Below are 576,716 nucleotides of genomic sequence, written 5' to 3'. Positions count from 1 at the left end.
TTTCCCTGACTGCCTCTCTCCCTCTCTTTATGCACTCTCTCTATGGCCTCTCAAATAGCAGCAGCGCACAGAAATTGAAAATTGTTCGCGACAATCCCAGCTCTTTCCTTTTGAGTGAAGGGTATACCGAAATCATAAAAGCGTTTGTCACGCTCATGCAAACAATACGTAAGCGTTTCAATGGTTATTTGTGGCAAGGGTATGAAAGCGTTGATGCGCATAAAGAATATGATTCGCGACGGTTTGAATATGGTTTGAATTGTAGAGTGACTGTCAAATGAGCCTTTGTGACTTAATCTGTAATTTTGGCAATTATTATCTTATACTATTATTGGAGCTTATTCTTTTTGTATCGACTTATTCTATGTTTCGCTTATGAATGAAATATCATTCCTTAGTCTAGTTTTCTTTTCTTTGTGTAGTGTAAGCTAAGCGGAAAAGCAAACTATCCAGACATCAACGATGGAGGTAGGAGTATCCCATAATCAGAGGCTAAGCGTCGGCTGGGTCTACCGGCGTAGCAATAGCTCGAGACCTCGGGTTCGAAGACGAACGCCGTGTCGATGACCTGAGGAAGAGATTATCGTCGTTCATTCAAGGCGGCAGCTATTCGGCGGAAGTCAAGGAGCGGCTGGCTGAGTGGGAGACACGTTTCTCAAAGGACTTTTGGATTCTCTTTGGGAGGCGCAACGACGAGTATGGTCAGCCGCGCTTAAAAAAAGTCGGAGCCGGACCAACGGAAGGTACAGGGACGCCACCCCCTTTCGGCAGCGTCGCTGGATCTGAGCCAACCTTCGGCGAGTGGTGCGGCTAGGAACCAGGGGGATGAGAGACCGCGGGAATTCTACGGTGGCGGCGAAAACAAGGTGCTCGCAACGCTACCGAAAGCTGACCGTCGGATTTCCGTACCCTCGTCGTCGCCGGGGAGGCACCCGCCTTGGAGCATCGCCGAGCAAGTCCGAAAACGGGGAATGAGTTACGACGGGCAGTCGGATCCCCTCGACTACATCGAGATCCTGGAAGAACGAGCCATAACCTATGGGGTCGAGCTACACAGGGTGCCCAGGGCGTTGAGTGGCGCTGGTGGACAAGACGGCTAAATGGTTCCTAACTAGTGGGTTAAGGTACGTGTCCTCGTCGAAGCTCAAGAAGGAGTTCCTGGACTTTTTCCTACCGCCTCAGTACCTCGAGCGTTTGGAGGATGTACGGCGGCACGACTTCGCGTCTCTCACACAGCTGACGCAGATGGCAGCTGAATACGAGAATGTGCAAGGTCAGCGGAGGGAACAGGAGAAGAAGAGTGCGGTGAAGACGGTTTGGAGGACAGGCCGCGGACCAGACGACGACGCCAAGGGCAGCATCGCTGATGTAGGCGACGAGTTGGATGATGACTCAAGACACTGGATCCGGGCCGGGCCAGGGGCGAGTATGCTTCGGATGCGCGCAGGCCGCACACTTCGCACAAGACTGTCGAAATGCGCCAGTGTTGTTCTGCCGACACTGTAGACAGCGAGGCAGGATTACGAAGGAGTGCTGCGAGCAGAACAGCGCGGGCCAGGGGCGCAGGAGCGACGCTTGAACAATGGGGATGACGAGAGGTACCCGCTTCGAGTAAAGGATGGGAGGATCGTCGCGACGGTGGTGATCGCGGATCAAAGGATGGCCGCCACGATCGACACCCGGTCCACGCGCAGTTTTGTAAGCTGCGTGCACCAACGGACGATGCGGGGGAATACTACGACGTGGAGTAACGGATCAGGCTGGCCGACGGATCGGCACTGAACGTAAGGAGAATGATACGGACGGACGTGAGTCTAGCTGGGAAGACGACAGAGGTGATCCTGCTCATAATGCCGATTATGCTAGACCACGTCATACTCGGGATGAACTTTCTGTGCGCCATCGGCATCACGGTACGTTGTGGCAACGCCGAGTTGGTGATGAGGATGTTTTAGAGAACACGACTGGCTCGCTGGAGGGGGCATGAAGGGGTTCAGAGGTGTCGCACGGGGCCTCGGTATCGAAGGAGGACCCGAGGTCATCGGTCGCGAGGTTACCAGTCGGCATGCAGGGCGCGTCGAATCTGGGCACGCCGTCTTACGTGGAGGAAAAGTAAGATGAGAGGAAAAGAATGAACAAGAAGAAAAAGATGGACAAGAGGAGAAAGATAAACGAAGGAACGCCGAAGGAAGGGCTTCGGGAGGATCTTCCGGTGGCAAGAAGGGATAAAACGAAAGGAAGCGAGGAATTAAATCAGAGGAAGCGAGCTGGGCCTCCCGCGACAGCGAAAAAGCAGAGCGAGGTTTGAGGGGTGGACCCGAGGAGCAGCCACCAGAGATTAGAATGATCGCGTCGGAGAACGAATGTGAGCCAGGAGGTGGCCCGCCGAGGAGAGAAATGCATCCGGATGAAGGACGACAAGCCTCTGAAGCAGGGGTACTACCCCTAAAGATCCGGCTATGCAGAAAGGGATCGATGAACAGGTGGACGAGTTGCTTCGAGCTGGAGCCATTGAGCCGTCGAAGAGACCACACAGCGCACCCATAGTCTTAGTCAAGAAAAAGAGTGGGGAGCGCATGTGCGTAGATTATCGACAGGTCAACGCTCACTCGATCCCGGATGAGTATCCTGTTCCGAGGATCCTTCAGATCCCGATGGTGGCGCATAGTTGAGAGTACACGGCGTTCACTGTGCCGGGAAGAGGACTATTTCAATGGCGCGTGATGCAATTCGGGTTACATTCGGCGGGGGCGACATTCCGGAGGACATTGGACACGGTCATTGGGCCCGACATGGAACTCCACGCGTTTGCGTATCATGACAGCATCGTGGTGATCGGAGCAACAAAGGAGCAGCACGTAGCCAATTTAAGGTAAGTTTTCCGGCGACTTAGAGCGGCAAATCTGAAGGTCAACAGGAAGAAATGCAGCTTCTTTCGGCAGAAATTGGCGTATCTCGGGCACGAGATAAGCGGAGAGGGGATTTGCACGGACCCCGCGAAATTCGAGGCGATCCAGAGCATCCCAGCGCCTTCGAACCTAAATGAGTAGCGGCAATGCTTGGGGATGGCATCTTGGTATAGACGCTTCGTGTCAAACTTCGCGTCGCTGGCGTAGCCAATGACAAGGCTTTTTAAGATAGGCCAGAAATGGATCTGAGGCAAGGAGCAGGAAGAGGCGTTGCGGAAGGAGAGCTTAACGACCGCGCCTATCTTGGCCTGCCCCGAGTTCTCGGCCAAGCTCGTGTTGCAGACCGACGCCAGCGATGCTAACCCAAGAAGTCCAGGTCAGGAGCGGGTAATAGCTTACGCCACCCGAAAGTTACTGAAGGTGGAACTGAACTACTCGGCCACTGAAAATGAGTGCCTCACGATTGTGTGGGCGATCCGAAGGATGCGGTGTTACCTGGAGGGCTACAGGTTCGACGTAGTCACGGATCACCTAGCGCTGAAATGGCTCAACTCCATAGAAAGTCCCACAGGCAGGATCGCTCGATGGGCGCTAGAGTTGCAGCAATACCAGTTTAACATACGCTATCGCCGTGTGAACTTGAACGTAGTGGCTGATACGCTGTCCTGGCAACCCCTGGACAGCTGTCAGCAGGCAGTGGAGAACAAACCCGATTGCAGGTGGATTAAAAAGATGCGCGAGCGGATCGCGAGGGAGCCCGAGAAGTTCCAGGATTATGTAGAGGAGAATGGGCAGTTATACCGGAATCTAGGCCACCGGACAGACGAAGAGGATTTCATCCCGTGGAAGCTGTGTGTCCCCAGCAGCCTGAGGAACAGGGTGATGCTGGAGTGCCACGATGCTCCCACGGCCGAACATCAAAGAGTGAGGAAGACGGTGGCACGACTGGCGCAGAGATACTACTGGCCGGGCATGTTCCGAGATGCCACCAAGTACGCAATGCGCTGTGAGGCGTGCCAGAAATTTAAATGCGTGCAGACAGACAGAGAGAGAAAATGCATCTTTTGTTCAACATTTGACCATAACGGTCGAGCGCATGAAGCGTAATTATTGTGCCTTCGTATATTTTCGCAGTCCGAGCCTGAAAGTAAGTAGCCGAGCGAATACGAAAAAAAAGTGTGCAAAAATCTTTACACTACTTGTCCGGTCTATGTGTTCTTTGGAAGTCATTTAATTATATCTTCTACACCTTTAGAGCTAGAGCTTCCAAAAACAATTTCGCTTCTTGTTAAAATTTACCCCCCACCCCACTATGGTCAAAAAGCCTGATATTTTGGCATAAAGTCATTTTTTTTATTTATTCATAACTGAAAATGTAACTTATTTTTTGATTATAGACACATTAGATAAGAAAAAAACGTTTTTAAACAAATTTTCAAATTAGTCATTTAAATTTGGCGCGCAACTAAAGTCAGCGGTTTCAATGCAAGCTTAAATTATTGGTATGCAACCTTAAAATTTATTAAGCTTTGTCATTGTTTTGAGCGTGATTGTTTAAAGAAAAAGAATATTGTAATCATGGAATGTAAAAGCACAGGTATTTAAAACAAGTAAGAAAATTCTAGTCGAGAGTGCTCGACTAGATACTACCCTGAACCCAACAAATAATAATGCTCATTTAGTATGGCTGAAATTTCAATTTCGATGTATTTAAAAATATAAATAAAATACCAAACTCATTTAATAAAATATAAAAATATTTTGAAACAATTAAAAAAGCTAACATCAGTTGCACCGATCGGGATTCGAACCACAACTTCTCGTTCGAGCGTCATGCATCTAACACACTAGGCCACCTCACTCCTGCTAGTGGCGCTGGCAAAACTCAAATAGATTCACTGCTGCAGCGCCATCTACCAAAACTAATCGAAACTAACTGCTGATGCGATTCTAAGAATCTGCTAGAATAACCAAACTATTAAAAATGCACATAAAGTATAGTTAAAATTTCAATTTCGGTGCATTCAAAAATATAAATTAAATAGAAAACTCATTTATGAAAATATAAAAATATTTTGAAACAATTAAAAACAAGTAAGAACGTTGCAATCGGGCGATACCGATAGCAGAAGACTCATTCACAGCCCTAACGCTGTCAACCAGAGTGCAATTTTGAAGTCTAGTGCGCAGCAAAAAACACGGCATGATGCCATTAAAATTGGAAAATCATCGATAGCTATTGCATTCAAATTACATACATATATAATTTATACAATTTGGATTTTTATTATATATTTATATCCATATATTGGATACCGGCTTCAAGCTAACAGCAGATCAGCGCGATTTTCCTATGCTTGTGCACACACTCATCGTCTATTCTATGCGTACAGACAGAAGCGCGCCTTTTCTCACATTCTTAGAATTTCGATTGATTTCTGGACTTTCTAGCCGTTACTGTAGTTTTGTCTGATGACGCTCTCTTATTAAGCTATTCTATTTTAGCAACTGAGTGCTCGAGTAAAGCAGTGGCGCGGGTGCTAAGGGCGACGCAAGTAATGTTAGAGTAGGGGAGGTTCGAACCACAGTAAAGTGTTATTTTTTTATTTTTTCATACATATTTCGTTTTTTATAAAATAGATATTTTATTGGGAAGGTGCGAGCTTGACTGAATGGCACTTAATACTTTTCATTTTCTTAGTCGAATAATTTTATAAGTTTAAATTTGTTTCTTCTTAAATAGCCCTCAAATACATATACGCAAATACATACATATGTATATATAATTATATATGTAAGCCTGCACGCATAGCATCAAGCATTCCAGCCTTATACACGCGCTCATTTGTATGTGTGTATGTATGTACACATAAATGCGTGCTCTAGCATATTCTAAGAATCCCGTTGCGATTGATTTGTCTTTGCATTGTTTTTGAATTTCCAGCCGCTACACTGGCTTTTCTTTGCTATGCGGCGTCATAACAATAATGTGATTTCGTTTTAACTACTCTTGATCGAAACGACGCGGTGGTGCTGTAGGCTGAAGCGCCGACGATCTTTATTTTAGCTATTTTGACAAACATGCTGTTTGGGTTGGGTGCGAGTTCAAATCCCGCTGAAAACACTTTTTTGTAAATTACAAATTTTTGTTATTTTAGTTTTTTTATATTTTATTAATTTTATAAAAATGTTTCCTTCCGTGCTATCAATGCCTATTAAGCCTACTTATGTGTACATATACATAAATAGATGGCTGACGCATATAAATGTCGCAATTCGGGCACTGTAAATGCCGATTGCCACGCCCCTAGTAGCCGTAGACTCCTCAATTTTAGCCAGTTTTTAGAACGAGCAACCGGTTACCTAAATGCGAAATTTGAATTCTTATGCTCAAAAAATGTGAAAATTACAGGGTATTTTTCGATATGCCACGCCCCTAAAGAGGCTTAAAAATTATTTTTGGTGCATCGATAGAGGAGGCCACCAGTAACTTAACTATCCAAATTTGAAGCTTCTAGCTCTTAAACTGTAGGAGATATAAACTTTTGCGGTTTGCCACGCCCCCTATAGGCGGACATATATCTACCATAGCTCGTTGGACGTGGGTGGTCAACCCGCGTATATATACAAAATTTCAGGTCTCTAGCATCAATAGTGCTTAAAATATAGCAGAATTCGAAAAATCACTATATCTTCAGGTCCGATTTGCCACGCCCCTAGTGGGCGTAGATATATAATTTTTTCACCTATCTTCATAGAATTTAAACATCAGCTTACATGCAAAATTTCAGCATTCTAGGTTTATAACTTTAGGAGATACAGTTTTATCCTATTTGCCACGCCCCTAATGGGCGGAGATATATCCGCCATAGCTTGTGATCTTGGGTGATCGGCGCGGACCTACATAACAAATTTCAGCTTTCTAGCTCTTCAACAAACATGATTTCTGGTATATCGGAAAATGCATTTTCCGATTTGCCACGCCCCTAGTGGGCGGATCGGGAGAATTTTAACACTTTATAAATCGGAGATATACACGAGTATGTGTTCCAAATTTCAAGTCTCTAGCTTCAATAGCGCCGAAATAGATTGCGTTCGTACGGACAGACGGACAGACGGACGGACAGCAAGACGGACATTGCACAAAACCAATATACTCATTTCACTTTCGTGAATGAGTCTAAAAATTAACACCAGTTGCACCGATCGGGATTCGAACCACAACTTCTCGTTCGAGCGTCATGCAGCTAACACACTAGGCCACCCCACTCCTGCCAGTGTCGCTGGCAAAACTCTAATAGATTCACTGCTGCTGCGCCATCTACCAAAACTAAACGAAATTAACAGCTGATGTGATTCAACGAATGTTTCTGTTGTAGCTGCTGCACGTGCGTTTGTTAATTGGCCAAATATTTGATTATTTTTTATTAATTTTTGACTGAACGGAATTTAATGAAACTTTCAGCATATGATCTACATATTATATTGAATATTTGAGAAATTAAAAAAAAAGAAAAATCATTCACAATTAGCTATAGTGGCATCTGATTTGAACTTGAATGTTTTCACTCGATAAAAACATAACGGGATGATTTATCGAATTTTAAAAGCAAACTCGACGTCCGCGCTATATATACGGTCATTTAAAAAAAAAATTCAAGTCTCTAGCTCTTATATCTTCGGAAATCGACGCGTTCAAACATACGGACAGACGGACGGACGGACAGACGGACAGACAGACAGACGGACAGACGGACAGGGCCAAATCGACTCAGCTCGTCGCCCTGATCAAGAATATATATACTTTGTGGGGTCTGCCACGCCTCCTTCTGCCTGTTACATACATTTCAACAAAACCATTATACCCTGATTTCCCATTTTCAATGGGTTCAGGGTATAATTAATGTTCAGTGTTAGTTTGTCAAGATTGTGAATGTTTAGCTGTGTATGTGCAATTGTTGTTGGTGTCTTTTTACAGGTGAAATTTAACAAATAGAGCCGTGTTTCGTGGTGTATTACTTGTTCTGAGCGCGCTTGAGCGCGCAACTAAAAACGACATGTTCAAGATTAATGTTTATATATTCGGAATTAATAAGTTTCCTCTGCCCCTTTTTGTTCCTTTTTGAATAAATTGACATGTTGCAGCCAAATATGAGTTTCGGCGCTTAACGTTGCTGGAAGTTTGGGACAACAACAAGCGCGATGATGGTGCACTTATCATATGGCTATTGGAAAAAGTAAACAAATCTGATCTCAGTGCTGCTCAGGTGGATATATTTACTGAAAAAATCAGGATTTTTCTGAATCACGTCAAAAAATATTTTCCGCAGTGCAATCGAATGTTGCAAAGATTTAAGGCTCGACATGCAAGGTGGCTTTCGCAGTCAATTAATTTGACGTTAGATGAAAATGTGACGGATCTGGCATATTCATCTGCAATGGATAGACTGAAGCTAAACTATTCAGATGCTGGAGAGCGCCTAAAAAGAAAGTTAGCATGTGACCTAGCATCGGATAATAATTTTAAAAATATATAAAATATTACTCGAAAAAAAAGTTTGGATGTTCAAATCGCCCCCTTAAAGGATTATTTATATAAAAAGGGGGACAAAGAAGTTGTCATTAAATATGCTACGCAAATGACACTTATTGATGGCAAGGTGCTTAAAACCTTAACTGGAACGACATCCACTCAGTGCTGCCCAATATGTGGTGTAAAACCAACAGAGCTTCTGGAAACCACAGATTTTTATTCAGGAAACTTTGCACCAAGACCTGAAAGTCTTCAATACGGCGCGAGTCCATTGCATGCCTGGATTCGTTTTGTTGAATTCGTCCTAATTGTGTCATATAGGCTCGAAATTCGAAAGTGGCATATTAAGCAGGCTGACAAAATGTAAGTAATGTCTCGAAAAAAGAATATTCAAGACATGATGTGGAAACAAATGGGTCTCCTTATAAACATGCCCAAGCAAAACGGTAGTGGCAATTGTAATGACAGAAACACAGCCAGAAGAGCCTTCTCTAATACCCGTTTGTTTTCATCAGTAACAAACTTTGATCAAGCCCTTCTACACAATTTCTTCGTGATTTTGATTAACATTTCGTCTTACTATTCTGCAGATGTTGACAAATTTAAGGAATTTTGTAAGAGCACATTTTCAATGTACTTTAGTATATATCCTTGGTACCCAATGTCTCCGACTGTCCACAGTCCACAGTCCACAAAAGTGACAGAAAATCACATGCAAGAAAAAATAGCCGACTAAACACCATGGCTGATGTGTTTTATAGTGCAATGGATTCATCAGATCCGTTTATATAAAGCATATGTCTGAATAAAAGACAAAATCAAATCAAAAAGAAAAATCTTCCACAAGATGTCATATATCTTCTAAAGGCAGTATCTCCGCCGACCCAGTAAACTATTAATTTCGATCCGGAAAATTCAGATTCGGATTCTGATTTATATCACGAATCTGACTGTGAAGAGCAATATAACATTATTTTAGACAACAAGGAAGAATAAAAAAATGTATTAAAAAAAAGCAAGTAAGAAAGCTCTAGTCGAGACTGCTCGACTACGAGATCCCCTGAACCCTTGGAGCAATAGATATTTCAATAACTTTTCGCGTCTTTCAGCTTACACAAGAAACACGCACACACACACGCGCGTACGCACACACAGGCATACATACACACACACGCATACACACACATACACACACACACACGCATACACACACACATACACAAACACATACACAAACATACACAAACATTTACATACATATACACACACAAGCATAAACACGCATGGGCGGCAGTGAGCGCTTACTATGAGAACTTAATTGCTTAATAACTTTTTTTGTGGACGTACGATCTTCATGAAACTTTCAGATTATGATTATAACATGGATATGCATGTAATTGCCAAAGCACAAGTCTCTAGTATTTGAAATACGCTTTTTACAAAAATGAGGGGGTGAGGGGGTGAATTTAAGGGTGAGGGGTAAATTTTAACAAAAACCGAAATTGTAGAAATTGCATGTAAGCATACATTAAAAATTTGGAGACTCTAGCAATAAAGGTGTAGAAGATATAATTTTATAACTGGTTTTCGATAAGGTTTTTTATCGATAAGGTTATTAAACAATTAAGTTCTCATAGTAAGCGCACACTGCAGCCCATGCGTGTTTATGCGTGGGTGCTTGTGTGTGTATGTGTTTGTGTATGTGTGTGTGTATGTGTATGTGTGTGTGTATGCGTTTGTGTATGTATGCGTGTGTGTGTGAATGTGTGTCTGTATGCGTGTGTGTGTATGTATGCCTGTGTGTGCGTACGCGCGTGTGTGTGTGCGTGTTTCTTGTGTAAGCTGAAAGACGCGAAAAGTTATTGAAATATCTATTGCTCCAAGGGTTCAGGGGATCTCGTAGTCGAGCAGTCTCGACTAGAGCTTTCTTACTTGTTAATGATAAACTTGATATGCGCGCTGTAATTACGGACATTTAAAAAAAAATTGAAGTCTCTAGCTCTTATATCTTCTGAAATCGACGCGTTCATACATACGGACAGACGGACAGACGGACAGACAGACGGACAGACGGACAGGGCCAAATCAACTCAGCTCGTCACCCTGATTAAGAATATATATACTTTGTGGGGTCTGCCACGCCTCCTTCTCCCTGTTACATACATTTCAACAAATCCATTATACCCTGATTTCCCATTGAAAATGGGTTCAGGGTATAAAATCCGAAATTCTATAAAAATTTAGCAAAAATATGTACCAAATTTCAAGGCTCTAACTTTAAAATTGGACTTTATGCCAAAAAATCCGACTTTCTGACCATAGTGCACCCCTATATCCGCCCCCTCACCCACGTATTTGCAAAAGACTTATTTCAAATTCAAAATGTGCTTTGGCAAATGGAAATTGGAAATCAAGGTATAATGGTTTTGTTGAAATGTATGTAAAAGGCAGCAGGAGGCGTGACAGACCCCACAAAGTATTTATATTCTTGATCAGAGCGACGAGCTGAGTCGATGTGGCCCTGTCCGTCTGTCGGTCCGTATGTATGAACGCGTCCATTTCAGAAGATACACTGCTGGTCTTAGGTTAGACGCACCCATAATTTTTGTAAAAAAACGGTTTTATTTAATTATTAGGCATGTCTTGGCTGCCAACACTTTTTTATTTTTATGTTCGAGTCTAGTTCGAAAAACATCTGTTCATAGTTTGTTGATATTCGAAAAGATAACTGTGAATTCGAAGACTCTAGAAATTTCTATGCAATCACATGGCTTTTCGGTTGGTCAATGAATTACGCGCATATTCACTTTCTTAGTTTTGTGTGAAAAACTGCAGCGTTTTTGATTGGATAAAAGCTAAAAATTAAGAAATCAATCATTTTAAAATGATATTAAAAGAAAAGTGGGAAAAGCTACTATATTAAGCTTATTGGAGCGTCAATAAGTAGACTTCTTCCACTCACAGGGACTGTCTAACAGAAATATTGCCAAAAAGATAAAACGCAGCTCCAGAACTGTTGACAGATACTTGAAAGATCCAGAGTCATATGGAACACACTTTAAAGGGCGAAAACGAGCACTTACTTCCCGAGATGAGCGTAAAATTGTTCAACTTGCTTCAAATTCGACTAAGTCTGCAGCTAAAATTACATTATAACAAGATAATGCTCCGATCCATAACGCTGGTGTTGTGAAGTCATTTATTACGAGTGAAAATGTTCAGGTCATGACTTGGCCTCCGTATTCCCCAGATCTTAACATAATTGAAAATGTTTGGGGATGGCTTTCAAGGAAAGTATTTGAAGGGAGTAAACAATACGAAAACAAAGAAACACTAACCGCTGCAATTAAATTCGCTTGGAGCGAGATTTCACTGAGCTACATAAACTCATTGTATCACTCTATGAAAGACCGGATCTATGAAGTTATTTCGAACAAGGAGGCAGCACTCATTATTGAATTTATTTTTGTATACTTACTTATTATTCAAATATTTATAAAAACTTAAATTTAGGCATAAAATAAAGTTCCTTTCTTTACAAAAAATGAATTTGTTTAAGTGCGTCTATTTCAGTGACCAAGAAAAATGTGCCTTTTTTTTAAACAGTTTTCATAAAATGAATAAAAAAAACTGCTATTTTGTAAAATTAAAATTTTTATGTTTTGTATACTTGAAGAGTCATCGAATATCGAACATTTTTGTATATCCACTTTTTGAAAGTTGCTTTCCAAATAAAAGTTAAAAAGCATATATTAACGAAAGTACGAGTACGTCTAACCCAAGACCAGCAGTGTATAAGAGCTAGAGACTTGAATTTTTATTAAATGTCCGTATATACACCGCGGATATCGAGTTTATCAAATTAAATATCTTCCATCTTTAAAGATATAATCTCAAAATTTTGTATGTATACTTGTATGCATTTTATATAATTTCGGTTTTTGTTAAAATTTACCCCTCCCCCTCTATATCCGCCCCTCACCCTCATATTTGTAAAAGGCGTATTTCAAATACTAGAGAGTTGTGATTTGGCAAATACATGCATATATACAAATACATATAATTATAATCGGAAAGTGTCATGAAGATCGTATGTCTACAAAAAAAAGTTATTAAACAATTAAGTTCTCATAGCAAGCGCAAACTGCAGCCAATGCGTGCTTATGCGTGCGTGCGTATCTCTGCGTGTGTGTGTGTGTATCTGTGTGTGTTTGTATGATGTGTGTGTATATGCGTGTGTGTGATTGTGCGCGTGTGTGTGTGTGCGTGTGTCTTGTGTAAGCAGAAAGACGCGAAAAAATATTGAAATAGCTCTTGCTGGAAGGGTTCAGGGGATCTCGTAGTCGAGACTGCTCAACTATTTCAATAATGGCTAAGAAGTATCATGGTTAGCTGCTGGAACTGGTCGCAGATCAGTCGTAATCCTTGTTAGCTCATGCGCGATCTCTGTTTGTGGTTGAAAATGTCTATTTATGTGGAAACATTTTTATGGCAGGAGTCGCGATAATTCGTTGAAAAGTCTAGATTCGAACTGTCTTTCCTTATCTGTAGTTATCCCAAAACGGGATATCCACGTGTTAATTAGTGCGGCTGCAACTGTTTCTGCTTGTATATCTTCGATAGGAACAGCTTCTGGCCACTTGGTGTAGCGATCGATGATTGTGAGGCAGTATCTGTATTGTCCGGATTGGGGTCGAGGTCCAATCAGATCCAAGTTAATGTGCTCGAATCGTTGAGATGGTAGTGCGCATTGTTGAAGTGGTGAGTGAACATGACGTGTAACTTTAGATCTTTGGCATGGTATACAATATTTAACGAAATTTTTGATATTGGTGTGCATGGAGGGCCAAACAAAACGTTACTTAATAATGCGGAGTGTTGATCGAACGTCTCTATGAGCATTTCGTCTCCATAGTATTTCTCAATGGTTGAGAAATATATGGACGTAAAGTGGCAGTGGAGAAATCACATATGATTCAAGTTGAAGAGTGAGGTAAGCTTATTGACTTGAGTTGTAAAGTTGTAGACTTGTCTTTGAGAATCGTCTTCAGTTCAGAACGATTGATTTGTGCTTGAGGGATTTTATTGTAGTCAATAATATTTGAATATACTGCAGATATGCTAGATAATGTATCTGCTGTAGTGATTTCAATGCCAGCTATGTGTTGAATTAATGTTGTAAATTGACATATGAAATCTAATTGGCGAAGTTGACGAAATGAAGCTTTTTCAGGCTTTTGCGTAAAAGCGAAAACTAATCGCTTGTGATCTGTGCGCACATCGAATATTCGTCCTTCTAACATGTACCGAAATGGTTTTATGCTGAGGTAGATAGCTAGCAATACTCGATCATACGAGCTGTAATTGCGTTGTGCATCTGTAAGTTTAACGCTGAAGAATCGTAATGGTAATGGATGAACCAGTAAAATGTTTGATGGTATGTGAGGTCCAGGATATAGATGAAAAATCATTCATCCCGGGATGAGCTGTACCAGTGGCGCTTGGTGATGGCTTTTGGCAAGAATCTTCTGTAAAAGTTGATCGTTGCCTGAAAGCGTCGAGGTTTCTTAGCTACTTTAGGCAACGGAAAATCGATTATTGTTTTGACTTTGTCAGGCAGAGGTGTAATGCCATTGGAGTCAATGTTATGTTCCAGAAATTGGATTGAAGTTTGACCAAAACTAGTGATTGCGTCCAAGTCGTTCGAAAACCTGTTTTAGAAAAAGTTTGTGTAGCTCCTCATTGTCTGATGCTACAGCTTTGTCATCAATGTAGACAAAAATATAATTCATTACTCTGAATGCAGTATCTAGTAACGTTGGAATGTTTGGGCAGCGTTTCAGAATCCAAACGTCATATATGTGAATTCGAATAAGCCGAAAGGTGTAGTTATAGCTGTCTTAGGGATATCACCTGGTTCTATTGGAATATGATGAAAGGCACGGTTGAGATCGATTGCTTAGAATATTTTCTTTCAATAGAAAATATGAGTGCAGTCCTGTATATGAGGTAACGGGTATCGATCAGGTGCTGAAGAGTTGAGCTGAGTGATGTCCTTGATTTTTATACTCATTCACGAAAGTGAATCAGTATATTGGTTTTGTGCAATGTCCGTCTTGCTGTCCGTCCGTCTGTCCGTCTGTCCGTCCGTCCGTCTGTCCGTCTGTCCGTATGAACGCAATCTATTTCGGCGCTATTGAAGCTAGAGACTTGAAATTTGGAACACATATTCGTGTATATCTCCGATTTATAAAGTGTTAAAATTTTCCCGATCCGCCTACTAGGGGCGTGGCAAATCGGAAAATGCATTTTCCGATATACCAGAAATCATGTTTGTTGAAGAGCTAGAAAGCTGAAACTTGGTATGTAGGTCCGCGTTGACCACCCAAGATCACGAGCTATGGCGGATATATCTACGCCCATTGGGGGCGTGGCAAATCGGATAAAACTGTATCTCCTAAAGTTGTAAACCTAGAATGCTGAAATTTTGCACGTCAGCTAATGGTATGATTCTATAAAGTCTGAAGATAAATTATAAGTCTACGCCCGTTGGGGGCGTGGCAAATCGGACCTGAAGATATAGTGATTTTTTAAATTCTCCTATATTTTGGACACTATTGATGCCAGAGATCTCAAATTTTGTATATATACTCGGACTGATCACCCAAGACCAAAAAGTTTTGTCGAATATATGTCCGCCCACAGGGGGCGTGGCAAACCGCAAAAGTTTATATCTCCTAAAGTATAATAGCTAGAAGCTTCAAATTTGGATAGTTGAGTTACTGGTGGCCTCCTCTATCGATGCACCAAAAATAATTTTTACGCCTCTTTAGGGGCGTGGCATATCGAAAAATACCCTGTAATTTTCACATTTTTTTAGGGTAAGCATTTAAACTTTGCAGTTAGGGTAACGTTATCTCTTTCTAAAAACTGACCAAATATGAGGTGTCTACGCCCAGTTGGGGCGTGGCAAATCGGAAAAACCTGTATATTCTACAGTATTAGAACGAAACTTAACTACTAAATTGTTGATGGGATGTGAATGAGTATTCCGCAGTCGGTAACGCCCGACTGCAACGTTCTTACTTGTTTCTAATAGCTTGGCGAACTGGCAGGATGTGCCAAACGTTTTGACGGTGGCTAGCGATTGTAGACTGCAGATGTCACTATGAGCAAGTAGTGTTCGCGCGTCGATTAATTTTCCTCGCTTAATATCGACGAAGTCTGATCCTAGGATTGATATTGTAGTGTCTGATATGGTGAAGTTCCAAGTGAATGGACGACGAAAGCCAAGGTCGAGTGTAAGGCAAGTCGAGCCGTACGTATGGATTGTAGATCCGTTGGCTGCAAAAAGCGCATTCCTCTTGCACATATTGATACTAGATCATGCATTTGCACATTTTCGCAAACCAGTCCTCGAGTTTGATGAATATTGAGTTTAGTTGAGGGAATGGCAATTTGCATAAAATGGCATTCATGTTGGACGTATTCTATGTACTTATCCCCGCATCGGTAGAATTTTCTTCGTCAGCCATCTTGTTGAGTAGTTGATTATGCGCGTCGTTTCGTTGTGAAATAGCGCGTACTGGCTATGTGTGTGTAAATGTCAAGACAGTTGCGTCGAATTGTGAAATTGTTGCACTTCTTTGTTGGTAGAAACTTGTTTGAGATCATTCGTATTGTAAAATTTAGTATTTTAAATGTTTGCTACTGAAGTGATCGTCAGCGTGTGATGCTAACCAAGAAGTTCATTTATTGAAAAGCCAACGAAATTTTTACGGCGCGTGTTCAAAATAGGGGTCGGCATTTATGGTGATCATCGGTGACCGTTAGCCGAGGTGCCGTTCGGGCCGGGTGATAGCAGTGGACATGTTCACTCGCATGGCAACAACGGTACTTCGGTCAATGGGAGTCTGCCACTCAATTTGGCGGGAAAGTGGCGTCACCCAGATCACGCCACTTTACCGTTTTTATGGGCACGAGCAACAGAAAGGCCCCACACGAAGCAGGGCCTGTGGCTGGGGTATAAAAGGACACCAGCAGCTCCATACGAGGCCGTAGAAGATATAAAGTGAAAAGTCGAAGTGCGTGAAGAGAGTGCCAAAGTCAAGTGAAAGTCAACGCGAATGGTAAATCAGGACTCCCAGGACATCGTGGGAACAGCAAGGACATCGTGGGAACAGCAAGGACATCCAGAGGGAATCCGCGGACATCCAGAAGGAATCCTTGCGGATCATCAGCGGAACCGATCAGGACATCGGTGCATATCAGCGTCTTAAGCGACTCCTGCACATCTGACTAAGTTCACGTAGCCGTGCGCAAAAGAAGTGTTTGTGAGTGAAACGTAGCTAGTTTTGTGCTGTGAACGAGTGGGATAGTAGGAGAGGCCTGTATATCTGAGCGAACCGCCAGAGTTTACAGATCGAAATCCTGGCGTTTCCCGAATCGTCCCGGTGAACTAGCGTGTTTTAGTACAACACTCTCCCAGCCGGAGTGCGTTGAACCAGCGCTCAGTAGGTGTGCTTCGCTAAAGCCAACCAGCGGAGCAGCATAAATTTAAGTGACGTGTAAATTTCAAACTTATTCAGAAAATATACATTTACGCTATAAAACCTAAATCACAAGTGACTAATTAATATCGCAGGGGATTCAACAAATAAATTTGTTGGCACGAATCCACTGTCAGCTGAAACTAGCCCAGCTTAGACTCGGGATAAACCGAAGGTTCGTTACAACTGGCGCCCAACGTGGGGCCCTGCGATAAGAGATTAATTAGCGAATATTTGTGAATATGGTGCGAGCGTGGGTATATAATCTGAAAAAGGATGAAGTGCTGCGGTATGGTGACGAGTTCGGGGTGAGCTTGTCAGGCACACTGGACGCGATGCGGAGACAGTTCGGCGAGTGGGTTGAGAGGAATGATGGAAGCATTCCTTACTCACTGAGAATCGCCGAGCTGGGGCGACTGCATGGACACCGTGCCTCACTCAGGGATGAGGCAACGACCGCCGTCACGGAGGACGACCTGGAATCAGAGCTTGCGCATGTGGCGCGGCTCTGTTTGCCCTCCACAAGCGCAGCAGCGCGACTGCAGGACACGCGATGTGGAGTATCGCCGCATGGAGGATGAGGCAAAGCCTTCGCTTGCGCCAAGGACAGGCACAGCCGGAGCACGAACACACATCCCAAATCTGGCCAGGGCATGTCGAGTGTGTGGCCAGGAGGGGCACCGCGCTTTTACGTGCCGCAACAAGGCACTGCATTTCTGCTGGCAGTGCGGGCGCATTGGAGTGAGAACGTTTGCCAGTCGGGAAACGAACAGCGGCACCCGCCATCAAGGGGCGAGCGGGAGCAGCGGCCAGGAGCCCCCAGGTATTAATGGGCAGTCTTCAGGACGAAGGCAGCCGGCTGACGTCGATCGTGGCCATTGGAGTCTCACAGCAGAGGGCCACGATTGACACGGGAGCCTCGAGCAGCTTCATCAGTGAGAGGCTCGCTGAGAGGCGGAGTGGGCGGAGTGGGCGTGGTGTGCGCCACACGGCGGCGCATACGCTTGGCGGACGGCAGCCTGGGAAATCAGCAAATCTAGATACCGTTGCTGATCCTGCCAGGAGTGATCGACGATTTGGTGCTAGGCTGGGATTTCTTGGCTAGATAGGCACCACACTAGAGTGTGGCGGTTTGGCGCTGAAAATTGGGCCAAGAGATCCCAAACCAAGCCGCCAACTGGAAGCGAAGTTATCGATCGTTGCTGTAAGCATGGAAGCGGGTCCCAAGACGCCACTGGAGGTGACTACGGATTGTCGAGAACCGCTTCATGTGGATAAGGAGGTGAAGGGCACCAACAGAACCAAAGAGCAACGGTATCTTCTACGCAGGAAAGACAAGCGAAATGTGGTAGCAGATGCACTCTCACGGCAGCTTCTGGAGAAAGAGGCGAGCCGCTTGGTCGCTAGTAAGGAGACGCCAGCTGGGACAGGATGTCGTTGGCTCACCAAGCTGCGCCAGGATCTGCGCAAGGCACCACAAAAGTGGCCAGACTATCGCGAAGAGTCTGGTAACTTATATCGGCACAGTCCGCATCAAGCCGGCCACAAAAGTGTGGCGGCGTGGAAGCTGTGTGTGCCAACGGAGCGGCGCAAGCAAGTACTGGTAGAGAGCCACGATGCAGTCGCCGCTGGCCACCTTGGGAAAAACAATTGCTCGGGTGGCCGCACGATACTACTGGCCCGGTATGTATCGGGATGCGCGGGCATACGTGCAGCGTTGCAAGCGGTGTCAGAACTGCAAGAATAGTCAGCCGCCTGCAGCAGGGCAGAGGCTGAATCAAGTGCGTCGGAACCTGGAGAGAGCTAGACAAGATCAGGCGCGGAACTACAATCTACGGAGGCGGCAGTGGAAGCCGGCCGTAGGTGACAAGGTGTGGGCAAAGGAGCGCCACTGTAAAGGATAAAATTTATACAATTTCGGTTTTTGTTAAAATTTACCCCCCACCCTTAAATTCACCCCCTCACCCTCACTTTTGTAAAAAGCGTATTTCAAATACTAGAGACTTGTGCTTTGGCAATTACATGTTATAATCATGTTATAATCATAATCTGGAAGTTTCATGAAGATCGTATGTCCACAAAAAAAGTTATTAAGCAATTAAGTTCTCATAGTAAACGCACACTGCCGCCCATGCGTGTTTATGCTTGTGTGTGTATATGTATGTAATTGTTTGTGTATGTGTGTGTGTGTGTATGCGTTTGTGTGTGTATTCATGTGTGTGTGTATGTGTGTCGCAGTTCGCAGTTCGTGTCGTGTTTCTTATGTAAGCTGAAAAACGCGAAAAATTGTTGAAATATCTATTGCTCCAAGGGTTCAGGGGATCTCGTAGTCGAGCAGTCTCGACAAGAGCTTTCTTACTTGTTTATATTCGTTTATTGACAATCTTTATAATACAAGTTACAAGTTGCGTGGTGGCTAGGATAGTGCGCTATGCTTGCGGGACGGCCGTAAAGCATTGCTTCGCAAGCACTGTGCGCTACCTTAGCCTGGGACAGCTCGTCTTCTCAGTCGCTCAACTCTGCGGAGCTCCATCATCACTGTGGCCGCGAAGGTGCTTGTTAGTTCCCAAACTTCCTCCGATTCCAGCATGGCGTTGACTATGCTGTCCGCTCTGATGGAGCGGCCCACTGCCTCTTCCAGACGACGCCTCTCCTCCAGGAACCGCCCACATTCGAAAAGAATGTGGTTGGCGTCTTCCACATGCCCTCGCTCGCACCAGGGGCACTCGTCAGAATCCTCGTGGCCAAAGCGCTTCAAATAGCTCCGAAAGCATCCATGTCCCGAGAGGATCTGCGTAAGGTAGAAGTTTACCTCGCCGTGCTTGTGGTTGACCCATGGTTCAAGCTCCGGGATGAGCTTGTGCGTCCACCGCCCTTTAGCTGAGCTATTCCACTTTCTTTGCCATCGTGCTGTTCGTCCTGATAGCGTTGAGTCGCGCAGGCGCGTGCGAATCCCGCTCCACGGCTTCGGCGACCAAGTACTCCAATGGTACCATACCAGCTATGACGAGCGCCGCATCATCGGAGATAGTCCTGAAAGCGCAGTTGACTCTGATTGCGCTCAGTCTGTAGATCTCGCAAATGCCTCGGCTGTAGCTCGGCGTTGCCATCGCTCTTGCCCATATTGGCCCAGCATAGAGGATGACGGACCTAATGACGCTCATTAGGAGGAGACGTCGTTGCTGTTTAGGTCCCCGCATGTTAAGCATAATTCTCGAGAGAGCTCTACAAGAATCAGCTGCCTTTTTATGCACATACTCTAAGTGCTCGCGGAAAGTTAATCTTGTGTCTATCATGACACCAAGATACTTTATTGCCCTCTTTGACGCAATGGTAACGCTGCCGATCTTTATATTGGCAGTTTCCACTCTTTTGCGACTGCTGACTAGGACAACTTCAGTTTTGTGTGCCGCTAGCTCGAGCCCAGCTCCAGTCAACCAGCTTCGTATGCGATTGATACTTTCGCTGCACATATCCTCTGTATCTTTGAGTTCCTTTCCTATGGCTACGACAGCTACATCATCAGCAAAGCCAATGGTGTGCGCACCTGCTGGTAGTTCCATGCGCAGTACGCCGTCGTACATGATATTCCATAGGAGAGGCCCCAGCACAGAGCCTTGGGGTACTCCAGCTGATACTGTATGAGTTTGGGGACCCTCACTCGTATTGTATACCAGTGTTCTTCCTCTGAAGTAACTCTTTATTATTTCTTTAAGATATTTAGGGATATTATAATGTGACAGCGCATTCAGTATCATATCCCAACTAGCTGTATTGAAGGCATTCTTTACGTCTAGGGTCGCAATAATGCAGTACTGCTTCGTCCCATGCTTCCATCTTGTGCCATGGATGGCGGAAGTGGCCAGACCAACAACTTTGTTTAGCGCATCCGTTGTTGACCGGGCCTTCCGGAATCCAAATTGATTTGGTGACAGGCCTCCGGCGCTAGTAATCGCAGTCTCCAGTCTAAGATGGTGTCTAAGAGACAGATCGGTCTGTATGAAGATGGCTCATCCGGTGGTTTGCCAGCCTTGGGTAGCAATACCAGGTTCTGGGCTTTCCATTTTGCCGGGAACGTCTCTTGAATTAGACATTCGTTGAATAATTCAGCGAACGTACTAGGGTGCAAGGCGAGGGCTAGCTTTAGCGCACGATTTGGGATCCCGTCCGGCCCTGCAGCAGTGTTGGTTCTAAGACCCCGGAGGGTTGCTATGATTTCTTCCTCTGTGACTAAAACAATTTCAGTGTGTGTTGAGCCCTGATCAGCAGACTCGGACCCAGGGGCGTGAATGGAGCTTAAACGTTCTGGAAAGAGCGTTTCCACAATCGATTTAAGCTCCAGACGATCCGTAGGCTACACCTGTCCACATGCGTATAGTCTTTTAACTACTATCTTATATGCCCTGCCCCAAGGGTCATATTCGGCTGAGTCGCACAACTGTAAAAAACATTCTCTTTTGCTTGCCCGAATGGCCTTCTTCAGCTGTCTTCTAGCTGCCTGGTAAGCTAACTGTTTCTCAAAAAACGTTGACCTACCGCGAGCCCGTTGGTAGCTTCTTCTCGCCTGGATGCATTTGTGACGAATGTCACCTATTTGTGCATTCCACCAATACGTAGGCTCTTGTTGTCGCGTGAACTGCTTGCGGCGTAACATGCTGCTATTGCAGGCACTCTGTATTTGGGCTACCATTTGGCATGCTCTGGCCTCAGCATTACCAATTGTGCCCAGAGACTGAATGACCTCTGAAAAGACCGCGGGGTCAAAAGTATCTAGCCGATACGACTCCCTCCACAAGGTTGAGAAGTGCCGTATGATCGCTGCCCGTATAGCTATAGCAATGGCTCCATGTTGCTCCCCGTAAGAGGGATGAAGTGACAAAAGTAATGTCGATAACAGATCCGTATCCCGCCCGACTGAAGGTGTACTCGTGGCCAGTGTTGAGCAGTGCAACATCTAGTGTCGCGAAGATCTCCAGTAGGATACGACCTCTGGCGTTTGTTGTGAGGCTACCTCATTCTAACGCCCAGGAGTTAAAATCTCCAGCTATAATGGCCTTCCGACCCCTAGCATCCTCGGCAAGCTCGTCGAGCACCGTCGTGAATTCACTGAGCTGCATGCTGGGGGCCAGATAGCAACTGTAAAGCCATAAGTTACCATATCGGCCGCGTACGAACCCATTGAATGACTTAACATTCGAAAGTACGTTCGTTGAGTTGCCGCATACCCACAACGCAGCTTTGATATGAACGTCTGTTGACCATGTCCTAGGACAGCTGGTTATACAGTGGTGGGGCTCACTGAGAAAAGCTACGTCTATACATTTTTCCCTAATGGTCTGCTCTAGAAGATCTTGGGCAGCAATACAATGATTTAAGTTAAGCTGCAAGAACCTTAACATTTCATTTTACGAGCAGCTTCACGGTAGGATGGGCACTTGAAGCTGTCTGCTGAATGGTCCGTCTGCTTTTCACCTTTCCGGATGCAGAGGTTACATTTTGGTGGCTTAGTGCATGCTTTGGCACTGTGACCCATCTCTCCACACCTGAAACAGGCGCCCTTTAGGTCACAGTCACTGCGACAGTTTGCTGCCATATGACCGTAATCGAGGCACTTGAAACAGCGTTTAGGCTGTTCCACGGCTCGGATACGGCATACTACCCATCCTATTCTAATTTTGGACAGCTCGAGCAGAGTTTTAGCTTTCCCAATTAGAAGAGCAACCGTAGCTCTTTGCTGTCCACCAAAAGCTGGCCGAAGCGATTTGATAGCCTCAATGGGGAGTGAGCTATCCTTCAACTCCACCCTAATTGCCTCCAAGTACTCCTCTTTGCTTGCTAACTCATCTAGGTCGCGAATCTCAATTTGAGCCGATTCGGTAAGTGTTTTAACTACCGCTCGGTCACCCAAGGCTTTGCCTACAGCTTCGTGCAGAGCCTCAGCGCTATGCTCCGGCTTCCTACTAAGTTGCAACAAGAGGTCCCCCTTAGCTGTCTTCCTAATACCTTGGACGTCGCCGCTCAGATGTTTTAAATTTGGGTCGCTCTTGACTACGCGAAGCATGTCCGCATAGCTGCAACCACCTACACCTGAAACCGCGATGGCGTCACTTCTGGAACGTTTTTGCAGCGGCTTGTGTCCCTTAACAACCGTCCAGCTGTTCGGACTCGTCTGTCGACCTGCCTGGTTGGTGTTATCGGCTGCAGCCCGTAGAACCATTGGCTCTATTGGGTTTGCTGCGCTTTTATTGTGTCTCGGCTTTTTCGAGGGAGTTTTCCTCTGCTCAGTGGCAACTTCCCTCGACCGCTTGGGCGTATTACTACCTGCTGTAGCACTAACGCTCGCTGTCTTAGCCTTCTCAGCTACTTTCTGGACCAGCGTGGTCTGCACCTCGCAGTCTTTGACCGGTCGGTTGCAGAACGCTTCGGCCGTCTTGTGGAGACTGACCAGCCTAGCCAGCTCCTCTCTCATTAGTGCATTTATAGCGTAACTTCTATTTGAGCTAACGCTTCTTTTAAAGACTTGGGTGCCTGGCACTCAGCCACTGGAGACTGATTACAAGTCGACGACTGCGGCAACGCCCTCTGTTGTTGCTGCGGCGATCGCTGCAACGAGGAACGGCGCGCGAAAGCTTGCAGCTCCTCCTCCATCATGGCCTCCACATTGCTCCGACTACCACGGCGTGAAGCCTGTAGTGGGCACTGCCTACAAATATAATTTGAGTTTAGAGACCGCAGTAACTTAAACTCAACTTAACTACAGTCTGCACTACATTTAGTACCTGCTACCTCACACCAGCAGCTAGGTTGCTGTCTTTGCTGAGACTTAGCAACTCACCAAAGATAGTGAGCAGCTGATTGTCCGCTGCAATTTCCAGCACTACTAACAGCTGTTAGAGTGAATGCACCTGATTTTTTATTATTTGCACAAATGTGACGCCTAGTGTGACAAATCTTTTCACGCTTAAAAAAAAGAAAGGGAAAGAGGAAAGCCCTGACGCCAAAAACAGTAACGCTATTGCCCCCTCTCTTGCACCACCGGATTGTACCACTGGGGTACTCCGCGAGACCGCCGCGAAGTAAGTCTTTGATAGATTTTTTGCAGTCGCTGGGTGCGTCGCGCCCACAACAACCACGTTGTCTACAGTTCTTTCCACTTTCACAGGGAAAAACACAGATCAAGCTATTGTCCACGATGGATCACGATGACGTCGACCGTACTCCACGAAAACGCAACTCGAACTCCTGTGTGTGTGTGTGTGTGTGTGTGTGTGTATGTGTGTGTATGTATGTGTGTGTATGTATGCCTGTGTGTGCGTGCGTGCGTGTGTGTGTGTGTGTGTGCGTGTTTCTTGTGTAAGCTGAAAGACGCGAAAAATTATTGAAATAGCTATTACTCCAAGGGTTCCAAGGGTTCTTACTTGTTATTATTATGTATGTTCATGTTTGAACATCTTTTTTATACCCTGAACCCATTTTCAATGGGAAATCAGGATATAATGGTTTTGTTGAAATGTATGTACAACAAAACCATTATACCCTGATTTCCCATTGAAAATGGGTTCAGGGTATAAAAATAGAGACAATACTCGATCACCTGCGCGTTATCCGACACAAAGTAATAAATATGTCACCCCTTAGTTACAGCGACCAATGCAGTGACCAATATGTAAATGTAACGTGAGCCTGGGCCCAGCGATAAAAAAGGGATACTTGAGTAAACATCTGTGCACTTGTTTGTATGAGAAAATGCACCCTTCCAGTGACTGGAAGTAGTTTTAAGATATTAGATATTAGGTATATAAGAACTAGGCTTTTAAGCAATAAACAGTTCAGTTTCAATCTTGAATTCGGCAAATGTGGAGTTGTTTCATTTAACGCTCTAACATTTTGGATCTTCGGCGTTCTCTGTGTTTTCCCCCACCCGTGGTAAGAGACACAGAGAAAGGAACCAGCGTCTTAATGCTGATAGTTAAAAAAAAAAAACTCAGCTTAGGACAAAATATAGTATATTACTCTGTTTTCCCCCGCCAGTGGTAAGAGACAGAGTATATACATATTTAGACTGATATGTGGTGCTCAAATTTAAATAAGAAAATTTGTAGTGCTGGTGGGTCTGCATTCCCAAAAAGTGGATCAGACAAAATAAAATAAAAAATCCGAAGAGTTCGGTTCTCTCGCGTGAAGTGCGGAGAGAGAAAAACAAAAAGTCGAAGTGATTCTGTTCTCTCGCGCAAAGTACGGAGAGGCAGAATACTACCAAAGGGTTTCTGTTCTCTATCTCAAAAGAGAGACAGTAAAACTACATCAATAAACAGCAAAATACGACGAAAGAGAGGGACTCATCAAAACCGTCAGTGGCCAATGAAAAGACGAATCTCACTAAAATCTTCAGGCGCCCCCTTCAGAGAATACTGGATCAACAGGAGGACAGCGCGGATAAGATAAAGATAATTCGTAGTTTAATTTTATTTTTTTTTAAATAAATACAAAAAAATGCTGTCAGAAAAAGTTATAAAGCTTTTGAAAATGCAATCGGACTTAGTGTCCAGATTGAAAAAATTAGACTCATCTGAAGAAATTAGGCCACCGAGCGAAATTTCAGGAGAGCTAGAAAAAATAAAAGAAGAGTTAGAAAATAATCATACCTTATTGTTAAAAGTAGGGGTAACAATAAGGAATTTGATACAGCAATGAAAAGCATAAAAGATTTGAAATTAGAAATGATGAGGGCTGAGAATGAAGAAGATAAAGAAGATGTGAAGCAGGTTTGAGCAGTTACAGTTCACAAAAGCTTGGAAGACGAAGTAGAGTTTAAAAGCAAAGTCGAACAGCTAATACTATATTTAGTAGGAAAAGCAAAAGGAAACGTAGGAATCTACGATATTCGAAAAAAAAACAAAATTAAATTTTTATGGAATAAAGTTTCAGGAGCTAAAAAATAAATAGTGTCAAACAAAATGTTTGACGAAGAGGTTAATGAGTTAGAATTTGATGTGAAAAATGCAATCAGTGCGTTAGAGGCCAAAAATAGTACCCCAATTCAACCCAAAATCCAAGAAAAGATGGATAACCTTCCGGGTCTACCAAAAATTCAAGTCCCAATATTTTTTGGAGATACCAAAGATTGGGATTTATTCGCTGAGTTATTTGGCGACCTTATTGATAGAAGAGAAGATTTAACTCCTTCTATCAAATTCAGTTATTTAAAATCCTCATTACGAGGAGAAGCAAAGAGCATGGTTGCTCATTTGTTAACGGGGTCCGCAGATAATTATACTACCGCTTGGGAATTACTGACCAAGAGATATGAAAATAAAAGGAAAATTTTTTCGGAACAATTGAACCGAATAATGGACCTTCCAAATTTAAATATTGACTCGTCCAAAAGTATTAATTATTTTATTGATACAATTAATGAGTCAATACATATAATTAAAAGTAAGGCTCAACTTTCAGAAGAAATTGATAAAATCTTTGCGCATATAATACTAAGGAAATTTAGTAAAGAGGCACTTCAATTATACGAAAGCCAAATAAAAAAGACAAAAGAAATACAATTACTGACTGACGTAATGGACTACTTAGATCAGCGACATTGCTCATTATCCGCTTCAAATAAGGAGGAAAAGAAAATACAATTGTCCTATATATATAGGTCAAAGTACCACGCAATGCACGAAATTTAAGGCAATGGTCCCAAGAGAAAGATTGGATGCTGCAAAAAAGATACAGTTATGTTTGAGGTGTTTAAGACACACGAATACTAATAGGTGTATGAGTAACATGAATTGTTACTTTTGTAAGAAGCCTCATCATACAATGTTACATATAAATGCAGAAAAAGTTAATACAGTAGTAGCAAATGAAGAGGTCTTATTAGCCACAGCGATAATTAAAGTTAAAGCAATAAAGGGGAATTATATTAACTTAAGAGCCTTAATAGATAGTGGATCTCAAAAAAACAATTATATCTGAGGAGGCCGCACAGTTGCTAAATTTACCCAGAACCAAAAATGAGACAGGAATAAGTGGTGTCTCATCAGAAAATACTTGTAGATCGAAACACAAAGTTAAGCTAATAATAAAACCTAGAGAGCCAAGTAAAGAACAGCTTAGGGTTGAGGCCATCATATTATCAAAGTTAATGAAAGCTCTCCCAGTTAGCAAAGCAAATATAGACATAGCTCAATGGCACAATTCCACTTTAGCTGATCCGCAATTTTATAAATCAGGTCGTGTAGATATAATAATAGGTGCAGACTTATATCCACACGTACTAAAGGATGGGATAGTAAAAATAGATGGTGTAAGGCGGCTCGATGAGCCACCTCACATAAGTCGTTTTCAAATGCGCGCGCAAGTCGCAGCGATCGGCAATGCAACCATGGTTTCGACTTTCGCGGCGAAAAGTTCAAAGGGCCCGAAGCTGTGGTGAGTTGCATTGCCGACGCCGAAGCAGAGCGCGCGGCCGAGGTGTGGAGGTGGCTGGAGAGCGATAGAAGTTTTAATTAGTGAGTGACAGCGAGACTGAAAGTTAGCGAGCGACAGTGAGACTGAAGGCTAGTGGGTGAGCGCGACCGTAGTTAATAGCGAGATTAAGAAATTAAGAGAGTGTGAAATAAAGAGATTGTGAAGAAGTGAATCTGTGTGTGTTTTATTTCTATCAGGCAACTAATAACTAACTAATGGTGCTAGTGGATCCCATTTCCCCCCTTCCCTCCTCGTTGCATATTTCGTTATTTGGCCGAGGCGCATCCCGGCATTAAGTAGTTCAAGTAGAGAACGCGGCTATGCCCGTTCGCTGAGAGGCCAAACCCTCAGCATTGCCCCGTTGTTCCCTATCCCCCCCCCCTCTCCGAATTCCGGTCACAGCGAATCACAAATTTTCTTGTGGTATCCACCCTGGGTAAACTGACGCTGCCCCAGCTGGAAAATTGGATCCTTACAAGTGGCGCCCGAGCAGGGACCTGACTGAGGAGAGTGTGGCAAGCTAGCGGCGTAAAGACCCGCAAACTTGCCCGAATATAGGGAGCTGGACGGCAGAAGCGTTCGCATAGAAAAAAGTGCGTGGAAGCACGTAGTCGAGCATACCAACGGGTACCCGATCGACGCAACGAGAGAGCAAAGAACATAGCAGTAGTGGTGGCGAACAACGGTGTAAGCGTAACGGCGTTGCAGTGCAGCGCGCCGAAAACGTTGTGCGAAAGTGAGAGCAAGAAAGTGAAGGTTTGTGCGTATGTATGCATATAAGCGGATAGGAGCATATATATATACGCGTGAGTGTATATATGTATATACATGCACATATAAGTACATATACATATATATATATATATATATATATATATATATATATATATATATATATATATATATATATATATATATATATATATATATATATATATATATATATAACAATTAGTGTATAAAAAGAGAGCAAGGAAGTGGAGCAAGAAAGCGGAGGTTTGTGTGTATGTGTGCATATAAGCGGATATGCGCATATATATATACGCGTAGGTGTATATATATATATACATGTACGCATATGCATATATATGTATATATATACAGATATGACACTTAATGTAAAAGGGGAAAAAAATTTACAAATGTCAATTAAGTGTGCGGCCTCGTGAGCGGATATACCCCACGGCTCAACACGACAGGATAGATTAGCGGTCACTGGGCCATAAAAACGGAGCGCACAGTGGGCCAAGGGCGAAATAAAATAGAATGAAATAAAAATTAAAAAAAAAAGGAAAAAAATTAAATAAATAAAATAAAATAAATTAAAATACAACAAGTAAGAAGGCTCTAGTCGAGACTGCTCGACTAGGAGATACCCTGAACCCTCTAAACTGATTTTCTAATCATTCTGCATTTTTATGCACACATACATACACATGCATCCACACGCACGCATAAGCCACACGCTCTGCTAACTGTGCAGTAAGCAGCGACTGCGCTTGGGCTGCGCTGCAGTGTGGGCAATATTATGAGAATTTATTTGTTGAATAACTTCTTTTGTAGACATACGATCTTAATGAAACTTTCAGAGTGTAATCATATGATGAATATGTGTGTATATTCCAAAGCCCAAGTCTCTAGTATTTGAAATACGCTTTTTACAAAAGTGATGGTGAGGGGGTGAATTTAAGGGTGGGGGATAAATTTTAACAAAAACCGAAATTGTATAAATTGGATATAAGCATACATTGAAAATTTGGAGACTCTAGCAATAAGGGTGTAGAAGATATAATTTTATAACTGGTTTTCGAGGGTTTTTATCGATAAAAAAAGATCGGGATGAGTTATCGATTTTTAATGATAAACTTGATATGCGCGCTGTAATTACGGACATTTTAAAAAAAATTTGAAGTCTCTAGCTCTTATATCTTCTGAAATCGACGCGTTCATACATACGGACGGACGGACGGACGGACGGACGGACGGACGGACGGACGGACGGACAGACAGACGGACAGGGCCAAATCGACTCAGCTCGTCACCCTGATCAAGAATATATATACTTTGTGGGGTCTGCCACGCCTCCTTCTGCCTGTTACATACTTTTAACAAAACCATTATACCCTGATTTCCCATTTTCAATGGGTTCAGGGTATAACAAGTAAGAAGGCTCTAGTCGAGACTGCTCGACTAGGAGATACCCTGAACCCTCTAAACTGATTTTCTAATCATTCTGCATTTTTATGCACACATACATACACATGCATCCACACGCACGCATAAGCCACACGCTCTGCTAACTGTGCAGTAAGCAGCGACTGCGCTTGGGCTGCGCTGCAGTGTGGGCAATATTATGAGAATTTATTTGTTGAATAACTTCTTTTGTAGACATACGATCTTAATGAAACTTTCAGAGTGTAATCATATGATGAATATGTGTGTATATTCCAAAGCCCAAGTCTCTAGTATTTGAAATACGCTTTTTACAAAAGTGATGGTGAGGGGGTGAATTTAAGGGTGGGGGATAAATTTTAACAAAAACCGAAATTGTATAAATTGGATATAAGCATACATTGAAAATTTGGAGACTCTAGCAATAAGGGTGTAGAAGATATAATTTTATAACTGGTTTTCGAGGGTTTTTATCGATAAAAAAAGATCGGGATGAGTTATCGATTTTTAATGATAAACTTGATATGCGCGCTGTAATTACGGACATTTTAAAAAAAATTTGAAGTCTCTAGCTCTTATATCTTCTGAAATCGACGCGTTCATACATACGGACGGACGGACGGACGGACGGACGGACGGACGGACGGACGGACGGACGGACGGACGGACAGACAGACGGACAGGGCCAAATCGACTCAGCTCGTCACCCTGATCAAGAATATATATACTTTGTGGGGTCTGCCACGCCTCCTTCTGCCTGTTACATACTTTTAACAAAACCATTATACCCTGATTTCCCATTTTCAATGGGTTCAGGGTATAATAAAATAAAATATAATAAAAATAAAATAAAATAAAATAATAATTATAATAAAACAAAAAAAAAACAAAAAAAAAAAAAAAAATATATATATATATATATATATATATATATATATATATATATACATTGGGGGAATTTGGTTTATTTTATTCTTGGTGCGCGCGGACTCGTGAGCGGATATACCCCACGGTTCAACACGGCAGGGTAGATTAGCGGTCACTGGGCCATAAAAACGGAGCGCACAGTGGGCCAAAGGCGAAATAAAATAGAATGAAATAAAAAAAAAGGGGGAAAAAAAATAAAATAAAATAAATTAAAATACAATAAAATAAAATAGTAATTATAATAATAAAAAATATATATATATATTCATACATTGGGGGAATTTGGTTTATTTTATTCTAGGTGCGCGCGGACTCGTGAGCGGATGTACCCCACGGTTCAACACGACGGAATAGATTAACGGTCACTGGGTCATAAAAGTGGAGCGCACAGTGGGCCGAAGGGGAGTTAAAATAGAATAAAATAAAACAAAATGAAATAAAACAAAATAAAATAAGATAAAATAAAATTAAATTAAATTAAAATAAAATAAAATTTAACTTAATTAAGATAAAATAAAACCAAATTAAATTAAATTAAAAAAAAAAAAAAAAAAAAAAAAATTAAATCAAATTAAACTAAATTAAATTAAATTAAATTAAAATAAAATTAAACTAAATTGAATTAAAATTAAATCAAATTAAACTGAATTAAATTAAATTAAAATAAAATAAAATAAAATAAAACAAGTAAGAACGTTGCAGTCGGGCGTTACCGACTGCGGAATACTCATTCACATCCCATCAACAATTTAGTAGTTAAGTTTCGTTCTAATACTGTAGAATATACAGTTTTTTCCGATTTGCCACGCCCCAACTGGGCGTAGACACCTCATTTTTGGTCAGTTTTTAGAAAGAGATAACGTTACCCTAACTGCAAAGTTTGAATGCTTACCCTAAAAAAATGTGGAAATTACAGGGTATTTTTCGATATGCCACGCCCCTAAAGAGGCGTAAAAATTATTTTTGGGGAATCGATAGAGGAGGCTACCAGTAACTCAACTATCCAAATTTGAAGCTTCTAGCTATTATACTTTAGGAGATATAAACTTTTGCGGTTTGCCACGCCCCCTGTGGGCGGACATATATCCGACAAAACTTTTTGGTCTTGGGTGATCAGTCCGAGTATATATACAAAATTTGAGGTCTCTGCCATCAATAGTGTCCAAAATATAGGAGAATTTAAAAAATCACTATATCTTCAGGTCCGATTTGCCACGCCCCCAACGGGCGTAGACTTATAATTTATCTTCAGACTTTATAGAATCATACCATTAGCTGACGTGCAAAATTTCAGCATTCTAGGTTAACAACTTTAGGAGATACAGTTTTATCCGATTTGCCACGCCCCCAATGGGCGTAGATATATCCGCCATAGCTCGTGATCTTGGGTGGTCAACGCGGACCTACATACCAAGTTTCAGCTTTCTAGCTCTTCAACAAACATGATTTCTGGTATATCGGAAAATGCATTTTCCGATTTGCCACGCCCCTAGTGGGCGGATCGGGAAAATTTTAACACTTTATAAATCGGAGATATACACGAGTATGTGTTCCAAATTTCAAGTCTCTAGCTTCAATAGCGCCGAAATAGATTGCGTTCATACGGACAGACGGACAGACGGACAGACGGACGGACGGACAGACGGACAGACGGACAGACGGACGGACAGCAAGACGGACATTGCACAAAACCAATATACTGATTCACTTTCGTGAATGAGTATAATAAAAACGATATAAGAAGAGAAGAGAAGAGAAATAAAATTAAAATTAAATTAAATTAAAATAAAATTAAATTTAATTAAAATAAAATTAAATTAAATTGAATTAAAATTAAATCAAATTAAACTGAATTAAATTAAATTAAAATAAAATAAAATAAAAACGATATAAGAAGAGAAAAGCAGAGAAAAGAAAAGGAAAAAGTACAACTCAGATAAAGATGGAAGGAGGCGAAGGCCAAAGCTCGGGGCTCAGCGTGCGTTGGGTGTACTACCGCAATAAAGAAGAGTTGGTGGCAATAACCCGAGAGCTCGGACTGGAATGCGACGGTCGGGTGGACGACCTACGAAAGAGGTTGTCGGCATACATACAAAATGGTAAACACTCTGCGGGGATGAGGATGCGCCTGGGCGAGATAGAGGCCCGTTTCCCTAAAGGGACAGATACACTTCCAGGACCGGCAGCGGAAAGTATGGGGGGACGCGCCTATCAGAAGTCGGAACCTGACCTCCGTAAATTGCAAGAGCCAGAATCGGCCCCGATGGCAAACTTGAGGCTAAAAGTGCCTGGCGTCGACGAGGCGAGAGCGGCGCCATCTACGCCAAGAACCCCTTTACGCAACCCCATGCCCTCATCACCACCGGAGAGACACACACCTTGGTGCGTGGCTGAACAGGTGAGGAAGTGGGGCATGAGGTATGACGGCCAGGTGGACCCGTTAGGATTCGTAGAGGTTGTAGAAGAGCGGGCATAGAGCTGGACCGGATGCCGAGAGCGATGAGCGAGATATTCGGCGACAAGGCGGCGAAGTGGCTTTTAACCAGCGGGCTGAGAGACGCGACCTGGACCGAGTTCAAAAGAGAGTTTCTGGACTTCTTCCTGCCGCCGCAATACTTCGAGCGCCTGGAGGACCAGATCCGGGCGCGTCATCAGCAACAGGGAGAAAGCTTCAAGGATTACCTCCTCGAGCTCAGGTTGCTGATACGTCAGGCCAGATACAGCGCGGCCCAAGAACTACACAGGGTGTACGAGAATGCCGCGCCTGAGTATCGGTTGTACGTAAGACGCCACGACTTCACAACGTTGACGCAACTAACCCAGATGGCGACGGAGTACGAAAATGTCCAGGGCCAAAAAAGGATTTGGGAGAGGAACTCCGTGGCGAGCCATTCGAGGGCGCCGTGAGCGATCCCGACGGACAGTCGGCCTGGAAATCCGTTCCGCGCGCGAACGTCGGAGCCGCGAAACGAACAGCAAGGCGCAGGTCATACCGCGGCGACAGCAACGGCACCAGCGGAGGCAGTGCATCGCATGGTGGCCCAGGATGCCGGTTTCGATTTCGATCCGCGACGAGTTTGCTATCGATGTGCGCAGGTGGGACATTTCGCAAGAGAATGTCGCGGCGCGCAGGTACTGTTTTGCCGACGATGCGGCAGAAAGGGGATGACTACGCAAGAGTGTTGTCTTCGGACGGAAGCGGGAAACGCATAGGGGCGCCGTCCTATGAAGCGGGGTGGCGCCGATTAACACCAAGAGAGAGAGAGGCAGATACCCGTTAAGGGTAAAAGAAGGAAGGATCGTCGCGACGGTGAGGATCGGGGGCCAGATCATGACCGCTACGATTGACACCGGGGCCACCCGCAGCTTCATGTCTGGGGACTGCGTACGCCAGCAGGCGGTTCAAGGGGAGTCGCAGGAGATACGATCTCGAATAAGGTTGGCCGACGGGTCGTCGCTAGACGTAACGCGAACAATGAAGGTAGTCGTGACCGTCGCGGAGAAGGTAGTGCAGATGACGGTGCTCATCATGCCGACTATGTTGGATCACGTTATTTTAGGGATGGATTTCCTGTGCGCGGTGGGGGCGACGCTGCGCTGTGGCGACACGGAACTGACGATGAGAATGGAAGAAACGTCTAAAGAGAGCAGTCGCGTCGAAAACGAGGGGTCACGAGGGGTTTGAACCCCGAGGCACCAAGCTGGACTCCACCGTCGAAGAAACGGAGAGCTCGGGCGGATGCAGAATCGCAGAGGGCACCGGACATTTGCGCAAGGGCCGACAGGAAGCGAGACGAGCGGCTCGAACGGAAGCTGGGAGAGCACCCCACGATGCGAGACGCAACAGATCCGGAAGAAGAACGCGACGCAAGGCCGGCCCTCGGAGCCGTGGCGTGGCCGGAAGATCTGGATCCTAGCCTAAAGGAGTTCCTGGAGACCGAGCTAGCACTCTTCGAGAAGCTCGAAGGAGTGTCCCACATAGCGGAACACAGCATCAGGATACGGGACGATAAACCCCTCAAACAGAGATACTACCCGAAGAACCCAGCGATGCAGAAGATAATCAACGAGCAGGTTGACGAACTGCTCAGGGTTGGAGCTATCGAGCCGTCGAGGAGCCCGCACAGCGCGCCCATAGTCCTGGTGAAGAAGAAGACCGGAGAATGGCGCATGTGCGTGGATTACCGGCAGCTCAACGCCCACTCGATTCCGGACGCTTATCCTGTTCCCAGGATTAACCACATCCTGAAAAGACTGCGGCAAGCCCGGTTCATATCTACGCTGGACCTCAAGAGCGGGTATTGGCAGATCCCGATGGCTGCGGACAGCAGGGAGTACACGGCTTTCATCGTCCCGGGGAGAGGTTTGTTCCAGTGGCGGGTAATGCCCTTCGGACTGCATTCGGCTGGGGCAACGTCCCAGAGAGCACTGGATACGGTGATCGGACCTGAGATGGAGCCCCACGCGTTCGCGTACCTGGACGATATAGTGGTGATCGGAGCCTTGAAGGAAGAACATACGGCCAATTTGAGGGAGGTCTTCCGGCGACTAAGAGCGGCTAACCTCAAGGTTAATAGGAAAAAATGCAGCTTTTTCCGAGAAAAGTTGGCGTATCTAGGCCACGTCATTAGTGGGGAAGGAATCTGTACCGACCCCGCGAAAGTCGAAGCAATTCGAGAATTCCCAACGCCGAAGAACCTGAAAGAGCTATGACAATGCCTGGGAATGGCCTCTTGGTACAGGCGATTTGTGCCGAGCTTCGCTTCATTGGTCCAACCAATGACCAAGCTGCTCAAGAAAGGGCAGAAATGGGTCTGGACCGAGGAGCAGGAAGATGCGCTGCAGAAGTTGAAAGAGAGCCTGACGACAGCACCAGTCTTGGCATACCCCGACTTCTCAGAAAAATTTGTGCTGCAAACCGACGCCAGCGACTGTGGGCTGGGCGCGGTGCTAACTCAGGAAATCGAGGGTCGAGAACGAGTCATAGCCTACGCCAGCCGAAGACTGACGAAAACGGAGGCGAACTATTCGGCCACGGAGAAAGAGTGCCTCGCGATCGTTTGGGCAATCAGGAAGATGCGTTGCTATCTGGAAGGTTACAGGTTCGACGTGGTAACATACCACCTGGCGTTGAAATGGCTGAACTCGATAGAGAGCCCCACGGGCAGGATCGCCCGATGGGCGTTGGAACTACAGCAATTCCAGTTCGACGTTCGTTATCGCCGGGGAAGCCTAAACGTGGTGGCCGATGCATTGTCTCGCCAACCCTTGGAGAGCTGACAACAAGCGGTGGAGGCTTACTACCCTTGCAAGTGGGTAGCAAGGATGCGTGAGAACATCGCTAGCAACCCCGAGAAGTTTAGAGACTACGTGGAGGAGAATGGACACTTGTACCGCAACCTGGGGCATCGGACGGACGACGAGGATTACATCCCCTGGAAGCTATGCGTCCCGGAAGGCCAAAGGAACCGGGTACTCCAGGAGTGCCACGACGCCCCCACGGCGGGACACCAAGGTGTGAGGAAAACGGCGACAAGATTAGCACAGCGATACTATTGGCCAGGTATGTCCCGAGATGCCGCTCGCTACGTGAAGCGCTGCGAGACGTGCCAGAAATTCAAGGGCGTACAACAGAAGCCGGCCGGACAGATGCTGACCAGGCAGGTAGCGGAGCCGATGACAGTCCTGTGCGCGGATTTCGTGGGACCTTTGCCTCGATCCAAGCGTGGGAACACAATGCTGTTGGTGTTCCACGACGCTTTCGCCAAGTGGGTGGAGCTGGTGCCGTTGAGGAAGGCTACTACCGCGCATCTGCAGTTGGCGTTCCGGGAACGGATACTCAGCAGATTTGGAGTACCCGGGACATTCGTCTGCGACAACGGCGTTCAATTTACGAGCAGGAGCTTCAAGGCGTTCATGGAGTCTCTGGGGGTGACACTCCAACATACAGCGCCGTACTCGCCACAGGAGAATCCGACGGAGAGGGCTAATCGTACGATAAAAACGATGATAGCACAATACGTCCAGGGTCATCAGAGCTCATGGGATGAGTTACTGCCGGAAATAACGCTGGCTGTCAATACCAGCGTGTCGGACTCTACGGGGTTCAGCCCGGCGTTTCTGATGTTAGGGCGAGAGCCACGACTGCCGGCTGCACTGTACGACGAAGTTACACCCGGATCGGCGACGGAGGGGCTTCACCCAGACGCCAAAAGAGACAGGATGAGGGAAGTGTTCGCGATCGCCCGCAATAACCTGCAGAGTGCCTCGAGCGATCAAAGCAGCTACTATAACCTGCGTAGACGCGAATGGAGGCCGAAGCTAGGTTCGTCAGTCCTGTTAAGGCAGCACCATTTGTCCAACGCGGCAGATGGCTTCGCAGCGAAACTGGCACCGAAGTATGACGGCCCGTTCCGGATCGTTAGCTTTGTCTCTCCCAACATCGTGCGCCTCGCCAGGCGCGGCGAACGCAAAAGAAGGGTAGCTAACATCTCCCAGCTCAAGTCTTTCCATCACGACGGCGACGAGAGCGAGGAAGAGCGGGACGAAGCCCGAGGGACCATCCCTGAACACTGACGGCAACACACCTCAGTCACACCCTTCCCCACCTCAAACCTGTTATCCAACCCCCCTCCATCGTATCTCGTGAAAGTTGATTTTCTAACTAGTAGTTTGGGAGGCAATATCCTAGAAGTAGATCATTTATGCTTGAGTTTTCAGATATAACGACGATGGAGAACGAGACTATCATAATCAGCAGTGAGGACGAGAGGGAGGAAAAAGAGGCGGCTCGCGTGGAAGATGTCAGCGACGCTGACACCGAGCCATTCCCGGGCACGGGGTACCAAAGACGAGGCGACCCGAGGATGGGCCGGGATTATTACAGGCCTTGTGAGGAGTGACCACCACCAAAATTTAAACACACGGTCCATCGATCCTCAATCAACATCGCCGAGAGGCTCGATGGGTGCGTGATGTTAATGAAGGTAGAGTTCACCACCATCTACGTGCAGATACCCCAGTCTCGAGGGGCGCAGCCATACGTGGAGTAGCCACAAACCCCCTCGACGCCGCCAGCGATGCCAGTGCCGAAGGAATGCGCCGCCCTCCAGTCGCCGGACGAGGAAGAGGAGACGCGAGAGGTCCAGTCGCCGGACGAAGAAGAGGAGACGCGAGAGGTCCAGTCGCCGGACGAAGAAGAGGAGACGCGAGAGGTCCAGTCGCCGGAGGGAGAAAGGAGACAGTGGGGAGCGGAGTCCTCTGAAGACCAATCCCCTTCGCGGGGACACGGTGACGGCCGGGAGCGCAGTCCTTTCGCCGCACCACTCGACCCGGAGACCGCGGCGCGGGACGAAGGGCGACGGTCCCCATCATGGTGGACGCGGCGAGGCGAGAGGGGGAAGGCGCGAGCCGCACCTCTCAAATCGGAATCCAGCGACGAGGAGACCGAATCGAGCCCCCCACTCCGACGCCGTTGCTGGCGGAGTCCGTCGAAGAGCCCGGCCAGAAAGATCCCGAGGGTCGATTTGGCGGGTGTGGCGGCGAGGTTGCGTCAAACGGGAAGGAATCACCAAACAACCCCCTTTGAGCCAGATCAGGGTATCCCTGAAGAAGGAGAACGAGCCCGGGGCCTAGAACAAGGCAGACACGAGCCACAAGCAGAGCCGTGCGTGGTGCCAGAGCTGGAGGAGGATGAGGCCAGACTGCTGGCCGACATGGCCGACATTCTGGATGGGTGGGAACCGAACTTGTTCGAAATCCTCATGGGGGAAGGCTCCATCCCTTTCAAGCCAACACCGACCATCCCAGATGGCTGGCGGATCCGTCCAGCAGGCGTGACGCTAGACGAACACACAATCCAGGTGGTGCAACGGGAGTTGCAGAGGCGAAGGCTACCGCGTAGGAGGACACGTTTCCGCATCTGGATCGAAGGGAGCGCAATAAACGTGACGGTCGCACCTTCGGGAAGCGTGCCCATCGCTCTACAAAGTAAGGGGGGGGGGGGGTGTAAGGCGGCTCGATGAGCCACCTCACATAAGTCGTTTTCAAATGCGCGCGCAAGTCGCAGCGATCGGCAATGCAACCATGGTTTCGACTTTCGCGGCGAAAAGTTCAAAGGGCCCGAAGCTGTGGTGAGTTGCATTGCCGACGCCGAAGCAGAGCGCGCGGCCGAGGTGTGGAGGTGGCTGGAGAGCGATAGAAGTTTTAATTAGTGAGTGACAGCGAGACTGAAAGTTAGCGAGCGACAGCGAGACTGAAGGCTAGTGGGTGAGCGCGACCGTAGTTAATAGCGAGATTAAGAAATTAAGAGAGTGTGAAATAAAGAGATTGTGAAGAAGTGAATCTGTGTGTGTTTTATTTCTTTCAGGCAACTAATAACTAACTAATGGTGCTAGTGGATCCCATTTCCCCCCTTCCCTCCTCGTTACATATTTCGTTATTTGGCCGAGGCGCATCCCGGCATTAAGTAGTTCAAGTAGAGAACGCGGCTATGCCCGTTCGCTGAGAGGCCAAACCCTCAGCATTGCCCCGTTGTTCCCTATGCCCCCCCCCCCTCCCCCCTCTCCGAATTCCGGTCACAGCGAATCACAAATTTTCTTGTGGTATCCACCCTGGGTAAACTGACGCTGCCCCAGCTGGAAAATTGGATCCTTACAATGGATTGTACAAAATCGAAAGGCAAAAACAACAAATAAGAAAAGTCTAAATGACATTATGTGGACGGGACCAAGAGTTCAAAAAGATATATTTGACATTATATTAAATTGGCGACGCTGGGAATATGTAGTAATAGCAGATATAGAAAAAATGTATAGGCAAATAAAAATAGCAAAACATGACCAGGAATTTCAATATATAGTCTGGAGAGATTCTCCAAGTACAAAATTAAAGAACTTTAAGCTTAGCCAATAATTGCGATAATGCAGCAATTAAAGAAATAATTAAAACAGATTTTTATATGGACGATCTTATGACAGGCGCTGAATCCATACAGAACTGTAAAGAAATTGTTGAATGTGTTTCCAGTGAACTAGTAAAAGTAGGATTTAATCTGAGAAAGTGGATTTCAAATAAACCAGAAATAATTGAAGAAATAGACAGAAATGAGGAAAATAAGGTGTTAAGCATTGAAGAGAATGAGTCAATAAAAACATTAGGGCTACAGTGGGAACCACTCAAAGATGAATTTAAATTTAGTTTCACTGACAACAATATTAAAACAATAAATAAAAGAACAGTCTTATCAATACTTGCTAAAATATATGATCCCTTAGGGTGGTTATCTCCAGTGACCATAATAGGGAAACTGTTTATGCAAAAGCTATGGCTAACGGATAAAAAATGGGATGAAGAACTATCCAAAGAAGAAATCAAAGAATGGAAAGTGTATCAAGATAATTTGAAACATCTACAAAACCTAAGAATACCTAGGTGGGTCAAAATACAAAAATATATTGAAGTACAGTTTCATGGTTTTGATGATGCTTCTGAAAAAGCCTACGCAGCAGTAGTATATGCCAAAGTAGGTAATTCAGTAATGATATTAGCTAGTAAAAGTAAAGTTAATCCCAAGAAAAATCGTAAAACTATTCCCAAATTGGAACTATGCGCTGCCCATCTTTTGACAAAACTCATTTCTAAAATAACAAAATCGATTAGAATTAATGTTGAAATCTTTGCGTGGAGTGATTCCACTATCACATTAGCTTGGGTCCAAAACGGATTGAATAAAAATAAATTCATTAGAAAAAGAACGGATGAGATTTGGAAAATGTCAGAAATTAAATGGAATCATGTAAAATCAGAAGACAATCCAGCAGATATAGCATCCAGAGGAATCAATACTTATAAATTAGTAGAATGCGAAATTTGGTGGAATGGGCCAAAGTGGTTACCCAAATCAAAGAACAATTGGCCAAAAGAAGAAGAAAATGTAGATGAAGAAAAAATAATTGTTAACACTATGATAGAAAACTCAGAAAAGAATATAATAGGTGAATTGATCAAACGATATTCTTGCATGCAAAAATTACAAAAAGTAGTAGCATTTATTATTAGATTTATTAAAATCATAACCAAAACAATTTCTTACAAAACAATTTCTAACAATTTCTTACTTGTTTTGGTTATGATTTTAATAAATCTAATAATAAATGCTACTATTTTTTGTAATTTTTGCATACAAGAATATCGTTTGATCAATTCACCTATTATATTCTTTTCTGAGTTTTCTATCATAGTGTTAACAATTATTTTTTCTTCATCTACATTTTCTTCTTCTTTTGGCCAATTGTTCTTTGATTTGGGTAACCACTTTGGCCCATTCCACCAAATTTCGCATTCTACTAATTTATAAGTATTGATTCCTCTGGATGCTATATCTGCTGGATTGTCTTCTGATTTTACATGATTCCATTTAATTTCTGACATTTTCCAAATCTCATCCGTTCTTTTTCTAATGAATTTATTTTTATACCCTGAACCCATTTTCAATGGGAAATCAGGGTATAATGGTTTTGTTGAAATGTATGTAACAGGGAGAAGGAGGCGTGGCAGACCCCACAAAGTATATATATTCTTGATCAGGGCGACGAGCTGAGTTGATTTGGCCCTGTCCGTCTGTCTGTCCGTCTGTCCGTCTGTCCGTCTGTCCGTCCGTCCGTCTGTCCGTCTGTCCGTATGTATGAACGCGTCGATTTCAGAAGATATAAGAGCTAGAGACTTCAAATTTTTTTTTAAAATGTCCGTAATTACAGCGCGCATATCAAGTTTATCATTAAAAATCGATAACTCATCCCGATCTTTTTTTATCGATAAAAAACCTTATCGAAAACCAGTTATAAAATTATATCTTCTACACCTTTATTGCTAGAGTCTCCAAATTTTTAATGTATGCTTATATGCAATTTATACAATTTCGGTTTTTGTCAAAATTAACCCCCCACCTCTAAATTCACCCCCTCACCCTCACTTTTGTAAAAAGCGTATTTAAAATACTAGAGACATGTGCTTTGGCAATTACATGCGTATTCATGTTATAATCATAATCTAAAAGTTTCATGAAGATCGTACGTCCACAAAAAAAGTTATTAAGCAATTAAGTTCTCATAGTAAGCGCACACTACAGCCCATGCGTGTTTATGCGTGGGTGCTTGTGTGTGTATGTGTTTGTGTATGTGTGTGTGTATGTGTGTGTGTGTGTATGCGTTTGTGTGTGTATGCGTGTGTGTGTGTATGTGTGTCTGTATGCGTGTGTGTGTATGTGTGCCTGTGTGTGCGTACGTGCCTGTGTGTGTGTGTGTGTGTGCGTGTTTCTTCTGTAAGCTGAAAGACGCGAAAAATTATTGAAATATCTATTTCTCCAAGGGTTCAGGGGATCTCGTAGTCGAGCAGTCTCGACTAGAGCTTTCTTACTTGTTATTCAATCCGTTTTGGACCCAAGCTAATGTGATAGTGGAATCACTCCACGCAAAGATTTCAACATTAATTCTAATCGATTTTGTTATTTTAGAAAGAGACTGCTCGACTACGAGATCCCCTGAACCCTTGGAGCAATAAATATTTCAATAATTTTTCGCGTCTTTCAGCTTACACAAGAAACACGCACACACACACACAAAGGCACGTACGCACACACAGGCACACATACACACACACACATACAGACACACATACATACACACACACGCATACACACACAAACGCATACACACACACACAGACACACACACATACACACACACATACTCACACATACACAAACACATACACACACAAGCACCCACGCATAAACACGCATGGGCTGCAGTGTGCGCATACTATGAGAATTTAATTGTTTAATAACTTTTTCTGTGGACATACGATCTTCATGAAACTTTCAGATTATGATTATAACATGCATGTAATTGCCAAAGCACAAGTCTCTAGTATTTGAAATACGCTTTTTACAAAAGTGAGGGTGAGGGGGTGAATTTAAGGGTGAGGGTAAATTTTAACAAAAACCGAAATTGTATAAATTGCATGTAAGCATACATTAAAAATGTTGGAGACTCTAGCAATAAAGGTGTAGAAGATATAATTTTATAACTGGTTTTCGATGAGTTTTTTTATCGATAAAAAAAGATCGGGATGAGTTATCGATTTTTAATGATAAACTTGATATGCGCGCTGTAATTACGGACATTTTAAAAAAAATTTGAAGTCTCTAGCTCTTATATCTTCTGAAATCGACGCGTTCATACATACGGACAGACGGACAGACGGACAGACAGACGGACAGGGCCAAATCAACTCAGCTCGTCACCCTGATCAAGAATATATATACTTTGTGGGGTCTGCCACGCCTCCTTCTCCCTGTTACATACATTTCAACAAAACCATTATACCCTGATTTCCCATTGAAAATGGGTTCAAGGTATAACAAGTAAGAAAGCTCTAGTCGAGACTGCTCGACTACGAGATCCCCTGAACCCTTGGAGTAATAGCTATTTCAATAAGTTTTCGCGTCTTTCAGCTTACACAAGAAACACGCACACACACACACACGCACGCACGCACACACAAGCATACATACACACACACACACACATACACATAAACATTTACACACACAAGCATAAACACGCATGGGCAGCAGAACTTAATTGCTTAATAACTTTTCTTGTGGACATACGATCTTCATGAAACTTAGATTATGATTATAACATAGATATGCATGTAATTGCCAAAGCACAAGTCTCTAGTATTCGAAATACGCTTTTTACAAATGTGATGGTGAGGGGGTGAATATAGCGGTGAAGGGTAAATTTTAACAAAAACCGAAATTGTATAAATTGCATATAAGCATACATTAAAAATTTGGAGACTCTAGCAATAAAGGTGTAGAAGATATAATTTTATAACTGGTTTTCGATAAGGTTTTTATCGATAAAAAATATCGGGATGAGTTATTGATTTTTAATGATAAACTCGATAACCGCGCTGTAATTACGAACATTTTACAAAAATTTGAAGTCACTAGCTCTTATATCAAACATATCACATATATCAAACGCGTTCAAACATACGGACAGACAGACGGACAGGGCCAAATCAACTCAGCTCGTCGCCCTGATCAAGAATATATATACTTTGTGGTGTCTGCCACTCCTCCTTCTCCCTGTTACATACATTTCAACAAAACCATTATACCCTGATTTTCCATTGAAAATGGGTATAACAAGTAAGAAAGCTCTAGTCGAGACTGCTCGACTACGAGATCCCCTGAACCCTTGGAGCAATAGATATTTCAATAATTTTTCGCGTCTTTCAGCTTACAGAAGAAACACGCACACACACACACACAGGCACGTACGCACACACAGGCATACATACACACACACGCATACAGACACACATACACACACACACACGCATACATACACAAACGCATACACACACACATACACATACACACACACATACACAAACACATACACACACAAGCACCCACGCATAAACACGCATGGGCTGCAGTGAGCGCTTACTATGAGAACTTAATGGCTTAATAACTTTTTTTGTGGACGTACGACCTTCATGAAACTTTCAGATTATGATTATAACATGGATATGCATGTAATTGCCAAAGCACAAGTCTCTAGTATTTGAAATACGCTTTTTACAAAAGTGAGGGTGATGGGGTGAATTTAAGGGTGGGGGGTAAATTTTAACAAAAAACCGAAATTGTATAAATTGCATGTAAGCATACATTAAAAATTTGGAGACTCTAGCAATAAAGGTGTAGAAGATATAATTTTATAACTGGTTTTCGATAAGGTTTTTTTATCGATAAAAAAAGATCGGGATGAGTTATCGAATTTTAATGATAAACTTGATATGCGCGCTGTAATTACGGACATTTTAAAAAAAATTTGAAGTCTCTAGCTCTTATATCTTCTGAAATCGACGCGTTCATACATACGGACAGACGGACAGACGGACAGACAGACGGACAGGGCCAAATCAACTCAGCTCGTCACCCTGATCAAGAATATATATACTTTGTGGGGTCTGCCACGCCTCCTTCTCCCTGTTACATACATTTCAACAAAACCATTATACCCTGATTTCCCATTGAAAATGGGTTCAGGGTATAAAAATAGAGACAATACTCGATAACCTGCGCGTTATCCGACACAAAGTAATAAATATGTCACCCCTTAGTTACAGCGACCAATGCAGCGACCAATATGTAAATGTAACGTGAGCCTGGGATACTTGAGTAAACATCTGTGCACTTGTTTGTTTGAGAAAATGCACCCTTCCAGTAACTGGAAGTAGTTTTAAGAGTCTCTGTTAGGTATATAAGAACTAGGATTTTAAGCAATAAACAGTTCAGTTTCAATCTTGAATTCGGCAAATGTGGAGTTGTTTCATTTAACGCTCTAACAAAAAACGGCAAAAATATTGCTCAAAAGTGCATAATTTCGGCTGCGAAACGCATCTGTGGCTGGAAAACTACAGTTGCCACCAGAAAATTACGGTATGTGGGTGCGCAACAATAATTTGTTTGAACTGCACGCGCACGACAGCAAGCAATGTACAGTACTGCGCCGAAAAACTTAGCTGCCAGTGCATGCGCAATGCACAATGCACAGATACAACAACAAAGCAGTGCATGCGCAAGCAGCACTCATACAGGGTACATGCACAACAACAACGCGCGCAGCTGAAATTATGTACTTGTTCTAGCGAAAGCGAAAAGCGGAAAAACAACAACAAGCCGCACGCATTCCAGGCGAAAGAATTTCTGCACACACACACACAGCGAAGCGAGAGCAAGCGAGCGATCGCTAGCGCACGAAGATGTACAAAGACAACTAAAACAGCCAACAGCGAAGCGACAGAAATATATAAAACGGCCAACAACAATGCAACGCAGCAGAAGAGCTTGCATTTGGATATTCGGCCACCAAAGGGCTATGTATGCGTGTGCCGATGGGAGTGTGGGAAAAACGGTATCTGGGCGATACCGTAGCCTGCCTGGAATTCCGCCATTAGGCAGGGAACGCTAGAGTGGGATGAACACAGGACACAGGAGCCGTTATATGCTGCCGCCTACGCAGACGGCGACGCGACAGTAGAGGGTATAAATGGGCATATTGGCATCGGGCCGGTCTTCTTGTGGATGAGTTACCAGAGTGGACCGACGGCGCTCGAGTGCAGTGAGTCGAGTGAAGTGTTCCAAGTGAAGACGTGGAGCATGCAGGCATATTTTTGGGTTGCCCATTGGGAGATTGGTTCACCATCGATGCCTGCCACGCGACGAATGCAACCGGTTGTCGGTGCTGGGGCGTAGACGCGTTTTGTTGGCCGATCCTCGCGCACTGGCCAGCGGCTTTGCTGGAGCTGTGCGCGAATGAGGAGTGAGCCGCAAAATAGCAGCCGGCGTCAAAGTTCGGCACTGGTGGCAGTTGCGAACGACATCGATGTGGCCAGCTCCCAACAGCAATCCAAGAATGTGCAGTGCCGCAACGGAGACATAGCAGCATCCAGGAGGGCAGTTGTTAACATGGTCGGAGAAGCTTGGCAACCGAGCCTCACGCACTGGTCAGCGATTTTGCTGGAGCTGTGCGCGAAAGAGGAAGGGCCAACAAGCGTACCGACACCAAAGACTTGACACCGGTGTCCATTTGCGAACGACGTCTGTGGCCCGATCTCCTAGCAGCAGTACATGGAATGACCGCAGTGCCCCACCGGAGCATCCCCGAGGGTCCAAAGAGCAGCAGAAACTAGCTGAGAGACGTCTCCAGCGGCGAGGGACAACATGCGAAAAATGCATGAAATGGCCATTGCTGTGCGCGCGTGCGCCAATGCCACCGGGGGTTGCAAAACCGAAAGGCGAGTTTTGCAGCAGCGCCCGGCGTGGGCATTGGCAGCGGCAGGCCATCAGGTCAAGGGGCAAGGAGGAAAAGATGCCCAGCCTGGAAAACAATATTTTTATTAAAATTTTAGTGAGACTTATAAAAATATTAACCCCATTCACTTACCGGCAGAATATAGCACTGCCAGCGGTAAGGGAAAAAATGCAGCTGATAACATTAACAGAGCGTTAACAGCGATCAGCGCAGAATGGAGCATCGAGGGATGGAGCGACGCAAAACGGAGCAGCGCAGCGGAGACGGGCGCAAAATTGAAACACGATGGTCTCGTGTTTTCCCGAAGGAGGAGGGGAATGTGAGGAGCAATATAAATATGCACGTATTAATGTATATGAACGTTCGTATTTGCTGTGCGTTTATATGCATATACGTGCATATACTGTAACGAACCTTCGGTTTATCCCGAGTCTAAGCTGGGCTAGTTTCAGCTGACTGTGGATTCGTTGCCAACAAATTTATTTGTTGAAGCCCCTGCGATAATTAATTAGTCTTGTGGTTTAGGTTTTATAGCGTAATGGTATATTTTCTTAAATAGATATGAATTGTACAAGTCACTTATGCAAATGTATGTGGCTCGCTGGTTTGCTTAGCGACGCACACCTACTGAGCGCTTGTTCAACGCACTCCGGCTGGGAGAGTGTTATGCTGAACACGCTAGGTCACCGTAAGGATTTGAGAAACGCCAGGATCTGGATCTGTAAACTCTGGCGGTTCGCCAGCTATGCAGATCTCTCCTACTATCTCGCTCACTCACAGTACAACACTAGCTTCGTTCACTCACACGCACTTCTCTTACGCACGGCTACGCGAACTCACCCAGGTGTGCAGGCCTCGCTTACGTTGCGGATATGCACCGATGTCCTGATCGGCGCCTGCTGCTGATCTGCAAGGATTCCCACTGGATGTCCTTGCTGTTCCCTCGATGTCCTTGCTGTTCCCACGATGTCCTGGGAGTCCTGATTTACCACTCGCGTTGACTTTCACTTGACTTTCTTCACGCACTTTCACTATATAGCTTCTCACCGGTATATTTTCGACTTCTTTTACTTCTTTTGACTTCTTTTCTGACCCCCGTATGGAGCCGCTGGTGGCCTTTTATACCCCAGCCACAGGCCCTGCCTCGTGTGGTAACGGGGCCTGTTCGGCTCTGGAGCGGGGCCTTCCTGCTGCTCGTGCCCATAAAAACGGTAAAGTGGCGTGATCTGCGTGACGCCACTTTCCCGCCAAATTGCGTGGCAGCCTCCCATTGGCCGAAGTACCGTTGTTGCCATGCGAGTGAAAACGTCCACTGCTATCACCCGGCCCGAACGGCACCTCGACTAACGGTCACCGATGATCGTCGTGCGTGCGACGCGAACCCATTGCTGAATCTGTAGGAGCGAAAGAGCCCGCCTCTAACAGGACTTTGACCCCCTTTCCAGTGCGAGGGTCGCTCCTACAGTATTCGCGTCGCTTGTGTGGAGCAATATGTATATGCACGTATATGCATATAAACGCACAGCAAATACGTACGTTCATATACACTCATACGTGCATACCTATATTGCTCCTCACACTCCCCTCTTCCTTCGGGAAAACACGAGACCATCGTATTTGAATTTGGCGCCCGTCTCCGCTGCGTTGCTCCGTTTTGCGTCGCTCCATCCCTCGATGCTCCATTCTGCGCTGATCGCTGCTGTTAACGCTCTGTTAACGTTAACAGCTGTATTTTCCCCTTACCGCTGGCAATGCTGCACTCTGCCGGTAAGTGAATGGGGCTAATATTTTTATAAGTCTCGACAAAACTTTAATAAAAATATTGTTTTTCAGGTTGGGCATCTTTTCCTCTATGCCCCTTGACCTGATGCCCTGCCGCTGCCAATGCCCACGCCGGGCGCTGCTGCAAAACTCGCCTCTCGGTTTTGCAGCCCCCGGTGGCATTGGCGCACGCGCGCATGGCAATGGCCATTTCACCCATTTGGCGCACGCTGTCCCTCGCCGTTGGAGACATCTCTCTTCTGGTTTCTGCTGCTTCTTGGCCCCTTGGGGATGCTCCGGTGGGGCATCGCAGTCAATACATGCACTGCTGCTACGAGATCGGGCCACAGACGTCGTTCGCAAATGGTCACCGGTGTCAGATCTGTGGTGTCGGTGCGCTTGTTGGCCACTCCTCTTTCGCGCACAGCTCCAGCGGAGTCGCTGGCCAGTGCGCGAGGATTCGGTTGCCAAGCTTTACCGACACCTGGCGATCCATGACCGGTGGAGCCATTTCGCGTGGCAGGCGTCTGTAGTCACATCTCACAGCAAACAGCCACATCTCCGACTGCATGCCCGCGTGCAATATGGGCCGCCGCTGCCTATTTTGCTATTTGCTATTTTGCGGCTTACTCCTCATTCGCGCACAGCTCCAGCAAAGTCGCTGGCCAGTGCGCGAGGATCGGCCAACAAAACGCGCCTACGTCTCAGCACGGACAACCGGAAGAACAGTCGCGTGGCAGGCATCAATGGTGAACCAACCCCAATGGGCAACCCAAAAATATGCCTGCATGCTCCTCGACTTCACCTGGAACACTTCACTCGACACACTGCACTCGAGCGCCGTCGGTCCACTCTGGTAACTCATCCACAAGAAGCCCGGCCCGATGCCAACATGCCCATTTATACCCTCTGCTGCCACGTCGCCGGCTGCGTAGGCGGCAGCATATAACGGGACCTGTGTCCTCTGTTCAGCCCACTCTAGCTTTCCCTGCCTTATGGCTGAATTCCAGGCAGGCTACGGTATCGCCTTAATACCGTTTTCCCCACTCTCACCTACACATGCATACATAGCCCTTCGGTGGCCGAGCAACCGAATGCAAGCTCTTCTTATGTGTTGCATTGTTGTTGGCCGTTTTATGTATCTCTTCGGTAGTGATTGTTTTATATGTCGCTGTGTGTTTGTTGTTGGCTGTTTTAGTTGTCTTTGTACATCTTCGTGCGCTAGCGATCGCTCGCTTGCTCTCGCTTCGCTGTGTGTGTGTGTGCAGCAATTCTTTTGCCTGGAATGCGTGCGGCTTGTTGTTGTTTTCCCGCTTTTCGCTTTCGCTAGACAAATACATAATTTCAGCTGCGCGCGTTGTTGTTGCGCATGTACCGTATATGAGTGCTGATTGCGCATGCACTGCTTTGTTGTTGTATCTATGCATTGCGCATGCACCGACAGCTAAGTTTTTCGGTGCAGTACTGTACACTGCTTGCTGTCGTGCGCGCGCAGTTCAAACCAATTGTTGTTGCGCACCCACATACCGTAATTTTCCTGGTGGCAACTGTAGTTTTCCAGTCACAGATGCGTTTCGCAACCGAAATTATGCATTTTTGAGCAAAATTTTGTCGTCTTATTTTTTTCTTCTTCTTTTTTTTTGATAAGAAGCAATACACTTCGCTGTGTATTCACTCCCTTTTTTTTTTTTTTTTTGGAAAAAAAAACAAAACAGCTCTATTGCTCACCCGTGTCTCCTCTCCACGGCTTGAGATCCGCCACATGCGCCGTCCTGGTCCGCTTCTCTGCCTCCGACCTGATCCGGCAGATGACTGGAGACACAAAACTGGCCACTATATATGGGCCTCCATAGCGTGGCGCAAGTTTTGCTGCGAATCCCTCTGCGGCATTAGACAAGTGGCGTTCCTTTGCCCACACCTTGTCACCTACGGCCGGCTTCCACTGCCGCCTCCGTAGATTGTAATGCCGCGCCTGATCCTGTCCAGCTCTCTCCAGGTTCCGACGCACTTGATTCAGCCTCTGCCCAGCTGCAGGCGGCTGACTAGTCTTGCAGTTCTGACACCGCTTGCAACGCTGCACGTACGCCCGCGCATCCCGATACATACCGGGCCAGTAGTATCGTGCGGCCACCCGAGCAATTGTTTTTCGGCTCCCAAGGTGGCCAGCGGCGACTGCATCGTGGCTCTCTGCCAGTACTTGCTTGCGCCGCTCCGTAGGCACACACAGCTTCCACGCCGCCACACTTTTGTGGCCGGCTTGATGCGGACTGTGCCGGTATAAGTTTCCAGACTCTTCGCGATAGTCTGGCCACTTTTGTGGTGCCTTGCGCAGACCCTGGCGCAGCTTGGTGAGCCAACGACATCCTGTCCCAGCTGGCGTCTCCTTACTAGCGACCAAGCGGCTCGCCTCTTTCTCCAGAAGCTGCCGAGAGAGTGCATCTGCTACCCCATTTCGCATGTCTTTCCTGCGTCGAAGATACCGTTGCTTTTTGGTCCTGTTGGTGCCCTTCACCTCCTTATCCACATGAAGCTGTTCTTGACTATCAGTAGTCACCTCCAGTGGCGTCTTGGGACCCGCTTCCATGCTTACAGCAACCATCGATAACTTCGCTTCCAGTTGGTGGCTTGGCTTGGGATCTCTTGGCCCAATTTTCAGCGCCAAACCGCCACACTCCAGTGTGGTGCCTATACTAGCCAAGAAATCCCAGCCTAGCACCAAATCGTCGATCACTCCTGGCAGGATCAGCAACGGTATCTGGATTTGCTGATTTCCCAGGCTGATCGTCGTCTCCAGCTGCGAGTCCACCTGACTGCAACTGCCGTCCGCTAAGCGTATGCGCCGCCGTGTAGCACGCACCACGCCCACTCCTCTGAGCTCGTCAGCAAGCTTTTCGCTGATAAAGCTGCTTGTGGCTCCCGTGTCGATCGTAGCTCTTTGTTGAGTGGCTCCAATGGTCACGATCGCCGACATTTGGCTGCCTTCATCCTGGAGACGGCCCACTAGTGCCTGGGGGCTCCTGGCTGCTGCTCCCGCTCGCCCCTGGATGGCGGGTGCCGCTGCTCGTTTCCCGACTGGCAACAAGCAAACGTTCTCACTCCAATGCGCCCGCACTGCCAGCAGAAATCCAGCGCCTTGTTGCGACACGTAAACGCGTGGTGCCCCTCCTGACCACACACTCGACATGCCCTGGCTGCATTCGGGATGTGTGTTCGTGCTCCGGCTGTGCCTGTCCTTGGCGCAGGCGAAGGCTTTGCCTCATCCTCCATGCGACGATACTCCACATCGCCTCCAGCGTCGTCCATGGCCATCAGTCGTGTCCGGCCAGGCCGTGGCTGTTGCCGCAACCTCTCGCGGTCCTTCTCCAGCTCCTCGAACTCATCTGCCAGGTGCATCAATTCCACTAGATTGTGGAATTGATACGGCCTGGCGTAAGCGCGCAGATCGGGCAGGCTGTTATTGTATATTAGCTTCATTTCGCGGTCTGCTCCATAGCGCAGAGGCCGCATGAGAGTCTGCATCTCCACCATGTAGACTTTGAAGCACTCATCTACCATCTGCCTCCGGCATTTGACGTCATCCTCCAGCTTCTCCAGATAGCCTCTAAGCAGGAAAAACTCCTGGAAGCTGCGCAGGAATGTCGCCCACGCCGTCCAGTGCCGATTGTTAGCCACGTACCATTTCAAGGCCATGCCCTTCAGCAGCTCTGGCATCGCCCTTGGGATCATATCCAGATCCAGACCATATGTGTCCGCCGACCACTCCACCTGCTCCAAGAACTCCAAAGGCTTTGTGGTACCATCAAAACGGAAGCTCCACTCCCGCACTTGTTTGGCCACCTTTGGATATTCCTGAGCGGTGTCGTGTCCTCGTGGCCTGATTTCCGGTTGCGGGGTGGATGTGGCCCTCATCTCACTTTGACGCGTATTTTGGAGTCGCGCCGTCGTCGGGCCTCGTCGTCCCCGACGGCGGTCGTTGCCTCATCTCTGAGCGAGGCACGGCGTCCATGCAGTCGCCCCAGTTCGGCGATCCTCAACCCACTCGCCGAACTGTCTCCGCATGACGTCCAGTGTGCCTGACAAGCTCACTCCAAACTCCTCGCCGTAACGGAACACTTCATCCTTTTTAAGATTATACACCCACGCTCGCACCATGTTCACAAATATATACTAATTGACTCTTATCGCAGGGCCCCACGTTGGGCGCCAGTTGTAATGAACCTTCGGTTGATCCCGATTCTAAGCTGGGCTAGTTTCAGCTGACTGTGGATTCGTTGTCAACAAATTTATTTGTTGAAGCCCCTGCGATAATTAATTAGTCTTGTGGTTTAGGTTTGATAGCGCAATGGTATATTTTCTTAAATAAATATGCAATGTACACGTCACTTATGTCAATGTATGCTGGCTCGCTGGTTTGCTTAGCGACGCACACCTACTGAGCGCTTGTTCAACGCACTCCGGCTGGGAGAGTGTTGTGCTAAACACGCTAGCTCACCGTAAGGATTTGAGAAACGCCAGGATCTGGATCTGTAAACTCTGGCGGTTCGCCAGCTATGCAGATCTCTCCCACTATCTCGCTCACTCACAGCACAACACTAGCTTCGTTGACTCACAAGCACTTCTCTTACGCACGGCTAAGCGAACTCACCCAGGTGTGCAGGCCTCGCTTCCGTTGCTGATATGCACCGATGTCCTGATCGGCGCCTGCTGATGATCTGCAAGGATTCCCACTGGATGTCCTTGTAGTTCCCACGATGTCCTTGCTGTTCTCTTTTTTTTTCCCTTTTTTCTCCTCGTATGGAGCCGCTGGTGGCCTTTTATACCCCAGCCACAGGCCCTGCCTCGTGTGGTAACGGGGCCTGTTCGGCTCTGGAGCGGGGCCTTCCTGCTGCTCGTGCCCATAAAAACGGTAAAGTGGCGTGATCTGCGTGACGCCACTTTCCCGTCAAATTGCGTGGCAGCCTCCCATTGGCCGAAGTACCGTTGTTGCCATGCGAGTGAAAACGTTCACTGCTATCACCCGGCCCGAACCGTCGCAAGCGTCGCAAGCGACGCGAATACTGTAGGAGCGACCCTCGCACTGGAAAGGGGGTCAAAGTCCTGTTAGAGGCGGGCTCTTTCGCTCCTACAGATTCAGCAATGGGTTCGCGTCGCACGCACGACGATCATCGGTGACCGTTAGTCGAGGTGCCGTTCGGGCCGGGTGATAGCAGTGGACATTTTCACTCGCATGGCAACAACGGTACTTCGGCCAATGGGAGGCTGCTACTCAATTTGGCGGGAAAGTGGCGTCACCCAGATCACGCCACTTTACCGTTTTTATGGGCACGAGCAACAGAAAGGCCCCGCTCCAGAGCCGAACAGGCCCCGTCACCACACGAGGCAGGGCCTGTGGCTGGGGTATAAAAGAACACCAGCAGCTCCATACGAGGCTGTAGAAGATAGAAAGTGAAAAGTCGAAGTGCGTGAAGAAAGTGCCAAAGTCAAGTGAAAGTCAACGCGAGTAGTAAATCACTCCCAGGACATCGTGGGAACAGCAAGGACAATCAGCGGCACCGATCAGGACATCGGTGCATATCAGCGGCTTAAGCGACGCCTGCACATCTGAGTAAGTTCACGTAGCCGTGCGCAAAAGAAGTGTTTGTGAGTGAAACGTAGCTAGTTTTGTGCTGTGAACGAGTGGGATAGTAGGAGAGGCCTGTATATCTGAGCGAACCGCCAGAGTTTACACATCGAAATCCTGGCGTTTCCCGAATCGTCCCGGTGAACTAGCGTGTTTTAGCACAACACTCTCCCAGCCGGAGTGCGTTGAACCAGCGCTCAGTAGGTGTGCTTCGCTAAAGCCAACCAGCGAACCAGCATAAATTTAAGTGACGTGTACATTTCTAACTTATTAAGAGAATATACATTCACGCTATAAAACCTAAATTCACAAGTGACTAATTAATATCGCAGGGGCTTCAACAAATAAATTTGTTGGCACGAATCCACAGTCAGCTGAAACTAGCACAGCTTAGACACGGGATAAGCCGAAGGTTCGTTACAAAGCTCATAGGATATTTTATATGTTACGATATATGATATATATGTGACGCACTAACGATCTCTCACATACGATCTTCAAGAAAGATTATGATTATAACATGGAAATGCACGCATTTGCCAAAGCACAAGTCTCTAGTATTTGAAATACACCTTTTACAAATATGTGGGTATGGGGGTAGATATAGGAGTGGCAGTCAAATTTTAACAAAAAACGAAATTGTATAAATTGCATATAAATCTACAATAAATTAAAAAATTTCGAGACTTTAGCTTTAAAGTTGTAGGAGATATAATTTTATAACTGTTTTTCGATAAGGGTTTTTATCGATAAAACATATCGGGAGTAGCTATCGATTTTTGGTGATAAGCTCGATATCCGCGTGGTATACACGGACATTTTACAAAAAAATTGACGTCTCTAGCTCTTGTATCTTCTGAAATCGACGGGTTCAAAAATGCTGACAGGCGGACGGACGGACAGACAGACACACGGACAGGGCTAAATCAACTCAGCTCTTCGCCCTGATCAAGAATATTTACTTTATGGGGTCTGCCACGCTTACTTCTGCCCTTATACCCTGATTTCGCATTGAAAATGGGTTCAGGGTATAAAAAGAATTCATTTTATAAACATTAATACTTACATTTTAAAACATTTATGATTTTTTGTTTTAGTTCATAAAAAAATAATATTTGTATTTCAGTTTATCACAAAAAGTCTTATTTTATAACTAAACAACATAAACTTTACCTTGAATTCATAAGGGTTCATATATTACTTAAAATTAAAAAACAAAGCTTGACATTCACAAGTCTTGAGCTTAAAACTGAAATTGATTAATTATCATACATAAGATCCATTGTGTAGCCAATTATTGTGCTTTAAAAATATTAACATATCCACATCTATCTATCTATCTATCTTTTATTTTTTTGTTAACAATTTAAATACGCCATCTTGCAGCGAGTCGGTTGGCGGTTCCTCACGGAACATCTTTTCCAAAAGTACCTACGCTGCTTTTAAAACAAAGAACTATCCGCTTTTACTAAAATCAGGCTTACGCCTTCATGTTTCAAGACATTCTGCACCAACAAATTCAGTGTGTGGGCAAACCACCGCAAATGTTTTTTACCCAAAAGGCTGCATGCCTTTTGCATAACAGCAGCATTATCAGTTATGATAGTATGTATCTTTTTGAAAATATTAAAGTCTTGACAAATGGATCGTAATATATCTGCAATATTCTCGCTTTTGTGATTCATTGCATTAGCAAAAGGTCGCGTTCCCAATACAGCAGCTCTCAGCACAAAATCATTGTCAATGAAATGAAATCACAAGTGGCAGTCATCAAGGTGACGAGCTGAGTTGATTTGGCCCTGTCCGTCTGTCTGTCCGTCTGTCCGTATATATGAACGCGTCGATTTCAGAAGATATAAAAGCTAGAGACTTCAAATTTTTTTTAAATGTTCGTAATTACAGCGCGGATATCGAGTTTATCATTAAAAATCGATAACTCATCCCGATCTTTTTTTATCGATAAAAACCTTATCGAAAACCAGCTATAAAATTATATCTTCTACAAATTTGAAGTCTTTAGCTCTTATATCTTCTGAAATCGACGCGTTCATACATACGGACAGACGGACAGACAGACGGACGGACAGACGGACGGACGGACAGACAGACGGACAGGGCCAAATCAACTCAGCTCGTCGCCCTGATCAAGAATATATATACTTTGTGGGGTCTGCCACGCTTCCTTCTCCCTGTTACATACATTTCAACAAAACCATTATACCCTGATTTCCCATTGAAGGTGTAGGAGATATAATTAAATAGCTAGTTTTCGATAAGGTGAAAAAGCTATAATTGACCAAAATATTGCCGTGATAACCTCACAATATGCGCCTTATGTTTGGGATCATTGTCTTGATAAAACATAAAAGTTGGTTTGCCATTGACAAAGAATCCAAATTTGTTGGCACTGGTTACTAAATGTGTGCGCAATATGTCAAAATACTGTCCAACATTCATGGTGTTCTCAATAAAACATAGATATCCAACTGCTTTGCTTGAGATGCACCCCCAGACCATTACCGAAAGCTTTCCAAAATCAACAGTCGGTATTATATTTTTCTTCTCGAGGGCGTTTAGGGGCTTGCGCCACTCTCTTTTGGTTTCATCGCAAAATAAGACATCATCCCGATATGAATCTGGCTGATTTCCGTGCAGTTTAGCAAACGTTAGACGCTTTTGAGCGTGATCTGCCGACATCAGTATTTTTTTCCGGGCTAGTCGGGACGACAGATCGTTACTTTTTAGAGCTCTTCTGACACTTTCTCGGGAAATGGTTATGCTACACTCCTCCTTCAGCTCACTGGCAAGCATCCTGGTCAAAATAGTTGGTTTCTCGTCCATTTTTCTGAGCATAATTCGCTCTTCCCTGGATGATAATAGAAGAGGCCGTCCTTTAACTTTAACCTTTAACCTTTAACTCAAGCCTACCCTCTTTTTTTGCACGGCTAGTATATTATATACCGTTTTCCAAGAAATCAAAAACATTTGGCCAATCTCTGTGGCAGTTTTACCCGCCAAGAGGCATCCAAAGAATAAAACTGAGCTGAAAACCATTGTTTTGGAGGAATGGCGAAATATCCCAGTGGAATATGTCAGAAACTTGGTCCAATCGATGGCCAAAAAAGTATTAGTTTTAACTAAAAAGTAGTTAAAACACTATAATGAATTAATTGTTTTAGTTGTGTAAACACTTTCTTGTCAGCTGATTTTTATACCCTGAACCAATTTTCAATGGGAAATCAGGGTATAATGGTTTTGTTGAAATGTATGTAACAGGGAGAAGGAGGCGTGGCAGACGCCACAAAGTATATATATTCTTGATCAGGGTGACGAGCTGAGTTGATTTGGCCCTGTCCGTCTGTCTGTCCGTCTGTCCGTCTGTCCGTATGTATGAACGCGTCGATTTCAGAAGATATAAGAGCTAGAGACTTCAAATTTTTTTTTAAATGTCCGTAATTACAGCGCGCATATCAAGTTTATCATTAAAATTCGATAACTCATCCCGATCTTTTTTTATCGATAAAAAACCTTATCGAAACCCAGTTATAAAATTATATCTTCTACACCTTTATTGCTAGAGTCTCCAAATTTTTAATGTATGCTTATATGCAATTTATACAATTTCGGTTTTTGTTAAAATTTACCCCCCACCTCTAAATTCACCCCCTCACCCTCACTTTTGTAAAAAGCGTATTTCAAATACTAGAGACTTGGGCTTTGGCAATTACATGCATATCCATGTTATAATCATAATCTGAAAGTTTCATGAAGATCGTACGTCCACAAAAAAAGTTATTAAACAATTAAGTTCTCATAGTAAGCGCACACTGCAGCCCATGCGTGTTTATGCGTGGGTGCTTGTGTGTGTATGTGTTTGTGTATGTGTGTGTATGTGTTTGTGTATGTGTGTGTGTATGTGTATGTGTGTGTCTATGCGTTTGTGTATGTATGCGTGTGTGTGTGTGTGTATGTGTGTCTGTATGCGTGTGTGTATGTATGCCTGTGTGTGTGTGTGCGTGTTTCTTTTGTAAGCTAAAAGACGCGAAAAATTATTGAAATATCTATTGCTCCAAGGGTTCAGGGGATCTCGTAGTCGAGCAGTCTCGACTAGAGCTTTCTTACTTGTTATACCCTGAACCCATTGAAAATGGGAAATCAGGGTAAAATGGTTTTGTTGAAATGTATGTAACAGGCAGAAGGAGGCGTGGCAGACCCCACAAAGTATATATATTCTTGATCAGGGCGACGAGCTGAGTCAATTTGGCCCTGTCCGTCTGTCTGTCTGTCCGTCTGTCCGTCTGTCCGTCCGTCCGTCTGTCCGTATGTTTGAACGCGTCGATTTCCGAAGATCTAAGAGCTAGAGACTTGAATTTTTTTTTAAATGACCGTATATACAGCGCGGACGTCGAGTTTGCTTTTAAAATTCGATAAATCATCCCGTTATGTTTTTATCGAGTAAAAACATTCAAGTTCAAATCAGATGCCTCTATAGCTAATTGTGAATGATTTTTCTTTTTTTTAAATTTCTCAAATATTCAATATAATATGTAGATCATATGCTAAAAGTTTCATTAAATTCCGTTCAGTCAAAAATTAATGAAAAATAATCAAATATTTCGCCAATTAACAAACGCACGTGCAGCCGCTACAACAAATACATCACATCAGCTGTTAGTTTCGTTTAGTTTTGGTAGATGGCGCAGCAGCAGTGAATCTATTTGAGTTTTGCCAGCGCCACCAGCAGGAGTGGGGTGGCCTAGTGTGTTAGATGCATGACGCTCGATCAAGAAGTCGCGGTTCGAATCCCGATCGGTGCAACACTGATGTTAATTTTTTTTAATTGTTTCAAAATTTTTTTATATTTTCATAAATACGTTTTCTATTTAATTTATATTTTTAAATACACCGAAATTGAAATTTTAACTATACTTTATGTGCGTTTTTAATAGTTTGGTTATTCTAGCAGAATAACCAAACTCATGTAGTTGTTCATGAATTTAAACCCAAAAATCGTAACAGATCGATGCCCATATCAGTAAATTTACCTTCGGTGCAATCTTCATCAAACGTTGTACCAAAAAACTAAATTACTTACAAACCTCTTCTCAGCTGTCCCTGATTTATCAAAATGTACGTGGCTTAAACTCAAAACTTAAAAGTCTTTTCTTGCATAGTTTCAGTGTACAATATGATATTATCGCTTTCACTGAAACATGGCTAAGTAGTAATATTCATAATAGTGAAATTCTTTCAAGTAATTTCACTATCGACTCGACCGTTCGTCGCGCAGAGGTGGTGGGGTGTTAATTGCGGTTAAGTCCATTATCCACTCTGAATTGTTTACCTTTTCGTCCCTTCATGATGTGGAGATTATAGCGGTTAAATTAGCTCTCCCATCGTGCTCATTATACATCACATGTTCTTATATCCCTCCCTCTTCTGATGTACAAGTTTATGCTCACCACATAAATTGTATTAAACAAGTTAATTGTTGAAGGTTTTTCTTAAATGAAACACGGTATATGTAGGCGCAACGCAAAAAGTTTATTTAACACAATATTCAGTAACAAGTACACTTCTTCACGTACCGCGACGATTTGAACTTAACTAACCGAGTCGACACACTGACATTGATCTTACACAATGAACTTACTGAATGAACTTTGGCTCGACTTACAGCACGCTTATATACCTACTTCTACTGCATATCGAATGTTCTGGATGTCTCCTTATGCTTCTATGTTTGCGTCTATTTCATAATCCAGAACATTCTGTTTCTTATTCTAGAGACAAATGTGCGATCAGCCGACGACTGTGTTTACCGTTAGCTCAAATGCCCACTTGATGATGAGTTTTTCGAGATCAATCCTCAACACCCTCCCTAAAACTCAACATCTCTATAACAAATTTGTCCCTTATTCCTCATTCCCAATTTCTCTCTTAGATACAAAAATCTGGGCTTTGGCAAAGCTTTAGTAAAAATGTCAGCGATCTGCTCTTCACTCTTTACATACCTTACATCTATCTCACCTTTCTCAAATAAATCGCGTACAAAATGATATTTAACATCTATATGTTTGCTTCGTTGATGAAATTCAGGATTTTTGATTAGCTTAATCGCACTTATATTATCTATAAACAAGATGTAGTTACTTAAATTAATGTTACAATCAAAAAACAATTTCTTTAGCCATATCATTTCCTTACTTGCTAGAGCTGCACTTACATATTCGGCTTCTGTTGTTGATAAAGATACACATTGTTGTTTTTTTTTTTACTTTGCCAGTACTCTTTATCATCAGACTTCAACGCTTCATTATAATTTAAAGGCAAGCTTTGTGTAATAAATGTAACAGGGCAACCATAAAAATCTGGCATACGAATCTGTGATCTATCTCGCAATCGCCGACCCATTTCACTATTATTATGTTCAGTTGATTCATCTTCAATTTTATTATTTTCGTATTCACTTTCATTAGTCTCACTTTCAGAATTGTCAACTAAAATTTCAGGTTTTTTAAACTGAGCTGTAAAGTTTTCTGGTTTAAAACATACATCTCTACTTATAATTACATCTCTCATATTTGGAACATATACACGATATCCTTTGCAATTTTCAACGTATCCTACTATAAATCCTTTAATAGACTTTTTATCTAATTTTCTCCTTTTTTCTTTTGGTACATGTACAAAACATTCAGTCCCGAAAATTTTAAGATTTCCGATATCTGGCTCTTTCTTGAACCACAACTCATATGGAGTTTTATTCCCATGTTTTGTTGGACCTGTGCGGTTAATTACATAAACTGCAGTGTTTACTGCTTCTGCCCATAGAAATAATGGTAACTCAGAATTAGAATGCAACATTGATCGTGCAGCTTCAATAATAGTTCTATTCTCACGTTCCGCAACTCCATTCTGTTCAGGTGTATAAGGAGCATTAACAATATGTTTTATTCCCTTCTTATTAAAGAACAATTTAACTTCTTTATTAATATATTCTCTACCCCCATCGCTGTGAATTTCTTTAATGTTTTCATGAAATTGATTCTGAATTGCCTGAATAAAAATTTGGAGTTTTTCAAATACTTCCGACTTATGACGTATAAAATAAACTTCCCGATAACTTGAATAATCATCTTTAAAGCTAACAAAATACAACTTTTTACCAATAGACTCTACCTCTATCGGACCGCAAACATCAGTATGAATTATCTCTCGTGTCTTTGTTGCACGGTCAATATTTTTGTGAAATGTTAGCCGATGCTGCTTCCCATAAGCACATCCTTCACAAAAGAAATCATTTTCTAGAAAATCAATATTCTTATTTTTCAAATAATCGCGAACATGTCGAACGTTTTGATGACAAAACCTCTCGTGCCATACTTGTAAAGAATCACTTTCTTTCGATTCTATTTTTCTTGTTAAATTACACAATTTTGGCATCAAAACATTCGCATCTAATTTTAATAAGTTTCCGAACCTAGAACCCGTTGCAATTATTTTATTATCACGTCTCAACAAACACTGTGTTCCTTTATTTTTAATAAGACAATCAACACCCCTTTTTGCAGCTGACATAATAGAAAATAAATTGTAAACTATTTCCGGAACATACAAAACATCAAACATTGTCGTCGCCCTTTTATTATTATTGACATAAGTTTCAATATCAATATTACCTTTTCCGTGCGCCGTGATATATTTACCGTTACCTACGCCTATCCTCAGGGGCTCCAAAAATTCTTCATAAGTAGAATACCAATCTCGACGCCTTGACATGTGATCAGAAGCTCCTGAGTCGATCACCCACACGTCATCTTCTCTGCCGTCCCTGCTCGCAATCAATCCTTTCCTCGATGATTCACCCGATTCTCCTTGATTATTTTCCGCTTGACTTCCTGCATTTCTCCTTTGGTGACAGGTGTTGCTCTTGTGGCCTTTCTTCTTGCATATATAACACCTGTAGCAGTCCTTCTTCAGATGTCCCATCACGCCGCAGTTATAGCACTTCATAATTTTCTTCTTATTTTCATGTTCTCTTTTATTTTTTTCCGTTGTCGGCAACTAACGCTGTTGACTCTTCAGGTACCACTTCTTGTTCTTTTGACCGCATTTCTTCTGTCATTAAACGAGTCGTCAAATTGTTCAATGTTCTTTTGCTGTCTTCGACCGAATCCCACGCACTATGAAAATAGTTAAACTTTTGAGGCAAAGATGACAGGATTCGCGACATTAACATTGTTTCAGGCACAGCACTTCCAAGATTTTTCATCTTGCTCCACAAAACTTCCAACTTTGAAATATTGTAGTCCACACTCTCACTTTCAATCCATTTGAAATCAAAAAATTGTTTCTGAATAGCCGATAAATTTTCTTCTGATTTCATATCATACACTGAGTTCAATTTTATCCACATTTCTCTTGCTGTTTTGCAGCTCACAATCAATTCCATCGGTCTTCTCTCGATAGAATGAATAATTATTTTCCTTGCAGTCTTATCAGCTTTCAAGAACCTTTTCGAGTCTCTCTCGTATGTTGCAGACTCCTGTGTCGGACACGTCAAACTACCTTCACAAACGGCAAGAACATCGTCGTCTTCTTCCAATAGCGTACGAATCATAAAACACCACAAATGCCAATTGTCTTTGTCGCGTAATCGTTCAATTCTCATATTTAATGGCTCCATTTTCAATGTCTTCATTTAGTTACAAATTTGCCACTAATTCACTTTTGTACTTGCACTCGATTTCACACTACATTACACGTTTAGCACTGTCTGGGCCCATAACCTGTTGAAGGTTTTTCTTAAATGAAACACGGTATATGTAGGCGCAACGCAAAAAGTTTATTTAACACAATATTCAGTAACAAGTACACTTCTTCACGTACCGCGACGATTTGAACTTAACTAACCGAGCCGACACACTGACATTGATCTTACACAATGAACTTACTGAATGAACTTTGGCTCGACTTACAGCACGCTTATATACCTACTTCTACTGCATATCGAATGTTCTGGATGTCTCCTTATGCTTCTATGTTTGCGTCTATTTCATAATCCAGAACATTCTGTTTCTTATTCTAGAGACAAATGTGCGATCAGCCGACGACTGTGTTTACCGTTAGCTCAAATGCCCACTTGATGATGAGTTTTTCGAGATCAATCCTCAACATTAATGAACATGTAAATGATAGAGATTGTCTTCTTGTGTTGGGTGATTTTAATATTCCGAACACTTCTTGGTCTTCAACTTGTAATGCAAATTACTTTATTCCGACAATTGATCACTATCTTTTTGATGAATTGTTTAACCTGTCTATGTTTCAGATGAACTCTATTTCAAACCATCTTAATCGCACTCTTGATCTTGTGTTTGTTAATCATGATTCGCTCATTAATGTCGCGAGATCAACTCCTTTCTCCTTACCTGAGGATATATATCACCCCACTTTAGAGGTTTTATTAACTATCGATAATCCTCCCTCTACTACTCCAATGCCTTCTAAACTTAGTCGCTGTTATCGTAAATGCAATTTCGTTTTGCTTAACGAACTAATTAATTCAACAGACTGGTCTATTTTATATGAATCGGTTGATATTAATTTAGCAGCATCGTTTTTTTATTCTACCTTAAACTCTATTCTGGATGTTTGTGTCCCTCTCCGCCGTATTTCGCCAGTTTCAAATAAGCCACCTTGGTTCACCAAAACTCTTTCGAACTTGAGAAACATTAAAACTAAATGTTTTAAAAATTACAAAAAGTCTGGTTCAAGTATTGACTGGTCCAAATATTCCATTGCCAAGTCAAACTTCAATCTTTTAAATTCTAGCTGTTATGAGAATTATCTTACACGTTGCAAACGTCAGTTTACTCGAGATCCCAAACAATTTTTCTCATTTGTAAACTCGAAGCGTAAATCCTCTGGTTTGCCGTCCTCATTTGTCCTTGGAGGTGAAAAAACATGCAATGATCAGGATTCCTCTGATCTATTTGCTGATTTTTTTCAATCCACTTATTCTTCTCCTGATCTCTACAGCAACTCATATCCTTATTCTCTTCCTGTATATGGATCTATAAATACTCCCAAAGTTACTGCATCCTCTCTGGCTGCAGCCATTAGGACATTGAAATCATCTTTCTCTCCTGGTGCTGATAATATTCCTAGTTGTGTGATTAAAGAGTGCAGTGTTTCTCTTCAGTCACAATTACTAAAATTGTTTAACTTGTCCTTGGATACTTCTGTGTTCCCTTCAATTTGGAAAGAATCTTTTATCATTCCCTTATATAAAAAAGGTGGAAGATCTGATATTTCCAATTATAGAGGCATCGCGAAATTATCTGCTATTCCGAAGTTATTTGAGAAAATCATAACATCGGCCTTGCAGCATTTTTGCAAATCGATTATTCAACCATCTCAACATGGTTTTGTTCAAAATCGATCTACGTCCTCTAATTTACTTGAGTTCACTTCGCTTGTTAATGACAGCTTTTCCAAAAAAATGCAAACCGATGTTATTTATACGGACTTCAGTAAAGCATTTGACTCAGTACATCATCACATACTAATTCTTAAGCTTGAACGCTTAGGATTTTCACCCAGTCTTGTCTCTTGGATTTCATCCTATTTAACGGGTAGAACCCAAAGAGTCTTGCTGAGAACAGCTATGTCTAAACTTATCTTTGTTTCGTCTGGTGTACCTCAGGGTAGCCATTTGGGCCCATTGCTCTTTTCCCTTTTAAATAAACGACCTTCCTAGTTGTATCTCGTACTCCACTATATTTATGTATGCTGATGATGTAAAACTTTGCCTTCCATACTCCAGGGCAAATGGACATCTTCACCTTCAAGATGACCTAAATGCATTTCAACTTTGGTGTGTGGCAAACCAGCTTGACCTAAATTGCTCAAAGTGTATGACAATGACCTTCAGTCGTACCGTTCCTCTAATTGTTGATTATAAAATTAGCAATATTTCCTTACGACGCATCTTTACAGTCAAAGATCTTGGTGTGTTCTTTGACTGTAAACTTAACTTTAATCTTCATATTTCTACCATCATTAATGAAGCCAAAAGTGTGCTTGGCTTTATTAAACGTTGGTCTAAGGAATTTAAAGATCCTTTTATTACCAAGCGCTTATTTACTTCGCTTGTGCGTCCTATTCTAGAGTATTGCTCTGTCGTATGGTCTCCGCAACATAAACTGTATCAGGATCGTATCGAATCGGTCCAAAAACAGTTTCTTCTCTTTGCCTTAAGAGACCTTAGATGGGACAGTAATTTACGATTACCGTCTTATCATAGTAGGCTCCAGCTAATTGATCTTCCATCGCTAACCAATCGCAGAACAATTTTAGGAATTGTTTTTCTGCATAAATTGATTAGTGGTGATATTGATTCGTCCTCTTTGTTGGGTCGTCTAAATTTTTTGGTTCCGTCCCGAGCAACTAGACACTATCGTCCGCTTCATTTACCTGTGTGCACTAGGGATTATTCTTTGCACAGTGCGTTTCATGTTCTTTGTGTTAATTTTAATAAATATTATCACGTTTTTTCCTTAGAGCTCTCTCCTCCTAAAATAAAAAGTGTACTATCAGCTTATCTTAGGGAAATCACTCACAATGCCCAGGCATAAGCATTGGCATACGTTTTTATACCCTGAACCCATTTTCAATGGGAAATCAGGGTATAATGGTTTTGTTGAAATGTATGTAACAGGGAGAAGGAGGCGTGGCAGACCCCACAAAGTATATATATTCTTGATCAGGGTGACGAGCTGAGTTGATTTGGCCCTGTCCGTCTGTCTGTCCGTCTGTCCGTCTGTCCGTCTGTCCGTCTGTCCGTATGTATGAACGCGTCGATTTCAGAAGATATAAGAGCTAGAGACTTCAAATTTTTTTTAAAATGTCCGTAATTACAGCGCGCATATCAAGTTTATCATTAAAATTCGATAACTCATCCCGATCTTTTTTTATCGATAAAAAACCTTATCGAAAACCAGTTATAAAATTATATCTTCTACACCTTTATTGCTAGAGTCTCCAAATTTTTAATGTATGCTTATATGCAATTTATACAATTTCGGTTTTTGTTAAAATTTACCCCCCACCCTTAAATTCACCCCCTCACCCTCACTTTTGTAAAAAGCGTATTTCAAATACTAGAGACTTGTGCTTTGGCAATTACATGCATATCCATGTGATAATCATAATCTGAAAGTTTCGTGAAGATCGTACGTCCACAAAAAAAGTTATTAAACAATTAAGTTCTCATAGTAAGCGCACACTGCAGCCCATGCGTGTTTATGGGTGGGTGCTTGTGTGTGTATGTGTGTGTATGTGTTTGTGTATGTGTGTGTGTATGTGTATGTGTGTGTGTATGCGTTTGTGTATGTATGCGTGTGTGTGTGTGTATGTGTGTCTGTATGCGTGTGTGTGTATGTATGCCTGTGTGTGCGTACGTGCCTGTGTGTGTGTGTGTGTGCGTGTTTCTTGTGTAAGCTGAAAGACGCGAAAAATTATTGAAATATCTATTGCTCCAAGGGTTCAGGGGATCTCGTAGTCGAGCAGTCTCGACTAGAGCTTTCTTACTTGTTGCTGCTAATGTTGTGTGATTTCTCAATTCTATTCTTATACTCTATTTTTGGCTCTTCCCTTTCTCTTTTCTTTTTATTATTTCTTATTCTTTTTATTAACTTGTCTTGCAACTTCTTTTATTACCGTCCTTTTTCTTTTTCTATTCTTTATCTCTTCTTATTTTCTTTTTAGACTCATTCACGAAAGTGAAATGAGTATATTGGTTTTGTGCAATGTCCGTCTTGCTGTCCGTCCGTCTGTCCGTCTGTCCGTCCGTCCGTCTGTCCGTCTGTCCGTCTGTCCGTATGAACGCAATCTATTTCGGCGCTATTGAAGCTAGAGACTTGAAATTTGGAACACATACTCGTGTATATCTCCGATTTATAAAGTGTTAAAATTTTCCCGATCCGCCCACTAGGGGCGTGGCAAATCGGAAAATGCATTTTCCGATATACCAGAAATCATGTTTGTTGAAGAGCTAGAAAGCTGAAATTTGGTATGTAGGTCCGCGCCGATCACCCAAGATCACAAACTATGGCGGATATTTCTCCGCCCATTAGGGGCGTGGCAAATCGGACAAAACTGTATCTCCTAAAGTTATAAACCTAGAATGCTGAAATTTTGCATGTAAGCTGATGTTTTAATTCTATGAAGATTGGTGAAAAAATTATATATCTACGCCCACTAGGGGCGTGGCAAATCGGACCTGAAGATATAATGATTTTTCGAATTCTGCTATATTTTAAGCACTATTGATGCTAGAGACCTGAAATTTAGTATATATACGCGGGTTGACCACCCACGTCCAACGAGGTATGGTAGATATATGTCCGCCTATAGGGGGCGTGGCAAACCGCAAAAGTTTATATCTCCTACAGTTTAAGAGCTAGAAGCTTCAAATTTGAATAGTTAAGTTACTGGTGGCCTCCTCTATCGATGCCCCAAAAATAATTTTTAAGCCTCTTTAGGGGCGTGGCATATCGAAAAATAACCTGTAATTTTCACATTTTTTGAGCGTAAGAATTCAAATTTTGCATTTAGGTAACCGGTTGCTCGTTCTAAAAACTGGCTAAAATTGAGGAGTCTACGGCCACTAGGGGCGTGGCAATCGGCATTTACAGTGCGCGAATTGCGACATTTATATGCGTCAGCCATCTATTTATGTATATGTACACATAAGTAGGCTTAATAGGCATTGATAGCACGGAAGGAAACATTTTTATAAAATTAATAAAATATAAAAAAGCTAAAATAACAAAAATTTGCAATTTACAAAAAAGTGTTTTCAGCGGGATTTGAACTCACACCCAAGCCGAATAGCATGTTTGTCAAAATAGCTAAAATAAAGATCGTCGGCGCTTCAGCCTACAGCACCACCGCGTCGTTTCGATCAAGAGTAGTTAAAACGAAATCACATTATTGTTATGACGCCGCATAGCAAAGAAAAGCCAGTGTAGCGGCTGGAAATTCAAAAACAATGCAAAGACAAATCAATCGCAACGGGATTCTTAGAATATGCTAGAGCACGCATTTATGTGTACATACATACACACATACAAATGAGCGCGTGTATAAGGCTGGAATGCTTGATGCTATGCGTGCAGGCTTATGTATATAATTATATATGCATATGTATGTATTTGCGTATATGTATTTGAGGGCTATTTAAGAAGAAACAAATTTAAACTTATAAAATTATTCGACTAAGAAAATGAAAAGTATTAAGTGCCATTCAGTCAAGCTCGCACCTTCCCAATAAAATATCTATTTTATAAAAAACGAAATATATATGAAAAAATAAAAAAAATAACACTTTACTGTGGTTCGAGCCTCCGCTACTCTAACATTACTTGCGTCGCCCTTAGCACCCGCGCCACTGCTTTGCTCGAGCAATCAGTTGCTAAAATAATAAGAGAGCGTCATCAGACAAAACTACAGTAACGGCTAGAAAGTCCAGAAATCAATCGAAATTCTAAGAATGTGAGAAAAGGCGCGCTTCTGTCTGTACGCATAGAATAGACGATGAGTGTGTGCACAAGCATAGGAAAATCGCGCTGATCTGCTGTTAGCTTGAAGCCGGTATCCAATGTATGGATATAAATATATAATAAAAATCAGAGTTGTATAAATTATATATGTATGTAATTTGAATGCAATAGCTATCGATGATTTTCCAATTTTAATGGCATCATGCCGTGTCTTTTGCTGCGCACTAGACTTGAAAATTGCACTATATACTCTGGTTGACAGCGTTTGGGCTGTGAATGAGTCTTCTGCTTTCGGTATCGCCCGATTGCAACGTTCTTACTTGTTATACCCTGAACCCATTTTCAATGGGAAATCAGGGTATAATGGTTTTGTTGAAATGTATGTAACAGGGAGAAGGAGGCGTGGCAGACCCCACAAAGTATATATATTCTTGATCAGGGTGACGAGCTGAGTTGATTTGGCCCTGTCCGTCTGTCTGTCCGTCTGTCCGTCTGTCCGTATGTATGAACGCGTCGATTTCAGAAGATATAAGAGCTAGAGACTTCAATTTTTTTTTAAAATGTCCGTAATTACAGCGCGCATATCAAGTTTATCATTAAAATTCGATAACTCATCCCGATCTTTTTTTATCGATAAAAAACCTTATCGAAAACCAGTTATAAAATTATATCTTCTACACCTTTATTGCTAGAGTCTCCAAATTTTTAATGTATGCTTATATGCAATTTATACAATTTCGGTTTTTGTTAAAATTTACCCCCCACCCTTAAATTCACCCCCTCACCCTCACTTTTGTAAAAAGCGTATTTCAAATACTAGAGACTTGTGCTTTGGCAATTACATGCATATCCATGTTATGAACATAATCTAAAAGTTTCATGAAGATCGTACGTCCACAAAAAAAGTTATTAAACAATTAAGTTCTCATAGTAAGCGCACACTGCAGCCCATGCGTGTTTATGCGTGGGTGCTTGTGTGTGTATGTGTTTGTGTATGTGTGTGTGTATGTGTTTGTGTATGTGTGTGTGTATGCGTTTGTGTATGTATGCGTGTGTGTGTGTGTGTATGTGTGTCTGTATGCGTGTGTGTATATGTATACCTGTGTGTGTGTGTGTGCGTGTTTCTTGTGTAAGCTGAAAGACGCGAAAAATTATTGAAATATCTATTGCTCCAAGGGTTCAGGGGATCTCGTAGTCGAGCAGTCTCGACTAGAGCTTTCTTACTTGTTTTTCTTATTTTTATTATTGTTTTTTTTTTTTTAACTTTTATTTATTTATTTTTTTTTTTTTATATTATTATTATTATTTTTTTATTTTTATTATTATTTTAAGAATTATTTTAATTATGCTAGATATTGTTAATAACCAATATTTTAATATTTTATTTTTTAAGTTTCTTACTAACACTTTCTTTTCATAGCTTCAATAGTATCACTGACCATATTTGGCTGTGAGACGTGGGCATAGCCGGCCGGACTGGCAAATAAAATACCCCCATCGGGTTGGTGTTACTATTTGAAATTATATCGTGTACTTTGTATAGGCTTTTTTAAATTAAAATTGACTCTCGTTTTTGTCAATAGCTTTAAGAAATAAATAAAATAAAATAAAATAAAATAAAATAACATCAGCAGTTAGTTTCGTTTAGTTTTGGTAGATGGCGCTGCAGCAGTGAATCTATTTGAGTTTTGCCAGCGCCACTAGCAGGAGTGAGGTGGCCTAGTGTGTTAGCAGCATGACGCTCGTTCGAGGAGTCGCGGTTCGAATCCCGATCGATGCAACTGATGTAAATTTTTTTTAATTGTTTCAAAATATTTTTATATTTTATTAAATGAGTTTGGTATTTTATTTATATTTTTAAATACATCGAAATTGAAATATCAGCCATACTAAATGAGCATTTTTATTTGTTGGGTTCAGGGTAGTATCTAGTCGAGCACTCTCGACTAGAGTTTTTTTACTTGTTGTTACTTCTTTTGTTATACCCTGAACCCATTGAAAATGGGAAATCAGGGTATAATGGTTTTGTGAAAAAGTATGTAACGGGCAGAAGGAGGCGTGGCAGACCCCACATTCTTGATCAGCGTGACGAGCTGAGTCGATATAGCCCTGTCCGTCTGTCCGTCCGTCCGTCCGTCCGTCCGTCAGTCCCTCCGTCCGTCAGTCCCTCCGTCCGTCCGTCCGTCCGTCCGTCCGTATGAGTGCGTCGATCTCAGAAGTTATAAGAGCTACAGAGCTGAAATTTGGCGTGCATACTCGTGAGTACCATACGCAGTACGAGTTTGCTTTATTTTGTTGATAATCGTCCGATAACTTTTTTATCGAGAATAATCGAAAAATTGATTTTCTTTTTTTTAGCCTAATTTGAACAGTTTTAGACCTGAAGTCTTCAAATTTGCGTTGTATATAAAGTTCATCGATACACAGATTTTGTAATTTACAGATTTTGGATACCACGCCCCCTTCTCCCCCAATTTGTTAAAAACGCATTTCAAATACTAGAGACTTGTGCTTTGGAATGTACACACATATTTACCATATGATTACACTCTGAAAGTTTCATTAAGATCGTATGTCTACAAAAGAAATTATTCGACAAATAAATTCTCCTAATATTGCCCACACTGCAGCGCAGCCCAAGCGCAGTCGCTGCTTACTGCGCAGTTAACAGAACGCAGGCTTATGCGTGCGTGTGGATGCATGTGTATGTATGTGTGCATAAAAGAAGTGCGGAATGATTAGAGTATCAGCTTAGAGGGTTCAGGGTATCTCCTAGTCGAGCAGTCTCGACTGGAGCGTTTTTACTTGTTTTTTGTTATTTTCTTTTGTTAATGGAAACATATTGTAATTTTTTTTACTTACTAATATAGTTTATAGTGTAATATACCTATTTTATTTAAAAAAAAAATTAATATGCATATTGTTGGAGTGGTGGCGTCTAGATAAAAACACTTGGTATATGGTTTTTAAAATTATTTATTTTGTGCCTTGAAAGATGGCGTTGTAATTTGTACTTGTACACATGTCAAAAAAGCGTTGAAAAAAAAGATAAAAGCCAGGAGAGGCAAGTGACGAGAGCCAACGGTTGTACTATTAACAGAACGCTGTTAATTTACATCAACAGAGCGCTGTTAATAACACAGCCGGGCTATGTGGGGGAGGAGCAATCCTGTTAATGAGATCTGGCATTAACATACGCAAGGATTGCAAACATGGCTGGTGGACCTCACGAGTAGGAACCCGAAAGGACCCGCCGGTATTCTGGGCCATTGGATGACCGTCAGTGCTGAGGACGACTCCCGGAAGGATGACGTGAGGATACACGTCAGCCCCCAACACAACGAACACCAGACTGGGTCGAGCCCAATTGCTGTCGGCGAGTGTGATCCCAGCCGGATTGGCTGCGTGCTCGATCGGCTGAATTGGCGTCCGGCAATTGACCTGAGGGTCCATCTGGAGGAGGGCATCGTGAGAGAGCTCTGATGTTTTGGAGCGGAAGATTGCCGTGCACACTGTTCCCGGACCCACGCTGGTGACGGATAGACCCACGGTCCTTGCCAATGAAGCGTGGATTGTTCTGCACGAGCGGCACCCGAAAGAATTGGTGCCGGCTGGTTTCATTTGGTCCGCATTTGAGCGGACAGCGTCATGGCTGGAAAAGAGAGATGTGCAGGGCGGTGAATGAATGGACAAACTAAACAAAAATTTAATCAACCTAATTAGGAGAAATTAAGTTTGAATTAAATTTGCTTGGATAAGCGGACAAAAAAGGAATATTTTAATTAACTTAATTAGGATAAATTAAGTTTTAATTAAATTTGCTTGGATAAGCAGACACAGTAAAGGGATAATTTAATTAACTTCATTAGGATAAATTAAGTTTGAACACTAACCAGAGAACACATAGACTAGACATTTAGAACAAACTTTTTCAGCACCGGAAAAATGCCCTGAAGAGACCGGACAACTTCGTATTTGGTCTGCTCGGTCATCTGGGGCTCAAGCAGTGAAATTAAGGCACGACAAAATCAGTGTGTTGCGACTGCTGCCACGAAATGCACGCATTACCAAATGAAGCACGGCTATGCGCTCTTTTTCCCTTACTCACTCTCTCCCTCTCTTTACGATCTCTCGAATAGCAGCAGCGCACAAAAATTGAAAATTATTCGCGGCGATCTCAGCTCGTTCCTTAAGAGTGAAGGTTATACCGAAATTTGTAAAGCTTTCGCCACGTTCATACAAAATGTTAGCGTTTTCATGATTATTTCTAAGAAATCGTTGGTGCTCATAAAAGTATGATTTTGCGACGGGCATGCACACACACACTCTCGCTTGCTACATGTACTATGAGCATTTGTACGCCTGTGTGCGAAGCTCTTGCCGCCTGTAGCAATTTTACAGTTCAGCATTTGCATTTGGTCGGTCTGACGGACTGTCATAACCACTTTACACAGATGTACTATGTATGAACATACATATGTACATAATGTACAATTATATATTATTATTGCTAATCATGTTTATAAATGTGTTTATATCCGTAAATAATTATATATAATTAAAATTGTGCTCACATGCATTCATAGTGGCGGAAATGCCCATTGTTTTGTCCATTACTCATGGATTACTTGTCGCCTATGTGCATGAAAAGATCGATTACAAGCTGCCTTACTTTTTTAAGGAATGGCCGCTTTTTCTCCCGGGTGCATGAAATTATTGAATTTTGTAATGCAGAAAATAATGAGGTGACGAAGTTTCCTTCGGCTCTCCATTACCCACGCGTATACTTTTTATACCCTGAACCCATTTTCAATGGGAAATCAGGGTATAATGGTTTTGTTGAAATGGCGTGGCAGACCCCACAAAGTATATATATTCTTGATCAGGGCGACGAGCTGAGTTGATTTGGCCCTGTCCGTCTGTCTGTCCGTATGTATGAACGCGTCGATTTCAGAAGATATAAGAGCTAGAGACTTCAATTTTTTTTTAAAATGTCCGTAATTACAGCGCGCATATCAAGTTTATCATTAAAAATCGATAACTCATCCCGATCTTTTTTTATCGATAAAAAACCTTATCGAAAACCAGTTATAAAATTATATCTTCTACACCTTTATTGCTAGTCTCCAAATTTTTAATGTATGCTTACATGCAATTTATACAATTTCGGTTTTTGTTAAAATTTACCCATCCACCCTTAAATTCACCCCCTCACCCTCACTTTTGTAAAAAGCGTATTTCAAATACTAGAGACTTGTGTTATTAAACAATTAAGTTCTCATAGTAAGCGCACACTGCAGCCCATGCGTGTTTATGCGTGGTGCTTGTGTGTGTATGTGTTTGTGTATGTGTGTGTATGTGTATGTGTTTGTGTATGTGTATGTGTATGTGTATGTGTGTGTGTATGTGTGTGTATGTATGCGTTTGTGTGTGTATGCGTGTGTGTGTGTATGTGTGTCTGTATGCGTGTGTGTGTATGTATACCTGTGTGTGCGTACGTGCGTGTGTGTGTGTGTGTGTGTGTGTGCGTGTTTCTTGTGTAAGCTGAAAGACGCGAAAAATTATTGAAATATCTATTGCTCCAAGGGTTCAGGGGATCTCGTAGTCGAGCAGTCTCGACTAGAGCTTTCTTACTTGTTAAATATTGTAATGTAGAAATTCCGCAACCTGAAGAAAACGCCCTATACATTTTCAAAATCGCTTATGGGTTAGTAATGTGCGTACATTACAACACAATATACCTGCAACCCATTTTCCCACTATATAAAATGGCTTACTTCTTAATGCAATGTAATTGGAGAAATAATTGATTGCTAATTGAAAGATAGAAACGCTTAAGTACTGTAGTATTTTACGTTTTAATTTTTAAAAATTATTATTCATTATTTCTTAATATCTATAAATAAATGTATAGTCTATGTCTTATTAGTATTTTATTATATCTATCTACATCTAAATCTTCAGCTATGTCTTATTATCTAGTTTGTCCTTATTATCGAACTTCTCCTTTGCCAGTCGACCATTCTGGACCCGAAAGCAGTTTCTTATTGTACTTATATAGGTCTTCTTAGTGGACCCTTTGGTTTTTATAGCATCTGTAAATTAAACATTATTAATTTTTTTGTCATTCAAAATACATGTAAGATGATTTATACATACCAGATACTTCCCTTTAAATTTACGTCCGCACGGCTCAACAATATCAGAAAAGTGACGCGCCGCGGCGGGTAAAACGAAAACAGAAATTATCACACATATGCATTTTTGCACTTGTATTTACACTCATTAACACTATACACACAAAAGGAATAGGCATAGACAAAGAAACCAAATATAAGAAGGCACTCCTTTCATACAAAAAACGGTAAAGTCCAAAACGAAATTCGGCGATTTCGTCACGACGCGTCGCGACGCAACGAAAGACGAAAATCGTTTGTTGGTTAGCGGGGAAGGGGCATACAAAAACGAAGTTGACAAGAGCTCGATTCTGTCGTATGAGTAGCACTTTTTATTTTGAACATTACAAATGCGCTGAAAAAAATGTTCATAGGTAATGCATTACTTTTTTCTCGTATGTAATGCATTATTTCAACAGACCTCATTCAGGTCGTCGCCACTGGGTGTACCCACCCAGTGGCGACGACCTGAATGAGGTTGGTCGAAATAATGTATGAAATACGAGACGTAAGTAATGCATTACCTATGAGATTTTTTTTCAGCGCATTTGTAATGGGCAAAATAAAAACGACTACTCGTACGAAAGAATCGAGCTGTTGTCAACTTCGGTTTTGTATGCCCCTTCCCCTCTGATCAACAAACGATTTTCGTCGTTCGTTGCGTCTGTCGAATTTCGTTTTCAATTTTACCGATTTGCGTGTGGCACGCGTTCTTCTTTCGTTTGGTTTTTTGTCTATGCCTATTCCTTTTGTGTGTATAGTGTTAATGTGCGTAAATACAAGTGCATAATTGCATATGTGTGATGACTTCTGATTTCGTTTTAACCGCCGCGTCGCGTCACTTTTCTGATTTTCTTGTGCTGTGTGGACGTTAAGGAAAGTATTTCGCAGTAAGTTAAACTAAAATATTTGTAAAATTGGCTTGTTGCATTACAATTAATAATTTTAATAGTAATTGTACGGAATTAAGTGTACACATACATTGTACATTGCAATTCTGGCTATTTATTTGCCAGCAATTATTTCACGGTCAAACGTTTATGACCACGTGCAATATACGCGCATATATATATGTAAATACATATGCATGTAATTATATGCATATATATTAATTAAAAGACTTGCAATCAAGCCAATTTTAACAATATTTTATACAATAAATAAATAAATGTATATAATATAATATATTATTATTATATTATATATATATACATATTTATATTATATATAAACATATATGATATATATCTATATATATATATATATCTATATATATAATATATAGAGTATATATATATATATATATATAGTATCTATATCTCTATATATATATATATCTATATCTATATATATTATATATATCTATATAATATATATACATATACATAAGCAAGCAGTAACGCCAGTTGTGTGCAGCAAGTGAAAATTATCTTTGCAATATGCCTTCCAAAAGAGGATTAAGTAAGCGCCAACATACGGCCTACTTAATTGCTCAGGCAACGAAAAGAGCGAAAGTCTAATGTGTAGTCGATGAGGTAAATAGTGTAGGTAGCTCTAGCAATGCAAATGAAGATGACATGTTTGGAAGATGTTGCCCATGGCCCATTGCCTGAAGAAAAAGAGCCAGCAAGACGATAGTGAAAGATTAAGCTTAGCAGCACGCAACTTCGGGATTGGTATATTAAGTTCAGCCCACCTAGAAGCTGTGTTCGTGCCCTTTTGAAAATTTTGGTCGGTTCGGGAATCGATGTTCCTGGCTCTGTGGATTGTTTAGTTAACCGTCGAGAGAAACCTGTTTTAAGAACTGTAGCTCCGGGAAACTATCTACATCTAGGCATCGAGAACTATGTAAAAACAAATAGGCACATTTTTGAGCAATATCCAAATCTTGAAATGGATGTTGGCATTGACGGCCTGCCTCTTTTTAAAAGTTCTCGCATGGGACTTTGGCCAATATTAGGACATTTCTCAAATGTTGAAGACAGTGAAGTTTTTATGATTGGAACATTTGTAGGAAATCAGAAACCTGCTAATCCAAATGTCTTTTTAAATGATTTTGCTCAGGAGTTGCAACGCATAGAGTTATACGGCATAAAGGTAGGAACGACTAAAGTTAAAGTTAAATGCAAATCATTTATATGCGATGCCCCCGCTAAAGCATTTATATGTGGGTTAAAAGGTCATTCATCCTTCAATGGATGTATGAAATGCACGCAAGTAGGCACTCGAATAGGAAATTTTATAGCATATTCTACAAGCAGAGGTGTTAAAATAACTGACAGTGACTACACGTCAAGGAAATATGTTGATCATCACAAAAACTATTTCCTTTCAAACGAAATGGTTTTAGAGAAACTTGGAATCGGTATGATTACACAGTTTCCTTTAGATGCAATGCATCTAATAGACTTAGGGGTTACAAAAAAAATTTTAAAATTAATTTACAATAATTCAGTCAAAGACTGCAAATTTTCCAGTGAAAATAAAATAGAAATCAATAGACGCAGCCTTTCTATAGCATCTTTTATTCCGTCCGAGTTCCACAGAAAACCCCGAAGTCTTGAAGAATTAAGAATTAATGTGGAAAGCTACCGAATTTAGGCTGTTTATTTTATACACATCAATAGTTCTCCTTTTTAATACCAGAAGATTATTATTATAATTTACTTTTGTTGCACACTGGTTATAGGCTGTTATTAACAAAATCCGAATATAATACTAATATAGATATAATCCAAAAAATTTTCGAATACTTTGTGAGCACGTTTGCTCTTAAATATGGCAATCAAAATGTTTCTTTTAATGTACATAATTTATTGCATATTTGTGAGTCTGTCCGAGAAATGGGATATATTCAAGACTTAACTGCATATAAATTTGAAAATTTTATGCAAGAAGTCAAAAAATCTATTAAGTGTCCAATCAATATTCCGCAGCAAATTAATAATAAATACTCATTTAAAAAAAGTAAAAATGTCAAATGCAGTCCTTCATTCCATAGGAATAAGGATGGTCAAATAACGAAGTGGATTTCTATAAAATTCACTCTTTCAATTATAGCTCCCAATAATTATTGCTGCATCCCACCATGTTATCCGGCCTCCATAATTAAATTTGTTGAAATAGAAAATGAAAAGTTCGCTCAGTGTCGACGCTTTGAGGATCCTCAGCCTTTTTACACTGAGCCCATAAATTCAAAAACAATAGGTCTTGTTCAAACAAGTACAAAACTGCTAGAGGAAGAACTTGTTCCTCTTAGCAAAATAAGCTATAAATACATTTGCTTGCCATATAACGAAAATTTAGTTTTTATTCCTATTTTACACTCGCAGACATAAGTATTATTAATTAATGAATTTTTGTTTAAGATATGTTTAAGCAAAGCTTCAATATTACTTCTTCGGAGTTTGCCGATGACAAGGAGAATAGCAATTCCAAGAAGGAGGATATAGCGGAAATCAAACAAAGGCTGGAGAGAATAGAAAAAAGGCAGTTGGAAATGCTCACTATCCTCAAAAAGTTAACTAATGAGGACATTGCTTCCGAGTCGATTTGGTTTCCCATATTAACTATGGGAGACTTAGAAAAAGTAGACCAACAGGTAAAGGAGCAGAAAGAAACTTTCGTAAGTACCATATGTCTTTTATGTAATATAATTCAACTTAACGATTTCTTCTTTAATTTATATATACAGGTGCGTCTTCTTCAAAAAATTGCTAACGGAAATGTGGCAAAAAATTTTGATAGCATTATATCCAAGGATATAATCCCAAACCTTAACTATGATGGCTTAAACGGCAAAAAGCCATTTAAAGAGTTCAAATATTTGAACGATGCTCTTGCTGGTATATAAAAATCATCTTACATGTATTTTGAATGAACAAAAATTAATAATGTTTAATTTACAGATGCTATCAAAACCGAGGGGTACATAGGGGGTACCGAAGGGTACAAAACCGAAGAAGACGTACATAGCGACGATTCGCAACTGCTTCAAAGTCCAGAAAGGTCGACTGGCAAAACAAAAATTTGACTGCAAAATTAAAGTAGATAATAAGACATAGCTTAGATAGATTTAATAAAATAGTAATAAGACATAGTTTAAGTTTTAAATATTAAGAAATAATAAATAATAATAATAATAATATTAAATAAAAATTTTTAAAAATTTACACAAAAAATACTGCATTACTGAAGCCTTTCTATTTTTCAATTAGTAATCAATTATTTCCCCAATTACTTTACATTAAGAAGTAAGCCATTTTATATAGTGGGAAAATGGGTTACAGGTATATTGTGTTGTAATGCACGTACATTATTTACCCATAAGCGATTTTGAAATTGTATGATGCGTTTTCTTCAGGTTGCGGAATTTCTGCATTACAATATTTAAAAAGTATACGCATGGGTAATGGAGAGCCGAAGGCAACTTCGTCACAGCCTTACTTTCTACTTTACAAAATTCAACATTTTCATGCACCCGGGAGAAAAAGCGGTCATTCCTTAAAAAAGTAAGGCAGCTTGTAAGCGGTTATTGAATGCACACAGGCGCGAAGTAATGCACGAGTAATGGATGTTATAATGAACATTTCCGCCACTGGGGAGAACCCATGCCTTCCCTTCTGTGTGAAGAGTATACCGAACTTTTCAAACCGTTTGCCATGCGTTTTCGTTATGATTCGTGGGAAGGGTATGAAAGTGTTGGTGCGCATAATGAAAATGTTTTCACGACGAGCACGCACACACACACTTACAGATGCTACATGTACTATGAGCATTTGTATGCCTGTGTGCGAAGCTCTTGCCGCCTGTAAAAAAGTAAGGCAGCTTGTAAGCGGTTATTGAATGCACACAGGCGCGAAGTAATGCATGAGTAATGGATGTTATAATGAACATTTCCGCCACTGGGCATATACATATTGAGAGAGCAGAGAGCAGAGAGAGCGAGAGAGCAAGAACAAAAATTGAGCATAGACGCATCTTTTATTCAACATTTGACCATCTCGGTCGAGCGCATGAAGCGGAATGATTGTACTTTCGCATATTTTCGTAGCCCGAACCTAAAAAGTGAAGAGCCGAGCAAATACGAAATTGATAGGCCCTAGGAGTCCGATTTTTCGGTGTTGAAAAACTTTGTACTACATGTCTAGTCTATGTGTTCTCTGGTCAGTGGTAGAAATTAGAAGTCGGACGAACGAAGATCTTTTTTTTATGTACATATGTACATACATGCAAATGCAAGTAAATCACCGGGGAAGTAACTTACATATGTAATTATGAATACAAAGGATATTGTACGGATGTTATGTACATATGTAGTTAAGAACACAAAAAATATTGTGTTATATTTTAGTGACTTGCAAATGAATGAAGGAAATGTGTCGCCACAGTGAACTTGAAATTTAATAATCTTTAAGTACTGGCACATGTGGGACCAATAGTGGACTATATGTATGTATGTATGAATGTGCGTACATATGGATTTAAACACGAAGGTGATTTTGTAAATAAATATAATAAAAACCCCAAAGGATATTGTTGGTTATTTTATTGTTCTTTATTTAAATGTACCAAGTGTTGTCTTTATGTGAAGGTGATCTGTATGTACAGTGAACCAATAATGTCTTCGTACAGCAGCAACTTTTTTCTTTGGGAACGAAAAAAACATATAAATAGTAAACAAGTAAGAAAGCTCTAGTCGAGACTACTCGACTACGAGATCCCCTGAACCCTTGGAGTAATAGCTATTTCAATAATTTTTCGCGTCTTTCAGCTTACACAAGAAACACGCACGCACACACACACACACACGCACGCACGCACACACAGGCATACATACACACACACACATACACAAACAAGTAAGAAAGCTCTAGTCGAGACTGCTCGACTACGAGATCCCCTGAACCCTTGGAGCAATAGATATTTCAATAATTTTTCGCGTCTTTCAGCTTACATAAGAAACACGACACGAACTGCGAACTGCGACACACATACACTCACACATGCATACACACACAAACGCACACACAGGCACACATACACACACACGCATACAGACACACATACACACACACACACGCATACACACTCAAACGCATACACACACACACATACACACACACAAACGCATACACACACACACATACACACACACATACACAAACACATACACACACAAGCACCCACGCATAAACACGCATGGGCTGCAGTGTGCGCTTACTATGAGAACTTAATTGTTTAATAACTTTTTTTGTGGACGTACGATCTTCATGAAACTTTCAGATTATGATTATAACATGGATATGTATGTAATTGCCAAAGCCCAAGTCTCTAGTATTTGAAATACGCTTTTTACAAAAGTGAGGGTGAGGGGGTGAATTTAAGGGTGGGGGGTAAATTTTAACAAAAACCGAAATTGTATAAATTGCATATAAGCATACATTAAAAATTTGGAGACTCTAGCAATAAAGGTGTAGAAGATATAATTTTATAACTGGTTTTCGATAAGGTTTTTTATCGATAAAAGAAGATCGGGATGAGTTATCGATTTTTAATGATAAACTTGAATTATGGACATTTAAAAAAAAATTTGAAGTTTCTAGCTCTTATATCTTCTGAAATCGACGCGTTCATACATACGGACAGACGGACAGACGTACAGAAGGACAGACGGACAGACAGACGGACAGGGCCAAATCAACTCAGCTCGTCGCCCTGATCAAGAATATATATACTTTGTGGAGTCTGCCACGCCTCCTTCTGCCTGTTACATACATTTCAACAAAACCATTATACCCTGATTTCCCATTGAAAATGAGTTCAGGGTATAACAATTACATACACATACACACACACATACACAAACATTTACATACATATACACAAGCATAAACACGCATGGGCGGCAGTGAGCGCTTACTATGAGAACTTAATTGTTTAATAACTTTTTTCAGGTTCAGGGTATAATTATATCTCCTAAATATTGCTACAGGCAGCCAGAGCTTCACACACAGGCATACAAATGCTCATAGTACATGTAGCATACTGTAAGTGTGTGTGTGCATGCTCGTCGCGAAAACATTTTCATTATGCGCACCAACGCTGTCATACCCTTCCCACAAATAATAAGGAAAACGCATGACAAACGGTTTGAAAAGCTCGGTATACTCTTCACACAGAAGGGAAGGCATGGGTTCTCGCAGCGAAGAAATTTCAATTTTCGTGAGCTGCTGCTTGTGCTCACAATGTGAGGCTCACATGCATACATACATATACATATTTGAGAGAGCAGAGAGCATCGTGAGAGAGAGAGAGCAAGGGAAACATTCAGCGCATAGAGATCTTTTGTTCAATAGTCGACCATCTCGGTCGAGCGCATGAAGACGAATGATTTTGACCTCCCATATTTTCGTAGCCTGAACCCTAAAAGCGAAGAGCCGAGCAAATACGAAGTGTCTGGGAGATTACGCTCGAAAATAAGTGTGCAAAACGCTTTACACTAGTTGTCTCATCTATGTGCTCTCTGGTTAGTGCTTAAATCTAATATAATATAGGCTCTTGTTTCTCTAACAATTTTCTAATTTCTTGTAACTTTGCATCTTTTGTCTGGCAAATAATTAAATTAGTCTCAAAACTATTTGCTTCTGTTACCATAATTGTATTATTATATCTACTTAATGCATCTACATGCTGCATTTGACTTCCAGCCCTGTGCACTAATTCATAATCAAATTCTTGCATTTCCAATGCCCATCTTGCAATTCTAGGGTTAAGATCTATTTTATTCAAAGTTAAAGTTAAAGAATTACAATCCGTTACTATTTTAAATTTTCTGCCTTGCAAATATATTCTAAATCTCCTAAGTGCATTAATAATGGCTAAAGTTTCCAGCTCGAAACTATGATATTTTGCTTCCGTTTCTGTCGTTCGCTTTGAAAAATAAAATACAGGATGCAGTTTTCCGTCTTCTTTCTTTTGTAAAAGCACTGCTCCAAATCCCATTGCACTGGCATCACAATGCAATTCTACGTCATCTTTATGATTATACAACGCTAATACTGGTGCCTCTAACAATTTCTCCTTCAAGAATAAAAAACAATTTAGTTCCTTTTCTTCAAATTGAAATTTTCTATCTTTCCGCAATAAGTCATACAACGGTTTTGCCAGAGTTGAAAAGTCTTTTATAAATCTTCTAAAATATGAGCACAACCCGAGAAAACTTTGCACCGCCTGAACTTTATTAGGTATTGGGAAATTCTTTACCGCTTCTAATCCCTTATCATCTGCTTTAATGCCATCTTCTGATATTACAAATCCTAAATATTTAACCTTGTTCTGCAAAAATTCGCATTTATCCAGCCTCAACTCTAATTTGTTCTCTACTAATCGTTTTAAAACCTCTTCTAGTATCTTAAGATGCTCGGACACATCTTTGCTGGCAATCATTATATCATCCATATATACAATTACCTTGCTTTCCTTTATTAAATCTGCAAATATATCATTAACGAACCTCTGAAAAATTTGCGGAGCTGTTTTTAATCCCATAGGCATTCTCAAGAACTCAAACTGTCCTAACGGCGTAACAAACGATGTGTATTTTACGGACTCTTTCTCTACAAAAACATGAAAATATCCATTCTTAAGGTCAAGCTTCGTGAAAATAGACTTCCCCACTAGTCTGTCTAACAAATCATCAATCAACGGCAAAGGATAATTGTCTTTGATCATGATCTTGTTGAGTTTTCTAAAATCAACGCACATTCTTAAATCTCCTGTTTTTTTCTTTACTAATACTATTGGTGAAGCATACTCTGAGCAACTAGGTTGTATGATGCCATTTCTAAGGTATTCGTCTAACATTATCTGTAATTTTTCCTTTTCAGTGTATGATAACCTTCTTGGTGAACAGCTAAACGGTTTTGCTTTCTCAATTCTTATATTCATTTCGCATTTCTTTTTAGGTTTCACTGGCCTTTCAGCATCTACATATTCCACTTTCAGCAATCTAATTAGTTTTTTCCGTACATCATAACTAATGTTTTCACCGATAATATATATCTCTTTTTCATTGTTTCCTTCTACCACATTAATTTGAAGCATGCTGTTTTCAAAATTATCGTCAAAAACGCTTTTGCTATTCATTTCCATTGACTTTTCTAAACACTCTTTTGACCTATCGTTCTCTTCTTTGTCTAATAATTTTTCTTCTAATTCTTTATTATTTGACCATTTGTCTAACAATTTCTCTTCTAAGTCTTTGTTTCCTAACACTTTATTTACTAACTTCCTTCCTAATTCTTCATTTTCTAACAATTTACTTACTAACTTCTCTCCTAATTCTTCATTTTCTAACAATTTACTTACTAACTTCTTTCCTAATTCTTCATTTTCTAACAATTTACTTACTAACTTCTTTCCTCTTTCTTCATTTTATAACAATTTACTTACAAACTTCTTTCCTAATTCTTCATTTTCTAACACTTTATTTACTAATGTATTTCCTAACAATGTATTTTCTAACGATTTATCTAATGATGTGTTTCCTAAGAATGTATTTTCTAACGATTTATCTAACGATGTGTTTCCTAAGAATGTATTTTCTAACGATTTATCTAATGATGTGTTTCCTAACAATGTATTTTCTAACGATTTATCTAACGATGTGTTTCCTAACAATGTGTTTTCTAACGATTTATTTTCTAACGATTTATCTAACGTGCCGGCTGCTCTTTCCACTGAAATCATTCTCAAGGCGATTGGATCAACATATAAATTGCAAGCTTCCATGAAATCTCTCCCCAAAATTACTTCAGACCTCATAGATTCATCAGGCACAACTATTAACCAAAAATTTATTTTCTCAAACTTCTTGAAAATATGAACAAATGTTTTTCCAATCACATTTAACTGGCTTTCATTTAGCCCAAAGTAATTTTCTGCGTGTGCTTTAAGTTTTATTCCAGCTGGGACACACGATTTTTTAATAAACGAAATAGGACTTCCTGAATCTATGAGGCATTCTGCAATAATTGAGGCTTTATCTTTGGACTTAAAATGTATACTGATTAACCTTACGAAATTGTTTCCAATATCATCCTTCCTCTTCGTGCATTGTGCCACCATATGATCCTTAGCGCCGCAGTGGTAGCACGTACCCTTCTCCCTCTTGGGCTTCTGACAATCTCTTGCCCAATGCCCCTTATAATTACAATTGAAGCAACGCATCCTCTTCATTGCATTATCGAGCCCTGGTCCCACTGCTGTTGTCCCTTTTCCTCCAGTAGATCGTTGCAGTGGCAAACGCACCTCTGCAAAAGCCCTTACCAATTTGTTGGGGTCTTCAAAGCACTGTATCCTGGCCTGCGCGCGTAAAACTGCATTTGGGATTCCTTCAATGAGACCATCCAGTAGCTCGTCTACATCTAAACGAATTTCCCTTGCTAAACGTATTTTCTCTTCATAATACTGAGTAAACTTCTCATCGACACTCCATATACGTGCCCCAAACTTGCGACGCATTTCGGCCTTGGATATCTTGCTTCCGAATGCTGCTGCCAATCCATCCAATAGTGTGCCCAACGGCTGCACAATCCTCGATGAATCCTCATGTATCCATTGCATGGCTTTCCCCTTTAATTTGGCCATGCATAGCAACTTTTTTTGCACGTCCGTTAGTTGATATAATTGAGATACATTATTCAATTGCGCTATCCAGTTGCTAATAGACTCCTCCCCAGTGAATTCCACCATAATTTCTTTAGCTAATTTAAACATCATTGACATCACTTCATCATTGTGCGTTGTATTTATTACACAATTTTCACCGGCGCCCTTTTGGCGCGCGTCAGTCGCGCGTTCTTCGTATTCAACTTCTGCACCGACGCCATTTGCGCTAATTTCGGCACGCTTGCTATTGCCGTCTCTGTCCAATTGTCGTGTGTGAAAATTTTTTAGCTGCTTCTTTGCTGCGTCGATCTGCTCACTTAGCTCTCGCAAAATATTTTCATTCCTGTCTATTTCCTCCTGTTGCATTTCGGGGGCGCTGCCGCGCAAATTTGAGGGCACGCCATTGAGGCGAGCGACAAGTTCAGTCTTGCACCCTTGAGTCGACAATCCCAATGCAGCTAGCCAATTCTTTAACTGCACCACAGATACTTCGTCTATGCTTAAATTCATTTTATTTAATTTGAAAAATTAGTGTACTTTATCCCACTTCTGAGGTTGTAGTAGGCCTTTTATTTAATTTCTTTATTTCTTAATTTCTTGATATACACACGTCTGCTATTGTTCACATTCAAGCTTAAAATGTATCGATCCTCCTCTTTCTATTACTCAAAATGGCATGTTGCATATCGACAGCCTCCTCAGCCACCGATATGGTTAACTATCGATAGATGTGTATCTATCGATGGTTAACCATAATGCTGTTAACTTAAATCTAATATAATATAGGCTAGTAACCAGCTACAGTATACATAGGCTAGTAGCCTGCTACACCGGGAACGTCTCTTGGATCAGGCATTCGTTGAATAATTCGGCGAACGTACTTGGGTGCAAGGCGAGGGCTAGCTTTAGCGCACGATTTGGGATCCCGTCCGTCCCTGGAGCTGTGTTGGTTCTAAGACCTCGGAGAACTACTGATATTTCTTCCTCTGTAACTAAAACAATTTCAGTGCTCGTTGAGCCCTGATCAGTAGACTCGGACTCAGGGGCGTGAATGGAGCTTAAACTTTCTGGAAAGAGTGTTTCCACAATCGATTTAAGCTCCAGACGATCCATAGGCTGCACCTTTCTACCTGCGTATAGTCTTTTAACTACTATCTTATATGCCCTGCCCCAAGGGTCATATTCGGCTGAGTCGCACAACTGTAAAAAAACATTCTCTTTTGCTTGCCCGAATGGCCTTCTTCAGCTGTCTTCTAGCTGCCTGGTAAGCTAACTGTTTCTCAAAAAACGTTGACCTACCGCGAGCCCGTTGGTAGCTTCTTCTCGCCTGGATGCATTTGCGACGAATGTCACCTATTTGCGTATTCCACCAATACGTAGGCTCATGTTGTCACGTGAACTGCTTGCGGCGTAACATGCTGCTATTGCAGGCACTCTCTATTTGGCACGCTCTGGCCTCAGCATTAGCAATTGTACCCAGAGACTGAATGGCCTCTGAAAAGACCGCGGGATCAAAAGTATCTAGCCGATACGACTCCCTCCACAATGTTGACGCCCTGGCAGGTGGCTCACCTATTGTGAACAGAAGTGCCGTATGATCGCTGCCTGTATAGCTATCGCAATGGCTCCATGTTGCTCCCCGAAAGAGGGATGAAGTGACAAAAGTAATGTCGATAACAGACCCGTATCCCGCCCGACTGAAGGTGTACTCATGTATGCACTGGAAAGTGGGTCAAAGTCCTGTTAGAGGCGGGCTCTTTCGCTCCTACAGATTCAGCAATGGGTTCGCGTCGCACGCACGACGATCATCGGTGACCGTTAGTCGAGGTGCCGTTCGGGCCGGGTGATAGCAGTGAACGTTTTCACTCGCATGGCAACAACGGTACTTCGGCCAATGGGAGGCTGCCACGCAATTTGACGGGAAAGTGGCGTCACCCAGATCACGCCACTTTACCGTTTTTATGGGCACGAGCAGCAGGAAGGCCCCGCTCCAGAGCCGAACAGGCCCCGTTACCACACGAGGCAGGGCCTGTGGCTGGGGTATAAAAGGCCACCAGCGGCTCCATACGAGGAGAAAAAAGGGGAAAAAAAAAGAGAACAGCAAGGACATCGTGGGAACTACAAGGACATCCAGTGGGAATCCTTGCAGATCATCAGCAGGCGCCGATCAGGACATCGGTGCATATCAGCAACGGAAGCGAGGCCTGCACACCTGGGTGAGTTCGCTTAGCCGTGCGTAAGAGAAGTGCTTGTGAGTCAACGAAGCTAGTGTTGTGCTGTGAGTGAGCGAGATAGTAGGAGAGATCTGCATAGCTGGCGAACCGCCAGAGTTTACAGATCCAGATCCTGGCGTTTCTCAAATCCTTACGGTGAGCTAGCGTGTTTAGCACAACACTCTCCCAGCCGGAGTGCGTTGAACAAGCGCTCAGTAGGTGTGCGTCGCTAAGCAAACCAGCGAGCCAGCATACATTGACATAAGTGACGGTACATTGCATATTTATTTAAGAAAATATACCATTGCGCTATCAAACCTAAACCACAAGACTAATTAATTATCGCAGGGGCTTCAACAAATAAATTTGTTGACAACGAATCCACAGTCAGCTGAAACTAGCCCAGCTTAGAATCGGGATCAACCGAAGGTTCATTACAACTGGCGCCCAACGTGGGGCCCTGCGATAAGAGTCAATTAGTATATATTTGTGAACATGGTGCGAGCGTGGGTGTATAATCTTAAAAAGGATGAAGTGTTCCGTTACGGCGAGGAGTTTGGAGTGAGCTTGTCAGGCACACTGGACGTCATGCGGAGACAGTTCGGCGAGTGGGTTGAGGATCGCCGAACTGGGGCGACTGCATGGACGCCGTGCCTCGCTCAGAGATGAGGCAACGACCGCCGTCGGGGACGACGAGGCCCGACGACGGCGCGACTCCAAAATACGCGTCAAAGTGAGATGAGGGCCACATCCACCCCGCAACCGGAAATCAGGCCACGAGGACACGACACCGCTCAGGAATATCCAAAGGTGGCCAAACAAGTGCGGGAGTGGAGCTTCCGTTTTGATGGTACCACAAAGCCTTTGGAGTTCTTGGAGCAGGTGGAGTGGTCGGCGGACACATATGGTCTGGATCTAGATATGATCCCAAGGGCGATGCCAGAGCTGCTGAAGGGCATGGCCTTGAAATGGTACGTGGCCAACAATCGGCACTGGACGGCGTGGGCGACATTCCTGCGCAGCTTCCAGGAGTTTTTCCTGCTTAGAGGCTATCTGGAGAAGCTGGAGGATGACGTCAAATGCCGGAGGCAGATGGTAGATGAGTGCTTCAAAGTCTACATGGTGGAGATGCAGACTCTCATGCGGCCTCTGCGCTATGGAGCAGACCGCGAAATGAAGCTAATATACAATAACAGCCTGCCCGATCTGCGCGCTTACGCCAGGCCGTATCAATTCCACAATCTAGTGGAATTGATGCACCTGGCAGATGAGTTCGAGGAGCTGGAGAAGAACCGCGAGAGGTTGCGGGCTGTATTGGAGCTGGCAGTGCGGGCATATTGGAGTGAGAACGTTTGCCTGTTGCCAGTCGGGAAACGAGAAGCGACACCCGCCATCCAGGGGCGAGCGGGAGCAGCGGTCAGGAGCCCCCAGGCACTAGTGGGCCGTCTCCAGGATGAAGGCAGCCAGATGTCGGCGATCGTGACCATTGGAGCCACTCAACAAAGAGCTACGATCGACACGGGAGCCACAAGCAGCTTTATCAGCGAAAAGCTTGCTGACGAGCTCAGAGGAGTGGGCGTGGTGCGTGCTACACGGCGGCGCATACGCTTAGCGGACGGCAGTTGCAGTCAGGTGGACTCGCAACTGGAGGCGACGATCAGCCTGGGGAATCAGCAAATACAGATTCCGTTGCTGATTCTGCCAGGAGTGATCGAAGATCTAGTGCTGGGCTGGGATTTCTCGGCCAGCATGGGCACCACACTGGAGTGCGGTGGCTTGACATTGAAGGTCGAGCCAAGAATCCCACAGTCGAGCCGACAGCTGGAGGAGAAGCTATCCGTGGTTGTGGCCAACGTGGAGGCGAACCCAGCGACGCCGATGGAGGCGAACATGGAACAGCCAACGCCTATGCACAATGACCCAGAGGTGGATGCTTTCCTGAGGCATGAGCTGGAGAAGTTCCAGCATGTGAAGGGCACCACCAGGATCACGGAGCACCGGATAAGGATGCAGGATAATAGCCCCATAAAGCAGCGCTACTTCCCCAAAAATCCAAAAATGTAGGCGGAGATCAACATGCAGGTGGATGAGCTGCTGGCCAAAGGCTGCATCGAGCCCTCGAAGAGCCCACATAGCGCGCCGATTGTCATGGTTCGTAAGAAGAATGGGAAGTGGCGGCTATGTGTGGATTTTCGACAGCTAAACAGCAGATCCATCAAAGATGCATACCCTTTGCCGCGTGTGCATCACATTCTGGATCAGCTGCGAGAGGCGCGCTACATCAGCAGCCTGGATTTGAAGGATGGGTATTGGCAGATACCGATGGAGAAGGCCAGCAGACCACTGACAGCATTCACGGTGCCAGGAAAGGGGCTCTATCAGTGGAAGGTGATGCCGTTTGGACTCCATTCTGCACCGGCGACATTTCAGCGAGCGCTGGACCAAGTGATCGGCCCAGAAATGATGCCCCATGCCTTTGCCTACCTGGACGACATCATCGTCATCGGCCGAACGCGACAGGAGCATATGAACAACCTACGAGAGGTGTTCCGGCGACTGCGGGCAGCCAACTTGAAAATCAACTTCGACAAGTGCGATTTTTTCAAGAAGGAGCTGAAATATCTGGGTCACAAAGTCACGGAGGATGGCATTTCTACAGATCCAGAGAAAGTGGCCGCTATCGCTGAGCTGAAGCCACCCACAAACGTAAAAGAGTTACGTCAATACGTGGGCGTGGCTTCATGGTACCGCCGCTTTGTGCCAGATTTTGCAGCCACAGTGCATCCGCTAAACGCACTGCTCAAAAAGGGCACGAAGTGGGAGTGGACTGAGGAGCGGCAGAGAGCGTTCGAGACAGTGAAGGCCAAACTGACGGAGTCACCGGTGCTGGCGTGCCCAGGACGGAGAGTGCGTCATTTCGTATGCCAGCCGGACACTGAACAGTGCTGAAAAGAACTATTCAGCTACTGAGAAAGAGTGTCTGGCTATAATCTGGGGCATACGAAAGCTCAGGCCATACCTGGAAGGCTACAAATTCGTAGTGGTCACTGACCATATGGCGCTGAAGTGGCTCAATTCCATTGAGAGCCCAACAGGAAGGATTGCCAGATGGGCACTGGAGCTGCAGCAATACGACTTCGAGATTCGCTACAGGAAGGGCAAGCAGAACGTGGTAGCCGATGCGCTCTCACGCCAGCCTCTGGGAGAGGAGGCGTGCCGTCTGGTCAAGAGCAAGGACATGCCAGCTGGGACAGGATGTCGCTGGCTCACCAAGCTTCGACAGGACATAAAGAAGGCGCCACATAAGTTTCCAGACTATATGGAAGAATCTGGAAACTTATATCGGCACATCCCTCACCAAGCCGGCCACGAGGATGTGGCTGCATGGAAGTTGTGCGTGCCGGCGGACCGGCGCAAACAAGTGCTGGAGGAGAACCACGACACAGCCACCGCTGGCCACCTTGGGAGCCGAAAAACTATCGCTCGGGTGGCAGCGCGGTATTACTGGCCAGGTATGTACCGGGATGTAAGAAAATACGTACAGCGCTGCGAAGTGTGTCAGCGATATAAACCCAGTCAGCTGCAAGCTGCTGGGCAAATGCTGACGCAGGTGCCCGAGGAGCCATGGGCAACAGTTTGTGCCGATTTTGTTGGCCCACTGCCGAGATCAAAGCATGGTAACATTATGCTTTTGGTTTTCATAGACCGCTTCTCGAAATGGACGGAGATGGTGCCGCTGCGGAGTGCGAATAGCACAGCTCTCCAGAAGGCATTTCGAGAGCGGATCTTGGCGCGGTTTGGCACGCCGAAGGTGCTCATTACTGACAATGGCACCCAATTCACCAGTCGGGCATTCAAGGCGTTTCTGGAGGAGCTTGGGGTGCGTCACCAGTTGACAGCGCCATACACGCCTCAAGAGAATCCCACTGAGAGGGCAAATAGAACTGTGAAGACGATGATTGCGCAGTTCGCTGGAGATGACCAGAGATGCTGGGACGACGCATTGCCGGAGTTGACGTTGGCGGTCAACAGCAGCGTGTCAGCATCCACAAGATATTCGGCCGCCTTCATCACGCAAGGGCGAGAGCCAAGGCTGCCCAAATCGCTGTTCGATGCGCAAACTATCGGCACAGGCCAGGAGGCACAGACCCCAGTCGAGAGAGCCAGCAAGATGCGCGAAGTGTTTGAGATCGTGCGTCAGAACCTGGAGAGAGCTGGACAGGATCAGGCGCGGCATTACAACCTACGGAGGCGGCAGTGGAAGCCGGCCGTAGGTGACAAGGTGTGGGCAAAGGAACGCCACTTGTCTAATGCCGCAGAGGGATTCGCAGCAAAACTGGCGCCACGCTATGGAGGGCCATATATAGTGGCCAGTTTTGTGTCTCCAGTCATCTGCCGGATCAGGTCGGAGGCAGAGAAACGGACCAGGACGGCGCATGTGGCGGATCTCAAGCCGTGGAGAGGAGACACGGGTGAGAAATAGAGCTGTTTTGTTTTTTTTTTTTCCAAAAAAAAAGGGAGTGAATACACAGCGAAGTGTATTGCTTCTTATCAAAAAAAAAAAAAAAAAGAAGAAGGAAAAAATATAGACGACAAAATTTTGCTCAAAAATGCATAATTTCGGTTGCGAAACGCATCTGTAACTGGAAAACTACAGTTGCCACCAGGAAAATTACGGTATGTGGGTGCGCAACAATAATTGGTTTGAACTGCGCGCGCACGACAGCAAGCAGTGTACAGTACTGCACCCAAAAACTTAGCTGTCGGTGCATGCGCAATACATAGATACAACAACAAAGCAGTGCATGCGCAAGCAGCACTCATATACGGTACACGCGCAACAACAACGCGCGCAGCTGAAATTATGTATTTGTCTAGCGAAAGCGAAAAGCGGAAAAACAACAACAATCCGCACGCATTCCAGGCAAAAGAATTGCTGCAGACACACACACAGCGAAGCGAGAGCAAGCGAGCGTAGGCAAGGGTCAAGGGCCTACGTCGGCTGCCCAGCGATCGCTTGCGCACGAAGATGTCAAAGCGAGCGACATCTAAAACCGCCAACAACAAAATGTACAGATACAACTAAAACAACCAACAACAAAACACACAGCGACATATAAAACAATCACTACCGAAGAGATACATAAAACGGCCACCAACAATGCAACACAGAAGAAGAGCGTGCATTTGGTTGTTCGGCCACCGAAGGGCTATGTATGCATGTGTAAGTGAGAGTTGGGAAAACGGTATCAAGGCGATACCGTAGCCTGCCTGGAATTCAGCCATAAGGCAGGGAAAGCTAGAGTGGGCTGAACAGAGGACACAGGTCCCGTTATATGCTGCCGCCTACGCAGCCGGCGACGTGGCAGCAGAGGGTATAAATGGGCATGTTGGCATCGGGCCGGGCTTCTTGTGGATGAGTTACCAGAGTGGACCGACGGCGCTCGAGTGCAGTGTGTCGAGTGAAGTGTTCCAGGAGAAGTCGAGGAGCATGCAGGCATTTTGGGTTGCCCATTGGGGTTGGTTCACCATTGATGCCTGCCACGCGACTGTTCTTCCGGTTGCCGTACTGAGGCGTAGACGCGTTTTGTTGGCCGAATCCTCGCGCACTGGCCAGCGATTTCGCTGGAGCTGTGCGCGAATGAGGAGTGTGCCACAAAATGCCAGTCGGCGTCAAAATTCGGCGCCGATGACAGTTGCGAACGACATCGATGTGGCCAGCTTTCAAACAAACAATCCATAATTTGAATGCACCCACCACGGAGTTCCAGCCACAGACGGAGATCAGCGACGAGCCTTCGCCAGCAGCAGAGAGGTCGACGAGGGATATGGTGAGGCAGATGGCCGCTGCACGAGTGCCAAAGCCACCGGAGACCGCAGAACCAACAGGTGAGTTGTGCAGGAGCGTCCGGCGTGGGCGGAGGCAGCGGCGGCCCATATTGCACGCGGGCATACAGTCGGAGATGTGGCTGTTTGCTGTGAGAGTGTGACTACAGACGCCTGCCACGCGAATGGCTCCACCGGTCATGGATCGCCAGGTGTCGGTAAAGCTTGGCAACCGAATCCTCGCGCACTGGCCAGCGACTCCGCTGGAGCTGTGCGCGAAAGAGGAGTGGCCAACAAGCGCACCGACACCAAAGATCTGACACCGGTGTCCATTTGCGAACGACGTCTGTGGCCCGATCTCATGGCAGCAGTGCATGTATTGACTGCGATGCCCCACCGGAGCATCCCCAAGGGCCCAAGAAGCAGCAGGGATCAGAAGAGAGATGTCTCCAACGGCGAGGGACAGCATGCGCCAAATGGGCGAAATGGCCATTGCCGTGCGCACGTGCGCCAATGCCACCGGGGGCTGCAAAACCGAGAGGCGAGTTTTGCAGCAGCGCCCGGCGTGGGCATTGGCAGCGGCAGGCCATCAAGTCAAGGGGCATAAAGGAAAAGATGCCCAGCCTGAAAACAATATTTTTATTAAAAATGTGATTGAGACATAAAAATATTAACCCCATTCACTTACCGGCAGAATGCAGCATTGCCAGCGGTAAGGGGAAAATGCAGCTGATAACGTTAACAGAGCGTTAACAGCAGCGATCAGCGCAGAATGGAGCATCGAGGGATGGAGCGACGCAAAACGGAGCAACGCAGCGGAGGCGGGCGCCAAATTCAAACACGATGGTCTCGTGTTTTCCCGAAGGAAGAGGGGAGTGTGAGGAGCAATATAGGTATGCACGTATGAGTGTATATGAACGTACGTATTTGCTGTGCGTTTATATGCATATACGTGCATATACATATTGCTCCACACAGCGACCCGAATACTGTAGGAGCGACCCTCGCACTGGAAAGGGGGTCAAAGTCCTGTTAGAGGCGGTCTCTTTCGCTCCTACAGATTCAGCAATGGGTTCGCGTCGCACGCACGACGATCATCGGTGACCGTTAGTCGAGGTGCCGTTCGGGCCGGGTGATAGCAGTGAACGTTTTCACTCGCATGGCAACAACGGTACTTCGGCCAATGGGAGGCTGCCACGCAATTTGGCGGGAAAGTGGCGCCACCCAGATCACGCCACTTTACCGTTTTTATGGGCACGAGCAGCAGGAAGGCCCCGCTCCAGAGCCGAACAGGCCCCGTTACCACATGAGGCAGGGCCTGTGGCTGGGGTATAAAAGGCCACCAGCGGCTCCATACGCGGAGAAAAAAGGGGGAAAAAAAAGAGTCGAAAACGATACGAGAGAGTGTTGCCGTCGAAATTTATACCAAGTGAAAGTGAAGAAAGTGTCGAAATCAAGTCAACGCGAGTAGCAAACAGGACTCCCAGGACATCGTGGGAACAGCAAGGACATCGTGGGAACTACAAGGACATCCAGTGGGAATCCTTGCAGATCATCAGCAGGCGCCGATCAGGACATCGGTGCATATCAGCAACGGAAGCGAGGCCTGCACACCTGGGTGAGTTCGCTTAGCCGTGCGTAAGAGAAGTGCTTGTGAGTCAACGAAGCTAGTGTTGTGCTGTGAGTGAGCGAGATAGTAGGAGAGATCTGCATAGCTGGCGAACCGCCAGAGTTTACAGATCCAGATCCTGGCGTTTCTCAAATCCTTACGGTGAGCTAGCGTGTTTAGCACAACACTCTCCCAGCCGGAGTGCGTTGAACAAGCGCTCAGTAGGTGTGCGTCGCTAAGCAAACCAGCGAGCCAGCATACATTGACATAAGTGACGTGTACATTGCATATTTATTTAAGAAAATAAACCATTGCGCTATCAAACCTAAACCACAAGACTAATTAATTATCGCAGGGGCTTCAACAAATAAATTTGTTGACAACGAATCCACAGTCAGCTGAAACTAGCCCAGCTTAGACTCGGGATAAACCGAAGGTTCGTTACAATATATATATATATATATATATATATATATATATATATATATATATCTTTAAATATATATATTTATGAATCTGTCTGGTGGTTTTGTGCAGTAGACGTCATATTGTCTATCTTTAAATATTCGCACAAGTCATATGGGGTTTTATACTTGTAAGGTGGCCTTTTTGCCCACCTTACATGTTGAATCATAGTTGTTAAGTTATATGATATTTGTAGCAAGTAAGTTAATGAATTGAATTGAAGAGAATTATAGTCGTTAAGTTATATTATATTTGTAGCGACTAAGTTAGTGAATTGAATTGAATTGCTTTGATTGATCTTTATAGTTGTTGAATTTGCATTATACTCGTAGCGATTAAGTTGGATTAGATTGATTTTTGTAGCCATTAAGTTTACATCTTGTAGTTGCTGTATATTTTTGGTAGATGGTAAGGTAGATAGTAAGCAGACTAAGCGTTAGTTCGTAAGATAGTTAAGTAGATATAGGTGCCATAGCTATTAACTCTAGACAGTAAGCAAAATTCAAATTAGTGGGCGGGCACGCGATCAGCAATGCAACCGTGCAGTTTGAAAGCTCGCGGTGGTGGATTGCATTGCTGGTCGCGTGGTGAAATCTGCAGAGCGGGAGGAGAAGCTTGAAAGCTGCACGCAGATTTCAGTCAGTTTTTAGCTCTCGGTTTGGGCAGTCGATTTTTAGCTCTCGGTTTGAGCAGTTGGTTTTAGCTCTCGATTTGAGCAGTCGGAGAAAAAAAAATAAAAAGGAAAATAGAGAACCGATAGGCAAAGGGTAGAAGGTGTAAGGTAATATATAAAATAAAAATAAGAAAAGTATATAGAAACAGTTGCGCGTTTATTTGTAGTTAGTCTGCTAACAATAATTCACTAACAATTATAACCATACTAACAGGTAGTTAGAACGAGGGTAAATCCCGTTCGCCAGACGGTCAAAACTCTGGCATGCAAAAACCGCGTGGTCTTGAGCGAACGTCGACAGCAACGCTGGCCGTTCCTCGATCCGCGGTCTACCAATCGTAGTAGCCCCACTAATACCCCGCAATACGCCTTTGCAGCCCCGACCCCAGCAATCTAGAGTGCGCTTGATCGCGCCACTCGATCGCTGCAGCCTTCCCACGTGCGAACGTGTAGGCGTGGTCGGCGAGTTCAGGCTGCGTGGCCGTTTAATACATGATAACTCCCCCACCCTCTCCTGTTTCTCTAACCACGTAGAGTCCCGTAACTACTTACAAATTTCTTGTGAGTTATGGCCCTGGGCAGACTGAGACTCTGACCCCGGCTGGAAAGTAATGTAACCTTACAAGTGGCGCCCGAGCAGGGACGCGGGGCTAGAGAGAGTGTGGTATACGGGCGGCGTAAAAACCCGCCGGCATACCCAAATAGAGGTGACGGGCAATAGAGACGATTGTGTAGTTATTTGGTGGTTGATTTGAATATAGGCAGTGTGCGCATAAAGCAGCAAAAGGCAAGAACATTCATGGTAAAGTGCGAAAATTAAAAAGTGAAGACACCCTACGACGGCCGCGGGGTCGGGGGGTCAGAAATTTCGGGAAGCGTCGAGTGAAAAACGGGACTAGAAAGCCGTTGCGGCGCCGAAAAGTACAGTGCGTGCGAAAATATTACGCAGAAGCGTAAAACCGAAAACGCATGTGCATAAGCATGTGCACGCGCGGGGGCAGCGTAGCGAACGTCGCCGAAATGCAGCAACGAGAAGTGGTAAGAGTAGAGTGTGTATATATGTATGCACACATCAAAAGTAAGTAACAGAGGACAAAGAGAAAAAGAAAAAAAAACAGTCAAGAAAACGCGCATAGTCATAGGTATATACACTCCGCCGCTCACCCTTTCTTAACTAATTGTCGCACAAACACATATATATATGTATATATATATACATACGCGCACTCGTCTATGCGTACATACATATATACTGTTTCATTTTTTGCTCTCTCCCCTGCTAATTCTTACATTCACTCATGTGCACACTTGCGCATATGACACTGGGCGTTTTTTTTTTGGTATGCTTGCGCATGCGGTTGCGTGTATGTGTGAAATTATGCGCATGTGACACTAGGCGATTTTTCTGATGCGCATATGACACTGGGCGATTTTTTTTTCGGTATGCTTGCGCATGCGGTTGCGTGTATGTGTGAAATTATGCGCATGTGACACTAGGCGACTTTTCTGATGCGCATATGACACAAGGCGATTTTGATCGTGAGAGTGGACAGTGGGCCGAGACCAGTGAAAATAAAATAAAAGAAAAGAAAAGAAAAGAAAAGAATAGAAAAGAAAAGAAAAGAAAAGAAAAGAAAAGAAAAGAAAATAAAATAAAATAAAATAAAATAAAATAAAATAAAATAAAAAAAATAACATAAAATAAAATAAAATAAAATAAAAACGCACTGGAACGGAGCGAAGCGGGGCATAGCAAGGTTAAGCAGGATAAAGTGAAGCGAAGGAAAAGCAAAGAAGATAAAGCGAAGCCAAGTCAAGTGAAGATGAAGTGGGGCGACATGAGATAAAGTGAAGAGAAAATGCAGCAAGGAGAGCTGAAGCGGAGTGAAACAGAATAAAAGCGGAGTAATAAAGACAAGAGTAAAGAGATAAAATAAGGTGGAATAAGTAGAGACGGGAAAGTCAAGTAAAGTAACTAGAGTAAAGAGAAGAGGAGTAAGTCAAGTGAACGGTAGTGAAAGCAAAGCAAGTTGAAGCGAACAAACTAGGATAAAGGGATAAAGTTGAGTTGGATGAGCGAACGGAAAGTGAAAAAGGGAAGGGGAATAAGGTCAATTAAGAAGTAAAACTGAAAGAAAAAAAAGAGAAATGAAACAAAGTAAAATAGTCTAAACTAGATTAAGAAAGAATAAAGAGAACGAAATAAAACAAAATACTAAGAGAAATAAAGATAACGAAATAAAGCAAGATAGAAAAAAAAAAGAGATTAAGAGAAAAAAGAGAATAAAACTAAAGAGAACGAAATAGGTTAAGACGAATAAAGAAAAGTAAACCAAAACTAGAATAAGTGTAATATAAGATAGATTAAGACAGTAAAAGCAAACAGAATTGTATAAGATAAGAAAATTTGGGAAAAAATAAATATATAATAATAAATAAAGAGTAAAAAAAAAAAAAAAAAAGAGAAAAAAATAAATATATATATATATATATAATAATAAATTAAGAGTAAAAAAAAAAAAAAGGAAGGAAAAAAAAGGGAAAAAAATAAATAAAAAAAAAAAAAAAAAGAAAAGAAGAGAAAAGAAGAGCTAAACGACTGGAGATCGTTAGTATAAGTAATCAAAGTAACACAGAGCACCCAGGCATCAAGGATGGAAGGAGCGGCATCCCACAGTTCGGGACTGAACGTCGGCTGGGTTTACCAGCGCTGCAAAGAAGAATTGATAGCGGTTGCACGAGATCTCGGCCTGGACGACGAGGGCCGCGTGGAGGATTTAAGGAAGATATTGTCGTCCTACATCCAGGGCGGTAGCTATTCGGCGGAGGTCAAAGGGCGACTGACCGAATGGGAGGCACGATTCTCTTCGGGAGGTGCGATGTCGATCATGGGCAGCCGCGCATACCAAAAGTCAGAGCCCGATCTGCGAAAGATCCAGGAGAGTGGTTCTAGTTCGACGGCGCCGCTGAGGCTTAGCGTACCGACGGCGAGCAGCGTGACTGGGAGCCGGAGGGACGAAAAGTCGAAGGGGTCCGGCAATGGAGGCGAGATGAGTATTGAGCGTCGGACTCCAGCGCTCTCACCGCCACCAGAGAGGCACCCGCCTTGGAATATCGCCGAGCAAGTCAGGAAGTGGGGAATGAAGTACGACGGTCAGTCGGATCCCCTCGGCTTCGTCGAAATCTTGGAGGAGCGAGCCATAACTTATGGGATCGAGCTGGACAGGATGCCGAGGGCGCTGAGCGAGGTGTTGGTAGACAAGGCGGCCAAGTGGTTCCTGACCAGCGGGCTAAGAGATGTGCCCTGGTTGGAATTTAAGAAGGAGTTCTTGGACTTTTTCTTACCTCCCCAATACCTCGAGCGTTTGGAGGACCAGATCCGGGCGCGCCGGCAGCGGGAAGGCGAACCCTTCAAGGACTACTTGATTGAGCTGCGTCTATTGATGCGTCAGGCTAGATACAGCCCGGCCCAAGAATTGAATAGGGCCTACGAGAACGCATCCCCGGAATACAGATTGTACGTACGGAGGCACGATTTCTCATCTCTAACACAGCTGACCCAGATGGCCGCGGAGTTCGAGAACGTGAGGAGTCAACAAAGAGAACAAGGAAGGAAGGCGACGGCGGAGACCGCCTGGCCTAAGCCAGCGGAGGTGCGACAGAATAATCCCTTCCGTGAGAAGATGTCTGATCCCCGGTCTGGAGGACAAGCCGGGAGGCAGAAGGAGACGCCAGCGACGACACCTCCGACGGAGGCAACTAGCCGGATTATGGCCCAGGACGCTGGACCTAGGCCAAGCCGAGTTTGTTATCGATGTGCACAACCCGGACATTTCGCGCGAGAGTGTCATAACGCACAGGTGTTGTTTTGTCGGCATTGTGGTCAGTGAGGCCGGACTGCGAGGGAGTGCTGCGAACGAGACGGCTCGGGAAACGGGCAATTAAACACGAGGGATGAGGAGAGGAACCCGCTCCGAGTGAAGGAGTGGAAGATCGTCGCGACGGTGACGGTCGGGGGTCAAAGGATGACCGCCACGATCGACACCGGGGCCACGCGCAGTTTTGTCAGTGAAGGCTGCGCGCGCCGGCGGACAATAGGAGGCGAGCGTTGCCAGGTTGAGTCGCGGATCAGGTTGGCCGATGGATCAGCACTGGACGTGACGGAGATGGTGAGGACAGATGTGAGCCTGGCAGGAAAAACGGCGGAAGTAAATTTGCTGATAATGCCGACCATGCTGGACCATGTCATCCTCGGCATGGACTTCCTATGCACCATCGGCACTACGGTGCGTTGTGGCAACGCGGAGCTGGAAATGAGGATGGTGGACGACGTGGGAGAAGGGGCGTCGCCACCGAGTGAACGAAGAGGAGAGAAAGGCAGCAGCGGTTTTAGAGAGCAAGGCCAGCTCACTAAAAGACATGTGAAGGAATCGGGCCCAGAGGTGTCGCGCGAGGCCGCGACGTCGAAGGAGGATCCGAGGTCGGCAATCACGGTGTCGACAGTCGGCGTTCAGGAATCGTCGAGCCAAGGAGGAGAGAGGAAACAGTGGAAGAAGAGACAAGGAGAGATAAAAAGGACAGAAGCAAGATAAAGGAGGACAAAAGGGGAGCTGGGCCTCCCGCGAGAGCTGTGAGGCAGAGCGAGGACTTGAGGAGCGGACCCGAGGAGCGGTCGCCGGAGTTTAAATCAGTCGAGTTGGAGAGGGAAGGTGAGCCCGAGGGCGGCCCACTGACAAGAGAAGCAGCAGAGAGCGAATACGGAGGACATGAACGATCCGCGCCCAATAGCAAGGAGTGGCCGGAGGAGTTAGAGAAAGAATTGCAAGAATTCCTTGAGGCAGAGTTGGCATTGTTCGAGGACCTCAGAGGCGTGACGCACATCGCTGAGCATAGCATCCGGATGAAGGACGACAAGCCTTTGAAGCAAAGGTACTACCCTAAAAATCCGGCTATGCAAAAGGTGATCGACGAACAGGTGGACGAGCTGCTTCAAGCTGGAGCGATTGAACCGTCGAAGAGCCCACACAGCGCACCCATAGTCTTGGTCAAGAAAAAGACTGGGGATTGGCACATGTGCGTAGATTATCGACAGCTCAACGCTCACTCAGTCCCGGATGCGTACCCTGTTCCGCGGATTCTTCACATTTTGGAAAAGTTAAGACACGCACGATTCATATCCACGCTGGATCTAAAGAGCGGTTACTGGCAGATCCCAATGGCGGCGGATAGCAGGGAATACACGGCGTTCACCGTGCCAGGCAGAGGATTGTTCCAATGGCGAGTGATGCCATTCGGTTTGCATTCGGCGGGGGCGACATTCCAGAGGGCATTGGATACGGTCATCGGGCCCGACATGGAGCCTCACGCGTTTGCGTATCTAGATGACATAGTGGTCATCGGAGAGACGAAGGAGCAACACGTGGCCAACCTGAAGGAAGTTTTCCGGCGGTTGCGAAAGGCCAATCTCAGACTCAACAGAAAGAAATGTAGTTTCTTTCGGGAGAAGTTGGCATACCTTGGCCACGTGATAAGCGGAGAGGGGATTTGCACTGATCCCGCGAAGGTCGAGGCGATCCAGAGCCTCCCATCGCCTTCGAATCTCAAGGAGCTGCGGCAGTGCCGAGGGATGGCATCGTGGTATCGACGCTTTGTACTAAACTTCGCGTCACTGGTACAACCGATGACGAAGTTGCTAAAGAAGGGCCAGAAGTGGATCTGGTGCGAGGAGCAGGAGGAGGCGTTACAGAAACTCAAGGAGAGTTTGACAACCGCACCTATTCTGGCCTGTCCCGACTTCTCGGCCAAGTTCGTGCTGCAAACCGACGCCAGCGACTACGGCCTCGGCGCAGTGCTGACGCAAGAAGTCGAGGGGCAGGAGCGAGTGATAGCGTACGCCAGCCGGAAGTTACTGAAGGCGGAGCTAAACTACTCGGCCACGGAGAAGGAGTGCCTCGCGATCGTCTGGGCGATCCGAAAGATGCGATGCTACCTGGAAGGCTACAGATTCGACGTGGTTACGGATCACCTAGCGCTGAAATGGCTCAACTCCATAGAAAGTCCCACAGGCAGGATCGCTCGATGGGCGCTAGAGTTGCAGCAATACCAGTTCGACATACGTTATCGTCGAGGAAGCTTAAACGTAGTGGCAGACGCATTGTCCCGGCAGCCCATAGATAGTTGCGAGCAGGCCGTGGAAGAAAATCCCCCTTGCGGGTGGATAAAGAGGATGCGTGAGAGGATCGTAAAGGAGCCCGAGAAGTTCCAGGATTACGTGGAGGAGAACGGGCAGTTATACCGGAATTTAGGCCATAGGATAGACGAGGAAGACTTTATCCCATGGAAGCTCTGCGTCCCCAGCAGTTTGAGGGGCAGAGTGATGAGGGAGTGTCACGACGCTCCCACGGCCGGACATCAAGGAGTGAGGAAGACGGCAGCACGACTTGCGAAAAGGTACTATTGGCCGGGCATGTTCCGAGATGCCGCCAAGTACGTGAGGTGTTGCGAAACGTGCCAAAGATTCAAATGCGAGCAACAAAAGCCGGCCGGGCATATGCTCACCAGGCAGGTGGCGGAGCCAATGACGGTCTTGTGCGCAGACTTCGTGGGACCGTTGCCTCGTTCCAAGCGTGGGAATACGATGTTGTTGGTGTTCCACGACGCTTTCGCTAAATGGGTGGAGCTGGTGCCACTGAGGAGAGCTACTACCGCTCTGTTGCAACTGGCGTTCCGGGAACGTATACTCAGCAGATTTGGAATACCCAGGACATTCGTTTGCGACAACGGTGTACAATTTGCGAGCAGAAGTTTCAAGGCGTTCATGGAATCCCTGGGGGTGACACTCCAGTACACAGCGCCTTATTCACCACAGGAGAACCCGACGGAGAGAACGAATCGCACAGTGAAGACTATGATCGCCCAATACATCGAAGGCCACCAGAGCTCGTGGGACGAGCTGTTGCCGGAGATAACGCTGGCGGTCAATTCGAGCGTGGCCGACTCCATGGGCTTCACTCCAGCTTTTCTGATGTTAGGGCGGGAGCCACGCCTACCCGCCGCTTTGTACGATGAAGTCACTCCCGGTTCGGCGACTAGAGAGACCCAGCCCGAGGCCAAAGAACTCAAAATGAAGGAAATTTTTGACATAGTGCGTAGTAACTTGCAGCGAGCATCAAAGGATCAAGGCAGGCACTACAACTTGAGACAGCGTGACTGGAGACCAGCGTTGGGTTCGGCAGTGCTGTTACGACAACATCAACTGTCGAACGCGGTGGAAGGATTCGCGGCGAAACTGGCGCCCAAATTCGACGGCCCCTACAAGGTCGTTAAGTTCCTGTCCCCCAACGTGGTGCGCCTGACGAAGGAGGGCGAACGCAAGAGGAGGGTGGCCAACATTGCGCAGTTGAAGCCATTCCATCAAGAGGATGAAGAGAGCGACACGATCCCTGGAACCGAGACCGAGGAAACGGGGAACGAGGAGCAAACCCCGCTGTCCCCGACGAAGACAACCAAAGGCCTTGACAGATCTACACGTCTCATCAACCACTAACTTCCCCGTAGAGCCCCTATTAATGCTAACACTAACGCAGTAGTTAGAGGGCCATTTCGGTCATTAACAAAAAGAATAAACAGAAGACTAAAGAATCTGAACTTGCAGGGAAGTAGCGCTATGGAAGACGTCATCGAAATCAGCAGTGACGACGAAGGCTCGGTGCGAGTCGAGGACGCGAGCAGCGACAGTACGGAGCCGTTCTCCAGAGAAGAGGCGAGGAGTCGGCAAAGGGACCCGAGGCTCGGTAGGGAGTGCTACCATCGCCGAGAGGAGCGGGCGCCACCCCGGCGTGTACACACGGTCCTCCGCTCGACGGTGAACGTAGCGACTCGGATGGACGGCCTCATACAACTTGTACAGGCCAGGTACACAACGGTGTACATCCAGGTGCCTAGGGGGGGCACCACGCCACCACTTGTGGAGGAGCCGCCATCTCCGCCCCGCCCACCGGGCAGCCCGAAGCCGGACGCACGGAGATGTGCGGAAGACGGAGCCCCGTCGAGGTGGGCGACTCCGACGCCGTGGACGGCAAGCGAGGACGAAGAAGCTCCGGCGGTAGAAATGGACGACATATCCCCGTCACGGGGGTGGGAAGGCGGCAGGGAGCATTGTCCCTCCGTCGATGACCCCGCCCCGGAGACCACGGCGCGGGATGGAGTGGAGGAAGGGCGCAGTGATGTGTCGAGAAGTTCCGGCGAAGAGTTCCAGGCCGAGGATGCGAGCCCCGAGGAAGGCGGCATTGCAAGCCCCATTCCCCGAGGGCTAGACGATGGATCCCCGTCACGGGGACGGGACGGCGGCAGGGAATGTTACCCCTCTGTCGACGACCCCGCCCCGAAGACCGCGGCGCGGGACGGAGCAGAAGTGGAGCAGTTGAGCATGTCGAGGAGTTCCGATGAGGAATTCCAAGTGGGGGACGCGAGCCCTGAGGAGGATGCTACCGCAGACCCTATTCCCCAACGCCGAACTGGCGCCGACGTTGAGAGGGACCAGCAGCCGGAATCCGTCAGGATCTCGTTGCGATATACGCCGGGCACGGTTGAAAACCGACGCCTATCGCGCTCGTCGCAATCCAGCGCAGAACGCCCGACAGGTCACTACCAGGCGTCCAGGCGTAAGCGTCGTCGGCGACGACAAAAGGGGCGACCAGTGTCCGCGCGCAAACCGGACCCCTGTACCCCCGCCGGCATAGCAGGAAGTGGAGCCGGTCTGGGAGCGGCCAAGAACGTGACGGGCGTAGAGATGAGTCGACGGAGACTCGCTCGAGCGAGGAGTGGCGCCTACTGGCAGACATGGCCGAGCTGTTGGTCGGATGGGAGGTGAGCCTCGAGGGCGCGCTGGGCGCGGAGGACGTGGAGGCGACAAGGATGTTACCGCTGATCCCCGTCAACTGGAGGGTACGCCCTGCTGGCACCGAGCTGAGTGCGGAGATGATCCAGCTCCTGAGGCGGGAGGTGGAGACGCGTGTACGGCAGCACAGGAGAACCCGCTTCCGGGTCGCGGCGGGGGGACGTTTCTTCACGGTGACCGTCAACTCGTCGGGGGGCGTGACGGTTGTTTTGTCGAAGTAAGGGGGGGTGTAAGGTGGCCTTTTTGCCCACCTTACATGTCGAATCATAGTTGTTAAGTTATATGATATTTGTAGCAAGTAAGTTAATGAATTGAATTGAAGAGAATTATAGTCGTTAAGTTATATTATATTTGTAGCGACTAAGTTAGTGAATTGAATTGAATTGCTTTGATTGATCTTTATAGTTGTTGAATTTGCATTATACTCGTAGCGATTAAGTTGGATTAGATTGATTTTTGCAGCCATTAACTTTACATATTGTAGCTGCTGTATATTTTTGGTAGATGGTAAGGTAGATAGTAAGCAGACTAAGCGTTAGTTCGTAAGATAGTTAAGTAGATATAGGTGCCATAGCTATTAACTCTAGACAGTAAGCAAAATTCAAATTAGTGGGCGGGCACGCGATCAGCAATGCAACCGTGCAGTTTGAAAGCTCGCGGTGGTGGATTGCATTGCTGGTCGCGTGGTGAAATCTGCAGAGCGGGAGGAGAAGCTTGAAAGCTGCACGCAGATTTCAGTCAGTTTTTAGCTCTCGGTTTGGGCAGTCGATTTTTAGCTCTCGGTTTGAGCAGTTGGTTTTAGCTCTCGATTTGAGCAGTCGGAGAAAAAAAAATAAAAAGGAAAATAGAGAACCGATAGGCAAAGGGTAGAAGGTGTAAGGTAATATATAAAATAAAAATAAGAAAAGTATATAGAAACAGTTGCGCGTTTATTTGTAGTTAGTCTGCTAACAATAATTCACTAACAATTATAACCATACTAACAGGTATGAACAGGTGACCGTTCGCCAGACGGTCAAAACTCTGGCATGCAAAAACCGCATGGTCTTGAGCGAACGTCGACGGCAACGCTGGCCGTTCCTCGATCTGCGGTCTACCAATCGTAGTAGCCCCACTAATACCCCGCAATACGCCTTTGCAGCCCCGACCCCAGCAATCTAGAGTGCGCTTGATCGCGCCACTCGATCGCTGCAGCCTTCCCACGTGCAAACGTGTGGGCGTGGTCGGCGAGTTCAGGCTGCGGGCCGTCTAATACATGATAACTCCCCCACCCTCTTTCAATTTCAATTTCAGATAGTAGAATTATAATTGTATGTAATGTCATGTAATGTAAACAGTATCGCTTCTCGATCGTTATTAATTATTATTTGGGTCACCGGCTTGAGTAGCGCTACTCTAGAATATATTATTGCCCATATTATTAAAAGAATCTGTGAAACTAGTTCAAAGATCTTTTGCACGGTGCCTCTTGTGTTGCTGATTATATATACACCGGCTTGTCATGCAAGCCTTTGGAAAATCTGACCTAAGTCGAGAATTCCATTGGAGTACAAAATCGCTAACATCAATTCTTGCTATAATTTCTTCATGTTTCTAAAAACATGTCGATTTGTTATATGCAAGGCCACTACTTTTCATATTTCGTCATTACAAATGACGTTGGGCTTAGAAGCGTTTGTTAAGAGATTGCATAGGCAAATCTTCTTGAACATATCCTGCAGAAATTTTTCTGTTTACTTGCCTGGTAGTGACTTCAGGTCTTTTATAAAATTTTGGTCTTGGCCAGTTGAGATTCTTAGTCGCCTTTTACGACAAGCGTTCTCTCACTGTGGTTGTATTCTAGAGCCCCGCGACCACACGGGTGCTTCTAAGGAGGCTTTAGTTACATTTTAAATCATAAAAGATGTGTATGTTGTATGTCGGCCAAGATACCCTCCTTGGAGGCCCACTGGAAGCCAGCAACAACGGAATCCTTGATTTTATTTAGGTATTGCACGGACTTGATGCAGTCCAGAATGAAGTTGGGGCCGGTACCATCAGGGCCAAAGCACCAGATCTTACGGGCTTCGGTCACATCGTAGTCGTACTTCTCGGCCAGATAACGGGCGCGAACCTTGAAATCATCCTTGGCGCTAACTTCACCGTCATCAATATCCTCTTGGCAGACCGTCGGGCATAGGCAGAGCCTTCATCAGCAGACGGTTGTGCTTGTTGGGCGACTTGGACAAGCACATCTGGTTGGATTCCTCGGAGACAGTCTCGCGATAAGAGACCACGGGATCGGACTTCTTCAATGGGATGCAAGCGTGATCTTCCTCCAAATCCTTAAGGCAAATTTCCAAATGCAATTCACCGGCAATGATGTGCTCACCAGACTCCTCAATGATGCACTGCACCATAGGATCAGACTTGGCCAGACGCTTCAGACCCTCCACCAACTTGGGCAAATCTTCTTGGGCTCGACGGCAACGCGCACCACAGGGGACACGGAGAACTTCATCACCTTCATGTTGTGGGCATCCTTGAAGGTAGTGATGGTACCGGTCTTAACCAGGAACTGATCGACACCGACCAGACCGCAAATGTTGCCGGATGGGACATCCTCAATAGCCTCCACATAGCGACCCATCATCAGAATGGTGCGACGGCAACGCGCACCACAGGGGACACGGAGAACTTCATCACCTTCATGTTGTGGGCATCCTTGAAGGTAGTGATGGTACCGGTCTTAACCAGGAACTGATCGACACCGACCAGACCGCAAATGTTGCCGGATGGGACATCCTCAATAGCCTCCACATAGCGACCCATCATCAGAATGGTGCGCTGAATAGCCTTCTCGTACAGATCCTCCTTCTTGCCGGGCGTGTAGTTGGGGCCCATGACTTCTGGCCGGTGGCCACCTTGACGGAGAACACACGGCCGAAGGCATAGAAACGTCCCTTATCAGAGGTCGGTACCATCTTGGAGATGTACATCATCAATGGACCATCGGGATCGCAGTTCTTGATAGCGATGGCAGCCTCATCATCATGAGGACCCTCGTACACGGGCGATGGCAAATGAATGGCAATCATCTGAAGCAGTGCCTCACCGGCTGGCAGCCAGGTGCGCATCACGGTCTTCAACAGCGCCTTGCCATACTTGTCCTTATCCTCGTGCTTGAGCGTAACGCCGATCTTCTCCAGCAGCGTGCCGATCTCCTCCTTTTTGTAGTTCATGATGGCATCGAACACCTTGTAGATGGGATCCAGGATGTACATGCAGAAGGAGCGCTTGTTGTCCGCCTCCTTTTGCTTCTGCCATTTCTTGGTCTTGGCATTAAAGAAGTTCTCACCCCACAGACGGTTCATTAGCTTGACAACGTCAATCTTGAACTTCTCAGAGTACATCTCGGAGAACTGCTTGAGGGTGAAGGCCCAGCCGTGGAGGCCGGAACCGAAACCGACCGAACCCTTGCTGGGGTCCACACGCACCTCACCCATTGGGCCGCCATCGTCATTGTAGGTGGCAATGATGACGTTCACGTTCTCCACGATACGCTGGAAGGTCTGGTACAGCTCCTCAGCATCCAGTTGCAGCTCCAACAGAGCGCGGTCCATCTTGTTCATGAACAGAATGGGCTTGATGCGCTCAGCGATAGCCTGACGCAGCACAGTCTCAGTTTGGACGCACACGCCGGAAACGCAGTCCACAACGACGAGGGCACCGTCGGTGACACGGAGAGCGGCCGTCACCTCAGATGAGAAATCAACGTGACCGGGTGAATCGATCAGATTGATTAGTGTTGTTGGCCGGGCCTTCCGGAATCCAAATTGATTTGGTGATAGGCCTCCGGCGCTAGCAATAGCAGTCTCCAGTCTAGAGCAGATCAATTTCTCAAACACCTTTCCCATGGTTTCTAAGAGGCGGATCGGTCTGTATGAAGACGGCTCGTCTGGTGGTTTTCCAGCCATGGGTAGCAATACCAGGTTCTGGGTCCTCCATTTTGCAGGGAACGTCTCTTATATTAAGCATTCGTAGAATAATTCGGCGAACGTACTAGGGTGCAAGGCGAGGGCTAGCTTTAGCGCACGATTTGGGATCCCGTCCGGCCCTGGAGCTGTGTTGGTTATAGGACTTCTGAGAGCTACTAAGATTTCTTCGTCTGTAACTAAAACAATTTGAGTGCTCGTTGAGCCCTGATTAGCAGACTCGGACTCCGGGGCATGAATGGAGCTTAATCTTTCTGGAAAGAGCGTTCCCACAATCGATTTAATCTCCAGACGATCCGTCGGCTGCACCTGTTTACCTGCGTATAGTCTTTTAACTACTATCTTATATGCCCTGCCCCAAGGGTCATATTCGGCTGAGTCGCACAACTCTAGAAAGCATTCTCTTTTGCTTGCCCGAATGGCCTTCTTCAACTGTCTTCTGGCTGCCTGGTAAGCTAATTGTTTTTCAAAAAACGTAGACCTACCCCGAGCCCGTTGATAGCTTCTTCTCGCCTGGATGCATTTGCGGCGAATGTCACTTATTTGTGCATGCCACCAATACTCGCGGGATCAAAAGTATCCAGCCGATACGATTCCCTCCACAAGGTTGACGCCCTGGCAGGTGGCTCACCTATTGTGAACAGAAGTGCCGTATGATCGCTGCCCGTATAGCTATCGCAGTGGCTCCATTTTACTTCCTGAACGAGGGATAAAGTGACAAAAGTAATGTCAATTACAAATCCGTATACAGCCCGACTGAAGGTGAACTCGTGGCCAGTGCTGAGCAGTGCAACATCTAGTGTCGCGAAAATCTCCAGTAAGATACGGCCTCTGACATTTGTTGTGTGGCTACCCCATTCTAACGCCCATGAGTTAAAATCTCCTGCTATGGCCTTCCGACCCCTAGCATTAAACCCATTAAATGACTTAACATACGAAAGAGCATTCGTTGTGCTGCCACATACCCACAACACCGCTTTGCCATTAACATCTGTTGCCCATGTCCTAGGGCATCTGGTTCTACAGTGGTGAGGCTCATTGATAAATGCTACGTCTATTAATTTTTCCCTTTATGGTCTGCTCTAGAAGATCTTGGGCAGCAACACAAAGATTTAAGTTAAGCTGAAGGAACCTTAACATTTCATTTTACGAGCAGTTTCACGGTAGGATGGGCACTTGAAGCTGCCTGCTGAATGGTCCGTCTGCTTTTCACCTTTCCGGATGCAGAGGTTACATTTTGGTGGTTTAGTGCATGCTTTTGCACTGTGACCCATCTCTCCACACCTGAAACAGGCGCCCTTTAGGTCACGGTCGCTGCCGCAGTTTGCTGCCATATGACCGTAATCAAGGCACTTGAAACAGCGATTAGGCTGATCCACGGCGCGGATACGGCATACAACCCATCCAATTCTAATTTTGGACAGCTCGAGCAGAGTTTTGGCTTTTCCAATTGGAAGAGCAACTGTAGCTCTTTGCTGTCCACCAAAAGCCGGTCGAAGCGATTTGATAGCCTCAATGGGGAGTGAGCTATCTTTCAACTCCGCCCTAATTTACTTCATGATCTCCTCTTTGCTCGCTAACTCATCTAGGTCACGAATCTCAATTTGAGCCGATTCGGTGAGTGTTTTAACTACCGCTCGGTCACCCAAGACCTTGCCTACAGCTTCGTGAAGGGCTTCAGCGCTATGCTCCGGCTTTCTGCTCAGTTGCAGCAAAAGGTCCCCCTTAGCTGTCTTCCTAATGCCTTGATCGTCGCTGCTCAGATGCTTCAAATTTGGGTCGCTCTTGATTACACGAAGCATGTCCGCGTAGCTGCAACCACCTACGCCTGAAATCGCAATCGCGTCAGTCCTGGAACGTTTTTGCATAGGCTTTCTTCCTTTAACGACTGTCCAGCTTCGCTGGTTTATCTGACGACCGGCCTGGTTTGAAGTTTCAGCTGTAGCCCGTAGAGCCATTGGTTCTCTTAGGTTCGCTGCACTTCCATTGGGCCTCGGCTTTTTTGAGGGAGTTTACCTCTGCTCGGAGGCATCTTCCCTCGACTTGGGAGTATTGCTACCTACTGGTGCACTAATGCTCGCCTACTTTTTTGAGTGGCGTCGTCTGCACCTCACAGTTTTTAACCGATCGGTTACAGAACGCTTCGGCCGCCTTGTGAAGATTGACCAGCCTAGCCAGCTCCTCTCTCATTAGGGCATTAATATGTTGCTGACCCCCAAATAAGGCAGTCAAGCCCTCTAGAGTAACTCCTATTTGGGCTAACGCTTCTTTTAGTGAGTTGGGTGCCTGGCACTCAGCCACTGGGGACTGATTAAAAGTCGACGGCTGCGGCAGCGCCTTCTGTTGTTGCTGCGGTGATCGCTGCAGCGAGGAACGACGCGCGAAAACTTGCAGATCGTCTTCCATCCTGGCATCCATTTTTTGCTCCGACTACAACGACGTGAAGCCTGTAGTGGGCAATGGCTACTAATATAATTTGAGTTTACAGACCGCAGTATCTTAAACTCAGGTTAAGTATGCACGACTGCATGTGTGTGTATGTAGGCCTGTGTGTGTATGCGTGCGTTTGTGTGTGTGTGTCTGCGTGTTTCTTGTGTAAGCTGAAAGACGCGAAAAATTATTGAAATAGCTAATGCTCCAAGGGTTCAGGAGATCTCGTAGTCGACGAGTTTCGACTAGAGCTTTCTTACATGTTTAATTCTGTCTCTTTAAGTAATTAACTTTTTAATTACTCTTTCGACCGTTGATAAGCTCGTCTTAACAACCATTTTACCCCTAATCTTGGTGGTCGATTCGTGGGAATTCGAAGCTTCCCGAACTAATGCTCTTCTATTTCCTTCTGAAATCACTTGATTATTGCCGCTTATATACTTTTTTCCATAGTTTTCCCTATTTGTAAGAAAATTGTCAGTTTTCTCTTTTTTCCTGTTTTTTCAGCAATTTTATGGTAGCATAATCCAGATTTAAAGTATGCCTCAATCTTTGATTTTCAGCCAAAGATAAAACTGTTTCTTTACCCATACTATAAATACATTGAATTCTTTAGCTTCACAAAAAATGAAATCAAAACGAAAACTAAGAAGTTGCGTGCAAGAGGCAAAGAGGGGGGCGCTAATCTGATGACGCGCAGTGTATGTAGATGGCCCACGCATATATGTAAATGTCACAATTTGGCATTTCGAATGCCGATTGCCACGCCCCTAGTGGGCAAATCAGGGAAATTTTAACACTTTATAAATCGGAGATATACGCAAGGAAGTGTTACGAATTTTAAGTCTCTAACTTCAATAACCCAAATTGCGTTCATAGGGACAAGACGGACATGCACAAAACCAAATCACTCATTTCACATTCGTAAATGAGTATAAAAATCATAATTACACATGGTACAAATTTTGTCTACATATTTTTTTTATTAAATTTACACATGTTTGCATTATATATATTTTTATAGTAAGAGGTATATACTTTGCCCCATGTATTACCAGTTCAAAATGATTTATTGCGTTGATTCATTGTTTCTTTGCTTTTTAATTCCTTCATCTCCTACACTACTCTTATAATGAGCTTCGGTCACCATAACACCATCCACATCCACAAAGCGTGTATGTATTCCAGCAGCAATAAAACGTTTTGTTGCAGTTATATTCAAACGATGTGCAGATAAAGAACAGGTAATTTGCATTTCACGAGCTAGCAATTCCTTCGCTCGACTCAAATCGTGTAAAATATAATGCTACGAATATAAATAAATGGTTTTGTTAATAAAAAAAATATATATATTTATATGTATATATATGGGAAGTCAAACAATTTGACAATGCTAAATATGAGACACATACATTATATATAATATATATATAATAATGATATAATGTATGTGTCTCATATTTAGCATTGTCAAATTGTTTGACTTCCCACTGTAAGGTGGCTCGCTGGCGGGCTACAGTACATTAAAGCACTAATCATAGAACAGAAAGACCGGAAGACAGAAATGTTCAACATTTGACCATCTCGGTCGAGCGCATGAACCAAATTGTTGATTGAATCTCGTAGATTATACATTTCTTAATACATGTGTATAAGCCGAAGTTCGGGAATCGCCGGGAATCGAATATATTTAATCCACTTTAGGTAAAAAAAGAGCAAAATTTGGACATTACCTAGAATGAATCTATTTCGTAAACTAATAAACAGAATGACATCATTTTTCCTTTATTTTGTTGGGAATAAGCCAATTTTTCCAACGATACGAAGAAGTCAACAATCCGTACATTATATTTGCTTCAGTTCGGTCGCAAAGTGCAACATTTTTTACAAAATTTCGATGTTTCGGTTCAGTTTGCCAATTTACCCAACTTTGAGGGGGTCATAACTACCCTTTAAATTCAACTATTTTCAAAAATCTTTTGGAACCTGTTACTATGGTTAATTTCCAATCGAATGGCATCCAAAAATCCATAAGCGGTGATTATGAATTTACTTATTTTTGCCACGCTCTTTCGGCAGAGGTCCAACTGTGCGACGTTGAGCGTTCCTCGATCGACGGTTTACCACCCGTAGTAGCCCTTTTGACATCCCATAAGTGCCCGCGCAACGATGACCACAGTAATCTTGAGAGCGCTTGACCGCGCAGCTCGATTTATGCCGCCCTCCCGCATGCGAATCAGTGGGCGTGTTCGATGAGGTCATACGACCTCGTCGTATGTCACAAAACCTCTAACTGGTATCTTCTTCATGCGTGCGTTTTTTTTATACCCTGAACCCATTTTCAATGGACAGACGGACAGACGGACAGGGCCAAATGGGCTCGTCGCCCTGATCAAGAATATATATACTTTGTGGGGTCTGCCACGCCTCCTTCTCCCTGTTACATACATTTCAACAAAACCATTATACCCTGATTTCCCATTGAAAATGGGTTCAGGGTATAATTATATCTCCTACATCTTTAGAGCTACAGTCTCCAAATTTTGAATGTATATTTATATGTATTTTATACAATAACTTTTTTTATGGACGTACGATCTTCATGAAACTTTCAGATTATGATTATAACATGAATATGCATGTAATTGCCAAAGCACAAGTCTCTAGTATTTGAAATACGCTTTTTACAAAAATGCGGGTGAGGGGGTGAATTTAGAGGTGGGGGTACATTTTAACAAAAACCGAAATTGTATAAATTGCATATAATTAAAAATTTGGAGACTAGCAATAAAGGTGTAGAAGATATAATTTTATAACTGGTTGTCGATAAGGTTTTTTATCTATAAACAAGTAAGAAAGCTCTAGTCGAGACTGCTCGACTACGAGATCCCCTGAACCCTTGGAGCAATAGATATTTCAATAATTTTTCGCGTCTTTCAGCTTACACAAGAAACACGCACACACACACACACACACACACACACGCACGTACGCACACACAGGCATACATACACACACACGCATACAGACACACATACACACACACACACACGCATACAGACACAAACGCATACACACACACATACACATACACACACACATACACAAACACATACACACACAAGCACCCACGCATAAACACGCATGGGCTGCAGTGTGCGCTTACTATGAGAACTTAATTGTTTAATAAATTTTTTTATGGACGTACGATCTTCATGAAACTTTTAGATTATGATTATAACATGGATATGCATGTAATTGCCAAAGCACAAGTCTCTAGTATTTGAAATACGCTTTTTACAAAAGTGAGGGTGAGGGGGTGAATTTAAGGGTGGGGGGTAAATTTTAACAAAAACCGAAATTGTATAAATTACATATAAGCATACATTAAAAATTTGAAGACTCTAGCAATAAAGGTGTAGAAGATATAATTTTATAACTAGTTTTCGATAAGGTTTTTTATCGATAAAAAAAGATCGGGATGAGTTATCGAATTTTAATGATAAACTTGATATGCGCGCTGTAATTACGGACATTTTAAAAAAAATTTGAAGTCTCTAGCTCTTATATCTTCTGAAATCGACGCGTTCATACATACGGACAGACGGACAGACGGACAGACAGACGGACAGGGCCAAATCAACTCAGCTCGTCACCCTGATCAAGAATATATATACTTTGTGGGGTCTGCCACGCCTCCTTCTCCCTGTTACATACATTTCAACAAAACCATTATACCCTGATTTCCCATTGAAAATGGGTTCAGGGTATAAAAAGATCGGGATGAGTTATCGATTTTTAATGATAAACTTGATATGCGCGCTGTAATTACGGACATTTAAAAAAAATTTGAAGTCTCTAGCTCTTATATCTTCTGAAATCGACGCGTTCATACATACGGACAGACAGACAGACGGACAGGGCCAAATCAACTCAGCTCGTCGTACTGATCAAGAATATATATACTTTGTGGCGTCTGCCACGCTCCTTCTGCCTGTTACATACATTTCAACAAAACCATTATACCCTGATTTCCCATTGAAAATGGGTTCAGGGTATAACAAATAGGTTCTCATAGTAAGCGCACACTGCAGCCCATGCGTGTTTATGAGTGCGTATCTCTGTGTGTGTATGCGCTTGTGTGTATGCGTTCGTGCATGCGTGTGTCTATGTGTGTGTTTATGTGTTTGTGTGTGTGCGTGTTTCTTGTGTAAGCTGAAAGACGCAAAAAATGATTGAAATAGCTATTGCTCGAAGGGTTCAGGGGATCTCGTAGTCGAGCAGTCTCGACTAGAGCTTTTTTATTTGTTTTTTTTTTTTCCAATGGAATGATTATTTTATTTATTCTTGTCTTCGGTCGCTGTAAAACTATGTGATAAATGATTTAAATCGTTTGCGAACAGGACATTCAGGTTATTCATCATACCATGCTGCATAGATACAGCTCTGAGCATATACAGCTGGTTTATTAATTGTATCGGCTGTCTTTCCGCCCATTTCGTCACAGGTCTCATCTTTAATAAATCATATCAGATTAAACTAGGTGTAGTCCATTTTTGGGAGACATTGCTACGATTTCGACTTCGTCTATGGACTAATACCGCAGGCACCGTGAAATTTAACCCGATGACTCCCAACGCAACTTTCTTCCAATGATTCTTACAAATTTTTCGTTTAAGCACAGAAACGTATGGGACGTATTCTTAGGCTGGTGTCAGAGTGGCCGTGATAAGTGATTCAATGATATAAGCGATAATTACCGCAGCGATCTGCAAAACGATGACATGACAGAGTCAAAGTTATCAAAGCTAGCAAAGGGAGAAACATTGTGAGTACTCAAAATGTCCACTAAATGAATTAATTTAAGACAGTATCCTGAAAATTTTTTAACCATCAATACTTTTGATTATTGACAGTTCAAGTTTAATTGAGAGCAAATACATAAAAATATAAATCGTTTTGATACAAACTTAAGTTTGAATTGCTAAAAAAATATATATTTCACCTATTATTTAAGATCAGCACGCTACAAAAACATACATATGTACATAGCTACCAAAAAATCACATCATCGGTCACCAAAAGGACACGAAAGCCTTAGGATTAATTTGGAATCAGGATGACATATTTAGATACTCCATAGAGTGTTTTATAGATGTGAAACCTACAAATCGATCAATTCCCATGTGCTTTCATTAGAGAAGCTACATGATTGTCTAATTAATTAATTACTTTTTTAGTCAGAGTCGGAGGTGGCTCTTTATCGGCAGTGCGTCTAGATTAAACACCATCGTTGTTAATCGTGACAACCTTCTAGCAGACTTTTTATACCCTGAACCCATTTTCAATGGGAAATCAGGGTATAATGGTTTTGTTGAAATGTATGTAACAGGCAGAAGGAGGCGTGGCAGACCCCATTCTTGATCAGGGCGACGAGCTGAGTTGATTTGATTTTGATTTTCAAATTTTTTTAAATGTCCGTATTTACAGCGCGGATATCGAGTTTATCATTAAATAGCGATAACTCATCCCGATCTTTTTTATCGATAAAAAACCTTATCGAAAACCAGTTATAAAATTATATCCCCTACATCTTTATTGCTAGAGTCTCCAAATTTTTTATATATGCTTATATGCTTATATAATCTACCTTAGGTGAAAAATTTTGAGGTTTAGTAGATTTAAACAAGCTCTATTTACAGCGAAAATATCGAGTTTATCATTAAATAGCTCTAACTCACCTCGATCTTTTTTATCGATAAAAAACCTTATCGAAAACCAGTTATAAAATTATATCCCTTACATCTTTATTGCTAGAGTCTCCAAATTTTTTATATATGCTTATATGCTTATATAATCTACCTTAGGTGAAAAATTTTGAGGTTTAGTAGATTTAAACAAGCTCTTCAATGAAATATCACCATAATTTCTTTTGTGTTATAATAGAAAAAAACTAACCTTTAAAACGCAGCCAACACTTCAACAAATCGTGCAATATTTTTCTTGAAGTTCAATTGACAAGTGGAACATTTTTCACAAAAATTCCTTGTTATTTACAACTTTGCCAGTTTCAAAAACTTTGAATTGATATAGCACCCTTAAAATGTATAGATTTTCAAAATTCTTTTGTATTCTGTCGTGTAGAAGAATTCAAAATCATATGGTATTAATGTTTCTGAAATCGCTCTGACGCCGGCAGAGGACCCACTGTGCGACGGCGGGGTGCTCATATTGCTTATACGCCAATTGAGCCGGTCGACGACATCAAGCTGACATACTTAAAAAAATGGCAGCAGATATCAAGCCTCAAGTATCGACTATGGATGGATTGGTCATGAGACCATCAGTTCTGTTTCCAGCAGAAGTCGAAGTGGTCAAGGAGAAGCGAAACATGGAGGTCGGAACAGTCGTCCTCGAGCGAGGGAAACGCTCCACCTGAACAGCGGATGCTAGGCATGGGGACCGAAGACATAGCCAGCAGATGGTAGGTCTGTACCACAGGGCGATCCATCCCTGTTAAGGCATAACGACTTGAATTATACAGATTAAAATATTCACATAATTGCACTGCGAAAGAAATACTAAAGTAGCTTATAAGCGCTGCTGCGCTTGCTTGGGAAAGTAAATCTAGTGTCAAATTGAAGTGATTTGGAAGCGCAATATAGCGATAAAAGAGACCTCAAATTGATTTTTTTATCCTGGACTAGTAGAGGACCAGGCAGACTCTTCAAGCGTCTCGCTCTCACCCAGCCACACCCGGGACCACCCAATGGAGACGAGCTAAATGAGGTTGGTCGAAATAATGCATTAAATACGAGACATAAAGTAACGCATTAACATGAGATTTTTTTCAGCGCATTTGTAATGACCGAAATTAAAACGACTACTCGTTCGAAACAATCGTACTGTTGTCAACTTCGTTTTTGTATTCCCCTCTAATCAACCAATGATTTTCGTTTTCGCTTGGTTTTTTCTGTCTAATACAAAATACATATGTCATAATGACATAAAAAATACAAGTGCATAATTGTATACAGTCGTGCATACTTTCGGGCTATTGCTGTAGTTAAGCTGAGTTTAAGATACTGCGGTCTGTAAACTCAAATTATATTAGTAGCCATTGCCCACTACAGACTTCACGTCGTTGTAGTCGGAGCAAAAAATGGATGCCAGGATGGAAGACGACCTCGCTGCAGCGATCACCGCAGCAACAACAGAAGGCGCTGCCGCAGCCGTCGACTTTTAATCAGTCCCCAGTGGCTGAGTGCCAGGCACCCAACTCACTAAAAGAAGCGTTAGCCCAAATAGGAGTTACTCTAGAGGGCTTGACTGCCTTATTTGGGGGTCAGCAACATATTAATGCCCTAATGAGAGAGGAACTGGCTAGGCTGGTCAATCTTCACAAGACGGCCGAAGCGTTCTGTAACCGATCGGTTAAAAACTGTGAGGTGCAGACGACGCCACTCAAAAAAGTAGGCGAGAATGTTAAGGCAGCGAGCATTAGTGCTCCAGTAGGTAGCAATACTCCCAAGTCGAGGGAAGATGCCTCCGAGCAGAGGTAAGCTCCCTCAAAAAAGTCGAAGCCCAATGGAAGTGCAGCGAATCTAAGAGAACCAATGGTTCTACGGGCTACAGCTGAAACTTCAAACCAGGCCGGTCGTCAGACCGGCGAAAACTAATTGAAAGTATATAAGCGGCAATAATCAAGTGATTTCAGAAGGAAATAGAAGAGCATTAGCTCGGGAAGCTTCTAAATCCCACGAATCGACCACCAAGATTAGGGGTAAAATCGGTGTTAAGACGAGCTTATCAACGATCCAAAGAGTAATTAAGTAGTAATTAAGAAGAGTAGAGTAAGTATAGTAATTAAGAAAGTTAATTACTTAAAGAGACAGAATTAAAAAACAAGTAAGAAAGCTCTAGTCGAGACTGCTCGACTACGAGATCCCCTGAACCCTTGGAGCAATAGATATTTCAATCATTTTTTGCGTCTTTCAGCTTACACAAGAAACACACACACACACGCACACACACAGAGCGTAGGCTTATGCGCGCGTATGGATGCATGTGTATGTATGTGTGCATAAAAGAAGTGCAGAATGATTAAAATATCACCTTAGAGGGTTCAGGGTATCTCCTAGGTATCGCAGTCTGTAATAAGCTACCTACACCAACGCCACGCCATTCAGCATAGAGGGATCTTTTATTCAACAGTCGACCATCTTGATCGAGCGCATAAAGCGAAATGATTGTGCTTTCGTATATTTTCGTTAGTGTTCCCAATTTTTGTTGAGCAAAAAAAGCTGTTTTTAGCGGGAAGATATTTAAAAAATGGCGAAATTTTGTCAAAAAAATCGGAAAAAAGCTGATGTTTTTTGCTTTGATTTGATTGATATTTAAATATATTTTTAGCAACTTATAATCATGGCATCATTTCTTCAACCACCGCAAGCCGTATCTGTGAAGTTTTATAATATATGTATATGTTTTACCTGATGCTTGAAATTTAGTTAAGCATCACAGTATTAATCTGACGAAAAATGTAAATCCTTAGAACACGCTTCTCAACTCAAAACTTTGTAGCGTCTTGAGTAGTTTCCCACTGAATTGGGTGGATGTACTTATATTGGGGTTTAATACTATCAATGTTCTCCGAAAATATATATGCATGAAAAGGAATCAACATTTTTCACTATTTGAAAAATTGTCGGCAACCTTAAACACATAAATTCTTGTACTACACGCTATCAAAAGAGTTGCATACATAATTTAATCTTTTCGTTTCATTTACATAGAATCAAAAAGTTCGATATTGATGTTCCCAATAAGTTGTTCTGAATTAAATATAAATCATATCTTAGTTTAGTTAGTTTCATATTATTACCGCTTGGTTCGTTCATTGAAAATTGAATTACTGCACTATTTGGTTTTAATTTAACTACAATGAAGAAAACTTCATTCTTCATGCGAATTATCCATATAATATACGAAAATTTCTTCAATAAATAAAAAAACAGAAATAAAGCAAATTATTCTTTAAACAAGTAAGAAAATTCTAGTCGAGAGTGCTCGACTAGATACTACCCTGAACCCAACAAATAAAAATGCTCATTTAGTATGGCTGAAATTTCAATTTCGATGTATTTAAAAATATAAATAAAATACCAAACTCATTTAATAAAATATAAAAATATTTTGAAACAAGCGTCATGCTGCTAACACACTAGGCCACCTCACTCCTGCTAGTGGCGCTGGCAAAACTCAAATAGATTCACTGCTGCAGCGCCATCTACCAAAACTAAACGAAACTAACTGCTGATGTGATTCTAAGAATCAGCTAGAATAACCAAACTATTAACAAGTAAGAAAGCTCTAGTCGAGACTGCTCGACTACGAGATCCCCTGAACCCTTGGAGCAATAGATATTTCAATAATTTTTCGCGTCTTTCAGCTTACATAAGAAACACGACACGAACTGCGAACTGCGACACACACACACACATGCATACACACACAAACGCATACACAAACAATTACATACATATACACACACACGCATAAACACGCATGGGCGGCAGTGAGCGCTTACTATGAGAACTTAATTGTTTAATAACTTTTTTTGTGGACGTACGATCTTCATGAAACTTTCAGATTATGATTATAACATCAATATGCATGTAATTGCCAAAGCACAAGTCTCTAGTATTTGAAATACGCTTTTTACAAAAGTGAGGGTGAGGGGGTGAATTTAAGGGTGGGGGGTAAATTTTAACAAAAACCGAAATTGTATAAATTGCATGTAAGCATACATTAAAAATTTGGAGACTATAGCAATAAAGGTGTAGAAGATATAATTTTATAACTGGTTTTCGATAAGGTTTTTTATCGATAAAAAAAGATTGGGATGAGTTATCGATTTTTAATGATAAACTTGATATGCGCGCTGTAATTACGGACATTTTAAAAAAAATTTGAAGTCTCTAGCTCTTATATCTTCTGAAATCGACGCGTTCATACATACGGACAGACGGACAGACGGACGGACGGACGGACGGACAGACGGACAGACAGACGGACAGGGCCAAATCAACTCAGCTCGTCGCCCTGATCAAGAATATATATACTTTGTGGGGTCTGCCACGCCTCCTTCTGCCTGTTACATACATTTCAACAAAACCATTATACCCTGATTTCCCATTGAAAATGGGTTCAGGGCTCCCATTGAAAATGGGTTCAGCTATGCGGCTCTAACCATAAGAATATAATGAATAAAGAACATTCGTGAGTAAAGTCTAAAGAGGCACTGACGTGCCATCATATAAATTCTTTTATGTTAGAACTGCGGCAATTCTTCAGCAACAGAGCAAATACGAAGTGATCTGGGAACTAATGCTCGAAAAAAAGTGTGCAAATCACTTTTCCGGTCTATGTGTTCTGTGGTTAGTGACACTGCTTAATGGTATTTTTCAATTGTAAAATATGTAAATCGAAATTACAAATTGTGCTTTTCCATCCCTCGAACTTCCGTTAATAGCACTAACCAGAGAACACATAGACTAGACATGTAGAACAGACTTTTCTACAGCAGTAAATGTTAAGTTGGTGGAACACCTATATTTCGTATTTGCTCGGCTCGGTCGCTGGAGGTTCGAGCAGAGAAAATATTGCACGACAAAGCCAGTGCGCTGCAAGCGCTCAAACGAAATGGTCCCATTCTTATATGAAGCATAGCTATGCGCTATTTTTCCTATTCTCTCTCTCTTTCTCTCTCTATGGTCTCTCAAACCACTGAACTCAGCAGCGCACAAAAATTGAAATTTGAATTGAAATTGAATAAAATTGAAACTCAAAATGTGCTCTTTATTGCCAAAATTACTGATGCAAGTCATGATGCACATACATACGTATGCAAATGTATGTACTCACTCACGAGACCGACCAACGGTAAATTTTGCACATTACAATTTGCTCAGGCAGCAAAAGTTACACACACAGGCCACAAATGCTCACACACATTTACAGAGACTGCAAGTGTGTGTGCATGCCCGTCGCGAAGTCATATTGTTTATGCACATCAACGCTTTCATACCCTTCCCACGAATATCCATCGAAACGCTACATTTTGTTTGCATGAGCCTGACAAACGCTTTTATGATTTATGTAGGTATATCCTTCACTCGAGATGGGATCGTCGACAACAAATATCAATTTTTGTGCGCTGCTGAGTTCGGTGAATTGAGCGACCATAAAGAGAGAGAGAGAGAGTAGGACAAATAGCGCATAGCTGTGCTTCGTTTGAGCGCTTGCAGCGCACTGACTTTGTCGGGCAATATTTTCACTGCTCGAACCTCCAGCGATCGAGCCGAGCAAATACGAAGTATAGTAGTCGACCAACTTAACATTTTCTGCTGTAGAAAAATTTGTTCTACATGTCCACTGTTAAAAGACACAGTAGGTTGCGCCACTTTTAAAAAAACAGTAGGTTGCGCAAAGAGCAGTCCCGTTACTTTTAATGTTAACTAACAGCACTCTTGTGACGTCACATTATCAGATTTCCCTATGTTGTCCAGGCTGAAGCTTGGCGGCACTTCAGCACAGATCGGCTAAGTGTTCGAAAACAACCAAAATTAAGTATATATAAGGAAATTTCAATAACTTAAAAATGGCCAATCATTAACTTTATTACCATAAAATAAAGAAATTAAGTATACAATGGAATGAACTGGAAAGCCTCTTGAATGCAGCAATGATATGGCCAAAATGGCCAATAAGTCAGCAGGAATTGTTGACGGACATAGTTAACTGGATTCTTGCTATCAGTGTTGTTTATTTATGCCAATTTACCTACACATTCAAATATAGTACACTCTGAAGCTGCATCAATAAAGGTGCTGCTCACACCTGCTGTCATGTCAGAAGCATCCAGTGGAATGAAATAAAATTTGTGTATTAATTGTCAAGTCGAAAACTTGTATGATTATGAGTATTGAAACATAAGAAACACATAATCTGCCTGAATCAGCTCTTAAAACCTAGACAGAAGCTAACAATGCGGCGTATCATCTATGGCCATCGGATTTGTAATATAAAGAATGAAATTAGTACATATAATGATGCGGATTAATGGGAAATGCATGATACTTAGTAGTAACTCTTTAGTTTTACAAATTCAAGCCTTAGATAGTAAGGTTAAATCCATTATATGCAGAAGTAAAAGTGGTCAAGGGATTGCATGATCAATAACTGCTTAGAAAACAATTTAGAGTATAAAAATTAGCAAAAAACTTTATATTTTCCGATTCGTGAATCTATTTAGAACATGAGATTAGCCGCCCAGCCTATTTTATTTAGTCTACTAGTTTTAAGACAAATAACAGTGTCAAAGTTGCTTGATTTTCATACAAATTCAAACGCGCGCCCACCATTTTCTGAAATAATGACGTCACGCTGTCAAATCAGCTGTTCGCTTTGCATAACCTACTATCACTCAATCGTGCTACATGTCTAGTCTACGTGTTCACTGGTCAGTGATTCTACATTAGGTCGCACAATTTACATATTTAGAAAAATAATGATTGAAGATACCTTATTTATATCAGATCCTTGTAGTTTAAGATGCATCCAAAATAAGGTGCTGTTTAAATAAGTCAAAAATGTGTCAAGTTTTATTTGCTCCTCAATAGCCAATTTCGGACTATTATACACTTTTACAGCATAAGTCAAATCGTTTTCCAAATTATCGAGACTTGTCGAAAAGTCTTTTAAGGTCTCAAATACTTTATCATCGTTAGGCTGTCCATAACAAATATGTTTTATGTTTCCTAAGTTTGGAGTATTTATCCCTTCCATTATGCGAGAGATTATGCAGAAACCTTTTAATTCTCCAATAAAATATAGCCGAAAGATGTAACAAATACTGATTCCTCATTTTCATTACGATGTGTCAGCGTTAATAATAAAAGTTCTTCCGTCACGGTATCGTCAATGAGAATATGAAAATAAAGAACACTTTCTATACCCTTAACCCATTTTCAATGGAAATGGTTTCGTTGAAATGTATCACTGACCAGAGAACACATAGACTAGCACTGCTGCCAATTTAGCTTTTTTCCCGTCAAATCTGGCTGTTTCCGAAGACCAATTGCAGGACATATTTGGGAATTGCGGGAAGCGGGAATTCTGGCTTTTTTTTTTAAATGAATTAGACTTTTTTTTCGCTCTTTTTTAATACTGCCACCAATAAAAAAAAATGTAGCAGCGCGGTTGCCACTTGTAAAAAAAGTTTGGTATTAAAATCTTCCATTTTCGATAAACTTGTGAAGAAGTTTGGTAAAAACACTAACCAGAGAACACATAGACTAGACATCTAGAACAAATTTTTTCACCGACGAAAAAATGCGCTGAGGAGACTACACAACTTCGTATTTGCTCGGCTCAGTCTCTTGAGGCTCAAGCAGTGAAAATATTGCACGACAAAATCAGTGTGCTGCAAGCGCTCAAACGAAATGGTGCCATTCTTATATGAAGCACGGCTATGCGCTATTTGTCCTACTCTCTCTCACTCTATCTCTCTCTCTCTATGGCCTCTCAAATAGCAGCAGCGCACAGAAATTGAATATTGTTCGCGACGATCCCAGCTCTTTCCTCTTGAGTGAAGGGTATACCGAAATCATAAAAGCATTTGTCACGCTCATGCAAGCAACATGTAAGCGTTTCGATGGTTATTCGTGGGAAGGGTATGAAAGCGTTGATACGCATAAAGAATATGATTTCGCGACGGGCAAGTACACACACACTTGTAGTCCCTTGCTACATGTATGAGCATTTGTGACCTGCGTGCGTTACTCTTGCTGCTTGTAGCCATTTTAAAGCCCAGCATTTGCATTTGGTCGGTCTTACGGACTGTCATAACCACTTTAAACAGATGTACTATGTATGAACATACATACATATGTATGTACATAAGTACATTTATATATTATTATTGCTAATCATGTTTATAAATGTGTTTATATCCGTAAATAATTATATATAATTAAAATTATTTTATACACATTTTCAACCGAAAAAATTATCGTAAAACACTACTAACTTTATTAAATGCTTTGCGATATATGAAATACACATGACATATTATACTCAAGCTTTACTCATTATTGTCAAAAATTTCTAATTAAGTCATAATGGCCCATTTGATAGTCACCCTACGATTCAAATCATACAAAATTTACAAACTACTAAATCAAGAGACAATTAGCTTGCCATCCCATACAAGCATACACATACACAAATGCATGTATGCATGTGCTCACTTCACATGGCAAACCAACGGCAAATTTTGGGCTTTACAATTTGCCCAGGCTGTTGTGCGCAGAAAGAATACATTTTCGCGACGAGCATGTACACACACATATACATCCTTGCTACGTGTATGTGCTTTTGTGTCCGTGCGTCGCGAAACTCAATTGTTTCTCAGTATTTTCGTCTATCATCAGCCCAAAATTTACCGTTGGTCTGCCTTGTGAAGTGAGCACATGCATACATACATTTGTGTATGTGTATGCTTGTATGGGATGGCAAGCTAATTGTCTCCGGATTTAGTAGTTTGTAAATTTTGTATGATTTGAATCGTAGGGTGACTATCAAATGGGCCATTATGACTTAATTAGAAATTTTTGACAATAATGAGTAAAGCTTGAGTATAATATGTCATGTGTATTTCATATATCGCAAAGCATTTAATAAAGTTAGTAGTGTTTTACGATAATTTTTTCGGTTGAAAATGTGTATAAAATAATTTTAATTATATATAATTATTTACGGATATAAACACATTTATAAACATGATTAGCAATAATAATATATAAATGTACTTATGTACATACATATGTATGTATGTTCATACATAGTACATCTGTTTAAAGTGGTTATGACAGTCCGTAAGACCGACCAAATGCAAATGCTGGGCTTTAAAATGGCTACAAGCAGCAAGAGTAACGCACGCAGGTCACAAATGCTCATACATGTAGCAAGGGACTACAAGTGTGTGTGTACTTGCCCGTCGCGAAATCATATTCTTTATGCGTATCAACGCTTTCATACCCTTCCCACGAATAACCATCGAAACGCTTACATGTTGCTTGCATGAGCGTGACAAACGCTTTTATGATTTCGGTATACCCTTCACTCAAGAGGAAAGAGCTGGGATCGTCGCGAACAATATTCAATTTCTGTGCGCTGCTGCTATTTGAGAGGCCATAGAGAGAGAGAGATAGAGTGAGAGAGAGTAGGACAAATAGCGCATAGCCGTGCTTCATATAAGAATGGCACCATTTCGTTTGAGCGCTTGCAGCACACTGGCTTTGTCGTGCAATATTTACACTGCTTGAGCCTCAAGAGACTGAGCCGAGCAAATACGAAGTTGTGTAGTCTCCTCAGCGCATTTTTTCGTCGGTGAAAAAATTTGTTCTAGATGTCTAGTCTATGTGTTCTCTGGTTAGTGGTAAAAATATACCAAATGTGTCAAAGAGTGGCAGCTTTATCATACGTTTATATCGATATTCGCCAATATCACCACCACTACTTTACACAAACTGTGATCACAATAAGTGGGATTCTTTCGGCATGTAGAATCCGATATGTACAAAGGGTATGATTTTGAAAAGAAAATCAAAGCTTTGAATATCGATGCAAGCCTCGAACAAGAAATTCGTGCTCGCTGCTCTTATTTTGTGATTGAACTTATCAAGCAGCTAAAGCAGAGGTAACCAATTTGTCTGATTCTTCTACCGACCATTAAATAATTTTGATTTTATCTGCAGGCTCCCCGACAATTTAAAAATTTTAAAAAACATTGACGCTTTTTCCGTTGACAAAATTCTGTCAACTAAAAAAAAAAGGAATCACAGAATTGTTAGAACACTTGTTTTTTATTGGTGGCAGTATTAAAAAAAAGCGAAAAAAAAATCTAATTCATTTTTAACAAGTAAGAAAGCTCTAGTCGAGACTGCTCGACTACGAGATCCCCTGAACCCTTGGTACCAATAGATATTTCAATAATTTTTCGCGTCTTTCAGCTTACACAAGAAACACGCACACACACACACACACAGGCATGCATACACTCACACACGCATACAGACACAAACGCATACACACACTCACATGCACACACACATACACAAACACATACATACACATACACAAACACATACACTCACAGTGAGCGCTTACTATGAGAAATTAATTGCTTAATAACTTTTTTTGTGGACGTACGATCTTCATGAAACTTTCAGATTATAACATGGATATGCATGTAATTGCCAAAGCACAAGTCTCTAGTATTTGAAATACGCTTTTTACAAAAGTGAGGGTGAGGGGGTGAATTTAAGGGTGGGGGGTAAATTTTAACAAAAACCGAAATTGTATAAATTGCATGTAAGCATACATTAAAAATTTGGAGACTCTAGCAATAAAGGTGTAGAAGATATAATTTTATAACTGGTTTTCGATAAGGGTTTTTATCGATAAAAAAAGATCGGAATGAGTTATCGATTTTTAATGATAAACTTGATATGCGCGCTGTAATTACGGACATTTGAAAAAAAAATTTGAAGTCTCTAGCTCTTATATCTTCTGCAATCGACGCGTTCAAACATACGCACAGACGGACAGACAGACAGACGGACAGAGCCAAATCGACTCAGCTCGTCGCCCTGATCAAGAATATATATACTTTGTGGGGTCTGCCACGCCTCCTTCTCCCTGTTACATACATTTCAACAAAACCATTATACCCTGATTTCCCATTGAAAATGGGTTCAGGGTATAAAAAAGCCAGAATTCCCGCTTCCCGCAATTCCCAAATATATCCTGCAATTGGTCTTCGGAAACAGCCAGATTTGACGGGAAAAAAGCTAAATTGGCAGCAGTGCAATAAACAACCATTTTGAGTCATATGTATAATCTTGGCATTAGCATAGAGGTCCCACAGTCCAGTCTGTTGACTGTAACAGTAGAGTAAGGCAAACTGTCAAGCGCGATGGCTGCTCTCTTTTTGTTTAAGGGAGAATTAATAAAAATTGTGCTGGAACTCTTGGTTTTAATCGATGGACTAACGTTTCGGCATAGTACCTGATCACTTTACAACAAAATTTGTGTGAACATAAGGGTTTTACTACTGAAAAATGCAAAACAGTGACTCAAAGAACACGTATAATTTGTTTAAAAAGTGGATAATATGGCAAGGACTTAAGTCCATGAAATGTCCTGAATACTCTTTAGACATGAATATTATTGAAAATATATGGAGTCATGTGAAATCGCAGCTTGCGAATTATGGGTGGCTCCAAGTGAAATGAAAGAGCCGTGGGAGAGGAATAAGGACATTTGGTGCGTGATCCTTCCTAAAATGGTGCGAGGGTAGACAAAATTGATGGCAAATGGTATTAATGAACTAAAATAATCAAAAGGGTCATGTATTCATTATTACAAAATTATTAATAAATATAATTGTTGAAAAATGACCAGGGTGCAAAACTGTAACATTTGACTTTCTTTACACTTATATTTCGAATGATTCCAAATTTTCAGATAATATAGCCAAATATCGTATTAATAAAACAAAATTAAGATCTCAAACATCCATCAAGTAAAAGCGAAAATACAGACCGTTGAAGTTGCAACACTGAATTCGTGTTACAGTTTTGCTCGTCACTGTATATTTATTCGGCGATGCACCTGGCAGATGAGTTCGAGGAGCTGGAGAGGGACCGCGGCAACAGCCACGGCCTGGTCGGTCACGACTGATGGCCATGGACGACGCTGGAGGCGATGTGGAGTCTCGCCGCATGGAGGATGAGGCAAACCCTTCGCCTGCGCCAAGGACAGGCACAGCCGGAGCACGAACACACATCCCAAATCCGGCCAGGGCATGTCGAGTGTGTGGCCAGGAGGGGCACCGCGCTTTTACGTGCCGCAACAAGGCACTGGATTTCTGCTGGCAGTGCGTGCGCATTGGAGTGAGAACGTTTGCCTGTTGCCAGTCGGGAAACGAACAGCGGCACCCGCCATCAAGGGGCGAGTGGGAGCAGCGGCCAGGAGCTCCCAGGCGCTAGTGGGCAGTCTTCAGGACGAAGGCAGCCGGCTGACGGCGATCGTGGCCATTGGAGTCTCACAGCAGAAGGCCACGATTGACACGGGAGCCTCGAGCAGCTTCATCAGTGAGACGCTCGGAGGAGTGGGCGTGGTTCGCGCCACACGGCGGCGCATACGTTTGGCGGACGGCAGTTTCAGTCAGGTGGACTCGCAGCTGGAGACGACGATCAGTCTGGGAAATCAGCAAATCCAGAAATGTGCTAGCAGATGCTCTCTCACGGCAGCTTCTGGAGAAAGAGGCGAGCCGCTTGGTCGCTAGTAAGGAGACGCCAGCTGGGACAGGATGTCGTTGGCTCACCAAGCTGCGCCAGGGTCTGCGCAAGGCACCACAAAAGTGGCCAGACTATCGCGATGAGTCTGGAAACTTATAATGGCACAGTCCGCATCAAGCCGGCCACAGAAGTGTGGCGGCGTGGAAGCTGTGTGTGCCAACTCGAGTGGCCGCACGATCTACTGGCCCGGTGTGTATCGAGATGCGCGGGCATACGTGCAGCGTTGCAAGCGGTGTCAGAACTGCATAACTAGTCAGCCGCCTGCAGCAGGGCAGAGGTTGAATCAAGTGCGTCGGAACCTGGAGAGAGCTGGACAAGATCAGGCGCAGCACTACAATCTACGGAGGCGGCAGTGGAAGCCGGCCGTAGGTGACAAGGTGTGGGCAAAGGAACGCCACTTGTCTAATGCCGCTGAGGGATTTGCAGCAAAACTGGCAGCACGCTATGGAGGCCCATATATAGTGTCCAGTTTTGTGTCGCCAGTCATCTGCAGGATCAGGTTGGAGGCGGAGAAGCGGACCAAGACGGCGCATGTGGCGGATCTCAAGCCGTGGAGAGGAGACACGGGTGTGCAATAGAGCTGTTTTGTTTTTTTTTTTTTTTCTAAAAAAAAAAGAGGGGAGTGAATGCACAGCGAAGTGTATTGCTTCTCATTTAGAAAAAAAGAAGAAGAAACAAGTAAGAAAGCTCTAGTCGAGACTACTCGACTACGAGATCCCCTGAACCCTTGGAGTAATAGCTATTTCAATAATTTTTCGCGTCTTTCAGCTTACACAAGAAACACGCGCGCACACACACACACACACACGCACGCACACACACGCATACATACACACAGGCATACATACACACACATACATACACACACACACACACACACATACACAAACATTTACATTCATATACACACAGAAGCATAAACACGCATGAGCGGCAGTGAGCGCTTACTATGAGAACTTAATTGCTTAATAACTTTTTTTGTGGACGTACGATCTTCATACAACTTTCAGATTATGATTATAACATGGATATGCATGTAATTGCCAAAGCACAAGTCTCTAGTGAGGGTGAGGGGGTGAATTTAAGGGTGGGGGTATATTTTAACAAAAATTGTATAAATTGCATATAAGCATGTATTAAAAATTTGGAGACTCTAGCAATAAAGGTATAGAAGATATAATTTTATAACTGGTTTTCGATAAGGTTTTTTATCGATAGAAAAAGATCGGGATGAGTTATCGATTTTTAATGATAAACTTGATATGCGCGCTGTAATTATGGACATTTTAAATTTATTATTAAAAAATTTGAAGTCTCTAGCTCTTATATCTTCTGCAATCGACGCGTTCAAACATACGCACAGACGGACAGACAGACAGACGGACAGGGCCAAATCAACTCAGCTCCTTGCCCTGATCAAGAATATATATACTTTGTGGGGTCTGCCACGCCTCCTTCTGCCTGTTACATACATTTCAACAAAACCATTAAACCCTGATTTCCCATTGAAAATGGGTTCAGGGCATAAAAAGACGGCAAAAATTTTGCTTAAAAGTGCATAATTTCGGCTGCGAAACGTATCTGTGGCTGGAAAACTACAGCTGCCACCAGGAATTTTACGGTATGTGGGTGCGGAACAAAAATTTGTTTGAACTGCACGCGCACGACAGCAAGCAGTGTACAGTACTGCGCCGAAAAGCTTAGCTGCAGTGCATGCGCAATGCACAATGCACAGATACAACAACAAAGCAGTGCATGCGCAAGCAGCACTCATATACGGTACACGCGCAACAACAACGCGCGCAGCTGAAATTATGTATTTGTTCTAGCGAAAGCAAAAGCGGAAAAACAACAAGCCGCACGCATTCCAGGCGAAAAAATTTCTGCACATACACACAGCGAAGCGATGGAAGTGTGGGAAAAACGGTATCTGGGCTATACCGTAAACTGTCTGGAATTCAGCCATAAGGCAGGGAAAGCTAGAGTGGGCAAGAACAGAGGACACAGGACCCGTTATATGCTGCCGACTTCGCAGACGGCGACGCGGCAGCAGAGGGTATAAATGGGCATGTTGGCATCGGGCCGGTCTTCTTGTGATGAGTTACCAGAGTGGGCCGACGACGCTCGAGTGCAGTGAGTCGAGTAAAGTGCTCCAAGTGAAGACGAGGAGCATGCATGCATATTTTTGGGTTGCCCATTGGGAGATTGGTTCACCATCGATGCCTGCCACGCGACGATTACAACCGGTTGTCTGTGCTGGGGCGTAGGCGCGTTTTGTTAGCCGATCCTCGCGCACTGGCCAGCGATTTTGCTGGAGCTGTGCGCGAATGAGGAGTGAGCCGCAAAATAGCAGCCGTCGTCAAAGCTCGGCACCGGTGGCAGTTGCGAACGACATCGATGTGGCCAGCTCCCAACAGCAATCCTAGAATGTGTCTGCAGTGCCGCAATGGAGACATAGCAGCATCCAGGAGGGCAGCTGCTAACATGGACGACGAAGGAGTTGGTGTAGCAGGTGGCCGCCGCACGAGTGCCAAAGCCACCGGGGACTGCAAAGCGCCTGGCGTGGGCAGAGGCAGCGGCGGCAAACCATATACGTGGGGCATGCAGTCGGGCATGTGGCTGCTTGCTGGAAGAGTGTGGTTGCAGACGCCTGCCACGCGACTGGCTCCACCGGCTACAGGTCTTTGGGCGTCGGAAAAGCTTGGCAACCGAATCCTCGCGCACTGGCCAGCGACTTTGCTGGAGCTGTGCGCGAAAGAGTGTAGATCTCCGGCTCTAAGGACCAAAATGTTGTAGTGGTAGCAGCAATCCTGTTAATGGGATCTGGCATTAACAATGGCGATCCAATCCGATGCATCGGGTCGATGATAACTGCTGCTTCCTCCTCAGTTTCCTCTACGATTCTCTGAAGCAGATCCAGATTTGTTGTTGAAGTTTTACAATTATCTGACGTTTTGTTGTTGAACATGAGGAATTCACAGCAATGTTCCATCCTGAACAATGATTGTTTGTGATAACATATGTGCTCACTTGCTTGAAGAGGATGACAATGTCTGTGTTGGAGTGGTGGCGTCGCCGATAAGTAAAAAAAACCGGGTGGTAATTTCCTTGTCTTTATTTGTAGGATGGTAGCTGTTCAGCTAGTATAATGGTGTTAAATATATGTATGTATGCCAGGATAGGCAAGTGACAAGTAGTCGCGAGACGAAGTACTCAGCGGGCGCTAAGTACCGCGAACCAGTAGGAGAACTGGGTTATGTTATTAACAGAATACTGTTAATTGTTAATTAACATTGTGTGGTGCGAGAGGAGCAATTCTTGTTAATGAGATCTGACATTAACATACTCCCCCCCCTTGCAAGGATTGCAAATTAGGACGTCGCGTTGGAAGCTGGAGACCCTTTGGTGTGCGGATCAAGACCGTCAGCGGAGCAGTGACCGCCTTTTGAGAGTCGAGGCGGAGTGACGTGCTGATCCCTGGAGATGCAGGAGCGTGTGGTGATCCTGGCCACACGTTATGCGGAACTGGGGACGAAGGGATGTTACCAGCCAGATTTGGAACGACGAGAGCAGAAGCTTTGATTCGCAGTCTCGGCTTCAACGGAGAACCAATATCAAAGTTGCATAGCTTGTGTGCCTCAGCTGTCATTGCTTGATGCAGGCCGGATACCTGAGTATGCACGGATTTGAAGGGCAACTTGATATTATGGAACAGTCGCTCAGAAATGAAAGTCGCTTCGGACCCTGAGTCGACTAAAGCACGGGCGGGATAGGTTGCGCCGAAATGGCATATATTAATCACCGCCGTGCCGAGGAGGACACCTCGCGTGTTGGCAGCCAGATACGTTTGGACGTTGGACATAACTGGAGCACGAGTCGGAGCTATAGCTGTTGCGGAGGCGGCAGCGGTCCGAAGAGTATTGTCCCTATGAAGTAGGGTATTATGTCGACCATTGCACGTGAAACAGTTGTGAGTACTGGTACACTCTCGTAACTGGTGACCTTTAGCGAAACAGTTTAGACAAAGCATCTTCGATTTTATGTAAGTTTCTCGTTCATGAATGGATAGTTGGAGAAACTGATGGCAGAATCGGATTGGATGATTCTCTCTTGAACACAGATCGCACCTTGTGTCGATTGTGTCCACTTGCGTTCTGAACGAGTTCAGTCGTTCGAGAAGGGCAGGGTTCGCAGATCTCGGAATTGAGTTCGGAACTTTTGGAACAGAACGGTCACCTTCCATAGCTTCAAGAGCACGAGCGCGCTCGCTAAGGAAGTGACTGACGTCCTGCCAGGCTGGGATTTCTGTTTTTCGTGTCAATGAATGCTCCCAGAGAGATCGAGTTTGTTCCGGCAAATTTGAAGTGCACAGGAACACAAGAATGCAATCCCAACTTTCAGTGGATATCTGAGCATGCTCGATTGCCGTGACACATCTGTGCATAGTGCTATGCAACTCTCTGAGAGCCGCGCCTGATTCCTTGGTGATCTTGGAAAGGTTGAGAAGAGTTTTAAGCTGGCTGTTGACTAACAGCCGCTTATTCTCAAACCGATCACACAAAGAGACCCAAGCCGATGCAAAGCCGTCGTTTGTGAGAGGATACTCTGCGACTAGTGCGTTTGCATCGCTTTTCCACCGGAGTTAAACACGGATTGTTTATGTAGATCGCAGTAAAAAGATCGCGGAATGTTGGCCAGCGCAAGTAGTCCGTGGAATACTTCCATGTCAACGGGTGGAAGGCGACAGCTTTCAGACGTGGCGAAAGGAGCGGACATAGGAGCGAGCGGTGTACTCGATGCCGAAAGTGCGTCGATCTGTACACCCAGATGGGTCGTACACCGCTCGTAGACAGTGTAGCAGTTGTCGAATTTGGCCTCCGTGGCTTCAACTTCGCCACTGCTCGCCCCTTGGCTCAATGCTCTGGCACAGACCTTATATTGCTGCTCAGCATCATCCCACAATGCCTTGACCCGATCTCGACGGATCTCGAAGGCCCGGAGCTGAGCCGCCTGGGCGGCATTAGAGTCTCCGGGACCGTCAATGCGCGACTCAAACTTGATGAGCCTATCCGCAGCCGAGATGAAGTCAGACAACGACATTTTAGACGGACTTGCGGGCTTTATACTGGATCGGGTGACGACCGGACTACTTGAAAGTGCTGCTTGTCTGCGGTTTCCCGGACGGAATGGGTGATGCAGAGGCACTGCGCTTGATCAGACGCGAAACTGGTACACTAAGTTGCGCTCGACCCGAACGATCAGACATGGATGCTAACTAGAAGTTAGCTGCTGGAAATTTCTGATATGGGGACAGAAATTCACTCAAAGAGCAAAGTAATTCAGTTGACAAGAGAAAGAAAGTTGTCAACTGAACGTAGAGCAAATTGGAAAAGAATTGTTGCCTTGTTAAGCAAGTAAAGCGAAAACAAAGAAGAAGAGGCAAAAAAGTTTTATTTATTTAATTAGGATAAATTAAATAGCCAAATTCTTAATTTGAAATTCGACTTTGTAATTAATTATTGTAATTAGGATAAATTTAATAATTAAAAGGGTGGCTTTATATTTTGCTTTACAATGGCTCTTTTAAATACGATAAATACTGATCGTGACACAACTATCGTCAGAAATTGTGGCGGCCGGTGATAGTTATTGAAAATGTTATCGATACTAGTGACGATCTCAGCTGCTTGGACACAAAACAAAACAACCAATTTAACAATTTAAGTTTATTATTTTGTAAATGTGTCGTGTATATGTATGTGGAAGTTGCAATTGTGCACCTACATATATGTTAATTGTGTTGCTGGGCTATTTGTACGCCATATGTTGTCATATGTGCATACATGGATGTGTATGTATGTATGAGCGTATGTTCGTACAAACAGAAGAAAGCGGACAAACAATTAGCAAATAGATAAATAAAACAAGTAGAAATAATTATGCTTGGAGGATTAATTATTAAATTGCAAAATAAAACTATTAAAAATAACAAAGGATATTGTGTTTTATTTAATAGTTAAGCGAGGAGCATGTATATATGTATGTATACATATATACATACATATGTCTCTGCAGCCGGCGTCTAGTTATGTACTATATGAGTACATATGTATGTGCGGATGGATGAAAAGGCAGAATATGGAAATAAATTTATTAAACGAGCAACAAAGGATATTGTTCTTTTCGTGTTAATAAATACTAATCGGATTTAAACACAGCTTAATACATATGTATCTCTATATATATAAGAATATATACATATATGTAGGCATGTAGTCGAAATATTGCTAATTTAGTACATACATATGTACATATATACAAGAGAAGGCGGATGAGAGGTGCCAGTGTATTTATGCATATATATATGTATGTACTACTCTAGACAAGAATGGGGTACTTATCTCGACGGCCGATGGAATGCTGGTGTGAAGGTGGATGAATACTCCGGCTCGAAGGACCAAATGTTGGAGTGGTGGCGTCGCCGATAAGTAAAAAGACCGGGTGGTAATTTCCTCGTCTTTATTTGTAGGATGGTAGCTGTTCCGCTCGTATAATGGTGTTAAATATATGTATGTATGCCAGGATAGGCAAGTGACAAGTAGTCGCGAGACGAAGTACTCAGCGGGCGCTAAGTACCGCCACTGACCAGAGAACACATAGACTAGACATGTAGAACAAATTTTTCTACAGCAGAAAATGTTAAGTTGGTCGACCACTTTACTTCGTATTTGCTCGGCTCGGTCGCTGGAGGTTCGAGCAGTGAAAATATTGCACGGCAAAGTCAGTGCGCTGCAAGCGCTCAACCGAAATGGTGCTATTCTTATATGAAGCACGACTATGCGCTTTTGTTCTACTCTCTCTCTCTCTCTATCTCTCTCTATGGTCGCTCAAATCACCGAACTCAGCAGCGCACAAAAATTGAAATTTGTTGGCGACGTGTAAGGTAGTAAATTTAAATGCTGGGGTAGACTCAGTCTACCCAGGGTGTTCTCACAAGAAATTTATTTTATGTAATAGTGAGACACCAGGGGGGGGGGGGGGGAATATCTAACGTTATTGGCCGGGAAATGGGAGAGGGGGGGGAAATCAAATATGGGGATCGCCACTCACGTGTACCTTTTCTTCTCCAGCGCCTTTGCTCCAGTTGCCGTTTATTCCAATGAAAGTCGTCTATCTCTTTCCGTATTTCTTTCTTCTTTTATTCAAAATGTCACTTAACCTAGCCGCGTTTCACAAGATTCCACTACGCGCTTAAATTTAAAAGACTAACACCCTTTTCTTCGCGGTCCATCCTTCCTTCTCGCTACTCAATCCCGACTCGACTAACTAACTCTCTCTTTTCTTGCGCTCGCCCAAAGCGCTCGGCGTCGGCGACGCAACTCTCCGCTCACAACTCTCCACGCAGGGTTGCGCCGCCGATCGCCGATAAATCGTCAGCGTCAATTCAAATGTCAAAATTATATCATATACTAATTTTTACTTAATTATCACTAACTTAATTCCTAACTGCTACAGCTAAATCTTACCGACTACAAAACTAACCCTAATTAAACCTACTTAATTTACTAACTTAACTCTAAATCTTAATGACTACAAAATAAACTAACTATTTCATAAATTCCGATAACAATTCAATAACAACAAACGTTTCTTCGATTCCAATAAAAATAAACATTTCTTCATTTCAACCCAAAAATAAACATTTCTTCATTCTCTTAATTCCAATTCGTAAATCAACATCTCCTCTCTCTTTCATAAAAAATAAACATTCTTCATTTCAAATAATCGTGAGGCGGTAACTGGGGCGCCGCCTCACACCCCCCCCCCCCCCCTTACTTAATCAAGGAGACGACCACGGCTCCTGTGGCCGCCACCGTGACATTGTAGACTCCGGCGTCCGACGTCACTTTGAAGCGCGTGCGGCGATGTCGGCGACTGCAAACCTCCGCTTCCCTCCTCACCAGCTCTACTACTTCTTCGGCTAGAACCGTGCCCTCCGGGCGCACTGTCCAGTCCCGCGGGATGGACACGAAGCCCTCTCGTCCCGCACTATCCTCTGCTCTTGACTGGAACGCCTCGTCTGCTTGCCATCCCTCGAGGACATCATCTAGCTCCCTCCGATGGCTCGACCCCGCCAGACGGGGATCATCTAGTTTCCGCCATTTTGGCCGCGGCTCGGCGTCGCTTGCTGGTCGTCTCCGTTGGTCTCCTCCTCCTCAGTGTAGAAAGGCTTAAGCTGGGAAAGGTTGGCCACCCTCTTCCTTCGTTCGCCCGCTCGAGCGAGTCGCACCACGTTGGGGGAGATAAAGTGGACGACCCTGTAGGGGCCCTCGAACTTGGGGCCAATTTCGCCGCGAAGCCCTCCGCTGCGCTGGACAGCTGGTGCTGCCGCAGCAGAAACATCGACCCTAGCGCGGGTCTCCACTCTCGTCGGCGCAGGTTGTAATACCTGCCTTGGTCCTTCGACGCCTTTTGCAAATTATTACGGGCCACTTCGAAGATTTCTTTCATCGTCTCTTTCTTTGTCTCTAAGTCGACTTCCCTCGTTGCCGACCCGGGAGTGACCTCGTCGTAAAGGGTAGACGGGAGGCGAGGCTCTCTACCCATCATCAGGAACGCAGGCGTGAATCCAGTAGAATCCGCGACACTAGAGTTGATCGCTAACGATATCTCTGGTAGCAGCACATCCCACGAACTCTGATGTCCCTCGATGTACTGGGCTATCATCGTTTTTACGGTGCGATTGGTCCTCTCGGTCGGATTTTCTTGCGGGGAGTACGGGGCAGTGAACTGTAGCCGCACCCCCAAGGACTCCATGTATGACCGAAATCCCTTACTCGCAAACTGCGCGCCGTTGTCACAGACGAACATCTTGGGGACTCCGAATCGAGCCAAAATGCGCTCCCTGAAAGCCGCTTGCAGCAACGCCGCGGTTGCCCTCTTCAACGGCACCAGCTCCACCCATTTGGCGAACGCATCATGGAACTCAAGCAACATTGTGTTCCCGCGCTTCGATTGAGGCATGGGACCTACGAAATCCGCGCACAGAATCGACATGGGCTCCGCTACTTGCCTGGTCAGCATCTGACCCGCTGGTTTGCGTTGCTCGCTCTTAAACTTTTGGCACTCCTCGCATCGCTTCACATATAGAGCCGCTTCCCGGAACATCCCCGGCCAGTAGTATCTTTGCGCCAGCCTCATGACCGTCTTCCTCACGCCTTGATGCCCCGCTGTGGGAGCGTCATGGCATTCTTGCAGCACTCTTTTCCGCTGGTGGGTTGGGACACACAATTTCCAGGGAATGTAGTCTTCGTCGTCCACCCGGTGGCCAAGATTACGGTACAGCTGCCCGTTCTCCTCAACGTAATCTTTGAACTTCTCTGGATCCTCCTTGATCCTCCCACGCATCCTCGCTAACCACTTGCAAGGGGGATTGGTCTCCATCATTCGCTGGCAGCTTTCCACAGGTTGGCGAGAGAGTGCGTCGGCCACCACATTTAGTTTCCCTCGTCGATAGCGGATGTCGAATTGGAACTGCTGCAGCTCCAGTGCCCACCTCGCGATTCTCCCTGTGGGGCTCTCTATTGAATTAAGCCACTTCAATGCCAAGTGATCTGTAACTACCTCAAATCGATAGCCTTCAAGGTAGCAACGCATTTTCCTGATAGCCCAGACAATTGCTAGGCACTCCTTTTCTGTAGCTGAATAATTGAGCTCCGCTTTCAACATCTTCCGACTAGCGTACGCAATCACCTTTTCCTCGCCTTCGACCTCTTGTGTGAGCACTGCGCCCAAGCCGTAGTCGCTGGCATCCGTCTGTAGTACGAACCTCGCTGAGAAATCGGGACACGCCAACACTGGCGTGGTCGTGAGGCTCTCTTTGAGTTGCTTCAATGACTCCTCTTGCTCGTCGCTCCATTCCCATTTGTGGCCTTTCTTAAGGAGTCTCGCCATTGGTTCCACCATCGACGCAAAGTTTGGCACGAATCGCCTGTACCACGATGCCATTCCCAAACACTGCCGCAGTTCTTTGAGAGTCGATGGTGTCGGGAAGCGGCGGATCGCCTCGACCTTTGCGGGATCTGTGCGTATCCCTTCTTCGCTGATGACATGCCCGAGATAGACCAACCTTTTCCTGAAGAAGCTGCATTTTTTCCGGTTTACTCGAAGGTTGGCTTTCCTCAATCGGCGGAAAACTTCCCTCAAGTTCTCCACATGCTGCGCTTTCGTGGCGCCGATCACCACAATGTCGTCTAAGTATGCAAAAGCATGCGGCTCCATGTCCGGTCCTATTACTGTGTCCAACGCCCTTTGGAACGTAGCGCCTGCTGAATGTTAACCAAATGGCATCACCCGCCATTGGAATAACCCTCTCCCCGGGACCGTGAACGCCATGCATTCTCTACTATCTGCTGCCATGGGGATTTGCCAATATCCACTCTTCAAATCCAGGGTGGATATGTATCGTGCATGTCTCAGCCTCTCGAGAATGTGATTGATACGTGGAACGGGATAGGCGTCTGGGATTGAGTGTGCATTCAGCTGCCTATAGTCCACACACATGCGCCAATCTCCGGTCTTCTTCTTTACCAGAACGATAGGAGCGCTATGCGGGCTCCGCGACGGCTCGATGGCTCCCGCTCTAATCAATTCGTCTGCCTGTTCGTCAATTACCTTCCTCATAGCCGGATTCTTGGGATAATATCTTTGCTTAAGAGGCTTATCATCCCGCATCCTTATGCTATGCTCGGCGATATTTGAAACTCCGTCGAGCCCCTCGAAAAGCGCCAGCTCCGCTTCCAGGAACTCCTTCAGCTCGTCCTCCAGGTCCTCTGGCCACCCCGTGTCGTCGGGGGAGGGCTCTGTATTCTCCTCATCCTCTTCTTGGTATATTGGACGCTGCGGTGACTGACTACTCCGAATTTCGTCGACATCCTCCGCCTCCAATCCCACCAACCTAACTTCTGGGGGACGCTCCTCTAGTCCTTCCTCCAAATCCTTTGCCCTCGCTAGCTGGGGACACCTCCCGGGTTCTCTTTTCGGGATCTCGCGCCATCTCTTGATCGGCCGGGCCGGTGGTCCGCCGCCCTGCGACGTGCCCTGCCCATCGATCGGCAATCCTTCGCCCGTTGACGCCGCGCCCCCTTTCTGCGTCGGGGACCAACACGGTGCCCCGGGGCCCCTCTTCCGTTCCTTTTCGCGAATCCTCGATCGAGCAAGCGACTGTGGCCCTCCAGACTGGTCGCTCTCTTTCGATTCATGCGGTCCGCTTCTCAGGGACGTCTCTTCGTCCGGCTCCTCCTTCATCCTCATGGTAAGCGCTGCGTTGCCACAACACAATGTGGTGTCCATAGCGCACAAGAAGTCCATCCCCAGGTTAAGGTGGTCCAGCATCGCCGGCATGACGAGCAATGTCATCTTTGCAACCTTTCCTGCGAGACTCACCTCCACACTTATCCTCTTCGTTATCTCCAGCGTGGATCCATCAGCCAATCTAATCCGGGACTGCATCTCCTGGATCTCGCCTCGGATCGCCTGCCTGCGCACACAGTCTTCGCTTATGCAACTGCGTGTGGCCCCGGTGTCGATTGTGGCCGTCATCGCTCGACCCCTAATCACCACCGCCGCGACGATCCTCCCCTCCTCCACCGAAAGTGGATTCTTCACCTCATCTTTGCTATCTAAGCGGCGCCGCCCCGCTCCAGCGGGGGGCGCCCCATTCCGTTTCCCGCGTCGTCGCGCTCGCAGCATTCCCGCGTGCTTTTACCTTTCTTTCCACATCGCTGGCAGGATGGTGCTTGCCCGCTTTGGCATTCGCGTGCGAAATGACCTACTTGCCCGCAGCGATAGCAAGTTCGTCGTGTCGCCGTTCCAGACTCGCCCTCCTGCACCATCATCCGGTGGACAGCCTCTTGGGATACCGCCGTGGGCGCCATCGCTGCTCCTGGTGCTTGACCTCTGACTTGGGATCCCGGCGTCTGTGTGCGGAAAGGGTTGCGTGGTCGATTTTCCGCCGGCTTCGACCATGCTGTCTTCGTCCTATCTGCCACAGCCTCTCTGCCTTGTTCCCTCCTCTGACCTTGGACATTCTCAAACTCGGCTGCCATCTGCGTGAGTTGTGTCAGCGTGACAAAATCATGACGCCTCACGTACAACCGATAGTCCGGGGCCGCGTTCTCATATGCTCGATACAGTTCCTGCGCCGCGCTATATCGTGCCTGCCGCATCAACAACCTAAGCTCGATTAGGTAGTCCTTAAAACTTTCTCCTTCTCTCTGATGACGCGACCTTATTTGATCCTCCAGGCGTTCGAAGTACTGCGGGGGGAGGAAGAAATCCAAGAATTCCCTCCTGAAATCGGCCCACGAAGAATCTCTCAACCCGCTGGTCAAGAACCACTTCGCCGCCTTATCCGCGAATACCTCGCTCATCGCTCGTGGCATCTGATCTAACTCGATGCCGTAGGTGATCGCCCTCTCTTCCACGATCTCCACGAAGCCCAACGGGTCCGTTCGGCCATCATAGCGCATGCCCCATTTACGAACCTGTTCGGCGACCCCCCAGGGTGGGGACCTCTCTAACGGGATCGTAGGCGCGGGGACTTGTCGGCCAGTCTTCAGAATTGTCGCTACCGCCTCGTCTTCTCCAGTGTTGCCAAACTCCTTCCGCTCCTCACGACGTCGCACCGCCGCGCTGTTCGCCATGGGTACTCTCAGTCTCAGGGACTCTGTTTGAACGGGACCTTGTTCTTGAAGCTTTCGCAAATCCGGCTCCGATTTTTGATAAGCCCGGCTGCCCATGCTTGGCGCATTGCCTCCCAGAGTGAACTCGGACCCTTTCGCGAAGCGCTTCTCGATCTCGGCCAATCTCGCTTTGGCCTCCGCCGAATAGTTGTTGCTCTGTATGAACGTAGAGAGCCTTTTCCTTAGATCCTCTACTCGGCCCTCAACATCCAGGCCGAACTCTCGCGCTATCGTGATCAGCTCCTCCTTGCACCGCTGGTAGATCCACCCGACGCTCAATCCTGGGTTATGATATTCGGCGTCCTCCATCTCGAATGCTTATTTATTCCTCTCGGTTTGTTCAGCTCTTACTACTCTACTGTTGGTTTTTTTTTTTTTTTTTTTTTTTTTTTTTTTTTTTACAATTCCGCTTGCGTTTATCGTCTTATTATTATCTTATTTCCTCTTAACCTACCCTTTGATCACTTATTCTAATTTTACTGTATTCTCTTTATTTCCTCTTATTTTATTTAATTTTATTTTATTTTCTACTTTATTTATTTATTTTTATTTTTTATTTTTTTTTACTTCATTACTTTATTTTTTTTTTTTTTACTTTACTTTATTATTATTATCATTCTCTTTATTATTATAATCTCAATTTCCCCTTTTTTTTTTTTTTTTTTAATGTTTAAGTGCCTTTACTTCATCTCCTCTTCTCATCCCCGTATTTACTTTCAGTTAGATCTTCCTCGTTCACTCGTTTCATTCCTTTTCGCTTCCTTTTTATACGCCTTTAATTCCTTTTCCCTTCGTTTAACTTGCTGTATTTCATCTTCATTCCCACACTTTCATTTTCCTTGATCGTTTCCTTTCGATACCTTTGTTTAATTTCTTCGTTGCTTCACTCCATCTTCATTATCGAATCTTGCCCTTCTTCATTTCCTACTTGTTTCATCTCTCTTCACTTTACACCTGTTACATTCTGCCTCGTTCTCTTTACCTTACCTCCCCACTTCTTGAATACTTCCCGCTTCACCCTGCTTTATTCCGATTCGCTCCGCCTTGTTTTTTTTTTTTTTATATTTTATTTTATTTTATTTTATTTTATTTTATTTTATTTTATTTTATTTTATTTTATTTTATTCGGATATGCCCTGGGTAGGGTATCACGAAATAACGCACGGGTAAGCGAACTATAATAGACGAGCTGCATAGTGGGCCCCAAGCCACCAAAACCCGGACGAATCTCGATGCAATGCGTTTTCATACCCACATGTCGCATATGCCCTACGTAGGGTACAGCGGACCCACGTAACGGACAAACGGCCAAAAGTTGACCCTCACCTCTTTCTCTCACTCGCCTATGCGCTCACATATGCGTATATGTATGCATACAGCGAATAGCGAGAGTAAAAAAAAAACGGACAAAGCGCGTATACATGTATGTACGCTATAACCTGCATACATACATATGTAACTGACAAGCGGCCAAAATTGACCCTCGCTCTTTCTCTTTCCCTCGTCGCCTATGCGCTCTCACCTACATATACATATATAGCGAGTAGCGGGAGCAACAAACGGACAAAATGCGTATATATGTATATGCACTCCAGTCTGCATGCATATATATATGTTTGCATATAACTACAGACATGCACACAAACATACATACATATATGCAAATGCGTATACTCATATATTGGCGAATAAATATGCACAAAATCGACGCGCCGAAATTCGAATTAGACGCGCAATTCGTCTCTTTACCGTTACCAGTATACTCTACTTTTTCTTTTCTCACTTGCAAGATACACTCGACTTGCCACTCAGAGAAGATATTCACATGTCAAAATCAACCACTACTTGCACATATAACAATATTCTCGGGTATTTACTCGCACATACATACCCATATACCATTACACTCCGTCATGCATATACGCTTATATGCACCCCATATATATATTTACTTCAATATACCATATATATTAATTCCGACATATAATATATTTAATCAACTACCACCAAAATCAGACATATAAGCAATGAGTAAATACGTGATGAAATGTAAGCAGCCAAACGGATATACCTCACAGCGATCGCGCTGTCCAGGGCATAAAGATTCAAAAGCGACGAGAGAAGAAAACCAACGGTAAAACGATTATGGCGCCGAAAAGTACAGCTTGCGCCAAAATCGTTAAACACCCACGCACATATATATATACACACATAAATTTTCTACTCTTCTCGATCAAGATTTTTAAGGTTTTATATATCAAAATATAGCACTTTTATATATTTATTATAATTTCCGCCGTTTCCCCTCGGCCATACGATACACCGCGCACCTCCCTGTGTCCCTGCTCGGGCGCCACTTGTAAGGTAGTAAATTTAAATGCTGGGGTAGACTCAGTCTACCCAGGGTGTTCTCACAAGAAATTTATTTTATGTAATAGTGAGACACCAGGGGGGGGGGGGGGAATATCTAACGTTATTGGCCGGGAAATGGGAGAGGGGGGGGAAATCAAATATGGGGATCGCCACTCACGTGTACCTTTTCTTCTCCAGCGCCTTTGCTCCAGTTGCCGTTTATTCCAATGAAAGTCGTCTATCTCTTTCCGTATTTCTTTCTTCTTTTATTCAAAATGTCACTTAACCTAGCCGCGTTTCACAAGATTCCACTACGCGCTTAAATTTAAAAGACTCTAACACCCTTTTCTTCGCGGTCCATCCTTCCTTCTCGCTACTCAATCCCGACTCGACTAACTAACTCTCTCTTTTCTTGCGCTCGCCCAAAGCGCTCGGCGTCGGCGACGCAACTCTCCGCTCACAACTCTCCACGCAGGGTTGCGCCGCCGATCGCCGATAAATCGTCAGCGTCAATTCAAATGTCAAAATTATATCAAATACTAATTTTTACTTAATTATCACTAACTTAATTCCTAACTGCTACAGCTAAATCTTACCGACTACAAAACTAACCCTAATTAAACCTACTTAATTTACTAACTTAACTCTAAATCTTAATGACTACAAAATAAACTAACTATTTCATAAATTCCGATAACAATTCAATAACAACAAACGTTTCTTCGATTCCAATAAAAATAAACATTTCTTCATTTCAACCCAAAAATAAACATTTCTTCATTCTCTTAATTCCAATTCGTAAATCAACATCTCCTCTCTCTTTCATAAAAAATAAACATTCTTCATTTCAAATAATCGTGAGGCGGTAACTGGGGCGCCGCCTCACAACGATCCCAGCTCTTTCCTTTTGAGTGAAGGGTATACAGAAATCATAAAAGCGTTTGTCACGCTCATGCAAACAAAATGTAAGCGTTTCGATGGTTATTCGTGGGAAGGGTAGGAAAGCGTTGATACGCATAAAGAATATGATTTCGCGACGGGCAAGCATACACACACTTGCAGTCTCTGGAAACATGTGTGAGCATTTGTGGCCTGTGTGCGTAACTCTTGCTGCCTGAGCAAATTGTAATGCCAAAAATTTACCGTTGATTGGCCTTTGAGGGAGCACATACATTTGCATACATTTGTGTATGTATGTATGAGATGGAATAATAATTGTCTGGCGATTCAGTAGTTTGTCAATTTTGTATTGTTTGAATTGTAGAGTGACTGCCAAATGAGCCTTTATGACTTAATCAGTAATTTTGGCAGTAAAGATCATTGTGCCACTGGTTGGTTGGTGTTACGGATATCCACTTCACGCAAATGTATATGTACATATTTACGTACATTTATATACTAATTTATCTAATCATATATATTTACATATATATAATTATAATTAAATATTTTATTCAAATTTCAACCGAAAAAATTTTATCGGGGTACACTTATATGTTTATTAAATGCTTTACAATATATTGGCTAGTGGACTATAAAAACTTGAAATGATATACGCATGTCGAAATTACTGATTAAGTCATAAAGGCTCATTTGGCAGTCACTCTACAATTCAAACAATACAAAATTTACAAACTACTGAATCGCCAGGCAATTATTATCCCATCTCATACATATATACACATATGTATGCAAATGTATGTGCTCCCTCAAAGGCCAATCAACGGTAAATTTTGGGCATTACAATTTGCTCAGGCAGCAAAAGTTACGCACACAGGCCACAAATGCTCACACATGTTTCCAGAGACTGCAAGTGTGTGTATGCTTGCCCGTCGCGAAATCATATTCTTTATGCGTATCAACGCTTTCCTACCCTTCCCACGAATAACCATCGAAACGCTTACATTTTGTTTGCATGAGCGTGACAAACGCTTTTATGATTTCGGTATACCCTTCACTCAAAAGGAAAGAGCTGGGATCGTCGCCAACAAATTTCAATTTTTGTGCGCTGCTGAGTTCGGTGATTTGAGCGACCATAGAGAGAGATAGAGAGAGAGAGAGAGTAGGACAAAAGCGCATAGTCGGGCTTCATATAAGAATAGCACCATTTCGGTTGAGCGCTTGCAGCGCACTGTTTTTGTCGTCCAATATTTTCACTGCTCGAACCTCCAGCGACCGAGCCGAGCAAATACGAAGTATAGTGGTCGACCAACTTAACATTTTCTGCTGTAGAAAAATTTGTTCTACATGTCTAGTCTATGTGTTCTCTGGTCAGTGGTACCGCGAACCAGTAGGAGAACTGGGTTATGTTATTAACAGAATGCTGTTAATAACATAACATTGTGTGGTGCGAGAGGAGCAATTCTTGTTAATGAGATCTGGCATTAACAGTCTGAATTCTTCATGTGTAAGGCTCAGAAATTCATCACGATGATAATTAACGGCGATTAGTGGTACGCATCCTATGATTTCTCGGGAGGATACCACTGGAATAGGTATCAAGTTGTACAATTCCAGTATCTGTGTGGATATAAGTGGCAATGTTATTTTGAACACCTGTTTACAATGGCTCCTTCGGCTTGCATCATTTTATGTGACTGGAGTACATTTCCATTCGTACTAGGTACTTGTTGTCCTATTTTTAAATGATCCTGCATTTGTTCTAATTGATCTCGCAGTTGGCTTGGCGATAGTAACAATGGACTAATTGTGTTGTGTCGAACATCCGTCAGTACTTTTATAATTTATGTTTGCATTCGTTGAAGGTTTGCTGCCGTTAATGTTAGTTGCGTTGTCAGAGATATATACCAATGAAACAGATTATGTTGGGCCCTATCTGTAATCATGGCGTTAAGTTGGTCTTCCATGTTATTTAGACGTCTTTCAATTGTGGCTTCGTCACGTTTTAATACGTTGAATGTGGAATCCACAAAGGAGGTTTGATTTTTTAAGACTGATACCAAATAGTCTTCGTTTTGTTTCACCTTTAAAATCGTTTCGGAAATTTCCTTTGCATATGTTGAATCCAAAACCCCGAATAAACTGCTCGCTATGTTTCCAATTATATCCAGTGGCGCTCTTTTAGGTCTTGCTTGTAGAAGCTCATTTTCAGCTAATAATTCGTTCTCCACATGCTTGAAATGCTGATACACGCTCTGGCATGGAACTGTGAAACTTATGTCGGCACATAATTTCTTTATGCTGTTCGTCCCTTTAGAGAAGGTTTTCATTTCATTCCAATATGGTTCCAGATCGTAATAAGCAATGATGGTCCAATCTGCAACTGCCAGTCGAGCTGATCCGATTCGTTCGTAGTAGATACCAGGCTTAGATTGGTACGTTGTCCTCTTTGATGAGTACCAACATTCCTTCTGATACGTTTACCTTTGATCTCGTCCATTTTGTACGTTGCTGAAGTTCGTGGAGGTATTCCTGTGACCATCGAGTCCAGAACGTATGCTTCAAATGTTGAATTAACTCTAATCTTTGTCCAAGCGACCTTCCGTCTCCCCTTTCTGCGTCATGGGCTTGAGCTGTTAGCGGTTCTCCAATCAGAAAGTGTCCAGGTGTTAGTGCAGCAAGATCATTTGGATCGGTTGACATCAAGTTATTGGGCGAGAGTTAAGTATTGCCTCTATCTCAATGACAACGGTTTCAAGTTCATCATACGTTTATGAAGCGGTCGATACATTTTTCAACAGTAAGTGTTTTGCTGACTTAACTGCTGCTTCCCAGAGTCCGCCAAAGTGTGGTGCTCGAGGAGAAATAAAGTGGAATTTTAAATTTGTTTTTTGGCATTCGGCTAATATACTGTCTTTTGCCTTGTCGCTGTAGATTGCGTCTTCTAGCTCTTTAAATTTGTTGTTGGCGCCCACAAAGTTTGTAGCATTGTCGCAGTGTAGTGTTTGGCAATTTCCACGGCGTCCCATAAATCGCTTTAAGGCCGCAATGAATTTGTCAGTAGTCAGTCAAAGTAGTGCTTGTGGTCTACAGTGCATGTTGTCTATGTGGAGTTCTCGTAACAGAGATTTGACAATTGAGTCATTATTTGGTAACAATATCGGATGTTTTTCATCAAATAATAGAGCTGATTTTTCAATCCTACCGCCCACTCGTATGATGTTATCCTTGTCTAGAAACGGTGTCACAGATTTGAGGTTGCTTTTGCTGTCTACTACTCCATGTTTTGTGATGTTCGTCAACTCCTGAGGGAAATCTACCTGTTGGATCTTGCGTTATATAACAATCCTGGCACGTTCCAACTCCTCATGTGTGAGTGTATTACCATTTTTGTTTGGGTGTCGTAGCCGCATTATATATGCTATAATGCGTTGTAGTCTTCGGATGGAATTATTGTGATTGATTGAATAGATTACATCACATGTTTTTGCCACAGGAGCTGCTACAGCCCTTTGGTGTCCCTTTCTTCCCAATGTGTCGTTAGCGCTGGGCATTTTGACGAACGGCTTTGGCCATTTTGATGGTGATCCATGAAGGAATAATGGCCCGTGTAGCCACAAGGTCGTTGAATCCAGATTCTTCGCTAATGTTCCTCGTGACAGTATATCTGCAGCGTTGTTTTGTGAGGAGATTTGACGCCACTGAGTTGCTATAGTCAATTCCTGGATTTTTGCAACTCTATTTGCGACAAAAGTTTCCACACTTGATGATTGGGAATTTATCCATAATAGTACAATTCTTGAATCTGTCCATAAATATGCTGAATTGCAGCTACTCTTCATATTAAGGTCCTTTCGTAGATCATCTCGGTATATTCTCTAATCTTGTTGAAGGCTTGGCGATAACTCCTCGTCCCATCCAATTTTTGATTCCCATAGTTGTTGCATATATATACCACAACAGGGGCAAAGATTCCTAGAGGGTCAAATATTTTTGCCAATTCAGAGCATACCCCTCTTTTTGTGATTTTCGTTGCTTTTGCCGCTTCAGCTCGTCCATGAAGGCTGTCAGATTTCGGACTCCATGTAAGGCCCAATGTCTTAATACTGTTGTCTTCCGTATTATCCGATTTCACCATTTGTGTTGTATCTTCCTTAGAGATTCCCGCGAGGATCTGGTCATGGTTAGGACACCATTTTCGAAGGTGTAGTCGGTAGGTGCTGGTAGGTCTGGATCACGGCACAATCTTTTTTCCAATGCTAAGAAACGTCTTATATCTAACTCCCGGTACTCTCCCAGTTCGGACACATCTTCAGAATAAGGTAATTTTACTATCAATTTTCCGTCAACTGCCCTTTGTACATTCTCTTTAACATGTGTTTCACAGTGGGACTCTGCTGGTGTCCGATAGGGTTGTGTTGTTTCTAGATTATCCAGTTTCCAAAATCGTTCCAATAGATTAGTTGGGTCATCAGCTGTAGTTGCTACAGAGCATGTGGCGACTGTCGAAGTTGATCTGTTAACTCTTCCAGCTATTGTCCAGCCTAGTTTAGAGTTTTGCATCATAGGTAATTTTGGGCTCCTTTTGATTTGCTCCGGTAGTATGAGCTCGAAATAATGTTCGGCTCCGAGTAGTAAGTCAATCTTTCCAGGTTTCGCAAAGGTTGGGTCTGCCAGTGGTATGTTGCTTGGTACCCAAGATATGTTGTCTATTTTGTGGTTTGGTTGATCCGCCACAAAATGTGGTAACACGAACGCCTCTACTCGTGTAACTTCCATTTTGAGATTTTATGAGAACATTGACTCTGGATTTCATTGAACTTGGGTTTCCTTCAATGCCTTCGATTCGCATGGTTGAGTTTTTGACTGCAAGTGATAATGTTTTTACAGGTCTTTCAGAGATCATGTTTATCTGAGAGCCTGAATCCAGGAGTGCTCTGAAACTTCCACATTGGCCGTTATTTCCATGCACTTCGACTCGAGCAGTGGCGAGTAGCACATAATTATTTATTGTACTATGTGCTGCGGCAGTTATTTTGACGTCATCTACAGGTGTAGCAACATATTATGTTTTTTGTTGCACTTCATGCAATTGCGTAGGAAGCATGATTTTGCCATATGATTGGGCCACAGACAGTTTAGGCACAGTTTTTGGTTTAGTGCCCATTTTAAACGTGCGTCTCCAGATTTCGACGCGAACTTGTCACATCGATAAATTCTATGTTCTGCTGAATCACAGAATTGACAGCCTTTACTCTTTTCTGTTGAGGCAGACGCGCATATCCTTTGCTTTTCTTTAGGAACGTATTGTTTCCCTCCTATCGCTTCCAATGCCAAGAATCTTTGTTCTAAGAAGTCTAAGAATTCCTTGATGGGTTGTAGTTTTCTTGTGTCCTTAATGGATTGCTCTTTATTGATGATGATCGTTTGTCACTGGCGGTTGATCCAAAAGTTTGTGTAGAGTCGTTGTAGTCAGGACTCGCTTGTTATCAAAACGCTCCTTCAGTATCGTCCAGGCAGTTTCATAGTTGGACTCTGTTAGATCCAAGTGTCTAACCAGTCTTTCAGCATCTCCAGAGAGGTTTGAATTTAAGTACCACATTTTTTGTACTGTTGGCATTGTTGACTCATGAATCATTTTAGTGAATAAATCATGAAATTGTTGCCATTTTAAATAGCATCCGTCGAATTGTGGTATGGATACCTTTGGTAGCTGTACTTGAGTTTGGGCAGCTGCAGCATTTGGAGAGGTATCAAGTCCGAACGTGCTGTTTCTGAAGGGCTTAGGGCTCGTTCAAATTTTTGTTTGGTTATGAAGATGTTGGTCGTTAAGTTGACCAAGTCTACCGGTTGATTTAGAAATAGGGTTCGCCATATGAACGCTATGATTTCTAAAGATTCGTCTTCCTTCACGTCGGGGTCACCAAAATGTTGAGTATCTATTAGACATTGGTACAAAACCAAGACTAGGCAGTTGTATTTGTGTTTAATTGTAAGCCTCTAGTACAGAACCAGTGACTACGGGCGTCGCAACAAGTACTTGAACCAGTTGAACAACGGAGATGAGTATCAAATAGTGAAAGACGAGACTCGTTGCTCTATTTTCAAGTGCTATTTTCTTACTACTTTATTGTATGAAAGTAACGGCCTTATATACTATTTTTTCGGTGGTACGTATCAATACAAGATTATGATTATGGATTTGTACTTATTCAATAAACCTAAATAAACATATATGTTGGAGTGGTGGCGTCGCCGATAAGTAAAAAGACCGGGTGGTAATTTCCTCGTCTTTATTTGTAGGATGGTAGCTGTTCAGCTCGTATAATGGTGTTAAATATATGTATGTATGTCAGGATAGGCAAGTGACAAGTGGGCGAAGTCCCCAGCGGGGCGCTAAGTACCGCGAACCAGTAGGAGAACTGGGTGATGTTATTAACAGAATGCTGTTAACAACATAACATTGTGTGGTGCGGGAGGAGCAATTCTTGTTAATGGGATCCGGTATTAACATACTCCCCCCCCCTTACAAGGATTGCAAATTAAGACGTCGTGTCCAAGCTGGAGACCTCTTGCTGTGACCGCCTGTTTAGGAGTCGAGACGGAGAGACGTGCTGATCCCTGGAGATGCAGGAGCGTGTGGTGATTCTGGCCACACGTTTTGCAACGTCCCTTGCTTCGGCAGGATTGCCCGGAGTGCTCGTGAGCCAAGCAGTTCGTACAGTACTTATGTGTAAGTACCGCACGCATCCGCTTCTCCCCTGAAAGGCCCAGAAAACGCTGGCAATTCCGGAGACCGTGGGCTCCTGGGCACACGCGGCACTGGAAGGAATTGGTACCGCGTGGCTTGCTGCTTTCTGATGACGGCGTCTTTATCTGGAAGATCGAATGAGTTGGAGGTAGAATTACTTGCTCGTTAGAACACAACATGGAGGTTAGTTTGACAGCACAAGGAGGACGAGGATCGGGTTGAAATGATGGGCCTGAATGAAGAATAGTATTCAGGCTGTCATTCAGTGCTGGACGGAGTGGTGCTGTTTGGAGCTCGGAATGGAAGAGCTTCGTCAGATGATACGGTTGGCGGAGACTCAAGTTTCGCCTCTTCCGAAACAGAAACCTGAGTTGTGAAGGAGGAGACCGTTCCTGGTATCATCTGTGAAAGTGGGCCTGTCAGTACCCAACCGAAAACAGTCTCCAGACCTATAAGAAGCCCACAAATATTAGGGTGATAACCTCCCTGAATGATAGTCGGAAGGATATCCGCGCCTATCAGGACATCAATTTCCGCACTCTTGTAAAACTCGGGGTCAGCTAGCTGAACTTTCGGAAGTTCGTTTAACAAGAGTTGCGGAACTGGAGACGAAGGGATGTTACCAGCCAGATTTGGAACGACGAGAGCAGAAGCCTTGATTCGCATTCTCGGCTTCAACGGAGAGCCAATATCAAAGTTGCATACCTTGTGTGCCTCAGCTGTCACTGCTTGATTCAGGCCGGAGACCTGAGTATGCACGGACTTGAAGGGCAACTTGATTTTTCGGAACAGTCGCTCAGAAATGAAAGTCGCTTCGGACCCTGAGTCGACTAAAGCACGGGCGGGATAAGTTGCGCCGAAATGGCATATATTAATCACCGCCGTGCCGAGGAGGACACCTCGCGTGTTGGCAGCTAGATACGTTTGGACGTTGGACATAACTGGAGCACGAGTCGGAGCTATAGCTGTTGCGGAGGCGGCAGCGGTCCGAAGAGTATTGTCCCTATGAAGTAGGGTATTATGTCGACCATTGCACGTGAAACAGTTGTGAGTACTGGTACACTCTCGTAACTGGTGACCTTTAGCGAAACAGTTTAGACAAAGCTTCTTCGATTTTATGTAAGTTTCTCGTTCATGAATGGATAGTTGGAGAAACTGATGGCAGAATCGGATTGGATGATTCTCTCTTGAACACAGATCGCACCTTGTGTCGATTGTGTCCACTTGCGTTCTGAACGAGTTCAGTCGTTCGAGAAGGGCAGGGTTCGCAGATCTCGGAATTGAGTTCGGAATTTTGGAACAGAACGGTCACCTTCCATAGCTTCAAGAGCACGAGCGCGCTCGCTAAGGAAGTGACTGACGTCCTGCCAGGCTGGGATTTCTGTTTTTCGTGTCAATGAATGCTCCCAGAGAGATCGAGTTTGTTCCGGCAAATTTGAAGTGCACAGGAACACAAGAATGCAATCCCAACTTTCAGTGGATATCTGAGCATGCTCGATTGCCGTGACACATCTGTGCATAGTGCTATGCAACTCTTTGAGAGCCGAGCCTGACTCCTTGGTGATCTTGGAAAGGTTGAGAAGAGTTTTAAGCTGGCTGTTGACTAACAGCCGCTTATTCTCAAACCGATCACACAAAGAGACCCAAGCCGATGCAAAGCCGTCGTTTGTGAGAGGATACTCTGCGACTAGTGCGTTTGCATCGCCTGCTGTTTTCGAATTAAGGTGGAATAGCTTTTCCACCGGAGTTAAACACGGATTGTTTATGTAGATCGCAGTAAAAAGATCGCGGAATGTTGGCCAGCGCAAGTAGTCCGTGGAATACTTCCATGTCAACGGGTGGAAGGCGACAGCTTTCAGACGTGGCGAAAGGAGCGGACATAGGAGCGGGCGGTGTACTCGATGCGGAAAGTGCGTCGATCTGTACACCCAGATGGGTCGTACACCGCTCGTAGACAGTGTAGCAGTTGTCGAATTTGGCCTCCGTGGCTTCAACTTCGCCACTGCTCGCCCCTTGGCTCAATGCTCTGGCACAGACCTTATATTGCTGCTCAGCATCATCCCACAATGCCTTGACCCGATCTCGACGGATCTCGAAGGCCCGGAGCTGAGCCGCCTGGGTGGCATTAGAGTCTCCGGGACCGTCGATGCGCGACTCAAACTTGATGAGCCTATCCGCAGCCGAGATGAAGTCAGACAACGACATTTTAGACGGACTTGCGGGCTTTATACTGGATCGGGTGACGACCGGACGCTTGAAAGTGCTGCTTGTCTGCGGTTTCCCGGACGGAATGGGTGATGCAGAGGCACTGCGCTTGATCAGACGCGAAACTGGTACACTAAGTTGCGCTCGACCCGAACGATCAGACATGGATGCTAACTAGAAGTTAGCTGCTGGAAATTTCTGATATGGAGACAGAAATTCACTCAAAGAGCAAAGTAATTCAGTTGACAAGAGCAAGAAAGTTGTCAACTGAACGTAGAGCAAATTGGAAAAGAATTATTGCCTTGTTAAGCAAGTAAAGCGAAAACAAAGAAGAAGAGGCAAAAAAGTTTTATTTATTTAATTAGGATAAATTAAATAACCAAATTCTTAATTTGAAATTCGACTTTGTAATTAATTATTGTAATTAGGATAAATTTAATAATTAAAAGGGTGGCTTTATATTTTGCTTTACAATGGCTCTTTTAAATACGATAAATACTGATCGTGACACAACTATCGTCAGAAATTGTGGCGGCCGGTGATAGTTATTGAAAATGTTATCGATACTAGTGACGATCTCAGCTGCTTGGACACAAAACAAAACAACCAATTTAACAATTTAAGTTTATTATTTTGTAAATGTGTACATATATGTTAATTGTGTTGCTGGGCTATTTGTACGCCATATGTTGTCATATGTGCATACATGGATGTGTATGTATGTATGAGCGTATGTTCGTACAAACAGAAGAAAGCGGACAAACAATTAGCAAATAGATAAATAAAACAAGTAGAAATAATTATGCTTGGAGGATTAATTATTAAATTGCAAAATAAAACTATTAAAAATAACAAAGGATATTGTGTTTTATTTAATAGTTAAGCGAGGAGCATGTATATATGTATGTATACATATATACATACATATGTCTCTGCAGCCGGCGTCTAGTTATGTACTATATGAGTACATATGTATGTGCGGATGGATGAAAAGGCAGAATATGGAAATAAATTAATAAACGATCAACAAAGGATATTGTTCTTTTCGTGTTAATAAATACTAATCGGATTTAAGCACAGCTTAATACATATGTATCTCTATATATATAAGAATATATACATATAGGCATGTAGTCGAAATATTGCTAATTTAGTACATACATACATATGTACATATATACAAGAGAAGGCGGATGAGAGGTGCCAGTGTACTTATGCATATATATATGTATGTACTACTCTAGACAAGAATGGGGTACTTATCTCGACGGCCGATGGAATGCTGGTGTGAAGGTGGATGAATACTCCGGCTCGAAGGACCAAATGTTGGAGTGGTGGCGTCGCCGATAAGTAAAAAGACCGGGTGGTAATTTCCTCGTCTTTATTTGTAGGATGGTAGCTGTTCAGCTCGTATAATGGTGTTAAATATATGTATGTATGCCAGGATAGGCAAGTGACAAGTAGTCGCGAGACGAAGTCCCCAGCGGGGCGCTAAGTACCGCGAACCAGTGGAGAACTGGGTGATGTTATTAACAGAATGCTGTTAACAACATAACATTGTGTGGTGCGGGAGGAGCAATTCTTGTTAATGGCATCTGGCATTAACAATATAAAAGGTTTTATTACGGTCTGAAAAAGGCTATCTTATAACGGATAGCCCAACATTTATACCTTGCGATAGTGATGGGTTATTTACTAGTTGTCTGGTATTGCAGATAACTATTTTACCTAATATCTTAATTTGCTTACGATGAGTTATGACGATTGTCGATTGTAGATTGTTGGGTGAACACAAACTCAGACAGTCTACAAAGCGCTGCGCCACCCGTATTCTGTATACCCTAAGAGTTTCAATGTACCAGTCCTGAAGGGCCTGTAAATAACCTTCTGGTATCATGATACCATTAATTAGAGTCGGCTTCAGCCATCGATTCAGCAAGTCTGACAAGCTCGGCGCTGAAGAGTTTCCGATAGGTGTACGATGTCGTGCATAGCCATCATGTGGGTGTTCGCAAAAATAGTCCTATTTGGTTCGAAAATTAACTGATTTCTAAAGACATTGATGGGGGCTTCGATATGTGGTATGAGGTCGGATGCGTCTTGCAAGGCGCTGTGTACGGTGGCGGCAGAATCTGTGTGTTCGTCCGTAGCTGCCACTGATTCTGGCTCTAAGTGGTTCAAATAAGCTGTCGTGCGTGAGAGAGCATCAGCGACTACGTTAGATTTCCCTGGTTTGGCAAAAGTAAGGGAATGATGATCCGTGTATATTTTAATCGACCCGGCACCGTAAAGATACGCTCGGAGATTGTCTAATGCCCAGACGATCGCCAGCATTTCCTTTTCGTTGGTTGCGTAGTTCTCTTCTGTTCGGTTTAGCGAACGAGAATTGTACGCAATGGGTCGATCCGTTCCGGTGTCAACCTGCGACAAGACAGCTCCAATAACGTAGTTGGATGCGTCAGTCGTCAAGTGGAACGGTTTTGAGAAATCAGGGAACGCCAGAATCTCGGATGAAGAAACGATCTTTTTCAAGCTATCAAAAGCTTCCAAGCCTTCTTCATCTAGAGTAATTGGCATGTTCCTCGATTGACTGCTCTTAATCTAGGAAAATTCTCCTCGTGTGAGATTTGTCAGAGGTTTGGCAATCTTCGCGTAATTACGGATACATTTTCTGTAGTAAGATGTCATGCCTAGGAAACTCTTAAACTCCTTCACGTTCGTGGGGGGCTTCATTTTCATGATAGCTTCGACTTTTTTTCTCATTTGCCCTAATTCCGTTGTAGGTAACAACGTATGCTAAGAATTCAGCTTGGGTAGAGAGGAATCGAGTTTCTTCGAGGTTTACTCGAAGCCTGGCACGCTTCAGTTTCTCGAATGCGGCGCGAAGGTTCTTCCAATGGCTATCGTAATCGCTGCATAAGACTATGATGTCATCTATATAAACGTAACAAATCTTCCCGATGTGTTCTTTCAGCACATCATTAATCATACTTTGGAAAATAGCGGGAGCATTTTTCAACCCGAAAGGAAGACGTACTTACCGTTCAAGGTTGAGAAAGCTATCTTCGGGATATCAGATTTCATGTGAATCTGATGGAAGCCCGAGGTCAAATGGAGAGTAGTGAAATATTTCGCTTTTCCTAAGCTAGACAAGGTCGAAGTAATGTCCGGTAACGGAAACGCGTCAGATATCCGTGATTCGGGGAGATATTACTAAGCAGTCATGTTCCCTGTCAATCAACGCTTTTAATTCCTTCATTGTGTCGTATCCTATGATTCCGTCAAAAGATTCTAGCCCTGGTAGGACATAAAAGGTAAGAGTCGCTGAATTGGCCACGGGAAAGAAAAATTTCCCTGAAACGCAATATGAAATGTCTATTTTCCCAGCGACTGATTGGATTTCAAACGGAACCGCGATGGGGGTGCATCCATCAGCTATTCTGGGGCTTATGAAATTCTTGTTTCAATTTAACCCCAGCTGGAGTACCATATTCTATGTATGGTACGCTAGGGAGGCATTTGTCATAAAATTCTCGTCTCTAACTGTTTCGCCTTCTTCTGCTGAAGCTAATTCTTCCCGTGTCTCACAGTATGATGATTCATCATTCTGGCTAAGGTCGAATTCAGCCTGAGTAGTGTCAGAAGAGGGGATTGCCTCCAAATGATACAACCCTTCGATCTTTGCGGAAGGGGTTGAAATTAGAGGAACCACTAGGGCTCCTCTTAAAGCCGGCGTTGTCCGCTTTTTGACCACCGTTGCCGGATCCGCGAGATTGACCTGACAAGTTCGATTCCATTTTAATCGCCGGCCTCGGTCCCATCGGTATTGGGGCATAGATGGGACCGCTGTTGAACCCAAAATAGTTCTCCTTCGGGAAGCCGCCCACCTGGTGAGGGACCGGCTGATGGGGATTGGTACCGAGTACCTGAGCATGATTCCGACTCGATACCCAGGATGAGATCCGGGAAATCTGCTCGCGTAGGAGCTCTGGTTACTGTTACTCTTAAAAGTGAAATTTTGAAGAGCGAGGCAAATGTCATAGGCTTCGGGCAGGTCTTTAGGTTTGCGAATAACCAAGATTTTAGCCAGATCTCCATTCAACCCCCTTACGAAGACGTCCAATGAGCGATTTCTGTAGGTCTCTATTAAAGCTTTCACGACTTCCGGACCATGGCCAGCGTTTTTTAAATTGTTCAGAATTAAAGAAAAGTGGGTACTTATTTCCATATAGAATTGATCCAAACTGTCACTACCTTTTGTCAACTGACTCATCTGGTACTCTAGGGTGGGCAAGTCTCTTTTATCTGTAAAGCTAGAACTCGCTTTGCTTCCTCCCAGTCGTCATTCCTGACACTATAGGATACCAGAACCAAGTCGGCGCTCCTCGTATCTTCTGTCAAATGTGCAACACAATTGACCTGTACAACGGCTTATCCCTGATGATTTGATAATCATCGAGAATAGCTTGGGCCCTACTAAGCCAAGACAAATACCTATCAGAGTCACCCTCAAACAATTGGAGCTCTTTCACACTGTCCGGCAAGGTCGAAATCTCCCGCAGCTCGTGTTCGTTACGAGGCCGTGTCAATGGGGCGGACAACGGAACAGTAGGATTACGTTCCTCTCGCTCGGTTTCTAATACCTTCAACCTACCTCTGACTCCTTTGAGTTCTTCTTTGATTGCAGACAGTTGTCCTAGGAGGGAATTCAAGTCATCGCTAAAATTGCTCAAGGTCTCTTTTATTTCCTCCATGCTTCTCACTCAATCGCCAACTCACAATATCGATGTTAAAAAATTTGATGAAAATATACGCCAATAAGCTGTTATTTATGATTCTTCTTCTTAACCTAGTATTTATTATTTATCTGTTCAATTAAAATAAAGGAAGATAACAAGGGCAACAAACGATTTCAAATGCAACTCAAGTTTTTTTTAGCTTCTTTGTTTTTTGAGAATTGTAAAACGCTTCACTCACCCATTTTCAGTTTACTAATTGTGTTGTTGTGTTAGCGTATGGATTTGTTGTTACAGGACACTCCGTGCCTCGACTCACAGCAGCAATAAAAGAATTCTGCAGGAAGAGAGATAAAAAATTCTTTTTAATTTCGATTCAAGTCACAATATTGTGTGCAGTTGTTGTAACATTTCTGACGGACTCTTGTCCAAGTGTATATTTTCTTCTTGTCAAATTTTTCATTTTTTATACCCTGAATCCATTTTCAACGGGAAATCAGGGTATAATGGTTTTGGTAAATGTATGTAACAGGCAGAAGAAGGCGTGGCAGACCCCACAAAGTATATATATTCCTGATCAGGGCGACGAGTTGAGTCGATTTAGCCCTATCCGTCTGTCAGTATGTTTGAACGCGGTGAAGATACAAGAGCTAGAGATCTCAATTTTTATACCCTGAACCCATTTTCAATGGGAAATTAGGGTATAATGGTTTTGTTGAAATGTATGTAACAGGCAGAAGGAGGCGTGGCAGACCCCACAAAGTATATATATTCTTGATCAGGGCGACGAGCTGAGTTGATTTGGCCCTGTCCGTCTGTCTGTCCGTCTGTCCGTCCGTCCGTCTGTCCGTCTGTCCGTATGTATGAACGCGTCGATTTCAGAAGATATAAGAGCTAGAGACTTCAATTTTTTTTTTAAATGTCCGTAATTACAGCGCGCATATCAAGTTTATCATTAAAAATCGATAACTCACCCCGATCTTTTTTTATCGATAAAAAACCTTATCGAAAACCAGTTATAAAATTATATCTTCTACACCTTTATTGCTAGAGTCTAATGTATGCTTACATGCAATTTATACAATTTCGATTTTTGTTAAAATGTACCCCCCACCTCAAAATTCACCCCCTCACCCTCACTTTTGTAAAAAGCGTATTTCAAATACTAGAGACTTGTTCTTTGGCAGTTACATGCATATCCATGTAATAATCACAATCTGAAAGTTTCATGAAGATCGTACGTTCACAAAAAAAGTTATTAAGCAATTAAGTTCTCATAGTAAGCGCCGCCCATGCGTGTTTATGCGTGGGTGCTTATGTGTGTATGTGTTTGTGTATGTGTGTGTATGTGTTTGTGTATGTGTATGTGTGTGTGTATGTGAGTGTGTGTATGCGTTTGTGTCTGTATGCGTGCGTGTGTATGTATGCCTGTGTGTGCGTACGTGCGTGTGTGTGTGTGCGTGTTTCTTGTGTAAGCTGAAAGACGCGAAAAATTATTGAAATATCTATTGCTCCAAGGGTTCAGGGGATCTCGTAGTCGAGCAGTCTCGACTAGAGCTTTCTTACTTGTTGTAATATGTCGATGTATACCACGCGGATATCGAGTTTTGTTTTAAAAATTGATAACTACTCCCGATATTTTTTATCGATAAAAAACCTTATCGAAAATCAGTTATATAATTATATCTCCTGCAACCTTAAAGCTACTTTCCAAATTTTTAATGTACACTTAAATGCAATTTATACAATTTCGGCTTTTGTTTAAATTTACCCCCTACTCCTATATCCACCCCCTCACAAACATATTTTTAAAAAGCGTATTTCAAATACTAGGGACTTGTGCTTTGGTAAATGTATGCATATCCATGTTATAATCATAATCTGAAAGTTTCATGAGGATCGTATGTCCATAAGAAAAGTTATTAAACAATTAATGCGTGCTTATGAGTGGGTGCTTGTGTGCATGTATGTATGTGTGTGTGTGTTTGTGTGTGTGTCTTGTGTAAGTAGAAAGACGCAAAAATGATTGAAATAGCTATTGTTCGAAGGGTTCATATGATCTCGTAGTCGAGCAGTCTCGACTAGAGCCACTAGAACCCATATTCAATGGGAAATCAGGGTATAATGGTTTTGTTGAAATGTATGTACCAGCCAGAAGGAGGCGTGGCAGACCCCACAAAGGCTGAGTCGATATGGCCCTGTCCGTCTGTCTGTCCGTATGTATGAACGCGTCGATTTCAGAAGATATAAGAGCTAGAGACTTCAATTTTTTAAATAAATAAATAGAAAATCAGTTAAAACATTATATCTCCTACATCTTTGGAGCTACAGTCTCCAAATTCTGAAATGTATATTGATATGCATTTATACAATTTATTAAAATTTACTCCCCACCTCTAATTCACCCCCTCACCTTCACATTTATTAAAGGCGTATTTCAAATATTAGGGACTTGTGCTTTGGCAAATACATGTATATCTATGATATGTTTATGATCTGAGAGTTTCATGAATATAGTCCATCCACAAAAAAAGTAATTAAACAATTAAATTCCCATAGTAAGCCAACACTGCAGCCATTGCGTGTTTATGCGTGCGTGCGTATGCCTGTATGTGTGCATATGCGAATAATTATTGAAATGTCAGTTGCTCGAAGGGTTCAGGGAGGAGTTCAAGGAGGCGTGGCAGACCCCACAAAGTATATATATTCTTGATCAGGGCGACGAGCTGAGTCGATTTGGCCTTGTCCGTCCGTCCGTTCGTCCGTATGTATGAACGCGTCGATCTCAGAAGATATAAGAGCTAGGGACTTGAAATTTTTAATTCAGTTATTTAATTATATCTCCTACATCTTTAGAGCTAGAGCTTGCAAATTTTAAACGTAGACTAATATGAATTTTATATAATTTCGATCCACCCCCTCACCATCACCTTTGTAAAAGGTGTATTTCAAGTACTAGAGACGTGTGCTTTGGAATGTACATACATTTTCACCATATGATTATGCTCTGAAAGGTTGTACGTCTAGAAATTAAATTATTCAACAAATATATTCTTATAATGTTGCCCACACTAGAGCGCAGCCCAAGCGCAGTCGCTGCTTACTGCGCAGTTAGTAGAGCGCGTTCTAATACGTGCGTGTTTATGTATGTGTGTTGAAAAGAAGTGCAGACTGATTAGAATATCAGATTAGAGGGCTCAGGGTATCTCCCAGTCGAGCAGTCTCGACTAGAGCCTTCTTACATGTTTTTGTTTTTCATTTACTCGGCACTGGGTGCGGTGGACCGTAGTGTCTCTTGTGGCGTACGCCTACTAAGGTACGGGAGCCACACAACCCACTCGGCAACTCTTTTGCACCTTGCGGTTTTCTCTGAGTATGCCGAGCAAGCTACCTCTCGCCAAGTCCTGAACCATTTGAACCGATCGCAGGGCTTTATTTATCACATTTGCAAATTTTTTCTTTACTTATTTGTGTTTTGTTCATGCCTTTCGCTTTCCGGCAAATTTTTTCTTTATTTATTTGTGTTTTGTTCGTACCTTTCGCTTGTCGGCCCCTGGACCCACCGAATTTGTCGCAGAGGTAGCTCGCCCCATTTTTATACCCTGAACCCATTTTCAATGGGAAATCAGGTATAATGGTTTTGTTGATATGTATGTAACAGGCAGAAGGAGGTGTGGTAGATCCCACAAAGTATATATATTCTTGATCAGGGCGACGAGCTGAGTCGTTTTGGCTCTGTCCGTCTGTCTGTCTGTCCGTCTGTGCGTATGTTTGAACGCGTCGATTTCCGAAGATATAAGAGCTAGAGACTTGATTTGTATACCCTGAACCCATGGAAGATGGGAAATCAGGGTATAATGGTTTCGTTAAAAGTATGTAACAGGCAGAAGAAGGCGTGGCAGACCCCACAAAGTATATATATTCTTGATCAGGGCGACGGCCCTGTTCGTCTGTCTGTCCTTCCGTCCGTATGTATGAACGGTCGTCCCGATATTTTATTATCGATCAAAAACCTTATCGAAAGCTAGTTATTTAATTATATCTCCTACGCCTTTAGAGCTAGGGCCTTCAAATTTTAAATGTAGACTTATATGTATTTTATATAATTTCGATTATATAAATTTACCCCCCACCCCCTTTCTAAAAGGCGTATTTAAAGTACTAGAGACGTGTGCTTTAAAATGTACACACATTTTCACCATATGATTACGCCCCGAAAGTTTCATTAAGATTGTACGTCTAGAAATTAAATTATTCAACAAATAAGTTCTTATAATGTTGCCCATACTACAGCGCAGCCCAAGCGCAGTCGCTGCTTACTGCGCAGTTAGCAGAGCGCGTTCTACTACGTGCGTGTGTATGTATGTGTGTCGAAAAGAAGTGCAGAAGATTAGAATATCAGATTAAAGGTTCAGGGTATCTCCTAGTTGAGCAGCCTCGACTAGAGCCTTCTTACTTGTTTTTAAATGACCGTATATACAGCGCGGATGTCGAGTTTGCTTTTAAAATTCGATAGATCATCCTGTTTTCCGATATGTCAGAAATCATGTTACTTGAAGAGCTAGAAAGCTAAAATTTGGTATGTAGGTCCGCGTCGATCACTCAAGATCACGAGCTATGGCGGATATATCTCCGCCCATTGGGGGCGTGGCAAATCGGTTAAAACTGTATCTCAAAGAGTTTTACAGCTAGAGCGCTGAAATTTTGCACGTCAGCTAATGTTATGATTCTATAAAGTCTAAAGACAAATTTATTATTTTACGTGCATTAGGGGCGTGGCAAATTGGACCTGAAGATATAGTGATTTTTTAAATTCTGCTATATTTTGGACACTATTGATGCCAGAGACCTCAAATTTTGTATATATACTCGGGCTTACCACCCAAGACTACAAAGCTTTGTCGGGTATATGTCCGCCCACAGGGGGCATGGCAAACCGCAAGAGCTGATATCTCCTAAAGTATAATAGCTAGAAGCTTCAAATTTAGATAGTTAAGTTACCAGTAACCTCCTCTATCGATGACCCCAAATATAATTTTTACGCCTTCTTTGAGCGTGGCATATCGAAAAATACCCTGGAATTTTCACATTTTTTGAGCATTCAAACTTTGCAGTTAGGGTACAGCGCAGCTTTCAAAAGTGAGGTGGCGTAGTGAGTGGCGGCATAACGTTCGATCGAGAAGACGCGGTTCGAATCCTGATCGGTGCAATTGAAGTCAATTTTTTTAATTGTTTCGAAATATTTTTATATTTTGATAAATGAGTTTTCTATTTAGTTTATATTTATTTTCTATTTAATTTATATTTATTATATTATTTAAATACACTGAAATTGAAATACTAAATGTGCGTTTTTAATTTATATATATCGTTTATATTTTCTAGCAGATTCTTAGAATCACATCAGCAGTTAGTTTGGTTTAGTTTTGCTAGATGGCGCTGCAGCAGTGAATCTATTTCAGTTTTGCAAAAGCGGCTTCCGGATCCCGAGCGGTGCAACTTATGTTAATTGTTTTAATTGTTTCAAAATATTTTTATGTTTTATTAAATGAGTTTTGTATTTTTTTATTAGTTGGGCTCAAGGTAGTATCTAGTCGAGCACTCTCAACAAGAGTTTTCTTACTTCTGGTCTTTTAGTTCTATATAAACTCGCTGCAGTGTTTTTTTTTGTATATCCTGAACCCATTTTCAATGGGAAATTAGAGTATAATGGTTTTGTTAAATGTATGTAACAGGCAGAAGGAGGCGTAAAGTATATATATTCTTGATCAGTGCGACGAGCTGAGTCGATTTCGCTCTGTCCGTCTGTCCCCAATGAGGATTTCAAAAAGATTTGGCTCCCAGCCGTCCAGGATGTCGGCCATGTCGGCCAGCAGTTTGGCCTCATCTTCCTCCGGCCCCGGCGTGGTGCTCGGCATTTCCTGTGGCTCGTGTGTTCCCTGTTCTGGGCCATAGGCTCGCCGTCCTTCGTCCCTCTCCAAGTTGACGCAACTTTTCCGCCACACCCGCCAAATCCCTTGGTATCTTGTTGACTGGGCTCCCTGACAGACTCCGCCTGAAACGGCGTCGGAGTGGGGGACGCGCTCCGTTTTCCTCGTCGCTGGTCTCGAAGTGTGCGGCCCATGCTCTCTCCTTCTTGCTCCGCCGCGTCCACAACGATAGGGGTCGTTGCCTTTCGTCCCACGCCGCGGTCTCCGGGGCGGGAGGCACGACGGAGGGACTGCATTCCTGCCGCCACCCCGCCCCCGCGACGGGGACTAGTCCTCAGTTGACTCCGTTTTCTTCCTCCCTTCTTCCGACAATGGGGTCGGACACAGCCCTCCTTCCTCGTCTTCGCTCTGGGGGGCGGCACACACCTCCAGCCCTGATATAGCTGGCGGCGGTGGGAAAGATTGTGGCTCCTCCACATACGGCGGCGCCCCTCGCGACTGGGGTATCTCCACGTATATCCATCTAGCCTTTCGGCGATATTGATTGAGGATCGATGGATTGTATGTCTGAATCTGGGTGGGGGTCGCTCCTCACGAGGCCGGTAGTACTCCCGGCCCATCCTCGGGTCGCCTCGCCTTTCGTATCCCGTTCCGGGGAACGGCTCGGTGTCGGTGTCGCTCACGTCTTCCACGTGTGCCGTCTCTTCTTCCTCCCTCTCGTCTTTACTGCTAATGACAATGATCTCGTTCTCCATTGTTGTTGAATCTGAAAACCCAAGCATTAAGTGATACGCTTCCTAGGATACTGGTTCTCAAACTACTGGCTAGTATCGCAACTTTTACGAGATACTACGGGGGGGTTGTACAATGGGTTTGAGGTTGGGAAAGGGTGTTGTTAGACTGAGGTGTGTCGCCGTCAGTGTTTTGGAGCTGCCCGTCGATGGTCCCTTGGCTTTCATCCGGCTCTTCTTCGCTTTTATCGCCCTCATGGTGGAATGGCTTGAGTCGGGAGATGTTAGCTACTCTTCTTTTGCGTTCGCCGCGTTTGGCAAGCCGCACGATGTTGGGGGAGATGAAGGTAACGATCCTGAAAGGGCCGTCGTACTTCGGCGCCAGTTTCGCTGCGAAGCCGTCCGCCGCGTTGGACAACTGATGCTGCCTCAACAGGACTGACGAACCTGACTTCGGCCTCTATTCGCGTCTGCGCAGATTATAATAACGCCCTTGATCCTTCGAGGCCCACTGCAGGTTATTGCGAGCGATCGCGAATACTTCCCTCATCCTGTCATTCTTGGCGTCTGGGTAAAGCTTCTCCGTCGCTGATCCGGCTATAGCCTCGTCATACAGGGCCGCCGGCAGTCGCGGCTCCCGCCCTAGCATCAGGAACGCCGGGTTGAACCCCGAGAGTCCGCCTTGCTGGAAGCCAGCGTTATTTCTGGCAGCAACTCATCCCATGAACTTTGGTGACCCCTGACGTATTGCGATATCATCGTCTTGACGGTCCGGTTCTTCCTTTCTGTGGGATTTTTCTGCGGCGCGTACGGGGCCGTATATTGTAGCTCCACTCTCAAGGATTTGATGAACGAGCGGAAGCTCCTACTCTTGAACTGCACATTATTGTCGCGCACGAACATTTGGGTACCTCGAATTTGCCCAATATGCTCTTGGAAAGCCGTTTGCAGCAGAGTGGCAGTAGCCTTCTTGAGTGGCACTAACTCCATCCGTTTGGCGAACGCATCGTGAAAGAGCATCGTATTCCCACGCTTCGACCGAGGCAAGGGGCCCACAAGGTCAGCGCACAATACTGCTATCGGCTCCGTATATAAATATACGTCATCCTTCCGATACCCGTTTTCTCCACGTAGTCTCTAAACTCCTCTGGTTCTCTGGCGATGCTCTCGCACATCCGCGCTATCCATTTACAAGAGGGGCGGACCTCCACCGCTTGTTGGCAGCTCTCCAAGGGTTGGCGAGACAGTACATCGGCCACCACGTTCAGAGCGATCCTGCCCGTAGGACTCTCTATGGAGTCTCTCTACGTCGAACCTGTAGCCCTCCAGATAGCAACGAATATTTCTGATTGCCCAAACGATTGCGAGACACTCTTTCTCTGTGGCCGAATAATTCACCTCCGCTTTCACCGCGCCCAAACCGTAATAGCTGGCGTCAGTTTGTAGCACAAATTTCTCCGAGAAGTCAGGGCTTGCCAAGACTGGTGCCGTCGTCAGACTCTTCCTCGGCCCAGACCCTCTTCTGTCCCTTTTTGAGCAGATTGGTCATTGGTTGGACCAATGAAGCGAAGCCTGGCACAAACCGCCTGTACCAGGACGCCATCCCCGCATTGCCGTAGCTCTTTCACGTTCTTCGGAGCCGGGAAGTCTCGTATCGCCTCGACCTTCTCCACTAATGACGTGGCCTAGATAGTCCAATTTTTTCTGAAAGAAGCTGCATTTCTTCCCGTTGACCTTGAGATTAGCCGCTCTCAGTCGCCAGAAAACCTCTCTCAAATTGGCCGTATGCTCTTCCTTCGAGGCTCCGATTACCACTATATCGGCTAGGTAGGCGAACGCGTTTCATCACGGGTCCGATCACCGTATCCGCCACTGGAACAAACCTCTTCCTGGGACGGTGAATGCCGTATACTCTCTGCTTCCCGCCGCCATCGGGATCTGCCAATAGCCGCTTTTGGGGTCCAGCGTGGATATGAACCGGGCTTGTCGCAATCTTTCTAGGATGTGGTTATTCCTAGGAACAGGGTAGGCGTCCGGGATCGAGTGGGCTGCCGGTAATCCACGCACATGCGCCGTTTTCCAGTCTTATTCTTAACCAAGACTATGGGCACACCGTGCGGACTCTTCGACGGCTCAATAGCCCCGACTCTGAGCAGTTCGTCAACCTGCTCGTTGATTACCTTCTGCATGGCCGGGTTCTTCGGGTAGTACCTCTGTTTGAGAGGTTTATCGTCCCGCACACTAATGTTGTGTTCCGCTATGTGAGACACCCCTTCGAGCTTTTCGAAAAGTGCCAGCTCGGTCTCTAGGAACTCCTTTAAGTTGGGTTCTAAATCCTCCGGCCACACCATGGCTTCGGGGGAAGGCCTTGCATCGTCTTCTTCTTCCGGACCCATTGCTTCTTGTATCGGGGGGTTCTCTCCCGGTTTCCGATCGAGCTGCTCCCCTTCCTGTCGGCCTTCGTGCAGATGTCCAGCGCCCTCTGCGATTCTGCATCTGCCCGAGCTTTCCGCTTCTTCGATGGTGGAGTCCAGCACGGCGCCTCGGGGTTCAACCTACTTTCGTTTTCAAAGCTCGTGCGTCGAGCGAGCGGCTCCTCGTCCTCAGAGTGGCTGCTCTCTTTCGACATTTCTCGCGCCCTCATCGTCAGCTCCGTATCGCCACAACGTAGCGTCGCCCCCACAGCGCACAGGAAATCCATTCCCAATATGACGTGATCCAAAATTGTTGTCATGGTGAGTACCGTCATCTGCCCTACCGTCTCCGCGAGGGTTTCGACCACTTTCATTGTTCGCGTCACGGCTAGCGACCACCCGTCGGCCAGCCTTATTCGCGACCGTATCCCTTGCGACTCTCCTTGGACAATCTGTCGGCGCACGCAGTCCTCACTCATGAAGCTGCATGTGGCCCCGGTGTCGATAGTAGTGGTCATACTCTGGCCTCCAGTCCCCACCGTCGCGACGATCCTTCCTTCTTTTACCCTTAACGGGTATCCGCTTCTCTCTTCTGGTGTTAATTGACGCCACCCCGCTCCATGGGACGGCGCCCTTATCCGTTTCCGGCTTCCGTCTGGAGGCAACACTCTTGTGTGTTCCTCCCCTTTCTGCCGCATCGTCGGCAAAACAGCACCCGCGCGTTGCGTCATTCCCTCGCGAAATGTCTCACCTGCGCACATCTATAGCAGACCCGTCGCGGATCGAAGTCGAAACCGGCGTCCTGGGCCATCATGCGATGCACGGCCTCCGTTGGTGCCGTTGCTGTCGCCGCGATCTGATCCGAACCTTGCCGCGCAGCCCGCGGCTCCGACGCATGCGCACGGAACGGGTTTCCGGGCCGAATACCAGCCGGCACTGCCCAAGGTACCCTCGAATTGCTCGCCACGGATTTACTCTCCCGAATCCTTTTTTGGCCTTGGACGTTCTCATACTCCGTCGCCATCTGGGTCAGTTGCGTCAACGTCGTGAAGTCGTGGCGTCTCACGTATAATCGATATTTAGGGGCGGCGTTCTCGAACATCCTGTGTAGCTCTTGCGCCGCGCTGTACCTTGCCTGCCATATCAGCAACCTGAGCTCGAGAAGGTAATCTTTAAAGGTCTCTTCCTGTCGCTGATGACGAGCCCGTATTTGATCTTCCGGGCGCTTGAAATATTGTGGTGGTAAGAAAAAGTCCAGAAACTCTTATCTTAAATTCGGTCCAGGTCGCGTCTCTCAATCCACTGGTTAAAAGCCACTTCGCTGCCTTGTCGCTGAACATCTCGCTCATTGCTCCGGTCCAGCTCTATGCCATATGTTATGGCCCGCTCTTCCACCACCTCTACGAATCCTAGTGAGTCTGTCTGGCCGTCATACCTCATGCCCGACTTCCTCACCTGTTCAGCCAAGCACCAAGGCGGGTGTCTCTCTGATGGTAACGAGGGCATGGGGTCGCGTAGAGGGGTTCGGCGTAGGTGGCGACACTCTTACCTCGTCGATGACAGGCACCTTTAGCCTCAACGTTGCCGCTGGGGCCGACTCGAGCTCTTGCAGTTTGCGGAGGTCGGGTTCTGACTTCTGGTAAGCGCGTCCCCCCATACCTTCCGCTGCTCCCCCGGGAGTGTATCTGCCCCTTTGGGGAAAGGGGCATCTATCTCGCCTAGGCGCATTCTCATCCCTGCAGCGTATTTTCCACTCTGTATAAATGTTGACAGCCTCTTTCGTAGGTCGTGAACCCGACCGTCGCACTCTAGTCCGAGCTCCCGGGCTATTGCCACCAACTCTTCTTTATTACGGTAGTATACCCAGTGCACGCTGAGCCCCGAGCCTTGGCATTCACCACCTTCCATTTCTAAACCCTGAAACCATTTTCAATGGGAAATCAGGGTATAATGGTTTTGTTGAAATGTATGTAACAGGGAGAAGGAGGCGTGGCAGACCCCACAAAGTATATATATTCTTGATCAGGGTGACGAGCTGAGTTGATTTGGCCCTGTCCGTCTGTCTGTTCGTCAGTCTGTCCGTATGTATGAACGCGTCGATTTCAGAATTTTTTTTCAAATGTCCGTAATTACAGCGCGGATATCAAGTTTATCATTAAAAATCGATAACTCATCCCGATCTTTTTTCATCGATAAAAAACCAAATCGAAACCCAGTTATAAAATTATATCTTCTACACCTTTATTGCTAGACTCTCCAAATTTTTTATGTATGCTTATATGCAATTTATACAATTTCAGTTATTATTAAAATTTACCCCCCACCTCTATATCCACCCCCTCACCCTCACTTTTGTAAAAAGCGTATTTCAAATACTAGAGACTTGTACTTTGGCAAATACATGCATATCCATGTTGTGATCATAATCTGATCATGAAGATCGTATGTCCACAAAAAAAGTTATTATACAATTAAGTTCTCATAGTAAGCGCACACCGCAGCCCATTCGTGTTTATGCGTGGGTGCTTGTGTGTGTATGTGTGCGTGTAAGTGTATGTGTATGTGTGTGTGTGTATGCGTTTGTGTGTGTATGCGTGTGTGTGTGTATGCGTGTGTGTGTATGTATGCCTGTGAGTGCGTGCGTGTGTGTGTGTGTGTGTGTGTGCGTGTTTCTTGTGTAAGCTAAAAGACGCGAAAAATTATTGAAATAGCTATTGCTCCAAGGGTACAGGGGATCTCGTAGTCGAGCAGTCTCGACTAGAGCTTTCTTACTTGTTTTTTTTTTTCATATTCATTTCTTATTATACTACAAGTGGTGGTGGTGGTGGCTCGGATAGCGCGCGATGCTTGCGGGACGGCCGTAAAGCATTGTTTCGCAAGCACTATGCGCCACCTTAGCCTGGTACAGCTCGTCTTCTTGTTCGCTCGACTCTGCGCAGCCCCATCATCACTGTGGCCGCGAAGGTGCTTATTAGTTCCCAAGCATCCTCCGATTCCAGCTGTCCCGGCTGTAGCTCGGCGTTGCCATCGCTCTTGACCATATTGGCGCAGCATAGAGGATGACAGACCTAATGACGCTCATTAGAAGAAGACGTCGTTGCTGTTTAGTTAAGCATAATTCTTGAGAGAGCTCTACAAGAATCAGCTGCCTTTTTATGCACATACTCTAAGTACTCGCGGAAAGTTAATCTTGTGTCTATCATGACACCAAGATATCTTATCGCCCTCTTTGACGCAATGGTGACGCTGCCGATCTTTATATTGGCAGTTTCCACTCTTTTGCGACTGCTACAACTTCGGTCTTGTGTGCCGCTAGCTCGAGCCCAGCTCCTGTCAACCAGCTTCGTATGCGATTGATACTTTCGCTGCACATATCCTCTGTATCTTTGAGCTCCTTTCCTATGGCTACGACAGCTACATCATCAGCAAAGCCAATGGTGTTCGCGCCTGCTGGTAGTTCCAAGCGCAGTACGCCGTCGTACATGATGTTCCATAGGAGAGGCCCCAGCACAGAGCCTTGGGGTACTCCAGCTGACACTGTATGAGTTTGGGGACCCTCACTCGTATTGTATACCAGTGTTCTTCCTCTGAAGTAACTCTTTATTATCTCTCTTAGATATTTAGGGATATTATATTGTGACAGCGCATTCAGTATCATATTCCAACTAGCTGTGTTGAAGGCGTTCTTAACGTCCATGGTCGCGTTGATGCAGTATTGCTTTGTCCCGTGCCTCCATCTGGTGCCTTGGATGGCGGAAGTTGCCAGGCCAACAACTTTTTCAAGAGCATCTGTTGTTGACCGGGCCTTCCAGAATCCAAATTGATTTGGTGATAGGCCTCCGGCGCTACCAATAGCAGTCTCCAGACTAGAGCAGATCAATTTCTCAAACACCTTTCCTATGGTGTCAAAGAGGCAGATCAGTCTGTATGAAGATGGCTAGTCTGGTGGTTTGCCAGCCTTGGGTAGCAATACCATTTTGTAGGGAACGTCTCTTGTAGTAAGCATTCGTTAAATAATTCGGCGAACGTACTAGGGTGCAAGGCGAGGGCTAGCTTTAGCGCACGATTTGAGATCCCGTCCGGCCCTGGAGCAGTGTTGGTTCTAAGACCCCGGAGAATTACTATGATTTCTTCCTCTGTGACTAAAACAATTTCAGTGCTCGTTGAGCCCTGATCAGCAGACTCGGACCCAGGGGCGTGAATGGAGCTTAAACTTTCTGGAAAGAGCGTTCCCACAATCGATTTAAGCTCCAGACGATCCGTCGGCTGCACCTGTTTACCTACGTATAGTCTTTTAACTACTATCTTATATGCCCTGCCCCAAGGGTCATATTCGGCTGAGTCGCACAACTCTAGAAAGCATTCTCTTTTGCTTGCCCGAATGGCCTTCTTCAACTGTCTTCTGGCTGCTTGGTAAGCTAATTGTTTTTCAAAAAACGTAGACCTACCCCGAGCCCGTTGATAGCTTCTTCTCGCCTGGATGCATTTGCGTCGAATGTCACCTATTTGTGCATTCCACCAATACGTAGGCTCTTGTTGTCGCGTGAACTGCTTGCGGCGTAACATGCTGCTATTGCAGGCACTCTGTATTTGGGCCACCATCGCTGGTTCTACAGTGGTGAGGCTCACTGAGAAATGCTACGTCTATACATTTTTCCCTTATGGTTTGTTCTAGAAGATCTTGGGCAGCAACACAATGATTTAAGTTAAGCTGAGGAACCTTAACATTTCATTTTACGAGCAGCCTCGCGGTAGGATGGGCACTTGAAGCTGCCTGCTGAGTGGTCCGTCTGCTTTTCACCTTTCCGGATGCAGAGGCTACATTTTGGTGGCTTGGTGCATGCTTTTGCACTGTGACCCATCTCTCCACACCTGAAACAGGCGCCCTTTAGGTCACAGTCGCTGCGACAATTTGCTGTCATATGACCGTAATCGAGGCACTTGAAACAGCGTTTAGGCTGTTCCACGGCTCGGATACGGCATACAACCCATCCTATTCTAATTTTGGACAGCTCGAGCAGAGTTTTAGCTTTCCCAATTGGAAGAGCAACCGTAGCTCTTTGCTGTCCACCAGCGATTTGATAGCCTTAATGGGGAGTGAGCTATCCTTCAACTCCACCCTAATTGCCTCCAAGATCTCCTCTTTGGTCGCTAACTCATCTAGGTCGCGAATCTCAATTTGAGCCGATTCGGTCACCCAAGGCCTTGCCTACAGCTTCGTGAAGGGCCTCAGCGCTATGCTCCGGCTTTCTGCTCAGTTGCAACAAAAGGTCCCCTTAGCGGTCTTCCTAATGCCTTGAACGTCGCCGCGCAGATGCTTTAAATTTGGGTCGGTCTTGACTACACGAAGCATGTCCGCATAGCTGCAACCACCCACGCCTGAAATCGCGATTGCGTCACTTCTGGGTCGTTTTTGCATGGGTTTGCGTCCTTTAACGACTGTCCAGCTGTTCGAGTTTGTCTGTCGACCTGCCTGATTTGAACTTTCAGCTGTAGTTCACTACGCCTTTATTGGGCCTCGGCTTTTTTGAGGGTGTTTTCATCTGATCGGGGTGTTTACCTGAGATCGCGCTAGTGCTCGCTTTCTCCACTACTTTCTGGAGCGGCATGGTCTGCACCTCGCAGTTTTTAACCGGTCGGTTGCAGAGCTTTTCGGCCGTCTTATGAAGATTGACCAGCCTAGCCAGCTCCTCTCTCATTAAGCCATTAAGCCATCATTAAGTCAAGCCCTCTAGAGTAACTCCTATTTGGGCTAACGCTTCTTTTAGTGAGTTGGGCGCCTGGCACTCAGCCACTGCGGACTGATTAAAGGTTGACGGCTGCGGCAGCGCCCTCTGTTGTTGCTGCGGTGATCGCTGCAACGAGGAACGACGCGCGAAAGCTTGCAGCTCGTCCTCCATCCTGGCATCCATTTTTTGCTCAGACTACAACGACGTGAAGCCTGTAGTGGGCAATGGCTACTAATATAATTTAAGTTTACGGACCGCAGTATCTTAAACTCAGCTTAACTACAGCAAGCGCCCGAAAGTATGCACTACTTTTAGTAACTGCGTCTTCACTCCATGTATGTTAGGTTGCTGTCTTTGCTAAGACTTAGCAACTCACCAAAGTTAGTGAGCAGCTGATTGTCCGTTGCAATTTCCAGCACTACTAACAGCTGTTAGAGTAAATGCACCTGATTTTTATTAATTGCGCAAGTATGACGCCTAGTGACAAAACTTTTCGCGCTTGAAAAAGAAAAGGAAAGAGAAAAGTCTTGACGCCAAAACAATGACGCTATTGCCCCTCTCTCTTGCACCACTGGATTCTACCACCGGGGAACTACACGAACCGCCGCGCAGTAAGTCTTTGGTAGCTTTCGTGGTCGCTGGGTACGTTGCGCCCACAGCATACACGTTTTCTTTAGATATTTCCACTTTCGCAGGGAAAAACTAGGAACAAGCTATAGTCAACGATGGATCACAATAACATCGACCGCACTCCACGAAAACTTAAATCGAGCCTGCGTGCGTGCGTGCGTGTGTGTGTGTGTGTGTGCGTGCGTGTTTCTTGTGTAAGTAGAAAGACGCGAAAAATGATTGAAATATATATATATATATATATATATATATATATATATATATATATATATATATATCTTTCGGAGAGTGCAGTCAGACATTCAAGGGGAGCACCTAACCAGTAGAATAGATTTGGTTCCGTTTATATTCGGACTAGAGAGAGTTTAGACTTATTGTTCCAAATTATATAAAATGTTTAAAATAGTAAAAACTGGTTGCCGGTTCGGTAACAAAAGATAATACAACTAGTAATTGGTAATTCAAGTAATTCTATAACAGACAACGCAATAACACACGTAGTAATACACATAACACACGTAATTCAATACAATTAGTAATTCAATGAAATAATATAAAAGAAATAATATTCACGCCAACTATTTAAACAAGTAAGAACGTTGCAGTCGGGCGTTACCGACTGCGGAATACTCATTCACATACCATCAACAATTTAGTAGTTAAGTTTCGTTCTAATACTGTAGAAGGTTTTTCCGATTTGCCACGCCCCAACTGGGCGTAGACACCTCATTTTTGGTCAGTTTTTAGAAAGAGATAACGTTACCCTAACTGCAAAGTTTGAATGCTTACCCTAAAAAAATGTGAAATTACAGGGTATTTTTCGATATGCCACGCCCCTAAAGAGGCGTAAAAATTATTTTTGGGGAATCGATAGAGGAGGCTACCAGTAACTCAACTATCCAAATTTGAAGCTTCTAGCTATTATACTTTAGGAGATATAAACTTTTGCGGTTTGCCACGCCCCCTGTGGGCGGACATATATCCGACAAAATTTTTTGGTCTTGGGTGATCAGTCCGAGTATATATACAAAATTTGAGGTCTCTGCCATCAATAGTGTCCAAAATATAGGAAAAATAAAAAATCACTATATCTTCAGGTCCGATTTGCCACGCCCCCAACGGGCGTAGACTTATAATTTATCTTCAGACTTTATAGAATCATACCATTAGCTGACGTGCAAAATTTCAGCATTCTAGGTTTACAACTTTAGGAGATACAGTTTTATCCGATTTGCCACGCCCCCAATGGGCGTAGATATATCCGCCATAGCTCGTGATCTTGGGTGGTCAACGCGGACCTACATACCAAGTTTCAGCTTTCTAGCTCTTCAACAAACATGATTTCTGGTAGATCGGAAAATGCATTTTCCGATTTGCCACGCCCCTAGTGGGCGGATCGGGAAAAATTTAACACTTTATAAATCGGATATATACACAAGTATGTGTTCCAAATTTCAAGTCTCTAGCTTCAATAGCGCCGAAATAGATTGCGTTCATACGGACAGACGGACAGACGGACGGACGGACAGACGGACAGACGGACAGACGGACGGACAGCAAGACGGACATTGCACAAAACCAATATACTGATTCACTTTCGTGAATGAGTATAAAAAGGTGTTACGACCATGTGAGAGCATTACTAATATATTTATCTCCACAGCAAGCAATTCTGCGAGAACTATTAATAACATTTTTATATCCACTGGGAAGGAAAGGAAGAGGGGAAGCGCTCATTTAATTATACTGTAATCTTTTAACTTCCTTAGCACCCATAGCATCCACAGAATTTTACACGTGGTAGGAGCATCCACAGCTTTTTACACGTGGTATATCCTTCTTAGTTTCGAACACTCATGGTAATAGGGATTTTCGAGATGCCAGAGGGAATGAAATAAATTCGCTTACAATGTTGGATGTATCGTCATAACCACAAATGAATACTAAATGTATGAAACTATGAATGCTTTGAATTAACTTGAAGGTGGATATCGATGGCCCTCTTTATGCTAATTTATGGACTCTGGAACTATCGACTATGGATAATAGATTTATATTGGATAAATATCATTATATTGGGCAATTTATATTGGATAAATATTGAACATATTGGACAATTTATATTGGATGAATATCATTACAATGGACATATGCACCCTGATCTGCGGGACGCAGATATTTAGATGGGGAAGAGTTAAGACTATCGACAAAATGACAAAAAATTAAACGTGACTATTTCCACCTGTGTTGAATGATGGGTTTCCGTATTAAATTAAAAGAAACCTAGTGATCAATGTTAAGTTTAAAGCACTAACGATATAACGAAATTAAAAGGCAGTTATCTGGAAATCTCTAATCAACAAGCAAAGCATAAATATGCAAAAATAAAAACATGAATTGCAGGAGACCTTCTATTCGATCGTGGAATAACCCTTACCCTAGTAGGTCTTAGAACCAAAGAGGAATACTTTGGGCTTCCCTTTCGGAAAAGAATAAGTCTGGCAACAATATATAAAAGAAACAAGTAAGAAAGCTCTAGTCCTGACTGCTCAACTACAAAATTCCCTGAACCCTTGAAGTAATGGCTATTTCAATAATTTTTCGCGTCTTTCAGCTTACACAAGAAACACGCACACGCACACACACACACGCACACACGCACACATAGTTCGAGTTGCGTTTTCACGGAGTGCGGTCGATGTCATCGTGGTCCATCGTAGACAATAGCTTGAACTGTGTTTTCCCCTGTGAAAGTGGAAAGAACTGAAGTCAACGTGTTTGCTGTGGGCGCGGCGTACCCAGCGACCTCAAAAAACTACCAGAGACTTACTGCGCGGCGGTTCGTGGAATTCCCAAGCGGTATAATTCGGTGGTGCAAGAGAGGGGGGGCGATAGCGTCAGTGTTTTGGCGTCAGGGCTTCTTTCCTTTCCTTGTCTTTTGTGAGCGCGTAAATTTTGTTACTTTAGGCGTCACACTTGCGCAATAAGAAAAATCAGGTGCATTCACTCTAACAGCTGTTAGTAGTGCTGGAAATTGCATCGGGCAATCAGCTGCTCACTAACGTTGGTGAGTTGCTAAGCCTTAGCAAAGACAGCAACCTAGCTGCTGGAGTGAAGTAGCAGTTATTAAAAGTAGTGCATACTTTCGGGCTCTTGCTGTAGTCAAGTTGAGTTTAAGTTACTGCGGGTTGTAAACTCAGATTATAGTAGTAGCCATTGCCCACTACAGGCTTCACGCCGTGGTAGTCGGAGCAGAAATGGATGCCATGATGGAGGACGAGCTGCAAGCTTTTGCGCGTCGTTCCTCGTTGCAGCGATCGCCGCAGCAACAACAGAGGGTGTTGGCGCAGCCGTCGACTTCTATCCAGGCTCCAGTGGCTGAGTGCCAGGCACCCAAGTCACTAAAAGAAGCGTTAGCTCAAATAGGAGCTACACTAGAGGGTTTGTCTGCCTTATTTGGGGGTCAGCGGCATATAAATGCCTTAATGAGAGAGGAGCTGGCTAGGCTGGTCAGCCTTCACAAGACGGCCGAAGCGTTCTGCAACCGTTCGGTTAAAAACTGTGAGGTGCAGACCACGCCACTCAAAAAAGTAGGCGAAAACTTTAAGGCAGCGAGCATTAGTGCTACAGTAGGTAGCAATACTCCCAAGCGGTCGAGGGAAGTTGCCTCCGAACAGAGGAAAACTCCCTCAAAAAAGCCGAGGCCCAATAGAAGTGCAGCGAACCCAAAAGAACCAATGGCTCTACGGGCTACAGCTGAATCTAAAACTTCAAACCAGGCCGCCCGACAGACAAACCAGAGCAGCTGGACAGTCGTCAAAGGGCGAAAGCCTATGCAAAAACGTCCCAGGACTGACGCGATTGCGATTTCAGGCGTAGGGGGTTGCAGCTATGCGGACATGCTTGTGTAGTTAAAAACGACCCAAATTTGAAGCATCTGAGCAGCGACGTTCAAGGCATTAGGAAGACAGCTAAGGGGGACCTTTTACTGCAACTGAGTAGGAAGCCGGAGCATAGCGCTGAGGCTCTGCACGAAGCTGTAGGCAAGGCCTTGGGAGACCGAGCGGTAGTTAAAACACTTACCGAATCGGCGCAAGTTGAGATTCGCGATCTAGATGAGTTAGCGACCAAAGAGGAGATCTTGGAGGCAGTTAGGGTGGAGTTGAAGGATAGCTCACTCCCCATTGAGGCTATCAAATCGCTTCGGCCAGCTTTCGGTGGACAGCAAAGAGCTACGGTTGCTCTTCCAATTGGGAAAGCTAAAACTCTGCTCGAGCTGTCCAAAATTAGAATAGGATGGGTAGTTTGCCGTATCCGAGCCGTGGAGCAGCCTAAACGCTGTTTCAAGTGCCTCGATTACGGTCATATGGCAGCAAACTGCGGCAGCGACTGTGACTTAAAGGGCGCCTGTTTCAGGTGTGGAGAGATGGGTCACAGTGCCAAAGCATGCACCAAGCCACCAAAATGTAGCCTCTGCATCCGGAAAGGTGAAAAGCAGACGGACCATTCAGCAGGCAGCTTCAAGTGCCCATCTTACCGTGAAGCTGCTCGTAAAATGAAATGTTAAGGTTTTTGCAGCTTAACTTAAATCATTGTGTTGCTGCCCAAGATCTTCTAGAGCAGACCATTAGGGAAAAATGTATAGATGTAGCTTTTCTCAGTGAGCCTCACCACTGTAGAACCAGCTGCCCTAGGACATGGTCAACAGACGTTAATGGCAAAGCTGCGTTGTGGGTATGCGGCAACTCAACGAACGTACTTTCGAATGTTAAGTCATTCAATGGGTTCGTACGTGGCCGATATGGTAGCTTGTGGCTTTACAGTTGCTATCTGGCCCCCAGCATGCAGCTCAGTGAATTCACGACGGTGCTCGACGAGCTTGCCGAGGATGCCAGGGGTCGGAATGCCATTATAGCTGGAGATTTTAACTCCTGGGCGCTAGAATGGGGTAGCCCAACAACAAATGCCAGAGGTCGTATCCTACTGGAGATCTTCGCGACACTAGATGTTGCACTGCTCAACACTGGCCATGAGTACACCTTCAGTCGGGCGGGATACGGGTCTGTTATCGACATTACTTTTGTCACTTCATCCCTCTTTCGGGGAGCAACATGGAGCCATTGCGATAGCTATACAGGCAGCGATCATACGGCACTTTTGTTCACAATAGGTGAGCCACCTGCCAGGGCGTCAACATTGTGGAGGGAGTCGTATCGGCTAGATACTTTTGATCCCGCGGTCTTTTCAGAGGCCATTCAGTCTCTAGGTACAATTGGTAATGCTGAGGCCAGAGCATGCCAAATGGTAGCCCAAATAAAGTGTGCCTGCAATAGCAGCATGTTACGTCGCAAGCAGTTCACGCGACAACATGATCCTACGTATTGGTGGAATACGCAAATAGGTGACATTCGTCGCAAATGCATCCAGGCGAGAAGAAGCTACCAACGGGCTCGCGGTAGGTCAACGTTTTTTGAGAAACAGTTAGCTTACCAGGCAGCTAGAAGACAGCTGAAGAAGGCCATTCGGGCAAGCAAAAGAGAATGTTTTTTACAGTTGTGCGACTCAGCCGAATATGACCCTTGGGGCAGGGCATATAAGATAGTAGTTAAAAGACTATACGCAGGTAGACAGGTGCAGCCTACGGATCGTCTGGAGCTTAAATCGATTGTGGAAACACTCTTTCCAGAAAGTTTAAGCTCCATTCACGCCCCTGAGTCCGAGTCTGCTGATCAGGGCTCAACGAGCACTGAAATTGTTTTAGTTACAGAGGAAGAAATATCAGTAGTTCTCCGAGGTCTTAGAACCAACACAGCTCCAGGGCCGGACGGGATCCCAAATCGTGCGCTAAAGCTAGCCCTCGCCTTGCACCCTAGTACGTTCGCCGAATTATTTAACGAATGCCTGATCCAAGAGACGTTCCCGGCAAAATGGAAAGCCCAGAATCTGGTATTGCTACCCAAGGCTGGCAAACCACCAGATGAGCCATCTTCGTACAGACCGATCTGTCTCTTAGACACCATGGGAAAGGTGTTTGAGAAACTGATCTGCTCTAGGCTGGAGACTGCGATTGCAAGCGCCGGAGGCCTGTCACCAAACCAATTTGGATTCCGGAAGGCCCGGTCAACAACGGACGCGCTTAACAAAGTTGTTGGTCTGGCCACTTCCGCTATTCAAGGCACCAGATGGAGGCACGGGACGAAGGAATACTGTATCATCGCGACCCTGGATGTAAGGAATGCCTTCAACACAGCTAGTTGGGATATGATACTGAATGCGCTGTCACAATATAATATCCCTAAATATCTAAGAGAGATAATAAAGAGCTACTTCAGAGGAAGAACACTGGTATACAACACGAGTGAGGGTCCCCAAACTCATACAGTGTCAGCTGGAGTACCCCAAGGCTCAGTGCTGGGGCCTCTCCTATGGAACATCATGTACGACGGCGTACTGCGCTTGGTACCAGCAGGCGCGCACACCATTGGCTTTGCTGATGATGTAGCTGTCGTAGCCATAGGAAAGGAGCTCAAAGATACAGAGGATATGTGCAGCGAAAGTATCAATCGCATACGAAGCTGGTTGGCAGGAGCTGGGCTCGAGCTTGCGGCACACAAGACCGAAGTTGTACTAGTCAGCAGTCGCAAAAGAGTGGAAACTGCCAATATAAAGATCGGCAGCGTCACCATTGCGTCAAAGAGGGCGATAAAATATCTTGGTGTCATGATAGACACAAGATTAACTTTCCGCGAGCACTTAGAATATGTGCATAAAAAGGCAGCTGATTCTTGTAGAGCTCTCTCGAGAATCATGCTTAACACGCGGGGACCTAAACAGCAACGACGTCTCCTCCTAATGAGCGTCATTAGGTCTGTCATCCTCTATGCTGCGCCAATATGGGCAAGAGCGATGGCAACGCCGAGCTACAGCCGAGGTATTTGCGCGATCTACAGGCTGAGCGCAATCAGAGTCAGCTGCGCTTTCAGGACTATCTCCGATGACGCGGCGCTCGTCATAGCCGGTATGGTGCCACTGGAGTATTTGGTCGCCGAAGCCGTGGAGCGGAATTCGCACGGGCCTACGCGACTCAACGCTGTCAGGGCGAACGGCATCGCACGATGGCAAAGAAGGTGGAATAGCTCAGCTAAAGGGCGGTGGACGCACAAGCTCATCCCGGAGCTTGAACCATGGGTTAACCGCAAACATGGCGAGGTTAACTTCTACCTTACGCAGATCCTCTCGGGTCATGGATGCTTTCGGAGCTATTTGAAGCGCTTTGGCCACGAGGAATCTGACGAGTGCCCCTGGTGCGAGCGAGGGCAGGTGGAAGACGCCAACCACATTCTTTTCGAATGTGGACGGTTTCTGGAGGAGAGGCGTCGTCTGGAAGAGGCAGTGGGCCGCTCCATCAGAGCGGACAACTTAGTCAACGCCATGCTGGAATCGGAGGAAGCTTGGGAACTAACAAGCACCTTCGCGGCCACGGTGATGATGGAGCTCCGCAGAGTCGAGCGATCGAGAAGACGAGCTGTCCCAGGCTAAGGTAGCGCATAGTGCTTGCGAAGCAATGCTTTACGGCCGTCCCGCAAGCACCGCGCGCTATCCTAGCCACCACGCATCTTGCAATTTATATAATTTTGTCAATAAATGAATATAAAAAAAAAAAAAAAAAAAAAAAAAAAAAAAAAAAAAAACGCACACATACACACATACACACACACACATACACATCCCAAATCGTGCGCTAAACCTAGCCCTCGCCTTGCACCCTAGTACGTTCGCCGAATTATTTAACGAATGCTTACTACAAGAGACGTTCCCTACAAAATGGAAGACCCAGAGCCTGGTATTGCTACCCAAGGCTGGAAAACCACCAGACTAGCCATCTTCATACAGACCGATCTTTAAAATTTTCCCGATCCGCCCACTAGAGGCGTGGCAAATCGGAAAATGCATTTTCCGATATACCAGAAATCATGTTTGTTGAAGAGCTAGAAAGCTGAAATTTGGTCTGTAGGTCCGCGCCGACCACCCAAGATCACAAGCTCTGGCGGATATATCTCCGCCCATTAGGGGCGTGACAAATCGGATAAAACTGTATCTCCTAAAGTTATAAACCTAGAATGCTGAAATTTTGCACGTAAGCTGATGTTTTGATTCTATGAAGATGGGTGAAAAAATTATATATCTACCTACTAGGGGCGTGGTCAATCGGACCTGAAGATATAGTGATTTTTCGAATTCTGCTATATTTTAGGCACTGTTGATGCTAGGATCTGAAATTTGGTATATATACGCGGGTTAATCACCCAACGAGCTATGGTAGATATATGTCCGCCCATAGGGGGCGTGGCAAACCGCAAAAGTTTATATATCCTACAGTTTAAGAGCTAGAAGTTTCAAATTTGGATAGTTAAGTTACTGATAGCCTCCTCTATCGATGCCTCAAAAATAATTTTTAAGCCTCTTTAGGGGCGTGGCATATCGAAAAATACCCTGTAATTTTCACATTTTTTGAGCGTAAGAATTCAAATTTTGTATTTAGGTCACGGGTTGCTCGTTCTAAGAACTGGCTAAAAATGAGGAGTCTACGGCCACTAGGGGCGTGGCAATCGGCATTTACAGTGTCCGAATTGCGACATTTATATGCGTCAGCCTTTTATTTATGCATTTGTACATATAAATAAGCTTAATAGATAATCATAATTCGAAAAGAAATATTTTTATGAATTAAAAACTATATAAAAGAAGCTAAAATAACGAAATTTTCAATTTACAAAAAGTGTTTTTAGCGGGATTTGAACTCGCACCCAAGCCGAATAGCATGTTCATGTCAAAATATCTAAAATAAAGATCGCCGGATCTTCAGCCTACAGCACCACCGCGTCGTTTCGATCAACAGTAGTTAAAACGAAATCACATTATTGTTATGACGCCACATATAAAAGAAAAGCCAGAGTGGTGGCTGGAAATTCAAACAAAATGCAAAGACAAATCAATCGCAACGAGATTCTTAGAATAGCTAGAGCACGCATTTATATGTGCATACATACACACATACAAATGAGCGCGTGTATAAGGCTGGAATGCTTGATGCTATGCGTGCAGACTTACATATATACATATATACATATTACTATGAGAACTTAATTGTTTAATCGATCTTCATCAAACATTCAAATTTTTAATGTATGCTAGAGTTGCTATTGCTAGAGTCTCCAAATTTTTAATGTATGCTTATATGCAATTTATACCATTTCGGTTTTTGTTAAAATTTACCCCCCACCCTTAAATTCACCCCCTCACCCTCACTTTTGTAAAAAGCGTATTTCAAATACTAGAGACTTGTACTTTGGCAAATACATGCATATCCATGTTGTGATCATAATCTGATCATGAAGATCGTATGTCCACAAAAAAAGTTATTATACAATTAAGTTCTCATAGTAGGCGCACACCGCAGCCCATTCGTGTTTATGCGTGGGTGCTTGTGTGTGTATGTGTGCGTGTAAGTGTATGTGTGTGTGTGTATGCGTTTGTGTGTGTATGCGTGTGTGTGTGTATGCGTGTGTGTGTATGTATGCCTGTGAGTGCGTGCGTGTGTGTGTGTGTGTGTGTGTGTGTGTGCGTGTTTCTTGTGTAAGCTAAAAGACGCGAAAAATTATTGAAATAGCTATTGCTCCAAGGGTACAGGGGATCTCGTAGTCGAGCAGTCTCGACTAGAGCTTTCTTACTTGTTTTTTTTTTCATATTCATTTCTTATTATACTACAAGTGGTGGTGGTGGTGGCTCGGATAGCGCGCGATGCTTGCGGGACGGCCGTAAAGCATTGTTTCGCAAGCACTATGCGCCACCTTAGCCTGGTACAGCTCGTCTTCTTGTTCGCTCGACTCTGCGCAGCCCCATCATCACTGTGGCCGCGAAGGTGCTTATTAGTTCCCAAGCATCCTCCGATTCCAGCTGTCCCGGCTGTAGCTCGGCGTTGCCATCGCTCTTGACCATATTGGCGCAGCATAGAGGATGACAGACCTAATGACGCTCATTAGAAGAAGACGTCGTTGCTGTTTAGTTAAGCATAATTCTTGAGAGAGCTCTACAAGAATCAGCTGCCTTTTTATGCACATACTTTAAGTACTCGCGGAAAGTTAATCTTGTGTCTATCATGACACCAAGATATCTTATCGCCCTCTTTGACGCAATGGTGACGCTGCCGATCTTTATATTGGCAGTTTCCACTCTTTTGCGACTGCTACAACTTCGGTCTTGTGTGCCGCTAGCTCGAGCCCAGCTCCTGTCAACCAGCTTCGTATGCGATTGATACTTTCGCTGCACATATCCTCTGTATCTTTGAGCTCCTTTCCTATGGCTACGACAGCTACATCATCAGCAAAGCCAATGGTGTTCGCGCCTGCTGGTAGTTCCAAGCGCAGTACGCCGTCGTACATGATGTTCCATAGGAGAGGCCCCAGCACAGAGCCTTGGGGTACTCCAGCTGACACTGTATGAGTTTGGGGACCCTCACTCGTATTGTATACCAGTGTTCTTCCTCTGAAGTAACTCTTTATTATCTCTCTTAGATATTTAGGGATATTATATTGTGACAGCGCATTCAGTATCATATTCCAACTAGCTGTGTTGAAGGCGTTCTTAACGTCCATGGTCGCGTTGATGCAGTATTGCTTTGTCCCGTGCCTCCATCTGGTGCCTTGGATGGCGGAAGTTGCCAGGCCAACAACTTTTTCAAGAGCATCTGTTGTTGACCGGGCCTTCCAGAATCCAAATTGATTTGGTGATAGGCCTCCGGCGCTACCAATAGCAGTCTCCAGACTAGAGCAGATCAATTTCTCAAACACCTTTCCTATGGTGTCAAAGAGGCAGATCAGTCTGTATGAAGATGGCTAGTCTGGTGGTTTGCCAGCCTTGGGTAGCAATACCATTTTGTAGGGAACGTCTCTTGTAGTAAGCATTCGTTAAATAATTCGGCGAACGTACTAGGGTGCAAGGCGAGGGCTAGCTTTAGCGCACGATTTGAGATCCCGTCCGGCCCTGGAGCAGTGTTGGTTCTAAGACCCCGGAGAATTACAATGATTTCTTCCTCTGTGACTAAAACAATTTCAGTGCTCGTTGAGCCCTGATCAGCAGACTCGGACCCAGGGGCGTGAATGGAGCTTAAACTTTCTGGAAAGAGCGTTCCCACAATCGATTTAAGCTCCAGACGATCCGTCGGCTGCACCTGTTTACCTACGTATAGTCTTTTAACTACTATCTTATATGCCCTGCCCCAAGGGTCATATTCGGCTGAGTCGCACAACTCTAGAAAGCATTCTCTTTTGCTTGCCCGAATGGCCTTCTTCAACTGTCTTCTGGCTGCCTGGTAAGCTAATTGTTTTTCAAAAAACGTAGACCTACCCCGAGCCCGTTGATAGCTTCTTCTCGCCTGGATGCATTTGCGTCGAATGTCACCTATTTGTGCATTCCACCAATACGTAGGCTCTTGTTGTCGCGTGAACTGCTTGCGGCGTAACATGCTGCTATTGCAGGCACTCTGTATTTGGGCCACCATTTGCCATGCTCTGGCCTCAGCATTACCAATTGTGCCCAAAGACTGAATGGCCTCTGAAAAAGCCGCGGGATCAAAAGTATCCAGCCGATACGATTCCCTACACAAGGTTGAGGCCCTGGATTTGTTGTGTGGCTACCCCATTCTAACGCCCATGAGTTAAAATTATGGCCTTCCGACCCCTAGCATCCTCGGCAAGCTCGTCAAGCGCCGTTGTGAAATCACTGAGCTGCATGCTGGGGCCAGGTAGCAGCTGTAGAGCCATAGGCTACCATATTGGCCACGTACGAACCCATTTAATGACTTAACATACGAAAGAACATTCGTTGTGCTGCCACATACCCACAACACCGCTTTGCCATTAGCATTTGTTGCCCATGTCCTAGGGCAGCTGGTTCTACAGTGGTGAGGCTCACTGAGAAATGCTACGTCTATACATTTTTCCCTTATGGTTTGTTCTAGAAGATCTTGGGCAGCAACACAATGATTTAAGTTAAGCTGAGGAACCTTAACATTTCATTTTACGAGCAGCCTCGCGGTAGGATGGGCACTTGAAGCTGCCTGCTGAGTGGTCCGTCTGCTTTTCACCTTTCCGGATGCAGAGGCTACATTTTGGTGGCTTGGTGCATGCTTTTGCACTGTGACCCATCTCTCCACACCTGAAACAGGCGCCCTTTAGGTCACAGTCGCTGCGACAATTTGCTGCCATATGACCGTAATCGAGGCACTTGAAACAGCGTTTAGGCTGTTCCACGGCTCGGATACGGCATACAACCCATCCTATTCTAATTTTGGACAGCTCGAGCAGAGTTTTAGCTTTCCCAATTGGAAGAGCAACCGTAGCTCTTTGCTGTCCACCAGCGATTTGATAGCCTTAATGGGGAGTGAGCTATCCTTCAACTCCACCCTAATTGCCTCCAAGATCTCCTCTTTGGTCGCTAACTCATCTAGGTCGCGAATCTCAATTTGAGCCGATTCGGTCACCCAAGGCCTTGCCTACAGCTTCGTGAAGGGCCTCAGCGCTATGCTCCGGCTTTCTGCTCAGTTGCAACAAAAGGTCCCCTTAGCGGTCTTCCTAATGCCTTGAACGTCGCCGCAAAGATGCTTTAAATTTGGGTCGGTCTTGACTACACGAAGCATGTCCGCATAGCTGCAACCACCCACGCCTGAAATCGCGATTGCGTCACTTCTGGGTCGTTTTTGCATGGGTTTGCGTCCTTTAACGACTGTCTAGCTGTTCGAGTTTGTCTGTCGACCTGCCTGATTTGAACTTTCAGCTGTAGTTCACTACGCCTTTATTGGGCCTCGGCTTTTTTGAGGGTGTTTTCATCTGATCGGGGTGTTTACCTGAGATCGCGCTAGTGCTCGCTTTCTCCACTACTTTCTGGAGAGGCATGGTCTGCACCTCGCAGTTTTTAACCGGTCGGTTGCAGAGCTTTTCGGCCGTCTTATGAAGATTGACCAGCCTAGCCAGCTCCTCTCTCATTAAGCCATTAAGCCATCATTAAGTCAAGCCCTCTAGAGTAACTCCTATTTGGGCTAACGCTTCTTTTAGTGAGTTGGGCGCCTGGCACTCAGCCACTGCGGACTGATTAAAGGTTGACGGCTGCGGCAGCGCCCTCTGTTGTTGCTGCGGTGATCGCTGCAACGAGGAACGACGCGCGAAAGCTTGCAGCTCGTCCTCCATCCTGGCATCCATTTTTTGCTCAGACTACAACGACGTGAAGCCTGTAGTGGGCAATGGCTACTAATATAATTTAAGTTTACGGACCGCAGTATCTTAAACTCAGCTTAACTACAGCAAGCGCCCGAAAGTATGCACTACTTTTAGTAACTGCGTCTTCACTCCATGTATGTTAGGTTGCTGTCTTTGCTAAGACTTAGCAACTCACCAAAGTTAGTGAGCAGCTGATTGTCCGTTGCAATTTCCAGCACTACTAACAGCTGTTAGAGTAAATGCACCTGATTTTTATTAATTGCGCAAGTATGACGCCTAGTGACAAAACTTTTCGCGCTTGAAAAAGAAAAGGAAAGAGAAAAGTCTTGACGCCAAAACAATGACGCTATTGCCCCTCTCTCTTGCACCACTGGATTCTACCACCGGGGAACTACACGAACCGCCGCGCAGTAAGTCTTTGGTAGCTTTCGTGGTCGCTGGGTACGTTGCGCCCACAGCATACACGTTTTCTTTAGATATTTCCACTTTCGCAGGGAAAAACTAGGAACAAGCTATAGTCAACGATGGATCACAATAACATCGACCGCACTCCACGAAAACTTAAATCGAGCCTGCGTGCGTGCGTGCGTGTGTGTGTGTGTGTGTGCGTGCGTGTTTCTTGTGTAAGTAGAAAGACGCGAAAAATGATTGAAATATATATATATATATATATATATATATATATATATATATATATATATATATATATATATATATCTTTCGGAGAGTGCAGTCAGACATTCAAGGGGAGCACCTAACCAGTAGAATAGATTTGGTTCCGTTTATATTCGGACTAGAGAGAGTTTAGACTTATTGTTCCAAATTATATAAAATGTTTAAAATAGTAAAAACTGGTTGCCGGTTCGGTAACAAAAGATAATACAACTAGTAATTGGTAATTCAAGTAATTCTATAACAGACAACGCAATAACACACGTAGTAATACACATAACACACGTAATTCAATACAATTAGTAATTCAATGAAATAATATAAAAGAAATAATATTCACGCCAACTATTTAAAAAAGGTGTTACGACCATGTGAGAGCATTACTAATATATTTATCTCCACAGCAAGCAATTCTGCGAGAACTATTAATAACATTTTTATATCCACTGGGAAGGAAAGGAAGAGGGGAAGCGCTCATTTAATTATATTGTAATCTTTTAACTTCCTTAGCACCCATAGCATCCACAGAATTTTACACGTGGTAGGAGCATCCACAGCTTTTTACACGTGGTATATCCTTCTTAGTTTCGAACACTCATGGTAATAGGGATTTCCGAGATGCCAGAGGGAATGAAATAAATTCGCTTACAATGTTGGATGTATCGTCATAACCACAAATGAATACTAAATGTATGAAACTATGAGTGCTTTGAATTAACTTGAAGGTGGATATCGATGGCCCTCTTTATGCTAATTTATGGACTCTGGAACTATCGACTATGGATAATAAATTTATATTGGATAAATATCATTATATTGGGCAATTTATATTGGATAAATATTGAACATATTGGACAATTTATATTGGATGAATATCATTACAATGGACATATGCACCCTGATCTGCGGGACGCAGATATTTAGATGGGGAAGAGTTAAGACTATCGACAAAATGACAAAAAATTAAACGTGACTATTTTCACCTGTGTTGAATGATGGGTTTCCGTATTAAATTAAAAGAAACCTAGTGATCAATGTTAAGTTTAAAGCACTAACGATATAACGAAATTAAAAGGCAGTTATCTGGAAATCTCTAATCAACAAGCAAAGCATAAATATGCAAAAATAAAAACATGAATTGCAGGAGACCTTCTATTCGATCGTGGAATAACTCTTACCCTAGTAGGTCTTAGAACCAAAGAGGAATACTTTGGGCTTCCCTTTCGGAAAAGAATAAGTCTGGCAACAATATATAAAAGAAACAAGTAAGAAAGCTCTAGTCCTGACTGCTCAACTACAAAATTCCCTGAACCCTTGAAGTAATGGCTATTTCAATAATTTTTCGCGTCTTTCAGCTTACACAAGAAACACGCACACGCACACACACACACGCACACATACACACATACACACACACACATACACATCCCAAATCGTGCGCTAAACCTAGCCCTCGCCTTGCACCCTAGTACGTTCGCCGAATTATTTAACGAATGCTTACTACAAGAGACGTTCCCTACAAAATGGAAGACCCAGAACCTGGTATTGCTACCCAAGGCTGGAAAACCACCAGACTAGCCATCTTCATACAGACCGATCTTTAAAATTTTCCCGATCCGCCCACTAGAGGCGTGGCAAATCGGAAAATGCATTTTCCGATATACCAGAAATCATGTTTGTTGAAGAGCTAGAAAGCTGAAATTTGGTCTGTAGGTCCGCGCCGACCACCCAAGATCACAAGCTCTGGCGGATATATCTCCGCCCATTAGGGGCGTGACAAATCGGATAAAACTGTATCTCCTAAAGTTATAAACCTAGAATGCTGAAATTTTGCACGTAAGCTGATGTTTTGATTCTATGAAGATGGGTGAAAAAATTATATATCTACCTACTAGGGGCGTGGTCAATCGGACCTGAAGATATAGTGATTTTTCGAATTCTGCTATATTTTAGGCACTGTTGATGCTAGGATCTGAAATTTGGTATATATACGCGGGTTAATCACCCAACGAGCTATGGTAGATATATGTCCGCCCATAGGGGGCGTGGCAAACCGCAAAAGTTTATATATCCTACAGTTTAAGAGCTAGAAGTTTCAAATTTGGATAGTTAAGTTACTGATAGCCTCCTCTATCGATGCCTCAAAAATAATTTTTAAGCCTCTTTAGGGGCGTGGCATATCGAAAAATACCCTGTAATTTTCACATTTTTTGAGCGTAAGAATTCAAATTTTGTATTTAGGTCACCGGTTGCTCGTTCTAAGAACTGGCTAAAAATGATGAGTCTACGGCCACTAGGGGCGTGGCAATCGGCATTTACAGTGTCCGAATTGCGACATTTATATGCGTCAGATTTTTATTTATGCATTTGTACATATAAATAAGCTTAATAGATAATCATAATTCGAAAAGAAACATTTTTATGAATTAAAAACTATATAAAAGAAGCTAAAATAACGAAATTTTCAATTTACAAAAAGTGTTTTTAGCGGGATTTGAACTCGCACCCAAGCCGAATAGCATGTTCATGTCAAAATATCTAAAATAAAGATCGCCGGATCTTCAGCCTACAGCACCACCGCGTCGTTTTGATCAACAGTAGTTAAAACGAAATCACATTATTGTTATGACGCCACATATAAAAGAAAAGCCAGAGTGGTGGCTGGAAATTCAAACAAAATGCAAAGACAAATCAATCGCAACGAGATTCTTAGAATAGCTAGAGCACGCATTTATATGTGCATACATACACACATACAAATGAGCGCGTGTATAAGGCTGGAATGCTTGATGCTATGCGTGCAGACTTACATATATACATATATACATATTACTATGAGAACTTAATTGTTTAATCGATCTTCATCAAACTTTCAAATTTTTAATGTATGCTAGAGTTGCTATTGCTAGAGTCTCCAAATTTTTAATGTATGCTTATATGCAATTTATACAATTTCGGTTTTTGTTAAAATTTACCCCCCACCCTTAAATTCACCCCCTCACCCTCACTTTTGTAAAGAGCGTATTTCAAATACTAGAGACTTGTGCTTTGGCAATTACATGCATATCCATGTTATAATCATAATCTGAAAGTTTCATGAAGATCGTACGTCCACAAAAAAAGTTATTAAGCAATTAAGTTCTCATAGTAAGCGCTCACTGCCTCCCATGCGTGTTTATGCTTGTGTGTGTATATGTATGTAAATGTTTGTGTATGTGTGTGTATGCGTTTGTGTGTGTCTGTATGCGTGTGTGTGTATGTATGCCTGTGTGTGCATACGTGCGTGTGTGTGTGCGTGTTTCTTGTGTAAGCTGAAAGACGCGAAAAATTATTGAAATATCTATTGCTCCAAGGGTTCAGGGGATCTCGTAGTCGAGCGGTCTCGACTTGAGCTTTCTTACTTGTTAATGATAAACTTGATATGCGCGCTGTTATTACGGACATTTAAAAAAAATTTGAAGTCTCTAGCTCTTATATCTTCTGAAATCGACGCGTTCATACATACGGACAGACGGACAGACAGACGGACAGGGCCAACTTGTAATGCAAATTACTTTATTCCGACAATTGATCACTATCTTTTTGATGAATTGTTTAACCTGTCTATGTTTCAGATGAACTCTATTTCAAACCATCTTAATCGCACGCTTGATCTTGTGTTTGTTAATCATGATTCGCTCATTAATGTCGCGAGATCAACTCCTTTCTCCTTACCTGAGGATATATATCACCCCACTTTAGAGGTTTTATTAACTATCGATAATCCTCCCTCTACTACACCAATGCCTTCTAAACTTAGTCGCTGTTATCGTAAATGCAATTTCGTTTTGCTTAACGAACTAATTAATTCAACAGACTGGTCTATTTTATATGAATCGGTTGATATTAATTTAGCAGCATCGTTTTTTTATTCTACCTTAAACTCTATTCTGGATGTTTGTGTCCCTCTCCGCCGTGTTTCGCCAGTTTCAAATAAGCCACCTTGGTTCACCAAAACTCTGTCGAACTTGAGAAACATTAAAACTAAATGTTTTAAAAATTACAAAAAGTCTGGTTCAAGTATTGACTGGTCCAAATATTCCATTGCCAAGTCAAACTTCAATCTTTTAAATTCTAGCTGTTATGAGAATTATCTTACACGTTGCAAACGTCAGTTTACTCGAGATCCCAAACAATTTTTCTCATTTGTATACTCGAAGCGTAAATCCTCTGGTTTGCCGTCCTCATTTGTCCTTGGAGGTGAAAAAACATGCAATGATCAGGATTCCTCTGATCTATTTGCTGATTTTTTTCAATCCACTTATTCTTCTCCTGGTCTCTACAGCAACTCATATCCTTATTCTCTTCCTGAATATGGATCTATAAATACTCCCAAAGTTACTGCATCCTCTCTGGCTGCAGCCATTAGGACATTGAAATCATCTTTCTCTCCTGGTGCTGATAATATTCCTAGTTGTGTGATTAAAGAGTGCAGTGTTTCTCTTCAGTCACAATTACTAAAATTGTTTAACTTGTCCTTGGATACTTCTGTGTTCCCTTCAATTTGGAAAGAATCTTTTATCATTCCCTTATATAAACAAGTAAGAAAGCTCCAGTCGAGACTGCTCGACTAGGAGATACCCTGAACCCTCCAAGCTGATATTCTAATCATTCTGCACTTCTTTTATGCACACATACATACACATGCATCCACACGCACGCATAAGCCTGCGCTCTGCTAACTGCGCAGTAAGCAGCGACTGCGCTTGGGCTGCGCTGCAGTGTGGTCAATATTATGAGAATTTATTTGTTAAATAATTTCTTTTGTAGACATACGATCTTAATGAAACTTTTAGAGCGTAATCATATGGTGAATATGTGTGTATATTCCAAAGCCCAAGTCTCTAGTATTTGAAATACGCTTTTTACAAAAGTGTGGGTGAGGGGGTGAATTTAAGGGTGGGGGGTAAATTTTAACAAAAACCGAAATTGGATAAATTGCATGTAAGCATATATTAAAAATTTGGAGACTCTAGCAATAAAGGTGTAGAAGATATAATTTTATAACCGGTTTTCGATAAGGTTTTTTATCGATAAAAAAAGATCGGGATGAGTTATCGATTTTTAATGATAAACTTGATATGCGCGCTGTAATTACGGACATTTTAAAAAAAATTTGAAGTCTCTAGCTGTTATATCTTCTGAAATCGACGCGTTCATACATACGGACGGACGGACGGACGGACGGACAGACAGGCGGACAGGGCCAAATCAACTCAGCTCGTCGCCCTGATCAAGAATATATATACTTTGTGGGGTCTGCCACGCCTCCTTCTGCCTGTTACATACTTTTAACAAAACCATTATACCCTGATTTCCCATTTTCAATGGGTTCAGGGTATAAAAAGGTGGAAGATCTGATATTTCCAATTATAGAGGCATCGCGAAATTATCTGCTATTCCGAAGTTATTTGAGAAAATCATAACATCGGCCTTGCAGCATTTTTGCAAATCGATTATTCAACCATCTCAACATGGTTTTGTTCAAAATCGATCTACGTCCTCTAATTTACTTGAGTTCACTTCGCTTGTTAATGACAGCTTTTCCAAAAAAATGCAAACCGATGTTATTTATACGGACTTCAGTAAAGCATTTGACTCAGTACATCATCACATACTAATTCTTAAGCTTGAACGCTTAGGATTTTCACCCAGTCTTGTCTCTTGGATTTCATCCTATTTAACGGGTAGAACCCAAAGAGTCTTGCTGAGAACAGCTATGTCTAAACTTATCTTTGTTTCGTCTGGTGTACCTCAAAGTGTATGCTCAAAGTGTATGACAATGACCTTTAGTCGTACCGTTCCTCTAATTGTTGATTATAAAATTAGCAATATTTCCTTACGACGCATCTTTACAGTCAAAGATCTTGGTGTGTTCTTTGACTGTAAACTTAACTTTAATCTTCATATTTCTACCATCATTAATGAAGCCAAAAGTGTGCTTGGCTTTATTAAACGTTGGTCTAAGGAATTTAAAGATCCTTTTATTACCAAGCGCTTATTTACTTCGCTTGTGCGTCCTATTCTAGAGTATTGCTCTGTCGTATGGTCTCCGCAACATAAACTGTATCAGGATCGTATCGAATCGGTCCAAAAACAGTTTCTTCTCTTTGCCTTAAGAGACCTTAGATGGGACAGTAATTTACGATTACCGTCTTATCATAGTAGGCTCCAGCTAATTGATCTTCCATCGCTAACCAATCGCAGAACAATTTTAGGAATTGTTTTTCTGCATAAATTGATTAGTGGTGATATTGATTCGTCCTCTTTGTTGGGTCGTCTAAATTTTTTGGTTACGTCCCGAGCAACTAGACACTATCGTCCGCTTCATTTACCTGTGTGCACTAGGGATTATTCTTTGCACAGTGCGTTTCATGTTCTTTGTGTTAATTTTAATAAATATTATCACGTTTTTTCCTTAGAGCTCTCTCCTTCTAAAATAAAAAGTGTACTATCAGCTTATCTTAGGGAAATCACTCACAATGCCCAGGCATAAGCATTGGCATACGTTTTTGCTGCTAATGTTGTGTTAGTGATTTCTCAATTGTATTCTTATACTCTATTTTTGGCTCTTCCCTTTCTCTTTTCTTTTTATTATTTCTTATTCTTTTTATTAACTTTTCTTGCAACTTCTTTTATTACCGTCCTTTTTCTTTTTCTATACTTTATCTCTTCTTATTTTCTTTTTTTTATTATTGTTTTTTTAACTTTTATTTATTTATTTATTTTTTTTTATATTATTATTATTATTTTTTTATTTTTATTATTATTTTAAGAATTATTTTAATTATGCTAGATATTGTTAATAACCAACATTTTAATATTTTATTTTTTTAAGTTTCTTACTAACACTTTCTTTTCATAGCTTCAATAGTATCACTGACCATATTTGGCCGTGAGACGTGGGCATAGCCGGCCGGACTGGCAAATAAAATACCCCCATCGGGTTGGTGTTACTATTTGAAATTATATCGTGTACTTTGTATAGGCTTTTTTAAATTAAAATTGACTCTCGTTTTTGTCAATAGCTTTAAGAAATAAATAAATAAAAATAAATAAATAAATAAATCAACTCAGCTCGTCACCCTGATCAAGAATATATATACTTTGTGGGGTCTGCCACGCCTCCTTCTGCCTGTTACAAACATTTCAACAAAACCATTATACCCTGATTTCCCATTGAAAATGGGTTCAGGGTATAAAAACGAAATATGTATGAAAAGAAAAATAAATAAATAACATAGTAGAGGTTCGAACCTCCCCTACTCTAACATTACTTGCGTCGCCCTTAGCACCCGCACCACTGCTTTGCTTGACCACCTAGTTGCTAAAATAGAATAGCCACTAACCAGAGAACACATAGACTAGACATCTAGAACAAATTTTTTCACCGACGAAAAAATGCGCTGAGGAGACTACACAACTTCGTATTTGCTCGGCTCAGTCTCTTGAGGCTCAAGCAGTGAAAATATTGCACGACAAAATCAGTGTGCTGCAAGCGCTCAAACGAAATGGTGCCATTCTTATATGAAGCACGGCTATGCGCTATTTGTCCTACTCTCTCTCTCTCTCTCACTCTATCTCTCTCTCTCTCTCTATGGCCTCTCAAATAGCAGCAGCGCACAGAAATTGAAAATTGTTCGCGACGATCCCAGCTCTTTCCTTTTGAGTGAAGGGTATACCGAAATCATAAAAGCGTTTGTCACGCTCATGCAAGCAACATGTAAGCGTTTCGACGGTTATTCGTGGGAAGGGTATGAAAGCGTTGATACGCATAAAGAATATGATTTCGCGACGGGCATGCACACACACACTTGTAGTCCCTTGCCACATGTATGATCATTTCACAAGGCAGACCAACGGCAAATTTTGGGCTGATGATAGACGAAAATACTGAGAAAGAATTGAGTTTCGCGACGCACGCACACAAAAGCACATACACGTAGCAAGGATGTAAATGTGTGTGTGCATGCTCGTCGCGAAAATGTATTATTTCTGTGCAGAACAGGCTGTGCAAATTGTAAAGCCCAAAATTTGCCGTTGGTCTGCCTTGTGAAGTGAGCACATGCATACATATGTACATTTGTGTATGTGTATGCTTGTATGGGATGGCAAGCTAATTGTCTCTGGATTTAGTAGTTTGTAAATTTTGTATGATTTGAATCGTAGGGTGACTATCAAATGGGCCATTATGACTTAATTAGAAATTTTTGACAATAATGAGTAAAGCTTGAGTATAATATGTCATGTGTATTTCATATATCGCAAAGCATTTAATAAAGTTAGTAGTGTTTTACGATAATTTTTTCGGTTGAAAATGTGTATAAAATAATTTTAATTATATATAATTATTTACGGATATAAACACATTTATAAACATGATTAGCAATAATAATATATAAATGTACTTATGTACATACATATGTATGTATGTTCATACATAGTACATCTGTGTAATGTGGTTATGACAGTCCGTAAGACCGACCAAATGCAAATGCTGGGCTTTAAAATGGCTACAAGCAGCAAGAGTAACGAACGCAGGTCACAAATGCTCATACATGTGGCAAGGGACTACAAGTGTGTGTGTGCATGCCCGTCGCGAAATCATATTCTTTATGCGTATCAACGCTTTCATACCCTTCCCACGAATAACCATCGAAACGCTTACATGTTGCTTGCATGAGCGTGACAAACGCTTTTATGATTTCGGTATACCCTTCACTCAAAAGGAGAGAGCTGGGATCGTCGCGAACAATTTTCAATTTCTGTGCGCTGCTGCTATTTGAGAGGCCATGGAGAGAGAGAGAGAGAGTAGGACAAATAGCGCATAGCCGTGCTTCATATAAGAATGGCACCATTTCGTTTGAGCGCTTGCAGCACACTGATTTTGTCGTGCAATATTTTCACTGCTTGAGCCTCAAGAGACTGAGCCGAGCAAATACGAAGTTGTGTAGTCTCCTCAGCGCATTTTTTCGTCGGTGAAAAAATTTGTTCTAGATGTCTAGTCTATTTATTTATTTATTTCTTAAAGCTATTGACAAAAACGAGAGTCAATTTTAATTTAAAAAAGCCTATACAAAGTACACGATATAATTTCAAATAGTAACACCAACCCGATGGGGGTATTTTATTTGCCAGTCCGACCGGCTATGCCCACGTCTCACAGCCAAATATGGTCAGTGATACTATTGAAGCTATGAAAAGAAAGTGTTAGTAAGAAACTTAAAAAAATAAAATATTAAAATGTTGGTTATTAACAATATCTAGCATAAATAAAATAATTCTTAAAATAATAATAAAAATAAAAAAATAATAATAATAATATAAAAAAAAAAATAAATAAATAAAAGTTAAAAAAAAAACAATAATAAAAAAAAAGAAAAAAAAAAAGAAAATAAGAAGAGATAAAGTATAGAAAAAGAAAAAGGACGGTAATAAAAGAAGTTGCAAGAAAAGTTAATAAAAAGAATAAGAAATAATAAAAAGAAAAGAGAAAGGGAAGAGCCAAAAATAGAGTATAAGAATAGAATTGAGAAAGCACTAACACAACATTAGCAGCAAAAACGTATGCCAATGCTTATGCCTGGGCATTGTGAGTGATTTCCCTAAGATAAGCTGATAGTACACTTTTTATTTTAGGAGGAGAGAGCTCTAAGGAAAAAACGTGATAATATTTATTAAAATTAACACAAAGAACATGAAACGCACTGTGCAAAGAATAATCCCTAGTGCACACAGGTAAATGAAGCGGACGATAGTGTCTAGTTGCTCGGGACGGAACCAAAAAATTTAGACGACCCAACAAAGAGGACGAATCAATATCACCACTAATCAATTTATGCAGAAAAACAATTCCTAAAATTGTTCTGCGATTGGTTAGCGATGGAAGATCAATTAGCTGGAGCCTACTATGATAAGACGGTAATCGTAAATTACTGTCCCATCTAAGGTCTCTTAAGGCAAAGAGAAGAAACTGTTTTTGGACCGATTCGATACGATCCTGATACAGTTTATGTTGCGGAGACCATACGACAGAGCAATACTCTAGAATAGGACGCACAAGCGAAGTAAATAAGCGCTTGGTAATAAAAGGATCTTTAAATTCCTTAGACCAACGTTTAATAAAGCCAAGCACACTTTTGGCTTCATTAATGATGGTAGAAATATGAAGATTAAAGTTAAGTTTACAGTCAAAGAACACACCAAGATCTTTGACTGTAAAGATGCGTCGTAAGGAAATATTGCTAATTTTATAATCAACAATTAGAGGAACGGTACGACTAAAGGTCATTGTCATACACTTTGAGCAATTTAGGTCAAGCTGGTTTGCCACACACCAAAGTTGAAATGCATTTAGGTCATCTTGAAGGTGAAGATGTCCATTTGCCCTGGAGTATGGAAGGCAAAGTTTTACATCATCAGCATACATAAATATAGTGGAGTACGAGATACAACTAGGAAGGTCGTTTATAAAAAGGGAAAAGAGCAATGGGCCCAAATGGCTACCCTGAGGTACACCAGACGAAACAAAGATAAGTTTAGACATAGCTGTTCTCAGCAAGACTCTTTGGGTTCTACCCGTTAAATAGGATGAAATCCAAGAGACAAGACTGGGTGAAAATCCTAAGCGTTCAAGCTTAAGAATTAGTATGTGATGATGTACTGAGTCAAATGCTTTACTGAAGTCCGTATAAATAACATCGGTTTGCATTTTTTTGGAAAAGCTGTCAATAACAAGCGAAGTGAACTCAAGTAAATTAGAGGATGTTGATCGATTTTGAACAAAACCATGTTGAGATGGTTGAATAATCGATTTGCAAAAATGCTGCAAGGCCGATGTTATGATTTTCTCAAATAACTTCGGAATAGCAGATAATTTCGCGATGCCTCTATAATTGGAAATATCAGATCTTCCACCTTTTTTATATAAGGGAATGATAAAAGATTCTTTCCAAATTGAAGGGAACACAGAAGTATCCAAGGACAAGTTAAACAATTTTAGTAATTGTGACTGAAGAGAAACACTGCACTCTTTAATCACACAACTAGGAATATTATCAGCACCAGGAGAGAAAGATGATTTCAATGTCCTAATGGCTGCAGCCAGAGAGGATGCAGTAACTTTGGGAGTATTTATAGATCCATATTCAGGAAGAGAATAAGGATATGAGTTGCTGTAGAGATCAGCAGAAGAATAAGTGGATTGAAAAAAATCAGCAAATAGATCAGAGGAATCCTGATCATTGCATGTTTTTTCACCTCCAAGGACAAATGAGGACGGCAAACCAGAGGATTTACGCTTCGAGTTTACAAATGAGAAAAATTGTTTGGGATCTCGAGTAAACTGACGTTTGAAACGTGTAAGATAATTCTCATAACAGCTAGAATTTAAAAGATTGAAGTTTGACTTGGCAATGGAATATTTGGACCAGTCAATACTTGAACCAGACTTTTTGTAATTTTTAAAACATTTAGTTTTAATGTTTCTCAAGTTCGAAAGAGTTTTGGTGAACCAAGGTGGCTTATTTGAAACTGGCGAAATACGGCGGAGAGGGACACAAACATCCAGAATAGAGTTTAAGGTAGAATAAAAAAACGATGCTGCTAAATTAATATCAACCGATTCATATAAAATAGACCAGTCTGTTGAATTAATTAGTTCGTTAAGCAAAACGAAATTGCATTTACGATAACAGCGACTAAGTTTAGAAGGCATTGGTGTAGTAGAGGGAGGATTATCGATAGTTAATAAAACCTCTAAAGTGGGGTGATATATATCCTCAGGTAAGGAGAAAGGAGTTGATCTCGCGACATTAATGAGCGAATCATGATTAACAAACACAAGATCAAGAGTGCGATTAAGATGGTTTGAAATAAAGTTCATCTGAAACATAGACAGGTTAAACAATTCATCAAAAAGATAGTGATCAATTGTCGGAATAAAGTAATTTGCATTACAAGTTGAAGACCAAGAAGACAATCTCTATCATTTACATGTTCATTAACTTGTTTAATACAATTTATGTGGTGAGCATAAACTTGTACATTAGAAGAGGGAGGGATATAAGAACATGTGATGTATAATGAGCACGATGGGAAAGTTAATTTAACCGCTATAATCTCCACATCATGAAGGGACGAAAAGGTAAACAATTCAGAGTGGATAATGGACTTAACCGCAATTAACACCCCACCACCTCTGCGCGACGAACGGTCGAGTCTATAAATAGTGAAATTACTTGAAAGAATTTCACTATTATGAATATTACTACTTAGCCATGTTTCAGTGAAAGCGATAATATCATATTGTACACTGAAACTATGCAAGAAAAGACTTTTAAGTTTTGAGTTTAAGCCACGTACATTTTGATACGTGTGTTCTCTGGTTAGTGGAATAGCTTAATAAGAGAGCGTCATTAGACAAAACAACAGTAACGGCTAGAAAATCTAGAAATCAATCGAAATTCGAAGAATGTGCGAAAAGGCGCGCTTCTATCTGTACGCATAGAATAGACGATGAGTGTGTGCACATGCATAGGAATGTCGCGCTGATCTGCTGTTAGCTTGAAGCCGGTATCCAATATATGGATATATGTAAATATATATCAAAATTGTATAAATTATATATGTATGTAATTTGAATGCAAAAGCTATCGATGATTTTCCAAATTTAATGGCATCATGCCGTGTTTTTTGTTGCGCAATGGTTGATATGGTTGATAGCGTTTGGGCTGTGAATGAGTCTTCTGCAATCGGTATCGCCCGACTGCAACGTTCTTACTTGTTTTTATATTGTAATAGATAGAAACACATATAAATATTGTAACAAACATTTTACATATATTCATAGCTCGCAAATAACAGTGGACACTTTTTCGTTGTCTACAAATAAGTGTCTTTCACTGACACAATAAAAAAGACTCAGAAAGAAACTGATTTTGTCGCGACTGGCTTAGGTCTGCTCACGCTCTAAGCGAGACTGTTATTTCTGTTTTCGTTTCGCTCAAGTCAGGCACTGATCGTTTGCTTGAGTTAAATGAAGTAAACAGTATTTTGCGTATGTATGGGTGATAACACGCGATTGTTGCGTTCTTTTATGTATGTATATATGCATGTATTTACATGCACAAGAGGGCAAAAATAATTTCTGTTGAGTTTTTTAGTCAAACAGTCTTTTGCTGAGAGTCTTTGTGTGACCGAAAATCGTATTAGTCTTTACGCGACTGTTATTTGAGAGCGTCACACGAATGAGTCATTGCAATGCGTCTGACCGAAACCGATTCTAAACAAAACAAAGAGTGCCCGCTCAGAGCGAGATCGTGTCTGCACAATTTTTTCGGTTATGATACGAAGCAGAGCATATACAAAAATACGATCAATTCTTATTTGCGAGCTCTGTGAAAAACAAAACGAAAATAATAGAAAATTTAACATTATACATTTTAAATGTTTACATTGATGATAAATCTGCCAATAGATAGTCTACAGACTCTTCGGTCTCATAATTTAAATATTCCTTGGTTGCGATCGATTTGAGGCAGTTTAGAAAAACTCTGCAATCAAAATATAATCATTTCGGCTCAATTCGGATGTAAATTTTTTTAAATATTATTTTCTGTTTTAATGAGAAAAAATTGTTGAAAGCTATGTTGTTCAGGTTTGGATACACTCTGATTAATGTATTAATCGGATTTTCATTCAAGCACCTTGTGGTAAACGACATTCTTCGTTTTTTGGTCGGTTGCAAGAACAAATAATGCGGATGGTTTGCCAACACGTGAGCATGCCACGTACAATTGACCATGAGAAAAACACGCATTTTCTAGCTTGAGGCCACAAATAGTCAAAGATTGACATATCTCATTGCATGTTGCGCATATTCATGCATGACGCGGGCTACCTGTGTATGTCGCTGATAAAATAGTCAATCGACCAACATTTTCAGAATCTCCTTCTGTGATTATTGCATCGCGTAAATGAATATACTCTTCCGAACGCAATTTAGCTTGATTCAAACGGATGAAAGTCAAGCCCTCCGTTTCGATTTTCACGTACATGTCAACGCAGTATTGTTGAAACAGTCGACGAAATCGCAATAAATAATTGTCAGAATTTTCACGAATCATTAAACGATATGCGTAATAATTCATCTAACATCCTTCTTGGCAGTTTCCTCACCTGAAAGAAATACAGTAAAAATTGTATTTTAGAACCTTACAGCTACTCTCTACTAAATTAAGAGTGACAAATTTTTTTGTGTACCAAAAGCAAACACAATTAAATGTATATAAAGTTAAAATGAAAACAATGATTTTACCATTCAATGGATTTTGATATTAAAGTGATATCCATCGTCTCCTTGCCAAAACATCAGCGGGTATTGTAAAGCGTCATATGAACGGTGCGTTTCAGATATTCTCTGTAGTTGCCAGTACTGCGTCGTAAACATCGCGTGCTTCCAAGCTTTCACCAACAATCAGGATTGCCACGTCATCAATTGTTGGAGCATTAAATGTGCATTCATGTGTTCCAGCTGGTCTTGTATCTGCTCTGATTACTACTTTATAGTCATCTCTTGGCATGCGCTCTAAAGCAGTCTTGAACAGCTTGACCAATGCATGATGTTCGTGAAGCATTTGCTGCAAATCTTGAAGAATTGCTCTTTTCATAGCTGTGTTGATTTCTTGACGCCGGTCAAGTAGTTCTTCCATATTGCCAATGAAGTATATTTGCAAGAATTTGTGCTGTGCATCTTCAATAGGTTGCAATGATCCAATGCGATGGCAAATCTGGCCATCTTCAAATCTGAATCTTTAAATTCAAAGCCATAGTTATAGTTAGATTTACAAACACTTTTTACAGAAATCTAACAAACTACATTATTCCAATTTATTAATTTTTTTTTTTTTACAATTACAATTATTATATCCGTCTCCAATAATTTCCGCCCCAAATGAAGTCATTTGGAAACAGGCATTGTATTTGCATTGTGAGTGTTCGCTAGAAAATGTGATTCTAGTGTTTCGCCATAAAGTAGGGAACGCAATGGCTTTGGTGGCGGCACAAACCGGGCGTTTCACCAGAAATTTTCAATGCGCAATTGGACCATTGGACCAATGCCGTAGACTGACTGACTACATTTGTTTATTTACTTCTATACTATTGTAAAATATGAGAGCAGGACCGAAAACGGTCACTGTTATCAAGCCTACTGAGTATCAATGGAAATTTGAATCTTAAGGGAAAAAACCGCGTTTTTAAAGTATTCGTAAAATTTTTTCAGTATTTTTAAGATCTACTATCCTACTCGTAGCGGAGACAAATCCAACAAATCAAAAACCATGAAAATTGGTCTCGAGTTATAAGTGGAGGAGCACTTTTACACAACTCTCTTTCATATATGTATATAGATTAAATTGACTTGGCTAAAGACCCTTCAACTTCGGCATTCCACCAAAGTAACGACTGTATGCGAAGCGCAACAGCAAATCTATCTGACCACTATATGTTAGAGATGAAAGTATTGCAGAACTTGTGATGTTAGCCTTTAATAGTTGCCAGCTTGTTAGTTTGTCTATTAATCGGTAACTAATATCAGATATTAAACAAAATAATATATATTAGCTGATTCGATTCATAAATAAGCCAGATTTTCCGCTATCCGCGATTTCCAAATTTTTTCCGCAATCGCAGTTGGAAATAAGCCAGATCTGGCCGAAAATAAGCAGCAGCAGCAGCAGAAGCAGCAGCAGCTCACGAAAATTGAAATTTCGTCGCGTTAGACTCCCGTTTCTTTCCTTCTAAGCAAAGCTTGCAAATGAGAGTTGAGCGTTTTTTCGTTTATTCTCTTCCTCGCATCATAACCAAAAAAATTGTGCAGACACGTCTCACTCTGAGCGTCACTCTCTGTTTTCTTTAGCATCTGTTTCGCTCAGACGCAATGCGATGACTCATTCGTGTGACGCTCTCACATGAGTGTCGCGATTTTCCCTCACACAAAGCCTCTCAGCAAAAAACACTTTGACTAAAAAACTCAGCAGAAAATGTTTTTGCCTTCGTGTGCATGTAAATACACGCATACATACATACAAAAAGAACGCAGCAATCGCGCATGACTACCCATACAAACGCAACTTACCGTTTGCTTCATTTAACTCAAGCAAACGATCAGTGTTTGACTTGAGGAAACGAAAACAGAAACAACTGTCTCACTCAGAGCGCGAGAGAGCTAAGCCAGACGCGACAAAAACAGTTTCTGTCTGAGTTTTTTTGACTGTGTCAGTGAAAGACACTTATTTGCAGACAACGAAAAAGTGATAACAGTTATTTGCGAGCTATGCTTTTAAGTGAAGAGCATTCCGAACTCTTCAAACCGTTTGCCAAGATCGTACAAAATATTTTCGTTTTCGTTATTAAGTGTGGGAAGGTTATGAAAGCGTTGGTGCGCATAATGAAAATGTTTTCGTGTCGAGCATGCACACACACACACACTGTCCCTTGCTACATGTACTATAAGCATTTGTATGACTGTGTGTGAAGCTCTGCCTGTCTGTAGCAATTTTGAAGCCCAGCATTTGCATTAGGTCGATCTTGTGAAGTGCTGACATACATACGTACAGTCTGTCAAGAATGAGTTGGCACACTGAAAAAAAAATTGAATTTTTTGACTTTGGTTGCAAATATCTAAGTCAATAATGCATAAAAATTATTTTTAGACTCATTCACGAAAGTGAAATGAGTATATTGGTTTTGTGCAATGTCCGTCTTGCTGTCCGTCCGTCTGTCCGTCTGTCCGTATGAACGCAATCTATTTCGGCGCTATTGAAGCTAGAGACTTGAAATTTGGAACACATACTCGTGTATATCTCCGATTTATAAAGTGTTAAAATTTTTCCGATCCGCCCACTAGGGGCGTGGCAAATCGGAAAATGCATTTTCCGATATACCAGAAATCATGTTTGTTGAAGAGCTAGAAAGCTGAAATTTGGTATGTAGGTCCGCGCCGATCACCCAAGATCACAAGCTATGGCGGATATATCTCCGCCCATTAGGGGCGTGGCAAATCGGATAAAACCGTATCTCCTAATGTTATAAACCTAGAATGCTGAAATTTTGCATGTAAGCTGATGTTTTAGGGGCGTGACAAATCGGACCTGAAGATATAGTGATTTTTCGAATTCTGCTATATTTTAGGCACTATTGATGCTAGAGACCTGAAATTTTGTATATATACGTGGGTTGACCACCCACGTCCAACGAGCTATGGTAGATATATGTCCGCCTATAGGGGGCGTGGCAAACCGCAAAAGCTTATATCTCCTACAGTTTAAGAGCTAGAAGCTTCAAATTTGGATAGTTAAGTTACTGGTGGCCTCCTCTATCGATGCCCCAAAAATAATTTTTAAGCCTCTTTAGGGACGTGGCATATCGAAAAATACCCTGTAATTTTCACATTTTTTGAGCGCAAGAATTCAAATTTTGCATTTAGGTAACCGGTTGCTCGTTCTAAAAACTGGCTAAAATTGAGGAGTCTACGGCTACTAGGGGCGTGGCAATCGGCATTTACAGTGCCCGAATTGCGACATTTATATGCGTCAGCCATCTATTTATGTATATGTACACATAAGTAGGCTTAATATGCATTGATAGCACGGAAGGAAACATTTTTATAAAATTAAAAAAAAAAAAACTAAAATAACAAAAATTTTCAATTTACAAAAAAGTGTTTTTAGCGGGATTTGAACTCGCACCCAACCCAAACAGCATGTTTGTCAAAATAGCTAAAATAAAGATCGTCGGCGCTTCAGCCTACAGCACCACCGCGTCGTTTCGATCAAGAATAGTTAAAACGAAATCACACTATTGTTATGACGCCGCATAGCAAAGAAAAGTCAGTGTACCGGCTGGAAATTCAAAAACAATGCAAAGACAAATCAATCGCAACGGGATTCTTAGAATATGCTAGAGCACGCATTTATGTGTACATACATACACACATACAAATGAGCGCGTGTATAAGGCTGGAATGCTTGATGCTATGCTTGCAGGCTTACATACATAACTTATAAAATTATTCGACTAAGAAAATGAAAAGTATTAAGTGCCATTCAGTCAAGCTCGCACCTTCCCAATAAAATATCTATTTTATAAAAAAACGAAATATGTAAATAAAAAAAATAACACAGTAAAGGTTCGAACCTCCCCTACTCTAACATTACTTGCGTCGCCCTTTGCACCCGCGCCACTGCTTTACTCGAGCACTCAGTTGCTAAAATAGAATATCTTAATAAGAGAGCGTCATCAGACAAAACTACAGTAACGGCTAGAAAGTCCAGAAATCAATCGAAATTCTAAGAATGTGAGAAAAGGCGCGCTTCTGTCTGTACGCATAGAATAGATGATGAGTGTGTGCACAAGCATAGGAAAATCGCGCTGATCTGCTGTTAGCTTGAAGCCGGTATCCAATGTATGGATATAAATATATAATAAAAATAAAAATTTTATAAATTATATATGTATGTAATTTGAATGCAATAGCTATAGATGATTTTCCAATTTTAATGGCATCATGCCGTGTTTTTTGCTGCGCACTAGACTTCAAAATTGCACTATATACTCTGGTTAACAGCGTTTGGTCTGTGAATGAGTCTTCTGCTATCGGTATCGCCCGATTGCAACGTTCTTACTTGTTATCATCTGTCTCTAATATTGACTCAGATAAACAACCATGATTCATCTGCAGAAACAGTAAGAGCTATTACCAAGATTTATAGGAACAAAGCGTTAGATACGTTTATCAGAGGTCTCAACGGAGATTTACCAAGGTTATTAGCCATCAAAGAGCCAACCGACCTTAAACATGCCCTTCACTTGTGCCGACTGATTGAAAACTAGTCGATTAGAAATTCCGTTAATCCCATAAGAGCCCCTTCGCTTCCTCCGAAGAACAATCATCAAAATAAAATTACTCAATCTTCATTTCGATATAATACCCCACATGTCCTAAATCAAACCAACTTCAATCCGGACCTGTACTATCCACCAAAGCCTAAGTTTAACCCCCAGCATTCAGGTTTCATACCAAGACCCATACACCAACAATCACTACAGTTCTTTAACGCACCACCAAGACCAATAGCTCCAAAGCCACAACCGACTCCACAACCAATGGAAGTCGACTCTTCTACCAGAACCAGGAATGTGAATTATATGAATAGGCCAAATTATAACCAATTTGCTGGGAAAAGACCCTTATCTTCTAGGGCAGAAAACCCATCCAAACAACAGCGACAATTTCACATAAATACTGGGGAAACCCAAGTGCAGAACGTAGATGATGAGGCTAACGCTTACGCAAATGCATATGCAAACGCATACGCCGCCGAAGCTTATGCCGAGGCATACGAGCAGTGTATGAGTGAACAGGCCTACTATGCTGCTGCAGAGGAGCAAGGTATCGTCGAAACACCATACGAGAACGTAGCAACCACAGACAACCAGATTCAAGTAGAAATTTCTGACATGTCTGACTTCAATTTTTTAGCTTAAATCGTTCCTCGTTACCTTACTTCCAATGCAAAACGAGGGACGGACAGGTACTGAACTTCCTCATTGATACTGGTTCCAACCAGAATTACATACAGTCTTCCCTAGTAACCAACGCAAAAACGAACAAAGAAGCTTTTTTCGCTAATTCACATCACATATTTCTGAATCTTTTTAACCTCAACACTCCAATCAGATTTTTCGTATTGCCCACTCTAAAAACTTTTCATGGTATTCTAGGCAATGATACAATGAAACAATTCAATATTGTTATTGATGTCAGGAATGATATCCTAATAGTAAATGGCAGTAATAAATTCCGTATTAAGCAATTACCTGCACAAGCAGTTAACAATATAAAGGTCCGAACAAATCATATGTCCGATAGCCAGGAAAAAATAATAGATCGACTAATTCAAGAAACTAAACCGTTATTTGCAGACCCAGAGCAAAAATTAACTTACACGACTAAAGTAGTAGGAGAGATCCGAACCAATACCGACACTCCGGCTTACAGCAGGCATTACCCATATCCTATTGCACTAAAGCAAGAAGTCGAAAAGCAGATATCAGAAATGCTTGACGACGGATTCATTAGACCCTCTAGATCACCGTATAACGCTCCAGTATGGATCGTACCAAAGAAATCTGATTCCTCAGGAAAAAAGAAATACCGACTAGTAATTGATTATCGCAAGCTAAATTTGGTCACAATCTCCGACCGATACCCAATGCCAGAAATAGGGGACATTATAGCCCACTTAGGGGACAATAAATTCTTCACGGTCCTCGACTTCAAAAGTGGTTTCAACCAAATTCCTTTGAAGGAGACAGACATAGAAAAGACAGCATTTTCTGTTAACGGAGGGAAGTACGAATTTACAAGACTACCTTTTGGTCTCAAGAATTCCCCTTCAATATTCCAAAGAGCCTTAGATGATATTCTAAGGGATCATGTTGGAAAAATCTGCTATGTCTACATTGATGACATCATTGTTTTCAGCAAAACTGAAAGCGAACATGCTCATGACCTAAAACAAGTCTTCACGACTTTACTTAAAACTAATATGAAAATCCAAATGGACAAGTGTGAATTTTTCAAAAGACAAGTAAATTTCCTGGGATTCACCATTTCAGACAGTGGCCTTAAGACAAATCCAGAAAAGGTTGAAGCGATTTCCAGATTCCCCATACCCAAAACTCTGAAAGAACTACGATCGTTCTTAGGCCTCTCCGGCTACTACCGTAGATTCATAAAAGATTATGCAAAACTAGCTAAACCCCTTACCACTCATCTCAGAGGTGAAGATGGTCGTATATCAGCAAAAGCATCAGATAAAGTACAGATAAAGTTAGATAACAAGGCAATAGAAGCATTCAACAAAATAAAGCGAACTCTTTGTTCTAATGACGTAATTTTAAAATACCCAAACTTCTCTAAAGAATTCCACCTAACAACCGATGCTTCGAATTACGCAATCGGTGCAGTCCTTGAACAAGAAGGCAGACCCAAATCTTTTATATCACGAACATTGTCAAAAACAGAGGAGAACTATGCAACAAACGAAAAGGAAATGCTAGCCATAGTTTGGGCATTGCAAAACCTTCGAATTTACTTGTATGGAACTGTCAAAGTTATTATATTCACAGATCACCAACCAATAACCTTTGCTCTAAGTAATAAAAATCACAACGGGAAATTAAAACGTTGGAAGAGTTACTTAGAAGAGTTCAATTACGAGTTAATGTATAAGCCAGGAACCACTAACGTAGTAGCAGACGCTTTATCAAAGAACCCAATAAGCGAAGTCAATAGTACAGAAACCACAGTTATGAGTGATGAAAGTTCGTCATACAATCTCATCCCCACGATAGAAACACCTATTAACGTTTTCAAGAATCAGCTATTCATAGTAATCGGCGAAAAGCACGATTATAAATTCGAAATTCCCTTCCCTACATACCATAGGCATACAGTAACACAGCCCCACTTTACCGAAGACGAATTAATTGACATTTTTAAGAAACGACTTGACCCAAGACTTATTAACGGCAATGCAGAACGGAACTTTCAAAATTATTCACGTATTTGACATTTCAGAATATGAAAAAATCTTCGGAACTTTTGAAGAAACCCTTAATATGTACCCACTGCTAAATTATGAACTAAATAGCGTCAGAAATGACTTGCGTAGACTCAAACCCTTCATAAGAGTGGCAAGAGCAATTAATGCATTGGGGACAGCATGGAAATGGCTGGCCGGTACACTGGACCCCAGTGACCATGAGGTTTTAATTACAAAAATAAATGAGCAACTAGAAAATAATAATAAACAAGTAGTCATCAATAGAGTATTGCAAGATAGAATCAATGAAATCACACAAACCTCAAATAACATAATGAAAATTGTAAAAGATCATTCTAATATTCAGGAAGAAAAAATCACGTTTTTTAAATACAAGCTCCAAATCTTTAAACGCGATTTAACTAATTTAATTCATGCCATAGACTGGGCAAAAACAAATACAATAAACTCAATAATATTGTCAGAATCCGAAGTCAAAATAATAGAGCAGATACTAGAAAGAGAAAAAATCATGTTCTTAAATGCAGAAGAATTGTTAGAATTTAGCCAAATAAAAATCGCAAGTAATGGAAAAAATATACTCTATATAATCAACATACCTTTAATCTCAAATGAAGTTTGTACAACCATGTTAATTAAGCCAATTAAAAGAAAAAATTATATCAATGAAATAAAATTCGAAAATATTGTAAAACTAGCTGGCCCGGCAAACGTTGCATTGCCCTCTATATTATTTCTAGGTAAAAAATTGTTGAAAGCTATGTTGTTCAGGCTGGGATACACTGATAAATTTATTAATCGGATTTTCATTCAAGCACCTTGTTGTAAACGACATTCTTCGTTTTTTGGTCGGGTGCAAGAACAAATAATGCGGATCGTTTGCCAACACGTGAGCATGCCACGTACAATTGACCATGAGAAAAACACGCATTTTCTAGATTGAGGCCACAAATAGTCAAAGATTGGCCCTGTGACTTGTTGATCGTCATGGCGAAGGCAAGACGAAGCGGGAATTGAATTCGTTTAAATTCAAAGGGCATATCTGTTGAGCTCATCGGAATCCTAGGAATAAGAACTTCCTCATCTTTAAATTTTCCTTTGAGTATCAACGCGTGAATCACATTGCTCATCAGTTTTCTTATCACCAAACGCGTTCCATTGCACAGTTTTGGTTGGTTTAAATTTCTAAGCATGCAAATCATGGAGAATTGCTCTTTTCATAGCTGTGTTCATTTCTTGACGCCGGTCAAGTTGTTCTTCCATATTGCCCATGAAGTATATTTGCAAGAATTTTTGCTGTGCATCTTCAATAGGTTGCAATGATCCAATGCGATGGCAAATCTGGCCTTGAATCTTTAAATTCAAAGCCATAGTTATAGTTATATTTACAAACACTATTTACAGAAATCTAACAAACTATATTATTAAAAATTTTTTTTTGGCAGTCATAGAAAATAAAATTTTTAACGTAAATTACCTTAAATATCCGTCTCCAATATTTTCCGCCCCAAATTATGTCATTTGGAAACAGGCATTGTATTTTTGAGTGTTCGCTAGAAAATGTCGTGATTCTAGTGTTTCGCCATAAAGCAGGGAACGCAATGGCTATGGTGACCGCTAATGGCAATGTCACTTTACCACTAAGGCAGCGTTTCACCAGCAAACTTCAATGCGCCACAATGCTAGCAAACAACGTCCATTGGACCAATGCAAACTAAACGATTCAAGCTGTAATCAATGGTGCAATCATATCGAAACGCTGCTCGATTCAAATCAATCCTTGAACCATTTCTTATTGCCATTTCACGGGCTGCCTCTCTTTGAGAAGCACGAATTAAGGCCCTTCTTCCCTGGGTACTAACGCGGAGCCTTTCTCGGGCGATTTCTCGCTCTTCGTCAGATAATTGACTCGCGCTATTCCGTTGCCTAATTGCATTATGGGTCCGCCGGGAAAGATTAGATCTTCTAGGACGCGGCATTTTTATTAATAGTAATACTGCCCTCGCACAAAACCATATAAAACAATCGAGAAATATAAATATAAATAATTTACACAAATTTATGTTTGAGACAAACAAATACCTGAACTTTCGAGATATTTAGCTTTTGTAAAAGTCCAAAAATACAATTTTTAATAATTAACTTTTTTTTTTTTAATTTCGAATTTTGAATTTTGAATTTTTTATTTATTTTTGATTGTTAGGTTTTAATCTTTTGATTTTTTTTTTAATTTTTGCAGATTTTTGATTTGAAATATTTATAAAGTTTAAAAGTCCGAAAATATAAAAAGCCAAAAATACACTTTTTAATAATTACCTTTTTTTTTTAATTTCGAATTTTTAATTTTTTATTTATTTTTTGAACAGTCAGGTTTTAATCTTTTGATTTTTTGCAGATTTTTGATTTGAAATATTTTTCCTTTTGATTTGAAAATTTTTTTTTTTTTTTTTTTTTTTTTGAATAGTCAGGTCTGCTCGAGGTCAGGAGACCGTAGACTGACTGACTACATTTGTTTATTTACTTCTACACTATTGTCAAAACTGTCACTGTTACCAAGCCTACTGGGTATAAAAAAAATTTGAACATTTGGGGAAAAAACCGCGTTTTTCAAGTATTCGGCAAATTTTTTCAGTATTTTTAAGACCCTATACTAAACTCGTTGCGGAGACAAATCCAACAAATCAAAAACCATGAAAATTGGTTCAGCCCAAATCAAGTTATAAGCAGTCTTCACTTTTACACAACTTTCTTTTATATATATAGATGTGAAAATTCAATCTATGCTATAAGAGACTCATGTGAGTCGCATAATGGAAAAACAATTTGTATTAAAAATAAGTTTGTCGATTTAAGAAATGATACTTGTACTCTGCCACTATTAAAAAACCAACCTCCAAACTGCCGTGCTATCAACAATCAACACGTACCCAATCACGAACAGCTGTTTGTCGGAACAATATTGCTCAACGATTTCAATGGATCAATCAAGATCGACGAAGAGGAAGTAGAACTCCATGGTACCTTCCTGGTACAATTCGAAAACTCCACGATACGCATCGAAAATGACATATACGAATCAAAAGTAATGTCCTTCGCAGAAGCCACTCCACCGCTATTTCAAATCATGGCGGAAACAAACAAGATCGATGAAGTCCTTTCACTGCAAATGCTCAAGGAAATAAATCTAAACAACACAAGAAAATTAGAAACCCTAAAGAGCAGCAACGATATGGAGCAACAATCAATATAACTCTCTCTGGAACTCTACTGATAATTATGGCAGTAGTTGGATATTTGCTAAAACGGAAGACCCCAGCCACCACGGGCCAAGTCACAACACCCGAAGCAGAAAAGAGAGAAAATGCTCAAGTTTTCTATATTGCGACCGAGGACGTCCGCATCTAAGGGGGGAAGAGTTAACGACAGACCCTACAAAAGCGCATTGCACCGGCCCAATTATATCACGGCTCCAGTGCATGCACTTTTGACACGTGCGCTTTGTCAGCAAAATGCAACAGCAACGCAACCGCAACCGTGGGAGCCTATCGTCAGCAATAACAATAAGATCAATGCACTTGTCCAAAACACATTCTGGTCAACGTGTGCATTTCCGCCACGAGCGCCGAGTCAGCGCACCGATCAGCACCACCGTGAGAGCCATCGTGTCACAAGACACCTATCAGCAGCAACAGTAGTGACCACGGCGACAGCGACGCCAATAGCAGCAGCGGCAGCTTTCATATAAATAGTACTTGTATAATTATTCTTAAGTTAGTTCTAATCCAACTCCGAAAGTGTATAAATGTTTTTTTATCCAAAAACAGCTTTCGAATATTGAATTTATATATAGATTTGATTGTGTGTACGCATGGGATGTGCTGCTCACAATTATGGGATATCACTTGTAGAAGCATTTGTATGCCTATGTGCCTTTACATGTGCGTGTGTGTATATCTTTGTTTGTATGCTTGCGAGATTAACATTGGCGTGTGCCTACCTCAACTTTTAATGATGTGAACGATTTTGGGTTTTAATTGAAGAGGCGCGCTTGTACCTTTTATTTTCTATTATTATACATACTATGTAACTCATACGCATATGTATGTATGTACATATACATATGTGTGTGGTATAGTGACTGGGTAACTCGCGCTTATCTTTAAGCACCTTTTATTTCAATGACTGTGGGTTTGCCTATCAGAATGCATTTTTAAAGGAATGTAGTACCTGATTAAACTCAGTGGGAAAAATGGGATACAATTTTCGATCCCTAGCACCCGTTCATATATGTACATATGTACATGTACAGGTGCATGCAAGTAAAAAAACCTTTAAAAAGTAATGGGAAGTGTATTTGTCACTTTAGTTAGTTCGCTATTTAAATATAAGCGCGCCTCTTCAATTAAAACCCAAAATCGTTCACACCATTAAAAGTTGAGGTAGGCACACGCCAATGTTCATCTCCCAAGCCTTCGTCTTTACATAATACACGACGTACAGTTGTAGATAACGACCTTTATGCTTTCAAACTCGCTTCTAAAGATTTGCCGAAGAAATAATCTGATCAGATGTATCCATGCTCTTTTACAACCAGCGAAATGATGCTATCCTTCCATGCGTGATGAAATTTGTCTGATTTATAGACCTGATTGTGCAAATCAGACGCTAATTTGCCAAAAATACCTACAGGATGAATCTGCCTTGACTGAACAATTGTTTTATAAACATTTGCTGTCATACGCAGTCATTCATAGTTGTCAGCTAGTTTTTGTTCCTGCTGCATTTCTTCCACGCATAAGCCTGCGTTATGCTAACTGCGCAGTAAGCAGCGACTGCGCTTGGGCTGCGCTGCAGTGTGGGCAATATTATGAGAATTTATTAGTTGAATAATTGCTTTTGTAGATATACGATCTTAATGAAACTTTCAGAGTGTAATCATATGGTGAATATGTGTGTACATTCCAAAGCACAAGTCTCTAGTACTTATAATGCGTTTTTTACAAATTGGTGGAGAAGGGCGTGGTATCCAAAATCTGTAAATCACAAGATTTCTGTATTGATTAACTTTATATACAACTAGTGCTGCAAAAATATCGGATCGGAATCGTTATAATCGATATTTTCGAATTTTGGCAAAAGATCGATATGGCTTTCTTAGTATCGATATATCGAAAAAATGGTTATTCTTGGCGTTGGTTTTAACTGTGTAAGAAGCGCATTTATTTAATTTTGCTAAATTGTATACAAATTGATTGATTTAATTTAATTGCAATAGAAAGAAAAAAATGGATCAGTTTTTGGGAAGAAAACGTAAGTACAATTGATATATACTATTGGAAAAGCTTGGAATCATAGCTTGTGTGTTTTAGGCGCGGCGAGGGTTGACTCCGATGAAGAAAATAAGACCGTGGGAGCCCCAAAAAAATCCGAAGTGTGGAAATATTTTGAAAGAGGAAAGGATGGTTGTGCGGTGTGCAGAAATTGCTTTAAGGTCTGCAAAACAAGTGGAAATACCACAAGCCTTAAAAATCACTTAACACGCATGCATCCATCGCTGCAAGAGAGTGAATTGGCACCCAAGTCCGGTAGCATTTTGCACTTCGTAAATAAAAAATATGAGGCAACGTTCTCTGAGAGCGAGAGGATGTTTAGCAAAGCTGGAATGATTGCTAATTCCAGAAGGGCGTCATTAAAACCGGAAACAGTAAACAAACTAATTTTTTTAAATAAAAACCAATGGGTTTTGCTTTAATTTCTTTTTTTTTTTCAAACTGCCATGGAGGCAATTGTTTTTGTTATTATTATAATATAATTTTAAGGAGCATAGTGAATTTAAGCTTTAATGAATTGCTGTTTTAGGTTTAAGTTAATGAAAAATAATTTGTTATACGACTTTGTTCGGTTAAATAAATTTGTTTTTGTTTGATGCTGTTGCTTTTATTTTAATCTTGAAATGGTTGCCATTTTATCCGTTAAGAAGTCATAATTAATATAAATATTATAATAGATTCTAAGCAAGAAAATTAACATTTAAAAGAAGTGTTCGATATATCGTTTTTATCGATCTTTTTCTCTGAAAATATCGTGAATATCGATATTACGGAATATCGATTCTTTTGCAGCACTATATACAACCACTGACCAGAGAACACATAGACTAGACATGTAGTACAAAGTTTTTCAACACCGAAAAATCTGACTCCTAGGCAGTGCTGCCATTTTAGCCATTAAGTTGCTAGATCTAGCAATTTTGAATTTGAGTTTGCAATTTTTTTTTAAATTGCTATTAGCCACATATATAGCTGTTTTAAAAAGAAATTATGCAACTTTTAGCAATTTTGTGATTTTTATGATCTCACAATAACATCATCTTAAAAAGAACTCAACTTGTTCAAAATCATAACAATATCGATAAATGCACAAACTCGTGAACAATAGTTCAATAGTTGTGAACAATAAGTAGTTTACAAATTCATCGAAAGTGATCGAGTGTCATTAGTGCGCTGAGCTTTAAATTGTATGCTGTTTTGTTAGATTCATTAAAAGTTTTATAAAATACGCCAAAAACGTATACCCAAAAATTTCGCGATGTGTGGTTGAGTGGCGAGTTTAAAGAGTGGATTCGCAAGGATGACACAGACTCAACAAGGGCCTATTGCGCCTATTGCAAGTGCACTATTGGCGCGAAGCTTTATGATGTGCGCCACCACGCTGCCACAAAAAAATATATAAGAGCGATGGGTGCGTGTACACAAAAAAACAAGTTGCCTTTTGTTGTAAAAAGTGACAAGACGGAGGAGCATGAGGCTGCACTGTGCCTATACATACATTGCAAAACACGCAGCAATAGTGACAAGCGATCATTTGTCGCAATTATGTGCGCACCAATTTGCAGCTTGCCAATCGGCAGCAAACATAAAATTGGGCAGAACAAAGTGAAGTCATATAATAAAAAATGTTCTTGCCGAGCACTTTGCGGAAAATTTGCGGGCTGATATTGGTGACTCGGCATTCAGTCTTTTGCTAGACGAATTGTTTAAATTTTCTTAAATCCTTAGGAGTTGGTATTAACTATTTCAGCAATAGTAAAGGCACAATTGTCTCAACATTTCTAAGCCTTGAGCTTATTGAAGTCGGCGACGCGATATGCATAGCAGATGCAGCTCCAAATATGCTATTAATGATGAAGAAAGTATATTGGAACAATTGGACGACATTTTAACTATCATTTAAAAACTTAATCATAAATAAAAGTAATAAATTTAACATATAAAATTTTAACAAAATTTGGCGATTTCTTTTAGCAATTTTAATAAATTTTTTAGCAACTTTTTTTTGAAATTCTAGCAATTCTTGCCTTCAAAATTCTGGCAGCACTGAATACGAAAGCACAATCATTTCGCTTCATGCGCTCGACCGAGATGGTCAAATATTGAACAAAAGATCCCTATGCGCTGAATGTTTCCCTTGCTCTCTCTCTCTCACGATGCTCTCTGCTCTCTCAAATATGTATATGTATGTATGCATGTGAGCACAAGCAGCAGCTCACGAAAATTGAAATTTCTTCGCGTTAGACTGCCGTTTCTTCCCTTACGTGAAGTGTATTCCGAACTCTTCAAGCCGTTTGCCATGCGTTTTCGTTATTATTTGTGGGAAGGGTATGAAAGCGTTGGTGCGCATAATGAAAATGTTTTCGCGATTAGCATGCATGAATTATAAATTTATTGAATTATCTTGTTAACTTTATTAAATTATCCTTGTTTTTATTGATTTCTTTATATTAAATTTAATGTTTTCTATTTTTATATTTATTAAATTAGTGAAATAATATTACCCAGATTCCTATTTAAAACAGTTGTTTTTATGAATTGTTAATAGAAAATAAAAGGTACTTAAATACAAGCGCGCATCTTCAATTAAAACCCTAAATCGTTCAACCAATTCCAAGTTGAGGTAGGCACAGGCCAATGTTCATGTCCCATGCGTACACACAGTCAAATGTATATACATACATACATACATACGTATGTGAGGACTTCACAAGATCGACCAAATGCAAATGCTGGGCTGTAAAATTGCTACAGGCGGCAAGAGCTTCGCACACAGGCATACAAATGCTCATAGTACATGTAGCAAGCGAGAGTGTGTATGCATGCTAATCGCGAAAACATTTTCATTATGCGCACCAACGCTTTCATACCCTTCCCACAAATAATAACGAAAACGCATGGCAAACGGCTTGAAGAGTTCGGAATACGGGAAGAAACGGCAGTCTAACGCGAAGAAATTTCAATTTTCGTGAGCTGCTGCTTGTGCTCACATGCATAAATACATATACATATTGAGAGAGCAGAGAGAGTGAGAGAGCAAGAACAAAAATTGAGCATAGAGGCATCTTTTATTCAACATTTGACCATCTCGGTCGAGCGCATGAAGCGGAATGATTGTACCTTCGCATATTTTCGTAGCCCGAACCTAAAAAGTAAAGAGCCGAGCAAATACGAAATTGATAGGCCCTAGGAGTCAGATTTTTCGGTGTTGAAAAACTTTGTACTACATGTCTAGTCTATGTGTTCTCTGGTCAGTGATACAACGCAAATTTGAAAACTCCAGGTCTAAAAATGTTCAAATTAAGCTAAACAAACAAAATCATTTTTTCGATTATTCTCGATAAGAAAGTTATCGGACGATTTATCGAAAAAAGAAAACCAACTCGTATTGCGTATGGTACTCACGAGTATGCATGCCAAATTTCAGCTCTCTAGCTCTTATAACTTATAACTGACATCGATGCACTCATACGGACGGACGGACGGACAGACGGACAGGGCTATATCGACTCATCTCGTCGCACTGATCAAGAATATATATACTTTGTGGGGTCTGCCACGCCTCCTTCTAGCCGTTACATACTTTTTCACAAAACCATTATACCCTGACTTCCCATTTTTAAAGGGTTCAGGGTATAAAAAGCGGCTTTTGCTTTTTAAACTCATTCACGAAAGTGAAATGAGTATATTGGTTTTGTGCAATGTCCGTCTTCTGTCCGTCCGTCTGTCCGTATGAACGCAATCTATTTCGGCGCTATTGAAGCTAGAGACTTGAAATTTGGAGCACATACTCGGGTATATCTCCGATTTATAAAGTGTTAAAATTTTTCCGATCCGCCCACTAGGGGCGTGGCAAATCGGAAAATGCATTTTCCGATATACCAGAAATCATGTTTGTTGAAGAGCTAGAAAGCTGAAATTTGGTATGTAGGTCCGCGCCGATCACCCAAGATCACAAGCTATGGCGGATATATCTCCGCCCATTAGGGGCGTGGCAAATCGGATAAAACTGTATCTCCTAAAGTTATAAACCTAGAATGCTGAAATTTTGCATGTAAGCTGATGTTTTAGGGGCGTGACAAATCGGACCTGAAGATATAATGATTTTTCGAATTCTGCTATATTTTAGGCACTATTGATGCTAGAGACCTGAAATTTTGTATATATACGCGGGTTGACCACCCACGTCCAACGAGCTATGGTAGATATATGTCCGCCAATAGGGGGCGTGGCAAACCGCAAAAGTTCATATCTCCTACAGTTTAAGAGCTAGAAGCTTCAAATTTGGATAGTTAAGTTACTGGTGGCCTCCTCTATCGATGCCTCAAAAATAATTTTTAAGCCTCTTTAGGGGCGTGGCATATCGAAAAATACCCTGTAATTTTCACATTTTTTGAGCGCAAGAATTCAAAAACTGGCTAAAATTGAGGAGTCTACGGACACTAAGGGCGTGGCAATCGGCATTTACAGTGCCCTAATAGCGACCTTTATATGCGTCAGCCATCTATTTATGTATATGTACACATAAGTAGGCTTAATAGGCATTGATATCACGAAAGGAAACATTTTTATAAAATTAATAAAATATAAAAAAGCTAAAATAACAAAAATTTGCAATTAACAAAAAAGTGTTTTCAGCGGGGTTTGAACTCGCACCCAACCCAAACAGCATGTTTGTCAAAATAGCTAAAATAAAGATCGTCGGCGCTTCAGCCTACAGCACCACCGCGTCGTTTCGATCAAGAGTAGTTAAAACGAAATCACATTATTGTTATGACGCCGCATAGCAAAGAAAAGCCAGTGTAGCGGCTGGAAATTCAAAAACAATGCAAAGACAAATCAATCGCAACGGGATTCTTAGAATATGCTAGAGCACGCATTTATGTGTACATACATACACACATACAAATTAGCGCGTGTATAAGGCTGGAATGCTTGATGCTACGCTTGCAGGCTTACATATACATATAATTATATATACATATGTATGTATTTGCGTATATGTATTTGAGGGCTATTTAAGAAGAAACAAATTTAAACTTATAAAATTATTCGACTAAGAAAATGAAAAGTATTAAGTGTCATTCAGTCAAGCTCGCACCTTCCCAATAAAATATCTATTTTATAAACAAGTAAGAAAACTCTAGTCGAGAGTGCTCGACTAGATACTACCCTGAACCCAACAAATAAAAATGCCCATTTAGTATGGCTGAAATTTCAATTTCGATGTATTTAAAAATATAAATAAAATACCAAACTCATTTAATAAAATATACAAATATTTTGAAACAATTAAAAAAGTTAACATCAGTTGCACCGATCGGGATTCGAACCGCGACTTCTCGATCGAGCGTCATGCAGCTAACACACTAGGCCACCTCACTCCTGCTAGTGGCGCTAGCAAAACTCAAATAGATTCACTGCTGCAGCGCCATCTACCAAAACTAAACGAAACTAACTGCTGATGTAATTATAATCTGCTAGAATTACCAAACTATTAAAAACGCACATAAAGTATGGTTAAAATTTCAATTTCGGTGTATTTAAAAATATAAATTAGATAGAAAACTCATTTATGAAAATATAAAAATATTTTGAAACAATTAAAAAAAATTAACATCAGTTGCATCGATCGGGATTCGAACCGTGACTTCTCGATCGAGCGTCATGCAGCTAACACACTAGGCCACCCCACTCCTGCTAGTGACGCTGGCAAAACTCAAATAGATTCACTGCTGCTGCGCCATCTACCAAAACTAAACGAAACTAACAGCTGATGTGATGCAACGAATGTTTCTGTTGTAGCTGCTGCACGTGCGTTTGTTAATTGGCCAAATATTTGATTATTTTTTATTGATTTTTGACTGAACGGAATTTAATGAAACTTTCAGCATATGATCTACATATTATATTGAATATTTGAGAAATTAAAAAAAAGAAAAATCATTCACAATTAGCTATAGTGGCATCTGATTTGAACTTGAATGTTTTTACTCGATAAAAACATATCGGGATGATTTATCGAATTTTAAAAGCAAACTCGACGTCCGCGCTGTATATACGGTCATTTAAAAAAAAAATTCAAGTCTCTAGCTCCTATATCTTCGGAAATCGACGCGTTCAAACATACGGACAGACGGACAGGGCCAAATCGACTCAGCTCGTCGCCCTGATCAAGAATATATATACTTTGTGGGGTCTGCCACGCCTCCTTCTGCCTGTTACATACATTTCAACAAAACCATTATACCCTGATTTCCCATTTTCAATGGGTTCAGGGTATAAAAACGAAATATGTATGAAAAAATAAAAAAAATAACACAGTAAAGGTTCGAACCTCCCCTACTCTAACATTACTTGCGTCGCCCTTTGCACCCGCGCCACTGCTTTACTCGAGCACTCAGTTGCTAAAATAGAATAGCTTAATAAGAGAGCGTCATCAGACAAAACTACAGTAACGGCTAGAAAGTCCAGAAATCAATCGAAATTCTAAGAATGTGAGAAAAGGCGCGCTTCTGTCTGTACGCATAGAATAGACGATGAGTGTGTGCACAAGCATAGGAAAATCGCGCTGATCTGCTGTTAGCTTGAAGCCGGTATCCAATGTATGAATATAAATATATAATAAAAATAAAAATTTTATAAATTATATATGTATGTAATTTGAATGCAATAGCTTTCGATGATTTTCCAATTTTAATGGCATCATGCCGTGTTTTTTGCTGCGTACTAGACTTAAAAATTGCACTATATACTCTGGTTGACAGCGTTTGGGCTGTGAATGAGTCTTCTGCTATCGGTATCGCCCGATTGCAACGTTCTTACTTGTTATTAGAATGGTTTTTTTTGAAATGTATGTAACAGGCAGAAGGAGGCGTGGCAGACCCCACAAAGTATATATATTCTTGATCAGGGTGACGAGCTGAGTCGATTTGAGTCCGTCTGTCTGTCTGTTCGTCTGTCCGTATGTTTGAACGCGTCGATTTCCGAAGATATAAGAGCTAGTTTAATATGATTAATAAGTTGAATCAATACTAGTCTTATTAAGTTTCGCCTTAAGAAAAGTTGCCTTTCTTATTGAGCCAAATATCACTCAGGTCAGCTCGTAGTCACCTGCTAAAAATTGATTTGCGCTGGTTGTGCGCAAAATTGCACATTCAGACAAAGGCATTGAAATCGCAATTAATTGCTCTATGATATGCAATTGGAATTATACTTATGCGTCCTTTTGGCTGTTTTATATGTCTTTGCAAAGTTTAATTTCATTTACAAGAAATGGCATTTGACAACACTTGCTAATTTTACAATAAATGAATAAAATAAGTTCGAACATCAAATGTTATTTAAGGCAATGCATATAATTCAATGCATAATAATTCATATCCTATTTAAATTTCTCAAAAATTACGTCTGGTCATTGAATAACGACGATTTGAAAATCGGCTACGACAAATTGTAAGGTAAAGGCACGATTGAGTGATAGTAGGTTATGCTAAGCGAACAGCTGATTTGACAGCGTGACGTCATTATTTCAAAAAATGTTGGGCGCGCGTTTGAATTTGTATGAAAATCAAGCAAACTTTGACACTGTTATTTGTCTTAAAACTAGTAGACTAAATAAAATGGGCTGGGCGGCTAATCACATGTTCTAAATAGATTCACGAATCGGAAAATATAAAGGCTTTTGCTAATTTTTATACTCTAAATTGTTTTCTAAGCAGTTATTGATCATGCAATCCCTTGACCACTTTTACTTTTGCATATAATGGATTTAAACTTACTATCTAAGGCTCGAATTTGTAAAACTAAAAAGTTACTACTAAGTATTATCACTGACCAGAGAACACATAGACTAGACATGTAGAACAAACTTTTTCAACACCGAAAAAATGCGCTGAACGGACCGGACAACTTCGTATTTGGTCGGCTCGGTCTTCTGAGGCTCAAGCAGTGAAAATAAGGCAAGACAAAATCAGTGTGCTGCGACTGCTGCCACGAAATTCACGCATTACTGAATGAAGCAAGGCTATGCGCTCTTTTTCCCTTACTCACTCTCCCTCTCTTTATGCTCTCTCTCTCTCTCTATATGGTCTCTCAAATAGCAGCAGCGCACAAAAATTGAAAATTGTTCGCGACGATCTGAGCTCGTTCCTTTTGAGTGAAGGGTATACCGAAATTTGTAAAGCGTTCGCCACGTTCACGCAAACAACATGTAAGCGTTTCGATGGTTATTCGTGGGAAGGGTATGAAAGCGTTGATACGCATAAAGAATATGATTTCGCGACGGGCATGCACACACACACTTGTAGTCCCTTGCTGCATGTATGAGCATTTGTGACCTGCGTGCGTTACTCTTGCTGCTTGTAGCAATTTTAAAGCCCAGCATTTGCATTTGGTCGGTCTTACGGACTGTCATAACCACTTTAAACAGATGTACTATGTATGAACATACATACATATGTACATAAGTACATTTATATATTATTATTGCTAATCATGTTTATAAATGTGTTTATATCCGTAAATAATTATATATAATTAAAATTATTTTATACACATTTTTAACCGAAAAAATTATCGTAAAACACTACTAACTTTATTAAATGCTATGCAATATATGAAATACATATGTCATATTACACTCAAGCTTTACTCATTATTGTCAAAAATTTCTAATTAAGTCATAATGGCCCATTTGATAGTCACCCTACGATTCAAATCATACAAAATTTACAAACTACTAAATCCAGAGACAATTAGCTTGCCATCCCATACAAGCATAAACATACACAAATGTATGTATGCATGTGCTCACTTCACAAGGCAGACCAACGGTAAATTTTGGGCTGATGTTAGACGAAAATACTGAGAAAGAATTGAGTTTCGCGACGCACGCACACAAAAGCACATACACGTAGCAAGGATGTAAGTGTGTGTGTGCATGTTCGTCGCGAAAATGTATTCTTTCTGTGCACAACAGCCTGTGCAAATTGTAAAGCCCAAAATTTACCGTTGGTCTGCCTTGTGAAGTGAGCACATGCATACATACATTTGTGTATGTTTATGCTTGTATGGGATGGCAAGCTAATTGTCTCTGGATTTAGTAGTTTGTAAATTTTGTATGATTTGAATCGTAGGGTGACTATCAAATGGGCCATTATGACTTAATTAGAAATTTTTGACAATAATGAGTAAAGCTTGAGTGTAATATGACATATGTATTTCATATATTGCATAGCATTTAATAAAGTTAGTAGTGTTTTACGATAATTTTTTCGGTTGAAAATGTGTATAAAATAATTTTAATTATATATAATTATTTACGGATATAAACACATTTATAAACATGATTAGCAATAATAATATATAAATGTACTTATGTACATACATATGTATGTATGTTCATACATAGTACATCTGTGTAATGTGGTTATGACAGTCCGTAAGACCGACCAAATGCAAATGCTGGGCTTTAAAATGGCTACAAGCAGCAAGAGTAACGAACGCAGGTCACAAATGCTCATACATGTGGCAAGGGACTACAAGTGTGTGTGTGCATGCCCGTCGCGAAATCATATTCTTTATGCGTATCAACGCTTTCATACCCTTCCCACGAATAACCATCGAAACGCTTACATGTTGTTTGCGTGAACGTGGCGAACGCTTTACAAATTTCGGTATACCCTTCACTCAAAAGGAACGAGCTCAGATCGTCGCGAACAATTTTCAATTTTTGTGCGCTGCTGCTATTTGAGAGACCATATAGAGAGAGAGAGAGAGAGCATAAAGAGAGGGAGAGTGAGTAAGGGAAAAAGAGCGCATAGCCGTGCTTCATTCAGTAATGCGTGCATTTCGTGGCAGCAGTCGCAGCACACTGATTTTGTCTTGCCTTATTTTCACTGCTTGAGCCTCAGAAGACCGAGCCGACCAAATACGAAGTTGTCCGGTCCGTTCAGCGCATTTTTTCGGTGTTGAAAAAGTTTGTTCTACATGTCTAGTCTATGTGTTCTCTGGTCAGTGGTATTATCACTAACCAGAGAACACATAGACTAGACATCTAGAACAAATTTTTTCACCGACGAAAAAATGCGCTGAGGAGACTACACAACTTCGTATTTGCTCGGCTCAGTCTCTTGAGGCTCAAGCAGTGAAAATATTGCACGACAAAATCAGTGTGCTGCAAGCGCTCAAACGAAATGGTGCCATTCTTATATGAAGCACGGCTATGCGCTATTTGTCCTACTCTCTCTCTCTCTCTCCATGGCCTCTCAAATAGCAGCAGCGCACAGAAATTGAAAATTGTTCGCGACGATCCCAGCTCTCTCCTTTTGAGTGAAGGGTATACCGAAATCATAAAAGCGTTTGTCACGCTCATGCAAGCAACATGTAAGCGTTTCGATGGTTATTCGTGGGAAGGGTATGAAAGCGTTGATACGCATAAAGAATATGATTTCGCGACGGGCATGCACACACACACTTGTAGTCCCTTGCCACATGTATGAGCATTTGTGACCTGCGTTCGTTACTCTTGCTGCTTGTAGCCATTTTAAAGCCCAGCATTTGCATTTGGTCGGTCTTACGGACTGTCATAACCACATTACACAGATGTACTATGTATGAACATACATACATATGTATGTACATAAGTACATTTATATATTATTATTGCTAATCATGTTTATAAATGTGTTTATATCCGTAAATAATTATATATAATTAAAATTATTTTATACACATTTTCAACCGAAAAAATTATCGTAAAACACTACTAACTTTATTAAATGCTTTGCGATATATGAAATACACATGACATATTATACTCAAGCTTTACTCATTATTGTCAAAAATTTCTAATTAAGTCATAATGGCCCATTTGATAGTCACCCTACGATTCAAATCATACAAAATTTACAAACTACTAAATCCAGAGACAATTAGCTTGCCATCCCATACAAGCATACACATACACAAATGTACATATGTATGCATGTGCTCACTTCACAAGGCAGACTAACGGCAAATTTTGGGCTTTACAATTTGCACAGCCTGTTCTGCACAGAAATAATACATTTTCGCGACGAGCATGCACACACACATTTACATCCTTGCTACGTGTATGTGCTTTTGTGTGCGTGCGTCGCGAAACTCAATTCTTTCTCAGTATTTTCGTCTATCATCAGCCCAAAATTTGCCGTTGGTCTGCCTTGTGAAGTGAGCACATGCATACATACATTTGTGTATGTGTATGCTTGTATGGGATGGCAAGCTAATTGTCTCCGGATTTAGTAGTTTGTAAATTTTGTATGATTTGAATCGTAGGGTGACTATCAAATGGGTCATTATGACTTAATTAGAAATTTTTGACAATAATGAGTAAAGCTTGAGTATAATATGTCATGTGTATTTCATATATTGCAAAGCATTTAATAAAGTTAGTAGTGTTTTACGATAATTTTTTCGGTTGAAAATGTGTATAAAATAATTTTAATTATATATTGTTGGAGTGATGGCGTCGCCGATAAGTAAAAGACCGGCTTGTAGTTTCCTCGTCTTTATTTGTAGATTAGAGCTGTGTCGCTCGTATAGTATTGTGAATATATAGTTGTATCGAAATGTCAGTACCAGGAGAGGCAAGTGACAAGTGTGTGAGAGGAAGTACTCAGCAGTACACAACAGAATGCTGTTAATAACATAACATTGTGTGGTGCGGGAGGAGCAATTCTTGTTAATGAGATTTGGCATTAACATACTCCCCCCCCTTGCAAGGATTGCAAATTAGGACGTCGCGTTTGAAGCTGGAGACCCTTTGGTGTGCGGATCAAAGCCGTCAGCGGAGCTGTGACCGCCTTTTTGAGAGCCGAGGCGGAGTGACGTGCTGATCCCTGGAGATGCAGGAGCGTGTGGTGATCCTGGCCACACGTTTTGCAACGTCCCTTGTTGCGGCAGGATTGCCCGGAGTGCTCGTGAGCCAAGCAGTTCGTGCAGTACTTATGCATAAGTACCGCACTCAGCCGTTTCTCCTCTGAAAGGCCCAGAAAACGCTGGCAATTCCGGAGTCCGTGGGTTCCTGGGCACACGCGGCACTGGAAGGAATTGGTACCGCGTGGCTTGCTGCTTTTGGATGACGGCGTCTTTATCTGGAAGATCGGATGAGTTGGAGGTTGAATTGCTTGCTCGTTAGAACACAACATGGAGGTCAGTTTGACAGCACAAGGAGGACGAGGATCGGGTTGGAATAATGGGCCTGAACAAAGAATATTATTCAGGCTGTCATTCAGTGCTGGACGGAGAGCATTGAAACCGACCCTCACTTTCGGAGTGGTGCTGTCGGGAGCTCGGAATGGAAGAGCTTCGTCAGATGATACGGTTGGCAGAGACTCAAGTTTCGCCTCTTCCGAAACAGAAACTTGAGTTGTGAAGGAGGAGACCGTTCCTGGTATCATCTGTGAAAGTGGGCCTGTCAGTACCCAACCGAAAATAGTCTCCAGACCTATAAGAGGCCCACAAATATTAGGGTGATAGCCTCCCTGAATGATAGTCGGAAGGATATCCGCGCCTATCAGGACATCAATTTCCGCACTCTTGTAAAACTCGGGGTCAGCTAGCTGAACTTTCGGAAGTTTGTTTAACAAGAGTTGCGGAACTGGGGACGAAGGGATGTTACCAGCCAGGTTTGGCACGACGAGAGCAGAAGCTTTGATTCGCAGTCTCGGCTTCAACGGAGAACCAATATCAAAGTTGCATAGCTTGTGTGCCTCAGCTGTCACTGCTTGATTCAGGCCGGATACCTGAGTATGCACGGATTTGAAGGGCAACTTGATATTATGGAACAGTCGCTCAGAAATGAAAGTCGCTTCGGACCCTGAGTCGACTAAAGCACGGGCGGGATAGGTTGCGCCGAAGTGGCATATATTAATCACCGCCGTGCCGAGGAGGACACCTCGCGTGTTGGCAGCCAGATACGTTTGGACGTTGGACATACCTGGAGTACGAGTCGGAGCTATAGCTGTTGCGGAGGCAGCAGCGGTCCGAAGAGTATTGTCCCTATGGAGTAGGGTGTTATGTCGACCATTGCACGTGAAACAGTTGTGAGTACTGGTACACTCTCGTAACTGGTGACCTTTAGCGAAACAGTTTAGGCAAAGCTTCCTTGATTTTATGTAACTCTCTCGTTCATGAATGGATAGTTGGAGAAACTGAGGGCAGAATCGGATTGGATGATTCTCTCTTGAACACAGATCGCACCTTGTACCGATTGTGTCCACTTGCGTTCTGAACGAGTTCAGTCGTTTCGGAAAGGCAGGGTTCGCAGATCTCGGAGTTGAGTTTGGAACTTTTGGAACAGAACGGTCACCTTCCATAGCCTCAAGAGCACGAGCGCGCTCGCTAAGGAAGTGACTAACGTCCTGCCAGGCTGGGATTTCGGTTTTTCGTGTCAATGAATGCTCCCAGAGAGATCGAGTGTGATCTGGCAAGTTGGATGTGCACACGAACACAAGGATACAGTCCCAATTCTCCGTAGAGATTTGAGCATGCTCGATTGCAGTGACGCATCTATGAATGGTGCCATGCAACTCTCTGAGAGCGGAGCCTGATTCCTTGGTGATCTTGGAAAGGTTGAGAAGAGTTCTAAGCTGGCTGTTGACTAACAGCCGCTTATTCTCGAACCGATCACACAAAGAGACCCAAGCCGATGCAAAGCCGTCGTTTGTGAGAGGATACTCTGCGACTAGTGCGTTTGCATCGCCTGCTGTTTTCGAATTAAGGTGGAATAGCTTTTCCACCGGAGTTAAACACGGATTTTTGATGTAGATCGCAGTAAAAAGATCGCGGAATGTTGGCCAGCGCAAGTAGTCGCCGTGGAACACTTCCATATCAACGGGTGGAAGGCGACAGCCTTCAGACGAGGCGAAAGGAGCGGACATAGGAGCGGGCGGTGTACTCGATGCGGAAAGTGCATCGATCTGTACACTCAGGTGGGTCGTACACCGCTCGTAGACAGCGTAGCAGTTGTCGAACTTGGCCTCCATGGCTTCAACTTCGCCACTGCTCGCCCCTTGGCTCAATGCTCTGGCACAGATCTTATATTGCTGCTCAACATCATCCCACAATGCCTTGACCCGATCTCGGCGGATCTCGAATGCTCGGAGCTGAGCCGCCTGGGTGGCGTTAGAGTCTCCGGGACCGTCAATGCGCGACTCAAACTTGATGAGCCTATCCGCAGCCGAGATGAAGTCAGACAACGACATTTTAGACGGACTTGCGGGCTTTGGACTGGATCGGGTGACGACCGGACTACGCTTGAAAGTGCTACTTGTCTGCGGTTTCCCGGACGGAATGGGTGATGCAGAGGCACTGCGCTTGATCAGACGCGAAGCTGATACACTAAGTTGCGCTCTACCCGAACGATCAGACATGGATGCTAACTAGAAGTTAGCTGCTGGAAATTTCTGATATGGAGGCAGAAATTAACTCAAAGAACAAAGTAATTCAGTTGACAAGAGCAAGAATGTTGTCAACTGAACGTAGAGCAAATTAGAAAAGAATTATTGCCTTGTTGCAAGTAAAGCGAAAACAAAGAAGAAGAAAAGGCAAAAAATTTAATTTATTTAATTAGGATAAATTAAATAATCAAATTCTTAATTTGAAATTCGACTTTGTAATTAATTATTTTAATTAGGATAAATTTAATAATTAAATTTGCTTTACAATGTCTCTTTGAAATACGATAAATACTGATCGTGACACAACTATCGTTACGAAATTGTGGCGGCCGCTGATAGCTATTGAAAATGTTATCGATACTAGTGACGATCTCAGCTGCTTGGACACAACACAAAACAACCAATTTAACAATTTAAGATTATTGTTTAGTAAATGTGTAGTGTATATGTATGTGGAAGTTGCTATTGTGAATTTATATGTTAATTGTGTTGCTGGGCTGTTTGTACGCGAGTGAAATATGAAGAAGTTTCAAGATGCTCATATGTGCATACATGAATGTATGTATGTATGAGCGTATGTTCGTACAAACAGAAGAAAGCGGACACACAATTAGCAAATAGATAAATAAAACTAGTAGAAATTAATTATTAAATTGCAAAATAAAACTATTAAAAACAACAAAGGATACTGTGTTTTATTTAATAGTTGAGCGAGGAGCATGTATATATGTATGTATACATATATATGTCTCTCTGCAGCCGGCGACTAGTTACATATGTATATGAGTACATATGTATGTATGTGCGGATGGATGAAAAGGCAGAATATGTAAATAAATTTATTAAACGATCAACAAAGGATATTGTTCTTCTCGTGTTAATAAATATTAATCGGATTTAAACACAGCTTAATACATATCTATATATATAAGAATATATACATATAGGCATGTAGTCGAAATATTGCTAGATTAGTACATATATATGTATATACAAGGGAAGGCGGATGAGAGGTGCCAGTGTATTTATGCATATATATATGTATGTACTACTCTAGACAAGAATGGGGTACTTATCTCGACGGCCGATGGAATGCTGGTGTGAAGGTGGATGAAGCTCCGGCTCGAAGGACCAAATGTTGGAGTGATGGCGTCGCCGATAAGTAAAAGACCGGCTTGTAGTTTCCTCGTCTTTATTTGTAGATTAGAGCTGTGTCGCTCGTATAGTATTGTGAATATATAGTTGTATCGAAATGTCAGTACCAGGAGAGGCAAGTGACAAGTGTGTGAGAGGAAGTACTCAGCAGTACACAACAGAATGCTGTTAATAACATAACATTGTGTGGTGCGGGAGGAGCAATTCTTGTTAATGAGATTTGGCATTAACATATATAATTATTTACGGATATAAACACATTTATAAACATGATTAGCAATAATAATATATAAATGTACTTATGTACATATGTATGTATGTTCATACATAGTACATCTGTTTAAAGTGGTTATGACAGTCCGTAAGACCGACCAAATGCAAATGCTGGACTTTAAAATTGCTACAAGCAGCAAGAGTAACGCACGCAGGTCACAAATGCTCATACATGTGGCAAGGGACTACAAGTGTGTGTGTGCATGCCTTCCTAGTTGTATCTCGTATTCCACTATATTTATGTATGCTGATGATGTAAACTTTGCCTTCCATACTCCAGGGCAAATGGACATCTTCACCTTCAAGATGACCTAAATGCATTTCAACTTTGGTGTGTGGCAAACCAGCTTGACCTAAATTGCTCAAAGTGTATGACAATGACCTTTAGTCGTACCGTTCCTCTAATTGTTGATTATAAAATTAGCAATATTTCCTTACGACGCATCTTTACAGTCAAAGATCTTGGTGTGTTCTTTGACTGTAAACTTAACTTTAATCTTCATATTTCTACCATCATTAATGAAGCCAAAAGTGTGCTTGGCTTTATTAAACGTTGGTCTAAGGAATTTAAAGATCCTTTTATTACCAAGCGCTTATTTACTTCGCTTGTGCGTCCTATTCTAGAGTATTGCTCTGTCGTATGGTCTCCGCAACATAAACTGTATCAGGATCGTATCGAATCGGTCCAAAAACAGTTTCTTCTCTTTGCCTTAAGAGACCTTAGATGGGACAGTAATTTACGATTACCGTCTTATCATAGTAGGCTCCAGCTAATTGATCTTCCATCGCTAACCAATCGCAGAACAATTTTAGGAATTGTTTTTCTGCATAAATTGATTAGTGGTGATATTGATTCGTCCTCTTTGTTGGGTCGTCTAAATTTTTTGGTTACGTCCCGAGCAACTAGACACTATCGTCCGCTTCATTTACCTGTGTGCACTAGGGATTATTCTTTGCACAGTGCGTTTCATGTTCTTTGTGTTAATTTTAATAAATATCACGTTTTTTCCTTAGAGCTCTCTCCTCCTAAAATAAAAAGTGTACTATCAGCTTATCTTAGGGAAATCACTCACAATGCCCAGGCATAAGCATTGGCATACGTTTTTGCTGCTAATGTTGTGTTAGTGATTTCTCAATTCTATTCTTATACTCTATTTTTGGCTCTTCCCTTTCTCTTTTCTTTTTATTATTTCTTATTCTTTTTATTAACTTTTCTTGCAACTTCTTTTATTACCGTCCTTTTTTTTCTCTACTTTATCTCTTCTTATTTTATTCTTTTTTTCTTTTTTTTATTATTGTTTTTTTTTTTAACTCCTTTTATTTATTTATTTACTAGCTGGCCCGGCAAACGTTGCATTGCCCTCTATATTATTTCTAGGTAAAAAATTGTTGAAAGCTATGTTGTTCAGGCTGGGATACACTGATAAATTTATTAATCGGATTTTCATTCAAGCACCTTGTTGTAAACGACATTCTTCGTTTTTTGGTCGGGTGCAAGAACAAATAATGCGGATCGTTTGCCAACACGTGAGCATGCCACGTACAATTGACCATGAGAAAAACACGCATTTTCTAGATTGAGGCCACAAATAGTCAAAGATTGGCCCTGTGACTTGTTGATCGTCATGGCGAAGGCAAGACGAAGCGGGAATTGAATTCGTTTAAATTCAAAGGGCATATCTGTTGAGCTCATCGGAATCCTAGGAATAAGAACTTCCTCATCTTTAAATTTTCCTTTGAGTATCAACGCGTGAATCACATTGCTCATCAGTTTTCTTATCACCAAACGCGTTCCATTGCACAGTTTTGGTTGGTTTAAATTTCTAAGCATGCAAATCATGGAGAATTGCTCTTTTCATAGCTGTGTTCATTTCTTGACGCCGGTCAAGTTGTTCTTCCATATTGCCCATGAAGTATATTTGCAAGAATTTTTGCTGTGCATCTTCAATAGGTTGCAATGATCCAATGCGATGGCAAATCTGGCCTTGAATCTTTAAATTCAAAGCCATAGTTATAGTTATATTTACAAACACTATTTACAGAAATCTAACAAACTACATTATTCAAAATTTTTTTTGGCAGTCATAGAAAATAAAATTTTTAACGTAAATTACCTTAAATATCCGTCTCCAATATTTTCCGCCCCAAATTATGTCATTTGGAAACAGGCATTGTATTTTTGAGTGTTCGCTAGAAAATGTCGTGATTCTAGTGTTTCGCCATAAAGCAGGGAACGCAATGGCTATGGTGACCGCTAATGGCAATGTCACTTTACCACTAAGGCAGCACAAACCGGGCGTTTCACCAGCAAACTTCAATGCGCCACAATGCTAGCAAACAACGTCCATTGGACCAATGCAAACTAAACGATTCAAGCTGTAATCAATGGTGCAATCATATCGAAACGCTGCTCGATTCAAATCAATCCTTGAACCATTTCTTATTGCCATTTCACGGGCTGCCTCTCTTTGAGAAGCACGAATTAAGGCCCTTCTTCCCTGGGTACTAACGCGGAGCCTTTCTCGGGCGATTTCTCGCTCTTCGTCAAATAATTGACTCGCGCTATTCCGTTGCCTAATTGCATTATGGGTCCGCCGGGAAAGATTAGATCTTCTAGGACGCGGCATTTTTATTAATAGTAATACTGCCCTCGCACAAAACCATATAAAACAATCGAGAAATATAAATATAAATAATTTACACAAATTTATGTTTGAGACAAACAAATACCTGAACTTTCGAGATATTTAGCTTTTGTAAAAGTCCAAAAATACAATTTTTAATAATTAACTTTTTTTTTTTTAATTTCGAATTTTGAATTTTGAATTTTTTATTTATTTTTGATTGTTAGGTTTTAATCTTTTGATTTTTTTTTTAATTTTTGCAGATTTTTGATTTGAAATATTTATAAAGTTTAAAAGTCCGAAAATATAAAAAGCCAAAAATACACTTTTTAATAATTACCTTTTTTTTTTTTAATTTCGAATTTTTAATTTTTTATTTATTTTTTGAACAGTCAGGTTTTAATCTTTTGATTTTTGCAGATTTTTGATTTGAAATATTTTTCCTTTTGATTTGAAAATTTTTTTTTTTTTTTTTTTTTTTTTTGAATAGTCAGGTCTGCTCGAGGTCAGGAGACCGTAGACTGACTGACTACATTTGTTTATTTACTTCTACACTATTGTCAAAACTGTCACTGTTACCAAGCCTACTGGGTATAAAAAAAATTTGAACATTTGGGGAAAAAACCGCGTTTTTCAAGTATTCGGCAAATTTTTTCAGTATTTTTAAGACCCTATACTAAACTCGTTGCGGAGACAAATCCAATAAATCAAAAACCATGAAAATTGGTTCAGCCCAAATCAAGTTATAAGCAGTCTTCACTTTTACACAACTTTCTTTTATATATATAGATTTTTTTTATATTATTATTATTATTATTTTTTTATACCCTGAACCCATTTTCAATGGGAAATCAGGGTATAATGGTTTTGTTGAAATGTATGTAACAGGCAGAAGGAGGCGTGGCAGACCCCACAAAGTATATATATTCTTGATCAGGGTAACGAGCTGAGTTGATTTGGCCCTGTCCGTCTGTCTGTCCGTCTGTCCGTCCGTCCGTCTGTCCGTCCGTCCGTCTGTCCGTCTGTCCGTATGTATGAACGCGTCGATTTCAGAAGATATAAGAGCTAGACTTCAAATTTTTTTTAAAATGTCCGTAATTACAGCGCGCATATCAAGTTTATCATTAAAAATCGATAACTCATCCCGATCTTTTTTTATCGATAAAAAACCTTATCGAAACCCAGTTATAAAATTATATCTTCTACACCTTTATTGCTAGAGTCTCCAAATTTTTAATGTATGCTTATATGCAATTTATACAATTTCGGTTTTTGTTAAAATTTACCCCCCACCTCTAAATTCACCCCCTCACCCTCACTTTTGTAAAAAGCGTATTTCAAATACTAGAGACTTGTGCAATTACATGTATATTCATGTTATAATCATAATCTGAAAGTTTCATGAAGATCGTACGTCCATAAAAAAAGTTATTAAATAATTAAGTTCTCATAGTAAGCGCACACTGCAGCCCATGCGTGTTTATGCGTGGGTGCTTGAGTGTGTATGTGTTTGTGTATGTGTGTGTGTATGTGTGTGTGTATGTGTGTCTGTATGCGTGTGTGTGTATGTGTGCCTGTGTGTGCGTTTGTGTGTGTATGCATGTGTGAGTGTATGTGTGTCGCAGTTCGCAGTTCGCAGTTCGTGTCGTGTTTCTTATGTAAGCTGAAAGACGCGAAAAATTATTGAAATAACTATTGCTCCAAGGGTTCAGGGGATCTCGTAGTCGAGCAGTCTCGACTAGAGCTTTTTTACTTGTTTTATTATTATTTTAAGAATTATTTTAATTATGCTAGATATTGTTAATAACCAACATTTTAATATTTTATTTTTTTAAGTTTCTTACTAACACTTTCTTTTCATAGCTTCAATAGTATCACTGACCATATTTGGCTGTGAGACGTGGGCATAGCCGGCCGGACTGGCAAATAAAATACCCCCATCGGGTTGGTGTTACTATTTGAAATTATATCGTGTACTTTGTATAGGCTTTTTAAATTAAAATTGACTCTCGTTTTTGTCAATAGCTTTAAGAAATAAATAAATAAATAAATAAATAAATATTCTTTATGCGTATCAACGCTTTCATACCCTTCCAATATTTTCACTGCTTGAGCCTCAAAAGACTGAGCCGAGCAAATACGAAGCTGTGTAGTCTCCTCAGCGCATTTTTTCGTCGGTGAAAAAATTTGTTCTAGATGTCTAGTCTATGTGTTCTCTGGTTAGTGTCGCAAGCAACTTGAAAAAAACTGTCAAAATACGTTACATTTAAACTTTAAAAAAATGACACATTTAAAATTTGTTTCTTAAAACTAACAGAACAAACTTAATAAAGTATATATTTTTTAGCTCCCTTCATTGGGAATATAACAAAATTATGAGATAAAATATAACAGAAAATAATAAAAATACAAAAATAACAAAATTATAAGATAAAATATAACAGAAAATTAAATCAAAACAAGTAAGAAAGCTCTAGTCGAGACTGCTCGACTATGAGATCCCCTGAACCCTTGGAGCATTAGATATTTCAATAATTTTTCGCGTATTTCAGCTTACATAAGAAACACGACACGAACTGCGAGCTGCGACACACATACACTCACACATGCATATACACACAAACGCACACACAGGCACACATACACACACACGCATACAGACACGCATACACACAAACGCATACACATACATACACACACACACATACACAAACACATACACACAGAAGCACCCACGCAAAAACACGCATGGGCTGCAGTGTGCGCTTACTATGAGAACTTTAATGCTTAATCACTTTTTTTATGGACGTACGATCTTCATGAAACTTTCAGATTATGATTATAACATGAATATGCATGTAATTGCCAAAGCACAAGTCTCTAGTATTTGAAATACGCTTTTTACAAAAGTGAGGGTGAGGGGGTGAATTTAGAGGTGGGGGGTTAATTTTAACAAAACCCGAAATTGTATAAATTGCATGTAAGCATACATTAAAAATTTGGAGACTCTAACAATAAAGGTGTAGAAGATATAATTTTATAACTGGTTTTCGATAAGGTTTTTTATCGATAAAAAAAGATCGGGATAAGTTATCGATTTTTAATGATAAACTCGATATCCGCGCTGTAATTACGGACATTAAAAAAAAATTATCTTATATCTTCTGAAATCGACGCGTTCATACATACGGACAGGGCCAAATCGACTCAGCTCGTCGCCCTGATCAAGAATATATATACTTTGTGGGGTCTGCCACGCCTCCTTCTGCCTGTTACATACATGTCAACAAAACCATTATACCCTGATTTCCCATTGAAAATGGGTTCAGGGTATAAAAATACGCATTCGAGATCCATTCATTGGGAAGTATGAGACATTATACGCATTCGAGATCCATACATTGGGAAGTATAGGAGATTATATATACTATAAAAAAAAGGAATCGATTAAGTACACGGTTTGTGAATTAAAAAAATACTTACTCAAAATTTACATGTTGTTATGCAACAACATCAGGCTTTCGACGTTCTTCGGTTCCAGTAAAAACATTCTTTTTCGCACTGTTTCACCTGCGCTCACAGGGCACAGATGGTCACTATTCAGAGCCGTTTTAACATATATGCGTATAGTAATGGGTACTGCGATTTTCGCTGGTTCCACCATATTAAGGGGTCGTCTTTTCAATGAATGTATTCCTCGGCATTTTGACAATTGCCTGTCAATCTGCGAAGATTTGCTCGCCGGAATGGGCTTGCGGACAAACGAAGTGATTTTTTGTTGTTTTTTCCAGAACAACTGAGCCTTCTACGATTTGTCGTATACCGGTCTCAAGAGCTGCTGGATGCTTGGTTTTTAAATGTCTATTTAAATTGCCTTGTGACTTGCAGCTTAAGACACTTTTGCAAATCTTGCATTTAGCCTGTTGCGTTCCCATGTCCTCAAAATGAGTCCAAATTTCGCTGTGCATTCTAATTACCGACATTGAAAGTTTGATGAAATACACGATTCGCGGGAAAAAACGTTAACTTTGTGAATGAGAAAAACGCAAAATGAGCGAGTGAGCAAAAATGTCAACCAAAATGAGGTAGTGAGCCAAAATGAGCCATATAGAAGGAACTGGCTCACAGGCTCAGTTCAGTGAGCCATTCATTTTAGCTTACTCACTCATGAGCTACCCAAGTCTAGTTAGCAGAGTGCGTACTTATACGTACGTGTGGATGTATGTATGTGTTTTTGCATGTGTGTATAGAAGAAGTGCAGAGTGATTGGAATATAATTTCTTTGCAGGGCTCAGGGTATCTCCTAGTCGAGCAATCTCGATTATAGCACCCTTACTTATTTTTATTGAATAAATCATTTTTCATACATTTCTTAGTCAGTACTACATTTTTGTTACAGGTTTTAAGCCCAATATATGGAAACATTTTCGTAACACGGCCGCAGTTGCCTCACATATTAAAATTCTACTGTAGTTAACATTAATAATTTCACCAGCTTCGTTTTTTTCAATGCAATAACAGCTATCATAGAATTCAGTAAATACAACGGAAACTTCATAACAAAACTCACAAAGAAAGTGTAAAAATAAACTATTGGCACATTTAATTAATACATCATGCAATTTTAGGAGTGTTTTTGCAAGTTTCCATTCTTTTTCGTGAATCAGTTTTATGTCAAATTTGTCCAAAATATCTCCCACATTGCTAAAATCTTTTCCGGAGCTACGGGCAATGGAACAAATACGACTATACGTGTATAATAAGTACACCGCCGTATTTCCACGATCATCGAGCATTTTATCAAATGAAAATATATAATCGCTTATACGGTTATGACACAAATCTGTGTACTTTATGCAGCCGTATGCCACCGCTTCTTGAGCTTCGAGCAGTTCTTTAGGTGTCAATATCTTATCACGACCGCGCTGCTGCAACTGCTTTAAAGAATACTTCATCCCCTCGTCCAGCAGGTCTGATAGTTTAACAGTATCTCCAGATCGTGTCTTAAATTTCTTGCCATCATCTCCTAGTACCACTCCAAATTGTACATGATCAACACGATGAACTTTTGGATTTAAAATGCCACAACGCTCCGCAGCCTTGAAAATTGCGTTAAAGTGGGTGCTTTGTCCAGAATCCACAACGTAAATTATCCAAGTTGCATGGTCTTCTTCAATTCGATGTCTAATGGCTGCCATATCAGAGGTATCGTATGTATATCCACCATCTGATTTCACAATGGTCAACGGAATGCCACTCTTACTGTCATCAGGCCACATGATTTCCCGCCCCTCGTCCAATTCCAGAAAACCCTTGTTTCGCAGAAATTCAACTACTGACATCATACGTGACTGATAAAATGATTCGCCACGTTCAGTAATTGTTACGTCTAAGCGATCATAAATTTTCTGAAATTCTTTACGCGAAACATCACATATGAGTTTCCAAGCATTAATTGATTCTGTTGTTCCATTTTGGAGTGTAACAACTCGATTGTAAGCCCGCCTTTTAAAATTGTCATCAGTATCAAAACTAAAAAAAAAAATAAAATAAAAATCAATGCATTTTCAATATAAATATGGGAGCGTCTGAAGGACCAATATACTTAAATATATACAGTATGTCCATTAAATGTTTGCAAAACAAAAAAGTCGTCCAAATTCAACTACATTATTTTTTTTCATGTATTCTTAACGAAAATAAAAACAAAAACAATAAGAATAGCAACAAAAACATATAAAAACAAGTAAGAAAACTCTAGTCGAGAGTGCTCGACTAGATACTACCCTGAACCCAACAAATAAAAATGCCCATTTAGTATGGCTGAAATTTCAAAATACCAAACTCATTTAATAAAATATAAAAATATTTTGAAACAATTAAAAAAAATTAACATCGGTTGCATAGACTTGGGTAGCTCATGAGTGAGTGAGCTAAAATGAATGGCTCACTGAACTGAGCCAGTTCCTTCTATATGGCTCATTTTGGCTCACTAGCTCATTTTGGTTGACATATTTGCTCACTCGCTCATTTTGCGTTCTTCTAAATCACAAAGTTAACGTTTTTTTTCCGCGAATTGTATATTTCATCAAACTTTCAATGTCGGTAATTAGAATGCACAGCGAAATTGGGACTCATTTTGAGGACATGGGAACGCAACAGGCTAAATGCAAGATTTGCAAAAGTGTCTTAAGCTGCAAGTCACAAGGCAATTTGAATAGACATTTAAAAACCAAGCATCCAGCAGCTCTTGAGACCGGTATACGACAAATCGTAGAAGGCTCAGTTGTTCTGGAAAAAACAACAAAAAATCACTTCGTTTGTCCGCAAGCCCATTCCGGCGAGCAAATCTTCGCAGATTGACAGGCAATTGTCAAAATGCCGAGGAATACATTCATTGAAAAGACGACCCCTTAATATGGTGGAACCAGCGAAAATCGCAGTACCCATTACTATACGCATATATGTTAAAACGGCTCTGAATAGTGACCATCTGTGCCCTGTGAGCGCAGGTGAAACAGTGCGAAAAAGAATGTCTTTACTGAAACTGAAGAACGTCGAAAGCCTGATGTTGTTGCATAACAACATGTAAATTTTGAGTAAGTATTTTTTTAATTCACAAACCGTATACCTAATCGATTCCTTTTTTTATAGTATATATAATCTCTCATACTTCCCAATGTATGGATCTCGAATGCGTATAATGTCTCATACTTCCCAATGAATGGATCTCGAATGCGTATTTTTTTGTTTTAATTTTCTGTTATAGTTTATCTCATAATTTTGTTATTTTTGTATTTTAATTATTTTCTGTTATATTTTATCTCATAATTTTGTTATATTCCCAATGAAGGGAGCTAAAAAATATATACTTTTTTAAGTTTTTTCTGTTAGTTTTAAGAAACAAATTTTAAATGTGTCATTTTTTTTTTAAGTTTAAATGTAACGTATTTTGACAGTTTTTTTTTCAAGTTGCTTGCGATCACTATCAACAGGTGAGCCAATGAGCCATATGAGTGAGTTGGCTCACTTCACAAAAAAGAGCGAGTGAGCTGGTTCACCTCAATGAGCTGCTTTTACCCAAGTATACAGTTGCATCGATCGGGATTCGGACCGCGACTTCTCGATCGAGCGCCATGCAGCTAACACACTACGCCTCGTCACTCCTGCTAATGGCGCTGGCAAAACTCAAATAGATTTACTGCTGCAGCGCCATCTACCAAAACTAAACGAAACTAACTGCTGATGTGATTCTAAGAATCTGCTAGAATAACCAAACTATTAAAAACGCACATAAAGTATAGTTTAAATTTCAATTTCGGTGTATTTAAAAATATAAATTAAATAGGAAACTCATTTATGAAAATATAAAAATATTTTGAAACAATTAAAAAAAAACTAACATCAGTTGCATCGATCGGGATTCGAACCGCGACTTCTCGATCAAGCGTCATGCAGCTAACACACTAACACACTACCACACTACCAAAACTAAACGAAACTAACAGCTGATGTGATTCAACGAGTGTTTTTGTTGTAGCTGCTGCACGTGCGTTTGTTAATTGGCCAAATATTTGATTATTTTTTATTAGTTTTTGACTGAACGGAATTTTATGAAACTTTCAGCATATGATCTACATATTATATTGAATATTTGAGAAATTAAAAAAAAAAAGAAAAATCATTCACAATTACCTATAGTGGCATCTGATTTGAACTTGAATGTTTTTACTCGATAAAAACATAACGGGATGATTTATCGAATTTTAAAAGCAAACTCGACGTCCGCGCTGTATAAACGGTCATTTAAAAAAAAAAATTCAAGTCTCTAGCTCTTATATCTTCGGAAATTGACGCGTTCAAACATACGGACAGACAGACAGACGGACAGGGCCAAATCAACTCAGCTCGTCACCCTGATCAAGAATATATATACTTTGTGGGGTCTGCCACGCCTCCTTCTGCCTGTTACATACATTTCAACAAAACCATTATACCCTGATTTCCCATTTTCAATGGGTTCAGGGTATAAAAATCACTATATCTTCAGGTCCGATTTGCCACGCCCCTGCCGGCGTAGACTTATAATTATATCAGTAGACATAATAGAATCATAACATTAGCCGACGTGCAAAATTTCAGCGCTCTAGCTGTAAAACTCTTGGAGATACAGTTTTATCCGATTTGCCACGCCCCCAATGGGCGGAGATATATCCGCCATAGCTCGTGATCTAGGGTGGTCGACGCGGACCTACATACCAAATTTCAGCTTTCTAGCTTTTTAACTAACATGATTTCTGGTATATCGGAAAATGCATTTTGCGATTTGCCACGCCCCTAGTGGGCGGATCGGGAAAATTTTAACACTTTATAAATCGGAGATATACACATTGCATCGGACATTGCACAAAACCAATATACTGATTCACTTTCGTGAATGAGTATAATAATTCAAAAAAAAAACAAGTAAGAAGGCTCTAGTCGAGGCTGCTCAACTACGAGATACCCTGAACCCTCTAAGCTGATATTCTAATCATCATGCACTTCTTTTATGAACACAGTAAGTAGCGACTGCGCTTGGGCTGCGCTGCAGAGCGTAACCATATGATGGAAATGTGTGTACACTTTAAAGCACAAGTCTAGTGCTCTGAATGCGCGAGTTGAAAGTAGGCTAAAAAACAAAATCAATTTTTCGATTATTCTCGATATAAAAATTATTGGACAAGTTATCGAAAAAATATGATAATCTTGTACTGCGTATGGTGCACACAAGTATGCATGCCAAATTTCTCTCTAGCTCTTATAACTTCTGAGATCGACGCACTCATAAGGACGGAGGGACAGACGGACAGGGCTATATCGACTCAGCTCGTCGTGCTGATCAAGAATATATATACTTTATGGGGTCTGCGATGATTCTGCCCGTTACATACTTGTTCACAAAATCATTATACCCTGATTTCCCATTTTCAATGGGCACAGGGCATAAAAAAAACAGCAAATATCAGCTGTCTATTAATTCTTTGCAATATGCAAACATTAGTTGAAAGAAGACGGGAAAAAGCTAACGGGACATCAAAATCACATGCGTCTCGCGGCGTCTATTTTCGCAAGTCTTCCGTAAATTTATTCGTTCATTCTTGGAAACTCTACCATATCTCATACAATTTGAATTTTCGCAATGCCTGGTAAACGCACCGATGACAATTTGACATAATTAGTGTATTTTAATTTAATCAAAGGAAGCACTATCAAGGAGTTAGCTGAAATGTTTAATATTAAGCTTAGAGCATTTTATAATATTATTAATCAGGCAGAAAAATAAAATAAACTGAAATTGAACACTCTAAAGGCAGACCAGCAAAGCTCTCTCGACAGGATTGTTCTTAAATTCTTAAGACGGTGAAAAATAACCACACACAAGTCTCCGGGAGTTGGTGACGAACATTAAATTAAACCTTCAAAAGACAGTGTGTCCCGAGACTGTGAGAAAAGTTCTCGATTTACACAAATACTTCTCACATGTGGCAAGGAAGAAGCCGTTGCTGTCTGCTGTAAATATTGAGAAACGTCTGACCTTCGCAAGACTTCATATTGATTGTCCTCCTGACTATTGGAATAACGACGAGACAAAAATGGCCCTGGAAAAGTTTGGCGGAAACCAAAAACAGCCCTCCACGCCAAAAACATTGTGCCCACATTTAAGTTTGGCAAGCTATCAGTGATGGTGTGGGGTTGTATTGCTTCGAAAGTAGTAGGAGAGCTGCGAATATTCTACGATATCATGACGAAGGAATTTTATTTGGATATTTTAAAGAAGGAATTGACTGAAAGCGCGCACAACTTTGGCTTCAATGATCCAAAAAACGCTAACAAATTCAAATATAAGCTATATCAGGATAATGATCCGAAACATAAGTCGCTGCTATGTCGCAATTGGCTACTTTATAACTCCAGCAAAGTTATTGACACCCCACCCTAGAGCCCGGATATCAATCCGATTGAGAATTTGTGGGCCTAAGTCCTAAGACTAAAAACAAGTTAATTCGTTGTACACATGAGGAGTGGCGCAAAATACCGGAACACTATGACATAAATGAACTAATATTGTTGATGTCGCAACGCCTCAGAGGTGTAATGGCAGCTAATGGTGGGCATACCAAATATTAGACAATTCCATACCGATTTTAGAGAGACACAGATCTCATAATATTAATGTTTGCATTTTGCAAAGAACTAATAATTAATTATTTTGTATGTTTTTGCTATTCTTATTATTTTTGTTATTTATTTTCGTTAAGAATACATGAAACATAAAAAAACAGCAAACATAAATTAATATCATATTTTATTGAATATTATATACTGTATGCCAAAAAAGTACTGTCATACTTGAAAAATTCAATTTCTATGTGTTGTAACTTTTTTTAAACACAGCTATAAATAAATGAACTATGGTTTTTTAAATCGTGTGTTCTAATATTATTTAAAAAAAAAAAATAATTAAATTTCTACTTTGCTTCATTTGCATAGTACTAAAGTACAAAGTTTTGGAGCTTGCTTTGGCTTACGCTTTCGTTGATGCAATGGTAAACTACTGTTATTTTTTATTCCTTCTTTTACCCTTACTTCATCTCGGTTGTTGAATGTGTATGCAATTTCTTCTAATCGAAAATTTAGGAGAACAAGAAAAGAATGGCTAGAGCTGCAGAAATTTCTCTTCAAATACGCAATTTAATAATTCATCTGTATTTGGAGAATTAATCTTATCATGAAATTGATACTCTTGTAGACAGATCATGGTCTAATGTGAGAAATATTATTATGCATTACACACAAACACACATTACATCAGGCAGGCCTAAAATATTAACAGATATTTGTGTTCACTGTTGCCCAAAATCCATATACTTCGGCTGTGAAATTATGCGAGAGTCCACAGGAATCCCCCCTCGTTAATTAGTAGTCTTTTTCACAGCTCATAGAAAATTAAGCCGCTTATAAATGTAATTTTATTTATAACTTCATATAATTTTCTGAGTTCAAGGAATCGAGACGAGACAAGCGAGTAGCGAGAAAGCAATTTTGAATCGCTTATTTGTTGTTGTTGCGTGCTGAGCTTAAGTAACCGTTTGTTAGTCGATGAAGTATGTTCTTCTTCGCAATTCCAGCTTTAATAACAGTTTGTTTAAATTTTTATACCCTGAACCCATTTTCAATGGGAAATCAGGGTATAATGGTTTTGTTGAAATGTATGTAACAGGGAGAAGGAGGCGTGGCAGACCCCACAAAGTATATATGTTCTTGATCAGGGCGACGAGCTGAGTTGATTTGGCCCTGTCCGTCTGTCTGTCCGTATGTATGAACGCGTCGATTTCAGAAGATGTAAGAGCTAGACTTCAAATTTTTTTAAAATGTCCGTAATTACAGCGCGCATATCAAGTTTATCATTAAAAATCGATAACTCATCCCGATCTTTTTTTATCGATAAAAAACCTTATCGAGCGCTTAGGATTTTCACCCAGTCTTGTCTCTTGGATTTCATCCTTATTTAACGGGTAGAACCCAAAGAGTCTTGCTGAGAACAGTTATGTCTAAACTTATCTTTGTTTCGTCTGGTGTACCTTAGGGTAGCCATTTGGGCTTATTGCTCTTTTCCCTTTTTATAAATGACCTTCCTGGTTGTATCTCTTATTCCACTATATTTATGTATGCTGATGATGTAAAACTTTGCCTTCCATACTCCAGGGCAAATGGACATAATCACCTTCAAGATGACCTAACTGCATTTCAACTTTGGTGTGTGGCAAACCAGCTGGACTTAAATTGCTGAAAGTGTATGACAATGACCTTCAGTCGTACCGTTCCTCTAATTGTTGATTATAAAATTAGCAATATTTCCTTACTACGCATCTTTACAGTCAAAGATCTTGGTGTTTTCTTTGACTGTAAACTTAACTTTAATCTTCATATTTCTACCATCATTAATGAAGCCAAAAGTGTGCTTGGCTTTATTAAACGTTGGTCTAAGGAATTTAAAGATCCTTTTACTACCAAGCGCTTATTTACTTCGCTTGTGCGTCCTATCTTAGAGTATTGCTCTGTTGTATGGTCTCCGCAACATAAACTGTATCAGGATCGTATCGAATCGGTCCAAAAACATTTCTTCTCTTTGCCTTAGGAGACCTTAGATGGGACAGTAATTTACGATTACCGTCTTATCATAGTAGGCTCCAGCTAATTGATCTTCCATCGCTAACCAATCGCAGAACAACTTTAGAAATTGTTTTTCTACATAAATTGATTAGTGGTGATATTGATTCGTCCTCTTTGTTGGGTCGTCTAAATTTTTCGGTTCCGTCCCGAGCAACTAGACACTATCGTCCGCTTCATTTACCTGTGTGCACTAGGGATTATTCTTTGCACAGTGCGTTTCATGTTCTTTGTGTTAATTTTAATAAATATTATCACGTTTTTTCCTGAGAGCTCTCTCTTCCTAAAATAAAATCTTAGGGAAATCACTTACAATGCCCAGGCATAAGCATTGGCATACGTTTTTGCTGCTAATGTTGTCTTAGTGATTTCTCAATTCTATTCTTATATTCTTTTTTTGGCTCTTCCCCTATTCTTTTCTTTTTATTATTTCTTATTCTTTTGTTTTAACTCTTTTTATTATTTATTTATTATTATTATTATTTATTATTATTATTTATTAATATTATTTATTATTATTATTTATTATTTATTATTATTTATTTATTATTATTATTATTTATTATTTATTATTATTATTTATTACTTATTATTATTATTTATTATTATTATTTATTATTTATTATTTATTATTTATTATTTATTATTTATTATTTATTACTTACACGCAGTAAGCATGACAAGTGGAAAGAGCTCTGCAAAAAAATAAATAAAGACCCTTGGGGACTTGGCTACAAGATAGTCATGAAAAAGCTGAGAAACTACGGAGCAGTGCCAAACGTGGATGATAACACGATGGATCACATAGTGGAAACACTATTTCCAGCACACATCCACGAGGCGCATGAGCGAGCACCCGTAGAGCTCGATGGTTCAGTCCCAGATTTCACCGAGGAAGAACTCAACATTGCAGCTCTCTCCCTGAAGAACAAGAAAGCGCCGGGACCAGATAATATACCGGCAGAGATACTGAAGGTGATAGCATCAGGACGTCCCACTTTTCTACTTAGGATGTATAACGCATGTCTAAAAGAAAGGATATTCCCAGAAGCGTGGAAAGAACAGAGACTGGTGCTCATTAGCAAAGGCAAAGGCGATCCCAACACACCCTCGGCTTATCGCCCATTGTGTATGTTAAACACAGCTGGGAAGCTTTTAGAAAAGCTCATAAGACCTAGACTACTCGCAGCAGTAGAGGCTGCTGGAGGACTTAGCCCCAGGCAACATGGGTTCAGAGCTGGAAAATCCACAATGGGAGCTATCGATGAAGTGGTTCAGGCAGCCAGAGCTACGCAAAGAGGAAATGCATACTCGCGCCCAGTTGTTCTGCTAGCAACGCTGGACGTTAAAAACGCCTTTAATAGTGTAAGGTGGACCGATATGCTTACTTCCTTGGAACACCGCTTCCAGATACCGGAGTACCTCATGAATATGATCAGGAGCTATTTGCAGGATCGAATACTCCTGTACTCCACGCAAACTGGAACAAAACGATACAGAGTGACTGGAGGAGCTGCACAGGGGTCAATCCTGGGACCAGACCTGTGGAATATCAGCTACGACGACATCCTAAGACTAGAAATGCCTGAAGACATCTTCCTTATTGGTTATGCCGATGATATCGCAGCCGTCATTACTGCCAGAAACACCATAGAGGCCCAAAAGAGACTTACCCAAGTCATGATCCGCACACAGACATGGCTCAGCTCTCGAGGATTGGAGCTTGCCACCCATAAAACAGAGCTACTTCTGTTCACGGGGAAGCAGACCCCAACCGAAATAGAGATGCGAGTAAGCGGAAACCTGATAAGGACGCAGAGGACAGTGAACTATCTAGGCGTTAGGCTGGACAGTAAACTTACCTTCTGGGAACAGCTGAAGTATGCCACGCGGAAAACAGCGACAGCAACGGGGTCTCTGAGTAGACTGATGGCAAACGTTGACGGCCCGACGGCAGGAAAACGGAGACTCCTCATGGAAGCGACAAATGCAATACTACTATATGGCAGTGAAGTATGGGCGGATACCTTAGAGGCAAATGTAAGGCGAAAACCGATGCTAGCTGTGCAACGAAGAGCAGCCTTAAGGATAACATCGGCGTACCGCACAGTCTCCGGGGCGGCCGTGACTGTGATAGCAGCAGTCATACCGGTTGACTTGCTTGCCCAAGAGCGCAAAAAAATATGGAATCTTCGGCAAAGAGGAGAATACTCAGAACATGCGGCAAAGAGCATACGACAGCAAACCATAGTCTCGTGGAAGGCGAGATGGTCATGCGAAAGGTATGGAAGATGGACCGCTAAAATAATCCCCGATCTGGAGCAGTGGATAAATAGAAAGCACGGTGAAACGTCTTTCTATTTGACACAACTACTCTCCGGACATGGATACTTTCGAAAGTACCTAAATAAAATGGGGAAAACTGCCGAATCCAGCTGCATTTACTGCGAAAATGCAATGGACGATGCAGAACACACCTTCTTCAATTGCGAAAGATGGTCGGAAGAAAGAATCGACCTGGCAGAAACAGTAGGTGAAGTCAAAGTAGAGACGTTAGTACAGCAAATGTGCAACAGCATAGACGCTTGGAAAAAAGTCTATGACTTCGCCGAAAAGGTTCTGCGGCGGAAGAAGTATGACCTGGACGCAGGCACACAGAGGGCAACGCTCATTTAGAGCACACAATGGGGTTCCACCTTGAAGGTTAATGTGGGATTTTAATTATGTTATATATAGTTAATAAATCTACATTTTAATATTTTTTTTTTTTAAGTTTTCTTACTAACACTTTCTTTTCATAGCTTCAATAGTATCACTGACCATATTTGGCTGTGAGACGTGGGCATAGCCGGCCGGACTGGCAAATAAAATACCCCCATCGGGTTGGTGTTACTATTGAAATTATATCCTGTACTTTGTATAGGCTTTTTTAATTTAAAATTGACTCTCGTTTTTATCAATAGCTTTAAGAAATAAATAAATAAATACAAACATTTTGTAGTTTACTGATTTCGGATACCACGCCCCTTCGCCCCCAATTTGTAAAAAAATTCAAGTACTACTACTGACTTGTGCGTTGGAATGTACATACACTTAAACATTATGATTACGTTCTGAAAGTTTGATTAAGATTGTACGTCTAGAAATTAAATTATTCAACAAATAAATTCGTATAATATTGCCCACATTGCAGCGCAGCCCAAGCGCAGTCGCTGCTTACTGCGCCGTCAGCAGAGCGCGTTGTTATACGTGCGTCTGAATGCATGTGTATGTATGTGTGCATAGAAGAAATGCAGAATGATTAGAACAGTGTTTGCATTTGCTGCTACATAGCAGCAATTTCAATCAAAATATTGCTCTGCTCTCGCTATTGCTCTGATTTCGAAAGGTTACGTAGCATAGCAGAGAGTACAAAAACAAAACGAATGCTCTTCTACTCTGCTCCATAGCATAGAACATCGGAGCAAAGTAAAAGCAAAAAATTTTCGATCCGTTATTTGTAGTTGTAGCAATAGCATAAGCATTGAAAGCGAGATGAGAGCAGAGCAAATGAAAAAAAATTTTTTTTGCTACTGCTACGGAGCATTTGCATTGTTTTTCTCTTTTCCTTTTCTGTTGCTTTCGTAGTTGCTCTCGTAGCTGCTCTCATATTTGCTTCCATAGCAGCTCTGTACGAAATATTGCCCTTAATATTGCCGTTAATTTAAAATTATAAGAATTCATTTATTTTCACATTGTTTCTTTTCTGGGTTGCGATCTGTTTCCTGAACAAAAGGACTCATATTGATAATCTATTTTTATTTTGTGCACTCCAGTAATATGTTTTTTTTTTTTTTTAAATTAAATGTACGATCTTTCTTTAAAACCCGATCACAAGATTTGCAATGCACATATGACGACCCATCGTCTTCAAAATATTTAAAAATATTAAACGAGTTTTTTCGTGGAGGCATGTTTACACAAGAGCTCAATTAATATTATGCGCTTGTAAAAAAGACTTAGAGAAATTCATGCAAACAATTATAACGGGAATATGTGGCACGCGACAAAATATAGAGCTGCTTTGGAAGCAAATATGAGAGCAGCTACGAGAGCAACTACGGAAGCAACAGAAAAGGAAAATAAAAAAACAATGCAAATGCTCCGTAGCAGTAGCAAAAAAAATTTTTTTCATTTGCTCTGCTCTCATCTCGCTTTCAATGCTTGTGCAAATTTTTTGCTTTTGCTATTGCTCTTTGCTCTGATGTTCTATGCTATGGAGCAGAGCAGAGAGTATTCGTTTTGTTTATGTGCTCTCCGCTGTAGCCGTTCGAAATCAGAGCAATAGCGAAAGCAAAAAAAAAAAAAAAAAATACTCCGTTGTAGCATAGCATTTTCAATCACTGGATTAGAATATCAGCTTGGAGGGTTCAGGGTATCTCCTAGTCGAGCAGTCTCGACTAGAGCCTTCTTACTTGTTTTTCCTAGGTCCGTGTATACCACGCGCATATCCAGTTTTTCTCTAAATATCGATAACTATTCCCGATATTTTATTATCGATTAAAAACCTTATCGAAAGCTAATTATTTAATTATATTTCCTACACCTTCAGAGCTAGGGCTTCCAAATTTTAAATGTAGACTTATATGTATTTTATATAATTCCGATTTTTGTTGTAATTTCCTCACCCTCACCTTTGTAAAAGGCGTATTTCCAGTACTAGAGACTTGTGCTATGGAATGTACATACATGTGGACATTATGATTATGTTCTGATTAAGATTGTACGTCTAAAAATTAATTTATTCAACAAATAAATTCTTATAATGTTGCCCACACTGCAGCGCAGCCCAAGTGCAGTCGCTGCTTACTGCGCAGTTAGCAGAGCGCGTTCTAATACGTGTGTGTGTATGTATGTGTGCCGAAAAGAAGTGCAGAGTGATTAGAATATCAGATTAGAGGGTTCAGGGTATCTCCTAGTCAAACAGTCTCGACTAGAGTCTTCTTACTTGTTTTTTATCAACTTTATTATAAACGTGTATTAAAATATTTGAAATTATTTGTCGCTATTATTATAAATTTTATATATTTATATAATTGATTACCAAATTTAAAAATAGTTGTTACAATTACCACTTACCGTTTCTTTGATTCTTTGTAAAATTCTTGAAGATCTCCTATTGGTGGGCTCTCGTTTTGAAAATTTGGAAAACGATCTTCTAGATGTGCTATGAGCATGCCAAACTGCGTTCCCCAATCCCCAAGATGATTGATGCGAATAACGTCATGTTGTAGAAATTCAAGAAGCCTACAGATTGACTCGCCAATTATGGTGGAACGTAAATGACCAACATGCATTTGTTTTGCGATGTTTGGAGAAGAAAAGTCAACTAATACGCGTTTTTTTGAAACCTTTGGTGGCTGAATGCCATACCGCAACATATTTGTTAACGAGAGCACAGCAAGCTTCCTGAAAGAAATATAGACGTTAACATATTTAAGAAAATAAAAATTGGTTTTAACGTACTTGCTGATAAAAATGTTGATGAATCCAGCACTTGAAACTTCTACTTGCTCTATTATTGGAGACTCTGGAACACATTTTTTAATATCTTGAGCAATATCTCGTGGGGTTTTTATAATTCCTTGTTCCTTCATTTTCTTGGCTAGTCCCATAGCGTTATTACACTGGTAGTCTCCGAATTTTGACGACACATTCACAGCCGCAATAATAGTTGGAACGTTAGAAAACTTGGGATATGCATTGGAAATTGCTTTTGTAAAAACTTTTTCCAAATATCCCATAATAGAAAGAGTATTATCTTCATGCATTCTAAAATTTGTATTTTTCTCTTCAGTTATTGACTAGAAACATTAAATACTTCATTATACGCTGTATTTTAGTTACATATGTATAAACTAACTTTTATGATAATGGCGAACCGATGTTTAAGTTTAGTGTTTTCTATTTGCAGCTTGATGAGATCATCATAATCTTGAAAACACGTGTTCTGTTTTACTGCAGACTGCTTTATTTTCGCATGTAGATTGGCTGTCACGTGTTCCTGTTGTCCGTTCAAATCATATATATATATTGCATTTATTGAAGAGTAGCGACAAACCATTGAGATACATACCAGATTTGCAAGTTTATTTAACTCAGTTTTTAATTCAGGAATAATTCCAATAGTTTTATTTGTAATTATAGACATTAGGAGAAATTCTGTCACATGAATATATATGTAAATGTTAATATCGTAGACTATTGAAATGATATTTAAGAGAAATCGATAAAGTTACAAGAAATTATTATCTGGGAAAAAAATGAAAACGACGAATGTAAATCATAAAATCTTTAATAGAATTTGCAAATATGTATATACGCGTGAATTATGATTAAAATCGAAACTGGATCTGGAGCACCGATCAATTCCCTCAACACGTGAATTACAACAAATTTCTAACGACTTCATAAAGTTTTAAGCAATTTCTTAAATAATAAATAATCGAATCGAACTTAATTGTTAAAAAAAAAAAAATAAATAAAATATACTTTCGAGCAGGCGTCACACACACAGAAAATTAACAAGGTATGCTTATTAAATGCGGTTAAGTAATCGAAATCAGTGTTGCTCACTAGCAGTGTTGCCACTTTTTCCCGAGAAAAAAAAACCTGAATCAGGACAAAAACTAAGCGAAAACACTGATCAGAGTGGTCAGTGGCCAAAATAAGTTAAATCTCAGAAACAATTAGCTCAAAAATAAGCTAATATTTTAGAATTGTTTTCTTTATATTGTGATAGATACACGTACAAATATTGTAACAAACATTTTATACTCATGAAAAACAAAACGAAATTAATTGAAATTTTAACATTATACATTTTATATGTTTACATTGATAATCAATCTGCCAATAGATAGTCACAGACTCTTCGGTTTCAATATTTAAATATTCCTTGGTTGTGATCCATTTGAGGCAGTTAAAAAAAACTCTGTAATCAAAACATCATCTGTTATCTCGGCTCAATTCGGATGTACATTTTTAATAATATCATTCTCTGTTTTAATGACACTGTATTTCTTTACCAAATTTACCTTTACCTTATGGTTGATATTGAGTTTAATGTATCAATGTTCATCCTATTTCTTATTTTATATTTTATTAAATTGACTTGGCTGAAGACCCTGTAACAACAGCAACAGAAAATCTATCTAACCACTTGTGATGTTAGCCTTTAATAATAATAAAATCGGTACCTAATATCAGATATTAAACAAAATATGTATTAGCAAATTCAATTCATAAATAAGCCAGATTTTCCGCTACCCGCGATTTCCAAATTTTTTCCGCAATCGCACTTGAAAATAAGCCAGATCTGGACGAAAATAGGCCAAAGCGGCAACACTGAGTACTAGTGTTGCAAATCCATCGGTGGACCATCCATTTTTTTAGTCCGATGGTTTTAAATATCGATAGTATCGATGTTTCCATCGAAAAGGGCTCCAACATTCAAAATTGCAGAAAATTTAGAGAAAAAAGAATCAAATTTAAAAACTTTAATACTTAATCAATTAAAAAAAGGTTTACGATTTTTTGTCTTAATTCGTAAAATAATATTTCTATTTTAGTTTAAAAACTGTTATCTTCAAACGAAAAACATAAAATTTACCTCGAATTCATTAGGGTTATTATATATCTTACAACAAAAAACAAATACAATAGTTCGACTTTGATTAACGAGAGTCTTAATATTTAGCTTAAAATTAAAAAACAAAGCTTGTGAATGAACAAGAGTCTTGAACTTAAAACTGAAAACCATTATAGCCAAATCAATTATGTAGCAAATTATTGTGTTTAAAAAACTTAGTATATCCACAGCTTTTTAGCTTTCGTCTTTCGGACGACTTTTCCGTGGATTTTCTAACAGTTTGAAACAGTTTTGATACCTATATACTATATAGTACAAAATATATCAAATTGTTTGTGTTAAATAGATTCAAATATTATTAATAATTTTATTAAGAACGTTTGAACTTACGTCTGTAGCGATCTATCGACAACGGGAAAGTTCCATCGATCTATCTTACAATAGATACTCCATAGATAATATCACTAACCAGAGAACTCTGGTAACCAGTGGCACTAACCAGAGAACACGATTGACTGATAGTAGGTTATGCAAAGCGAACAGCTGATTTGACAGCGTGACGTGATTATTTCAGAAAATGGTGGGCGCGCGTTTGAATTTGTATGAAAATCAAGCAAACTTTGACACTGTTATTTGTCTTAAAACTAGTAGACTAAATAAAATGGGCTGGGCGGCTAATCACATGTTCTAAATAGATTCACGAATCGAAAAATATAAAGGCTTTTGCTAATTTTTATACTCTAAATTGTTTTCTAAGCAGTTATTGATCATGCAATCCCTTGACCACTTTTACTTTTGCATATAATGGATTTAACCTTACTATCTAAGGCTCGAATTTGTAAAACTAAAAAGTTACTACTAAGTATTATGCATTTCCCATCAATCCGCATCATTATACGTACTAATTTCATTCTTTATATCACAAATCCGATGGCCATAGATGATACGCAGCATTAGCTTCTGTCTAAGTTTCAAGAGCTGATTCAGGCAGATTATGTTTTTCCTTAGGTTTCAATACTCATAATCATACAAGTTTACGACTTGGCAATTAATACACAAATATTAGTTCATTCTACCGGATGTTTCTGATATGACAGCAGGTGTGAGCAGCATTGATGCAGATTCAACGTGTACTATATTTAAATTTGTAGGTAAATTGGCATAAATAAACAATACTGATGGCAAAAATCCGGTTAACTATGTCCATTAACAATTTCTGCTGACTTGCTGGCCATTTTGGCCATATCATTGCTGCATTCGAGAGGCTTCCCAGTTCATTCCATTGTGTACTTAATTTCTTTATTTTATGGTAATAAAATTAATGATTGACCATTTTTATACCCTGAACCCATTTTCAATGGGAAATCAGGGTATAATGGTTTTGTTGAAATGTATGTAACAGGGAGAAGGAGGCGTGGCAGACCCCACAAAGTATATATATTCTTGATCAGGGCGACGAGCTGAGTCGATTTGGCTCTGTCCGTCTGTCTGTCGGTCCGTCTGTGCGTATGTTTGAACGCGTCGATTGCAGAAGATATAAGAGCTAGAGACTTCAATTTTTTTTTTAAATGTCCGTAATTACAACGCGCATATCAAGTTTATCATTAAAAATCGATAACTCATTCCGATCTTTTTTTATCGATAAAAACCCTTATCGAAAACCAGTTATAAAATTATATCTTCTACACCTTTATTGCTAGAGTCTCCAAATTTTTAATGTATGCTTACATGCAATTTATACAATTTCGGTTTTTGTTAAAATTTACCCCCCACCCTTAAATTCACCCCCTCACCCTCACTTTTGTAAAAAGCGTATTTCAAATACTAGAGACTTGTGCTTTGGCAATTACATGCATATCCATGTTATAATCTGAAAGTTTCATGAAGATCGTACGTCCACAAAAAAAGTTATTAAGCAATTAATTTCTCATAGTAAGCGCTCACTGCAGCCCATGCGTGTTTATGCGTGGGGGCTTGTGAGTGTATGTGTTTGTGTATGTGTATGTATGTGTTTGTGTATGTGTGTGTGCATGTGTATGTGTATGTATGTGTTTGTGTATGTGTGTGTGCATGTGAGTGTGTGTATGCGTTTGTGTCTGTATGCGTGTGTGTGTATGCATGCCTGTGTGTGTGTGTGTGCGTGTTTCTTGTGTAAGCTGAAAGACGCGAAAAATTATTGAAATATCTATTGGTACCAAGGGTTCAGGGGATCTCGTAGTCGAGCAGTCTCAACTAGAGCTTCCTTACTTGTTAAGTTATTGACATTTTAAGCTATTGACATTTCCTTATATATAATTAATTTTGGTTGTTTTCGACCACTTAGCCGATCTGTGCTGAAGCGCCTGCCAAGCTTCAGCCTGGACAACATAGGAAACTCTGATAATATGACGTCACAAGAGTGCTGTTAGTTAACATTAAAAGTAACGGGACTGCTCTTTGCGCAACCTACTGTGTCTTTTAACAGTGAGGTAAAGGCAGATGCTTTTCGAAGATAACATCTAATTTTAACAGCTGTTACTCTTAACAGTAGGCTGTTATTTAACATTTTGAGTACAGCACCTTAATGTTTGGAGTTTTATTAATATGTTTAAATAAAAAAATTATATATTTTCATACTTAGCAAAAATGACTAAATACACGAAAAACGGCAAAATTCCCCATAGTGCACTGGTGCTGCTTGTGCTCACATGCATACATACATCACTCGAACCTCCAGCGACCGAGCCGAGCAAATACGAAGTAAAGTGTTCGACCAACTTAACATTTTCTGCTGTAGAAAAATTTGTTCTACATGTCTAGTCTATGTGTTCTCTGGTCAGTGCTCTGGGGTTGCAAGGGTTGATGTCCATTTGTCTATTTATAGAGTCCGTACATGTGACCCTTATCTTTTCCCAGCGCACTACCTGCTAGTTGTTGAGTGCGTCGGAGGCATGTATATTCGTATATTCTTATGTTCATGCCTGAACATTCTGCGGGGGGCCAAAGTGGGTAACGTCCAGAACTGCTATCTGTGGATTTCTAAACAATATTCAGGACAAATACAAATTTAATAATTGTTAGTATTCTTGACGAAATGATCATGCTTGCAATCCTTATGTTCGTGCCTGAACATTCTGCAGGGCCCAAATGTGACATCCAGATAAACCGAGTATGCCTATGAGTATGAGTATCGCCTTGGTCTTTTGCTCAGGTGGCGGCTCCCATGCCAAGTGAAGTCGTGCCTCTTTACAGAAATTCTGCAGCTTGTAGGTGTCATCGTTTGTTGCATTAATATAGCTGATTGCATCTATTGAGGAAGTTGTCGATCGCTTCATTGTTGCCGAGGCCAAAGCCTCCAAGTGATAGATGTCCTTCTATTGATGCTGATGCCTTATTGTGCCTATTGTTTTGCTTGTAGTGGTTATGATTGTTTCCTTTAATATGTTGCTGCTACTTCCAATTGACTCCTTCTGATGTAATTGTACTTGCAGCTTTAATTTTCATTGTTGGTGGCGCTGCTGTGGTCATCACTGAAGAGTTTGAGTCGGCATTGTTGCTTTTCTCTTCAGCTGCACTTCCAGTCGCTGTTGCAGTCTCCGCAGAAGTTTGCTCTTCCGTCGTGCTGCCAACTGTGGAAATATCATCCATTGGTCGAACTTCCAATTGGATATCTGTTGATGTGTCTTCAGTGATACTCAACGTCGATGTCGAAGTTGTGGCAGAAATTCCATTCTCGTTCGCATCTTCTATGTGCTCCGGATCCTTTGCCGGAGTTGGTGGAGCCCAGATCTTTTTTATTGATCTCTTGTCCTCACCTATATTTGGTTTTGTTGTTACCACTTGAACTTTATTACCTTGTTCAGTAGCTTTATTTATTTTTCCTCCCATATGGGGACTTGCCGGCGGGTTGACATCCCACGTTTTGAACACAATTGCATCCAAGGCTGCTTGATATGCTAACATCTCATCAGCGGTGACCTTGTCACTGTTATCAGAGGTGCTCACGCAATCGTTATCCCTCAGCAGTTCCATGTCCACAGGCAAATAACATTTTTAGCGCTTGCATAAACAGTCCCACGCTGATTTGTAGTTACCCACTCCAATCGAGAAATGGCTTTTAACTCGTTGACCTTCTCCTTTGAGATACATTTTGAGGTATATCAGTTTCGTCTTGTCGCTGATATCCTTTCTGTTGTGAATTATACTGGAGAACCGCTCGAAGAACGTCGGCCACGTCCTGGGACGTTTCGGAGAGTCTTCTTTTATGTTTTGCAAGTCCTCTAATTTTCTGTTCAGTTTATTTAACAGTTCGTCGAGGCTGCATTCCAGTTCTTCTATTTCATCGCTGCAGGAGGAATGCTCTTCATATCTTGCCTCTAAATCTGCTTGCGCTGACTGGACTTTTTTCCATCGGGAAGATAACCTGTCTTTATAGGATAGAATATCTTCCTGGATGTTGTGCTCTAATATGGCAGACTCGTTTGCCATTTCATTCCTTAATCTTAGAGCTTTCCTATCCACAAGTCTTACCAACTCTTCCATTGGGGTCCAACCACCAAATGAAAACATTGCTTGCTTTAATGTTTTCGGTCTCGTGTCCCAGCTATAAAGTTGGTCTGTGTCTATGGCGTGGTCGGCAACTTCGACTTTCATGAGCTCTTTATTGGCTCTGATTTCTGCCATTATGCCATCAGATATTTCTCTTTAAATATTGATGGTTGTAACGAGTTACATTATCAAGAGCAGATGGTAGAATAGGAGGATTAGAGCAGTGCACGCGCTGGATCCGGCCAATGGGTCATCGGGAGAAGGAAAGGGGTAAGAAGAGGGGAACTGCGACTCCTAGCGCTGCCAAGATATATTTATTAATAAAAATCGCGTGCAAACGATTATCTTCGGCCACTTGCTTAGAAGAGAGAAAAGAAGAGAGAGAGAGAGATAGAGATAAAACAGATTTAGACACACACCAACATACCTGTCCAAGCTGGGTCTCGCTGCGCAAGCAAATATGTGCCTGCTCAGCGAAAGTCGGCCTTTGATATTAAGGCGACCGACCGTGCCCACCCTACCTTGATCGCTGGCTACCTGCCTATATTGTCAGCGATCCCATTCCCAGCTAGGAGAGCTAAAAACCTATAGAAACGCGCCGCATGGCCCCAAAATAATTAAACTTTATTAAACTTCATTAGATTTAATATAAACAAAATAATTATACATATGTAAATAGTGGTTTTGGGCATAGAGAAATGCATAAAATTTATGCATTATGTTCTTTCTTTTTAATGCAGCGGGTGTTAAAAAAAACGCTGACTGATACGAAAAAAAAACAAGTAAGAACGTTGCAGTCGGGCGTTACCGACTGCGGAATACTCATTCACATCCCATCAACAATTTAGTAGTTAAGTTTCGTTCTAATACTGTAGAATATACAGGTTTTTCCGATTTGCCACGCCCCAACTGGGCTTAGACACCTCATTTTTGGTCAGTTTTTAGAAAGAGATAACGTTACCCTAACTGCAAAGTTTGAATGCTTACCCTAAAAAAATGTGAAAATTACAGGGTATTTTTCGATATGCCACGCCCCTAAAGAGGCGTAAAAATTATTTTTGGGGAATCGATAGAGGAGGCTACCAGTAACTCAACTATCCAAATTTGAAGCTTCTAGCTATTATACTTTAGGAGATATAAACTTTTGCGGTTTGCCACGCCCCCTGTGGGCGGACATATATCCGACAAAACTTTTTGGTCTTGGGTGATCAGTCCGAGTATATATACAAAATTTGAGGTCTCTGCCATCAATAGTGTCCAAAATATAGGAGAATTTAAAAAATCACTATATCTTCAGGTCCGATTTGCCACGCCCCCAACGGGCGTAGACTTATAATTTATCTTCAGACTTTATAGAATCATACCATTAGCTGACGTGCAAAATTTCAGCATTCTAGGTTTACAACTTTAGGAGATACAGTTTTATCCGATTTGCCACGCCCCCAATGGGCGTAGATATATCCGCCATAGCTCGTGATCTTGGGTGGTCAACGCGGACCTACATACCAAGTTTCAGCTTTCTAGCTCTTCAACAAACATGATTTCTGGTATATCGGAAAATGCATTTTCCGATTTGCCACGCCCCTAGCGCCTAGCGGGCGGATCGGGAAAATTTTAACACTTTATAAATCGGAGATATACACGAGTATGTGTTCCAAATTTCAAGTCTCTAGCTTCAATAGCGCCGAAATAGATTGCGTTCATACGGACAGACGGACAGACGGACAGACGGACGGACGGACAGACGGACAGACGGACAGACGGACGGACAGCAAGACGGACATTGCACAAAACCAATATACTGATTCACTTTCGTGAATGAGTATAATTATGGAATTTGTTAAATTTATAATGCAGCTCCACTTACTGTGCTGTCCCGCGATGAAAGCGCTTCCATTTCGGCTGGGCGGCAAGCTGTGCTAACAAAAAAATGTATATGCAACTACAAAAAAAATATAATGCATAAAATACGAATGGGAAATGTTCATCGGGAGGAGGTTAAGCTTATTGACTAATGTTATTTTTAAATTATTCTACTATTTAACTATTATATTATATTCATGGTGAAATGCAAAAAAAAAGAAAAAAAAAAAAAAAATGAACTCGGTGCCTATAATACAAATTAGTACATCAATATTTGTTAAAAGTGGGACTTCTTAAATAAAAAAGGCAATGATTATTGTGCAACAGGTGCAGGTGCGGAGATATATGTATGATGCGGTATTCTGCAGCACTGCTTATATGTGGTTGTGCGCAGATGCAAAGATTTAGTTGTGCGCCGATGCAAAGATTTAGTTGTGCGCCGATGCAAAGATTTGGTTGTGCGCCGATGTAAAGATTTAGTTGTGCTCCGATGCAAAGATTTGGTTGTGCGCCGATGTAAAGATTTAGTTGTGCTCCGATGCAAAGATTTGGTTGTGCGCCGATGTAAAGATTTAGTTGTGCGCCGCAATTGCACTTTGGCAAAAAAAAAAAATTAACATTTTTTGCTGGGTGCCAAACCTGCAAAGAGGTTTGTGCGAAATGATTTTAGGCCTATATTCTGACTTATGGAAATGCCACTACTTTCTCCTTACCGAATTCATTAGTTTGGCACTTGCACAAAAGAAATAGTACTTTCACTTTAAAAATTTTCTTTAATTTTCAAATTAACTTTACACTATTTCACAGTGTGATTTTTGCACAACCTTTTCAGTCGGTGGTTGAGATTGGAAAAGAAAGAGGAAAATATGGCCGATCCCATGAAGCGACAAGTCATCGCTTGGTAAAAGTTTTTTATGGCCTGGCTGAGAATGACAATTTCTCCTGTTATTACTGGAGATTCGGGATTGCCACATCCGTGATCTCGTTCAACTATGCTAAGCCACTATGCTCAGCGCACTGCCTACTTTTAGGCTGTTTCTTTTTTCCCTCTATTCCAGCGCCACTACAAGACCCACCGACCAAAATCACACTATAGGGTGATTCGCGCTGGACTCTGCGATTATTGTTTTAGGTCTTTTGCATGGTATTTACCAATCAAGCGACCCTGCAAATCTTCAATTTCGTAATAACTATTGCCAAGTTTTTTTTTAATTCTTGCCTTTACGAAGTTCGGAGCTAGTTTCGCATTAAAACCCTGTACGAAATTACTTTGTTGAAAATTACGCCTGTAAACTTCTTGACCTACCACAAACGAAACATCACGACAGCGCATATTATAGATATTCTCGTTTCGAGTACGTTGTTGTTGCATGCAATCCTTTGCCCTGTCGCGTATAAGATCAAATGAATCTTCACGATTAAATCGAATAGCGCGATCTTCTAAGAAGTTTAAATTACGTAGCAGTTTGTACGTGGATGCATTGGTCACCATATTTTGGCCAAAGGCGATTCGATAAGGGCTAATGCCGATAACCGAATGCACGTCTGAACGCAGAGCGCAACAGATAGAGCTTAGATGAGCGTCCCAATCTTTTTGGTCAGGTGCAATATATGACTTTATTGCTGCTATCACCGATCGGTTGACTCGCTCCGAAGCATTTGCTTGTGGGGAATAAACGGCCGTATATGTATGGTTAACACCATACTTTTGTAATAATACGTTGAACAACTGAGACTTGAACTGTACACCGTTGTCAGAGACTATAGTTTCAGGAACTCCGAAGCAATGAAACAAGTCCTGCTCTAAATAGTCTGTGATGGCGTCGGCAGTCAAATTTTTTACGGGTTTCAAAAAGGGAAATTTCGACATATGGTCTAAAACAACAAAGACTCCTATATTCCCGGTGCGACTTCGCGGATATGGACCTAGAAAGTCAATATAAAGTTCTTGGAGCACGCGTTGCGTTGAGCCCGATTTTCCTAAGGGTGGACGTAGTGTGTAATTTGGGTGCTTGTTGCACTTACAACTCTCGCAATTATTAACGAATTTTTTTACATCTACTACCATTTTCGGCCGATAAAGATAGCGGCGCAGCTTATCTAGCATCTTGTTTATGCCTGGGTGAGAAGCTAGTGGAGGCTCGTGGGCCTTCTTAAGGACTTCTGGAACCAGCGATTGGGGAACCCAAAGTTTCCAACACAAATCATCGGCTACTTTCTCACCCGACGCGTGATCGGCTCTCCGATATATATAATCGTCAACTACCTTTACATCTGGTGATCTAGATTGATTGGCTAATATTTTGGCTTTGAGTTTTTAGATAGTCAGATGTCTTAAAATGAACCGAGTCGAGATCCACTAAACAATCGGCTGAAATTGCAGACACATCTGTGTACACTCGTGATAAAGCATCTGGTACAATGTTTTGACTGCCTTTTCTATGGACTATTTTAAAATCAAAACCCTGAAGTTTTAAAGCCCACCTTGTTAACCGAGAACTCAAGTCAGTTTGAGACATGAGCCATTTTAGAGAAGCATGATCTGTGACTACAGAAAATTGTCCTTCAACATAAGCTCTAAATTTTTTTAACGCTAAAATAGCTGCCAGACATTCTTTTTCCGTTACGGAATAATTCCTTTGACAACGGTTAAGTTTACGAGACATAAAAGCCACCGGTACCTCTTCATTATTGTCTGTTACCTGGACTAACACAGCACCAACACCTGTATGGCTGGCATCGCAGTGTATAGAGAATGGTCTGTCAAAATTTGGACTATGCAAAACTGGAGCCGTACTAAGCTGCTCCTTGAGTTCTTCGAACGCTTTTTGAGCTGATTCACCCCATACAAATTTTTGTCTATGTTTCAACGTGTCTGTTATAGGGGATGCAATGGTGGCATAGTTCTGAATAAATTTATTGTACCATCCCGTCATACCTAAAAACCGCCTAACTTGTTTGACTGACCTCGGGACTGGGAATTCTGTAATAGATACAATTTTATCTGGGTCTGTGCTAACTGTGCCATTGCCAATCACATGACCTAAATATTTGACCTCTTTGAGACAGAAATTACTTTTCTCAATATTGATGGTCAAACCTGCTGTTTTTATGTGACTTGCCAACTCTTTTAGGACATTTAGATGCCGTTCGAAAGTATCTGAAACTACCAACAAGTCATCTAAATAGATAAAAACTTCACGACGCAGATTAGTTTGTATTATTCTATCCATCAACTTCGACATTGTCTGTGGAGCATTACAAAGCCCAAAAGGCATAACCGTGTATTGATACAACGGCCTACCAGGTACGCTAAATGCGGTTTTATCGCGTGACTTCGGCTCTAGTGGAATTTGCCAGAAAGCATCTTTTAAATCTAAGCTGGTTATGAATTCAGCTTTTGGTAGCCTACTAAGAATACCCTCAATGAACGGCATAGGATATGCATCCTTAACGGTAACCGCATTAACACGCCTGCTATCTAAACACAAACGAACCTTTCCTGGTTTGCGAACTAACACAACTGGAGAAGACCAAGCGCTTTGTGACTCCTCTATCACGCCTAATTTAAGCATTCTGTCCAGCTCTTCATACATTAACTTTTCTACTGCTGGTGAAACTGGATAATGACGTTGCTTAATTGGAGCGGCTCCGGCGACATTAATCTCATGCGAAAGAAGAGTTGTTCGTCCCAAGCCCAGTTTAGCAAAAGAAGGGAACATGTTAACGTGTTGCAGCAGCAATTGATGCTGCGTGACTGTAAGTGGTTTTAGGTTGCGATCCTCTAAAGAAGACAAATTATTAACTGTGGGCACCACCTCCAGCGGAAGAAGATTAAATTGGGTCCAAAAATCTATCCCTAAATATAAATCTTGAGACTATATAAAATGTCAACATTCTAGTTTCATTTTTAAATTTGATTTCTGTAGTGATTTTGCCTATTATATTCTGCGCCTTGCCAACTGCAGTACGTACAGATGAATTCAGAGGCTTAAATACAATATTTGAATTAAGAACATGATTACAAAATTCACCAGCAATACAGCTTATGGAAGCTCCTGTGTCCATTAGGCCAGTAATACTCTTTCCTAATAAACTAACATTTGCATATGGCCTAATATCTTGAGCGTTTGCTATCACAGCTAACATTAGCTGCTTCTGCTCTATCTTATGACGTTTGTTTGCTGAGATGCGACGTAGTTGAGAGCGAGATTTGGAGCTTATTTGTGTGTGTATTGTTTCGGAATGGGCATCATAAAGTTGTGAGGTCGTAATTGGGTCGTTGGTATAGTCAACGGATTGAAAATCTATGTGTTGGTTGATGTCGACTTCATTTGTTTGCGTGCACTGGTCGACGGTGCACGGGCTGACAAGTTTTTTGAATGCTTGTTGCATTTCATGCACGAAGGCTTATACGTGTCGGGTTTGCCACAACCATAACAAAATACTCGACGTTCCGCTGTACAATCTTGGTACCTGTGCCCTGTCGCATTACAGTTCCAGCACAGTAAATTTACTGCTGATACTTCTGGACTGTCTACGTCCTCATCCGAAGACTCGCGCTCTATTGCCATTCCATTTACTGAGCGACGTGGCATAGGTATAGGATGCGGCCTATTAACTAATGGCTTGCCAATCGTTTGCAAGAAAATTTCGCGCGTGCGCACTAAATGGCGTAGCTGAGCAACTCTTTCAATTCTCTCATAAAGAAGTTCATGCTGAATTTCAGGGAGCAAATTATTACGGAGAATTTGGATTAGAGATAACTCACGCAAGGGACTCGAAAGTTTGTCCGCAAGTGATACGATGGCCTCATGGAACTCATCGAAGGGTTCGCCTATCTTTTGCTTACGCCTATCGATAGCAGCTCGGATATGAAGGTCAGTTCTATCATCATTAAATTGCTCTCTAAGTGCAAAACAATGTTCTTGCCAGCGAATCCCAGGCACACTTTTGTGATAGCGCCAAACCAATCACTCGCACTACCATCAAAGAGGTTGCTAACGTATCTAGACAACAGCTCAAAATTGCCTTCTAGAGTCTGATGCGTAAGAGCTTCAGTTCGATAAATGAAATCTTCTACTGACAAGGCCGTTTTGCCATTGAAACGTACCTTCCAATTTGAAATAATTTGGCTGATGCGATCTGGTCGCAAATCCGTTCCTAATGACGTGAATCTATTGTTTGAATGGGTTCCAGATATAGTTGAGGCTGGTTGAAACTCTTGTTGGCCGAGATTGCTGGTATTATCTTGCACTGGCAGTATGGGACTGCGACTTGTATGCGGCTCTGCGGATGATGAAAGCAGTTTCTGGAAGCCACTCTCTATCACCTGCGACAACGTCTCACTTTGCCTCAAAGAAATCTGAGCTATCAACTCGGTTTGCCGAAGTGAAGCGGCAGAAATGGCGTCAGCTATCATTGTAGCCAAGTCTGGAGTAAGTGTGGGCGCCACTGAAGGAACCAAGACTGGTGACGAGATATCACCTTCAGACATATTGGAGGTTGCTGTCTTTCTTGCCTGAGATCTAGTTTTGGTTGCTGCATTCGACCCTGATGGCTTATCCATTGAAGATTCTGTGCTGACGGCAACACTCTGTAAACGCAACGACTGTTTACAAACTGGACAAACTGTCTTATTAGCTATCTTAGTGTTAAAACACGATTGATAAAAGGTATGGCCACAACTTGTTTTAAATAGCTGGCTTTCGTTAATAATAGATTCTGTACAAATAAAACAGTTTATGATAGGCTCGTCAGGCCGGGATAAATTTTCGCTACTACGCGTTAAAGGCATTTTCTAATCGATATAATTGGCAACTATATTACAAGGAAATGGAAAGTAAGTCAAAAAAAAAAACTTAACTGACTATTAACTAGTAGGAATAATAAAGAATTAAATAATTCAGTTAAACTAACTAAAAAAAAAAAAAAAAAAATAAAAGGAACACAATAAATCAACTAATTGATAATTCCCTATATAAAAGCAAAAAAAAAAAAACAAGTAAGAAAGCTCTAGTCGAGACTGCTCGACTACGAGATCCCCTGAACCCTTGGAGCAATAGATATTTCAATAATTTTTCGCGTCTTTCAGCTTACAGAAGAAACACGCACACACACACACACACACAGGCACGTACGCACACACAGGCACACATACACACACACGCATACAGACACACATACACACACACACGCATACACACACAAACGCATACACACACACACATACACAAACACATACACAAACACATACACAAACACATACACACACAAGCACCCACGCATAAACACGCATGGGCTGTAGTGTGCGCTTACTATGAGAACTTAATTGCTTAATAACTTTTTTTATGGACGTACGATCTTCATGAAACTTTTAGATTATGATTATAACATGAATATGCATGTAATTGCCAAAGCACAAGTCTCTAGTATTTGAAATACGCTTTTTACAAAAGTGAGGGTGAGGGGGTGAATTTAGAGGTGGGGAGTTAATTTTGACAAAAACCGAAATTGTATAAATTGCATATAAGCATACATACAGGTGTAGAAGATATAATTTTATAACTGGTTTTTGATAAGGTTTTTTATCGATAAAAAAAAGATCGGGATGAGTTATCGATTTTTAATGATAAACTTGATATGCGCGCTGTAATTACGGACATTTTCTAGCTCTTATATCTTCTGAAATCGACGCGTTCATACATACGGACAGGCGGACAGACGGACGGACGGACAGACGGACAGACGGACAGACAGACGGACAGGGCCAAATCAACTCAGCTCGTCGCCCTGATCAAGAATGTATATACTTTGTGGGGTCTGCCACGCCTCCTTCTCCCTGTTACATACATTTCCACAAAACCATTATACCCTGATTTCCCATTGAAAATGGGTTCAGGGTATAAAAACTGAAGAAAGCAAACAAAATTAAATCCGCAAAACAGTAACTGCAAAAAAATAAAATAATAAGTAAACCAAATTCAAAAGAATATTTCAATTACATATGATTTTGGGGTCCCATGCGAACACATCCAATAGATAAATTTAGACGGGTACAAAGGTGCTAAGAAAGTAGGAAATTTTAGTAAAGAGTACAAAACGAAACAGAAGCAAAAATGACATAAACCATATTCATGACTAAAATTATAGTCATTAAGGCGGCGATACCACAAATTCGTTGCGCGGAGGATAATAGATCGTGTCCATTGATATCCACATCCAGCTACAAGAATATGTAATATTAGGTACGCACGTTCCTTTTAATAAACTGGAATGCATTATTGCTTTTGCATGCACTTTGCTAAAGTGGACCGAGACACATCGAAGAGATAAAACAAATCAGCTGATAATGACTTGCATCGATTGTTGTCGGGGCTGCCGGACTAATCGGGCCCCACGTTGGGCGCCAAAATAAATATATGCTTTTAAAATTAATGCTGTAACGAGTTACATTATCAAGCGCAGATGGTAGAATAGGAGGATTAGAGCAGTGCACGCGCTGGATCCGGCCAATGGGTCATCGGGAGAAGGGAAGGGGTAAGAAGAGGGGAACTGCGACTCCTAGCGCTGCCAAGATATATTTATTAATAAAAATCGCGTGCAAACGATTATCTTCGGCCACTTGCTTAGAAGAGAGAAAAAAAGAGAGAGAGATCGCTGGCTACCTGCCTATATTGTCAGCGACCCCATTCCCAGCTAGGAGAGCTAAAGACCTATAGAAACGCGCCGCATGGCCCCAAAATAATTAAACTTTATTAAACTTCATTAGATTTAATATAAACAAAATAATTATACATATGTAAATAGTGGTTTTGGGCATAGAGAATACGAGATTATAAACAGACGAAAAAGAAAGCTTTCGGGGAGCTTTTTCTCTCCGCCTTAAACCAGCTGATCGAAATGAGGAAGGTAGAAGTGGATAGAGATTAAAATTTATGCATTATGTTCTTTCTTTTTAATGCAGCGGGTGTTAAAAAAAACGCTGACTGATACGAAAAAATAAATATGGAATTTGTTAAATTTATAATGCAGCTCCACTTACTGTGCTGTCCCGCGATGAAAGCGCTTCCATTTCGGTTGGGCGGCAAGCTGTGCTAACAAAAAAATGGTGGTTGTGCGCAGATGCAAAGATTTAGTTGTGCGCCGATGCAAAGATTTAGTTGTGCGCCGATGCAAAGATTTGGTTGTGCGCCGATGTAAAGATTTAGTTGTGCTCCGATGCAAAGATTTGGTTGTGCGCCGATGTAAAGATTTAGTTGTGCGCCGCAATTGCACTTTGGCAAAAAAAAAAAATTAACATTTTTTGCTGGGTGCCAAACCTGCAAAGAGGTTTGTGCGAAATGATTTTAGGCCTATATTCTGACTTATGGAAATGCCACTACTTTCTCCTTACCGAATTCATTAGTTTGGCACTTGCACAAAAGAAATAGTACTTTCACTTTAAAATTTTTCTTTAATTTTCAAATTAACTTTACACTATTTCACAGTGTGATTTTTGCACAACCTTTTCAGTCGGTGGTTGAGATTGGAAAAGAAAGAGGAAAATATGGCCGATCCCATGAAGCGACAAGTCATCGCTTGGTAAAAGTTTTTTATGGCCTGGCTGAGAATGACAATTTCTCCTGTTATTACTGGAGATTCGGGATTGCCACATCCGTGATCTCGTTCAACTATGCTAAGCCACTATGCTCAGCGCACTGCCTACTTTTAGGCTGTTTCTTTTTTCCCGAATTGAAGATTGAAACGGAACTGTTTATTGCTTAAAATCCTAGTTATTATATACCTAACAGAGACTCTTAAAACTACTTCCAGTCACTGGAAGGGTGCATTTTCTCATACAAACAAGTGCAAAGATGTTTACTCAAGTATCCCTTTTTTAGATCGCTGGGCCCAGGCTCATGTTACATTTACATATTGGTCGCTGCATTGGTCGTTGTAACTAAGGGGTGACATATTTATTACATTGTGTCGGATAACGCGCAGGTTTTCGAGTATTGTCTCTATTTTTATACCCTGAACCCATTGAAAATGGGAAATCAGGGTATAATGGTTTTGTTGAAATGTATGTAACAGGCAGAAGGAGGCATGGCAGACCCCACAAAGTATATATATTCTTGATCAGGGCGACGAGCTGAGTTGATTTGGCCCTGTCCGTCTGTCTGTCTGTCCGTCTGTCCGTCTGTCCGTATGTTTGAACGCGTCGATTTCCGAAGATATAAGAGCTAGAGACTTGAATTTTTTTTTAAATGACCGTATATACAGCGCGGACGTCGAGTTTGCTTTTAAAATTCGATAAATCATCCCGTTATGTTTTTATCGAGTAAAAACATTCAAGTTCAAATCAGATGCCACTATAGCTAATTGTGAATGATTTTTCTTTTTTCTAAAATTCTCAAATATTCAATATAATATGTAGATCATATGCTGAAAGTTTCATTAAATTCCATTCAGTCAAAAATTAATAAAAAATAATCAAATATTTGGCCAATTAACAAAAGCACGTGCAGCAGCTACAACAAAAACATTCGTTGAATTACATCAGCTGTTAGTTTTGTTTAGTTTTGGTAGATGGCGCAGCAACAGTGAATCTATTTGAGTTTTGCCAGCGCCACTAGCAGGAGTGAGGTGGCCTAGTGTGTTAGATGCATGACGCTCGATCGAAAGGTCGCGGTTCGAGTCCCGATCGGTGCAACTGGTGTTAAATTTTTTTAATTGTTTCAAAATATTTTTATATTTTCATAAATGAGTTTTCTATTTAATTTATATTTTTAAATACACCGAAATTGAAATTTTAACCATACTTTATGTGCGTTTTTAATAGTTTGGTTATTCTAGCAGATTCTTAGAATCACATCAGCAGTTAGTTTCGTTTAGTTTTGGTAGATGGCGCTGCAGCAGTGAATCTATTTGAGTTTTGCAAGCGCTGCTAGCAGGAGTGGGGTGGCCTAGTGTGTTAGCTGCTTGACGCTCGATCGAGAAGTCGCGGTTCGAATCCCGATCGATGCAACTGTTGTTAACTTTTTTAATTGTTTCAAAATATTTTTATATTTTATTAAATGAGTTTGGTATTTTATTTATATTTTTAAATACATCGAAATTGAAATTTCAGCCTTACTAAATGGGCATTTTTAATCGTTGGGTTCAGGGTAGTATCTAGTCGAGCACTCTCGACTAGAGTTTTCTTACTTGTTATTATTATGTATGTTCATGTTTGAACATTCTGCCAGGGGCCCAAAAATGTTGTGGCTGTAAAAATGTTTATTTTTTGTTCGATGACTCGCAGATCATCCAGTATTGACATGTTTTCAACATTCTGTCAGAGGGGCCAAAAATATATTTGTTTTTTAATTTTTTTAATTTTAATATTAGTTTGATAACGCGCAGGTTATCGAATATATATATTTTTTATGTTTCAAATTATATGGGACCAGGAAACGTTATAGCTTTTAATCGCCTCTTTACATTACATTTTCTTATTGTATATATGATTAATATTAATGCAATAAAAATACTTATTAACATAGAAGCATGACCTGATATGTGATGAAAATGAAGCCCTTTTAATTCTATATGCCTCTCCTTCATTTGCTGTATTGCTATTTGTAAATGCTCAATTTCTTTAGTATGGTTTATTCTTGATAGTTCTAATGGGTTCCAAACTATTTTTGGAACGTCAACAATCATTCCTACGTATAAGGGTGCGATTTTCTCGTGTCTTTCAGTGTGAATATCATTATTATGAGCTATTATGGTCTTATCTCCTGATCGAGCGGTGCAATCTGATTTCATTTTTAACACACCCTGTTCTGGTAATTCTATTAGTTCTTGCTGTGCTTCCTTGCATCGTACGCTTAGCTTTTCATTAATAGGTACTTTAAATAACCACATACTTTTACCTTCCAATTCAACCCAGTATGTTTTTGAATTAACTAATGTTTGATAAATACAGTTCGCCGGTCGGTTTGGCTTAAATGGTGATATTTCGCAGCTGTTATCGTTGGCATTATCCCAGGGCCAGTTACTTTCACATATGAGCTTGTTTGGTTTCCATTTTTTGCATTTGATTAATGCGGCTTCAGCCATTAAGTGGTAAGAATCGATTTCAAAGTTATACACTAAACACTCTGTTCTTTGGTGTACCATTATCATTTGGTCGTCATTGTAGGCTGGTATTGGGATAACCTTATATAAATGAGATGGATATCTGCTGAATAGCGGAGTCTTAGCGTTAACTATTATTTTGTTGTCTATAAAGGTTCCTTTCGTTGTAAGTAATTGATATATTTCTTTTAGCTCCGTACCTGTCCTTTTCCCTGGTAGGACTAAATTCTCGGACAAACTTTCTTTTATCTTGGCTATTTCTTCCCCAAATTGGTAAGGCTTCAATATCACCGGGCTCAATCTGCTATGATTTATATCAATTAGCATATTTATTACCCCTGTTTGAATCTTGTCACATTCTTCGATTAAGGAATTTAATTGATTTGTTATCATAAAGAAATTAATTGCTTCCTTATAGCAATTCTGTCATATTGTCTATACGTATATTCATGTCATTGAAATGAATAATGATTTCCTCCGTGGTTCTTTTGAGTATATTTGATGTGGAATCTATTATTGATGTCTGTTTCTCACTCCATTTTTATACCCTGAACCCATTGAAAATGGGAAATCAGGGTATAATGGTTTTGTTGAAATGTATGTAACAGGCAGAAGGAGGCGTGGCAGACCCCACAAAGTATATATATTCTTGATCAGGGTGACGAGCTGAGTTGATTTGGCCCTGTCCGTCTGTCTGTCTGTCCGTCTGTCCGTCTGTCCGTCTGTCCGTATGTTTGAACGCGTCGATTTCCGAAGATATAAGAGCTAGAGACTTCAAATTTTTTGTAAAATGTTCGTAATTACAGCGCGGATATCGAGTTTATCATTAAAATTCGATAACTCATCCCGATCTTTTTTTATCGATAAAAAACCTTATCGAAAACCAGTTATAAAATTATATCTTCTACACCTTTATTGCTAGAGTCTCCAAATTTTTTATATATGCTTATATGCAATTTATACAATTTCGGTTTTTGTTAAAATTTACCCCCCACCTCTAAATTCACCCCCTCACCCTCACTTTTGTAAATTTCGTATTTCAAATACTAGAGACTTGTGCTTTGGCAATTACATGCATATTCATGTTATAATCATAATCTGAAAGTTTCATGAAGATCGTACGTCCACAAAAGAAGTTATCAAACAATTAAGTTCTCAAAGTAAGCGCACACTGCAGCCCGTGCGTGTTTATGCGTGGGTGCTTGTGTGTGTATGTGTTTGTGTATGTGTGTGTGTTTCTTGTGTAAGCTGAAAGACGCGAAAAATTATTGAAATAGCTAGCACTCCAAGGGTTCAGGGGATCTCGTAGTCGAGCAGTCTCGACTAGAGCTTTCTTACTTGTTTTATGTTATGTTGGTTGTCTAATAAACTGACCATGTTTTCTTCCATTTGTTCTCGATCGTCTGCATCCATTATCCCAAATAGCAGGTGGTATAATGAGCCCATGAATTCGAAAGGTGCACGTTTGGCTCTTGGTTTATTTTGTAGTATAAATAGTTTGTTATTATCTTCTAATTCTGCTATTCGTCTTTTTGTGTTATTTAGTATTATATTACATTGGTCCTCGAAACTCTGTAGTTTCGTACACACTGCTCTCATTTTCCCTTCTAATTCACTCCCTTTCTTTAACATGTCAAAATATGAATCTAGGTTATAGTAAATAATTAGATCCCATGATGAGGTTACTATTTCTACTTCACCCATTGATTGCAGAGTTGTTACCTAATTTTGAAATTGTTATCTTGTCGCTTTTCGTTACTTCTGAACTTGATACCTGACAGAAAAGAGCTAAAATTAGCTGATAATAGACGAAAATACTGAGAAAGAATTGAGTTTCGCGACGCACGCACACAAAAGCACATACACGTAGCAAGGATGTAAATGTGTGTGTGCATGCTCGACGCGAAAATGTATTCCTTCTGTGCAGAACAGGCTGTGCAAATTGTAAAGCCCAAAATTTGCCGTTGGTCTGCCTTGTGAAGTGAGCACATGCATACATACATTTGTGTATGTGTATGCTTGTATGGGATGGCAAGCTAATTGTCTCCGGATTTAGTAGTTTGTAAATTTTGTATGATTTGAATCGTAGGGTGACTATCAAATGGGCCATTATGACTTAATTAGAAATTTTTGACAATAATGAGTAAAGCTTGAGTATAATATGACATGTGTATTTCATATATTGCAAAGCATTTAATAAAGTTAGTAGTGTTTTACGATAATTTTTTCGGTTAAAAATGTGTATAAAATAATTTTAATTATATATAATTATTTACGGATATAAACACATTTATAAACATGATTAGCAATAATAATATATAAATGTACTTATGTACATATGTATGTATGTTCATACATAGTACATCTGTTTAAAGTGGTTATGACAGTCCGTAAGACCGACCAAATGCAAATGCTGGACTTTAAAATTGCTACAAACAGCAAGAGTAACGCACGCAGGTCACAAATGCTCATACATGTAGCAAGGGACTACAAGCGTGTGTACTTGCCCGTCGCGAAATTATATTCTTTATGCGTATCAACGCTTTCATACCCTTCCCACGAATAACCATCGAAACGCTTACATTTTGTTTGCATGAGCGTGACAAATGCTTTTATGATTTCGGTATACCCTCCACTCAAGAGGAAAGAGCTGGGATCGTCGCGAACAATATTCAATTTTTGTGCGCTGCTGCTATTCGAGACCATAGAGAGAGACCATAAAGAGAGGGAGAGAGTGAGTAAGGGAAAAAGAGCGCATATCCGTGCTTCATTTAGTAATGCGTGCATTTCGTGGCAGCAGTCGCAGCACACTGATTTTGTCTTGCCTTATTTTCACTGCCTGAGCCTCAGAAGACCGAGCCGACCAAATACGAAGTTGTCCGGTCTGTTCAGCGCATTTTTTCGGTGTTGAAAAAGTTTGTTCTACATGTCTAGTCTATGTGTTCTCTGGTCACTTGATACCTGACAGAAAAGAGCTAAAGTTAGCATTGCCATTAGTACTTTTAGTCTTGATCCTCCTTTCCCTCTGCTAGATTGTCTTGTGCTTCTTAGGTCTGAGTCTTCATTTTTTAATTCACAAAGCTGACATACTTTATTGATGGGTCGTGTAACTAACCCTTCTTGAGATTTAATTTTTACGACTCTAACTTTATTGTCTTGGCCTTTGTGAACTTCTTTTATTATCCCGAGTGGCCATTTAGCAGGGTGACAATTTTCATCCTTTTTTAATACTATTTGCCCTTCTTCTAAATTGGGCATCTCTTTCTTCCATTTATTTCTTTGCTGAAGGGTATATAAATAGTCATTTTTCCACTTATTCCAAAAATCTCTCCTCATTTTTTGGATCAGTTTCCATTTATCTATGTTTCCTATTTTATACCCTGAACCCATTTTCAATGGGAAAACAGGGTATAATGGTTTTGTTGAAATGTATGTAACAGGGAGAAGGAGGCGTGGCAGACCCCACAAAGTATATATATTCTTGATCAGGGTGACGAACTGAGTTGACTTGGCCCTGTCCGTCTGTCTGTCCGTCTGTCCGTATGTATGAACGCGTCGATTTCAGAAGATATAAGAGCTAGAGACTTCAAATTTTTTTTTTAAATGTCCGTAATTACAGCGCGCATATCAAGTTTATCATTAAAAATCGATAACTCATCCCGATCTTTTTTTATCGATAAAAAACCTTATCGAAAGCCAGTTATAAAATTATATCTTCTACACCTTTATTGCTAGAGTCTCCAAATTTTTAATGTATGCTTACATGCAATTTATACAATTTCGGTTTTTGTTAAAATTAACCCCCCACCTCTAAATTTACCCCCTCACCCTCACTTTTGTAAAAAGCGTATTTCAAATACTAGAGACTTGTGCTTTAGCAATTACATGCATATTCATGTTATAATCATAATCTGAAAGTTTCATGAAGATCGTACGTCCATAAAAAAAGTTATTAAGCAATTAAGTTCTCATAGTAAGCGCACACTGCAGCCCATGCGTGTTTATGCGTGGGTGCTTGTGTGTGTATGTGTTTGTGTATGTGTGTGTGTATGTGTGTGTATGTATGCGTTTGTGTGTGTATGCGTGTGTGTGTGTGTATGTGTGTCTGTATGCGTGTGTGTGTATGTATGCCTGTGTGTGCGTACGTGCCTGTGTGTGTGTGTGTGTGCGTGTTTCTTGTGTAAGCTGAAAGACGCGAAAAATTATTGAAATAGCTATTACTCCAAGGGTTCAGGGGATCTCGTAGTCGAGCAGTCTCGACTAGAGCTTTCTTACTTGTTATTAAGTAAAAACATTCAAGTTCAAGTCAGATGCCACTACAGCTAATTGTGAATGATTTTTCATTTTTTTAAATTTCTCAAATATTCAATATAATATGTAGATCATATGCTGAAAGTTTCATCAAATTCCGTTCAGTCAAAAATTAATTAAAAACAAGTAAGAAAGCTCTAGTCGAGACTGCTCGACTACGAGATCCCCTGAACCCTTGGAGCAATAGATATTTCAATAATTTTTCGCGTCTTTCAGCTTACAGAAGAAACACGCACACACACACACACAGGCACGTACGCACACACAGGCACACATACACACACACGCATACAGACACACATACACACACACACGCATACACACACAAACGCATACACACACACACATACACACACACATACACAAACACATACACAAACACATACACACACAAGCACCCACGCAAAACACGCATGGGCTGTAGTGTGCGCTTACTATGAGAACTTAATTGCTTAATAACTTTTTTTATGGACGTACGATCTTCATGAAACTTTCAGATTATGATTATAACATGAATATGCATGTAATTGCTAAAGCACAAGTCTCTAGTATTTGAAATACGCTTTTTACAAAAGTGAGGGTGAGGGGGTAAATTTAGAGGTGGGGGGTTAATTTTAACAAAAACCGAAATTGTATAAATTGCATATAAGCATACATTAAAAATTTGGAGACTCTAGCAATAAAGGTGTAGAAGATATAATTTTATAACTGGTTTTCGATAAGGTTTTTTATCGATAAAAAATATCGGGATGAGTTATCGATTTTTAATGATAAACTTGATATGCGCGCTGTAATTACGGACATTTAAAAAAAAATTTGAAGTATCTAGCTCTTATATCTTCTGAAATCGACGCGTTCATACATACGGACAGACGGACAGACGGCCAGACAGACGGACAGGGCCAAATCAACTCAGCTCGTCGCCCTGATCAAGAATGTATATACTTTGTGGGGTCTGCCACGCCTCCTTCTGCCTGTTTCATACATTTCAACAAAACCATTATACCCTGATTTCCCATTGAAAATGGGTTCAGGGTATAAAAATCACCAAATTTTTGGCCAATTAACAAACGCACGTGCAGCAGCTACAACAACATCGTATACGTGTGTGTTCTGGAACATTCTTTGAATCACATCAGCTGTTAGATTGGTTTAGTTTTGGTAGATGGCGCTGCAGCAGTGAATCTATTTTAGTTTTGCCAGCGCCACTTGTAGAAGTCAGGTGGCGTAGTGTGTTAGCGGCATGACGCTCGATTGAGAAGACACGGTTCGAATCCCGATCGGTGCAACTGATGTTAATTTTTTTATTTGTTTCAAAATATTTTTATATTTTCATAAATGAGTTTTATTTAATTTATATTATTAAATACACCGAAATTGATATTTTAGCCATACCAAATGGGCATTGTTGAGTATCTATTAGACCTTGGTACAAAACCAAGACTAGGTAGTTGTATTTGTGTTTAATTGTAAGCCTCTAGTACAGAACCAGTGACTACGGGCGTCGCAACAAGTACATGAACCAGTTGGACAACGGAGATGAGTATCAAATAGTGAAAGACGAGACTCGTTGCTCTATTTTCAAGTGCTATTTTCTTACTAATTTATTTTATGAACGTAATGGCCTTATATACTATTTTTAGGTGGTAGGTATCAATACAAGACAGTGATTATGGAATTTTACTTATTTAATAAACCTAAAAAGGCTATCTTATAACAGATAACCCAATACTTATACCTAGCGATAATGATGGGTTATTTGCTAATTGTTCTGGTACTGCAGATAACCATTCTACCTACTATCTTAATTTGTTTAGGATGAGTTATGTAGATTGTTGATTGTAGATTGAACACAAAACTCAGACATACTCCCGGCCGTTAAACGATGGTTTAACTATCAGATACGTTGATCCGGAAGGCATCTTGTCCAATTGCTGGGGCCGATATACCGTCTTGTGTCCTGGGTGTTGTTGGTCCTGCTTGATTAATCCTTCTGCTGAAATATAGTGCAAGCAAGATCAATGACGCTGCTAGTGCAACATACGACATGATGACGGAATGATTTATCGGTGAGATCCATTGTGGAAGTTGAATTTCAGATGCTGGTATCAAGTGCATATTTTTAAGGTTAGTTGCCTCGAGTAGCTCACTTGACTTATTTCTCGATGGATTTTGATGAGGTAGTTGTGTGGTTAAATTGCCAAATCGCATGTAAGATGAATACATGGTGCTGGTTGATGTGCTATGACCCGTTATGATCATATCTGCGTTGCGGATGTTACATCCTGACTTCATGATGAGGAGTCCAGCATCTCGTAGTCCAATGCTTGAGGTGCCATCAGGACAAACAGCGGAGAGATCCATTGGGGTCCGTGTCGCAAATATCCATTGATTTTTAAAAAACATATTGGCCCAACTGAGCGAGTGGTTTGTTGTTGAAGTTTTGCAATTATCTGACGTTTTATTGTTGAACATGAGGAATTCACAGCAATGTTCCATTCTGAACAATGATTGTTTGTGATAACATATGTGTTCACTAGTTTGAAGGGGATGACAATGTCTGAATTCTTCATGTGTAAGGCTAAGAAATTCATCGCGATGATCATTAACGGCAATTAGTGGCACGCTTATTGATATTTTTGTGATTCCTCGGGAGGATACCACTGGAATAGGTATCAAGTTGTACAATTCCAGTATCTGTGTGGATATAAGTGGCAATGTTATTTTGAACACAGCGTGCCTGTTTACAATGGCTCCTTCGGCTTGCATCATTTTATATAACTGGAGTACATTTCCATTTGTACTAGGAACTTGTTGTCCTATTTTTAAATGATCCTTCATTTGTTCTAATTGATCTCGCAGTTGGCTTGGCGATAGTAACAGTGGACTAATTGTGTTGTGTCGAGCATCCATCAGTACTTTTATAATTTCTGTTTGCATTCGTTGAAGGTTTGCTGCCGTTAATGTTAGTTGCGTTGTCAGAGATATCTACCAATGAAAGAGATTATGTTGGGCTTTCTCTGTAATCATGGCGTTAAGTTGGTCTTCCATGTTATTTAGACGTCTTTCCATTGTGGCTTCGTCACGTTTTAATACGTTGAATGTGGAATCCACAAAGGAGGTTTGATTTTTTAAGACTGATACCAAATAGTCTTCGTTTTGTTTCACCTTCAAAATCGTTTCGGACATTTCCTTTGCATATGTTGAATCCAACACCCCGAATAAACTGCTCGCTATGTTTCCAATTATATCCAGTGGCGCTCTTTTAGGTCTTGCTTGTTGTAGAAGCTCATTTTCAGCTAATAATTCGGTCTCCACATGCTTGAAATGCTGATACACGCTCTGGCATGGAACTGTGATACTTAGGTCGGCACATAATTTCTTTATGCTGTTGGTCCCTTTAGAGAATGTTTTCATTTCATTCCAATATGGTTCCAGATCGTAATAAGCAATGATGGTCCAATCTGCAACTGCCAATCGAGCTGATCCGATTCGTTCGTAGTAGATACCAGGCTTAGATTCAAAATATGTAATGTTGATAGATTGCGTCAATATGAGTGGTAGAAACAATATGATGGTAAGCAGCATTGTTGTAAGGGAGGGCGTCCAGGGTGTTCTGAGCCGTTTCGCCTTTTGGTTAGCCGAGGGATCATTTTGTGATATGTCTTCGAGTGGATGTTTGTGTTGTGGCTCATCGATGGCTAGTAGTGGCGCCAATTTGTGTATAGGTCGTTTGAAGGTGCCATGTGCTGTCTTCACATCGACCACTCGTATATGGTTGTCGGGGCCGGTGTATACTCTTTGTATTCTTCCCATAGGCTATTGTCGACATGGTACATTGTCCTCTTTGATGAGTACCAACATTCCTTCTGATACGTTTGCCGTTGATCTCGTCCATTTTGTACGTTGCTGAAGTTCGTGGAGGTATTCCTGTGACCATCGAGTCCAGAACGTATGCTTCAGATGTTGAATTAACTCTAATCTTTGTCCAAGCGACCTTCCGTCTTCCCTTTCTACGTCATGGGCTTGTGCTGTTAGCGGTTCTCCAATCAGAAAGTGTCCAGGTGTTAGTGCAGCAAGATCATTTGGATCGGTTGACATAGCAGTTATTGGCCGAGAGTTAAGTATTGCCTCTATCTCAATGACAACGGTTTCAAGTTCACCATACGTTAATGAGGCGGTCGATACATTTTTCAATAGTAAGTGTTTTGCTGACTTAACTGCTGCTTCCCAGAGCCCGCCAAAGTGTGGTGCTCGAGGAGGAATGAAATGGAATTTTTCATTTGTTTTGTGGCATTCAGCTAATATCCTGTCTTTTGCCTTGTCGCTGTAGATTGCGTCTTCTAGCTCTTTTAGTTTGTTGTTGGCGCCCACAAAGTTTGTAGCATTGTCGCAGTGTAGTGTTTGGCAATTTCCACGCCGTCCCATAAATCGTTTTAAGGCCGCAATGAATTTGTCAGTGGTTAAATCACTTACTGTTTCCATATGGATGGCCTTAGTCGCAAAACAACAGAATATCGCGATGTAAGCCTTGTCTGGGCGCTTTCCTCGCACTTTATGATGAATCCAGAATGGGCCACAGTAATCGACCCCAGCATTTTTAAATGGTCTTGCTGGGCTGACGCGTAGTTCCGGTAGATTGCCCATTAATTGTTGAAACATCTTTGGTTTTGCTCGAGTACATCGGACGCAGTTTTGAGTAATGTTCCGTGCTAATGTTTTGCCTTTAAGTATCCAGTAATTTTGCCTTGACCTTGCAAGTAGTGCTTGTGGTCCACAGTGCATGTTGTCTATGTGGAGTTCTCGTAACAGTGATTTGACAATTGGGTCATTGTATGGTAACAATATAGGATGTTTTTCATCAAATGATAGAGCTGATTTTTCGATCCTACCGCCCACTCGTATGATGTTATCCTTGTCTAGAAACGGTGTCATAGATTTGAGGTTGCTTTTGCTGTCTACTACGCCATGCTTTGTGAGGTTCGTCAACTCCTCAGGGAAGTCTACCTGTTGAATCTTACGTAATATAACAATCCTGGCACGTTCCAACTCCTCATGTGTGAGTGTATTACCATTTTTGTTTGGGTGTCGTAGCCGCATTATATATGCTATAATGCGTTGTAGTCTTCGGAAGGAATTATTGTGATTGATGGAATAGATTACATCACATGTAGTTGCTACCGAGCATGTGGCGACTGTCGAAGTTGATCTGTTAACTCTTCCAGCTATTATCCAGCCTAGTTTGGAGTTTTGCATCATAGGTAATTTTGGGCTCCTTTTGATTTGCTCCGGTAGTATGAGCTCGAAATAATGTTCGGCTCCGAGTAGTAAGTCAATCTTTCCAGGTTTCGCAAAGGTTGGGTCCGCCAATGGTATGTTGCTTGGTACCCAAGATATGTTGTCTATTTTGTGGTTTGGTTGATCCGCCACAATATGTGGTAATACGAACGCCTCTACCCGTGTCGTGTAACTTCCATTTTGAGATTTTATGAGGACATTGACCCTGGATTTCATTGAACTTGGGTTTCCTCCAATGCCTTCGATTCGCATGGTTGAGTTTTTGACTGCAAGTGATAATGTTTTTACAGCTCTTTCAGAGATCATGTTTATCTGAGAGCCTGAATCCAGGAGTGCTCTGAAACTTCCATATTGGCCGTTGTTTCCATGCACTTCGACTCGAGCAGTGGCGAGTAGCACATAATTATTTATTGTACTATGTGCTGCGGCAGTTATTTTGACGTCATCTTTGTTCTCCAGATGTAGCAACGTATTATGTTTTTTGTTGCACTTCATGCAATTGCGTAGGAAACATGATTTTGCCATATGATTGGGCCGCAGACAGTTTAGGCACAGTTTTTGGTTTAGTGCCCATTTTAGTCGTGCGTCTCCAGATTTTGACGCGAACTTGTCACATCGATAAATTTTATGTTCTGCTGAATCACAGAATTGACAGCCTTTATTCTTTTCTGTTGAGGCAGACGCGCATATCCTTTGCTTTTCTTTAGGGACGTATTGTTTCCCTCCTATCGCTTCCAGTGCCAAGAATCTTTGTTCTAAGAAGGCTAAGAATTCCTTGATGGGTTGTAGCTTTCTTGTGTCTTTAATGGATTGCTCATACAGTACATGAGTAGTCCTGTCCAATTTTCTTGCCAGTAGCACTAGCAAAAGTGGATCCCAATTGTTGACTTCTATGCCGCCGTTTCTCAACGTAGCTAACGTTTCTTGAATAATATCGTGGAAACCTTTTATTGATGATGCATCGTTTGTCACTGATGGTTGATCCAAAAGTTTGTGTAGAGTCGTTGTAGTCAGGACTCGCTTGTTGTCAAAACGCTCCTTCAGCATTGTCCAGGCAGTTTCATAGTTGGACTCTGTTAGATCCAAGTGTCTAACCAGTCTTTCAGCATCTCCAGAGAGGTTTGATTTTAAGTACCACATTTTTTGTACTGTTGGCAATGTTGACTCATGAATCATTTTTGTGAATAGATCATGAAATTGTTGCCATTTTAAATAGCATCCGTCGAATTGTGGTATGGATACCTTTGGTAGCTGTACTTGCGTTTGGGCGGCTGCAGCATTAATTGATGGCTTCACATCAATAGGCGTGGATTGAATTTGGAATATGGCTGCTTCTGCATTCAAATAATTTTCCATGTTGTATCCAAGAGCTATTGGATCTTCGAACAGTCTGAAGATCTCGAAGTGAATATGGTTTATTTTTTCCCAATATTCTGTTACAAGGGGCCTGAATCGGGCCTGTGACTCTTGTGTTATCTGACCAATCAGTCTTTGTAGCGCTGCTAGTAACGCGGTTTGATGCCTTTGGAGAGGTATCAAGTCCGAGCGTGCTGTATCTGGAGGGCTTAGCTCGTTCAGTTTTGTGGAAAATTCCTCCTGATATTTAATTACGATGTCCTTGATCTTTGAGAAGTAACCTTCCCTTACATAAGGATTCTCCACAGGATTTTCCGCCATTAGATTCCTTATTTTCTCATTTCCTTGATCGAAGGCACTCCAAAGCTGATTTAACTGAGCAGCCTTATTATGGAAGTATGTTGCATTTGACCTCCGTTCCTGAGGATCCTTTTTATAGTTCCTAATTAGAGCTTGGATCTCCTCACCAAGCGTGGTTTGGTTATTAATTAAACTCTCCATTTTTAATTGATTTGTTTTATTTTTTATAAATTCGTTTCTTTTTTTTCTTAATTCTTGTTGTCTGATGTTTGATTAATCAGAATGATGCAGTAGTGCTGATGCCTATGCTGACTTGTCGCCAAGATGACAATCCTGGTGAGTCTGGTTGATTAAGTTGAGGCCGATTCAGCGCTTAGTTTGACCACTTGTTGATCAATTCGAAGATATAGGATTCGCCAAAGGAATCCACTGTATTTTGTTTGGTTATGAAGATGTTGGTCGTTAAGTTGACCACGTCTACCGGTTGATTTAGAAATAGGGTTCGCCAAATGAACGCTATGATTTCTAAAAATTCGTCTTCCATCACGTCGGGGTCACCAAAATGTTGAGTATCTATTAGACCTTGGTACAAAACCAAGACTAGGTAGTTGTATTTGTGTTTAATTGTAAGCCTCTAGTACAGAACCAGTGACTACGGGCGTCGCAACAAGTACATGAACCAGTTGGACAACGGAGATGAGTATCAAATAGTGAAAGACGAGACTCGTTGCTCTATTTTCAAGTGCTATTTTCTTACTAATTTATTTTATGAACGCAATGGCCTTATATACTATTTTTAGGTGGTAGGTATCAATACAAGACAGTGATTATGGAATTTTACTTATTTAATAAACCTAAATAAATATATAAAAGGTTTTATTACGGTCAGAAAAGGCTATCTTATAACAGATAACCCAATACTTATACCTAGCGATAATGATGGGTTATTTGCTAATTGTTCTGGTACTGCAGATAACCATTCTACCTACTATCTTAATTTGTTTAGGATGAGTTATGTAGATTGTTGATTGTAGATTGAACACAAAACTCAGACAGGCATTTTTATTAGTTGGGTTCAGGGTAGTATCTAGTCGAGCACTCTCGACTAGAGTTTTCTTACTTGTTTCTTCTCCTGTTGACTCCTCTTCACTTACTGTGGGTCTACCTATTAAAAAATGGCCTGGAGTTAGTACTTCGATATTATCGATATCATCCCCTGTAGTATATAGAGGTCTGGAGTTTAAGACTGCTTCAATCTGACATAATAGTGTTGTCATTTCTTCAACGGTTAAATTACTATCTCCTATTACTCTTTTTAGACTCATTCACGAAAGTGAAATGGGTATATTGGTTTTGTGCAATGTCCGTCTTGCTGTCCGTCCGTCTGTCCGTCTGTCCGTCTGTCCGTATGAACGCAATCTATTTCGGCGCTATTGAAGCTAGAGACTTGAAATTTGGAACACATACTCGTGTATATCTCCGATTTATAAAGTGTTAAAATTTTTCCGATCCGCCCACTAGGGGCGTGGCAAATCGGAAAATGCATTTTCCGATATACCAGAAATCATGTTTGTTGAAGAGCTAGAAAGCTGAAATTTGGTATGTAGGTCCGCGCCAACCACCCAAGATCACAAGCTATGGCGGATATATCTCCGCCCATTAGGGGCGTGGCAAATCGGACAAAACTGTATCTCCTAAAGTTATAAACCTAGAATGCTGAAATTTTGCACGTAAGCTAATGTTTTAATTCTATGAAGATGGGTGAAAAAATTATATATCTACGTCCCTTAGGGGCGTGGCAAATCGGACCTGAAGATATAGTGATTTTTCGAATTCTGCTATATTTTAGGCACTATTGATGCTAGAGATCTGAAATTTGGTATATATACGCGGGTTGATCACCCAAGTCCAACGAGCTATGGTAGATATATGTCCACCCATAGGGGGCGTGGCAAACCGCAAAAGTTTATATCTCCTACAATTTAAGAGCTAGAAGCTTCAAATTTGGATAGTTAAGTTACTGGTAGCTTCCTCTATCGATGCCCCAAAAATAATTTTTAAGCCTCTTTAGGGGCGTGGCATATCGAAAAATACCCTGTAATTTTCACATTTTTTGAGCGTAAGAATTCAAATTTTGCATTTAGGTAACCGGTTACTCGTTCTAAGAACTGGCTAAAATTGAGGAGTCGACGGCCACTAGGCGCGTGGCAATCGGCATTTACAGTGCCCGTATCGCGACATTTATATGCGTCAGCCATCTATTTATGCATTTGTACATATAAATAAGCTTAATAGATATTCATAATACAAAAGGAAACATTTTTGCAAATTACAAAAAAGTGTTTTCCGCGGGATTTGAACTCGCACCCAACCCAAAAAGCATGTTTGTCAAAATAGCTAAAATAATGGTCGTCGGCGCTTCAGCCTACAGCACCACCGCGTCGTTTCGATCAATAGAAGTTAAAACGAAATCACATTATTGTTATGACGCCACATAGCAAAGAAAAGCCAGAGTGGTGGCTGGAAATTCAAAAACAATGCAAAGACAAATCAATCGCAACGAGATTCTTAGAATATGCTAGAGTACGCATTTATGTGTGCATACATACACACATACAAATGAGCGCGTGTATAAGGCTGGAATGCTTGATGCTATGCGTGCAGACTTACATATATACATATGTATGTATTTGCATATATGTATTTGAGGGCTATTTAAGAAGAAACAAATTTAAACTTATAAAATTATTCGACTAAGAAAATGAAAAGTATTAAGTGCCATTCAGTCAAGCTCGCACCTTCCCAATAAAATATCTATTTTATAAAAAACGAAAAATGTATGAAAAAAAAAAAAAAAACATAGTAGAGGTTCGAACCTCCCTACTCTAACGTTACTTGCGTCGCCCTTAGCACCCGCGCCATTGCTTTGCTCGAGCACTCAGCTGCTAAAATAGAATAGCTTAATAAGAGAGCGTCATCAGACAAAACTACAGTAACGGCTAGAAAGTCCAGAAATCAATCGAAATTCTAAGAATGTGAGAAAAGGCGCGCTTCTGTCTGTACGCATAGAATAGACGATGAGTGTGTGCACATGTATAGTAAAATCGCGCTGATCTGCTGCTAGCTTGAAGCCGGTATCCAATATATGGATATAAATACATGTATATTATTAAAAGTCAAAATTGTATAAATTATATACATATGCATGTAATTTGAATGCAATTATGCAATGATCATAGCAATAGCTATCGATGATTTTCCCATTTTAAATGGGATCATGCCCTGTTTTTTGTTGCGCACTAGACTTGAAAATTGCACTATATACTCTGGTTGACAGCGTTTGGGCTGTGAATGAGTCTTCTGCTATCGGTATCGCCCGATTGCAACGTTCTTACTTGTTAAATGATATTTTACTGACTTTACTCCCGCTTCCCAAATTCCTCCAAAGTGAGGGCTTGCCGCCGGGATAAAATGCCACTTTATTTGTTCTTTTTCTAACATTGAAGAAATTTTTGTATTTTCTTGAATTGTTTTCTTAAATTCTTTCTCTAGTTTTTTAGCTGCTCCTACAAAATTTGTACCGTTATCAGAATATATGTTTAAGCATTTTCCTCTCCCTGCAATAAATCTTCTCATTGCAGCTAAAAATGCGTCTGACGTTAAGTCACTAACTGCTTCTAAGTGTATAGCTTTTGTTGCCATGCACACAAATAATGCTATGTACCCTTTATACATTTTTTGTCCACGATACTTAGAACATTTCATATAATAGGGCCCTGCATAGTCTATTCCCGTATTCAGGAATGGGTATGACATTGTAATTCTATTCATAGGGTGTATGATTATATCTAGTGCATGTAATACAATTACGTAAGTATTTCTTTAGACAGTTTCTAGGTCCAATTATCCAATATTTCCTTTGAATAAAGTTTCTCATTACATTAATACCTCCGTGCAGAGTGATAGTGTGCGCATCTTTAATTATTAAGTTAACTAAATGGCATTTGTCAAGAATAATTGGATGCTTTACGTCAAATCCAATACTAGCTTTCTCTAATCTTCCTCGTACTCGAAGTATTCCCTTTTCATCTAAAAATGAATTCAAACTAATTATTTTACTCTTATTTTGTAAATATTTTTTTCCCAACAGCCTTCCCATTTCTGTTTTAAGCTGACATGCTTGTTGTTGTTTAATAATTAATATTCTAGCGTTGTTTAATTCTTCTACTGTTATATACTTTTGTTTCTTTTGTATCGTTTTTATACCCTGAACCCATTTTCAATGGGAAATCAGGGTATAATGGTTTTGTTGAAATGTATGTAACAGGCAGAAGGAGGCGTGGCAGACCCCACAAAGTATATATATTCTTGATCAGGGCGACGAGCTGAGTTGATTTGGCCCTGTCCGTCTGTCTGTCCGTCTGTCCGTCTGTCCGTCTGTCCGTCCGTCCGTCTGTCCGTCTGTCCGTATGTATGAACGCGTCGATTTCAGAAGATATAAGAGCTAGAGACTTCAAATTTTTTTTAAAATGTCCGTAATTACAGCGCGCATATCAAGTTTATCATTAAAAATCGATAACTCATCCCGATCTTTTTTTATCGATAAAAAACCTTATCGAAACCCAGTTATAAAATTATATCTTCTACACCTTTATTGCTAGAGTCTCCAAACTTTTAGTGTATGCTTACATGCAATTTATGCAATTTCGGTTTTTGTTAAAATTTACCCCGCACCCTTAAATTCACCCCCTCACCCTCACTTTTGTAAAAAGCGTATTTCAAATACTAGAGAATTGTGCTTTGGCAATTACATGCATATCCATGTTATAATCATAATCTGAAAGTTTCATGAAGATCGTACGTCCATAAAAAAAGTTATTAAACAATTAAGTTCTCATAGTAAGCGCACACTGCAGCCCATGCGTGTTTATGCGTGGGTGCTTGTGTGTGTGTTTGTGTGTGTGTGTGTGTGTGTGTGTGTGTGTGTGTGTGTGTGTGTGTGTGTGTGTGTATGTGTGTGTGTATGTGTGTCTGTATGCGTGTGTGTGTATATGTGCCTGTGTGTGCGTTTGTGTGTGTATGCATGTGTGAGTGTATGTCTGTCGCAGTTCGCAGTTCGCAGTTCGTGTCGTGTTTCTTATGTTAGCTGAAAGACGCGAAAAATGATTGAAATATCTATTGCTCCAAGGGTTCAGGGGATCTCGTAGTCGAGCAGTCTCGACTAGAGCTTTTTTACTTGTTTTGGTTATGATTTTAATAAATCTAATAATAAATGCTACTACTTTTTGTAATTTTTGCATACAAGAATATCGTTTGATCAATTCACCTATTATATTCTTTTCTGAGTTTTCTATCATAGTGTTAACAATTATTTTTTCTTCATCTACATTTTCTTCTTCTTTTGGCCAATTGTTCTTTGATTTGGCTAACCACTTTGGCCCATTCCACCAAATTTCGCATTCTACTAATTTATAAGTATTGATTCCTCTGGATGCTATATCTACTGGACTGTCTTCTGATTTTACATGATTCCATTTAATTTCTGACATTTTCCTGAGATTAGGATCCGTTTTTTTTCTAATGAATTTATTTTTATTCAATCCGTTTTGGACCCAAGCTAATGTGATAGTGGAATCACTCCACGCAAAGATTTCAACATTAATTCTAATCGATTCTGTTATTTTAGAAATGAGTTTTGTCAAAAGATGGGCAGCGCATAGTTCCAATTTGGGAATAGTTTTACGATTTTTCTTGGGATTAACTTTACTTTTATTAGCTAATATCATTACTGAATTACCTACTTTGGCATATACTACTGCTGCGTAGGCTTTTTCAGAAGCATCAGCAAAACCATGAAACTGTACTTCAATATCTTTTTGTATTTTGACCCACCTAGGTATTCTTAGGTTTTGTAGATGTTTCAAATTATCTTGATACACTTTCCATCCTTTGATTTCTTCTTTGGATAGTTCTTCATCCCATTTTTTATCCGTTAGCCATAGCTTTTGCATAAACAGTTTCCCTATTATGGTCACTGGGGATAACCACCCTAAGGGATCATATATTTTAGCAAGTGTTTATAAGACTGTTCTTTTATTTATTGTTTTAATATTGTTGTCAGTGAAACTAAATTTAAATTCATCTTTGAGTGGTTCTCACTGTAGCCCTAATGTTTTTATTGACTCATTCTCTTCAATGCTTAACACCTTATTTTCCTCATTTCTGTCTATTTCTTCAATTATTTCTGGTTTATTTGAAATCCGCTTTCTCAGATTAAATCCTACTTTTGCTAGTTCACTGGAAACACATTCAACAATTTCTTTACAGTTCTGTATGGATTCAGCGCCTGTCATAAGATCGTCCATATAAAAATCTGTTTTAATTATTTCTTTAATTGCTGCATTATCGCAATTATTGGCTATGTCTAAAAGAACTCTAGTGGCTAAGTAAGGAGCTGATGCAGTACCAAAAGTGACTGTTGTAAGCTTAAAGTTCTTTAATTTTTTACTTGGAGAATCTCTCCAGACAATATATTGAAATTCCTGGTCATGTTTTGCTATTTTTATTTGCCTATACATTTTTTCTATATCTGCTGATACTACATATTCCCAGCGTTGCCATTTTAATATAATGTCAAATATATCTTTTAGAACTCTTGGTCCCGTCCACATAATGTCATTTAGACTTTTCTTATTTGTTGTTTTTGCAGATGCGTCAAAAACTACCCTTAGCTTCGTTGTCAGACTACTATCTCTTAACACTGCCTGATGTGGTAAATAATATTTTCCTTCTTTCTTTGTAGATATCATATGTCCTAACTGCAAGTATGCGTTCATGAAATTTGTGTAGTCTGTTCTTAATTTTTCATTTTTTTGCAGCTTTTTCTCTAAGCTAAGAAACCGAGCTATAGCTTGTGGCTTTGATTCTCCTAATTCATTTTCTTCTTTGAACGGAATTGTAGCAACATATCGACCCCTTGAATCAATTCTTGTTGTATTCTGAAAATTTTTCTCACAAAATTCTATCTCTTTGACATCTTCTTCTTTTTCGTTTTCAAACTCCCAGAACCGATCTAGGTCTTCTATTGCAATACTTGTCGCTACTATCGTTGTTTTACCTTTCGATTTTGTACAATCCATCTATTTTTACTATCCCATCCTTTAGTACGTGTGGATATAAGTCTGCGCCTATTATTATTTTTACACGACCTGGTTTATAAAATTGCGGATCAGCTAAAGTGAAATTGTGCCATTGAGCTATGTCTATATTTGCTTTGCTAACTGGGAGAGCTTTCATTAACTTTGATAATATGATGGCCTCAACCCTAAGCTGTTCTTTATTTGGCTCTCTAGGTTTTATTATTAGCTTAACTTTGTGTTTCGATCTACAAGTATTTTCTGATGAGACAATACTTATTCCTGTCTCATTTTTGGTTCTGGGTAAATTTAGCAACTGTGCGGCCTCCTCAGATATAATTGTTTTTTTGAGATCCACTATATATTAAGGCTCTTAAGTTAATATAATTCCTGGCTAATAAGACCTCTTCATTTGCTACTACTGTATTAACTTTTTCTGCATTTATATGTAACATTGTATGATGAGGCTTCTTACAAAAGTAACAATTCATGTTACTCATACACCTATTAGTATTCGTGTGTCTTAAACACCTCAAACATAACTGTATCTTTTTTGCAGCATCCAATCTTTCTCTTGGGACCATTGCCTTAAATTTCGTGCATTGCGTGGTACTATGACCTACAACTTTGCATATAGGACAATTGTAACCAGTGTGAAGTATTTTCTTTTCCTCCTTATTTGAAGCGGATAATGAACAATGTCGCTGATCTAAGTTGTCCATTACGTCAGTCAGTAATTGTATTTATTTTGTCTTTTTATACCCTGAACCCATTTTCAATGGGAAATCAGGGTATAATGGTTTTGTTGAAATGTATGTAACAGGGAGAAGGAGGCGTGGCAGACCCCACAAAGTATATATATTCTTGATCAGGGTGACGAGCTGAGTTGATTTGGCCCTGTCGTCTGTCTGTCCGTCTGTCCGTCTGTCCGTATGTATGAACGCGTCGATTTCAGAAGATATAAGAGCTAGAGACTTCAATTTTTTTTTTAAATGTCCGTAATTACAGCGCGCATATCAAGTTTATCATTAAAAATCGATAACTCATCCCGATATTTTTTTATCGATAAAAACCTTATCGAAAGCCAGTTATAAAATTATATCTTCTACACCTTTATTGCTAGAGTCTCCAAATTTTTAATGTATGCTTATGCAATTATACAATTTCGGTTTTTGTTAAAATTTACCCTCACCCTTAAATTCACCCCCTCACCCTCACTTTTGTAAAAAGCGTATTTCAAATACTAGAGACTTGTGCTTTGGCAATTACATGCATGTTATAATCATAATCTGAAAGTTTCATGAAGATCGTATGTCCACAAAAAAAGTTATTAAGCAATTAAGTTCTCATAGTATGCGCTCACTGCCGCCCATGCGTGTTTATGCTTGTGTGTGTATATGTATGTAATTGTTTGTGTATGTGTGTGTGTGTGTGTGTGTGTGTATTTGTGTGTATGTATGTGTGTGTATGTATGCCTGTGTGTGCGTGCGTGTGTGTGTGTGTGTGCGTGTTTCTTGTGTAAGCTGAAAGACGCGAAAAATTATTGAAATATCTATTGCTCCAAGGGTTCAGGGGATCTCGTAGTCGAGCAGTCTCGTTTTTTGGTTATGATTTTAATAAATCTAATAATAAATGCTACTACTTTTTGTAATTTTTGCATACAAGAATATCGTTTGATCTTTTCTGAGTTTTCTATCATAGTGTTAACAATTATTTTTTCTTCATCTACATTTTCTTATTCTTTTGGCCAATTGTTCTTTGATTTGGCTAACCACTTTGGCCCATTCCACCAAATTTCGCATTCTACTAATTTATAAGTATTGATTCCTCTGGATGCTATATCTACTGGACTGTCTTCTGATTTTACATGATTCCATTTAATTTCTGACATTTTCCTAATCTCTTCCGTTCTTTATACCCTGAACCCATTGAAAATGGGAAATCAGGGTATAATGGTTTTGTTGAAATGTATGTAACAGGCAGAAGGAGGCGTGGCAGACCCCACAAAGTATATATATTCTTGATCAGGGTGACGAGCTGAGTTGATTTGGCCCTGTCCGTCTGTCTGTCTGTCCGTCTGTCCGTCTGTCCGTCTGTCCGTATGTTTGAACGCGTCGATTTCCGAAGATATAAGAGCTAGAGACTTCAAATTTTTTTGTAAAATGTTCGTAATTACAGCGCGGATATCGAGTTTATCATTAAAATTCGATAACTCATCCCGATCTTTTTTTATCGATAAAAAACCTTATCGAAAACCAGTTATAAAATTATATCTTCTACACCTTTATTGCTAGAGTCTCCAAATTTTTTATATATGCTTATATGCAATTTATACAATTTCGGTTTTTGTTAAAATTTACCCCCCACCTCTAAATTCACCCCCTCACCCTCACTTTTGTAAAAAGCGTATTTCAAATACTAGAGACTTGTGCTTTGGCAATTACATGCATATTCATGTTATAATCATAATCTGAAAGTTTCATGAAGATCGTACGTCCACAAAAGAAGTTATCAAACAATTAAGTTCTCAAAGTAAGCGCACACTGCAGCCCGTGCGTGTTTATGCGTGGGTGCTTGTGTGTGTATGTGTTTGTGTATGTGTGTGTGTTTCTTGTGTAAGCTGAAAGACGCGAAAAATTATTGAAATAGCTAGCACTCCAAGGGTTCAGGGGATCTCGTAGTCGAGCAGTCTCGACTAGAGCTTTCTTACTTGTTTTATGTTATGTTGGTTGTCTAATAAACTGACCATGTTTTCTTCCATTTGTTCTCGATCGTCTGCATCCATTATCCCAAATAGCAGGTGGTATAATGAGCCCATGAATTCGAAAGGTGCACGTTTGGCTCTTGGTTTATTTTGTAGTATAAATAGTTTGTTATTATCTTCTAATTCTGCTATTCGTCTTTTTGTGTTATTTAGTATTATATTACATTGGTCCTCGAAACTCTGTAGTTTCGTACACACTGCTCTCATTTTCCCTTCTAATTCACTCCCTTTCTTTAACATGTCAAAATATGAATCTAGGTTATAGTAAATAATTAGATCCCATGATGAGGTTACTATTTCTACTTCACCCATTGATTGCAGAGTTGTTACCTAATTTTGAAATTGTTATCTTGTCGCTTTTCGTTACTTCTGAACTTGATACCTGACAGAAAAGAGCTAAAATTAGCTGATAATAGACGAAAATACTGAGAAAGAATTGAGTTTCGCGACGCACGCACACAAAAGCACATACACGTAGCAAGGATGTAAATGTGTGTGTGCATGCTCGACGCGAAAATGTATTCCTTCTGTGCAGAACAGGCTGTGCAAATTGTAAAGCCCAAAATTTGCCGTTGGTCTGCCTTGTGAAGTGAGCACATGCATACATACATTTGTGTATGTGTATGCTTGTATGGGATGGCAAGCTAATTGTCTCCGGATTTAGTAGTTTGTAAATTTTGTATGATTTGAATTGTAGGGTGACTATCAAATGGGCCATTATGACTTAATTAGAAATTTTTGACAATAATGAGTAAAGCTTGAGTATAATATGACATGTGTATTTCATATATTGCAAAGCATTTAATAAAGTTAGTAGTGTTTTACGATAATTTTTTCGGTTAAAAATGTGTATAAAATAATTTTAATTATATATAATTATTTACGGATATAAACACATTTATAAACATGATTAGCAATAATAATATATAAATGTACTTATGTACATATGTATGTATGTTCATACATAGTACATCTGTTTAAAGTGGTTATGACAGTCCGTAAGACCGACCAAATGCAAATGCTGGACTTTAAAATTGCTACAAACAGCAAGAGTAACGCACGCAGGTCACAAATGCTCATACATGTAGCAAGGGACTACAAGCGTGTGTACTTGCCCGTCGCGAAATTATATTCTTTATGCGTATCAACGCTTTCATACCCTTCCCACGAATAACCATCGAAACGCTTACATTTTGTTTGCATGAGCGTGACAAATGCTTTTATGATTTCGGTATACCCTCCACTCAAGAGGAAAGAGCTGGGATCGTCGCGAACAATATTCAATTTTTGTGCGCTGCTGCTATTCGAGACCATAGAGAGAGACCATAAAGAGAGGGAGAGAGTGAGTAAGGGAAAAAGAGCGCATATCCGTGCTTCATTTAGTAATGCGTGCATTTCTAAATCAGCAGTCGCAGCACACTGATTTTGTCTTGCCTTATTTTCACTGCCTGAGCCTCAGAAGACCGAGCCGACCAAATACGAAGTTGTCCGGTCTGTTCAGCGCATTTTTTCGGTGTTGAAAAAGTTTGTTCTAGATGTCTAGTCTATGTGTTCTCTGGTCACTTGATACCTGACAGAAAAGAGCTAAAGTTAGCATTGCCATTAGTACTTTTAGTCTTGATCCTCCTTTCCCTCTGCTAGATTGTCTTGTGCTTCTTAGGTCTGAGTCTTCATTTTTTAATTCACAAAGCTGACATACTTTATTGATGGGTCGTGTAACTAACCCTTCTTGAGATTTAATTTTTACGACTCTAACTTTATTGTCTTGGCCTTTGTGAACTTCTTTTATTATCCCGAGTGGCCATTTAGCAGGGTGACAATTTTCATCCTTTTTTAATACTATTTGCCCTTCTTCTAAATTGGGCATCTCTTTCTTCCATTTATTTCTTTGCTGAAGGGTATATAAATAGTCATTTTTCCACTTATTCCAAAAATCTCTCCTCATTTTTTGGATCAGTTTCCATTTATCTATGTTTCCTATTTTATACCCTGAACCCATTTTCAATGGGAAAACAGGGTATAATGGTTTTGTTGAAATGTATGTAACAGGGAGAAGGAGGCGTGGCAGACCCCACAAAGTATATATATTCTTGATCAGGGTGACGAACTGAGTTGACTTGGCCCTGTCCGTCTGTCTGTCCGTCTGTCCGTATGTATGAACGCGTCGATTTCAGAAGATATAAGAGCTAGAGACTTCAAATTTTTTTTTAAATGTCCGTAATTACAGCGCGCATATCAAGTTTATCATTAAAAATCGATAACTCATCCCGATCTTTTTTTTATCGATAAAAAACCTTATCGAAAGCCAGTTATAAAATTATATCTTCTACACCTTTATTGCTAGAGTCTCCAAATTTTTAATGTATGCTTACATGCAATTTATACAATTTCGGTTTTTGTTAAAATTAACCCCCCACCTCTAAATTTACCCCCTCACCCTCACTTTTGTAAAAAGCGTATTTCAAATACTAGAGACTTGTGCTTTAGCAATTACATGCATATTCATGTTATAATCATAATCTGAAAGTTTCATGAAGATCGTACGTCCATAAAAAAAGTTATTAAGCAATTAAGTTCTCATAGTAAGCGCACACTGCAGCCCATGCGTGTTTATGCGTGGGTGCTTGTGTGTGTATGTGTTTGTGTATGTGTGTGTGTATGTGTGTGTATGTATGCGTTTGTGTGTGTATGCGTGTGTGTGTGTGTATGTGTGTCTGTATGCGTGTGTGTGTATGTATGCCTGTGTGTGCGTACGTGCCTGTGTGTGTGTGTGTGTGTGTGTGCGTGTTTCTTGTGTAAGCTGAAAGACGCGAAAAATTATTGAAATAGCTATTACTCCAAGGGTTCAGGGGATCTCGTAGTCGAGCAGTCTCGACTAGAGCTTTCTTACTTGTTTTCTAATGAATTTATTTTTATTCAATCCGTTTTGGACACAAGCTAATGTGATAGTGGAATCACTCCACGCAAAGATTTCAACATTAATTCTAATCGATTTTGTTATTTTAGAAATGAGTTTTGTCAAAAGATGGGCAGCGCATAGTTCCAATTTGGGAATAGTTTTACGATTTTTCTTGGGATTAACTTTACTTTTATTAGCTAATATCATTACTGAATTACCTACTTTGGCATATACTACTGCTGCGTAGGCTTTTTCAGAAGCATCAGCAAAACCATGAAACTGTACTTCAATATCTTTTTGTATTTTGACCCACCTAGGTATTCTTAGGTTTTGTAGATGTTTCAAATTATCTTGATACACTTTCCATTCTTTGATTTCTTCTTTGGATAGTTCTTCATCCCATTTTTTATCCGTTAGCCATAGCTTTTGCATAAACAGTTTCCCTATTATGGTCACTGGGGATAACCACCCTAAGGGATCATATATTTTAGCAAGTGTTTATAAGACTGTTCTTTTATTTATTGTTTTAATATTGTTGTCAGTGAAACTAAATTTAAATTCATCTTTGAGTGGTTCTCACTGTAGCCCTAATGTTTTTATTGACTCATTCTCTTCAATGCTTAACACCTTATTTTCCTCATTTCTGTCTATTTCTTCAATTATTTCTGGTTTATTTGAAATCCACTTTCTCAGATTAAATCCTACTTTTGCTAGTTCACTGGAAACACATTCAACAATTTCTTTACAGTTCTGTATGGATTCAGCGCCTGTCATAAGATCGTCCATATAAAAATCTGTTTTAATTATTTCTTTAATTGCTGCATTATCGCAATTATTGGCTATGTCTAAAAGAACTCTAGTGGCTAAGTAAGGAGCTGATGCAGTACCAAAAGTGACTGTTGTAAGCTTAAAGTTCTTTAATTTTTTACTTGGAGAATCTCTCCAGACAATATATTTAAATTCCTGGTCATGTTTTGCTATTTTTATTTGCCTATACATTTTTTCTATATCTGCTGATACTACATATTCCCAGCGTTGCCATTTTAATATAATGTCAAATATATCTTTTAGAACTCTTGGTCCCGTCCACATAATGTCATTTAGACTTTTCTTATTTGTTGTTTTTGCAGATGCGTCAAAAACTACCCTTAGCTTCGTTGTCAGACTACTATCTCTTAACACTGCCTGATGTGGTAAATAATATTTTCCTTCTTTCTTTGTAGATATCATATGTCCTAACTGCAAGTATGCGTTCATGAAATTTGTGTAGTCTGTTCTTAATTTTTCATTTTTTTGCAGCTTTTTCTCTAAGCTAAGAAACCGAGCTATAGCTTGTGGCTTTGATTCTCCTAATTCATTTTCTTCTTTGAACGGAATTGTAGCAACATATCGACCCCTTGAATCAATTCTTGTTGTATTCTGAAAATTTTTCTCACAAAATTCTATCTCTTTGACATCTTCTTCTTTTTCGTTTTCAAACTCCCAGAACCGATCTAGGTCTTCTATTGCAATACTTGTCGCTACTATCGTTGTTTTACCTTTCGATTTTGTACAATCCATCTATTTTTACTATCCCATCCTTTAGTACGTGTGGATATAAGTCTGCGCCTATTATTATTTCTACACGACCTGGTTTATAAAATTGCGGATCAGCTAAAGTGAAATTGTGCCATTGAGCTATGTCTATATTTGCTTTGCTAACTGGGAGAGCTTTCATTAACTTTGATAATATGATGGCCTCAACCCTAAGCTGTTCTTTATTTGGCTCTCTAGGTTTTATTATTAGCTTAACTTTGTGTTTCGATCTACAAGTATTTTCTGATGAGACAATACTTATTCCTGTCTCATTTTTGGTTCTGGGTAAATTTAGCAACTGTGCGGCCCCCTCAGATATAATTGTTTTTTTGAGATCCACTATCTATTAAGGCTCTTAAGTTAATATAATTCCCCTTTATTGCTTTAACTTTAATTATCGCTGTGGGTAATAAGACCTCTTCATTTGCTACTACTGTATTAACTTTTTCTGCATTTATATGTAACATTGTATGATGAGGCTTCTTACAAAAGTAACAATTCATGTTACTCATACACCTATTAGTATTCGTGTGTCTTAAACACCTCAAACATAACTGTATCTTTTTTGCAGCATCCAATCTTTCTCTTGGGACCATTGCCTTAAATCGTGCATTGCGTGGTACTATGACCTACAACTTTGCATATAGGACAATTGTAACCAGTGTGAAGTATTTTCTTTTCCTCCTTATTTGAAGCGGATAATGAGCAATGTCGCTGATCTAAGTTGTCCATTACGTCAGTCAGTAATTGTATTTCTTTTGTCTTTTTATACCCTGAACCCATTTTCAATGGGAAATCAGGGTATAATGGTTTTGTTGAAATGTATGTAACAGGGAGAAGGAGGCGTTGCAGACCCCACAAAGTATATATATTCTTGATCAGGGTGACGAGCTGAGTTGATTTGGCCCTGTCCGTCTGTCCGTATGTATGAACGCGTCGATTTCAGAAGATATAAGAGCTAGAGACTTCAATTTTTTTTTTAAATGTCCGTAATTACAGCGCGCATATCAAGTTTATCATTAACAAGTAAGAAAGCTCTAGTCGAGACTGCTCGACTACGAGATCCCCTGAACCCTTGGAGCAATAGATATTTCAATAATTTTTCGCGTCTTTCAGCTTACACAAGAAACACGCACACACACACACACACAGGCACGTACGCACACACAGGCATACATACACACACACGCATACAGACACACATACATACACAAACGCATACACACACACATACACATACACACACACATACACAAACACATACACACACATACACACACAAGCACCCACCCATAAACACGCATGGGCTGCAGTGTGCGCTTACTATGAGAACTTAATTGTTTAATAACTTTTTTTGTGGACGTACGATCTTCACGAAACTTTCAGATTATGATTATCACATGGATATGCATGTAATTGCCAAAGCACAAGTCTCTAGTATTTGAAATACGCTTTTTACAAAAGTGAGGGTGAGGGGGTGAATTTAAGGGTGGGGGGTAAATTTTAACAAAAACCGAAATTGTATAAATTGCATATAAGCATACATTAAAAATTTGGAGACTCTAGCAATAAAGGTGTAGAAGATATAATTTTATAACTGGTTTTCGATAAGGTTTTTTATCGATAAAAAAAGATCGGGATGAGTTATCGAATTTTAATGATAAACTTGATATGCGCGCTGTAATTACGGACATTTTAAAAAAAATTTGAAGTCTCTAGCTCTTATATCTTCTGAAATCGACGCGTTCATACATACGGACAGACGGACAGACGGACAGACGGACAGACAGACGGACAGGGCCAAATCAACTCAGCTCGTCACCCTGATCAAGAATATATATACTTTGTGGGGTCTGCCACGCCTCCTTCTCCCTGTTACATACATTTCAACAAAACCATTATACCCTGATTTCCCATTGAAAATGGGTTCAGGGTATAAAAATCGATAACTCATCCCGATATTTTTTATCGATAAAAAACCTTATCGAAAACCAGTTATAAAATTATATCTTCTACACCTTTATTGCTAGAGTCTCCAAATTTTTAATGTATGCTTACATGCAATTTATACAATTTCGGTTTTTGTTAAAATTAACCCCCCACCTCTAAATTCACCCCCTCACCCTCACTTTTTTAAGAAGCGTATTTCAAATACTAGAGACTTGTGCTTTGGCAATTACATGCATATTCATGTTATAATCATAATCTGAAAGTTTCATGAAGATCGTACGTCCATAAAAAAGTTATTAAACAATTAAGTTCTCATAGTAAGCGCATACTGCAGCCCATGCGTGTTTATGCTTGTGTGTGTATATGTATGTAAATGTTTGTGTATGTTTTTGTGTATGTGTGTGTGTGTATGCGATTGTGTGTGTATGCGTGTGTGTGTGTGTATGTGTGTCTGTATGCGTGTGTGTGTATGTATGCCTGTGTGTGCGTGCGTGCGTGTGTGTGTGCGTGTTTCTTGTGTAAGTTGAAAGACGCGAAAAATTATTGAAATATCTATTGCTCCAAGGGTTCAGGGGATCTCGTAGTCGAGCAGTCTCGACTAGAGCTTTCTTACTTGTTTTTTCCTGCTTCTTGGGGCAGCTTCTTGTTTGGCTTTCGTATAATTGAAGTGCCTCTTTACTAAATTTCCTTAGTATTATATGCGAATAGATTTTATCAACTTCTTCTGAAAGTTGAGCCTTACTTTTAATTATATGTATTGACTCATTAATTGTATCAATAAAATAATTAATACTTTTGGACGAGTCAATATTTAAATTTGGAAGGTCCATCATTCGGTTCAATTGTTCCGAAAAAATTTTCCTTTTATTTTCATATCGCTTGGTAAGTAATTCCCAAGCGGTAGTATAATTATCTGCGGACCCCGTTAACAAATGAGCAACCATGCTCTTTGCTTCTCCTCGTAATGAGGATTTTAAATAACTTAATTTGATAGAAGGAGTTAAATCTTCTCTTCTATCAATAAGGTCGCCAAATAACTCAGCGAATAAATCCCAATCTTTGGTATCTCCAAAAAATATTGGGACTTGAATTTTTGGTAGACCCGGAAGGTTATCCATCTTTTCTTGGATTTTGGGTTGAATTGGGGTACTATTTTTGGCCTCTAACGCACTGATTGAATTTTGCACATCAAATTCTAACTCATTAACCTCTTCGTCAAACATTTTGTTTGACACATATTTATTTATCTAGTACTTGAAATACACTTTTACAAAGGTGATGATGAGGGGGTGGATATAGGGGTGGGAGGTAAATTACAACAAAAATCGAAATTATATAAAATACATATAAGTCTACATTTAAAATTTGGAAGCTCTAGCTCTAAGGGTGTAGGAGATATAATTAAATAACTAGCTTTCGATAAAGTTTTTAATCGATAATAAAATATCGGGAGTAGTTATCGATATATAGAGAAAAACTTGATATGCGCGTGGTATACACGGACCTAGGAAAAACAAGTAAGAACGTTGCAGTCGGGCGATACCGATTGCAGAAGACTCATTCACAGCCTAAACGCTGTCAACCAGAGTATATAGTGCAATTTTCAAGTCTAGTACGCAACAAAAAACAGGGCATGATCCCATTAAAATTGGAAAATCATCGATAGCTATTGCTATGATCATTGCATAATTGCATTCAAATTACATGCATATGTATATAATTTATACATTTTTGACTTTTAATAATATACATGTATTTATATCCATATATTGGATACCGGCTTCAAGCTAGCAGCAGATCAGCGCGATTTTACTATACATGTGCACACACTCATCGTCTATTCTATGCGTACAGACAGAAGCGCGCCTTTTCTCACATTCTTAGAATTTCGATTGATTTCTGGACTTTCCGTTACTGTAGTTTTGTCTGATGACGCTCTCTTATTAAGCTATTCTATTTTAGCAGCTGAGTGATCGAGCAAAGCAATGGCGCGGGTGCTAAGGGCGACGCAAGTAACGTTAGAGTAGGGAGGTTCGAACCTCTACTATGTTTTTTTTTTTTTTTTCATACATTTTTCGTTTTTTATAAAATAGATATTTTATTGGGAAGGTGCGAGCTTGACTGAATGGCACTTAATACTTTTCATTTTCTTAGTCGAATAATTTTATAAGTTTAAATTTGTTTCTTCTTAAATAGCCCTCAAATACATATATGCAAATACATACATATGTATATATGTAAGTCTGCACGCATAGCATCAAGCATTCCAGCCTTATACACGCGCTCATTTGTATGTGTGTATGTATGCACACATAAATGCGTACTCAAACATATTCTAAGAATCTCGTTGCGATTGATTTGTCTTTGCATTGTTTTTGAATTTCCAGCCACCACTCTGGCTTTTCTTTGCTATGTGGCGTCATAACAATAATGTGATTTCGTTTTAACTTCTATTGATCGAAACGACGCGGTGGTGCTGTAGGCTGAAGCGCCGACGACCATTATTTTAGCTATTTTGACAAACATGCTTTTTGGGTTGGGTGCGAGTTCAAATCCCGCGGAAAACACTTTTTTGTAAATTGCAAATTTTTGTTATTTTAGCTTCTTTTAAATTTTTTTAAATTCATAAAAATGTTTCCTTTTGTATTATGAATATCTATTAAGCTTATTTATATGTACAAATGCATAAATAGATGGCTGACGCATATAAATGTCGCAATACGGGCACTGTAAATGCCGATTGCCACGCCCCTAGTGGCCGTCGACTCCTCAATTTTAGCCAGTTCTTAGAACGAGCAACCGGTTACCTAAATGCAAAATTTGAATTCTTACGCTCAAAAAATGTGAAAATTACAGGGTATTTTTCGATATGCCACGCCCCTAAAGAGGCTTAAAAATTATTTTTGGGGCATCGATAGAGGAGGCTACCAGTAACTTAACTATCCAAATTTGAAGCTTCTAGCTCTTAAATTGTAGGAGATATAAACTTTTGCGGTTTGCCACGCCCCCTATGGGCGGACATATATCTACCATAGCTCGTTGGACTTGGGTGATCAACCCGCGTATATATACCAAATTTCAGATCTCTAGCATCAATAGTGCCTAAAATATAGCAGAATTCGAAAAATCACTATATCTTCAGGTCCGATTTGCCACGCCCCTAAGGGGCGTAGATATATAATTTTTTCACCCATCTTCATAGAATTAAAACATTAGCTTACGTGCAAAATTTCAGCATTCTAGGTTTATAACTTTAGGAGATACAGTTTTGTCCGATTTGCCACGCCCCTAATGGGCGGAGATATATCCGCCATAGCTTGAGATATATCAGCTTTCTAGCTCTTCAACAAACATGATTTCTGGTATATCGGAAAATGCATTTTCCGATTTGCCACGCCCCTAGTGGGCGGATCGGGAAAATTTTAACACTTTATAAATCGGAGATATACACGAGTATGTGTTCCAAATTTCAAGTCTCTAGCTTCAATAGCGCCGAAATAGATTGCGTTCATACGGACAGACGGACAGACGGACGGACAGCAAGACGGACATTGCACAAACCCATATACTAATTCACTTTCGTGAATGAGTCTAAAAATTTCAAGTCTCCAGCTCTTATATCTTCTGAGATCGACGCGTGCATACATACGGACGGACGGACGGACAGACAGACGGACAGGGCTAAATCGACTTTGCTCGTCGCCCTGATCAAGAATATATATACTTTGTAGGATCTGCCACCCTTCTTCTGCCTGTTACATACTTTTAACAAAACCATTATACCCTGATTTCCCATTTTCAATGGGTTCAGGGTATAAAAAATCGATAACTCATCCCGATATTTTTTTATCGATAAAAAACCTTATCGAAAACCAGTTATAAAATTATATCTTCTACACCTTTATTGCTAGAGTCTCCAAATTTTTAATGTATGCTTATGCAATTATACAATTTCGGTTTTTGTTAAAATTTACCCTCACCCTTAAATTCACCCCCTCACCCTCACTTTTGTAAAAAGCGTATTTCAAATACTAGAGACTTGTGCTTTGGCAATTACATGCATGTTATAATCATAATCTGAAAGTTTCATGAAGATTAAGCAATTAAGTTCTCATAGTATGCGCTCACTGCCGCCCATGCGTGTTTATGCTTGTGTGTGTATATGTATGTAATTGTTTGTGTATGTGTGTGTGTGTGTGTGTGTTTATTTGTGTGTATGTATGCCTGTGTGTGCTTGCGTGTGTGTGTGTGTGTGTGTGTGCGTGTTTCTTGTGTAAGCTGAAAGACGCGAAAAATTATTGAAATATCTATTGCTCCAAGGGTTCAGGGGATCTCGTAGTCGAGCAGTCTCGTTGTTTGGTTATGATTTTAATAAATCTAATAATAAATGCTACTACTTTTTGTAATTTTTGCATACAAGAATATCGTTTGATCAATTCACCTATTATATTCTTTTCTGAGTTTTCTATCATAGTGTTAACAATTATTTTTTCTTCATCTACATTTTCTTCTTCTTTTGGCCAATTGTTCTTTGATTTGGCTAACCACTTTGGCCCATTCCACCAAATTTCGCATTCTACTAATTTATAAGTATTGATTCCTCTGGATGCTATATCTACTGGACTGTCTTCTGATTTTACATGATTCCATTTAATTTCTGACATTTTCCTGAGATTAGGATCCGTTTTTTTTCTAATGAATTTATTTTTATTCAATCCGTTTTGGACCCAAGCTAATGTGATAGTGGAATCACTCCACGCAAAGATTTCAACATTAATTCTAATCGATTCTGTTATTTTAGAAATGAGTTTTGTCAAAAGATGGGCAGCGCATAGTTCCAATTTGGGAATAGTTTTACGATTTTTCTTGGGATTAACTTTACTTTTATTAGCTAATATCATTACTGAATTACCTACTTTGGCATATACTACTGCTGCGTAGGCTTTTTCAGAAGCATCAGCAAAACCATGAAACTGTACTTCAATATCTTTTTGTATTTTGACCCACCTAGGTATTCTTAGGTTTTGTAGATGTTTCAAATTATCTTGATACACTTTCCATTCTTTGATTTCTTCTTTGGATAGTTCTTCATCCCATTTTTTATCCGTTAGCCATAGCTTTTGCATAAACAGTTTCCCTATTATGGTCACTGGGGATAACCACCCTAAGGGATCATATATTTTAGCAAGTGTTTATAAGACTGTTCTTTTATTTATTGTTTTAATATTGTTGTCAGTGAAACTAAATTTAAATTCATCTTTGAGTGGTTCTCACTGTAGCCCTAATGTTTTTATTGACTCATTCTCTTCAATGCTTAACACCTTATTTTCCTCATTTCTGTCTATTTCTTCAATTATTTCTGGTTTATTTGAAATCCACTTTCTCAGATTAAATCCTACTTTTGCTAGTTCACTGGAAACACATTCAACAATTTCTTTACAGTTCTGTATGGATTCAGCGCCTGTCATAAGATCGTCCATATAAAAATCTGCTTTAATTATTTCTTTAATTGCTGCATTATCGCAATTATTGGCTATGTCTAAAAGAACTCTAGTGGCTAAGTAAGGAGCTGATGCAGTACCAAAAGTGACTGTTGTAAGCTTAAAGTTCTTTAATTTTTTACTTGGAGAATCTCTCCAGACAATATATTGAAATTCCTGGTCATGTTTTGCTATTTTTATTTGCCTATACATTTTTTCTATATCTGCTGATACTACATATTCCCAGCGTCGCCATTTTAATATAATGTCAAATATATCTTTTAGAACTCTTGGTCCCGTCCACATAATGTCATTTAGACTTTTCTTATTTGTTGTTTTTGCAGATGCGTCAAAAACTACCCTTAGCTTCGTTGTCAGACTACTATCTCTTAACACTGCCTGATGTGGTAAATAATATTTTCCTTCTTTCTTTGTAGATATCATATGTCCTAGCTGCAATTATTCGTTCATGAAATTTGTGTAGTCTGTTCTTAATTTTTCATTTTTTTGCAGCTTTTTCTCTAAGCTAAGAAACCGAGCTATAGCTTGTGGCTTTGATTCTCCTAATTCATTTTCTTCTTTGAACGGAATTGTAGCAACATATCGACACCTTGAATCAATTCTTGTTGTATTCTGAAAATTTTTCTCACAAAATTCTATCTCTTTGACATCTTCTTCTTTTTCGTTTGCAATACTTGGCGCTACTATCGTTGTTTTACCTTTCGATTTTGTACAATCCATCTCTTTTTACTATCCCATCCTTTAGTACGTGTGGATATAAGTCTGCGCCTATTATTATTTCTACACGACCTGGTTTATAAAATTGCGGATCAGCTAAAGTGAAATTGTGCCATTGAGCTATGTCTATATTTGCTTTGCTAACTGGGAGAGCTTTCATTAACTTTGATAATATGATGGCCTCAACCCTAAGCTGTTCTTTATTTGGCTCTCTAGGTTTTATTATTAGCTTAACTTTGTGTTTCGATCTAAAAGTATTTTCTGATGAGACAATACTTATTCCTGTCTCATTTTTGGTTCTGGGTAAATTTAGCAACTGTGCGGCCCCCTCAGATATAATTGTTTTTTTGAGATCCACTATCTATTAAGGCTCTTAAGTTAATATAATTCCCCTTTATTGCTTTAACTTTAATTATCGCTGTGGGTAATAAGACCTCTTCATTTGCTACTACTGTATTAACTTTTTCTGCATTTATATGTAACATTGTATGATGAGGCTTCTTACAAAAGTAACAATTCATGTTACTCATACACCTATTAGTATTCGTGTGTCTTAAACACCTCAAACATAACTGTATCTTTTTTGCAGCATCCAATCTTTCTCTTGGGACCATTGCCTTAAATTTCGTGCATTGCGTGGTACTATGACCTACAACTTTGCATATAGGACAATTGTAACCAGAGTGAAGTATTTTCTTTTCCTCCTTATTTGAAGCGGATAATGAACAATGTCGCTGATCTAAGTTGTCCATTACGTTAGTCAGTAATTGTATTTCTTTTGTCTTTTTTATTTGGCTTTCGTATAATTGAAGTGCCTCTTTACTAAATTTCCTTAGTATTATATGCGCAGAGATTTTATCAACTTCTTCTGAAAGTTGAGCCTTACTTTTAATTATATGTATTGACTCATTAATTGTATCAATAAAATAATTAATACGTTTGGACGAGTCAATATTTAAATTTGGAAGGTCCATCATTCGGTTCAATTGTTCCGAAAAAATTTTCCTTTTATTTTCATATCGCTTGGTAAGTAATTCCCAAGCGGTAGTATAATTATCTGCGGACCCAGTTAATTTCAAATCTTTTATGCTTTTCATTGCTTTATCAAATTCCTTATTGTTAAAGTATGCATGGTCTATTATTTTCTAACTCTTCCTTTATTTTTTCTAGCTTTCCTAAAATTTCGCTCGTTGGCCTAATTTCTTCAGATGAGTCTAATTTTTTCAATCTGGACACTAAGTCCGATTGCATTTTCAAAAGCTTTATAACTTTTTCTGACAGCATTTTTTTGTATTTATTTAAAAAAATAAAATTAAACTACGTCTTATCTTTATCTTATCCGCGCTGTCCTCCTGTTGATCCAGTCTTCTCTGAAGGGGGCGCCTGAAGATCTTGGTGCGATTCGTCTTCCCGTTGGCCTCTGACGGTTTTGATGAGTCACTCTCTTTCGTCGTATTTTGCTGTTTATTGATGTAGTTTTACTGTCTCTCTTTTGAGATAGAGAACAGAAACCCTTTGGTAGTATTCTGCCTCTCCGCACTTTTCGCGAGATAAAAGAATCACTTCGCCTTTTTGTTTTTCTCTCTCCGCACTTCACACGAGAGAACCGAACTCTTCGGATTTTTTATTTTATTTTGTCTGATCCACTTTTTGGGAATGCAGACCCACCAGCACTACAAATTTTCTTATTTAAATTTGAGCACCACTTTTCAGTCTATATATGTATATACTCTGTCCCTTACCACTGGCGGGGGAAAACAGAGTAATATACTATATTTTGTCCTAAGCTGAGTGTTTTTATACCCTGAACCCATTTTCAATGGGAAATCAGGGTATAATGGTTTTGTTGAAATGTATGTAACAGGCAGAAGGAGGCGTGGCAGACCCCACAAAGTGTATATATTCTTGATCAGGGCGACGAGCTGAGTTGATTTGGCCCTGTCCGTCTGTCTGTCCGTCTGTCCGTCCGTCCGTCCGTCTGTCCGAACGCGTCGATTTCAGAAGATATAAGAGCTAGAGACTTCAATTTTTTTTTAAATGTCCGTAATTACAGCGCGCATATCAAGTTTATCAATAAAAATCGATAACTCATACCGATCTTTTTTTTATCGATAAAAAACCTTATCGAAAACCAGTTATAAAATTATATCTTCTACACCTTTATTGCTAGAGTCTCCAAATTTTTAATGTATGCTTATGCAATTATACAATTTCGGTTCTTGTTAAAATTTACCCCCACCCTTAAATTCACCCCCTCACCCTCACTTTTGTAAAAAGCGTATTTCAAATACTAGAGACTTGTGCTTTGGCAATTACATGCATATTCATGTTATAATCTGAAAGTTTCATGAAGATCGTATGTCCACAAAAAAAGTTATTAAGCAATTAAGTTCTCATAGTATGCGCTCACTGCCGCAAATGCGTGTTTATGCTTGTGTGTGTATATGTATGTAATTGTTTGTGTATGTGTATGTGTGTGTGTGTGTATTTGTGTGTATGTATGTATGTGTATGTATGCCTGTGTGTGCGTGTGTGTGCGTGCGTGTGTGTGTGTGTGTGTGTGTGTGTGCGTGTTTCTTGTGTAAGCTGAAAGACGCGAAAAATTATTGAAATATCTATTGCTCCAAGGGTTCAGGGGATCTCGTAGTCGAGCAGTCTCGACTAGAGCTTTCTTACTTGTTTATTTTAAACTATCAGCATTAGGACGCTGGTTCCGTTCTCTGTGTCTCTTACCACGGGTGGGGGAAAACACAGAGAACGTCGAAAGTCCAAAATGTTAGAGCGTTAAATGAAACAACTCCACATTTGCCGAATTCAAGATTGAAACTGAACTGTTTATTGCTTAAAATCCTAGTTCTTATATACCTAACAGAGACTCTTAAAACTACTTCCAGTCACTGGAAGGGTGCATTTTCTCATACAAACAAGTGCACAGATGTTTACTCAAGTATCCCTTTTTTGATCACTGCATTGGTCGTTGTAAATAAGGGGTGACATATTTATTACTTTGTGTCGGATAACGCGCAGGTTATCGAGTATTGCCTCTATTTTTATTATTATGTATGTTCATGTTTGAACAATTGGCTTATCCCGTTGGAGGTTTTTTTGTTTTGATCACCAGGTTGATCTTGCTGTGCCTCGACTCACAGCTTGGGTTGGAAAGCCAATGAACAAATCTATAATACTAGCACTTCACTTTGTACTAATCACAAACATTTTTCCTTGTGGATGAAATTGAAGTATTAAAAATACTTCATCCGGCTCGAAGGACCATGAATGAATACACTTGACTTTGATGGTGTTTAGTTGCGTATTGATCTTTATTCTTCTGAGCCTGGGTTTATATACCCAGACTCATGCATAATTTCAACCCTTAAATCTAGTGCGTCTATTGCTGAGTGTGTAAGGCTCAGCATTGGTCTATTACACATTTTTATCTTATCGCAAAGTTTGTCTATTAGCTATTCTTATCCTATCGCTGAGGTTGTAAGGCTCAGCGTTCATCTCTTACATATCTGACTCTGGGGTTGCAAGGGTTGGTGTCCATTTGTCTATTTATAGATTCCGTACATGTGACCCTTATCTTTTCCCAGCGCACTACTTGCTAGTCGTTGAGTGCGTCGGAGGCATGTATACGATCTTCGTATATTCTTATGTTCATGCCTGAACAACTGCCTTAGCTGGGAATAAAATTTTTTCAAGTGGCGCCCGAGCAGGGACCTGGGCCGAGTTCATGAGAAAATTTTTAGATCTTTTCCTGCCGCCACAATATTTCGAGCGCATGGAAGACCAAATACGGGCTCGTTATCAGCGACAGGAAGAAGGCTTTAAAGACGATGTTCTCGAGATCAGGCTGCTAACGCGACAGGCGAGGTACAGCGCGGCGCAAGAGCTACTCAGGGTATGTGAGAACGCCGTATTTGGGAGAGAAAATCCGTGGCGAGCCATCCGAGGGTGCCATGAGTAGGGCCAGCTGATAGTCGGCCCGTAAACCCGTTCCGTGTGCAAGCGTCGAACCGCGGGATGAGCAGCAAGGTACAAATCACGACAGCAACGACACCAACGGAGGCGGTGCATCGCCTTTTCGTTCGTTTTTCTTCCATGTGAATGTACAACACGGAACCTTCCGCAACCTTCGAACAAAATATATTTTTAAAACCTACACACACATTTTTGTTTATCTGAAAACCAACACTACAACGGTGCATCGCCGGTTTCGATTTTGATCCGCGCCGGGTTTGCTATAGATGCGCGCAGGTTGGTCGTAAGTCTTGCGGAGAAGGCAGTGCAGATAACGGTGCTCATTATGCCAACTATGTTGGATCACGTCATATTGGAGATGGATTTCCTGTGCGCTGTGGGGGCGACGCTGCGTTCTGGACGTCGAAAGAGAGCAGTCACTCTGAGGATAAAGAGCCGTTCGCTCGACGTACGAGCTGTGGAGGTAAGAGAAGGTTGAATCCCGAGGCGCCATGCTGGATCCCGCCATTAGAGAAGCAGAAAGCTCGGGCAGACGCAGGGTCGCGGAGGCCGCCGAACATCGGCGCGAGGGCCAACAGGAAGGGGGACGAGAGACACGAAGGGGAACTGGGAGAGCGCTCCCTCATACAAGAAACGTTGGGTCCGGAGGAAGAGGACGACATAAGGCTCTCCGCCGATGCCGTGGGATGGCCGGATGACTTGGAACCTAACTTAAAGAAGTTCCTGGAGACCGAGCTGGCACTCTTCGAGAAGCTCGAGGGGGTGTCTCACATAGCGGAACACAGCATTAGGATGTGAGACGATAAGCCTCTCAAACACAGGTATTACCCGAAAAGCCCGGCCATGCAGAAGGGGATCAACGGGCAGGTCGACAAATTGCTCAGAGTCGGAGCCATTAAACCATCGAGGAGCCATTAAACCATCGAGGAGCCCGCACAGCGCGCCCATAATATTGGTCAAGAAGAAGACCGGGGAATGGCTCATATGCGTATATTAACGACAGCTCAACGCCAACTCGATACCAGACGCCTACAGTGTTCCTAGAATTAATCACATCCTGCAAAGCTTGCGACGAGCCCGTTTCAGAGCTACGCTGGACCTTAAAAGTGGTTATTGGATAGATCCAGATGGAGGCGGACAGTAGGGAGTGTACGCATTCACCGTCCGGGAAGATTCTTGTTCCAATGGCGGGTAATGCCCTTCGGATTGAACTTCACGGGGGCAACTTTCCAAAGAGCGCTGGATACTATTATCGGACCCGAGATGGAACCCCACGCGTTCGCCTACTTAGACGACATAGTAGTAATCGGAGCTACAAGGCAAGAGCATACGGCCAATTTGAGGCAGGTTTTCTAGCGACTAAGAGCGGCTTATCTCAAGGTCAATAGAAAGAAGTGAAGTTTCTGCCGAGAAAAATTGGCTTACCTAGGTCACGTCATAAGTGGACAGGGGATCTGCACCGACCCCGCGAAGGTCGAGGCGATATGAGACTTCCTGGCTCCGAAGAACCTGAAAGAGCTACGGCAATGCCTGGGGATGGTATCCTGGTACAGGCGGTTTGTGTCAGGCTTCGCGTCACTAGTCTCACCGATGACTAAGTTGCTCAAAAAGGGACAGATTTGGAGTTGGACCGAGGAACAAGAGGACGCGCTGCAGAAACTGAAGGAAAGTTTGATGACGGCACCAATCTTGGCATACCCCGACTTCTCGGAGATATTCGTGCTGCAAGCCGACGCCAGCGATTGGGCGCGGTGTTGACCCAATAAATCGAGGGACAAGAACGAGTCATAGGAAAAGTGCCTCGCTATCATTTGGGCGATCAGGAAGATTCGTTGCTATCTGGAAGGCTACAAGTTCGACGTGGTCACAGATCACCTGGCGCTGAAATGGCTGAACTCTATAGAGAGACCCACAGGCAGGATCGCTCGATGGGTATTGGAGCTACAACAATATCAATTTGATGTCCGTTATCGTCGAGGAAACCTGAACGTAGTGGCCGACGCACTGTTTCGCCAACCCCTAGAGAGTTGTCAACAAGCGGTGGAGGACTGTCCCCTTTGCAAATGGGTAGCGAGGATGCGCGAGAGTATCGCTAGTGAGTTGGAGAAAGAGGAAAATGGCCAGTTATATCGAAACTTAGGACATCGAACGAACGACGAGGATTACATCCCCTGGAAGCTATGCGTCCCCGAAAGCCAAAGGAGCAGGGTACTTCAGGAATGCCTCTATGCCCCCACGGCGAGACACCAAAGAGTGAGAAAGACGGCGACTAGACTGGCGCAGAGGTAATATTGGCCAGGCATATTCCGAGATGCCGGTAAGTACGTGAAGCGCTGCGAAATATGTCAAAAATTCAAGGGTGAGCAACGAAACCAGCCGGGCAAATACTCACGAGGCAAGTGGTGGAGCCGATGGCAGTGTTGTGTCCGGACTTCGTGGGCCCCTTGCCCCAGTCGAAGCGTGGGAACACGATGCTATTGGAGTTTCACGATGCGTTCGCCAAATGGGTGGAGTTGGTGCCACTCAAGAGGGCTACCGGTACTCTGCTACAAGGGGCCTTTCGAGAGCGTATATTGAGCAAATTTGGAATACCCAAAACGTTCGTCTGCGACAATGGTGTGCAGTTTACAAGTGCCGTTTCCATCCTGACGGCGATGAGAGTGAAGATGAGCCAGATGGGAGTCGAGATGCGATCGACAGGGTTTTCCAAAACACTGACGACGACACACCTCAGTCACAATAACATATTTTCCTAAGCTCTAACCAATTGTTCACCCACACGTAGTACCTTGTGACAAGTTGCGATACTAACTAGTAGTCTGAAGTCCATTGTCCTAAGATGCGTATTACTTAATGCTTGGGTTTGCAGATTAACAACAATGGAAAACGAGAACATCGTTATTAGCAGCGAAGAGGAGATGGAGGAAGAGGAGACGGCCCGTGTGGAAACGTGAGCGACGCCGACACCGAGCCATTTCTCGAGCATGGGCCGGGAGTATTATCGGCCTCGCGAGGAGCGACCTCCACCCCATTTCCAACATCGACCACCACCTAAGTTTATGTACACGGTCCATCGGTCTTTAATCAACATCGCCGAAAGATGGGTGTGTGGTGTTGATGAAAGTGGACTTCACCATCTATGTGCAAATGCCCCAGTCACGAGGGGTGCCGCCATATGTGGAGGAACCACCCTCGTCCCCACCGCCGCCAGCGATATCGAAACCGGAGGTATGTGCCGCCCCCCAGAGCGGAGGCGAAGACGAGGAAGGAGGAACGAGTCCGACGCCGTGGTCGGAAGAAGAAGAGACACGAGGGCAGGTGGACCCAGCCAAGGAGCAGTCCCCGTCGTGCGGGCGGGGTGGCGACAGGGAGCGCTGTCCCTCCATCGTGCCCTCCGCCCTGAAGACCGCGGCGTGGGACGAAATGCCACGACCCCCTACGCCGAACCCACCGTTGTGGACGCGGCGGGGTGAAGAGGAGATAGTGGGCGTCACATGGTTTGAGACGGAGACCAGCGACGAGGAAGACGGAACGGGTTCCCTACTCCGACGCCGTTTCAGGCGGAGTCCGTCAGGGAGCCCTGCCAACAAGGTTCCGAGGGTCGATTCGGCGGGTGTGGCGGAGAAGTGTGTAGACTAGGAGAGGAACGACGTGAAACGATCGATCGCAGACGGCGGCGGCCACGACAGACGCGGAGCACCCCCCGCGAGCACGATCAGGGCCCCGGCGGGCACACCCCGGCCTTTGTACTCATTAAAGACGCACCCACTCCAACATTTAGTCCTTCGAGCCGGATATCATCCACATCCACGTCAGCATTCCATCGGCCGTCGAGATAAGTACCCCATATTTGCGTAAAATAATATATACATACAAGTCAACGATCGTGACGCCTTGTTATTCAAGTGGCGGCCACGTCCAAGGGTTATACTTATCGTGATTTAGTTTCACAGATTCGGATAAACCAAAAGAAACACAATCTCGGAATAGTTCAATTTAAATCGTTATAATCTCGCAATTAATTGTTAGTATTTGTTAAAAGTATCGTCTCGTCGAGTTCAGCTGCCAGCCACCGACTGCCCTTCGTCAGGCGGTGGCTTCTTTTCCTTTTCGTTTTCCAGGTCGACGTAGACGTCGCAGCAGCAGAGCGGCCAACCAACGACCGCTGCCGCTGCAGAGGCGCCACGTTGGTGGTAGGGGAGAAGAGGAAGTGCTATGCATTGACTGATGTTAACTCCTCCCCCATTAAGTATCTGCGTCCCGCAGATCAGACGGCCTTCTGGTCGACCGGAGTGATGTCGTTTGCCTGTGCAGCACGGGGTTCCGTGTCACCGGTGATTATTGCAGGCGTTGGGCGGTAATAGAACGTCAAGACTCGGACGTTCTCGTGCTTCATTTCTTGTCGCATCAATGGTCGCTACAATTTCATCCAGTATTACTATGTGGATCAGGTTGAAGTGTCCATCCTCTCTCCATCCGCTGCCCTGTCTAAACGTCGCTAAAGGTCCGCCATATTTGAAGACGTGAAGAGATCGCGTTGATATTAGGTATGTTAATTAAGTTAATGGGATGCTGGTGATATGCAATGTGCTAGTAATACAATTTTCTTCTTAACAATTAACAATTTTTACTTAAGTCTATATGGGATTGAAAAAACTAACATACTGTAATTTTTATTAATTTTTGTGTGTTTTCGAGTGAGCGTGATAATACAGATAAGGACACGAAGTCCTCCGCTTGGCATAGCAAAGGCATTTATCAAACTTAAGACATGTGGAAAACTTTTTTGCTATGAAACCCGCATCTTCACTTTTTCACGTGTGATTTATGAAGAACCTTGCCTGATCTCGTCTTTATTGTGACCTTTTTGTCCTGTTCGACTATTTCCTTACTGAATCGCTTCTTGTCTTTACTTTTAATCTGTCTATTCTTTATAAACACCTTGTGTCCGGGGTCTTGTCTTGTCTTAACCGGTGCTGTCCTATTCCTGTTTTTGTTATCATTCGAGATCTGTTGTTTACACTGTAAAAAACTTCAAATATCCTCATGCTCCTTTTGATTTACTTCTAACATCTTTTCAAATCTAAAGTCGTACCACGTTTGAAGAAAATATCCGTGAGTTTCCTCAGTGTAACAGAGTGAATAGAATTATTGTATCTATCGACCGAAATCACGACAAGTTCATCGACCGTGCAGCTCGGATATTCCTGCCTGAGACAACGGTATATTTCCAAAAATGTGGAATGAAACCTTTCAACTTGGCCGTTCACTTCACTCTTTTGTGAAGGTGCGTGGTAGACCTCAATACCCAAAGCTTTGAGACAATTCAAAACCGTCGGGTAGAGTAAACCTCGCTCATTATCGGATACCATTGTCTTTTGCGCAGTGAAGTAATGTAAAGCCTTGATCAATTCCGACACGCGGCCGTGAAAGCCCTAATACGACTAGCCATTTTTAAAAAGTAACAGCTGTCTAGAAGTTGGAGCCTAACCTCTCTTGGGTTTCTATGAGCTCGAGAATTTTCTCGCTCGGACACAGACATTTTTTTGAGTTTTTACTACTTTTGTGAAAAAGCGACAATGAAGACAATAAAACAATGGCAGTAGTTCAATAATATAAGCTACAAGCAAACGGTCTTCCGCAGATGTTAATTAAATATATTTCATATATTTTTTATTTAAATTCCTTTTTATTATTTTTTTTAAATAGCCAAGTATGGAGGACAATGTATCACTTACCCAGAATAAATGTTAGTTGATGTTCTCAATGTGCGTGCGCTAGTGTGCTTATGAGTGTGACTTCTTTAATCCAGAATAAATGTTAATTGGTGTTCTCAATGTGTGTGCGCTATTGTGCGTTTGAGTATGCTGACTTCTTTAATCTGTCGGGGATACAAACTTGAATTAGTAAAATATTAAATAAATGTTGCAATTAAGAGAAAAAGAAATAACTAATGTTTTCATTTTTTCTTTATTTGATTGATCGTATTTATCTTTACACTAACCAGAGAACACATAGACTAGACATCTAGAACAAATTTTTTCACCGACGAAAAAATGCGCTGAGGAGACTACACAACTTCGTATTTGCTCGGCTCAGTCTCTTGAGGCTCAAGCAGTGAAAATTCTTATATGAAGCACGGCTATGCGCTATTTGTCCTACTCTCTCTCTCTCACTCTATCTCTCTCTCTCTATGGCCTCTCAAATAGCAGAAGCGCACAGAAATTGAAAATTGTTCGCGACGATCCCAGCTCTTTCCTTTTGAGTGAAGGGTATACCGAAATCATAAAAGCGTTTGTCACGCTCATGCAAGCAACATGTAAGCGTTTCGATGGTTATTCGTGGGAAGGGTATGAAAGCGTTGATACGCATAAAAAATATGATTTCGCGACGGGCATGCACACACACACTTGTAGTCCCTTGCCACATGTATGAGCATTTGTGACCTGCGTTCGTTACTCTTGCTGCTTGTAGCCATTTTAAAGCCCAGCATTTGCATTTGGTCGGTCTTACGGACTGTCATAACCACTTTAAACAGATGTACTATGTATGAACATACATACATATGTACATAAGTACATTTATATATTATTATTGCTAATCAGGTTATAAATGTGTTTATATCCGTAAATAATTATATATAATTAAAATTATTTTATACACATTTTCAACCGAAAAAATTATCATAAAACACTACTAACTTTATTAAATGCTTTGCAATATATGAAATACACATGACATATTATACTCAAGCTTTACTCATTATTGTCAAAAATTTCTAATTAAGTCATGATGGCCCATTTGATAGTCACCCTACGATTCAAATCATACAAAATTTACAAACTACTAAATCCACTACTAAATTTTTCGGTTGAAAATGTGTGTAAAATAATTTGAATTATATATAATTATTTACGGATATAAACACATTTATAAACATGATTAGCAATAATAATATATAAATGTACTTATGTACATACATATGTATGTTCATACATAGTACATCTGTGTAAAGTGGTTATGACAGTCCGTAAGACCGACCAAATGCAAATGCTGGGCTTTAAAATTGCTACAAGCAGCAAGAGTAACGCACGCAGGTCACAAATGCTCATACATGTGGCAAGGGACTACAAGTGTGTGTGTGCATGACCGTCGCGAGATCATATTCTTTATGCGCCTCAACGCATTCATACCCTTCCCATAAATATATATCGAAACGCTAACATTTTGTTTGCATGAATGTCGCAAACGATTTTAAGATTTCGGTATACTCTTTACTCAAAAGGAAAGAGCTGGGACCGTCGTGAAGAAATTTCAATTTTTGTGCGCTGCTGAGCTTCATGATTTGAGAGCCCACAGAGAGAGAGAGAGAGAGAGAGTTAGAGAGAGAGAGGGAGAGTAAAACAAAAAACGCAAAGCGCATGCATGACCATTTCGTTTGCGTGCTTAGAGCGCACTGATTTCGTCGTACTATCTTTCATTACCCGAGCCAGCCAATACCAAGCCGAGCGAATACGAAGTTGGCCGGGACCTGCTACACAGATTTTGCGGCGTGGAAAAACGTTGATCTACATGTCTAGTCTATGTGTTGTTTGGTCAGTGCAAGTACTCAAACTTCAAAAAATGTTATCTTACAGCTATTTTAATTTTCTATGAAACCATCTATATACTCGATAGTTGTTTCCATCGATGGAGAAATTATCGAGTGGAGCCACCATCGATGGATTTGCAGCCCTACTGACCAGAGAACATATAGACTAGACATGTAGTATTTCAACACCTAAAAATCTGTCTCATAGGGCCTATCAATTTCGTATTTGCTCGGCTCTTCACTTTTTAGGTTCGGGCTACGAAAATATGCGAAAGCACAATCATTCCGCTTCATGCGCTCGACCGAGATGGTCAAATGTTGAATAAAAGATGCCTCAATGCTCAATTTTTGTTCTCTCGCTCTCTGCTCTCTGCTCTCTCAAATATGTATATGTATGTATGCATGTGAGCACAAACAGCAGCTCACCAAAATTGAAATTTCTTCGGGTTAGACTGCCGTTTCTTCCCTTACGTGTGAAGAGTATTCCGAAAATATTTGCGTTTTCGTTATTATTTGTGGGAAGGGTATGAAAGCATTGGTGCGCATAATGAAAATATTTTCGCGATGAGCATGCACACACACACTCTCGCTTGCTACATGTACTATGAGCATTTGTATGCCTGTGTGTGAAGCTCTTGTCCAGCATTTGCATTTGGTCGATCTTGTGAAGTCCTCACATACATATGTATGTATGTATGTATATACATTTGACGCATGGGATGTGCTGCTCACAATTATGGGATATCACTTGTAGAAGCATTTGTATGCGCCTTTACATGTGCGTGTGTGTATATCTTTGTTTGTATGCTTGCGAGATTGACATTGGCGTGTGCCTACCTCAACTTTTAATGGTGTGAACGATTTTGGGTTTTAATTGAAAAGGCGCGCTTATATTTAAATAGCGGACTAACTAAAGTGACAAGTGCACTTCCCATTACTTTTTATACGTTTTTTTTTACTTGCATGCACCTGTATATGTATGTACATATATGAACGGGTGCTAGGGATCGAAAATTGTATCCCATTTTTCCCACTGAGTTTAATCAGGTACTACATTTCTTTAAAAATGCATTCTGATAGGCAAACCCACAGTCATTGAAATAAAATCAGGTGCTTAAAGATAAGCGCGAGGCTGATCATTGACGAAAATACTGAGAAAGAATTGAGTTTCGCGACGCACGCACACAAAAGCACATACACGTAGCAAGGATGTATATGTGTGTGTGCATGCTCGTCGCGAAAATGTATTCTTTCTGTGCACAACAGTACCGTCTCTATCGATGGGTCTCCAGCTCCAGTGTACGATCAGAATTCATCGTAGTTTAAAAATTATTGTAAAACAAATAGAAAATAAATGTTTAGTCTTGTTTTTTTTTCACTTTTATTATTAAAAGGAAAAAATGTAATTGTTTAATTTATCCTAACTAAATTTATTAAATTTTTCCATTTTTCGTTTATTTGCTTAACGAGACCATTTCTTTTTCAATTTTTTCTACGTTAAGTGACAACTTCCTTACTCTTGTCAACTGTCGCCACATCAGAAATTTCCATCATCTAACTTCTAGTAAGCATCCATGTCTGATCGTTCGGGTCGAGCGCAACTGAGTGTATCCGCTTCGCGTTTAATTAAACGCAGTACCTCTGCATCTCCCATTCCGCCCGGGAAACCTCAGACAACAAGCACATTCAAGCGCAGTCCGGTCGTAGCCCGATTAAATCCAAAGCCCGCAAGTTTATTATCCAAATTGTCGCTGTCTGACTTCATCTCGGCTGCGGATAAGCTCATCAGATTTGAGTCCCGCGTCGACTATTCTGAGCAGGTTGGCTCCACCCCGGCAGCACAACTCCAAGTTCTTGAAATCCGAAGGGATAGGGTCAAGGTCCTATGGGAGAAGTCAGAGCTGCAGTATGAAGCGTGTTCCAAAGCGCCTTGCCAGGGGGCTGGTAGTGGCGAAGTTGAAGCCATGGAGGAAAAATTCGACCGCTGCTATACTGTCTATGAGCGGTGTACAGCTCAGTTAACTTGGCAGTTCGATGCCGTTTCAGCATCAAGTGCACCGCCCGCCCCCGTTTCCGCTCCTTCGCCTCTTCTGGAGGCTGTCGCCTTTCCGTTAACACGGAGGTGTTTCAAGGCGACTACTTGCGCTGGCCAACGTTCCGTGTTGACTCCGGTGGAAAAGTTATTCCACTTCAATTCAAAGACAGCAGGTGATGCCTTAATAATACCTGAGTCGCAGAGTATCCTCTCACAAACGACAGCTTTGCATCGGCTTGGGGCTCCTTGTGTGATCGGCTCGAGAAAAAGCGGCTGTTAGTCAACATCCAGCTTCAAATCCTGCTCAACCTCTCCAAAGTCACAGAGGAACCAGGCTCAGCTCTCAGAAAGTTGCATGGCACCATTCATAGGTGCGTCACTACAATCGAGCATGCTTAAATCTCTACGGAGAATTAAGATTGTATCCTTGTGTTCGTGTACACGTCCAAATTGCCAGATCAGACTCGATCTCTCAGGGAACATTCACTGACACAAAAAACAGAAATCCCAGCCTGGCAGGACGTTAGTCACTTTCTTAGCGAGCGTGCTCTTGCTCTCGAGGCTATGGAAGGTGATCGTTCTGCACCAGCAGTTCCAATCTCAGTTCCGAAATGCGCGTACTCTGCCCCTCCCAAACGAGTCAACTCCTTTTCAAATGAGAACCATCTAATCCGATTTTGCCCTCGGTTTCTCCAGCTGTCTATCCATGAACATCAAAGCAAAGAATCTTTGCCTGTACTGCTTCGCTAAGGGTCACCAGTTACGAGAGTGTACCAGTACGCACAACTGTTCCATAGGGACAATACTCCTGCTGCGTCCGCAACAGCTATAGCCCCGATTCGTACGCAAGTTATGTCCAATGTCCAAACGTATCTGGCTGCCAACACGCGAGGTGTCCTCCTCGGCACGGCGGTGATAAACATATGCCATTCCGGAGCAATCTACCCAGCCCGTGCTTTAGTCGACTCAGGATCCGAAGCAAATCCGTGCAGACTCAAGTTTCCAGCTTGAATCAAGCAGTTACAGCTCATGCACAAAAGCTATGTAACTTTGACATTGGTTCTCCTTCGAAGCCGATACTTCGAATCGAAGCTTCTGCTGTCGTCCTTCCGAAACTTGCCGGTAAACTCCCTTCATCTCCAATTCCGCAACTCTTATTGAACCAGCTTCCGAATATTCAGCTTGCTGATCCCAAGCTCTACAAGAGTTCAGAAATTTATGTCCCTATAGGTGCGGATATCCTTCCGACCATTATTCAGGGATGTTACCATCCGAATATTTGTGGGTCTCTTGAAGAGCTGCTCTTCTAGGTCTGAAGACTGTTTTCGGTTGGGTACTGACTGGCCCACTTTCACGAACTTCATCGGAAATGGTCTCCTCCTTCCTCTGGGCTCCTTGTGCTGTCCAACTAACTTCCATGTTGTGTTCTGACGAGCAAGCAATTCAACCTCCAACTCATTCGATCTTCCAGATAAAGACGCCGTCATCAGAAAGCAGCAAGCCACGCGGTACCAATTCCTTCCTGGCAGCGTTTTCTGGGCCTTCCAGAGGAGAAACGGATGCGTGCGGTACTTATACATAAGTACTGTACGAACTGAGCACTCCGGGCAATCCTGCCACAACAAGGGACGTTGCAAACGTGTGGCCAGGATCCCCACACGCTCCTGCATCTCCAGGGACCAGCACGTCATTCCGCCTCGACTCCTAGAGAGGCGGCCACAGCTCCGCTGACGGCCTTGATCCGCACACCAAGAAGTCTCCAGCTTCGAACGCGTCGTCTCAATTTGCAATCCTTGCAAGGTGGTATGTTAATGCCAGATCCCATTAACAAGAATTTCTCCTCCCGCACCATACCATGTTATGCTATTAACAGCATTCTGTTAATAACATAACCCCGCCACCAGTCCCTCTTGGTACCACTAACCAAACAACACATAGACTAGACATGTAGAGCAACGTTTTTCCACACCGCAACATCTGTCTAGCAGGTCCCGGCCAACTTCGTATTCGCTCGGCTTGGTATTGGCTGGCTCGGGTGATGAAAGATAGCACGACGAAATCAGTGCGCTCTAAGCACGCGAACGAAATGGTCATGTATGCGCTTTGCTTTTTTTGTTTTACTCTCCCTCTCTCTCTAACTCTCTCTCTCTGTGGGCTCTCAAATCATGAAGCTCAGCAGCGCTCACTTCACATGACAGACCAACGGCAAATTTTGGGCTTTACAATTTGCACAGGCTGATGATTGACGAAAATACTGAGAAGTTGGCCGGGACCTGCTAGACCGATGTTGCGGCGTGGAAAAACGTTGCTATACATGTCTAGTCTATGTGTTGTTTGGTCAGTGGTGGTACTCAGCGCCCCTCTGAGTACTTCGTCTCCCACCGACTTGTCACTTGCCTCTTCTGCATGCATACATTACACATATTATACAAAAAGACACAGCTATCATCTCAACAATAAAGACTGGAAACTACTCCTCGGCCTTTGTACTCATTAAAGACTGCTTAAAAGAGAATAACTTTATTTTAATTTCTTAGCGTATTAAATAACAAGAATAACTTATTGTGCAAGAAAAAAAAAAAAAAACAATAACTTCATTTTGATAACTTAACCTAGTGGAAACTGACAAAATAAGTCAAAAATAAGTCTATTGATTAATAGGCCATTGGTTTTTATTTATAAAAACCAATGTGTTGACTATAGTTGGCTTTAAGCTCGACCTTAGGACTGAAGCAATAGCCCTGCTTTGCTAAATGTTCTTTCTGATTCGGCAGAACTTGCTGGTATACATAAATATTAGTTTAACATTAATAAGGGCCTTCAATTATATCCCTATAAAATACTCACGCGAATACTGTAAGAACTTTTTATACCCTGAACCCATTGAAAATGGGAAATCAGGGTATAATGGCTTTGCGAAAAGTATGTAACAGGCAGAAGGAATCATCGCAGACCCCATAAAGTATATATATTCTTGATCAGGATGACGAGTTGAGTCGATATAGCCCTGTCCGTCGGTCCGTCCGTCCGTATGAGCAAGAGGATCTCAGAAGATATAAGAGCTAGAGAGCTGAAATTTGGCATGCATACTCGTGTATACCATAGGCAGTACGAGTTTGCTTTATTTTTTCGATAACTTTTTTATCGAGAATAATCGAAAAATCGACTTGGTTTTTTCAGCCTAATTTGAACAATTTTAAACCTGGAGACTTCAAATTTGCGTTGTATATAGAGTTAATGCACACAAATATTTTGTAATTTACAGATTTTGGATACCACACCCCCTTCGCCACCAATTTGTAAAAAACGCATTTCAAGTACTAGAGACTTGTGCTTTGGAATGTACACACATTTTGACCATATGATTACGCTATGAAAGTTTCATTAAGATTGTATGTCTACAAAAGATATTATTGAACAAATAAATTGTCATAATAGTGCTCACATTGCAGCGCAGCCCAAGCGCAGCCACTGTTAGCAGAGCACGTGCTTATAAGTGCATGTGTATGTATGTGTGCATAAAAGAAGTCCAGAATGATTAGAATATCAGCTTGGAGGGTTCAGGATATCTCCTAGTCGAGCAGTCTCGACTGGAGCCTTCTTACTTTTTATACCCTGAACCCATTGAAAATGGGAAATCAGGGTATAATGGTTTTGTTGAAATGTATGTAACAGGCAGAAGGAGGCGTGGCAGACCCCACAAAGTATATATATTCTTGATCAGAGTGACGAGCTGAGTTGATTCGGCCCTGTCCGTCTGTCTGTCTGTCCGTCTGTCCGTCTGTCCGTATGTTTGAACGCGTCGATTTCCGAAGATATAAGAGCTAGAGACTTCAAATTTTTTGTAAAATGTTTGTAATTACAGCGCGGATATCGAGTTTTTTTTTATCGATAAAAAACCTTATCGAAAACCAGTTATAAAATTATATCTTCTACACCTTTATTGCTAGAGTCTCCAAATTTTTCATATATGCTTATATGCAATTTATACAATTTCGGTTTTTGTTAAAATTTACCCCCCCCCCCCCCCCACCTCAAAATTCACCCCCTCACCCTCACTTTTGTAAAACGCGTATTTCAAATACTAGAGACTTGTGCTTTGGCAATTACATGCATATTCATGTTATAATCATAATCTGAAAGTTTCATCATTTAGTTATTAAACAATTAAGTTCTCATAGTAAGCGCACACTGCAGCCCATGCGTGTTTATGCGTGGGTGCTTGTGTGTGTATGTGTTTGTGTATGTGTGTGTGTTTCTTGTGTAAGCTGAAAGACGCGAAAAATTATTGAAATAGCTAGCACTCCAAGGGTTCAGGGGATCTCGTAGTCGAGCAGTCTCGACTAGAGCTTTCTTACTTGTTTAATCTGTTGAAAGCTAAAAAATCACAATTAATAACAAAAAGATTGCAATTTATTGCTATTGTACCTTAAACACCACCACGCTCACAACGACTTGGATAGATCGAAATCGAAAGTTTTCCATCGATCTATCGCACTTCACGAGTTCCATCGATACTATCGATAGAGCCCTCGATGGATTTCCCAGCTCTACAGTACTGACGTGTTTTCGGCAATAAGTTTCAAGTGAGTGAGTGAGTTTCAAGCGCAGTATTTTAGTTTCTTAAAAAGTCAATTTTGGATCGGTTTTCGGCGCGACGGGTAGAAGAGGCACACGTTTTTTAGTGGGAATACGACAGGTAAACGATTGTTGTAAATAAATTGAGCATGAATGAGGAAAATATAACGTGTGTTCATTAGTAGCTAATGAAATGCATGCAAATGCGTGGGCGTGGTCGGCGAGGTTATGTCATGTGGTCGCCTAAGCTCCAACTAATACATCTGCCCTTTCCCATTCTCTCCACTATCGCATGTCCCGTAGCGGTTTTCGGCGCGACGGAAAGAAGAGGCACACGTTTTTTAGTGGGAATACGACAGGTAAACGATTGTTGTAAATAAATTGAGCATGAATGAGGAAAATATAACGTGTGTTCATTAGTAGCTAATGAAATGCATGCAAATGCGTGGGCGTGGTCGGCGAAGTTATACCCGGCCTAAGGAAGTAACTATACAAGTGGCACCCGAGCAGGGACCCTGGGCTGGAGAGAGCGGCATATCCGCCGGCATATCCAAATAAAGGTGCAGGGTAGTAGAGGTGACCGGAGGGCTGTTGGTGGAGGTTACTTTTGAGAAAAATATGAAATAAAAGTCACGCATGTAAGCGTAAATGTAAAATGTAGCGAAAGCTAGGGAAAAATAAGCTCTAGGCGAGACTGCTCGACTACGAGATCCCCTCAATCCGTCGAGCAATAGCTATTTCAATCATATTTCGCGTCTTTTTGCTTACACAAGTCACACGCACACACACATACACACAAACTCACCCACACACATACACACCAAAACGCATACACACACACACACACACACACACACACACACACACACACACACACACACACACACACACACACACACACACACGCGCGCGCATACACGCACACAAGCACTCACGTCTAAACACGCATGGTCTGCAGTATGTGCTTGCTATGAGAAATTAATTGCTTAATAACTTTTCTTGTGAACATACAATCTTCATAAAATTTTTAGATTATGATTATAATATGAATATACATGTATTTACCAAAGTCTCTAGTATTTGAAATACGCCTTTTACAAATGTGAGGGTGTGGGGGTGAATTTCAACAAAAACCGAAATCGTATTAAATGCATATAAGTACACATTTAATTTGAAGACTCTAGCCACTAACCAGAGAACACATAGACCGGACAAGTAGTGTAAAGCGTTTTGCACACTTTTTTTCGGGAGTTATCTCCCAGACCCTTCGTATTTGCTCGGCTCCTTCATTTTGGGTTCGGGCTACGAAAAAATACGAAAGCACAATCATTTCGCTTCATGCGCTCGACCGACATGGTCAAATATTGAACAAAAGATCCCTATGCGCTGAATGTTTCCCTTGCTCTCCCTCTCTCTCACGATGTTCTCTGCTCTCTCAAATATGTATATGTATGTATTAGAGGCCTGCACGAATACGTCTCAAACGCTAAACGAGACACCCGTGTCTTGGTGGTGCTTGGTTTCACACTGTTTCGTTTTGTTCAAATAGTGTAAGCCAAAGCATCGTGGACGAACGAAACAAAACGAGCATTGCTCACATACCGAACAGTTCGGAATGCAGATGCTTGTACAGAAAGGAAGCAATGAACGAAAGAAACGATAAAGCATAATTCAAGTATTGTTTTCGTTTTAGCTATCAGCTAGTGATGCCACGTTAGACTAGACCCTTTCAGACGAAGCACTGCTGGCGGGAATGCATAAAATTTTACAGCTTACTTTAAAAAGTAGTGGATAATGTTCTTTATTCAAATTCCACCACTCTAAAACGTTAAACCCATCTGAGTAAAAAACTTTGAGAGACATGTATGTATGAAGTTCAGAGTTAATACTGTTGAAGGTTTTTCTTAAATGAAACACGGTATATGTAGGCGCAACGCAAAAAGTTTATTTAACACAATATTCAGTAACAAGTACACTTCTTCACGTACCGCGACGATTTGAACTTAACTAACCGAGCCGACACACTGACATTGATCTTACACAATGAACTTACTGAATGAACTTTGGCTCGACTTACAGCACGCTTATATACCTACTTCTACTGCATATCGAATGTTCTGGATGTCTCCTTATGCTTCTATGTTTGCGTCTATTTCATAATCCAGAACATTCAATTTCTTATTCTAGAGACAAATGTGCGATCAGCCGACGACTGTGTTTACCGTTAGGTCAAATGCTTACTTGATGATGAGTTTTTCGAGATCAATCCTCAACACCCTCCCTAAAACTCAACATCTCCTTCATATTGTGACTCATGGGCCTAGAAACCCAAATCGGCAATCACCGCATCCAGTTCATCCTGCAGATTGGTAGCTCTGGAGCGCACCTGTGAATTTGGTCCTGCAAATTATCCACGTTCGCCTGCAGCAGCACATTGCACTTCTTCATTGCTGCAAAGCGACTCTCGTTCTTCTTCACGCGCGGCTCCAAGTTGTTCTTCTTGGCGGAATTGGGAGCATCTTCTGCCTCGGATTCACTGTCCGGTTCTGCTTCGCTCTCCTCTGATTCGGATTCTTCTGACTCCTCCTCGGACTCTTCCTCTTCCTCCTCCTGTTCCTCTTCGGCTGCCTCCTCTTCTTCTTTGTCCTCGGCATCGATCTCGTCCTCGTCCAGCTTCATCGATGCGGCCATCTTTTGCACCTCTTTCTCCAGTTTCTTGAACTTTTTGTTCTCCTCTTTGAGTATAACATGATTCTTCTTCATGGCTTGCTTCAGCGCATCCTTCTCCTTCTTGGCCGCCTCCTCCTTGACCTTCAGTTTGGTTAGCTTGCTGCGTAGCACCTTCACCTCCTTGCCCATTCGTCGCTCGCGTCGCTCAGTCTTCTTCTCCTCCGGCTCATCGGGATCGCTCTCGCTCAACTCCAGCTCCAGTTCGGGTGAGCTGTCGCGTCCGAAAAGTGGATCGCTCGGTCTTCTCGAGCCATCAAATGTGCCGCCCTTATGATTGCTCCCCTTCTCACCGTAATAATCATCGTCCTCGTCCTCGTCGTCGTAAGCAAAGCGAAAACTAATGCGCGGTCTGTTAGTGCTTGGTGTCGTATTTGCCTGCAAAGCAGCTGCCAATTTGCGCTCGAGCAATTGTATCTGTCACTTTTGTTCCTCGATTTCTATTTTCGCCTCGACTAGCAGTTTGCCCGTGTCGTGATAGTTCTTCTCCACCTCCTTCATCATCTCGGACCAGTCGGGCCGTCTGCGTGGTCCTGACTTGAGCTTCTCGAGCGTTTGCTTTTGCGTTTCGCTGAGCACCCGCTTCTCGCCGGGCGCCAATGGCGGTGGGGGCGGTGGTGGAGCCTTTGGCACCAACGAGGGCAGCGGCGGTGGCGCTGGAACGTTACCTACGCCTATCCTCTGGGGCTCCAAAAATTCTTCATAAGTAGAATACCAATCTCGACGCCTTGACATGTGATCAGAAGCTCCTGAGTCGATCACCCACACGTCATCTTCTCTGCCGTCCCTGCTCGCAATCAATCCTTTCCTCGATGATTCACCCAATTCTCCTTGATTATTTTCCGCTTGACTTCCTGCATTTCTCCTTTGGTGACAGGTGTTGCTCTTGTGGCCTTTCTTCTTGCATATATAACACCTGTAGCAGTCCTTCTTCAGATGTCCCATCACGCCGCAGTTATAGCACTTCATAATTTTCTTCTTATTTTCATGTTCTCTTTTATTTTTTCCGTTGTCGGCAACTAACGCTGTTGACTCTTCAGGTACCACTTCTTGTTCTTTTGACCGCATTTCTTCTGTCATTAAACGAGTCGTCAAATTGTTCAATGTTCTTTTGCTGTCTTCGACCGAATCCCACGCACTATGAAAATAGTTAAACTTTTGAGGCAAAGATGACAGGATTCGCGACATTAACATTGTTTCAGGCACAGCACTTCCAAGATTTTTCATCTTGCTCCACAAAACTTCCAACTTTGAAATATTGTAGTCCACACTCTCACTTTCAATCCATTTGAAATCAAAAAATTGTTTCTGAATAGCCGATAAATTTTCTTCTGATTTCATATCATACACTGAGTTCAATTTTATCCACATTTCTCTTGCTGTTTTGCAGCTCACAATCAATTCCATCGGTCTTCTCTCGATAGAATGAATAATTATTTTCCTTGCAGTCTTATCAGCTTTCAAGAACCTTTTCGAGTCTCTCTCGTATGTTGCAGACTCCTGTGTCGGACACGTCAAACTACCTTCACAAACGGCAAGAACATCGTCGTCTTCTTCCAATAGCGTACGAATCATAAAACACCACAAATGCCAATTGTCTTTGTCGCGTAATCGTTCAATTCTCATATTAAATGGCTCCATTTTCATTGTCTTTATTTAGTTACAAATTTGCCACTAATTCACTTTTGTACTTGCACTCGATTTCACACTACATTACACGTTTAGCACTGTCTGGGCCCATAACCTGTTGAAGGTTTTTCTTAAATGAAACACGGTATATGTAGGCGCAACGCAAAAAGTTTATTTAACACAATATTCAGTAACAAGTACACTTCTTCACGTACCGCGACGATTTGAACTTAACTAACCGAGCCGACACACTGACATTGATCTTACACAATGAACTTACTGAATGAACTTTGGCTCGACTTACAGCACGCTTATATACCTACTTCTACTGCATATCGAATGTTCTGGATGTCTCCTTATGCTTCTATGTTTGCGTCTATTTCATAATCCAGAACATTCAATTTCTTATTCTAGAGACAAATGTGCGATCAGCCGACGACTGTGTTTACCGTTAGGTCAAATGCTTACTTGATGATGAGTTTTTCGAGATCAATCCTCAACAAATACATTCAGTTAAATTGTCACTATAAACTGGCATTTCGTCAATATATACTTCTTGCTCCTCTGTCATTTTCAATATTGTTTGGTCAGAGTCACTTCCTAACCAATAGTTTGCCATTAATTCTTTACACTGTTCAACTATTCGTTCCTTTTCAGCGTTACTCAAGCTAACCAATCTGTTTGTGGGGGGAAAGAAAAACAAAGCAATTTTGTGATAGTCCGTAATATAAGGATCCACAACGGTTTGAAGTAGGCTAGTTAAAGAAGATTTTAATTGGCTAGCTAAACCAGTATCGCTTGAGTCAACTTTAGTTTTTCTTTTTAAACAAGTAAGAAAGCTCTAGTCGAGACTGCTCGACTACGAGATCCCCTGAACCCTTGGAGTGTTAGCTATTTCAATCATTTTTCGCGTCTTTCACACGCACGTACGCACACACAGGCATACATACACACACACGCATACAGACACAAACGCATACACACACTTACATACACACACACATACACAAACACATACACACATACACAAACACATACACACACAAGCACCCACGCATAAACACGCATGGGCTGCAGTGTGCGCTTACTATGAGAACTTAATTGTTTAATAACTTTTTTGTGGACGTACGATCTTCATGAAACTTTTAGATCATGATTATAACATGGATATGCATGTAATTGCCAAAGCACAAGTCTCTAGTATTTGAAATACGCTTTTTACAAAAGTGAGGGTGAGGGGGTGAATTTAAGGGTGGGGGGTAAATTTTAACAAAAACCGAAATTGTATAAATTGCATATAAGCACATATAAAAAATTTGGAGACTCTAGCAATAAAGGTGTAGAAGATATAATTTTATAACTGGTTTTCGATAAGGTTTTTTATCGATAAAATAAGATTGGGATGAGTTATCGATTTTTAATGATAAACTCGATATCCGCGCTGTAATTACGAACATTTTACAAAAAATTTTAAGTCTCTAGCTCTTATATCTTCGGAAATCGACGCGTTCAAACATACGGACAGACAGACGGACAGGGCCAAATCAACTCAGCTCGTCACCCTGATCAAGAATATATATACTTTGTGGGGTCTGCCACGCCTCCTTCTGCCTGTTACATACATTTCAACACAACCATTATACCCTGATTTCCCATTTTCAATGGGTTCAGGGTATAAAAATTTATGTATGGTATGACTGAATGTAGTGTCGAATAGTCTTCTCCTTCCAATGTTTTTGAAGTCCTTTCAAAATGTTCTAAAATTTTTACAATAGATTTAACATTGTCAATGTCCAAGCGAAAAATTTCATTTTTCTCTTTTAAAATTGTAGTGATTTTTTCCCAGTTTTGTGATAATGAAAAAAAAAGTGTAATACACTGTATTCCACCTAGTCTGACAAAAACTTTTGAGAGATACATTGAGTTGGGAATTTATCCCAGATTTTTTAAAATATTTTACTATCTTGTTACAATTGAGTAACAGGTCAGATAGTTCTAAAATATCCTTAAATGCTTTCTCCACAACATTATTTAATAGGTGATTTATGCAATGAATGTGACTGCCACTTTTAAATGCGTTAATCATGTTGGAGCCTCTGTCAGTGACTGCTATGGCTTTGTCGTCATCCATTACCAAATTATAATCATTCAAAATTTTTGTGATTTTATTCTTAATGTTTGCGCCTAAAATAATAAACATTATTTCAAAAGAGCTATTGGAATATTAATCAAGCTATTCTACCTGTATTTGATTCATCTCCCATCGACTTCAGTGCTGGCAGGCGGGTGAGCATTGCACCGTCTCTAATATAGTGCACTGTGCACGATATATATGATCTCTTTAGGAACTCGTCCGTCCAGATATCAGATTTGATGCTATAGCCGGATGTTTTCGCTTTAATAACATCTGCTTTTATATTTTGAAACTCTAAATTGTAGAGCTCTGATATATTTCTCGAGATTGTCGACGGGTGGGGAGTAATTTCATCTATATTTACTCCACTACCATATTTTGCTCCAACTTTAGTAAATATTGCAAGTAATTTCATTAACCCATCGTCTTTGATGATATTAAAGGGCCGACAATTTTTGACGGTCCATTCAGTAGCAGCTTCTAAAATAAGCTTTTTGGTTTCTGGATCGACACGTGTTGCAGGGACGTCTGTTTCAGTTAACAAGTTCTTTGCTGCTACACAGCATTTGTGTTTAACTAAATTGGAAGTACAATTAGAGTACTTCAGAATTTTGAGACATTTTTTGCATCCAACATTATTTTTTAATTCTTCTCCATTCTCATCCATTACCATTCCTAGCGTGTTCCAGACTTCACTCCGTCCTCTTTTGTTCTTAAATTTATATATTCCTTCCAGCAATTTGGTCTTGATCGCATCATATTGCTGGATGGTATGTGAGTTTGCCAATATTCCATGCTAATTTGAAAGCAATACATATTTATGTACAGTGGTCCATCAGTAAATAAATATCAACAATTATAATTGTAATTAAATCATACTTACATTTTCGGAATTAGTTTCAAAATTTTCTTCAAAGTTCATTTTAGCACGCACAAAAAAGCGACCCAAACTTAACAACTCACAGAAAGAGATTAAAGGAAAGCAAAAAAAAAAAAAAAAAAACAGTTAACCGAAAGAGATTGAAGGAAAGCAGAAATCAAGGCATTGACAATTTTGAATGTATTTACAGCATACATCGTAATTTCGCACGCATACATACATCCATACATGGCGAAAATTTGTAAATAGTGATGCCAGTTTATGCTATTTACTATAAAATTCGTTATAGCCTATAGCCATAAATCTAGCAATCATAAATCTTTTTAAGTTCATATAGTACTCAATATTGCAGCATATTACTGAGTAGACTATAAAACATTGTGCATTTCAGCAAAAAAGAAAAAATGTTAGTTTCTAAACATATCAGTTAGTTTTTATACCCTGAACCCATTTTCAATGGGAAATCAGGGTATAATGGTTTTGTTGAAATGTATGTAACAGGGAGAAGGAGGCGTGGCAGACCCCACAAAGTATATATATTCTTGATCAGGGTGACGAGCTGAGTTGATTTGGCCCTGTCCGTCTGTCTGTCCGTCTGTCCGTATGTATGAACGCGTCGATTTCAGAAGATATAAGAGCTAGAGACTTCAAATTTTTTTTTCAAATGTCCGTAATTACAGCGCGCATATCAAGTTTATCATTAAAAATCGATAACTCATCCCGATCTTTTTTATCGATAAAAAACCTTATCGAAAACCAGTTATAAAATTATATCTTGTACACCTTTATTGCTAGAGTCTCCAAATTTTTCATATATGCTTACATGCAATTTATACAATTTCGGTTTTTGTTAAAATTAACCCCCTACCTCTAAATTCACCCCCTCACCCTCACTTTTGTAAAAAGCGTATTTCAAATACTAGAGACTTGTGCTTTAGAAATCACATGCATATCTATGTTATAATCATAATCTGAAAGTTTCATGAAGATCGTACGTCCATAAAAAAAGTTATTAAACTATTAAGTTCTCATAGTAAGCGCACACTGCAGCCCATGCGTGTTTATGCGTGGGTGCTTGTGTGTGTATGTGTTTGTGTATGTGTGTGTGTATGTAAGTGTGTGTATGCGTTTGTGTGTGTATGCGTGTGTGTGTGTGTATGTGTGTCTGTATGCGTGTGTGTGTATGTGTGCCTGTGTGTGCGTACGTGCCTGTGTGTGTGTGTGTGCGTGTTTCTTGTGTAAGCTGAAAAACGCGAAAAATTATTGAAATATCTATTGCTCCAAGGGTTAAGGGGATCTCGTAGTCGAGCAGTCTCGACTAGAGCTTTCTTACTTGTTTTTATATTCATTTATTGACAAAATTATAACAAATTGCAAGTTGCGTGGTGGCTAGGATAGTGCGCTATGCTTGCGGGACGGCCGTAAAGCATTGCTTCGTAAGCGCTGTGCGCTACCTTAGCCTGGGACAGCCGTCTTCTCATTCGCTCGACTCTGCGGAGCTCCATCATCACTGTGGCCGCGAAGGTGCTTGTTAGTTCCCAAGCTTCCTCCGATTCCAGCATGGCGTTGACTAAGTTGTCCGCTCTGGTGGAGCGGCCCACTGCCTCTTCCAGACGACGCCTCTCCTCCAGGAACCGTCCACATTCGAAAAGAATGTGGTTGGCGTCTTCCACATGCCCTCGCTCGCACCAGGGGCACTCGTCAGATTCCTCGTGGCCAAAGCGCTTCAAATAGCTCCGAAAGCATCCATGTCCCGAGAGGATCTGCGTAAGGTAGAAGTTTACCTCGCCGTGCTTGTGGTTGACCCATGGTTCAAGCTCCGGGATGAGCTTTTGCGTCCACGGCCCTTTAGCTGAGCTATTCCACTTTCTATGCCATCGTGCAATGCTGTTCGCCCTGATAGCGTTGAGTCGCACAGGCCCGTGCGAATTCCGCTCCACGGCTTCGGCGACCAAATACTCCAGTGGCACCATACCGGCTATGACGAGCGCCGCGTCATCGGAGATAGTCCTGAAAGCGCAGCTGACTCTGAATGCGCTCAGCCTGTAGATCGCGCAAATGCCTCGGCTGTAGCTCGGCGTTGCCATCGCTCTTGCCCATATTGGCGCAGCATAGAGGATGACAGACCTAATGACGCTCATTAGGAGGAGACGTCGTTGCTGTTTAGGTACCCGCGTGTTAAGCATGATTCTCGAGAGAGCTCTACAAGAATCAGCTGCCTTTTTATGCACATATTCTAAGTGCTCGCGGAAAGTTAATCTTGTGTCTATCATGACACCAAGATATCTTATCGCCCTCTTGGACGCAATGGTGACGCTGCCGATCTTTATATTGGCAGTTTCCACTCTTTTGCGACTGCTGACTAGTACAACTTCGGTCTTGTGTGCCGCAAGCTCGAGCCCAGCTCCTGTCAACCAGCTTCGTATGCGATTGATACTTTCGCTGCACATATCCTCTGTATCTTTGAGCTCCTTTCCTATGGCTACGACAGCTACATCATCAGCAAAGCCAATGGTGTGCGCGCCTGCTGGTAGTTCCAAGCGCAGTACGCCGTCGTACATGATGTTCCATAGGAGAGGCCCCAGCACTGAGCCTTGGGGTACTCCAGCTGACACTGTATGAGTTTGGGGACCCTCACTCGTGTTGTATACCAGTGTTCTTCCTCTGAAGTAGCTCTTTATTATCTCTCTTAGATATTTAGGGATATTATATTGTGACAGCGCATTCAGTATCATATCCCAAAATATGCGTGTAAGTATGTATGTATGTATCAGGGGACCTCGTAGTCGAGCAGTCTCGACTAGAGCTTTCTTACTTGTTATAATATAGGTTGCTATTCCAGCATTTATTTTCAATTTTTAGCCAATTCTAGCCTGATTTTTGCTCAGCAACGGCGCTCAAAGCGGAGTAAAAGTACCGTACGATTTTTTTTTGACGTTACTCGCTTTTCGTTTTTTTTCGTTTCGTTTGTCAAGGTTTTTGTTTTACTCTGCTTAAAGCGAAGGAAGTAAAGTAAAACAGAATACTTAGCGACTTCGAGTACCATTCGTTTCGTTTTGCAGCAATGCTTGGTGTGCTCAAACACTTGCAAGTATCAGTATATTTGGAAGACGACCACAAGCAAGCATACCCATGCAGGCCTCTAGTATGTATGCATGTGAGCACAAGCAGCAGCTCACGAAAATTGAAATATCTTCGCTGCGAGAACCCATGCCTTCCCTTCTGTGTCAAGAGTATACCGAACTTTTCAAACCGTTTGTCCTGCGTTTTCCTTATTATTTGTGGGAGGGGTATGAAAGCGTTGGTGCGCATAATGAAAATGTTTTCGCGACGAGCATGTACACATACACTGTCCCTTGCTACATGTACTATGAGCATTTGTATGCCTGTGTGTGAAGCTCTGGCTGCCTGTAGCAATTTTGAAGCCCAGCATTTGCATTTGTCGATCTTGTGAAGTGCTCACATACATATGTATTTATGTATGTATATACATTTGATTGTGTGTACGCATGGGAGGCGCTGTTCACAATTATGGGATATAACTTGTAGAAGCACTTGTATGCCTGTGTGCCTTTACATGTGCGTGTGTGTATGCATGGGAGATGAATATTGGCGTGTGCCTCCCTCAACTTAGAATGGTGTGAACGATTTTGGGTTTTATTTGAAGAGGCGCGCTTACATTTAAGTAGCTGATTTTATTTCAATGATCGTGGGCTTGCCTATCAGAATGATTTTTTTCTTTTAATGTAGTACTTGATTAATCCCAGTGGGCAAGTCGGAATGCGATTTTCGATCCCTTGCACCTGACCATATACAGGTGAAATTTATGTATGTACATACATACATATAATAGCCAAATGGACACATTTTAAAGGGTGCATCTGTTGGATGTCATAAAAATCATGCAATTAAAAAATACGTATAAAAGCAATGGGAAGTGCACTTGTTACTTTAGTTAGTCAGCTACTTAAATGTAAGCGCTCACTGGGATGATTATATCATGGATATGCATGTATTTGCCAAAGCACAAGTCTCTAGTAGTTGAAATACGCCTTTCACAAATGTGATGGTGTGGGGGCTGAATTTCAACAAAAAACCGAAATCGTATTAAATGCATATAAGTACACATTTAATTTGGAGACTCTAGTGTTAAAGATGTAGGAGATATAAATTTATTACTGGTTTTCGATAATGTTTTTAATCGATAACAAAATAACGGGACAAGTTATCGTTATTTAAGGCAAAACACGATATGCGCGTGCTGTATACGGACCTAGGAAAAAATTCAAGTCTCTAACTCTTATATAGTCTGAGATTGATGCGCTCAAACATACGGACAGACGGACAGACAGACGGACAGAGCTAAATTGAATCAGCTCGTCGCCCTGATAGAGAATATATATATAATTTGTGGAGTCTGCCACGCCTCCTTTTGCCTGTTACATACATTTAACAAAACCCTTATACCCTGATTTCCCATTTTCAATGGGTTCAGGGTATAACAAGTAAGAAAACTCTTGTCGAGAGTGCTCGACTAGATACTACCCTGAACCCAACTAATAAAAATGCCCATTTAGTATGGCTAAAATTTCAATTTAAATGTAAGTTAGCACGCACACGGCCGGAGTTGCTGATGGAGCAATTGCACCGGATGCCGTTGCGAAAGAATCGCAAGCAGAACTTGACACTACCACGCCTAGATGGTTTGATCGTAGCCAACACGCGCACGGCCGGAGTTGCTGATGAAGTAATTGGGCCGGATAACGTATGAAAGAATCTGATATTACCACGCCTAAGTGGCCTGATCGTCATGGGAAGCGTCGACTCAGCGGTCTGCTGGTCGGTCTGCCGGCAGTGGCAGCTATATAAATACATTTATGTTACTTTAAGCTTTAGTTTTAGATTATTAGTAAAACGATTCAAACGAGTCGAAAATAAACAAGTAAAAAGCTGTAGTCGAGACTGCTCGACTACGAGATCCCCTGAACCCTTGGAGTAATAGCTATTTCAATAATTTTTCGCGTCTTTCAGCTTACACAAAAAACACGCACACACACACACACACACACACACACACACACACACGCACGCACACACAGGCATACATACACACACACATGCGTCGACTTGTAATCAGTCTCCAGTGGCTGAGTGCCAGGCACCCAAGTCATTAAAAGAAGCGTTAGCTCAAATAGGAGTTACGCTAGAGGGGTTGTCTGCCTTATTTGGGGGTCAGCGGCATATTAATGCCTTAATGAGAGAGGAGCTGGCTAGGCTGGTCAATCTCCATAAGACGGCCGACCGGCCATGCCGCTCCAGAAAGTAGTGGAGAAAGCGAGCACTAGCGCGATCTCAGGTAAACACCCCGATCAGAGGAAAACACCCTCAAAAAAGCCGAGGCCCAATAAAGGCGTAGCGAACCCAAAAGAGCCAATGGCTCTACGGGCTGCAGCTGAAAGTTCAAATCAGGCAGGTCGACAGACAAACCCGAACAGCTGGACAGTCGTTAAAGGACGCAAGCCCATGCAAAAACGACCCAGAAGTTACGCAATCGCGATTTCAGTCGTGGGTGGTTGCAGCTATGCGGACATGCTTCGTGTAGTCAAGACCGACTCAAATTTAAAGCATCTGCGCGGCGACGTTCAAGGTATTAGGAAGACCGCTAAGGGGGACCTTTTGTTGCAACTGAGCAGAAAGCCGGAGCATAGCGCTGAGGCCCTTCACGAAGCTGTAGGCAAGGCCTTGGATGACCGAGCGGTAGTTAAAACACTTACCGAATCGGCTCAAATTGAGATTCGCAATCTAGATGAGTTAGCAAGCAAAGAGGAGATCTTGGAGGCAATTAGGGTGGAGTTGAAGGATAGCTCACTCCCCATTAAGGCTATCAAATCGCTTCGGCCAGCTTTTGGTGGACAGCAAAGAGCTACGGTCGCTCTTCCAATTGGGAAAGCCAAAACTCTGCTCGAGCTGTCCAAAATTAGAATAGGATGGGTTGTATGCCGTATCCGAGCCGTGGAACAGCCTAAACGCTGTTTCAAGTGCCTCGATTACGGTCATATGGCAGCAAACTGTCGCAGCGACTGTGACCTAAAGGGCGCCTGTTTCAGGTGTGGAGAGATGGGTCACAGTGCCAAAGCATGCACCAAGCAACCAAAATGTAGCCTCTGCATCCGGAAAGGTGAAAAGCAGACGGACCATTCAGCAGGCAGCTTCAAGTGCCCATCCTACCGTGAAGCTGCTCGTAAAATGAAATGTTAAGGTTTTTGCAGCTTAACTTAAATCATAGTGTTGCTGCCCAAGATCTTCTAGAGCAGACCATCAGGGAAAAATGTATAGATGTAGCTTTTCTCAGTGAGCCTCACCACTGTAGAACCAGCTGCCCTAGGACATGGTCAACAGACGTTAATGGCAAAGCTGCGTTGTGGGTATGCGGCAACTCAACGAACGTACTTTCGAATGTTAAGTCATTCAATGGGTTCGTACGTGGCCGATATGGTAGCTTATGGCTTTACAGTTGCTATCTGGTCCCCAGCATGCAGCTCAGTGAATTCACGACGATGCTCGACGAGCTTGCCGAGGATGCTAGGGGTCGGAAGGCCATTATAGATTTTAACTCCAGGGCGCTAGAATGGGGTAGCCCCACAACAAATGCCAGAGGTTGTATCCTACTGGAGATCTTCGCGACACTAGATGTTTCACTGCTCAACACTGGCCATGAGTACACCTTCAGTCGGGCGGGATACGGGTCTGTTATCGACATTACTTTTGTCACTTCATCCCTCTTTCGGGGAGCAACATGGAGCCATCGCGATAGCTATACAGGCAGCGATCATACGGCACTTCTGTTCACAATAGGTGAGCCACCTGCCAGGGCGTCAACCCATTCACGCCCCTGAGTCCGAGTCTGCTGATCAGGGCTCAACGAGCACTGAAATTGTTTTAGTTACAGAGGAAGAAATATCAGTAGTTCTCCGAGGTCTTAGAACCAACACAGCACCAGGGCCGGACGGGATCCCAAATCGTGCGCTAAAGCTAGCCCTCGCCTTGCACCCAAGTACGTTCGCCGAATTATTTAACGAGTGCCTGATCCAAGAGACGTTCCCGGCAAAATGGAAAGCCCAGAATCTGGTATTGCTACCCAAGGCTGGCAAACCACCAGATGAGCCCTCCTCATACAGACCGATCTGTCTCTTAGACACCATGGGAAAGGTGTTTGAGAAATTGATCTGCTCTAGACTGGAGACTGCGATTACTAGCGCCGGAGGCCTATCACCAAATCAATTTGGATTCCGGAATGCCCGGTCAACAACGGATGCGCTAAGCAAAGTTGTTGGTCTGGCCACTTCCGCTATTCAAGGCACCAGATGGAGGTACGGGACGAAGGAATACTGCATCATCGCGACCCTGGATGTAAGGAATGCCTTCAACACAGCTAGTTGGGATATGATACTGAATGCGCTGTCACAATATAATATCCCTAAATATCTAAGAGAGATAATAAAGAGCTATTTCAGAGGAAGAACACTGGTATACAACACGAGTGAGGGTCCCCAAACTCATACAGTGTCAGCTGGAGTACCCCAAGGCTCAGTGCTGGGGCCTCTCCTATGGAACATCATGTATGACGGCGTACTGCGCTTGGAACTACCAGCAGGCGCGCACACCATTGGCTTTGCTGATGATGTAGCTGTCGTAGCCATAGGAAAGGAGCTCAAAGATACAGAGGATATGTGCAGCGAAAGTATCAATCGCATACGAAGCTGGTTGACAGGAGCTGGGCTCGAGCTAGCGGCACACAAGACCGAAGTTGTACTAGTCAGCAGTCGCAAAAGAGTGGAAATTGCCAATATAAAGATCGGCAGCGTCACCATTGCGTCAAAGAGGGCGATATGATATCTTGGTGTCATGATAGACACAAGATTAACTTTCCGCGAGCACTTAGAGTATGTGCATAAAAAGGCAGCTGATTCTTGTTCTTACTTGTTTTGTTTCTTTTGTATCGTTTTTTTATACCCTGAACCAATCAATGGGAAATCAGGGTATAATGGTTTTGTTGAAATGTATGTAACAGACAGAAGGAGGCGTGGCAGACCCCACAAAGTATATAGATTCTTGATCAGGGCGACGAGCTGAGTTGATTTGGCCCTGTCCGTCTGTCTGTCCGTCTGTCCGTATGTATGAACGCGTCGATTTCAGAAGATATAAGAGCTAGAGACTTCAATTTTTTTTTTAAATGTCCGTAATTACAGCGCGCATATCAAGTTTATCATTAAAAATCGATAACTCATCCCGATCTTTTTTTTATCGAAAATCAGTTATAAAATTATATCTTCTACACCTTTATTGCGAGAGTCTCCAAATTTTTAATGTATGCTTATATGCAAATTATATAATTTCGGTTTTTGTTAAAATGTACCCCCACCTCTAAATTCACCCCCTCACCCTCACTTTTGTAAAAAGCGTATTTCAATTACTAGAGACTTGTGCTTTGGCAATTACATGAATATTCATGTTATAATCATAATCTAAAAATTTCATGAAGATCGTATGTCCATAAAAAAAGTTATTAAACAATTAAGTTCTTGTTTGTGTATGTGATTTTTTTTTTTTTTTTTTTTTTTTTTTTTATTCGTTTATTGACAATCTTTATAATACAAGTTGCAAGTTGCGTGGTGGCTAGGATAGTGCGCTATGCTTGCGGGACGGCCGTAAAGCATTGCTTCGTAAGCGCTGTGCGCTACCTTAGCCTGGGACAGCCGTCTTCTCATTCGCTCGACTCTGCGGAGCTCCATCATCACTGTGGCCGCGAAGGTGCTTGTTAGTTCCCAAGCTTCCTCCGATTCCAGCATGGCGTTGACTAAGTTGTCCGCTCTGGTGGAGCGGCCCACTGCCTCTTCCAGACGACGCCTCTCCTCCAGGAACCGTCCACATTCGAAAAGAATGTGGTTGGCGTCTTCCACATGCCCTCGCTCGCACCAGGGGCACTCGTCAGATTCCTCGTGGCCAAAGCGCTTCAAATAGCTCCGAAAGCATCCATGTCCCGAGAGGATCTGCGTAAGGTAGAAGTTTACCTCGCCGTGCTTGTGGTTGACCCATGGTTCAAGCTCCGGGATGAGCTTTTGCGTCCACCGCCCTTTAGCTGAGCTATTCCACTTTCTATGCCATCGTGCAATGCTGTTCGCCCTGATAGCGTTGAGTCGCACAGGCCCGTGCGAATTCCGCTCCACGGCTTCGGCGACCAAATACTCCAGTGGCACCATACCGGCTATGACGAGCGCCGCGTCATCGGAGATAGTCCTGAAAGCGCAGCTGACTCTGATTGCGCTCAGTCTGTAGATCGCGCAAATGCCTCGGCTGAAGCTCGGCGTTGCCATCGCTCTTGCCCATATTGGCGCAGCATAGAGGATGACAGACCTAATGACGCTCATTAGGAGGAGACGTCGTTGCTGTTTAGGTCCCCGCGTGTTAAGCATGATTCTCGAGAGAGTTCTACAGGAATCAGCTGCCTTTTTATGCACATATTCTAAGTGCTCGCGGAAAGTTAATCTTGTGTCTATCATGACACCAAGATATCATATCGCCCTCTTTGACGCAATGGTGACGCTGCCGATCTTTATATTGGCAGTTTCCACTCTTTTGCGACTGCTGACTAGTACAACTTCGGTCTTGTGTGCCGCTAGCTCGAGCCCAGCTCCTGTCAACCAGCTTCGTATGCGATTGATACTTTCGCTGCACATATCCTCTGTATCTTTGAGCTCCTTTCCTATGGCTACGACAGCTACATCATCAGCAAAGCCAATGGTGTGCGCGCCTGCTGGTAGTTCCAAGCGCAGTACGCCGTCGTACATGATGTTCCATAGGAGAGGCCCCAGCACTGAGCCTTGGGGTACTCCAGCTGACACTGTATGAGTTTGGGGACCCTCACTCGTGTTGTATACCAGTGTTCTTCCTCTGAAGTAGCTCTTTATTATCTCTCTTAGATATTTAGGGATATTATATTGTGACAGCGCATTCAGTATCATATCCCAAAATATGCGTGTAAGTATGTATGTATGTATCAGGGGATCTCGTAGTCGAGCAGTCTCGACTAGAGCTTTCTTACTTGTTATAATATAGGTTGCTATTCCAGCATTTATTTTCAATTTTTAGCCAATTCTAGCCTGATTTTTGCTCAGCAACGGCGCTCAAAGCGGAGTAAAAGTACCGTACGATTTTTTTTGACGTTACTCGCTTTTCGTTTTTTTTCGTTTCGTTTGTCAAGGTTTTTGTTTTACTCTGCTTAAAGCGAAGGAAGTAAAGTAAAACAGAATACTTAGCGACTTCGAGTACCATTCGTTTCGTTTTGCAGCAATGCTTGGTGTGCTCAAACACTTGCAAGTATCAGTATATTTGGAAGACGACCACAAGCAAGCATACCCATGCAGGCCTCTAGTATGTATGCATGTGAGCACAAGCAGCAGCTCACGAAAATTGAAATATCTTCGCTGCGAGAACCCATGCCTTCCCTTCTGTGTCAAGAGTATACCGATCTTTTCAAACCGTTTGTCCTGCGTTTTCCTTATTATTTGTGGGAGGGGTATGAAAGCGTTGGTGCGCATAATGAAAATGTTTTCGCGACGAGCATGTACACATACACTGTCCCTTGCTACATGTACTATGAGCATTTGTATGCCTGTGTGTGAAGCTCTGGCTGCCTGTAGCAATTTTGAAGCCCAGCATTTGCATTTGTCGATCTTGTGAAGTGCTCACATACATATGTATTTATGTATGTATATACATTTGATTGTGTGTACGCATGGGAGGCGCTGTTCACAATTATGGGATATAACTTGTAGAAGCACTTGTATGCCTGTGTGCCTTTACATGTGCGTGTATGTATGCATGGGAGATGAATATTGGCGTGTGCCTCCCTCAACTTAGAATGGTGTGAACGATTTTGGGTTTTATTTGAAGAGGCGCGCTTACATTTAAGTAGCTGATTTTATTTCAATGATCGTGGGCTTGCCTATCAGAATGATTTTTTTCTTTTAATGTAGTACTTGATTAATCCCAGTGGGCAAGTCGGAATGCGATTTTCGATCCCTTGCACCTGACCATATACAGGTGAAATTTATGTATGTACATACATACATATAATAGCCAAATGGACACATTTTAAAGGGTGCATCTGTTGGATGTCATAAAAATCATGCAATTAAAAAATACGTATAAAAGCAATGGGAAGTGCACTTGTTACTTTAGTTAGTCAGCTACTTAAATGTAAGCGCTCACTGGGATGATTATATCATGGATATGCATGTATTTGCCAAAGCACAAGTCTCTAGTAGTTGAAATACGCCTTTCACAAATGTGATGGTGTGGGGGCTGAATTTCAACAAAAAACCGAAATCGTATTAAATGCATATAAGTACACATTTAATTTGGAGACTCTAGTGTTAAAGATGTAGGAGATATAAATTTATTACTGGTTTTCGATAATGTTTTTAATCGATAACAAAATAACGGGACAAGTTATCGTTATTTAAGGCAAAACACGATATGCGCGTGCTGTATACGGACCTAGGAAAAAATTCAAGTCTCTAACTCTTATATAGTCTGAGATTGATGCGCTCAAACATACGGACAGACGGACAGACAGACGGACAGAGCTAAATTGAATCAGCTCGTCGCCCTGATAGAGAATATATATATAATTTGTGGAGTCTGCCACGCCTCCTTTTGCCTGTTACATACATTTAACAAAACCCTTATACCCTGATTTCCCATTTTCAATGGGTTCAGGGTATAACAAGTAAGAAAACTCTTGTCGAGAGTGCTCGACTAGATACTACCCTGAACCCAACTAATAAAAATGCCCATTTAGTATGGCTAAAATTTCAATTTAAATGTAAGTTAGCACGCACACGGCCGGAGTTGCTGATGGAGCAATTGCACCGGATGCCGTTGCGAAAGAATCGCAAGCAGAACTTGACACTACCACGCCTAGATGGTTTGATCGTAGCCAACACGCGCACGGCCGGAGTTGCTGATGAAGTAATTGGGCCGGATAACGTATGAAAGAATCTGATATTACCACGCCTAAGTGGCCTGATCGTCATGGGAAGCGTCGACTCAGCGGTCTGCTGGTCGGTCTGCCGGCAGTGGCAGCTATATAAATACATTTATGTTACTTTAAGCTTTAGTTTTAGATTATTAGTAAAACGATTCAAACGAGTCGAAAATAAACAAGTAAAAAGCTGTAGTCGAGACTGCTCGACTACGAGATCCCCTGAACCCTTGGAGTAATAGCTATTTCAATAATTTTTCGCGTCTTTCAGCTTACACAAAAAACACGCACACACACACACACACACACACACACACACACACACGCACGCACACACAGGCATACATACACACACACATGCGTCGACTTGTAATCAGTCTCCAGTGGCTGAGTGCCAGGCACCCAAGTCATTAAAAGAAGCGTTAGCTCAAATAGGAGTTACGCTAGAGGGGTTGTCTGCCTTATTTGGGGGTCAGCGGCATATTAATGCCTTAATGAGAGAGGAGCTGGCTAGGCTGGTCAATCTCCATAAGACGGCCGACCGGCCATGCCGCTCCAGAAAGTAGTGGAGAAAGCGAGCACTAGCGCGATCTCAGGTAAACACCCCGATCAGAGGAAAACACCCTCAAAAAAGCCGAGGCCCAATAAAGGCGTAGCGAACCCAAAAGAGCCAATGGCTCTACGGGCTGCAGCTGAAAGTTCAAATCAGGCAGGTCGACAGACAAACCCGAACAGCTGGACAGTCGTTAAAGGACGCAAGCCCATGCAAAAACGACCCAGAAGTTACGCAATCGCGATTTCAGTCGTGGGTGGTTGCAGCTATGCGGACATGCTTCGTGTAGTCAAGACCGACTCAAATTTAAAGCATCTGCGCGGCGACGTTCAAGGTATTAGGAAGACCGCTAAGGGGGACCTTTTGTTGCAACTGAGCAGAAAGCCGGAGCATAGCGCTGAGGCCCTTCACGAAGCTGTAGGCAAGGCCTTGGATGACCGAGCGGTAGTTAAAACACTTACCGAATCGGCTCAAATTGAGATTCGCAATCTAGATGAGTTAGCAAGCAAAGAGGAGATCTTGGAGGCAATTAGGGTGGAGTTGAAGGATAGCTCACTCCCCATTAAGGCTATCAAATCGCTTCGGCCAGCTTTTGGTGGACAGCAAAGAGCTACGGTCGCTCTTCCAATTGGGAAAGCTAAAACTCTGCTCGAGCTGTCCAAAATTAGAATAGGATGAGTTGTATGCCGTATCCGAGCCGTGGAACAGCCTAAACGCTGTTTCAAGTGCCTCGATTACGGTCATATGGCAGCAAACTGTCGCAGCGACTGTGACCTAAAGGGCGCCTGTTTCAGGTGTGGAGAGATGGGTCATAGTGCAAAAGCATGCACCAAGCAACCAAAATGTAGCCTCTGCATCCGGAAAGGTGAAAAGCAGACGGACCATTCAGCAGGCAGCTTCAAGTGCCCATCCTACCGTGAAGCTGCTCGTAAAATGAAATGTTAAGGTTTTTGCAGCTTAACTTAAATCATAGTGTTGCTGCCCAAGATCTTCTAGAGCAGACCATCAGGGAAAAATGTATAGATGTAGCTTTTCTCAGTGAGCCTCACCACTGTAGAACCAGCTGCCCTAGGACATGGTCAACAGACGTTAATGGCAAAGCTGCGTTGTGGGTATGCGGCAACTCAACGAACGTACTTTCGAATGTTAAGTCATTCAATGGGTTCGTACGTGGCCGATATGGTAGCTTATGGCTTTACAGTTGCTATCTGGTCCCCAGCATGCAGCTCAGTGAATTCACGACGATGCTCGACGAGCTTGCCGAGGATGCTAGGGGTCGGAAGGCCATTATAGATTTTAACTCCAGGGCGCTAGAATGGGGTAGCCCCACAACAAATGCCAGAGGTTGTATCCTACTGGAGATCTTCGCGACACTAGATGTTTCACTGCTCAACACTGGCCATGAGTACACCTTCAGTCGGGCGGGATACGGGTCTGTTATCGACATTACTTTTGTCACTTCATCCCTCTTTCGGGGAGCAACATGGGTAGCAATAGCTATACAGGCACGGGACGAAGGAATACTGCATCATCGCGACCCTGGATGTAAGGAATGCCTTCAACACAGCTAGTTGGGATATGATACTGAATGCGCTGTCACAATATAATATCCCTAAATATCTAAGAGAGATAATAAAGAGCTATTTCAGAGGAAGAACACTGGTATACAACACGAGTGAGGGTCCCCAAACTCATACAGTGTCAGCTGGAGTACCCCAAGGCTCAGTGCTGGGGCCTCTCCTATGGAACATCATGTATGACGGCGTACTGCGCTTGGAACTACCAGCAGGCGCGCACACCATTGGCTTTGCTGATGATGTAGCTGTCGTAGCCATAGGAAAGGAGCTCAAAGATACAGAGGATATGTGCAGCGAAAGTATCAATCGCATACGAAGCTGGTTGACTGGAGCTGGGCTCGAGCTAGCGGCACACAAGACCGAAGTTGTACTAGTCAGCAGTCGCAAAAGAGTGGAAATTGCCAATATAAAGATCGGCAGCGTCACCATTGCGTCAAAGAGGGCGATACAGTATCTTGGTGTCATGATAGACACAAGATTAACTTTCCGCGAGCACTTAGAGTATGTGCATAAAAAGGCAGCTGATTCTTGTTCTTACTTGTTTTGTTTCTTTTGTATCGTTTTTTTATACCCTGAACCAATCAATGGGAAATCAGGGTATAATGGTTTTGTTGAAATGTATGTAACAGACAGAAGGAGGCGTGGCAGACCCCACAAAGTATATAGATTCTTGATCAGGGCGACGAGCTGAGTTGATTTGGCCCTGTCCGTCTGTCTGTCCGTCTGTCCGTATGTATGAACGCGTCGATTTCAGAAGATATAAGAGCTAGAGACTTCAATTTTTTTTTTAAATGTCCGTAATTACAGCGCGCATATCAAGTTTATCATTAAAAATCGATAACTCATCCCGATCTTTTTTTTTATCGAAAATCAGTTATAAAATTATATCTTCTACACCTTTATTGCGAGAGTCTCCAAATTTTTAATGCATGCTTATATGCAAATTATATAATTTCGGTTTTTGTTAAAATGTACCCCCACCTCTAAATTCACCCCCTCACCCTCACTTTTGTAAAAAGCGTATTTCAATTACTAGAGACTTGTGCTTTGGCAATTACATGAATATTCATGTTATAATCATAATCTAAAAATTTCATGAAGATCGTATGTCCATAAAAAAAGTTATTAAACAATTAAGTTCTTGTTTGTGTATGTGATTTTTTTTTTTTTTTTTATATATTCGTTTATTGACAATCTTTATAATACAAGTTGCAAGTTCCGTGGTGGCTAGGATAGTGCGCTATGCTTGCGGGACGGCCGTAAAGCATTGCTTCACAAGCGCTGTGCGCTACCTTAGCCTGGGACAGCCGTCTTCTCATTCGCTCGACTCTGCGGAGCTCCATCATCACTGTGGCCGCGAAGGTGCTTGTTAGTTCCCAAGCTTCCTCCGATTCCAGCATGGCGTTGACTAAGTTGTCCGCTCTGATGGAGCGGCCCACTGCCTCTTCCAGACGACGCCTCTCCTCCAGGAACCGTCCACATTCGAAAAGAATGTGGTTGGCGTCTTCCACATGCCCTCGCTCGCACCAGGGGCACTCGTCAGATTCCTCGTGGCCAAAGCGCTTCAAATAGCTCCGAAAGCATCCATGTCCCGAGAGGATCTGCGTAAGGTAGAAGTTTACCTCGCCGTGCTTGTGGTTGACCCATGGTTCAAGCTCCGGGATGAGCTTTTGCGTCCACCGCCCTTTAGCTGAGCTATTCCACTTTCTATGCCATCGTGCAATGCTGTTCGCCCTGATAGCGTTGAGTCGCACAGGCCCGTGCGAATTCCGCTCCACGGCTTCGGCGACCAAATACTCCAGTGGCACCATACCGGCTATGACGAGCGCCGCGTCATCGGAGATAGTCCTGAAAGCGCAGCTGACTCTGATTGCGCTCAGTCTGTAGATCGCGCAAATGCCTCGGCTGAAGCTCGGCGTTGCCATCGCTCTTGCCCATATTGGCGCAGCATAGAGGATGACAGACCTAATGACGCTCATTAGGAGGAGACGTCGTTGCTGTTTAGGTCCCCGCGTGTTAAGCATGATTCTCGAGAGAGTTCTACAGGAATCAGCTGCCTTTTTATGCACATATTCTAAGTGCTCGCGGAAAGTTAATCTTGTGTCTATCATGACACCAAGATATCATATCGCCCTCTTTGACGCAATGGTGACGCTGCCGATCTTTATATTGGCAGTTTCCACTCTTTTGCGACTGCTGACTAGTACAACTTCGGTCTTGTGTGCCGCTAGCTCGAGCCCAGCTCCTGTCAACCAGCTTCGTATGCGATTGATACTTTCGCTGCACATATCCTCTGTATCTTTGAGCTCCTTTCCTATGGCTACGACAGCTACATCATCAGCAAAGCCAATGGTGTGCGCGCCTGCTGGTAGTTCCAAGCGCAGTACGCCGTCATACATGATGTTCCATAGGAGAGGCCCCAGCACTGAGCCTTGGGGTACTCCAGCTGACACTGTATGAGTTTGGGGACCCTCACTCGTGTTGTATACCAGTGTTCTTCCTCTGAAGTAGCTCTTTATTATCTCTCTTAGATATTTAGGGATATTATATTGTGACAGCGCATTCAGTATCATATCCCAACTAGCTGTGTTGAAGGCATTCCTTACATCCAGGGTCGCGATGATGCAGTATTCCTTCGTCCCGTGCCTCCATCTGGTGCCTTGAATAGCGGAAGTGACCAGACCAACAAATTTGTTAAGCGCGTCCGTTGTTGACCGGGCCTTCCGGAATCCAAATTGATTTGGTGACAGGCCTCCGGCGCTTGCAATCGCAGTCTCCAGCCTAGAGCAGATCAGTTTCTCAAACACCTTTCCCATGGTGTCTAAGAGACAGATCGGTCTGTATGAGGAGGGCTCATCTGGTGGTTTGCCAGCCTTGGGTAGCAATACCAGATTCTGGGCTTTCCATTTTGCCGGGAACGTCTCTTGGATCAGGCACTCGTTAAATAATTCGGCGAACGTACTTGGGTGCAAGGCGAGGGCTAGCTTTAGCGCACGATTTGGGATCCCGTCCGGCCCTGGAGCTGTGTTGGTTCTAAGACCTCTGAGAACTACTGATATTTCTTCCTCTGTAACTAAAACAATTTCAGTGCTCGTTGAGCCCTGATCAGCAGACTCGGACTCAGGGGCGTGAATGGGTTGACGCCCTGGCAGGTGGCTCACCTATTGTGAACAGAAGTGCCGTATGATCGCTGCCTGTATAGCTATCGCGATGGCTCCATGTTGCTCCCCGAAAGAGGGATGAAGTGACAAAAGTAATGTCGATAACAGACCCGTATCCCGCCCGACTGAAGGTGTACTCATGGCCAGTGTTGAGCAGTGAAACATCTAGTGTCGCGAAGATCTCCAGTAGGATACGACCTCTGGCATTTGTTGTGGGGCTACCCCATTCTAGCGCCCTGGAGTTAAAATCTATAATGGCCTTCCGACCCCTAGCATCCTCGGCAAGCTCGTCGAGCACCGTCGTGAATTCACTGAGCTGCATGCTGGGGTCCAGATAGCAACTGTAAAGCCATAAGCTACCATATCGGCCACGTACGAACCCATTGAATGACTTAACATTCGAAAGTACGTTCGTTGAGTTGCCGCATACCCACAACGCACCTTTGCCAATAACGTCTGTTGACCATGTCCTAGGGCAGCTGGTTATACAGTGGTGAGGCTCACTGAGAAAAGCTACATCTATACATTTTTCCCTGATGGTCTGCTCTAGAAGATCTTGGGCAGCAACACTATGATTTAAGTTAAGCTGCAAAAACCTTAACATTTCATTTTACGAGCAGCTTCACGGTAGGATGGGCACTTGAAGCTGCCTGCTGAATGGTCCGTCTGCTTTTCACCTTTCCGGATGCAGAGGCTACATTTTGGTGGCTTGGTGCATGCTTTGGCACTGTGACCCATCTCTCCACACCTGAAACAGGCGCCCTTTAGGTCACAGTCGCTGCGACAGTTTGCTGCCATATGACCGTAATCGAGGCACTTGAAACAGCGTTTAGGCTGTTCCACGGCTCGGATACGGCATACAACCCATCCTATTCTAATTTTGGACAGCTTGAGCAGAGTTTTAGCTTTCCCAATTGGAAGAGCAACCGTAGCACTTTGCTGTCCACCAAAAGCTGGCCGAAGCGATTTGATAGCCTTAATGGGGAGTGAGCTATCCTTCAACTCCACCCTAATTGCCTCCAAGATCTCCTCTTTGGTCGCTAACTCATCTAGGTCCCGAATCTCAATTTGAGCCGATTCGGTAAGTGTTTTAACTACCGCTCGGTCACCCAAGGCCTTGCCTACAGCTTCGTGAAGGGCCTCAGCGCTATGCTCCGGCTTCCTACTAAGTTGCAACAAGAAGTCCCCCTTAGCTGTCTTCCTAATACCTTGGACGTCGCCGCTCAGATGCTTTAAATTTGGGTCGCTCTTCACTACGCGAAGCATGTCCTCATAGCTGCAACCACCTACACCTGAAACCGCGATGGCGTCACTTCTGGAACGTTTTTGCATAGGCTTTCGTCCTTTAACGACTGTCCAGCTGTTTGGGTTTGTCTGTTGACCTGCCTGGTTTGAAGTTTCAGCTGTAGCCCGTAGAGCCATTTGTTCTTTTGGGTTCGCTGCACTTTTATTGGGCCTCGGCTGTGTGTGTGCGTGCGTGTGTGTGTGTGTGTGTGTGTGTGGGTGTTTCTTGTGTAAGCTGAAAGACGCGAAAAATTATTGAAATAGCTATTACTCCAAGGGCTCAGGGGATCTCGTAGTCGAGTAGTCTCGACTAGAGCTTTCTTGCTTGTTGGTTATGATTTTAATAATACTAATAATAAATGCTACTACTTTTTTTTTCTTGCATACAAGAATATTGTTTGATCAATTCACCTATTATATTCTTTTCTGAGTTTTCTATCATAGTGTTAACAATTATTTTTTTTTTTTCATCTACATTTTCTTCTTCTTTTGGCCAATTGTTCTTTGATTTGGCTAACCACTTTGGCCCATTCCACCAAATTTCGCATTCTACTAATTTATAAGTATTGATTCCTCTGGATGCTATATCTACTGGACTGTCTTCTGATTTTACATGATTCCATTTAATTTCTGACATTTTCCTAATCTCATCCGTTTTTTTTCTAATGAATTTATTTTTATTCAATCCGTTTTGGACCCAAGCTAATGTGATAGTGGAATCACTCCACGCAAAGATTTCAACATTAATTCTAATCGATTCTGTTATTTTAGAAATGAGTTTTGTCAAAAGATGGGCAGCGCATAGTTCCAATTTGGGAATAGTTTTACGATTTTTCTTGGGATTAACTTTACTTTTATTAGCTAATATCATTACTGAATTACCTACTTTGGCATATACTACTGCTGCGTAGGCTTTTTCAGAAGCATCAGCAAAACCATGAAACTGTACTTCAATATCTTTTTGTATTTTGACCCACCTAGGTATTCTTAGGTTTTGTAGATGTTTCAAATTATCTTGATACACTTTCCATTCTTTGATTTCTTCTTTGGATAGTTCTTCATCCCATTTTTTATCCGTTAGCCATAGCTTTTGCATAAACAGTTTCCCTATTATGGTCACTGGGGATAACCACCCTAAGGGATCATATATTTTAGCAAGTGTTGATAAGACTGTTCTTTTATTTATTGTTATACCCTGAACCCATTGAAAATGGGAAATCAGGGTATAATGGTTTTGTTGAAATGTATGTAACAGGCAGAAGGATGCGTGGCAGACCCCACAAAGTATATATATTCTTGATCAGGGCGACGAGCTGAGTCGATTTGGCGCTGTCCGTCTGTCTGTCTGTCCGTCTGTCCGTCCGTCCGTCTGTCCGTCTGTCCGTGTGTTTGAACGCGTCGATTTCCGAAGATGTAAGAGCTAGAGACTTCAATTTTTTTTTTTAAAATGACCGTATATACAGCGCGGACGTCGAGTTTGCTTTTATCATCCCGTTATGTTTTTATCGAGTAAAAACATTCAAGTTCAAATCAGATGCCACTATAGCTAATTGAGAACGATTTTTCTTTTTTTTAAATTTCTCAAATATTCAATATAATATGTAGATCATGTGCTGAAAGTTTCATTAAATTAACAAACGCACGTGCAGCAGCTACAACAGAAACATCCGTTGAATCACATCAGCTGTTAGTTTCGTTTAGTTTTGGTAGATGGCGCAGCAGCAGTGAATCTATTAGAGTTTTGCCAGCGACACTGGCAGGAGTGGGGTGGCCTAGTGTGTTAGCTGCATGACGCTCGAACGAGAAGTTGTGGTTCGAATCCCGATCGGTGCAACTGGTGTTAATTTTTTTTAATTGTTTCAAAATATTTTTATATTTTCATAAATGAGTTTTCTATTTAATTTATATTTTTAAATACACCAAAATTGAAATTTTAACTATACTTTATGTGCGTTTTTAATAGTTTGGTTATTCTAGCAGATTCTTAGAATCACATCAGCAGTTAGTTTCGTTTAGTTTTGGTCGATGGCGCTGCAGCAGTGAATTTATTTGAGTTTTGCCAGCGCCACTAGCAAGAGTGAGGTGGCCTAGTGTGTTAGCTGCATGACGCTCGATCGAGAAGTCGCGGTTCGAATCCCGATCGATGCAACTGATGATAATTTTTTTTTAATTGTTTCAAAATATTTTTATATTTTATTAAATGAGTTTGGTATTTTATTTTATATTTTTAAATACATCGAATTTGAAATTTCAGCCATACTAAATGAGCATTTTTATTTGTTGGGTTCAGTGTAGTATCTAGTCGAGCACTCTCGACTAGAATTTTCTTACTTGTTTTAATATTGTTGTCAGTGAAACTAAATTTAAATTCATCTTTGAGTGGTTCTCACTGTAGCCCTAATGTTTTTGTTGACTCATTCTCTTCAATGCTTAACACCTTATTTTCCTCATTTCTGTCTATTTCTTCAATTATTTCTGGTTTATTTGAAATCCACTTTCTCAGATTAAATCCTACTTTTGCTAGTTCACTGGAAACACATTCAACAATTTCTTTACAGTTCTGTATGGATTCAGCGCCTGTCATAAGATCGTCCATATAAAAATCTGTTTTAATTATTTCTTTAATTGCTGCATTATCGCAATTATTGGCTATGTCTAAAAGAACTCTAGTGGCTAAGTAAGGAGCTGATGCAGTACCATAAGTGACTGTTGTAAACTTAAAGTTCTTTAATTATACCCTGAACCCATTGAAAATGGGAAATCAGGGTATAATGGTTTTGTTGAAATGTATGTAACAGGCAGAAGGAGGCGTGGCAGACCCCACAAAGTATATATATTCTTGATCAGGGCATCGAGCTGAGTTGATTTAGCCCTGTCCGTCTGTCTGTCTGTCCGTATGTTTGAACGCGTCGATTTCCGAAGATATAAGACTAGAGACTTCAAATTTTTTGTAAAATGTTCGTTCGAGTTTATCATTAAAAATCGATAACTCATCCCGATCTTTTTTTATCGATAAAAACCTTATCGAAAACTAGTTATAAAATTTTATCTTCTACACCTTTATTGCTAAAGTCTCCAAATTTTTTATATATGCTTATATGCAATTTATACAATTTCGGTTTTTGTTGAAATTTACCCCCCACCTCTAAATTCACCCCCTCACCCTCACTTTTGTAAAAAGCGTATTTCAATTACTAGAGACTTGTGCTGTGACAATTACATGCATATTCATGTTATAATCATAATCTGAAAGTTTCATGAAGATCGTACCTCCACAAGAAAGTTATTAAATAATTAAGTTCTCATAGTAAGCGCACACTGCAGCCCATGCGTGTTTATGCGTGGGTGCTTGTGTGTGTATGTGTTTGTGTATGTGTGTGTGTGTGTGTATGTATGCCTGTGTGTGCGTACGTGCGTGTGTGTGTGTGTGTGTTCGTGTTTCTTGTGTAAGCTGAAAGACGTGAAAAATTATTGAAATAGCTAACACTCCAAGGGTTCAAGGGATCTCGTAGTCGAGCAGTCTCGACTAGAGCTTTCTTACTTGTTTATATCTGCTGATACTACATGTTCCCAGCGTCGTTCAACGCACTGATTGCATTTTGCACATCAAATTCTAACTGATTAACCTCTTCGTCAAACATTTTGTTTGACACATATTTATTTTTTAGCTCCTGAACTAGTTTTGAAACTTTATTCCATAAAAATTTAATTTTGTTCCTTCGAATATCGAAGATTCCTACGTTTCCTTTTGCTTTTCCTACTAAATATAGTTTTAGCTGTTCGACTTTGCTTTCAAACTCTACTTTTTCTTCCGAGCTTTTGTGAACTGTAACTGCTCTAACCTGCTTCACATCTTCTTTATCTTCTTCTTTCTCAGCCCTCATCATTTCTAATTTCAAATCTTTTATGCTTTTCATTGCTTTATCAAATTCCTTATTGTTAAAGTATGCATGGTCTATTACCCCTACGTTTAACAATAAGGTATGATTATTTTCTAACTCTTCCTTTATTTTATTTAGCTCTCCTAAAATTTCGTTCGGTGGCCTAATTTCTTCAGATGAGTCTAATTTTTTCAATCTGGACACTAAGTCCGATTGCATTTTCAAAAGCTTTATAACTTTTTCTGACAGCATTTTTTCGTATTTATTAAAAAAAATAAAATTAAACTACGACTTATCTTTATCTTATCCGCGCTGTCCTCCTGTTGATCCAGTCTTCTCTGAAGGGGGCGCCTGAAGATTTTGGTGAGATTCGTCTTCCCATTGGCCACTGACGGTTTTGATGAGTCACTCTCTTTCGTCGTATTTTGCTGTTTATTGATGTAGTTTTACTGTCTCTCTTTTGAGATAGAGAACAGAAACCCTTTGGTAGTATTCTGCCTCTCCGCACTTTTCGCGAGATAACAGAATCACTTCGACTTTTTGTTTTTCTCTCTCCGCACTTCACACGAGAGAACCGAACTCTTCGGATTTTTATACCCTGAACCCATTGAAAATGGGAAATCAGGGTATAATGGTTTTGTTGAAATGTATGTAACAGGCAGAAGGAGGCGTGGCAGACCCCACAAAGTATATATATTCTTGATCAGGGTGACGAGCTGAGTTGATTTGGCCCTGTCCGTCTGTCTGTCTGTCCGTCTGTCCGTCTGTCCGTCTGTCCGTATGTTTGAACGCGTCGATTTCCGAAGATATAAGAGCCAGAGACTTCAAATTTTTTGTAAAATGTTCGTAATTACAGCGCGGATATCGAGTTTATCATTAAAATTCGATAACTCATCCCGATCTTTTTTTATCGATAAAAAACCTTATCGAAAACCAGTTCTAAAATTATATCTTCTACACCTTTATTGCTAGAGTCTCCAAATTTTTTATATATGCTTATATGCAATTTATACAATTTCGGTTTTTGTTAAAATTTACCCCCCACCTCTAAATTCACCCCCTCACCCTCACTTTTGTAAAACGCGTATTTCAAATACTAGAGACTTGTGCTTTGGCAATTACATGCATATTCATGTTATAATCATAATCTGAAAGTTTCATGAAGATCGTACGTCCACAAAAAATGTTATTAAACAATTAAGTTCTCATAGTAAGCGCACACTGCAGCCCATGCGTGTTTATGCGTGGTTGCTTGTGTGTGTATGTGTTTGTGTATGTGTGTAAGTTTCTTGTGTAAGCTGAAAGACGCGAAAAATTATTGAAATAGCTAGCACTCCAAGGGTTCAGGGGATCTCGTAGTCGAGCAGTCTCGACTAGAGCTTTCTTACTTGTTTATTTTATTTTGTCTGATCCACTTTTTGGGAATGCAGACCCACCAGCACTACAAATTTTCTTATTTAAATTTGAGCACCACTTTTCAGTCTATATATGTATATACTCTGTCCCTTACGACTGGCGGGGGAAAACAGAGTAATATACTATATTTTGTCCTAAGCTGAGTTTTTTTTTTAAACTATCGGCATTAAGACGCTGGTTCCTTTCTCTGTGTCTCTTACCACGGGTGGGGGAAAACACAGAGAACGTCGAAAGTCCAAAATGTTAGAGCGTTAAATGAAACAACTCCACATTTGCCGAATTCAAGATTGAAACTGAACTGTTTATTGCTTAAAAGCCTAGTTCTTATATACCTAACAGAGACTCTTAAAACTACTTCCAGTCACTGGAAAGGTGCATTTCCTCATACAAACAAGTGCACAGATGTTTACTCAAGTATCCCTTTTTTAGATCGCTGGGCCCAGGCTCACGTTACATTTAACTAAGGGGTGATATATTTATTACTTTGTGTCGGATAACGCGCAGGTTATCGAGTATTGTCTCTATTTTTATACCCTGAACCCATTTTCAATGGGAAATCAGGGTATAATGGTTTTGTTGAAATGTATGTAACAGGCAGAAGGAGGCGTGGCAGACCCCACAAAGTATATATATTCTTGATCAGGGCGACGAGCTGAGTTGATTTGGCCCTGTCCGTCTGTCTGTCCGTCTGTCCGTCCGTCCGTCTGTCCGTATGTATGAGCGCGTCGATTTCAGAAGATATAAGAGCTAGAGACTTCAATTTTTTTTTTAAATGTCAGTAACTACAGCGCGCATATCAAGTTTATCATTAAAAATCGATAACTCATCCCGATGAGCCGATACGACTCCCTCTACAATGTTGACGCCCTGGCAGGTGGCTCACCTATTGTGAACAGAAGTGCCGTATGATCGCTGCCTGTATAGCTATCGCAATGGCTCCATGTTGCTCCCCGAAAGAGGGATGAAGTGACAAAAGTAATGTCGATAACAGACCCGTATCCCGCCCGACTGAAGGTGTACTCATGGCCAGTGTTGAGCAGTGCAACATCTAGTGTCGCGAAGATCTTCAGTAGGATACGACCTCTGGCATTTGTCGTGGGGCTACCCCATTCTAGCGCCTAGGAGTTAAAATCTCCAGCTATAATGGCCTTCCGACCCCTAACATCCTCGGCAAGCTCGTCGAGCACCGTCGTGAATTCACTGAGCTGCATGCTGGGGGCCAGATAGCAACTGTAAAGCCATAAGCTACCATATCGGCCACGTACGAACCCATTGAATGACTTAACATTCGAAAGTACGTTCGTTGAGTTGCCGCATACTCACAACGCAGCTTTGCCATTAACGTCTGTTGACCATGTCCTAGGGCAGCTGGTTATACAGTGGTGAGGCTCACTGAGAAAAGCTACGTCTATACATTTTTCCCTAATGGTCTGCTCTAGAAGATCTTGGGCAGCAACACAATGATTTAAGTTAAGCTGCAAAAACCTTAACATTTCATTTTACGAGCAGCTTCACGGTAAGATGGGCACTTGAAGCTGCCTGCTGAATGGTCCGTCTGCTTTTCAACTTTCCGGATGCAGAGGCTACATTTTGGTTGCTTGGTGCATGCTTTTGCACTGTGACCCATCTCTCCACACCTGAAACAGGCGCCCTTTAGGTCACAGTCGCTGCGACAGTTTGCTGCCATATGACCGTAATCGAGGCACTTGAAACAGCGTTTAGGCTGCTCCACGGCTCGGATACGGCAAACTACCCATCCTATTCTAATTTTGGACAGCTCGAGCAGAGTTTTAGCTTTCCCAATTGGAAGAGCAACCGTAGCTCTTTGCTGTCCACCAAAAGCTGGCCGAAGCGATTTGATAGCCTCAATGGGGAGTGAGCTATCCTTGAACTCCCCCCTAATTGCCTCCAAGATCTCCTCTTTGGTCGCTAACTCATCTAGATCGCGAATCTCAACTTGCGCCGATTCGGTAAGTGTTTTAACTACCGCTCGGTCACCCAAGGCCTTGCCTACAGCTTCGTGCAGAGCCTCAGCGCTATGCTCCGGCTTCCTACTCAGTTGCAATAAAAGGTCCCCCTTAGCTGTCTTCCTAATACCTTGAACGTCGTTGCTCAGATGCTTCAAATTTGGGTCGCTTTTAACTACACGAAGCATGTCCGCATAGCTGCAACCCCCTACGCCTGAAATCGCAATCGCGTCAGTCCTGGGACGTTTTTGCATAGGCTTTCGCCCTTTGACGACTGTCCAGCTGCTCTGGTTTGTCTATCGAGCGGCCTGGTTTGAAGTTTCAGTTTCAGCTGTAGCCCGTAGAGCCATTGGTTCTTTTGGGTTCGCTGCACTTCTATTGGGCCTCGGCTTTTTTGAGGGAGTTTTCCTCTGTTCGGAGGCAACTTCCCTCGACCGCTTGGGAGTATTGCTACCTACTGTAGCACTAATGCTCGCTGCCTTAACGTTTTCGCCTACTTTTTTGAGTGGCGTGGTCTGCACCTCACAGTTTTTAACCGAACGCTTGCAGAACGCTTCGGCCGTCTTGTGAAGGCTGACCAGCCTAGCCAGCTCCTCTCTCATTAAGGCATTTATATGCCGCTGACCCCCAAATAAGGCAGAAAACCCCTCTAGTGTAGCTCCTATTTGAGCTAACGCTTCTTTTAGTGACTTGGGTGCCTGGCACTCAGCCACTGGAGCCTGGTTAGAAGTCGACGGCTGCGCCAACGCCCTCTGTTGTTGCTGCGGCGATCGCTGCAACGAGGAACGACGCGCAAAAGCTTGCAGCTCGTCCTCCATCATGGCATCCATTTCTGCTCCGACTACCACGGCGTGAAGCCTGAAGTGGGCAATGGCTACTAATATAATCTGAGTTTACAACCCGCAGTAACTTAAACTCAACTTGACTACAGCGAGAGCCCGAAAGTATGCACTACTTTTAATAACCGCTACTTCACTCCAGCAGCTAGGTTGCTGTCTTTGCTAAGGCTTACCAACTCGCCAACGTTAGTGAGCAGCTGATTGCCCGATGCAATTTCCAGCACTACTAACAGCTGTTAGAGTGAATGCACCTGATTTTTCTTATTGCGCAAGTGTGACGCCTAAAGTAACAAAATTTACGCGCCCACAAAAGACAAGGAAAGGAAAGAAGCCCTGACGCCAAAACACTGACGCTATCGCCCCCCCCTCTCTTGCACCACCGAATTATACCGCTTGGGAATTCCACGAACCGCCGCGCAGTAAGTCTCTGGTAGTTTTTTTGAGGACGCTGGGTACGCCGCGCCCACAGCAAACACGTTGACTTCAGTTCTTTCCACTTTCACAGGGGAAAACACAGTTCAAGCTATTGTCTACGATGGATCACGATGACATGGACCGCACTCCGTGAAAGCGCGTGCGTGTGTGGGTGTGGGTGTGCGCGTGTTTCTTGTGTAAGCTGAAAGACGCGAAAAATTATTGAAATAGCTATTACTCCAAGGGTTCAGGGGATCTCGTAGTCGAGTAGTCTCGACTAGAGCTTTCTTACTTGTTTATATTCGTTTATTGAAAATCTTTATAATACAAGTTGCAAGTTGCGTGGTGGCTAGGATAGTGCGATATGCTTGCGGGACGGCCGTAAAGCATTGCTTCGCAAGCGCTGTGCGCTACCTTAGCCTAGGACAGCCGTCTTCTCATTCGCTCGACTCTGCGGAGCTCCATCATCACTGTGGCCGCGAAGGTGCTTGTTAGTTCCCAAGCTTCCTCCGATTCCAGCATGGCGTTGACTAAGTTGTCCGCTCTGATGGAGCGGCCCACTGCCTCTTCCAGACGACGCCTCTCCTCCAGGAACCGTCCACATTCGAAAAGAATGTGGTTGGCGTCTTCCACATGCCCTCGCTCGCACCAGGGGCACTCGTCAGATTCCTCGTGGCCAAAGCGCTTCAAATAGCTCCGAAAGCATCCATGTCCCGAGAGGATCTGCGTAAGGTAGAAGTTTACCTCGCCGTGCTTGTGGTTGACCCATGGTTCAAGCTCCGGGATGAGCTTTTGTGTCCACCGCCCTTTAGCTGAGCTATTCCAGTTTCTATGCCATCGTGCAATGCTGTTCGCCCTGATAGCGTTGAGTCGCGCAGGCGCGTGCGTGCTCCACGGCTTCGGCGACCAAGTACTCCAATGGTACCATACCAGCTATGACGAGCGCCGCGTCATCGGAGATAGTCCTGAAAGCGCAGTTGACTCTGATTGCGCTCAGTCTGTAGATCGCGCAAATTCCCCGGCTGTAGCTCGGCGTTGCCATCGCTCTTGCCCATATTGGCGCAGCATAGAGGATGACGGACCTAATGACGCTCATTAGAAGGAGACGTCGTTGCTGTTTAGGTCCCCGCGTGTTAAGCATGATTCTCGAGAGAGCTCTACAAGAATCAGCTGCCTTTTTATGCACATATTCCAAGTGCTCGCGGAAAGTTAATCTTGTGTCTATCATGACACCAAGATACTTTAAAGCCCTCTTTGACGCAATGGTAACGCTGCCGATCTTTATGTTGGCAGTTTCCACTCTTTTGCGACTGCTGACTAGGACAACTTCAGTTTTGTGTGCCGCTAGCTCGAGCCCAGCTCCAGTCAACCAGCTTCGTATGCGATTGATACTTTCGCTGCACATATCCTCTGTATCTTTGAGTTCCTTTCCTATGGCTACGACAGCTACATCATCAGCAAAGCCAATGGTGTGCGCACCTGCTGGTAGTTCCAAGCGCAGTACGTCGTCGTGCATGATATTCCATACGAGAGGCCCCAGCACAGAGCCTTGGGGTACTCCAGCTGACACTGTATGAGTTTGGGGACCCTCACTCGTATTGTATACCAGTGTTCTTCCTCTGAACTAACTCTTTATTGTTTCTTTAAGATATTTAGGGCTATTATATTGTGACAGCGCATTCAGTATCATATCCCAACTAGCTGTATTGAAGGCATTCTTTACGTCCAGCGTCGCAATAATGCAGTACTGCTTCGTCCCATGCTTCCATCTTGTGCCATGAATGGCGGAAGTGGCCAGACCAACAACTTTGTTTAGCGCATCCGTTGTTGACCGGGCCTTCCGGAATCCAAATTGATTTGGTGATAGGCCTCCGGCGCTAGTAATCGCAGTCTCCAGTCTAGAGCAGATCAATTTCTCAAACACCTTTCCCATGGTGTCTAAGAGACAGCTCGGTCTGTATGAAGATGGCTCATCTGGTGGTTTGCCAGCCTTGGGTAGCAAAACCAGGTTCTGGGCTTTCCATTTTGCCGGGAACGTCTCTTGAATTAGACATTCGTTGAATAATTCAGCGAACGTACTAGGGTGCAAGGCGAGGGCTAGCTTTAGCGCACGATTTGGGATCCCGTCCGGCCCTGGAGCAGTGTTGGTTCTAAGACCCCGGAGAGGTACTATGATTTCTTCCTCTGTGACTAAAACAATTTCAGTGTTCGTTGGGCCCTGATCAGCAGACTCGGACCCAGGGGCGTGAATGGAGCTTAAACGTTTTGGAAAGAGTGTTTCCACAATCGATTTAAGCTCCAGACGATCCGTAGGCTGCACCTGTCTACCTGCGTATAGTCTTTTAACTACTATCTTATATGCCCTGCCCCAAGGGTCATATTCGGCTGAGTCGCACAACTCTAAAAAGCATTCTCTTTTGCTTGCCCGAATGGCCCTCTTCAGCTGTCTTCTGGCTGCCTGGTAAGCTAATTGTTTCTCAAAAAACGTAGACCTACCGCGAGCCCGTTGGTAGCTTCTTCTCGCCTGGATGCATTTGCGACGAATGTCACCTATTTGTACATTCCACCAATATGTAGGCTTTGCCATGAACGTCTGTTGACCATGTCCTAGGGCAGCTGGTTATACAGTGGTGAGGCTCACTGAGAAATGCTACGTCTATACATTTTTCCCTTATGGTCTGTTCTAGAAGATCTTGGGCAGCAACACAAAGACTTAAGTTAAGCTGAGGAACCTTAATCATTCATTCATTTTACGAGCAGCCTCGCGGTAGGATGGGCACTTGAAGCTGCCTGCTGAGTGGTCCGTCTGCTTTTCACCTTTCCGGATGCAGAGGCTACATTTTGGTGGCTTGGTGCATGCTTTTGCACTGTGACCCATCTCTCCACACCTGAAACAGGCGCCCTTAAGTCACAGTCGCTGCGACAGTTTGCTGCCATATGACCGTAATCGAGGCACTTGAAACAGCGTTTAGGCTGTTCCACGGCTCGGATACGGCATACAACCCATCCTATTCTAATTTTGGACAGCTCGAGCAGAGTTTTAGCTTTCCCAATTGGAAGAGCAACCGTAGCTCTTTGCTGTCCACCAAAAGCTGGCCGAAGCGATTTGATAGACTTAATGGGGAGTGAGCTATCCTTGAACTCCACCCTAATTGCCTCCAAGATCTCCTCTTTGGTCGCTAACTCATCTAGGTCCCGAATCTCAACTTGCGCCGATTCGGTAAGTGTTTTAACTACCGCTCGGTCACCCAAGGCCTTGCCTACAGCTTCGTGAAGAGCCTCAGCGCTATGCTCCGGCTTCCTACTAAGTTGCAACAAGAAGTCCCCCTTAGCTGTCTTCCTAATACCTTGGACGTCGCCGCTCAGATGCTTCAAATTTGGGTCGCTTTTAACTACACGAAGCATGTCCGCATAGCTGCAACCCCCTACGCCTGAAATCGCAATCGCGTCAGTCCTGGGACGTTTTTGCATAGGCTTTCGCCCTTTGACGACTGTCCAGCTGCTCTGGTTTGTCTATCGAGCGGCCTGGTTTGAAGTTTCAGTTTCAGCTGTAGCCCGTAGAGCCATTGGTTCTTTTGGGTTCGCTGCACTTCTATTGGGCCTCGGCTTTTTTGAGGGAGTTTTCCTCTGTTCGGAGGCAACTTCCCTCGACCGCTTGGGAGTATTGCTACCTACTGTAGCACTAATGCTCGCTGCCTTAACGTTTTCGCCTACTTTTTTGAGTGGCGTGGTCTGCACCTCACAGTTTTTAACCGAACGCTTGCAGAACGCTTCGGCCGTCTTGTGAAGGCTGACCAGCCTAGCCAGCTCCTCTCTCATTAAGGCATTTATATGCCGCTGACCCCCAAATAAGGCAGAAAACCCCTCTAGTGTAGCTCCTATTTGAGCTAACGCTTCTTTTAGTGACTTGGGTGCCTGGCACTCAGCCACTGGAGCCTGGTTAGAAGTCGACGGCTGCGCCAACGCCCTCTGTTGTTGCTGCGGCGATCGCTGCAACGAGGAACGACGCGCAAAAGCTTGCAGCTCGTCCTCCATCATGGCATCCATTTCTGCTCCGACTACCACGGCGTGAAGCCTGAAGTGGGCAATGGCTACTAATATAATCTGAGTTTACAACCCGCAGTAACTTAAACTCAACTTGACTACAGCGAGAGCCCGAAAGTATGCACTACTTTTAATAACCGCTACTTCACTCCAGCAGCTAGGTTGCTGTCTTTGCTAAGGCTTACCAACTCGCCAACGTTAGTGAGCAGCTGATTGCCCGATGCAATTTCCAGCACTACTAACAGCTGTTAGAGTGAATGCACCTGATTTTTCTTATTGCGCAAGTGTGACGCCTAAAGTAACAAAATTTACGCGCCCACAAAAGACAAGGAAAGGAAAGAAGCCCTGACGCCAAAACACTGACGCTATCGCCCCCCCTCTCTTGCACCACCGAATTATACCGCTTGGGAATTCCACGAACCGCCGCGCAGTAAGTCTCTGGTAGTTTTTTTGAGGACGCCGGGTACGCCTCGCCCACAGCAATCACGTTGACTTCAGTTCTTTCCACTTTCACAGGGGAAAACACAGTTCAAGCTATACTTGTTTATATTCGTTTATTGAAAATCTTTATAATACAAGTTGCAAGTTGCGTGGTGGCTAGGATAGTGCGCTATGCTTGCGGGACGGCCGTAAAGCATTGCTTCGCAAGCGCTGTGCGCTACCTTAGCCTAGGACAGCCGTCTTCTCATTCGCTCGACTCTGCGGAGCTCCATCATCACTGTGGCCGCGAAGGTGCTTGTTAGTTCCCAAGCTTCCTCCGATTCCAGCATGGCGTTGACTAAGTTGTCCGCTCTGATGGAGCGGCCCACTGCCTCTTCCAGACGACGCCTCTCCTCCAGGAACCGTCCACATTCGAAAAGAATGTGGTTGGCGTCTTCCACATGCCCTCGCTCGCACCAGGGGCACTCGTCAGATTCCTCGTGGCCAAAGCGCTTCAAATAGCTCCGAAAGCATCCATGTCCCGAGAGGATCTGCGTAAGGTAGAAGTTTACCTCGCCGTGCTTGTGGTTGACCCATGGTTCAAGCTCCGGGATGAGCTTTTGTGTCCACCGCCCTTTAGCTGAGCTATTCCAGTTTCTATGCCATCGTGCAATGCTGTTCGCCCTGATAGCGTTGAGTCGCGCAGGCGCGTGCGTGCTCCACGGCTTCGGCGACCAAGTACTCCAATGGTACCATACCAGCTATGACGAGCGCCGCGTCATCGGAGATAGTCCTGAAAGCGCAGTTGACTCTGATTGCGCTCAGTCTGTAGATCGCGCAAATTCCCCGGCTGTAGCTCGGCGTTGCCATCGCTCTTGCCCATATTGGCGCAGCATAGAGGATGACGGACCTAATGACGCTCATTAGAAGGAGACGTCGTTGCTGTTTAGGTCCCCGCGTGTTAAGCATGATTCTCGAGAGAGCTCTACAAGAATCAGCTGCCTTTTTATGCACATATTCCAAGTGCTCGCGGAAAGTTAATCTTGTGTCTATCATGACACCAAGATACTTTAAAGCCCTCTTTGACGCAATGGTAACGCTGCCGATCTTTATGTTGGCAGTTTCCACTCTTTTGCGACTGCTGACTAGGACAACTTCAGTTTTGTGTGCCGCTAGCTCGAGCCCAGCTCCAGTCAACCAGCTTCGTATGCGATTGATACTTTCGCTGCACATATCCTCTGTATCTTTGAGTTCCTTTCCTATGGCTACGACAGCTACATCATCAGCAAAGCCAATGGTGTGCGCACCTGCTGGTAGTTCCAAGCGCAGTACGTCGTCGTGCATGATATTCCATACGAGAGGCCCCAGCACAGAGCCTTGGGGTACTCCAGCTGACACTGTATGAGTTTGGGGACCCTCACTCGTATTGTATACCAGTGTTCTTCCTCTGAACTAACTCTTTATTGTTTCTTTAAGATATTTAGGGCTATTATATTGTGACAGCGCATTCAGTATCATATCCCAACTAGCTGTATTGAAGGCATTCTTTACGTCCAGCGTCGCAATAATGCAGTACTGCTTCGTCCCATGCTTCCATCTTGTGCCATGAATGGCGGAAGTGGCCAGACCAACAACTTTGTTTAGCGCATCCGTTGTTGACCGGGCCTTCCGGAATCCAAATTGATTTGGTGATAGGCCTCCGGCGCTAGTAATCGCAGTCTCCAGTCTAGAGCAGATCAATTTCTCAAACACCTTTCCCATGGTGTCTAAGAGACAGCTCGGTCTGTATGAAGATGGCTCATCTGGTGGTTTGCCAGCCTTGGGTAGCAACACCAGGTTCTGGGCTTTCCATTTTGCCGGGAACGTCTCTTGAATTAGACATTCGTTGAATAATTCAGCGAACGTACTAGGGTGCAAGGCGAGGGCTAGCTTTAGCGCACGATTTGGGATCCCGTCCGGCCCTGGAGCAGTGTTGGTTCTAAGACCCCGGAGAGGTACTATGATTTCTTCCTCTGTGACTAAAACAATTTCAGTGTTCGTTGGGCCCTGATCAGCAGACTCGGACCCAGGGGCGTGAATGGAGCTTAAACGTTTTGGAAAGAGTGTTTCCACAATCGATTTAAGCTCCAGACGATCCCTAGGCTGCACCTGTTTACCTGCGTATAGTCTTTTAACTACTATCTTATATGCCCTGCCCCAAGGGTCATATTCGGCTGAGTCGCACAACTCTAAAAAGCATTCTCTTTTGCTTGCCCGAATGGCCCTCTTCAGCTGTCTTCTGGCTGCCTGGTAAGCTAATTGTTTCTCAAAAAACGTAGACCTACCGCGAGCCCGTTGGTAGCTTCTTCTCGCCTGGATGCATTTGCGACGAATGTCACCTATTTGTACATTCCACCAATATGTAGGCTTTGCCATGAACGTCTGTTGACCATGTCCTAGGGCAGCTGGTTATACAGTGGTGAGGCTCACTGAGAAATGCTACGTCTATACATTTTTCCCTTATGGTCTGTTCTAGAAGATCTTGGGCAGCAACACAATGACTTAAGTTAAGCTGAGGAACCTTAATCATTCATTCATTTTACGAGCAGCCTCGCGGTAGGATGGGCACTTGAAGCTGCCTGCTGAGTGGTCCGTCTGCTTTTCACCTTTCCGGATGCAGAGGCTACATTTTGGTGGCTTGGTGCATGCTTTTGCACTGTGACCCATCTCTCCACACCTGAAACAGGCGCCCTTTAGGTCACAGTCGCTGCGACAGTTTGCTGCCATATGACCGTAATCGAGGCACTTGAAACAGCGTTTAGGCTGTTCCACGGCTCGGATACGGCATACAACCCATCCTATTCTAATTTTGGACAGCTCGAGCAGAGTTTTAGCTTTCCCAATTGGAAGAGCAACCGTAGCTCTTTGCTGTCCACCAAAAGCTGGCCGAAGCGATTTGATAGCCTTAATGGGGAGTGAGCTATCCTTCAACTCCACCCTAATTGCCTCCAAGATCTCCTTTTTGGTCGCTAACTCATCTAGGTCCCGAATCTCAACTTGAGCCGATTCGGTAAGTGTTTTAACTACCGCTCGGTCACCCAAGGCCTTGCCTACAGCTTCGTGAAGAGCCTCAGCGCTATGCTCCGGCTTCCTACTAAGTTGCAACAAGAAGTCCCCCTTAGCTGTCTTCCTAATACCTTGGACGTCGCCGCTCAGATGCTTCAAATTTGGGTCGCTCTTCACTACGCGAAGCATGTCCTCATAGCTGCAACCACCTACACCTGAAACCGCGATGGCGTCACTTCTGGAACGTTTTTGCAGCGGCTTGCGTCCCTTAACAACCGTCCAGCTGTTCGAACTCGTCTGTCGACCTGCCTGATTGGTTTTATCAGCTGCAGCCCGTAGAGCCATTGGGTCTATTGGGTTTGCTGCGCTTTTATTGTGCCTCGGTTTTTTCGAGGGAGTTTTTTTCTGTTCAGTGGCAACTTCTCTCGACTGCTTGGGCGTATTACTACCTGCTGTAGCACTAACGCTCGCTGTTTTAGCCTTCTCAGCTACTTTCTTGACCAGCGTGGTCTGCACCTCGCAGTCTTTGACCGTTCGGTTGCAGAACGCTTCGGACGTCTTGTGAAGGCTGACCAGCCTAGCCAGCTCCTCTCTTATTAGTGCATTTATATGTCGCTGCCCCCCAAATAGGGCAGACAAACCCTCTAGCGTAACTCCTATTTGAGCTAACGCTTCTTTTAAAGACTTGGGTGCCTGGCACTCAGCCGCTGGAGACTGATTACAAGTTGACGGCTGCGGCAACGCCCTCTGTTGTTGCTGCGGCGATCGCTGCAACGAGGAACGACGCGCAAAAGCTTGCAGCTCGTCCTCCATCATGGCCTCCATATTGCTCCGACTACCACGGCGTGAAGCCTGTAGTGGGCACTACCTACTAATATAATTTGAGTTTAGAGACCGCAGTAACTTAAACTCAACTTAACTACAGCGAGAGCCCGAAAGTATGCACTACTTTTAATACCTGCTACCTCACACCAGCAGCTAGGTTGCTGTCTTTGCTGAGACTTAGCAACTCACCAAAGTTAGTGAGCAGCTGATTGTCCGCTGCAATTTCCAGCACTTCTAACAGCTGTTAGAGTGAATGCACCTGATTTTTTATAATTTGCACAAATGTGACGCCTAATGTGACAAATCTTTTCGCGCTTAAAAAAAGAAAGGGAAAGAGGAAGGCCCTGATGCCAAAAACAGTGACGCTATTGCCCCCCTCTCTTGCACCACCGGATTGTACCACTGGGGTACTCCGCGAGACCGCCGCGAAGTAAGTCTTTGATAGATTTTTTGCCGTCGCTGGGTGCGTCGCGCCCACAGCAACCACGTTGTCTACAGTTCTTTCCACTTTCACAGGGAAAACACAGATCAAGCTATTGTCCACGATGGATCACGATGACGTCGACCGTACTCCACGAAAACGCAACTCGAACTGTGTATGTGTTTGTGTATGTGAGTGTATGTGTTTGTGTATGTGTATGTATATGTTTGTGTATGTGTGTGTGTATGTGAGTGTGTGTATGCGTTTGTGTCTTGTAACGAGTTACATTATCAAGCGCAGATGGTAGAATAGGAGGATTAGAGCAGTGCACGCGCTGGATCCGGCCAATGGGTCATCGGGAGAAGGGAAGGGGTAAGAAGAGGGGAACTGCGACTCCTAGCGCTGCCAAGATATATTTATTAATAAAAATCGCGTGCAAACGATTATCTTCGGCCACTTGCTTAGAAGAGAGAAAAGAAGAGGAGAGAGATAGAACAGATTTAGACACACACAAACATACCTGTCCAAGCTGGGTCCCGCTGCGCAAGCAAATATGTGCCTGCTCAGCGAAAGTTGGCCTTGATATTAAGGCGACCGACCGTGCCCACCCTACCTTGATCGCTGGCTACCTGCCTATATTGTCAGCGACCCCATTCCCAGCTAGGAGAGCTAAAAACCTATAGAAACGCGCCGCATGGCCCCAAAATAATTAAACTTAATTAAACTTCATTAGATTTAATATAAACAAAATAATTATACATATGTAACTTGTTGTTTTGGGCAGAAGGCATAAGAGAATATAAACAAACGATAAGAAAGCTTTTGGAGAGCTTTTTCTCTCAGCCTTAGATCAGCTGATCGAAATGAAGATAGTGGAATGGTGATAGGAAGATTAGTGATTATGCATTATGCTTTTTTTTTTTGTTATTTATGCAGCGGGTGATATTAACGCTGACAGTAAATAATAAAAATAAATATGCAATTGATAAATAATAAGGCTTCACTTACAGTGGTATCCCGCGATGAAAGCGCTTCCATTTCGGTGTGACTGCAAGATGTGCTAAAAAATGTATATGTGACTAACAAAAAAAATATAATGCATAACAACAAAATAAGATAACAAAAGCGATTAATAAAAAGAAATAGATTACGATAACTAATAAGAATTTTTCATTGGGGAGGGAAGGTGGAGGTTATGGGTACTTAAGGGCTATTGCTTCATGTATATTATTATCTTATATTATTTTTCTATATAATTATTATTTAGTTCACGTTGAATGCAATCGAAAAAAAAACAGCGCAAAAAGATGAACTCGGTGCCGCTAGTATAAATTAATAAATTAATATTCGCAACAGTTGGCCAGATGGCTGGGCATCTTTTAAATCAAGTGGTGATGCTTGGTGTGCAGCAGTAAGTCCGTGCAGAGGCGTGGCAGGTGCGAAGACATATAATGCAATGCTTATATGTAATTGCGCGCAGCTGCAGCTATTCAAATAGCGCGATGCGAATGTTTAGTTGTGCGCAGATGCAGTAATCCAGACAGCGCAATGCGAGTTATTTAGTGTGCGCGCTGCAGACTTAATTGCAAGCTGGCAAAAAAAATTAAATTTTTGACTGGGTGCCAAACCTGCAAAGAGGTTTGTGCGAAATGATTTTACACATATATACTGACTTACTGAAATGCCACTATTTTCTTCTTACCGATTTAAATAGTTTGGCACTTGCACAAGAAAAAAAATTATACTTTCAATTTAATATATTTTCTTCAATTCTCGAATTAATTTTTCACCACTTCACAGAGAAATTTTTATACAACCTTTTTAGTCGGTGGTTGAGATGCGAAAGAAAGAGGAAATATGGCCGATCCCATGAAGCGACAAGTCATCGCTTGGGAACAGTTTTTTATGGCCTGGCTGAGAATGACAATTTCTCCTGTTATTACTGGAGATTCGGGATTGCCACATCCGTGATCTCGTTCAACTATGCTAAGCCACTATGCTAAGCTAAACCACTCAGCGCACTGCCTACTTTTAGGCTGTTTCTTTTTTCCCTCTATTCCAGCGCCACTACAAGACCCCCCGACCAAAATCACACTATAGGGTGATTCGCGCTGGACTCTGCGATTATTGTTTTAGGTCTTTTGCATGGTATTTACCAATCAAGCGACCCTGCAAATCTTCAATTTCGTAATAACTATTGCCAAGTTTTTTCTTAATTCTTGCCTTTACGAAGTTCGGAGCTAGTTTCGCATTAAAACCCTGTACAAAATTACTTTGTTGAAAATTACGCCTGTAAACTTCTTGACCTACCACAAACGAAACATCACGACAGCGCATATTATAGATATTCTCGTTTCGATTACGTTGTTGTTGCATGCAATCCTTTGCCCTGTCGCGTATAAGATCAAATGAATCTTCACGATTAAATCGAATAGCGCGATCTTCTAAGAAGTTTAAATTACGTAGCAGTTTGTACGTGGATGCATTGGTCACCATATTTTGGCCAAAGGCGATTCGATAAGGGCTAGTGCCGATAACCGAATGCACGTCTGAACGCAGAGCGCAACAGATAGAGCTTAGATGAGCGTCCCAATCTTTTTGGTCAGGTGCAATATATGACTTTATTGCTGCTATCACCGATCGGTTGACTCGCTCCGAAGCATTTGCTTGTGGGGAATAAACGGCCGTATATGTATGGTTAACACCATACTTTTGTAATAATACGTTGAACAACTGAGACTTGAACTGTACACCGTTGTCAGAGACTATAGTTTCAGGAACTCCGAAGCAATGAAACAAGTCCTGCTCTAAATAGTCTGTGATGGCGTCGGCAGTCAAATTTTTTACGGGTTTCAAAAGGGAAATTCGACATATGGTCTAAAGCAACAAAGACTCCTATATTCCCGGTGCGACTTCGCGGATATGGACCTAGAAAGTCAATATAAAGTTTTTGGAGCACGCGTTGCGTTGAGCCCGATTTTCCTAAGGGTGGACGTAGTGTGTAATTTGGGTGCTTGTTGCACTTACAACTCTCGCAATTATTAACGAATTTTTTTACATCTACTACCATTTTCGGCCAATAAAGATAGCGGCGCAGCTTATCTAGCATCTTGTTTATGCCTGGGTGAGAAGCTAGTGGAGGCTCGTGGGCCTTCTTAAGGACTTCTGGAACCAGCGATTGGGGAACCCAAAGTTTCCAACACAAATCATCGGCTACTTTCTCACCCGACGCGTGATCGGCTCTCCGATATATATAATCGTCAACTACCTTTACATCTGGTGATCTAGATTGATTGGCTAATATTTTGGCTTTGAGATTCTAGATAGTCAGATGTCTTAAAATGAACCGAGTCGAGATCCACTAGACAATCGGCTGAAATTGCAGACACATCTTCTGTGTACACTCGTGATAAAGCATCTGGTACAATGTTTTGACTGCCTTTTCTATGGACTATTTTAAAATCAAAACCCTGAAGTTTTAAAGCCCACCTTGCTAACCGAGAACTCAAGTCAGTTTGAGACATGAGCCATTTTAGAGAAGCATGATCTGTGACTACAGAAAATTCTTGTCCTTCAACATAAGCTCTAAAGTTTTTTATCGCTAAAATAGCTGCCAGACATTCTTTTTCCGTTACGGAATAATTCCTTTGACAACGGTTAAGTTTACGAGACATAAAAGCCACCGGTACCTCTTCATTATTGTCTGTTACCTGAGCTAACACAGCACCAACACCTGTATGGCTGGCATCGCAGTGTATAGAGAATGGCCTGTCAAAATTTGGACTATGCAAAACTGGAGCCGTACTAAGCTTCTCCTTGAGTTCTTCGAACGCTTTTTGAGCTGATTCACCCCATACAAATTTTTGTCTATGTTTCAACGTGTCTGTTATAGGGGATGCAATGGTGGCATAGTTCTGAATAAATTTATTGTACCATCCCGTCATACCTAAAAGCCGCCTAACTTGTTTGACTGACCTCGGGACTGGGAATTCTGTAATAGATACAATTTTATCTGGGTCTGTGCTAACTGTGCCATTGCCAATCACATGACCTAAATATTTGCACCTCTTTGAGACAGAAATTACTTTTCTCAATATTGATGGTCAAACCTGCTGTTTTTATGTGACTTGCCAACTCTTTTAGGACATTTAGATGCCGTTCGAATGTATCTGAAACTACCAACAAGTTATCTAAATAGATAAAAACTTCACGACGCAGATTAGTGGGTATTATTCTATCCATCAACTTCGACATTGTCTGTGGAGCATTACAAAGCCCAAAAGGCATAACCGTGTATTGATACAACGGCCTACCAGGTACGCTAAATGCGGTTTTATCGCGTGACTTCGGCTCTAGTGGAATTTGCCAGAAAGCATCTTTTAAATCTAAGCTGGTTATGAATTCAGCTTTTGGTAGCCTACTAAGAATACCCTCAATGAACGGCATAGGATATGCATCCTTAACGGTAACCGCATTAACACGCCTGCTATCTAAACACAAACGAACCTATCCTGGTTTGCGAACTAACACAAGTGGAGAAGACCAAACGCTTTGTGACTCCTCTATCACGCCTAATTTAAGCATTCTGTCCAGCTCTTCATACATTAACTTTTCTACTGCTGGTGAAACTGGATAATGACGTTGCCTAATTGGAGCGGCTCCGGCGACATTAATCTCATGCGAAAGAAGAGTTGTTCGTCCCAAGCCCAGTTTAGCAAAAGAAGGGAACATGTTAACGTGTTGCAGCAGCAATTGATGCTGCGTGACTGTAAGTGGTTTTAGGTTGCGATCTTCTAAAGAGGACAAATTATTAACTGTGGGCACCACCTCCAGCGGAAGAAGATTAAATTGGGTCCAAAAGTCTATCCCTAAATATAAATCTTGAGATAAGGAGGGTACTATATAAAATGTCAACATTCTAGTTTCATTTTTAAATTTGATTTCTGTAGTGATTTTGCCTATTATATTCTGCGCCTTGCCATCTGCAGTACGTACAGATGAATTCAGAGGCTTAAATACAATATTTGAATTAAGAACATGATTACAAAATTCACCACCAATACAGCTTATGGAAGCTCCTGTGTCCATTAGGCCAGTAATACTCTTTCCTAATAAACTAACATTTGCATATGGCCTAATATCTTGAGCGTTTGCTATCACAGCCAACATTAGCTGCTTCTGCTCTATCTTATGACGTTTTTTTGCTGAGATGCGACGTAGTTGAGAGCGAGATTTGGAGCTTATTTGTGTGTGTATTGTTTCGGAATGGGCATCATAAAGTTGTGACGGTCGTAATTGGGTCGTTGGTATAGTCAACGGATTGAAAATCTATGTGTTGGTTGATGTCGACTTCATTTGTTTGCGTGCACTGGTCGACGGTGCACGGGCTGACAAGTTTTTTGAATGCTTGTTGCATTTCATGCACGAAGGCTTATACGTGTCGGGTTTGCCACAACCATAACAAAATACTCGACGTTCCGCTGTACAATCTTGGTACCTGTGCCCTGTCGCATTACAGTTCCAGCACAGTAAATTTACTGCTGATACTTCTGGACTGTCTACGTCCTCATCCGAAGACTCGCGCTCTATTGCCATTCCATTTACTGAGCGACGTGGCATAGGTATAGGATGCGGCCTATTAACTAATGGCTTGCCAATCGTTTGCAAGAAAATTTCGCGCGTGCGCACCAAATGGCGTAGCTGAGCAACTCTTTCAATTCTCTCATAAAGAAGTTCATGCTGAATTTCAGGGAGCAAATTATTACGGAGAATTTGGAGTAGAGATAACTCACGCAAGGGACTCGAAAGTTTGTCCGCAAGTGATACGATGGCCTCATGGAACTCATCGAAGGGTTCGCCTATCTTTTGCTTACGCCTATCGATAGCAGCTCGGATATGAAGGTCAGTTCTATCATCATTAAATTGCTCTCTAAGTGCAAAACAAAGTTCTTGCCAGCGAATCCCAGGCACACTTTTGTGATAGCGCCAAAAACCAATCACTCGCACTACCATCAAAGAGGTTGCTAACGTATCTAGACAACAGCTCAAAATTGCCTTCTAGAGTCTGATGCGTAAGAGCTTCAGTTCGATAAATGAAATCTTCTACTGACAAGGCCGTTTTGCCATTGAAACGTACCTTCCAATTTGAAATAATTTGGCTGATGCGATCTGGTCGCAAATCCGTTCCTAATGACGTGAATCTATTGTTTGAATGGGTTCCAGATATAGTTGAGGCTGGTTGAAACTCTTGTTGGCCGAGATTGCTGGTATTATCTTGCACTGGCAGTATGGGACTGCGACTTGTATGCGGCTCTGCGGATGATGAAAGCAGTTTCTGGAAGCCACTCTCTATCACCTGCGACAACGTCTCACTTTGCCTCAAAGAAATCTGAGCTATCAACTCGGTTTGCCGAAGTGAAGCGGCAGAAATGGCGTCAGCTATCATTGTAGCCAAGTCTGGAGTAAGTGTGGGCGCCACTGAAGGAACCAAGACTGGTGACGAGATATCACCTTCAGACATATTGGAGGTTGCTGTCTTTCTTGCCTGAGATCTAGTTTTGGTTGCTGCATTCGACCCTGATGGCTTATCCATTGAAGATTCTGTGCTGACGGCAACACTCTGTAAACGCAACGACTGTTTACAAACTGGACAAACTGTCTTATTGGCTATCTTAGTGTTAAAACACGATTGATGAAAGGTATGGCCACAACTTGTTTTAAATAGCTGGCTTTCGTTAATAATAGATTCTGTACAAATAAAACAGTTTATGATAGGCTCGTCAGGCCGGGATAAATTTTCGCTACTACGCGTTAAAGGCATTTTCTAATCGATATAAATAATAACTAGATAGCAAGCAGATGACAAGTAATTCAAAAAAACTTAACTGACTACTAATAAGTAGGAATATACAGCATTACTTAATAACTCCCAATAGAAAACAAAAAAAAATAGCAAAAAAAATAATAATAAAATCAAACAAAAATAAACTCGCAAAACGGTAACTGCAAAAAAAAAAAATAAAGCCAATAAGTAAACCAAATCCAAAAGAATAATTCAATTACATACGATTTTGGGGTACCATGCGAACACATCCAATAGACAAAGTTAGCCAGGTACATAGGTGCTATGAAAGTAGAAAATTTTAGTAAAGAGAATAACACGAAACAGAAGCAAAAATGACATAAACTATATTCATGACTAAAATTATAGTCATTAAGGCGGCGATACCACAAATTCGTTGCGCGGAGGATAATAGATCGTGTCCATTGAAACCCACATCCAGCTACAAGAATATGTAATATTAGGTACGCACGTTCCTTTTAATAAACTGGAATGCATTATTGCTTTTGCATGCACTTTGCTAAAGTGGACCGAGACACATCGAAGAGATAAAACAAATCAGCTGATAATGACTTGCATCGATTGTTGTCGGGGCTGCCGGACTAATCGGGCCCCACGTTGGGCGCCAAAATAAATATATGCTTTTAAAATTAATGCTGTAACGAGTTACATTATCAAGCGCAGATGGTAGAATAGGAGGATTAGAGCAGTGCACGCGCTGGATCCGGCCAATGGGTCATCGGGAGAAGGGAAGGGGTAAGAAGAGGGGAACTGCGACTCCTAGCGCTGCCAAGATATATTTATTAATAAAAATCGCGTGCAAACGATTATCTTCGGCCACTTGCTTAGAAGAGAGAAAAAAAGAGAGAGAGAGAGATAGAGATAAAACAGATTTAGACACACACAAACATACCTGTCCAAGCTGGGTCTCGCTGCGCAAGCAAATATGTGCCTGCTCAGCGAAAGTCGGCCTTTGATATTAAGGCGACCGACCGTGCCCACCCTACCTTGATCGCTGGCTACCTGCATATATTGTCAGCGACCCCATTCCCAGCTAGGAGAGCTAAAAACCTATAGAAACGCGCCGCATGGCCCCAAACTAATTAAACTTAATTAAACTTCATTAGATTTAATATAAACAAAATAATTATACATATGTAACTTGTTGTTTTGGGCATAAGAGAATATAAACAAACGATAAGAAAGCTTTTGGAGAGCTTTTTCTCTCAGCCTTAGATCAGCTGATCGAAATGAAGATAGTGGAATGGTGATAGGAAGATTAGTGATTATGCATTATGCTTTTTTTTTTGTTATTTATGCAGCGGGTGATATTAACGCTGACAGTAAATAATAAAAATAAATATGCAAATTGATAAATGATAAGGCTTCACTTACAGTGGTATCCCGCGATGAAAGCGCTTCCATTTCGGTGTGGCTGCAAGATGTGCTAAAAAATGTATATGTGACTAACAAAAAAAAATATAATGCATAACAACAAAATAAGATAACAAAAGCGATTAATAAAAAGAAATAGATTACGATAACTAATAAGAATTTTTCATTGGGGAGGGAAGGTGGAGGTTATGGATACTTAAGGGCTATTGCTTCATGTATATTATTATCTTATATTATTATACCCTGAACCCATTTTCAATGGGAAATCAGGGTATAATGGTTTTGTTGAAATGTATGTAACAGGCAGAAGGAGGCGTGGCAGACCCCACAAAGTATATATATTCTTGATCAGGGTGACGAGCTGAGTTGATTTGGCCCTGTCCGTCTGTCTGTCTGTCCGTCTGTCCGTCTGTCCGTATGTTTCAACGCGTCGATTTCCGAAGATATAAAAGCTAGAGACTTCAAATTTTTTGTAAAATGTTCGTAATTACAGCGCGGATATCGAGTTTATCATTAAAATTCGATAACTCATCCCGATCTTTTTTTATCGATGAAAAACCTTATCGAAAACCAGTTATAAAATTATATCTTCTACACCTTTATTGCTAGAGTCTCCAAATTTTTAATGTATGCTTATATGCAATTTATACAATTTCGGTTTTTGTTAAAATTTACCCCCCACCTCTAAATTCACCCCCTCACCCTCACTTTTGTAAAACGCGTATTTCAAATACTAGAGACTTGTGCTTTGGCAATTACATGCATATTCATGTTATAATCATAATCTGAAAGTTTCATGAAGATCGTACGTCCACAAAAGAAGTTATTAAACAATTAAGTTCTCATAGTAAGCGCACACTGCAGCCCATGCGTGTTTATGCGTGGGTGCTTGTGTGTGTATGTGTTTGTGTATGTGTGTGTGTTTCTTGTGTAAGCTGAAAGACGCGAAAAATTATTGAAATAGCTAGCACTCCAAGGGTTCAGGGGATCTCGTAGTCGAGCAGTCTCGACTAGAGCTTTCTTACTTGTTCTATATAATTATTATTTAGTTCACGATGAATGCAATCGAAAAAAAAAAGCGCAAAAAGATTAACTCGGTGCCACTAGTATAAATTAATAAATTAATATTCGCAACAGTTGGCCAGATGGCAGGGCATCTTTTAAATCAAGTGGTGATGCTTGGTGTGCAGCAGTAAGTCCGTGCAGAGGCGTGGCAGGTGCGAAGACATATAATGCAATGCTTATATGTAATTGCGCGCAGCTGCAGCTATTCAAATAGCGCGATGCGAATGTTTAGTTGTGCGCAGATGCAGTAATCCAGACAGCGCAATGCGAGTTATTTAGTGTGCGCGCTGCAGACTTAATTGCAAGCTGGCAAAAAAAATTAAATTTTTGACTGGGTGCCAAACCTGCAAAGAGGTTTGTGCGAAATGATTTTACACATATATACTGACTTACTGAAATGCCACTATTTTCTTCATACCGATTTAAATAGTTTGGCACTTGCACAAGAAAAAAAATTATACTTTCAATTTAATATTTTTTCTTCAATTCTCGAATTAATTTTTCACCACTTCACAGAGAAATTTTTATACAACCTTTTTTTTTTTTTTTTTTCCAATATAGTTTTATTGAAGCTTTTGTCGTAAACTCTATGGCGCATTTAGAAGGGTACCTTAACTAATGGAGTGGCTAAATGCCTTTATTGCTAAAAGTTACTTTAATTTAGGTCACTTCTCAGGTCTAGGGGATGTGATCTTTTCAGCCTTCTGTTGATAGTGTTGGTGGCTAAATTGGCTGCAAGCTGGTTTGGGTGGGCGGATATTCTGTCCGCGTATCTTGTGCTGTGTCGGCCAATGAGCTCAGCAATTGTCGGCATCTGGAGGTCGGTGTGCAGGGTTTCATTTCTGACGTATCATTCGGCTCCGGTCCAAGTCCTTAGTGCTTTGTTTTGTGTGGTCTGAACTTTATTTATGTGAGTTCTTGCAGCAGACCCCCATAAAGGCATTGCGTAAGTGAAAACAGGTGCCACTATTGCGTTGTATATGTGACAGAGGGCTGTCGCTTCTTAGCATCCAGTCGAGTTTTTTTAATTTGTACTTGCACTTTTTGACTGTCTCACTTACGTGCGGGCCATAGGTCAGTCTCTTATCCAGAGTGACTCCCAGGTACTTCACCTTGTTTGCGCGTGGTATTGGAGCTCCTAGAGTCACTTCGGGGCAGGCTCCCCTTCTGGTTGCGAATGTGATGTGCGTGGACTTTTGGGCGTTGATTCCGATGCTCCAGCGAGTTGGCCACCGATTGAGATCATGCAAGTAATCTTGCATTTGACTAGAGGCTACTTCGGGCGATTTATTGCGACTCAGTATGGCTGTATCATCCGCGTACGTCGCTATAAGCATGTCGCTGTTACTGGGAGGCAACGGCATGTCTGCGGTGTAGAGTGTATATAATGTTGGCCCAAGCACACTACCTTGGGGCACGCCTGCTCTAACTGGTCGACTCGAAGATTTTGCATGTCCTTTTAGGACCTTGAAGCTTCTTCCTGTCAGGTAAGAGGCCAGCAACTTGAAGTGGGAGACAGGTAAGGCTTTCCTAATCTTGTCAAGGAGACCCACATGCCACACCCGGTCGAATGCCTGCTTGACATCGAGAAAAACTGCGGAGCAGTATTCCTTGCTTTCGAACGCGCCGAGAATGTGGTTGATCACACGATGCACTTGCTCTGGCGTACCGTGCTGCCTCCTGAAGCCGAATTGATGCTCCGGTATGATTCTTCTTCGACTCAGCTCGTTCAGTACTCTTCGCAGGAGTATTCTTTCGAATACTTTAGAGAATACCGGTAGCAAGCTGATAGGTCTGTAGGAAGCAATTTCCTTTTCGGGTTTTCCAGGTTTCAGGATCATGATTATTTCAGCACGTTTCCAGCAGGACGGAAAGTGCTGAGTGCGAAGGATGGCGTTGCATAGTACTACAAAGTAGTCAATAGCTGAATCAGGCAATGCCCTGATAACTTTCCCATCTATTCGGTCGTGTCCAGGCGCCTTTTTTGTTTTTACAGCTTTCATCTGCTTGAGAACCTCTGCCTTTGTGCATGCTTCTATGGGGATACCTTCTGGGGTAGGAGAGTTCACAGTCCTTCTGATGCTATTAAGATCTGATTGCTCGGTAGTTAGCAGCGGCGAGAATTGCTCATATAAGTGGTCAGCAAAGGCTTCGGCTTGCGCTTCATCTCCAGTAAGCCACTCACCCGTAGCACTCAGGATGGGGTGACGACGCAGAGGCTGCCTTTTAATATTGCGCGTATATCGCCATAGCTGAAATTCCGCCCCAGCTGGAGTATCTGCTCGTTCAAGCGCCTCTCTAATACGCGTACATTGCATGTGGGCCAGGGCAACTTTGAGCTGTCTGGTGGCTTCGTTGTATCTGCTTTTGTCGCTGGCTATACGCGTTCTAATCCAGCGGCTCCTTGTCCATGGTTTGTACTCAAGGAGATTTTGAACGTGCGGGGTGAGAGGAATGCTGTAGTGCGAGTGCTTTTGAATGTGAGCAGCCGGTGCAGCTAGCAGCGCTGCCTCTGTTATAGCATCTTGCATTCTGTTTGCTGCGTACTCTACGTCCTCCGCAGTGCGGAGTTCTATTTCCGGGTGCAGTGAGGAGTGTAGAGTGCGCTTAAAGATTGCTAGATCCGACCCAGCGGGAAGAAGGCGTTGTCTGATCGGGAAAGGTTGTGGGTGAGCGTGGATGGTGACTATCAGCGGAAGATGATCCGAAGACAGATCGAGACATTCTTCGATGCTCAAGAGTCTGTCACCTATTCCTCTGTAGATGGCGAAGTCTATTGCAGAGGGATGGTGTCCATTTATTGGGTAGCGTGTGGGGGCTCCCGTGGCCAGGATGGAGTATTGTGCGCTTTGAATTGCGTCGAAAATTGTCTCTCCGCGTTGGTTTGCTCTGCTGCTACCCCAAAATGGGTGCCAACCATTCCAGTCGCCTCCAATTAGCGTTTTTTGGTTTCTACGATTGGTGAGCTGTACGATGTCTTGTACGCGGAGATCTGCGTTAGGCGGGCAGTATATCGATGCGATTTCAATCTCGCCAATTGATGTAGAAAGGCAAATGGCAGAGGATTGAAGTGTAGCGTCGGAGAATTGAGTCGATGGTGTGTGTGCCAGAGTTGAGCGGATAAGCAGCGACGATCCTCCAAAACTGTTTGCTCCACCACCATGAGCGTGATAGTGTTCGTATCCGAAGATTTTTAGCGTGGGACATTCACGTGTTTCTGCAATCAGCATGACATCGATGTTTCTCCGTGATAAGAAGACGGCTAATTCTTGAGCCTTGCTGCACAGGCCATTAGCGTTCCATATGCCCACGCGAAGCGACATTATTTGGAGCTGAGTTTTGTTATGAGAGCCATTAGGCTGGTCAAGACATTTGCTTGCTGGGCTTGCAGCTCTCGCATTGCTTTGATTTCAGCATTAATGACGTCAAATTGTCGCTGCTGCTGTGGAAGAAGCTCAATAATAGCTGGATCGGGCTTATTAGATGCTGGCTGAGCTTTTTCTCCTCTAGCAGCTTGGGCGTATGTTAGTCCACTAGTGGGCACTGCAGTGGGCAATGTTACGAATCCTTTATCAGCCCAGCGCGGGGCAGCGTTGAACGTTTTTGCCGGGTTACGTTTTTGCGCAGGAGCCTGTGCCTTTAGGAGACGCTTGTAGACGTGGCAGCCTCTGTAGTTCGCCGGGTGTTGTTCTTCGCAGTGAGCACAGATTGGAGGTTGGTCCCTTGCTCGCAGACAGTCCTTGGAGGAATGTTGACCGGCGCATCGCACGCATCTGGGAGTCTTGTGGCAGTAGCGCTGTGTGTGCCCAAATTCCTGGCAACGGTGACATTGCGTGAGGTCATTGAATTTCCTCGGGAGCTCAACCGTGCATCTCTGACGAGCTATAATGCGAAGATGGTGTACTTGTTTGTTGTTTGTAGCCTGCGCCACAAAAAATATATTTAACGGCGTTTTGTCAATCCGACTGAGCGGGTTAAATATATTAACAACTGTGTGCCCTTTCAGACAGATATCTGACTTTATCTGGTCTACGTCCGTGCTTGAGTGCAGTCCTTTTACGCAGACTCGGTAGGGCTTATCTTCCTTCAGCTGGTAGCAATCTAACTGAAGTCCTATCTTTGAGAGGTGCTTTACCACCGCCCGGTAGTCATCGCTGCAATTAGTAAGGACTCCAATATTGTTCCTTTTGGGCTTAATTACATACGATTTGGGGTCGATGACTTCGTCAATGACTTGTTGAAGTTTGGCAACAGATTTAATGTCCGGGCACCAAATAGGGGGCGGTCGAGACTTGGGTTTTTCGGCTGGCTGCTGATCATCAGCATTTGCAGTCACTTCCATTTCGCAATCTTCTTCGTCATCTTGATCAAGAAGTGCAAATTTGTTCTGTCTTGCTGCTGCAGCTTTGCTAGTGCTCGGTTGGTCAAGCACAGAAGCTTTTTTTCTAGCTGCTCCAGGGGAGCTTAGCTGCTTGCGTTTTATGCTTGATGCTTTCGGTCCTTGGATGGATGTCACATCAATTTTCTTCAGGGACGAATCGTTGCTTCTGGCACGTATTTCAGCCATACGTGCATCAAGTCTGCTCTGCATTACTGCCTTAATCCTTTCGGATTCTGCTGCTAGACTGTCAGTGGTCATCTCTCTTTTATATTACTTCGCCCTAGAAGTATGCTGTATTTCTTGGGTGATGACGATTCCAAAGACACAAACCAGTTGAGCTTCCTTGCAAAAGCCCAGCTAATTTGCTCAGCTGGTTGGTTGCCCAGCTGTTTTGATCGTGGCCGCCGGTGTGTGACCGGGGCTCCTCTTTGCAATTTCGCTGGCACAAAAGTAGTTTTGACGTCTTTTGCTGTATCCACGTTCACCGCGTCTTGGAGAAGACACTGCAGCAGCACTTCAACACTGTTTGCAGAACGCGTATGTACACTTTGAGGGCTTACACACCAAAAGCATATTGACAACCTTTTTAGTCGGTGGTTGAGATGCGAAGGAAAGAGGAAATATGGCCGATCCCATGAAGCGACAAGTCATCGCTTGGGAACAGTTTTTTATGGCCTGGCTGAGAATGACAATTTCTCCTGTTATTACTGGAGATTCGGGATTGCCACATCCGTGATCTCGTTCAACTATGCTAAGCCACTATGCTCAGCGCACTGCCTACTTTTAGGCTGTTTCTTTTTTCCCTCTATTCCAGCGCCACTACAGTCTATATGCGTGTGTGTGTATGTATGCCTGTGTGTGCGTACGTGCGTGTGTGTGTGTGTGTGCGTGTTTCTTGTGTAAGCTGAAAGACGCGAAAAATTATTGAAATATCTATTGCTCCAAGGGTTCAGGGGATCTCGTAGTCGAGCAGTCTCGACTAGAGCTTTCTTACTTGTTTCTTGTGAACTTGATAAGCGAAATAAAGAAATCGAGGTTGTTCGAATATGAGATGCATTGTTGGTCAGATTCAGCGGTGTTCTTGTCTTGGCTAAAAGAAGAGCCATCCATATTCAATGTGTTTGTCGCTAACAAGATTTGTGCACACACAACAGGTCACGATCGGCATGGAGTGGCATTACGTGCCAACTGAAATGAATCCTGCGGATATATTATCCAAAGAAGCATCGCCGGAGCTCTTGCATTCAAAATTATGGAGGCATGGACCTTCTTCCTTGCAAAAGGAAAAGCGTCATTGTCTGAACAATGCCTTCGTCAAAGAGTTTTGTTAAAGTTCAAGTACATAAATTCATTCGGAATAATGAAACGCATTTCTCGTTATGTTCATAGATTCATCCGGAAAATAAAATCACCTGAATTATCATCGGACGAAAAAAATAAATACATTCGTCAAGCGCCATTCTTTCGCTATCTCCGTTTATGGATAATTTTGGTCTACTAAGAGTTGGTGGTTGTCTAGGATACTCTACTCTCAGCTTCGATACGCGACACCCAATTATCTTACCCAAAAACTATCCCTTAACCTTCGCTATAATCTCCCATCTTCATCAAAAGCATCATCATCTAGGACTGCAGGCTTTGCTTGGAGCAATTCGACTGTAGTTTTGGCCCATAGGCGGTATGAATACTGTGGCCCGAGCATTGCGAAATTGTATAATTTGCTGCAGATCCCGACCTCGCCTAGTTGAACACATAATGGTGAACTTGCCTAAGCAGCGTGCACAGTGCTTACCGGCATTTACAATCACTGGAGTAGACTATTGTGGTCCTTTTTATTACAAGCCCGATGGAAGAAATAGAACATCACTAAAATGCTACATCTGTGTGTTCGTTTGCTGAGGCTGTATGGCTGAAGCTCGCAAAGGATCTGTCGACAGCTGCGTTCTTGGCCGCTCTCAAGCGTTTCATTAGTACGCGTGGCATTCCAAAATGCATTTGGTCGGAAAACGCAACCAAATTAGTGGTGTGCCAAATTCAGGCTATAAACAATTCTCCTCCTCTTGTTCCAATTACCGAAAATCCCGATGATCTTGGCGTTCTCACTCCAGGACATTTCCTGATTGGTCGATCGCTGGTAACGTAGAAGTTTTTTTAAGCGCTGGAGTGAGGAATACCTTACCATTCTACATCAGCGTAAAAAATGGGGCACCCCACGGCCTTCTATCAAAGTCAACGACGTCGTCTGCGTAAAAGACGGAAACTCGCCACCTTTGAAGTGACCATTAGCCCGGGTCATTGAAATTATTGCTGGAGCTGATGGAGCCATGAGAGTTGCTGTTCCGCGTACTCCCACAGGAACTACACGTCGAGCTGTCAATAAGTTGGGCACCCTTCCGGTTGAAGATCCTGTTAAAAGTCGTGGTCTTTTAACGGGGGGGAGGATGTTCGGCGCAGCAGCTAATAATTGCTCTTAACAGTTAATAAGTTTCTCATAAGTTAATCTTTTGGCTTTGTATTTCTCATTCGCTGTTAGTGCACTCATGCACATAACAATGCATAACACACATACATACATATGTAAATTACGGTTGCTCCTCCTTACTTCTATTATTTCAGACTCTTTAAAAAAAAAATTGTCTTCATTCACATATTTGTCACTCTCGCATCGAAATAACTTTGTCTAAACAGTTACCATAGGCTCGGCATTAAATTAATAAATAATAAGCTAAATTAAATCGTATTAGCTTTTTTTTGCGATGATTGATGATTGGAGCCAGCGTTGCCGAAAAAGCTCGGCAGCTTCAAAGAACCTTACTCTTATACCAAAACTATAGGAATATGTAACGATTATACAAACGGTAAATATATTCATTGGTAACATTGCATGTTTTCATGGTCCTATAAGCCTGAGACAAGGGCATTAAACTTTACTAATTCTTTTCTGATTACTTATTGAATTATCTTTCGAGTAATGAACATTCCGCTCCAGAATAATATTTTCAGCGCTGAATCTGGCAGCAGCACCAATTTTCTATTTATTGAATAGGATACAGTCCAAGGTCACACCGGTGCACCTGCTTGAATGAACTTGTATTTTTTTTGTACCAGTATCATAAGCCATGGCTATGCGACTTCGTGTATAGCACGGTGGAACCAATTCATATTTTGAATTCAGGAATATTATTTTATAGAGCGAAGAAATCGATATTTCGATGTGTAAGCAACTTTACACAACTTAAGCAACTTTAACAAGTAAGAAAGCTCTAGTCGAGACTACTCGACTACGAGATCCCCTGAACCCTTTCGCGTCTTTCAGCTTACACAAGAAACACGCACACACACACACACACACACGCACGCACGCACACACAGGCATACATACACACACATACATACACACACACACACATACACAAACATTTACATACATATACACACACAAGCATAAACACGCATGGGCGGCAGTGAGCGCTCACTATGAGAACTTAATTGCTTAATAACTTTTTTTTTGACGTACGATCTCAATGAAACTTTCAGATTATGATTATAACATGGATATGCATGTATTTGCCAAAGCACAAGTCTCTAGTATTTGAAATACGCTTTTTACAAAAGTGAGGGTGAGGGGTTGAATTTAAAGGTGGGGGGTAAATTTTAACAAAAACCGAAACTGTATAAATTGCATATAAGCATACATTAAAAATTTGGAGACTCTAGCAATAAAGGTGTAGAAGATATAATTTTATAACTCGTTTCCGATAAGGGTTTTTATCGATAAAAAAAGATCGGGATGAGTTATCGATTTTTAATGATAAACTTGATATGCGCGCTGTAATTATGAACATTTTAAATTTATTATTAAAAAATTTGAAGTCTCTAGCTCTTATATCTTCTGAAATCGACGCGTTCATACATACGGACAGACGGACAGGGCCAAATCAACTCAGCTCGTCGCCCTGATCAAGAATATATATACTTTATGGGGTCTGCCACGCCTCCTTCTGCCTGTTACATACATTTCAACAAAACCATTTTACCCTGATTTCCCATTGAAAATGGGTTCAGGGTATAAAAATAACTGTCCTCGATATACAATTATTCCACTTCAGACACTTGCAAAGTGAAAAGAATACAAATATATCTGACCAGGCAAAAATCCTAGAAAATACTCGATTAGATAGCTGGATTCACACGCACATACTAATAGTGTGCCGGTTATGCTAAGTAATACAACTTTTTTATATTATAGTGAACAACTGAAATATATGTGATATATTTATGCATATTCTGACATGAATACATATAAAGGCTCTTAAAGATAGCTTTATTACAATTATATATTTTAAACGATTTTGCATGCAACCTTATTTATATTTTTATTATACTTAGATGCATACAATTTATAAAATAAGTAAAAATATTATTATTACTGACTACGAAATATTGTTGTAATTTGTTATGTACATTAAACTCAAAGGTATTTACAAAATATTGCAAGTATTAGAACAGCAACGTCCAGATCCACTTTTACTCTTTAGCCTCTGATCTGCAATAAGCAAAATGAATAAGACTTTACTTTTAATTTAATTTAATTTAAGTATTTAAAAACAATGTTATTATTTATATATCTTGAATAATAGTTCTGTTATTGAGCAGTTTGGTCCAAGTTATGCCCGCTCAGATCCAGCTTATTTAATAATTGATAACACTTCCCATTTTTTGTTATCGATCAAAACACACATTAAAAACAAGTAAGAAAACTCTAGTCGAGACTGCTCGACTAGATACTACCACTAACCAGAGAGCACATAGACTAGACATCTAGAACAATTTTTTCACCGACGAAAAAATGCGCTGAGGAGACTACACAACTTCGTATTTGCTCGGCTCAGTCTTTTGAGGCTCAAGCAGTGAAAATATTGCACGACAAAATCAGTGTGCTGCAAGCGCTCAAACGAAATGGTGCTATTCTTATATGAAACACGACTATGCGCTATTTTTCCTACTCTCTCTCTCTCACTCTATCTCCCTCTATGGTCTCTCAAATAGCAGCAGCGCACAGAAATTGAAAATTGTTCGCGACGATCCCAGCTCTTTCCTTTTGAGTGAAGGGTATACCGAAATCATAAAAGCGTTTGTCACGCTCATGCAAACAAAATGTAAGCGTTTCGATGGTTATTCGTGGGAAGGGTAGGAAAGCGTTGATACGCATAAAGAATATGATTTCACGACGGGCAAGCACACACACACTTGCAGTCTCTGGAAACATGTGTGAGCATTTGTGGCGTGTGTGCGTAACTCTTGCTGCCTGAGCAAATTGTAATGCCAAAAATTTACCGTTGATTGGCCTTGGAGGGAGCACATACATTTGCATACATATGTGTATGTATGTATGAGATGGAATAATAATTGTCTGGCGATTCAGTAGTTTGTCAATTTTGTATTGTTTGAATTGTAGAGTGACTGCCAAATGAGCCTTTATGACTTAATCAGTAATTTCGACGTGCGTATTTCATTTCAAGTTTTTATAGTCCACTAGCTAATATATTTTAAAGCATTTAATAAACATATAAGTGTACCCCAATAAAAATTTTTCGTTTGAAATTTGAATAAAATATTTAATTATAATTATATATATGTATTAACATATGATTAGCTAAATTAGTATATAAATGTACGTAAATATGTACATATACATTTGCGTGAAGTGGATATCCGTAACACCAACCAACCAGTGGCACAATGATCTTTACTGCCAAAATTACTGATTAAGTCATAAAGGCTCATTTGACAGTCACTCTACAATTCAAACAATACAAAATTGACAAACTACTGAATCGCCAGACAATTATTATCCCATCTCATACATACATACACATATGTATGCAAATGTATGTGTTCCCTCCAAGGCCAATCAACGGTAAATTTTTGGCATTACAATTTGCTCAGGCAGCAAGAGTTACGCACACAGGCCACAAATGCTCACACATGTTTCCAGAGACTGCAAGTGTGTGTGTGCTTGCCCGTCGCGAAATCATATTCTTTATGCGTATCAACGCTTTCCTACCCTTCCCACGAATAACCATCGAAACGCTTACATTTTGATTGCATGAGCGTGACAAGCGCTTGTATGATTTCGGTATACCCTTCACTCAAAAGGAAAGAGCTGGGATCGTCGCGAACAATTTTCAATTTCTGTGCGCTGCTGCTATTTGAGAGACCATAGAGGGAGATAGAGTGAGAGAGAGAGAGTAGGACAAATAGCGCATAGCCGTGCTTCATATAAGAATGGCACCATTTCGTTTGAGCGCTTGCAGCACACTGATTTTGTCGTGCAATATTTTCATTGCTTGAGCCTCAAGAGACTGAGCCGAGCAAATACGAAGTTGTGTAGTCTCCTCAGCGCATTTTTTCGTCGGTGAAAAAATTTGTGCGAGATGTCTAGTCTACGTGTTCTCTGGTTAGTGATACTACCCTACTAATAAAAATGCCCATTTACTATGGCTGAAATTTTAATTTCGATGTATTTAAAAATATAAATGAAATACAAAACTCACTTAATAAAATATAAATATATTTTGAACTAATTAAAAAAATTAACATCAGTTGCACCGCTCGGGATTCGAACCGCGACTTCTCGATCGAATGTCACGCATCTACTCACTACGCCACCTCACTTTTGGAATACGTTTTGCAAAACTGGAATAGATTCACTGCTGCAGCGCCATCTACCAAAACTAAACCAAACTAACAGCTGATGTGATTCAAAGAATGTTCCAGAAGAAGTTTGAATGTATGTGTGCGCACGTATACGATGCTGTTGTAGCTGCTGCACGTGCGTTTGTTGATTGGCCAAATATTTGATGATTTTTAATTAATTTTTACTTAATGGAATTTAATGAAACTTTCAGCATATGATCTACATATTATATTGAATATTTGAGAAATTTAAAAAAATTAAAAATCATTCACAATTAGCTGTAGTGGCATCTGACTTGAACTAGAATGTTTTTATTCGATAAAAACATAACGGGATGATTTATCGAATTTTAAAAGCAAACTCGACATGCCGCATTTATTTGTTGAAGCCCCTGCGATATTAATTAGTCACTTGTGATCTATAGTTTATAGCGTAAAGTATAATTTCTTGAATATAAGCTTGTGAATCTACACGTCACTTATTTTATGATTTTATGCCGGTTCGCTTTAGCAAGGCACAACGGCTGAGTGCTGGTTCAACGACTCCGGCTGGGAGAGTGTTATGCCAAAATATTCTAGTTTCAGTGGAAAAATTCGGCCAGGATTTGGATCTGTCAACTCCGGCGGTTCGGCTATACAGACCTCTCCTACTATTCCACTCGCTCACAGCACAACTCGTTTCACTCATAACACTTCTCTTACGCACGGCTACGTGAACTTACTCAGATGTGCAGGCCTCGCTTAAGCTGCTGGGCTGCACCAATGTCCTTGTTGGTGCCGCTGACGATCCTGCATGCCTCTTTAGTCGTCGCAAGGATTCCCACTGGATGTCCTTGCTATTCCCACGATGTCCTGGGAGTCCTGATCTGCCACTCGCGTTGACTTTCACTTTACTGTTTCACTTCGGCACTCTTGTCACTCTAACTTTCACTCTTAATAATCAATTTTATTTTCTAACTACTCTAATAATAATAACTTTTCTTTTCGACTCCCCGTATGGAACTGCCGGTGGCCTTTTATAGCTCAGATACAGGCCCTGCTTTGGGTGTTAACGGAGCCTGTTCGGCTCTGGAGCGAGGCCTTTCTGCCGTTCGTGCCCATAAAAACGGTAAAGTGGTGTGATCTGGGTGACGCCACTTTCCCGCCAAATTGCGTGGCAGCCTCCCATTGGCTGAAGTACCGTTGGTGCCCTGCGAGTGAAAGTGTCCACTACTATCACCCGGGCCGAACGGTACCTCGGCTAACGGTCCTCGATGATCAACGTGTGTGCGACGCGACCCCATAGCTGAATCTGTAGGAGCGAAAGAGGCTGACTATAGTCGGACCTTGACCCCTTTCCAGTCGCGAGGGATGCTCCTACAGTACTCCCGTCGCTGTGTGAAGCAACATGTATATGCACGTATATGCATATAAACGCACAGCAACTACGTACGTTCATATACATTAATACGTGCATACCTATATTGCTTCTCACAAAGTTTAAATTTGATTCTTCTTAAATAGCCCTCAAATACATATACGCATTTACATACATATGTATATATGTAAATATATTCATATATTTAAGTCTGCACGCGTAGCATCAAGCATTCCAGCCTTTGGATGTGTGTATGTATGCACACATAAATGCGTGCATATTCTAAGAATCTCAGTTGCGATTTATTTGCCTTTGCATGGTTTTTGAATTTCAAGCCGCGACGCTAGCTTTTCTTTGCTATATGGCGTCATAACAATAATGTGATTCCGTTTTACTTACTGCTGCTCGAAACGACGCGGTAGTGCTGTAGGCAGAAGCGCCGGCGATCTTTATTTTAGTTATTTTGACATGAACATGCTATTCGGCTTGGGTGCGAGTTCAAATCCCGCGGAAAAATCTCTTTTGTACATTGCAAATTTTTGTTATTTGATTTGAAATATTTGAAATATGCCTTTTACAAATGTGAGGGTGAGGGGGTGAATATAGGGGTGGAGGGTAAATTTTAACAAAAACCGAAATTGTATAAATTGCATATAAGCATACATTAAAAATTTGGAGACTCTAGCAATAAAGGTGTAGAAGATATAATTTTATAACTGGTTTTCGATAAGGTTTTTTATCGATAAAAAAGATCGGGATGAGTTATCGATTTTTAATGATAAACTTGATATCCGCGCTGTAATTACGAACATTTAAAAAGTCTCTAGCTCTTATATCTTCGGAAATCGACGCGCTCAGACATACGGACAGACAGACAGATGGACAGGGCCAAATCAACTCAGCTCGTCGCCCTGATCAAGAATATATATACTTTGTGGGGTCTGCCACGCCTCCTTCTGCCTGTTACATACATTTCAACAAAACCATTATACCCTGATTTCCCATTGAAAATGGGTTCAGGGTATAAATTTTTCTTGCAACAAATGACACTTTATACCTTCTTGAGCTTCATCAGGCCTTCATCAAAATTGACACTTGGAGCGATGACATCATAAATGTAAACGACAGGATAATTTTTCTTAATTAGTTCGCTCATAACTTACAATATAAATCTTGTAAAAGCTGCTGGGGAATTTGAAATGCCAAGAGGTACATATAGACATTCATACTGCCCCTTTTGAGTAACAAATGAAGTGTATTTTTGTGAACCTGGTTCAACTGGAACATGGAAAAATTCATTAATCAGATCTGATGAAGAAAATACCGACGCCTGTTACAACTTATCTATCACCCATTCCATATTCGGCATCACCCATTCCATTTCCGGTAGTCACAGCATAGACGCTGCTTGCCATTTTTCTTGGAAACTGACACAATTGGGGAAGCATATTCTGAAACAGTAGGCTTAATAATTTTGTATCGGATGATAATAACCTTCTATTCGTGTTGCAACTCTAAATCTATTGTCAAAAAATCCTCATCCAAACTAAGCATACACTTTATTTTAAAATCCCTTAGCAGTACTGAGCAAGAACAACTTTCAACTCTTTTTTCAGCGTATGCTTGATCAACTTTAGATTTTAGTATGGTTCCAACCTCAGTCACTACTATATCGATACAATTTAGAATTGTTCGGCCAAGAATGGCTCCGAAAAAATATCCTCATCTGGTACTACGTGAAATTTACTTCTACTACGAACCATCCAACTGTCAAAATCTTACCATCACCTATACAATTTAAAGATTTACCAGGACCAGACAATTTTCTTATTCCTAACCTTCAATACACATGCTTTTGCATGAGACACAGGTCTCTTCCAGTATAGAATAAACCTTTCCAAATCACTACACCACAAACTATTATCTTCAGTTCTAAACCAGAAGGCGTGAATGTACTCGACATCTTTTTGATTGAAATACCCTCATTAACATAATTTGCTGATTTCATTGCCTCCTTTCCAATTTCACCTTTGCATTTCGCTGCACGGTACCCTGGCTTACCATATTTAAAACAACAAAACTCTTTCATAAGACAATTCCTCAAGCTATGCGTGTCAGCTCTGCATTTAAAACATTTTACAGCATTTTAATCACTGAACCCATTGAAAATGGGAAATCAGGGTATAATGGTTTTGTTAAACGTATGTAACAGGCCGAAGGAGGCGTGGCAGACTTCATAAAGTATATATATATATTCTTGATCCGGGCGACGAGCTGAGTTGATTTATCCCTGTCCGTCTGTCAGTGTATCCGTCCGACTGTCCGTATGTATGAACAAGGCGATCTCAGATGATAAAAGAGCTAGAGACTCGAAATATTTTTTCTTAGGTCCATGTATATTACACGCATATCGAGTTTGTCTCCCAAAATCGATAACTACTCCCGATATTTTGTTATCGATTAAAAACCTTACCGAAAACTTGTTATTTTATTATATCTCCTACACCTTTAGAGCCACAGTCTCCAAACTTTATAATAGTTTCCATAGTAAGTGTTGATTTTGCTTTTTGCTTTTTATCTGGATAATCTCTTCTGACTGAATTATTTCTTGCAATGAACGCATTCGGCGTTGAATTACGCCCGTATCTGCACTTTTAACTGTTTAATCGATTGAGCTTGGTAGAAAAGTGTCTTATTTATCCTAGAGTCTCCTTCAAAAAAGTACTCGATCATCTAGTATACCTAATCTAAATTTATATTCTTTGCTATACCCATCAATTCATAAAAATATTCCTGAAGTGTCTCAACTTTCTTTAGCTATCTCTTTTTCAACCTTCTGTGGGTTTCACTTATCAATGCTGTTTTCAGTTATTTATACCCCTCTGACTGCGGATAAACAATTGCTTTGCATACACAAACAAGTGCAGCTCTGACCACTAAACAGTAACAGTATATTCTTCAAGCTCTGAGACCCACTGTTCTACATCCATTGAACTCGAACCATCAAACTTATTCACATATTTTGCTCGAAATTACGCGCCAACGGAACTGTATTCACTACTTCATCGTCTGAGTCCTCTTCCTATACTCCCAACCCATAATATTTTAATAGTCTGTTCTGCAACTCAACCTTTCGCCCAGCCGTACACTTTAGTATGTAATTATCCTAACTATCCTCGTAATTGGTCAATAACAAGCCCTAAATTCTCGTTTCGTTCCATCTCATAATTATTAACTAGTTTACTTAAACTATAAATTTGGCACTTGATTGCTTTTCGGTTTCTAAATTATTCAGCAGCCCAATCAGCTGTGAATTTGCATATCGAGTAACAATTATTATGTTATGTTAATTGACGCTAGATTAACAGATTATGTTATGTTAATGAACACTGATAGCTTTGCATGCTTATAATTGCTGACTACCGCTATTTTCTTGACGATGCGGTAGGAAAGGGAGGACCATACACGAGTGTTGCCTTACAACCAACGAGGGAAACGGACACGGGCGCCCTCCCATGGAGCTGAGCGGCGCCAATTAGAAACAGAAGAGGGAGGTGGATATCTGTTAAGGGTAAAATATCGTCGGGACAGTGAGGATTGGAGGTCGCCTCAATCGACAACGAGGCCATGCGCAGCTTCATGAGTGAAGACGACAGGCGGATGGCGGACGAGTCGTCGTTAGACGTGACGAGAATGTTGAATGTGGTCCTGAGTCTCGTGGGGAAGGCAGTTCGGATGACGGTGCTCATCATGCCAACCATGTTGGATCAGGTCATATTGGGGTTGGATTTCCTGTGCGCTGTGGGCGCGACGCTACGTTGTAGCGACACAGAGCTAACGATGAGGATGAAACGTCGAAAGAGAGCAGCCAGTCTGGGAAAGAGGAGCCGCTCTCTCAAGGTGCGAACCGAGGAGGCAAGAAGAGGTTGAATCCTTAGGCACCATGCTGGATCCCGGCATCGGGAGAGTGTCTCACATCACGGAACATAGGATCAGGATGCGAGACGACAAGCCTCTCAAGCAGAGGTACTATCCTAAGAACACGGCCATGCAGAAGGTAAATAATGAGCAGGTCGACGAAGTAACAGCACATGGTTAATTTAGAGGAGGAGGCAATTAAGGGCTAACCTTACGGTCAAAGGGAGAATTGCAGTTTCTTCCAGGAAAAGTTGGCCTACCTGGGTCACGATATAAGTGGAGAGGGGATCTGCAAAGATCCCGCGAAGGTCGAGCTGAAACGAAACCTCCCGGCTCCGAAGAACCTGAAAAGTTACGGCAATGTCTGGGGATGGCGTTCTGTTACAGGCGGTTTGTGCTAAGCTTCGTATCGTTGGTCGATGGGCCGATGACAAAGTTGCTTAAAAGGGGTCAGAAATGAGCCTGGGCCGAGGAATAAGAGGACGCACTGTGGATACTAAGGAAGAGCCTGACGACGGCAACAGTCTTGGCATGCCCCGACTTCTTAAAGAAATTCGTGTTGCAAACCGACTCCAGCGGTTGCAGCTTGGGCGCGGCGTTGACGCAGGAAGTCGAGGTACAAGAACGGCCACGGAGAAAGAGTGCCTTACAATCGTTTGGGCGATCAGAAAGATGCGTTGCTATCTGGAGGGGTTCAACGTGGTCACGGATCATCTGGCACTGAAATGGTTTAGCTCCATAGAGAGCTCCAGAATCGCTCGATGGACATTAGAACTGCGACAATATCAATTGGCCAGCCGCTATAGTCGAAGGAACCTGAACGTGGTGGCCGACGTGTTGTTTCGGAAACCCCTAGGGAGCTGTCAAAAAGGTTTGTTCTCCTTGTAAATGGATAGCGAGGATACGTGATTGCACAGCTAGGGAACCAGAGAAGTTCAGGGACTACGTGCTAGAAAATGGGCAATTGTACCGGAGCTTAGGACATTGGACGGGCGACGAGGATTGCATAGCCTGGAAGCTCTACGTCCCCTATGGTCAAAGGAGCAGGGTGTTGCATTGGTGCCACGATGCCCCTACAGCAGGATACTAACAAATTTATATGTTGAAACCCCTGCGATATTAATTACTCACATATGACATGGTTTAGAAACGTAAAGTATATTTTCTTGAATACGTTTTATAAATTTTACACTTCATTTAGAGTATAACTTATAAGATAAACACTAGCTTCGTTTCACTCACAACACTTCTCTTACGCACGGCTACGTAAGCTTACTCAGATATTCAGACCTCGCTTAAGCTCCTGGTCTGCACCAATGTCCTTGTTGGTGCCGCTGACGATCCTGATTGCCTCTTTAGTCGTCGCAAGGATTCCCACTGGATGTCCTTGCTGTTCCCACGATGTCCTGGGAGTCCTTGACCCCTTTATTTTTACAGTAGCGAGGGTCGCTCCTACAGTACTCGCGTCGCTGTGTGGAGCAACGTGTATATGCACGCATATGCATATAAACGCACAGCAACTACGTACGTTCATAAACATTAATACGTTCATACCAATATTGCTCCTCACAACACATACACGCACACAAGCTTCCACGCCTAAACACACATGGGCTGCAGTGTGCGCTTACTATGAGAACTTAATTGTTTAATAACTTTTCTTGTAGACATACGATCTTCATTAAACTAAGATTATGATTATTACATGGATATGCATGCATTTGCCAAAGCAGATGTTTTTAGTATGTATAATACGCCTTTTACATATATGTGGGTGAAGGGGTGGATATAAGGGTGGGGGATAAATTTTAACAAAAACCGAAACTGTATAAAATGTATATAAATCTACATTGAATTTGGAGACTCTAGCTTTAAAGTTGTACGAGATAAATTTTAAAACTGATTTTCAATAAGGTTTTTTAAAAATTAAAAAATAACGGGACAAGTTATCGATTTTGAAAGCAAAACTCGATATCCGCGTGGTATACACGGACATTTTACAAAACAAATAAGAACGTTGCAGTCGGGCGATACCGATTGCAGAATACTCATTTACAGCCCAAACACTGTCAACTAGAGTATATAAAGCAATTTTCAAGTCTAGTGAGCTAGCAGCAGATCAGCGCGATTTTCCTATACATTTGCACACACTCATCGTCTATTGTATGCGCACAGACACATTCTTAGAATTTCAATTGATTTCTGGATTTTCTAGCCGTTACTGTAGTTTTTTCAGATGACGCTCTGTTATTTAGTTATTCTATTTTAGCAACTGGCTGATCAAGCAAAGCAGTAGCGCGTGTGTTAAAGGCGACGCAAGTTATGCTAGAGTAGGGGAAGTTCGAAACCTCTTCGATGTTATTATACCCTAAACCCATTTTCAATGGGAAATCAGGGTATAATGGTTTTGTTAAATGTATATAACAGACAGAAGGATAAAGTATATATATTCTTGATCAGGTCGACGAGCTGAGTGGATTTAGCTCTGTCCGTCCGTCTGTCCGTATGTTTGAGCGCGTCGATCTCAGAAGATTTAAGAGCTAGTGACTTGAAATTTTTTTCCTAGGTCCGTGTATACCACGCGCATATCGAGTTTAGCTTTAAACATCGATACCTTGCCTCGTTATTTTGTTATCGATTAAAATTTTTATCGAAAATCAGTTTTAAGATTTATCTCCTACATCTTTGAAGCTAGAGTCTACAAATTGCATTTATACATTTTATACAATTTCGGTTTTTATTGAAATTTAACCTCCACCCCTAATTAACCCCCTCACCATTACATTTTTTAAGGGCGTCTTTTAAATATTAGAGACTTTTGCTTTGGCAAAAACATGAATATTCATGTTATAATCAAAATCTAAAAGTTTCATGAAGATCGTATGTCCACAAGAAAAGTTATTGAACAATTAACTTCTCATAGTAAGCGCACACTGCAGCCCATGCGTGTTAAGACGTAGGTGCTTGTGTTCGTGTATGTGTGTGTGTGTGTATGCGTGTGTGTATGCGCGTGTATGTATGCGTGTGTGTGTGTGTTAGAGCGTTAAATAAAAACAATTCCACATTTGCCGAATTCAAGATTGAAACTGAAATCTTTATTGCTTAAAATCCTTGCTCTTATATACCTAACAGAGACTCCTTAAACTACTTCCAGTCACTGCACTATGGGCAAAAATACCGATAGTGCGGCATAAACCTAATTTTTTTTTTATCTCGAATCCGCAATTTTTTTTTTTATCTCATTAAGGATATTCCAATAGACATAAAAACAATTTTTATAAAATTTTGGGGACTTCCCCTAATGTTTTAAGCTTCGTCAAAGTCAGCTGATTCAGGGTTGCATGGTGAATGGCAAAAAGTGCGCCAAATTATTCTCAGCTGTCGACGTAAAAAAAACTATTGCAATTAAAATTTACAAACCAATTTAACTATGGAAAATCTTCTTAAAGGTATGCTTAACAGAATGTATTAAAAGATTTTGTGCTACTTGTGATTTATTGTGTAATCGTCCAATGTGTTGCTAGTTGTATTTTCAGCCGTAACCTTAAAAATATTTGTGTGTTTCGTGGAAGATAACTTATAATGTTAGAGTTTGTTGTTCAATATTTAAGTAGCAAGGTATTCAGTAAACATTCCTTAATCAAATGCTATAAAGGGTTTTTGCTCCTTTTTGCTCCATTTGGCGAAATATCGTATGTTGCAGATACATACGAGATTAGCAATTCAATGTTGCTAGAAGTTTGGAGCAGCAACAATAGGCAAGAAAGCGCTGTCAGAAACTACATTTTGGAAAATTTAAACAGCGAATATATATCTGAAGTGCAACCTGACATTATTAAAGAGAAAGTCCATAATTTGACGTCGTATATGAAATATAATTTGAAAAAATGTAATCGAAATATGAATCGATTTAAACAAAAACATTCTCTTTGGCTAGCTTCTAGTGCTAAGTTTAAAATACACCGTCATGACAACAATAATAATATGGGAGGTCGGAAGAGCTTAAACTATAATGAAGCGGGATCCCGAAGAACCCGATGTTTATGCTTCACAATCATTAGATAACAAAGATGATCAATCTGAGAATGAAGAAGAGGAAGAAGAACAGAATGTAATCTCTTCTGAACTGGACGGCATCGAATTGGAAGAAGAAAATGAAGACTATTAGAAACTAATTAACAGGTATTATGTGACAATTAGAAAATGAATCCTACGAATAATATCATATCCTATGTTTTGCTTTCAGATTTGCGAATCGCGAATATATATGTAGTAAATTATTTATTTACTTATTTTTGAATTTATTTATAGTGTTTATTAACTTAAAATATATAATATTTATGAAATTGCTTGCAATCGTTTCGATATTCATCGGTAAATTAATCACATGTATGGGGACAAGGGGAGGGCGTGGCTCAAACTTAAAAAAAAAAAAAACGAAATTTTGTATTAATATTAGCAACGTATGTGCAAAATTTCAAGGCTCTATCTTTAAAGTTGCAGTTTATGCCTCACTATCGGTATTTTTGCCCATAGTGCACTGGATGCATTTTTCCATACAAACAAGTACACAGATGTTTATTCAAGTGTCCCTTTTTTAGATCGCTGGGCCCAGGCTCACGTTATATTTACATATATTAGTCGCTGCAACTAAGCGATAGCATATTTATTACTTTGTGCCGGATAGCGCGCAAGCTATCGAGTATGGTCTCTATTTTTATGTATATGACATGTTCATGTTTAAGCAGTGTGTGTGCGTGTTTGTGTGTGTGTGCGTGTGTCTTGTGTGAGTAGAAAGACGCGAAAAATTATTAAAATAATTATTGCTTGAAGGTTCAGGGGATCTCGTAGTCGAGCGGTCTCGACTAGAGCTTTCTTACTTGTTATACCCTGAACCCAGACCAGAGGCGTGGCAGACCCCACAAAGTATATATATTCTTGATCAGGGTGACGAGCTGAGTTGATTTGGCCCTGTCCGTCTGTCTGTCCGTCTATCCGTATGTATGAACGCGTCGATTTCAGAAGATATAAGAGCTAGAGACTTCAATTTTTGTTTTTAAATGCCCGTAATTACAGCGCGCATATCAAGTTTATCATTAAAATTCGATAACTCATCCCGATCTTTTTTTATCGATAAAAAGCCTTATCGAAAACCAGTTATAAAATTATATCTTCTACACCTTTATTGCTAGAGTCTCCAAATTTTTAATGTATGCTTACATGCAATTTATACAATTTCGGTTTTTGTTAAAATTTACCCCCCACCTCTAAATTCACCCCCTCACCCTCACTTTGGTAAAAAGCGTATTTCAAATGCTAGAGACTTGTGCTTTGGCAATTACATGCATATTCATGTTAAATTCATAATCTGAAAGTTTCATGAAGATCGTACGTCCATAAAAAAAGTTATTAAACAATTAAGTTCTCATAGTAAGCGCACACTGCAGCCCATGTGTGTTTATGCGTGGGTGCTTGTGTGTGTATGTGTGTGTATATGTGTGTGGTTATGTGTATGTGTGTGTGTATGCGTTTGTGTATGTATGCGTGTGTGTGTGTATGTGTGTCTGTATGCGTGAGTGTGTATGTATGCCTGTGTGTGCGTACGTGCCTGTGTGTGTGTGTGTGCTTGTTTCTTGTGTAAGCTGAATTTTTAAAATACGTATTTCAAGTACTAGAGACTTGTGCTTTGAAATATATATATATATATAATATATATATATAATATATATATAATATATATATATATATATATATATATATATATATATCTATATATATATATATATATATATATATATCTATATATATATATATATATATATATATATATATATTTCAAAGCACAAGTCTCTAGTACTTGAAATACGTATTTTAAAAATTGGGGGCAAAGGGGACGTGGTATCCAAAATCTGTAAACTATAAAATTTTTGTATTCATTAACTGTATATACACTGTTAATCTGAAATCTCCATGTCTAAAAGTTTTCAAATTAAGCTGGAAAACAAAATCATCTGCATATGGTATACACGAGTCTACATGCAAAATTTTAGCTCTCTAGCTCTTAAAGCTTCTGAGATCTAGGCGGTGATATGGACAGACGGACAGATGGACGTCTTAATTCGTCACGCTGATCAATAATATATATACTTTATGGGGTCTGCGATGATTCTTTCTGCCTGTTACATACTTTTCACAAAACCATTATACCCTGATTTCCCATTTTCAATGGGTTCAGGGTATAAAAGATATAGTCTGTAAGGTGGCCTATTTGCCCACCTTACATTATACCCATTTATAGTAGAGAGGAGTTTGAAGTTATAATTATAGTTAGAATATTTTGAAGTGAAGTAGTATTTTTGGTTATAGTAGAGAGGAGTTTGAATTTGTAATTATATTTTTCGTTTGTAGTAAGTAAGCGGAAATAGTTGAATTATATTTTGAAGTAAAGCAGTTGAAGTCGGTTGTTTATATTTTTAGTTATAGTTCATAGTTATTTTGGTAGAGAGTAAGTTAGGCCATAAGTAGAATAAGTATTAGCTTGTAAAATAGCGCTAAGTAGCTAATAAGTAGTCGTAAGTGTTGTAGCAGTCAGTTTTAGGACATAAGCAGTAATTCAAATTAGTGGGCGGGTGCGCGATCAGCAATGCAACCGTGCGGCTCGAAAGCTCGCAGTGCTGAACTGCATTGCTGGTCGCGTGGTGAAATTTGCACAGCGGCGAGAAAAGGATTGAAAGCTGCGTGCATGAGTTTGAGCTCTCGGAGTGAGCAGACGTCTGCAAAAATTCTAATCGGTGAATAGGTATCGGGATTGAGGTTAAGCTTGGGAACCTCATAATAAAGTAAGCACATGTAAAAATGGTCGTGTATTCATTTGTAGTTAGTTCATGTAACATATTGACTCTTGATACTAACTGCAATTAACAATAACAATACTAACTGGTAGTTTGAACGTTACGACCCGTTCGCCAGAAGGGTAAATCTCTGGCAGTGAAAATCGCGTGGTCCGTGAGTGAACGCCGGCGGCAACGCTGGGCGCTCCTCGACCCGCGGTCTACCAAGCGTAGTGGCCCCACGAACTCCCCACAGAGCGCCTTCGCAGCCCCGACCCCAGCAATCTCGAGTGCGCTTGATCGCGCCACTCGATTGCTGGCGCCTTCCCGCGTGCAAACGCGTGGGCGTGGTCGACGAGCTCAGGCCGCGTGGTCACCTAACCTTAAATGGTACCCTCCCCTCTCCCATTTCTTCAACACTGCATGTCCCGTAGTAACTTATAAATGTCTTGTAAGTTATGGCCTTGGGCAGACTGAGAATCTGACCCCGGCTGGAACATTAATGTAACCTTACGAGTCGTAATGGATCAATTTATAAGATGAAGCGGAAATGATATTACCTCATGCTTAATAATTGGTAAATAAATTGATGTATGTGGAAAGCTTGTTATAAAATTACACGAGGCCGTGTTATGGTCAGGATGGCCGTGGCGAAGCGCAAGTAGTATTATTATGTTGGCGCGCAATGTAATTGTGCTTCTACCTATTTGTCTCATTCCCATTATGCGAGCCTTTGCGCATATGCGTGTGTGAGACGAGCCTGTGTGAGCGATGCTTGATGTTCGATTCAACAAAGAATGTGAGTTCTATGACAGGTGCTTATTTTGGGCTCACATAATCGTAGCTTGCATAGTGTAGCCGTTAAGGGTATTTGGTGGGTAGTATGCTATTCTCAAAATTCCTCGACTGTTGTAATTTCACAAGCCGTTTGGTGTGCTGCAATTGGTCGAATATGATTTGTAGCAAGGAAATGTCCCGTTGTAGCTGGCGACAGCGTCTATATGTTGTCACCGAGATTGGTACGGTGGCAAGTACAAGAAATGGTTAAGACAAGGAAATCAGTAAGGCTTAAAACTTGTCCGCCGCCGAAACTCGCTGCACAATGGAAATGAATAAGGAGAATGCTGGTGCTTCGACAAATGCTGGTGCTTCAGAATATGTATATATCGAGCAATGAACATACATACACTTCGCGTCATCAGGTTAGCGCCCCCCCTTACACTCATTTTCTTTTACATTTTTCTCTTTGTCTATTGCACGCAACTTCTTGTTTTTTTTTTTTTATTTCATTATCATTATATTAGATGTCTCTCATACAAAAAAAAAAAGCGCGAGTGAAAACCCGTTATGTTTTATTTTCTATTCTTTTCTATTTTTGCAAAAAATGTGTGCACCTATTTTGCGTCATCAGATTAGCGCCCCCAAATGCAATTGTAATTATCTTGCTTATTTTGGCAATTACACTCACCAAATTTTTTGTGAAGCTCAAAGTATTCAATATATTTATAGTATGGGTAAAGAAACAGTTTTATCTTTGGTTGAAAATCAAAGATTGAGACATACTTTGAATCTAGACTATGCAACCATAAAATTGCTGAAAAAACAGGAAAAAACTGAAAACTAAGTGACAATTTTCTTACAAATAGGGAAAACTTTGGAAAAAACTATATAAGCGGCAATAATCAAGTGATTTCAGAAGGAAATAGAAGAGCATTAATTCGAAAAGCCTCGAATTCCCACGAATCGACCACCAAGATTAGGGTTAAAATCAGTGTTAAGACGAGCTTATCAACGGTCCAAAGAGCAATTAAGAAAGTTAATTACTTAAAAAAACAGAATGTAAACAAGTAAAAAAGCTCTAGTCGAGATTGCTCGACTACGAGATCCCCTGAACCCTTGGAGCAATAGATATTTCAATAATTTTTCGCGTCTTTCAGCTTACATAAGAAACACGACACGAACTGCGAGCTGCGACACACATACACTCACACATGCATACACACACAAACGCACACACCGGCACACATACACACACACGCATACATACACACATACACACACACACACGCATACACACACAAACGCATACACACACACACACATACAAATACACATACACAAACACATACACACACAAGCACCCACGCATAAACACGCATGGGCTGCAGTGTGCGCTTACTATGAGAACTTAATTGTTTAATAACTTTAACCATCTTCATGAAACTTTCAGATTATGATTATAACATGAATATGCATGTAATTGCCAAAGCACAAGTCTCTAGTATTTGAAATACGCTTTTTACAAAAGTGAGGGTGAGGGGGTGAATTTAGAGGTGGGGGGTAAATTTTAACAAAAACCGAAATTGTATAAATTGCATGTAAGCATACATTAAAAATTTGGAGACTCTAGCAATAAAGGTGTAGAAGATATAATTTTATAACTGGTTTTCGATAAGGTTTTTTATCGATAAAAAAAGATCGGGATGAGTTATCGATTTTGAATGATAAACTTGATATGCGCGCTGTAATTACGGACATTTTAAACAAAATTTAAAGTCTCTAGCTCTTATATCTTCTGACAGACGGACAGACAGACGGACAGGGCCAAATCAACTCAGCTCGTCACCCTGATCAAGAATATATATACTTTGTGGGGTCTGCCACGCCTCCTTCTCCCTGTTACATACATTTCAACAAAACCATTATACCCTGATTTCCCATTGAAAATGGGTTCAGGGTATAAAAAAAAGACACCAGTCGATATGCTGAGAAACGAAATACGCATTAATTTTGGCCGGGCGAACATGACGTGGTTTATCCAATGGCAGCTATGTTGGCTTTTCTGATGAGAAAAATTGAATTTGGAAGCAACTGATGGCTATATTTATTATATCCATGACTTACTCATAGAAGAACATTATTTGGAACGGTTTCCAAGCCGCTGGGGCGGGGGGGTGGTGTGGCATTGGTGTAGGTATATCTTACTACAGCACTTGCAAGCTTCAATTTTTGACATCGCGTATGAGCGCATAGGACTATAACATTGTGTTTAAAACTGCTGTTCCGCATTTCTATAACCTGTCTGAAAACCGGCATTAGATTTTCCAGCATGATCATGCTCCAATTCAGACCGCCCGATCCGTGCAGTCCTGGATTCAGGGCCAACAAACTGATCTCATTGAGTGGTCACCATACTCACTCGACCTCAATATCATTGGAAACGTCTGGGGATGGTTGATCAGGAAAGTATATGAGTCCGGAAAGCATTATAGTACAAAGACTGAGTTAATCGAAGGTACTGAACACGCTTGGTCAACCATGTCCTTGAATAATATTGAACAACTTTATAATTCCATTCCTAATCGAATTTTTGAAGTAATTTCAAACAAAAAACGGCACTGCGCACTTCTAATATTACTTAAAAATAATAATAGCTTAAAATACAGGTGTTATTTTTTAGCGCAGTGTATGTGTATGTGATGACGCGTAGTGTATGTGGCTTAACTACTGAGCGTGTGCTTGCATATCGCTGCTATGCAATAGGTTTGCTCTATTATGAAATTATTTGGAAATTCCAAGAATTACGAATATCGGTGGCGCCGATAAGCGAGGCGTCGCGCTGTCGCTGAGTGTAGTCCAACTTGCGTTAGCAAAGCAACAGAAGCAGGTTCTGATGCGAGAATAAGAAGGGCAGTTGAGCTCAGACAGTGATACGCGCAAGTTGGAATTCGCTACGTTCTTAGTGTGTGCCATCATGACAGATCGGTCGAAAGAAATAAATGTGTCTCCAACATATGCAGTATGTATGTTGAGTGACATAGAGGCTAAAACGGGCTGAGTGAAAGAGTGCGCTCGCACATGTAAATATGACCACTAATCAGAGAACACATAGACCGGACACGTAGTGTAAGCGTTTTGCACACATTTTCGGGAGTTATATCCGAGACAACTTCGTATTTGCTCGGCTCTTCACTTTTAGGTTCGGGCTATGAAAATATACGAAAGCACAATCACATCGCTTCATACGCTCGACGAGATGGTCAAATGTTGCTCTCTCTCTTTCTCTGCTCTCTAAAATATGTAACGAAAATTGAAATTTCTTCGCATTAGACTCCCGTTTCTTCCCTTCTGTGTGAAGAGTATATCTAACTCATCAAATTTTTTGCCATGCTTATGCAAAATGTTTGCGTTTTCGTTATTATTTGTGGGAAGGGTATGAAAGCGTTGGTGCGCATAATGAAAATTCTTTCGTGTCGAGCATGCACACAAACACTCTCCCTTGTGAAGCTCTGGCTGCCTGTAGCAATTTTAAAGCCCAGCATTCGCATTTGGTTGATCTTGTGAAGTGCTTACATACATATGTATATACATTTTATTGTGTGTACGCATGGGATACGATGCTCACAATTATGAAATATTACTTGTAGAAGCATTTGTATGCCTGTACAAGTGCGTGTGTGTATGTTTGTTGAACATTGGCGTGTGCCTACCTCAACTTAGCATGGTGTGAACGATTTTGGATTTCGAATTGCAGATTCGCGGTTATAGTTAAGTACCTAATTTCATTCAATGATCATGGGTTTGCCTATCAGAATGAACCCAGTGAGCACTTGTGTCGTAACAGCTAACAATAAATATATAAATTAAACAGATGTATTTGTAAAAGGCGTATTTCAAATACTAGACTTGTGCTTTGGCAAATTCATGCATATCCATGTTGTTGAGCTATCGGGATTTTTCGAATAGCTTTAAAGTATTAAACGACTGAATTTATTTAACGATTAGTTTGTTAGTGATTATTCGAGTTTACAGAGTTTATGTGATAGACACGAGCAAGCGACTAGGCTGTCGTGCTGTTCGCTACTATGTATGTATGTAATAGTCAATCTAACACGGCATCTGTTATAAACAAGAGTTAATTGCATACTAATTTCAATATACGCGAGCCGGCTGATTAGGCTGAGCCGCTGCATGGGTGAAAGAGTCAACGCAAAAGGGAGAGCGTGATCTCCTTTACAAATTCTCTTAAATGCTAACATATTCGATAAACTGCCGCTCTTAATTACAATGAAGCGATGATTGCTGAGCCCAACATCCTTCCCCCGTTGAAGACTTAGACTTCAACAGAATGCTTAAAGGGCAGCAAGCACAGCTTATTTGTAGCTCTTCTAATCTCGCCAGCTACAGCTTTTAGTAGGGCCACCCGTGCAACGCTATCACTTCCAGGGATAAGTTCGATTATTCTGGCTAGTGGCCACTTAAGTGGATCCTTCACAAGAACTATGTTGCCAACAGCCAAGATAGGTTTGGAGGTTCTCCATTTCGCTCGCTGCTGTAACAAGTTTAGATATTCATCACGCCAACGAGTCCAGAGCACCTGCTGGAGATAGCTTACGCGCCAAGCATCCAAACGATTAAAATTGAGCCCTGTCAAGTTGGGCTCACTGAAGGATGAAGGAGGGCAACCGTTGAGGAAATGCGCAGGGGTCAATGCGTCTATGTTTGATGGGTACTCTGAAATCGAAACTAAAGAGCGTGAATCAACGACAGCAGCGATGTTGCAAACCAGTGTGCGAAGCTCATCGTAAGTTAGGACGGAGGGCCCAACACATCGGTAGAAATGATGCTTTGGTGTCTTCACTGCAGCCTCCCACAAGCCACCAAAGTGAGGCGATCGTGAAGGGATGAAATGCCATTCGATTGAGTCTGCCAAACAGATGTCCTTCACAGCCTTCTGGTGGGTGTCTGACAGAAATAGACGCTTCAACTTCTGAAGCTGGTTGCGCGCACCAAGAAAGTTAGTGGCGTTGTCAGACCAACAATGAAAATCGCCTGCGATAATGCCTAAGCGAGCCACTTCATCCATTAGACGCGCAAACAACTCTACCCCACATAGTTGCAGCTTGGGAACCGTGAGCAATTTTAGAAGCGAAACTCGAGACTTGGAACAAAGTAACCTGCTGATGATATGCTGTCCTCTGGACACAATATAAATGCAGGCTCCGTGTGCCTCGATGCTGGCATCACAGAATCCATGGACCTCAACCTTCGATCCTGGTATTAATGATAGCCTGGGAAATGCACTACTAAAACCACTGCCCAAGTTACTGCAAATGTCTAGCCATGCAGTGTGACATGCAGACGGAAGACTCTCGTCCCAAGTTTATGCCTCCAGAGTTGTTGCAAGAAAATTTTAGCCTTCGTTATTACTGGGCCGACCAGACCGAGGGGATCGTAAAACCGAGCAATAAACGAGAGCGCATGGAGGGCTTAGAGGCTGAATTCAGGGCTAGATATGAGAAAAGAAGTTGATCAGATGCTGGATCCCACGCAAGGCCAAGTGTCTTTGTAATGTCGCTGTCATTGAAGCTAATGAGCGATTCCTTGTCACAGTCTGTTACGCCGTCCAGTACCATGGGATGGCTTGAACACCACTTTCTCAATTTAAACTTCCCACATGCCAAGATTCCAGCTGTCTCTTGCATAACAAGTCTTGCTTCTTCGACTGAATTTCCTCCAATAATTAAATCGTAAACAAGCGATTTCTAGCGAAGCAGTACGTCGGAAACGACTGGGAATGCGTTCCTTTCATCTACGGCAAGCTGATGCATGGCGCGCACAGACAAGAATGACGCTGGTTTTGTTCCATATGTGACCGTATCAAGCCTGAAAACTTCCAACTCATCATCTGGCGAATTCCTTCATAAAATGCGTTGCAGATAGCTGTCCGGCTCAGGTACCTTCACGTAACGATACATTTTGCAAATATCGCCAGTGAGTGCAACTGGATAAGATCGGAAGCGCTGTATGTCGAACAATTTCGGCTGAATGACGAGACCTGACATTAGAATGTCATTCAACGAATGGCCAATTCTCGTAGGTGCTGATCCATCAAAGACGACGCGAAGCTTGGTGGTCTGCATAGATGAAATGAATTTAGAGGAACACGTGACTTGTGACCAAGTTCAAGATACTCATTCAGAAATGCTAAGTATTGAGACCTTATATACGGCAAACGACTCAAATTGAAAAACCGATGACGCGCTTGCTCATAAGCATGTAAATGATAAAGAATTGCTTCTTGTGTTGGGTGATTTTAATATTCCGAAAACTTCTTGGTCATCAATTTGTAATGCAAATTACTTTATTCCGACAATTGATCACTATCTTTTTGATGAATTGTTTAACCTGTCTATGTTTCAGATGAACTCTATTTTAAACCATCTAAATCTCACTCTAGATCTTGCGTTTGTTAATCATGATTCGCTCATTAATGTCGCGAGATCAACTCCTTTCTCCTTACCTGAGGATATATATCACCCCACTTTAGAGGTTTTATTAACTGTTGCTAATCCTCCCACTAATACTCCAATGCCTTATAAACTTAGTCGCTGTTATCGTAAATGCAATTTTGTTTTGCTTAACGAATTAATTAATTCAGCAGACTGGTCTATTTTATATGAGTCGGTTGATCTTAATTTGGCAGCATCGTTTTTTTATTCTACCTCAAACTCTATTCTGCATGTTTGTGTCCCTCTCTGCCGTAATTCGCCAGTTTCAATTCTAGCTGTTATAAGAATTATCTCATACGTTGCAAACGTCAGTTTACTCGATATCTCAAAAAATTTTACTCTTTTGTAAACTCGAAGCGTAAATCTTCTGGTTTGCCGTCCTCATTTGTCCTTGGTGATGAAAAAACTTGCAATGACCAGGATTCCTCTGATCTATTTGCTGATTTTTTTCAATCCACTTATTCTTTTGCTGATCTCTGAATATGGGTCTATAAATACTCCTAAAGTTTCTGCAGCCTCTCTGGCTGCAGCCATTAGGACATTGAAATCATCTTTCTCTCCCGGTGCCGATAATATTCCTAGTTGTGCGATTAAAGAGTGCAGTGTATCTCTTCAGTCACAATTACTAAAATTGTTTAACTTGTCCTTGGATACTTCTGTGCTCCCTTCAATTTGGAAAGAATCTTTCATTATTCCCTTATTTAAACAAGTAAGAAAGCTCTAGTCGAGACTGCTCGACTACGAGATCCCCTGAACCCTTGGAGTGTTAGCTATTTCAATCATTTTTCGCGTCTTTCAGCTTTCACAAGAAAAACACACACACACACACACACACACACACACGCACGTACGCACACACAGGCATACATACACACACACGCATACAGACACATACCCACACAAGCACCCACGCATAAACACGCATGGGCTGCAGTGTGCGCTTACTATGAGAACTTAATTGTTTAATAACTTTTTTTGTGGACATACGATCTTTCATAATTACAGCGCGGATATCAAGTTTATCATTAAAAATCGAAAACTCATCCCGATATTTTTTTTATCGATAAAAAACCTTATCGAAAACTAGTTATAAAATTATATCTTCTACACCTTTATTGCTAGAGTCTCCAAATTTTTAATGTATGCTTATATGCAATTTATACAATTTCGGTTTTTGTTAAAATTTACCCCCCACCTCTAAATTCACCCCCTCACCCTCACTTTTGTAAAAAGCGTATTTCAAATACTAGAGACTTGTGCTTTGGCAATTACATGCATATCCATGTTATAATCATAATCTGAAAGTTTCATGAAGATCGTATGTCCACAAAAAAGTTATTAAGCAATTAAGTTCTCATAGTAAGCGCTCACTGCCGCCCATGCGTGTTTATGCTTGTGTGTGTATATGTATGTAATTGTTTGTGTGTGTGTGTGTGTGTGTGTGTGTGTGTATGTGTGTGTATGTATGTGTGTGTATGTATGCCTGTGTGTGCGTGCGTGTGTGTGTGTGTGTGGGTGTTTCTTGTGTAAGCTGAAAGACGCGAAAAATTATTGAAATAGCTATTACTCCCAGGGTTCAGGGGATCTCGTAGTCGAGTAGTCTCGACTAGAGCTTTCTTGCTTGTTATAAATGACCTTCCTAGTTGTATCTCGTATTCTACTATATTTATGTATGCTGGTGATGTAAAACATGGATGGACATTATCACCTTCAAGATGACCTAAATGCATTTCAACTTTGGTGTGTGGCAAACCAGCTGGACTTAAACTGCTCAAAGTGTATGACAATGACCTTCCGTCGTACCGTTCCTCTAATTGTTGATTATAAAATTAGCAATATTTCCTTACGACGCATCTTTTCAGTCAAAGATCTTGGTGTGTTCTATACTGCTTCCATCCATGGCTGTGGAGTCGCCTACGCCGCATACAGATGTAACCGATTTTGTTCTCTTAAGTTGTAGGTTGTTTGCGAATCTTGGGCATTTGTAGATTGCGTGCTCAAGATCATTACAAAAACTGCAACTGTGCGCACTGTGGCCGGTTGCGAGAGATGCTGATCTTCTGGTAGCAACCTTACTGCATAAATTCATCGGCTTACTTGACGAATAGTTTGTTAGAGCAAATTTTATAGATTCCAAAGTAGGGCAACGAAGCTCAAGAAACGAGGAAACTTCTTCCTATCTGGGTATCTGAAGAGCCATCTCTGAGTTTTCCAACTTCTCTTCCCATTTAGCTTGTGAGGCCTCATCAAGCTTCTGTAGCAGTATCTGATTATGATCATGGCACTGGCTATCTGCTCTGTTGTGCCCAGACTACTGCGCGTACGCATATGGACATTGAAGCTGTCGGATAGCTCACGCAGCTTGGTTATGGATTCATTTTCTACCCTTTTTAGACCTAAGATCTTTACGATTTGGGTCTGGAAGATTAAACGTCGGTTATCATATCTCTGCTTCAATAACTTTATAGCAATTGTATAATTATCATTAGAAATTTCCAAAGAGCAAACCATATCCAACGCTGCGCCATCGAGGCAGGACCGGAGGTGCTGATTTCTGACCGACTTTCAATAATTATAGAAAACATTGAGTAGAAATCAACCCAATTAGCATATCCACCGCTGATCGTGAGTAGTTTTAATGGCGGCAACGCAGGTGCGGACTGCATTTTGGGAGCGGAAGCGTGAGGAGGGTCACTTGAACGACTAAACGTGGAACTATGATGCACTTTAGCAGTACGACTTTGAACTTCGGACATTATTGTCGACTGCATGACTATTATCAAATCATCAAAGTCAGTGCGCAAATCACTGGACATCTCAGTAAAAGCGAGCTCCTCTAGACTTTCATGGACCTTGCTAAAGGGGTGGCTTAGCTTGTCGATATGCTCCAGAAGAACATTTAAACTGTTGTCACTGTGTAGGTTTTTAACGCGCTTGTAGGTTTTTACGCGTTCAAACACCGACTGTACCTTGAGCTTGTAAAACCGCACGCGATCTTCGGGAGCAACTGCACTAACATCTAAATTCGCCATGACGAGTAAAGTAAAGTAACACGAAAGATTTCAAAGTTGTTGGTGCGAGTGCGATTACAAAAGTAAAGTAAATATGCTCTAGCACAGACACGAAACTTGGAATAAGTCTTATTTGTTGAGCACAGCACTTGCAACTTTAATAAACTGTCACAGAGTTATATTATGGTACTCAAATAATACACGCCTATGAATTGTTGCACACCGGTACGATTATTATGGACACGCTCGTCGAAGTGTCTAACGGCACGCAAATAATTGCATGTATTTGATGCTGTCAATATATACATATATGCAAATATGTAGAATGAAAACGAAAGAGAATCACCAAATGTTGAGCTATCGAGATTTTTCGAATAGATTTAAAATATTAAACGATTAGTTTATTAGTGATTAATTAGAGTTTACCGAGTTTATTTGAGACGCGAGCAAGCGACTAGGCTATCGTGCTGTCCGCTACTATGTATGTATGTAATAGTCAATCTAACACTGCATCTGTTCTAAACAAGAGTTAATTGCATACTAATTTCAATGTATGCGAGCCGGCTGATTAAGCTGAGCCGCTGCGTGGGAAAAAGAGACAACGCAAAAGAAAGCGCGATCTCCTTTACAAATTCTCTTAAATGCTAACATATTCGATAAACTGCCGCTCTTAATTACAATGAAGCGATGATTGCTGAGCCCAAAACATGTTATAATCATAATCTGAAAGTTTCATGAAAAAAGTTCATCCACAAAAAAAGTTATTGAACAATTCAGTTCCCATAGTAAGCCAACACTGCAGCCAATGCGTGTTTATGCGTGCGTGCGTATGGCTGTGTGTGTGCATGTGCGAAAATTTAATGAAATATCAGTTGCTCGAAGGGTTCAGGGGATCTCGTAGTCGGGCAGTCTCGACTACAGCTTTCTTACTTGTTTAAGTTTTGCTATGAATGGTTTCATGTCGAAAATTTTCTTGAATATTTCAAAATGAAGTTTTATTAACTGATAAAAATTGTCAGAAGGGGCTTTTAACTTAAGGTATTGGTTTATGTAGTGTACATTTGTGTTGAGTATTAAATACTGAGAAGAACACTGCATTTCCTCCGATGACTTTAAAAAATTTGAACAAATTTCGCAATCAGTTATTTGTAATAATTTTTAGAGAAGATACCCAGCAAAATATCGTAATGCATTTTTATTAAATATATTCTGAATATTTGCAATGGTTACATTTAATGACAATTCAACCTCAACATCTGATAACATGAGATCTTCATCTAGAATACAATTTCCAGAAATAGAAGTAGATGTTAACATTTTCATTGAGCGTATTTTAGATATAATAGAATTAAGTTCAAAAACTGTTGGGTTAGTATTGGTTGCTCCTCGACTTCTAATTAAATAAAATAAATTTTCTAAAGGGTCTTGGTTTAGTTTGGATGTGACAACAAAGAAAATATCACTGCTGTCGTTCCAAATATTTTCCGCTATAGTAATTACAGATGAGATTATAATAATCAGCCCATCAACACAATATACTTTTTGTGGATACTTCAGGTCATGAAAATAATCTGAAGATATTCATGGATATTATTGTTTTTCCTAAGGGCGCATCAAATATTACAAAACTTTTTAAACAGTCAAAAAGGTTATTAATTATGGCAATGAAGATTGCTGTTGCAAGAGAAATATCTTTCCAATCAGCAAACCCGCCTGAATCTACAACTGTGCGTATCGCAGCAGCTACACTGTGGCTAAAAATTTTTGTGGAAAATTTGACTTTCATTTTCTCAAAACAATTTGGGCTGATATGTTTGGGAGTCAATTTCGGGCATAGGCGCGGTAAATTTTTAGTTTCAATTTCATATAATTTTCTAATTATATTCCATGAAACTGTGCCCTGAGGGGTCGAAATATTATGTCTTAAAAGAATATTTCTTAGAGATTAAACAAGATGTGGTGCATCGAATATCGCAAATATTTCTTTCCCATTAATAGAACAAGTAAGAAGGCTCTAGTCGAGACTGCTCGACTAGGAGATACCCTGAGCCTTCTAAGCTGATATTCTACTCATTCTGCATTTCTTTTATCCACACATGCATCCACACGCACGTATAATCACGGGCTCTGCTGACTGTGCAGTTAGCAGAGATTGCGCTTGGGCTGCGCTGCAGTGTGGGTAATATTATGAGAATTTATTTGTTGAATAATATTATTTGTAGACATACTTTCAGAGCGTAATCACATAGTTAAAATGTATGTACATTGTAAAGCTCAAGTACCTGAAATACGTTTTTTACAAAATGGGGGCGAAGGGGGCGTGGTATCCTAAATCTGTAAATTACAAAATCATTGCATCCATTAACTTTATATACAACGCAAATTTAAAGTCTCCAGGTCTAAAAGTGTTCATATTAGGCTGAAAAAACAAAATCAATTTTTCGATTATTCTCGATAAAAAGTTATCGGATGAGTTATCGACAAATATGATAAGCTTGTACTGCGTATGGTATACACGAGTATGCATGCAAAATTTCAAGTTACTAGCTCTTATAACTTCTGAGATCTAGGCGTTCCTACGGACGGACGGACAGGGCTATATCTAAGCTCATCGTGCTGATCAAGAATATATATACTTTTTGGGGTCTGCGATGATTCCTTCTGCCCGTTAGATATTTTTTCACAAAACCATTATACCCTGATTTCCCATTGAAAATGGGTTCAGGGTATAAAAAGCGAAAAAAAAAGCAAATTAGTTGATTGCCGTTGCCCGCTGTTTTGGAATTTCTCCCGCAAATGGATTTTCAAAAAAGCCAGATTTGACGGGAAAAGAGCTGATTTGGCAACACTGATACATAGAGATGGTCGGACGGACATACACACGGACAGGACCAAATCAACTCAGCTGTCAAATAAGTTCCCGGAAATTCTCATTTTAAATTTTCCCTTTGAGAATATTTTAAACAAAATTTTGTCCATGTTGGCACAACTGTTAGCCACTATTCTGTACATTTTTAATGCTATATGTCATTTAGTTTTGTTACGGTGGCATTAGGAACAAGTCAACTTTTTGTGTGCGTTGCGATTTTTACTATGTTTCAACCTAAATTTCTTATGCTAAACCGCTGGGAATGTTGAAAAAAAAAAAAAACATTTGGGGATACAACCATGTCAAAAACTCAAGCTTACGTTAGGTATAAATCGTTCAAAGAGGGGCGAGAAGAAGTGAACGATTTACCACGTTCAGGACGACCTTTGACCTTTTCAACTAAAGAATTTATGGTGTTGTCCATTCGGAATTCCTACCGGGGGGCCAAGCCGTCAATAAAGAATATCCTGACGTTATGAGGCGTTTGAGAGAGAATGTTCGTCGCAAAAGACCAAATTTGTGGCGGAACAACAGTTGGATTTTGCACCACGGTAATGCACCAGCGCACAAATCGATCATTGTGAACGAGTTTTTGAACAAAAATTCAGCAAATATCATCGAACAACCACCGTACTCACCAGATATTGCCCCGTGTGACTGTTTCCTGTTTCCAAAACAAAAATTACCGTTGAGAGCATTGAAGACATACAAACTAATTCGCAACGAGAACTGAAGGCCATCTTAGAATATAGATTTAAAAAGTGTTTCGATGATTGGATTTTTCGTTTGAAGAAGTGTATTGCCTCAGAAGGGGCCTATTTTGAAGGGGATATAATAAATTTAGATGATTGATAAGTTGTTTCCCATTTTCATAAGTTGTTTCCCATTTTCAATGGGTTCAGGGTATAAAAATATTTATGATAGTGGTGTAGATCTAAAAAGGTACAGGAAAGGTATATTAAGTTTTAAAAAAAAGTAAGAACGTTGCAGTCGGGCGTTACTGACTGCGGAATACTCATTCACATCCCATAAGCAATGAAGTTGCTAAGTTCAGTTCTAATACTGTAGAAAATTCATTTTTTCCGATTTGCCACGGCCCTACTAGGCGTAGACACCTCATTTTTAGTCAGTCCTTAGAACGAGCTAACAATACCCTAACTGAAAAATTTGAATGCTTACGCTCCAAAAATGTGAAAAAGACAGGGTATTTTTCGATATGCCACGCCTCTAAACAGGTGTAGAAATTATTATATGATCATCGATAGAGGAGGTCACTAGTAGCTAAACTATCCAAATTTGATTTGTCCTAGCTATTTTACTTTAGGAGGTATAAGCTTTTGCGGTTTGCCACGCCCCCTTTGGGCGGACCACCAAAGCTCGCTGGAGTTGGGTGGTCAACCTACGTATATATATCAAATTTCAGGTCTCTACCATCAATATTGCCTCAGTCTCTAGCTACGGACAGACGAACAGTCGGACAGACGGACGGACAGCAAGACGGACATTGCACAAAACCAATATACTAATTCAATTACGTGAATGAGTATAAAAAGATTTTAAGCGAGCTTCTACATACAAGCGGTTTTCATGTAGAATTCGCAAGGTCAAGAAACCTGCTAATGTCTAATTTCCGATGATTCAAAAGTATTATGCAAAATGTTTTGAAAATCAACCATTTTGTGCTGAAAGGGTTCTCGCACAAAATATTAATTTTTACTCCGCCAGAGCATACGGTTATCTTAGACATTTTTCATTTAGGACTCCCATCTAAGAAATCGTTACATCGATGGACACTATTTAAGAACTTAACACCTGTATTTAATCCAGTGTTATTAGAAAAGGAAAATACGCAGTTTTAGTTTTTGATGAAGTCAAAATTACGAAAGGTCTGCAGTCACTATCGATGGTCGGACACTATCGAGCGACTGAACTATGGATGGCTCAATGTCTCGATACTGGACGATAATATCGTCAAAGGTGCGTGACAAATAATTATAATTTTCCCTAATTTTATATCATAGCTTGCAAATGATGGCTGATCGTATTTTAACCGAAAAAATTGTGCAGACACAATCCCGCTATGAGCGGCTCTCTTTTATTTGTTTTGAATCGGTTTTGGTCAAGCGCTTCGCATTGATATTGAGTGTCGCATAAAGAGTAATACGGTTTTCGCTTACACAAAGACTCTCAGGAAAATAGAGTTTGACTAAAAAACTTAACCGAAATAATCTTCGTGTGCATGCAAATACATATATACATACAATGGAGAACAAAAGTATTTTGACAAAGCATTGCAAAAACTCTAACCGCTTATTTCTGCGTGCTGAGAGAGGTGAGTTTTTGCAATATGTTGTCAAAATACTTTTGTCCTCCATTGTACATATATAACAGAACGTAACAATCGCGTGTGATTATCCATACATACGAAAAAGACAATTCATTTAACTCAAGCAAACGATCAGTGCTTGACTTGAGCGAAACGAAAACTGAAGAAACTGTCTCGCTCAGAGCGCAGGCGAGCTAAACCATACGCGACAAAAACCATTTCTGTCTGATTCTTTTTTATTGTGTGAGTGAAAGACACTTATTTGCAGACAACACAAATCGATCACTACAATAAAAAACATAACAATAGTTTTTAGGTTTTACCTTTTAGGTCAATTCAGCTTTTATCTTAAAGCGTAATTTCACAAAATTGAAGTGTTCATATAAAATCAAATTTTAAGGCTAAGAATCACTGTTTTCTATTGCGACTATCGACCGCTATCGATGGTTTCGAAATTACTATCGTCCTCAATCGATGGGGTCCACCATCGATAGTTTGGCACCTCTAGTCTGCAGTACAATTCATCTCTTGACGAGATACAAGGGTTTCAAAATGATGGCGAGAAGAGAAGTAGGCTTTTAGGTCAACAGGTTTGTGTTTTCCTTGTAAGGGGTCTCTTTGAAAAATTGGAAGTAAGCTAATGGCATAAAATACTCTGATCCTAAGTCTAAAGTTGAGGCAAATATTGGACTGTCAAAATCATTGGCTCTTAAGGGCCGTTATTGATAGATGGGGCATAAGCATCAACAACCCTATTTTATACCCTGAACCCATTGAAAATGGGAAATCAGAAGGAATCATCGCAGACCCCAGTATATATATTCTTGATCAGCACGACAAGCTTAGTCTGTCCGTCCGTCCGAGTGAGTGCGTCGATCTCAGAAGTTATAAGAGCAAGAAAGCTGAAATCTGGCATGAATATTCGTGTATACCGCAGTACGAGTTTGCTTTATCGTTTCGATAAATCGTAAGTCGCTGCTTACTGCGCCGTCAGCAAAGCGCGTTGTTATACGTGCGTCTGGATGCATGTGTATGTATGTGTGCATAGAAGAAGTGCAGAATGATTAGAATATCAGCTTGGAGGTTTCAGAGTATCTCCTAGTCGAGCAGTCTCGACTAGAGCCTTCCTACTTGTTTCTTTACTGATCTATTTATCATAATTTGTAGCGATACATACAATTAGTAGTAGTACGATTAGTAGAAGTGTTTGTCATTGCAATTGAATTAAACCTAAATAGTTCATTAGGTCAATTTTCTGTCAATGAACCAATCGATAATAAAGTGGAACTAACTAAACTATATTTTATTCAATTATATTTTATTCAATATAACTTATTGTGACCAATAATATCGAACTTCTTGATTCTATGTACATAAATAAAAAGTGAAAATTCTCTAACAGAGCTTATAAAGCAATTAAAAAGAATGTGTGCAACTCATTTGATAGCTGTAGTACAAAAATTTATGTGTTAACTAAATATGTTTTAATTAATAGGTCGCCGGAAAATTTTCAAATAGTGAAAAATGTTGATTCGTTTTCTTGCATATGTATATATTTAGCGAGTAAACAAAAATACTATACTAGAGTTATTCTATTCAAAGAATAAGAATATTCACCCAATTCAGTGGGGAAATTCTTAAGACTCTACATAGGTGAGCGGTGTGCTTATACATAAGTATTCGGGAGGAAATAAAAAAATGTAGAGACTTGGTCACTTTTGCAATGGCATTGCTTTCCTTGCCATGGTCGAGCGCGTAAGTGGTAAGAAGTTTTAGTCAGGTCAATACTGTAAAAACATAACTACGCAATAAAATGAATATTGATATGCTTACTCAATTTTAAGCGTCAGGTAAAACCTATATAATGTAAAACTTTACAGATACGGCTTGTCACGGCTGAAGGAATGATGCCGTGACTTTTAGTTACTAAAAATATATTTATATATCAATCAAAGCAAAAACCATCAGCTTTTTTGTCCGATTTTTTTCACAAAACTTCAGCTTTCTTAAAAAGTATCTTCCCACTAAAAACAGCTTTTTTTGCTCAACAAAAGTTGGCCCTAGGTCCATGTATATCACGCGCATATCGAGTTTTTCTTTATATATCGATAACTATTCCCGATATTTTATTATCGATCAAAAACCTTATCGAAAGTCAGTTAATTAGTTATTTAATTATAATTAAAGCTAGAGCTTGCAAATTTTGAATGTAGACTTATATGTATTTTATATAATTTCGATTTGTGTTGTAATTTACCCCCACCCCTATATCCACCCCCTCACCCTCACTTTTGTAAAAGGCGTATTTCAAGTACTAGAGACTTGTGCTTTGGACATTTTCACCATATGAATACGCTCTGAAAGTTGCATTAAGATTGTACGTCTAGAATTAAATTATTCAACAAATAAATCTCCTAGTCGAGCAGTCTCGACTAGAGGCTTCTTACTTGTTTCAAATGGTGTAAGACCAATCATCGCGGACGAACGGGACAAAGCGAGCTATGATTACATACCGAAAAGTTCGGTCTGCAAATGCTTGTACAATAAATAGAGTGACCATCTGGGCAGGAGCTCATTCCGGGACTGTCAACAACTAAAATAAATATGAAATAAACCATTTGTCACACAGATTCACACATACATTCAACTTTTACTTGGGACTAATAGGACTAATTCCACAAGAAGGACATCCATATATATGAATACATCCTTATATTTAGTTGTTATTATATTCATGATTGCCTGACTTATACTTCTCCACCCTATTTTTTAATTTTTCTATTTTTCGCAACATATGTACATAACATTCCTTTCATCAATATTTAATGCTTTTATGTTCACAAAATTCAATTGAACTATATGGATGTTTTTAACATTCTCCACCAGTAACTTCATTCCTTCGTCTGACTACTGTCCTTTCGTAATTTGCATGCAAATCGCAGCTATTTTTAATACTTCCGAGTAACAGCACGTTGTTTTTCTAAACAATATTCTTGACTTGTCTCGACACAAACTTCTTCAAGTTCGCATTTTGTAAAAATGTCTATTTTTTTTTTATCAAACCGCTAGAAAGCCGGGACGATTTCGTGTTAGGCCGGAATTCCAGGAGGGATGGTCACCCTAACAATAAAGAAGTAACGAACGAAAGAAACGATACAGCATCACTCAAGTTTTGTTTTCGTTTTAACTATCAGCTAGTTTTGCCAGCTTCGACTATTTCAAGCTAGATTCAGCATATTACTATTGAATACACAAATACATTTTTATATAGAAATACAAATGATAACAAGATTTTATTCATATTTTAACGAACCTTCGGTTTATCCCGAGTCTAAGCTGGGCTAGTTTCAGCTGCCTGTGGATTCGTGCCAACAAATTTATTTGTTGAAGCCTTTGCGATATTAGTTAGTCACTTGCGAGTTATGGTTTAGAAATGTAAAGTATATTTTCTTGATTAAGTTTTATAAATTTTACACTTCCCTTAGAGTATACCTTATATGATGATTCGCTTTCGCAAGGTACACCTACTGAGTGCTGGTTCAGCGCACTTCGGCTAGGAGAATGTTGTGCTAAGACACGCTAGTTTCGCTTGAGCGCTTCAGAAAATGCCAGGATCTGGATTTGTGAACTCCGCCGGTTCGCCCGGCTATACAGGCCACTTCTACTATTCCACTCGCTCACAGCACAACACTAGCTTTGTTTCACTCACAACACTTTTATTACGCACGGCTACGTGAAGTTACTCAGATATGCAGGCCTCGTTTAAGCTGCTCGTCTGCACCAATGTCCTTGCTGGTGCCGCTGACGTTTCTGATTGCCTCTTTAGTCGTAGCAAGGATTTCCACTGGATGTCCTTGCTGTTCCCACGATGTCCTGGGAGTCCTGATTTGCCGCTCGCTTTCACTTTTCACTGTATTACTTTGGCACTCTCTTCACTTTATATCGCAATTGTCCACTTTTATCTCTTCAGAATTTAAGAACTTTATATACCCCAGCCACAGGCCGTGCTTCGTGTGGTAACGGGGACTCTTCGGCTCTGGAGCGGGGCCTTTCTGCCGCTCGTGTCCCAGAAAACGGTAAAGTGGCGTGATCTGGGTTGACGCCACTTTCCCGCCTAATTACATGGCAGCCTCCCATTGGCCGAAGTACCGTTGTTGCCCTGCGAGTGAAAGTGTCCACTACTATCAGCCGGCCCGAACGGCACCTCGGCTAACGGTCCTCGATGATCGTCGTGTGTGTGACGCGAGCCCATTGCTGAATTTGTAGGAGGCCGAATATAGTCGGACCTTGACCCCTTTCCAGTCGCGAGGGTCGCTCCTACAGTACACTACGATCATATACATTAATACGTACATACCCATATTGCTCCTCACAATATCAACGTAATTTTTATAATAAAAAGAAAGAAAAAAAATGTTAATTTTTAAACATATCAGTTAGTTTTTTATAATCTAGTTTGCAATTCCAGTATTTATTTTATTTTAGCCAATTCTAGCCTGATTTTTGCTCAGCAACGGCGCTCAATAAAAGTACCGTACAATTTTTTTTGACGTTACACGCTTTTTGTTTCGTTTGTCTAGGTTTTTGTTTTACTCTACTCAAAGCGTAAGAAGTAAAGCAATACAGAATACTTGGCGACTTTGAGTTTCATTTCGTCTTGCAGCAATGCTTGCGATGCTCAAACACATGCAAATATCAGTATATTTGGAAGACGATCGCAAGCACGTATACCCATGCAGGCCTCTAATCAATATTTTACGTTGTATAAGTCAATGTGATTTTATTTCATTTATATTATGAAACATCGAAATTGAAATTTTCAACCATACTAAATGTGATTTTTTATTAGGTTGGTTCAGGGTAGTATGTAGTCGAGCATACTCAACTAGAGTTCTCTTACTTGTTATACCCTAAACCTATTGATAATGTGAAATCAGGGTATAATGTTTTTGAGAAAAAGTATGTAACAAGCAGGAGGAATCATCGCAGACCCCATAAAGTATATATATTATTGATCAGCACGACGAGCTTAGATATATCCCTGTCCGTCCGTCCGTAGGAACGCCTAGATCTCAGAAGTTATAAGAGCTAGTAACTTGAAATTTTGCATGCATACTCGTGTATACCATACGCAGTACAAGCTTATCATATTTGTCGATAACTCATCCAATAACTTTTTTATCGAGAATGATCGAAAATTTTATTTTGATTTTTAGACTCATTCACGAAGTGAAAGAGTATATTGCTTTTGTGCAATGTCCGTCTTGCTGTCCGTCCGTCTGCCCGTCTGTCCGTATGAACGCAATCTATTTCGGCGCTATTGAAGCTAGAGACTGAAATTTGGAACACATACTCGTGTATATCTCCGATTTATAAAGTGTTAAAATTTTCCCCTTCGCCCACTAGGGGCGGGGCAAATCGGAAAATGCATTTTCCGATATACCAGAAATCATGTTTGTTGAAGAGCTAGAAAGCTGAAATGTGGTATGTAGGTCCGAGTCGACCACCCAAGATCACGAGCCATGGCGGATATATCTCCGCTCATTGGGGGCGTGGCAAATCGGATAAAACTGTATTTCCTAAAGTTATAAACCTAGAATGCTGAAATTTTGAACGTAAGCTGATGATTTAATTCTATAAAGATAGGTGAAAAAATTAGATATCTCCGCCTACTAGGGGCGTGACAAATCGGACCTGAATATATAGTGATTTTTCGAATTCGGCTATATTTTGGACACTATTGATGCTAGAGACATGAAATTTGGTATATATACGCGGGTAGACCACCCAAGTCCAACGAGCTATGGTAGATATATGTCCGCCCATAGGGGGCGTGGCAAACCGCAAAAGTTCATATCTCCTACAGTTTAAGAGCTAGAAGCTTCAAATAGTAGCCTCCTCTATCGATGCCCCAAAAATAATTTTTACGCCTCTTTAGGGGCGTGGCATATCGAAAAATACCCTGTAATTTTTAAATTTTTTGAGCGTAAGGATTCAAATTTTGCATTTAGGTTACCGGTTGCTCGTTCAAAGAACTGGCCAAAAATGAGGAGTCTTCTGCCACTAGGGGCGTGGCAATCGGCATTTATAGTGCTTATATTGCGGCATTTTTATGCGTCAGCTATCTATTTATGTATTTGTACACATAAATAGGCTTAATAGGCATTGATAGCACGGAAGGAAACATTTTTAAAAAATTAATAAAATATAAAAAAGCTAAAATAACAAAAAAATTTGCAATTTACAAAAACGAGTTTTCCGCGGGATTTGAACTCGCACCCAAGCCGAATAGCATGTTCATGTCAAAATATCTAAAATAAAGATCGCGGGCGCTTCAGCCTACAGCACCACCGCGTCGTTTCGATCAACAGTAGTTAAAACAAAATCATATTATTGCTATGACGCCACATAGCAAAGAAAAGCCAGTGCAGCGGCTGGAAATTCAAAAACAATGCAAAGACAAATCAATCGCAACGGGATTCTTAGAATATGCTAGAGCACGCATTTCTGTGTACATACATACACACATGCAAATGAGCGCGTGTATAAGGCTGGAATGCTTGATGCTATGCGTGCAGACTTACATATATACATATGTATGTATTTGCGTATATGTATTTGAGGGCTATTTAAGAAGAAACAAATTTAAACTTATAAAATTATTCGACTAAGAAAAGGAAGAGTATTAAGTGCCATTCATTCAAGCTCGCACCTTCCCAATAAAATATCTATTTTATAAAAAACGAAATATTTATGAAAAAAAAAAAAAAAAAAAAAATAACATGGAAGAGGTTCGAACCTCCTATTCTATTGCTTTGCTTGACCAGCCAGTTGCTAAAATAGAATAGCTTATTAAGAGAGCGTCATCAGACAAAACTACAGTAACGGATAGAAAGTCCAGAAATCAATCGAAATTAAGAATGTGAGATAAGGCTCGCTTCTGTCTGTACGCAGAGAATAGACGATGAGTGTGTCCACATGTATAGGAAAATCGCGCCGATCTGCTGCTAGCTTGAAGCCGGTATCCAATATATGGATATAAATGGATATTATTAAAAGTCAAAATTGTATAAATTATATATGTATGTAATTTGAATGCAATGATGCAATGATCATAGCAATAGCTATCGATGATTTTCCAATTTTAATGGGATCATGCCCTGTTTTTTGTTACGCACTAGATTTGAAAATTGCACTATATACTCTGGTTGACAGCGTTTGGGCTGTAAATGAGTATTCTGCCATCGGTATCGCCCGACTGCAACGTTCTTACTTGTTTCAGCTTAATTTGAACACTTTTAGACCTGAAGACTTCAGATTTACTGTGTTTATAGATTTATAGACTTTAGTAACCACGCCACCTACGCCACAAATTTGTAAAAAACGTATTTCAAGTACTGAAGACTTGCGCTTCAGAATGTACATACATTTGAACAATATGATCACGTTTTTCATAAGTTTCATAAATATAGTCAGTCTACAAAAGAAACTATTCAACATATAAATTCTCATAATATTGGCAACACTGCAGCGCAGCCCAAACGCAGTCGCTGCTTACTGCGCAGTCAGCAGAGCGCCAAACGTACATATGTGTGCATGCATGTGTACGTATGTGTGCATAAAAGAAGTACAGAATGATTAGAATATCATCTTGGAGAGTTCAGGGTATCTCCTAGTCGAGCAGTCTCGACTGGAGCCTTCTTACTTTCAAAGCGTGATAATATGGTTAAAATGTGTGTACATTTAAAAGCACAGGTCTCTAGTACTTGAAATATGTTCTTTACAAATTGGTGGCAGTGACCAGAGAACACATAGACTAGACATGTAGAACAAATTTTTCTACAGCAGAAAATGTTAAGTTGGTCGACCACTATACTTCGTATTTGCTCGGCTCGGTCGCTGGAGGTTCGAGCAGTGAAAATATTGCACGACAATGTCAGTGCGCTGCAAGCGCTCAAACGAAATGGTCCCATTCTTATATGAAGCACAGCTATGCGCTTTTGTCCTACTCTCTCTCTCTCTCTCTCTATCTATCTCTCTCTATGGTCGCTCAAATCACCGAACTCAGCAGCGCACAAAAATTGAAATTTGTTGGCGACGATCCCAGCTCTTTCCTTTTGAACGAAGGGTATACCTAAATCATAAAAACGTTTGTCAGGCTCATGCAAACAAAATGTAGCGTTTCGATGGATATTCGTGGGAAGGGTATGAAAGCGTTGATACGCATAAAGAATATGGATTCGCGACGGGCAAGCACACACACACTTGCAGTCCCTGGAAACATGTGTGAGCATTTGTGGCATAGTGGATCTAAAATCTGTAAATAACAAAATCTTTGTATTCATCATATGTATATACGCAGTAAATCTTAAGTCTGCAGGTGTAAAAGTGCTCAATCAATTTTTATATTTTGCTCGATAAAAAAGTTATCGGATGAGTTATCGAAAAAATATGACTAATTTGTACCACTAACCAGAGAACACATAGACTAGACAACTAGTGGAAAGCTTTTTGCACGCTTTTTTTGAGGCTTTAACACCCCAGACAGCTTTGGACTCGCTCGGCTCCTTACTTTTAGGTTCGAGCTACGAAAAAATACGAACGCACAATCATTTCGCTTCATGCGCTCGACCGAGATGGTCAACTTTTGAACAAAAGATCCCTCTATGCTTAATGTTTCCCTTGCTCTCTCTCTCTCGATGCTCTCTGCTCTCTCGAATGTGTATATGTATGTATACATGTGAGGCTCACATTGTGAGCACAAGCAGCAGCTCACGAAAATTGAAATTTCTTCGCTGCAAGAACCCATGTCTTCCCTTCTGAGTGAAGAGTATACCGAACTTTTCAAACCGTTTGCCATGCGTTTGCGTTATTATTTGTGGGAAGAGTATGAAAGCGTTGGTGCGCATAATGAAAATGTTTCGCGACGAGCATGCACACACACACTTACAGTATGCTACATGTACTATGAGCATTTGTATGCCTGTGTGCAAAGCCCTTGCTGGCTATAGCAATTTGAAATCCTAGCATTTGCATTTGGTCGATCTTGTGAAGTGCTCACACTTACATAAATATGTTTGATTGTGTGTACGCAGGGGTTGCGATGCTCACAAATGATGGGGTAATCATTGTAGAAGCAGTTCAGTGCCTTTATATGTATGTGCGTGTGTGTATGTTTATAAGTGTATGCATGCGACATGAGCATTGACGTGTGCCTACGACAACTTTGAATTGTGTGAACGATTTTGGGTTTGAATTGAAGAGGCGCGCTTACATTTAAGTAGATGATTTTATTTCAATGGTCGTGGGTTTGCCTATCAGAATGATATTTGCTAAAAATGTAGTACCTGATCAATCCCTGTGGCCAAATTGGAATGCGATTTTCGATCCCTTGTACCTGCACATATACAGGTGAAATTTACCTTTTTAATAAGAAGCATATGTATGTACATACATACATATAATGGCTAAATGGACCCATTTTAAAGAGTGTTAGATGTCATAAAAATCATGCAATTAAAAAATACCTTTAAAAGTAATAGGAAGTGCACTTGTTACTTTAGTTAATCATCTACTTAAATGTAAGCGCGCCACTTCAATTCAAACCCAAAATCGTTCACACAATTCAAAGTTGTCGTAGGCACACGTCAATGCTCATGTCGCATGCATACACTTATAAACATACACACACGCACATACATATAAAGGCACTGAACTGCTTCTACAATGATTACCCCATCATTTGTGCAATCACAAATTTGTGAGCATCGCGGCCCCTGCGTACACACAATCAAACATATTTATGTAAGTGTGAGCACTTCACAAGATCGACCAAATGCAAATGCTAGGATTTCAAATTGCTATAGCCAGCAAGGGCTTTGCACACAGGCATACAAATGCTCATAGTACATGTAGCATACTGTAAGTGTGTGTGTGCATGCTCGTCGCGAAACATTTTCATTATGCGCACCAACGCTTTCATACTCTTCCCACAAATAATAACGCAAACGCATGGCAAACGGTTTGAAAAGTTCGGTATACTCTTCACTCAGAAGGGAAGACATGGGTTCTTGCAGCGAAGAAATTTCAATTTTCGTGAGCTGCTGCTTGTGCTCACAATGTGAGCCTCACATGTATACATACATATACACATTCGAGAGAGCAGAGAGCATCGAGAGAGAGAGAGCAAGGGAAACATTGAGCATAGAGGGATCTTTTGTTCAAAAGTTGACCATCTCGGTCGAGCGCATGAAGCGAAATGATTGTGCGTTCGTATTTTTTCTTAGCTCGAACCTAAAAGTAAGGAGCCGAGCGAGTCCAAAGCTGTCTGGGGTGTTAAAGCCTCAAAAAAAGCGTGCAAAAAGCTTTCCACTAGTTGTCTAGTCTATGTGTTCTCTGGTTAGTGCTTGTACTGCGTATGGAATATGTTAAGGCATTTGAATATATGCCCTCTGCTTTAAAATTACATAGATTAAGAAATTTAATTATTTAACAAGTAAGAAGACTCTAGTCGAGACTGATCGACTAGGAGGTACCCTGAACCCTCTGATCTGATATTCTAATCATTCTGCACTTTTTTTCGGCACACATACATGTAATGTGGCATGAGAAGCGTTGTCGAGCGGTGTGGCATCCTAGTTACACAATAGCAACAGGATGGCAACTCCATAAAAAGACGAGGGCAGTGATTGAGAAGGCGTTGATGAAACAAGACGTGCTGCTAAGAAGACATTTTAAGAAGAAAGACGTACACGCTGGTGATTAGAAGTCAAGTAGTCACAGTGTTCCAAAGTTGTTAAAGTCTCAATACTCTGTTAATTTCAACCACAAATACTCAATCTAACTAATAAATACACAATTATATACAATATAATTGTTACATGGGGGCTCAACCGCTGAACTGACTAAAAGAGTACGAAAAGTTGTTATATGGACGCTCAACCGCTGAACTGACTAAAAGAGTACGAAAAGTTGTTATATGGACGCTCAACCGATGAACGGCTAAACGGATGAATAAAAAGTATTAACGAAGGAAAATGCAGCGCTCAACCAAGAAGAAAGTCGACAAAAATCAAATGCAACATCGAATGGAGGTGGAAGCAATGAATCGGTCTTTTACGGCAAATGACGAAATTGACACGCAGCAACAGGAAGGTGCAAGAGAGACAAAAGTAGTGGGCACAAGCGGCACGCTAGAAAACTCAGACCAAACGCGACATACAGGCGCCGAAGAAGAAGATTCGGGAAGCACACACACAATGGTGCGCAATAGCGAATTAGGTACGCTGATCAGAATGTTAACGACGAAATTTGAAGAAACTGAAAACAATCGAATAAATATATCGGTCGATAGTTTTGCAAAAGTGGTACCAGACTACGATGGAATATCGATACCAATTCGGCAGTGGCTGCAAAACTTTGAAGAAAATGCAGATGCTTATCAGCTGACTGAACAACAAAAATATGTTAATGCACGCAATAAGATGACAGGCACAGCAAAATTATTTATGGAAACCATTACAGTTGCTAATTATGATGATTTGTGTATGGAATTGATAGAGGAGTTTGATCAACAGATGAGCAGTGCAGAAATACACAAACGTTTAAGAAGTCGTAAAAAGAGGCAAACTGAAAATTTTCATGATTATGTGTTAGAAATGCGTAAAATCGCTGCACTAGGCAAAATCGAAGATGAATCAATTATAAGCTACATAGTGGATGGACTAGAAGTGCGAGATGATTTGAAATATCCATTATACAGTTCAACGTCGTTCAAGCAATTGAAGAAGTGCTATGATTTAATAGATGCTGTGGCCAAAAAGAGCCGTAATAATCGCCGTTACGATGTGTCGACCAGGGATCAAGCCAAAATAAACGACAGAGTGACATGTATCGAAGGAATGTTCGGGAGAGATGAAAGCAGTAAACGTAGTCGTTAAAACGTACAACGATAACCGAATGAAGGAAATGCAAATTGAGGACAGCAAATTCAGATGCTTGATAGATACGGGCGCCGACGTATCAATAATGACGCGAGGAAAATACGATGAACTTTTTCAAGATCGTCCGCTTCAGAAACGCTGCGCAAAACTATTTGGACTGGGCAATGTTGCTACGGAGGTACTAGGTGATGTTACTGCCAAAGTCGAAGTGGATGGATTAAGTACAGAACATACATTTTTAGTTGTCCCTAATTCTAAGTTGCAAGTCGATATTCTAATTGGCTATGATTTTCTACAGAAATTCTCAGTCATGTTCAACACTAATGGGTACACTTTTACAGAAAATAGAGAAATAGAGAGCAGCGCTGATAACTACAATATTTTGAATGTGACCAGCTCCAAAGATGAAATAGAGGTCGAACCGAGATATGCGGCAGAAGTTGCAGAACTTATAAGGAACTACAAGCCTATAGATGAACCACGGAGGTGTCCAATAAAGCTGTGTATTCTACCAAATGGGCCGAATATCGCGTTTAGAGAGAGACCCAGTCGATTATCAGCAAGCGAACAAAAATTTGTACAGGATCAAGTCGATGAATGGATGCAACAAGGAATCGTTCGTCAATCTACCTCTGATGTGGCTAGCAGAGTCGTATTAGCTAAAAAGAAGGATGGATCGCACAGACTCTGCATAGATTATCGCAAGCTGAACACGCTTGTGTTAAAGGATAGATTTCCAGTACCAATAGTTGAGGAAGTTTTGGAGAAAATACAGCAAATAGAGCAGAAGCGCATCATCGAAAAGCAGCTGGCAGATGTTCAGTGCTTGATCTGTAAGAGAGAGGACGAATTGGAGAAGACCAAAACACAGCTGGACTCGAGCACCAAGCGATTGGAGAAAATTTCCATTAAACTGGGCGAACAACAAGCGGTATTATCCAAAACACAACGGGAAATGTCTCAGTCCAAGGCAAAGCAGACCGAACAGGCGGAGCTAATCACTGCACTACAAAACGAAAAGGAGAGTCTCCAGATGGACTTGCGCAAGACAAAGGAGCGTGCGAACCGTTCGGAGGAGAAGCAGGCCACCTTAGAGCAGCTACGCGTTGAGGCAGAATCAGAACGCGATGCATATCGTGATCAACTAATGAAGTATGAGAGAGAGTCAAAGAAGGCTCACAATATTATTCGCGATCTGGAGCATCAGGCGAAAAAGACAGAGAAAGAGCGAACAGCACAAGAATTTGAACCTGGAGCAGAAGCAAGACAGCAGATACAAGAAGCACAAACCAAATATAAGCGCAACTTTGACAAAAAACGAAAGGGACCACACGGCTATCAGTTGGGAGACCTAGTAGCCATTAGAGTCACACAATTTGTAACGGGCAGAAAGCTGGCAAACAAATATCTTGGACCATACGAAGTTACCAAAGTAAAAAGAAATGGTAGGTATGAAGTAAAGAAGTCTGCAGATTTTTCAGGCCAGAATATGACGTGCACCAGTGAAGACAACATGAAGCTTTGGCGTTATTTGGACTACAACGAAGGAACAGATTCAGAGGAATCATCTGGGGCAGATGATGATCAGGATGACCGAATGTAATGTGGCATGAGAAGCGTTGTCGAGCGGTGTGGCATCCTAGTTACACAATAGCAACAGGATGGCAACTCCATAAAAAGACGAGGGCAGTGATTGAGAAGGCGTTGATGAAACAAGACGTGCTGCTAAGAAGACATTTTAAGAAGAAAGACGTACACGCTGGTGATTAGAAGTCAAGTAGTCACAGTGTTTCAAAGTTGTTAAAGTCTCAATACTCTGTTAATTTCAACCACAAATACTCAATCTAACTAATAAATACACAATTATATACAATATAATTGTTACATACATACACACGCACGTATTAGAACCCGCTCTGCTAACTGCACAGTAAGCAGCGACTGCGCTTGGGCAGCGCTGCAGTGTGGGCAACATTATAATAATGTATTTGTTGAATCATTTAATTTCTAGACGTACAATCATATGGTAAAAATGTAGGTACATTCCAAAGCACAAGTCTCTAGTTGAACGAATACACTTGACTTTTATGGTGTTTAGTTACGTATTGATCTTTATTCTTCTGAGCCTGGGCTTATATACCCAGACTCATGCATAATTTCAACCCTTAAATGTAGTGCGTCTATTGCTGAGTGTGTAAGGCTCAGCATTGGTCTATTACATGTTCTTATCTTATCGCCGAGGTTGTAAGGCTCCGCGTGGGTCAATTAGCTATTCTTATCCTATCGCTGAGGTTGTAAGGCTCAGCGTTCGTCTCTTACATATCTGACTCTGGGGTTGCAAGGGTTGGTGTCTATATGTCTATTTATAGAGTCCGTACATGTGACCCTTATCTTTTCCCAGCGCACTACCTGCTAGTCGTTGAGTGCGTCGGAGGCATGTATACGATCTTCATATATTCATATGTTCCCATACTTATCATATTTCTATGTTCATGCATGTGCATGAACATTCTGCGGGGGGCCAGAGAAAGTAATAGCTGACGATTCCTGTCCCTGGTTTCTCCTCTTACTTGTGTACACGAGAAATAGAGATATGATAATTATTGATAATCTTGACGAAATGTCCATGCTTGCAATCCTTGAGGTCTCATGTTCATGCTTGAACATTCTGCGGGGCCCAGAGAATGTGACATCCAGATGAACCTTACTTTGGTCCTTAGCTTAGGTGGCGTTTCCCATGCCAAGTGAAGTCTTTATATTCCGTGAATATTTGTAGATGCTTTCTGAATTTGTTCTCCATATGCAGTAATCGTGTCATAGCGTGCTTGCGCGATTTTCCTGACTCGAAGTCTTTTTTAAATGGTATGGAGACTACTAGCCGGCCTTCGCCATCCCATTTATTGTTCTCTTTTGAACCGCTTGAGTTATTTTCAAGCTTCCAGAAGCGTTCGAGGTTATCCAGGCATATCGTCGTTGTTGCGCTGATCACCTTGTTGTTTACTGCTCTAGCTATGTTCCCGGAAACAATCCATCCAAGTTCAGTTTTTTGCCCCAGTATACCGTTGACTTTTTTAACTTTTCCCAACATTATTGAGGGGAGTAAATCAACGCCAATCACAACATCGATTCTGCTGGGTTCATTGAAATGTGGGTCTGCCAGCTTGCAGCCCATCCAGTCCTTATTGATGTCCATTTCAATTTTCTTGCTCGGTAGAGCTCTTTGCAGTTTTTCCATAACAAGTGCCTCCGTTCTGGTGACGAATTTGCTTGTCATCCTTGGTTGGATTGTCAAGCAAACGCTGTTTTTTAGAACTTCAACATTTTGTGAAATTCCTTGTACTCCCACTTTCCGCTTGATTCGGCGCAGTTGTAGTCGTTGAGCGGCCTCTTCAGATATCAATGTCTTTTGCGAGCCTCCATCGATGAGGGCCCTTAGCTGCTCATATTTTCCGGACTTGTTGTTAATCCGAATAAGCGCAGTTGCCAACAGCGTATCATGTCCGTTGCTTTCTTTGAGACAATTGCTACTGAAGGTCTCGTTTTCGTTTGTATCCTCGTGAAGCAGATTGTTGTGTGATTTGGTACAATACTTGCATGACCAATCCTTTTGGCACTCTTTCATGCTATGGGAACCTAGGCATTTAAAACATAGAGCACTTTTAGTTACAAACTCCTTGCGTTTTTTAACTGGCTCTGCTTTAAATTTTGAACACCTGGTAATTTCGTGGTTGTCCAGGTTGCAAGAACGGCATATTTTGTAGCTCGTTCTCTTTGCTTCAACAAGCGTCTGGACGGCCCTTATCTGTACTGCGTCTATTGAATTGTATAGTTGATCAATAAACTCGAGTACATTTTTCAAGGACTGAATTTCTCTGGCCCTCTTTACATGTTGCTCGTAAAGTTGTAGGACTTTCGTCGAGAATCTTCGTAGCAAAATCTGAGCGATTAGTACATTAGCATCGTTACCAATTCGGCCTACTTCTTTAATGATGTGAGTACTTCCATTTGCTGTGTCCAAGAATTGGCGAATCCAGCTTTCATCATCATTTTCCAGCAGTTCCATGTCCACTAGCTGGTTAACGGCGCTTGCGAATATCTTGCGCTTATTTTCATAGCGCTTGCATATAAGTTCCCACGCCGAATTGTAGGTAGCAGATGATCCACTTAAGAAATGGCTTACTACCATTTGGGCATCTCCTTTGAGGCATGATTTCAGGTAGTTGAGCTTCCTTGTGTCACTGATATCCTTCCTTTTGTGGATCATGTCGGAGAGCAAGTTGAAGAACGTTGGCCACTCTTTGGGACTTCCATTAAATTGAGGAAGATCCGATTTTGGTAGCTCTGGAACGTCTTCTTTCATACTGCGAAAGACACCTAACTTTCTTATAAGTTTCTTTGACAAAGTGTGAACTTTAACTTCCAATGCGTCTATGCCGTCGATTAAATGGGTGGGCTTATCATATTTCACCTCTAAATCCGTAAGCGTAGACTGGACTTTATTCCATAGGAACTCTAGCGTTTCTTTGCTGTCTAGAATTTCCTCCTGGTTGCTGAGCTCAATGTTGGCTAGCACCTCTTCAATGTGCAGCCTTACTCTTTGAGCTCTTTTTTCCACAAGTTCTACCAGATAGTCCATTGAGGCTGACCCACTTTGTGAAAACAGTACTTCCTTTTGGGTTTGCTGTTTCCTGGATACCTCAGTTTGCATATGCCAATTCTTGCTAGTGGACGGTTTGTCGAGGTCGGTAGCTTCGACCTTCATCAGGGCCTCCTTGTAGATCCTGACTTTTTCCATTAATCCATTATATATTTTCTCAGTAAAATATATATGGTTTGGGGTACAGATTTTAGTCAGTGTAGAGTGGTTGGCAGTGAATTCTTCTGCCAACTTATCCACGACTTCTAACGCATCCTTATCAGCTATGGCTTTTATAATTGTGTCATACAGGTCTGATTGCTTTTTTAGCATAACCATAACCCTTACTGACAGCATTTTGTTGCGGTTGTTGTAGTTTTTGTTTATTGGTTATTAATTTACTCTTTGGCTTGATCCGTTGTAGGTGTTTTTGTTTTGATCGTCTTGTTGATCTTGCTGTGCCTCTACTCACAGCGTGGATTGGTAAGCCAAAGAAGAAACCACTTTTTATACCCTGAACCCATTGAAAATGGGAAATCAGGGTATAATGGTTTTGTTAAAAGTATGTAACAGGCAGAAGGAGGCGTGGCAGACCCCACAAAGTATATATATTCTTGATCAGGGCGACGAGCTGAGTCGATTTGGCCCTGTCCGTCTGTCTGTCCGTCCGTCCGTCCGTCCGTCCGTCTGTCCGTATGTATGAACGCGTCGATTTCAGAAGATATAAGAGCTAGAGACTTCAAATTTTTTTTAAAATGTCCGTAATTACAGCGCGCATATCAAGTTTATCATTAAAAATCGATAACTCATCCCCATATTTTTTTATCGATACAAAACCTTATCGAAAACCAGTTATAAAATTATATCTTCTACACCCTTATTTCTAGAGTCTCCAAATTTTTAATGTATGCTTATATGCAATTTATACAAATTCACCCCCTCACCCTCACTTTTGTAAAAAGCGTATTTCAAATACTAGAGACTTGGGCTTTGGAATATACACACATATTCACCATATGATTATGCTCTAAAAGTTTTATTAAGATCGTATGTCTACAAAAGAAATTATTTAACAAATAAATTCTGATAATATTGCCCACACTGCAGCGCAGCCCAAGTGCAGTCGCTGCTTACTGCGCAGTTAGCAGAGCGCAGGCTTATGCGTGCGTGTGGATGCATGTGTATGTATGTGTGCATAAAAGAAGTGCAAAATGATTAGAATATCAGCTAGGAGGGTTCAGGGTATCTCCTAGTCGAGCAGTCTCGACTGGAGCTTTCTTACTTGTTTTATTTAATATACAACTGTCACAATATTTGGTATTTGGTATACTTGTGGTACGGATCGAAGGACCATGAACGAATACACTTGACTTTGATGGTGTTTAGTTGCGTATTGATCTTTATTCTTCTGAGCCTGGGTTAATATACCCAGACTCATGCATAATTTCAACCCTTAAATGTAGTGCGTCTATTGCTGAGTATGTAAGGCTCAGCATTGGTCTATTACATGTTCTTATCTTATCGCTGAGGTTGTAAGGCTCAGCGTTCGTCTCTTACATATCTGACTCTGGGGTTGCAAGGGTTAGTGTCCATTTGTCTATTTATAGAGTCCGTACATGTGACCCTTATCTTTTCCCAGCGCACTACCTGCTAGTCGTTGAGTGCGTCGGAGGCATGTATACGATCTTCGTATATTCATATGTTCCCATACTTATCATATTTCTATGTTCATGCATGTGCATGAACACTAGTACTTGAAATACGCCTTTTACAAAGGTGTTGGTGAGGGAGTGGATATAGCGGTGGAGGGTAAATTTTGATAAAAATCAAAATTGTACCAAATACATATAAAATTTGGAAACTCTAGCTCTAAAGGTGTAGGATATATAATTAAATAACTAGCTTTTGAGAAGGTTTTAAGTCTCCAGCTCTTATATCTTCTGAGATCGACGCGTTCATATGGACGGACGGACGGACGGACAGACAGACGGACAGGGCCAAATCGACCTGGCTCGTCGCCCTGATCAAGAATATATACACTCTGTGGGGTCTGCCACACCTCCTTCTGCCTGTTACATACTTTTAACAAAACCATTATACCCTGATTTCCCATTTTCAATGGGTTCAGGGTATAATTATGAAGTTAAGCCACTGTAAAGAGTAGTTGTTGTTTTACGCGCGAGCACGGGAGTGTCGCTCTCCAACGATCGCTTAAATGCGCATAGGTGCGCTCTCTACTGTGCAAGCTGCGCTTGCGTTGATGTTAAATTAATAAATGAGTACGAATTGAATCACTGGTGCCAACACTTGCCTTCATATTCTGAAGATTCCGCAGGTTGCATTTTATACTCTGGGCATAAGTTGACGGATCAGACTCCTTATCACAGGACATTTTTGGCGCCCCCGGGTGGCCTCTTTAGGATTGGAAGGGCACTGTATTATGGACTTTATCAACAAGTACTTTATCAGGGAAGTACATAGATAAACATAGAACATATAGATGACCAAGTAATGCAAGCGAAAAATAAATAAATGCATTACTTGAGACATATAGAATATTATTGTACGTACTCGGCTCGAGACTGTAGATGATAAGTGTTAGGTTTGTAGGATATAAAGATATACAATGAAGAGTCGCATTTTTAGTTAATAAATGATAAAGTTTAGGTTGGAAGGATATAAGGATATATAATGAAGTGTCTCATTTTTTAGTTCATACCCGGTAAGGATTAGATTTGTAAAAGCATAATATGAAGAGGTATGGTATTGTTAGTTTGTAGTTAGTAAAGTTTAAGTTTGTAGTATGTAAGCTGATGAAGTTTTGAATTTGATTTTGTAGCCGTAAGAGATTGAAGTCATTGTTATAATTTATGGTCGTAAGTATTAAGGCATATGCATATAATTGAATTGAAATGTATTGAAATCTAATATAAGAAATTGAAGTAGTGAGCGCGAAGACGGGAGTGCGCTCTAATGGTGTCGCTCTCTGTTCGCGCATAGAAGCGCTCTCACTGTGCAAGCTGCGCTTGCGTTATTTCATCTAATAAACAGTACAAATTGAAACACTGGTGCTAGCACTTCGTTTTGTGTTAATTCCAAAGAGACCGCAAGTTGCAGTCCATATATTTGATAATATATTATACACTGACCCATCGAAGGATCAGACTCCTTATGGAGGGACATATTGGCGCCCCCGGGTGGACTCTTTCGAATTGAAGGAAGCTCGATTATGGACTTTGTGAATAATCATAGATGATTAAGTAATGAAATCGATAAATAAATAAATGCATTACTTGGGACACACAGAATATTATTGTATGGATCTATGCCTATGTAAATTGTGTTGAGCTTATTTAAAGAGAAAATAAATACAAACAAGTAAGAAAGCTCTAGTCGAGACTGCTCGACTACGAGATCCCCTGAACCCTTCGAGCAACTAATATTTCAATAATTATTCGCATATGCACACATACACGCACACACACAGACATACGTACGCGAGCATAAACACGCATTGGCTGCAGTGTTGGCCCACTATAGGAAATTAATTGCTTAATAACTTTTCTTGTGGATGGACTATCTTCATGAAACTTTCAGATTATGAATATAACATAGATATGCATGTATTTGTCAAAGCACAAGTCCTAGTATTTGAAATACGCCTTTTACAAATGTGAGGGTGAGGGGGTGAATTAGACGTGGGGGGGAGAGTAAATTTTGGCAAAAACCGAAATTGTATAAAATGCATATAAGTATATATACAAAATTGGGAGACTCTAGCTTTAAAGATGTAGGAGACCTAAATTTATTACTGGTTTTCGATAATGTTTTCAATCGATAAAAAAATAACGGGGCAAGTTATCGATATTGAAAACAAAACTCGATATGCGCGTGCTATACACGGACCTAGGAAACAAAATTTTAAGTCTCTAACTCATATATTCTGAGATCAACGCGTCCAAACATACGGACAGATGGACAGACGGACGGACGGACAGACGAACAGACGGACAGACGGACGGACGGACAGAGCTAAATCGACTCAGCTCATCGCCCTAATCAAGAATATATACTTTGCACTCGCACTTACACAGTAAATTGCACTCTTATTTTACGCTCATCATTTGTTAGCCCGTTTGCAAAATAGTTTGCACTCGCGCTTGCACAATGGTTGCGCTCTCTGTTTTACTGTCACGCTTGCACATTTTAGTGCGCACTCACTTTGCGCTCATTGCATGCTACCTTGCAATATCGCTTGCACCTTCGCTTGCACACACAGTAGCGCTCTTGCTTTGCGCTCACTTAGAATTATTGTCGCTCAAAACTTACGCTCTCGCTTGTGCATGTGTACGTGTGAATGCATTGAACTCAATTGCTCTACACAATTGAGTTTCACTCAATAGACCACTTACACTAATAGTCACTCAACATTCTGGCTGTTGTCTTTGCTATATCGTTAACAGCTGTAACTGTCACTCAAGTATAATTTAACACTGCCAGCGTAATAAATTGAAATTTATTACAATCGCGCGCATTTATTAACATTCTTGACTTGTTCTTCGCTTGTTGTCATACATTAAGTGAACTTTTATTTGTTTCAATTGAAATTGGTTTCAACTGAGCATCACTTATAGCATCATGACTGGCAAGCGAGGAAAGAATCAGTCTATGGACGAGTCATCATCGGAGCGTGTCGAAGCTCTGTTGGCCGTATACAAAAATTTTACAAACGATATAACTCGCATAAACAAATCATTGAAAGATTACACTAAACCAGTAGAGCCATTTTGAAATTCAATGTCGAATTGAGATATTGAGCCGCTACATAGAAGAGTCCTTTAAGACACATTAACGCAGATCTAGTGCCTCGGTAAACGTTAGAGGATTTGTGTGTGTCAACAAAGGCACTTCTAATGAAGCGATAGCCAACCTTAAAGTGAGAGTCCCGCTAACTCTACAATGATTAGCTCAGTGTCACACTCTAGGAATCTACCAAATGTAAAGTTGCCAAGGTTTAGCGGAGAATATTCGAAATATAAGAATTTCAAATTTCAGCGTCATCTTTGCGCATGCTGATAAGCAGATTTCGAATGCCAGGCTCATCCATTTCGTAATGATGAAAGCGGACGCTGGCACGCGCTCTAGGTGGGAAGACAATCTTGACTTGCCACCATTGTGGCAAGATTCTGAAGCTGCCTTAAACAGACGGTATCAGCATTTAAGTGCTGAAGAATCATCTGGTCCAAGTCGTAAGGTAGCTCAGGATAATAGGAAAAGAATTGGGACAACTTTACTGGCTGTCGCTCTGCCAAGTCAGCCACAGAGTCCTAAATGCGTGTTCTGCAAAAAGAATGATCACTTCATTTACTCGTGCTCGTCATTCGCAGCAATACCCTGTCAGAAACGTTTTGCATTCGCAAAGAGCTATCCCCTCTGAATAAATTGTTTGCGAACAGGACACTCAGTGGCTGCTTGCAAATCAGCCCACTGTCGTGTGTGCTATTAGCCGCACCATACCATACTGCATAGATACAGCTCTGAGGCGGCTCAAAGTAGCTCAGCAGTTGTATCAGCAGTCCCTCATGTCACTTCGTCACAGATATCATCTGTAAACCACGCACGGATAGCCTCTGATCAACTTCTTTTGGCAACTGCAGTTGTGAAGATAAAATATCAATCTGGATCGTATCACTTAGCTAGAGCATTCTTAGATTCCGGCTCGCAAGTAAATTTCATAACTGAGGAAACAGTTGAAATTAAAAAGGCAAAGATCTGGGGTTTGACTGTTGGGCATTGCTAATTGTCAGTCATCTGTTCGACACAGCGTTCAAACTTCGATAGCGTCCCGAACGGACGACATAGAAATCCGAACAGACTTTGGTGTGTTACGTTCCATATCGTCGTACCAACCAGAGAAGCTTACTGAAGAGATCAAGGTACCTGATAACCTACAATCAGCTGATCTTCGATTCCACAAGCCCCAATGTATAGATCTGCTGCTCGGTGCTGATATCTTTTTTGATATACTAAGGTATGGCAGAATAAAGGGACCTGATAACAGCCCAACATTGCAATTGACTGCCTTTGGTTGGATTGCATTTGATCGCTGCCGAACATCGAGTGCTGCTAATAGTTCTTCGACTTTCATTAGTGTCGTATACGACGACATAGAGATAGATACAATAGTTCGCAAATTGGAGTTGGAAGAAAAGCCAAAATCAATTAATTCGAGAGTAAAAACTGTGCCAGAAGTCATTTGTAGAGACTATTTGCCAAACTATCTCGGGTCGGTTCAGAGTGTCGTTGCCATTCAAGTCAAGCCCACATTGTCTTGGTACGTCTTATGGCACAGACGTTTTCTGGCCTTGTAAAGAAGAATGAACAAGCAAGAACACATTCGGCCAATGTACATTGACTTTATGAAAGAGTACTTGGCCTTGGGGCACATGAGCCCAACTGATAATACGATAATTCCGAGAGAGCCGCATTATTTCATTCCATTGATATGTGCTAAAACTGCACAGCGCATCCACTAAGTTTCGAGTAGTGTTTGATGCCTCTAGCAAATCCTCATCTCAATTGTCGCTGAATGATCTACTCATGGTGGGTGCGACCATCCAGCCGCAGTTGTGGAAGACTTTGTTAAGATATTGAATTCGTCCTTGGATTGCTATAGCAGACATCGCTAAAATGTACCGTCAAATTGAACCTGACGAGTCCCACCGCAAATTTCAACTTATTGTGTGGAGGGAAACTCCCACTGATCCATTACAAATTTTTCGCTTGAATACAGTAACGTATGGGACAGCGACTGCCCCATTCTTAGCAATTCGATGTTTAAAACATCTAAGCGACTTGCATGCTTCCACTTATCCAGCTGCTGCAAGATCGTAAGATCGTAAGTATGTTGATGACTCGTTGACAGGAGCAGATGACGTTGAAGAATTGTGCTTGTTGCATCGAGACTTGATAGCAATTCTTCAAGCGTTTGGCTTTTCTCTTACAAAATGGTCGTCAAACTGTAAGCAACTCGTAGCACAACCAGCAAGAAATGATACAGTCATTGGTCATCAAGAGGACACAAAAATATTAGGTTTAATTTGGAATCGGATGAATGACATTTACTGCATGAGCTGTTCAGTAGACGTGCAACCGACCAAAAGATCCGTTCTGTCATTTGTGACACGGTTATATGATCCCTTAGGTTTGTTAAGTCCGCACGTGACTTGTGCGAAAGTCTTTCTGCAAGAAATGTGGTTGCATAAACTTGGGTGGGATGACCAATTGCCTGTTTAAATGAGGCATGAATTTGAGGCAGTAAAAGCTGTTTCTCAAATTTAAACTCGTTGCATATAGCTCGTTACGTTGGCACACTCTAGTCAAAGGGATCTCAAATCCATGAATTTGCTGACGCCTCAACCCTTACGGCTGTTGTTTATACGTAAGAATGCAAACAGATGAGGGTATCACTACCAGGCTGCTAGTCGACAAATCTAAGGCAGCGCCCTTCAAAAAAACATGTCTTCCGCGGCTGGAGTTGTGTGCTGCAGAATTGTTAGCTACCTTATGGGATGCGGTAAAGAAACTACTTGATTGTCCTATTAATCAAATCACATTTTAGGCAGACTCGGAGGTTGTGCTTCATTGGCTGCATCTAGTTTCAACGTATTCGTTGCTAATCGCGTGGCAACCATCCAAGAGTTGACCACTAATGTATCTTGGCTTCATGTTCCAACGAAAGATAACCCAGCAGATATTGTGTCTCGGGGATGTTCAGTTGAGCAGCTTAAAAAATCGTTGTGGTTTTGCGGACCAGGATTTTTAAAACTTTCTGACACGTTGTGGCCAGTCAACTCACAATTCACACTATCAAAAGAGTTAGAGCTGCTAAAGAAGCGTAGAATTGCAATTACTTCGATCGCGGTTGATGAGGTAACAAATCCCATCGTACGAGTTGTTGAATCCCTGCAGTCATATCCGTAATTCAACATATCAAATTCAAAGAAGAAATTAAGGAAATCAAGAAATCAATCGTTTTGCAACTGTCTTTGCAAAAACTGACACCGTTTTTAAACCCACATCAGCATGGTACGCGTGTGTTGTGATTGCTACAAGTAGGAGGTGGTTTATTGAAAGCACCACTAGCACATAATGCCAAATTCCCTCTATTGCTTCCAAAAAAGTGTCGTCTGCCAAGGGATTGTTTCTGAAGGCAATGGGCAGCGCGGTCTTACGGCAGGACGAGTTAGCTACCGTGCTGGTCGAGGTCGAGGCCGTGCTTAATTCGAGGTCAATGGTCGCTCTCCCAACAGCAACCCCATCGACGGCGAAGTGCTCACGGCAGGGCACTTCCTGATAGGGACAAAGCTCGCGCCGCCGCCAATCGTGTTCACAGAGCCAGTCAACGACGTCAATCTGACATTCTTAAAGAGATGGCAGCTGACATCAAGGGACCATCTGCTCAGCCTCCAGCAGAAGTCAAAGTAGACGAGGGAGAGGCAAAACGTAGAGGTCAGTACAGTCGTGCACGTGGGAGAGGACAATGCTCCTCCACAACAGTGGATGCTAGGCGTGGTTACAGAAGCCAGAGCCGGCGGAGATGGTAGGGTGCGCATGGTTGTCATAAAGACAAAAAGGGCAATTCATCGCGTTGCCCTGCGGCCACTCAACTAATATACACACCATTATATAGAAGCCCTGCGGCCTTTCAACGCGATCATTGTTAAGATATTTAGATTTTGATTATGAAATTGGATTAAGAAATTTAATTATTTTATTATGAAGTTAAGCCACCGTAAAGAGTAGTTATTGTTGTACGCACGAGCACGGGACTGTCGCTCTCCAACGATCGCTTAGATGCGCATAGGTGCGTTCTCTACTGTGCAAGCTGCGCTTGCGTTGATGTTAATTTGAACACTTTTTGACCTTCAGACTTCAGATTTTCTGTGTTTATACATTTGCTTTGTGATTTATAGATTTTAGTTACCACGCCACCTACGCCACAAATTTGTAAAAAACGTATTTCAAGTACTAAAGACTTGCGCTTCGGAATGTACATACATTTGAACAATATGATCACGTTTTCTCATAAGTTTCATAAATAGTCTACAAAAGAAACTATTAATCATATAAATTCTTATAATATTGCCAAGACTGCAGCGCAGCCCAAAAGCAGTACTGCGCAGTCAGCAGAGCGCTAAACGTACATACGTGTGGATGCATGTGTGTGTATCTGTGTAAAAGAAGTACAGAATGATTAGAATATCAGCTTGGAGGGTTCAGGGTATCTCCTAGTCGAGCAGTCTCGGCTTGCGCACTCTTACTTGCTTCTGATTTAATGCAATAAAATTAAACCAATACAAATTTTATAAAATGTAGCAATATTTAAGGTATGTGCTTCTTACACAGTCAAACCCAACGCCAAGTGTAACCATTTTTTCGATATATTGATACTAAGAAAACCATATCGATGTTATTCAAAAATTTGAAAATAACGATTAAAACGATAGCGATCCAACATTTTTGCAGCACTCTCCAACTCGAGCAGTGTCGGCTAGAGTTCGCTTTTTGTTTTAACTTGTTTTACAGGTATTTCCGATTGGAACGATGTTTTTAAAGCTGTTGAACTTATTGTATTGTTGCAAGCATAATATTTAATGCTAAAATATTCGTAGCTTAGGTGTCATCTTGTTTATTTTAAAACTGACATGTTTAAAAAGATTTCTCACCTTGCGAATTAGGTTCTGGCAAATTATCACGAGGTACTAAGTGCATGACAGTCGTTTTTCCCAATGGAAGCCCTAATGCACCCAATGTTACGTTGCAATGTAAAAAGCGGCCTTGATATATGAGACGTAATATTTCTGATTTCGAAACAGCTTCTTGTGCCCAATCTAAAATAAAAAAATAAATAAAAAATAAAAAAGATACCAATAAATGAACATATTAGTTGGTAGGTTTTTTTTTTTTTTGTCAGTTTTACCACTAACCAGAGTACACGAAGACCGGACACGTAGTGTAAAGGTTTCTGTACACTTTTTTCGAGCATCTAAACGCCAGACAACTTCATATTTATTCGGCTCCTCACTTTTAGCTTCGGGCAATGAAAATATACGAAAGCACAATCATTTCGCTTCACCGAGATGGTCAACTTTTGAGCAAAAGATGACTCTATGCTAAATTTTTTTTCTTGCTATCTCTCCCTGCTCTCTGCTCTTTCAAATATGTATGTGTATGTATGCATGTTAGCACAAACAGGAAATCACAAAAATTTTAATTTCTTCGCGGCAAGAACCCATGTCTTCTTCTGAGTGAAGAGTATACCCAACTCTTCAAACCGTTTGCGATGCTCAAGCAAAATGTTTACGTTTTCGCTATTATTTGTGAGTAGGGTATGGGTATGAAAGCGTTATGCGCATGAAAATAAATTTCGCGTTGAGCATGCACACACACACACTTACAGTATGCTACATGTATTTGCATTTGTATGCCTGTGTGCGAAGCTCTTACTGCCTATAGCGAAATTTGAATTTGGAAGATCTTGTGAACTGCACACACATACACACATGGGGTATCAGTTGTAGTAGCATTTGTGTGCTTTTGTGTCTGAATATGTGCATGTGTGTATGCATGGTACATGAGCATTGGGTTGTGCTTACCACAACTTAGAATTGTTTGAACGATTTTGGGCTCGACTTGCAGAATCGCGTTTATATTTAAGTGCTGAGTTTTAAAATTGATACAGGCAAAAAGAGCTTCCGCAGTGGGTATTTTATTATTATTTTTTTGACTTAACAGAGTTTTATGAATTTGTGGGGTCTGCGACGCCTCCTTCTGCCTGTAACATACATTTCAACAAAACCATTATACCCTAATTCTCCATTTTCAATGGGTTCAGGGTATAAAACAAAAATAATCCACATAAACTCAATTTCGCACGTTTCATGAATCGCACATATTTTGGCTCTTCTACTTCTCTTCTCAGCCGAAATCATGCCGATTTCCCCATATCTTATATCCCATCCCATATTAGTCGTAGACTGAGCATGTACAATTGCCGTTATCTGAGTTCTTTTAATATCGGATAAAACTGTATCTCCAAGAGTTTTACAGCTAGAACGCTGAAATTTCACACGTAAGCTAATTTTTTGATTCTATAAAGTCTAATGATATGATAAATCATATGTGTCGCGCATTAGGAGCATGACAAATCGTACCTGAAGATATAGTGAATTTTTAAATACTGCTATATTTTGGACACTATTGATGCTAGAGGCCTAAAATTTTGACCAAAAAGCTTCAACGGGTATACGTCCGCCCACAGGGGGTGTGTGCTAAAATTCAAATTTGGATAGTTAAGTTACTTGTAACCTCCTCTGTTAATGCCCCAAAAAAATTGTACACCTCTTTAGGGGCGTGCATATTGAAATTTACCCTGTAATTTTCACATTTTTTGAGCGAAGGTATTCAAATTTAGCAGTTTTCGTACCGCTAGCTCGATTTAAGAACTGACAACAAATGAGGTGTCTTTGCCCATAGAGTTTTCTACAGAATTAGAGCTAAACTTAGCTGCTAAATTTCTGATGGAATGTGAATGAGTATTCCGCAGTCGGTAACGCCCGACTGCAACGTTCGTACTTGTTTATTTCCAATTTTTTTAATTTAGCTAATTTGGCGTTAATAAACAAGCAAAAAAAATCTTAAATTGCTTGTATGGTTTAATTTTTATGCGTGATGAAAGTCAAAGTTGTGAAACATTCACTCATTTTTGCTCGGTCCTGTACATTGCCTTGCTAGTGAATGAGCATTTGTATGCCTGTGTGCATACCTTGTTGCCTGTAGTAATTTTAAAACCCAGCAAGTCGGACCCATACACCATAATTATAAATATAAACGCGATTCTGCAAGTCGAGCCCAAAATCGTTCAAACAATTCTAAGTTGTGGTAGGCACAACCCAATTTCATGTCTCATGCATACACACATGCACATATTCAGACACAAAAGCACACAAATGCTACTACAACTGATACCCAATGTGTGTATGTGTGTGCAGTTCACAAGATCTTCCAAATTCAAATTTCGCTACAGGCAGTAAGAGCTTCGCACACAGGCATACAAATGCAAATACATGTAGCATACTGTAAGTGTGTGTGTGTGCATGCTCATCGCGAAATTTATTTTCATGCGCATAACGCTTTCATACCCTACTCACAAATATTAGCGAAAACGTAAACATTTTGCTGAGCATGGCAAACGGTTTGAAGAGTTGGGTATACTCTTCAATCAAAAGGGAAGACATGGGTTCTTGCCACGAAGAAATTAAAATTTTTGTGAGCTGCATGCATACATACACATACATATTTGAGAGAGCAGAGAGCAGGGACAGAGATAGCAAGAAAGAAAATTTAGCATAGAGTCATCTTTTATTCAACATTTGATCATCTCGGTCGAGCGCATGAGCGGAATGATTGTGCTTTCGTATATTTTCATTGCCCGAAGCTAAATGTGAGGAGTCGAATTACTATGAAGTTGTATTGGGTCTGGGCAAACACCTTTACACTATGTCTGGTCTACGTGTTCTCTGCTTAGTGGTTTTACTTCGGATGGATATCGATTTACCAGCAGAGTTTGATTATAGTTAATTACATATTCAATTTTTATATTTTAAAACATGTTATTTTTTCAAAAAGTTTCAAAATTCGTTCAATTTATGGTCAGATGCAGCTAGAGCCAATAAGTAAAGGAGTTTCCATTTTTACTGAATTGGCATATATACGTATATATAAAGTATATAACACTAAAAATATTTAGTTTACTTGCAAATGCTCGCTTGCAAGCAGTCATTTTAATAATCGAAAATGTGATATATAGAGGCAAAGCGCGGTATAGGCATCGAGCTTGTCGATATTGATGTTTTACACCCAGAACCAATATTCAATGGGAAATCATGGTATAAGGGCTTTTTTTTTTTTTTTGTTGTTGCACGGTTTTCAAACTTTGCTATCTAAAATTAATTATTTGTTACAATTAAATAAACAAAACAAGTAAGAAAGCTTTATTCGAGACTGCTCGACTACGAGATCCCTTGAATCCTTCAATTAATAAATATTTCAATCATTTTTCGAGTCTTTCTGCTTACACAAAACACGCACACACACACAGTTCGAGTTGCGTTTTCGTGGAGTGCGGTCGATGTTATTGTAATCCATCGTTGACTATAGCTAGTTCCGAGGTTTTCCCTGCGAAAGTGGAAAAAACTAATGAAACGTGTATGCTGTGCGCGAGACGTACCCAAAGACTTCGAAAACTACCAGAGACTTACTGCGCGGCAGTTCGTGGAGTGCCCCAGCGGTGGAATCCAGTGGTGCAAGAGAGGGGGGCAATAGCGTCATTGTTTTGGCGTCAGGGCCTTCCTCTTCCCTTTTCTTTTAAACGCAAAAAAATTTGCAAGTTTAGGCGTCAGACTTGTGCAAATAATAAATATCAGGTGCACTCACTCTAACAGCTGTTAGTAGTGCTGGAAATTGCAGCGGACAATCAGCTGCTCACTAACTTTAGTGAGTTGCCAAGTCTTAGCAAAGACAGCAACCTAGCTGCTGGTGTGAGGTAGCAGGTACTAAAAGTAGTGCATACTTTCGGGATCTCGCTGTAGTTAAGTTGAGTTTAAGTTACTGCGGTCTCTAAACTCTAATTATATTAGTAGCCATTGCCCACTACAGGCTTCACGTCGTTGTAGTCGGAGCAAAAAATGGATGCCAGGATGGAGGATGAGCTGCAAGCTTTAGCGCGCCGTTCATCGTTGCAGCGATCGCCGCAGCAAAAACAGAGGGCGTTGCCGCACCCGTTCACATCCAGTCAGCCCCCAATGGTTGAGTGCCAGGCACCCAAATCACTAAAAGAAGCGTTAGCTCAAATAGGAGTTACCTTAGATGGCTTGTTTGCCTTATTTGGGGGTCAGCGGCATATAAATGCCTTAATGAAAGAGGAGCTGGCTAGGCTGGTCAGTCTTCACAAGACGGCCGAAGCGTTCTGTAACCGATCGGCTAAAAATTGTGAGGTGCAGACCACGCCACTCAAAAAAGTAAGCGAAAATGTTAAGGCAGCGAGCATTAGTGCTCCAGTAGGTAGCAATACTCCCAAGCGGTCGAGGGAAGTTGCCTCCGAACAGAGGAAAACTCCCTCAAAAATGCCGAGGCCCAATAAAAGCGCAGCGAACCCAAAAGAACCAATGGCTCTACGGGTTACAGCTGAAAATTCAAATCAGGCAGGTCAACAGACAAACCCAAACAGCTGGACAGTCGTTAAAGGACGAAAGCCTATGCAAAAACGTTCCAGGACTGACGCCATCACGGTTTCAGGTGTAGGTGGTTGCAGCTATGCGGACATGCTTCGTGTAGTCAAGACCGACCCAAATTTAACGCATCTGAGCGGCGACGTTCAAGGCATTAGGAAGACAGCTAAGGGGGACCTTTTGTTGCAACTCAGTAAGAAGCCGTAGCATAGTACTGAGGCCCTACACGAAGCTGTAGGCAAGGCCTTGTGTGACCGAGCGGTAGTTAGAACACGTACCGAATCCGCTCAAATTGAGATTCGTGACCTAGATGAGTTAGCAAGCAAAGATGAGATCTTGGAGTCAATTAGGGTGGAGTTGAAGGATAGCTCACTCCCCATTGAGGCTATCAAGTCGCTTCAACCGGCTTTTGGTGGACAGCAAAGAGCTACAGTTGCTCTTCCAATTGGAAAAGCCAAAACTCTGCTCGAGCTGTCCAAAATCAGAATTGGATGGGTTGTATGCCGTATCCGCGCCGTGGATCAGCCTAAACGCTGTTTCAAGTGCCTTGATTACGGTCATATGGCAGCAAACTGTCGTAGCGACTGTGACCTAAAGGGCGCCTGTTTCAGGTGTGGAGAGATGGGTCACAGTGCAAAAGCATGCACCAAGCCACCAAAATGTAGCCTCTGCATCCGGAAAGGTGAAAAGCAGACGGGCCACTCAGCAGGCAGCTTCAAGTGCCCATCCTACCGCGAGGCTGCTCGTAAAATGAAATGTTAAGGTTCCTTCAGCTTAAATCATTGTGCTGCTGCCCAAGACCTTCCAGAGCAGACCATAAGGGAAAAATGTATAGACGTAGCTTTTCTCAGTGAGCCTCACCACTGTAGAACCAGCTGCCCTAGGACATGGGCAACAGATGCTAATGGCAAAGCGGTGTCGTGGGTATGTGGTAACACAACGAATGTTCTTTCGAATGTTAAGTCATTTAATGGGTTTGTACGTGGCCAATACAGTAGCCTATGGCTCTACAGCTGCTATATGGCCACCAGCATGCAGCTCAGTGATTTCACAACGGCGCTTGACGAGCTTGCCGAGGATGCTAGGGGTCGGAAGGCCATAATTTTAACTCATGGGCGTTAGAATGGGGTAGCCACACAACAAATCCAGGGCCTCAACCTTGTGTAGGGAATCGTATCGGCTGGATACTTTTGATCCGGCGGCTTTTTCAGAGGCCATTCAGTCTTTGGGCACAATTGGTAATGCTGAGGCCAGAGCATGGCAAATGGTGGCCCAAATACAGAGTGCCTGCAATAGCAGCATGTTACGCCGCAAGCAGTTCACGCGACAACAAGAGCCTACGTATTGGTGGAATGCACAAATAGGTGACATTCGACGCAAATGTATCCAGGGCATATAAGATAGTAGTTAAAAGACTATACGCAGGTAAACAGGTGCAGCCGACGGATCGTCTGGAGCTTAAATCGATTGTGGATACGCTCTTTCCAGAAAGATTAAGCTCCATTCATGCTCCGGAGTCCGAGTCTTCTAATCAGGACTCAACGAGCACTCAAATTGCTTTAGTTACAGAGGAAGAAATCCTAGTAGCTCTCAGAGGTCTTAGAACCAACACTGCTCCAGGGCCGGACGGAATCCCAAATCGTGCGCTAAAGCTAGCCCTCGCCTTGCACCCTAGTACGTTCGCCGAATTATTCAACGAATGCTTACTACAAGAGACGTTCCCTATAAAATGGAAGACCCAGAACCTGGTATTGCTACCCAAGGCTGGCAAACCACCAGACGAGCCATCTTTATACAGACCGATTTGCCTCTTAGACACCATAGGAAAGGTGTTTGAGAAATTGATCTGCTCTAGACTGGAGACTGCGATTGCTAGCGCCGGAGGCCTATCACCAAATCAATTTGGATTCCGGAAAGCCCGGTCAACAACAGATGCTCTAGAAAAAGTTGTTGGCCTGGCCACTTCCGCCATCTAAGGCACCAGATGGAGGCACGGGACGAAGCAATACTGCATCATCGCGACCCTGGACGTTAAGAACGCCTTCAACACAGCTAGTTGGGATATGATACTGAATGCGTTGTCACAATATAATATCCCTAAATATCTAAAAAAGATAATAAAGAGCTACTTCAGAGAAAGAACACTGGTATACAACACGAGTGAGGGTCCCCAAACTCATACAGTGTCAGCTGGAGTACCCCAAGGCTCAGTGCTGGGGCCTCTCCTATGGAATATCATGTACGACGGCGTACTGCGCTTGGAACTACCAGCAGGTGCGCACACCATTGGCTTTGCCGATGATGTGGCCGTCGTCGCCATAGTCAAGGAGCTTAAAGATACAGAGGATATGTGCAGCGAAAGTATCAATCGCATACGAAGCTGGTTGACAGGAGCTGAGCTCGAGCTTGCGGCGTACAAGACGGAAGTCGTCCTAGTAAGCAGTCGCAAAAAAGTGGAGACTGCCAATATAAGGATAGGCAGCGTTAGCCTCGCGTCAAAGAGGGCGATTAACTTTCCGCGAGCACTTAAAATATGTGCATAAAATGGCAGCTTATTCTTGTAGAGCTCTCTCAAGAATTATGCTTAACACACAGGGACCTAAACAGCAACGACGTCTTCTTCTAATGAGCGTCAGTAGGTCTGTCATCCTCTATGCTGCGCCAATATGGTCAAGAGCGATGGCAACGCCGAGCTACAGCCGGGACATTTGCGCGATCTACAGGCTGAGCGCAATCAGAGTCAGCTGCGCTTTCAGGACTATCTCCGATGATCATAGACGGCATGGTGCCACTGGAGTACCTGGTCGCTCAGCTAAAGGGCGGTGGACGCACAAGCTCATCCCGGAGCTCGAACCATGGGTAAACCGCAAACACGGCGAGGTTAACTTCTATCTTTCGCAGATCCTCTCGGGCCATGGATGCTTTCGGAGCTATTTCGCGGCCACAGTGATGATGGAGCTGCGCAGAGTCGAGCGAATAGGATGACGAGCTGTACCAGGGTAAGGTAGCGCATAGTGCTTGCGAAGCAATGCTTTACGGCCGTCCCGCAAGCATCGCACGCTAACCGAGCCACCACCACCACCACTTGTAGTATAATAAGATTGTAAATAAAAAACCAAAAAAAAAACATACATACACACGTACAAAAACACATACACACACAAGCATAAACACGCATGGGCGCATTGAGCGCTTACTATGAGAACTCAATTGTTTAATAACTTTCAGATTAAGATTATAACATGGATATGCATGTATTTGCCAAAGCACAAGTCTCTAGTATTTGAAATACTAAATTTTATAAATTGCATATAAGCATACGTGAAAAATTTGGAGACTCTAGCAATAAAGGTGTAGAAGATATAATTTTATAACTGCTTTTCGATAAGGGTTTTATCGATAAAAAAGATCGGGATAAGTTATCGATTCTTAATGATAAATTCAATATCCGCGCTGTAATTACGAACATTTAAAAAAAAATTAAATTTAAAAATTTAAGTCTCTAGCTCTTATATCTTCTGAAATCGACGCGTTCATACATACAGACAGACGGAGAGACAGACAGACGGACAGACAGGGCCAAATCAACTCAGCTCGTCACCCTGATCAAGAATATATATACTTTGTGGGGTCTGCCACGCCTCCTTCTCCCTGTTACATACATTTCAACAAAACCATTATACCCTGATTTCCCATTGAAAATGGGTTCAGGGTATAGAAAAAAAAACACACACACACGCGTGTACGTGTGTGTGTATGCTCACGCGTGTATGTGTGTGTGTATGCTCCCGCGTGTATGTGTGTGTATGTGTATGTGTATATATATAGTGACATATTCATACTGACAATGTCCACAACACACAGACTATTCAAAACTAGTTCATACTGGATTTTCTTAGATCACGAAAATCCAGAATAAAGCGATTCAAAAATAGCCAAATCATAAATAGTGGCGCCGGCCTGACAGAATGCCGTTGCATTCTTGCTATTGCATAGCAATAATGTTGCGAGCCGATATCCTTAGAACGACGCGTCTAACTGATCATAAATACTGGCGCCGGCCTGACAGAATGCCGTTCCACGGCATGGCGCGGCATTTATTCGACTCGTAACACATACTTAATGGGCGCAGCCGGTAGGATAGCAATAAATTGTGGATCTTGATGCTATAACTAAGTTATTAATTCTTCTGCCCCGTTTACTGCTATCCGCTAAACAACTAACGCGAAGGCAACGCGACGGTCAATATCGCTTCAAGTTTTTAAATAAAACCTGACGCGTAAATCAAAATTCGCATATTGCCAAAGCCGCAGATTGTGCAAGAAATAAAAGCAAAAAAAACTTGAAAATAATTCAAGAAGACGCGACAGAATTCGGAGAGAACATAATTCCAGTTATCTGGTTATCTCAAGAAAACTCGAAAGTGCTATCTGTGCAAACAAACAAAGCAATCTAAATAATAAGTTATTACAATTAAATGCGCTACAAATATATATATATATATATATATATATATATATATATATATATATATATATATATATATATATATATACATATATTAAATAAAGAATTAAAGTAAATAAGCTAAGTGAAACCCATTAAAAGCCAAATTCGATTAAACATTAAAAAGAAATTGAGCTTAAAATTAAGTGAATTAAAATAAAAATAAAAAATAAATAAAAATTAATTAATAAAAAAATTAATTAATTAAAACAAAAAAAAGAAAAACTTTTAATAATAAATAAAATTTTTATAATCACAATGGAAGGAGACGCAACAACGCCCTTTTCAGATGCCAGCATAATGCAAGTGATCAATCAAAAGTTCACTGGAATTAATAACGCTTTATATACGTTCATCAACCGGATCGACTACATATTGGCTCACTATACCACTAATGATGCAAGGCAGAGGTCAATACATTTTGGAGTTGTAGAAAGCTGCATCAGTCATGAAGTCATGCTACCTCTTGGTATGACCAACTTAACTACATGGACGGATCTTCGTACACAACTAATCCTAAAATACAAGACGCAAACAAAGAACCACGTATTACTGGAGGAATTCAGGAACACACCATTTAAGGGCAACGTACGAGCCTTTCTGGAGGAAGCAGAACACCGTAGGCAGACATTAATGAGTAAACTAGAATTAGAAAATTATTTAGACGAAAAAACATTATATGCACGGTTGACTAACACTAGTATCGACGACATAATCTAAAAACTTCCCACAAATATTTGAATTAAAATTATAAATTGCCGAATTATCGATTTAAGATCCTTAATAAATATATTACAGGAAAAAAATTTCGACCAATTCAACCAATACCAAATCAAGTTAGACCCTTTAATCCTACACCCAGACCAAATTTTAGACAAAACCAATTTGACAATAATCGTTTCAGACAACAGATACAAGTAACTCCACAACAAACCCCTTTTAATAGTTCCAACCAACAAAGCGTTTTAGACCTGCAGAAAGTGGACAAAGTAAAATGAGCATAGATGAAGAACCTAGAAATCAAGAAGAAATGAATTATCACGATTATATGCATAAAGAATATTAAATCAAAATCGAGCAAGCCGAAAATTTTCATCTGCTAGCCTCGGAAACCAACAATACATACACTTATAAAGGCAAAAATTTTAAATGTTTAATAGATACATGATCTACTGTCAATATGATGACATCCAATGTTTTTAATTTACCAATTCATGATACCAATTGTCTTATTCAAACTAGTAATGGACCTTTAACTATCACAAAAAATATTAATGTCCTTTCCAACAACTTGTTCAAAAACAATAACGAGTTTCTTTTACATCAATTTTCCCCAGATTATGATCTACTAATTGGTAGACGACTGCTGTCAGGAGCACAAGCCGTTATAGATTATAAATCCCAAACTGTAAATTTATACAACAGAGAGTATGAAGAAGAAAAATTTAATTTAATAAGCTTGTTGAAACAATATCAACACATTCCATTCAAAGAAGGCGACCAACTTAGTTTCAGTAATCAAGAAAAACATGTTATTAACACTACTCACAATTCACCTTTGTATACAAAACCATACAGCTATCCACAAGCATACTAACACGAAGTTGAGCAGCAAATTCAAGGCATGTTAGATCAAGGTATTATACGCCCCAGCAATTCCCCTTATTGTAGTCCTATATGGATCGTACCTAAAAAGCAAGATGCTTCAGGTAGGCAGAAATGTAGAATCGTGATTGACTATAGAAAATTAAATGACGTAACCATAAATGACAGACACCCAATACCAAATATGGACGAGATTTTAGGAAAACTAGGTAGATGCAATTATTTCACAACAATAGACCTTGCAAAAGAATTTCATCAACTTAAAGTGCATCCAGATTCCATAAAAAACCAGCTTTCTCCGCTAAAAATGGCCACTATGAATATCTTCGTATGCCATTTGGGTTAAAGAATGCACCTGCAACCTTTCAACATTGCATGAATAATGTCCTGCGACCATTATTAAATAAGCACTGTTTAGTATATCTTGACGATATAATTGTTTATTCAACATCATTAAAAGAACACCTACACTCAATACAATTAGTTTTCGAGAAGCTTTCTGACGCCAATCTCATATTACAACTTGACAAATGCGAGTTTCGAAAACAAGAAATTACCTTCCTAGGACATGTCATAACTATGGATGGAATAAAACCCAATCCTGATTAAATCAAAGCAATTCTGAAATATCCAATCTGGGATTAACTGGTTACTATAGAAAATTTATTCAAAATTTTGCAGACATAGCCAAACCAATGACAACAGTACTTAAAAAAGATTCAAAAACAAACCTCAAAATCCAGAATATATTAACACTTTTGGAAAACTAAAACAACTTATTGCCAACGACCCAATTTTAAAAATTCCAGGTTTCGAAAAAAATTCATTTCAACAACTGGCGCAACTGATGTAGCTCTTGGAGCTGTACTTTCTCAAGACGGACATCCCATCAATTTTATAAGCAGAACCCCTAATGACCACGAAACCAACTATAGCGCCATAGAAAAATAACTTTTAGCTATTGTATGGGCAACAAAAACCTTTCGACATTACCTTCTAGGTCGACATTTCGAAATCAATAGTGATCATCAACCATTATGTTGGTTGTATAAAATGAAAGAACCAAACTCAAAACTAACCAGATGGAGAGTAAAATGATCAGAATACGACTTTGAAATAAAATACATAAAAGGAAAAGAAAACTACATAGCTGACGCTTTATCGCGAGTGAAAATAAAACAAACTTATTTCGAAGAAGAAACACAACATAGCTTTGACGCAGAAAACAGTAATTTAATTGGCCTCACAGAAAAACCTATAAACATAAACACATTTAAAAGATAAATTATATTTTCTAAAGGCATTCCAAATATTAAAAAATTGAATTATTTCAAAAAAATCAGTAACTCACATTACATACGATAACATGACTAAAGACAAAGCTGAAAAATATTTAATTGACTTCTTTTGTACAAAAACTATCGTAATGTTTATAGACAGCGATGCAGATTTTGAAATCATTCAAGACGCACAAAAAAAAAATTATCAACACTAGCCACACCAAAATTCTACGAAGCCTCATCCAATTAAAAAATATAGACTCATATGCCGAATTTAAAGAACTTATTTTAACAAGTAAGAAAACTCTAATAAAAATGCCCATTTACTATGGCTAAAATTTCAATTTCGATGTATTTAAAAATATAAAATAAATACAAAACTCATTTAATACAATATTAAAATATTTTGAAACAAAAAAATTAACATCAGTTGCATCACCCGGGATTCGAACCCGCGACCTCTCGAACGAGCGTCACACAGCTACTCACTACGCCACCTCACTTTCGGAAGCCGCTTTGGCAAAACTGAAATAGATTCACTGCTGCAGCGCCATCTACCAAAACTAAACCAAACTAACTGCTGATGTGATTCTAAGAATCTGCTAGAATAACCAAACTATTAAAAACGCGCATTTAGTATGGTTAAAATTTCAATTTCGGTGTATTTAAAATTATTATATAAATTAAATAGAAAACTCATTTATCAAAATATAAAAAAAAATTTGTAAACAATTAAAAAAATTGCACCGATCTGGATTCGAGCCGTGACTTCTCGATGGAGCATCATGCCGCTATTCACTACGCCACCTCACTTTTGAAATCTGCGCTGGCAAAACTGAAATAGATTCACTGCTGCAGCGTCATCTACCAAACTACTAAACTAAACTAACAGCTGATGTGATTCAAAGAATGTTCTAGAAGAAGTTTAAATGTAGGTGTGCACACGTATACGATACTGTTGTAGCTGCTGCACGTGCGTTAGTTCATTGGCCAAATATTTGATAATTTTTTATTAATTTTTGATTTAATGGAATTTAATGAAACTTTCAGCATATGAGCAATATTTTATTGCATATTTGAGAAATTTAAATAAATTAAAAATCATTCACAATTAGCTATAGTGGCATCTGACATAAACTTGAATGTTTTTATTCGATAAAAACATAACGGGATGATTTATCGATTTTAAAATCTAAACCGTCATCCGCGCTGTATATACGGTCATTTAAAAACAAGTAAGAACGTTGCAATCGGGCGATACCGATAGCATAAGACTCATTCACAGCCCAAACGCTGTCAACCAGAGTATATAGTGCAATTTTCAAGTCTAGTGCGCAGCAAAAAACACGGCATGATGCCATTAAAATTGGAAAATCATCGATAGCTATTGCATTCAAATTACATACATATATAATTTATACAATTTTGATTTTTATTATATATTTATATCCATACATTGGATACCGGCTTCAAGCTAACAGCAGATCAGCGCGATTTTCCTATGCTTGTGCACACACTCATCGTCTATTCTATGCGTACAGACAGAAGCGCGCCTTTTCTCACATTCTTAGAATTTGGATTGATTTCTGGACTTTCTAGCCGTTACTGTAGTTTTGTCTGATGACGCTCTCTTATTAAGCTATTCTATTTTAGCAACTGATTGCTCGAGCAAAGCAGTGGCGCGGGTGCTAAGGGCGACGCAAGTAATGTTAGAGTAGGGGAGGTTCGAACCTTTACTGTGTCATTTGTTATTTATAAAATAGATGGATAGATAGATAAAATAGATAGATAGATAGATTTTATTGGGAAGGTGCGAGCTTGACTGAATGGCACTTAATACTTTTCATTTTCTTAGTCGAATAATTTTATAAGTTTAAATTTGTTTCTTCTTAAATAGCCCTCAAATACATATACGCAAATACATACATATGTATATATAATTATATATGTAAACCTGCACGCATAGCATCAAGAATTCCAGCCTTATACACGCGCTCATTTGTATGTGTGTATGTATGTACACAGATATGCGTGCTCTAGCATATTCTAAGAATCCCGTTGCGATTGATTTGTCTTTGCATTGTTTTTGAATTTCCAGCCGCTACACTGGCTTTTCTTTGCTATGCGGCGTCATAACAATAATGTGATTTCGTTTTAACTACTCTTGGTCGAAACGACGCGGTGGTGCTGTAGGCTGAAGCGCCGACGATCTTTATTTTATTATTTTTAATATTTTAGCTATTTTGACAAACATGCTGTTTGAGTTGGGTGCGAGTTCAAATCCCGCTGAAAACACTTTTTTGTAAATTGCAAATTTTTGTTATTTTAGCATTTTTATATTTTATTAATTTTATAAAAATGTTTCCTTCCGTGCTATCAATGCCTATTAAGCCTACTTATGTGTACATATACATAAATAGATGGCTGACGCATATAAATGTCGCAATTCGGGCACTGTAAATGCCGATTGTCACGCCCCTAGTGGCCGTAGACTCCTCAATTTTAGCCAGTTTTTAGAACGAGCAACCGGTTACCTAAATGCAAAATTTGAATTCTTACGCTCAAAAAATGTGAAAATTACAGGGTATTTTTCGATATGCCACGACCCTAAAGGGGCTTAAAAATGGCATCGATAGAGGAGGCCACCAGTAACTTAACTATCCAAATTTGAAGCCTCTAGCTCTTAAACTGTAGGAGATATAAACTTTTGCGGTTTGCCACGCCCCCTATAGGCGGACATATATCTACCATAGCTCGTTGGACGTGGGTGGTCAACGCGTATATATACAAAATTTCAGGTCTCTAGCATCAATAGTGCCTAAAATATAGCAGAATTCGAAAAATTACTATATCTTCAGGTCTGATTTGCCACGCCCCTAGTGGGCGTAGATATATAATTTTTTCACCTATCTTCATAGAATTAAAACATCAGCTTACATGCAAAATTTCAGCATTCTTGGTTTATAACTTTAGGAGATACAGTTTTATCCGATTTGCCACGCCCCTAATGGTCGAAGATATATCCGCCATAGCTTGTGATCTTGGGTGATCGGCGCGGACCTACATACCAAATTTCAGCTTTCTAGCTCTTCAACAAACTAATTTCTGGTATATCGGAAAATGCATTTTCCGATTTGCCACGCCCCTAGTGGGCGGATCGGAAAAATTTTAACACTTTATAAATCGGAGATATACACGAGTATGTGTTCCAAATTTCAAGTCTCTAGCTTCAATAGCGCCGAAATAGATTGCGTTCATACGGACAGACGGACGGACAGCAAGACGTACATTGCACAAAACCAATATACTCATTTCACTTTCGTGAATGAGTCTAAAAAGTAAGAAAGCTCTAGTCGAGACTGCTCGACTACGAGATACCAATAGCTATTTCATCATTTTTTGCGTCTTTCTACTTACACAAGAAACACGCACGCACACACACACACACTCATACACACACACACACGCACGCAGAGGTGTTCGAGTTGCGTTTTCACAGAGTGCGGTCGATGTCATCGTGATCCATCGTAGACAATAGCTTGAACTGTGTTTTCCCCTGTGAAAGTGGAAAGAACTGAAGTCAACGTGTTTGCTGTGGGCGCGGCGTACCCAGCGTCCTCAAAAAAACTACCAGAGACTTACTCGGTTCGTGGAATTCCCAAGCGGTATAATTCGGTGGTGCAAGAGAGGGGGGGCGATAGCGTCAGTGTTTTGGCGTCAGGGCTTCTTTCCTTTCCTTGTCTTTTGTGGGCGCGTAAATTTTGTTACTTTAGGCGTCACACTTGCGCAATAAGAAAAATCAGGTGCATTCACTCTAACAGCTGTTAGTAGTGCTGGAAATTGCATCGGGCAATCAGCTGCTCACTAACGTTGGCGAGTTGGTAAGCCTTAGCAAAGACAGCAACCTAGCTGCTGGAGTGAAGTAGCGGTTATTAAAAGTAGTGCATACTTTCGGGCTCTCGCTGTAGTCAAGTTGAGTTTAAGTTACTGCGGGTTGTAAACTCATTGCCCACTACAGGCTTCACGCCGTGGTAGTCGGAGCAGAAATGGATGCCATGATGGAGGACGAGCTGCAAGCTTTTGCGCGTCGTTCCTCGTTGCAGCGATCGCCGCAGCAACAACAGAGGGCGTTGGCGCAGCCGTCGACTTCTAACCAGGCTCCAGTGGCTGAGTGCCAGGCACCCAAGTCACTAAAAGAAGCGTTAGCTCAAATAGGAGCTACACTAGAGGGTTTGTCTGCCTTATTTGGGGGTCAGCGGCATATAAATGCCTTAATGAGAGAGGAGCTGGCTAGGCTGGTCAGCCTTCACAAGACGGCCGAAGCGTTCTGCAAGCGTTCGGTTAAAAACTGTGAGGTGCAGACCACGCCACTCAAAAAAGTAGGCGAAAACGTTAAGGCAGCGAGCATTAGTGCTACAGTAGGTAGCAATACTCCCAAGCGGTCGAGGGAAGTTGCCTCCGAACAGAGGAAAACTCCCTCAAAAAAGCCGAGGCCCAATAGAAGTGCAGCGAAACCAAAAGAACCAATGGCTCTACGGGCTACAGCTGAAACTGAAACTTCAAACCAGGCCGCTCGACAGACAAACCAGAGCAGCTGGACAGTCGTCAAAGGGCGAAAGCCTATGCAAAAACGTCCCAGGACTGACGCGATTGCGATTTCAGGCGTAGGGGGTTGCAGCTATGCGGACATGCTTCGTGTAGTTAAAAGCGACCCAAATTTGAAGCATCTGAGCAGCGACGTTCAAGGCATTAGGAAGACAGCTAAGGGAGACCTTTTATTGCAACTAAATAGGAAGCCGGAGCATAGCGCTGAGGCTCTGCACGAAGCTGTAGGCAAGGCCTTGGGAGACCGAGCGGTAGTTAAAACACTTACCGAATCGGCGCAAGTTGAGATTCGCGATCTAGATGAGTTAGCGACCAAAGAGGAGATCTTGGAGGCAATTAGGGGGGAGTTCAAGGATAGCTCACTCCCCATTGAGGCTATCAAATCGCTTCGGCCAGCTTTTGGTGGACAGCAAAGAGCTACGGTTGCTCTTCCAATTGGGAAAGCTAAAACTCTGCTCGAGCTGTCCAAAATTAGAATAGGATGGGTAGTTTGCCGTATCCGAGCCGTGGAGCAGCCTAAACGCTGTTTCAAGTGCCTCGATTACGGTCATATGGCAGCAAACTGTCGCAGCGACTGTGACTTAAAGGGCGCCTGTTTCAGGTGTGGAGAGATGGGTCACAGTGCCAAAGCATGCACCAAGCCACCAAAATGTAGCCTCTGCATCCGGAAAGGTGAAAAGCAGACGGACCATTCAGCAGGCAGCTTCAAGGGCCCATCTTACCGGGAAGCTGCTCGTAAAATGAAATGTTAAGGTTTTTGCAGCTTAACTTAAATCATTGTGTTGCTGCCCAAGATCTTCTAGAGCAGACCATTAGGGAAAAATGTATAGATGTAGCTTTTCTCAGTGAGCCTCACCACTGTAGAACCAGCTGCCCTAGGACATGGTCAACAGACGTTAATGGCAAAGCTGCGTTGTGGGTATGCGGCAACTCAACGAACGTACTTTCGAATGTTAAGTCATTCAATAGGTTCGTACGTGGCCGATATGGTAGCTTATGGCTTTACAGTTGCTATCTGGCCCCCAGCATGCAGCTCAGTGAATTCACGACGGTGCTCGACGAGCTTGCCGAGGATGCTAGGGGTCGGAAGGCCATTATAGCTGGAGATTTTAGCTCCTGGGCGCCAGAAAGGGGTAGCCCCACAACAAATGCCAGAGGTCGTATCCTACTGGAGATCTTCGCGACACTAGATGTTGCACTGCTCAACACTGGCCATGAGTACACCTTCAGTCGGGCGGGATACGGGTCTGTTATCGACATTACTTTTGTCACTTCATCCCTCTTTCGGGGAGCAACATGGAGCCATTGCGATAGCTATACAGGCAGCGATCATACGGCACTTCTGTTCACAATAGTTGAGCCACCTGCCAGGGCGTCAACATTGTGGAGGGAGTCGTATCGGCTAGATACTTTTGATCCCGCGGTCTTTTCAGAGGCCATTCAGTCTCTGGGTACAATTGGTAATGCTGAGGCCAGAGCATGCCAAATGGTAGCCCAAATACAGAGTGCCTGCAACAGCAGCATGTTACGCCGCAAGCAGTTCACGCGAAGACATGAGCCTACGTATTGGTGGAATACGCAAATAGGTGACATTCGTCGCAAATGCATCCAGGCGAGAAGAAGCTACCAACGGGCTCGCGGTAGGTCAACGTTTTTTGAGAAACAGTTAGCTTACCAGGCAGCTAGAAGACAGCTGAAGAAGGCCATTCGGGCAAGCAAAAGAGAATGTTTTTTACAGTTGTGCGACTCAGCCGAATATGACCCTTGGGGCAGGGCATATAAGATAGTAGTTAAAAGACTATACGCAGGTAGACAGGTGCAGCCTACGGATCGTCTGTAGCTTAAATCGATTGTGGAAACACTCTTTCCAGAAAGTCTAAGCTCCATTCACGCCCCTGAGTCCGAGTCTGCTGATCAGGGCTCAACGAGCACTGAAATTGTTTTAGTTACAGAGGAAGAAATATCAGTAGTTCTCCGAGGTCTTAGAACCAACACAGCTCCAGGGCCGGATGGGATCCCAAATCGTGCGCTAAAGCTAGCACTCGCCTTGCACCCAAGTACGTTCGCCGAATTATTTAATGAATGCCTGATCCAAGAGACGTTCCCGGCAAAATGGAAAGCTCAGAATCTGGTATTGCTTCACAAGGCTGGCAAACCACTAGATGAGCCATCTTCATTAAGACCGATCTGTCTCTTAGACACCATGGGAAAGGTGTTTGAGAAACTGATCTGCTCTAGGCTGGAGACTGCGATTACTAGCGCCGGAGGCCTGTCACCAAACCAATTTGGATTCCGGAAGGCCCGGTCAACAACAGACGCGCTTAACAAAGTTGTCGGTCTGGCCACTTCCGCTATTCAAGGCACCAGATGGAGGCACGGGACGAAGGAATACTGCATCATCGCGACCCTGGATGTAAGGAATGCCTTCAACACAGCTAGTTGGGATATGATACTGAATGCGCTGTCACAATATAATATCCCTAAATATCTAAGAGAGATAATATAGAGCTACTTCAGAGGAAGAACACTGGTATACAACACGAGTGAGGGTCCCAAACTCATACAGTGTCAGCTGGAGTACCCCAAGGCTCAGTGCTGGGGCCTCTCCTATGGAACATCATGTACGACGGCGTACTGCGCTTGGAACTACCAGCAGGCGCGCACACCATTGGCTTTGCTGATGATGTAGCTGTCGTAGCCATAGGAAAGGAGCTCAAAGATACAGAGGACATGTGCAGCGAAAGTATCAATCGCATACGAAGCTGGTTGACAGGAGCTGGGCTCGAGCTTGCGGCACACAAGACCGAAGTTGTACTAGTCAGCAGTCGCAAAAGAGTGGAAACTGCCAATATAAAGATCGGCAGCGTCACCATTGCGTCAAAGAGGGCGATAAGATATCTTGGTGTCATGATTAACTTTCCGCGAGCACTTAGAATATGTGCATAAAAAGGCAGCTGATTCTTGTAGAGCTCTCTCGAGAATCATGCTTAACACGCGGGGACCTAAACAGCAACGACGTCTCCTCCTAATGAGCGTCATTAGGTCTGTCGTCCTCTATGCTGCGCCAATATGGGCAAGAGCGATGGCAACGCCGAGCTACAGCCGAGGCATTTGCGCGATCTACAGGCTGAGCGCAATCAGAGTCAGCTGCGCTTTCAGGACTATCTCCGATGACGCGGCGCTCGTCATAGCCGCTGGAGCCACTGGAGTATTTGGTCGCCGAAGCCGTGGAGCGGAATTCGCACGCGCCTGCGCGACTCAACGCTATCAGGGCGAACAGCATTGCACGATGGCAAAGAAAGTGGAATAGCTCAGCTAAAGGGCGGTGGACGCTTGAGCTTGAACCATGGGTTAACCGCAAACATGACGAGGTTAACTTCTACCTTACGCAGATCCTCTCGGGTCATGGATGCTTTCGGAGCTATTTGAAGCGCTTTGGCCACGAGGAATCTGACGAGTGCCCCTGGTGCGAGCGAGGGCATGTGGAAGACGCCAACCACATTCTTTTCGAATGTGGACGGTTCCTGGAGGAGAGGCGTCGTCTGGAAGAGGCAGTGGGCCGCTCCATCAGAGCGGACAACTTAGTCAACGCCATGCTGGAATCGGAGGAAGCTTGGGAACTAACAAGCACCTTCGCGGCCACAGTGATGATGGAGCTCCGCAGAGATGAGCGAATGAGAAAACGAGCTGTCCCAGGCTAAGGTAGCGCACAGTGCTTGTGAAGCAATGCTTTACGGCCGTCCCGCAAGCACCGCGCGCTATCCTAGCCACCACGCAACTTGCAATTTGTTATATAATTTTGTCAATATATGAACATAAAAAAAAAAAAACACACACACGCCTGCACGCACACACAGGCATACATACACACACACGCATATACACACACACATACACAAACATTTACACACACATACACAAACATTTACACACACATACACAAACACATACACACACAAGCATAAACACGCATGGGCCGCAGTGTGCGCTTACTATGAGAACTTAATTGTTTAATAACTTTTTTTTTGGACATACGATCTGGATGAAACATTTAGATTATGATTATAACATGGATATGCATGTATTTGCTAAAGCACAAGTCTCTAGTATTTGAAATACGCCTTTAACAAAAGTGAGGGAGAGGGGGTGGATATAGAGGTGGAGGATAAATTTTAACAAAACCCGAAATGGCATAAATTGCATATAAGCATACATTAAAAATTTGGAGACTCTAGCAAAAAAGGTGTAGGAGATATAATTTTGTAACTGCTTTTCGGTAAGGGTTTTTATCGATAAAAAAGAGATCGGGAGGAGTTATCTTTTTTTAATGATAAACTCGATATCCGCGCTGTAAATACGGACATTTTAAAAAAAAATTTGAAGTCTCTAGCTCTTATATCTTCTGAATTCGACGCGTTCATACATACGGACAGAATATATATATATACTTTGTGGGGTCTGCCACGCCTCCTTCTGCCTGTTACATACATTTCAACAAAACCATTATACCCTGACCTCCCATTGAAAATGGGTTCAGGGTATTACAAAAAAAACAAGTAAGAAAGCTCTAGTCGAGACTACTCGACTACGAGATCCCCTGAACCCTTGGAGTAATAGCTATTTCAATAATTTTTCGCGACTTTCAGCTTACACAAGAAACACGCACGCACACACACACACACACACACACACACACACACGCACGCACGCACACACGGGCATACATACACACACATACATACACACACATACACACACACACACATACACAAACAATTACATACATATACACACACAAGCATATACACGCATGGGCGGCAGTGAGCGCATACTATGAGAACTTAATTGCTTAATAACTTTTTTTGTGGACGTACGATCTTCATGAAACTTTTAGATTATGATTATAACATGGATATGCATGTAATTGCCAAAGCACAACTCTCTAGTATTTGAAATACGATTTTTACAAAAGTGAGGGTGAGGGGGTGAATTTAAGGGTGGGGGGTTAATTTTAACAAAAACCGAAATTGTATAAATTGCATATAAGCATACATTAAAAATTTGGAGACTCTAGCAATAAAGGTATAGAAGATATAATTTTATAACTGGGTTTCGATAAGGTTTTTTATCGATAAAAAAGATCGGGATGAGTTATCGATTTTTAATGATAAACTTGATATGCGCGCTGTAATTACGGACATTTTAAAAAAAATTTGAAGTCTCTAGCTCTTATATCTTCTGAAATCGACGCGTTCATACATACGGACAGACGGACAGACGGACAGACAGACGGACAGGGCCAAATCAACTCAGCTCGTCGCCCTGATCAAGAATATATATACTTTGTGGGGTCTGCCACGCCTCCTTCTCCCTGTTACATACATTTCAACAAAACCATTATACCCTGATTTCCCATTGAAAATGGGTTCAGGGTATAAAAAAAAATTAAGAAAAAAAGAAAAAATTAAATGAAAAGAATTTAGTATAGAAAAAGAAAAAGGAAGGTATTAAAAGAAGTTGCAAGAAAATTTAATACAAAGAATAAGAAATAAATAAAAAGAAAAGAATAAGGGAAGAGCCAAAATAGAGTATAGGATAGAATTTAGAAATCACTACACATTGGCAACGAAAATGTATACCAATGTGTATACCCAGGCATAATGGGCATTGTGAATGATTTCCCTAAGATAAGCTAGAAGTAAACTTTTTATTTTAGAAAGAGAGAGCTCTAAGGAAAAAACGTGATAATATTTATTAAAATAAACACAAAGAACATGAAACGCACTGTGCAAAGAATAATCCCTAGTACACACAGGTAAGTGAAGCGGACGATAATGTCTAGTTGCTCGGGACGGAACCGAAAAATTTAGACGACCCAACAAAGAGAGAATCAATATCACCACTAATCAATTTATGCAGAAAAACAATTTCTAAAGTTGTTCTGCGATTGGTTAGCGATGGAAGATCAATTAGCTGGAGCCTACTATGATAAGACGGTAATCGTACATTACTGTCCCATCTAAGGTCTCTAAAGGCAAAGAGAAGAAACTGTTTTTGAACCGATTCGATACGATCCTGATACAGTTTATGCTGTGGAGACCATACAACAGAGCAATACTCTAAGATAGGACGCACAAGCGAAGTGAATAAGCGCTTGGTAGTAAAAGGATCTTTAAATTCCTTAGACCAACGTTTAATAAAGCCAAGCACACTTTTGGCTTCATTAATGATGGTAGAAATATGAAGATTAAAGTTAAGTTTACAGTCAAAGAACACACCAAGATCTTTGACTGAAAAGATGCGTCGTAAGGAAATATCGCTAATTTTATAATCAACAAATAGAGGAATGGTACGACTGAAGGTCATTGTCATACACTTTGAGCAGTTTAAGTCCAGCTGGTTTGCCACACACCAAAGTTGAAATGCATTTAGGTCATCTTGAAGGTGATAATGTCCATCCATGTTTTACATCACCAGCATACATAAATATAGTAGAATACGAGATACAACTAGGAAGGTCATTTATAAAAAGGGAAAAAAGCAATGGACCCAAATGGCTACCCTGAGTTACACCAGACGAAACAAAGATAAGTTTAGACACAGCTGTTCTCAGCAAGACTCTTTGGATTCTACCCACTAAATAGGAAGAAATCCAAGACACAAGTCTAGGTAAAAATCCTTAAGCTTTTAAGAATTAGTAAGTGATGATGTACTGAGTCAAATGCTTTGTAAGGCGGCTCGTCGATCGCCGCCTTCAAATTAATAGTAAGTTAAAGTTAAGATAGTTATAAGTTGTAATGAATAGTGAATATTGTTTTGTTTTCTTCAAATAGCAATAAGTTAAAATTAAGATAGCGATAAGTTGTAGCTAAGATGTCAATTTGAATTTGGATTTGAAAAGGCCGCCCAAAGCGCAGACGAACTATCGGCGATCGGCGGCACAACCCTGCGTGGAGAGTTTGAGCGGAGAGTCGCGTCGCCGACGCCGAGCGCTTTGGGCGAGCGAGAGAAGAAAAGGGAAGGGGAGTCGAGATTGAGCAGCGAAGGTCGTCGGACGGTGAGTCGGGATCAAGCAGCGGAAGCCTTCAGATGGCGAAGAAGAGTAAATGCTAAATTGTGCGAGTGATTTTTTCTTTTAAGTGCGGTTAGATTAAGTAAAGCGAAAAAGTGAAAAATAAAACAACTGGGCAGAAGAAAACAAAAGGGCATAATTTCATTGAGGGAAGCGACTGAGGCGGATGCGTGAAGTTAACAAAGGATCGGACGGCGGCTAGGCGACGGCGAGTGTAAGATTGGATTGCAAAGTAAGAGGTGCACGTGAGTGGCGGGCCCCATGTTGAATTTCTCCCCCCTCTTTCCCTATTCCCGGTCATATTACTAAACATCCCCCCCTGGTGTCTCACAATTCTAATAAAAATTTTTTTGTGAGGTATATAGACTGAGTCTGTCCCCTGCTGAAAATTTACTACTTTACAAGTGGCGCCCGAGCAGGGACCCAGGGCGGTACAAACAAAAGTGGACATATATTTACGAAGATTGGTGTGCGTTGGATTAACCGTTCGGCCAGAGAGCGGCTTAACGGCGCGAGGGCCATAAAATCTGAGCGCACAGTGGGACGAGTGCAGCGGATACAAAGGTGAAAACATAGTCATGTGAGCGTGCATGAGCGTATAGGCGAGTGAGAGAAAGAGGTGAGGGTCAACTTTTGGCCGTTTGTCCGTTGCGTGGGCTCGCTGCACCCTACGTGGGGCATATCCGACAGGTTGGTATGAAAACGCGTTTTACTGAGATTTGTTCGTTTTGGTGGTCTGGGGCCCACTATGCAGCTCGACTGCTATAGTTTGTTCGCCCGTTGCATCATACGTGATACCCTACCTAGGGCATATCCGACAAAATAAAATAAAATAAAATAAAATAAAATGATATATAACGTGTTAATGCCAGATCTCATTAACAAGAATTGCTCCTCTCGCACCACACAATGTTATGTTATTAACAGCATTCTGTTAATAACATAACCCAGTTCTCCTACTGGTTCGCTGTACTTAGCGCCCGCTGAGTACTTCGTCTCGCGACTACTTGTCACTTGCCTATCCTGGCATACATACATATATTTAACACCATTATACGAGCTGAACAGCTACCATCCTACAAATAAAGACGAGGAAATTACCACCCGGTCTTTTTACTTATCGGCGACGCCACCACTCCAACATTTGGTCCTTCGAGCCGGATTATTCATCCACCTTCACACCAGCATTCCATCGGCCGTCGAGATAAGTACCCCATTCTTGTCTAGAGTAGTACATACATATATATATATATGCATAAATACACTGGCACCTCTCATCCGCCTTCTCTTGTATATATGTATGTACATATGTATGTACTAAATTAGCAATATTTCGACTACATGCCTATATGTATATATTCTTATATATAGAGAGATATGTATTAAGCTGTGTTTAAATCCGATTAATATTTATTAACACGAAAAGAACAATATCCTTTGTTGATCGTTTAATAAATTTATTTCCATATTCTGCCCTTTCATCCATCCGCACATATGTACTCATATAGTATATAACTAGTCGCCGGCTGCAGAGAGACATATGTATATATGTATACATACATATATACATGCTCCTCGCTTAACTATTTAAAAAAATACAATATCCTTTGTTATTTTTAATAGTTTTATTTTGCAATTTAATAATTAATCCTCCAAGCATAATTATTTCTACTTGTTTTATTTATCTATTTGCTAATTGTGTGTCCGCTTTCTTCTGTTTGTACGAACATACGCTCATACATACATACACATCCATGTATGCACATATGACAACATATGGCGTACAAATACCCCAGCAACACAATTAACATATACAGTGGTTCCAACGCCAAATCGGACAAGACTATTTATTTATTTCAATAAGTATTTTCTTTAGCAGTAAGTTAACTTTTTACCGTTTTTCACATTTTTCTCAAATCTATTATGTATTAGCCCCCTAAAACAAAAAAAAAATTTTTAATTTCAAATGGCAACATTTTTTTTATTTTAAAAAACTAACAACAAGTCCGATTTTGAGCTTCAACGCCAAATCGGACAAAAGAAAACTGCAAGAAAAATATCCGTTATTTGGCGGAGATTTTCGTTTTTGTTTTGCTTATTGCGTTTCGTTATGTTCTCAAGCTCATAGGCGTACAGTAACACAAATTATTTTTGCGAAATGGCTCCACGTGGGAAGCAAACTGGTGTTGAGGCACGCCAAATAATATTAAAACTGCATTTTGATGGCAAAACTGTTAGAGAAATAGCAGAGCTGGTCGGAAGAAGCAAATCTACCGTCCATGATATCATAAAAAGGTTTCGGGAAGATGGAAGATTGATTAACAAAAGCCAGGAGGGAAAAAGAAAGCGATTAAACTCAAGGGAGGAGCGGTCGATTATAAGGGAAATTAAGGTTGATCCCTTTAAAACCGCAAAGGAACTAAGGATGTCATTAAAAACAAACTTTGGAAAGGATGTGTGTGATAACACAGTGCGCAATACTTTGCATCGGTATGATTTGCATGGCCGAGTTGCCCAAAAAAAGCCTTATATTAGCCCTAAGAACAAAGCGTTTAGGGTAAAATTCGCGAAAGAGTACTTGCTAAAAACGGATGACTTTTGGAATCATGTTAGTTGGTTGTATATCATATTAAATACCTTTCTTTTTTTGCTAATTATCTTATTTAAAGGTGTTGTTTACTGATGAAAGTAAATTTAATTTGCATGGGTCCGATGGTAAGGTGTATGTGTGGCGTAAACCAAATACTGAGTTTGAGCCCAAGAACACAATAGGCACTGTTAAGCATGGAGGAGGTTCAGTCATGGTTTGGGGCTGTATGTCGAGTGCGGGAGTTGGCCATTTGCACTTTATCGATGGCATACTCGATAAATTTGGCTACCTTGATATTTTGAAAAAAAATGTTAAGCAGAGTGCGGAGAAATTGGGGATACTTGAAGACTTTGCTTTCTATCAAGACAACGACCCCAAGCACACTTCAATGCTAGCTAGGCTCTGGCTAATCCATAATTGTCCCAAATTGATCCAAACGCCTGCCCAGAGCCCGGATATAAACGTAATAGAAAATCTGTGGGAAATTTTGGCGAGGAAAGTTTACCAAAACCGGTATAACAATCTGGACCAATTGAAAATGGGATTACTTGCAGCTTGGGACTCCATAGAGCCAGAGATCTGCAAAAAGTTGGTCAAATCAGTTCCCAATCGCTTGCAGGCTGTTGTCGCAAACAAAGGTTTTGCAACAAAATATTAAATATTAAGTTTTTCTCTTATTTTTTATTAAAGTTTTCTTTTGTCCGATTTGGCGTTGAAGCTCAAAATCGGACTTGTTGTTAGTTTTTTAAAATAAAAAAAATGTTGCCATTTGAAATTAAAAATTTTTTTTTTTGTTTTAGGGGGCTAATACATAATAGAGTTGAGAAAAAATGTGAAAACGGTAAAAATTTAACTTACTGCTAAAGAAAATACTTATTGAAATAAATAAATAGTCTTGTCCGATTTGGCGTTGGAGCCACTGTAGGTTAAATTCACAATGCAACTTCCACATACATATACACGACACATTTACAAAATAATAAAACTTAAATTGTTAAATTGGTTGTTTTGTTTGTGTCCAAGCAGGTGAGATCGTCTCTAGTATCGATAAACATTTTCAATAACTATCACCGGCCGCCACAATTTTTGACGATAGCTGTGTCACGATCAGTATTTATCGTATTTCAAAGAGCCATTGTAAAGCCAAAATATAAAGCCAACCCTTTTAATTATTAAATTTATCCTAATTAACAATAATTAATTACAAAGTCGAATTTCAAATTAAGAATTTGGTTATTTAATTTATCCTAATTAAATAAATTAAACTTTTTTGCCTCTTCTTCTTCTTTGTTTTCGCTTTACTTGCTTAACAAGGCAATAATTCTTTTCCAATTTGCTCTACGTTCAGTTGACAACTTTCTTGCTCTTGTCAACTGAATTACTTTGCCCTTCAAATCCGTGCATACTCAGGTATCCGGCCTGAATCAAGCAATGACAGCTGAGGCACACAAGCTATGCAACTTTGATATTGGTTCTCCGTTGAAGCCGAGACTGCGAATCAAAGCTTCTGCTCTCGTCGTTCCAAATCTGGCTGGTAACATCCCTTCGTCCCCAGTTCCGCAACTCTTGCTAAACAAACTTCCGAAAGTTCAGCTAGCTGACCCCGAGTTTTACAAGAGTGTGGAAATTGATGTCCTGATAGGCGCGGATATCCGTCCGACTATCATTCAGGGAGGTTATCACCCTAATATTTGTGGGCCTCTTATAGGTCTGGAGACTATTTTCGGTTGGGTACTGACAGGCCCACTTTCACAGGCGATACCAGGAACGGTCTCCTCCTTCACAACTCAAGTTTCTGTTTCGGAAGAGGCGAAACTTGAGTCTCTGCCAACCGTATCATCTGACGAAGCTCTTCCATTCCGAGCTCCCAACAGCACCACTCCGAAAGTGAGGGTCGGTTTCAATGCTCTCCGTCCAGCACTGAATGACAGCCTGAATAATATTCTTCGTTCAGGCCCATTATTCCGACCCGATACTCATCCTCCTTGTGCTGTCAAACTAACCTCCATGTTGTGTTCTAACGAGCAAGCAATTCAACCTCCACCTCATTCGATCTTCCAGATAAAGACGCCGTCATCCAAAAGCAGCAAACCACGCAGTACCAATTCCTTCCAGTGCCGCGTGTGCCCAGGAGCCCACGGACTCCGGAATTGCCAGCGTTTTCTGGGCCTCTCAGAGGAGAAACGGATGCGTGCGGTACTTATTCATAAGTACTGCACGAACTGCTTGGCTCACGAGCACTCCGGGCAATCCTGCCGCAACAAGGGACGTTGCAAAACGTGTGGCCAGGATCACCACACGCTCCTGCATCTCCAGGGATCAGCACGTCACTCCACCTCGACTCTCAAAAAGGCGGTTACTGCTCCGCTGACGGTCTTGATCCGCACACCAAAGGGTCTCCAGCTTCCAACGCGACGTCCTAATTTGCAATCCTTGCAAGGCGGGGGAGTATGTTAATGCCAGATCTCATTAACAAGAATTGCTCCTCTCGCACCACACAATGTTATGTTATTAACAGCATTCTGTTAATAACATAACCCAGTTCTCCTACTGGTTCGCGGTACTTAGCGCCCGCTGAGTACTTCGTCTCGCGACTACTTGTCACTTGCCTATCCTGGCATACATACATATATTTAACACCATTATACGAGCTGAACAGCTACCATCCTACAAATAAAGACGAGGAAATTACCACCCGGTCTTTTTACTTATCGGCGACGCCACCACTCCAACATAACGAATAAACAAGGCGGAGCAAATCGGAGTAAAGCAGGGTGAAGTAGTAGAGGATGAAATAAAGTAAGTTAAACTAACGGAAAATAAAATTAAGAGCGAAAAAGAATTAAATGGGTTAAGAGCGAACAAAGAGGAAATAATTAAAAGCGAAATAAAGAGAATCCGAAAAGGAAAGATATAAGTTAAGATGGAATACAGAAAATGAAAGAAAATTAAATAGATCAAGACAAAATAAAAAGAAACAAAGAGAATAACGAAACAGTTTAAGAGGAAATAAAGAAAACAAAATAAAGCTAGAATAAGTGAACAAAGATTAGATTAGAAGGTAAGAGGAAATGAATTAAATGAAATGAAACAAAATGGTAAATGTAAGCAAAATTCTATAAGATAAGTCACAAAGAGAGAAAAAAAAGGAAAAAGAAAAGGAACTAATTTAAAAAAAAAAAAAATAGAATAAGATCAAATGCGAGAAAGTAAAACAAGATGATGTCGAATAAGATTAAATGCGAGAAAGTATATAAAGACAAATAGATTATGATGAAATAAAGAAAAGTAAAATAAAGAGAAATAGATAAGATAAAGAAAAGGAAAATGGAAGGAGAGGGGTACGAGGAAAAGGGTAAAGACAAAAGGAAAATAGAGAGATCAGGAAAATAAAGGAAAAGGGTATGATAATTTAGATTTGGTGAATAAGGGTAGATTAAGCGGAACGGAGCGGAACCAGAGAAGTTATTTGGATACGAAGATGGAGGGAGGAGAATGCAACAATTTCGCTATGGGTAGCGCGGCACCGAAGGCTAGTCATCGGCTGCACGCACCCTCGGTAGCGCCGGAGAGGTACCCGCCCTGGGTCATCACTGAGCAAGTACGGAAAAGGGGTATGGAGTATGACGGCCGATCAGATCCGTTGGGTTTCGTGGAGATGTTGGAGGAGCGAGCGATTATTTACGGCATCGAGTTGGATCGGATACCACGAGCGATGAGTGTGGTATTCGTAGACAAGGCGGAGAAATCGTTCTTGACCAGCGGACTAAGGGACTCGTCGGGGACAGATTTCAGAAGAGAATTCTTGGACTTTTTCGCGAAGCGCGCCCATCGTATTAGTACAGAAGAAGATTGGAGACTGGCGCGTGTGTGCGGACTACCGACAGCTAAATGCCCATTCGATCCCGAACGACTACCCCGTTCCAAGGATCAACCACATCCTCGAGAGGTTACGACGTGCGCCGTATATATCTATCCTGGACTTGAAAAGCGGATGCTACCAGATCCCCATGGCGGCGGACAAAGGGGAATGTATAGCATTCGCGGTGCCAAGAAAAGGAGTATTCCAACGGTGAATGACGCAATTCGAGTTACTTTCAGCGAACGCTATGGAGCAGCAAGCTTTCACATATTGGAACGACATCGTTATGATCGGCATCGCAAAGGCACAGCAACATGCGGCGAATCGAAAGGAGATCTTCCACCGACTGATGAAGGCCAATCTGCGAGTCAATTGGAAGAAAAGGAGCTTCATCAGGGATCGCCGACACAGCCGCACTAGACTCGGGATTCTGGCTGCGTGGGAGTAATTTCGTGGCGGCTCCAGGAGGCGGGGTCGCCTCCTCGATTAAGTAAGGTTGACTCGTAGATCGCCGCCTTCAAATTAATAGTAAGTTAAAGTTAAGATAGTTATAAGTTGTAATGAATAGCGAATATTGTTTTGTTTTCTTCAAATAGCAATAAGTTAAAATTAAGATAGCGATAAGTTGTAGCTAAGATGTCAATTTGAATTTGGATTTGAAAAGGCCGCTCAAAGCGCAGACGAACTATCGACGATCGGCGGCACAACCCTGCGTGGAGAGTTTGAGCGGAGAGTCGCGTCGCCGACGCCGAGCGCTTTGGGCGAGCGAGAGAAGAAAAGGGAAGGGAAGTCGAGATTGAGCAGCGAAGGTCGTCGGACGGTGAGTCGGGATCAAGCAGCGGAAGCCTTCAGATGGCGAAGAAGAGTAAATGCTAAATTGTGCGAGTGATTTTTCCTTTAAGTGCGGTTAGATTAAGTAAAGCGAAAATGTGAAAAATAAAACAACTGGGCAGCAGAAAACAAAAGGGCATAATTTCATTGAGGGAAGCGACTGAGGCGGATGCGTGAAGTTAACAAAGGATCGGACGGCGGCTAGGCGACGGCGAGTGTAAGGTTGCATTGCAAAGTAAGAGGTGCACGTGAGTGGCGGTCCCCATGTTACATAAATTTCTCCCCCCTCTTTCCCTATTCCCGGTCATATTACTAAACATCCCCCCCTGGTGTCACACAATTCTAATAAAAATTTCTTGTGAGTATACCCTGGGCAGACTGAGTCTGTCCCCGGCTGAAAATTTACTACTTTACAGCTTTACTGAAGTCGGTATAAATAACATCAGTTTGCATTTTTTTAGAGAAACTATCATTAACAAGCGAAGTAAACTCAAGTAAATTAGAGGACGTTGATCGATTTTGAACAAATCCATGTTGAGATGGTTGAATAATCGTTTTGCAAAAATGCTGCAAGCCCGATGTTTTGATTTTCTCAAATAACTTCGGAATATCAGATAATTTCGCAATGCCTGTATAATTGGAAATATCAGATCTCGGCGCTATTAAAGCTAGAGAAATTGAAATTTGGAACACATACTCGTGCATATCTCCGATTTATAAAGTGTTAAAATTTTCCCGATCCGCCCACTAGGGGCGTGGCAAATCGGAAAATGCATTTTCCGATATACCAGAAATCATGTTTGTTGAAGAGCTAGAAAGCTGAAATTTGGTATGTAGGTCTACGCCCACTAGGGGCGTGGCAAATCGGACCTGAAGATATAGTGATTTTTCGAATTCTGCTATATTTTAGGCACTATTGATGCTAGAGAACTGAAATTTTGTATATATACGCGTTGACCACCCACGTCCAACGAGCTATGGTAGATATATGTCCGCCTATAGGGGGCGTGGCAAACCGCAAAAGTTTATATCTCCTACAGTTTAAGAGCTAGAGGCTTCAAATTTGGATAGTTAAGTTACTGGTGGCCTCCTCTATCGATGCCATTTTTAAGCCCCTTTAGGGTCGTGGCATATCGAAAAATACCCTGTAATTTTCACATTTTTTGAGCGTAAGAATTCAAATTTTGCATTTAGGTAACCGGTTGCTCGTTCTAAAAACTGGCTAAAATTGAGGAGTCTACGGCCACTAGGGGCGTGGCAATCGGCATTTACAGTGCCCGAATTGCGACATTTATATGCGTCAACCCCCCCGTTGACCCCCTTTCCAGTGCGAGGGTCGCTCCTACAGTATTCGCGTCGCTGTGTGGAACAACATGTATATGCACGTATATGCATATAAACGCACAGCAAATACATACGTTTATATACATTAATACGTGCATACCTATATTGCTCCTCACAATACATACACACATACAAATGAGCGCGTGTATAAGGCTGGAATGCTTGATGCTATGCGTGCAGGCTTACATATATAATTATATATACATATGTATGTATTTGCGCATATGTATTTGAGAGTTAATTTAATTTGGAGAGTTAATTTAACCCCTATAATCTCCGCATCATGAAGAGACGAAAAGGTAAACGATTCAGAGAGGATAATAGATTTAACAGCAATTAACACCCCACCCCCCCTACGCAACGAACGATCGAGACTATAAGAAGTGAAATTACCTGAAAGGATTTCACTATTATGAATATTATTACTTAGCCAGGTTTCGGTGAATGCAATAATATCATGTTGTACACTGAAACTGTGCAAGAATAGATTTTTAAGTTTAGAATTTAAGCCACGTACATTTTGATAGATCAGAGACAGTTGAGAAGAAGATTGAAAATTATTTAGTTTTTTGGCACAATGTTAGATGAAGATTGCACCGACGGTAAATTTATTGAAATAGGAGTCGATCTGTTACGATTTTTAGGTTTGAACTCATGAACAACTACATGAGGTGGCCAGAAATTAGGAAATTAGTTTTAAAATATTCTACCGGCACACTAATCTTGAAAGATGCAATTTCTCGCGGAGTTGCGAAACTAAACTTCGATATAAAAACATTAGCCGAAGTCTTGTTTGCAATAAAAGCAGATACTGCCTCACATGTCGTATCAGATGAAAGCCTAGATAAAAATATTTGCTTTCGAGGAGAGACGACAGATAAGGTGATGCCCGGAGTGGCTGACTTATTGTCACTTTTTGTTGGAGCAACAATAGAAGTAATAACCAAATTTGGGACAGGGGCTTGAGTTTCAGAATTGGGAGCCGACGACAAAACAGAAGCGCAAGGTGAGGGAGGAGCAACCGAATTAGGTGACGGTACTATTACAGAAGGATTTACCGACAACAAAGGAGTCTCCAATTGAGAGAGAGGACTTTCAAAGCCATACTGATTTAATATTTCTTCAGCAGCACCCATGTCACTGGTCAACTGCATGGAAATCTTCTTCAGTTTTAAAAATTGAGCCCTCACAGCACTATACATTTTAGAAAAGTTTATTTGCTTTTCCAAGCAAATCGGACAAGACCAACGTACGCCTCCACTACCAGCTTTAGTAGTAGACATAATCTTGTCATATTCACGCCCAGTAAGACCTGCACACTTGGTATGCATCATGTTATCACACAGCCAGCAACTTATAAATTGCGCTTGTGCAGAATCAACTGTCTGCTTGAAAGTGCAAGCAAAATTACTGAATGTAAACAGAAATGTAAAAACCAAGAGAGGTATAAATGTGTTGAGAGCGAGTCCAACAACAAAACAGCCGTTACAGAGCGCAACGAAAATATATGTTGAGAGAGCGAGTCAACAACAAAAACAGCCGTTACAGAGCAGATCAAAAGTCCTCAGCGAGAGAGTATACTTGCACACCACAAAAATCAAAGATTCAAGAGAGGCAAATACAACAACGGTAGATAGTGAGAGCAAATTATGCACACACTCACACTAACAAACTTAGAAAGAGTGAACTGGGGAGAGCGCCAACAAATAGAAACACTAAAGCAAAAATGCAAATAATGAAACTAATGAACCGACGCTGCGCACAAAATTTCACAAATTAAACAAGTAAGAAATTTCTAGTCGAGAGTGCTCGACTAGATACTACCCTGAACCCAACAAATAAAAATGCTCATTTACTATGTCTGAAATTTCAATTTCGATGTATTTAAAATAATAAATAAAATACCAAACTCATATAAAAATATTTTGAAACAATTAAAAACAAGTAAGAAAGCTCTAGTCGAGACTGCTCGACTACGAGATCCCCTGAACCCTTGGAGCAATAGATATTTCAATAACTTTTCGCGTCTTTCAGCTTACACAAGAAACACGCACACACACACGCGCGTACGCACACACAGGCATACATACACACACACGCATACACACACAAACGCATACACACACACATACACAAACATACACAAACATTTACATACATACACAAGCATAAACACGCATGGGCGGCAGTGAGCGCTTACTATGACAACTTAATTGCTTAATAACTTTTTTTGTGGACGTACGATCCTCACGAAACTTTCAGATTATGATTATAACATGGATATGCATGTAATTGCTAAAGCACAAGTCTCTAGTATTTGAAATACGCTTTTTAAAAAGTGAGGGTGAGGGGGTGAATTTAAGGGTGGGGGGTAAATTTTAACAAAAACCGAAATTGTATAAATTGCATATAAGCATACATTAAAAATTTGGAGACTCTAGCAATAAAGGTGTAGAAGATATAATTTTATAACTGGTTTTCGATAAGGTTTTTTATCGATAAAAAAAGATCGGGAGGAGTTATCGATTTTTAATGATAAACTTGATATGCGCGCTGTAATTACGGACATTTGAAAAAAAATTTGAAGTCTCTAGCTCTTATATCTTCTGAAATCGACGCGTTCATACATACGGACAGACGGACAGGGCCAAATCAACTCAGCTCGTCACCCTGATCAAGAATATATATACTTTGTGGGGTCTGCCACGCCTCCTTCTGCCTGTTACATACATTTCAACAAAACCATTATACCCTGATTTCCCATTTTCAATGGGTTCAGGGTATAAAAATTAACATCAGTTGCATCGATCGGGATTCGAACCGCGACTTCTCGATCGAGCGTCATGCAGCTAACACACTAGGCCACCTCACTCCTGCTAGTGACGCTGGCAAAACTCAAATAGATTCACTGTTGCTGCGCCATCTACCAAAACTAAACAAAACTAACAGCTGATGTGGTTCAACGAATGTTTTTGTTGTAGCTGCTGCACGTGCGTTTGTTAATTGATATATATTTGATTTTTATACCCTGAACCCATTGAAAATGGGAAATCAGGGTATAATGGTTTTGTTGAAATGTATGTAACAGGCAGAAGGAGGCGTGGCAGACCCCACAAAGTATATATATTCTTGATCAGGGTGACGAGCTGAGTTGATTTGGCCCTGTCCGTCTGTCTGTCTGTCCGTCTGTCCGTCTGTCCGTCTGTCCGTATGTTTGAACGCGTCGATTTCCGAAGATATAAGAGCTAGAGACTTCAAATTTTTTGTAAAATGTTCGTAATTACAGCGCGGATATCGAGTTTATCATTAAAATTCGATAACTCATCCCGATCTTTTTTTATCGATGAAAAACCTTATCGAAAACCAGTTATAAAATTATATCTTCTACATCTTTATTGCTAGAGTCTCCAAATTTTGAATGTATGCTTATATGCAATTTATACAATTTCGGTTTTTGTTAAAATTTACCCCCCACCTCTAAATTCACCCCCTCACCCTCACTTTTGTAAAACGCGTATTTCAAATACTAGAGACTTGTGCTTTGGCAATTACATGCATATTCATGTTATAATCATAATCTGAAAGTTTCATGAAGATCGTACGTCCACAAAAAAAGTTATTAAACAATTAAGTTCTCATAGTAAGCGCACACTGCAGCCCATGCGTGTTTATGCGTGGGTGCTTGTATGTGTATGTGTTTGTGTATGTGTGTGTGTTTCTTGTGTAAGCTGAAAGACGCGAAAAATTATTGAAATAGCTAGCACTCCAAGGGTTCAGGGGATCTCGTAGTCGAGCAGTCTCGACTAGAGCTTTCTTACTTGTTTATTAATTTTTGACTGAACGGAATTTAATGAAACTTTCAGCATATGATCTACATATTATATTGAATATTTGAGAAATTTAAAAAAAGAAAAATCATTCACAATTAGCTATAGTGGCATCTGATTTGAACTTGAATGTTTTTACTCGATAATAACATAACGGGACGATTTATCGAATTTTAAAAGCAAACTCGACGTCCGCGCTGTATATACGGTCATTTAAAAAAAATTCAAGTCTCTAGCTCTTATATCTTCTGAAATCGACGCGTTCAAACATACGGACAGACGGACAGACGGACAGGGCCAAATCGACTCAGCTCGTCGCCCTGATCAAGAATATATATACTTTGTGGGGTCTGCCACGCCTCCTTCTGCCTGTTACATACATTTCAACAAAACCATTATACCCTGATTTCCCATTGAAAATGGGTTCAGGGTATAAAAAGCAAATTATTAAAAACACAGTGAACAACGGATCAAACCTTGCACAGGAAAATATAGATATTTGCTATATACAACCGAACCGCAATTATGTGAAATTTAATAAGAATATTTAACTAAGAAAACAAGAATAATTGCAAAGCACAAAAGTAAACACGTCTGCTAACTCTCACTGAGAACTCTCTCTTGTATGTATGTATGTATATACATTTGATTGTGGGTACGCATGGGAGGCGCTGCTCACAATTATAGGATATAACTTGTAGAAGCATTTGTATGCCTGTGTGCCTTTACATGTGCGTGTGTGTATGTGTTTGTATGTATGCATGCGAGATGAACATTGGCGAGTGCCTCCCTCAACTTAGAATAATGTGAACGATTTTGGGTTTTAATTGAAGAGGCGCTTTTATTTAAGTAGCTGACTAACTAAAATAACAAGTGCACTTCCTATTACTTTTATAGGTACATATTTTTTAATTGCATGATTTTTATGACATCTAACAGATGCACCCTTTAAAATGGGTCCATGTAGCCAGTATATGTATGTATGTATGTACATACACATGCTTCTTATTAAAAAGGTAAATTTCACCTGTATATGTGCAGGTACAAGGGATCGAAAATCGCATTCCAATTTGGCCACAGGGATTGATCAGGTACTACATTTTTAGCAAAAATCATTCTGATAGGCAAACCTACGACCATTGAAATAAAATCATCTACTTAAATGTAAGCGCGCCTCTTCAATTAAAGCCCAAAATCGTTCACATAATTCAAAGTTGTCGTAGGCACACGTCAATGCTCATGTCGTATGCATACACATATAAGCATACACTCACGCACATACATATAAAGGCACTAAAATGCTTCTACAATGATTACCCCATCATTTGTGAGCATCGCGGCCCCTGCGTACACACAATCAAACATATTTCTGTAAGTGTGAGCACTTCACAAGATCGACCAAATGCAAATGCTAGGATTTCAAATTGCTACAACCAGCAAGTGCTTTGCACACAGGCATACAAATGCTCATAGTACATGTAGCATACTGTAAGTGTGTGTGTGCGTGCTCGTCGCGAAACCATTTTCATTATGCGCACCAACGCTTTCATGCTCTTCCGACAAATAATAACGAAAACGCATGGCAAACGGCTTAAAGAGTTCGGAATACCCTTCACACAGAAGGGAAGGCATGGGTTCTTGCTGCGAAGAAATTTCAATTTTCGTGAGCTGCTGCTTGTGCTCACAATGTGAGCCTCCCATGCATACATATGTCGGAACAGTATTTTTATCAGTCATCGTTTCGCGCAGCGAGTTTCGACCGCACTTGATTTCTGGACGCAACTAACTTGTGTCTCTCAATTATTCTTTGTGCCTACCATCGAACCTCACTCGGCGACAGCGACACAACATATTAATACTACTTGCTTCGACACATACATATACACATTTGAGAGAGAAGAGAACATCGAGAGAGAGAGAAAGGGAAACATTGAGCATAGAGGGACCTTTTGTTCAACATTTGACCATCTCGGTCGAGCGCATGAAGCGAAATGATTGTGCTTTCGTATATTTTAGTAACCCAAACCTAAAAGTGAGGAGCCGAGCGAATACGGAGTTGTCTGGGGTGTTAACGCTCGAAAAAAAAGTGTGCAAAACGCTTTACACTATGTGTCCGGTCTATGTGTTCTCTGGTTAGTGATAGCACGCACATATCGCCACCTCCTCCTGTCCTCCTCCTTCTGCCTGTTACATACTTTTCACAAAACGCGTGGCGAATCGACATTTATATGTATGTACAACTAATATTTATAAATAAGCTTAATAGATATTCATATGACGGAAGGAAACATTTTTATGAAATTTAAAAAATATAAACTCTAACAAGTAAGAAAACGCTAGTCGAGACTGCCCGATTACGAGATCCCCTGAACTAGAGCTGGGAAACCATCGATGCAACCATCGATTATATCGATGGACTTTGATTTTATGATATATCGATGGACTTTTGTCGATATCGATATATCGTCGCTTTGAGTAACATCACTGACCAGAGAACACATAGACTAGACATGTAGAACAAATTTTTCTACAGCAGAAAATGTTAAGTTGGTCGACCACTTTACTTCGTATTTGCTCGGCTCGGTCGCTGGAGGTTCGAGCAGTGAAAATATTGGACGACCAAAACAGTGCGCTGTGAGCGCTCAGACGGAATGGTCGTGATTATGTATGAAGCACACTTATGTGCCATTTGTCCTACTCTCTCTCTCTCTCAGTTCCTCTCTCTCGCTCTCTATGGTCGCTGAAATCATCACTCTCAGCGGCGCACAAAAATTGAAATTTTTGTTCGCGACGATCCCAGCTTTTTCCTTTTGAACGAAGGGTATACCTAAATCATAAAAGCGTTTGTAAGGCTCATGCAAACAAAATGTAGCGTTTCGATGGATATTCGTGGGAAGGGTATGAAAGCGTTGATACGCATAAAGAATATGAATTCGCGACGGGCAAGCACACACACACTTGCATTCTCTGGAAACATGTGTGAGCATTTGTGGCCTGTGTGCGTAACTCTTGCTGCCTGAGCAAATTGTAATGCCCAAAATTTACCGTTGATTGGCCTTTGAGGGAGCACATACATTTGCATACATATGTATGTGTATGTATGTATGAGATGGGATAATAATTGTCTGGCGATTCAGTAGTTTGTCAATTTTGTATTGTTTGAATTGTAGAGTGACTGTCAAATGAGCCTTTATGACTTAATCAGTAATTACGACATGCGTATTTCATTTCAAGTTTTTATAGTCCACTAGCCAATATATTGTAAAGCATTTAATAAACATATAAGTGTACCCCGATAAAAATTTTTCGGTTGAAATTTGAATAAAATATTTAATTATAATTATATATATGTATATATATATGATTAGATAAATTATAGGATATCCGTAACACCAACCAACCAGTGGCACAATGATCTTTACTGCCAAAATTACTGATTAAGTCATAAAGGCTCATTTGACAGTCACTCTACAATTCAAACAATACAAAATTGACAAACTACTGAATCGCCAGACAATTAATTTCCCATCTCATACATACATACACATACATATGTATGCAAATGTATGTGCTCCCTCAAAGGCCAATCAACGGTAAATTTTGGGCATTACAATTTGCTCAGGCAGCAAGAGTTACGCACACAGGCCACAAATGCTCACACATGTTTCCAGAGAATGCAAGTGTGTGTGTGCTTGCCCGTCGCGAATTCATATTCTTTATGCGTATCAACGCTTTCATACCCTTCCCACGAATATCCATCGAAACGCTACATTTTGTTTGCATGAGCCTTACAAACGCTTTTATGATTTAGGTATACCCTTCGTTCAAAAGGAAAAAGCTGGGATCGTCGCGAACAAAAATTTCAATTTTTGTGCGCCGCTGAGAGTGATGATTTCAGCGACCATAGAGAGCGAGAGAGAGGAACTGAGAGAGAGAGAGAGTAGGACAAATGGCACATAAGTGTGCTTCATACATAATCACGACCATTCCGTCTGAGCGCTCACAGCGCACTGTTTTGGTCGTCCAATATTTTCACTGCTCGAACCTCCAGCGACCGAGCCGAGCAAATACGAAGTAAAGTGGTCGACCAACTTAACATTTTCTGCTGTAGAAAAATTTGTTCTACATGTCTAGTCTATGTGTTCTTTGGTCAGTGGTAACATATCAAACACATGTGAAATTTTTTTTTGTAACAAAATAATATTTATTGTTTACGTACTTGATCTATTTTTGGAAATTTAATAAATAGTTGAAAAGCATAGTATATGGACATTGTTAAACATTGGTAGTTTTTCTTCAACATGGACAAGTTTGTCGTTTCAAGTAAGTATTTTATACCCTGTGGAGGCTACATTACGTTAAAAAAAGTATTTTCTAGCCTGAACGTATTTTTCACATTTTAGATAAAACCTGCAATGCCTCCACTACAATTGCATCTTCAAATGCATTGACTGAATCCAATGAGCCTAGCACGAAACGAAAAAAAAAAAAAACACATCAGAAGTTTGGTCACATTTTGAGAAACTGATGAACATGCTTGCCAAATGCTGTCATTGCGGAAAAGAGTACCGCACGAGCGGCAACACTTCCAATATGATGGAACACTTAAGACGTGTACATCCTTTCGTGGTAAGAGACCACGTTAATACAATTGCTCCAAAATTGGATCAATATCTTTCACGTAGCGAATCATACGCCCCCAGCTCGGCGAAAAAAGCATGTCTTGATAATTCACTGGCACTTTTATATTTTCTCTATATTTGTCTATATTATTTATTCTTATTCTGTAAATATGTACAAGGAAAAGTATGAAATTACAAGAGCATTATTTACATTTATTTCTATTATGAAAAGTACGACTTTTATACAAAAAATGTTTAAAATTTGAAAGGAAAAAATGTTCGATGGAACCATCGATATAATCGATTATTTTTTCCATCGATGGAGCCGTCCATGTATTTGCCAAAGCACAAGTCCCTAGTATTTGGAATACACCTTTTACAAATATGTGGATGAAGGGGTGAATTTGGGGTGAGGGTTAAATTTGAACAAATGGAATAAATTGCATATAAATCTACATTAAAAGTTTGGAGACCTTAGCTTTAAAGTTAAAGGAGATATAATTTTATAATTGATTTTCGATAAGGTTTTTATCAATAATAAATATAGGGAGGAATTATCGAAAGTAATGTTAAAAAGTATGTAACGGGCAGAAGGAATCATTGCAGACCCCATAAAGTATATATATTCTTGATCAGGGCGACGAGCTGAGTTGAATTAGCCCTGTCCGTCTGTCCGTCCGTCTGTCTGTCTGTCTGTCTGTCTGTCTGTCCGTATGTTTGAACGCGTCGATCTCAGAAGATATAAGAGTTAGAAAGCTGAAATTTTGCATGCATACTCGTGTATACCATACGCAGTACAAGTTTATCGTATTTTTTATCGAGAATAATCGAAAAATTGATTTTGTTTTTTTCAGCCTAATTTGAACACTGCACTATGGTCCAAACTTAGTTTTTTTTGGCATAAAGTCTATTTTTCGATGTTAATGAATCGTTAAAAATTTTGTTTGTCCTAAAGTAAATTCATCATACATTATAAAAATGATAATAAAAATCTTTAGAAGTGAAACCAAAGCTTTATGAGAGCTTTTAAAAGTGAACTATCGATCAGCTGATTATTGAATAAATATTGGCGCAAAAATCATCTGTTGCTTTGTGTTCTGCCACACGCGTAAATTTAATCCAGAAAATTGAACTTAATTATGGAAAGTGAACTTCCAGGTATGTACTATATAATGTAATGTTTTATTTTATGTATAGATTGTGAATTTTAGTTTCGTGTAATGTTCAATTTATGTGTATTTTCTTAGAAAATTAACATGCGTTCTCCGTGTTTCGTGGAATATAACTAATAAGCGGTTCCATGCTGAAAGCAACTAATTGATCCAGATTGTACTTGTGAGTCTTGTCTTCCATGGGAAACCAAAAACTCATCCCCGTTCGTCCCCCTTTTCTCACAATATGTTAATTTATAGGCACGTTCGTGTTTAGTAACAACGAACTTATTGATATATGGCGCAGCAACAACCTGCAAATTCAATCGGTATCGGATTGGATTTACACCAATATAAACAAGTAAGAAAGCTCTAGTCGAGACTGCTCGACTACGAAATCCCCTGAACCGTTGGAGCAATAGATATTTCAATAATTTTTCGCGTCTTTCAGCTTACACAAGAAACACGCACACACACACACACAGGCACCTACGCACACACAGGCATACATACACACACATGCATACAGACACACATACACACACACACACGCATACATACACAAACGCATACACACACACATACACATACACACACACATACACAAACACATACACACACATACACAAACACATACACACACAAGCACCCACGCATAAACACACATGGGCTGCAGTGTGCGCTTACTATGAGAACTTCATTGTTTAATAACTTTTTATGGACGTACGATCTTCATGAAACTTTCAGATTATGATTATAACATGAATATGCATGTAATTGCCAAAGCACGAGTCTCTAGTATTTGAAATACGCTTTTTACAAAAGTGCGGGTGAGGGGGTGAATTTAGAGGTGGGGGGTAAATTTTAACAAAAACCGAAATTGTAGAAATTGTATATAAGCATACATTAATTAATTAATTAATTTGGAGACTCTAGCAATAAAGGTGTAGAAGATATAATTTTATAACTGGCTTTCGATAAGGTTTTTTATCGATAAAAAAAGATCGGGATGAGTTATCGATTTTTTATGATAAACTTGATATGCGCGCTGTAATTACGGACATTTTTAAACAAATTTGAAGTCTCTAGCTCTTATATCTTCTGAAATCGACGCGTTCATACATACGGACAGACGGAAAGACAGACGGACAGGTCCAAATCAACTCAGCTCGTCGCCCTGATCAAGAATATATATACTTTGTGGGGTCTGCCACGCCTCCTTCTGCCTGTTACATACATTTCAACAAAACCATTATACCCTGATTTCCCATTGAAAATGGGTTCAGGGTATAAAAAAACAATATCGAATAAGAGATAAAGAAAGAAATAGATAAAACGAGTAAGAAAGCTCTAGTCGAGACTGCTCGACTACGAGATCCCCTGAACCCTTGGAGCAATAGATATTTCAATAATTTTTCGCGTCTTTCAGTTTACACAAGAAACACGCACACACACACACAGGCACACATACACACACACGCATACAGACACACATACACAAACACACACGCATACTCACACAAACGCATACACACACACACATACACACACATACACAAACACATACACACACAAGCACCCACGCATAAACACGCATGGGCTGCAGTGTGCGCTTACTATGAGAACTTAATTGTTTAATAACTTTTTTTTATGGACGTACGATCTTCATGAAACTTTCAGATTATGATTATAACATGAATATGCATGTAATTGCCAAAGCACAAGTCTCTAGTATTTGAAATACGGTTTGTACAAAAGTGAGGGTGAGGGGGTGAATTTAAGGGTGGGGGGTAAATTTTAACAAAAACCGAAATTGTATAAATTGCATATAAGCATACATTAAAAATTTGGAGACTCTAGCAATAAAGGTGTAGAAGATATAATTTTATAACTGGTTTTCGATAAGGTTTTTTATCGATAAAAAAAGATCGGGATGAGTTATCGATTTTGAATGATAAACTTGATATGCGCGCTGTAATTACGGACATTTTAAAAGAAATTTGAAGTCTCTAGCTCTTATATCTTCTGAAATCGACGCGTTCATACATACGGACAGACGGACAGACAGACGGACAGGGCCAAATCAACTCAGCTCGTCACCCTGATCAAGAATATATATACTTTGTGGGGTCTGCCACGCCTCCTTCTCCCTGTTACATACATTTCAACAAAACCATTATACCCTGATTTCCCATTGAAAATGGGTTCAGGGTATAAAAATCAGTAATGTTAATAGTTACATTCATAGATATCTACCCAAATGTAACTATATGCTTGAACGGTTCTTGTCTAAGCATACAGTATGGCTGGCGTCGACAATATCAATTACTATTAATGAAAACTGCAAGACCCCACAGCAAATTAGGCGAAAACGCTTCAGAAGCACGCAATAAAATTTACAAAAAAGACAGATTGTCACATTCACGAAAAAATAGTCGGATCAATACTATGGCTGATATATTTTACAGAGCTATGGATTCATCAGATCCACTATTATCAAGTGTTTGCTTAAAGGAAAGAGAAAGAAAAAATACAAAAAAAAAACAAGTAAGAAAGCTCTAGTCGAGACTGCTCGACTACGAGATCCCCTGAACCCTTGGAGCAATAGATATTTCAATAATTTTTCGCGTCTTTTAGCTTACACAAGAAACACGCACACACACACAGGCACGTACGCACACACAGGCATACATACACACACACGCATACAGACACACATACACACACACACACGCATACATACACAAACGCATACACACACACATACACATAACCACACACATATACACACACATACACAAACACAACACACACAAGCACCCACGCATAAACACGCATGGGCTGCAGTGTGCGCTTACTATGAGAACTTAATTGTTTAATAACTTTTTTTTATGGACGTACGATCTTCATGAAACTTTCAGATTATGATTATAACATGGATATGCATGTAATTGCCAAAGAACAAGTCTCTAGTATTTGAAATACGCTTTTTACAAAAAGTGATGGTGAGGGGGTGACTTTAAGGGTGGGGGGTAAATTTTAACAAAAACCGAAATTGTATAAATTGCATGTAAGCATACATTAAAAATTTGGAGACTCTAGCAATAAAGGTGTAGAAGATATAATTTTATAACTGGTTTTCGATAAGGTTTTTTATCGATAAAAAAATATCGGGATGAGTTATCGAATTTTGATGATAAACTTGATATGCGCGCTGTAATTACGGACATTTAAAAAAAAATTTGAAGTCTCTAGCTCTTATATCTTCTGAAATCGACGCGTTCATACATACGGACAGACGGACAGACGGACAGACGGACAGACAGACGGACAGGGCCAAATCAACTCAGCTCGTCACCCTGATCAAGAATATATATACTTTGTGGGGTCTGCCACGCCTCCTTCTCCCTGTTACATACATTTCAACAAAACCATTATACCCTGATTTCCCATTGAAAATGGGTTCAGGGTATAAAAAAAAAAAAAAAAAACATTTTCACAAGAGGTGCCAAATCTTTTAGAGCTTCCGCGTATAGCTTCAAATGACAACGAACTGGAGGATGATTCTGATGATAATGAGGATAATAATTATTATAATATTGAATTAGATGAAGAAAATGAAATATATAAATAGATCAACAAAAAAAAAAAACAAAATTGTTTCCTTTAATTCTACAAAAAATATACTTCTTCTAGTTTGTAAGGGCGGCAAGAGTGGGCGTGGTCGCACTGATCCAAAATTTGGTGTACAAATTATTAGTGCCATAAAAATAAAATGTGCAAAGTTTGGATCTTATAAATACATTTTTCGACTTTATGCCAAAAAAAAAAAAACTTAATCTGGACCATAGTGCACTGGAGACTTCAAATTTGCGTTGTATATACAGTTGATCGATACGAAGATTTTATAATTTTCAGATTTTGGATACCACGCCCCCTTCGCCCAAAATGCATTCGCTGCTAACTGCGCAGACAGCAGATTATACATGCGTGTGGATGCATGTGTATGCATGTGTGGACAAAAGAAGTGCAGAATGAGTGGATCAGCCTAAACGCTGTTTTAAATGCCTCGATTACGGTCATATGGCAGCAAACTGTCGCAGCGACTGTGACCTAAAGGGCGCCTGTTTCAGGTGTGGAGAGATGGGTCACAGTGCAAAAGCATGCACCAAGCCACCAAAATGTAGCCTCTGCATCCGGAAAGGTGAAAAGCAGACGGACCATTCAGCAGGCAGCTTCAAGTGCCCATCTTACCGTGAAGCTGCTCGTAAAATGAAATGTTAAGGTTCTTGAAGCTTAACTTAAACCATTCCTTCCCAAGATCTTCTAGAGCAGACCATTAGGGAAAAATGTATAGACGTAGCTTTCGAATGTTAAGTCATTCAATGGGTTCGTACTTATGGCTTTACAGTTGCTATCTGGCCCCCAGCACGCAGCTCAGTGAATTCACGACGGTGCTCGACGAGCTTGCCGAGGATGCTAGGGGTCGGAAGGCCATTATTGCTGGAGATTTTAACTCCTGGGCGTTAGAATGGGGTAGCCTCACAACAAATGCCAGAGGTCGTATCCACTGGCCATGAGCACACCTTCAGTCGGGCGGGATACGGATCTGTTATCGATATTACTTTTGTCACTTCATCCCTCTTTCGGAGGGAGTGCCTGCAATAGCAGCATGCTACGCCGCAAGCAGTTCACGCGACAACAAGAGCCTACATATTGGTGGAATGCACAAATAGGTGACATTCGTCGCAAATGCATCCAGGCGAGAAGAAGCTACCAACAGGCTCGCGGTAGGTCTACGTTTTTTGAGAAACAATTAGCTTACCAGGCAGCTAGAAGACAGCTAAAGAGGGCCATTCGTGCAAGCAAAAGAGAATGTTTTGTACAGTTGTGCGACTCAGCCGAATATGACCCTTGGGGCAGGGCATATAAGATAGTAGTTAAAAGACTATACGCAGGTAGACAGGTGCAGCCTACGGATCGTCTGGAGCTTAAATCGATTGTGGAAACGCTCTTTCCAGAAAGTTTAAGCTCCATCCACGCCCCTGGGTCCGAGTATGCTGATCAGGGCTCAACGACACTGAAATTGTTTTAGTCACAGAGGAAGAAATCATAGTAACTCTCCGGGGTCTTAGAACCAACACTGCTCAAGGGCCGGACGGGATCTCAAATCGTGCGCTAAAGCTAGCCCTCGCCTTGCACCCTAGTACGTTCGCTGAATTATTCAACGAATGTCTAATTTAAGAGACGTTCCCGGCAAAATGGAAAGCCCAGAACCTGGTGTTGCTACCCAAGGCGGGCAAACCACCAGATGAGCCATCTTCATACAGACCGGTCTGTCTCTTAGACACCATGGGAAAGGTGTTTGAGAAATTGATCTGCTCTAGACTGGAGACTGCGATTACTAGCGTCGGAGGCCTATCACCAAATCAATTTGGATTCCGGAAGGCCCGGTCAACAACGGATGCGCTAAACAAAGTTGTTGGTCTGATCACTTCCGCCATCCATGGCACAAGATGGAAGCCTGGGACGAAGCAACACTGCATTATTGCGACACTGGACGTAAAGAATGCCTTCAATACAGTTAGTCGGGATATGATACTGTTTTAAGTGCCTCGATTACGGTCATATGGCAGCAAACTGTCGCAGCGACTGCGACCTAAAGGGCGCCTGTTTTGGGTGTGGAGAGATGGATCACAGTGCAAAAGCATGCACCAAGCCACCAAAATGTAGCCTCTGCATCCGGAATGGTGAAAAGCAGACGGACCATTCAGCAGGCAGCTTCAAGTGCCCATCCTACCGTGAAGCTGCTCGTAAAATGAAATGTTAAGGTTCTTGCAGCTTAACTTAAACCATTGTATTGCTGCCCAAGATCTTCTAGAGCAGACTATTAGGGAAAAATGTATAGACGTAGCTTTTCTCAGTGAGCCCCACCACTGTATAACCAGCTGCCCTAGGACATGGTCAACAGACGTTAATGGCAAAGCTGCGTTGTGGGTATGCGGCAACTCAACGAACGTACTTTCGAATGTTGAGTCATTCAATGGGTTCGTACGCGACCGATACCATATCGGTTATGGCTTATGGCTTTACAGTTGCTATCTGGTCCCCAGCATGCAGCTCAGTGAATTCACGACGGTGCTCGACGAGCTTGCCGAGGATGCTAGGGGTCGGAAGGCCATTATAGCTGGATATTTTAACTCCTGGGCGTTAGAATGGGGTAGCCTCACAACAAATGCCAGAGGTCGTATCCACTGGCCATGAGCACACCTTCAGTCGGGCGGGATACGGATCTGTTATCGATATTACTTTTGTCACTTCATCCCTCTTTCGGAGGGAGTGCCTGCAATAGCAGCATGCTACGCCGCAAGCAGTTCACGCGACAACAAGAGCCTACATATTGGTGGAATGCACAAATAGGGGACATTCGTCGCAAATGCATCCAGGCGAGAAGAAGCTACCAACAGGCTCGCGGTAGGTCTACGTTTTTTGAGAAACAATTAGCTTACCAGGCAGCTAGAAGACAGCTGAAGAGGGCCATTCGTGCAAGCAAAAGAGAATGTTTTGTACAGTTGTGCGACTCAGCCGAATATGACCCTTGGGGCAGGGCATATAAGATAGTAGTTAAAAGACTATACGCAGGTAGAGAGGTGCAGCCTACGGATCGTCTGTAGCTTAAATCGATTGTGGAAACGCTCTTTCCAGAAAGTTTAAGCTCCATTCACGCCCCTGGGTCCGAGTCTGCTGATCAGGGCTCAACGAGCACTGAAATTGTTTTAGTCACAGAGGAAGAAATCATAGTAACTCTCCGGGGTCTTAGAACCAACACTGCTCAAGGGCCGGACGGGATCTCAAATGGTGCGCTAAAGCTAGCCCTCGCCTTGCACCCTAGTACGTTCGCTGAATTATTCAACGAATGTCTAATTTAAGAGACGTTCCCGGCAAAATGGAAAGCCCAGAACCTGGTATTGCTTCACAAGGCTGGCAAACCACTAGATGAGCCATCTTCATTAAGACCGATCTGTCTCTTAGACACCATGGGAAAGGTGTTTGAGAAATTGATCTGCTCTAGACTGGAGACTGCGATTACTAGCGCCGGAGGCCTATCACCAAATCAATTTGGATTCCGGAAGGCCCGGTCAACAACGGATGCGCTAAACAAAGTTGTTGGTCTGACCACTTCCGCCATCCATGGCACAAGATGGAAGCATGGGACGAAGCAACACTGCATTATTGCGACACTGGACGTAAAGAATGCCTTCAATACAGTTAGTTGGGATATGATAATGCGCTGTCACAATATAATATCCCTAAATATCTTAAAGAAACAATAAAGAGTTACTTCAGAGGAAGAACACTGGTATACAATACGAGTGAGGGTCCCCAAACTCATACAGTGTCAGCTGGAGTACCCCAAGGCTCAGTGCTGGGGCCTCTCCTATGGAATATCATGTTCGACGGCGTACTGCGCTTGGAACTACCAGCAGGTGCGCACACCATTGGCTTTGCTGATGATGTAGCTGTCGTAGCCATAGGAAAGGAGCTCAAAGATAAAGAGGATATGTGCAGCGAAAGTATCAATCGCATACGAAGCTGGTTGACTGGAGCTGGGCTCGAGCTAGCGGCACACAAAACTGAAGTTGTCCTAGTCAGCAGTCGCAAAAGAGTGGAAATTGCCAATATAAAGATCGGCAGCGTTACCATTGCGTCAAAGAGGGCGATAAGATATCTTGGTGTCATGATAGACACAAGATTAACTTTCCGCGAGCACTAAGAGTATGTGCATAAAAAGGCAGCTGATTCTTGTAGAACTCTCTCGAGAATTATGCTTAACACGCGGGGACCTAAACAACAATGACGTCTTCTTCTAATGAGCGTCATTAGGTCCGTCATCCTTTATGCTGCGCCAATATGGGCAAAAGCGATGGCAACGCCGAGCAACAGCCGGGGCATTTGCGCGATCACAGACTGAGCGCAATCAGAGTCAGCTGCGCTTTCAGGACTATCTCCGATGACGCGGCGCTCGTCATAGCTGGTATGGTACCACTGGGGTACCTGGTCGCTCAGCTAAAGGGCAGTGGACGTACAAGCTCATCCCGGAGCTTGAACCATGGCGAGGTAAACTTCTACGTTACGCAGATCCTCTCGGGACATGGATGCTTTCGGAGCTATTTGAAGCGCTTTGGCCACGAGGAATCTGACGAGTGCCCCTGGTGCGAGCGAGGGCATGTGGAAGACGCCAACCACATTCTTTTCGAATGTGGACGGTTCCTGGAGGAGAGGCGTCGTCTGGAAGAGGCAGTGGGCCGCTCCATCAGAGCGGACAACATTGTCAACGCCATGATGGAATCGGAGGAAGCTTGGGAACTAACAAGCACCTTCGCGGCCACAGTGATGATGGAGCTCCGCAGAGTCGAGCGAATGAGAAGACGAGCTGTCCCAGGCTAAGGTAGCGCACAGTGCTTGCGAAGCAATGCTTTACGGCCGTCCTGCAAGCATCGCGCACTATCCTAGCCACCACGCAACTTGCAGCTTGTATTATAAAGATTGTCAATAAACGAATATTAAAACAAAACCATTATACCCTGATTTCCCATTGAAAATGGGTTCAGGGTATAACAAGTAAGAAAGCTCTAGTCGAGACTACTCGACTACGAGGTCCCCTGAACCCTTGGAGTAATAGCTATTTCAATAATTTTGGGTTCAGGGTATAACAAGTAAGAAAGCTCTAGTCGAGACTACTCGACTACGAGGTCCCCTGAACCCTTGGAGTAATAGCTATTTCAATAATTTTTCGCGTCTTTCAGCTTACACAAGAAACACGCACACACAGACACACACACACACACACACGCACGCTCGCACGCACGCACGCACATACAGGCATACATACACACACATACACACACACACACACACACACACACACACACACAGGAGTTCGAGTTGCGTTTTCACGGAGTGCGGTCGATGTCATCGTGATCCATCGTAGACAATAGCTTCCCCTGCGAAAGTGGAAAGAACTGAAGTCAACGTGTTTGCTGTGGGCGCGGCGTACCCAGCGACCTCAAAAAAACTACCAGAGACTTACTGCGCGGCGGTTCGTGGAATTCCCAAGCGGTATAATTCGGTGGTGCAAGAGAGGGGGGGCGATAGCGTCATTGTTTTGGCGTCAGGGCTTCTTTCCTTTCCTTGTCTTTTGTGGGCGCGTAAATTTTGTCACTTTAGGCGTCACACTTGCGCAATAATAAAAAGCAGGTGCATTCACTCTAACAGCTGTTAGTAGTGCTGGAAATTGCATCGGGCAATCAGCTGCTCACTAACGTTGGTGAGTTGCTAAGCCTTCGCAAAGACAGCAACCTAGCTGCTGGAGTGAAGTAGTAGTTATTAAAAGTAGTGCATACTTTCGGGCTCTCGCTGTAGTCAAGTTGAGTTTACGTTACTGCGGGTTGTAAACTCAGATTACATTAGTAGCCATTGCCCACTACAGGCTTCACGCCGTGGTAGTCGGAGCAGAAATGGATGCCATGATGGAGGACGAGCTGCAAGCTTTTGCGCGTCGTTCCTCGTTGCAGCGATCGCCGCAGCAACAACAGAGGGCGTTGGCGCAGCCGTCGACTTCTAACCAGGCTCCAGTGGCTGAGTGCCAGGCACCCAAGTCACTAAAAGAAGCGTTAGCTCAAATAGGAGCTACACTAGAGGGTTTGTCTGCCTTATTTGGGGGTCAGCGGCATATAAATGCCTTAATGAGAGAGGAGCTGGCTAGGCTGGTCAGCCTTCACAAGACGGCCGAAGCGTTCTGCAACCGTTCGGTTAAAAACTGTGAGGTGCAGACCACGCCACTCAAAAAAGTAGGCGAAAACATTAAGGCAGCGAGCATTAGTGCTACAGTAGGTAGCAATACTCCCAAGCGGTCGAGGGAAGTTGCCTCCGAACAGAGGAAAACTCCCTCAAAAAAGCCGAGGCCCAATAGAAGTGCAGCGAACCCAAAAGAACCAATGGCTCTACGGGCTACAGCTGAAACTGAAACTTCAAACCAGGCCGCTCGACAGACAAACCAGAGCAGCTGGACAGTCGTCAAAGGGCGAAAGCCTATGCAAAAACGTCCCAGGACTGACGCGATTGCGATTTCGGGCGTAGGGGGTTGCAGCTATGCGGACATGCTTCGTGTAGTTAAAAGCGACCCAAATTTGAAGCATCTGAGCAGCGACGTTCAAGGCATTAGGAAGACAGCTAAGGGGGACCTTCTATTGCAACTGAGTAGGAAGCCGGAGCATAGCGCTGAGGCTCTGCACGAAGCTGTAGGCAAGGCCTTGGGAGACCGAGCGGTAGTGAAAACACTTACCGAATCCGCTCAAGTTGAGATTCGCGATCTAGATGAGTTAGCGACCAAAGAGGAGATCTTGGAAGCAATTAGGGTGGAGTTGAAGGATAGCTCACTCCCCATTGAGGCTATCAAATCGCTTCGGCCAGCTTTTGGTGGACAGCAAAGAGCTACGGTTGCTCTTCCAATTGGGAAAGCTAAAACTCTGCTCGAGCTATCCAAAATTAGAATAGGATGGGTAGTTTGCCGTATCCGAGCCGTGGAGCAGCCTAAACGCTGTTTCAAGTGCCTCGATTACGGTCATATGGCAGCAAACTGCGGTAGCGACTGTGACTTAAAGGGCGCCTGTTTCAGGTGTGGAGAGATGGGTCACAGTGCCAAAGCATGCACCAAGCCACCAAAATGTAGCCTCTGCATCCGGAAAGGTGAAAAGCAGACGGACCATTCAGCAGGCAGCTTCAAGTGCCCATCTTACCGTGAAGCTGCTCGTAAAATGAAATGTTAAGGTTTTTGCAGCTTAACTTAAATCATTGTGTTGCTGCCCAAGATCTTCTAGAGCAGACCATTAGGGAAAAATGTATAGATGTAGCTTTTCTCAGTGAGCCTCACCACTGTAGAACCAGCTGCCCTAGGACATGGTCAACAGACGTTAATGGCAAAGCTGCGTTGTGGGTATGCGGCAACTCAACGAACGTACTTTCGAATGTTAGGTCATTCAATGGGTTCGTACGTGGCCGATATGGTAGCTTATGGCTTTACAGTTGCTATCTGGCCCCCAGCATGCAGCTCAGTGAATTCACGACGGTGCTCGACGAGCTTGCCGAGGATGCTAGGGGTCGGAAGGCCATTATAGCTGGAGATTTTAACTCCTGGGCGCTAGAATGGGGTAGCCCCACAACAAATGCCAGAGGTCGTATCCTACTGGAGATCTTCGCGACACTAGATGTTGCACTGCTCAACACTGGCCATGAGTACACCTTCAGTCGGGCGGGATACGGGTCTGTTATCGACATTACTTTTGTCACTTCATCCCTCTTTCGGCTAGATACTTTTGATCCCGCGGTCTTTTCAGAGGCCATTCAGTCTCTGGGTACAATTGGTAATGCTGAGGCCAGAGCATGCCAAATGGTAGCCCAAATACAGTGTGCCTGCAATAGCAGCATGTTACGTCGCAAGCAGTTCACGCGACAACATGAGCCTACGTATTGGTGGAATACGCAAATAGGTGACATTCGTCGCAAATGCATCCAGGCGAGAAGAAGCTACCAACGGGCTCGCGGTAGGTCAACGTTTTTTTGAGAAACAGTTAGCTTACCAGGCAGCTAGAAGACAGCTGAAGAAGGCCATTCGGGCAAGCAAAAGAGAATGTTTTTTACAGTTGTGCGACTCAGCCGAATATGACCCTTGGGGCAGGGCATATAAGATAGTAGTTAAAAGACTATACGCAGGTAGACAGGTGCAGCCTACGGATCGTCTGGAGCTTAAATCGATTGTGGAAACACTCTTTCCAGAAAGTCTAAGCTCCATTCACGCCCCTGAGTCCGAGTCTGCTGATCAGGGCTCAACGAGCACTGAAATTGTTTTAGTTACAGAGGAAGAAATATCAGTAGTTCTCCGAGGTCTTAGAACCAACACAGCTCCAGGGCCGGACGGGATCCCAAATCGTGCGCTAAAGCTAGCCCTCGCCTTGCACCCAAGTACGTTCGCCGAATTATTTAATGAATGCCTGATCCAAGAGACGTTCCCGGCAAAATGGAAAGCCCAGAATCTGGTATTGCTACCCAAGGCTGGCAAACCACTAGATGAGCCATCTTCGTACAGACCGATCTGTCTCTTAGACACCATGGGAAAGGTGTTTGAGAAACTGATCTGCTCTAGGCTGGAGACTGCGATTGCAAGCGCCGGAGGCCTGTCACCAAACCAATTTGGATTCCGGAAGGCCCGGTCAACAACGGACGCGCTTAACAAAGTTGTCGGTCTGGCCACTTCCGCTATTCAAGGCACCAGATGGAGGCACGGGACGAAGGAATACTGCATCATCGCGACCCTGGATGTAAGGAATGCCTTCAACACAGCTAGTTGGGATATGATACTGAATGCGCTGTCACAATATAATATCCCTAAATATCTAAGAGAGATAATAAAGAGCTACTTCAGAGGAAGAACACTGGTATACAACACGAGTGAGGGTCCCAAACTCATACAGTGTCAGCTGGAGTACCCCAAGGCTCAGTGCTGGGGCCTCTCCTATGGAATATCATGTACGACGGCGTACTGCGCTTGGAACTACCAGCAGGCGCGCACACCATTGGCTTTGCAGATGATGTAGCTGTCGTAGCCATAGGAAAGGAGCTCAAAGATACAGAGGATATGTGCAGCGAAAGTATCAATCGCATACGAAGCTGGTTGACAGGAGCAGGGCTCGAGCTTGCGGCACACAAGACCGAAGTTGTACTAGTCAGCAGTCGCAAAAGAGTGGAAACTGCCAATATAAAGATCGGCAGCGTCACCATTGCGTCCAAGAGGGCGATAAGATATCTTGGTGTCATGATAGACACAAGATTAACTTTCCGCGAGCACTTAGAATATGTGCATAAAAAGGCAGCTGATTCTTGTAGAGCTCTCTCGAGAATCATGCTTAACACGCGGGGACCTAAACAGCAACGACGTCTCCTCCTAACGAGCGTCATTAGGTCTGTCATCCTCTATGCTGCGCCAATATGGGCAAGAGCGATGGCAACGCCGAGCTACAGCCGAGGCATTTGCGCGATCTACAGGCTGAGCGCAATCAGAGTCAGCTGCGCTTTCAGGACTATCTCCGATGACGCGGCGCTCGTCATAGCCGGTATGGTGCCACTGGAGTATTTGGTCGCCGAAGCCGTGGAGCGGATTTCGCACGCGCCTGCGCGACTCAACGCTATCAGGGCGAACAGCATTGCACGATGGCAAAGAAAGTGGAATAGCTCAGCTAAAGGGCGGTGGACGCTTGAGCTTGAACCATGGGTTAACCGCAAACATGACGAGGTTAACTTCTACCTTACGCAGATCCTCTCGGGTCATGGATGCTTTCGGAGCTATTTGAAGCGCTTTGGCCACGAGGAATCTGACGAGTGCCCCTGGTGCGAGCGAGGGCATGTGGAAGACGCCAACCACATTCTTTTCGAATGTGGACGGTTCCTGGAGGAGAGGCGTCGTCTGGAAGAGGCAGTGGGCCGCTCCATCAGAGCGGACAACTTAGTCAACGCCATGCTGGAATCGGAGGAAGCTTGGGAACTAACAAGCACCTTCGCGGCCACAGTGATGATGGAGCTCCGCAGAGATGAGCGAATGAGAAGACGAGCTGTCCCAGGCTAAGGTAGCGCACAGTGCTTGTGAAGCAATGCTTTACGGCCGTCCCGCAAGCACCGCGCGCTATCCTAGCCACCACGCAACTTGCAATTTGTATAATTTTGTCAATAAATGAATATAAAACACACACACATACACGCACACACACACACACACACAGAGTTCGAGTTGCGTTTTCACGGAGTGCGGTCGATGTCATCGTGATCCATCGTAGACAATAGCTTGAACTGTGTTTTCCCCTGCGAAAGTGGAAAGAACTGAAGTCAACGTGTTTGCTGTGGGCGCGGCGTACCCAGCGACCTCAAAAAAACTACCAGAGACTTACTGCGCGGCGGTTCGTGGAATTCCCAAGCGGTATAATTCGGTGGTGCAAGAGAGGGGGGGCGATAGCGTCATTGTTTTGGCGTCAGGGCTTCTTTCCTTTCCTTGTCTTTTGTGGGCGCGTAAATTTTGTCACTTTAGGCGTCACACTTGCGCAATAATAAAAAGCAGGTGCATTCACTCTAACAGCTGTTAGTAGTGCTGGAAATTGCATCGGGCAATCAGCTGCTCACTAACGTTGGTGAGTTGCTAAGCCTTAGCAAAGACAGCAACCTAGCTGCTGGAGTGAAGTAGTAGTTATTAAAAGTAGTGCATACTTTCGGGCTCTCGCTGTAGTCAAGTTGAGTTTACGTTACTGCGGGTTGTAAACTCAGATTACATTAGTAGCCATTGCCCACTACAGGCTTCACGCCGTGGTAGTCGGAGCAGAAATGGATGCCATGATGGAGGACGAGCTGCAAGCTTTTGCGCGTCGTTCCTCGTTGCAGCGATCGCCGCAGCAACAACAGAGGGCGTTGGCGCAGCCGTCGACTTCTAACCAGGCTCCAGTGGCTGAGTGCCAGGCACCCAAGTCACTAAAAGAAGCGTTAGCTCAAATAGGAGCTACACTAGAGGGTTTGTCTGCCTTATTTGGGGGTCAGCGGCATATAAATGCCTTAATGAGAGAGGAGCTGGCTAGGCTGGTCAGCCTTCACAAGACGGCCGAAGCGTTCTGCAACCGTTCGGTTAAAAACTGTGAGGTGCAGACCACGCCACTCAAAAAAGTAGGCGAAAACATTAAGGCAGCGAGCATTAGTGCTACAGTAGGTAGCAATACTCCCAAGCGGTCGAGGGAAGTTGCCTCCGAACAGAGGAAAACTCCCTCAAAAAAGCCGAGGCCCAATAGAAGTGCAGCGAACCCAAAAGAACCAATGGCTCTACGGGCTACAGCTGAAACTGAAACTTCAAACCAGGCCGCTCGACAGACAAACCAGAGCAGCTGGACAGTCGTCAAAGGGCGAAAGCCTATGCAAAAACGTCCCAGGACTGACGCGATTGCGATTTCAGGCGTAGGGGGTTGCAGCTATGCGGACATGCTTCGTGTAGTTAAAAGCGACCCAAATTTGAAGCATCTGAGCAGCGACGTTCAAGGCATTAGGAAGACAGCTAAGGGGGACCTTCTATTGCAACTGAGTAGGAAGCCGGAGCATAGCGCTGAGGCTCTGCACGAAGCTGTAGGCAAGGCCTTGGGAGACCGAGCGGTAGTGAAAACACTTACCGAATCGGCTCAAGTTGAGATTCGCGATCTAGATGAGTTAGCGACCAAAGAGGAGATCTTGGAAGCAATTAGGGTGGAGTTGAAGGATAGCTCACTCCCCATTGAGGCTATCAAATCGCTTCGGCCAGCTTTTGGTGGACAGCAAAGAGCTACGGTTGCTCTTCCAATTGGGAAAGCTAAAACTCTGCTCGAGCTGTCCAAAATTAGAATAGGATGGGTAGTTTGCCGTATCCGAGCCGTGGAGCAGCCTAAACGCTGTTTCAAGTGCCTCGATTACGGTCATATGGCAGCAAACTGCGGTAACGACTGTGACTTAAAGGGCGCCTGTTTCAGGTGTGGAGAGATGGGTCACAGTGCCAAAGCATGCACCAAGCCACCAAAATGTAGCCTCTGCATCCGGAAAGGTGAAAAGCAGACGGACCATTCAGCAGGCAGCTTCAAGTGCCCATCTTACCGTGAAGCTGCTCGTAAAATGAAATGTTAAGGTTTTTGCAGCTTAACTTTAATCATTGTGTTGCTGCCCAAGATCTTCTAGAGCAGACCATTAGGGAAAAATGTATAGATGTAGCTTTTCTCAGTGAGCCTCACCACTGTAGAACCAGCTGCCCTAGGACATGGTCAACAGACGTTAATGGCAAAGCTGCGTTGTGGGTATGCGGCAACTCAACGAACGTACTTTCGAATGTTAAGTCATTCAATGGGTTCGTACGTGGCCGATATGGTAGCTTATGGCTTTACAGTTGCTATCTGGCCCCCAGCATGCAGCTCAGTGAATTCACGACGGTGCTCGACGAGCTTGCCGAGGATGCTAGGGGTCGGAAGGCCATTATAGCTGGAGATTTTAACTCCTGGGCGCTAGAATGGGGTAGCCCCACAACAAATGCCAGAGGTCGTATCCTACTGGAGATCTTCGCGACACTAGATGTTGCACTGCTCAACACTGGCCATGAGTACACCTTCAGTCGGGCGGGATACGGGTCTGTTATCGACATTACTTTTGTCACTTCATCCCTCTTTCGGGGAGCAACATGGAGCCATTGCGATAGCTATACAGGCAGCGATCATACGGCACTTCTGTTCACAATAGGTGAGCCACCTGCCAGGGCGTCAACATTGTGGAGGGAGTCGTATCGGCTAGATACTTTTGATCCCGCGGTCTTTTCAGAGGCCATTCAGTCTCTGGGTACAATTGGTAATGCTGAGGCCAGAGCATGCCAAATGGTAGCCCAAATACAGTGTGCCTGCAATAGCAGCATGTTACGTCGCAAGCAGTTTACGCGACAACATGAGTCTACGTATTGGTGGAATACGCAAATAGGTGACATTCGTCGCAAATGCATCCAGGCGAGAAGAAGCTACCAACGGGCTCGCGGTAGGTCTACGTTTTTTGAGAAACAGTTAGCTTACCAGGCGGCTAGAAGACAGCTGAAGAAGGCCATCCGGGCAAGCAAAAGAGAATGTTTTTTACAGTTGTGCGACTCAGCCGAATATGACCCTTGGGGCAGGGCATATAAGATAGTAGTTAAAAGACTATACGCAGGTAGACAGGTGCAGCCTACGGATCGTCTGGAGCTTAAATCGATTGTGGAAACACTCTTTCCAGAAAGTCTAAGCTCCATTCACGCCCCTGAGTCCGAGTCTGCTGATCAGGGCTCAACGAGCACTGAAATTGTTTTAGTTACAGAGGAAGAAATATCAGTAGTTCTCCGAGGTCTTAGAACCAACACAGCTCCAGGGCCGGACGGGATCCCAAATCGTGCGCTAAAGCTAGCCCTCGCCTTGCACCCAAGTACGTTCGCCGAATTTTTTAATGAATGCCTGATCCAAGAGACGTTCCCGGCAAAATGGAAAGCCCAGAATCTGGTATTGCTACCCAAGGCTGGCAAACCACTAGGTGAGCCATCTTCGTACAGACCGATCTGTCTCTTAGACACCATGGGAAAGGTGTTTGAGAAACTGATCTGCTCTAGGCTGGAGACTGCGATTGCAAGCGCCGGAGGCCTGTCACCAAACCAATTTGGATTCCGGAAGGCCCGGTCAACAACGGACGCGCTTAACAAAGTTGTCGGTCTGGCCACTTCCGCTATTCAAGGCACCAGATGGAGGCACGGGACGAAGGAATACGGCATCATCGCGACCCTGGATGTAAGGAATGCCTTCAACACAGCTAGTTGGGATATGATACTGAATGCGCTGTCACAATATAATATCCCTAAATATCTAAGAGAGATAATAAAGAGCTACTTCAGAGGAAGAACACTGGTATACAACACGAGTGAGGGTCCCCAAACTCATACAGTGTCAGCTGGAGTACCCCAAGGCTCAGTGCTGGGGCCTCTCCTATGGAACATCATGTACGACGGCGTACTGCGCTTGGAACTACCAGCAGGCGCGCACACCATTGGCTTTGCTGATGATGTAGCTGTCGTAGCCATAGGAAAGGAGCTAAAAGATACAGAGGATATGTGCAGCGAAAGTATCAATCGCATACGAAGCTGGTTGACAGGAGCAGGGCTCGAGCTTGCGGCACACAAGACCGAAGTTGTACTAGTCAGCAGTCGCAAAAGAGTGGAAACTGCCAATATAAAGATCGGCAGCGTCACCATTGCGTCCAAGAGGGCGATAAGATATCTTGGTGTCATGATAGACACAAGATTAACTTTCCGCGAGCACTTAGAATATGTGCATAAAAAGGCAGCTGATTCTTGTAGAGCTCTCTCGAGAATCATGCTTAACACGCGGGGACCTAAACAGCAACGACGTCTCCTCCTAACGAGCGTCATTAGGTCTGTCATCCTCTATGCTGCGCCAATATGGGCAAGAGCGATGGCAACGCCGAGCTACAGCCGAGGCATTTGCGCGATCTACAGGCTGAGCGCAATCAGAGTCAGCTGCGCTTTCAGGACTATCTCCGATGACGCGGCGCTCGTCATAGCCGGTATGGTGCCACTGGAGTATTTGGTCGCCGAAGCCGTGGAGCGGAATTCGCACGGGCCTACGCGACTCAACGTTGTCAGGGCGAACAGCATCGCACGATGGCAAAGAAGGTGGAATAGCTCAGCTAAGGGGCGGTGGACGCACAAGCTCATCCCGGAGCTTGAACCATGGGTTAACCGCAAACATGGCGAGGTTAACTTCTACCTTACGCAGATCCTCTCGGGTCATGGATGCTTTCGGAGCTATTTGAAGCGCTTTGGCCACGAGGAATCTGACGAATGCCCCTGGTGCGAGCGAGGGCATGTGGAAGACGCCAACCACATTCTTTTCGAATGTGGACGGTTCCTGGAGGAGAGGCGTCGTCTGGAAGAGGCAGTGGGCCGCTCCATCAGAGCGGACAACTTAGTCAACGCCATGCTGGAATCGGAGGAAGCTTGGGAACTAACAAGCACCTTCGCGGCCACGGTGATGATGGAGCTCCGCAGAGTCGAGCGATCGAGAAGACGAGCTGTCCCAGGCTAAGGTAGCGCATAGTGCTTGCGAAGCAATGCTTTACGGCCGTCCCGCAAGCACCGCGCGCTATCCTAGCCACCACGCAACTTGTAATTTGCTATATAATTTTGTTAATAAATGAATATAAAAAAACACACACACACACACACACACAAACATTTACATACATATACACACACAAGCATAAACACGCATGGGCGACAGTGAGCGCTTACTATGAGAACTTAATTGCTTAATAACTTTTTTTGTGGACGTACGATTTTCAGATTATGATTATAACATGGATATGCATGTAATTGCTAAAGCACAAGTCTCTAGTATTTGAAATACGCTTTTTACAAAAGTGAGGGTGAGGGGGTGAATTTAAGGGTGAGGGGTAAATTTTAACAAAAACCGAAATTGTATAAATTGCATATAAGCATACATTAAAATTTTGGAGACTCTAGCAATAAAGGTGTAGAAGATATAATTTTATAACTGGTTTTCGATAAGTTTTTTTTATCGATAAAAAAAGATCGGGAGGAGTTATCGATTTTTAATGATAAACTTGATATGCGCGCTTTAATCTTCTGAAATCGACGCGTTCATACATACAGACAGACGGACAGACGGACGGACGGACAGACGGACAGACAGACGGACAGGGCCAAATCAACTCAGCTCGTCGCCCTGATCAAGAATATATATACTTTGTGGGGTCTGCCACGCCTCCTTCTGCCTGTTACATACATTTCAACAAAACCATTATACCCTGATTTCCCATTGAAAATGGTTTTGTTCCATATGTTACCGTATCAAGCCTGAAAACTTCCAACTCATCATCTGGCGAATTCCTCCATAAAATGCATTGTAGATAGCTGTCCGGCTCAGGTACTTTCACGCAACGATACATTTTGCAAATATCACCGGTGAGTGCAACTGGATAAGATCGGAAGCGCAATAATATGTCGACTAATTTTGGCTGAATGACGGGACCTGACATTAGAATGTCATTCAACGAATGCCCAGTTGTTGTAGATGCAGATCCATCAAAGACGACGCGAAGCTTGGTGGTTGTGCTATCATCCTTCAAAACGCAGTGATGAGGAAGAAAATATCTGCATAGATGGAATGAATTTAGAAGAACGCGGGACATGTGACCAAGTTCAAGATACTCTTTCAGAAATGCTGGGTATTGAGACTTTATATGCGGCAAACGACTCAATTTCTTCTCCAAATTGAGTAACCGATGTCGCGCTTGCTCATAAGAATCTCCAAGAAGCTCGCAACTAAGCTTAACAGGCAGGCGTACTGTATATTGGCCACTAGCCAATCGATTGTAATGCCTCGCAAAATGCGCCTCGCAGTCTGAGTCTTCCTTGCTGAACTTTACAATGGAATCGCTGCAGCGCTGAGCTTCCCAAAAGCGACGAACGAGACTGTCCAACTTGATATCAGCACAGGAGTCTGTAATCAAATCCGAAGGCGCCTTTGAAGCTATTAGCACGGAGTTGTGGTTGCGAGCCTCGCCACCTGATACAACCCAACCAAGACAAGTCTTCTGTAACATTGGAAGCATCAACTTGATTTATCCCACACAGAGCAAATCATAATACAGGCTAGCTCCGATAAGCAGATCTACTCGTTGCGGCCTATGGAAAGCTGGATCTGCCAGCACTATATTTTGCGGTATGCTCCAATTGCTCGCATTCACAATAGAACTGGGCTGCCTGCCAGTTATATTTGTAGCTACCATAGCCGTTATGCTAGTTGTATATTCAGGTGCATGAGCTTGAAGAGTGAGGCAAATCCTGCTGCCATCCATGGCAACATTGGAGTCGCCTACGCCGCATACAGATGCAACCGATTTTGTTCTCTTAAGTTGCAGGAGATTCGCAAATCTGGCTGTAATGAGATGTAGTTGAGAGCCTGAATCTAAAAGTGCACGACAAGGAATAAGCTCGCCAAACCGATTCCTTGCCAGAACCACTGCGGTAGCCAGCAGCACAACATCGCTGTGCCGATCCTTGGATAAGAGAGTAGTGGCTGGTGCCGAGGGCTGAGGGATGATCTGTATGTTGAAGATTTTTGATGGGGCGGAATTGCTGCCTGCGATGTGTTGGAGTGGCCGAGGTGAAGAAGCGTATGATGCTTGATTCCACAGACTCGACAACTGCGCGAGCCACATTGTCGCGACTGATGACCGCCCTTGAGACAGTTCAAACATAAGCCAGCCTTTTGGACCCCATTCAGGCGAAGACTAGGAGACAAGTTTGCGAATCTTGGGCATTTGTCGATTGTGTGCTCAAGATCATTACAAAAATTGCAATAGAGTTCAAAGTTGTTGGTGCGAGCGCAATTACAAGAGTAAAGTAAATGTATGCTTTAGCGCAGACACAAAACTTGGAATAAGTCGTATTTGTTGAGCAGAGCACTTGCAACTTTAATAAACTGCCACAGAATTATATTATGGTACTCAAATAATATACACGTATGAATTGTTGCACACCGATACGATTATTATGGACGCGCTCGTATCGCAGCCGTGGCGAAAGACAGTCAACGAAGAATAACGGCAAGCATGTAATTACACTGTGCTTATGCAAACTTAATCACCTATAGATTGAAGCTATAGAACACGCAGTCACTAACCATAGACATAGTTCAGAAATTAGCTGATTCTTTATTAGATTGTCGTTTGCAGAAGTTTTCGCATGTGTACTACCGAACGAAAGAGTGTCTGGCGAATTGGCAAAGTAACGGCACGCCACTAATCGCTATATACACTGCTTATGTTCACGGGTGTATGTATGTATTTGATGCTGTCAATATATATATATATGCAAATATATAAAAAGAAACGAAAGAAATCACGTCGGGGTCACCAAATGTTGAGCTATCGAGAAAATTTTCGAATAGCTTTAAATTATTAAACGATTGAATTTACTTAATGATTAGTTTATTAGCGATTATTAGAGTTTACAGAGTTTATGTGATAGACGCGAGCAAGCGACTAGGCTGTCGTGCTGTCCGCTACTATGTTTGTAATAGTCAATCTAACACTGCATCTGCTCTAAACAAGAGTTAATTGCATACTAATTACAATGTACGCGAGCCGGCGGATTAAGCTGAGCCGGTGCGTGGGTGAAAGAGACAACGCAAAAGGAAGAACGTGATCTCCGTTACAAATTCTCTTAAATGATAACATATTCTATGAACTGCCGCTCTTAATTACAATGAAGCGAAAATTGCTGAGCCCAACAGCTTCTCTATCACGACTTGCGTCGCCTTTACAATCCACGCCACTACTTTGCTAGATCAGCTAGTTGATAAATCAAAATTGCTTCAGTGCTAGAGTGTCATTGGACAAAACTATAGTAACGGCTGAAAAATCCAGATCTCAATCGTAATTCTTAGAATATGCTAGAAAGCGAGCTTTAGTCTGTACGCGTAGAATAATCGATGAACGTGTGCATATGTATAGGAAAATCGCGCTGAGTTGCTGCTAGCTTGGAGCCGCTAATATTATGGGATCAGGCTCTGCTTTTTGTTGCGTACTAGACTTGAAAATTGCACTTTGTACTCGGGTTGACAGCGATTCAGCTGTGAATGAGTATTTTGCAATCGGCAACACCCGACTGCAACGTTCTTACTTATTTGTATGGCAAGTATTTATAATTTAAATATATAATTTAAGGATCGCATTTGAACATTTTTATCCATTTAAATTACTCACCAACAGGCCAATTATCAAAGACAGTTTTAGCAATGTCACCAGCAGAATCTGTTGTATTAAAAACAAATTCTTTTGTTTTACCGCTTACCAAAATTAAACGTAAGTTGATCTGTAAGAAAAAACAACTTTCAACTTTTAAAATACATTAAATGACACATCCTTTTATAGAAGTATCTTTTTATACCCTGAACCTAGACGCACCCAGAAGGAGCAAAAAAAAAAAGGTATTTAAATGTATGTATATACCAGAAAACTGCAACAAACCACCGGTATTTAAGGTGCACCGGGTAAATGTTGGATGATTTTGACACCCGGGTGTTTTCAACCACCGCACAAATGCGTACAACCACTCGCCTCAAAAAAATATTTGAGTGTTTGTGCACACAAGCTGTAAAAGTGAGTAGGTAGTTTTTTTTTTTTTTTTTTTGCATATGTGTGTGTGGCATATGCCGGCGATTGAGCGTCGAAAGAAAAGAAATACACCAAAATTGAGACATACAATGTGTGTGTGTGTCGCCGATGTTAAGGTTTCTTTTGTGCACGCCTTCGGTTGAGTTGTTTTTTACGTACTTGCTGCTCGAAATGCGTGCAAAATAGGAACAAATAAAAAACAAAAAAAAACAATATTGAAATCAAAAATAAATTTTTTTACATTCATTTAATATATTAAATGAACATTATAATACTGTTGAGCTATCGAGATTTTTCGAATAGCTTTAAAGTATTAAACGATTGAATTCACTTAACGATTAATTTATTAATGATTATTAGAGTTTACAGAGTTTATGTGTTAGACGTGTTCTTACAACAGTTAATTGCATACTAATTTCAATCTACGCAGGCCGGCTGATTGCTCAGCTTAATCAGCTGCGTGGGAGGAAGAGACAACGCAAAAGGAAGAACGTGATCTCCGTTACAAATTCTCTTAAATGCTAACATATTCGATGAACTGCCGCTCTTAATTACTATGAAGCGATGATTGCTGAGCCCAGCATTCCACAACAAGTTCAGATATTCGTCGCGCCAACGAGTCCAGAACACCTGCTGGAGATAGCTTGCGCGCTGCCAAGCATCCAAACGATTAAAATTGAGCCCTGTCACGTTGGGCTCACTGAAGGATGAAGGAGGGCCACTGTTGAGGAAATGCGCAAGGGTCAATATGTCTGATGGGTGCTCTGAAATTGAAACTAAAGAGCGTGCATTGACGACAGCAGCGATGTTGCAAACCAGTGTGCGAAGCTCATTGTAAGTTAGGACGGAGGGCCCAGCACACCACTTTCTCAATTTAAACTTCCCATATGCCAAAATTCCAGCTGTCTCTTGCATAACCAGTCTTGCTTCTTCGACTGAATTTCCTCCACTAATCAAATCGTCAACATAGAAATCGCGAAACAGTACGTCGGAACCGACTGGGAATGCGTTCCTTTCATCTACGGCAAGCTGATGCATGGCGCGCACAGACAAGAATGACGCTGGTTTTGTTCCATATGTGACCGTATCAAGCCTGAAAACTTCCAACTCATCATCTGGCGAATTCCTCCATAAAATGCAATGCAGATAGCTGTCCGGCTCAGGTACCTTCACGCAACGACACATGTTGCGAATATAAGATAAGATCGGAAGCGCAGTAATATGTCGACTAATTTCGGCTGAATGACGGGACCTGACATTAGAATGTCATTCGACGAATGCTCAGTTGTGGTAGATGCTGATCCATCAAAGACGACGCGAAGCTTGGTGGTTGTGCTATCTTCCTTAAGAACGCAGTGATGAGGAAGAAAATATTTTCCTTTCGAAGGCGCCTTTGAAGCTATTATCACGGAGTTGTGGTTGCGAGCCTCGCCACCTGATACAACCCAACCAAGACGAGTCTTCTGTAACAATGGAAGCATCAACTTGATTTATCCCACACAGAGCAAATCATAATACAGGCTAGCTCCGATAAGCAGATCTACTCGTTGCGGCCTATGGAAAGCTGGATCTGCCAGTACAATATTTTGCGGTATGCTCCAATAGCTCGTATTTACATTAGAACTGGGCTGCCTGCCAGTTATATTTGTAGCTACCATAGCCGTTATGCTAGTTGTATACTCAGATGCGTTAGCTTGAAGAGTGAGGCAAATGCTGCTTCCATTCATGGCAACAGTGGAGTCGCCTACGCCGCATACAGATGCAATCTATTTTGTTATCTTAAGTTGTAGAAGATTCGCAAATCTGGCTGTAATAAGATGTAGTTGAGAGCCTGGATCTAAAAATGCACGACAAGAAACAAGTTCGCCAAACCGATTCTTTGCCAGAACAACTGCAGTAGCCAGCAGCACAAAATTGTTGTGCGCTCCTTGGATAAGAGAGTAGTGGCTTGTGCTGAGGGAAGATTTTTGATGGGGCGGAATTGCTGCCTGCGATGTTCTGGAATGGCCGAGGTGAAGAAGCGTATGATGCTTTACTCCACAAACCCGACAACTGCGCGAGCCACATTGTCGAGACTGATGACCACCCTTGAGACAATTTAAACATAAGCCAGCCTTTCGGACCTCATTTAGGCGAAGACTAGGAGATTGTGTGCTCAAGATCATTACAAAAACTGCAACTGTGCGCACAGTGGCCGGCTGCGAAAGATGTTGATCTGCTGGTAGCAACCTTACTGCAAAAATTCATAGGCTTACTTGACGAATAGTTTGTTAGAGCAAATTTCCTCGATTCCAAAGTACGGCAACGAAGCTCAAGAAACTTTGAACTTCGGACATTATTGTTGACTGCATGACCATTATCAGATCATCAAAGTCAATGCGCAAATCACTGGACATCTCAGTAAAAGCGAGCTCATCGAGACTTTCATGGGCCTTGCTAAAGGGGTGGCTTAGCTTGTCGATATGCTCCAGAAGAACATTTAAAGTGCTGTCACTGTGATCGGCAAGAGCATCTGAATCAACCTTGGCTTGTAGTATTTTTACGCGTTCAAACACCGACTGTACCTTGAGCTTATAAAACCGCACGCGATCTTCGGGAGCAACTGCACTAGCATCTAAATTCGCCATGACAAGTAAAGAGTAACACGATAGAGTTCAAAGTTGTTGGTGCAAACGCTATTACAAGAGTAAAGTAAATGTATGCTCTAGCACAGACACGAAACTTGGAACAAGTAAGAAGACTCTAGTCGAGACTGCTCGACTAGGAGATACCATGAACCCTCTAATCTGATATTCTAATCAGTCTGCACTTCTTTTCGATTAAGTCATAAAGGCTCATTTGACAGTCACTCTACAATTCAAACTATACAGAATTGACAAACTACTGAATCGCCAGACAATTATCATCCCATCTCATACATACATTCACATATGTAGGCAAATGTATGTGCTCACTCAAAGGCTAATCAACGCACTATGGGTAAAAACCCCGATATTTTGGCATAAATTGTCCCTGTTGAGATAGAAGGCTGAAATTTTTTATACATACTAATATGTATTTTGTTTAATTTTGGATTTTTTTTTTTTTAATTTAGCCACGCCTACATCCCCTCCCCCTCCATACAAATTTATAAAGTATGCAAATTAAGACTTTTCCTTATATACAAGTGTAAATTAAATCCTATTTATATTTTATATATATTTTTAATATGTTTTACATATATTTAATATATATTTTTGGATCCGCCCCATTCGCTGTAAGAGAAACAAAAGAAATATCATAAATAAGCATGAGTCAATTAATTTTTTCAAAATTTGCTTTCAATACCTGAACAAAAATTTTAATCACTTTCTTCTTCTTCCAACTCAATACAATTGTCATCGTAAGTGTTCTCATCTGTGCCATCAGAATCATCTTCCTCATCTTGGCTTTCGGTTGAGCCGGTGTGCTGGTTTGAAGTATTGTGAGAATAATCCTCTAAGAGTTCAACAACTTCTGATGGCAAATTCTTTCTCCTATTTCGCCGCGCTCGTTCTTTTAAGCTAAGGCTAGAAATAAGTGGATCAGATGAGTCAAGTGCTCTGTTAAACACATCACTTATATTCTCTAGCCGACTGCTCTTTCTAGCATGGGATTTCCGATCGTTCTTGTAGATTTTGTTTCGCGCTTCAGACGCATTTTCTCCCAAAACGCCAACTGGAACTATACAATTGTCCATTATTTGATGTCCATGCACCAAAATTTTGTGGACAGTTGGAGACATTGGACACCAAAAGTATTTTGCCGTGTACATATAAAGGGTTTTCTCGCATAGATCTTTAAATTTCCAGGAGTTTACCTTATACTCGCAAGAAATAGTAATTAATATTGTATAAAAGTTTCTTAAAATTTGGTCATCAAAACTTAAAATGTTGGAAAACAGCTCGACATTATTGAAAGCTCTTCTTGCGGTGTTGCCGTCATTGGTATTGCCACTTCCATTTTGTTTGGGGCTGTTCCAGCATTCGATTGCATTTAGGCAAATTATAATATACAAATCGCACAAATTGTTCACAAATTGTCAATGGCGTTTAGTTGATCGTCTGAAATATTTGCTGTGCCTATTTTCTGTACGATATAATCTACAACAGCGCTTTCTTGTCGCTTGTTGCTGCTCCACACTTCCAGCAGCATGGAATTGCAGAGCTCATGTGTAACTGCAACATGCCGATTATTTTTTGAAGGGGCAAATATGAGCAAGAAGTCCTTTTATTATTGGGTTTAGCAAATATTAACACAGATTTTCTCATTTAAACATTTTAAATACCTTTCTCGCCTCAAAAGTTACAACTCACGAAACGCACAAATAAGTTTTAGTTTTTATCTAAAAATACACAACAACAACACATTGCACAATTGGACGATAAATCACAGAACTACCACAATTAATATAATGATCTTATTTGACATACCTTCCTGAATCTTTTCCATAACAAATATTTTTCACTATCTCAAACACCCAAAGATTTACACACATTGAAAGTAGAGAATAATTTCCCGCACTTTTTTCAATTTACCATGCAACACTGAATCAGCAGATTTTGACGAAGCTTAAAACATTATGGGTAGTCCCCAAAATTTTATAAAAATTGTTTTTAAGTCGGCTGGAGTTTTCTAAATGAGAATATAAACAAGTAAGAAAGCTCTAGTCGAGACTGCTCGACTACGAGATCCCCTGAACCCTTGGAGCAATAGATATTTCAATAATTTTTCGCGTCTTTCAGCTTACACAAGAAACACGCACACACACACACACGCACGTACGCATACACAGGCATACATACACACACACACGCATACAGACAGAAACGCATACACACACTCACATACACACACACATACACAAACACATACATACACATACACAAACACATACACAAACACATACACAAACACATTCACACACATACACAAACACATACACACACAAGCACCCACGCATAAACGCATGGGCTGCAGTGTGCGCTTACTATGAGAACTTAATTGTTTAATAACTTTTTTTATGGACGTACGATCTTCATGAAACTTTCAGATTATGATTATAACATAGATATGCATGTAATTGCCAAAGCACAAGTCTCTAGTATTTGAAATACGCTTTTTACAAAAGTGAGGGTGAGGGGGTGAATTTAAGGGTGGGGGGTAAATTTTAACAAAAACCGAAATTGTATAAATTGCATGTAAGCATACATTAAAAATTTGGAGACTCTAGCAATAAAGGTGTAGAAGATATAATTTTATAACTGGTTTTCGATAAGGTTTTTTATCGATAAAAAAATATCGGGATGAGTTATCGAATTTTAATGATAAACTTGATATGCGCGCTGTAATTACGGACATTTTAAAAAAAATTTGAAGTCTCTAGCTCTTATATCTTCTGAAATCGACGCGTTCATACATACGGACAGACGGACAGACAGACGGACAGGGCCAAATCAACTCAGCTCGTCACCCTGATCAAGAATATATATACTTTGTGGGGTCTGCCACGCCTCCTTCTCCCTGTTACATACATTTCAACAAAACCATTATACCCTGATTTCCCATTGAAAATGGGTTCAGGGTATAAAAGTTGGCGAGTACTGAAAAAAATTTTTTTTTTTATTTATGCCAAAAAATCGGACTTTTTACCCATAGTGCAACCCATAGCGAAATCATATTCTTTATGCGCATCAACGCTTTCATATCCTTCCCACGAATAACCATCGAAACGCTTACATTTTGTTTGCATAAGCGTGACAAACGCTTTTATGAATTCGGTATACCCTTCACTCACTCACTCTAGGGCAAATGGAAATAAATTCATTGTCTATTATTACCCTTTTATTATTTAAAAGAAATCTAATTATAAAGCTACTATTTATACCCGGAACCCATTTTCAATGGGAAATCAGGGTAAAATGGTTTTGTTAAATGTATGTAACAGGCGGAAGGAGGCGTGGTAGACCCCATAAAGTAGGTATATTTTTGATCAGGGCGACGGCTGAGTCAATTTAGCTCTGTCCGTCTGTCCGTATGTATGAACGCGTCAATTTCAGAAGATATAAGAGTTAGAGACTTCAAATTTTATTTCCTAGGTCCGTGTATAGCGCGCGCATATCGAGTTTTTTAAATATCGATAACTTGCCCCGGTATTTTGTTATCGATTAAAAACATTATCGAAAACCAGTAATAAATTTATATCTCCTACATCTTTAAAGCTAAAGTCTCCAAATTTTTTTATGTAAGTTAACACAACTGACCAGCAGAGCACAGACATTCAAGTCGATCATGCGCCATCAGCATGAATGTTTACGAAAACTAGCCGTTCCGAGCGGATATTGCACAACAGCGACAGTGGCTTCAGCACGCAACAATGTTACTGACCGAAGAAATGTGATTCCTCGCATAATATGCAATGTCAGCGTCTTCAGGGTTTAGGGCTAGCTTTGAGTATAAGAATTTATGTCACTTAGCTTCAGTTGATTTTTGGAAATAAAGAACGTCGGTCATCGTCACGGAATTATTCAAGTCTTCTCATTACGTGCAACACCGCACACTAACAGTTACAAGTGTTAACACCGCAGCATCGTGCGTGTCAAACCATAACTAATACAAAGTAAGGAGCACCGCTACAGCGTATGTGCAAATATAAACAAATATAGAATTGTGCATATTGATAATATGTATACTTATATGCATTTTATACAATCTTGGTTTTTGTCGAAATTTACCCCCCACCTCTAATTCACCCCCACCATCACATTTCCAAAAGGCGTATTTCAAATACTAGGGACTTGTGCCTTGGCAAATACATGCATATCTATGTTATATTCATAATAATGAAGATAGTCCATCCAGAAGAAAAGTTATTAAGCAATTAACTTCCTATAGTCAGCCAACACTGCAGCCAATGCGTGTTTATGCGTGCGTACGTATGTCTGTGTGTGTGCGTGTATGTGTGCATATACGAACAATTATTGAAATATCACTTGCTCGAAGGGTTCAGGGGATCTCGAAGTCGAGCAGTCTCGACTAGAGCTTTCTTACTTGGTTAATTATTAAATGTATCGTGATTAAATTAATTAATTCTAAAGTCGAACTCCAAACTATGAATTTAATTATTTAATTTATCCTAACTAAATAAATTAAATTTTTGTTGCCTATTCTTCTTTGTTATACTCATTCACGAAAGTGAATTAGTATATTGGTTTTGTGCAATGTCTGTCCGTCCGTCTGTATGTCTGTCCTTCCGTCCGTCTGTCCGTCTATCCGTCTGTCCGTATGAGCGCAATCTATTTCGGCGCTATTGAAGCTAGAGACTTGAAATTTGGAATACATACTCGTGTATATCTTCGATTTATAGAGCGTTAAAATTTTCCCGATTCGCCCACTAGGGGCGTGACAATTCGGAAAATTCATTTTTCGATATGCCAGAAATTATATTAGTTAAAGAGCTAGAAAGCTGAAATGTGGTATGTAGGTCCGCGTCAACCACCCTAGATCACGAGCTATGGCGGATACATCTCCGCCCATTGGGGGCGTGGCAAATCGGATAAAACTGTATCTCTAAGAGTTTTACAGCTAGAGCGCTGAAATTTTTTACGTCAGCTAATGTTTTAATTCTATAAAGTCTGAAGAGTGGCGTGGCAAATCGGACTTGAAGATATAGTGACACTATTGATGACAGAGACCTCAACTTTTGTATATATACTCGGGCTGATCACCCAAGACCAAAAAGTTTTGTCGGATATATGTCCGCCCACAGGGGGTGTGGCAAACCGCAAAAGTTGATATCTCCTAAAGTATAAAAGCTAGACGCTTCAAATTTAGATAGTTAAGTTTCCAGTACCTCCTCTACCAGTATCTATCTACGCTTCTTTGGGGGCGTGGCATATCGAAAAATACCCTGTAATTTTCACATCTTTATTATCATTATTATCACGTTCTAAGAATTTACCAAAATTGAGGTGTCTACGCCCAGTAGGGACGTCGCGAATCGGAAAAAACTGTATTTTCTACGGTATTAGAGCGAAACTTAAACACTAAATTGTTGATGGGATGTGAATGAGTATTCCGCAGCCGGAACGCCCGTTCTTACTGAAACGTTCTTACTTGTTTTCGCTTGATTTACTTAACAAGGCCATATTTCTTTCCTAAATTGTGCTACGTTGAGGTCACAACTTACTTGGTCTTGTCAACTGCATTCCTCTGTTCTTTGTGGGACTCTCTGTCTCCCTATCAGAAATTTCCGTCAGTTAACTTCCATGTCTGATCGTTCGGGTTGAGCGCAACTTAGTGTAACCGCTACACGATTGATTAAACGTAATAACGCAACCCGATCGAGTCCAAAGCCCGCAAGTCTATTAAACATGTCACTGTCCGATTTCATCTCGCCTGCGGATAGGCTTATTAAAATTGAGGCCCGCATTGACGAGACTTTAACGCCACTTAGGCGTTTCAGCTCCGGGCCTTCGAAATCCACTGAGATCGGGTCAAGGCGTTGTGGGATGATGCGGAACAGCAATATAAGGTCTGTGCCAGAGCATTGAACCAAGGGGCTAGCAGTGGCGCAGTTGAGTCCATGGAGGCCAAGTTCGACAACTGCCATACTGTTTATGAGCGGTGTACGAAAATAAAAATATAAAGTCAAATGTTACGGTTTTGCACTACGGCCATTTCTCAACAAATATATTTATTTTTAATTTTTTAATAATGAATACATAGCCCATTTGATTTATATAGGATATATCCCATTAAAAATGTAAATCAGGTTTTCTTGAAAAGTATATATATTCTTGATCAGGTACGACGAGCTGAGTCGATTTGGCCCTATCTTTCTGTCTGTCCGTCCGTATGAACGTTTAGACCCCAGAAGTTAGAGTTGAAATTTGGCATGCATACTCGTGTATACCATACGCAGTACAAGTTTACTTTATTTTTTCGATAATAATAATTCCGTCTGCCTGTTACATACATTTTACAAAACCATTATACCCTGATTTCCCATTGAAAATGGGTTCAGGGTATGATAAGATTCGTAATATTGACCACACTTAAGCCCAAGCATAGGCGTTCCCAACTGCTCATTTACCATTGCTCGGGCTTATGTGAGCAATATGTGGCGAGTGGATTCTATCGAATTCCCGTACATGCAGACTCAGTAGAGCGAACAGCTTTTGTAACGCCGCAAGAGCAATACGATTTTTTGGTTATGCTAATCGGATTGAAGAATGTTCCTTCAGTCAGTTATAAAATTACATCTTTTGAATTTTTATAGAATTTCGATTTTTATCATAATCATCCTCCTCATCATATTGTAAAAGACGTATTTCAGATACTAAAACATGTTCCTTATTAAAAGCAAAAGCAAATATTATTATTGTAGTCGAAAAGTTTGATGAAGAAAGTCGATCCCTAAGAAAAGTTATTAAATAATTAAGTTCCAATGGTAAACACAAAAAGTAGCCCGTGCGTGTCTATGCTTTCAATGAGCGTTTGTATGTGAGTGTTTCTTGACTAAGCAGAAAGACGCGAAGAATTATTGAAATATCATCCAATTATAAAGAAGTTACCTAATCTAAGACGGATTTTTGAAAAAAATTTTGGACGGCCATAACACATACCATACCATAACACAGCGTTGCAAGTTAGCTCACAAGTTGGTACATAGGAGGATCAGGACAACGAGCTGAGTCGATATAGCCCTGTCCGTCCGTATGAACGTCTAGACCTCAGAATTTATAAAAGCTAGAGTTGAAATTTGGCATGCATTGCTTACCATATTTTTTCGATAACTAATCCAATGACTTTACTATCGAGAATATACAAACATTTGATGAATACGAAGATTTTGTAATTTACAGATTTTGGATACCACGCCTCTTTGCCACCAATTCTCTTAAAAATTATTTCAAGTACTAGAGACTTGTGCATTGGAATATACACACATTTTAACCATATGATCACCCACGGAAAATTCATAGATAGTCCGTGTAAAAGAGAAATTATTCAACTAATAGATTTTCATAATATTGTCCACACTGCAGCGCAACCCTAGCGCAATCGCTGCTTATTTCGCAGCTTAGGTATGTGTGCATAAAAGAAGTACAGAATGATTAGAATATCAGCTTGAAGGGTTCAGGGTATCTGCAGTCTTGACTAGAGCCTTCTTATTTGTTTCTTCTGCTTAATCAATTCCAAATGCTCGTTTTCCTAGTTAAATTTGAATTTCAGGCGTTCAAAGCTCCTGGACATATGCTCAAGCAATAATCGCCAAGCATAGCTGATGAAATTGTTTATCGTTAAAAAGATGATTAGCAATATGGACGAAAATGTGGAAAAAATTATTTCTGCTCATTATTTCTTACTTTTATTAGAAAAATAGAATTTCTGCTGCGATATGTTCGCTATGTAGACTCGAATTTCTTTGTGAAAGCTTGCACACCGAATGTAAAATTACTGGCCGGGTGCATAGCGCAATATTATTGTTGCTCATTCTCTTCTGATAACTTGCATTTTATACTGCTAAAACTCGGCAACTCCCCACAACCCAACAAAACAACAAAATTTGCAAATGATGGTAGTAGACTTGCCAGTAGCATGATGCCGATCAGTTCTTCGTGCCATGCCATGCCAATGGCTGATAGATTTTAAACAATATTTGAAAAGTCCATGATGTACGTTTTCTTCTTCTGTCATCCTATTGCTTAAAAACTGTTTAAATAATGTTACCCTGAGAACAGATCCTGATGAGCGATATAACTTTTCCAGTTCGTTCCATGCAGTGCATCTCTTCAAACAATTTACTTGCGACGCACCCATAGATAAAATAAGCATTGCCTTAGCTTTGCCGTATTGGCCAAAGCACAAGGCTCCAGTATTTGAAATACGCATTTTACAAAGGTGAGGGTAAGGGGGTAAATTAGGGGTGGGGGGTAAATTTTGAAAAAAAAAAAAAAAAGAAATTCCATCAAGTACTTATAAATCTACATTAAACATTTTGTGACTCTAGCTTTAAAGATTAAGGAGATATAAATTTAATACTGGTTTTCGATAATGATTTTAATCGATAACAAAATAATGGGGCAAGTTATCGATATTTAAGGCAAAGCTCGATATGCGCGTGGTATACACGGACCTAGGTCTCTAGCTCTTATATCTTCTGAGATCGACGCGTTCAAACATACGGACAGACGGCCAGACGGACAGAGCTAAATCGACTCAACTTGTCGCCCTGATCAAGAATATACAAACAAAACCAATATACCCTGATTTCTCATTTTCAATGGGTTACAAGGAATCATCGCAGAGTCCATAAAGTATATATATTCTTGATCAGGACGACGAGCTGAGTCGACATAGCCCTGTCCGTCTGTCCGTCCGTAGGAATGTCGAAATCTCATAAGATATAAGAGCTAGAGAGCTGAATATTGTAATGTTACATTAATTTTCCAACCGGGGTCAGAGTCTCAGTCTGCCCAGGGCCATAACTTACAAGGAATTTATAAGTTACTACGGGACGTACAGTGTTGGAGAAATGGGAGAGGGGAAGGGTACCATTTGAGGTTAGGTGACCACGCGAACGTCTGCTCACTCCAGCTTTCAATCCTCTTCTCTTGCTGTGCAGATTGCACCACGCGACCAGCAATGCAATTCACCCCCGCGAGCTTTCGAGCCGCACGGTTGTATTGCTGATCGCGCGCCCGCCCACTAATTTGAATTTCCGCTTATGTTCTAAAACTAACTGCTACAGTGCTGCCATTTTAGCCATTAAGTTGCTAGATCTAGCAATTTTGAATTTGAGTTTGCAATTTGTTTTTTAAATTGCTATTAGCCACAAATATAGCTATGTATTTAAAAAAAAAAATTATGCAACTTTTAGCAATTTTGTGATTTTTGTGATCTCACAATAACATCATCTTAAAAAGAACTCAACTTGTTCAAAATCATAACAATATCGATAAATGCACAAACTTGTGAACAATGGTTTAATAGTTGCACTGACCAAACACTGGTCAGTGATAGTTGTGAACAATAAGTAGTTCACAAATTCATCGAAAGTGATCGAGTGTCATTTGTGCGCTGAGCTTTAAATTGTATGCTGTTTTGTTAGATTCGTTAAAAGTTTTATAAAATATGCCAAAAACGTATACCCAAAAATTTCGCGATGTGTGGTTGAGTGACGAGTTTAAAGAGTGGATTCGCAAGGATGACACAGACTCAACAAGGGCCTATTGCGCCTATTGCAAGTGCACTATTGGCGCGAAGCTTTATGATGTGCGCCACCACGCTGCCACAAAAAAACATATAAGTGCGATGGGTGCGTGTACACAAAAAAACAAGTTGCCTTTTGTTGTAAAATGTGACAAGACGGAGGAGCATGAGGCTGCACTGTGCCTATACATAAAATTAATAAAAACTCTTTATACAAACTTAGAAAAATATTACAGATATGGATTACAAAGGCATGATAAATGCTGCCATAATTATGTGCTGCCAAAAAAATGTTTGGCAAAAATAAGCGACAGCTCCAAATAAGCTATTAATGATGAAGAAAGTATAGTGGAACAATTGGACGACATTTTAACTATCATTTAAAAACTTAATCATAAATAAAAGTAATAAATTAAACATATAAAATTTTAACAAAATTTGGCAATTTCTTTTAGCAATTTTAATAAATTTTTTAGCAATTTTAGCAACTTTTTTTTAAATTCTAGCAATTCTGGCCTTCAAAATTCTGGCAGCACTGAACTGCTATAGCACTTACGATTACTTATAACTACGTAGTGCTATTTTACAAACTAATGCTTATCCTACTTATTGCCTAACTTACTCTCTACCAAAAATAACTTCATAATTCAACTCATTACTTATGCACAAAAAATATAAATCGACGACTTCAATTGCGTCACTTCAAAATATAACAAAACATAGTTCAACCGTTTCCGCTTATTTACTACAAACTAAAATATAATTCCCAATCCAAACTCCTCTCTACTGTAACCAAAATACTGCTTCACTTCAGATTATATAACTTATTCACTACTTTACAAAAATATAATTCCAAATTCAAACTCCTCTCTACTAACAATGGGTATAATGTAAAGTTGGCAAATAGGCCACCTTACAATATTTGCATGCATACTCGTGTATACCATATGCAATACAAGCTTATCATGTTTTTTCGATAACTCGTCCAATAACTTTTTTTCGAGAATAATCGAAAAATTTATTTTGTTTTTCCAGCCTAATTTCAACACTTTTAGACCTGGAGACTTCAGATTTATTGTGTATATAAATTAGATTATTATAGTTACAAATTTACAGATTGTGGATACCACGCCCCCTCCGCCCCTAAATTATAAAAAATATATTTTAAGTACTAGAGATTATTTCTCTAGAATGGAGACACTTTTTAACCATGTGATTACGCTCTGAAAGTTTTATTAAGATTATCCGTCTACAACAAAAATTATCCAACAAATAAATTCTCATTATATTGCTCACCCTGCAGCGCAGCCCCAGCGCAGTCGCAGCTTACTGCGCAGTGCAGCGCTGCGCTGTGAGCGCTCAAACACGATCACATTTTCATATGCGCTATTTTAGCGTTATTCTCTCTCACTTATATGTGCGCACAAGCCGACGAGCATTGACACACACACAGTCCCGTCATTTTTGTGTCTGCATGCGAAATTAGGCTGGCATAGCTTCTATGCATGTCACTCAACATACAGACATATGTATATTGAATTGATTATTGAACTGTTAATTCGAACACCGTTTTCTGGAATTCATGTAGCACTCTAGTACATACTTACAAATCTACATACATATGACATGACGCGCTCTCACTTGTTACAATTGGGAAAATTATATATTTTGAAACAATTCTAATATACACAAGTTTTGGAGACGAAGCCGAGACTTCTCGATCGAGCGTCCCGCTGCTAGCAACAACGCCTGAAATAAATAGACAGCGGCGTCTTAACTAAACTAACTGTTGAGAATTCTAACACTTCAATAGCAATTTGATTCCAAGAATATGCTAGAATAAGTTTGAATGTTTATGTGCACACGTATAGAAAATCTATTGTGGCTGCTGCACGTGTTAATTGGCCAAAAATTTCGTTAATTTATTAATGTCGATTGACTTAACGAAATTTAATGAAACTTTTATCATATAATATAAAAGTGAACACACGAGGTGTGCAACCAAATATACTTATGCAAATTGCACAACCAAATATGCTCATGCAAGTTGCACAACCAAATGCACTTGTGCATGGGAATGACGATAATGACCAGATCAGCATAATCATGCAGAAATATTTAAAAAGAGATCAGATTACCAAAGCATAAACAACGTAAGTGTCGCCGCCGCCTATGTTGTAAATGCTCAGCTAGCAACAAAAAATATAAGCAAAACAGGCATTTGCATATGCCAATGAAAAGTAACAATAAATATAAGCAAAACAGGCATTTGCATATGCCAAAGAAAACTTTACATTCAGTTTTAAGATTCATTCCGAACAGAACAAAAGTTTTGATTATCAATAAAGCAAAATTATAATATCCAAAGATATTAAGTGTTTTTATTGAACTATCACTCAACATATATAAATATCTAAAGACATTTTTGTTTCAGTGATTTACAGTTTTTATTGTGCTTGTGTATCCAAAGATATATTAAATATCAATAAAACCATAATTGGCGCAGCCAAACTCGAACAAATGCGTTCCGTTTTAACCGAAGTTAATTCGCATAACCGAAAACAATAAAATTTCATTGAACAAAGTAAATCAACACGTCGCAAAGCAAAAATTTTGTTCAACAAAATAAAATAAAAACACAAACAATAAATTGATTCGTGAGCTAACAATTAACTTAACAAAGTGACAATTTTATGTACCCAAGGTACTCAAAAAACAAAAACATCATACACAAATTCGACGAAAATCGCAGAATTGAAATTACAACGATGGAAGAATTCCAAAATTTAAGAGGAGTCATACTCCAACAAGAAGCAGCCCCAAACCTACTCCGACAACAATATAAACAACAACAACAACCATGCCAGTGGTTGTCGAATAAAGACATCATTCAACAATTTCGCCAACTACGACAACTGGATGACCAACATTATGTGTTGGCCTTCATCAAATCCGTTGAATTCATTATTCACGCTATGCCAGGGAAACGAGCTGTTAATCCAATTCGGCACCAGCATCGTCGCCAACGAAAAGGTCTCAGGAGCCGCAGCAAACTTCATCAGACAGTTGGGGATGGAGCCAACCTGGGAGGAGATGAAGACTCAACTAATAAAGCAAATGCGGCCGAGGACGACTTACGAGGATGTATTCGACAGATGCAGGTTCATTAAAGTAAGTAGTTTAAGAGAGATGTTCCTAGAATTTGAAAAAGATAAATGTGAAATAAATAAAATATATATGTTTGATGAACTAAAACCTACAATATATGAGAACGATAAAGTAGATAGAGATTTGTTAAATATATTAATAAACAAAATAGACACCCAATTCAGAATTCATGTCGATCAAGGCATTTCTATGCATGCTCTACAAACAATATATTCAAACATTAAAGCACTAGATGATCCCAGGTCTATAACACAGAGATATAGAAAAACAACTAACAACACTTACCAGAAGCAAAATAACGCTACCACCAATATTAACACAAGAATTAACACTAACACCAACACCACCTACAACAGACAAAGTCAAAACAGCCAACCCCCTAATAACAACAAGAACACTGGTCAAACAAATCAACAGCCATATAACAGACCACAACCCAACCAAAACCAAAATTCTAGACCAAGCTACAACAACAACAAGTAAGAACGTTGCAGTCGGGCGTTACCGACTGCGGAATACTCATTCACATCCCATCAACAATATAGTAGTTAAGTTTCGCTCTAATACGTAACGGTACCCTAACTGCAAAGCTTGAATGCTTACTCTCAAAAAAAGTGAAAATTACAGGGTATTTTTCAATATGCCACGCTCCTAAAGAGGAGTAAAAATTATTTTTTTGGGGAATCGATAGAGGACGCTACCATTAACTCAACTATCAAAATTTTAAGCCTCTAGCTATTATACTTTAGGAGATATAAATGTTTGCGGTTTGCCACGCCCCCTGTGGGCAGACATATATCCGACAAAGCTTTTTGGTTTTGGGTGATCAGCCCGAGTATATATACAAAATTTGAGATCTCTGGCATCAATAGTATCCAAAATATAGCAGAATTAAAAAAATCACTATATCTTCAGGTCCGATTTGCCACGCCCCTAACGGGCGTAGACTTATAATTTTAGACTGTATAGAATCATAACATTAGCTGACATGCAAAATTTCAGCATTCTGGGTTTACAACTTTAGGAGATACGGTTTTATCCGATTTGCCACGCCCCCAATGAGCGGAGATATATCCGCCATGGCTCGTGATCTAGGGTGGTTGACGCGGACCTACATACCACATTTCAGCTTTCTAGCTCTTTAACTAATATAATTTCTGGCATATCGAAAAATGAATTTTCCGATTTGCCACGCCCCTAGTGGGCGGATCGGGAAAATTTTAACACTATAAATCGGAGATATACACGAGTATGTGTTCCAAATTTCAAGTCTCTAGCTTCAATAGCGCCGAAATAGATTGCGTTCATACGGACAGACGGACGGACGGACGGACAGACGGACGGACAGCAAGACGGACATTGCACAAACCCATATACTAATTCACTTTCGTGAATGAGTATAAAAACAACAGCTCAAGACAAACAAGAATGTCTCATATGAGAGTTGATACCCAATGGAAGAAAATCAAGCAGAGGAAGTTAATTTTTTTATAACTTGCCTAGGGCAAACTTGCCCATAATAACGTGGAGGAAATTAGATGCTTAGTCGACACTGGTGCAACGACAAGTATCTTAAAATCAAAAATTCTTGAACAACAGTACCCTAAAATTGAACTCACTAAACCTTGTTCTTATAAAACTCTTAACGGTGTTAATATTGTAAAATGCGTCATAACTACACCTTTCCCTTCCAAACAAAAATTTCTCAGCAATAATAGGACAAAACTTTTTAAAAGCCTTCAATGCTCAAATCAATAATACTGAACGATCCGTACAATTACTATTACAATTCAATTACGAATTTCCAGAATCAATTGACAACGCTTGTGCTCTACAACCTATAAACATAGATTATATACGAGACCGTCTCAACTTCGCACATTTAATTGACGAGGAACGCGAAGCTGTCGAAGCTCTACTTGCGGAATTCGATGATCTATTGTTTCGGCAGGGGGACGTTTTGTCAGCGACAAACCAAATCCCCCACGAAATTATTACTACAGTGAATAGGCCCTTATATTATAAAATATATAGATATCCCCAAATCCACGAAAAAGAAATAAATAGACAGATAAAAGAAATGCTTAAGCAGAATATAATAAAAGAGAGTAACTCACCTTATAACAGCCACTTATGGATTGTTGAGAAAAAACTCGATAATTCAGGGTCAAAAAAGTTCAGAATTGTCATCGATTACCGTAAATTGAATGAATTCACGGTCGACGACATATTTCCAATTCCTAATCTTAATCCCTTGCTAGATAAACTGGGTAGATCACAATATTTTACAACCCTCGACTTAGCGAAGGACAGCATTATCAACACCGTCAGGTCACTACGAGTTCATCAGAATGCCGTTCGGACTCAAAAATGCTCCACCGACATTCCAGAGACTTATGAACGAAGTCTTGAAAGACTATATTGGCGAAAATAGCGTCGACTACATGGACGACATACTAATCTTCAGCACGTCCTTCCAAGAACATATGAGCACACTAAGAAAAATATTTAAAACTCTAAGAGAAGCCAATTTAAAAATCCAAGTAGATAAATGTGACTTTCTAAAGAAAGAAACGCAATTCCTCGGTCATATCTTGACCACTCACTGCATTAAACCGAACCCAGATAAGGTAAATATTATTCAGAACTTAAAATTGCCCCGAACTGCAAAGCAGATCAAGTCATTCCTAGGAATGACAGGGTTTTATAGAAAATACGTTAGGGATTATGCAAAAATAGCATTCCCTATGTCAAGATATCTGAAGAAAAACGAGACAATCAACACCGACGACCCAAGCTACATAGCAGCATTTGAAAAGTTGAAAACATTAGTCACAAACAGTCCTGTCCTACGATACCCAAATTTTTCCAAAAAGTTCACTATCACTACAGATGCCAGTAATTTCGCGGTGGGAGCAGTCCTTTCTCAAGAAAGCCACCCAGTTGCATACGCAACCGAATTTTAAACCAGCACGAATGTAACTATTCAACCATAGAGAAAGAGCTCCTAGCCACAGTGTGGGCCGTAAAATATTTTCGACCATATGTTTATGGTAGAGAATTCAACCTCGAGAGCGATCGCCAACCATTAAAATGGCTGATGGCCAAATATACAGGCAAAGACATAAGCCAAAGATTGCAGAGATGGGATAGAATACATAAAAGGGAAATGTAATAACATCGCTGACTTTTTGAGGACGAAATAAACCTAATGGAAATTGAATCCACCAATGATGAAGAAAACAGATCCCTAGCAGCTCAAATTCATTCTAAAGAAGAGGATCAGGGTTTCGACATGTCTATACTAAAAACAGTAGTTAACAGATTCAATGTACAACTAATTTTTACAGAAAAGAAACTCGAAACACCGTACAGGTGTTCGACAACAAGAGCAAGAAAGACGTAGAAGACAACCAAGCAATAAACATTCTCCGACGGGAAATAACAACAGGAAAAATAGGAGTTTTTTCACATCTAAGTGACCATGAATTCTACCAATTACAAAAAATAATAGCAAAGGAATACACTTCCAGCCCAAAAATAAAATTTGTAAAGTGCACTAGGTTATTTACGGATATCGAGTCTGAAGATGAACTACATACCCAAATAGCCTTATTTCACAAAAACGAAAGTGGCCATTGCGGGATAGTTGCCACTTATCAGAAGCTTAAGCTCGAAATTTACCACCCCGACCTTAAGACCCATATCCATAGAATAATCAATAACTGTGATGTTTGTAGTGGTGGGAAATAGGATTGAAAACCCATAAAAAAACAGTTTTTATCTTACAGAAACACCAAGAACTTGCAATGAGATAGTACACGTAAACACATACGTTAACTCAAAACAATCCTTTACAATATTCACTGACAAATTCTCAAGAAGGTATAGAATACCAATTAACTAAACGAAACAGTCACACTGGCAATAGCGATGTCGAAAGACACACTAACAGAGAAAATTCGTACACTAAACATAGAAGAGAAAAGACCCATAATCGAACAAATGGCTAGAGCCGTATACTTTTACAATAACACATACTACACAACCACGAAATTCACACCATTCGAAGTCAGAATCACAAAGTGGATCACTTGAAATTGTACGAAAGAATGTAAGCAGAAAAAGCAGAATGTCCTGTTGCCAACGCTGTCGGCAGCAATGATCAATATAACCCCAAACCTGGCTGAAAACGGCTTCGTATTAAGAAAACGAACATAATATAATAAAAAACATTAACGAGCAAGTAAAAATAAACAATGACCTTCAGAAATCCATTAACACATTAAAAGAAGTAATACTAGACGACAGAGAAAAAATAACCAAAACTCTTAATAGCATAGAAACATTCAATAATATAATTAAAACAGACATAATGTATCACGACCAATTACTAAAACTTAAATTTTTGCATGATAAAGTCGACACCATCTTAGACATAATAGCGTCAGCTAAATACAACCTCTTTCATCCTTCGATACTAACAAACGAAGAATTCACACTCTACAACATAGACATCTACAAAATTAAATTAATCCGCATGGGATTCATGACCTACGAAAATAACATAATCATTGCAATCAAAATACCAACTAACATCACAACAACAAAACAATAAACAAGTAAGAAAGCTCTAGTCGAGACTGCTCGACTACGAGATCCACTGAAGCCTTCGAGCAACTGATATTTCAATAATTATTCGCACATGCACAAACACATCCACACACACAGCTATACGCACGCATAAACACGCATTGGCTGCAGTGTTGGCTTACTATGGAAACTTAATTGTTTAATAACTTTTCTTGTGGATGGACAATCTTCATGAAACTTTCAGATTATGAATATAACATATCATGCATGTATTTGCCAAAGCACAAGACTCTAGTATTTGAAATACACATTTTACAAATATGTGGATGAAGGGGTGAATTTGGGGTGAGAGGTAAATTTGAAGAAAAATTTGTATGAATTGTATAAAATGCATATAAGTATACATATACAATTTGGAGACTAGCTGTAAAAATATTGGAGATAAAATTTTAAATATGGTTTTTCGATATGGTTTTTAATCGATAATATTCGCCAAATCAAGTCTCTAATATTTGAAATACGCCTTATACAAATGTGAGGGGAGAATTAGGGGGTAAATTTTGACAAAAATCGAAATTCCATAAGGTACATATACACTCATGATGAAAATAATAAGTACACCCTAAAATTTTTGAAGACTCTGTCATAACTAATTAATTTGTGATATTTTTGAAAAAAAAAAAAAAACTGGATGGTAACTTTAAGAGAGCAATCTGGCAATATGATGCATGCCAAAAAAAAAAAATTATATTTCCCCCTAAATTCATAGTAGTCACAATCCACTGAAAAGGGCCTGCTGAAAATAATAGGTACACTCCATTTTTTCAGCCCGAAAATAAGTTTAGAATAAGAATAATTTCTTTTATTGTTGTAAAATAGTAAGTAACCTTCCAACAGATGTTTAATGTAAAAAAAATTATCAATATCATATGTAGATGGGTCGAAATATTAATTGTACGAGTGAGGAACGCAGAATTCCTAAAAACCTTAGGAGTGGCAAATCTTTGCGTGAAATTTCGAAACTGATGAACCTCTTAACCTTGTGCAAAATGCTTTAAAGATGCACAATAAAAAGGGAACACGTGGAAGTTCATCGAAAACCACACTATAACTGGACCGACGCATTATAAGGATTGCAATTTTTCCGACCCTTTCAAATCTTCAAAAGTCATTGCGTCTGTAATAGATAATATTATTAATGCTTCTTCAATTAGGAGATGACTACATATGACTAAACTATCAGGTCGTATCGAAAAAATGGTTGAAATTGATGCGTACCAAAAATATTATGATGATGCAAAATTTTGTTAAAGACCACATCACCTGGGAAGGATCTGAAAGTAAAAAAAAGTGGCGTATTATCCTATTTAACGACGAAACCAAAATTTGACAATATAGAAATGACTATTCCAGGCATGTAAGACTCCTTACAGGTAAAGAATTTTATCCTCGCTACACAAAAAGATAGTGAGACATGGCAGTGGAAACATTATGGTGTGGGGCTACTTCTTTCTATGAGAGTAGCAGACTACAGGGATATACTCGAAAATATAATGTTACCATATGCTGAGGATAACATGCCTCTGCGCTGGGTTTGTCAACAAGATAACGGCCCGAGACACTCGTCTACAATAGAATAAACTTGGCTCGAGGTTAGTAAGGTGAAGACTCTCGCTTGGCCCAGTCATTCTCCTGATTTGAATCCAACCGAAAACGTGTGTAGTGCATTGAAAAAGCAGATGGTAAAGAAAAAGTGTGAAAATAAACGCCAAATAGTGGACTGTGTCCAAGAAACCTGGAGGAAGATTGCGAATGAGACCTGCCAAGCTTTAATTAGGAGTATGACCAATCAGATAAAAAATTTGTTTGAAAATAAAAGAGGATATACAGGATATAGATCCAAAAATAGAATACCAAAAGATTTTGAATGATTTGAAAATCAAACAAGTAAGAAAGCTCTAGTCGAGACTGCTCGACTACGAGATCCACTGAAGCCTTCGAGCAACTGATATTTCAATAATTATTCGCACATGCACAAACACATCCACACACACAGCTATACGCACGCATAAACACGCATTGGCTGCAGTGTTGGCTTACTATGGAAACTTAATTGTTTAATAACTTTTCTTGTGGATGGACAATCTTCATGAAACTTTCAGATTATAAATATAACATATCATGCATGTATTTGCCAAAGCACAAGACTCTAGTATTTGAAATACACATTTTACAAATATGTGGATGAAGAGGTGAATTTGGGGTGAGAGGTAAATTTGAAGAAAAATTTGTAGGAATTGTATAAAATGCATATAAGTATACATATACAATTTGGAGACTAGCTGTAAAAATGTTGGAGATAAAATTTTAAATATGGTTTTTCGATATGGTTTTAATCAATAATATTCGCCAAATCAAGTCTCTAATATTTGAAATACGCCTTATACAAATGTGAGGGGAGAATTAGGGGGTAAATTTTGACAAAAATCGAAATTCCATAAGGTACATATACACTCATGATGAAAATAATAAGTACACCCTAAAATTTTTGAAGACTCTGTCATAACTAATTAATTTGTGATATTTTTGAAAAAAAAAAACTGGATGGTAACTTTAAGAGAGCAATCTGGTAATATGATGCATGCCAAAAAAAAAAAAATTATATTTCCCCCTAAATTCATAGTAGTCAAAATCCACTGAAAAGGGCCTGCTGAAAATAATAGGTACACTCCATTTTTTCAGCCCGAAAATAAGTTTAGAATAAGAATAATTTCTTTTATTGTTGTAAAATAGTAAGTAACCTTCCAACAGATGTTTAATGTAAAAAAAATTATTATCAATATCATATGTAGATAGGTCGAAATATTAATTGTACGAGTGAGGAACGCAGAATTCCTAAAAACCTTAGGAGTGGCAAATCTTTGCGTGAAATTGCGAAACTGATGAACCTCTTAACCTTGTGCAAAATGCTTTAAAGATGCACAATAAAAAGGGAAAACGTGGAAGTTCATCGAAAACCACACTATAACTGGACCGACGCATTATAAGGATTCCAACTTTTCCGACCCTTTCAAATCTTCAAGGTCATTGCGTCTGTAATAGATAATATTATTAATGCTTCTTCAATTAGGAGATGACTACATATGACTAAACTATCAGGTCGTATCGACAAAATGGTTGAAATTGATGCGCACCAAAAATTTTATGATGATGCAAAATTTTGCTAAAGACCACATCACCTGGGAAGGATCTGAAAGTAAAAAAAAGTGGCGTATTATCCTATTTAACGACGAAACCAAAATTTGACAATATAGAAATGACTATTCCAGGCATGTAAGACTCCTTACAGGTAAAGAATTTTATCCTCGCTACACAAAAAGATAGTGAGACATGGCAGTGGAAACATTATGGTGTGGGGCTACTTCTTTCTATGAGAGTAGCAGACTACAGGGATATACTCGAAAATATAAGCATATGGATGCTGAGGATAACATGCCTCTGCGCTGGGTTTGTCAACAAGATAACGGCCCGAGACACTCGTCTACAATAGAATAAACTTGGCTCGAGGTTAGTAAGGTGAAGACTCTCGCTTGGCCCAGTCATTCTCCTGATTTGAATACAACCGAAAACGTGTGTAGTGCATTGAAAAAGCAGATGGTAAAGAAAAAGTGTGAAAATAAACGCCAAATAGTGGACTGTGTCCAAGAAACCTGGAGGAAGATTACGAATGAGACCTGCCAAGCTTTAATTAGGAGTATGACCAATCAGATAAAAAATTTGTTTGAAAATAAAAGAGGATATACAGGATATAGATCCAAAAATAGAGTACCAAAAGATTTTGAATGATTTGAAAATCAAACAAGTAAGAAAACTCTAGTCGAGAGTGCTCGACTAGATACTACCCTGAACCCAACAAATAAAAATGCCCATTTAGTATGGCTGAAATTTCAACTTCGATGTATTTAAAAATATAAATAAAATACCAAACTCATTTAATAAAATATAAAAATATTTTGAAACAGTTAAAAAAGTTAACATCAGTTGCACCGATCGGGATTTGTTAGAGCGTTAAAATAAAACAACTCCACATTTGCCGAATTCAAGATGGAAACTGAACTGTTCCTAGTTCTTATATACCTAACAGAGACTCTTAAAACTACTTCCAGTCACTGGAAGGGTGCATTTTCTCACACAAACAAGTGCACAGATGTTTACTTAAGTGTCCCTTTTTTTGAATCGTTGGGCCCAGGCTCACGTTACATTTACATATATTAGACGCTGCATTGGTCGCTGCAACTAAGGGATGACATATTTATTACTTTGTGTCGGATAACGCGCAGGTTATTCGAGTACTGTCTCTATTTTTATTATTATGTATGTTCATGTTTGAACATTCTGCCAGGGGCCCAAAAATGTTGTGGCTGTAAAATTTTTTATTTTTTTGTTCGATGACTCGCAGGTCATCCAGTATTGACATGTTTTCAAACATTCTGCCAGAGGGGCTAAAAATATATTTGCTTTTTTGTTTTAATTTTAATATTAGTTTGATAACGCGCAGGTTATCGAGTATTTTTCAATATATTTTTTTTCGCCCTCATAATTTCTAATTTCAAATCTTTTATGCTTTTCATTGCTTTATCAAATTCCTTATTGTTAAAGTATGCATGGTCTATTACCCCTACTTTTAACAATAAAGTATGATTATTTTCTAACTCTTCTTTTATTTTTTCTAACTAAGATGAGTCTAATTTTTTCAATCTGGACACTAAGTCCGATTGCATTTTCAAAAGCTTTATAACTTTTTCTGACAGCACTTTTTTTGTATTTATTTAAAAAAAAAATTAAACTACGACTTATCTTCATCTTATCCGCGCTGTCCTCCTATTGATCCAGTCTTCTCTGAAGGGGGCGCCTGATGATCTTGGTGAGACTCGTCTTCCCGTTGGCCACTGACGGTTCTGATGAATCGCTCTCTTTCGTCGTATTTTGCTGTTTATTGATGTAGTTTTACTCTGTCTCTCTTTTTAGATATAGAACAGAAACCCTTTGGTAGTACTCTGCCTCTCCGCACTTTGCGCGAGAGAACAGAATTACTTCGATTTTTTGTTTTTGTTTTTCTCTCTCCGCACTTCACGCGAGAGAACCGAACTTTTCGGATTTTTAATTTTTTATTTTTTCCGTCTCTCCGCACTTCACGCGAGAGAACAGAATCACTTCAACGTTTGTTTTTTGTTTTTCTCTCTCCGCACTTCACGCGAGAGAGCCGAACTTTTCGGATTTTTAATTTTTTATTTTGTCTAGTCCCTTTTTGGGAATGCAGACCCACCAGCACTACAAATTTTCTTTTTTTAAATTTGAGCACCACTTTTCAGTTTATATATGTATATACTCTGTCTCTTACCACTGGCGGGGGAAAACAGAGTAATATACTATATTTTGTCTTAAGCTGAGTTTTTTTTTTTTTAACTATCAGCATTAAGACGCTGGTTCCTTTCTCTGTGTCTCTTACCACGGGTGGGGGAAAACACAGGGAACGCCGAAGGACCAAAATGTTAGAGTGTTAAAATAAAACAACTCCACATTTGCCGAATTCAAGATAGAAACTGAACTGTTTATTGCTTAAAATCCTAGTTCCTATATACCTAACAGAGACTCTTAAAACTACTTCCAGTCACTGGAAGGGTGCATTTTCTCACACAAACAAGTGCACAGATGTTTACTTAAGTGTCCCTTTTTTTGAATCGTTGGGCCCAGGCTCACGTTACATTTACATATATTAGACGCTGCATTGGTCGCTGCAACTAAGGGATGACATATTTATTACTTTGTGTCGGATAACGCGCAGGTTATTCGAGTACTGTCTCTATTTTTATACCCTGAACCCATTTTCAATGGGAAATCAGGGTATAATGGTTTTGTTGAAATGTATGTAACAGGCAGAAGGAGGCGTGGCAGACCCCACAAAGTATATATATTCTTGATCAGGGTGACGAGCTGAGTTGATTTGGACCTGTCCGTCTGTCCGTCCGTCCGTCTCTCCGTATGTATGAACGCGTCGATTTCAGAAGATATAAGAGCTAGACACTTCAAAATTTTTTTAATATGTCCGTAATTACAGCGCGGATATTGAGTTTATCATTAAAAATCGATAACTCATCCCGATCTTTTTTCATCGATAAAAAACCTTATCGAAAACCAGTTATAAAATTATATCTTCTACACCTTTATTGCTAGAGTCTCCAAATTTTTAATGTATGTTTATATGCAATTTATACAATTTCGGTTTTTGTTAAAATTTACCCCCCACACTTAAATTCACCCTCTCACCATCACTTTTGTAAAAAGCGTATTTCAAATACTAGAGACTTGTTTGTTGCTCATGAAGATCGTATGTCCACAAAAAAAGTTATTAAGCAATTAACCTCTCATAGTAAGCGCTCACTGCCGCCCATGCGTGTTTATGCTTGTGTGTGTATATGTATGTAATTGGTTGTGTATGTGTATGTGTGTGTGTGTGTGTATATGTATGTAATTGTTTGTGTATGTGTGTGTGTGTGTGTGTGTGTGTGTGTGGGTGTGGGTGTGTGTGTGTGTGTGTGTGTGTGTGTGTGTGTGTGTGTGTGTGTGTGTGTGTGTGTGTGTGTGTGTGTGTGTGTGTGTGTGTGTGTGTGTGTGTGTGTGTGTGTGTGTGTGTGTGTGTGTATGTGTGTCGCAGTTCGTGTCGTGTTTCTTATGTAAGCTGAAAGACGCGAAAAATTATTGAAATATCTATTGCTCCAAGGGTTCAGGGGATCTCGTAGTCGAGCAGTCTCGACTAGAGCTTTCTTACTTGTTATTATTATGTATGTTCATGTTTGAACAGGATTCGAACCGCGACTTCTCGATCGAGCGTCATGCAACTAACACACTAGGCCACCTCACTCGTGCTAGTGGCGCTGGCAAAACTCAAATAGATTCACTGCTGCAGCGCCATCTACCAAAACTAAACGAAACTAACAGCTGATGTGATTCAACGAATGTTTGTGGAAGAAGTTTGAATGTATGTGTGCATACGATGCTGTTGTAGCTGCTGCACGTGCGTTTGTTAATTGATATATATTTGATTATTTTTTATTAATTTTTGACTGAACGGAATTTAATGAAACTTTCAGCATATGATCTACATATTATATTGAATATTTGAGAAATTTAAAAAAAGAAAAATCATTCACAATTAGCTATAGTGGCATCTGATTTGAACTTGAATGTTTTTACTCGATAAAAACATAACGGGATAATTTATCGAATTTTAAAAGCAAACTCGACGTCCGCGCTGTATATACGGTCATTTAAAATTCAAGTCTCTAGCTCTTATATCTTCGGAAATCGACGCGTTCAAACATACGGACAGACGGACAGACTGATTTCCCATTTTTAATGGGTTCAGGGTATAAAAATAAAATACATCTTACGAAAGTAAAGTGTACCTATTATTTTTGTCAAGCACAAAAAGCTCCATTTTTGTTTATTTGTTTGTTTTAGTTTTTATTAATATATACCTAATTCAGAAATGTGGATTTAAATTTCCATGTTAAGGGCAGTAGAAAAAATGTTTTGCTAAACTAAGCTCAAAAAAGTTTTATTTTAAGGGGTAGACCTATTATTTTCATCATGAGTGTACATACATAAATCTACATTAAAAATTTGGTGACTCTAGCTTTAAGGATGTAAGAGATATAAATTTATTACTGGTTTTTAGATAGTGGTTTTAATCGATAACAAAATAATGGAGCAAGTTATCGATATATAAAGCAAAATTCGATATGCGCGTGCTATACACTGACCTAGGAAAAAAATTTTAAGTCTTTAGCTCTTATATCTTCTGAGATCGACGCGTTCAATCATGCGGACAGACGGACAGAGCTAAATCGACTCAGCTCGCCGCCCTGATCCAAAATATATATAATTACATGTTTAAACAATGCGGTTAGTTTAATAGAAAAATAACTTTATTTTAATGCCATTGGAGTTGAACAAGTTTCTTCTTGTGATGCAGATTTTCAACTAAACTCTAGGTCTAAGCTGACTGTGCATTGCGTCGGCGTGGCAGCTATACAGATCCAGCATCGGATGGCATTGTCGTTACAAAGGTGGCCTGATCAGACTTCAAAAGTTTTTCCATTTTCATTGACTCTATTATTTTTTTTTGTTTTTAAGATTTGATTACTGTATGCAGGGGTACCTGCACAAATAAAAACAAGTAAGAAAGCTCTAGTCGAGACTGCTCGACTACGAGATCCCCTGAACCCTTGGAGTGCTAGCTATTTCAATAATTTTTCGCGTCTTTCAGCTTACACATACAGCAAACACATACACACACATACACAAACACATACACACACAAGCACCCACGCATAAACACGCATGGGCTGCAGTGTGCGCTTACTATGATAACTTAATTGTTTAATAACTTTTTTTGTGGACGTACGATCTTCATGAAACTTTCAGATTATGATTATAACATGAATATGCATGTAAATGCACAAGTCTCTAGTATTTGAAATACGCGTTTTACAAAAGTGAGGGTGAGGGGGTGAATTTAGAGGTGGGGGGTAAATTTTAACAAAAACCGAAATTGTATAAATTTCATATAAGCATATATAAAAAATTTGGAGACTCTAGCAATAAAGGTGTAGAAGATATAATTTTATAACTGGTTTTCGATAAGGTTTTTTATCGATAAAAAAATATCGGAATGAGTTATCGATTTTTAATGATAAACTCAATATCCGCGCTGTAATTACGAACATTTTACAAAAAATTTGAAGTCTCTAGCTCTTATATCTTCGGAAATCGACGCGTTCAAACATACGGACAGACGGACAGGGCCAAATCAACTCAGCTCGTCACCCTGATCAAGAATATATATACTTTGTGGGGTCTGCCACGCCTCCTTCTGCCTGTTACATACATTTCAACAAAACCATTATACCCTGATTTCCCATTGAAAATGGGTTCAGGGTATAAAAAATGGGCTGGTGTTCAACCTGTGCTTTTGTGTCTAATTTTGTGATTATATATGAATAGGATAGTTTCGATTTTCATCTGATTTTCTTCATCGTGAGTATCAGTATTTATTATTCTAATGCGCTCGTTTACGGTTTTGTGAAATCGTTCAATGTCCGCAACCCCTGTCTTTGTTGATGCCAATTCTAATTTAACCTACTCCGAAGTCAACCATTGTTTAATTGCGTTACTTGTGAAAGCTGAGTCACTGTCTACTTTGTCTCATCGGCTTGCTCATTTGAGTAAATACTTCTAACAGTGTACGTTTGGCTTCAAGCCAGTCACGGCTTTTCACATGTTTTGAATAAAACACAAATTTTTCACAAATTTTGAATAAATGTCAATACATGTTATATAAGTTTTATTCTCTGAAATATAAAAGTCTATCATAAATATATATTTCGCTAAGGGGTGAATAATTCTGGTGTTAATTCAAATGGGGCGTTAGTATTAGTAGTAATATCGCATTGATTAATTATGTTTTGTATTAATTCACCAGAGTCTGGGAAATAATAACTTTCTTTGAAAAGTCTTAACATTTTTTTCTGTACCAGGGTGGATAAGCTTAATATGTTGTTCAATATAGAGTGCACCGTGTGATGGGGTTAAAAAAACAAGGCAACGCTAAGTTGCTCATCTAGAGACCTCCAATAGCAATCCTTGTCCCTGGTAATTCAAGTTGACACACAGCCTCCACGATCGGCCCCACTGGATAGCGATTGGGTAACTGACCAATCGTGAACTAATGTGTACAGCGACTTAAGAAGAAATAGAAAGATGCAACTTACTAAAGTGAAATCTTTGACCGACCACGGACACGAAAGAGGAAAGTGAGGATTTTTTAGTCGGTAAGCAGTAATGCAGTCCGACACACCAGTCAACGTGGCGACCAGACTGACGGTGACTGACTACCTCAGCCCAACAAAAACAAAAATTATATATATAGAGTGCACAGGACTTTGCAGAAAAAAGTGGATTATTAATAGCTGCTTTGCAGATTTGAAAGTTACCTCTATAATTTATTATTTTTATACCCTGAACCCATTTTCAATGGGAAATCAGGGTATAATGGTTTTGTTGAAATGTATGTAAATGGGAGAAGGAGGCGTGGCAGACCCCACAAAGTATATATATTCTTGATCAGGGTGACGAGCTGAGTTGATTTGGCCCTGTCCGTCTGTCTGTCCGTCTGTCCGTATGTATGAACGCGTCGATTTCAGAAGATATAAGAGCTAGAGACTTCAAATTTTTTTTAAAATGTCCGTAATTACAGCGCGAATATCAAGTTTATCATTAAAATTCGATAACTCATCCCGATCTTTTTTATCGATAAAAAACCTTATCGAAAACCAGTTATAAAATGATATCTTCTACACCTTTATTGCTAGAGTCTCCAAATTTTTAATATATGCTTATATGCAATTTATACAATTTCGGTTTTTGTTAAAATTTACCCCCCACCTCTAAATTCACCCCCTCACCCTCACTTTTGTAAAAAGCGTATTTCAAATACTAGAGACTTGTGCTTTGGCAATTACATGCATATCCATGTTATAATCATAATCTGAAAGTTTCATGAAGATCGTACGTCCATAAAAAAAGGTATTAAACAATTAAGTTCTCATAGTAAGCGCACACTGCAGCCCATGCGTTTATGCGTGGGTGCTTGTGTGTGTATGTGTTTGTGTATGGGTGTGTATGTGTTTGTGTATGTGTGTGTGTATGTGTATGTGTGTGTGTATGCGTTTGTGTATGTATGCGTGTGTGTGTGTGTATGTGTGCTGTATGCGTGTGTGTGTATGTATGCCTGTGTGTGTGTGTGCGTGTTTCTTGTGAAAGCTGAAAGACGTGAAAAATTATTGAAATATCTATTGCTCCAAGGGTTCAGGGGATCTCGTAGTCGAGCAGTCTCGACTAGAGCTTTCTTACTTGTTTTATTTTGTTTTTTTTTTATACCCTGAACCCATTTTCAATGGGAAATCAGGGTATAATGGTTTTGTTGAAATGTATGTAACAGGGAGAAGGAGGCGTGGCAGACCCCACAAAGTATATATATTCTTGATCAGGGTGACGAGCTGAGTTGATTTGGCCCTGTCCGTCTGTCTGTCCGTCTGTCCGTATGTATGAACGCGTCGATTTCAGAAGATATATGAGCTAGAGACTTCAAATTTTTTTTTAAAATGTCCGTACTTACAGCGCGCATATCAAGTTTATCATTAAAAATCGATAACTCATCCCGATCTCTTTTTATCGATAAAAAACCTTATCGAAAACCAGTTATAAAATTATATCTTCTACACCTTTATTGCTAGAGTCTCCAAATTTTTAATGTATGCTTATATGCAATTTATACAATTTCGGTTTTTGTCAAAATTAACCCCCCACCTCTAAATTCACCCCCTCACCCTCACTTTTGTAAAAAGCGTATTTCAAATACTAGAGACTTGTGCTTTGGCAATTACATGCATATGCATGTTATAATCATAATATAAAAGTTTCATGAAGATCTTACGTCCACAAAAAAAGTTATTAAACAATTAAGTTCTCATAGTAAGCGCACACTGCAGCCCATGCGTGTTTATGCGTGGGTGCTTGTGTGTGTATGTGTTTGTGTATGTGTGTGAGTATGTGTGTGTGTATGCGTTTGTGTGTGTATGCGTTTGTGTGTGTATGCGTGTGTGTGTGTGTGTATGTGTGTCTGTATGCGTGTGTGTGTATGTATGCCTGTGTGTGCGTACGTGCCTGTGTGTGTGTATGTGTGTGCGTGTTTCTTCTGTAAGCTGAAAGACGCGAAAAATTATTGAAATATCTATTGCTCCAAGGGTTCAGGGGATCTCGTAGTCGAGCAGTCTCGACTAGAGCTTTCTTACTTGTTTAAATAATGTTCTACTTTAACTGAAATATTATCTGTTCTAACCATGATTACTTGTCGACAGTATTGATTTAGAGGGTTTTCCGTTAAATTTATTTTATTATTTAAAATGAACTATTATCGCATCTGCTACATAATTGGTTTTTCCTGGGATGTATTTTATTGTAAAATCGTATTCTGACAGGCGAATTTTCCACCTTGGAAGTTTCATGTTGGGATCTTGTCACTTAATACCTCAAAAGTCCTACCAAATAAATAGGGACGTAATTATTTTGTTGCCCAAGCAATACCCAATAATTCACTTTTTGGTACTGTGTTTTTGTTCTTGTCCTTGATCGACTAGCGAAACAAATAGCTTTACCTTCTTGGGATAAAAACAGCACCTATTGCTACATTAATAGCGTCAGTTGTGACATTAGGACAAACAAATATTAGGTCACTTGAAATTAGAATTTTTCAAAGGCCTGGACATAAGAGTCGTTTCTTAAATCAATTCTATTTCATTTTTTAAGACGATTGGTAATAGGTTCGGCAATTTGTGCGAAATTTGGGATAAATTTCCTATAGTAGGCACATAATCCAAGAAATGATTTTGTTTCATTGTGTGTGTGATTGTATAAAATACGGACTCCTACCTAACTTACTAAGGAACAGGTCAATATTTGGGATGGGGCATTTATCGATTATAATGATTTCGACCAATCCTCGATAAGCGACGACAACTCGATATTTTTGATTCCCTGAAGCATCTAGTTTTTTGGGCACAACCCATAAGGGGCTGCAATATGACGAATTACTTTCCCTGATAATCCTTTGCTGAAGCATTTCCTCAACTTGAGCGTCTATTTCTTGTTCAGTGACGAACGGATAACTGTAGGGCTTTTTGTAAACGGGATTTTTGTGAATGGTTTCAATTCTATGCTTGGTTTGATTAGTAAAGCTTAATATTTGACCTTCGCGGTACCGACTGTTAATAAACTTTTTTAAAAGCTTAAGCACATAAGTCTGTTCTTCTTTATTGAGGTGATCGAATCAGTATTAAGGCTGCTCGTCTATTGGATTTTCAATTGCGTAAGTAAGCTCTGGAGTAATTGGTGAGAAAATTGTTTTTTGGGTATTATAATTTGATCTCTGGAATAATCGATAATTGAATTAGTTGCCTTTAGAAAATATCGTCCTAATAATATGTCGTAATAGTGTGAAAATGGAAATATGTAAAAATGTTGATCTACTGGGAAAAGTTCATTAGGTTGAACAGTAAGTATTTCGTTCAAATTCACTGCTCCATCCAATGCACGAACTGCTGTAGGTATTAATGTTTTGGGTAGGTTACAAAAATTATGGCTCATAATATTTATTGAACTACCTATATCAATAAGACAGCGACAGATAAATTTTTCAATAAATTTTAAGGCAATATATTGGTGTGTAGAGAAGCAGATAAACGAACATTTTCGGCATTATCTTCATCTGGTTGTTGGTATGGATGACTAAGATTCTGATGGTCGGTTTCGCAATAAAGTTCGTCACTATTATTTTGCTATTCGCAACTTTGATCAATTGGCATTTCTATATGATGGTAATCATCAATTCCCTTTTGTTTTGATGGCCACTTGTATTTTCACGTTGGCGTTTTTGAGATTGAGTTAAATTTAGAATCGAATAACCTTGACTTGACTTTCTATATGCATCACTTTGTTGACCTTGCACAAGTTTTTGTTGAAATTCTTCAATCATTTAAACATTTGTGGATTTGGTGATGGTAAAGAAGGTCGTCCCTGATCAAATGTGTTCAGTCGGACATAGTGTGGTATAAGATATTGATTGTTGACAATTTCGTTCGCTTTTTGATGGGATGGAGTGTTATTGTATGAAGTTATTTCAGTATTATTTATTTCTTTATTAGAGGGCCAATCAGGATTGATATTTGAATATGATTTCTTACTATTTTGTACGAGAATTATATTTACATTATCTTCATACATGCCTACTTGTTGGGCAACACATTTTCGCTTAGAAATACTAGATATATCATGACGTGCTAAAATCATGAACATACGATCAGGTAATTTTTTATTTATTACATATTTTACTGTATCGTTCATAGCTTGTGTATAATAGACGTTAATTATTTCGTGATTTTCTAATGATAATTTCTTTACAATTATGCTGGCTTTGATTTCGAGCTCTTCTACAAACTTACGCAAGCTACCCTGGAAATTCGTGTTATAGAGACTGCGAAGCAGTTCTTCATAAGATATGTTTCTGCTTACCGCGCGTATCCTACCGGCTGCGCTAATTACATGTTTAAACAATGCGGTTAGTTAAATAGAAAAATAACTTTATTTTAATGCCATTGGAGTTGCACAAGTTTCTTCTTTTGATGCAGATTTACAACTGGCAGCATTTACGTTGGCAGCTATAAAGCTCCAGCATCGGATGACATTGCCGTTACAAAGCTCTAGGTGGCCTGATCATACAGTTACCTTTCTTGTAAAACCTTTAAGTTGCGTGATTCGAACAACCTTTACTATATATTAATAGCAATATTGTCTGAGTTCTCAAGCAACCCAGAAAAGTTTCGAAGTCTTCTCAAAGACTTTTTTCTCTATATATGAAGACATTTCAAAAAAAAAAATAATAATAAACCTGGAGTTTACGTATACCTAATAAGGGGGCGAAAAAAGGAAAAAATTGTGCCACAATTGAAGAGAAAACAAGTCAGAAAGCTCTAGTCGAGACTGCTCGACTACGAGATCACCTGAACCCTTCCAACAACTGATATTTCAATAATTATTCGCACATGCACACACACACACGCACACACACAGCCATACCCACGCACGCATAAACACGCATTGGTTGCAGTGGTGGCTTCCTATGGGAACTTAATTGCTTAATACCTTTTCATGTGGATGTACTATCTTCATGAAACTTTTAGATTATGATTATACCATGGATATGCATGCATGGATTGCCAAGGCACAATTCTCTAGTATTTGAAATACGTTTTTTACAAATATGTGGGTGAGGGGATGGATATAAAGGTGCAGGGGTAAATTTTAACATAAATCGAAATTGTATAAAATGCATATAAGTATACATATAAAATTTTGAGACACTGGCTTTAAAGATGTAGAGGATATCATTTTATAACTGATTTTCGATACGGGTTTTTATCGATAAAAAAAATAAGGGGATGAGATATCGGTTTTTGGTGAAAAATTCGATATCCGCGCTATATATACGGACATTAAAAAAAATATTTGAAGTGTCTCGCTCTTTTATCTTCTGAAATCAACGCGTCCATATGACAGACGGACGGATGGACGGACAGACAGACGGACATAGCTAAATCGACTCAGCTCGTCGCCCTGATCAAGAATATATATGCTTTGAGGGGTCTGCCACGCCTCCTTCTGCCTGTTACATACTTTTACAAAACTATTATACCCTGATTTACCATTTTCAATAGGTTCAGGTTTGTAGACTTTATGGCGCCAAAATCGATAAGTCGGCCATAATGCAATAGAGGAACCAATCCGAGTGGTCGCTAAAGGACTTGCATCAGTTGCTCGAATAGTTATACAGTTTAACATTAACTGCACTTCGCCAAGAGCTTCTTGCCAAGGCCTGTGACTTAATTGAACTGCGGTTAATAGGTTTTTAAGCGTACCCATTACGCGCTCAGCTTGTCAATTAGAACGACTTGCCCCAGTTGCAGTTAAATGAAATTTAATATTCTTTGAAGAAAATTCTGTGTGCTTGAAAAACATCTACCCTGATCGGCTATAATGCGAGTTGTTACACTAAATAATGAAATTGAAGACGTCATGAACTTGATACATCTCTCTGTACCTATTTTGAGAGTGTGATATTGAATTTTGTGAAGCTATCAATTTGAAAAATAAAGTATTCCTTTAAATCACTTTGTTCTACAAGTTATACAATTGTCAACAAATTTACAGACAATAATTTTGTGAATCCAGTAGTATTGATGTACTTTTAAGGGTCTTTTGCCATCCTAGGTGCATGATTGACTAATACACTTGATTTACCACTGAAAGTTCGGGGCACGACTGGTAAACATCGTTTTTTCTGTATTTTATCGTTTTTTATCTGTAATTATATCGTCTCGTAGCTCGTTGGAATTCAGCTGCCAGTTGCTGCTCGGCAAACAGCCAATTACTTGATATTTTTGAAGGAACTGGGTTTCTTGATAGAAAATCTACATGTCCTATGCTTTCCGTTCTCTATATTGTATTGTGAAATTAAAGGATCACCGACAGTGACCTCTAGGAGCTAGGTCTATTTTAGTGCGTGATGCTTTCAATGAGTTGCAATCAGTATAAATCACATATACTCTACCAAGCAAAAAGGAAGGAAAATGATTTACGGACGCAAATATTAGGATAGGAGAGGTATCTAGATTCTGCGGCGGAAGTTGTTTTGCTGAAATATTCTACAACATTAAGTTGATTGTTGCTACGATCGAAAAGCATGGCACCAAATCCGATCGAACTATCAGTGTGCGATTCTATAGGGTGCTGTCTGTCAAATATTACTATAAACGGTTTATTTGTGAGGATGCTTACAAATTTCTTTCGAATGCTTTCGATCTCAGCATTCCAAATAAAGCTTTCTTTTCCTGATGTTAGAGCGTATAATGGCTTCATTACTTAACAGAAGTCAGGTACAAACTTGCGGAAACAGGATGCTATACCAATGAGCTGCCGCATACTAAAAACTACCTTTAATATTTCAAACATTCGAAAATTCGTAATAATTCAAGAGTCCCTCGAATTTCGAAATAATGAGAATTGGACTGTAGCTATCGATTTTCAAAAATAAACTCGATAAGCGCGTAACATACGGACGTGAGAAAAAAATTCTAACCTTTAGCTCTTATATCTTCTAAGATTGACGCGTTCATACGGACGGACTAAATCGACTCAGCTCGTCGCAGTGATCACTTTATGCCTGCTTGCAAGTGTATATATGTATATTACTGATTTTCCATTCTCAATGGGTTGCAAACCCTTAGCAAATCCGCAAAACCAGATTTTTAAAATATCGGGTTGTTGATTTAAAATAAAAGTTCCCACTTTTAGTTTTCGTTGGCTTTTTATCAGTTAGTTGAACAAGTACATCATCGACAAAATAATAAATAATTCTGATATAGCCTTATATTTAATCAATATATTAGTTAATTTAAAACTTACTTTATCTGATGGTACTGTTCGCGGCATCTTATGAGTAAATAATGGAGTAAAATTTTCGTTTGTTTGAATATGCAAGGACGAAAGTGGTTGTTCCATCGGAACTGTTTGCGTAGACGAGCTCGTACTGTGTTCTCGTTCTGCCATATCAATGTCAATATTACAACCCGAATTAGATCCTTGTGTTTGCAGAATAAAATGACGTTGATGGTGGGATGACATCTTTTTCGCAGGCATCTTACTACGTGTTTGTATAGGCGGTAGGTATGAGGTCTCCATCGTAGTTAACATCGTTGTACCAATAGAAGTGCTCATGTCGACACTATTAACGCTAAATGAATCCGTTGTATATAATTTGTTTTGTTTGGTAAATGGGATTTGTTGCAGGCGGTGACTTTTGCTAGTACTTGTAGCAATAGCAGTCGTTGTTAGCATATTATGTGTGTCTCAATTGTCTTATAGAGAATGACGCATCTACATAAATGAAATATGTGAAAAAAACAACAAATTACTAATATATGATTAAACACAGCTTACAAAGACCTTTATGTATATACATATTTATATAAATTTATTTACTTAAAAGCCATGTACGATGAAGTGAGATTATTTCTCACATGTTCAATATATATGCAAACATACATATGTACATATACTATTTTATTGACTTACTTAGTTTAATCAATTTCCAAAGCAGACCCAATGAGTAATTATGCTTCAAGTTTTGTAGTGTACTGCAAAGGTTCAGAAATACGCGAAGATTCAAGCTGGCTTGTTTTTATTCATTCGCACTGATTTCATTACATCTACAATTGATTTGAATATTTCGATTATGTACGTTTATATTTATGTGTTTACAAAATTGCATACAAAGTTATATATTATTGAGCGCGATAGCGCATGCGTATAAATCTCTGGATTCATTGCTTTGCATAAATAATGCAACTTTATTAATTAAGTATTATTCAGTTATTCTGCCACACCTACGTAACTACATCTAACTCTGAGTGAACAGCGTAAAAATAATTAAATTTAAGTGAAACCCTAATACGTATTGGAAAGAAAAACACAAATTTTTTTTTAATTTACACAAAAGTAATTCGGATCTGGGAAACTGATGGACTATCAAGGTATCGAGTTTTTACCAACTATCGCTGTTTTTTGTACCTATCGATAGTTACACTAACCAGAGACACTGACCAGAGAACACATAGACTAGACATGTAGAACAAATTTTTCTACAGCAGAAAATGTTAAGTTGGTCGACCACTTTACTTCGTATTTGCTCGGCTCGGTCGCTGGAGGTTCGAGCAGTGAAAATATTGGACGACAAAAACAGTGCGCTGTGAGCGCTCAGACGAAATGGTCGTGATTATGTATGAAGCACATCTATGTGCCATTTGTCCTACTCTCTCTCTCTCTCAGTTCCTCTCTCTCGCTCTCTATGGTCGCTGATATCACTCTCAGCGGCGCACAAAAATTGAAATTTTTGTTCGCGACGATCCCAGCTTTTTCCTTTTGAACGAAGGTTATACCTAAATCATAAAAGCGTTTGTAAGGCTCATGCAAACAATATTTTTTTTTTTTTTTTTTTTTTTTCATTGCTTTATTTCCATAATATTATATTAGCTTAGAGCTAGCTTATTGTTTTATTTACAGAGTTTAGACTAAATTTATGTCTGATCAGCTGAGATATTTTATTTACATGTTTAGAAATAAGTTGTTAATAAATTTAGAATATAAAGGAAAATGGAGGAAAACAAAAAAACCTTTAAATGCAACTTAGGTACTATCTTAAAACTACAAAAGAAGGCACTTAAGGCATTAACTATATATAAATAGTAAGGAAAAGGCCCTATTAGCTCAACACCTGAGCTATCTGAGATTTTTTAATTGTAAATTTGGTTTTAGAGTGACTGATGTGCTCATCAATCATTTTAATATCAGCTATTTTATGTAGAGATGTGGTTCTGTGATATCGTGGTAGGTTGAGGATCATTTTTAAAATTTTATTTTGGGCAACTTGGAGTTTTTTCAAATGAGTTACTGCCGAGCAGTTCCATATTTCAGATCCGTACATTAACATTGGAAGTATTATTGATTTGTAAATTGTTAACTTATTTTTATTTGAAAGTTTAGAGTGACGGTTTATGAATGGATAAAGAATACGAACAGTTTTGTTAATTTTATCTATGGTGTTACTTATATGGTTACTAAATAACAATTTTTTGTCTAAAGTAATTCCTAAATATTTAACAGATTCCTCCCATGAGATTTTAACTCCATTCAGTTCAAGATCTGAAGTGGGTAGCGAACAAGGCTTACGTTTTTTGCTAAAATATAGTGCTTTGGTTTTGTTGGCATTGAGCTTAATTTTCCAACTATAAAAGTATTCATATATGGAGTTTAGAGTGTTTTGTAAACTATTGTAAATATCCGAGTAACATGTACCAGAAGAAAATAGTATGGTGTCGTCTGCAAAGATTAAGGCCTTGCAACTTGAAGTCCTTGGAAAGTCAAAGGTGTAAATATTGTATAAAATAGGGCCGAGAACAGAGCCTTGTGGGACTCCGGCACAGATGGATTTTTTGGCTGACAAAGTTTCGTTCAAATATACGCAGAAGTGTCTATCAGTCAGGAAACTTCTAATTATATGGATCAGGTAGACTGGAGTGTTACTGGCTCTCAGTTTGTGGATTAAACCGTCGTGCCATACAGTGTCGAAAGCAGCTTCAACATCCATGGTTATCAAGCCAACAGATTGCTTTTCAACGAACTTAGTTTTGACAAAGTTAGTCAATTTGTCCAAAGGGAAGATACAGCTATAGTGCTCTCTAAATCCATATTGCATTGATGGTAAAATATTGTTTTCTTCAAGGTGGGTGTTGAGTCTGATCTTGATGATCCGTTCAAATATTTTCGATAAACCACACAGAAGGCTAATCGGACGATAACTCAAAGGAGAATTGGGAGGTTTACCTGGTTTTCCAATTGGAATAATCTTAGCAGTTTTCCATTTATGAGGAAAATAACCAATTTTCAGACAACTATTAAAGATCAGTGTAACAAATTCAACTGCACCTGCTGGTAAGTTTTTAAGACAAATATTAGGTATATTGTCTATCCCAGGTGATTTTTTGTTTTTAAGTGACTTTATTATGGATTTTACATCTGTAGTTGAAATAAGGGAGTCGCATGTGATATTGTTCACAATAGCGAGTTCAGTGAGAGAGTTATGCACTAAATTAGAGGTAGCACTATTAGAGAAGGTTTCTGTAATGTGATGTTTGGACTCAAATATTTCGCTAAGACAGTTAGCCTTTTCTAAGTTTGTAGAGTAGATCTTATTATCATGGTTGAAGCAGGGAATAAACGGCTTTTTGTTTTTTATTATTTTTGTAAGTTTCCAGAAAGGGTTAGAGTTATAACCCAGTTTAGACAGCTTTTCTCCCCAAATGGTATTATTATGGTTAAATAATTCCTGCTTTATGATTCTATTTAAGTGATTCATTCTAGCTTTGCAGATTGGCAGTCTCGTTCTGATCCATTGTCTCTGAACAGCATTTCTGGTAGCAATAATGTCTGTTATTCTGGCTGGAAGTTTTCGGGCTTGTAACTTAACTTGTATTCTTGGGGTGCAGTGTTCAATTGCCTGTGTTATTTTTTCTGTAATGGTCTTGGTCATACAGTCAATTAATGCTATGTCTGGGACGCAGTCTTTTAAGGCATTTAGGTCAGGCTGGATTGATTTTGCAAGTGTACGTCTAAACGTTTCCCAATTTGACCTAGAATATTGCAGATAAGTTTCAACAAAACTGGCATTAGTATCTGTAGCAAGTTTGCAGGTAATTGGCAGATGATCAGAAGAGAGATCATTGTGTACTTTGGGATGAGAGAGCTTTCTGGGTTGATTTGTTAGAAAAAGATCAAGAGTTGATGGCTTTCCTTTGTAGTTTGGAGGTATGTATGTAGGATCATTGGGGTGGAACAAAGTGAATTTCCCCAAAGTAGAAAGGTCATTAAGGGTATTGCCAAAAGTGTTTGCTCGAGAGCAGTTCCAGACTCTGCTTCTGCAATTTAAGTCCCCTCCTACAATATAGTGGTCTTTGATTCGAGAAATCTTAAGAAGATCGGCTTTAATCTTATCTTTTATGTGAATTGATCCATTTGGTGAGATGCATTGGCTTTTCAGACATTTAGCTGAGATGCCAGGGAAGTAGGCTGCAATTACAAGAAGAGATGTTTGAGCATCTAAACAAACTTTTATTGCAACATTTTCAATAAGGTGAGTGTCAATGCTCTGGATCTGAGAGTGTTTAATGGATTTCTTAACAATTAATGCAACACCCCCTCCTCTAATGGCAGAGCGATCGTTTCTATAGACTGAATAGTTAGGGATGAAGAATCTGTTAGTTTGCGTCAGCCAAGTTTCGCTGACAAGACATATATGTATTTGGTTTTCGTTCAAAAAGTTAATAAGTTCTAGACGTTTATTGAAAACGGCACGTGAGTTCCATGCCATGATATTAAGAGCGTTTGGTTGACTATTTGTACACATATTTAAGAGCTAGTTCAGTAATAATATTAAATTGATCGCTTTTAGTTTTACAAAGACTAAGTTTGTTTATCAATTCCCTAGTAAGAGTAGTAATTTCCTCAAATGTGAAAAGATCATGGTTGGTGGAGTTGTTTGTACCATTTGTGACGACTTGGCTATAGCTCAGAGATGTAGTTTGGGGCACACTCTGGATGGTGTTGGATACAGCAGCAGCCCTAGGCGTTGATGGGGGAGCATAATTGTTTTGGTTTGAGTTGCTTTTGTTATATTTGGAACGCTTTTGTAATAGCGACTGGTAGTGTGAGCGCAGGATGTCTTAATTGCGCATTGATTAGCACCGTGACCATATAGTTGGCAATTGTAGCATTGCGTCAATTTATTGTGGGTTTTGGTTTTATACTCCCAACGTACTTTAGTGTGGTTTATGTGTGGATAATCATTCCTTAACTGTCTTATAGTTATACTCTTTGGAGAGAAGTAAACAACATACAATATCAGTTTATAACCGTTTCTTGTAGTTTTTTCAATTAACTTAACATCAGTGCAGCTGAGACCAAGATTCAAGAGCATGGTTTTTACTTCATCATTGGACTGCTTGTCTAGTCCAGAGAGAACTGCCTTGTATGGCTTAGTATCTCTTGTCTCGTAAGAGAAAAATTCACAACTGTTTTCCTTTAGCTTAATGCATAGCAGGTTAAAGTCAGATTCAGATTTTACGTATATTTTATGCCCAATTGAAATAGATTTGACATAATAATCGCTGATTTTGTTTATTGAAAGCAAATTATGGACAAACTGCACTGTTTGTTTGATGACTGTGATTGGTGGTAATTTTACACTAGCCTCAGGCTCTGGTTCATTGATATTTTCATTGATATTTTCGTTTTCAAGAGTCTGCAGTGGACGAAAATAGTTTGAAAAATTGTTTTCAAAGTGTTTACGCGGCGAAGTTTTATCTTTCGTGCGAGGCATTTTACCGTTGGCAGGTGCAGTAGCACCGCCAAATGACAAATTACGACGTTTAATGATTGTTTTTGGTTGTTGCTATGCAAGAAACAGATAAGCACGCGCTATTTTTAGCTTAAAGTACCGTACGTTTTAAACGAAGAAGTGAAAAGATAATCGGATGACTCAGATTAAGGTACGACCTCTCGCGTTGAGTGATACAACAAGACTGATGCAAACAATATGTAGCGTTTCGATGTATATTCGTGGGAAGGGTATGAAAGCGTTGATACGCATAAAGAATATAATTTCGCGACGGGCAAGCACACACACACTTGCAGTCTCTGGAAACATGTGTGAGCATTTGTGGCCTGCGTGCGTAACTCTTGCTGCCTGAGCAAATTGTAATGCCCAAAATTTACCGTTGATTGGCCTTTGAGGGAGCACATACATATGCATACATATGTGTATGTATGTATGAGATGGGATAATAATTGTCTGGCGATTCAGTAGTTTGTCAATTTTGTATTGTTTGAATTGTAGAGTGACTGCCAAATGAGCCTTTATGACTTAATCAGTAATTTCGACATGCGTATATCATTTCAAGTTTTTATAGTCCACTAGCCAATATATTGTAAAGCATTTAATAAACATATAAGTGTACCCCGATAAAATTTTTTCGGTTGAAATTTGAATAAAATATTTAATTATAATTATATATATGTATATATATATGATTAGATAAATTAGTATATAAATGTACGTAAATATGTACATATACATTTGCGTGAAGTGGATATCCGTAACACCAACCAACCAGTGGCACAATGATCTTTACTGCCAAAATTACTGATTAAGTCATAAAGGCTCATTTGGCAGTCACTCTACAATTCAAACAATACAAAATTGACAAACTACTGAATCGCCAGACAATTATTATCCCATCTCATACATACACACACATATGTATGCAAATGTATGTGCTCCCTCAAAGGCCAATCAACGGTAAATTTTGGGCATTACAATTTGCTCAGGCAGCAAGAGTTACGCACACAGGCCATAAATGCTCACACATGTTTCCAGAGACTGCAAGTGTGTGTATGCTTGCCCGTCGCGAAATCATATTCTTTATGCGTATCAACGCTTTCCTACCCTTTCCACGAATAACCATCGAAACGCTACATTTTGTTTGCATGAGCGTGACAAACGCTTTTATGATTTCAGTATACCCTTCACTCAAAAGGAAAGAGCTGGGATCGTCGCGAACAATATTCGATTTTTGTGCGCTGCTGAGTTCGGTGATTTGAGAGACCAAAGAGAGAGATAGAGTGAGAGAGAGAGAGAGTAGGACAAATAGCGCATAACCTTGCTTCATATAAGAATGGGACCATTTCGTTTCAGCGCTCGCAACGAACTGACTTTGTAGTGTAGTATTTTCACTGCTCGAGCCGTAAGAGACGGAGCCGAGCAACTACGAAGGTGAGTAGTCCCTAATGCACATTTTTTCGGTGGTGAAAAAGTTTGTTCTACATGTCTCATCTATGTGTTCTTTGGTCAGTCGTTAGATTCATTAAAAGTTTTATAAAATATGCCAAAAACGTATACCCAACAATTTCGCGATGTGTGGTTGAGTGGCGAGTTTAAAGAGTGGATTCGCAAGGATGACACAGACTCAACAAGGGCCTATTGCGCCTATTGCAAGTGCACTATTGGCGCGAAGCTTTATGATGTGCGCCACCACGCTGCCACAAAAAAAACATATAAGTGCGATGGGTGCGTGTACACAAAAAAACAAGTTGCCTTTTGTTGTAAAATTTGACAAGACGGAGGAGCATGAGGCTGCACTGGGCCTATACATAAAATTAATAAAAACTCTTTATACAAACTTAGAAAAATATTAAAGATATGGATTACAAAGGCATGATAAATGCTGCCATAATTATGTGCTGCCAAAAAATGTTTGGCAAAAATAAGCGACAGCTCCAAATATGCTATTAATGATGAAGAAAGTATATTGGAACAATTGGACGACATTTTAACAATCATTTAAAAACTTAATCATAAATAAAAGTAATAAATTTAACATATAAAATTTTAACAAAATTTGGCAATTTCTTTTAGCAATTTTAATAAATTTTTTAGCAATTTTAGCAACTTTTTTTTGAAATTCTAGCAATTCTTGCCTTCAAAATTCTGGCAGCACTGAATACGAAAGCACAATCATTTCGCTTCATGCGCTCGACCGAGATGGTCAAATATTGAACAAAAGATCCCTATGCGCTGAATGTTTCCCTTGCTCTCTCTCTCTCACGATGCTCTCTGCTCTCTCAAATATGTATATGTATGTATGCATGTGAGCACAAGCAGCAGCTCACGAAAATTGAAATTTCTTCGCTGCGAGAGCCCATGCCTTCCCTTCTGTGTGAAGAGTATACCGAACTTTTCAAACCGTTTGTCATGCGTTTTCCTTATTATTTGTGGGAAGAGTATGAAAGCGTTGGTGCGCATAATGAAAATGTTTTCGCGACGAGCATGCACACACACACTTACAGTATGCTACATGTACTGTGAGCATTTGTATGCCTGTGTGCAAAGCCCTTGCTGGCTGTTAGTGTTGGGAAACGTTGCTCAATTTGGTGAACATGTTCACTTGTTCTTCTTTTCGAAGTGAGTCGACTCGCTCACTTTGCTCAGTTGCTCATTCACATTGTTCACTCACATTGCTCAGTTGCTCACTGTTCATGAACAGTAGTGTTGGGTAAACGTTGCTCAATTTGGTGAACATGTTCACTTGTTCTTTTTTTCGAAGTGAGTCGACTCGCTCACTTTGCTCAGTTGCTCATTCACATTGCTCACTCACATTGCTCAGTTGCTCACTGTTCATTGAACAGCTCAAAGCTACTAAATTCTTCACACAACAGACAATGAAATACGTTATGTTCCAATTTTTTTTTTATACTCATTCACGAAAGTGAATCAGTATATTGGTTTTGTGCAATGTCCGTCTTGCTGTCCGTCCGTCTGTCCGTCTGTCCGTCTGTCCGTCCGTCCGTCTGTCCGTCTGTCCGTCTGTCCGTATGAACGCAATCTATTTCGGCGCTATTGAAGCTAGAGACTTGAAATTTGGAACACATACTCGTGTATATCTCCGATTTATAAAGTGTTAAAATTTTCCCGATCCGCCCACTAGGGGCGTGGCAAATCGGAAAATGCATTTTCCGATATACCAGAAATCATGTTTGTTGAAGAGCTAGAAAGCTGAAACTTGGTATGTAGGTCCGCGTTGACCACCCAAGATCACAAGCTATGGCGGATTTATCTACGCCCATTGGGGGCGTGGCAAATCGGATAAAACTGTATCTCCTAAAGTTGTAAACCTAGAATGCTGAAATTTTGCACGTCAGCTAATGGTATGATTCTATAAAGTCTGAAGATAAATTATAAGTCTACGCCCGTTGGGGGCGTGGCAAATCGGACCTGAAGATATAGTGATTTTTTAAATTCTCCTATATTTTGGACACTATTGATGGCAGAGACCTCAAATTTTGTATATATACTCGGACTGATCACCCAAGACCAAAAAGTTTTGTCGGATATATGTCCGCCCACAGGGGGCGTGGCAAACCGCAAAAGTTTATATCTCCTAAAGTATAATAGCTAGAAGCTTCAAATTTGGATAGTTGAGTTACTGGTAGCCTCCTCTATCGATTCCCCAAAAATAATTTTTACGCCTCTTTAGGGGCGTGGCATATCGAAAAATACCCTGTAATTTTCACATTTTTTTAGGGTAAGCATTCAAACTTTGCAGTTAGGGTAACGTTATCTCTTTCTAAAAACTGACCAAAAATGAGGTGTCTACGCCCAGTTGGGGCGTGGCAAATCGGAAAAACCTGTATATTCTACAGTATTAGAACGAAACTTAACTACTAAATTGTTGATGGGATGTGAATGAGTATTCCGCAGTCGGTAACGCCCGACTGCAACGTTCTTACTTGTTTTTTAATGATTTTTATAAGTCTTGTACTTAAAACTAATTTAACAAAACAAACCAAAAACTTTATTCATAGATTTGATTCCCTTCATTGGGAGTATTTATGTTCTATAAAACTTGTACTTATAACTAAATTAGAAAATAAAAAACAAAAAGTTAAAGTTAAAGAAATTCCCTTCATTGGGAATATTAGTCTTCTCGTTAAATAAAAATACTATTATTTAGGAACATACAGAAAATTTACATGTTATTATGTAAAATCATAAGATTTTCCACATTGGTCGGCTTCGACAGGGGCCGTCTTTTGGTTACTGTTTCACCAGCACTGGAAAATATGCGCTCGCATGGCACAGATGTTGCAACTATGCATAGGCGACTTAACATATATGTATATAAATGCGGATATTGCATTTTTCGCTGATTCCACCATTCCAATGGATCAGCCTTCCGAGATATATACTCTTCAGCTAAATATTTATACATTTCTCGAATACCAGCATCAATTGTACTTGTGGGGTGGCTTACTTGTGGGAACTTATTGTCGTACTCGTTCTAGATGTCGTCTTTGTCAGTAGAACCCAATTCTTCAGCTGGGACACCTTCATTCAGTGCGACAACGGTGAGCATTTTTGTCAGTTTTTTTTTTTATGTCAGAAACCGAGTTTTGAAAGGCTTCTGTTGATTTAAATACTCGTCCTTTAAATCTTGGATCCAGAATGGTGCTTTCAGCGTACAAAACATTTGTTTCCACCTCTCTGAATCTGCCATCCATTTCAAAAATGAGCGTCTCGACAACCTCCTACAAAGTATGGCTTGCAATAGACGCATTTATTGTCACCATTTATTTTTTGCAGCAACCCAACTAAGACAATTATCTTCGATAGCGTCACGTTTTTTCCGCGCAGATCTCTTCCGTTAGTTGATAGAAGGGCTGCAAAATTGGAAGTACACCTTCTATCAAGCTCCAGTCTCTCCGTGTGGAGAGGGCTGCCACAACTGCCTCTTTCAACATCGACAGTCGTTGAAACATTTTGAAGGTGGAATTCCACCTTGTGGGCACATCCTGCGTAAGTTTCAGTTGTGGCAAGTTAAACATAGCTTGCATGTCCTTTAACTTTTTTAGCCCTGATGAGCTACGGTTAAAGTACTCTGCGATAGCTTTTACTTTCGTGCGCACACTGCTGATTTTCTCCAAAGCCTTTTGAACAATGATGTTTAGAGAGTGCGCAAAACACCTCACCTGTTTCCAATTGCCCAATTTCATAGCACCAACAATGCTGTGGGCATTGTCCGAAGCTATAGCCATTACTTTATTTTGTAACTCCCACTTGCCAACAATTTTTTTGAGAAAACCAAAAAGGTTTACTGAAGTGTGTGACTCTTCAAAGGCCTCGCAAGCAATGGTGTGTAATTGTAGCACTGTTGTATCCTGATTTATGTAGAGCACAGTTACTGCTATATAGCTCTCATTGCTGAGTGATGTCCAGCCGTCTGTTGTTAGACATACCGCAGTGGCCATTCGCAAATTGTCCAAAATTTGTCCCAAATGTTCATCACGAACTTTGGGTATCAAAGAGGTGGTTAACGTCTTTCTTGTGGGAAGCTTATACCTTGGAGCGTGCGAGACATCATCAATAAGCTTTTTGAATTCCGGCTCTTCAACCAATCGCAAAGCGTGATGACCCTTGGCGATCATTTTCAGAAGCTGGCGGTCAATTTGTTCTGCTTTTCCATCTGACAACGGTTTATGTACAAAATTTGTAATTAAACCCTGAACCCATTTTCAATGGGAAATCAGGGTATAATGGTTTTGTTGAAATGTATGTAACAGGGAGAAGGAGGCGTGGCAGACCCCACAAAGTACATATATATATTCTTGATCAGGGTGACGAGCTGAGTTGATTTGGCCCTGTCCGTCTGTCTGTCCGTCTGTCCATCCGTCCGTCTGTCCGTATGTATGAACGCGTCGATTTCAGAAGATATAAGAGCTAGAGACTTGAATTTTTAAATGTCCGTAATTACAGCGCGCATATCAAGTTTATCATTAAAAAATCGATAACTCATCCCGATCTTTTTTTATCGATAAAAACCTTATCGAAAACCAGTTATAAAATTATATCTTCTACACCTTTATTGCTAGTCTCCAAATTTTTAATGAATGCTTATATGCAATTTATACAATTTCGGTTTTTGTCAAAATTAACCCCCCACCTCTAAATTCACCCCCTCACCCTCACTTTTGTAAAAAGCGTATTTCAAATACTAGAGACTTGTGCTTTGGCAATTACATGCATATTCATGTTATAATCATAATCTGAAAGTTTCATGAAGATCTTACGTCCACAAAAAAAGTTATTAAACAATTAAGTTCTCATAGTAAGCGCACACTGCAGCCCATGCGTGTTTATGCGTGGGTGCTTGTGTGTGTATGTGTTTGTGTATGTGTGTGTGTATGTGTGTGTGTATGCGTTTGTGTGTGTGTGTGTATGTGTGTCTGTATGCGTGTGTGTGTATGTATGCCTGTGTGTGCGTGCGTGCGTGTGTGTGTGCGTGTTTCTTGTGTAAGTAGAAAGACGCGTAAAATGATTGAAATAGCTATTGCTCCAAGGGTTTAGGGGATCTCGTAGTCGAGCAGTCTCGACTAGAGCTACCTTACTTGTTTATAAAATAGATATTTTATTAGGAAGGTGCGAGCTTAAATGAATGGCACTAAATACTTTTCTTTTTCTTAGTCGAATAATTTTATAAGTTTAAATTTGTTTCTTCTTAAATAGCCCTCAAGTACATGCATATACGCATACGCATACATAAGTAAGTATATATGAAAATATGTATACATAAATCTGCACGCATAGCATCAAGCATTCCAGCCTTATACACGCGCTCATATGTATGTGTGGATGTAAGTACACATTAATGCGTACTTTAGCGTATTCTAAGAATCTCGCTGCGATTGATTTGTCTTTGCATTGTTTTTGAATTTCCAGCCGCTACACTGGCTTTTCTTTGCTATAACAATAATGCGATTTCGTCATAACTACTGTTGTTCGAGACGACGCGGTGGTGCTGTAGGCAGAAGCATCGGCGATCTTTATTTTAGTTATTTTGCTATGCTATTTGGCTTGGTGTGAGTTCAAATCCCGCGCAAAACACTTTTTTGTAAATTGCAAATTTTTGTTATTTTAGCTTCTTTTATATTTTATTAATTTTATAAAAATGTTTCCTTCCGTGTTATCAATGCCTATTAAGCCTATTTATGTGTACAAATACATAAATAGATGGCTGACGCATAAAAATGCCGCAATATGGGCATTATAAATGACGATTGCCACGCCCCTAGTGGCGGAAGACTCCTCATTTTTGGCCAGTTCTTTGAACGAGCAACCGGTAACCTAAATGCAAAATTTGAATTCTTACGCTCAAAAAATGTTAAAATTACAGGGTATTTTTCGATATGCCACGCCCCTAAAGAGGCTTAAAATTATTCTTGAAGCATCGATAGAGGAGGCTACCAGTAACTCAACCATCCAAATTTGAAGCTGAGATATATTGAGACATAAACTTTTGCAGTTTGCCACGCCCCCAATGGGCGGAGATATATCCGCCATAGCTCGTGATCTTGGGTGGTCGACGCGGACCTACATACCAAATTTCACCTTTCTAGCTCTTTAACAAACATGATGTCTGGTATATCGGAAAATGCACTTTCCGATTTTCCACGTCCCTAATGGGCTGATCGGGAAAATTTTTACACTTTATAAATCGGAGGTATACACGAGTATGTGTTCCAAATTTCAAGTCTCTAGCTTCAATAGCGCCAAATAGATTGCGTTCATACGGACAGACGGACGGACAGCAAGACGGACATTGCACAAAACCAGTATACTAATTCACTTTCGTGAATGAGTATAACAAAGAAGAATAGGCAACAAAAATTTAATTTATTTAGTTAGGATAAATTAAATAATTAAATTCATAGTTTGGAGTTCGACTTTAGAATTAATTAATTTAATTACGATACATTTAATAATTAAACAAGTAAGAAAGCGCTAGTCGAGACTGCTCGACTACGAGATCCCCTGAACCCTTCGAGAAACTGATATTTCAATAATTGTTCGCATATGCACAAATACACGCACACACACAGACATACGTACGCACGCATAAACACGCATTGGCTGCAGTGTTGGCTGACTATAGGAAGTTAATTGCTTAATAACTTTTCTTCTGGATGGACTATCTTCATTATTATGAATATAACATAGATATGCATGTATTTGCCAAGGCACAAGTCCCTAGGATTTGAAATACGCCTTTTAGAAATATGAGGGTGGGGTGAGAAGACTTGAATAATTCCGTGGCGATGACCGACGTTCTTTATTTCCAAAAATCAACTAAAGCTAAGTGACATAAATTCTTATACTCAAAGCTAGCCCTAAACCCTGAAGACGCTGACATTGCATATTATGCGAGGAATCACATTTCTTCGGTCAGTAACATTGTTGCGCGCTGAAGCCACTGTCGCTGTTGTGCAATATCCGCTCGGAACGGCTAGTTTTCGTAAACATTCATGCTGACGGCGCGTGATCAACTTGAATGTCTGTGCTCTGCTGGTCAGTTGTGTTAACTCCTCCCCCGCTTAGGTGAATGACGTCCTCGGCTTTCTTGAAACTGTTGACTAACGCTTGAAGATCACGTTGACGTTTGTTCCTCTGATGTCTTTGATAAAATTTCATTGAAGCGTAGCAGAAGAGTAAAAGGGTGACTACGGTTAGTCCAGATACTATTGGTCTTCTTACTAGTCCTTCCTCTAGTTGAGCAATGTCCCGGAGATTTTTTATGCTTAGTTTCTGTAGGTATGACAGGCTTGGTATCTCTTGATGGTCCGTTATATTTAGGAGCGCAGATGCCGCTGGTCCCGGGGATTTCTTCACGTGGTTTTTTAGGTTTCGGTATACGGTGTTGTTTACCTTTATCTTGTCGTCAAAGGTAAGGAGAAATGTCCCTTTCACCATTTGCTCGTTGACTATAGCTGCTCCGTCGTTGATGATGATGACTCCATCGTCGATTATGGTTAGAGGTTCAAGATGGCTGGGTCGAGTTGAACAACGTGCGGTGCCACCTGAGTGCAGTTGTTGTGCGCATGTTGTGTAGGGTAACTTCTTGCAGAACGTTATTGTGAGGGCTGTACTACAATTTCCCATTGATATTACGTGGTTGCCACAGTCAGCTAAATTGTAGTCTTCGGCGAAATTAATTATAACGCCGTTGTGTTGGACAGGGTATACGATTAAATTTTTACATACTATGTTAGGCTTGAGGTATCTTATAATAAAATGTAGAAAATTGTTGTTTAGCAAAACTTTAACTTGGGATACTTCCATTAAATCAGTAATAGTCATATTTATAGGGTGTTCATTAACAATATTTTTTAAGTCAGTGGAATCCAATATGGAGGGGCTTACAATCCCAACCTTTGCAAGTGTCACTGATAGCATTAAGGTTTTTAGCTCTGAGATAATTATTCTATTTCTTGACAGCAGTGTTTCGTATAAATGTTCCGTGTCTACTTGCTTTGTTTTTGTATTTTTTATTAAGAGGTTTACCATGTCAGTTAGCTTATTTATTTGTTCTTGTACTTTTGTATTTATGGTTATTTGCCTATTTTCTGATTCTACAAGTTCTTTCTGTGTAAATTTAATTTTCTCGAAGACATCATAGTCTGGTGTGCCAGCTACGACTTTTAGAATGGTGCCTAGCATATTGTGATGGAGGTTTACTGTGGCTATTAATGTTTCTATATCTACGTCTAATATCTGCCTCATATGTGATCGTGGGAAATGGTTTCTTAATTCTTTCGTGTCTTTTACTATTTCTGAGTACAGAGTAAGGTTGGTTGAGTGTTTTAAGTATTAAAAATCCGTCGAAATGGTTACGTATCCGTCCAAGATCGGTATATAATTCGTGTTAGTATAATCGGTCAGTTTTGCTGTTGTCATTGTGGCAAAAATAAATATAGTCCAAATCCTAAAAAGAAAAGAAAAGGATTTAATGTTTTGTTTATCTTAGGTTGTCCTTGTGGACCACTCTCCCTTTTATTAAGACGGTTGTCCCCAAGTCTGCGTCAATTTTATTTTCATTGTATAGTGGTGTCAGTTTGGTCCCTAAGCGTCTGTTGGTTTTTACGAGAACTGTATCTCCTACTTGGAATTGTCTATCATGTCTTGTCTCATTCACTCTGTTTATTTGAAGTTGTTGTGCTTTTTGAATTTTACGTCCTATTTCCATTTCAAGTTCTGGGGAGGTGAGTAGATTATATCGATTGAGCGTTTTTTCGTTACTGAGTGAATTGTATTGTTATATTCGATAGTTGCTTGAAGTATCGTTTCAACAGTATCAGTAATTTTTCTTTCAGCTGTTAGGCATCTTGCGATGTCACTGAGGGTGCTATGGAATCTCTCGACTTGTCCGTTCGACATACTATGAAGTGGTGGGGCATTTACGATTTGGATGTTATATTGATTGTTTAGTAGAGATTTGATTGTTTCGGACTTTATGGAGGGCTCATTATCGCAATAGATTGTCTTGGTGTGTCGGTAAAAATTTACAAGTTGTAAAATTGCTGATTGTATGTCAATTATTGTCCTTGAAGCGATGGGTTGAACGGTTGCGAATTTCGAAAATTTATCTATGCACGTAAGGAAGTATTTTTTATCGGTTGAATATATGTCAATGTGTAGCATTTCACCCACATAGGAAGGTATGGGAGTTTCCCCAAGTATTTGTTTTTGTGGGTGACGATTGTTCTTAGCTGTTTTACAAATTTTACAATTTGAAACAATTTCGTTTGTTAATTTTGTCATTTTCGGAAAGAAATAATCTTGTAAAATCTGCTTTACATTTTCTTGGGCTTCTCTGTGGGCCCGATTGTGTTCTGTTGCAATTATTTCTGTTTGTTCGTTTTTATCAAAAATGTCATTTACTATGTACTTTGTATATCGAAATACTGTTGTTGGAAAAGTTTCTATTAGTTTATGTTGTATGAATGCTAATATTGGTAACTCGCAATGGATTGCATTTACAACGTCTTTTTTGACTACATCTCAAACTTTTTCGATTAACGAGTCTCTGTTTGAGAAGTGAATTGTATGTCGGATTTTTTCGCCAAATAGGATGACTGTACAATAAGAGGCTACTTTATTTTCTTCTATTATTATTTGATTTCGGAAACAGTTAATTGGTTTGTCTGTTGTGTCTATAGTGTATGTGAGTGATATTTCGCTGTGCATTGTGGCTCTATCTGACTGTACATCTTCCTCTAAAGCATGAATATTATGCCGTGATAGTGCGTCCGCGACGTAATAGATGTTTGCGTTATATTCATCTATAAAAGCTTTCCAACGCCTGATTTTTGCGTTTGAATTTCGGTCAGATACTGCAAACGTCAGAGGCTGATGAGGCTGATTTTTTACCCCATACAGATAATTTCGGAGGTTTTTCAAGGCCCAGACTATTGCAAGTAGCTCTCTCTCGTTTGTTGCAAAGGTAAGTTCTCTATCCTTTAATGTCCTTGATATCATGGTGATTGGTTTTCCACCTTGTGACAGAACTGCCCCAAGACCAAAGGATGAAGCGTCCGTTGTTAAATCAAACGCTTTCTTGTAGTCAGGGTAAAGCAACATTACATTTTCGGATGCAAGAACCTCCTTTAGCTTCTCGAATGCCGCGTGCTGACTCTCGTCAAATTTTACTGGAATTGTTTTGGATTGTACGGCGGTCACTTTGCCATTGTCGCCTTTTAAGATGTCACTTATAGGTTTTGCTATAGACGCGAAGTCCTTGATGAAACACCTATACTAGCTTGCCAACCCAAGGAATGATCTGACGTTAAACAAAGTTGTTGGTAATTCGTAATTACGAATCGCTACAACTTTTTTTGGACATGTTTTTATACCATTACTTGAGACTACGAAACCTAGGTATTCTACACTTTCTTTGAAAAAGTGCGACTTTTCCGGCGAAACTCTCATTTTGGCTTCGTATAGTTTATCTAAGACCCAGGCGATATGCTTGACATGGCTTTCCATGTTTTCATAACAAGATTTTCCAATTTGCTCTCTGAGCACATCGTCAATGGCTCTCTGGAAAATACTGGGTGCATTTTTCAAGCCAAAAAGGAGCCTGCAAAACTCATACTTTCCGCTTCCTACAGAAAAGGCTGTTTTTTCTCTGTCTTTTTCAGCAAGTAAAATCTGGTGGAATCCGGATTTCAAATCTAGTGTTGTAAAATACTTTGCTGTGGCTAAGTTGGATAAAATAGAGGCTATATTGGGAATGGGGTATTTGTCGTCTATTGTCTTTTTGTTTAATTTCCTGGGGTTCTATGACTAAACGTTTCTTTTTTCTTCCCTGTTCATCGGTACCTTTTTTATCTACAACCCACACGGGGTTATTGTATGGCGACTGAGACGGACGTTTTATATCGTTTTTTAACAGATCTTAAGTTTCTGTGTTTACGAAATTCTGAAACGCCCATTGGATATGGATATAATTTTGAATATATGGGATTTTCGTCTGTTCTAATGGTTGCAATGACATTGGTATTATACGGGAGCGCTTCGTTTGGTTCCGCAAATACTCCTGTTCGGGCTTTGAGCATTGTTTGAAATTCTGTTGTTATAGCCTGAGGGGCTTCTATTTCTTTGACACTTGTGAAATTTACAGCTGGGCATTTTAAAAAGTTAATGGTTTCAGAACCGTAGTTTGTTATTAATTTCTTATTTTTGAAGTCTAATAAAACGTTGTTTTGGTTTAGTAAATCAAGTCCGATTATATTATCGAATATCGTGAGGTTTGGTAATAAGAAAATTCGTCCAATTCGACGTCAACGTCTTCTGTCTCAGTTCCTGCGATCGCTTGATATTCACTACTGTCCTGTTCGTATTTTGTATCTTCTGTTTCTAAGTGGTTAACTCTTTGTTGTTTCGGTCCTGTGAACCTACTATTGTTTGGTCTTTTGTTTGCCTGTCCCTGGTTATTGTAGCTTTCGTACTGAGTGTGTTGTTGTCGGCTACAGAGTTTGTTTCGAAGGAGCCGCGTTTTGTGAGTGAGAATTCTGGTTTCTTATAGTGTGGGTTTTTCCCAGGTTGATTGTATTTTTGATCTTGAGTTAGAGTCTTGTCCCTGACCTGCTGTCTTTGTTCGATTCTCTGCGCTTTTTCTTCTATACTGCGGGCGAAATTCGTGGCAAACATGTAAGGTTCATGATTTGACTCAACTTCTTGAGCCAATGCCAATGCAGATGGAAGATCGATTGGTCTAGCTGAGAATAAGACATCACTTAAGGCCTTCCTGGTTCCTGAGATGAATACTCGTAGAGCGTCTGCTCTGTATTTCTCATTTAGAGGCGTTGTCGTAGGTCATGATTGTCTTGTTTATGAGTAAAGTCAGTTTTTTTCAATTCAATTCAATTAAGTATATCGGTCGTTTGTCAGAGTACGTGAAATCTAACCGATTTATAATGGCCCTAAAATTGAGAGGAGTATCGAAGGAAGAGAGCAGCGTTCTTAAGCAGCAGCAGCGTTCTTAATTTTGTTTCTTAATATTCCTAAAACTTGATAATGCTTTGAGCTACCATCGTATTTTTCATATATCTTGTATGCGGTATGCGCAGCCTTTCTTCAAGATACATAAGTTTCGTTTTTTTCCTCAAAGTCAGAGTTTCATTGCACATGACGCTTACTCTGATTTCTGCATCCTTGAATGTTTCTACTTCGGGTGTGCTAACCTGTACTGAATTTATACGTTGTTCAATTTCGCTTAATTTTTTATCAGAGTTATCTTTTTGGGCATCTAAAGCGCTTGCGACCGCGCCTTCTACTATGGCCTTTAATTGATCGGTAGTCAGAGACATTTTTAAATTTTTACTTGTATCGATATATTCTTGAAGTTCTGTGTTGTAAATTTTTTGGAATTTTGTTATCATGTATTTCACTTACACTCATAGGATGCAAATAACGACAGGGAATTTTGCGTACTGCGTGTTTTATAATAATTAATATTCAAAGGTTGGAATTGTATTTTTATTAAATTTTAATTTGTTTTTATTTAATAATTCTCTTTTTTTTTTTTTTTTTTTTTGAACACCCTACTCACATGTTCTTATATTATGTTAGTAAACTGCTTTGTGTGTGCTGCTTTGCTGATAAACTGTTTCGTGGTGGATGTCTTCGCTGTACTGCTTTCCTGGTAAACTGCTTCGTTGGTGTACTGCTTTGCTGATGAACTGCTTTCCTGGTAAACAGTTTTTTTTTGTTGTGTTTTTGTTGTCTTGTTTTTATACCCTGAACCCATTGAAAATGGGAAATCAGGGTATAATGGTTTTGTTGAAATGTATGTAACAGGCAGAAGGAGGCGTGGAGACCCCACAAAGTATATATATTCTTGATCAGGGCGACGAGCTGAGTCGATTTGGCCCTGTCCGTCTGTCTGTCTGTCCGTCTGTCCGTCTGTCCGTATGTTTGAACGCGTCGATTTCCGAAGATATAAGAGCTAGAGACTTGAATTTTAAATGACCGTATATACAGCGCGGACGTCGAGTTTGCTTTTAAAATTCGATAGATTATCCCGTTATGTTTTTATCGAGTAAAAACATTCAAGTTCAAATCAGATGCCACTATAGCTAATTGTGAATGATTTTTCTTTTTTTAAATTTCTCAAATATTCAATATAATATGTAGATCATATGCTGAAAGTTTCATTAAATTCCGTTCAGCCAAAAATTAATAAAAAATAATCAAATAGTTGGCCAATTAACAAACGCACGTGCAGCAGCTACAACAGCATCGTATGCGTGTGCACACATACATTCAAACTTCTTCCAGAAACATTCGTTGAATCACATCAGCTGTTAGTTTCGTTTAGTTTTGGTAGATGGCGCTGCAGCAGTGAATCTATTTGAGTTTTGCCAGCGCCACTAGCACGAGTGAGGTGGCCTAGTGTGTTAGTTGCATGACGCTCGATCGAGAAGTCGCGGTTCGAATCCCGATCGGTGCAACTGATGTTAACTTTTTAATTGTTTCAAAATATTTTTATATTTTATTAAATGAGTTTGGTATTTTATTTATATTTTTAAATACATCGAAATTGAAATTTCAGCCATACTAAATGGGCATTTTTATTTGTTGGGTTCAGGGTAGTATCTAGTCGAGCACTCTCGACTAGAGTTTTCTTACTTGTTTGATTTTCAAATCATTCAAAATCTTTTGGTACTCTATTTTTTGGATCTATATCCTGTATATCCTCTTTTATTTTCAAACAAATTTTTTATCTGATTGGTCATACTCCTAATTAAAGCTTGGCAGGTCTCATTCGTAATCTTCCTCCAGGTTTCTTGGACACAGTCCCCTATTTGGCGTTTTTTTTTCACACTTTTTCTTTACTATCTGCTTTTTCAATGCACTACACACGTTTTCGGTTGGATTCAAACACTAACCAGAGAACACATAGACTAGACATCTAGAACAAATTTTTTCACCGACGAAAAAATGCGCTGAGGAGACTACACAACTTCGTATTTGTTCGGCTCAGTCTCTTGAGGCTCAAGCATTGAAAATAAGGCACGACAAAATCAGTGTGCTGCGAGCGCTGCCACGAAATGCACGCATTACCAAGTGAAGCACGGCTATGCGCTCTTTTTCCCTTGCTCACTCTCTCCCTCTCTTTATGCTCTCTCTCTATGGTCTCTGGAATGGCAGCAGCGCTCAAAAATTGAAAATTGTTCGCGACGATCTGAGCTCGTTCCTTTTGAGTGAAGGGTATACCGAAATTTGTAAAGCGTTCGCCACGTTCATGCAAACAACATGTAAGCGTTTCGATGGTTATTCGTGGGAAGGGTATGAAAGCGTTGATACGCATAAAGAATATGATTTCGCGACGGGCATGCACACACACACTTGTAGTCCCTTGCCACATGTATGAGCATTTGTGACCTGCGCTCGTTACTCTTGCTGCTTGTAGCAATTTTAAAGTCCAGCATTTGCATTTGGTCGGTCTTACGGACTGTCATAACCACTTTAAACAGATGTACTATGTATGAACATACATACATATGTACATAAGTACATTTATATATTATTATTGCTAATCATGTTTATAAATGTGTTTATATCCGTAAATAATTATATATAATTAAAATTATTTTATACACATTTTTAACCGAAAAAATTATCGTAAAACACTACTAACTTTATTAAATGCTTTGCAATATATGAAATACACATGTCATATTATACTCAAGCTTTACTCATTATTGTCAAAATTTTCTAATTAAGTCATAATGGCCCATTTGATAGTCACCCTACGATTCAAATCATACAAAATTTTCAAACTACTAAATCCAGAGACAATTAGCTTGCCATCCCATACAAGCATACACATACACAAATGTATGTATGCATGTGCTCACTTCACAAGGCAGACCAACGGCAAATTTTGGGCTGATGATAGACGAAAATACTGAGAAAGAATTGAGTTTCGCGACGGACGCACACAAAAGCACATACACGTAGCAAGGATGTAAGTGTGTGTGTGCATGCTCGTCGCGAAAATGTATTCTTTCTGTGCACAACAGCCTGTGCAAATTGTAAAGCCCAAAATTTACCGTTGGTCTGCCTTGTGAAGTGAGCACATGCATACATACATTTGTGTATGTGTATGCTTGTATGGGATGGCAAGCTAATTGTCTCTGGATTTAGTAGTTTGAAAATTTTGTATGATTTGAATCGTAGGGTGACTATCAAATGGGCCATTATGACTTAATTAGAAAATTTTGACAATAATGAGTAAAGCTTGAGTATAATATGACATGTGTATTTCATATATTGCAAAGCATTTAATAAAGTTAGTAGTGTTTTACGATAATTTTTTCGGTTAAAAATGTGTATAAAATAATTTTAATTATATATAATTATTTACGGATATAAACACATTTATAAACATGATTAGCAATAATAATATATAAATGTACTTATGTACATATGTATGTATGTTAATACATAGTACATCTGTTTAAAGTGGTTATGACAGTCCGTAAGACCGACCAAATGCAAATGCTGGACTTTAAAATTGCTACAAGCAGCAAGAGTAACGAGCGCAGGTCACAAGTGTGTGTGTGCATGCCCGTCGCGAAATCATATTCTTTATGCGTATCAACGCTTTCATACCCTTCCCACGAATAACCATCGAAACGCTTACATGTTGTTTGCATGAACGTGGCGAACGCTTTACAAATTTCGGTATACCCTTCACTCAAAAGGAACGAGCTCAGATCGTCGCGAACAATTTTCAATTTTTGTGCGCTGCTGCCATTCCAGAGACCATAGAGAGAGAGCATAAAGAGAGGGAGAGAGTGAGCAAGGGAAAAAGAGCGCATAGCCGTGCTTCACTTGGTAATGCGTGCATTTCGTGGCAGCGCTCGCAGCACACTGATTTTGTCGTGCCTTATTTTCAATGCTTGAGCCTCAAGAGACTGAGCCGAACAAATACGAAGTTGTGTAGTCTCCTCAGCGCATTTTTTGAAAAAATTTGTTCTAGATGTCTAGTCTATGTGTTCTCTGGTTAGTGATTCAAATCAGGAGAATGACTGGGCCAAGCGAGAGTGTTCACCTTACTAACCTCGAGCCAAGTTTATTCTATTGTAGACGAGTGTTTCGGGCCGTTATCTTGTTGACAAACCCAGCGCAGAGGTATGTTATCCTCAGCATATGGTAACATTATATTTTCGAGTATATCCCTGTAGTCTGCTACACTCATAGAAAGAAGTAGCCCCACACCATAATGTTTCCACCGCCATGTCTCACTATTTTTTTGTGTAGCGAGGATCGAATTCTTTACCTGTAAGGAGTCTTACATGCCTGGAATAGTTATTTCTATATTGTCAAATTTTGGTTTCGTCGTTAAATAGGATAATACGCCACTTTTTTTTACTTTCAGATCCTTCCCAGGTGATGTGGTCTTTAGCAAAATTTTGCATCATCATAAAATTTTTGGTGCGCATCAATTTCAACCATTTTTTCGATACGACCTGATAGTTTAGTCATATGTAGTCATCTCCTAATTGAAGAAGCATTAATAATATTATCTATTACGGACGCAATGACCTTTGAAGATTTGAAAGGGTCGGAAAAGTTGCAATCCTTATAATGCGTCGGTCCAGTTCTAGTGTGGTTTTCGATGAACTTCCACGTGTTCCCTTTTTATTGTGCATCTTTAAAGCATTTTGCACAAGGCTAAGAGGTTCATCAGTTTCGCAATTTCACGCAAAGATTTGCCACTCCTAAGGTTTTAAGGAATTCTGCGTTCCTCACTCGTACAATTAATATTTCGACCCATCTACATATGATATTGATAATTTTTTTACATTAAACATCTGTTGGAAGGTTACTTACTATTTTACAACAATAAAAGAAATTATTCTTATTCTAAACTTATTTTCGGGCTGAAAAAATGGAGTGTACCTATTATTTTCAGCAGGCCCTTTTCAGTGGATTGTGACTACTATGAATTTAGGGGGAAATATAATTTTTTTGGCATGCATCATATTGCCAGATTGCTCTCTTAAAGTTACCATCCAGTTTTTTTTTTTTTTTCAAAAATATCACAAATTAATTAGTTATGACAGAGTCTTCAAAAATTTTAGGGTGTACTTATTATTTTCATCATGAGTGTATATGTACCTTATGGAATTTCGATTTTTGTCAAAATTTACCCCCTAATTCTCCCCTCACATTTGTATAAGGCGTATTTCAAATATTAGAGACTTGATTTGGCGAATATTATTGATTAAAACCATATCGAAAAACCATATTTAAAATTTTATCTCCAACATTTTTACAGCTAGTCTCCAAATTGTATATGTATACTTATATGCATTTTATACAATTCATACAAATTTTTCTTCAAATTTACTTCTCACCCCAAATTCACCCCTTCATCCACATATTTGTAAAATGTGTATTTCAAATACTAGAGTCTTGTGCTTTGGCAAATACATGCATGATATGTTATATTCATAATCTGAAAGTTTCATGAAGATTGTCCATCCACAAGAAAAGTTATTAAACAATTAAGTTTCCATAGTAAGCCAACACTGCAGCCAATGCGTGTTTATGCGTGCGTATAGCTGTGTGTGTGGATGTGTTTGTGCATGTGCGAATAATTATTGAAATATCAGTTGCTCGAAGGCTTCAGTGGATCTCGTAGTCGAGCAGTCTCGACTAGAGCTTTCTTACTTGTTTGATTTTCAAATCATTCAAAATCTTTTGGTATTCTATTTTTGGATCTATATCCTGTATATCCTCTTTTATTTTCAAACAAATTTTTTATCTGATTGGTCATACTCCTAATTAAAGCTTGGCAGGTCTCATTCGCAATCTTCCTCCAGGTTTCTTGGATACAGTCCACTATTTGGCGTTTATTTTCACACTTTTTCTTTACCATCTGCTTTTTCAATGCACTACACACGTTTTCGGTTGGATTCAAATCAGGAGAATGACTGGGCCAAGCGAGAGTCTTCACCTTACTAACCTCGATCCAAGTTTATTCTATTGTAGACGAGTGTCTCGGGCCGTTATCTTGTTGACAAACCCAGCGCAGAGGCATGTTATCCTCAGCATATGGTAACATTATATTTTCGAGTATATCCCTGTAGTCTGCTACTCTCATAGAAAGAAGTAGCCCCACACCATAATGTTTCCACCGCCATGTCTCACTATTTTTTTGTGTAGCGAGGATCGAATTCTTTACCTGTAAGGAGTCTTACATGCCTGGAATAGTTATTTCTATATTGTCAAATTTTGGTTTCGTCGTTAAATAGGATAATACGCCACTTTTTTTTACTTTCAGATCCTTCCCAGGTGATGTGGTCTTTAGCAAAATTTTGCATCATCATAAAATTTTTGGTGCGCATCAATTTCAACCATTTTTTCGATACGACCTGATAGTTTAGTCATATGTAGTCATCTCCTAATTGAAGAAGCATTAATAATATTATCTATTACGGACGCAATGACCTTTGAAGATTTGAAAGGGTCGGAAAAGTTGCAATCCTTATAATGCGTCGGTCCAGTTCTAGTGTGGTTTTCGATGAACTTCCACGTGTTCCCTTTTTATTGTGCATCTTTAAAGCATTTTGCACAAGGCTAAGAGGTTCATTAGTTTCGCAATTTCACGCAAAGATTTGCCACTCCTAAGGTTTTAAGGAATTCTGCGTTCCTCACTCGTACAATTAATATTTCGACCCATCTACATATGATATTGATAATTTTTTTACATTAAACATCTGTTGGAAGGTTACTTACTATTTTACAACAATAAAAGAAATTATTCTTATTCTAAACTTATTTTCGGGCTGAAAAAATGGAGTGTACCTATTATTTTCAGCAGGCCCTTTTCAGTGGATTGTGACTACTATGAATTTAGGGGGAAATACAATATAATTTTTTTTGGCATGCATCATATTGCCAGATTGCTCTCTTAAAGTTACCATCCAGTTTTTTTTTTTTTTTTTTTTCAAAAATATCACAAATTAATTAGTTATGACAGAGTCTTCAAAAATTTTAGGGTGTACTTATTATTTTCATCATGAGTGTATATGTACCTTATGGAATTTCGATTTTTGTCAAAATTTACCCCCTAATTCTCCCCTCAAATTTGTATAAGGCGTACTTCAAATATTAGAGACTTGATTTGGCGAATATTATCGATTAAAAATCATATCGAAAAACCATATTTAAAATTTTATCTCCAACATTTTTACAGCTAGTCTCCAAATTGTATATGTATACTTATATGCATTTTATACAATTCATACAAATTTTTCTTCAAATTTACCTCTCACCCTAAATTCACCCACATATTTATAAAATGTGTATTTCAAATACTAGGGACTTGTGCTTTGAAAAATACATGCATATCTGTTTAATATTCATAATCTAAAAGATTCATGAAGGTAGTCCATCCACAAGAAATTGACTTCCCATAGTAAGCCACCACTGCAACCAATTCGTATTTATGCGTGCGTGCGTATGGCTGCGTGTGTGTGTGCATGTGCAAATAATTACTGAAATATCAATTGCTCGAAGGGTTTCTTACTTGATTTTTAAATGTCAAATAGAATATGTACCTTCATTTATTAATTTTATCTTAAGCTCTACGTCTTCTATCATTTTACAATTTTTCTTAATGATACAGTTAGAGCTCAATTTCAGCTCGTTTATTATACCCTGAACCCATTTTCAATGGGAAATCAGGGAATAATGGTTTTGTTGAAATGTATGTAACAGGCAGAAGGAGGCGTGGCAGACCCCACAAAGTATATATATTCTTGATCAGGGCGTTATAATCATAATCTGAAAGTTTCATAAAGATCGTACATCCACAAAAAAAGTTATTAAACAATTAAGTTCTCATAGTAAGCGCACACTGCAGCCCATGCGTGTTTATGCGTGGGTGCTTGTGTGTGTATGTGTTTGTGTATGTGTGTGTATGTGTTTGTGTATGTGTGTGTGTATGTGAGTGTGTGTATGCGTTTGTGTCTGTATGCGTGTGTGTGTATGTATGCCTGTGTGTGCGTACGTGCGTGTATGTGTGTGTGTGTGTGCGTGTTTCTTGTGTAAGCTGATAGACGCGAAAAATTATTGAAATAGCTAACACTCCAAGGGTTCAGGGGATCTCGTAGTCGAGCAGTCTCGACTAGAGCTTTCTTACTTGTTTCACTTGTGGAGGTATTTAGCTCACTGAATGTTTTAATCGAAGTTAATTTTTTTTTTTTTTTTTTTTTTTTTTTTTTTTTTTTTTTTTTTTTTTTTAGTTCCGTTAGTATTAGTTATGGTTTGACACGCACGATGCTGCGGTGTTAACACTTGTAACTGTTAGTGTGCGGTATTGCACGTAATGAGAAGACTTGAATAATTCCGTGGCGATGACCGACGTTCTTTATTTCCAAAAATCAACTAAGGCTAAGTGACATAAATTCTTATACTCAAAGCTAGCCCTAAACCCTGAAGGCGCTGACATTGCATATTATGCGAGGAATCACATTTCTTCGGTCAGTAACATTGTTGCGCGCTGAAGCCACTGTCGCTGTTGTGCAATATCCGCTCGGAACGGCTAGTTTTCGTAAACATTCATGCTGACGGCGCGTGATCAACTTGAATGTCTGTGCTCTGCTGGTCAGTTGTGTTAACTTACATAAAAACTTTTGGAGACTTTAGCTTTAAAGATGTAGGAGATATAAATTTATTACTGGTTTTCGATAATGTTTTTAATCGATAACAAAATACCGGGTCAAGTTATCGATATTTAAAAAACTCGATATGCGCGCGCTATACACGGACCTAGGAAATAAAATTTGAAGTTTCTAACTCTTATATCTTCTGAAATTGACGCGTTCATACATACGGACAGTAGGACGGTCGGACAGACGACCATTTGTCCTAGAGTGAGTGAGTGAAGGGTATACCGAATTCATAAAAGCGTTTGTCACGCTCATGCAAACAAAATGTAAGCGTTTCGATGGTTATTCGTGGGAAGGGCATGAAAGCGTTGATGCGCATAAAGAATATGATTTCGCGACGGGCAAGCACACACACACTTGCAGTCTTTAGAAACATGTGTGAGCATTTGTGGCCTGTGTGCGTATCTTTTGCTGCCTGAGCAAATTGTAATGCCCAAAATTTACCGTTGATTGGCCTTTGAGGGAGCACATACATTTGCATACATATGTGTATGTATGTACATATGAGATGGGATAATAATAGTCTGGCGATTCAGTAGTTTGTCAATTTTGTATTGTTTGAATTGTAGAGTGACTGCCAAATGAGTCTTTATGACTTAATCAGTAATTTCGATATGCGTATATCATTTCAAGTTTTTATAGTCCACTAGCCAATATATTGTAAAGCATTTAATAAACATATAAGTGTACCCCGATAAAATTTTTTCGGTTGAAATTTGAATAAAATATTTAATTATAATTATATATATGTATATATGTATATATGATTAGATAAATTATTATATAAATGTACGTAAATATGTACATATACATTTGCGTGAAGTGGATATCCGTAACACCAACCAACCAGTGGCACAATGATCTTTACTGCCAAAATTACTGATTAAGTCATAAAGGCTCATTTGACAGTCACTCTACAATTCAAACAATACAAAATTGACAAACTACTGAATCGCCAGACAATTATTATCCCATCTCATACATACATACACATATGTATGCAAATGTATGTGCTCCCTCCAAGGCCAATCAACGGTAAATTTTGGGCATTACAATTTGCTCAGGCAGCAAGAGTTACGCACACAGGCCACAAATGCTCACACATGTTTCCAGAGACTGCAAGTGTGTGTATGCTTGCCCGTCGCGAAATTATATTCTTTATGCGTATCAACGCTTTCCTACCCTTCCCACGAATAACCATCGAAACGCTTACATATTGTTTGCATGAGCGTGACAAACGCTTTTATAATTTCGATATACCCTTCACTCAAAAGGAAAGAGCTGGGATCGTCGCCAACAAATTTCAATTTTTGTGCGCTGCTGAGTTCGGTGATTTGAGCGACCATAGAGAGAGATAGAGAGAGAGAGAGAGAGAGAGAGAGAGAGAGTAGGACAAAAGCGCATAGTCGTGCTTCATATAAGAATAGCACCATTTCGGTTGAGCGCTTGCAGCGCACTGACTTTGCCGTGCAATATTTTCACTACTCGAACCTCCAGCGACCGAGCCGAGCAAATACGAAGTAAAGTGGTCGACCAACTTAACATTTTCTGCTGTAAAAAAATTTGTGTTACATGTCTAGCACTAACCAGAGAACACATAGACTAGACAACTAGTGGAAAGCTTTTTGCACGCTTTTTTTGAGGCTTTAGCACCCCAGACAGCTTTGGACTCGCTCGGCTCCTTACTTTTAGGTTCGAGCTACGAAAAAATACGAACGCACAATCATTTCGCTTCATGCGCTCGACCGAGATGGTCAACTTTTGAACAAAAGATCCCTCTATGCTCAATGTTTCCCTTGCTCTCTCTTTCTCTCTCGATGCTTTCTGCTCTCTCGAATGTGTATATGTATGTATACATGTGAGGCTCACATTGTGAGCACAAGCAGCAGCTCACGAAAATTGAAATTTCTTCGCAGCAAGAACCCATGTCTTCCCTTCTGAGTGAAGAGTATACCGAACTTTTCAAACCGTTTGCCATGCGTTTTCGTTATTATTTGTGGAAAGAGTATGAAAGCGTTGGTGCGCATAATGAAAATGTTTTCGCGACGAGCATGCACACATACACTGTCCCTTGCTACATGTACTATGAGCATTTGTATGCCTGTGTGTGAAGCTCTGGCTGCCTGTAGCAATTTTGAAGCCCAGCATTTGCATTTGTCGATCTTGTAAAGTGCTCACATACATATGTATTTATGTATGTATATACATTTGGTTGTGTGTACGCATGGGAGGCGCTGCTCACAATTATGGGATATAACTTGTAGAAGCACTTGTATGCCTGTGTGCCTTTACATGTGCGTGTGTGTATGCATGGGAGATGAATATTGGCGTGTGCCTCCCTCAACTTAGAATGGTGTGAACGATTTTGGGTTGTATTTGAAGAGGCGCGCTTACATTTAAGTAGCTGATTTTATTTCAATGGTCGTGGGTTTGCCTATCAGAATGATTTTTGCTAAAAATGTAGTACCTGATCAATCCCTGTGGCCAAATTGGAATGCGATTTTCGATCCCTTGTACCTGCACATATACAGGTGAAATTTACCTTTTTAATAAGAAGCATATGTATGTACATACATACATATACTGGCTAAATGGACCAATTTTAAAGAGTGCATCTGTTAGATGTCATAAAAATCATGCAATTAAAAAATACCTTTTAAAGTAATAGGAAGTGCATTTGTTACTTTAGTTAATCATCTACTTAAATGTAAGCGCGCCTCTTCCGGTCAAACCCAAAATCGTTCACACAATTCAAAGTTGTCGTAGGCACACGTCAATGCTCATGTCGCATGCATACACATATAAACATACACACACGCACATACATATAAAGGCACTGAACTGCTTCTACAATGATTACCCCATCATTTGTGAGCATCGCGGCCCCTGCATACACACAATCAAACACTTCACAAGATCGACCAAATGCAAATGCTAGGCAGTGTTGCCGAAACTTTTTCAGCAAAAGTAGCAAAACCGAAGGCTGAAAGTAGCTAAAAGTAGCCAACTTTCTTCTAAAATAGCTGAAAAAGTAGCAAAAAAGAAAACAGTACCGTTTTTTTTTTTTTCATAAAAAGTCAACTTTATTAATTTAATTATTATAATATCTCATCTATGACCACCAACTCGTCATTTTCACCATTGTCGCTTTTATAATTTGCCTTTTTAAGGTAGTTGGGTGGAACGCTATACTCATAGCATAAATAATAAAATCAAATTTTCGATAATTCTAGATAAAAAAGTTATCGGATGAGTTATCGAAAAAATATGATGCATGCCAAATTTCAGCTGCGATGATTCGTTATGGCCGTTACATACTTTTTCACAAAACCATTATACCCTGCTTTCCCATTTTCAATGGGTTCAGGGTATAAAAACTGATAAGAAATGAATTTTGAATAACATTTTAGAAAGCTTACCTATTATATATATTTGAAAATAGCCAGATTTGTAGCTAATAGCTGCTTGAAAATTTGTGTAGCAATCGGACTCAAGAAGTAGCCAGATCTAGCTACAAAATAGCTGATTCGGCAACACTGATGCTAGGATTTCAAATTGCTATAGCCAGCAAGGGCTTTGCACACAGGCATACAAATGCTCATAGTACATGTAGCAAGGGACAGTGTATGTGTGCATGCTCGTCGCGAAAACATTTTCATTATGCGCACCAACGCTTTCATACTCTTCCCACAAATAATAACGAAAACGCATGGCAAACGGTTTGAAAAGTTCGGTATACTCTTCACTCAGAAGGGAAGACATGGGTTCTTGCTGCGAAGAAATTTCAATTTTCGTGAGCTGCTGCTTGTGCTCACAATGTGAGCCTCACATGTATACATACATATACACATTCGAGAGAGCAGAGAGCATCGAGAGAGAAAGAGAGAGCAAGGGAAACATTGAGCATAGAGGGATCTTTTGTTCAAAAGTTGACCATCTCGGTCGAGCGCATGAAGCGAAATGATTGTGCGTTCGTATTTTTTCGTAGCTCAAACCTAAAAGTAAGGAGCCGAGCGAGTCCAAAGCTGTCTGGGGTGCTAAAGCCTCAAAAAAAGCGTGCAAAAAGCTTTCCACTAGTTGTCTAGTCTATGTGTTCTCTGGTTAGTGTGTCTAGTCTATGTGTTCTCTGGTCAGTGGTACAAGTTTATGATATTTTTTCGATAACTCGTCCCCAAATTTTTTGATCGACAATAATCGAAAAATCGACTTTGTTTTTTTAGTCTAATTTGAACCACTAACCAGAGAGCACATAGAAGAGACCAGACAACTTCGGATTTGCTCGGCTTTGTCTTTTGAGGCTCAAGCAGTAAAAAGAAGGCACGACAAAATCAGTGCGCTGCGAGCGCTGCCATGCACACGTTCCCAAATGAAGCATGGATTTACGCCCTTTTTCCCTTACTAACTCTCTCCCTCTCTCCCACAAAAATTGAAAATTGTTCGCAATGATCCCAGTTCATTCCTCTTGAGCAAGGGTATACCGAAATCTTAAAAGCTTTTGCTGCGTTCATGCAAACAAAAAGTAAGCGTTTCGATGGATATTCGTGGGAAGGGTATGAAAGCGTTGATACGCATAAACAATATGATTTCGTGACGGGCAAGCACGAGAGCTGGGATCGTCGGAAACAATTTTCAATTTCTGTGCGCTGCTGCTATTTGAGAGACCATAGAGAGAGAGCATAAAGAGAGGGAGAGAGTGAGTAAGGGGAAAAGAGCGTATAACCGTACTTCATTTGGGAACGTGTGCATTTTGTGGCAGCGGTCGCAGCGCACTGATTTTGTTGTGCCTTATTTTCACTGCATGAGCCTCAAAAGACTGAGTCGAGCAAATACGAAGTTGTCTTCTCTCCGGCGCATTTTTTCGTCGTTGAAAAAATTTGTTCTAAATGTCTAGTCTATGTGTTCTCTGGTTAGTGATATTGCTTAATTTTTACGACGTGCCATGATGTTTGAATTTTTTGGGGAAGATTATATTGGTTGAAGGTGAGCTGCACTACGCCAGACTGAATTGTTTTGGCATCAATGAGTTTAGTGTATTTATATCCATCGACAACTGCTTGGGACTTAAGTTCTTTAGGTATTTCTTCTTTTGATACGTTGTTAAGGAATGGGGCGTATACTGTGCGTTTGCAGTAATTAAGACTTTTGTGGTATTCACATCGCCTTATTAACCTTCGTTATTAAGAATGGGCGTGGTCACCATACCTCTAACTGGTATCTTCTAACTGGTATCTGGTAAAGTTCGAGAATCGGCGTGAGAAAAACGAAAAACGGTAACGGCGCCAAAACGTACAGCACGCGCCAAAGATCGGAAATATTCACATGCACAAGCATGGGCACGCGCCGGGTCGTCATGACGCGCGTCGCCGAGAATAACTGAAGAAAAGAATAAACGAACAGAAAAAAAAACAAGTAAGAACGTTGCAGTCGGACGTTACCGACTGCGGAATACTCATTCACATCCCATCAACAATTTAGTAGTTAAGTTTCGCTCGAGTACTGTGGAATATACAGGTTTTTTCGGATTTGTCACTCCCCTACTGGGCGTAGACACCTCATTTTGGTCAGTTCTTAGAACGAGCCACCGGTAACTTAAATGCAAAATTTGAATTCTTACGCTCAAAAAAAGTGAAAATTACAGGATATTTTTCGATTACAAGGTGAGGGTGAGGGGGTGGATATAAGGATGGGGGGTAAACTACAACAAAAAGCGAAATTGTATAAAATACATATAAGTCTAGCTCTAGCTCTAAAGGAGTAGGAGATATAATAACTAGCTTTCGATAAGGTTTTTAATCGATAATAAAATATCGAGAGCAGTTATCGATATTTAGAGAAAAACTTGATATACACGGACCTAGGAAAAAAAATTTCAAGTCTCTAACTCTTATATCTTCT

General features: G+C 41.2%; 5 protein-coding genes, 7 long non-coding RNA genes and 5 pseudogenes across 44 annotated transcripts; 5 read left to right on the top strand and 12 right to left on the bottom strand.

Annotated features, from left to right (window-relative positions):
- Positions 1-77,375: 77,375 nt before the first annotated feature.
- On the top strand, positions 77,376-78,750 carry LOC149268268 (uncharacterized). Its single transcript, XR_016270865.1, has 3 exons — positions 77,376-78,208; positions 78,278-78,428; positions 78,492-78,750. It is a non-coding gene; the product is annotated as an uncharacterized LOC149268268 (long non-coding RNA).
- Positions 78,751-84,426: 5,676 nt separating this feature from the next.
- LOC149268267 (uncharacterized) lies at positions 84,427-86,105 on the bottom strand. Its single transcript, XM_089473205.1, has 2 exons — positions 84,664-86,105; positions 84,427-84,608 (listed from the first exon to the last, which is right to left on the bottom strand). The coding sequence occupies exons 1-2, from the start codon at positions 85,762-85,764 to the stop codon at positions 84,597-84,599; spliced, it is 1,113 nt and encodes a 370-aa protein (XP_089329331.1). The 5' UTR covers positions 85,765-86,105; the 3' UTR covers positions 84,427-84,596.
- Positions 86,106-105,849: 19,744 nt separating this feature from the next.
- LOC149268266 (eukaryotic translation elongation factor 2-like) lies at positions 105,850-108,850 on the bottom strand (annotated as a pseudogene).
- A 3,456-nt stretch (positions 108,851-112,306) lies between these two features.
- Positions 112,307-124,360, bottom strand: Rrp47 (Ribosomal RNA processing 47). The gene is made up of 2 exons (XM_089475719.1): positions 123,929-124,360; positions 112,307-112,649 (listed from the first exon to the last, which is right to left on the bottom strand). Exons 1-2 carry the CDS (start codon positions 124,190-124,192, stop codon positions 112,413-112,415), a joined length of 501 nt encoding a protein of 166 aa, XP_089331845.1. The 5' UTR covers positions 124,193-124,360; the 3' UTR covers positions 112,307-112,412.
- LOC149268265 (uncharacterized) lies at positions 115,119-118,362 on the top strand. The gene is made up of 2 exons (XR_016271306.1): positions 115,119-118,132; positions 118,198-118,362. It is a non-coding gene; the product is annotated as an uncharacterized LOC149268265 (long non-coding RNA).
- Positions 124,361-129,013: 4,653 nt separating the features above from the next.
- LOC149268263 (uncharacterized) lies at positions 129,014-145,832 on the bottom strand. The gene has a single exon (XM_089473303.1). It carries the CDS (start codon positions 141,520-141,522, stop codon positions 140,107-140,109), a length of 1,416 nt encoding a protein of 471 aa, XP_089329429.1. The 5' UTR covers positions 141,523-145,832; the 3' UTR covers positions 129,014-140,106.
- Positions 145,833-146,835: 1,003 nt separating this feature from the next.
- On the bottom strand, positions 146,836-166,143 carry LOC149268262 (uncharacterized; annotated as a pseudogene).
- Positions 166,144-227,374: 61,231 nt separating this feature from the next.
- Positions 227,375-236,582, bottom strand: LOC149268261 (uncharacterized). The gene is made up of 2 exons (XR_016271307.1): positions 234,442-236,582; positions 227,375-234,355 (listed from the first exon to the last, which is right to left on the bottom strand). It is a non-coding gene; the product is annotated as an uncharacterized LOC149268261 (long non-coding RNA).
- Positions 236,583-238,612: 2,030 nt separating this feature from the next.
- On the bottom strand, positions 238,613-253,208 carry ArgRS (arginine--tRNA ligase-like protein). Of its 6 annotated transcripts, none has more exons than XM_089475713.1 (6): positions 253,080-253,208; positions 252,664-252,749; positions 252,451-252,591; positions 252,054-252,391; positions 251,667-251,996; positions 238,613-239,867 (listed from the first exon to the last, which is right to left on the bottom strand). In XM_089475713.1, exons 2-6 carry the CDS (start codon positions 252,736-252,738, stop codon positions 238,718-238,720), a joined length of 2,034 nt encoding a protein of 677 aa, XP_089331839.1. In that variant the 5' UTR covers positions 252,739-252,749; positions 253,080-253,208; the 3' UTR covers positions 238,613-238,717. The 6 variants fall into 6 exon arrangements, with proteins under 6 accessions (XP_089331839.1, XP_089331841.1, XP_089331840.1 ...); XM_089475715.1 differs by having other exon boundaries at positions 252,664-252,788; positions 253,080-253,203; XM_089475714.1 differs by having other exon boundaries at positions 252,664-252,839; positions 253,080-253,160.
- LOC149268260 (uncharacterized) lies at positions 239,867-241,243 on the top strand. Its single transcript, XR_016271308.1, has 2 exons — positions 239,867-240,934; positions 240,990-241,243. It is a non-coding gene; the product is annotated as an uncharacterized LOC149268260 (long non-coding RNA).
- An 11,667-nt stretch (positions 253,209-264,875) lies between the features above and the next one.
- Positions 264,876-266,424, bottom strand: LOC149268259 (uncharacterized; annotated as a pseudogene).
- A 10,971-nt stretch (positions 266,425-277,395) lies between these two features.
- Positions 277,396-283,680, bottom strand: LOC149268258 (uncharacterized). Its single transcript, XM_089474393.1, has one exon. It carries the CDS (start codon positions 283,135-283,137, stop codon positions 279,802-279,804), a length of 3,336 nt encoding a protein of 1,111 aa, XP_089330519.1. The 5' UTR covers positions 283,138-283,680; the 3' UTR covers positions 277,396-279,801.
- A 29,763-nt stretch (positions 283,681-313,443) lies between these two features.
- LOC149268255 (uncharacterized) lies at positions 313,444-375,374 on the bottom strand (annotated as a pseudogene). The gene is made up of 3 exons (XR_016271280.1): positions 368,629-375,374; positions 367,935-368,554; positions 313,444-313,957 (listed from the first exon to the last, which is right to left on the bottom strand). The product of XR_016271280.1 is annotated as an uncharacterized LOC149268255 (transcript).
- Positions 323,253-324,731, top strand: LOC149268257 (uncharacterized). Of its 2 annotated transcripts, none has more exons than XR_016271013.1 (3): positions 323,253-323,784; positions 323,849-324,022; positions 324,087-324,731. It is a non-coding gene; the product is annotated as an uncharacterized LOC149268257 (long non-coding RNA). The 2 variants fall into 2 exon arrangements; XR_016271014.1 differs by having other exon boundaries at positions 323,846-324,022.
- On the bottom strand, positions 325,589-328,822 carry LOC149268256 (uncharacterized; annotated as a pseudogene).
- A 9,591-nt stretch (positions 375,375-384,965) lies between the features above and the next one.
- Positions 384,966-544,200, bottom strand: LOC108620390 (uncharacterized). Of its 25 annotated transcripts, XR_016271291.1 has the most exons (8): positions 543,903-544,200; positions 543,705-543,838; positions 543,036-543,506; positions 527,175-527,230; positions 521,274-527,073; positions 519,743-521,218; positions 509,229-509,449; positions 509,080-509,155 (listed from the first exon to the last, which is right to left on the bottom strand). It is a non-coding gene; the product is annotated as an uncharacterized LOC108620390 (long non-coding RNA). The 25 variants fall into 25 exon arrangements; XR_016271283.1 differs by lacking the exons at positions 509,080-509,155; positions 509,229-509,449; positions 519,743-521,218; positions 521,274-527,073; positions 527,175-527,230 and adding exons at positions 384,966-385,154; positions 411,998-412,134; positions 413,223-413,399; positions 505,491-505,599 and having other exon boundaries at positions 543,903-544,194; XR_016271295.1 differs by lacking the exons at positions 509,080-509,155; positions 509,229-509,449; positions 519,743-521,218; positions 521,274-527,073; positions 527,175-527,230 and adding exons at positions 509,459-510,146; positions 510,208-510,264; positions 510,353-510,554; positions 514,108-514,531 and having other exon boundaries at positions 543,903-544,195.
- Positions 395,036-396,928, top strand: LOC149268254 (uncharacterized). Of its 2 annotated transcripts, XR_016271031.1 has the most exons (3): positions 395,487-396,031; positions 396,107-396,764; positions 396,829-396,928. It is a non-coding gene; the product is annotated as an uncharacterized LOC149268254 (long non-coding RNA). The 2 variants fall into 2 exon arrangements; XR_016271030.1 differs by having other exon boundaries at positions 395,036-396,764.
- Positions 544,201-576,716: the final 32,516 nt, after the last annotated feature.

Source organism: Drosophila arizonae, chromosome X (genome assembly GCF_054131065.1).
Source record: "Drosophila arizonae isolate 15081-1271.41 chromosome X, UAZ_ARI_1.0, whole genome shotgun sequence".
NCBI classification, from domain to species: domain Eukaryota; kingdom Metazoa; phylum Arthropoda; class Insecta; order Diptera; family Drosophilidae; genus Drosophila; species Drosophila arizonae.
Note: the sequence above shows the minus strand (reverse complement) of the source record. Positions and strands in the feature narration are given on the sequence as shown.

Bases quoted from the DNA above. Each gene is read 5' to 3' on its own strand.
- LOC149268267 (XM_089473205.1), bottom strand. From the start codon at position 85,764: ATGAATTTAAGCATAGACGAAGTATCTGTGGTGCAGTTAAAGAATTGG.
- Rrp47 (XM_089475719.1), bottom strand. From the start codon at position 124,192: ATGGAAGGGATAAATACTCCAAACTTAGGAAACATAAAACATATTTGT. The intron at 112,650-123,928 runs GTATCTTCAATC...TTATATTCGTAG, and splicing joins AAGGATCTGATATAAATAAG to CATTATATTTTACACGATTT.
- LOC149268263 (XM_089473303.1), bottom strand. From the start codon at position 141,522: ATGCTGCGAGCGCGACGACGCGGGAAACGGAATGGGGCGCCCCCCGCT.
- ArgRS (XM_089475713.1), bottom strand. From the start codon at position 252,738: ATGTCTATAATTACAAATAAAACTATTGGAATTATTCCTGAATTAAAA. The intron at 252,592-252,663 runs GTATGTATCTCA...AACGGACAACAG, and splicing joins TAAATAAACTTGCAAATCTG to GAACACGTGACAGCCAATCT. The intron at 252,392-252,450 runs GTTAGTTTATAC...TAATGTTTCTAG, and splicing joins GGTTCGCCATTATCATAAAA to TCAATAACTGAAGAGAAAAA.
- LOC149268258 (XM_089474393.1), bottom strand. From the start codon at position 283,137: ATGGAGAGTTTAATTAATAACCAAACCACGCTTGGTGAGGAGATCCAA.